General features: G+C 43.9%; 9 protein-coding genes and 2 non-coding genes across 67 annotated transcripts; 4 read left to right on the top strand and 7 right to left on the bottom strand.

Moving 5' to 3' along the window:
• Positions 1-15077: 15077 nt before the first annotated feature.
• On the bottom strand, positions 15078-54417 carry CKAP5 (cytoskeleton associated protein 5). Of its 7 annotated transcripts, none has more exons than XM_075837897.1 (45): positions 54259-54417; positions 40179-40269; positions 38673-38866; positions 36604-36810; positions 36358-36529; positions 35270-35396; positions 35086-35186; positions 34896-35009; positions 34339-34443; positions 32209-32298; positions 31953-32117; positions 31727-31855; positions 31442-31612; positions 31259-31363; positions 31052-31162; positions 30798-30890; positions 30525-30710; positions 30350-30444; positions 29966-30023; positions 29736-29861; positions 29382-29518; positions 29123-29297; positions 28835-28948; positions 27756-27884; positions 27400-27594; positions 25904-26039; positions 24875-24960; positions 24107-24232; positions 23678-23827; positions 22860-23063; positions 22428-22563; positions 22146-22339; positions 21888-22057; positions 21745-21768; positions 21052-21225; positions 20035-20155; positions 19768-19947; positions 19433-19620; positions 19266-19341; positions 18615-18803; positions 17438-17575; positions 17199-17282; positions 16949-17105; positions 16724-16839; positions 15078-15910 (listed from the first exon to the last, which is right to left on the bottom strand). In XM_075837897.1, exons 2-45 carry the CDS (start codon positions 40233-40235, stop codon positions 15662-15664), a joined length of 6054 nt encoding a protein of 2017 aa, XP_075694012.1. In that variant the 5' UTR covers positions 40236-40269; positions 54259-54417; the 3' UTR covers positions 15078-15661. The 7 variants fall into 7 exon arrangements, with proteins under 7 accessions (XP_075694012.1, XP_075694006.1, XP_075694010.1 ...); XM_075837891.1 differs by having other exon boundaries at positions 16724-16872; positions 54259-54416; XM_075837895.1 differs by having other exon boundaries at positions 16724-16872; positions 17199-17279; positions 54259-54416.
• Positions 22715-22822, bottom strand: LOC142661348 (small nucleolar RNA SNORD67). The gene has a single exon (XR_012850714.1). It is a non-coding gene; the product is annotated as a small nucleolar RNA SNORD67 (small nucleolar RNA).
• On the bottom strand, positions 24375-24481 carry LOC142661347 (small nucleolar RNA SNORD67). The gene has a single exon (XR_012850713.1). It is a non-coding gene; the product is annotated as a small nucleolar RNA SNORD67 (small nucleolar RNA).
• A 7377-nt stretch (positions 54418-61794) lies between the features above and the next one.
• LRP4 (LDL receptor related protein 4) lies at positions 61795-126062 on the bottom strand. 2 transcript variants are annotated; one of them, XM_075837890.1, is made up of 39 exons: positions 125545-126062; positions 89574-89720; positions 88921-89037; positions 88480-88593; positions 87712-87828; positions 87190-87318; positions 86846-86965; positions 85543-85668; positions 85057-85182; positions 84810-84944; positions 84000-84125; positions 83047-83277; positions 82662-82818; positions 82253-82470; positions 81970-82146; positions 81751-81873; positions 80625-80833; positions 79360-79441; positions 78568-78673; positions 78287-78488; positions 78011-78200; positions 76121-76252; positions 75888-76028; positions 75670-75756; positions 75396-75567; positions 75114-75276; positions 74622-74847; positions 74097-74400; positions 70096-70314; positions 69854-69988; positions 69634-69742; positions 69344-69488; positions 69143-69256; positions 66842-66962; positions 66690-66754; positions 66459-66546; positions 65643-65784; positions 64291-64351; positions 62825-62911 (listed from the first exon to the last, which is right to left on the bottom strand). In XM_075837890.1, the coding sequence occupies exons 1-38, from the start codon at positions 125594-125596 to the stop codon at positions 64310-64312; spliced, it is 5409 nt and encodes a 1802-aa protein (XP_075694005.1). In that variant the 5' UTR covers positions 125597-126062; the 3' UTR covers positions 62825-62911; positions 64291-64309. The 2 variants fall into 2 exon arrangements, with proteins under 2 accessions (XP_075694003.1, XP_075694005.1); XM_075837888.1 differs by lacking the exon at positions 64291-64351 and having other exon boundaries at positions 61795-62911.
• Positions 126063-148560: 22498 nt separating this feature from the next.
• On the top strand, positions 148561-251213 carry CSTPP1 (centriolar satellite-associated tubulin polyglutamylase complex regulator 1). 3 transcript variants are annotated; one of them, XM_075837887.1, is made up of 10 exons: positions 148561-148722; positions 186293-186383; positions 188582-188684; positions 208555-208685; positions 225590-225674; positions 230700-230785; positions 231034-231229; positions 245850-245962; positions 249821-249884; positions 250031-251213. In XM_075837887.1, the coding sequence occupies exons 2-10, from the start codon at positions 186350-186352 to the stop codon at positions 250203-250205; spliced, it is 987 nt and encodes a 328-aa protein (XP_075694002.1). In that variant the 5' UTR covers positions 148561-148722; positions 186293-186349; the 3' UTR covers positions 250206-251213. The 3 variants fall into 3 exon arrangements, with proteins under 3 accessions (XP_075694002.1, XP_075694001.1, XP_075694000.1); XM_075837886.1 differs by having other exon boundaries at positions 186254-186383; XM_075837885.1 differs by lacking the exon at positions 186293-186383 and having other exon boundaries at positions 148562-148722.
• Positions 251214-257464: 6251 nt separating this feature from the next.
• Positions 257465-289837, top strand: LOC142660872 (para-nitrobenzyl esterase-like). 3 transcript variants are annotated; one of them, XM_075837881.1, is made up of 10 exons: positions 264671-264763; positions 273609-274297; positions 275639-275746; positions 278218-278414; positions 280908-281110; positions 282616-282674; positions 282762-282929; positions 285434-285655; positions 285738-285889; positions 289375-289837. In XM_075837881.1, exons 1-9 carry the CDS (start codon positions 264750-264752, stop codon positions 285878-285880), a joined length of 1803 nt encoding a protein of 600 aa, XP_075693996.1. In that variant the 5' UTR covers positions 264671-264749; the 3' UTR covers positions 285881-285889; positions 289375-289837. The 3 variants fall into 3 exon arrangements, with proteins under 3 accessions (XP_075693997.1, XP_075693996.1, XP_075693995.1); XM_075837882.1 differs by lacking the exons at positions 264671-264763; positions 289375-289837 and adding an exon at positions 257465-258452 and having other exon boundaries at positions 285738-286014; XM_075837880.1 differs by lacking the exon at positions 289375-289837 and having other exon boundaries at positions 285738-286014.
• Positions 288644-303391, bottom strand: ARFGAP2 (ARF GTPase activating protein 2). Of its 2 annotated transcripts, XM_075837883.1 has the most exons (17): positions 303203-303391; positions 299952-300070; positions 299551-299623; positions 299327-299458; positions 296926-297006; positions 296670-296778; positions 296533-296589; positions 295507-295551; positions 295069-295121; positions 294861-294997; positions 294654-294785; positions 293870-293995; positions 293634-293771; positions 292054-292186; positions 289713-289806; positions 289478-289596; positions 288644-289388 (listed from the first exon to the last, which is right to left on the bottom strand). In XM_075837883.1, the coding sequence occupies exons 1-17, from the start codon at positions 303272-303274 to the stop codon at positions 289368-289370; spliced, it is 1641 nt and encodes a 546-aa protein (XP_075693998.1). In that variant the 5' UTR covers positions 303275-303391; the 3' UTR covers positions 288644-289367. The 2 variants fall into 2 exon arrangements, with proteins under 2 accessions (XP_075693998.1, XP_075693999.1); XM_075837884.1 differs by lacking the exon at positions 295507-295551 and having other exon boundaries at positions 303203-303389.
• A 22385-nt stretch (positions 303392-325776) lies between these two features.
• Positions 325777-382786, bottom strand: PACSIN3 (protein kinase C and casein kinase substrate in neurons 3). 11 transcript variants are annotated; one of them, XM_075837867.1, is made up of 12 exons: positions 382627-382786; positions 350027-350098; positions 344818-344909; positions 343048-343204; positions 340020-340255; positions 337018-337173; positions 336575-336750; positions 335434-335554; positions 334041-334180; positions 333697-333759; positions 332307-332464; positions 325777-326857 (listed from the first exon to the last, which is right to left on the bottom strand). In XM_075837867.1, exons 3-12 carry the CDS (start codon positions 344860-344862, stop codon positions 326742-326744), a joined length of 1368 nt encoding a protein of 455 aa, XP_075693982.1. In that variant the 5' UTR covers positions 344863-344909; positions 350027-350098; positions 382627-382786; the 3' UTR covers positions 325777-326741. The 11 variants fall into 11 exon arrangements, with proteins under 11 accessions (XP_075693982.1, XP_075693985.1, XP_075693987.1 ...); XM_075837870.1 differs by lacking the exon at positions 382627-382786 and adding an exon at positions 382279-382363; XM_075837872.1 differs by lacking the exon at positions 382627-382786 and adding an exon at positions 381710-381728.
• Positions 382787-402463: 19677 nt separating this feature from the next.
• DDB2 (damage specific DNA binding protein 2) lies at positions 402464-415720 on the top strand. Of its 2 annotated transcripts, none has more exons than XM_075837865.1 (11): positions 402464-402740; positions 404974-405154; positions 406268-406368; positions 406783-406971; positions 407057-407202; positions 408615-408714; positions 408857-409034; positions 409129-409274; positions 409390-409554; positions 411605-411650; positions 412385-415720. In XM_075837865.1, exons 2-11 carry the CDS (start codon positions 404974-404976, stop codon positions 412594-412596), a joined length of 1464 nt encoding a protein of 487 aa, XP_075693980.1. In that variant the 5' UTR covers positions 402464-402740; the 3' UTR covers positions 412597-415720. The 2 variants fall into 2 exon arrangements, with proteins under 2 accessions (XP_075693980.1, XP_075693981.1); XM_075837866.1 differs by lacking the exon at positions 402464-402740 and adding an exon at positions 403572-403661.
• A 4866-nt stretch (positions 415721-420586) lies between these two features.
• On the bottom strand, positions 420587-439823 carry ACP2 (acid phosphatase 2, lysosomal). Of its 3 annotated transcripts, none has more exons than XM_075837864.1 (11): positions 439656-439823; positions 435643-435738; positions 433546-433632; positions 433254-433406; positions 430866-430964; positions 429246-429335; positions 428061-428193; positions 427685-427770; positions 424646-424752; positions 423756-423958; positions 420587-422553 (listed from the first exon to the last, which is right to left on the bottom strand). In XM_075837864.1, exons 1-11 carry the CDS (start codon positions 439773-439775, stop codon positions 422417-422419), a joined length of 1311 nt encoding a protein of 436 aa, XP_075693979.1. In that variant the 5' UTR covers positions 439776-439823; the 3' UTR covers positions 420587-422416. The 3 variants fall into 3 exon arrangements, with proteins under 3 accessions (XP_075693979.1, XP_075693977.1, XP_075693978.1); XM_075837862.1 differs by having other exon boundaries at positions 423783-423958; positions 439656-439822; XM_075837863.1 differs by lacking the exon at positions 439656-439823 and adding an exon at positions 439312-439566.
• Positions 439824-452133: 12310 nt separating this feature from the next.
• On the top strand, positions 452134-549606 carry MADD (MAP kinase activating death domain). 32 transcript variants are annotated; one of them, XM_075837830.1, is made up of 37 exons: positions 452134-452511; positions 461263-461410; positions 462758-463321; positions 496745-497048; positions 497570-497701; positions 497894-498007; positions 498121-498201; positions 500450-500506; positions 501627-501799; positions 504456-504691; positions 504774-504930; positions 505824-505927; positions 506007-506200; positions 506790-507049; positions 507617-507765; positions 508986-509087; positions 511994-512053; positions 514007-514112; positions 515452-515638; positions 516749-516899; positions 517130-517369; positions 520601-520654; positions 522929-523029; positions 523213-523293; positions 523421-523579; positions 524637-524742; positions 529375-529437; positions 534964-535084; positions 536384-536489; positions 537003-537113; positions 537450-537557; positions 538301-538465; positions 539001-539073; positions 540333-540439; positions 541919-541988; positions 544708-544754; positions 548478-549606. In XM_075837830.1, exons 2-37 carry the CDS (start codon positions 461349-461351, stop codon positions 548583-548585), a joined length of 5013 nt encoding a protein of 1670 aa, XP_075693945.1. In that variant the 5' UTR covers positions 452134-452511; positions 461263-461348; the 3' UTR covers positions 548586-549606. The 32 variants fall into 32 exon arrangements, with proteins under 32 accessions (XP_075693945.1, XP_075693961.1, XP_075693959.1 ...); XM_075837831.1 differs by having other exon boundaries at positions 452135-452511; positions 523216-523293; XM_075837827.1 differs by having other exon boundaries at positions 452135-452511; positions 523213-523296.
• The last annotated feature ends 12630 nt before the right edge of the window (positions 549607-562236 follow it).

The raw sequence follows: 562236 nt of genomic DNA, 5'->3' as shown, positions 1-562236 counted from the left end.
CTGTCCTCAAAGTGAGGTCCACAAGGATATGGTGTAACAGGTTTGGTGAGGAGGAACTCGAGTGGCTGCACTGACCTCACACCCATCCCACACCTTTGGGATGAATTAAAAGGCCGATTGCAAGCCAGACTTTCTCATCTATTGCCTAACCTCACGAATGCAATTTTGACAGAATGGGCACAAATTTCCAGACACGCTCAACCAAAGTCTTATAGAAAGCCTTCCAAGAAGAGTAGAGGCTTTCATAGATGCAAAAGGAGGCCCAACTCCATATTAACAAACCATATTTTTTTAAAGGGATGTCCTACAAGCTCATATAGATGTGACGGTCAGGTTAATATATATAGTGTAATTTCTACTCACCGTAGATTCGCTTTTCTTTAGTCCAAGCAGCAGCACAAATGGAGATTTTATCCTCCTAGAAAATAGGACAGACCGTATCAATAAACTAATTATTTAATTACGCAGCCTATATATAATATCCGCTATCTAGCCATATTGAGTACTATCACGTAATGACCAAACTCAAAGCTTGCTGAACAAAAAAAAACAAAAACAACCATTATTGGGCAGGAAAGCAGTGCTGATGCTTAAACTAAAGGAAAGAGACTTTATGGTGGGTAGAAATTACGGTTTCTTTGACGTCCATAGTAGCAGCACCAATAGGTATTTAGCAATTAATCAACCTAGGGTGGGTTACTATTAACCGCAGACTGTAAGACCACTCGAACAAAGGCTTCTTCTGATACCTAGTCTGTAATGATTTACAAACGTATGAGGTGTACTCCATGAGGCAGTCCTGTAGATCTAGTCAAGTGGAACATGTTTCTCTCGGCCCAAGACGTGGCAATTGCCCGAGTTGAATGGGCTCTAATGGGTCGTGGGGCCCGAAGACCTGCTTGGTTATAGTATATTAGAATTGCTTCCCTTATCCATCTGGACAGAGTTGCTTTAGGGACCTTCTGGCCTCTACTTTTACCAAGGAAGGAGAGGAAAAGATGATCCGACCTCCAGTGCAAACGCTTCAGTGCAATTCACATAGACTACCAAAGCCCTATGGACATCCAAGGAATGGAGTTTCTACTCTTCCACTGAAGAGGGATTTGGGTAGAAGCAGTGAAGGCATCTCAGGGAGGAAATTACCTATAGTTCTGAGCAAGACCCGGTCTTGAAGAAAAATTAGATAAGGGTCAACCGCACCCAATGCCTGGATGTCACTAACAACTTTCGCTGACGTTATAGCCACCAGGAAATGGTCCATAAGGGCTAGATGTTTCTGGTCAATCTCCTGCAAGGGTTCAAAGGGGGGATAACAAAGCCTGTCAAGAGAAAGATCCCATTTTGGAACTGGATTGGAGACTTTTAGGTCGGATTTGATAAACCTTTGTGTTAAGAGGTCCCCTAACAATTTCTACCACAGAACTGCCGACAAGCAGAAAGCTTAAATTTACTTACCGAAATTCTTCCTTTCCCGGAGTCCAAAGGCAGCACCCAATGGGTTAATGACCTGCTTCTTCCCAGCTAGTACAGAAGAAAAAAAATACATAATTAGTTTTAATTACAACCTCATTAACCCTTAGGCCCATGGTATAAAGCACACCTTAAACCGACATACGATGTGTAGTAATTTCACTATAAACCAAAAAATAAATAAATAAATAAATAGGGACAGGAAGCGGTGTTGCCTTTGGACTCATTTCGGTAAGTAAATTTAAGCTTTCTCTATTGTCCTTCAGGCAGCACACAATGGGAATTCAAAGCAATAACAAAAAAAATGGGTGGGTTTACATATCAGCAACCTCGAGTACCCTTCTGCCAAAGACATCTCCGCATCAGCCAAGGTATCCAGTCTGTAATGTTTCACGAAAGTATCTGCTGAAGGCCAGGTCGCCGCTTGACAAATCTGATCTAGACCTACGTAGAGTCTTTCAGCCCAGGACGTTGATAGGGCCCTAGTAGAATGAGCCCTTAGGTCAGAAGGAACCGATAAGTCGGTAAGTTTTCTTGAGTGTAAGAGAAAGAAATTACATTTCTGATCCAGTGACTGAGAGATGACTTAGAAGATCTCCCCTATACGAGGAACTTTAAACTGAAGAAAGAGCATTTCTGACTTTCTAAAGGTATGACATTTATCTATGTAGGAAAGGACTAAGTTTTACATCCAGAGGATGGGCAAGATGATTTTGGGATTCTGAGGGCATGTTAGGAAAGATCTCTTTATTAATATTATTTGATAATGGAACTTTTGGTAGGAATCCAGGCACAGTTCTTAAAATAAGGCAATCGGGCCTAATCTTAAGGTAAGGATCCCTGGAAGAGAGAGCGTGCAGTTCCCCATCTCTTTTAGCTGAAGAAATAGCCACTAGAAATAACGTCTTCCAGGTAAGGTATTTAAAGGAACAGTGTCATCACAAATTATTTTTTTATATGTTAAAGATGTTAGTGCTTTATTAAAAACGTTTATATTCATTTCTGTGTTTGTGTTTTACTTTTTCTTATTTTTACACTTTTTCTTCCCTATGGGGGCTGCCATTTTTTGTTCCATTTCTGTCTGTGTCGATTAACGACACATACAGACATGGAATACGGCAGCCACAGTCCCATAGGGACTGCGAACGGCTCCCGTCCCATTGACTTCAGTGTACGGCGTCTGTGTGGGAACTGCGCATGCGCCGCTCCCACACAGTCCAATTCGAAATTGCCGCCGTCCGGCGCCATTTTCCTGTGGACCGGAAGTCGCGGCCGGACAGTAATATTACTACTTCCGGTCGCGGCTTCCGGATTTGTGCACTTGGACCAGCGGCAGCAAACGGAGCGGACGGGCCGGAGGGAGCCGCGGCGGCAGGAGCAGGTAAGAGATTTCAATGTATGTTCGTGTTTGTGTGTGTTTACTACTGTATGTAAACCTACTACACTGTGTGTTAGCTCAAAAAATGGCGACACACAGTGTAGGAGGTTACACCGTTCAAACCCCTCGTTTATCCCGGCACTAGCCAGGATAAAGGAGGGGGGGATGCTGAGAGCTCACTAGAGCGAGGGCTTTTAACCCAATGTTGCAATGCTGCAATTTTGGGAATAGCTCCATCTAGTGACCAAAAATGGGTAGTATTATAAATTAGAATTAATATATAATATTTCCTGACTCGTGAAAAAAATAAAAAAAATTTGAACAATGTTTAATCACCCACACACTAAATGTTTAATTTTTTAAAAAAAAACATGTTTTTCTGGCAACACATTCCCTTTAAGGCTTATATCCTGTATGGGTTCGAAAGGCTGAGCAGATAAACCGCAAAGAACAATACTCAGGTTCCAGGACGCGACTGGAGATTTTATAGTAGGTCTGAGGAGATTAATTGCCCCAAAAAAATCTGTGAACTAACTGTTCTTTAGAAAAAATGCCTTCCGAAAAAGAGTTAATTGTGGAAAAGTGGACTTTTAAAGTTTTGGAGTTTTAAGCCCTTATCATATCCTTCCTGGAGGATTTGAAGCACAGATTCCATCTGGAATTTTGAAGCAGATTTTGACCTGCCTGCACACCGTTTGCTGCATTTTTGGCTGCGTTTTTCGGCCGCGGCCATTGAGTGCTGTGGGCAAAAAACGCAGAGAAAAACGCTGTTTCTGCCTCCCATTGATGTTAATCGGAGGTCAGAGACGGAAACGTCCGAAGATAGGGCACGTCGCTTCTTTTTCCCGCGAGCGATTTTTACCACTCGCGGAAAAAACCGCCTCTGCTACCCATTGAAATCAATGGGAGACGTTTTGGCCCATTTTTTGGCGTGGTTTCCGACGCGATTTCACGTCAAAAAGCATGCCGAAAAACTCTGTGTGAACACACCCTAAAGGATTTACGAATGTCCTCCAGATTTGGGCCAAACAAGCTGCTAGGATGAAAAGGAATAGAACACAAATTATGTTTAGCGGGAACGTCCCCCTTTTTCCATTATTTCAACCATAAAGACCTTCTGGCCGATGTAGTAAGAGCCATATTTTTCACAATAAGATGCAAAGAGTCTAAGGGAAAATCTGACAGAAATTCAGCAGCCAATTTCATTTTGGGGAGTAACTAACAACTCACTTCTGGAGTCACTTTCCTGCAACCCTTTAGACAAATCATTTTGCCAAATCCTTCGTGCCCTAGCCACAGGAACTGAGGTAAAGGAAGCTTTACATACATCTGCTGACGATGAATAAGCTCTTTTAACTAGTTGCCGATACAGGACGAGAATGCTCATCTGAGCGACGGGAACTTCGCGCATTATTTCGAGCATTCTCGTCTTGTGTGACAGCCGTGTCCGCGCGCGATCGGGAGAGGGGCAACGGCTGTAACACACAGCTGCAGCCCAGCTCTAACGTTGGAGAAAAGAGAAACCTCTTCTCTCTGCCATTATCCCCTTGAATGCCGCGATCAAAGCTGATCGCAGCGTTCAAAGTAAATAAGAGGAGGGGGGACTGCCCTTTGATCGCATCACAGAAAATCCTTGTGAAGCGATGAAAGCCCATAACGTGCATGGCCAGACAGCCCAGGGTCCATTGAAGGACCCCAGGGCTGTCTGAACATATTTCCTGTTGTTAGGGCATACTGAGGTATGCCCTAACAACTGCCTGAATACAATCAGTACACAGCCTAACGTACAGGCATATAGATCTATGCCAGTACATTACAGTTAAAAAATAAAAATCTAAATGAAAAATCCCTTTATGGGATTAATAAAAAAGGTTCAATTAATGGGAAAAAAAAATTATGTTAAATAACAAAAAAGTAAAAAAAATACACAAAAATACACTTTTTTTTTACAATAAATAAACTTCCCAAAACATGAAATAATATAGACATATTTGGTATCGTCACGGCTGTAACAACCTGAACAACAAATGTATAACATTATTTATGATGATCGGTGTATGGTGTAAAAAAAAAAAACAATATTAAAACTAGAGCGGAACTGCTTTTTTTCTGCATTTTTGCCAAAATAAAAATTTATATAATTGAAACGATAATGTATTTGTACCAAAAAATGGTACCTACATAAAGTACAACTCGTCCCACAAAAAACAAAGTCTCATACAACTACGTTGTACAAAAAATAAAAAAGTTATGGGCGTCGGGATGCAAAGAGGGAAAGATAAACAAATTGTTCTGTCCTTTTTTAGATAGACGTGCCGCTGCCAGATCCACTTGAGGTGGGGTCATCCTCCTGGGATGACTAATCACAGGCTGCAGCGGCGGCCACATGGGATGAAGCGTCATCCCAGGAGACCGGCCATGTGACGTCCGTCATACAGGCCGCCTCCTGGGATGATGTTTAATCCCATGTGACCGCCGCTACAGCCTGTGATTAGTCATCCCATGAGGCTGCGCTGGGGTGAGGAACACAGACTTCTGGGTAAGTATGAGTTTTTTGTTTTTTTTCTGAGTTGCGTTTTTTTGTGGCAGGATCGCTGTGAACGCATTGTGTGAACTGACCCTAATAATCATCAGGAATGCCTAAATCAGAGGCATTATATTCAAGATGGCGTCTCGCGATGACCGGCAACTCCTGCGCATGCGCACAGTGCGTCCGTGCCGACTTTCCGGACTTGCACTTATCTTCAGACTCGGACATCTCAGCGCTTACTTCCGGATTTGCGCAGTCGGCAATTTGCTTTGCCGAAATCTCCAGCGCAAAATCTCCAGCGAAATCTCCTGCTCCAGATAAGCCCAGCAGAATAATCTGCTAGTGCTCCGGCCATTAATTTTGGCAGGACGTAAGGGACGCACTAAGGGTATGTTCACACGACCTCTTTTCAGACGTAATGGAGGCGTTGGACACTGTGCAGGACACTTCTTGGGACGTTTTTGGAGCCGTTTTCTCATAGACTCTATTGAAAACATCTCCAAAAACGGCCGTAAAAAACGCTACGAAAAACGGGAGTTGCTCAAAAAACTTCTGAAAATCATGAGCTGTTTTCCCTTGAAAATAGCTCCGTAATTTCAGACGTTTTTTGTTAAGCGTGTGAACATACCCTTAATCATCAGACCAGTGAGGTGTCATTCAATGCCACTCCAGTATACCTCACAGGGGGAATATATAACGGAGGGCTAAGTGGACGCACTAGAGACCCCTCCCCTGTAGGATTCCACCAACGACCATCATTGCATAAAATTAGAAAAACTATTGGGACAGAAGAAGAAAACCACATCGTATGTCGGTTTAAGGTGCGCTTTATACCATTGGCCTAAGGGTTAATGAGATTGTAATTAAGACTAATTATGTGTTTTTTTCCTTCTGTACTAGCCTGGAAGAAGCAGGTCATTAACCAATTGTGTGCTGCCTAACGGACGATATGGAAGCTGATGTCCAGCGTTAAGACTTCGTGGTGTGACAGGCCTAGAATCCCAAGCACCAAACCAAGGAATGCAAAATAAAGACACAAAACATTATAATTGGGTGTTAAATGGTCAAAGCTTTTATTATATTATATGACCAAACCCAAAATGGCAAACCTCCGACTCACGAAGAGTCACCCTCCAGCACGCAGGAAAGGAAAAACCCCCTGTGGGGGAAACCTCTAGGGAAACCATGGCTGGAGGATTGCCCTTCCTCTGGGCTTAGAAGGTGCCAACATATAATTTGTAACAGAATTTGTACATTTTGCCAGATTTACAATGAAAGACGAACGAACGAACGAACATAAATCGGCTGATCTGGTTGGCTAGGCGAATGTCCTCTTACTCCCTTGGCACCCATTGAAATTAATGGGCGATGCACGGATGAGACGGGTCCTCCAGATGCCTCCTTGTGGCACCTGTCTCCGCTCTGGCTAATAGAGGGGGATCTCCTGCTGGAAACTCCCTCTATTACAAACAACCCGTATGAAGAGGATGACATCACTGTGATGAAGAAGTGGTCTTGGGTGAAGGGTTTTCCTGCTAGAACCTCCAAATTACATCAGGTCGGTATTGGTGGGGAAGTCAAGCTCAAGGTCCTCAGTCCCATCCAATATGGCGCTGAACGTGGCAGTAAAACCTTCTAATATGGAATCTTCTTTATGTCATAAACATTTGTATTTATGACATCATCACATTCATCATCATTACTGCAGGAGCTTCTTACCACTGCCGCCTCATTCATTGTGACGTCACCCACAGTGGTCTGAAGTGTTAACCCTTTAATGACTGGCAGTGTACTTACCACAGAGGCTATTATAATGCACTTGGCACATTTCAAGCCCCTGGTCGTTCTCATACTCTAAAGACGTCCTAATACATAGAAGCTGGTGTCAGGGGACATAAAGGGAAATACATCAACTACAGCCACTGATTTCACCTCTTAACTTCTGTTTAGGGCTCCAGTGAGATGTGTATATTGAGAACATTTGTGTTTATTGAGCATTTCACTTGGCATTGGTTGATTTTCTGAGTGGGACCAGGCGGCCGGATCCCCAGCATTTCAGTTTGTAAGGATTAATGGAAGTGGCCACACGGACGCTTTGTGATGTTAAAAATGTACAAATTTTGATGCACAACAAATTTGCAACTCCTCTAGCTACTTTCAAAAGTGGTGGGAAAAGTAGGGGGAGATAGCCAGGAGGGCTCACTAAACCACTGGCAGATATACTATAATTTACGCCAGAAAGGAATGTAAATGATAGCGCAAACTTTTAGCTACCCATCATATTTATTAATCTGCATGTGTCTTTTTATAAATCTGCCACATTTTACTCCTGCAAAGTCTGGATTTAGACTGGCGTATCAAACACCAGTCTAAAGGGGGTTTTACAATGGGCAATTATCGTGCAGACGAGCGTTCATATAACGCTCGTTGCTGATAATTGCCTTGTGTAAACAGGGGAACGATCAGCAGATGAACGAGCAAACGATCGATCATCTGCTGGTCGTATCGTTTTATAAAAGTGAATATTATCGTTGTTGGCAGCGCATCCCCCTGTGTAAACAGACGCGCTGCCGACATGATAATAATGTATGGGGACGAGTGATCGGAGTAACAACTGCTCGTCCCCATTAAAAGCTCCGTGTGACAGGAGCAAGCGAGCGCCGATCATCGATGTCTCGTTGATCGGCGCTCGCTTCACCGGCCGGCGTAAAAGGGCATTTAGTCAGTCTGCCCCACAGTACATACTTTTTACCGGCTTCCCAAACAAAAGTTGGTGGGGCAGCTCGGGTGGGGGCTGATAGAAGAAAGAAAAAAAGAGAAATCTCAAACTAGCTACCATGGAGTCTGAAAATCCAACCCACATACAGCTGATGGAAAGAAAATCCAGAAGAAAAATACAGGAAAAAAAGAGATGCTTCACAACATGTCCTGTATCTTCACTCTCTGACCTATCAAGAAAGACAGGAAAAAACTCAAAACAAAACACAATGTGGCTAGCAAGCGGCTATCCTGTATAGGGTGCCTGATTAAGTAATCAATTGATGCTGTCTGTCCTATTTTCCAGGAGGAAACCACAACCTCAGATGTGTTATTTTCTGTCCTTAGGGAGCACAACCTACTGTACCTGTCCAGGGCCAGATTCACACGAACGTGGGGAAACGGACGTTGAAAAACGTGAAGTTTTTCATGCCTGAAGTGCCTCCATGCGTGTTCAGTTTTCATAGATCCCCATAGACTTGAGTCTATGGAGGGATCCGAGAAAACTGAACAAAATAGCACAAGTTCTATTTTTCAACGGACCCTTCACACGGTCCGTTGAAACAACGGCCGTGTGAACGGCCCCATTGAAATACATGCGTCCGTGTGACGGCCATTGTTTTAACGGCCGTCAGACAGACGTACTGTATGTTCGTCTGAATTCGGCCTAAGACTCACAATAGATGTGGTTCTAGTGGCTCCTCTTCTACAAATTCTCTGATTTGTTGCGGGGACTGAGACTGTGCGTGGTCTCTGCTGGTCAGCTGGTAAGTGCCGCCATAAGGTGGTTCAGTCGTGATCAGGACCGGACTGAGGCAAAAAAGCAGCCCTGGCACACAAGCCCCAGCAGCCAACACACTCTGTCTAAAACCGGCCCTGGCCCTCAGCCCCCCAGTCACAGTACACAGCGCACGTCGGTCGATTCGTTCCAAAGTGATTTCTGTTGAATGTCGGATTCCCGAACTTTTTTAGGAGGTGAAAATGCTTTCCAGTGGAGCAGCGAGCTCACAGCTTATGTGCTCAACATTCAGCTTTCCCCCTTCCCCATAAAGCAACATCTACGGGGTGACGGAACGTGATACTTGATTGAGTGATAAGTATATTGCTGAAATCTGCAATAATGTTCTGTAAAAGAGAACTGGTTCAGCCGCATAAGTAACTTTCTTATGCAGCAACTGCCTCACTATACCACCTCCACCCAGCGAGGTCTCCTCTCAGACAAGGCCACACTTCAGGATTTGAACCAGGGCCCACACAGAAGACACTGCTTAAGCACCAGACCACCAGCTCAGGCTGATCTCTGTGTTTTCTTATTGTCCCCATAAAACCAAATGTGTCACTTCCAGCAAGAATATGAACATGTCATCTTTGGAAGAATTTGTTGTCAGCAGTTGAAAGCAGAGGTAGCGCACTGGTAAAGATCTCAGCTAATAACCTTGAGTTGTGAGGACCATGTGAGTTCTATCCCCAGGATCTCCAGCCTTAAAAGCAGTTAACTCGCAAGCCACAGTGCTGTCATGTCCCAATTTCATCCAGGGTTTTTCTTGTTGAAGGTCTGATTACCCATTTTTAAAAGAGGTGAAAAACGCATCCTTGCAAAGCTGCCGTGCAGCTAGCTCACAGCTTGCGTGATCCAAGTTGAGCGCAGGAATCACTTCTGTACAATGTGGGTTCTAACCCCCATGTTGTCTTCCTGGTGACCTTGGGCAGCTCCCCCTTTCCTAAAGTACCACCTATGGAGTGATGGATTCTGATACCTGTTTGAGTGATGAGTATATTGCTGAAATCTGTAATAATCTACTATATAAATACAGCTGTCTCAAAAGAGACAGCTGCATAAGTAACTTTCTGCATATAAGTAACCTTCTTATGCAGCAACAATCTCACTGCATTGCCTCCACACCCCAATAAACACCACCCAGCAAATTACCATTTAGGACAATCCACACACCAGGTTTGAACCAGGGGCTGCACAGAAGACACTCACTGTTTAGACACCACTTAATCACCACACCACCAGCTCACATTGGCACCTTGGCACCTTGGCACCTTGGCACCTTGGCACCTTGGCACCTTGGCACCTTGGCACCTTAGCACCTTAGCTTTCTTATTGTCCCCATAAGATCAAATGAAATCATTACTTTCAGCAGGAATAAGAACATGTCATCTTTGGAAGAGTTTGTGGCCGCCACTCAGCAGCAGAGGTAGCGCGCTGGTAATGTTCTCTGCTAATAAACTAGAAGCGTCAGGGACATGTTGGTTCTATCCCCAGGATCTCCTCCTTGTGTCTCAGTTTTGAAAGTCTTTCACCAGTGCAGGTTCACAAGGCGAGGCATCCTTTTAAAGGAGAAATGCATTGCCCTGTTTAGCCGCAAGCCCCCCAGTCACAGCGCTCTCATGAGACAAAAAAGTGACTTCTGTTGAAAGTCATATTACCGCGCTTTTTTTTAATGAGGTGAAAAATGTGATCTGACGGAGCCGTCGTCTTGCAGCTTATGTGTTCAGTCACAACAGTAAATGCCACTAGCACCTTATTAGTAAAATTAGTAAAATGCTTTATCGCCGGCAGCTGAGAAAGATATTCACAGGACTGACGGGCTTTTTTTAAAATGTATATTTCTTTTTAAAGAATGGCAGGAGACATCATGTTCCACAGGAGCGCTTCTTTAAGGGGTGTAGGAACCTCAATATAAATCAAGTAGAAAAATAAATGACAATCAAATTACAAAGACGTGATATTTTTTTTTCCCTTTTAAAGACGATCTTGACAGAGCAAATATAAAGCAAGAACATTTTTATAATTTTTACATGGAAAGAAACCAAACAACAGGAGGCAAAGATGATCATTTTAGGCACAACTCCGAGCAGTAAAGCTCATGTAAAGTGCATATGGTCTTGTCCCCCCCATCACCTTCATTTATTAACCCTTCTTCTCCGCACTGTACAGTCGTTTATACTTCTTATTCTTACTAAAGATATTGCACAAATATTATACAAGAGAACGGTGTCAGTAACATCTAGAGAAGTCGAGTAGTTCATTAAAGGGGTTTTCCACCTTCTGACAACTGATGACCACCGGATAGGTCATCAGTACATTATCTGTTGGGGTCCGAACCCCTGACCCTGTACATATCAGCTGGTCCGGTGCCTCCATGCACTGGACTTACATGCGGAAGCAGCTGGCTCCGGCCACGGAATAGCGGCCGAACTTCTACTGCACGGCCGCTATGCTATGTATGGAGCCAACTGCTTCCGGCTCCGTGCATTTCATTATGTGACATAACATACGGTGCCCACAGGCCACTGGAGTGGTATAACGGTGCGGGGACGGGTGCCGAACCTGCACCGATGATATAATGGTGACCTATCCGGTGGATCGGTCATCAGTTGTCAGAAGGTGGAAAACCCCTTTAACGGATTACGGCTAAACCAATTTTCTGTACCACTTGTTAGAGCCGGGTCACCATAGATGACACATCTGAGAACAGTTTTGAGACCGACACAGATTTTGGTTTTCACAAAGTTTTCTGAACCAGGATTTTTAGATCTTTTAGTCGGATGTTTCTATGATTACTGAAGTACAATTATAAACATTTCATAAGTTTTTAAACTTTTGACAAATACATCAAGTTTATGCAAAGACTCAATATTTACAGTGTTGACCCTTCTTTTTCAAGATCGGCAATTCGCTCTGCCATGCTGGATGTCAGCTTCTGGGCCAATTCTTACCTAATCAGTGCTTGGCATAGATCACAATTTCTGTGGTTTTTTTGTCCACCCACTTTGAGGAGTGACCACAGGGTCTCAATGGGATTGAAATCTGGGGAATCTTCTGGCCATGAACCCAAAATATCAAAATTTTGTTCACCGAGCCCCTTAGTTCTCACTTTTGCCTTGAGACATGGTCCATCATGGTGGAAATAGCATTGTTCATCACCAAGTTGCTGCTGCTGGTTGGAAAAAGTTGCTCCTGGATGGTTGAGCAACCCCACACATGAATGGTTTTTAGGATGCTTTACTTTTGGCATGACACAGAACTCATGGTAGCGCCCACCCTGTCTACTCTGGACAATCATTCTTCCAAATGTCCAAAACAGTCTGAAGGGGGCTTCATCAGAGAAAATAACTTTGCAGTCCAATCCCGGTACTTCCTGCGGAGGACTGGGGCAGAGGACTGTCCTCAATATTGTTCTTGGAGAGAAGTGGCTTCTTTGCTGCCCTCCTTAACACCAGAGCCCCCTGTAGATAGTGCCCCCACATATAGCGCCCCACATGACATCGCGCCGCTAGCATCGTTGAAAGGCGGATTGGCATGGCAAATCATTGTAAAGCAGGTACAATTTGTGCAGGCGGGGGTGGCGGCGGCTGTTTCAGTGGCAGATTCTAGCTTTTCTGCTGCCTGAGGAGAAAATTGATCTTGATTGGCATTCACCTGACTGTTCTGCATTACTACCAGCCTTCTCCATTGCCTTGTACTCCCTTGGCATGCGCGGTGCAGCGATGAAGGCGGGCAGACTACACCTCGCTGAATGGTGCGCGCTCATGGCGTACAAGGCAATGGCACATCCAAAAAAGTTGGAGGAGACTTGTAGTGATGTATAAGTCAGGGGGATGTCAACCAAGCATGGAAAGGTGGGTTTGCAGTTAGGACTATGTGACTACAGGATAGCGACACACGAGTTCATACAGGGCACCCTAGAACTTGTCCTAAGTCACCATGGTTATGCAGGAGTTTATTCAAGGGTATTTTCAGTGCCCAAGCAGGACGACAAGCACAGGTTGGGGATACACCTCACTTACCTAAACAAAATTCTTTCTAAAGAGAAAAATCAAGATGAAATCGGATTGTCGTTCTTAGGCCAAATTCACACGAACAAGCGTTGCGGGTCCCGTTAAAAACGGGGAGGAAAACAGGACATGTTCTATTTTTACAACGGACCCTTCACAGTCCGTTGAAACAGCCATGTGAACGACCCCATTGAAATACCTGCATCTGTTACAGCCATCGTTTTAACAGCCGTCACAGTCGTATACTACTATCGCCATCTGAATTCAGCCCGAAAGGAATACAATAAAACAACTTCATGGCTACTATAAACCCAGAACACATCATATTCCCATCGTGTGTTCACAATGAGCAAGCACAGGGGATGTGTCTCTGCTCTCAGATCGTCCTCACCACAAATGCGTCAGGCTCCGGTTGTGGTCCTAATAAAAATAATATTATTAATATTTTTATTATTAATAAAAAAAAGTTGGCCCCAGGCAGAGTTGCCAACTGTCCATAAATTCTTGGACAGTCGGTAAAAATAAGGGTCTCCCCCCATGTCCAGACAAACTAATGCACCCGTAATTTTTTTTTTCTTAATTTATTTATTTTTTAAGTTCAATGAATTTGTGTCAATTATTGGGATTGTAATGATCATTGGTTTCGAGGTCACAGTACTTGGTGCTAATGTATTCACATCACTCTTCTAGGCTAGAGACATATTTTACGTAAAAACTTTGATTTGATGCGGTGTTACAAATAAATTACAAAAAAAAAAAAAAAGTGTTTACTGTCTGGGATTGTTGGATAAGTGGTCCAAAAAAAAAACAAAACCCACATACATAATATATAGGTCGGAGAAGATTCCCGTTTTACCTTGCAGCAGCGATGATTTGCCTATATACTCACGTGACCACTGCAGCCAGTCACTGGGCTCAGCGTCTTCTGCTGTACACCACTAATGGCCCTTTTATGTGCCAATGATCGGGAAAACAAACATCGTTCCCGATCATCGTCCGGTGTATCATTTATACAACACAATATTATGGTTGTCTGCAGTACATCTCCCTGTATAAACCGGGAGCCGTGCTGCAGACATGACAGAAGCGCATGGGGACAAGCGATCAGGGTAATCGCTCGTCCCCACACACTAGGGATTATTGCTCCTTGTGAAAGGAGCAAACGAGTGCCGAATAAGCTATCTCGTTGATCAGCACTCATCTTACAGCCAAAATTGGCCGATGTAAAAGGACCCCAAGCCAAGGCCAGTCATAGGCTGCAGCTGTCACATGGTTATACAGGCACGTCATTGCAAGGTAGTGTGGAGCGGCGGAGACCATCGCAGCAGCAGATTTCAGATGATTAAGTTAATTTGTTATTTTATACCATTTCCTCCATTCAGTTAATTTTCCTGTGATCTCACAAAGCCCCTTTAAGAATCGGTACCAAATGACTTAAGTGTTTTTATGAGCGTCGCCTCAACCAATTACCTTAAAACGTACCCAAGAGCACCAGACGCAGGAGAACGCTTCATCTATTGATTGAGACCTCCCCTGCTCCCCCCTGAGCTTCTGCTATGGATATAGAACCTTCTCATCTGGAGCTCGGGACCCAAAGACCATTTCAATGACACTGGAGACAGTTTTTCGATCTTCTGCAAAGCTTTTTTGATGTGCCTTAAAGACCCGCTACCAGCTTAATCTTTGCCAGGAGAATCAGTACCTTGAGCCAGTACACATGGCATCCCACAGCCAGAACCCTTCTCTTAGATCATATTTCAAGGCTCTGCAAAGCATTGGACAATGTCTCTAGCGCCACCTATAGGCAGCGACCCTGTAAGTTTGCATTGTTGCTTCTGGAGGAAAGACATGTAGCACACAAACGACCAACCATTTTCACCAGTCTTTAAAAGAGGTTCTTCACTTTGGACTATCCCTCCTTGGTAGAAGGGTTCCTTGACAATAAGTAGATTACAGTGTCTCCCTGCTAGGAGAGTGATCAACTGTAAGCAGGAACACTGGCAGCAAGTGTTTAAGTTCCCTGCAGCGCCACCGCAGGGGAAATTAAGCATTACACAGTACACAGACAACCCATTGATATGGATGGGCAATGTAGGACAGGACAGGTCCCCTATACACAATATTTGTCATCAATAAAATTTACTCCAAAAGGAATAGTTTTAAAATTATTTTATTATAACGGCCCATGAGAATTAAAACGCCAGACTTTACGGCTCAGAGCGAGAGCTAGGTGGAGGTACACGGCCTTTGTGGATTAGTTACTGTAATGTACAGGTCAAAAAAACACTGGAGCAACTGAAAAACAGCGTCATTTACAAAGTACTCACTTATGTCAAACTTTATTTACAAAAACATTTTCATGCCATGCCTTACGATTCCATACAGAATCAGCGATCTGCTGCTTTAGGTTAAATTAAAAGCAAGTCAAAAAACAGCCACATAGCTACAAATATAAGAGCCATGGTAATGGACGATTAAAACTAGACACAAAAAAGGAGTAAAGAAGTTAGTTATAGAACAGGTCGAATGTACACTAAAACACAACGGGAGTCCGAACGGCAATATATATATGTACAAATACTCAGCCACAGAAGATGTTGCTCTCCCTCCCCGAGAACAAAGAAATGCACAGTATGATACATAAAACAATAGGCCTAGACAAAGCCACTGAGCCAAAGACAAGACTCCTAGAGAGTGTAAGAGGAAGAAACGTCAGCGCGAGGCTTAGAGCGAGGTAATCACTTTCGACTACTTTTAATTCTTTCCAGTCTTTTTTTTAAGTCGTCGATATTGGCTGTGGTGGCCGAAGAGGTGGTGGACGATGTGGTGCTGGCATGGGTCTGGTTGGAGTCTAGATCCAAGTGTTGGAACGTGTCACGTGACTCCCGGAGCTGGGAGAGCTTGCTGTGTAGCATGTCAGTGGAGGATACCACTGACGGAGTAGAGGTCTTCGAGAGCAGGGAGCTGAGTGGAGGCCGCTCATCCTGCTAGAATGAGACAGAGGGTATGGAATAAAAAGATTAACGACGAATCATGATCTGGTCATCCAAGAGCAAAACTATACACGATATCAATGCGCTCCAACCTGGTCAGATCATTAGATATAGTCCAAAAAGGTGGAGCCCCCCTTTATATCAGAAGGCTTATGGGGTCCTTACTAGAACGCTCAGTCTTTATACAAGATCTAGAAAACCTGGACCACAATAAACGCCACCTCTAGACACAATACTTACGTTTTAGCGTGCGTACTCGTGTTTATGTAGATTTTTTTTTTTTTAACCACGAGAGATACGCAAACAGCTGAGCAGGCCACTGACTCCTAAAGAGACGGCAGCACACGACCAAAAACCTCTATATTCTACACAGATGGCAGAAGGCCTATTGCTGGAATACCTCTTTAAAGGCAATATTCAGAGACAATTTGTACACAATCTGCAGCAAATCCACATAATACTTGTGCGGATTTTTCTTTGCATGGCATTAATAAAATCATCCACCTTGCTGCGAGGATAGAGGTTGTCAATTTGAAAACCTGCCTCATACCCGGCTATTTCCAGCACTCCGTTTGTCAGTCAAACCTTGAGTGGAGCGGCTGGCGCATGCTCAATTCCCGCTCCACTCAAGCTCCTCCTCACTAGGGGTTGCAGTGAGGATCTAGGGGGTACAGGACACCCAATCGGTGGAAGTCCCAGCGATCAGGAAATGATCATCGCTCCTGTGGATAGGCAATAATTTAGGGTTCTGGGTAAACCCGTTTAAATGGCATGTTCACTTTTGCAGTCACTTTATCAAGTCTTTACCTTGGCATTATCGAGCCCACACCTCAGGCGCAGTATTTTCAGCCTCTCCAGATAGACGGAAGGTCCCACCTCCTCTCCATTGGCATTTGTAGCAGAGGAAGCGCTACTGGTGACTGCTGGAAGAGTATTTATTTCGGTCACATGAGAACCTGTCAAACACAGCAGTCTGTCATGTAAAGCCGTAACCACGTGAGAGAAGAGAAGACTTATCGCTGAGGGTTTCACCTGTAGAAGTGATGCGGGTCTTTCCTTCCCGCTCCATTTCAATGAGACGGAGTCCGCGTTCCACATAGCTCTGGAAGAACTGGGAGGAGTTCTTGAGGAAAGGTTCAAGGTCTGCATCCGAAAAGTTTTTCTTGTACTCATAGAGCTCAGCTAGACCCTACGGGGATAAAAACTTCACACTTAAAAAACAAAAAAAACACACGACCCCTGTGCAAAAGGTCTTTCCAAAAAGCTCACCGACTGCCCTTACCTCCTTGGTGTTCTCTTTAGAGCCAATCTTCTTAAAGATCTCAGCAAGGAAGTCACTAACATTTGCTTTTGAAGCTTTTTCCTCCTCGAGAAAAAACAAAACCAGGCACTAAGTCCACAACCCTCTGGCAGACACCGGTCTTCATACAGTACTTTGCCAACACATGTAAAGCAGCTATAGATATTCGCGTCGAAAGCAAATCTAAATCTGTCCATTAGGCCAGTGGAGGATCAACTCACAGTGCGGGATGCTCCTTTTTCGATCTCCTTGTCGGATTTTGAACCAGTGCCGTCTATCGAGTGCTTCATAACGCGGAGGAGGTGAGTCTCCAGCTCAGACTCGTGCTTATTCTCAATCATACTCAGGTGATCCATGATCTGAAAACAAAACGATTCTAAAATATTTCATACATTGAAACAGTTAACGGTGTTACCCTTCCCCTTGTCAATAGGGCGTGACCTTCACAGTCTGACAACACTGACTGGTCCATGTCGGAGTGGGTTGGCAATCCGCCCATTGAGAAGTAGAAATGGTAATGCCCAGTTAATTTATTCATATGTTTCCAGATAGAATAACAGGAACATGACAAAGCAGAGCGCTAAGAAAATGCCACAGCTCTCCGACATTTGGCATATATAGGGTATGGCAGAGGTTGGGTGTGGGGGGGGGGGGGGTGCAGAGTATGGAGCGTGCTGGCTGTATGTTATAGCTGACACTTTAAAAGGCTCTTCCACAACATTATAAGCAGCCTATATTGTACATGATGTGATCGGCGCTTATGACCTATATTAGCTTTATGCTAAGGACTTTCTTAATGAACTGGGCGTTTTACTTTTTGGCCAAGTGGGCGTTGTACAGAGGAATGTATGACGGTGACCAATCAGCATCATACACTCCTCTCCATTCATTTACACTGCAGATAGCGATAAAGCTAGATCACTATGTGCAGCCACATACACACACATTAACGTTAATCAAGTGTCCTGACAATGAATATTCACAATCCTGACACTTCTGTAGAGTGTGTGATATTTACAGCAAGGGAAGCGTAATCTCACGAGATTACGATGTAACCTGTCATTTAAAACGAGATTACGCTTGCCTTGCTGTAAATCTGACAGACGCTACAGAAGTATCAGGATTGTGAAAAGACATCACGTCCTGGCTGGAGGTAATGTATATTCACTGTCAGGACACTGCAGTAACGTTATAGTGTGTTTATATGGCTGCATATAGCGATATAGCTAAAAAAAACAAAAATGTGGAGGGAAGGGGGTTAATTTAGAATACAAGTATTTACAAAAAAAAATAAAAAATAATTGTATTGGAAAAGCCTCCTCAAAAGGACTATGCAGCCAACACTAATAAAAGTGGAGGCGGAGTGCAAGACCACATAAGCGATCACCCGTTTCCTACCTTTGGGCCTTTAAGCTTGCACAGAGTGTGCAGCAGAGTCTTCAGAGTCCTCATTGGCAGCTCACTCTTGTGTTGCTTTAGCTTCTCTTTGGGCAGGACCCTCATGAAGTTGTGGATATCCAGCAGAATTCTGTCCAGATTTATATTATTTATGGCTTCAGGGAGAAGTCGAATCATCCGCCACAGACACTGCAAGTAGAAACAGGACAGTAACTAAAGAGACCAAGGGAATAATATATACCCAACTGATCTTATGGGGCAAAAATCTGACAGCTTATTATGGACATTCCTTTTGCGCAATTAAGATTACCATACACCTCCAATAGCAGTCAGTCGAAAGCTCATTTGTATGGGGAGGTCAGGAGGAATAGCGGTCAGACACTGTTCGGCGTGCGTGCGCAAATCAGGAGAAGAATTATCTCCCTTAAGAACAAAGGATCAGGCTTGTTGAAATTTAACATACAAACAGAAGTCGGGGACAAAGGGTTGGGTAAGAGGTTTAATCAAATTTTCAGTTTAGCAGATGACGGGATGATAGGGATCACGTGCCCAACACTTTATGAAGGTAGGAATCTAAAAACACTGTCCAGAACAGAATTCTATGGTTTTACTATAGATCGCATTGCTCCACCCAAACTAGATAACAATTACCTTCATGACGAGCTCTGAGAACTTGGGTGAGCTGGCTGTGGCAAGTAGGCTGTCCTGAAGAAGCACCAGGAGGGCACTGCAATGACAGATACGTAGGTCACAAGAAGTAGAAACTCCTACCCAATACGAGTTACAGATCGCCATTATCTAGAACCACAAGGCCGTACCTCAATATATTGGTTTGGTCGGACTTCTCTAGCACTTTAGCCACAAGGAGGTTGACTGAACGCACAACTTGTTGTCCCTCTTCTAGATCTTCCACCCTGGAGTCAAGCATTAGGGCGATAAGACCATTCATCAAGTCCTTCAGAACTCCTGTGGAAGCTTCCCGGGCCAGACAATCCATCTGAAAGAGCTGGGGGAAGGGGATGGAGGAGTGTCAAACTAGTAAGGGATAACACATTAAAAAAATAAAATAATAATAAGACACCCAAATCTAAACTAGGATAAAAGAAAATGAGAATAAATATATAAAATACAATTTCCACAAACGCCATCTTACTGATATCATGTTGCCGATGATGCAACTGTAGAGACGTATAATATCATCTTTGTCCAGCCGCTCATCTGCCATATGGGTGTTGTACACAAGACGGAGCTGCATAAAAGTAGCAATCAAGAACTGATCTATGTGACCCGACATGGCTTCTGCTTTATCCTCCTGACGCAAAACTTCATCAATCTGTAAACAAAAAAATAAAAAGAAAGCATTTTGAAAACTGAACCTAACGAAAATGTATTCTCACTGAGCAGAATAAGAGTTTGTTACCTGAGCTAGAGCCTGTATACTGGTATTAATGTCACCACTGGCAACTTGGGAGATCACAAAATTGATAGTAGAAGCCGTGTTACTGTGCATGTCATCAAAGTGCGGGGATACAGCGCGAATCCTGTGGGAAACATACAATGGTCAGAACTTTGACGACTGATTGCCGTCCACAGCCTCTCCCATTGTTATCACATGGGTGCTGTGGCTGCCATAGACAATGGCATCTATTGGGATCAGTAATCTTCAATCGTTGCTGCTGCCACAGGAGGGAGGCTGCCAATCACAGCCGTCCTCCTGCTGGTGATAATACAGACATGGCTCCTGTGCCCGCATTTGTTCTGTACATTTATGGCATGGGTAAGGTGTTAACAGTTGCTGGCAGGTTCCCCACTTTAAGTCTAAGGTATTTGCTTAAAGTGTAGCTAAATGTTTAACAAACTTCTGACATGTCATAGTGACATGTCCTTAGTTTTGATTGCTGGGGGTACGAGCACTGAGACCCATATCAATCGCTAAAACAAAAGCAGCTGCAGCGCTCGTGTGAGTGCTCAGCCTCTTAGTTTGGTCGGGATTTTTGGGAAATCAATGTATCAGAGGACGGACTCAATAGTAAGTCTGATACATCAGCTTTCCGGAAAAAACGTTAGATACCCTTTAAGGCCTGCTTCACGCGGCCACGTTTCCAAGACTTCTAGCATCAGTCATCCACGATGCTTTGAATCACTGCTTCCCTGTAGTACTACAGTCCCAAACACTATTACAGTAGAGGACCGTACTCCGCAGGGAGGCAGCGGCTCGCAGCATCATGGATGACTGATGCTAGAAGTCTGGGTGACACGGCAGACATATGGTCCGTATCTCGAACCGAACACTGGCACGTGAAGCCGACCTAAATCTGTTTGAGAACGTTTTATGCTGAAAACTGCAACAAACACAAAACTGCCAGTATTTTTTCCACTGCAAGTAGCCAACTACTGGGGCAGGATATACATCTACGTGGTACAAACGGCAACTTACTTTGGTTCTGGGATTAGGACTGGTTCGAAGATCTCATCCAGCTTGTGCTGAACTAATGCTGGCATCTCACACCTCACTGTGCCGTTATCATTCTCAATTTCATCCAAATCCAACTGGAATTCTCTGGGAACCATATGGGTTGGTTCTGGGTGTCCTCCCATGTTCCGGGCTTGACTGTGGAGAAGAGGAGCCACTTCAAAAACTATGCTTTGACTGTAAACAACAGAATGAACGAAAGCCTAGACACCAGTCAACCCCGTTAAAAATTAAAATTTTGTATGCCTGCAGCCACCACTAGAGGGAGCCAATGAGCTCCCCGCAATCCGTTCATATATTGAACTCCATACAACAGTATGCAGTGAGCTCCCTCTAGTGGTGACTGGGCAGACAGAATTTTATCATTTAACTGTTCGGAATTTGAAGCGTTTTATCAGAAAACCATTTCAATGATCACTATATAAAGAAATCCACATAAAGTATTGAATCCAGAGACAATATGGTGTTAAATGTAGACAATTACTTTAAAGCAAAAATCTTCTTTATCTGTCAAAATACAATGTGTACCCAGGGAGGGGTTACAGGCATTTTTTCCAATACCATGATCCTTCTAAAAGACTGAACGGTACAACACTAATCTGGACATTTAATGTGTTGATGGTTTTGCAGAGAAATAATCCTGAGGACAATACTTACATCCTATAAGTGCGGTACATGATTCTGTCCAATGAAAAGCATTGATAGAAAAACAGAACATTTAGTGCTTTGCTAATTACTAACGGACACACAATACAAGAGTGAAGGACCAGATGCATTTCAATACTGGCTCCTGAACCTACTTCAGTTTGGAAGATATGTCTTCAGGAGGGGCTTTCCGCAGCACACTGGCATTGGCACTCTGGACACGCTGAGGTTTCTCTTCTGGTGGTTTGGCTGGGGCAGCCGCAGCCTGTTTCTTACCAGCACGTTTAATCCTCTCCTCTAGCATGCTCAGGTCTTTCTCAGAGAGCTGGAGGGGAGAAATCCATATATAGAAGCAATGAATAAAGTCGGCGATCGAGGTGGTGAGCTTTTATCGGCCAGACGGACATGCTTACATTGCCTATGAGTTTGAAGACTTGCTCTCCATGGACGTTGTACACGTTGACTATGGTGTTGAGAGCAGCATTGCGCACAGAGTTATCTCGATCTCCTATGTGTACCGCGATCTCCTTCAGAGCTTTGGCAGGTGTTGGCTGGCAAACATTCACACCGTAGGATTCGACCAGGCAGCCAAGCTCCTCCAGGCACTCTGTGCAGACAGACAAAACAGAAAATGAAGGGAAAGCCACATCGGATACCCTTAGGAGCTGTATATATACACACGTTGCACAGCTAACCTGCTCTTTGCTTGGAGTTCTTGGACTTAATCCCATCCATCACAAAGTTGAACATCTTGCTGGCTGGGTACACCTGGCACATCTTGCTCAAAATGGCACGCACATCCTTTCGTACAACATCTTTTGGCTCGCCTACCTGTGGAAGAGACCAGAAGCATGGGTTACCGAGATCCCAGAGACGAACCCAAGGGTTAAACATTCTATGCTCCTTGCAGGGGTTTTTTGTACTGCAAATGTAAGCACTGAATACTGCAGTATAAAATAAGCAGACTAGCGGTGGGAGAGCTATGGAGTCAGCTGGCCCCTGTGCATATGGTTGTGTCACCACATTAACTCTGTGGGGTACCACAGTACACAGCACTGCAGACCCCTTAATGCAACTCATCATCCTCCAGCAGCTTCTCCCACCACAGCCGACCAGACACCACTCACCTTCAGCAGCAGGTACGGTATGAATGAGGTGGCCTCGAGCTCTGTAAAATGATATTCCTCTTGGCTAAGCATGGCAAAGAGCAGTTTCAGGTATTCCAGGACCTTCATCAAGACACTGGTATTGGTGTCAAAGAAGCGTAAGGTAAACCATTTAAGAATTAGGTCCAAGCAGCTAATAACTCCTTCCTTCTCAGTCTCCAAGTGCTAATAAGGGAAACAGAACTCAACTTAAAGAAAGCTTAAAAAGGATATTTAAAGGGGTTGGCTGCTTTCTTCTAAAAACAGCACCACATCTGTCTACAGGCTGTGGGTGGTACTGCAAACTCAGCCCCAATCACTTCAATGGAACTAAGCTGCAATACAAGGCAACGCGTGGGCAGGTGCGTCAATTTTTAGAAGAAAGACTTAATCCTGGACAACCCCTTTAAAACCTCTAACTTGTCTGAGAGATTGCAATATTGCAAAATCTCAAACCAAACATGTTAAAAACAACAAAACTCTTTGCATCAGTTAAAGGGGATCGTCAGGAAAAACACTAAGCATATGTTGTATTAGGGCAAACTGATGCTTTTTTTTTTTTGGAGGGGGTTGCTAGACACCCTGTCAAACATTGGCGGTCCCTTCAGCACCAACAATCTGCTGACCGAGTGGATGTCAATGTGAAGCAATACCGCTGGCAAGTTAACTGAAGCAACTATTGTGGGTAGGAAGGACACGTATGTGTCTGCACAATGTCAGAAGGTGACCAATTCTTGTAACAAGCAGAACCAAGACCTGACCGGAATATTAAAAGCACTATGAAAAGAATCGTTACTCACATCAGTCATTACAGCCAAGGCCTTTATATGGCGCTGGAAGTCGGCATGAAACAGCTCATCTTGTAGCCATCTTGCAAAACAGGTAGACATTTGTGTTTTTAGCTGCTCAATGTACTCATCACGAGGAGCTGGAAAATTCCATTTCAAGACCTGCAACACAAAGTAATAACGTAGACCAAGTCAATGGGAGATTCCAAACCAGACCAAGCCCAATAACGGAATAGGTGTTGAATGAAGGCATCGGGAGTCTTGTAATACCATAAACAGCACATACAACACAGAAGGCATTGTACTTTATTAAGCACGTCAGTGCAAATACAAGTGTCAGTTTCCTACAAACCGCGCCTACACCCACGACACGGACCCAACAGTAACACAAGTGAAAAAGGATATTAAAAGCCCAGACAGACATGATTCACCATAACTCACCTTCAAGGCCTTCTCGTCCTTCAACCTCTGCTCCTTACCATTGGGAACGACTATGAAAATGGGTCCGGACCGGTCCTCTTCATCCTTCACCAATGGCTTGCTTGGCACTTTCTTGGCGGGCACAGCCTAAGGGCAAACACAGGGAAGATTAATAAGGTACGGACTATGACATCTTCCCATGTGGCTCATGGCCAATCTGGCAACATTCGGATGTCTTTAAGGGTTAATCTTTGGTGTACCAAGGAAAATGAAGAGTGGTGTGAGCGTTATGGAGTCAGCTGGCCCCTGTGCACCTGGTTACGTCACCAGCTTTGGTCTGAAGAGCGAGCAGTGCTCGGCACTGCCGCACCCCGCGTGCAACTCATCATCCTCCAAGCAGCTCCTTCCATCCGGAAGTTCTACATGTACTCAGTATTGTGCATCATACACACCATGAAGTGCAAAGATAGAGAAGTACACGCAAGTGCAAAAAACCCATTCCTAGAAGTGCCATTGTGTTACCGCCTGCTTAGCTGGCTTGGCTTTGGACATGCTGGTATTAGCTTTCGTTGGCGTCATACTGGTATTACCATCTGATGACACAGATAGGTTCTATAGAGAGAGTACTGTGGCTTTAAAGAGCAGCAAGAATATTTCTTTTAAACGGCATAATGCATTTTTAGAGAACACAGGGGTTCAAGTATACAATGAAGAAATACGGCTAACATTAACGGGAGATTTTCTGCATTTATAGTGTGCAAAATGTATTCTTAAGAATGGAGAACATACCTTTCCCTTAGCTGCTGGGGCACCTGGTTTGGTCTTCTTTGGGTCTGGCTTACTCTCTGAAGCAGGCGGTCCAGAATCGCATACAACTATTGAATAATAAAACTATTAGGGAAGCCGGCAGGAGACGTCTTACACTAGCAAACGAGAGAAGGTGGCGTTATGCTTAAACATACGCCAGTACTGTCCCACGATCGCTCAAAGTCTACGTATCAGATCTACACCCATGTTCCTGATCGCCACAACACCCTGTAAGGGTATGTTCACACACTGGAGTTTTCAGGCATATTTCGGGGCGTAAAAGCCTCGAAATAAGTCTGAAAACCAGTAAACGCCTAAAAACCATCTGCCCATTTAATTCAATGGGAAAAAAGGAATTTCGTTCAGGCGGGGCGGATTTTTACGTAGCCCATAAAAAAAAGTCTAGAAAAGGCGTTTTCAGCTTTAAAAACGGCTGAAAATCAGGCAGTTTTCTCTGGAACCAGCGCTGCGATTTTCAGCCGTTTGTGACTCAGCGTGTGAACATACCTTTAGGCCTAATTCATGCATTGCAGATTAAGGCCCCATGCACACAACCGTAAAAAATAATAATTGCGGACCTCAATACGGTCCGCAATTACGGACCCGCCCGGTTCTATTGGCCACGGACACCTTTCCGTATAGGTGTCCGTGCCGGGAATTACGGAGCATGTCCTACTTTTCGATCTTTGCGTTGTATGGGAGCACGGCCAGAAAACGCAGCCCGCGGCAGCCGGACTTGCAATTGTGGGTCGTTATTACAGGCACGGCCGTGTGCACGAGGCCTTAGTCAGTATTTTGTAGCCAAAATCAGCATTGGATGCAAAGACAAGTCTAAATCTTTCCATTAAGATTTCCCTTGTGTTTAGAATCCATTCCTGAATTTTGGCTTCAAAATAAGATTGCAAAAGTCGGGTAAAATCTGCAATGTGTGAATGAGGCCTAAGAGCTGCCTGCTCAATACATGAATCTAAGTCATAAAGACAATGATTAGTGAAGACTACGCATACATACCAGCTGCAGGAGCTGACGCTTGCGCTGACGCTCCTGCTGGTTTAGAAGAGGTCTTGCCTGCTGGTGGAGCAGGTTTGGCTGGCATGTTGGCTTTAGCCTTCTCCAGCAAAGCGACGACAATGTCCTTAGATGCAGGCTAGAAGAGAACGCGTTGTGTTAGACACTGGTAATAAGGACGTCACAGACCATCACTCCACAAAGGGAGATCTTCAGGATTCAGCAACATTATCCCTCATGTATAAACCGTGGTATTTTAATCCAATGTCGGAGTGAAAATTCCGCTAAGTTTACCAACATATATGGCTCCAAATTTAGTGCAGGTACCGTCAATAAATTTGTCACCACATACACCACACTGGCTAAAAGGATGGCACTTTTTCTACGCCAGGATCTGCGTGGAGTGGAGATGCAACTTACCCACTTTTACAGACTGACCTGCAGGTTGAAAACGGTTAATCAAAGTCATACATACGCTATTTTGAAGTACAAGAGAGGGGAAAAATAAAATAAAACGTGGGCTGTTACCTTGGTCATGCACGAATATGTATAAACCTTTCCTGGCTCTCCCACCACTAGGACGTCCTACTTCTGTATTTAACTTTTCAGGGTAAGCGGTCGTGTGTGTACATGAGGAATAACTATTTCTGGCCATTGCATGACTTGTATTCTGCATTATTTAGCAGTTTTCCCCTCTGCAGGCTCTAGTTTTCAGTTGTCTGAGCAGTTTAACTGTGATCAGGTCTTCCATATACCACACACAGAGGGGAATCCCGCTTCCTTATCTCGATCACATGTATATAGAAGCATGGAGGAGATTATAAAGCAGTAATGAGCAATGTATCAGAGAATCAAGCAATGGCGCGAGATATAATACTTCCTAGAAGCTGCAGCACATCTGTCTCTCTCCTGTCTCTGTTTCCCCCCTCCATAGACTATGGGCAGTAGCATCAGAGTCTCTCTGCCCCCTCCACCCATCTCCGTAGACTTGTATTAGCAGGATGTCTGCCTCTGCTCCCCCTCCCTCCCCAAAGACTTCTATTGGGAGGCTGTGAAGACACCACACCCACACTTCCTGCCTAACCTAAAACTTTAACAGTAAGTTACAAAAATAAACCTCAAATATACTATTAGATTAGCTAGATGGTTAAAAAACAAAAAAAAAAAACAGTTCATGTCGATTGAAGTTGTACAGATATGGGTAGGCTCACTCGCTGCAGACTTGATGGGGGGGGGGGGAATTTATAGCACAAGACACCCTATTTCAGCCATCTAAATGGGGTGGTTTCTGAAATCCCCATTTAGACGTATGGCAGTCACAGAAACGTCTGCCTCGTGCGAACGTACCCTCAGACACCTTCTACAAATATAAAGTCAAGCACAAAAAAGCCATTTTAACTTCAGGCTTATGCTGAAAGTCTCCACCAGTGAAGAGGACTAATAAAATCCTTATCCCACTCATATCATGTAGGACAATGAGAATGTAAGCGGCTTCTTACCTTGAGTTTGCCAGTTGCTTTAGACATCTTTTCAAATCCAATATGCATCATAAACATGGGCAGAGCCTCCTGGGCTTTCTTACGTACATCTCCATTACGGTCTTCCAGGCAGCCAAACAAATAGGGAACGCAGAACAGTAGATCTGAGGGTACAGTACGCAAGGTAGGAAGTTTATCTGTCAGCCATCCCAGGAGCTACAAAGAAGGAGAAATATTTTAACACCAAAGAGATCAATAAACACTCAATATCTGTGCAAATAAGTTGGAAAAAAGGCAAAAATTCAAATGGTTAAATACAGGCAATTGTGCCACGTTCCTATATAGTAGTTTATAAATAGAAGCAACAAAATTGTTACCTCTTGTCTAAGGAATGGATTTTCTTTTTTCAGTTCCTCGGAGAGATCTTCCCCTTCTAACCACTCCTTCATACCAGTTTGCTCTACCCAAGAATTAAGGGTTACCAGCGCTGCTGCTCTGATATTTGCCTAACAAAAATCAAACAGATACAATTGAACATCAATAAATTGACTACCAACCATATGGGTTTGTCTTTCAGACTTGGGCTCTGTTCACACGTGCGTCCGGATTTCCATGTATAACGGAAACCAGGATGTAGTGCTGTGTTTGTCATAGGACGGATACCAATGGCGTCCGATGGCCCTCATTGACTTATAATGGGATCCGTCATTTTGACGGGAAAAACAGTTCCATGCAGGGTTTTTTCCCCATCGATTCTGAAACGAAGGCTCGGAACAGAGCCTCAGACACTGGTGTGAACAGAGCCAAAGAAAAACCAGACAACACTCCCTTAAATGGGTTGTCTCATGAAGCTACTGGCCTCACATGATTGCTGTAGCAGCCGGGAAATGGGAGGCCATTTCAATTATATATAATATATGGACGACTTGAGTCTGCAGAGTGAGGCGCTCATGAAGCTCTCCAATATGGCCAAGACAAACATTGAGGATGATGCAGGTATTATAGATAATGGTTCATAGTAGAGTCAATCTTAAAGGGTAACTAAACGTCCAAACTTCTGACATGTCATAGTGACCTGTCAGAAGTTTTGATCGGTGGGGGTCCCAGCACTGAGACCCCAACCAATCGCTAAAACGAAGACGCAGAAGTGCTCAGCCGCTTAGTTGCGGTTCGGCTTTTTCCGGAAACCAATGTAGCGGTGTACCGACTCAATAGAAAGTCTGAGCCCGTACACCGCTACATCAGACTTCCAGAAAAAGCAGAACAAAAACTAAGCGGCTGAGCACTTCTGCGGCTTTGTTTTAGCGATTGGTGGGGGTCTCAGTGCTGGGACCTCCACCGATCAAAATGATCGGACAGGTCACTATGACATGTCAGAAGTGTGATGAAGGTTTAGTTACCCTTTAACAAAGAAATTTAAAGATAATTATAAATCAGGATGTATTCGAGAGCTCACCTTGCTATCCCCCAGGACGGTTATAATGGGCATACCCAAGTTCTTAACATGCTGCTTAATATTGGAACCCATGGCTGTGGCAAGCTGTTGCAGGATACCCAAGGTCTGCTGAACCTGTTAAATAAAATCATGAAGGTAATTTGGTTTGCCCGACTACAACGCATCATATCGTGGCATTAGGATTTAACAAAGAAACGTCAGCAGTGCAACCTACTCTTCAATATGAATAAAACAAACAGAGTCCTTAATAGTTTATGGCTATAGAAGTTACAATATGTGAATACGTACGAGGATCTTGTTTGAGTCACTGAGACGACCTTTGAGGGCACTTGGAAGTTCTCCGATATTCGGAAGGATGAACTTGGCCTCATTAAGGATTGTTGTAACTTCATCTAAACCTTCCTTGCGGATTTTCCAGTTTTTATCTCCCATCTTAGACACCAGGTCAGAAGTTATTTTGTCACTAGAGAAAATACATGGTTAAAAGATGCATCCCGGAAAGGCTTCCGTATATGCCATTGAAGGCTCAAAAAAAGCGTAAACTTACTTGATGTCCGCCCGTGGCAGAAGATCCATGATATCAGCGGGAGCCGCTTCCTGCTCCTCCCCCTCCTCACCGTCATCTCCTCCTGCACCAGACTTGGAAGACCCACGGGTTGAGGCTGGAGGAGTCTGTCCCTTCATCTGTTAAAATGAAAACTTTAAGTGATGCAATATCACTTAATACCCAGACGCACATCACACCCAAATGTCACTGCCCACTGAGGCTCTGGGGTCCAGTGCATATTATTCAAGCCACAGAACTTAATCCACATTTAAAAAAAATAAATAAAAAAATAAAAAAAGTGGTGATGGAAACATCTACAACATATGACCTAAAGTGGTGCGGGAATGCACTTACCTTCTCAAACTCTGCATCAATTTGAGCGAGAAGAGCCGGCTTTTCTTCTTCAAAGAACATTCGCAGTGGAGCTCCCACATACAAGAACATGACACCCAGCAACGCGATGGCAGAAGTCCTTATAGCCTGCGATTATATGAGGTTATGAGCCAGAGGAACTCAAAATTAAAAAAAATAAACAAACAAATAAGCACAAAAAGCCAAACCTCAAAAAAACACAAGAAACTTACAGGGTTCGTGGCAGCGAGTGCAGTCTTGACATTGCTGATGAAAGCCTTGACATTGATTCTGAAAATACATGGGTATTAGTATAGTGTGTTTGTAGGCAATACATTTTTCTAGTTATCCTTTCCCATATTTCAGGCCTCGTGCACACGACAGTGTTCGGTCTGATATACGGACCGCATGTCGGCTGCATTTCCTGGACCGGACACAGTTCAGAGAGCCGGGCTCCTAGCATCAGTCATCCCTGCCTCCCCACGGGAATACGGTCCAGTACTGAAGAATATTTTCAGTACAGGACTCCCATGGGGAGGCAGTGACTCACACGGTCATAGGCACGACGCCTCAATGAATACAACAACAACAACCAAAAAAAAAAAAAAAAAACTTACCCTGCGAAACCAAACTCTTTTATTGCATTTGAAAGCCAATTCAGGGTTTCCGATTGGTTCTTAGGATTTTTCTGTGCAAAAGTCAAGGAGACCACCTAAAATAGAACATGTAATGGATGAGATTGCAGCTCAATATCCAGTAGTAAGCGGACACACATCATGGTTAGTCCATTACCTGCTCAGCAGTCCAAGGAAGCGTACAGGCCTCCGCAATAGCGCTAAGAGCTTCCTTGGCATTTCCTCCACATTTCACATCTCCAACTTTGTCTACCAGCCCATCAAGGACCACATTGGCAGAAGTTTTTGAAAAGTTGCCTTTCTGAGCAATGAGAGCCACAATGTGCAACTTCATTTGCATGACCTACGAGAGACAGATTTTACAACATAGTTTGTAGATCTAGAGCAAACTTCGTAAAAATCACAAAAGGGGGGTAAACTGGTGACAAACCTGAAAATTAGTTTCTTTAAAACCTGGTTTCTTGGCCAACATTTTGACCAGTGCTTGGCAGGGAATGTCACTCCTTTCCATTGATTCAACAGCCTGAACAGAGACACCGCAATAAATCATAAGATTCCAAAGTAGGTAAAAAAAACACAATTTTTCTACCAATATTAACCCCCCCCCCCTGCCTTCTCCCCCAGGTCTCCGGTTTCTATCCTATGCTTGCTGCTATTGCCCATGGTCTCAGGAGGGTCGCTTACTTTCTGGAACTCCTCCGTGCTCGCCAATCTTTCCTTCCAGTTGCTGCTGTCCATCTGCTGCATGCAAGTCGCAGGAAGAACTGCTGCCGCCTTCTCTTCACAGGCCTCTGGCTACAAGAACAGCGATCACTTAGACATGTCACAGAACAACCACAAAACCGCTTCTCTGAAAGTACAAGTTACCCAGAGAACTTTCACAATACTTACAGAGAGCTCTTGTTCAAACACCTCTTTGACATCTGCCCCCTTCTTTCCCTTTGCTGCTCCACCCCCAGACGCTGGGGCTTTACCCTTCTTCACCAGACCTCCAGCCTTAAAATTCAATTCAAGTTATTAAAAGATTTTAACCTTTCGGTGGTAGAGAGTGATCTATACATTGACGTCACGTACCTTGGCAGGTGGTGCTTTTTTAGGTGCCATCCCAGGTTTAGCTGCCTCCTTATCACTGGCTGCACTTAGCGGCGCCGCTTTCCCAGGAGCAAGTGCTTTGGCTTCTCTCTTTTCTCCAGGTACCGTTTTCTTGCCATTGGCTAGTTCAGCTTTGTCGGCACATTCTTTGATCTGTGTGTGAGGGGGGTCAGTGCAATTTCTTAAAATACTAAGACTATGTTGGCAGCCGTATGTTCAAGTACAGGTTACACTAGGTTTTAGAATTACCCAATTAGATCAGCTTACCCTGTCAAGCTTCAGCTTGTCCACATCAGCAAGAAAAGGGTTAACTGCTTTCTCGCCAACTACTTTTTGAGCTGTACCCAGGGCTTCGAAAGCTGCATCTCGAACTTCCAGAGCAGAGTCATTGCAGTGCTGCGGTGCAACCAGACAAGCCAGTATTTATCACATTCCAGTATACTAAAAATCAATCAATTCTGTAGACGACACCATCTTTGATTTCAGATTTTACCTTCAGGAGTGCAGCGCAGAACGGCTTTAGTAGACTTTTCGGCAGAGTTGTTGGAGTGCAGTGGCGGAAGCTTCTGGCAAGGAATAGAGAAGTCTGCTGCTTTATTGCCGGGTTCTTGTTATCCATGACAGCGACGACATCTTCACTTATGTTCTGTAGTGTTGTCTTAAAGGAGAATGGCGGTTTATACACATGCATAAAAAAAGGCTCAAGACCACCTAGACACACACATGGTTAAACCACAATGATCACTTACTGTGAGAAATATGGCATCAATGGCCTCCTGCAGGGCTTGTACTACTTGAGGCTTCTTTTCTTTAAACTTCTCTAATATAGCTGGCACAGCCTTGAAAAAACAAAAAAAAAAAACAAACAGTATCTTAAATAACGAAAACTATAAAAAGGCAACCAATTCATTTACAGTAATAAGCAGGGGGTGGGGGGACGACAACAAAAAAAAAACCGCAACTTTGCAAGTAGTCTAAAAACCTGCCGTGTCCACAGTAGTTACTATACAGATGTGTCTGTCTCCATGGTAACAGACTACAGGGCTGGTTTGTAGTCAGTCATACTCGTACCTCTTAGTAACCCTTCAAAACGTATTTTAACATGAAGTAGGGGAAAGACTGGGTTGGGTCTCCATAAAAGTATAGACACAAAAGGTAGTTTGTTTAATATAAGCTTGGTTTTTTTTTCCAGGAGTTGGAAATGCTCTAAAAACTGCCTACACTGCCGCTGGTTGGCATGTTCAACTACAGCTCCCAAAATTCATTCGTTTGCAGTTCCTGCTGGTCTTCTACCTGCCCAGTACAACTCCCTCCTGGTTTATTAACTCCCCCCCCCCCCCCCAACATAGTCATCGTCATCCCTTTGTAGTCCCCAGCGCATAAGTGTGCACCGGGTCACGCGAGCATACTCCCCCATGTATGTGTCGTCCTGTACATGGGCAGTCTGAAGTGCAGTTGCTCAGAGCACATGCGTGGTTCATAAAGTATGTGCAAGCTCCGAGTATGAGCGCTTGAACTTGCCCATGTAAGTTTCGCCAGTAGTGACATGTATATTGAGGGACGGGACGAGCAGAGTAAATTTACGTGCTGGATGTACGGCCTGTTGCCAGAAGAGGGCGTCAGGTGACCGCTATTGAGAACGATGGATCCCTGATACAAAAATCATGAATACATAAATGTATAATTAAAGAACACTGGAAAACTTTTAAAGGCCTGGTTCAGTTTGACAGGCAGGGGGAAAAAAAAAAAAAAAGCCTCAAAAGTCTTTATCCAGTTTTCTGCCCACAGATTTTTTTTTTTTTTTTGCTATTCCAAAAACCACAGGCAAAAACAAAACAGGTTTCTTCTGCCGCTCGTTAAAAATCAATGGGGAGGTCGAAAGAGGAAATTGCATGACTATTTTTCTCCGCCGTGAGGTGCCAAAAGCCACTCGCTGATTCAGATGCGGAATCAGCATAAAAAACACCCCCAAAAAAAAAACACCAGTGAACTGACGCTAACAAGATTTGCAAAGTTGCTTAAAAAAAAAAAAAAAGTAATTGAAAAGTTTTTTTTTTTTTTTTTTTTTAATGCAATGGAGCAAGAACTTCCCCTTTATATCATCTACACATTATAGGGTTTTATTCTATGGGAGTGAAGAAAACCAGTGTAGCAGAGTGAGCGCAGCTTCTTCCACAATCCCGGCCACCTCTTAACCGAGTCTGCACCTGGACGCGGCAGCCACCTCACTTGGTGGGGAGAAGGGACCATTGTTCTGAGATTTATGCCATAAACATTATATGGTGGTGTTAAGTAAAATCGTACATTTCCTTCACCACAAAACTTGAGTGCCGAGTTCTCGCATTGATATTACTACGGAGTGGAATCCTACTCGAGCACCACTATCCGAGTGCCGTATATTTCCTAGATATTGGTGTTCCTAAAGTCATTTGGAGACTATTACATTTCTGCTACTAACAGGTCCGTACACGAAACAGGACTGCAATAATCCGACAGGTTTGAAGACACGTTGCAATAAAGTAACAATTGTTTTTAATGCAGATTTGTGTCCAAGAAGTCCAGGTCCCCCAATTACAGTAAATGTTTTAGAGTGGATCACTTATATTTCTCATTCTAATGGGACTTCATGTCCCTCGTCCCTGCTCCATCGGCAACCTAAAATAAACAGACTATAACACAACATTGAGCGTGCTTCTAATGTGTGAATTAGACCTCGGACATTTCACTACAGGAGAAGCAGGACAACGTATGCTGAAGACGCTAGCGGATGCCCACACCCCATGACTACTAAACACTTGTGGCTTTACAATCCCAAGCTACACGAGTCACCAACAAGGCACTGCAGCTTTGTGGCAACTGAACATACACACGCTACTCACATGGCAAGCGTATGACCCAAACTTCTTCCTGAGGCCAGAGGCTAGCCCGGTTAGGCATTTGGCAGCCAGTGCTACAAGCATTACATTGCTGTCTTTGCTAACCACCTGTCAGATAATAAAAAAAATGTAAGTTTAGCAAAAAAGTGTAAGTAAACTTTTAAAAACCGCTTGACACGTCAGAAGTTTTGATTGGTGGGGGTCTGAGCACGGAGAGCCCCACTGATCGCTAAAACGAAGCGGCAGTAGCACTCGGGTGAACGCTGTGCAGCTTAATTTCTAACCAACTTCCCTGAGAGCAGTGCACAGGCTCAATAGGAAGTCTAGGAGTCCGCACACCGCTCGCTTGGCTTTCTAAGGCAAGCCGGTCAGAAAGAAAGCAGCACCGTGCTCATCCAAGCTCTTCCGCCACTTCACTATAGCAATCCGTGGGGGGTCTCAGTGCTCAGACCCGCACCACTCAAAACTTCTGACATGTCAAAAGTTTTTAAAAGTCTAGTTACCCTTCAATAATAAAAGTCAATGACTAGCGGAAGCTACACCCGCTCTACAAGACTTACCTTTTTAAGCGCCCTCACAAGATCTGCATAGTCACCGGCCTCAAGCTTGGGGTTTTTGACCAGGATCTCCACAGCTTCCAGGGCCTCCTTTCTCTCCTGCCACTTTTTGGCCTCCTGTTAAAAGATTCATCAGTTATTTTTCTGAAAAACAACCTCTTTCAAAAACGTTATCTAGAGGACCAGTACTTACAATTTTATCATAGAAATCTTTCGGCAATTTTGAGAGAATTTCAACAGCTTCTAGAAGCTCATAGGCATCGATCTGCGGCACGACTTCATCCTCACAGTCGTCTAAGAGGAGTCACATGACGGCATTAGCAACACTACAGCTACAGTAAGCCTCATTTACCAATCATAGGACTTATAAGACGCACCTTCAACATCTCCGCTTGCCTGCTGCTGCTCAAATTTTGCTTTCAGGTCTTGCTGTGAGCGCAGGAAACGGGTCTGCTTGGGTGCGGACTGTGGAATCTTCACCCATTCCTCTTCTAGATCTTTAAGCTGCAGACAGGCCGTGGGAAAGGGGGGGGAGATTATGAGGCATCAAATTTACTTAAAAGTGTAATCCAGGATTTTAAAATGGATGTCACATCCTAAGGATAGGCCATCAATAGTAGATCGGTAGGGGTCCGAATCTCTGCACCCCTCTGATCAGCGGCACTCGTACAAGCGCTGCAGCCTCTTCATTGTTTACATACGTTTCATTCCGGTTTGTACTGTCACAGGTACTTTCGTAGCAGCCACGCAATGAAGTTAGCCCCTTCAAACAGCTGATCGACGGGAGTCAGACCCCCCCCACTGATCTAACGTGGACGGCCTATCCTAGGATAGGCCAATTTTAAAATCCCAGATAACCCCTTTAAAACTAGACTGAATAAAAAATAAAATGAGCCAACTAATAATGTATACTTCTAATGCTCTTTTTAAAGGGGATTCTCTACTTTGGATGTTCCCTACTCCTTGGAAGGGTCCCTTAATGATAATCAGATCACAAAGTGACCCCCTGCAACCACCTATTACCTGTGGGGAAACCTGGCAGCAAGTGTTCAATTTTCCTGTAGCGCCACCACAGGGGAAATGAAACATTACAGTTATACATATTAACGGGATGTCTAATACAGGACAGGTCCCCCAGAGTGAGACTCTTTATAACTGCTCTCCACTCTGACTAAGATTTGGACTTGGACCAGAGGACCACCCCATCTATTAAGAATTCCCCAATAGCTTATAGGAAAACAGGTTTTCTAGAGTAAACCACTCAAGCAAAATCTTTACAGCAACTATTAGAGCAGCTCATGGGAATCAAAAAAGGTAGGAATGGTTTTGCCCCATCCACATGAGCAACGCCACGTATGAAGCAGCGCCCATTGGATTTATGTAACGCCACTGACAGATCTGCTTACATTTGGGAGAACCCAAGAGGTGTCCTAGAAAACCCTTTATCGGGTACAGTCTGTCTCACCTGCACTGGATTAATGTTCTGTAAAGGTGGCCTCAGAGCATCTCGGATCCAGCGGTAGATTTCCACAGCAAGGAGCTTGGCTTCATCTCGGACCGCCTTCTCTCGAGACTCGAAAAGCTTTGGCAACACTTTAATAATTGGCTTCAGGGACGTGATTTTTGAACCGAATTCACTGTGAAGAGAAGACACGACATAAGGACGTGCCTAATAAAGGGTGTAATGGCCCAAAACAGAGCGAGCGCTCACCTCAGGGCTCTCCGCAGGGTCTCCACACAGGCAACCACAATCTTTGGATTCTTGTTATCTAGGCCTTTCAGCAGCTCCTCCTGAACAGTTTCCCCCTTTTCTATTTCTATGTACATCAGGCAGATATCCATCCCAAGCTCCTTTGCTCTGGCTTTTGGCTGATTAAATACTTTGTTCACAACACCTGACACCACCTCCCCGGTAGTCCTAAAAAGAGCGGGAAATATATTAGAAGCATATTTAAACATCTTCAGCATAAAAGGGTCAAAGAAATAGTGGCCCAGAGTTCCCCCATGTACATGGACTTCCCCGCAGCCCAAAATGCAGGAATCTCTGCTGTGCTAAAGACAGCAAAAAACAAAAAAAAAAACAAAAAACACAAATAACCCCCATTATACCCATTGATCCGGTTTGGATTGGCCATTATATCAGTGTCATTTACAGCAGGATGGGTTCATAATCTATGGCTTCAGTTTAGAATATATCACCATTGACTCATAATAGGATTGATCAGAGTTGTGGTATTCTTGCAGCCAAACATACCAGACCTTGATGGAATGCAAATTAGGCACTATTCACACAACGTTTTTGCCAGGAAAGGTCCCAACGTACATGATAAACATATCCATAGAGCTCCATTACCCCAAAAGCATGAAATAGTGTAACAGACTAAGCTGTGCCATAGAACAGGATACCACAAAAATAAGATGTATTTTTTATATATATATATATATATATATATATATATATATATATATATTACATATAACATGCGGTACAATTTTTTTATTTTTGCTTGTTCTGTATTTATTTTTTTTTTTTTTAACATGGGAGCCTATGAAAGACGCATGCCATAGTACGAGATCTATTTAAAGAGGCTCTGTCACCAGATTTTGCAACCCCTATCTGCTATTGCAGCAGATCGGCGCTGCAATGTAGATTACAGTAACGGCGAGCATTTTTGGCCAAGTTATGACCATTTTTGTAGTTATGCAAATGAGGCTTGCAAAAGTCCAAGTGGGTGTGTTAAAAAGTAAAAGTCCAAGTGGGCGTGTATTATGTGCGTACATCGGGGCGTTTTTAATACTTTTACTAGCTGGGCGTTCTGATGAGAAGTATCATCCACTTCTCTTCAGAACGCCCAGCTTCTGCCAGATCACGCTGTGACGTCACTCACAGGTCCTGCATCGTGTCGGACACATCGGCAACAGAGGCTTCAGTTGATTCTGCAGCAGCATCGGCGTTAGCAGGTAAGTCGATGTAGCTACTTACCTGCAAACGCTGATGCTGCTGCAGAATCAACTGTAGCCTCTGGTGCCGATGTGTCCTCGCTCGTCTGACACGATGCAGGACCTGTGAGTGACGTCACAGCGTGATCTGGCAGAAGCTGGGCGTTCTGAAGAGAAGTGGATGATACTTCTCGTCAGAACGCCCAGCTAGTAAAAGTAGTAAACACGCCCCGATGTACGCACATAATACACGCCCACTTGGACTTTTACTTTTAAACACACCCACTTGGACTTTTGCAAGACTCATTTGCATAACTACAAAAATGGTCATAACTTGGCCAAAAATGCTCGTTTTTTAAAAATAAAAACGTTACTGTTATCTACATTGCAGCGCCGATCTGCTGCAATAGCAGATAGGGGCTGCAAAATCTGGTGACAGAGCCTCTTTAACTTTAAATAGTTAATGACTTCTACATTAAACGGATACGATAATAGTCTATGAGTGGCGTGTGCCTTACAGTGGAATCTGTCACCCATATTGGTATGAATTTAGTGTTAAAAAAAAAAAAAAAAAAAAAAGTAATGAAAAGGGATTATCAGAGTTCATGACATATGTTTAACGTATCCCATAATAGTCTAACGTCAGGCATCTATCACAGCCTACGTTTTTCTGGCATATACGTTTACCATAGGCCAAAAATGTGATCTGAATAGGGCCCAATACTGAGGTTAACATCCTTACAGAATAAGCAAATACATAAAAAAAAACAAAAAAAAAACACAACTAACCAAATTATACACATTGGGATTTTTCGATTTGGTCATGAACGCTCTACTTACTTTCCCGCGACATGTGCACTTTCTACATACACAAGAGCAGCTTCCAGGCCTTTCAACTGTGCGACCGCGTTCGAGTCGGTGACAAACTTCTTGACTAATCCTAGATATTTGGGCCATTCTGGACTCTTCTCATCCACAATCTTTTGGAATAATTTCACCGCCTCCTCGTAACCATTTAATCTGGCTTTCCATACCTGCAGTCAAGACAAGAAATATAAAATTGATCCAATTCGTGAAACCCTTTTCAAACTATAACTGGTGTATTTGGTGCCAAAGCCTGTGAACAAGGAGGAAACATACAGGATACTGCACAAAATGAAGGGTCCGGTCCTTACAGAATGTTTGGGGAAATCCTTGAGACAGAACCAAAACCCATTTATAGATGAACAAAATTCCCCTGTTTAATTGGTTACCATTTGCCTGAAATGTAAAAGGGGTTTTCTAGACCCTAAAAATTGATGGCCTATCCTCAGTATAGGCTATCAATACGTGATCGGTCAGGGTTAGACTCGCAGCACACCCGCTGATCAGCTGTTTTGAAGTGGCCGCAGCGCACGTATGAGCACCGCTTCCCCTTCATTTCTGCCCGCTCACTGAATCATCGACACAATGTTCCCGGTATTAAAAAATGCTGCCGCTACAAGTGCGTCGACGATTCTCACTGAGCAAATAGAAATGAAGGGGTAGCAATGCTCATATGAGCGCAGCAGCCCCTTCAGAATAGCTGATCGGTGGGCGCGCTGGGAGTCAGACCCTGACCGATCACACATTAATGGCCAATCCTCAGGATAGGACATCAATATGAGGACCTTTAACCCTTTGCATACGCCATATTAAGACCTATTCGGGACGGACAGCTCTGACGGATCCATCCTACATGCGCGGCCATTAATTTTTGTAGTGGAGAAACGTACGGGCATACTTTGTTTCCCTGGCAATAAGCGCTGATCGCTGAGGGTTAAAAAAAACCTGACATGCAGCAAAAAGTTGGTCGCGGGGAATCTATTGAAAAACTAATTTTTTGTAAGATCCCTTTAAAGCGGTATTTAAGCCACACACTTATCTACCAGCCAAGACTACCGCTGCACGGAGTTTGAATGGAGTGGTGCTCGAGAATGTGCATGCCGCTCCCCTCAAACTCTATAGGAGTATTGGAAACAGCCGAGCCAGGCCCCCATTCTAGCAACTGCTGGGGGTTCCAGTGGTCAGACCCCCTCCGGTCCAGCTTGATAGGTGATAAACGTTAGAATACCTCTTTAAGTTTCCTCGTTACAATGCAGTTATGCGGAGAGCGACCATACCACGGCTAATGGAAACAGATTTGATGACTAAACTAAATTGCTGAAAGGCATAAAATAAAAATAGAAGCAGAGCATCAAGTTCTTCCCCATTATTGATGAGACGGAGCCAGCAGAATTCAGTGTCATGTGAAGGCAGATGCCGGGAGCCGAGCTCACTGCTGCTCATATACAGAAAACATGGAGAAAGAGTCCGGTCAGCACGTACCTTGTGTTCACATTTCTGGTCAATAGGAAGCTTCATCCACTCACTGTCGTCCCCCATGATGATTTCCCTGCGTCCGTCAGTGCACTAAGATCTGTGAGGACGACAAAGCCACAACAATTATTAGGAGCAAATGACCAGGAGAACAGAACGGCAGCAAGATCGGTTACTAGTCATTGGCTATTCTATGATTGGAATAACAGAAGTCTCATGGACGACTAGCCCTCTTCTAGTGATTGGACGCAATGTGGCCAAATCAAATTGTACGAAGGAACCCACCAGCTACATAAAGAGAGAAAACTAACCAATCAGGGAGTCTGTATGGAACAAAAAAAAAAAAAAAAATCAGTTTATTCCAGTGACTCACAGGTAAAGTCTTCTGATTGAAGTTGTTAATTTTCCCTTCTCTATCCAGCTCATACTGCCATAAGAATTTCTTCCAGCCACAACTCATCTTTGCAGAACTTGCAGCACAGACATATTTGGCTCCTCGATTTTCCAGCACCCTCTACACAAGCTCGCCATTTAGAGTTCCCCAGACGGTAATACGCACAATGTTAGTGATCGGACGATCATGCCATACAGAATTAGTTTCAAAGAACCATTTTGTCAGACACAAGTCAGCCACCGAACGATCGCTCATGTTAATTTTACAGATGGCAGTCAGCCAAAAATAGCCATTTAGGCCGACTTTTCTCTTATGTGTATGGCCAGCTTAAGAGTCACTGACAGATCCCAGGAAGGTTTTATATAGAAGAATACTTCCCTGGTAAATAATATGCAAGTGGCAGTCTCCAGGATCTCGTCAGGCGTTGAGATTTATTTTTTTAAACATTAAAAGTTTAGCCCCAATTGTATTATTTAGGGGTTCCTTAGACTATTTATAAGTTGCCGCCAGTATTTTATTACAGATCTCACCTTTTTGCATTGCAAAGGAAATCCCAGACAAATCTGCGACAAGTGAACTTAAGTCCCTTCCTTTTTACATTTCTTTTTTTAGGATCCGTTCCTGGTTTTGACTTAAAGAAAAAACATGCAAAATCTGCACTGTGTGAACAAGGCCTTACTTTTCCTTTGTGGATCGACTTGTGTTTGGCTCAAGAAACTGCGTATGCGATTCCAGCCTTACACGAAGCTCGAGTGAAACCAGTGTCCGCTCACTTATGTTAATAGATGCACCGGGTTCTCCAAAAATTGGTGCTCTGCTTCTATTCAAGAGAATCTCCAGGACGTCCTTGAAAACATTGCAGAGTCAGCTTATCCCTTTATTATAATGAAAACCACTTTAGGGACTATGGAGCAAGGTTGGGAGTGCAGTGCAGTATTGTACACAACACTACAACAATAATGCTGGCAACCCGCATACGTTCTGGGCCGGAGAGCCAGCTTGACCACTAATTATACAGGTGGGGCACTGGGTGTGGCATTCAGAATGTCTCCTGAAAAGTCAACATGTATTTATACTGCGGAGAATCTAGTGATCCTGCGGACAGCCCTGAAGTCCAAAAGTTAAGGGGTTTTACACTGAGCAATTATTGGGAAAACGATCTTTCATAGAACGCTCGTTACTGATCATTTCCCTGTGTAAACAGGGCAGCGATCAGCAGATGAACGAGCAAACGCTCAATCATCCGCTGGTCGTGTCAAAAAATAAATTGTTGTCGGTAGTACTTCTCCCGGTGTAAAAGGAGACGCGCTGCCGACATAACGTATGGGGACAAGCGATCGGATTAACGACCGCTCGTCCCCATCCATAGCTCCTTGTGGCAAGACCAAACGAGTGCTGACCAACGAGCTGTCTCGCTGATTGGCGCTCGCTGCACCGGCCAAAACCGGACGGTGTAATAGGGCCTTAAAGGGATTGTCCACTCTCTGAAAACTGATGACCGGATAGGTCATCAGTATAGGATTGGTCTGTGTCCGACATCCGGACCATGCACCGATCCGCAACTCCGGCTGCCTCCATGCACCGAGTGTTTGGAATGGGATGCAGTAATTGGAGCTGGAAGCAGAGGCAGCCGGAGTGGCAGATCGGTGCCGAGTCAGGGGGTGGGACACGCACCGATTACATACCGATGACCTATCCAGTGGATAGGTCATCAGTTGTCTTAAAGGGGTTTTCCACTTGAGTGCAATTTTTATTCCTGCACATAACTTGCGAAAAATGGTGGTGATCCCTAAAAAAAAAAACAAAACACAAACACACGATTGTACAAACATTTACAATTTTTCTAAATGAATTACCTTTGGCACACAGCTGCACTACAATACCTGACCTCTTAAAATACTGGGTAGTAAATAATGGAAGATGGAGAAATTCTAACAACCAAAAGAAATAGAAATATGAAGCAACAGAATGAACAATTGTTACCTATCCACAGGAGAGGTGATCGCTGGGACCCCCACTGATCGTGAAAAAGGGGGGACTCAAACGCATTAAGTACAACAAAGAATGGAGCAGCGGTCAAGCGTGCCTCCTCCGCTCTATAAAGCCTATGGGAATGACAAACCAACATCCAAACTCCTCCTCACCGCAGCCACCCCGGTTCCACAATCTGTGTGGTCCCAGCGATCAGACGTCCCCCATCGTGTGGTTAGGTGACAATTGTCCATTCTGGTACAACATTGAAATCATTGGAAATATAAAAGCGTAAGTTTCTCTACGTCTTCCTGTAAAAAAAATGACAGCATGGAATAACGGAGGAATCCATCTATTAATATCACTGACCGGGTGCGGGGGAGGAGTCAGCAGGTACGGTGTGCACCGCTCATTACCCGCTTCCCCGGGAGACCTGCTCCCATACACAACTCCCTGCAGGTCCTCGCCACACAACAATTTAACCATTTCACAGTAAGTCTGTCACCTGTACTATCCCTGGAATAGACCCGGTAGACACTTGAGGCGCTTACAAACAGCTCTTATGGTTCCTACAGACAATGGAAGCTAATCCATCACAGGTGACATAGCAAGATCACAGGACACTAACCAAGGAGTGATGCTCCACCTATAGCAGAATAATAAGGGCCACTTCAGTTTCTTTGAAGCGGAAACCGTGCCAAAAAATGGCCGAAAATCCCTCACATTGGATTTCAAAGGGAGGCGTTTTTTTTCCCGCGAGCGGAAAAACCGGCTCGCGGGAAAAAGGGACATGCCCTATCTTTGGGCGTTTACGCCTCTGACATCAATAGGATGGAGAAAGCGTATTTTTCGCGGTGATTTTTTGCCCGCGGCACTCAATGGCCGCAGGTGAAGAACGCCACTAAAAATCGACGTGCAGGCAGAGTAAAATCTGCCTCAAAATTCCAAACTGAATTTTGAGGCAGATTTTCCTCCTGCAAAAACACTGTGTGAACCCAGCCTGAAGGCGGCTCATATAAAAGTATTTTATTAGGGAAAAAGTGGGTTTTCATTTTTTTTTAAATTTATTTATTACTAACTTTATTCAACTTTGTTAACTTTATTTTTAGTCCCACTAGGGGACATCACTATGCAATCTTCTGATTGCTCTTATAATACATTGCAATACTTCTGTATTGCAACGTATTATTGCCTCAGGCATGGCTTAGCAGGCATCCACCACAGGCAGACCTGGGGGCCTTTGTTAGGCCCACGGCTGCCATAGAAGCCATTGGCACCCTGTGATTGCAATTGCAGGGTGCCGTTGGGGTGAGAGAGGGAGAACCCTCCCTCCAAAACCACTTTGATGCAGCACTTGTTATTGAGCGTCACATCTAATGGGTTAAACGGGTGAGATCAATGTTGAAATCGATCCTGCCCGTTAGTACAGGTGTCCGGCTGTCTTTAGACCGCCAGACACCCGCTTTAGCCAGCACAGGACACCCATGCCAGGCTTATGTCAGAGCGCTGTGAAAAGGTGGCACTATGGCATAAGTACCCTCGTTAAGGGGTTAAAAGTATTTGGTGTATTTCCATGTCTGTAAGGGTATGTTCATACGGCCTATTTTCGGACCTTAAACGGCCGAAAAAAAGAACGCCTCCAAACATCTGCCTATTGAAATAAATGGGAAAAACTGCATTCTGTTCTGATGGGTCGTTTTTTTACGCGGCCGTTTTTGAAAAACGGCCGCGAAAAAGTGCAGCACACTTCTTGGGACGTTTTTAGAGCGGTTTTTCATAGACTATTGAAAAAAAGCTCCAAAAACTGCCGTAAAAAAACGCTGCGAAAATCGCGAGTGGCTTAAAAAAAAAATGTCCCTTGAAAACAGCTCCGTATTTTCAGACGTTTTTAGTCCAGTCTAGTGTGTGAACATACCCTAAGGCCTCATTTACACGAGCGTAATATACGCGCGTGCTTTTCACGCGTGTCGTACGCACCTATATTACTCTATGGGGCAGTGCAGACGATGCGTGAATTTTGCGCAGCGCGAGTGCGTTGCGTAAAACTCACGACATGTTCTATAATTGTGCGTTTTTCGCGCATCACGCACCCATTGAAGTCAATGGGTGCGTGAAAACCACGAAGGTCGCACAGAAGCACTTCCGTGCGAACTGCGTGATTCGCGCAAGAGCTGTCAAACTCTGAATGTAAACAGAAAAGCACCACGTGCTTTTCTGTTTACAAACATCCGAAAGGAGTGTCTTAGACATGAGCGAACCGAACTTTACCGGGTTCGGCCGAACTCGTTTTGACCGAACCCGGCAGGAGACAGTCACTGTGCAGGGTGCTGAAAGAGTTAAACTGGTTCAGCACCCTGGACAGTGACTTCCGATCCCAATATACGTGAACGTGTAAAAAAAAAAAAAAAAAAAAAAGAAGGGTTCTGACTTACCGAGAACTCCCGGCTTCTTCCTCCAGTCTGACCTCCCGGGATGACAATTCAGTCCAAGTGACAGCTGCAGCCATATCACAAGCCAAGCACAGGCTGCAGCGGTCACATGGACTGCCGCGTCATCCAGGGAGGTGGGGCCAGATGTCAAGAGGCGCGTCACCAAGGACGCGTCACCCACCAAGGCAACGGCCGGGAAGTTCTTGGTAAGTACGAACCTCTTTTTTTTTTTTAAACAGGTTACTCGATATGGTGATCGGAATGCACTGTCGAGGGTGCTGAAAGTTACTGCCGATCAGTTAACTCTTTCAGCACCATGGACAGTGACTGACATCGACTAGCCTCATCTGTATGATGGCGGCTGCACGAAAATCACGCAGCCGCGCATCATACACGGATGACACACGGAGCTGTCAAGTGCCTTTTGCGCACGCAAAACGCTGCGTTTTTTGCGCGCGCAAGACGCACACGCTCGTGTAAATGAGGCCTAAAAGTCAGAACTATTCTAGCAAAATGTTATTTAACCAGCACAGTTAACATTGTACAGAAAATAAAGCCAAAGTTGCCATTTTTTGGTCTTCGGGTCCCAAAAAAATGAAATAAAAGTAAAGAGAAGTTGCATTTACCCCAAAATGGTATCAATAAAAACTACAGCTCGTCCCGCAAAACACAAGCTCTCGTACGGCCAAAAATAAAAAGTTATTGCTTTTGAAAGGCGGGGAGGAAAAGAAACAAACACAAAAGACCTACAATTACATCTCCAAAAAGGCTGGAGCCGATGTCTGGTCATTCTCCCGACACTCCGGTGAAGTTACTGTGGGCGTAAGTGACATCACAGCGTGATCTCCTGAGATCGTGCAGTGACTAGAGCTGGACATGAATGGAGAGGAGTGTATGATGCTGATTGGTCAGCGTCATACACTTCTCTTTACAACGCCCACATGGTGAAAAGTGAAAAAAAACGCCCAGTTGGGCATTAACAAATTTGCATAAATCTTAACCTTGTCGAAATAAACGTTTTCCAAAAAACAAACAAACAAACTCTAGTTATCTACATGAGATCGGCTATTACATTAGGCAGGAGACGGGGCAGCTATAAACTGGTGGCAGAGTCTTATAGATTCCCATGTGGGACGTTTCTACAGCGTCTGCCTGAGTGTTTGAGTCGCTGCTTAGCAACAGCAGGGGCGGTGCGGGTGACAACTAGGAGCTACATGATGAGCAGATCCCGAGCGGTCACTCACAGGGAGGAGAGGCTGGAGGAGGATTTATTAACTACAACACCACTACTACTACTCCCAGCAGACAGGGAGAAGGTAGAGATGAAGGAGCACGTCAGGGGTAGTGACAAAACTACAACTCCTAACATAATCACACCCGACTGTGCACACACTACGGCAGGAGAGAAGAATACATAGATCGGGCTGGTCACGGCCCGGAGCTAATACACAGCAGCCGCGTTACCGACCTGTCAGCGTTCACATACCGTGCCCTGCACGGGTTACCTCCAGAGCGGCGGGCACGGGTTAACTCTCACAAAGGGCTCGGCGCATCCTCCCGGAGCGGCGCAGCCAATGATGTCACGGCCCTAACCTGGGGCCCGGCCCTTTCCGGCACCGGAAGCCAGGTACAAGTCTCAACATCAGCACCCACCCTGCCCGGGAGACCACCCTCCTCCTGCACGGCTCCGGTCATCACCACACCCGTCTATTGTGTATAACAGCGACACACCCACCCGACGCTGCAACCATGACACTGCCCTCCTCGTGCTGCACCAGAGCGAGGGGTGCCCACTGCCCCCACCAGTGCCCAGAGCAGCCCCGCCACCACCTCTCACCAGTGCAGCCCCTCCCCCTTCCATATCATCCGCTGCACAACTAACAATTCCCTCATCAGTGGAATGATTCCTGTCACCCATGTAAAGTGTATGCCCTGCACTGCCCTCAGCAGAGATCAGAGTACCCCTTACTCTAAAATCATGGGGGGCCCAGTTCATAGGCCCCACCTCCCCACGAGGCCAGTGTAAACAGAGCCTTATACAGCGGTATGGTGCCAACTGGTGGTTACTGAGAGCGGAGTTGCCCTGCTACATCACTGCCTAGGTCTAATGCCATCACTTTATGATCAGTTGGGCAGGGGCAGCCTCCGACCCCCACTGATTCTGAGAATAAGGGGCCACAGGGGTGATTCAGTGCTGCGTCCCCTTCACTGCTTTTCCCTGAACAGCCCCCGGCCACCAGGATGTGCTGGGAACTGCAACACAGCCTCATTCACTGGAATTTACTTTGCGGGGTGGTCAGGGCTGAACCAGCCGATGGCCCCTCCATTCTCAGGATTATTGGGGTCCCAGGAGGATATGCCGTGACTTTCTGGATGGAACCCAATAATTGACCCACCCAATGCCACAGCAGTGAAGGAAGCTGAGATATGAGGAGCTGTTTGTTGGATCCCTCACACTGTAGAGTGGCTTTAGCTGGTCAGGGAGTGTCACCGATGACCATTAGTCCCCTCCATACACCCCACACACACTAATAACGCAGCTTTGAGGACCCCTGAGAGTGACAGTGGGTTGTAACTGCTCCAAATCTAAAAACGCAAGTTGGATTAGAGACGAGCTTCAAAAGGAAAGTGCCAAACAACTCAACCCTGCGCTAGGTATAACTGCATCAGTTCTGCCCGGGGTGCTCCTTTTTATAAAAAAATAAAAGGGGGGGGGGGGGGTTCCAGAATCAAGAATTATCACCTATCCGCAGGTTATAGGTGAAGATTGTCTGATCATTTTAATTGCAGAAAATCTGCAGCGTATTACGGTAGCTGCAGAGTGGATGAGACTCAGGCCCCGTGCACACGACCGAAGCCACCGCAATTCCCCCGAAAATCCACGGGAGAATTGCGGCTCCATTCATTCCTATGGGCCCATGCACACGACCGTGGTTTCCACGGTCCGTGCATGGCCCAGGAGCCCGGACCGCAGAAAGAACGGCCATGTCTTATTACGGCCGTGTTCTGCATTCCAGGCTCATAGGAAATAACGGCGCGATTTGCAGGCGGCTCGCGGGTGACACTCCGCTGCCGGCCGACCCGAAAATCACAGCCGTGCACATGGCTACGGTCGGGTGCATGAGGCCTAACAATTCTCACCCGCACACCACTAAAAAAAAAAAAAAAAAAAAATCTGCAGAGAAACCGTTCATAAATTGACCTGTGGAGAGTTGTCCGTTTATGCTGTGGAGTCGCTGCTCTTCCCCAAAGGGAGGTAAAACCCACAACAAATACAGATGGTGTCATTTTTGTGGCGGAAAAGCTGCAATCCCGCCGCAAAATAAAAATTAATATTTTTGCTTGAAACTAAAAAGGCTCATACTTACCCCGGGTCGTTGTCATGGCAACACAATCTAGCCCGGCCTCTGGGATGTCGTTTCATCCCATGTGACTGCTGCAGCCAATCAAAGGCTGCAGCAGTCACTTGGGAAGCAGCGTCACCCCGGGAGGCCGGGCTATACTCGGAAGAGGATTGCGTCGCCATGACAACGACCTGGGGTATGAACCCCCCCCCATGGTATTTCCTCAATTTGTTGCATTTCTTCGGAATTCCCGGTAGTTTCTAGGACAGATACGCGGTGTACTTTTATGTAGCGTATCCGCCCTGCGTGTCCTTACCCCGAGCGCATCACTTCTTGGTACAGGCAAGTCCTCGTAGCATCAGATACGGTCCTTGTGTTTCTCGCGTCCTGTAGCGCAGCTGGAGTGATTCGTCTGATAAGCTCAGGATATTACATATATAAATGGATCAGCAGATCCGAGCTCTATAGTAAATATAGCGCAGCACAAGGTACTAGGCCCCATGATACTAGGGTAGGGGGAGCCACACGGTTATAGATATTCCATGCAGAGCTGATCCAACATCCCGTCTACCTAGGTCCGTCATAAATATTTTTTATTGCTCCAATGCATCTATAATAAAGCGACTTTATAAATAGTCTTAATTTATTTAAAAAAAAATAAAAGCCTAAAGCTCCTATATATAGACCTGTGTGTCTCCATGGTAACAGACTAAAAACCCTGCGTAGTCTGATCCTGCAGTCACTTTCCCTTCTGTCCCACATTCCTAGCTAGAATACAGGCGGCAGGTTAGCAAGAAGTAAGGAACAGATGGATAATATGACTGCAGGAGCAGACTACACATGCTTTGCAGTCTGTTACCATGGAGACACAGGCCTCTATAGGAGCAGTAGACAAAAACACAGAAGATTTTTTTTTTTAATGAACTTATTTGCAAAGTGGTTTCACTTTAGATGCCTTTGAAAAAAAGAATTAATTTTAGATTTACATTAAACCCTTAAAAAGATTTTTCCCCTAAATCACAAAATCATCACTTATCCACAAGATAAATGGTAATTTTCTGATTGCGGGGGAGGGGGGTGCCACATCCAATCGTGGGAACCCCCAAATTCTCACTGCTCAACCGAACTTGAATGGACCGGCGGTCGAGCATGTGCGCTGACACTCCATTCAAAGTCTATGGGTATGATGGAAACAGCCGAGTACAGCACTCAGCTGTTTCAGTCTGTCCAATAGACTATGAATGGAGCGGCGAGCGCATGCTTGACCGCCGCTCCATTCAAGCTCTGCCTGAGTGCAGGGGGGGGGGGGGTGTGCAGTGAGGATCTGGGGGTTTGGGACCCTCGTTCGCTCGGCAGTGGGGAAAAGTGATAATTTATGATTTTGGGACAACCCCTTTAAGGGCTATAACTTATTCTTTAGACGACATAGCTGCATCAGCGCTTATTTTTCTTGAGTGACTCGTGGAATTTTTGTTTTAATGGTACCATTTAAAGTAATGAGAAACAAATGACTTTTTGGGGGTAGAAAAAAAATGTAAAAAATTCTGCCATTGTTTTTTTACAGTTTCGTTTTTACAGCGGTCATTGTGTGGTAAAATCAGTCATAAGAGCGCCCACTAAAGGGTTTATTTCCGATCGTATTTTCCATGCGGAAACTCTGCAGTGTTTTCGCAAGAGGAAACGTACATGCGGCAGATAGAGGATCGGCACAACAGCTAAATTTCCACACTTCGGATTTCTTTCCGCAGCGTGTGGAGATTTTTTTTGAATCTCATCCACTTTGCTCCCACTGTAATACGCCGTGGAGTGGTCTCAGAAAATCCGGTTGGAAACTCTGCAGTGTTAACTGGACGACCCCTTTAAATTCTGTTCAGATATTTTCCTGCGCGTGTGAACAGGGTATACAATACCCCATTCACAGGCATTACAGGTGAAAAGTGACTTTATGGCCTTTGGATTCCCTAGTAATACAACACATAATGCATTCCTATGAGGAACAGGTAGAACCACACGGAGGGCGACGTTTGTTCAGTCACAAAGCAAAGTTTGTACAGCAACAAATCCAGGACACAGCGATTCCTTTGGAGCCGTCTTACAGCTTATAGCCCTGTACACACACATTAAAAAAAATGTTTGCGTTTTTCCTACATTTCATGTCCGTTGCACATTGGCATCAGTGTGCTTTGCGTGTGGCATGTGTTTTTACACCCATGCAAGCACTTAAAAAAATAACAACTTTTATCTGCAACTTGTGTGTAAAACACAGATGTGCGTCCGTCGTTTTCACGCACCTATAGACTTATGTGCGACTAGGTGAGTGAAAATGCACCAATATAGGACATGCAGTGAGTTTCACACAACGGACGCTCGCTACGTGAACTCACATGTCTGAAAAGTCCCATTGAAATGAATGGGTCCGTGTGCTGTCCGTTATTTCAACGGACGAGTATTCCGCTCGTCTGAATGAGCCCTAGGCCTTCGTGCGGTGTCCTTATACACAGAATAAACTCTGCAGACTTTCCGCATTGGATTTCATGGCAGAAAATCCGTATCGTAATACAGAAGCAGCAGAGGGGGAGGACATTTGAACAAATCTCATCCACAAGGCAGAAAAAATAAATAAAAATTCACTTACCCCCGGGTGTTGTCACAGCGACGCAACCTTCTTCTGTACAGCCCGGCCTCCTGGAATGACATGTCATCCCATGTGACTGCTGTAGCGGTCACATGGACTTCAGCGGTATCCCAGGTGGACGCGCTGTACTCAGAGCAGAGGGACGCGTCGCTATGACAACGGAAAACCGGGCGAGTACAAACTTTATTCTACCAGAGAAAACTGCACCACAATTTAGTGCATTTTTTTGGGCAGAGCGCCCCGCTTTTTCCAGGACAGATATGTGGTCTACTTTTACCCAGCATGTCCCCTGTGTGCACTTACCCTAAAGAAGGATAAAAGGAGAGAGAGTGGTATCTATGCAAAACACAAATCCACCAGTCCCAACAGGGCAAGCAGAACCTGACCGCTGGCGGACTGCCCAACATCCGCGTCCACCATAGAGTGCCAGCATTTTTATATAAATATCAACATAGATCAACATTCCTTATCATGTACTGATCCCGAGTGTGCCAAATAGCACCAGGAATATAGAGAACGCCTTTAAGGGCATGTTCACACAGATCAGATACAATCTGTAAAAGTTCATAGCGCATCCGACCAAGAATCCGCAGGGAATTCCACCAAAAAAAAAAAACTGCACTTTCCACTGTAGAAAGAACGGCAAGAAAAACAAACACTCACCTTCACTGGTATTGCCATAGCAACACATGTCTCTGGTCTCCGTGCAGCCCAACCGCCTGTGATGATGCTGAAGCCCATGTGACCACTACAGCCTGTGATTGGCTGCTGCAGTCACATGGGATGAAACTTTATCCCAGGAGGCCGGCCTGGATGGAGGAACAAGGAGCTGTCGCTATTACAAGGCCAGTGGGATAAGTAGAAACTACTTTTTTTTTTTTATTATTCAATTTAAAGAGGCTCTGTCCCCACGTTATAAGTACCCTATCTCCTATATAAAGGGATCGGCGCTATAATGTAGGTGACAGTAATGCTTTTTATTTCTAAAAACGATCTATTTTAAACCACTGAGCGATTTTTAGCTTTATGCTAATGAGTTTCTTAATGCCCAAGTGGGCGTGTTTTACTTTAGGCCAAGTGGGCGTTGTACAGAGGTGTGTATGACGCTGACCAATCAGCGTCATACACTTCTCTCCATTCATTTACACTGCACTAGCGATATAGTTATATGCAGCCACATACACTAACGTTACTGCAGTGTCCTGATAATGAATATACATCACTACCAGCCTGGACGTGATGTTTATTCTGAATCCTGACACTTCTGAATCTTTTCTGAGAGATTCCAGCAAGGCAAATGTAATCTCGCGAGATTACGATGTAACCTGTCATTTCAAACGAGATTAAGTTTGCCTTGCTGGAATCTCACAGAAAAGATTCAGAAGTGTCAGGATTCAGAATAAACATCACGTCCAGGCTGGTAGTGATGTATATTCATTATGAGGACACTGCAGTAATGTTATAGTGTGTTTGTGTATGAGGCTGCACATAGCGATATAACTATATCGCTAGTGCAGTGTAAATGAATGGAGAGAAGTGTATGACGCTGATTGGTCAGCGTTATACACTCCTCTGTACAACGCCCACTTGGCCTAAAGTAAAACACGCCCACTTGGGCATTAAGAAACTCATTAGTATAAAGCTAAAAATCGCTCAAAGTGGTTTAAAATAGATCGTTTTTAGAAATAAAAAGCATTACTGTCACCTACATTACAGCGCCGGTCTCCTTATATAGGAGACAGGGCACTTATAACGTGGTGAACAGAGTCTTTTATTCTTTTATTCTTGATTTTATTCTTGATTTGTGGCAGAATCTCAGCTTTTCCACCGCAAAAAACTTACAACATCTGCAGCTTTTATCCTCCACATTGAACTGAATGGAGAAAAACCGCGACAATTCGGCAGCATAAATTAACTCGCTGCACTGCAGGTCAATTTAGGAACATTTTCTCAGCAAAAATTTTTTCCTGCAGAGTATGGATGAGATTTGTTCAGATATCATCCACTTTTCTGCTACTGTAATACACCGCGGACTTGCAATGAAATCCATTGCAAAAACTCACAGCTAATCAGCCCAATGTGCAGAAACCCTAGAGAATTGGTGGATTCTTGTAACAGATATTCCACAAGGCTGTAGTCATGTCGGAAAGGCTTTGTTCACACCTGCGTTGGGGTCCCGTTCGGACGTTCCTTTGGAGGTTTCTGCCAGAACGGGACTCTGAACAGACACAAACTGACACCGATGGAAATCAGAGGCTTGAGTTTCCATCACCATTGATTTCAATGGTGACAGAGCCGGTGCCCGTGGTTTCCATTTGTCTCTTGTGCACTGGAGTTTGCGTAGTCGACTACGCTATAGCTTCCAGCAAAATGACAGGTCCGGTGCACAACAGAGACAAAACGGAAACCAAGGGCACCGGCTCAGCCACCGTTGAAATCAATGGTGATGGAAACTCAAGCCTCTGATTTCCATCGGTGTCTGTTCAGAGTCCCGTTCTGGCAGAAACCTCCAACGGAACGTCAGAACGGGACCCCAACGCAGGTGTGAACATAGCCTAAGAACTGTTTGGTTTTTTTTAGCTGCAGTTTTCACAAAACCGTGCCATTTCCAGCAACGTGTGAACCCAGTTTTAGGCTGTGTTCACATCTGCATTGGGGGCTCTGTTGCAGATTCTACATTTTTTTTTTTTTTTTTTTAAAAAGCAGACGAAATAGAGCCGCACGCAGTGTACTTTGTCCAGTAAAATGACAGAAACCCAACAGAGGTTAAAGTCAATTGGTACAATTTACATCAATCATGTGACGGATCCATCATCTCCATTATTCTAGTTTGTGTTCCTATGACGAAACAGAAACGACAGCCCACGTACCATTACATTGGAGGGGCCCCCACCCCATTAATATCACCTGTGACAATGCCAGAAGACACAGGTGATCACTTGTATCCGGCTCCTGCGGCCAAACGAGATTAAAAAGACCCAATGATTTGTTTTTTCTTGCACAAAAGTTCAATGTTGTTCTGATCAACGATATTGATGGTTTATTCCTATGACAGATCTGATCACCCACATGAGAGAAATCAGGGAGCACCAACAAATGCCCACTCTTATACCAAGCATCTAACGCCAGTGATAGGCAGCCCCATCTCACATGTAACCATCACCCTCATCAGACACTGCTGCCAGGGAGTAATCCCGGGCCTGCAGAACACCTGGATCCACACAGCAGCCTCCCCCAATTCTCATCAATACAAGACCACCCCAGGTAGGCCATGTCATGCACCCCGATCATCCCGTCTCCAGACATAATCCCTTACCGAATCACGACCAGCCCCTGACCTGTTTACTCGCCGCTCCACGCTGCCTTCGCGATCTATCGTGATATACCCGGCACTCCGGGCCTCCTAGATTCTCCGCCGTTCGGGCTGCCCGTTTGAACTGTCTCAGACTGTGCAGTATCCTTAAACCTGATTGGTCTAAACAGCGACAGCAGCGGCTGCTGCTTGATTGGGCAGTTTGAAAGCGGTGGGCGGGGCCTGTTGAGGAGGTCTGTGCCGCGCTTGGCGGATGCTCTCAGTCCAGTCTGGGCTGTGGTGAGTGTCAGAGCGGAGAGGGCTTGGACATAGCAGCTCCTAGTTCACACTACATTTATGGAAGCCATGACGCCAGTGTAAACAGCTGTTTCTGGACAGTTCCACTTGAGCGTGATATGGTGCAATTGTGCGCCCGTGTTAACGCTGCGTGTTCCGGTCTGATGACCCGAGCTATGGGACCTGTGATGTTGTTAGTTCAGGCCATCTGACTTGTGATTGGCCGGGATTTGCGGCCATAATACAGGTGCAGAAATGTGCCGCAGGATTGTTTGAAACTGGGATTATTTAGCTTTAAAAATAGTTTTCCGGAATTCTGTGTGGAAATTCTGCAGCATTTACAGGAGCAGCAAAGTGAATAAGATTAGAACAAATCTCCGCACCCTGCAGAAAAAATCTGCCGCAAAAACATTCAGAAATTGACCAGCGGCGCGGTATTTTAAATCTGCAGCATGTCAATTTATGCTGTGGATTCGTTGCTCTTTTGTTTCAATGGGTTTTCCCCATTGAATCCATAGGGGATGTAAAATCCGCAACAATTTTGTGGCAAAAATCGTAAATAAGAAAAAAACAAAAAAAACTTTTTTGTGTAAAGTGGATAAGAATATTAATACTTACCCCGGCCGTTGTCATAGCGACGCTTTCTTCTATTCTCCATCCAAGCCAATCTCCTGGGATGACATTTCATCCCATGTGACTGCCGCAGCAGCCAATCACAGGCTGCAGCGTTCTCCTGGGATGAAACGTCAGCCGGCCGGCTAAAGGTATGTTCACACGGCAGCATCCGTAACGGCCGAAATTACGGGGCTGTTTCCAGGAGAAAACAGCCCGGTCATTTCAGCCGTATCGGCATGTGCAGGCGCTTGAACGCCGCGTCCATTACGGACGTAATGAGCTGGTTTTCCATGGAGTCCATGGAAAACGGCTCCATTTACGTCTGAAGAAGTGACATGACACTTCTTTGGCGCAGGCGTCTATTTACGCGCCGTCTTTTGACAGCGACGCGTAAATATACGCCTCGTGTGAACAGACAAACGTCAGCCCATTGCTTTCAATGGGCAGATGTTTGTCAACGCTTTCAAGCCGTAATTCGGGGGTTAAAACGCCCGAATTACGTCCGTAAATAGGCTGTGTGAACATACCCTAAAACTGCAGTTTTCCGCAGCGGAAAAAACAGGAGGCCGGACTGCGCGGAGAACAGAGGGAGGAGGAGCCAACATGACACGTTTTGTTTTTTCACGTACTGGAGATTCCGTCTCAACAAATTGGTGCGGTTTTTTTTGGCGGAATTTTCTGCGGGTTCTGGGTCGGATACACAGTACTTTCACGCAGTGTATCCAACTCGTGGGAACCCGGACTTAATGTTAGGCCTTATTCACACGAACGTGTATTACGTCCGTGATACGCGCGTGAAAATCACGCGCGTCGCACGGACCTATGTTAGTGAATTGGCCCGTTCAGAAAGTCCGTGATTTTCACTGCGTAAAACTCACGATACGTCCTATATTTGGCAGTTTTTCGCGCATCACGCACCCATTGAAGTCAATGGGTGCGTGAAAATCGTGCACGGCACAAGGAAGCACTTCCGTGTGTCCCGCGTGATTCGCGCTACAGTAGATAAAGAAATGAAGGAAAAAATAAAAGCACTTCCATCCTTTCTATTTCTAAACTTCAAAACCGTGTGTCATAAGCATGGCATATGCGTGAAAATCACGCAGCACATACTGATGACACACGCAACTGCAACGCGCAAAAAACTGTGTTTTTTGCGCGCGCAAAATGCACACATTCGTGTGAATAAGGCCTTAGATGTTTGGTTAAATCAGAGGCGTAACTTGAAGCTTCCGTGCAAAACCTGCACCCGCCAACTACGGCATGCCATCCATAATACTGCTGTACTCTTAGGCTGGGTTCACACACACACTATTTACGGACGTAATTCGGGCGTTTTAGCCTTGAATTACGTCTGAAAATACGTCTCCAAAGCGTCGGCAAACATCTGCCCATTCATCTGAATGGGTTTTACGATGTTCTGTGCCGACGGTCATTTTTTTTTATGCCCCGCTGTCAAAAGACGGCGCGTAAAAAAGACGCCCGCGTCAAAGAAGTGCCTGTCACTTTTTGAGACGTAATTGGAGCCGTTTTCCATTGACTCCATAGAAAAACAGCTCCAATTACGTCTGAAGAAGTGACAGCCACTTCTTTGACGCGGGCGTCTTTTTTACGCCCCGCCTTTTGACAGCGGGGCGTAAAAAAAAGACCGTCTGAACAGAACATCGTAAGACCCATTCAAAAGAATGGCAGATGTTGGCCGACGCTAACGCGCCACATTTTCGGACATAATTCGGGGGTTAAAACGCCAGAAATACGTCCGTAAATAGGCCGTGGGAACATACCCTAACTCCTGCTTGAAAAAGGACCGGACGGGTTCAGTGAAAGCGGGTCCTGCTTGTCTCTGACCTGCAGGATCCACCTGTAATCTGTAAAGTTATGAACTAAGGCCTCATTCTCGCGAGCGTATCAGTCACGCGCGTGACTCTGGTCCGTGTGTGTTGCGTTATGCATCAGTGGGCTTGTGAGGGGCATGCGTTATTCACGCACTCGCAAAGCACATCTTTTTTTTTTTTCAATCGAATTGATGCGCAAATCACGCACCGTACACGGATGTGCATCCGTGTGCAGTGCGTGGTTTTCACGCAACCCATAGGCTTCAAGGATAGCCTCATTAGGGGTCTATTGTTTCTACTGCAGCCGTGTGACGGACGATTTTTGAACGGCCGGGAAACCCTGTCGTGTGCATAAGAGCTAACGAGCCGTGCACCTGTGTGTCCATCACATGACCAGGTAAAGAGCCGTGCACCTGTGTGTCCATCACATGACCATGGACAGAATTTTATCCACAAAGTCAATAATGAACGTTCCTACTGATCCTAAAACTATGAGGAATTAACCCCTTTAGGACTGCAGGATTTTTTTTTAATCTTTTTCGTCGCTGCATTAAGAGGACCATAACTTTTTTGTTTTTCGGTCGACGTAGCGGTGTGAGGGCTTGGTTTTTTTGGGCTATGTTATATTTTTCAATGGCACCTGTCACTTATTGATTACCCTTTTAACTCTTTCTAGGGGAATGGAAAGAAACAGCAATTCCACCATTTTTTTTGCATTCTAAATTTAGCGCTATTCACAGTGCGGGATAAATACCATGTTACCTTTATTCTATGGGTAGGTATGATTACAGCAATACCAAATAGGTATAGTTTTTGTTTATGCTTTAATACTTTCACAATAAGGGTATGTTCACGCGCGTTATTAGGGGTGTAAACGCCTCGAAAAACGCAAGCTGTACGCCTACAAACATCTGCCCATTGTTTTCAATGGGAAAAACTGCGTTTAGTTCTGACGGGGCATGTGTTACACGGCCATTTGAAAAACGTCATGTAAAAAAAAAAAGTCACTTCTTGAGCCATTTTTCAATAGAAAAACGGGCTCAAAAAACATTTGTGGTTTCAAAAACAGCTGAAAATCAGGAGCCGTTTCCCCCTGAAAACAGCTCTGTATTTTACGTCCGTTTTTAGTTTTGCGTGTGAAAATACCCTGAGAGCGAGTTCACAAGGGGTGGATACGCTGCATACGAGGTACACAGCGTATCCATCCCTGTGTCCGCAGGGATTTCCGGATGAAAAACCGCACCAAATTGTGGTGCAGTTTTTTGGCCGGCATGTCCGATGCATAGAACCGCAGCATTAGCCGGCCGGCTGGCCTCCTGGGACAACGTTTCATCCCATTTGATCGCCGCTACAGCCTCTGACCTTTGCAGTGGAAACGCAAGAAAAAAAATCGCAACGACTTTGTTGTGGGTTTTAGATCTAGGAAATGGGAAAAACTTGTGATTCCGGTGATTTCGTAACCACAATTGACATGCTGTGGCTTAAAAATCCATCCCATGTGACCGCTAAACCCTGTGATTGGCTACAGAAGTCACATGGTATGGAACATCATCCCAGGAGGCCGGCCTGGAGGAAGAAACAGACTTCTGGGTAAGTAATATTTTTTTATTTTTATGAGTTGCATTTTTTGCGGCGGGTGCGCAGCGATTCTGCCACAAAACTACTATTTGTTGTGGGTTTTACCTCCCCAATGAATTCAATGGAGAAAACCCGCAACAAATAAGCAGCGTTTACGAAAATAGAATTGACATGTTGTGGAATAAAGTTCTGCATCGCAGGTCAATTTCTGAGCATTTTTTTCGCTCAGTATTTACGCAGCGTGTGGATGAGATTTGTCCCATCTCATCCACTTTGCTGCTTATGTATTATGCTGCGGAGGTTTCGAAACAAATTCCGTTGCAGAAAATCCGCAGTATTTACGCAACGTGTGAACTGACCCGAACAGGAGAAAAAAAAAAAAGGAAAAAAGTTTGTTTTATTTAGCAAATCCGCTTGGATTCATTTTTTTAGTCCCACTAGGAAACTTCACAATGCGATTCTCCAGCACGGCCTAAGGGCGGATTCACACGAACGTGAATTGCGTCCGTGCAGGCCGCGTGGTTTTCATGGCTCGCATGGACCAATAGAAGTCTATGGGGCAGTACAGACAGTCCGTGCTTTTTGCGCATCGTTTGTCCGCTGCGTAAAAAGCGCGACATGTTCAATATCTCTGCGTTTTTCGTGCATCACGCACCCATTGAAGTCAATGGGTGCGTGAAAACCACGCATGCCGCACGGAAGCACTTCCGTGCGAACTGCCTGTTTCGCGCAACAGCTGTCAAAAGTATGAATGTGAACAGAAAAGCACCACGTGCTTTTCTGTTTACAAACATCCAAATGGCGTGTCATAATGATGCCGGCTGCGCGAAAAGCACGCAGCCGCGCATCATATGATGCTGCCACATGGAGCTGTCAAAACGCCGCATATTTTTCGTGCGCAAAAATGCCACGTTCGTCTGAATCAGCCCTAATGAGCATACAGCTATTGCAAGCCTGGGGCCTTTGCTAGTCCCCTTGCTGCCATAGCAACCCATCTACACCCCACAATCGTATTGCGTGGAGCTAATGGGTAACAGAAAAAGCCCCCTCCCTCTGTCAAACCACCTCGATGCCGCAGTCGCTATTTACTGCAGCATCTATGGGGTTAAACGGCCGGGATCAGAGGTAACTCCGAAGTCAACCGTTGCATTGGGATGTCGGCTGTATATAAGTGTATGTAACTGTACGCCCATTTACGTGAAGCAATTGCTAAATTGGACGTCCAGTTACTTCCAAAAGTGGGAAGGGGTTAATATGCAGAGTACATTGGAAAATTGTATAACTCAATGATACAAAAAAAAATAACATTAATTTGCTGAAACCAGACAACCCCATGAAATGATATAATATTGGTTACCTGCAGCTGCCACTAGGGGGAGCTCCCTACATAAGTATTTATCCAGCCTCCAGCGTCATCCGTTATGGTACGTCTACTCATGAAATTAAGCATAACCTCTTCAATGTTAAATCCATTTTATTTCTGTTGGTACTTGCACAGGCTGTTACATTTGTGGCAGCCGGGAAAGGCTTTGCACCACTGTCCCATTCACTTGTTCCGACAGTCGGACCCCAACGGATCTAATATTGATGGCCTATTCTAAGGATAGGCCATCATTTTTTTCCTTTAACCCAGATAACCCCTTTAAGGGTGGAGGTCCACGTGTCTTACAACTTTCTGCATCTTCCTGCAAACGCAACGGTGACCGTACCAGTGCGGAATATATTTCACATTGTGGTGTTTAGGTGAGGTGGCGCATAGATGTGTAGGATTCTTCTAAGTCTCTCTTGACGGAGTCACCATCAGTAAAGAACGCTCTGCATCACAACGCTACTAAGAAAACAGACACTTTATCAGTCCGCACTCGTCTTACCTGTAGTTTTCTTCCAAGTGCCGCAGTCCCCATTTGGCCTAACACCTACTGACCGACCCAATAACAAGGGACAAGTGAATATGTCTGGGAAAATGATGGTCTTATAACCGTCTCTGCAGAATGGAACCGGCCGATTGTATAATACAGCTGAATGTGATCCTTTTATTTACAGTGGATTTAAATTTAAAAAAATCAACCAATAAATTTAAGACCTGGAAGTTGGTAAATATTATTTTCGGCCTGTTCTTGGTTATACCCATTTCTTCTGTGGTCGTAAATAAATTATATTTTACATGTAAATCTGTGTAGTTATGCAGTAATATAGGAGCCGGTGTACTACTGCTTAAACATGGTTGTCCCACTAGAACAACCTATGTCCATATGCCGTAATAGGGCACATGGTCATCATATGGGGGCCTGTTCAGGACCTACCTCTATTAGCCAAAGCACAGAGATTCTTTAAAAAGCAGTTTCTTCTCTGGGGGATTTAGCGCCTACTCCCGTGAACGGGAGCCATTTAAAGCCACATTTCCAGAATCATTTGGCCACCCGGCCCGATAACAGCTGGCTGCTCGGGGTTTCATCTGCTGGACCTGCATCGATCAGTTGATCACTAACGTGTCCTCCTTTAAAAAAGTGGTGTGTGTCCAGGTGGGACAACCCCTTTAACTAGGCAGCATTTTGAGGGGTAAGGCCACACGAAGCGTCCCTGACACAGTCGTGTCACGTCCAAGAAACGAGTCAACACCATGTTCGGCGCAACTGTCAAATACCCTGTAATTTTGCACATTAATGCGGGAAAAACAACCCCTTACCTGCAAAATCGTGCGACCATAAAAGGGTGTATTAATGGCCCCACGAATTTGCAGATAAAGGGACGTTTTACTTGCATGTTTATCGCATCACGACTGTCTCAGGGGCGCTCCGTTTGGCCTTACACGGCGCCTTTGGCTGCGAAACAGGTCAGGAGGCCAAAGATCGCTCTGTCGCCCTGGCTGCATCGCAGGTAATGAAAGTCAATATGGCCGTATTGCAAACTGCGGGACAGTCACAAAAAATCCAGCAGGTTTGGGTTGTGATCGCAGAAACCTATGAGTCACAACGCAACAACATTGACTTTCAGGGCGACATAGCGATCTTTCGATCCACAATCCGTGTCACAGCCAAAGTCGTCGTCTAGCCCGAGCCTAAAGGTCATAAAAATGGCACCAAAAAGTTTAGATCAGCACTATAGCTGAATATACAACAGTGACATTATTTCCTATTACAAAGTATAATCTGTGAAGCAGCAGATCTCATTACCGGAGGCAGAAACATTTTTCTTTCACATAATGGGAATTGTTAGGAGAAAATAAGAAAAGACCACATACGAAAATCTATTTTTATATTAAGTTATCACAACAAGTCTAAAATACAGGGGTTAAATAAAATAGAAAAACAAAAAAAATATCCAGAAATCCTTGTTAAAACATTATAAAATAAACAACTCGCTGCGGACAGTTCCTTTTTGTTCCGGCTTAGTATAAAAATTAGAATTTATTTTTAAAACTCCCGTGAAGATCAGTGCTTAACCCTTCCTGTGCCGACAGGGCCTGCCGAGCTACGTTCCATTCTGGTGGCTCTGCAGGTTGCGTGAGAAGAGGCGAGTTAGTTATCTTATGTTCCTAGGCGATCCTGGCACAGACGTTGGAGGTCAATATCATTTGGCAAATATCGAAGTATTGTCCAAATCATTACTGCAATCCAATGCGGTTTGTCAGTAAATCACTAAGCGTTGAGGTTTTGGAGTTGACCTCTGACAGTTCTTCTGGTCCAAAACAACCTAAATGAATACAAAACCTAGCACTTTGCCTCGAAAGACCACCGGAGCATGACATCTCAACTGAGCGTTAGTCACCAAAAGATGATAAATCCAGTCCATCCGACAAGGTGAATGCAGCATCCAAATATTGACACACAGGAGGGCATGTACCATTATAACGCCAAGTCCTGCCCTTCACGTGCGTTCGGTCACAGACCTTTGAGGAGTCCAGTTTTGTCCAAGTGTAAGGAAGCAGAGCCGAGCGCTCAAGGAAGATACGTAGACTCCATATTAGTCGAGTAGTACTGGGGAGGGTTAAACAGAACCTATGCCTCCCCCAGCCCCATTTCTCACACCTCACTCTCAGTGGAGGGTAGGTGTCTTCCCCTCCAGCCAGTATCTGGTAAGGAGACTCTACGTTCAGGGCTCGGTGGGAGGGTGACACTGCCCGTCTCCGATTGTTCTTCTTGAAGCAGCTGTTGGGTCTCTGTCAGGTCGAGAGAGGCAGTGCTGGCTTGTAAAGAGACCGTGTCAGTCTTGATGCACACGTGGTCCCGGAGGATGCTGGCTCGAGATGGCTTCACCTGCTTCAGATCATCCCACTCACTCTCATCCCCAGCCAGTAAGCCAAAGCCCTCCAAGATTCGGATTTTCTCTTTGGTAAAACCATTGTCAGGGACAGCCTGCAAAAATTGAAATGACGGAATGACTGGCAGGGAAGGCAAAACGCATTCATCTTTGTACAACTTGGGACAGCAAAAGGTATAATGCAGCATGATTTGCATTTATTTTACATCTCTGCATTAAAAAGTAAAGAAAAACACAACGCATAAGCAAGAAAAGAGGAAAAAAAACAAACAGCAAAAAACACAAAAACTCACACACAACCCATAACTGCAGTACAGAAACACAGAAGACAGATGTTATGACAGATAAATGAACCCAAAGCCAGAAGTCACAGCAAGGGCTATGGAGTAAAAAAAAAATTCAAGCAAGAAAAACTCAGCAAAAAATTCCCCAAGAATATTCTTCTTGTGCTACACTTTTTGAAGAAATATCCACAGAAATTACTTTTAACTTAGTATGAAGAATAGATTCAGCCATGCAGGGCCATATTGACAATGACCAGGTAAGAGCGGAGCCACAGGATGTGTTTTTTTTTCTTTTTTTATGGCAAAAGGAAGATGGTTTTCACCATTCAGGGTGGTCTGAAGACAGATATCTCACCCATGGCTAATCCCGGTGAGACATCGGTCTACAGCTGCCAATAGCTTTCATAGGAGATTTTTTTTTTACATTTTGGATCTCATTTTTAATTTTAAAAATTCAATTTAAAATGAATAAATAAATATTTATTCGATACAAATAACTAAAAAACAAAAAAAAAAAAAAGTCCAGCAGGACTAATCTAAATGGGCAAGTCCATCCCTCACGATAAATGATAGTGAGAAGGCAGAATATGTGTTCGGTACAGTTCATGCTCACACAGTAAAACAAATGGATCGGGAATACTAAAAAAGCAAATGGTCTTCAAAACTACCCGCACCCAAAAGAAGAAAATTACCAGATCCCTTACAGATGCACAGGTTTTTTTAGGACAGGTGGATTAGCCAACCAGAGATTTAGGCTGTACGGCGGCACTCGAAGACCGTAAGGGTCTGTATTACAGTCCCATAGACAATCCGTGTCTTGCCCTATGGTGCATCAATGAGGCACCCTGCGCTTCCCAAAAGTAATACTTTTAGAGGAAAATACCTCCATAATATGGGATGCGATGGAGAATGCCACAATTTTCTATTTTACAGATTTATAAAGGATAAGTGAGAGAAAAAATTCCTCCATGTATCTCTGTATAAAATTGGAGGCACAGGGAGGTATAGTATGGATCCACAGCAGTCTATGAAGGAGCCATACAGCGCAGATCCTTAATACGGCTGTGCGCATCAGCCCGGATATACCTGGATCCTTAAGAAATCTGGTAAACAAGTCTTTAAGGACTGAATTAAGAATTTCCACTAGAACAAATGATCAAGAGCCAACCGCGTGCAGCAACCACCAATACCTGCAGGTAGAAGAAGAACTCAGAAGAGAAAAGGAGAGAGACTGTCAGAGGGAGTGGAGTGCTGCAAGGGATGAGATGGAGGACACGGAAACGGTGAGATATATATTCGTGAAGATAACCCAAATTTTAAAGCGAACCCGTGGCCCCAACAGAGATTATCCTCATACACCTTTCATGATGCTCAAATATAAATTCAAATTAGGGATATTTTTGAACATTACAAAAACTTTGTCAATGGTGACACAAAATGACAATCACCCTTTCATCAGTGGCGTAGCTATAGAGGGGGGGGGGGGTCGCAGTTGCGACAGGGCCCAAGTTGCCATACAGCGTGCTGATTAAATACATTTTCTGTGCCGTGAAGTCAGCACTTCTTGGTTACGGTCACGTGAGGGGCGTTCCAGCCAGTGTGGAAGAGCCGGTGCGGAGGACACCAGATGAGCTGCAGTCTGTATTGTAATGTATTGTATTGTGCGGTCTGTGTTTGCGGTGAAGAGACGAGAGGGGGAGTGTTAAATTACAGCCCCCCCTCTTCACCGCAAACTGCACAATACATTACAAACTGTGGGTCGCAACCTCCTGGGGGGTTGTGTGAAGACCTCCGGGGATCGCGAGTCACTCACCGAGGTCCCAGTTCCATTCAATACTGAAGCAAGGAGCAGACGGCTCCTTGCTCCAGCACTCCCTACGCCCTGAGCAGCTCAACGCAGGCAGGTGCGATGTAGTGACGTCATCGCGGCTGTCTGCACCGAGTCACTCATTGCATAAACCGGAGGAGCGAAGGATCTACCCCACCCGGCATAAGAACAAGGATAGGCAAGTAATTATGTTATTTTTCTTTTATGCACATATGGGGGGCGGATATGGGTGCATTATACTGTATGGTGAGCGGATATGGGGGGCATTATACTGTATGGGGCAGTTATGGGGCATTATACTGTATGGGGCAGTTATGGGGCATTATACTGTCTGGGGGCAACTATGGGAGCATTATACTGTGCGTGGACATTATACTATGGGGGCTTTTTTCTTTCGGTCTTTCTTTCCTTTGATATTTATATCCTTTTTCTTGACTGTTTTTTTCATTTCTTGAATATATATTAGTTTCCTTCCCTGGTTGGCACCGTACTGAGCTCATGCCTGTGTTATTTGGATCTGGAACTCCTCTTTATTCCTCATACTATGGGGGCTGTTGGGCAAGGCGGCTGGGCATAGGCGCATGCAGGGGTCTGGTAGTGGCTGTGTTGGGGAGGGAGGCCCAAGCTGAATTCTTGAACCCGGGCCCATGAGCCTTAAGATACGCCCCTGCCTTTCATCTACACATTTCAGTACAACCCTCGCTGGATGCTCACCTCCTTGCGATGCCTTTGCAGATGACAAGCCCCTGACCTGTGCACAGCCTCAATTTTCACCTCCTGAGTAGATGTCCTGTAGGAGGGGTTGCTGTAGGTCAGTGTTCCCAGAGAAGGGTCTGACAGCTTTGCCCGACGATGCCTGAGAAACCAAATAAATGTAGGAACACTTAAAATTCATCTATATTTTTAACCATTTAACCTTCGTCGGACCCCATGACAGTGCCACAATTGCTGTGAACCACCCTCATTCCGATCATGTTTCTTCAGAGATTACTCAACATGTTCAGAATCCATGTGCCCTACTTTACTCTTCCGAGCATCAAAATAGTCTCTACCCCATTCACCACACACAGACCAATTATTGCCCGGTCATTGTTCATAGCAAAGAAGCGGATCACGCATAAATCGCATTAGGCTCCACTTTGATCAGTTGGAGTCCCTTCACTAGTGGAGGTCATCTTGGTTTGCACCTCCTCCTCCTATATCCTTACTTCTAGTCTCCACCCATATGGGCCTTTCCTATTACAAATGTTACCGGTTATTCCAGGGGCATCATTCACTGAACCACTACGGCTTACCCTGCAGCCCGTTCCAGATTTCGAATTGGACAGTTGACCCTTCCTCTGCAATGACGCCGCCGGTTATCTCCCTTTTATTACAGCAGTTGACGGATGTGACCTGCTTTTGGCTACCCCCTGAATCAGACAGTTGCCTTGAGGGACTGTCAGAGTCTTGGATATAAAGGTCTAACGATTATCGATCTGCTGTTTGCCCCTCCCCCTCACTGTTACCCCTTTCATCCTATGTACGCACCTGTAAATCAGCAGAGTACAGATCAAAAGTAGCAGGCACAAGAGAGACAACGATCCAGCGATGATGTGAGATACACGGAGTTTATCCCCTGAGCACAAAGTAAACAACATCAGCAATGACACTTTTATATGTGTAGTTCTAAAATATATATATTACATACACACACAATATATATATATATTTATATGGATATATATGCGTATACTGCTATAACCTAGGTTCTTGTCTTACCTGCACTGGCTGGGATTGCTCCGTTGTGGGTACACAGTCCTTTAAAAGCCTGCTCATCTGAGCAACTGAAATACAATTGTGAGACATGAGGATTTGGCAGATGCTTAAAGCAGTAATCTCATAATTTGACATAAATCACACAATACTCCTACCTTCCTGCGGTCATCCCTGGTGTACTGTCTGCTCGCTCGCCCTCGGTGTTCGGACTGGATGGGCCAGAGATCTTCTCACTATTGTTTGTTGGATGTGGTGGTGAAGGCAAATATCCAGGAACTGGGGAAAACAACAAAAAAAACTTCAGGAAATTAATATCTAACACCTAAATATGGAGTCAAGACCAAGAGGTGACAGGAAATAACAAAAATAAATTGCGGCCTAGTTCATGGTTGCTGATGGAAAGCCTTGGAGACCTCAACTAAGGCACCCTAGCCGATTGTATGCATTTTATTTGAATTCTACATAGAATGTATTCATTGTATCATACGGTTAATGTATGGAATGGAGGAAGAGCTGGCATAAAGTAAAAAAAGAACAAAAAGTGGAAACTCTAAAACCCCAAATTACATGGATGCATTGTTTTTCGGTGCCAATAACCATATAATAACACACGCATCGCGGAACATTTTTAACTGCCTCCCATCACCGCATTGCCTTTTCAAGTACTATGGAAAGTGGCACTTTCCATAATTAGACGAATCAGCGTCTGCTGGTGCCCCAGGAGAAGCGGTCCTGGGGCTCCCTCTCTCTCAGCCTTGTCACACCCCGGTCAGAATGTTAGGGAGTGAGCATAGGGGGGCCTAACCTATCAACTCGATTGACCCCTTAGGTGCTGTAGTCAACAGCGACATTTTAGGAGTTTAACAGAGGAAGGGGGCTCCCTTTGACAGAATATATGAACCCCGTAATGTGATTGTGGGGTGCCGATGACTTTTAATAGCAGCAGGGGGGCCCCTAGGTCTGCCAGAGGCATTTGCCTATTGTTATACAGTGACAGGCAATAGTGCTTTGGTATACTAAGTTTTCCAAAACATTATGTAAGCGAAGGATCGCATCTTCTAGTCCTCTAGTGGGACAAAGAAAAAAAGTTAAATAAAACCATCATAAAATAAATCTCCCTTAAAAAAAAAAAAAAAAAGTTATATATAGTATCGCCACAATCGTAACGACCCATCAAAAATCTAAAAAAAATTATTTAAACCCCATCGCGCATGGTGTTAAAAAAATAAAAATAAAATTATGGTGGAATTGCTGTTTTTTGTCCCCATTCATTCCGTAAAAAGTTTAAAAAAAAACAAAAACACAACTCGTCTCGCAAGAAAAATGCCCCCATAGGCGCGATGTCAACGGAAACATCTTAAAACACGATGGGTCTGAAGGTAGCACCCAAAAAATAAATTTTTTTCCCCACAAAACATGCTTTTATTTAGCAAAAGTAGTAAAACAAAAAAAAATAATTATATAAATTTGGTATAACCGCAATCAAAAAACACCCACAGCCCGTCCCACAAAAAAGCAATCAGATAGGCTGCTCCTTAAAGGGAATGTGTCGCTAGAAAAACATTTTTTTTTTTTAGTTAAACAATCAGTGTGTAGGTGATTAGACATTGTTCTAATTTTTTTATTTTTTTCACGAGTCAGGAAATATTATAAATTAGATTCTAATTTATAATATTTCCCAGTGCTGGTCACTAGATGGAGCAATTCCCAAAATTGCAGCATTGCATGTGGTAAAGCAACCACATTGCTTTATGCTGCAAAATTTGAGAAAACTCACTCGCTCTAGTGAGCTCTCAGAATCCCCCCCTCCTTTATCCTGGCTAGTGACGGGAGAAACGAGGGGTTTGAACGGTGTAACCTCCTACACTGTGTGTCGCCATTTTTTGAGCTAACACACAGTGTAGTAGGTTTCATACAGTAGTAAACACACACAAACACGAACATACATAGAAATAACTTACCTGCTCCTGCCGCCGCCGCTCCCTCCGGTCCATCCGCTACCGCCGCTCCAAGTGCACAAGTCCGGAAGTAGTAATCTTACTGTCCGGCCGCGACTTCCGGTCCACAGGAAAATGGCGCCGGACGTCGCACAGTTCAACTTGGACTGTGAGGGAGCGGCGCATGCGCCGTTCCCACACAGACAGCGTACAGCATAGTGGAAGAAACGGGCCCCGTTCGCATTCACTATGGGATTGTAGCTGCCGTATTCCATGTCTGTATGTGTCGTTAATCGACACATACAGAAATGGAAAAAAAAATGGCAGCCCCCATAGGGAAGAAAAAGTGAAAAAATAAAAAAAAGTAAAACACAAACACACAAATAAATTAAAAAATGTTTAACACACTAAAGTCAAATTGATATAAAAATATTTTTTTTCGTGACACTGGTCCTTTAAGGGGTTAAAGCGGAACCTTCCCTTTAAATAATTTAAATCAGTAAGAAGTTGGACACTCACTGGTTGAGCAGACCTCATTCACCAAGTCATCTGGACAAGCACACACAAAGTCATAACTTCGAGCGAAGCAAAGATGGGAGCAGCCGCCATTATTAACTCCACACGGGTTGCTACCTGCAAGGTGAAGAAAGGCAAAAGTTTAGTTGGTTGCAATAAGAAAAAAAAAAAAAAAAAAAACACAAGAGTTGGGCTGACTCTCACCGGTTTGTCTCAATGGAGATACCACAATGATGTCCATTAGTCCTTCCATGTTACCCAAAACGGTTTCTTGACTTCTTCCAGAATATTTGTCCACCCTCTGAATTGACTTTGTCTGCCAGTCAGTCCAGTAGATCCAGCGGCCCTCCTGTTTAATAAATCAGAAAATAATTAAGTTTATGGGTAGAGAACTACTTTGGCGCTCCCTTTGCTTGTCCATAAAGTCTGATTATTTTACTGCCCCTTCGTCTACAGATTATAGTTACAGAAAGAAGATTGCCCAGAATATTTACCTGAGTAAGTGCGAATGGGTGGGAGACCTGGCTGACGAGCACCTGGCGGGTCTTGCCATTCAGATCAGCACTCTCTATACGATCCAAGTGAGCATCCACCCAATAAATCCTGTAAAGAATTTATATAAAAAATATATAGAAGTCAAATAAAATCTATATCTATATGAGAAGCCATTATTTAAAAAAACATGCAGATTTATTATGATGAATGACCACTGACCTACGGGTGTCATAGTCCAAAGTCAGTCCATTGGGCCACCCAAGATCCGTATTAATGATGACCTTGCGGTCAGAACCATCCAAGTGAGACCTTTCAATTTTGGCAACATGACCCCAATCAGACCAGAAGAGGTAACTGCAACAATAGAATGAACATCATTTTACAGTTTAACAACATATTCTGAAAAGAATCATTAGCAAACAGAAAACAAAGCTTGATAGCGGTGAAAACAACGCTCTTACCCTTTTCTTGGAAACACCGCAATGGCTCGAGGCTCATCTAGGCTGTTATTGATCAGAACCTTCCGGTATCTCCCATCCACCCGTGACACCTCAATGGTATTTGCACCAGTGTCTGTCCAATATAGATTTCTTGCTACCCAGTCTACAGCCAGACCATCTGTGGTTTTCAGCCCCTCACCAATGATTGTCTCCATACTAGTTCCATAAAGATCCACTCTCCTAAGGCGGCAAAAAAATATTCAGCGCATTTAAAGAGGCTCTGTCACCAGATTTTGCAACCCCTATCTGCTATTGCAGCAGATAGGCGCTGCAATGTAGATTACAGTAACGCTTTTATTTTTAAAAAAACGAGCATTTTTGGCCAAGTTATGACCATTTTTGTAGTTATGCAAATGAGGCTTGCAAAAGTCCAAGTGGGCGTGTTTAAAAGTAAAAGTCCAAGTGGGTGTGTATTAGGTGCGTACATCGGGGCGTTTTTAATACTTTTACTAGCTGGGCGCTCTGATGAGAAGTATCATCCACTTCTCTTCAGAACGCCCAGCTTCTGGCAGTGCAGACAGCGTGTTCTCGAGAGATCACGCTGTAACGTCACTTCCCCAGGTCCTGCATCGTGTCAGACGAGCGAGGACACCGACACCAGAGGCTTCAGTTGATTCTGCAGCAGCATCGGCGTTAGCAGGTAAGTCGATGTAGCTACTTACCTGCAAACGCTGATGCTGCTGCAGAATCAACTGTAGCCTCTGGTGCCGGTGTCCTCGCTCGTCTGACACGATGCAGGACCTGTGAGTGACGTCACAGCGTGATCTGGCAGAAGCTGGGCGTTCTGAAGAGAAGTGGATGATACTTCTCATCAGAGCGCCCAGCTAGTAAAAGTATTAAAAACGCCCCGATGTACGCACCTAATACACACCCACTTGGACTTTTACTTTTAAACACACCCACTTGGACTTTTGCAAGCCTCATTTGCATAAATACAAAAATGGTCATAACTTGGCCAAAAATGCTCGTTTTTTAAAAATAAAAACGTTACTGTAATCTACATTGCAGCGCCGATCTGCTGCAATAGCAGATAGGGGTTGCAAAATCTGGTGACAGAGCCTCTTTAAGTAAAATCAAACACATTCTCAATTTTCTTTATTTCTATTGATCCAACATTGCTATTTTCAGGAACAATATAATAGTTAAATCAATGGCAGACAACATTAGAAAAAGGGTCTGCTTTATTTCTAACAGCGCCACACTTGTCCGTGGGCTGTGTCTAGTATTGCATTCCACCCCCATTCACTTGATTCAGGATAAGATGCAAAATCAGATACAGCAGATAGATGAGATATGCTTTTTTGGGGGAATAAAAAAATAAATAAAAAGACTTTAAATCCACACTAAAGCCCTTTTAAGACTATGCACACTGTTGCAGACTTTAACGTATACATTGTATGTATTTTATTAAATAAAAACTTATTTACAATTGGTTTAGGCTACAAATTTTGCACCGTTTTTCAGCAGCTCGTATGTCTTACAATACAATACAAGCTGCTGGACGCCGTTCAGTTCTACAGACCAGCTTGCGGTCTGCTCCTCTTCAGCTTTTTTCGCTGCTCTGAACACTTATCTAAGCTGAAATCTTTACAACCAAAGAAAATAAAACGTGTTAAATAAAACGTCAGCATTCAGAAGAGGAGAGAGAGAGAGAGAGAGAGAGATTAGAGGTAAACTGACAATAAGCTAGTCCGTCGGACTGAGCACTGAACGGCATCCAGTAGCTTGTATTGTATGACATACAAGCTGTAGAAGACTAACAGTGCAAAAGTTTTATAACTAAAAGCAAATGTAAATGTTTTATTTAATAAAATGCATACAATCGTAAAAATTGTCTGCAAAAGTGGTCTATAGCCTTTAATGTGTAATTAAAAGGTAATTTGTTTCAAGTTGCATTCTTTTAGGCTCGGGCTTCACAGCAACATGAAGCCACAAGCACATTGCAGCTATATTATAGTCAACGCAATTTTAATTGTTCCCTAAGGGAACGGGTATTGGCTAGTCACCTTGTGACTATAGCAAATGTTTTGGCCATGTGGGACAATTTCCGTTAGGCCTCATGCACACGACCGTAGTCATGTGCACGGCCGTGATTTTCGGGTCGGCCAGCAGCGGAGTCACCCGCGAGCCGCCTGCAAATCGCGGGCCGTGCACATGGCCGCGTCCATTATTTCCTATGAGCCTGGACCGCAGAACACGGCTGTAATAAGACATGCCCGTTCTTTCTGCGGTCCGGGCTCCTGGGCCATGCACGGACCGTGGAAACCACTGTCGTGTGCATGGCCCCATAGGAATGAATGGGGCCGCAATTCTCCCGTGGATTTTCGGGGGAATTGCGGCTGCAAAAGCACGTTTGTGTGCATAGGGCCTTAGTCATAAAGTCACTTGCACCTTTCATCTGCATAGGGAACAATAGAAGTTGTGACTGATTTTTACAGAGATTTGCAAACCGTTTCACTTCACTATGTAGCCTGAACCTCAAGATACAGAGCTAGAAGACATCCGTACAAATAGTTCGCATATTTCTATCAGGACGGATTACTATAGTTATAGCATTTTACTACAGACTCCGCTTAATACTTATCTGCAACATGAGGAATAGCACAAATCTTTTTTTTTTTTGCTGTACGTTAACTGGCGCTAACTAAACAGCCTTAAAAATGGTTGTCTCATGAAGACAGCCCCTGTTGAAATAGAACCTGGCCCAGCGATCTGCTGATTGCCGTAGGTTGGGCTTCTTTAAAGGTAAATCGGTCAGATAATTTTAGTCTACGAAACTGGTACCAGCGTTGGATAGGTCTTATGGAAGCATGTCCTCACTAGCCTTTTGTTTCCTTCCTGTAACCGTATTTGCTGAAATATTTGTCTTTATTACATTATGCAAATTAGGTTGGAAGTGCTACGCGGGTAGACCGATTCCCTGCAAGTGCTCCTGTACTCCAAGCCAGCCCAAATCCTCCCTCTAGCTCATCGTGCTATGCAAACGTCACTGTTCTCTTCATCGAAGATTTGCGCATGCGCCGCTAGCATCCTGCTCGACGCATGCCACTCATAACTGCACTGTTACTTTTCTCGAAGTCTCACACATGTGCCGATCGCATCATACCCAAAATGAGGCGCATGCGCTGAGTGTAATGCTAGCATGCACAAATCCTTGATGAAGAGAACAGGGACGTTTGCACAGCATGACGAGGTCCAGGATGAGCCAGGGGGAGGATTTGGGCTGACTTCGATTCCGAGTAAAAAAGCACTTGTGGGAAAGGAGACCGCCCAAGTGGCACTTTCAACCTAATTTGCCTATTGCAATAAAGACGAATATCTCAGCAAACAAGGTAATAGAGAGGAAACCAAAAGGTATATGGGGACATGCTTTCATAAGACCTACCAAATGCTGGTACCAGGTTAGTAGGCCAAAATGATTTGACAGATTCCCTTTAACCCTAGACAATCAATAGTTATTAAAGGGGGAAGCCGCCTCTGGCCATCCTCTGCAGGAGAAATGCATGGTTACATGCAGGAGAAATGCATGGTTACATGCAGGAGAAATGCATGGTTACATGCTGGCCATTCAGAGGAATGGCTGACCATATAATGCAGGGACGGGCTGGGCCCACCACATTCGGAGCCGCCGTTATATAGAGGTTCTCCATCCCGGGTTATAGAGGGGGGTCCTGCACAAGAGGACTAAACTTTATGATAGTCATGCGCTCTAACAGGGCAGAGGAAAGGAGTTGCCCTCGTGAGATAACCAGTTTAATGAAGCCAGACATATAGAGCCATCGGGTACATCTTGCCTGTTATAGCGACCTATTTAGAGCTCATCACCACAAGATGTGGAAAATGGCTTCCGAGATGTATATACATAGCCTATCTCGAGAGAATATTTATTGGAGAATTGGAAGAAAAATGAAATTCTTAAAATTTCAAGGTACAAGGAAAATATCATAAAGTGGGGGCAATACCTGATTACATCCAGGAAGACATCCGTGTAGTAGACTTTGCCTTCTACGCTATCAAAATCCAGAGAGATGACATTGTTCAGCTCTTTAATGGGAACATAGACATCGGTGTAATCTTCTGTGTCCAGAGAGATACGACGAATGGAATCTCGGCTGGAGAAGAGTAAGTAGGTATCAGGAGACGGGTCACAAGTTCTACCATCGTCCTTCAGTAGAATGCCGGTGGGGCAGGCGCAGGAGTAACTGGCGGGGTTTGGCAGGCAAAGGTGAGAGCAGCCACCATTTTTGTCTCCACACTTGTTGTATCCTATAGCGGGAAATGGAGAGAAATCAGTAGCCATATACAAATAGAGAGCAAGGAATGAATGGCTGCTGACATGAGGATGATGATGGTATACCAACGGTAGGAAGAAGACGACTTGGATAATATTGCATACACTTAAACTAATAAATTACTATAGAAAAAAACCCAGAGCAGATAAACCATTGTAAGGAGTAGAAGACTTCAGAGATAATCAATGAACTGACCTAACACATGAGTCCGGTCTACTGCTTGAATGTCCATCAGCCCAGGCAGATTGTCTCTCACCACAATAACATTTGCTCCTGTGTCTTTATCTGCCCTTTGGATTTTGCGCGTCTGCCAATCTGTCCAATATATATGTGACTCAAGGAGAGTTAAGCCATATGGATGCTGGACTGGAGATACCAAGATCCGCCGGTTCCTTCCCATCAGATCAGAGGCCTCTATTCTCTGGATATAAAAGGTGAAGCATTTAGGAGAGAAGATTGAAGAGCACAATATGCTGGTACTGTAGACATAAAAACTAAAAAATTGTGAAAATATATTTTATAAAACTACCAAAATAGTGGGTACTCCCTCCCCATAACTGTTCCTTATTTACAGTGGTGGGTCAAATTTTAACTAGGTTGCATTTTGACACCTCATTTTATACCACGACATAATAATGGTGCTTTCACTTAAAAAAGCAGCTCACTAGCACTAGTTGGAAGACCTACCTCAGTATGTGCATCAGCCCACAGAAGTTGAGAACCAGCTTTATCCACTGCAAGTCCATTGGGCCAACCCAAGTTCATACTGATCAACACCTTACGGTCTGAACCATCCATGCCCGCTCTTTCCAGCTTGGCATTCTCTCCCCAGTCTGACCAGTACATGTATCTAACAGGAACAAAAAATTTTTTTTTTAAGTATTTATATTGTGCCATTCTACAGTCAGGGATGAGATGTTTATCCATCAGGGGGTTCGAAAATGTGAGATTTTATTTTTGTTTCCTTACCCCATCTCGTGATACAAAGCAATTGCTCGGGGGCTTCCCAAATTCTGCCAAACAAGCACCTTCCTCATGGAACCATCCAAATTTCCCACTTCGATTCGATTTGTCCCGGTGTCTGTCCAATATATTTTGCGGCCTATAGCATCCACTGCCAGACCATCTGTGGTTGCCAAGCCTGACAGAGCAGAAAGTAACTTAATTATGGCAGAATTACAATATTAGCTATATAGATGTTCTTGCAGGTACAATATTAAATAACTGCAATAGGTAAACTTACCAGTGGTTATTATATCTTGATGATTCGATCCATCAAGTGCTGCTCTGCTAATTTTACGAAGTGTGCTGTCCGCCCAGTATGCCAACCCTACAAGAACGAAGGATCATGATATACTGCAGATCACTTGTGGTCAACCATCTTTTGTCTAAAATTGCCATGCTCTTTCCCAAACATCCTCATCTTTGGCGGACTTTCTGGATAACTAAGCTTTTACTCACCATCAACAGGATCCACACCAACAGCAATTGTGTTCTTCATGGTCACATTGATGGGAAGCACAACATCAGCAAAATATGGGATATCCAGAGAAACAGTGCGGATATCGGTCCTTCTGGCAAATATAAGGAAACGGTCCATTCCTAAAATCAAAACGCAAGACCAGAAAAGAGTTTAAAAACAAAACAAAAATAATACATTGACTGAATTTATAAAATTAAATCCATCAAATCACCTGAGGAACAGGTTCTGCCATCTGCTTGTAGGTTTACCCCAGTGGGGCAAGCACAGCTGTGACCTTTTGGATGGGGAGAGAGAAGACAGATATGGCTGCAGTCTCCGTTGTTTATGGAGCAAGCGGAGTGAACTGTGGAAAAAAATTAATAGAAAGATGCTATTTTCTACATCACAGTATGCAAAATGTATCCACTAACATAGGTAACGGTGCCTAAAGGGGGGGGGGGGGGGCACAACTTAATTTCCCAATCTGACACACTTGAAGGGGATGTCTTGTTTGGAAAACCCATTTTAATATACCCCATCAGGGAAATCAGAGTTAATAGAGGGGCATCTATTGTTCAGGATCCTTTTCTCTTGGCCAGAGTGAAGATTGGTTACAAAGAGAGTGTCTCGCTCTGGAGGACCTGTCCCGTATTACATAAACAAGCTCGGATTTGAATGGGCCTTGTATAGTGCTTACTTTCCCCTGTGGTGGCGCTGCAGTGAAATTGCATGTTCCCCTGTAGATTACAGATTATCTCTGGGGTTGCCAGCAGGGGGACATTGTGATCAGCTTATTGTTAAGGGACTTTTTTTTTTTTTTAAGTAGGCTTTGTCCAAAGCAGTCAACGCCTTTAAGCCAATAACCTTATTAAAAGGGTTACCCTGGATTTTAAAATTCATGGCCAATAATTGCGGTGCACGAGGAGTGTGGAAGCACCAAACATTCTGCGCAAAACTGTATTTTGACTTCAGTGAAATAACACTGGGCAAAAATGATAAAAACGGTTAGGTCAAGGGCACAAAAGGAGGCGGCAGTGAAGGACATCGGAATTTTCTTTTTGGTGGTTTTTTAAGCCCTGTGACATGTACCAACTCCCTCATTACGTGCACCCGCCCCTGCTCTAGGTAGAACAGTGAATAAGCTTTGGCTGGAGCGTTCCTTTAAACACATCAAGCAATAAAACAGCATAAGGCCTCATGCACACGACCGTATTTTTTCCCACCCGTAAATACTGGCGTAAATACGGGTCCGGTGTCACACGTATTCCACCCGTTTTGCACCAGTATTTACGAACCCGTGCCCGTAAATATGTGTCCGGTGTCACCCGTATTCCACCCGTATTTACGAGCACGTTTTTGGTGGCAAAATAGCACTGCACTAATCGGCAGCCCCTTCTCTCTATCAGTGCAGGATAGAGAGAAGGGACAGCCTTTTCTGTAATAAAAGTTAAAGAAATTCATACTTACCCGGCCGTTGTCTTGGTGACGCGTCCCTCTCTTCACATCCAGCCCGACATCCCTGGATGACGCGGCAGTCCATGTGACCGCTGCAGCCTGTGATTGACCTGTGATTGGCTGCAGCGGTCACATGGCCTGAAACGTCATCCAGGACGTCGGGCCGGATGTCGAGAGGGACGCGTCACCAAGGCAACGGGCGGGAGACCGGACTGGAGGAAGCAGGAAGTTCTCGGTAAGTATGAACGTCTTTTATTTTTATTTTTTACAGGTTTATACTGATCGGTAGTCACTGTCCAGGGTGCTGAAACAGTTACTGCCGATCAGTTAACTCTTTCAGCTCCCTGGACAGTGACTATTTACTGACGTCGCTTAGCAACGCTGCCGTAATGACGGGTGCACACATGTAGCCACCCGTTATTACGAGAGATCCATAGACTTATATGGACTGTCCGTGCCGTTATTACGGCCTGAAATAGGACATGTTCTATCTTTTTCAACGGCACGGGCACCTTCCCGTGAGAAAACGGGAAGGCACCCGTCGCCAATAGAAGTCTATGAGCCCGTTATTACGGGTCGTGATTACGACCCGTAATAACGGGAGTTTTTACGGTCGTGTGCATGAGGCCTAAGTCATTGGATATACTAATCGGAGGTGGTTTTATACCTTTGGGGCGTTGGCGGTGGAACACATGAATATCCATAAGATTTTCCAGGTTCTCTCTCACGGTTTTCCTTTCGAGGCCAGACTTTCGATCTGCACTCTCAATGCTCTTAGACTGCCAGTCTGTCCAGTAAATTCGGTCTTCATATAGGGTCAGACCAAATGGGTGAGGGAGGTCTGTACCAATAAGCACCTAAGACACCATCACAAGACATTATTACTTCAGTCCCTTAAGAATGTTTTAAGTCTGTAAAGCAAAGAACTTAAGTGACAACTTACCATGCGGTCAGCACCGTCAAGTTTTGCCGTTTCTATGGTTTTCATTCCAGCATCAGCCCAGTAAAGCCTCTCCGATTCATAATCAATTGCCAGTCCATTTGGCCAAGTAAGGTTCGAGGAGATGATGACCATACGTCCAGAAGCGTCCATCCCAGCTCGCTCTATTTTAGGATTGGCTCCCCAGTCTGTCCAGTACATGAACCTATGGTGGACGACAACTTGTGAGTTTTTTTTTTCCCCCAAAAAAATTACTGTTACAAAAATATAGGAAAAGTTCTCACCCGCCAATTGGATCCACCACTATATCCCTTGGTCTGTCTAGGTTCTCCCAGATGAGTACACTGCGCAGTGAGCCATCGGTGTTAGAAACTTCTATACGGTCAGTCCCTGAATAAAAGCAGAGATGTAAGAGGTCTTATCGGAGGAGCACTGTTCTTTTAAGGACTACATTAACATTTTCAAAAATTCTAGAACAACTTGCTCAAGTAGTAGAACCGCTAGTAATTTGACCATAGCTTGCATGACATTGGAATCAAATATAATTGGCTACCTAATAATAGCACTGTACATAGAAAAAAAGTCAAACTATGTACGGAATGATCTCTTAAAGATTGTCTGCTTTGGACAATCCCTTTTTGTTAGAAGGGTTCCCCAATGATAAGAGGAAAACAGGGCGTCCCACTGCTGGGACCCTCAGCTATCATCTGTCAGGGAACTCAGAAGCAAGTGTTTAATTTTCCTGCTGTGCCCCCACAGGAGATATTAAGTATTGCATAGTTCTCATAGAAATTAATAGGCGGTCTGTGTAATGCATGGACATGTTGGGTCTTCCATAGCTCTTTGCAGCCTAATAGATGAAGGTCCTGAAGGGGGGACCGCTCTTCATTGATTCAAAAAGGGGAATTTGAAAATGGGTTTTAAAACGATTCCATCTTTAAATCCGTTCATAACTGTAGCATCACATATTGTTAAAAAATTCCATGATGAGTTTCTGCTAATTAACTAGATTCTACAACTCTCAAAAGACCTTCGGTAATAGAGGATACTTGGTCCTATTGCCCATTAATCAGTACCTGCATCCGTCCAATATAGTTTTCCTGTCACCCAGTCAATAGCCAACCCAGCGGGACTTTCTAAGCTGGTCTCTATGATGACCTGGAGGGAGGAAACAAAACAAAACAAAAATTAAGATTTATTTCCAAAAGAAACCAGTCATGGGGATTGGCAACATTTTGTCCAACTTAAGAGTCATATTTACATTACCCCATAACCACATCCCCCAACATATGTGTCTTTCTATAGCGTCAGATGTACCGGCTTCACAGGAACATACGATAGAGAAGCATTAAATGTGAATAGTTAAAAAAGGAGTCTATCGGGAGATTGTACGCTACCAAAACAACCGATACCGCTAGGTAGCTATCGGGTAACGGATTAGGAACATACTATTGTTGAAGATGTTAGGACTTGCATCAATGTGAAAAGAAAATAGTTTTATTGTCGCGCGAGTGTCCAGCAGCTAGCACTCCGACCCCTGTCCTACGAGGTTGATTGATAGCTCTGCAGGTCTTCATCGCCATATAAGCAGAGCAGTCAATCAACTGCAAAGGGGAGGGGATAGAGCGCTAGATACCGGACACTTTCTTGGTTCGCCAGGCGCTCACGCGGCAGAACAGAAAATAATTTTTTTGCACTTATGCAAGCAGTAACATCTTTGGCACTGGTATGTTCCTCATACACTACTTGGTAGCGTAAATTCTCCTGAAAAACTTCCTTCCAGTTCTTTAAAATTGATGGTCTTTCCGTTGGACTCTCGGCACCCCCACCAATTCATTACCTACCAGGCACAGCTCGGTAATTTTACTAGCGGCCTTACCTAGTATTACAAACTTACTACAACTTTGACCCAGTCAAGTGAATGGGACGGAGCTGTAATACAATGCACATCGTAAAGTACGGAGCTGTGCGGCCCCTTCAAACAGCTGATCGGCGGAGGAGCAGAGAGTCAGATCCCCACTGATCGCCTATCCTAAAAAAAGGTCATCAATTTTAAAAGAACCAGAAGACCTCTTTAAGAGGCTATAAAATCGAAGTACCATTAAATGGGACCGGATATGTTACCCAGTCATTCTAGTAATTGGTTCTCACTGCTCAGTCTTTTTGTTCTGTAAAATTTAAGATTGTCGTGCAATTCTGTACAGGAAACAAGGGTCAGATAACCAGAACTTCTGGATTACCAGACTAGGGGAATTTTGTTACATTTTTCTGGTGCTCAGAATAAAGCGTGCACTCGCACTGTGGTTTTCAAACATATATAGAATATAGTCAGTCGTCATACCTCCTGGCCGCTGCCATCAGACTTTGCACGGTTAACCGAGTCTGCATTGGTGTCTGTCCAGTACATGTAGTCATCTGCAGAATCCCAGTCCAGTGCAACTGCGCTGCGTACATTGGACAATGGAATGACAAAATCGGAAAAGTCACTGGTGTCGAAGCTGATCCTCCGGATGTCCGTCCTTCGGGCAAAAAGCAGGAACTTGTCAAGACCTGATCGAAGGTCAAAGGTCATCATCTTAATTCTTCAGCTTCAAAATGGCATAAAGAGCAAATGCAGGAATTTGGGGGTGTAACTAAGGCGGGGGAACTCAATGAATTAAAATAAGACTGCGGAATCTAAAGATTAGTTCAGAACATGATTTATCTGGTCCTCCTGGGATTCCTAATATATCTTTAATGCTTAGATTCTGCTCTCCCAGCCCCACCTAGAAGTGGATTTCTAACACTCTGTAGGTCATAAATGAAAGTATTGGTTCAAAAAATGTTCTATAACAACTTTGTATACAATTTTTATACAAGCCCCCACCCCATGATCAAACCCGCAATGACTGAAAGAGGGAGAGCATCACCGAAACACAGAAAACATTGGTAGGTAGGATAGAAGCTAAGACTAAATGTAATGAATATTCGGCAAATAAAGGGGTATGTAAACCTTTGCAACCAATCTAAACCATCTAAAATAAAAATGAGGCAACTTTGCCAGTGGTCCGGATTTAAAATCTACTGTTTTGTCTACACAGCTCCTATGCAGACCTATAGGTCTCCATGGCTACAGACTACTATCGAACCCGGTGTAGTCTGATCCTGAAATCATACTCTTGTGAATCTGTCCTCCACTTCTTGCTAAAAACCATCTCCACATCAGGAGAGCAAATAGAAAGGAATGGGAGGGCGTATGACTGCATGATCAGACTACACAGGGTTTGTTTGTAGTCTGTAACCATGGAGACAAAGAGGTCTGCATATGCGCTCTAAAACACTAAATGCTAGGAGATTTTTAAGGCTGCTGCAATCCAAACTTCTTCAACATATTAAACTGTGTACAGGGGGATTATAGAGATTTAAACTGGCGTATAGTATGATGATACTTTAAAAACAACAACTCTCGATTTGTAGATTATACTTACTTAATGCACAGGACTTGGATCCCATCTTTCGGAAGCCAGTGGGGCAAGCACAAGTAAAGGAGTCTCCACTAGGTAAACACAAATGGGAACAGCCCCCATTATCAGCGCCACACCGGTTCTTTCCTTAAGGAAAACAGTAATTAGGCACTAATATAACATGGGGAAAAAAAAGTTTGTCTGGTACTCATAAAAACGAAAATCTGTTCTACATCAGCTGACCTGCAGGTTGCCGCTGTGGATGAAGGGTATGGATGTCCATAGGGAAGTGCAGCTTGCTTCTTATAACCTCTTGGTTTTTACCGGTGAACTTATTGGCGCTGTTTATACTTTTAGTATGCCAGTCAGTCCAATAAAGACTGTCCTCAAAGACCGTAATTGCAAAGGGGTGTGGAAGACCTTAAGAGAGAGAAGAGTAAGTGAACAGATTAGTAATGTAATAAGACTTATATGGGTTGATAGGGACAGCTGCAAACAATTGTACAACTATTCAAGCACTGCCAACCTTGGTTAATCACAGCTTTGCGGTTGGATCCATCAAGATCTGCTCTCTCAATGACATGGTGTTTGGCATCAACCCAGTACATTCGTCTCCCAGCATAATCGATGGTCAGTCCATTGGGCCAGAAGAGATGAGTATCAGCAATGACGCGTCTGTTCGAGCCGTCCATGCTGGCATATTCAATACGTGGTGTATTACCCCAGTCTGTCCAGTAGATGGTGCTAAAGTAATATAAAATGTGCAGGTTAAAACAAAGTACAGTACAATAAGAAAGAAGTGTAATAAAAATCATGTACAAAATGGTATGAAGTAATTAAAAGAAGAAAAAAAAAAAAAAAAAGAGAATTTCTGTGTAGAAAACAAACATTTCTCTGTACTTTATGACAGTGATTACCAAACATCAGCCACATACCCTTCCATTGGGTTTAAAGCTATGGCTCGAGGTTTCTCCAGGTTGTTCCAAAGGATGACCCTACGATGAGTCCCGTCTAGATTAGACACTTCAATTCGAGAGGTTCCAGAATCAGTCCAAAACAGCTTGTCATGGATCCAATCAATAGCCAGACCCCCTGATTCCAAAAGACGAACACATTATTCACTATCATCCCATCATCACAGAACCACAAGTCGTCACCAACTTCTTGGATGACAGAACAGCTACAGACCTGATATCACATCTCACTAAAGCCTAGAGTCAAAGTGTTTGTCCGAAAGCAAGTAAGCCGAGAACATGTCTCCCATTCCCAAATATTTATAGGACCAATTGACATTCCTCCTTCCCTCTGCCCCTAACTCACCTGGACTCTCGAGACCGGTGGACACCACTTCCTGCACATTGCTACCATTCAGGTTGGCACTCATGATACGATCCAGTGTGACATCTGACCAGAAGACCAGCTCATGTTGATGGTGGAAATCCAAGGCAATGGCATTCTCCAGATTATTAAGAAGAAGAGTATACTCCGAACGATGCGGCAAAACTTGCCGAATGTCAATCCTATTGGCAAAGAGCAACACTGGTTCTGGTCCTAAGGGGGAAAAAAGATGTAATTGACAGTTTTAAAAGGCAAGTATAGTCAGACGGCGTAGGACTGGCCCACCATAGGATACCTCCAGGGGCCTAGGCTCTGACACATAATAAAAGGCCCATATTACAACAGGGGTCCAAAGGTTCAGTAGAAGATAACCTCTTAGGAAATGGACAAAGACTTGCCACCAGGGTCTATTTCTTATGGGATGATTCAGTAAACCTATTAGACTTTATTAATGATATGTCCTGTGTGCGCCATAATAACACAAAGATTACGATGCCATTAAACAGTGGACGTAACATGTTCTGTATAAATGGAGAGTGGACCCCCAGAATAATTTCTTCCATTGGGCCCAAGAACCCCAGTCCAAATCTGTGATTAGATGTAGAATTAACTATATCCCCAATATGTTTCAGTAACTAGCTGGTCACTTTGGATTCGGGTTGTTAATCCCAAAAGGCAGATTTTTAAGAAAACAAAATAATATTTATTTATTTTTGAGAATTTTTTTATTTTTTTAAAAAATCTGCCTCCAGGGGTTTAATCATCGAGAAATTCTATTATGGTAGAAATCTGGATTAGTGGACTTTTAATATACTACTACAAAAAAAATATTGGTAAAATGTTTTCAATGTGAAATCTAACAGTTGGGAGTCGGATGGGTTTACAGATTAGGGGAAAAAGGGATTCATTATAATAGAAAAATTCAAACATCTTACCCAAAGCCTTGCAGCTCCGTTTATCCGGTCGTAGTTGATATCCTGACTCACAAAAGCACTGGAATCCGCCTTCGGTGTTACTGCAGCCTTGGCTACAATATCCGTCCTCTGCGCACTCATTTACATCTGTGCGGAACATGAATACAAAATAATTCAACTTTTTTAAATTTTCAGATTCTCATTTTTGTGAAAACTCTAGTCCTTGAGTTTACAGGTATATTTGGTTTGTACAGGCTATGTTCACACGGTGGATTTGGAAGGCGGAAAAACGAGACGTCAGAATTCTACACGAAATCCGCTTCAATAATGCCATATCACTCATGGATGTTTGACGTGGATTCCCAGTTTGTGTGCCGCAGATTAGACCCACTCAATGGGGCTAATCTGCGTGTGGATATCCACCCCTTATTCCGAATAAGTGCCATAACACTTAGACACGGGTTTCACATCCACGTCGTAAAATTCTGTAGCAACTTGAACGGCAACATAGAATTTCTATTAAATACGACGGGAGGAAGTTGGTGGGTGGATTTTAGCGCCGAATCCATGTCAGAATCTGCGTTAAAATTCCGCTGCATGAAAATAAACCTTATTATTAGTTGTTCTCGATAACAGAAAGGAGGTGGATGCCACAAAAACATTATGTCTGCTTAGTTTAGCAAGATGAAAACGGACCTCGTTGCCCGTACCAACCAATCACAGTGCAGCTTTCATTTTTCCAGAGCAGTGCTCTAAAATGGTTGCCATGGGCAACAAGGCCAGTCTTCCTGCTGGACCATTTCGATAATTGAGGCAATTGTTTTTCCCTACCTTGGCACGATCGACCATCTTCCATAAGCCTGTACCCAGTTTGACATGTACATTGTACGAGCCCTCGCACGGTCTGGCACTTTTGAGCGCAGCCCCCGTTGTTGTGGTTGCAGTTCTCGTCTCCAGTGCGGGGCCCTGAGAAAACAAGAGTAAATGAGAAATTCTACCGAAATAGTCAAAGTTGGAGTTTTATAAAGTTATGAGGAGGGTGAAACGGCCTATTACAGCCTGGCAGAATTATACTAACGGCAGTTTTGATGTGGGCTCTCGTCGCTGCCATCGCCACAGTCATTGGCTCCATTGCACAGTTTCCTTTGCCCGATGCAGCGGCCATTACTGCACAAGAACTGGTCCTGAGCACATTGTGGAGGTCCTGTCAGGGATGAGACACAATATAAAACTGCGCCTCCTGGTGGTGAAATATCACAACCGATGCATTTAAATCCAGATTTATCAGGAATTATTTAGTGAATGGGGAAAGTATCCATCATGACCATCGTTCACATCCATCTTCCAAGCTTGACCCGACCTTTTCGCATTCACCTGCCATGACTGACCTGACCGTTCATACTGACCTTCCATGTTTGACCTTCCCCTTAAATTCCATTTCAGTCTCATTTAAAGGCCAGCGTTCTATTCGCTCTCATTCCGACCCTAAACCACGTCACCCAGTCCTCAAGCAAACCCAGTTTTTTTTTCTACTTCTATAGAGAACGCACCCTTTAGTACTCACCTGTTTTTTCACATCCCATCTCATCACTATTATCGGAGCAGTCATCTTCACCGTCGCATCTCCAGGACAATCTTACACATCGGCCTGTGCCGCACCGGAACTGGTCAGCTGTACACACGGAGGTCGCTGTGGGGTTTAAACCGAATCTCCCATTACATCAAATGAAAATAGTGGCCACAATATACGATCCTATATTACGCAAATGGGCCCGGGCTCTAATATAATTATGGGTCTTGAATACAACAGGTCCTTAAAGGGGTTGTCCAGTCCCCAAAAAATTATTGGCCTATCCTCCGGATAGGCCATCAATATCTGATTGGTCGGGGTCTGACTCCCGGCACCCCCACTGATCAGCTGTTTTGATGGGGCCGTGGCGCTCGTACAACTGCTGCGTCCCTTCATTCCAGTCACTGCTCACACTGTAAATCGCCAACGCACTGGTAGCGGCGATTCACAGTATTACAACCTTCCTCCATTGAAGTGAAACAGCTGATCAGTATGGGGTGCCGGAAGTCGGAACCTCGACCGCTCCGATATTGATGTCCTATCCTGATGATAGCCAATACATCTTTTGGGACTGGACAACCCCTTTAAAAAGGTCCAAACAACCCCATTTGGAGCCAATCACCTGCCACTAGGGTCCATTTCCGATGGGTTAATTTACAATAACCTGTTGGACCTTCTTGATGAGATGTCCTGTGTATACAATGAGAATAATAAAGTTTCTATAAAGTTTTAGTAGATATCTTCAGTATAGATGGCGGGTAGACCATTAGTATTTTTTCCTCTAATGATCTAAGGAACCCCACACGTTGCCTAGGGAAGTACCAGCTTTCCCCCTTTCCAATCAGACTGTATACCACAGCTTCCCAACTCTTTGTGCTCAATCTAAAACAGCGGGAGGCGCAGGAAAGCGCTTTAATTTATTAGTTACCAATAAACCTCATATTGTCGGTTTCTACACAGAAGTGAATAAAAAAATGTTTGTAACAAGAGAGAGCTCGGATACGCTCAACAAGCCATGCAGGATGGGTTTTTATTCTCGGAATGCGGCTTCCATGGGCGCCATGTAACGCTTAAAGGTGTTGTCAGAGGCAACCCCTTTAATTTCCCCTATGATGGCACTGCTGGGAAATTGAGCAGGTTCCTCATCTGGTTACCACCTGATCACTGGGTGTTCCAGCAGCAGGCCAACCTGTGATCAGCCTGTATTTGGGGGGTCTTTTCTAACAAAAATAGGATTGTTAGAAGTGGAGCACCCCATTACGAATGAGCTGCCACATGACTGATTCCATATGCTTACTGCAGTTTCTCTCATCGGATTGATCATCACAGTCTGCGTCTCCATCACAGCGCCAGCCTGAGTTGATACACAATCCACTGTTGCACATAAATTCCCCAGCGCGGCACGGTTGGTGGGATGCTGCAAAGTTAATACATATCAGTTTAATATTGTAGCAAAAAAGAAGTGATAAGAAAACAGTAAAGTAGTGAAGATAACCACCAAAGGAAAGCCCAGCGCCAAGTACAGTCACAATTGGCTGCTGATAGTAAAGTTATGGAGTGAAAAGGCCAAGTGGCAGCAGAGGCGAAAGGAAACGAGAGAAGACTAGGAGAACATGAGAGACGAAAGGCAGCTGTACTCACAGCAGTCGGATTCATCGGACCAGTCTCCACAGTCGTCATCGCCATCGCAGTGGTAAATGTCCAAAATGCATCGTCCATAGGCACATTGAAATTCTTCTGAGCTGCAGCTGGGGGCTGGAACATCAGAGGCTGTTGGAGACACCAAAATCAAATCAGTGGCTGCACCAAATCCCTAGTCGGACTTACTCTGTGGTTCTACCAGTTAGTGCCACCAATAGTGAACCATTAGAAACTTCTGCATGAAAGTATGGCAACATGACAATCCAATGGAATCACTTCAACCTGAGCAACATTAAAAGATTGCAGCAATTTTTGGATCCTGCACCGCCGAAACATGTAGGGAACGTCTCATGGAAAGTCTTCTTGAACATCCAACCCAACTCCATTTTATGAGGGCGCACATGTTCTAGAGCCATCAGGAGAATACATGTAGCCATCAACGGCATCTGAAAACAACTCCCAATTATATCCCCTCTCATTCTGCCAAACGTCGGGAGGAGCGAAAGGTCAGCAGGTACTTACGACAAGATTCCTCATCGGATCCATCCTTGCAGTCTGTGTCTCCATCACAAAACCAATGTTCAGCAATGCAGCTCCCGTCCGAGCAGCCAAACTCCTTCTCGGAGCATTTCCTCATATCTATTAGGAGACAAGACTGGGTAATGATGATGGAATCCTCCTCCACAAGCCTGTATGCTTAAGAAATTATCTGGAACATTCAAGGATCCATCAACAGTGACCGGGCACATTAACTCACATTAACTACTCAGCTTTGGATAACACCGCGAGAAAACAGGGGTGCAAAAAAAAAAACAAAAAAAAAAAAAAACGCACAGCTTTACAAAAATAAAATAAATATATATATATATTCTTTTTTTTTTTTAAATAAATGGCTCTAGTTGTAAAATCCCCACGTACGAGTACAAGCAATGTCTTGAATAGAAATACAAAAGCAAGAAAGCATCAACCCTGAATGACCTTAAAAACGCATTTGAACCACGAGCAAATATTTGATTAACAATCCACTACTTCCTTAACTAAGACTATATAATGCTTTTGTTAAATTTGACAGCCTATTTGCTCTCGACTGCACCTATGGGCAATGAGCTGTCAGAAAGCTACATCACTTTCATGTATTGTGACCATTAATTCTACAAATCCAGGACCGGGCTGATTCTCGACCAAGTGCTCAGAGTGATTGTCATTCTTACGTCACCTGGATTACACCTTACCCAAATTCGGGGACAGATAAACTCTAGGACCACATAGATTTTACTGCACCAGTCTTACCACATTGCTCATCGCTGTTGTCTCCACAGTCATTGTCCCCATCGCAGTGCCACAGGCTTCGGATACAATATCCATTTTGACAGGAAAATTCATCCTCTTCGCATTCTCTGGGAGCTGTAGGAAAGAGACGGAGCACGATGAACATGAGTAACTAAATACCATAATTATTCAAATTTAAACATGGCCACACGATGGCTCGAAAATTTGTATATGGATTTGACGCCTATCATGGCAAAATCTGCATAATATTTGCATGTATTTCTCAAAATCATCCTTGGGTCAATTGGCTTTTTTTAAAGTTGACCCAAGTAATGGCATGTCTGAAAGTATTCTGGGGGAGGGGGTCAGCTATGCACAACATATTGGTACCATATACACAATGGACGATCTAATTTTTATTTTACATAAATAATCCTCCACCAAAGCGTAAAGAGTACTCACGACAGTCCTGCTCGTCAGAGTCATCCTCGCAGTCGTTGTCCCCATCACACACCCACGAGCGACGAATGCACTTCCCGTTATCACAGTGAAAGTCCAAAGGGGAGCAGGTGGGCAGCACTGAAAGCATGAAACTAAAATTAATTTTCAGATAATGTATATTACAAATCGCATATACCAAGGGTGTCCGCTGGACTTGGTTGAACTTGAAGGACATATGTCTTTTTTTTTTTTTCGACCGTACTAACTATGTAAATGCCTTACGGGAACCACAATAATAACTAGCTGTTGTTCCAGAGCCTCAATCATGGGAGTATAGCCCCAATCATGGGAGTATAGCCCCAACCGTTTTTACTACTCCCTGGACCGGCACTGCTCTCTACTCCACCAACAGTAACATTCAGGCAGCCAATCACAAGCCACTCAGATGCTTTCCTATGCCAATCTCTGTTAAGACAAGCATGGCATTTCACAACACTGCCAGTAATCTATCACTAGATCTTGAACATTTGTTTGGAATGTTAGGCCTCGTTCTTGTGGCTCCTAACTCCATATTTGGGTCTCGAGCCTTACGGTGGCCACCATGGGTACATATTTATATGCAATGCAGGAACGGAAGTTCTGGTAAACCGGTCAAGCATGTATTTATGACTTACTGCAGCCATCTTCATCACTGTGGTCCCCACAGTCATTGTCGCCATCACATTGCCATTGCGCAGGGATACACGTGCATTCACCAAATGCACTGACTGCACACGTGAAGTGGTTTCGTCCACATGCACACTCCGAGGTACTGGAAAACCCTGAAAGAAAGGTCAAGAAAAATACTGTGTGATCAGCTTGTCCTACAAGCACCAAGTGTCCACATCACACCAATGTACGAGAGTTGGTAAAGCTTACCATAGGCACAAAATATTTGTTGGCAGATCAAACCAATTTTGGTGTGATTTGCCAGCAATGTTATGTCTATGGCCTACAATGGGCATTGGATTGCTTACAGATGCCATCGAAATTGGCTGGACCTGCCAAGAAATATCTTATGGTTATAGCTAGCAAGTACACTAAAGAGACAGTCAAAAAGCTGGCCATACACGACAGTCAACAGCCATTTCTTCCGACCCATTCCCGTAAAAACAAATCCAACATGTCCAATCCTTCATCCTCCCAATGCCTACCATCAGGGGACTGTTGAGATGCCACAATTTATATTAGTCAGCCGAATCACACCAAAATTGGTGGATACAGCCAACTTGATGTATTGTGTATGGCCAGCTCAAGGCTGTCAAAGACCAATTCCCCCAAATCTTTGTTTTCACTCTGCAAAATTAGCGGTTTCTTGCTTTATTCACACCATCTTGATGTTAAAGGGAAACTCTGGTACCCCATTCCTCACCACTATCCTACTGTAATTCAAGTGGATTCCAGCATACCATGAAGGACAGGGAATCGTTTGGTGTTGGTTAACTTTCCCGACAGACACACTGATAAGGGGGATTATCCATGCTGTGCCAATTTATGGTAAAAGTCTTCCAATAAATAGGAAATCCTTGTGAGCCAAACACAAGAATAACCAAAAGGTTTTTTATTGGAAACTTCCATAGGTTTTTGGGGTTTTTCTCCCCTTACTCATCTATACAGGTTCAGAAGACAAAGTTAAAGGGTTATTCCCATATAAAAGACATTTACGAGATATTCCAAAAATGTCTGATATACAGATCTCTGCTCTAGGACCCGCATCGATGTCACACCAGACAGAGAATAAATGGAGGTGGGTGTGCATGTGCGCAGGCCTCTCCATTCACTTTTATGGGAGTTAAGAAAACAGCCGAGCGCGGGTGTTTCCGTAACTCTGATAGAACAGAAACATGTGTGGCCCCCTCTCTATTCTACATCTGGTCCCCTGTTCGACACATAGGTGGCTACTCGGAGAGCTGGTACCCGCATCTATCAGACAGTTATGGCATATCTTTAGATTTATGGCCAGAAGAAAATGGTAACAGCGGGGGATCCTTATCATTGTAGAGGTTTCAGTAGTTCTAGGCTGCCCATACACAATGTAAGATTAGAGATTTTCAGGTAATATGCCCCCGAAAAACACCAAACCTTAAAACAAAAAAAAGAACCATCAAAGAGACCAAAGATAACCTCCTACAGCCCCAAACAAGCCAGGTATACACCACTCACCCAAAAACAATCTGCCCATTTGGTTGGATCTCTTCCAATGTGATGCACCCATGGACTTCCTACTGCATGTCCAGGAATGGTGCACCGCCCGCATGCATCATCTCAATGCCATAGATTGGATTTAGTATCATCTGTGTGTTGTCTGCACATTTAAGGTGCGCTCATACGTGTCGTATTTGAATTGTATTTCTACACAGTTTAAAAACACGCTGCGCGCCTACGTGAACAAATCTCCGCAACTCAGACAGATCTCCCTTGTTCTCGCATTGCGGAATATTTTTTTCCCCATAGGCATACAGTGTAAACGTTTTCCGCAGCACATGTTTACTTTGTAGAAATATAACGCAAGTACACCACATGTGAGCGCACCCTTACGTAGATCCAAAGAAGGAAACCACATACCTAAAACATGAATTCCTTACATAATCATAAAAAGGTGGAATTTCTAGTACAACCAGCACGAGGTAAATGGCTGAAACTTTAAAGGCTATGTACACCTTTGAAAACTTTTTTTTTTTAATAAAAATAATTTTGTAAAAAAAAAAAGTAATTAGAAAGTTGCACCAATGAAAGATTTTTTTTTTTGTTAAAAAAAAATTAAAGTAAGTCTTCATAGCCTTTAACAACTTTTTTTTTTCTTTTAATTTTTTTATGTTAATGGTAAAAGCTCTTTTGAGGGATTTTAGACAAACCATCAAAAAAAAAAAAGGAAAAAAAAAAAAAAAAAAAAGAAGGACGAGGCGCAGAAATTCAGACATTGTAACCCAAACGATTCGTCAGATCTACAGCTTTGTTAAAAACATCATATCCTACTTTTCCGCCGATGATGTTGGAAAGATAGAACTGGATACAGGAGAGATTAGGGAACAAGAATTTCCAGACCAGGTCTACTGTACTGAGGATGTTCAGCGGTTTCTAAGCTACAAGTTGCCGAAAGGCAACAATTATTACAGAAAACCAATCAAAACGGCCCAAAAACAAAAAGTTCTAGCGTAATGGGCAACTGGGGAAAATGACATCAATATGCCTCAAACCAACCAACAGTAACAACCAAAAATAATTTCATGCAAATACTAATACTTTATTCAAATGATGGACCTGATGGTATTCGTATCAAAGACATAATAAATTGTCAAAAATGTCAATTGTTTTGCCTTTTTAAAGGGGATTACCGGCACTTGCTGGGTTTTTGGGGCCAATGGACCAAGAAAATGGACTTCGCTACAGTGGCATTGTATTCATATGGTAAAAAACATTAACTTATAATTATTTGATAAAGTGTTAATATTTCCTGAATATTCCTAGTTATTTTATTTAATTTTTTTCAGAATTAAAATTTATAAAAATATATATTTTTTAATAAGCAGATTAACAAATCAATGTCATGTACCCAAATACGGTGTTCTGTCATCAGCACAGTTGTGACCCAGATTTCCTCCACCTGTTTAGACCCTAAAAAGTCCCATTTATATCAAACAGTCCACATCGGCGCCAAACGGATGGTGACCCACTTCACTCGCCCAACAGTTCCGTCCTTTCACCCCATATCACGCAGACACCCCTCCCCCCCCCCTACATGCTGCACACTCATGTATTGTTCCCCAAAGACAATGACCCATTTATATCCAACCTCCATCCGGCCGGTTCACAGTGACAGAGAGAGAGAGAAACAGCAGTTCTATAGCATACGGGGTTAATTATTTCCACTGCCAAACAATACAGACACAACAGAGAGCGGTGAATGAAAGTTGAGATATAAAAAGGCGACAAAGGCGTAGTTTATGGAAGGAGACTAACCTTTCCATCTTAATCTAGATTACAGATTAGGATTCTTTCACAGAAAAATAACCATAAAACTAATCTTGTACTTTTGTAAACCATCCATGGGACACAAAAAAACAAAACTTCCGGATTCTCAAATAAACAAATACATAAGAGAAGGCTAAAAATTATTAGATCCCATCATAAGAAACCATCATTCTGCATTCAAGATTATTGCGTACTCAAGTCGTTTTGTTAATACTTTGCTTATCTGCTACGGCGTTTTAATTCCATGATAACTTCTTCTCCAATCACATCTAAAGAACAAAAATTGGATTGTTTTCCCATTTCCAGAAGGCAGTGCAGCTCGGGCCCATTCAAGTGATATGCAGTGGCCCCTTCGTTCTGATGATTGGCGGGTGCAAGACCCTCAACAAAACAAAACATTGATGGCCTATCCTAAGGATAGGCTATGAATGTTTTGGGCTAAGGAAGACCCTTTCATTGTGGAAGTTTAATAGACAGATCTAATCTTACCTCTTGCAGCAATGTGATGACAAATGGTTGTCTGTTTCCAAGGGCAACCGGCTGAATTTTAAAAGAAGCAATAGGTATAAAAATGGAGAAAAGCACAGAAAATAAATCATTTAAAAAGGGGTTTTCCAGCCACTATCCTCAGGATAGGCCATCAATAGCTGATGGGTCAGGGTCCGACTTTTGTGATCCCTGCCGATCGTACGAGCGGCTTCCCTTTCATTTCTACTTGCTCGCTGTGAATCGGCGACACACATTTAGCAGCGATTATTGCGACTGCACTAGTTAAACAAGTAAAAGCCATAATGTATGCACACACAAAGCAGGGTTGTTGTTTTTTTTGTTTGTTTTTGTTTTTGCAGATGGTGATGAATTCCATTTGACAAATCCCAACTCTCAGAAATCAGAGACATGATAGACATGGCCGCTGATCAGATTATGAGCTCATCACCAGGTGGTCTCTCCCTCTGACCGATCTGATCGTATGTTATTGGGGCGTCCTTCTCATCTTCGAACTTACATGAAAAAGTCCACATATTAACCTGCACAGAAGGATTGTCTGAGAAAGAAGATTTGCTTTTTCCAAGAAACAGCGCCTCTTAGTCAATAGGTTGTGTCTGATATTGCAGAAAGATTTTTTCACAGTAAATTACTTTATTAGCGGAAATCACATGGTAGCGGTTATTTACTAAAGCAACTATATGCAACTTTTAAATTTAGAAAATTAAGCTGGGTCTGTTTAAGTCACGCTGGTAAAATCTAGATTTCTACTACAACCATATGGGCCGACGATTTATCCTGAGAAATTTCGGAATACTGCTCATAGTGGGGGTCGCCGCAGACACAACATCCTAATTTTGCCTGGTGTCAGGACCTTCGAGCACCGCAGCACAACCCTGGTCTGATCGGACAGCCTGTGGGCATCCGGCCCAGAAGATAAGCCAGGTGAGTATATGTATTTTTTTATGTCTGATTTGGGATCTGATTTAGGGGTCCATGTTTTTGGGGCACTATTTCCATGTGAGGGGCACAAAGGGAGCTTATTACTTATGGGGCACAAAGGGGGATTATTAATATGTGCGGGAACAAAGTGGGTATTATTGTGCAAGAGCCCATAGTGGCGGCTATCACTTTATGGGGGCACAAAGGGGGTATTATTACTGTGTGGGGGGCACAAAAAAATAAAAATAGTACTGTGTGGGGCACAAAAGGGGGCACCGAGGGGGCATTGAAAACAGCTGGGAAGTGGCAGCTGAAAGTTAGAGACGGGCCAGGGTGCGGGAGTGGGTTTCCTGAGCTGAGGCCCATGAGCGTTTAGATACATCTCTGGTAACAGATACTATGCCCGCCATAAATGGCAAGATTTCTCGCCAACACCTATGGATTATAGAGGCTTCTCATTCTCAGGCCTCCCCCTCCACACACGCTGTGCCAGTAGCTTTGCCACACAGGCACAGCAGGAGTTCAATCCTTTTCTCTATGTGAAAAGGAAAGCATCACAAAATAGCCCAGAGATTTTCATAAAATAAACCAGACAGCGTTGAACCGAAGCTTTATTTTACCATTTAGAAATCCGGATAACGAACAGAATAACTTCTACATTAAGTTTTTGCAAAAACGGGCAAAAAGACCAAAAATAATGCAAAAAGCCAGTGAATATTATATACACGAGCTGCATGAATTTTGCAAATTTCTCTGCTTTTAAAAGGTCACTCTAAATTCCAAGTTTGTTTGGGCACATACAGTAATTGCCAGTATTATATGATAAGGGAAGTAAAATATTAAGGCTGGGTTCACACGACCTATTTTCAGGCGTAAACGAGGCGTATTATGCCTCGTTTTACGTCTGAAAATAGGGCTACAATACGTCGGCAAACATCTGCCCATTCATGTGAATGGGTTTGCCGACGTCCTGTCTAGACAACCTGTCATTTACGCGTCGTCGTTTGACAGCGTAAAAATACAGCCTCGGCAAAAGAAGTGCAGGACACTTCTATACATTATATGCAGGACACTTCTATACATTATATGCAGGACACTTCTATACATTATATGCAGGGCACTTCTATACATTATATGCAGGGCACTTCTATACATTATATGCGGGGCACTTCTATACATTATATGCGGGACACTTCTATACATTATATGCAGGGCACTTCTATACATTATATGCAGGGCACTTCTATACATTATATGCAGGGCACTTCTATACATTATATGCAGGGCACTTCTATACATTATATGCAGGGCACTTCTATACATTATATGCAGGGCACTTCTATACATTATATGCAGGGCACTTCTATACATTATATGCGGGACACTTCTATACATTATATGCGGGACACTTCTATACATTATATGCGGGACACTTCTATACATTATATGCGGGACACTTCTATACATTATATGCGGGACACTTATATACATTATATGCGGGACACATATACATTATATGCGGGACACATATACATTATATGCAGGACACTTATATACATTATATGCAGGACACTTATATAAATTATATGCGGGACACTTATATACATTATATGCGGGACACTTATATACGTTATATGCGGGACACTTATATACGTTATATGCGGGACACTTATATACATTATATGCAGGACACTTATATACATTATATGCGGGACACTTATATACATTATATGCGGGACACTTATATACATTATATGCAGGACACTTATATACATTATATGCAGGACACTTATATACATTATATGCGGGACACTTATATACATTATATGCGGGACACTTATATACATTATATGCGGGGCACTTATATACATTATATGCGGGACACTTATATACATTATATGCAGGACACTTATATACATTATATGCGGGACACTAATATACATTATATGCGGGACACTAATATACATTATATGCGGGACACTAATATACATTATATGCGGGACACTTATACATTATATGCAGGACACTTATATACATTATATGCGGGACACTTATATACATTACATGCGGGACACTTATATACATTATATGCGGGACACTTATATACATTATATGCGGGACACTTCTATACATTATATGCGGGACACTTATATACATTATATGCGGGACACTTATATACATTATATGCGGGACACTTATATACATTATATGCGGGACACTTATATACATTATATGCGGGACACTTATATACATTATATGCGGGACACTTATATACATTATATGCGGGACACTTATATACATTATATGCGGGACACTTATATACATTATATGCAGGACACTTATATACATTATATGCAGGACACTTCTTTCAGACGTAACTTGAGCCGTTCTTCATTGAACTCAATGAGGAGCAGCTCAAAATTTACGGCTGTCAGAGAAGCCTCGCAAAATGCGAGGAGCATTTACGACTGAAACGACGCAGCTGTTTTCTCCTGAAACCGTCCGTCTTTTCAGACGTACATGCCTGCTATTGTGTGCACATACCCTAACCATTTCCGTATTAAACTTGATTCATTAGTGGAAATGATAGAAACCACAATCAGGGGAGAAGAAGATCTGGTGTCGTAAATCTGGAGTTAGGCAAGACGCCGCAGGTTCTACTGTGCATTTAAAGTTTGCCTTTTATTTGTAGGGCCAAATACATAATAATTGGGGGGGGGGGGGGAATACAGCGCAACATAAAAGCCTCAGCCCCAATCTGGCTTAAAAAGAATGGATAAGAAAAAAGGCTTGAAATATTTGCCCAAAACCAGTGCCAGTCCTTGGGATAAATTGTTGCAAAGAGCTGGGGTTCTAAAAAAAAAACAGCAGGGGGCCCCAGCGAGATATAGGGGTTGCAAGGCCGCTCATTGTAAGAGTGCGCTGCAGGTGCTGAGAACCTATTGTGCAATGAGGCACACTATATGGACAACACAACCTAACCCCAAATACACAAACACACAACAGGGGCGACATCTCCGCTCACAGTGAAAAGTGTTTCTTGTTTTCATCTATGGATGTGAAAGATTTCCCCCCCCCCCTCCAAACCCCCTCCCAAATGAAGTGTAAGAAAATAAGGAAGAATTGTGCAAGGCCCTTTTAGAAACACAAGGAATCCCCTACTGTTCCCGGCCCTACATAGCCAAGCTCCTGGGGTCTGCTTTCTGAAGCCGCTTATTATCCGGCTCCAGGGGTGAGCGAGGACTGAAACATTCCCACAATCCCCTGCAGGGGAAGATTCCCGATACGCAGCAGGAGGGGGAGAAAAAGAGAGCAGAGGGGTGTGGGGGGGGGGGTAGATTACATGGCAATGGAAGGAGGGGGATGCATGTTTGTGCATCAAAATGAAATAGAATTTCCTCAGAGAAAGGTCTGTCCACAGGGAAGGTTTACTGCTTTTTGGTAATTTTGGGTTCAAACAAAGGCAAAGCGGTCACCCATATAACACTTCCACCCCTTCTTTGGGTTAACGTCTTCAGAAGGATACAAATAAACTAGAAACAAAACAAAAAAGTGCGTCGTGAATGGGATGAAACGAAATGGCAATGGGAAGTCTAAAAGAACGTAAATGTGTTTAGTTGGGAGGTAAAGTTCTATTCGGTTCAGTGCAAATAGACAGAGCTCCGCGGACAGGTCCCTAAGGTTGGAATTTAAAGAGGCTCTGTCACCAGATTTTGCAACCCCTATCTGCTATTGCAGCAGATAGGCGCTGCAATGTAGATTACAGTAACGTTTTTATTTAAAAAAAACGAGCATTTTTGGCCAAGTTATGACCATTTTTGTAGTTATGCAAATGAGGCTTGCAAAAGTCCAAGTGGGTGTGTTTAAAAGTAAAAGTCCAAGTGGGCGTGTATTATGTGCGTACATCGGGGCGTTTTTAATACTTTCACTAGCTGGGCGCTCTGATGAGAAGTAACATCCTCTTCTCTTCAGAACGCCCAGCTTGTGACAGTGCAGATCTGTGACGTCACTCACAGGTCCTGCATCGTGACGGCCACATCGGCACCAGAGGCTACAGTTGATTCTGCAGCAGCCTCGGCGTTAGCAGGTAAGTCGATCTTACCTGCAAACGCTGATGCTGCTGCAGAATCAACTGTAGCCTCTGCTGCCGATGTGGCCGTCACGATGCAGGACCTGTGAGTGACGTCACAGATCTGCACTGTCAGAAGCTGGGCGTTCTGAAGAGAAGAGGATGTTACTTCTCTTCACAGCGCCCAGCTAGTAAAAGTAGTAAAAACGCCCCGATGTACGCACATAATACACGCCCACTTGGACTTTTACTTTTAAACACACCCACTTGGACTTTTGCAAGCCTCATTTGCATAATTACAAAAATGGTCATAACTTGGCCAAAAATGCTCGTTTTTTAAAAATAAAAACGTTACTGTAATCTACATTGCAGCGCCTATCTGCTGCAATAGCAGATAGGGGTTGCAAAATCTGGTGACAGAGCCTCTTTAAGGTCACACGTGATGTCATATATACGTGCTAATAATCCGTGTTGTGCTGTTTGGCCATATACAGATACATAGATTTATATTTTATCAATTCATATATACCTATAGTAAGAAATCACATGCAACCTGTAGATAAAGATCATTACTTGTACTGAAATGTCACATTGGCAGAGCCCATCCAGAGAGGCGCCCCATGGGCAGAGCTCATCCAGAGAGGCGCACCATGGGCAGAGCTCATCCAGAGAGGCGCACCATGGGCAGAGCTCATCCAGAGAGGCGCACCATGGGCAGAGCTCATCCAGAGAGGCGCACCATGGGCAGAGCTCATCCAGAGAGGCGCACCATGGGCAGAGCTCATCCAGAGAGGCGCACCATGGGCAGAGCTCATCCAGAGAGGCGCCCCATGGGCAGAGCTCATCCAGAGAGGCGCCCCATGGGCAGAGCTCATCCAGAGAGGCGCACCATGGGCAGAGCTCATCCAGAGAGGCGCCCCATTGGCAGGGTCTGGTAGCTTGGACTCCCATAAACAGAGAAGCGGAGCTGGTTCAGGTACCCATTTACATTGGGTCAGAGTCACTGTTTAGATATGGGTTTGCTTGTAGGTTTCGGAAACTCCTATTGAGGTGAACGCAGAGGTGACCAGATAGGAGTAGCCAGATCTCAAGTTGACGGACCCTACTGTTACAGCTTTTATGATAAATATTTGTTTGTGCCATAAAAGTAAATCATCAGAAAACGAATCAATGTCTCAAATGTCACTTTGGTTTATTTTTTCATTAAAGTTCACACCAATCAGCCTTTCCAAGGCCTAAAATGGCTGATAACAGGGAACAAATAGCATTCAAGCAAAGAGCAAATTGACCTAAGATTAACTTAAATGGAGTGGTCTCATGAAGACAACCCCTTCTCTCAAGATAACCGAAGATCAGCAGTTATAATCGCGGTGAAGCTTCAGCTCGCCATTGCTCTTGCAGTGGCAGGCGAAATGCAGAATTATTTGCTGGGCATTCAAATGAATGGCCAACCATGGAACATATGGACGAGCCCAGTCCGCCAAAGCCGCCTATTATTTACGGTCCTTACTTTTTCTCATAGTGAAGGGAACTTAAAGATCTGCCACCCAACACTACCTATAGCATCTGCTGTCTATGGGGAAACCTCTCACTGTATTAAAAAAAAAAATAATAATTATATATACAAATTTCAAAGGGGCAGGTTATGGGCGAGTAGGGAGATAAGCAGCTAAAAAAAACAAACATATGATTTACCAGCCACTTCATTTCCCGCTCGATCCAATTATTTCGAGAAAACAAAGGATTGGGTCTATGGATGTAATTTACTACCATGGCAGGCAGTAGGCACAGCAGCTGCTAAGGCGCCCAACAACTAAGGAGGCCCATCTCCACTAAGGAGTAGTGTTTTTTGTGAAGTCTATGGATGACAGGATGTATGTTAAATTAAATAGGTCCCATTTTGCTATGGAGCCTCTATTATTCCCGTGCTGTGACATCACACATATACATTCTTCTTGTACAGTGACATCATTGGGTGCATTATACCTGCACTGTGACATCACTGTGTTTTCTCCGGTGCTATGAGGTCACGTCTGGTGAAATTTTTGTGCACGTTATGTACATTTTGACCGTACTGTGACATCACTGCGTAATTCCTGTGCGGTAATTTTACAAAATAGATTATCCCTGTACTGTGACATCACTGTGGGTACCCCTTCCAAGTTTTGCTATGAGTTTTTTTTTTACGTGAATTGTACTATACTTTGTTTGAGATTTCTGGGACAGAATCCGCAACGAGCAAGCAACATAGCCTCGAAGCTTCAACAGGGGTTGTTACTAATCGCGCCATTACCCCCGCCCCCCCCCCCCCCCCATGGAAATGTATTGGAATAACTACGCAGATCTGCTGTCCAGGACCACAGGAAAGCTGGGCGACAACCCAGATTTTTTTTTTCTTTTTTAGTGGGTAATGCTTTTATTAAATTATTGCTACAATACTTGTTTTAACTGCATCTGGCCTGATCGTGACTCGGTAAACCAAATTAAGATGAATGTACAACGCCTGGATGAAAGTTTGTGAAAGCGCAGCATGACTGTCATCTGTTACTGAAAAGATAATCAGGCTACCCACATCAGAGTAATCCGCACAATCGATTCACCCCAGTACCACACCCTAAACAGTCAGAAGTCACATTCCCTTCTACGCGGCATAAATCCTGCCCAAAGGCTCCAGCGCTTTTTACTGTTCACAGACGGAGTCTTCTTATAAAGAGCAACATTTAGAAACATAGACTTAGGCTTCGTTCACATCTGCGTCAGGGCTCCGTTCGTGGGTTCGGTCTGAGCTTTCTGTCAGGGGAACCCATGAACGGAGCCCTGACAAACCATAGGTTTCCGTTTGCATCACCATCGATTTCAATGGTGACTCATCCAGTGCAAATGGTTTCCGTTTGTGTCCGTTGTTTAAGGTTTCCGTCGTTTTGATGTCCGTAGTAGACTGCGTTATTCATTCCATCAAAACGACGGAACCCTTAAACAACGTAGACAAACTGAAACCATTTGCACTGGATCAGTCACCAATGAAATCAATGGTGATGCAAATGGAAACCCACCGACAGAACAGAACCCTGACGCAGATGTGAAAGAAGCCTTAGATGATCGGTGTATGGGCACCTCTAGACTGTTGCTGGTTTCCACAGAATTTTGCAGAATCCAATGACAAATATCTAGTGGACATGGGCAAGGTCTCGTAAAAAAAAAAAAAAGTAGCAACATGTCGAAGATCACGTTAAAGGATCACTACGATCAATATATAAAAATAAAACAAATAAAAATGATTAAAAAAATGGAGGTTAAATAAGTTCTCAAAAGTGTCTAAACGAAAAAAAAATAAAAAATAATTATATATATATAAATATATAAAATTGAAAATATTACTTTAAAAAAGGGGTCACAGGATAGGTCATCAGTATATGACCGGTGGGGGTCCGACACCCGGACCACACACAGATCAGCTGCTCTAGCTGCCTCTGGGCACCGGATGGCCGTTCCAGAAGAAGGAGGCTCTGACCACTGTATAGCGGCCGTGCTGCAACTCTGCTCCTACTCAGGTGAATAGAAGCAGAGCTGTAGTACGGCCGCTATGCAATGTACAGAGCCATCTGCTTCTGGCACTGCATAACTTCTGGTGCCTGGAGACAGCCGATCAGTCTGGGGTCCGGGTGTCGGACCCCCACCAATCCTAAACTGATGACATATCATGTGGATAGGTAATCAATATGAAAAACCACCCTGTGCCCGGACATCACCTTTAACTTAATTAGGAACCCTATTAGTTTTGCCCTGAATTACCCTTCTGCAATGATACAATTGTTCAGTAGATTCATCCAATTGAAGCGTTGGGCCAAATACAATGAAACTTCTCAAAAAAACACCACGAGAAGACCACCCTCCTTTCTGCGATGGATTGATATTATATATTCTGTGCTTATTGACCCTGTTCTTGGAGAGGACCACCCCATACTACCATTTTGTGTGATTGTGAGGAGAGTGAAAACTCTTGATAGGGCCCCCCAGAGCAGTATTGCTTGGGGGACACATGATGGCATAGATGCTATAAATTTTATTGCTGGTTCATTTCATTATTATATTTTTGTTAGGAGTTTGTCCGTTCCCCCCCCCCCCTTTCTTTTCCCTTATATTTTGCAGTTGGTACTTACCTACCTTTTCCAGAAGATTCAGATATTCTGCCCAGCACCAGGTTACTGTCGCTGATTGGTTGTCTAATTACCGGGGAGATTCTGGAAGCTTCCATTCTTCTGCCCAGCACCTGAACTTCGTCGCTGATTGGCCGTTCAGTCTGAAGGCGGGAAGATTTTTCTTTTAAAATTACAGCTTTCCAGTAGTTTGTGTCAGTTCCAGATTTCCTAGGACCAGCGTCCCCACCCTCCCTCCCAATTTTATTTAATTTCTGCTTGTTGCAATGTCTTATTAGTGGGGTTTTTGTCTGGGTGGATTGAGTTTTAAACTGGTTTATTATTATTATTGTGATTTTTAATTTATAATGGTTTTAATTATTTATTTGGTTCAAGTATCAATATCTTTTGGTAACCCTTAATAAAAACATTGCAGCCTTTTTTATCCTCATATTTTGTCTGGTGTCTTTAATTCTGTTATATTAATGTACGAATGTAGGCCTCGTGCCATCATGGAGACATATGGTTTCCCCAGAAATAGTCAGTCACATTTTGCCCCAAGCTTCAGCCAAAAGTCACCGATTTCTAGTGAAAGAAACGTTGTGCATTGGTTCACAAAAGCAGCCGTTACCAGTTAGTCCTTATTCACACAAAAAAATATTTCTCAGCAGCGCGCTGTCCGTTTAAACTACAGACAGCGCGCTGACTGATACTAGTCAACGAGAACAGAACATATGTCCGTTGTGAGAACCTCACACCACGCCCTATTCTGGTCCAGTTTTGCGAATTCAAGTCTGTGGGTGCGGAAAAAAAAACAGACAGCACATGAGATCCGTTTTCTTCACGGATCAGTTGCTGAAGAAAAGAAGAAGTGAAGCCAGAGTAAAACAGGTGAGACATGGAAGCAACACAGACATTCATATGGATGAAAAAAGTTCAGTTCATTTGTGGACGCAAACCGGACACGCTCATGTGGACAAGGCCTCACAGTGCGACAGCTGAGCGGCATATATAGATTCCACGTCATTAGGCACGAGACAATACTAAAAGTCTGCAACGCTAAGGGCCAAATCGCGAGAAATAACGATCAGAGTCTTGTATTTCACATGATAGCCATCAAGCAAATGTAAAAACAAGATACGGGGAACCATCATATTCCGGCATGTGGAATACTTATTAACCATTGTAAGGTTCTTAGAGAATATATCCGATACAACACAGGGCATGAGCTCTGACAAGAAAGACTCTCGGGATCTTGAGTGTATTGTTCGTCTGACATCTTTAAAATAATACATCTAAGAGTTTTCCAGATGTGTCTACTACACTCCCTCCCTTTAAGTTATGTTTGGAGGGGGAGGGGAGGGAGAAGGCCAGGCTCATTGTCTATAGAGGAACAAGTATTTACAAGCATACCCGTCTTCAGCTGGCCCGCTGAGGCACATACTAGACTTACTGCCCAGCCATCTCAAAACACACCAGAGAAGAATGTACATATAATCTGCAGACGGTCTGAAGCCCAGTCATGAATTCACCTACTAAAATAACCAAATCCTTCAAATATGGAGAAGGAGAAGGAGAAGGAGAAGGAGAAGGAGAAGGAGAGGAAGAAGAAAAAAAAGGAAGAAAAAAAAGGAAGAAGAAAAAAAAGGAAGAAGAAAAAAAGGAAGAAGAAAAAAAGGAAGAAGAAAAAAAGGAAGAAGAAAAAAGGAAGAAGAAAAAAGGAAAGAAGAAAAAAGGAAAGAAGAAAAAAGGAAGAAGAAAAAAAGATAGGATAGCAAGGTAAAAGGAAAAATAAAATAAAAATTCCTTTAGGTTATGTTCACCTGTTGCGTTAACACTGGATTTTCCGCAAAGGATTTAATTGAGGAAAATCCGCAGTGTATTACAGTAGCAGCAGATTGGAGGAGAAAGGCTGCGTAAAAAAATCCGTCAAATTTTTTTCATAAATTAACCTGCGGTGTGTTTTTTTTTAATCCGCAGCACGTCAATTTATGCTTTTGTGTCGCGGGTTTATACTTACCACCTGGGCGTTGTCACAGCGGCGGGTTCTTCTGTTGTCAGTCCAGGCCGGCCCCCTGGGATGAGGTTTCAGCTCAGGTGACTGTTGCAGCCAATCACAGAGTGCAGCAGTCACATGGGCTGGAGCATCATCCCAGGAAGCCAGACTGCGAGGATACCAGGAGGGAAGAGTCGCCACAATTTGGTGCGGTTTTTCGGCCGGAATTCCCTGAGGGTTCCAGGGCGGATTTGCTGCGTATTCGCCCTGTGTGAGCATGGCCATATTCGGTGTGGACAATCCCTACTTATAAGGCCCTGTTCGCCTTAAGTTTTTTAGCCTACTTTTATCGTACACGCCTGGAAAAAGCTTGACGCATACGTTAAATACAGGCTGTGACGGAGTGGCATCCGTCACCCTTAGACCATTATGGGATCCATTTAACGTATACGTCATGAACTTTCATGACATACGTTGACGGATGCCAAAATGGTCTATGGGTATGGGTGACAGATGCCACAGTTAGTGATCCCTTACAGGCATCAGTCACCCATAGACTATTATGGCATCCATTCAACGTAAACATCATGAAGATCTATTGATTAACTCAGGACATATACACAGTAGCATATGTCACCCATAGACTAATATCTTTAAAAAAAAAAAACATTCATATACTGTGCGCTATATTTTTTTTGCGTGAGCCCGTTGTAGGGAATAGAATTGTCTACTACACTATTCCATGCAACAACGACAAAAAACAGGTATGCCGAAGTTGGACAAACGTAGCTCTATGGCCATGGTTATCATGTACGTCGGGAGCTTCCCTGGGGTACACATGTACACACTAAACAGAAGCAAAAACGTGATGTGAACAGGGCCTTAGATGGGTTACTTGACAATAAGCTGATCATAAAAATTGTCCCCCTGTTGGGACCCCCAGTGGTAATCAACAGGACGAGCGTGAGGCTGGATCCACAGACCTTACATATTCTTGATTGTCCTTCACATGCAGTAAATATCCCCCCCAAAAAATAAAATGCTTCACAGCGCACATGCTGGTCACTTTCAGAAATGGAACAATAAAGTTGACCCCATGCTTTAGAGATAGTTGACAATTTTTCCATTGCAAAGTCACTGGCAAACTAGTTTCCCCATAACGAACGATCAAAGTTGAGCCGCAATCACAATTTAATTGTGGTTCGTGCCCGACTGAAGGTTGCCATGTATCCCCAGCTTATGACTACTTATCTGGGGGGGGGGGGGGTGGAGAGGGTTTCCAAAAGAACTTGGATACTTCTGCAGGGACGTAATATTTAAAGGGGCGACTTGAGTCCCAAGGCTGAACATACAATAGAACAGAAGAACCACTGGCTGCTACAATGTAGAAACCACAGTAAATACAGAAGGGCATTTACCATGTACGGTAAGCAACATACAAAACACTATGCGCCAATTCAAAATTTTAGTTTTCCGATAAACTTACCAGACGAGGCTCAATGCACACGACCGTATTTGCATCCATCCATAAATACGGTCCGTAATGTATCCGTATATACGGATCCGCAAAAAGAAGAAAACCACAAACGCTGTGCAATATCTGCAAACCCGTCTTCGCCTAGCAACGCTTCCTTAATTACAGACTGCTACATATAGGTAGTCGTCCGTAATTACGGAATTGCCCCTAGACTTCTATGGGGAGTCCATGCTGTAATTACGGACAAGAATAGGACATATTCCATATTTTATGGATCATTTATACATAACAGACACTCATCCGTAAAAATACGGAAAAGTGTCCGTAGCCCATAGAAATGAAGGGGTCCGTAATTACGTTTGAAAATTACGGTCATGTGCATGGGGCCCAACATCTAGCTGACAATTTGTAATTCTAATGAGTCTACAATTCTTCCTGTAAACAGGACCGTGTCTTTATATTGTCTTTGTATTCTTTTCCCCAAGATTTATGTAACTTTGCGCTTTGCACGAGGCTCTACCCAGTTTCTAAATAGGATGTTTAACATAGGTTGAAATTATTTGGCTGACACCCGAGGGCACGGGCAACACAGCCCAAAAAGTATTTGCACACGTACAATATTTACCTAACACTACAATAGTTACCATACAATTATTCCAGTTTATTTGACAGCATGTGAGCATACAAACCGCATTACATATTTTTCGGCTGGACTATTACTTGTGTACGTGTACGCTGAATATAGACGTATCCATACAATTACCTCGAGTGGTCATGTCTTTATGACCTCAGGCCAACCGTCTGGATCTAATGAACCACAATTAGCGCAGATGAGGAACGAACATATTCATGCATAAAATGAAACGATCAAAACACTATCCACCATCTGTCTTCAGTAATATATTTCCGTTACATTTACGTTGTTGTCCACTTTATTATTTTTTTTTTCAAAATGCCACAATTTTAGATCAAGTAGTCTCCTATCCAAATTATCACTAGGCCTCATAAAAGCAGAAAGTTTGCAGAATTTTATATACCAAAATTCCTTAAGGCCGGGATTACACACAAAGTTTTGATACAGTTTTTGGTGCCGTTTTTTGAGCCAAACACAGAAGTAGACACAAAAAGGAAGGAGATGCGTCTTTTCTTTATACCTTTCCTTTCGATTGGATTCACTTTGGACTTTAACTAAAAAAATTAAAAAAACACAGACACAAAAACGGCCATAAAAACGGCATCAAAACTTTGTGTGCGATCCTGGACTAAGGCTAAGAAAACAGAGTTTTGGTGTTGTTTTTTGAGCCATAAGGAAGGAAAGATGTAAAGAAAAGACTGATGCATCGCCTTTCTTTGGTGTCCACCCCTGTGTTTCGCTAAGAAACCAAAACTTTACCTAAAACCACATTAAAATTGTGTGTGTGATCATGGCCTTAGTCTTACCCCAATGGTCTACAAGTCACAACAGCTTAGAATCCCCTTTAAAAAAAGATATCCACCTTCATAACCAATGTGATTTTTGTTCCAATGCACTAAAAATGAAAAACTAAGCCACTTCGTAAATAGTCAATTAAAAAATTCTTTGCATTTTGTGACTACAGCTCCTATACATTTCCAAGGTAACAAAAAAAAAAAATACACCTTGTGTATTCTGATCCTACAGTCATATTGCACCTATCTGTTCAAAAGTTGTCGCTAACAAAGCAAATGAAGGTTAAAGGGGGTCTTTCAGCAGTTTTAACCCCCCAACCACTACCACCACTTGTTAGCTAATGTGGACAGCAGAGTAAACATACATATGTTGCCTTAGTCCATAGGCAAATGAGCCGTCAAGTGTCCGCCAAAGCGGAAACCCCGCCCCAACCCCACCCCTTGGTAGTTGATTGACTGCAAGACTTTTCCTCAGCACGATGTCTGACAAAAATAATGGAAATTTACAGTACGTCACAATATGTCAACGGACACAAAGGCATCTGTAACCTTTATTGGTATCTAAAGGTGCGATTGGTTCTTCTTGATACCGGTTAGGTAATGTCTGAGGATCTAATGAAGCGCATAATAACGGCCTTATCACATTTTTGGTATTCTTCCAAAAATCCCCCCTCGTCCATATTCAGAGACATCAGTTGGGCCTGTTTCACCCATCATTTGTTTTTTAAGCACACAAAGTAACGAAGGATTGAAGGACAGAACACAGAGGGCTGTTGACAAAGCTCTTCAATGTAGGAATGTTCCCTAAATGGCAGGTTGCCAGGGTGAGAGTAATAGACCCTTACATGTCTGCGGAGATAGTCATTTCCAAATATAACCTGGAGCCTGACAGGGACCGATGACCGGACATGGCATGTGGTGTCAGAATAAGAGGACACTATCAATGAGAAGAGGTAGTCTGTGGACAAAGCAAGTACAGAACCATCCCGGTGTTCTCCTTATGATCTACGAGAAGCCATCCACTGGCCTGGCCCAAGAATGTCCTCATTGAGCTATGAAGTATTTTAAAGGGTCTTCGTACCCCATACCCCTATGGCCAGGGATAAGAATAGACTTGTGCCAGGTATTAGTACACCAAGTCCTATAGGAGTTCAAACAACGCAGCAGTTGCAACTTTTTGTTTTGCAACTTTAATCGTAGGAAAAGTCACCCTTCGGGAGTGAAACAAGTTACATCAGGACTTGATTTAGGTCCATATTTCATCCACATATGATTGCCTTTCCTTTCGGAATGTTGTCCCTCAAAAGGGATCCATTCCTTTTCTTGAAAAATAAAATAAATAATAATAATAATATAAAAAATAAAAAAAAAATATGAAACATGGGTCAAAAATATGGTTGTCTCAGTTTACCCTTGGACTATTATCATAGTTCTCCACTTTGGACAAACAATTTTTCTTAAAAAAAGGTCCCCCGACAATAATGAGATCATAGGGACTCCTGATTCTGTGACCTCCTCTGATCATTGCAAGCTGTCAGTGTTTAATTCCTCTGCAGCGCCACCACAGGGGAAATTAAGCATTACACACTTCTGATTGAAATTAATGGACTCTGTAATGCACGGCTGCGCCTGGCCCTACACACGAAGTGACCCTTGATGAAGGCCCTGAACGAAGACCCCTATATTAGCTCAAAATTCTCTAATACGGTAATTGAAAAAGAGATTTCTAAACCAGACAATCCCTTTAATTTATTTTATTTTTAGTGTCTCAAAAATATTATACGGTTGGTAATTATAATCAAAATAAATTTTATGGCTACATGACTCAATATTATTACGTTTCCTTTTTTTAGTGTAAGATACAGCAGGAGTCTGTTCAAGGCATCCAAGATTTCTCCAGTCAAATAGTATAAACTTAAATGGCTATAAAATTTATTAACGGAGCAGGACTTAAAAAAAAAAAAAAAACACATTCAAAATTCACCTTTCAAATATTTTTTATAAAAATGTATGTTAGTGGAACTATCAAAATAAATTTTATTGAATTTTTTTTTTTAACTTTTTGAGATACAGCTTTTTATCCTGTATACTGAGCGGCTGTATTATGCGCCAAGACCTGAATCCGTCAGGTCCGCGGGACTGACGGGTTCAAGGTCAGCGGGTCTCGGATACGCAGGATTGAGCTTTTATCGATCACATCTAAGTTCATAACTTAGATGTGATAGACTACAGGTGGATCCTGCGTGGCACGCAGGACCCGCTTTCACTGAACCAGTCAGTCCCGCGGACCTGACGGATTCAGGTCTTGGCGCACAATACAGCCGCTCAGTATACAAAGCAGCTGTATCTCAAGAAGTTAATATTTTCAATAAAAAGTATTTTGAAAGTTGCGTCAATCACACCGACACACATTTTTTTATAAAAAAAAAAAAAAAGTATTTCAAAAAGGTTACATAGCCTTTAATAGATCTGTTTTTTTGGGAAAGCGGAGTGACATCCAATATGGCTGACATCCCATTGTGGCCGTCACCCGCCTTACCCAGGCTTGTTAATGGCACATCTACCTAGCTATGTAGCAAAGCATCTCCTGCTCCCTTACTACTGCATAACTAGGTCCGTTTGCTATGACTGGGAACCCCTCTAATGGTAGCTGCAATGGACACCAGATTGTTAGCCATCACGTTTCTACCCCTGAAACTTTAGGAAAAATATAAAAAAAATTAGGAAACCGCTGAATAGAACTTTTTCTAAAACTTTTTGGGGGGGATTGTAAGGGGAGTCATGTACAAAGCACTTAAATTTAGCTTTTAAGTGCACGAAGAGAAGAAAAAAAAAAAAGGAAGAAGAAGGAGGGCTCGCGGAAGGTCACCAGTCCACACAGAAAACAATCTATTTCCAGCAACTCTTATTAACTTACCGACTTTTTCTGCTCAGTATGGGATCTACTCATACTGCTCCTCCATCACCATAACATTCCTACCTCCCATCCCCCCCATTTGGTCACAGTACTCCTTAACTTCCCAGGGCGTGAAATCCCTTTTATTCCCCTTGTAGCCACCACCTGTGCCAGGCCATTCTGACTCCTTGTCGGCCAAAAAACTAATTTTAAACTTCATCCAAAAAGCGACGGGTTCCTAGTTCCATTGGTCTTCCTGTAAAAGGAGTGCCCCTATTTTCCACAGGTCACAGTCTTTTTGTTGGCATACCCCGGGGGTTCCGGCAATCAGGAGACATAAAAAAAAAAAAAAGACATTGAATAACTCTATTTTGCATAAAATTCAATTAATGTTACAAAACACTTTTCAATTCTTTCCTGGCTGGCCATTTCCCATAGAGGAATTTAAAGACATGAAATGAATACAAAGAATATAGAACTGCATTTTGCAATGAATAGCCCAAAACAGGGGGGAAAAAAAAAAAAAAAAGTTTTTGAAAAAATTCATACCCTTTTGGTGCAGATTTCTAGGCTTTTTGCTATAGGAGGTCTATAGTTTGTAATTAGGACCTCTCTCTAGAATCCCTAATGTATGGGAAAAACAATAAACAGGCCCCATCGCCATATAATGAATGGTTGTTCGTGTTTACACAAAGGGTCTAATTGACTTCTAATGAACCCCTGAGAACAATGCTTTGGTCATCCGGAAGTGACGCCACAGATGTGACACTTGACAGACCTGCACCATGAAAAGGTCCACAGATCAAAAGGACGTAAAAGGAGAAAAAGGAAGTTTTAAATAACAATATAAAAGGAGAAACAATGACAATATTTACACACAGCAGGAAAAAAGAAACAGTATAGTCATTAAGCAGCTTCCCTAATTATCGGACAAGCGTTCTCTTATATTATAATATGTGAACAAGAAATATAAAGCACATTCTATATATACTGTGCTGGAAAATATAATGGGACCACATAAAAATGTGTATTATATGGAATACGATTGATTTCATCCAATTTTATCCGTCATCCGATAATCCAGAAAGTCTGATAATATGGAACTTGTTTAATAAGACATGGCATGTCACAAGTAGTGAAATGTGATAGTTTACAGGTGGGTCTGACACGCAGGTCCCCTTTAAATGAAGGTTACCATAAAGGTTCAGTCCATGGTTTAGAAATGTTCACCATGCATGCTGGGGGGGTGGGGGGAGAAACTATGAAAAATGAAATCAGAATTGTCATAAATAAGTTGCTAAAAAAGAAACGGCAGCCCATGGAGTCCATACTGATCTGTATTACAGACACATATGTACTCTATGCTGCATCACGGCACCGTATTCTTTCCTAGAAGCAATGCCACTAATACGGCACGCCATGGAACATTTTCTTTTCTTTTACAGACAAAGGGCAGATTCACACGAACGAGTGCAAACCGGGACGTGAAAAACTAAAGTTTTTCAGGTCCGAATCGTGCCTGTGCAGGACCCGTTTCCACGGATCCCTCATAGACTTGAGTCTATTGTGGGATCCGTGAAAACGGATGAAAATTGGACATGTCCTATTTTTCCACGGACCCGTCACACGGTCCGTTAAAACAACGGCGATGTGAATGACCCCATTGAAATCTATGGATCCGTCTGACAGACTTTTTTTTTTTTGTTTTTTAACAGCCATCCCACGGACGACTTACACGCTCGCCTGAATAAGCCCTTAGGCCGGATTTACACAAAGGAGTGCAAACTGATGTACGACACAACAGTTTTCCACGTCCGAGACGCACCCGTTCGGGACCCGTTTTTACGGATCCCTCAGAATGGAGTCTATTGTGGGATCCGTAAAAACAAAAAAGAAAATAGGACATGTCCTATTTTTCGACGGGCCCTTCACATGGTCTCTCAAAACAACGGTCATGGGAGCGGCCACATTGAAATACATGCATCCGTGTGACGGCAGTTTTTTTTAATGGCCGTCACACGGGCGAGATAGACGCTCGTCTGAATTTGGCCTTTTATGAGGAAAAACAAAATAAAAAATTAGACTCGTAGGTACAGTATGGGTATATATATATATATATATATATATATATATATATATATATATATATATATCCCACTGCCCGCTATAAAATAAATACTGCAGACCCGTCCCTCCACAGAAGCTTCGTACTGAACTTTTTGGGTTGTTTTCTAAAGTTTTGCCCCTGGTGTGATCTGTCTAGCTCCTAAAAGTCTTCAGTAATCGTCCATCCCTTCTATAGGACAATATAGGGGATATCCTCACAAGGAACGTCCGCCATAAACTGCTTCCCAGTATTTTGCAGCATTTTCAGGTCTGTTTTGGGAATTCAGTGAACATCACAGCTATTTTTTTTTCTTCGTTTCCATGCGGCTTCGTTCTGACTCATATTAATAGATGTAAAAACGCCGGCCAATTATGGTTTCCATGGGAACTGGTATAAGAGTGGCAATAATGAGGACACTGCCTGCTGTATTCTGTCACTTCCCCAACATTAGCAGGGACAGTGATGAACGTGTTGGGTCTCATTTATAAGCAAGGCAGCCAAAAAGTGGAGGTGCTTCCCATAGCAACCAATCATAGACTGTTTTTTTTAGTGAAATTATAAAAGCAGTGTCCGGATTGGTTGCTATGGATCTTTTTGTCTGCACTAGTTGACATGAAAAAGGCCCAGGTCTGTGATCAGCAACTTTTGGGGAATGAACGCTTATTTTTGAAAAAAACAAAAAATTTGTTTTTTTTAATCCCGGCATGAACGGCAAATGAAAAATCCAGATTAGAAAATTCTATAACATTTAGGATTTATTAAGGCAGTGTTTGAATCCCCGATGAGGCTCCAATGTATTTCACAGTATAGTCATACGTCGCCCATAGGGTCCCATTGTGAAAAAAAGTTTACCGTAATGTATAGTTATTTTTTCTGGATACTTCTATATGGAATAGCCGACTACGCTGCTCAGTACAGTATTTTTTTTACAAATAAATGACACATACCTCCCCGACGTATGCCAAAAGGACACTGTTTAGGCGTACATTTAGGTCAATGGGCCCCATGGATATGTTCAGCGTATGTGACGGGAGAGCTTTCCTGGCGCATATGCCAAAAATACACTGCGAAACCAGTGTAAATAGACCCTCAGGTAGGCTACAATCATAACTCTAAGGGTATGTACACGCAGTTTATTTTCAGACCGTAAACGCATGAAAAATCGGAAGCAGAACGCCTCCAGACATCTGCCCATTGATTTCAAATGGGAAAAACTGCGTTCTGCTCCGACGGGCCATTTTTTTTTACTGAAAAACGGCCGCATAAAAAGAAGTGCATGTCACTTCTTGAGACTTTTTTTGGAGCTGTTTTTCATGGACTCTATAGAAAACAGCTTCAAAACCAGCCGTAAAAAACGCGAGTTGCTAAAAATACTTCTGAAAATCAGGAGCGGTTTTCCCTTGAAAACAGCTCCGTATTTTCAGACGTTTTTTTAGTAATTGTGTGAACATAGCCTTATCATTTAAGGGGTTAGTCCCTATTAGAGCATGTGTATTTTGGAGTGTAAGCCTCCGCTAAGGATCCCCCCTCTATTAGACAGAGCGGAGAACATTGGAGGACTTGATGCAGCCATGCATTACATACAACTGCGCTGGAGGCTCCGTCACAGACTCCTTTTGTCTTGGCCAGTCAATAGCGCAGCATGCTGCGCTATTATGTCCGGAAAAAGGACAGAAACCATGTTGGAGACCCGAAAGAACCCATCAAAGTCAATGGGTTCCGTCATGCAGAGCGACGGAAATCCAAAACCCGAACACGGATGTGAACCCGGCCTTACCCTTTCATTTGAATTAGTACCATGCAATATTATATTTCCCCCGCAGCAGCCGGGCCTGTTGAATTCTGATAGGGGGCAAACAACCCATTTAACTTTCCAAACGGTTATAATATCAGTAACTAGAATAATTTGTACTATGGAACTAGAAATAATTACTTATAACTGATAAAAATTTGCCCCATAGGTCAAAACGCTTCATACTTCAAAATTATTCTCGGCCATTAGTGTTAAACATTACAATATTTAATTTGCTATGGTATGAAAAATTACACGTGGGGGAGGGGCAACGCGAATGCACAATATTTCCTACAGCATTCTATATCCCTTTCCCAACAAGTATTTCGATGCTCACCAGATTAGCGGAAAATCTTTCCATCTGTGGCCAGCGTTAATTGAGAAAAAAATAATTATATAGTCAGTCTCTCCCCTGTCTGAAATGGCATACAAGAGCGAGCAATGAGGATTATTATATACATGGGTCAGCACTACAACTATAGTGGGACTACGAGTCCCAGCATGCCACGAGTGTTTGCTATTTCAGGATCGTGCAGAAATGTCAATTCCTCCATTTTTTCCCCCAATATCAATACGTTTCAATGTTTTAGGCCTCCATAAGGGAAAACCCGGATTGTGACTGTGGTGTATAATGCCCGTCCGCCTACTGGCATGTCATTCTTCTGCTTCAGTCATCGGATGCAATTACATTTCAAAGCGCCAGTGCAAAGGTTATTACATCATCGGTTCAAAGCAGCCAAGTGCAGAACTAGTCCGTTACTGTACTCAAGGTAAGAGGATTTGTATACAGAACCCTCTATATTAATGCAGCTATAAGGGGGCTGTTCGTCACGCTTTTTGTTTTCTGTGAACACCATTAAAAGACAAAACTAAAAAAATAATGTAACTAAATTTAAAAAACAAACAAACACCCAAATTCCTGTTTCTGGGTTACCTTAGCTCCTCAAAAAAAAGTAATAAAGTGATCAAAAAGTCTCATGTACCCCAAAAAAGGTACCAATAAAAACTACAGCTCGCCCCACAAAGATTTTTTTCTTCAGTTTTCCAGTACATTATATGGCACTTTCAAAAAATGCAGTGAAAAACTACAACTTGTCCCGCAAATAACTAGCCCTCATACGGCTATGTCAACAGAAAAATAAAAAACGTATGGCTTTTGGAAGGCGGAAAGGGAAAAAACGAAAAATGAAAATCCAAAAAATGCCTGTGTCTCCAGGGGGTTAAAGATTGCTTTGTCGTGCTGCGTACAACGCAGTAACGTAAGTGAATGTGGTCGCTTTGTGACCCGCAACACCACAGTCGAAAGTAGTCCTGCAGGTTGGATTTGCGGTATCGTTTTTTTTTTAATAATCTGGCCGCCATGTAGCCCTAGCCTAAGGCCTTATTCACACGAATGTTGAATACGTCAGTGTGACGGCCGTTAAAACAACGGCCGTCACTCGGACCTATGCAATTTAATGGGGCCATTCAGACATGGTGTTTTTTTTAAGCAGCGTGTTACTGTCGTGTGAAGCTCACTGCAGGTCTTATTTTTGTGCGATTTTGGCGCATAACGCACTCATTGAAGTCAATGGGTGCGTGAAAATCAGGACAGCACACATTGTTCTTAGAAGGGGTGGACCAATGTCGGCTCCTTCGCGATCATTACCCAGGTATAATCTGGTATCTACACATCTGCAGCTTGTTCTGATCTCTGCAAACTTCTAAACCCTTCCCAATCTATAGAACAAGTCTCAAACCAGAGGGAGCGCCCATCAAGCACTTGCTTTTAATTATATCACCAGAATATCCTGAGGCTTCAACTTTAATTAAATTAGAATTTCAAGGAGCACTTCAAAAAAACGTTATAACATTTGTTACATTGATTAAAAGAAGTCCTTACATGACTTCTGAAATCTCAACAAATATCCAGATAACACAATGGCTTCTTTCCAGCAGATGGGAAACTACAAATTCTACAATACCCGGTCAGGCTATCCTCACCTGTACTCCACCACTTTCCAACTTTAAAAAAGATACGCTACAGGCAAAACGGCATTGTTATGCCTAGCACAGGGCCTGAGGAGGCGGAGCATGACCCATTGGTTCTCGTGTCATGCACCGCCCACTCACGCTAGCAAGGCAAAGCACAGTGTTCCAACATCAGCATGGACTAAGGCTCTGTCCACATCACATCAGAGCCTTCCATTAGAGGTATACGTTTGTTTTTTGCTGGATGCCTCTACATAGTCTACTACCCTATTCCATTCAAAAGTTAAAAAATAAATTAAAACGTCGACGCATGCCACTATTTTTGTCAAATGTCCGGTCATTGGGGCCTTATGGATACATTGCCAGGAAATTTTCAAGCCCATAAGACTATAATGGGGCATCATGATTATGATAATGTTCAAAACACCCCCAGTATGTTCTCTCCATGTACATGTGAGTTTCCACTGGGTACCCAGTGTAGATTACGCAGCCGTTTTTCAAAACGGCCACATAAAAAAAAACGGCCCGTCGGAACAGAACGCAGTTTTTCCATTGAAATTAATGGGCAGATGTTTGGAGGCGTTCTGTGGCCGGAAATAAGCCGCGTGAACATACCCTCACTATGATTGTTCCTCCCCATACATTTCCATCTGCAGCACGTCTCCCTGTGCTGAAAACCATTTTATTGGCCACATAAAGGAGCAGATCAGCTGATGAACACTCGTTTGCCCGATAATTGTCCCGTATAAAAAGGGTCAAAGGCCCCAATGGGAAAAGAGAGAGAGGTGAGCAAAATATGGGTGTAACTTGAAGCTCTTGGGAATCAATGCAAAATCTGTAAAAGGACCCCACCTACCGTGTGCCATTTTTAATTCTAGTGTCTTCATATGTGGCAGAGGGCTCTTGGGCCTCCTCAGGTAACAGGGTCTGGGGGGGGGGGGTGACTGCTATCCACACTCTTGGCACTATATAACTGACATTTTTTGTTATTCATAAGATAAAGTACTTGGAAATAGCACTAAATTACTAAAAAAATAACTTGATCCCTATATACGTTTAGTGAAAAAAAAATGTCCTCCCATCCGGTTAGGAGCGTTCAGCTAATTACATTCTTGTTGGACTAAAGATTCCCCCATAATTACTATAGAAACAAAAAGCCGTACAATTAATTACCATCGCAGGGTCTTCAAGACTGACAGCAGTAGTTGGTCTAACAAGTCTGTCGTTTTTTTGTATTACTGATTCCGATTGTATCTTCTAGTATTAGAATTTCTTATTCAAAGTGAAGCTTCATTTTTCTTTTTATCACCAATTTTCTGCGACAAAGTTATTATCATCGAAATTGCTGCTTTTACCAGGACGGAAGCGCGTTTCCAAAAATAGAATAAATGAAAATGTCCCACCCATACCATGTCAGCTCCATCAGCAGAATAAAGGCCTATTTTTTTTTATTTATTTTTTAAACAAACCTCCTTAGTGTACCCCAAAACTGATTAAACAGGTTATTCTAACCAGATCCCCCAAAGTAACCCTCTCCCAACAATAAGCGGAACATCTACTGAAAACTGAATCCCTATAGCATTACATTGTGCCCGTTCAAAGGAATGGGCGCAGCACAGTGGCTCAGTGGTTACCATTATTGCCCTGCAGCCCTGGGTTCAAATCTAAATAACGGTAACATCTGCACGGAGATTGTATGTTCTCCCCGTTTTTGCATGGGTTTCATCCCACACTCTAAATGCATTCAGATTGTACAGCGCTGTGGAAAATATTGGTGCTGTATAAGGAACAGACTAAATAAAATGGGCGATCAGGTAATATATGCTCGCACTACGTCCAGTCTTTGCAGTGGCTTCCCAGCTCCGGGTAATAGAGAGAACCCCTAACAGCGTCAATATGCCCTAATAGGCCATATGGAACAACCCCTAAAAGTAAGTTCACACAGGGTGGATACGCTGCGTAAAAGGTACACAGCATATGTGCCCTGGTGGCCGCACGGAATTCCAGACAAAAAAAAAAAAAAAACGCACCAAATTGCAGTGACGTTTTTCATCCGAAGTGTTCACTGTCGAAAACCATGAGAAAAAGAAACAAAAACGCGCCCATACTTACCCTTGGACGTTCTGCAGCCTGGCCTCCTGGGATGACTATTCATCCCATGTGACCGCTGCAGCCTGTGATTGGCTGCAGTGGTTCGATGGGATGAAATGTCATCTCAGGAGGCCGGCCTAGATGAAGCACAGAATTCTAGGAGAGTATAAGATTTTTTTTTTCTGAGTTGGGTTTTTTGCGGCAGAATCGCAACTTTTCCACCGCAAAAAATGGCAACATCTGCTACTTGTTGCAAATTTTACCGCCTCATTGAATTTAATAGGGAGAAGCGGCAAAAAAAAAAAAGCAGTGGTTACGCAAATACAATTGAAGTGCTGCGGATTTAAAAAAAAAAACAAAAACAAAAAAAAAAAACGCACCGCATGTCTATTTCTGAGCGGTTTTTTTCCACTCATCATTTACGCAGCGTGTGGAGGAGATTTGTTCAAACCTCATCCCCTTTGCTGCTACTGTATTATGCTGCTGATTTTCCACAATCCATTGCGGAAAATCTGCAGTATTTACACCTGGTTTGAACCCGGCCTTTACGTCATTAGGAGCAATAACACCTACTAAACAGTTTAAGGGTGTCCCGCCACGCGATCCTTTATTAGCTTTAGCGAAAAGGGATCACATTAGGTAAGCCCACCCTATGGTGATTGCGGACACATTGCACTTCATCCTGGCGCCCCCCAAATGCCACATTTGCAAGCTGTATACACAACTACAATCTTATATCTGCCTTATATCCTATTAGATTTCCGATGCTGCTTATTTTTATACAGACCTAATGGCAGAGATTTATCAAAATTACGGTCAAAGACAATTCCCATAACAAACTGAGGTTCCCTCTTCATTTTCCAAATGACCTCTGAATATTGGGAGCTTCAATCGGATTGAATGGCTTGACACAATGGCTTCCCTTTTCTTCGCAACAAATTTTGGTCTCCCCTATTATCTACAGCCTGAAAAAATAAAATGGCGACAAAGATCTTAAGGAAATTAACAGGTTATATAGAATAAAAAATGTTTTTACCCAGTGTCCTTTGCAACAAGTCTAACTCTTTTAGAGCATTCTTTAGTAGGTGTCAATCAAAGTAACTAAACCATCTGAGCTTAAGCAGTAAACCCCCCATTCTGGGATATTTAAAAGGTCCGATATGGTGGAAAGTGTGTCCCCCTTGTCACTCAGAGAAATACCAGAGCCCCTTAACCCTTTGTGCTTCAGTACGATTTAGACACCATCTCCCCTCAGGCACTAAATGGATTAAGAACGGATTCCACCCTCCAATAACAGAGCTGCATCCAACCCTGAGGGCATCCAGATTTGAGGAATAACCAATTAGCCCACATGACAATGTGTCTGCTTTACATCTGAATGGAATATATTGGTTTGGGGTATTCCCATAACGTGGCCTTGCCAAGGTTCCCTCGGGATTGGAGTGAAAGCTCCTGAACTTAGCGGCCAAATCTGGTCAATTAAAGAGGTTTCGCAGCACATCAAGACTGAGCGGCTTCCAGGTCTTTGCATTAATTATAAAATAGCGTAATTAGCCATCTGACAGGGATCATGGATGTTTAATGTGCTCACCTATACATCCACCAGATTAACAATCCCACTTTACACTTGTAATCTGTCTATTTAGAATAGAGGGGAATTAATTGGAAAGTGGCAGCTATGCAGGACAAACAAAGTAAAGACACACACTATATTACTCACACGGAAAATCCAAACCAAATACAAGTCACACTTCCAACCAATCATTCCTCAAAAGTTTAGAACATGCCCGATAAGGTTTGCTAATGGTTCCAAGGTTTTGGTAAGATCCTATCTGATCCTCTTGCTTCCTCAGATGCAATGATCGTCATTATTTGCAGAACTGGACGTCACAATTTCCGCTCAACGCTTAATCTGGTTGTAGATAAGCGGCTGCCAGGCACTTCTGTTGCCACTTATGTGTTTGGAGAACAAATGTATCAGCCTGAAGTCCAATTTTATGGCTGGACACAGAACCCCTATGGGTCCAAATTATAAACCTGTAAGACCAGGATCACATACACAGTGTTGATGCAGTTTTTGGTTATGTTTTTTAGCCAACCCCAAAAGCGGACACAAAAGAAAGGAGATGTATCAGTCTTTTCTTTATACCTTTCTTGCCTTTCGGATCCATTTCTGGCTTTGGCTCAAAATAACGGAGCCAAAATTTCAAAGCGGTGTGTGTGACCCTGGCCTTAGAATTCTATTTGCCGCCGCATGGTGCTTCCCTAAGGCCCCATTCACACGAGCGTGAATAACGTCTGCGTGCTGCGCATGTGAATCACGAGCAGCACACGGACCCATTGATTTCAATGGGGCCGTTCACACATGCAGGAGTTTTCACGCAGAGAGAGTCCGCTGCGTGAAACTCGCTGCATGTCCTATATTGGTGCGTTTTCATGCACCTACGCGCCCATTGAAGTCAATGGGTGCGTGAAAAACGCACATCCGTGTGCGGTGCGTGATTTGCGCATCAATTCATTTGAGAAAATAAAATGATGATGTGCTTTGCGAGTGCATGAAAAACATGACACCCGCAAAGCATAATGATGCATAACGTTTTTCACGCGCGTGAATCCGATACGCTCGCGTTAACAACAAAATGGGAAAATGTATTAAAACAGTTAACGCCGGTTTTTCAGGCATAAAAAAGTAGATGCAAGTTTTAGCGCAAATATGGCATGCATGAAAACTTGCAACTTTTTACTCCTCTCACTGGGTTATGTGGGAGGGTCGGCCATCGTTTGTCCAACAGATTTACTATAATTTACAACAGAAATTGGCATAAATTATATCACAAATCAACTCCAGCTCATAGCAGGCAAAGATTTTAGTTTCTGATGCACAGACAGCCAAAGATGCTCCAAACTTAAGAGGAGTCAGACTCATAATAAATTTTGCGCATTTTACTCCAACGAAGTCTGGATTAAGACTGGCCTGTGAAAAGTCAGTCTAAGTTAATTTGCTCCAATGTTTCTAGGGATAAATACCTCTGTTAGGCCCTGTTCACACTGAGTATTTTGACAAGTTTTTTGGCGTGGAAACCGCTCCGCAAAACTCGTCAAAAACCAGCCAAAATGCCTCCCATTGATTTCAATGGGAAGCGGTTTTCTCCCGCGAGCAGTAAAACTGCCTCGCGGGAGAAAGGGACATGCCCTATCTTCGCGCGGTTACGCCTCTGACCTCCCATTGACATCAATGGGAGGCAGAGAAAGCGTATTTCACTGAGTTTCTTGCCCGTAACACTCAATGGGCACGAGCGAAAAACGCGGCTTATTTTCGTCCGTTTTTTAAAACGGTCGCGTAAAAAAACGGCCGCGAAAAAGAAGTGCAGGTCACTTATTTGGACGTTTTTGGAGCCGTTTTTCATGGACTATTGAAAACAGCTCCAAAAACGGTCAGAAAAAACGCCATGAAAATCGCGGTTGGCTTAAAAACTTCTGAAAATCAGCTCCGTATTTTCAGACGTTTTTCGTCACTGCGTGTGAACATACCCTAATATGTCATACTATGGGACATCCAGTTAAAATCAGAGGCACAGTACGGGCACGTAGCAAGTTTCGGGCTTATTGGAAATTTGTGAACTACAGATCCATAATACGGCCTTGTGCAGGACCTCAAAGTCATAGGCCCAACAGACTGAGAAGACAAAAGGTGGCCATCAGACCAAACTGGGACAAAAGTCAAGAGCGTTTACTTCAAGCTGACCGTATCCCCTAGAAGAAGCTTCTGCTGTACTAAACGACAAGATACAAAAAATATTCAACCAGTAAGAAGCTTACATATCTACGCCCATCATAAAAAGAGCTTTAGGGTATGTGCACACACAAAATAAAAAACGTCTGAAAATACGGAGCTGTTTTCAAGGGGAAACAGCTCCTGATTTTCAGGCTTTTTTTTTAATCAAACTCACGATTTTTGCAGCGTTTTTGGAGCAGTTTTTCTATAGTCTATGAAAAACAGCTCCAAAAACGTCCCAAGAAGTGACATGTACTTCTTTTTCGTTGGTTTTTTTATGCAGCCGTTTTGATAACGTTTACGGCCCAAAAAACGGCTGAAGACACTCCGTGTGAACATACCCTTAGACAGTCAATGATCTCTACACGTAACATACTGACATCTTTATTGTATCACATCATGGGTCCAAAGATGTGGGAATTGTTGGGTCTCATAAGGTTACGTGGACTTTCAATAGCTTGTTTTGTTTCTCGCTAACACTGGGCGGAGGCTTGGGAATTTTCAAGGTTGCTGAAGGGCAATCTATGAACTGAAGAGCAATTCAATTCAGAAATACAGCCTATATCCAACCGGCAAATTCCTTATCTTTGTGCAGATTTAGATCCCTACAGCAAATGAGAGACCGGAAGGACCTTCTAAATCCATCTAGAATTTTCGGTTCCCACAAAAAAAAAAAAAAAAACTCTCAAAAATTTGATCGATTGCATTATATAACAAAAGGGGGGATCGGAAGCATGATCGGACAAATAAAAGTCCACCAAAAATGCAGCTTCAAGTCAGAACTCTGGTACAGGATTTCGAGCTGGACCCACCACCATTTCCTAGGTTTTAAAGCTAAACCCACCACCTTTTCCCCCCAAAAAAAATCAAGTGGCTACAGAATGCTGCTCGAAAACTTAGGTCACATAAAATCTCAGAAACATTGTCATTATTTCTTTTGGAGCTTCAAGTTGCATAACTGAGGGAACCAGTTGGTGTTCAAGCTTGTACATCCCATCTTCTGACAGATATCAATATCACGTTAGGAAACACATCAAGGTGAGGGATCTAGGTCATTTTACAGAACCATTAGCTTTATGCTTTTTCCAGGTCTGATCATGGCACGGCAGCCTGTCATTATTGGCAAATCCAAATCGTGATAGTCAATGTTTCAGATGTCCAATGTAAGGTCTAAACACCTACTCTGGAGGACCATAGCTGGGCAGACATCTAACCTGTCCAACTCCTCAATAAAAACACATACACAGTAGGGGATATGGGATAAGTGGCTGCCAGATACCTTTGGTGTTGCTGATCTACCAGTGGATCAAAGGGTTGGGCAGGTTAAAATCCAATGTTTAAACATCCTATTACCTGGCAGTAGATGTCAAGGGACTACTTGACACGGACAGAAGTCGGCTACGGTAGTCATTCCGTCAAAACGATGGAACCCTTGCCCAAATGGAAACCATTGGCACCGGATACGTCACCATTGAAATCAATGGTGATGGAGACTTATGGTTTCCGTTTCTGTCATGGCTCCGTTACGATGGAAAACTCAGACGGAATGGAGCCCTGAAGCAGATGTGAACGAAGCCTAAAATGGCCAGGATGCGCCAACACAATTATTATGTAGTGCTGTAGCCTCAATAATTTAATTTCCCATCAGGAATCAACCAATAAAAAACATAGGATGGACAAACAGGCAAAAGAAAAAAAAATGCATATAGGAAGTTGACCAATGGCCTCGATTAGGTCTATGGGGGAAAAGCGTCGTTAACACCTTGGTAGGACATCTGTGGAAATGGGATGGGGGGGGCAACAGAAATTGTTCACGGGCACGGCCACTTTTGACCGATTAGACCAGTAATCCATGAAAATGCGCAGTCCTTACTTACGGTATTTGATATGGTTAAAAAAAAAAAAAAAAAAAAACACTTTCTTTAATACAAAAAATTTCTAAAACACAAGCGATTATGAATTCAAACTTGGATTAATTTATATATTCACACGTGGTAGATTCGTTGCAGAAATTTCTGCGACAGAAAAATCCCTTTCATACAACTGAATGGGGTTGTTTCTGCAGCATGCGCGTAGATTTCTGCAAACCCCATTCAGATGTATGAAACACTCGCAGAAAATTCTGCAAGAAATATGCCGCGTCTGAATGACCCCAATCAAACAAATTCTATTATATTACAATATTTATGCAAACGTATTTTGCTGCATTCGGAAGGATTTTTAAAACAATTCTGATTGTAGTTAAAATACCAGAGAGCGTTTTCCTAAAACGTTACAATTACAACGAACAGATTTCCTTCAGTCAGAGAAAATAATGTCAATGAATTTAAGTGGTCAAATAACAACAGGTCAGGTTGGGATGTAGACATGCCGGAAACAAAACCGTAGAGCGGATGTGCAGATATATGGGGTACAGGACCGTATGCCACCCTGGAGAGTATGGAAATGAGACCTGCAAATACGCAGCACGTAGGCGGGTAAGATCTATCACGTCACGCTGGTACAGAAACGATAAATAGCAAACCTGAGGGCACATGGGGAACAGTATACGGTCACAACACTGAAGAAACCTACAGATATTGTAAGCACGGCGTCCTAACAATACCTACATATAAACAGGGCACAGCGTGAGGAGGGGGATTAGCAAGCAAAATGGGTATAGTCGTGTGACAACAACTTGAGTCACAAGTCGTATACATAAAGACCCATTTATAAAGGGATGGGGACATCGTGACACCCACCGATTTATAAATGTGAGGGCAACGCAGAGCCCAAAGGAGTATTGGATCCAGTAATAAAAAAAGTACATATACTGAAGCGGGGTATAGGGGGAACATCAGTTATCATAAACAACCCCATATTTTAAAAAAGGTGAACATATAACCACAAAATAATTGCTGAGGCTGGGGTCATACTGTTTTTTTTTTATCATACGTTTTTGGTTCATGAACTACTCCCATTGAGAGACATGGCAGTTTATCTACCAAAACAACAAAAAAAAATGCACGTTAAAAGCACAACAAAAATGCACAGTGTGAACCCAGCCTTATTATTGCCTCTTCAGAACGTGTGGCCAAAGCAAAATCAACAGGTCTCCATTGGATACGTCCTACGCAGGTACCTGCGTAGTGATGCATAAGCAACATTATTTGCCATGCAGATACACCAGGACCTCCCCAATGAAAACCTGGGGGGGGGGGGGGGTCATTTTAACCCTATATCCAGAAGTACAGTGAAGATCCCCTTTAATCATAAAGCAAACAATTTCAGATTCTATTAATTTTCGAATAGAAATCTGCGACCAGCAAATGAATAGAATTAGAAGAAGGGCTTATGAATCGTACGGTAAATCGCTACATTAAGAGTAAACGATACACAAACAAGACACAACGTTACTAATGAGAACATAGAAGGGGGGGGCAGATGTGTCTAGTTATGGCAGAAGCAACAATGTAACAAGGTGCTCACCTGGCAGATATAGAAGTAGCAGTGCCAAATAAGAAGACTCCAGCAGCCTCATTCCCAATGTCCCCAGTACTTGTCCTCTCAGAAGACCCAGATCCTTCCCGCTGCAGGTGAGTCTTTCAGATCCAAGGATAAATAAAGTGATCGCTCAGTACAAGGTGATCCCACCGATCAGTGATCGTCCTTGATCTCTCATTGTCAGCAGCTCCTCATGATCTTGCCAGTGCTTGAGCCCTATGTGAGGCGGCACATGTATAGTAGTAGCCCTGCCTGCTCCCTTGTCCTCAGTGCCCTGCAGCTTCTCCTGCTGGTGTCCTGGATGACCCCCCACTTTGGCCCAGGCCAGTCACAGGATCCCCTTTACCTTGCTCTGTGCCTCTCCTGCAATGAATGGCACTGCCTGCTGCTCTTTACCCAGTCCAATGCCCTCTCAGCCCCCTCTGTGCTGTCTCCCTGATTTACTGCCTTCTCTTACTCTGCTCCACTGTCTCTCCCCCTCTCTGCTTCACTTTATTCTGTGTCCTTCTACCCTCACTGCCTCCCAAGCCTCTTGTGGAATAAACCAACTGAGAAAACAGAAGGGGGGGGATACCTCCCATTTGTTTCCTAAATTTAGCTCGGAGTCACTACAGATTGACTTGTGGGGTTTCCGGGGGAGTTGTGGGTGTAAGTTCTGTGGTTGTAAAAATAAGGGAGGGGGTGGTATAATGGAAGGACCGAGTTATTATGTGAGAAATGGGAGCCCCGCTCACCTGAGTCTGAAGTCCTGGAGTCTCCTGTTGGATCTTTTTACAAACTTGTAAAGACTAGGTGAATGGGACACAATAGCTCGTAATAATGAAAAACATACCGGGGGCCACGTAAAAACCAACCCATAACCACAGCAGCCATGAAATACTATACACTGGATACACATATGTAGTTCATGTGGTAGTGCACAAAGCGGGGCTGTATGGCTGCTGAGATACTACAACTCCCAGCATATCCTGACAGACACGTCTTAAGAGTTGTAGTCTCACAAAGGCTACAGAGACATAGGTTGCAGCCTACCGGCATACTGTGAAAAGTTAGGTCGGCATACTGTGAAAAGTTAGGTTAAAAAAAAACGACCATAATACTTGTCACGCTAAAAGTCCAGACTAGAGACGGGCAAAGTTATAGGGGGTGCAGAGGTAACGGTCACAACTGGGCCCTGAGGGGGCGCAAAGGAACCTCTGTCATATAATAAGACACCGGTATTATAAATGACACAGGGCGGGAGGCCGAGGCTCTGTAACAGTTTTTGCATTAGGGCCCGGGAGCTATAAGTGACGCCGCTCACTAGAATAAATAAGAGGGAATCCTAGTGCTATGTTCACACAGGGCGTATATGCTGCGTAAAAGTACACAGTGTATCCGCCCTGGTCGCCGCAGGGAATGCCAGTGAAAAACTGCACGATTAAAAAAAAAAACACATAAAAAACCCCACATACTTAGGCCATATTCACACGAACGTGTCAAACGTCCGTGTGACCGCTGTTGAAACAACGGCCGTCACACGTACCTAAATAATTCAATATGGCCGTTCACACGGCCGTTGTTTCAACGAACTGTGTGAAGGGTCTGTGAGAAAATAGGACATGTCCTATTTTTTCACGCTTCACGCATCCCTCCATAGACTCTAGTCTATGGGGGATGTGTGATATCGCGTGCCGCCGTGCAGAGCACGGATGCACCTCGGACGTGAAAAACGCCCGTCTGAATGCGCGACGCCCGTCTGAATCTAGCCTAGTCCTGCAGACCGGCCTCCTGGGATGACGTTTCATCTCATGTGACCGCTGCAGCCTGTGATTGGCTGCAGTGGTCATATGGGATGAAACATCATCCCAGGAGGCCGGCCTGGATGAAGCATCACAGAATTTTGGGTAAGTATAAGATTTTTTCTGAGTTGTGTTTTTTGCAGCAGAATCGCTGCTTTTCCGCCGCAAAAAAATGCAACATCTGCTATTTGTTTTAAGTCCTCCGCAACACAAAAGCAGCAATTAAGCAAATACAATTGACATGATGTGGACTAAAAAACCGAAGCGCAGGTAATTTTATAAATAGTTTTTCCCGCTCAGCATTTACGCAGCGTGTGAATGAGATTTGTTCAATTCTCATCCACTCTACTGCTTCTGTATTATGCTGCGGATTTTCCGCAATGAAATCCGTTGCAGAAAATCTGCAGTATTTACGCTGCGTGTGAACTCTAAACTCTAGACCCTAAAGGTCCTGTTACACGGCCCGATATGGGCTATAAAAATGAGCGACAATCAAGGAGGCGGCTCGCTGATTGGCGCTCGTTTGTTCGTTTCACAAGGATCTATTATTGGTTATGTCTGGGGATAAGCGATTTTTACTACGATCATTCGTCCCCATACATTTCCATTTACACAGAGATGCGCTGCCCACAATGATAATATTTATTGCTGCATAAACTATATGATCAGCCAATCAGTGAGGATTGATCAGGGCAATGATCAGGAACGAGCGCTTATATGAGCGCTCGTTTGCCCCATCATTGGCCCGTGTAAAAGGACCTAAGGGTATATTCACACGCCCTATTTACGGACGTAATTCAGGCGTTTTACGCCTCGAATTACGGCCGAAAAAATGGCTCCAAACCGTCTGCAAACATCCGCCCATTGAATTCAATGGGTCTTTCGGTGTTCTGTGCAGACGGGCTTTTTTTTTACGCGCCGCTGTCAAAAGACAGCGCGTAAAAAGACGCCCGCCTCAAAGAAGTGCATATCACTTCTTAGGACGTAATTGGAGCCATTTTTCATTGACTCCAATGAAAAACAGCTCCAATTACTTCCGTGAAAGACGCGTGCACTGGTCAAAACGTCTGAAATTCAGGAGCTGTTTTCGACTGAAAACAGCTCCGTAATTTCAGACGTAATTGGCGTTGCCGTGTGAACATACCCTTACTGCTAGCTTCAGGCTATCTTCAGAAAACGGATTTATAAGTTTAAGATTTGGCCAAGAATCTGCGGCAGAAATTTAAGGCTGCACCGCAGATTTCTGCCACAGACTTGCAGCTTCATCTGCCGCGGATACACACTCGGATTAGCCCCTTTCAATGGAATACGCACGGAAACTGGGTCAAGAATTGACATGTCACTTATTTTTTTTCTACAACGTGGTTTTCAATTCCACAATGGGGCGGTTTCCCATTAAAATCAATAGGACGCTTTTTTGCAAGCGGTTTTCACACATATTTTGAGGAATACGTGTGAAAATCCGACCTTTGAGCATTGCTTAAGGCTAATACAAACGGGTCGGAAATGCTGCAGATTTGCCGTGGAATGAAATTGTGTGGATGAAATTTGAAAAATCAAATCCACATGCTGCGAAACAGAATCCGCAGCATGCTCATTTTGTTGCGGATGTTCACGGCAAACTTCACCATTTCCAAGTTGCTGTATGGAAAAATGCACTCAAATCCGCACGTATCATGCTCGGATATCGCTGTGGAAAGATCCGCCAAAAATCCGCAAACATGTGTGAGAATTCGAAGTCAAAGTTCACGCATCTCGTAAAAATTACACTTTCAAACCGGCTTAAAAATCCGTAACAAAATCCGCAATGAAATCCGCATTTATTTTATTGTTGATTTTGGTACAGAAGTTAGCAGCGGTTTTTCCGTCCTTGCATTGCATTGAATATAATCTGTTTTTAAAATCGCCAAACATTTCCGCAGCATGCCTCCAACCCGCCCATGGATTTTTTTACGCTGTGAGTAAATTGGGTTTGTTAAATCCCCATTCACTGACGTTGTACTGCACTTTGTTGTGGAATTATCGGTGCGGATTTTATAACTGAAATTTCGCATCAAGCTTGCTGTATGTAAATCCGACCTTAAAGTCATAGGCGCACTGATCAGAATATTTGAGGTTTGTAAAGATGAAAGGTTAAACTCAAGTGACTTATCTTTCTTCAATGTGTATTTGTAAAGCATATTTACTCCTTCGAACATGGTCTTATAATTTATAAATACATAATTACCTAAAATGTTGAGTTACTTTGTAAAAACATCTCATTATTTATAAGTTACAGCTTGTATTATAGTCTTAAGCTGCATTTACAATTCTGCAAGCCTCAGAGCTGAAATCGTGCATTATTACTTGCTGGCCAAATGTCTGCAAAGGACTTTGCATCACTGGGAATTGTAGTTTTTACACCAAACACTGATTTCTGCAAACTAACTATCCCCCTTAAGGGCGGTTTGAAGGTTAGACAAAGTATACAGTCGTCTAGGGTGCCATTGAGGGGAGGGGGTGCAATTTATGGCAAAAAAAAATGCTCTGCATTTAAATTTTTTACCAATTTGCGTTTCCTTGTATAAATAATTAAAAAGAAAAACGAACTGACGGAAAAGGGAGCAACATGGAACAGTTAAATTAATGAATGTCCATCCGGCAAATTTTTTGCTGAACTTCCAAGACCTGGGGAGGTGGTGGCTGCCATCTAAAACCACCACCATGGGCACTAACATAGTTTACATCACCCCTGGTACCCCTGCATTATAGCAACTTAGTTAAGGAGGTTAGGGACAACAAGCTTGTCAACTTTTTCCAATAACAACCAGCAGAATTGTGAATCCAGCTCTGGGCTATAGCACAAGCTGTAACTCAAAGATAAGTCATGCAGTGCATTTACACAGTTACGCAATTTTTTTAAATGTATAGTATATGTATGTATTAACTCTAAAATGGTGTTCAAAAGTGAATACTCATGTTAACAGCAATAAAGCAAGAATTTTCCACATTAAAGTATAACTAAACTTTAAAAAAACTTTTGACGTGTCAGGATATTTGATCGGTGGGGGTCCGAGCACTCAGATCCCCACCGGTTGCCAAACCGAAGCGGCAGAAACAATCGGGTGAGAGCTGTGCTGCTTTGTTTATGATCGTCTTTTCTCTTTTTTCCTCGGAGCCGTGTACAAGCTCAATAGAAAGTCTATGAGTCCGTACACCGCTCACTCGGCTTTCTGAGGAGAGACGATCAGAAACGAAGCTGCTCACCCGAGCGCTTCTGCCAAATCATTTTAGCGATCGATGGAGGTCTCAGTGCTCAGATCCCCACCGATCAAAACTTCTGACATGTCAAGATGTCATGTCGAAAGTTTTTTAAAAGTTTAGTTACCCTTTAAGTAATGCAAATACATATTCTAGTATTATATTGACTTGCACTATGAATGAAATACATTTTCATGGGAAATCATTCCTATTGTAGTAAAATATCTCTGCGTCTATGGCCAGCTAAAGAACGTGTAATCTGAAAACCCCCCCAAAAAAGCAATGATTACATACAGATGGTGATTATGCCGAGGGTTGCAACGAGAGCAGTGGTAATATTTTAATTGGAAACAGATCAAATTATACATAATATATGGGAGATGTATTCAGTTCGGATCTAGTACATATGAGTACTCTTACTTTCAGCAAACAGAAAGTTATTTACAGACCCAGACACAGAGGCCCATATGTATGGAAAGTGGCTTTATTGTAGCCAATGTCTAAGTTAAGGCCCCATGCACACGAACGTGCTTTTGCGGCCGCAATTCCCCCGAAAATCCACGTGAGAATTGCGGCCCCATTCATTCCTATGGGGCCATGCACACGACAGTGGTTTCCACGGTCTGTGCATGGCCCAGGAGCCCGGACCGCAGAAAGAACGGGCATGTCTTATTACGGCCGTGTTCTGCGGTCCAGGCTCATAGGAAATAATGGACGTGGCCATGTGCACGGCCCGAGATTTGCGGGCGGCTTGCGGGTGACACTCCGCTGCTGGCCGACCCAAAAATCACGGCTGTGCACATGGCTACGGTTGTGTGCATGAGGCATTAGGCTACACTAATTTATTAACACATTGTGCAAGTTTTGACTTCTTTGATAAATTTGTAACAACATAAAGTGCCATCTATGGTCTCACGTAGTGGCAGCCGAAACCAAACCTGCATGCAGTGATTAATGGCCACACGATTGTGCCGGGAATACCTGATTGGCCATTGCTGCATAGGACCAAACTCTAAGGCCTGATTCAGACAAACGTGTTCGTTTTGCGTCCGCAAAAAACGGACCATATTTCATGCATTTCAGTTCTGTGTGGTATCAGAGTTCCTTTATTTTTTTTTCTCATCATTTTAGCAACTGGTGCGTGAAAAACACGGACAGAACACAGATGTCATCCATGTGCTGTCCGTGTTTTTCTCTTCTCATTGACTTCAATGGGCGACGTGGTCCGCAAAAAACAGACCAAAATACTACACGCATGTGTGAATAGCCCCATTGATTTGGGACAGAACACGGACGTAATTTACGTTCGTCTGAATAAGGCCTGGCACTGTCTCAAATTAGAGTTCTTTTTCTTATTTAGAATAGGTGGAAGTGGAGCACATTTTGGCACAAATCTATCTATCAGCAGGTGCGCCGGTGTCTCCCACAGGGCAGCGTGCGCCAGATTCATCAACAGGTCGCGTTCATATGTGCAAGTTAAAGGCACATGTGCTTCATAAATATAACGTCTGGCCAAACTCTATATATCAGAAAACTGGAGTAAATTCATTGATAAGTCTGCCCCATTGTGTTTCTCCGGACTCCAGCTATAGAAAGTCATTACACGTAATAGTCATTATATCAACAATTGCATGTAGCGACTCAACATAGCGATAGTAAACATCCGTGCAAGCACACAGAGACTGAACCTGAAGCTTCTGGGTTCCAAATCTGTAAGATTCTGTTCACATCTGCATCGTTACTTCCGTTTTTCTGTTCTGTCATAGGAGCAGAAAACAGAAAATAATAAAAGCGCCGGATCCGTCACATGACGGACACTTACAGTGCACGAAGGAATCTATTGACTTTAATGGAGTCATAGTTTCCAGAATTTTCAAAAAAATAGCGATTCATGCCGCTCTATTTTATATGGGATATTAGGCAAAATTTGTACAGGTGGCTTCTACCGGACCCTACAATGCAGATGTGCAAACAGCCTAACATTGCTCCTCAACTATAACACATCATAGTACAGGTCTCCTCATATGGAACTTTTTGGACGCCCTCACAGAGGTCTACAATTTTACTGTGACGCGCCTGCCACTACAAGTCGCCATGTACCCTGAGCCTTCGTGTTTACACAAAAAAAGTTTTAGGACAAGAATTTGGGGGAATGCAAAAACGTCAGGCCTCCTGCACCTGGACGGTTGGTGTGAACTCGCACCAGGAAGAGGATCCTGTTGTTTTGTTGTTTTTTGTTTTTTTTTTTTTGCTATTAGGTCCCATTTTTCGCCACCAGTAAGGAATTATTTGGACAAAATTCAATTCTAGTTTTATCATTTAGTCCTTTTATGTCTCTAGGGAAATAAAATCTGATAATATAGTGACAGATAAAGCAAAGGCTGTAAAGATATCTGACTAAAATTTCACTTTGAAAATGAGAGTTTACAGTTTATTATGTGACGTCAAAGTTAAAAATTAAATGCAATATAAAAGAGCCGGTTTAATTATACTGTAAATTACACACAAGGCATGTACTATAATAGATGGCCACCAGGGCTTCTATGAGCGCTGTTGTACAGGGAAAAACAGTGATGGGGACCCTTAATCATCACGATCGGTGGGGGTCCCAGCAGTCAGACCCCCATAATAACAGTTGTTAACGGCATATCCTCGCTATATGCCATCCCTATGTGAGATGGGAATAACCCCTTAATTCATTGCAAAGCCATAGTCAGTACTAGATTAATGCTCATGGCTCCATGCTAATGGGCCATACCTGGTGGCAAGACAATTACTGTACATGATGCTGCAATGTACTCATGGGGTGTTAAAGAACTAAATTGGCAGGAACATGCCATCATTGGCATCACAAGTCTTCATAAAGATTTTCAGCTTTTCCAGCACTGTCCAACATCTTCACTTCTAAATAAACTCTAAAAGTTTTCCTGTAAATGTCTGGCAGGGGGTAGACCGAGACTCCAATGGGCTGCTGTATATCATTCAACCAATCGAGAGACTGCCCTAAAGCAGAAAGTAATCCACTAAGTAGATCTCCAAACATGTGTCCACTTCTGGGCCATATCATATGCCTGTCACGTAAATAGGCCCTGTGGGCCCACTGAGCTGTAGGGCATTCAGACATTGCATAATCACTCGGTCAACCCTGACACCATACATGTATTTGCCTTTTGTAGGTTTAATAAAGGGGTTATGTGGGGATCAAAAAGTATGTGATACACTCGCTAATATACATTCCGGTCCCCGTCGCGCTGATTCTGACATTTTCATAGATTTTTATAGCGCTGCCGGGGAGATGGAAAGTCTAGTTGCACAGTCTTCTTTGATGAAGATATGACTCTTCGTCATGTGACCGACCCCGTTGTACTCCATGTACAAGCAGTAGTACAGCGAGTACATAGAGTACAGCGGGGCCGGCCACATAACGGAGAGTCATGTTGTCAGCAAAGAAGGCTGTGAAACTAGACATCCGGTCAGCGGACGGGGGACCGGAATGTATATGAGCGAGTGTATCACATACTGCAGTGACTACACTGCTGATAATTTTTGGTCCCCACATAACCCCTTTAAATATATAGACCGTGCTGTGTTCTGCCCCTTCAACTAGAGCTGCACCATCCATGATGCAAGGTGAGAACTTCACCTCAGGCAGCTCCCTTCATGACTGTTATGGGCAGAATTTTGGCTCATATATATAGTCCCTATTTCTATATTGAAGTGGAGTAGGGGCCTCATTTCACTCATTTCTCATATGCCTCCAACCCATTCCTGAATGCATGTGCCATATGTTTGATAGACTAAGCCTCTTTTTCTCATAAGCTCTACTATTAGACTGGTTAGAGCAATAATTGGTTCGTCTATTGTGACAAGAAAAGTAACTCCCTTCAAAAGACTTGCTTAAAAATTTATTGTAATTATCACAATTGTATCATGGAGCTGAAATCGAGGGGGCTGACATGTGACATGGGCTATACGCAGATGAGTCTCAAGAATCCTTCTCAGCCAAGTCTCTTCCTAAACGAGCACTAGAGAAGTTAATAATCCTTTCGATGTCCAACAAGGTTGGGATTGGCCTACTGGATCCTCCGATGGGTCCAGGCTCTGACACAATAATGAGCCCCAAATGTCCAGCAGAAGACAACCCCATTTGATGCTGACTTTGAAGCTTATCACTCGCAACTAGGGTCTGTTTCTCAGGGTGTATTCAAACGAGCAGGTTTTGTAATAAATAAAATGCTACAAAACCTGCTCATGTGAATACACCTCTAGGCCTAGTTCACACTGAGTTTCTGCAGGTGGAATTTTGGGCCAGATTTTGACCTGCCTTCACTTTCCTTGCTGCATTTTTCCCCGCCTTTTTTGGCCGGGCAAAACACGCAGCGAAAGACATTTCTCTGCCTCCCATTGATGTCAATGGGAGGTCAGAGACGGAAACGCCTGACGAAAGGACATAACGCTTTTTATTCCTTTGAGCGTTTTCTTTTCCGCTCGCGGGAAAAACACACCTCTGTCTCCCATTGAAATGGCAGGCTATTTCACCCGTTTTGTGGCACGGTTCCCGATGCAGTTTCCGCATCAAAAACCGCGCCAAAAAACTCTGTGTGAACTAGGCGTTATGGGTTGATTCACAGATAACCTATTAGATCTTATTGATGATCTGTCCTGTGTGTGCAATGATAACAACAAAGATTACGCAGCAAATAAAAGTGGACGTGCACATGTTCTGTATGGGTGGAGGATGGTCCTCAAAAAATTTTCTCTGGTGGGTCCAAGAATTCCCAGTCCTACCTGCCACCTGTCCTATGGAAGAGTTCGCTTCCACCGAAACAAAGAAATGATAGATTAACAGCGTTGGCTATGGTGGATATGACGGTTGAATTTCTACATCTGTTGCTCTTGTGTAAAGACATGTCATATATCATATAATGTTTAACAAGACGGACACATCACCTGAATAGCTTGATGATACCGACAAAAGATAGTGTTTGTTTTACACAACTACAAGACATTTACTATACGGAAGTAACACTTTATCTCAAACCATAAATGAAGACAACCAGAAGAAATTTTTATAACTCTGCCGGATGAAATAGTAAATCAATAAAAATAAAAAATCAATGGAAACAAATAAAAAGCAATAAAATAAATTAAGTCTAGTCCAGTAACTCTGAGGATTTTTCAAGTTAACACTTTCAGGGCCAAATTTTCGTTTTTATGCTTTTGTGTTTTCCTCCCTGCCTTCATAAAGTCATAACTTTTTTTTTTTTTTTCGTTGACACAGTCATATGAGGGCTTAATTTTTACAGGACAAATTGTACTTTCTGATAGTACTATTTAATATTATGCGTGATGTACTGGGAAGCTGGAATCAATTCAGAATCGGGTGGAATTGGGAAAAAAATAGCAGTTCCGCCATTTTCTTATGGGTCTCGTTTTTATGGTGTTCACTGTACGGTGAAAATGACACATCGCCTTTATTCTGCCGGTCAGTACGATCACGGTGATACAGATTTTGTTATCTTTTAGTACCTTTTAAAAAAAATTAAATGCTTGAAAGAAACAAAAATATTTTTGCATCGCCATATTGTGATCCCCGTAACTTCTTATATTTATGTGTACAGAGCTGTCTAAGGCGTCTTTATGTACGGGGGGAAGATGTCGTTTTTATTCATACCATTTTGGGGAATGTCTGGCATTTGGATCACATTTTATAAAATTTTCACCTTTTTTTCCCGCAATGGCGTTCACAGTATTGGAAAAATATTTTTATGTTTCTGCATTTTTGGATGTGGGGTTTATTAATTTTTATATGTGACCCAGGGAAAGGGGGGTGATTTGAATTTTTATATTTATATTTTTTTATATATTTTTTTCAAAAAGATTTTCTTTTTTTAATACTATTTTTTAGCCACCATAGGGGGCTTGAACCTGCAATGATTAGATCGCTTATGCCACAGGCAGGTCTCATTAGCAATCTTCCTACAGCAAGGCTGGGAGCATTCACAAGGCTCCTAAGGGTATGTTCACACGCTTAACCAGAAACGTCTGAAAATACGGAGCTGTTTCAAAGGAAAAACAGCTCCTGATTTTCAGATGTATTTTTAGCAACTCGTGTTTTTCGCAGCGTTTTTTACAGCAGTTTTTGGAGCTGTTTTTCTATAGAGTCAATGAAAAACGGCTCCAAAAACGTCTCAAGAAGGGACATGCACTTCTTTTTCACGGCCGTTTTTCAAAACAGAACGCCGGTTTCCCATTGAAATCAATGGGCAGATGTTTGGAGGCATTCTACTTCCGATTTTTCGGCCTTTTACGGCCCGAAAAACGGCCGAAAATAAGCCGTGTGAACATACCCTAACTGTTATAGGAATACACCAGCTCCCGCAATCTCGTCACGCAGGGCCGGTGACCGGCCCTGAAGTGAAAGGGGCAGTAAAAACTCCTTTAATGGCGGTGGTCACATCTGACATCGGCACCTGAGGAGTTAAAAATTCTGATTGCAAGCATTGCCTGCTGGTTCCCTGCTTTGCAACACAGCAGAGACCCAGCGGCTATGGCGTCCGCACTGATTCTGAGCGAGCGCCATTTTTAAAAACGACGTAAAAAGGCATATTAGCGGCGGGAAAGGGTTAAAACATATCTCCTATGTCTTCTATGCTGCCCAATCTGAAGTAGTCGGAAGTATAGGATAAAGGAGGAGACTCTGGGATATATACATATATAGACACTCAGGGGTGTAGCTATAGGGGATACAAAGATAGTAGTCGTACCTGGACCCTGGAATACATTAGTATTTTAAATGGCACATGGTAGGAGGGGCCCCTGTTACAGAATTTTGCATTAGGGCCAAGAAGCTTCGAGTTTCGGCTCCCAACCTCTAAGTCTCCCCTCTAGCCTACGGTGGTTTAACGAGGGTAATATAGAAGACCTGATAGATCAGGCAGTATTAAATACTGTATAAATTCTCAGTCTGTTCTAGTTTAAACTGTGGTTCTCAACAAATATGGAACTGCGAGACTAACTTCTACTGCTTGCATACCTCTGCACAACAAAAAGAGTAGATTCATATGGAGAACATGAAGTACACAAAGACTACTTAATACATTGAAGTTTCTCATCTCAAACTTAAACCCCTATGCACCCCCCATGGGACATCGACCACTTTTTTATGACCTGGTGGGAAACCAAGCATTTAATGACTTGATGGCAAGTGTTCACCACATGTGGCCAGTGGACAATCAGTTGCTCCTTGGTGACCAAGTGTCATAACTATTGTATTCTTATGGTTTATTCTCTAGTACTTGGTGATCTAATGGGCTAATGTCCACTCTAGGGCGTCCAATGATCCCTCCTTTGGTCGATTACTTAGGCCACATGCCCATTTCAGTTATTTTCTTCAGGGTGCTATCCAGTTTTTTAACGGATAGCACGCTGACACATTTATCTCTATGGGACCATGCACATGTTGTTTTAACGGTTCCGTGTGTCCGTTCCGTCAAAAGTAGAACATGTCCTACCCCTGTCCGTTGCTCAACATCCGTCTCGCTCATTGAAGCCTATGGGTCCGTCAAAACAACTGATGGCACACGGAAGGCATCCATGTGCCCTCCGTTTTTCACGGATCCGTTGCCAAGCAACGGGACGGCATGCCAAAGTTCCCTGCATTCCACACACAAGATGGATTTTAACCGACCGTTTAAAACAGAAGACAAATGGAAGCACAATGTCCGTTGAAATGGAACAACGGAACGAATGCGAAGTGATAACGGAAACCACACAGATGTCACACACGAACACATGGATCTGTTTTATACGGACGTGAAAACGGTGAAGGATGTGTGCATGAGGCCTTACTTTATGACCAAATTAAAGACAACACTTTGCTTACAGGCAACTAATTGGCTCTTCGGAACTAAGCTTTCGATTGCTGCTTTAGATTGTGCTGGGATTTCCTGCTATAAGCGAGGTGGGAGTAGCTGCTTCATTCAGAGTTTGGGTACAGATTGTAACGTCCATAGCCGCGGACCGTCGGGATTACTCACCCCTCGACGGCCACAGCCATGGTCTGGTGAGTGCTGGTCTGCATCTCCTCCCCAGGAGACGCCAGCGCTCACTTCCGCTCCACTCTGCTGTGTCCCGTAGGGTGTGCACGCATGATCGCGCCAGGCCTTAGAAGGCCAGTGCACGCACAAGTAAAACATCATTAATTAGCCCATGATCACCCTGGAGTATAAGAAGGGCCCTGTCCCTTTGCTCTTTGCCTGAGCGTTGTTAGTATTCCTCTCAGTCTTGCAAATGGTCCCTTAGTGTTATCCTGTTCCCGTGCCCTGCTACCTGTATCCTGTATCCCGTGTTGTATTTGTTCCTGTGTCCGCTATAGTGTTGAAGTCGAGTTCTGCCACGTCTGCTGTGTAACACCATGTCTAGTGTCATCTGTCTCGTCTGCATCACCTGCCGTCAAGGTCCCGTCTCTGCCTAGCCGTTGCTACTGTCTGGACTATCACAGGTACCCTTGTGCTTGGACTATATATATTGACTTGGTACACTGTAGTTTGACCAGCTGCCATCCCGCTACAGCGGTGCGGCCCAGTGGATCCACACACCCACAGATCGTGACACAGATCTTATAGCTGTTTCGGAGAAAACAGCACTAATATAAAAAGTAAAACCTGACAATTAAAGGGGTCTTCCAGTCCCAAAAGATTTATGGCCTATTCTTAAGATCGGTGATGCACAGTACAAGATGTGGAAATTAAGGGGAAGCAGCACTCTTACGAAAGCTGTGACCCCTTGAAACAGCTGATCGGTGGGGGTGCCGAGAAACGGACCCTGGCCAATCACATATTGAAGGCCTATCCTGAGAATAGGCCATACATTTTTGGGGGCTGGGAAAACCCCTTTAAGAATGGGGCTTAAAGTAGTACCTAGGCACATTACATGTAAGGTTATTTTTTTTTTCTATCGGGGTAATTATTTTCTCTAGGACCCATTTAATTGTGACGGGAGTTGATCTTCAACAGTGCACATACTTCAAAATGTAAATAGTCACCACCAGTAACTAGAGCAATTTTTTAAGAAAAACAAGTAAAAGTTATATTTTATATACAAAACTCCGGATCTACTTTTCTTTTTATATATATTACGGAGAACCCTTTAAAACAAGTCTGGATGGTGGACTTTACTTTTCATCATCATTCATCATTAGTTACCACCAGTAGACAGCTGCGGTTATATCAACCTTTGGTTCTGTCACTCATCTACATAGACCGATTTAATGCCCACAGCTGCCCATTCCACCCTTAGATGACCACATTCCAAGCCTACAGACGTCTTCTTTCCCATGCTCGTTACACACAATGGCATATCAGATGAACTGTGGTGAAGATGATGCGGCCGTGTTACAGTATGATGGTGCGATCTGTTCTATAATTTGCAGCAGAAATAACAAAATGTGACCTATTTATCTGTAATCCTGTGTTTTGCATACTTGTGCAAGTGGAAATGTGTAAAACCATCATTAAGGCTGGGTTCACATCAGCGTTGATTTCCGTTGAAGGGTTCCATCGGAGCTTTCCGTTGGGGGAACCCCTCAACTAAAAGGCAAACGGAAACTTTAGCTTCCGTTTACATCAACATTGATCTCAATAGTGACGGAAGGAAGCTTTCGTAGTCGACTGCGCTATTGATTCCGTCCACAATGATGGAACCCTGTCGGAACGGTGACAAACAGAAACCATTAGCTAGGTTTCCGTCACCATTGAGTTCAATGGGGAGGGGAACCGAAGCTTAGGTTTCAGTTTGCCCTTCCATTGAGGGGTTAACCCGACGGAAACATCAGATGGAACCCCTCATCGGTAAAAGCGACGGTGATGTAAGCGAGCCCTAGTAAAAAAAATAAAAAATAGAGTCAAAGGGAACACATTTGGGGTGCTGGTCTTTTGGGCATTGTTCTCTTCTGTCCTAAGTTTGCCATAGACTTAAAGATTATAGTTAATGATCCAAACAAGTTTGTCTATTGTCCCCTTTATTCTTCTGATCAGCGGAGGGTCATGGAGGCCACTCAGGATCAAACATTAATAGCCCATGCTAAGCATAAGCCAATAATGTTCTAGTCTCAGAGAACCCGTTAACTTTCCTATAGTCTAAGAAATACGCACAATTTTTGGACACTGAATATTAATAATAGTTATGTCGATTTTAGACAGAGACCATGGTGGGAGGGCATGGAAAGAGTTTTTAAATACATATAGAAAGGGGGGAGAGTTGAGCTGTTTTGTGATATCAAGTTTATTTCAAAGTCTCTTTCTTTATGATCCATTTGTATGATCTATTGTATTTGTATTTGTATAATATTCAAAAATGCAATAAAATTTATAAAAAAAAGAACAAAAAGGAGCCCCATACCTCTCTCAGTCTGCCCCTGCTATGAACATAGGGTAAGGGCTTGTTCACACGTAACGGAAATGCTGCAGCAATTCCGCAGAAACGAGCAGGATTTCCTTCTGCAGAAATACCGCACCATTTCTCGCGTTTATTTTACTGCAGAAAATGGTGCGTATTTTGCTGCGTTTTTCTCAATGTTGGGAGATGGCGACATCTCCTGTGAAAATCGCAGCATTTCAGTCCACTTTCCGCAGCAGGAATTGACATGCTGCGGTATGAAAAATACGCACCGCAGGTCAATTCTGGTCGGAATTTTTATGCAGCGTGTGGATGAGATTTATTACTTTGTTACTTTGCTGCTACTATATTCTGCTGCGTATTTTCCGCTAGCATTTTCCGAATAGCAGACTGAAGATACGCAGCAATTCCGCTACGTGTGGACGGCTTAAGCAGTAGACAGATGAAAACATTTTAAGCAGATTTCTGACCAACAGAACCGATAACCATCTGTCAGAATCAATTGTTTTGTTATTATAGATGTAATTATTTTCTTTACAATCGTTACAATCAGTTGGTTCATTAATATTTATTACTTTTAAGGCCAGTAATCAACTTAGGTCAGAATTATAGCCATCATTTTATATATACAAGATAGACAGACAGACAGATAGATAGATAGATAGATAGATAGATAGATAGACAGACAGACAGACAGAGAGAGAGAGAGAGAGAGAGAGAGAGATAGAAAGATAGATAGGTAGATAGATAGATAGATAGATAGATATGGGATAGATAGATATGGGATAGATAGATATGAGATAGATAGATATGGGATAGATAGATATGGGATAGATAGACAGACAGACAGACAGACAGACAGACAGATAGATAGATAGATAGATAGATAGATAGATAGATAGATAGATAGATAGATAGATAGATAGATAGATAGATAGATAGATAGATAGATAGATAGATAGATAGATAGATAGATATGAGATAGATAGATAGATAGATAGATAGATATATGGGATAGATAGATATGGGATAGATAGATAGATAGATAGACAGACAGACAGACAGACAGACAGACAGACAGACAGATAGATAGATAGATAGATAGATAGATAGATAGATAGATAGATAGATAGATAGATAGATAGACAGACAGAGACAGATAGATAGATAGATAGATAGATAGATAGATAGATAGATAGATAGATAGATAGATAGATAGATAGATAGATAGATAGATAGATAGATAGATAGATAGATAGATATGGGATAGATAGATAGATAGATAGATAGATAGATAGATAGATAGATAGATAGATAGATAGATAGATAGATAGATAGAGAGAGAGAGATAGATAGATAGATAGATAGATAGATATGGGATAGATTGATAGATAGATAGATAGATAGATAGATAGATAGATAGATAGATAGATAGATAGATAGATAGATAGATAGATAGATAGATAGATAGATAGATAGATAGATAGATAGATAGATAGATAGATATGGGATAGATAGATAGATAGATAGATAGATAGATAGATAGATAGATAGATAGATAGATAGATAGATAGATAGATAGATAGATAGATAGATAGATAGATAGATATAAATGTGTGTCTGCCTGTTTGAATAAGCTGGAAAATTGCTTCATTCACTCTTTTGACAGCCTATCATTACTTGAGGGTGAAGTGTATTATAACATCCTAGGGCATAAGATAACGATATATTATTTCATGTTCAGTATTTCCATGACAGAGCCGTAGATCTTCAAGCTTCTTTCCATGAGTATAAAAATGACTGTGCTATACCTCCAAGAGATCCAGGTAATAAGTCTGCCAGATATATATATATATTTATATACAGTATATAACACTTAAAGACAGGGCTGGCGTAGGCGTAGTAGGCAGCCGTCTCTGCTGAGGGGACACAACATTCTGAGTTAATGGAGGGGGGTCCCATGTTCAGGATTCTCATCTCTTGGCCAGAGTGAGACCGGTTACAAAGACCGTCTCTTTCTTTGAAGAACCTGTCCTGTCCTACATTATGCAGGCAACTTTACTATTTGAATGGGCACTGTGTAATCATTTCCACTGTGGTGGCACTGCAGGTAAATTGAACACTTAAGGCCCTATAACACTGGCCAATTTTGGCAGGTGCAATGAGCGCCGATTAACGAGACAGCTCATTGATCGGCGCTCGTTTGCTCCTGACACAAGGAGCTATGTATTGGGACGAGCGCTCGTTACTCCGATCACTCGTCCCCACACATTATTATCATGTCGGAAGCGCGTCTCTTCACACCGACAACAATAATCTTTTACTTTTTTAAAACGATGCGATCAGCAGATGATCGAGCGTTTGCTCGTTCATCTACTGATCGCTGCCCTGTTTACACAGGGCAATTATCGGCAACGAGCGTTCTATGAACGATTGTTTGCCCGATAATTGCCCAGTGTAAGGCCTGATTTACACGAGCGTGTGCGTTTTGCGCACGCAAAAAACGCGGTGTTTTGCGTGCACAAAATGCACTTAACAGCTGCGTGTGTCATCAGTGTATGATGCGCGGCTGCGAGATTTTCTCGCAGCCGCCATCATTTTGACACTCCGTTTGGATGTTTGTAAACAGAAAAGCACGTGGTGCTTTTCTGTTTACATTCAGAGAATGACAGCTGTTACGCGAACCACGCAGTTCGCATGGAAGTGCTTCTGTGCGACCTGCGTGCTTTTCACGCACCCATTGACTTCAATGGGTGCGTGATGCGCAAAAAACGGGGAAATATAGAACATGTTGTGAGTTTTACTCAGCGTTCTCACGCTGCGCAAAACTCACGGACTGTCTGCACTGCCCCATAGAGTAATATAGGTGTGTACGACACGCGTGAAAAGCACGCGCGTATATTACGCTCGTCTAAATGATGCCTAATACCTACTTAAAGTTAGGTTTCCCCATTGATTACAGCTAATCGCAGAGGGACACATTGTGATCAGCTTATTATCAATGGACCCTTCTAACCAAAGCAGACAACCCCATTAATGTAAAAAACCATGGGGTGGGGGCAGGACAGCTTGCCTTGTCCCTGCATACAGATATAAACATGTTATGTCTGCACAGTCTGCATATATTTAATGTCACCTCCTTTTTTATTTTTTCCAAACAAGTCTGCGTTAAAGGGGTTTTCCGAGAGACTGTTATGGCCCCCACTGATCACACATCAATAGCCTATCCCAAGGATTGCCCTTTTTAAAGAAGCCGTTTTCCCTCCAAAGATTTTCAATTTTCTGTAGCTGGGGCCAGACATTTTTGAAGATATGGATAGCTGTCTTTGGTCAGATGGTCACCCAGCAGACATATTAGTATGCACAGTTTCTTGTGTGCTCCCTCCTCTATCATCTTTGCATGTGTGCCAATGTTGTGTATGCCAACACAATTCGAACACCCTTATACATCCTGGGAGTAAGAAATATAAACACCTGACCCTAAAACATGACATTTTCAAATAAAAAATGATGTTTTAATTGTGAATTGCATCTCTACGCAAAATGTTGATGACTTTTGTTTGTTGCGCCACAGCTGTAGTAGGATATGTTGTATCACAGTCACAGTCCATAGGAATGAACGGAGTCACACATTAGTGTGTTTTACATGTGACTGCAATGCAATGTTATCAAGAGCAAACGCTCGTTCTTCAGCAGATCTGCTCGTTTACGCGGCCAATAAAATGGTTGTTAGTCGGAACATAGAGAAGTGCTGCCGACCATAGGTTTTCACTGATCCGTCCTGGGGCCGCGAATCTGCACCGCACAAACTCAAGATAAATAATTTTATGTTCCGGAGGATTTGCGGCCTCACTAATACTGGTGAATTGTTGTGGATCTTTGAGTCCTATTAACGCACATATGCACAACAACGTTTTTTTTATGGTAGGATGATCGCAACGGACCCGTGGTTTTGCGCACTGCGAAATCCAATGCGGTTGTGTTGCACTATACAATTTGATGTGTACTGTGTACGTCACTGTGTGTGTATATGTATCTTTCAGTGAGGGAATACAAACAAGTACAGTATATGTGTGTGTATATATATATATGTATATGTATATATACATATATATATCATAGACTACAGAAGCTGTATGTATGTAATGATACACACAGTGGGACCATAGTCCTGGGGGTATCCCATCATTCTCTTTCAACTACTATGTCTGGCGCCAGTGAGACAAAAAACATCTCATTATTAGAACCACAGGAAGAGAGTCCAAAAACAGCAGGTTTTTATCCTCAATTCTTAAGAAAATATTATTTGCATGCCAGGGGCTGAGGCTGGAAGGAAACCCCAGACATTTACCAGGCTAAAATGAGAAGGAGAAGCTGACCAGAGGTTGATAGCATTTTCTTGTGCAGGGGCAGAAGGCAACACAGCTGGAGATAGGAGTGATGGATTAAATTCTCACTCTGACATCACCGCTGGGAACGGGGCTGTTTAAGCAATTTTTACTAATTTAATTGTACTAGAGTGTCCATTAAATAACAGGGGTCTTTGGAGAGCAGCTCAGACATTAATACTTCATGAACAGTGGAGGGAAGGTATCGCTTAAAGGGGTTGAATGAAAATAGAAAAAAGTTTGCTACTTTCCAGAAACAGCGCCACTCTTGTCCATGGGCTGTGTCAAGTATTGCAGCTCAGTCCTATTTAAGTGAATGGCGCTTCGTCACAGTACCAGATACAACTCATGGTCAAGAGTGGCACTGTTTCTGGAACAAAAGCAGCCCTTTTTTTTTAAATCTTGGAAATCACTTCTTTCTGGAAGGTGGCAGAGCAATCCAATCTAATCTGGCCAGTTAAAGAGTAAGGGCACTTTTACACAGGCCAATGATCGGGCGAATGAGCGCTCGTACAAACGCTCGTTCATTGCCCTGTGTAAACATGGCAGCGGTCAGCCGATGAACAAGCAAACGCTCATTTATTGCCTGATTACATCCAAAAAATGGTCGCTAGTCGGCAGCACAGCTCTCTGTGTAAACCGGGGATGTGCTGCCAACCTGATACCAATGTATGGAGACGAACGATCATATTAACGATTGCTCGTCCCCATACATTACTGATCATAGCTCCTTGTAAATGGAGCCAAACGAGTGCCGAGTACTGTATAGTCGATCGGCACTCGTTACTGGCCAGGGGATGACCATGACCAGTATCGGACTGGGCATTCTTGGTCCCACCACAGGAGATTATTCTGAGGACCACCCTCCATCTATACAGAACATGTGCGCGTCCACTTTTAATTGCATCGTAATCTTTGTTATCATTGAACACACAGGGCATATCCCCTAAAGGATCTAATAGGTTATTTGTGAATCATCCCATAAGAAATGGACCCTATTGACAAGTGATTGTCTTCAAAGTCACCTCCAAATGGGGTTGTCTTCTGCTGGACCTTTGTTGCCCATTATTGTGTTATATGCTGTCCTTGGAAATGTCCCTTTGTCACAATACTGGCAAAACTAACTAAATATTGAAGCTATTTCATCTAATATACAGTATAAATGTTGTTATTATTAACACCAGCGAAATATTTATTATACTCGTTATTTATTATACTCTAATAATCCAACAATATTCATTCCAGTCGGGTGATGAATACATTTTTGTTATATTTTTGTTTTTAGATCTTCCTAATTTATTAGATCTTTATTAGATCTCTGTATTTTAGATATTTTCATTCCCTCCTACTAAGTTTTATAATTGTGCCCTGACTTATGTCTGTGACTTAGCTTTGTCAGGTATAGAAAGTACATTGAGATAGATTGCTGAAGTGCAATTAAATCCAGCCCATAGGGGTTAGGTAAACAAGCTGACAGCATGCAGCCTCCATAAATTGTGCTAGACACCTCTGCCGCCTCATAGGTGACATCAAGACTGCCAGACAAAACGTGTCAAAACAGCTGGTGGATACATTCCAGTTGTCAGAGATAAATTCTCATCATCCGGCCCTTCTCTCTCTATGGTTTATCCTTAACATTACACCCGATCCAACAAGCATTCAAATATTTTTGACTTTTCGGATGCTCATTACTAAGGGGGCATGCATTTCCCCATTGCTTATATAGCGCCAAGATATTATGCCACACCATATAGAGATTGTCATCACTCACATCAGTCACAATCTCATTTCCCAATTGTACACATACACTAGGGACAATTTTGTAGGAGGCCGATAAACTTGTCAGCATGTTTTTGGAGAAGCAGGAAACCTCACAAAAACACGGGGAAAATATATCTTTGTAATGTGAAAAAAATAATAATTGAGAGGCCTCAGTAGTTAATACCTTTTAACCCCTTACCAACATTTGATGTAACTGCAAGTCATAGTTGGTAGGAAGGGGGGACTATGGAGCAGGCTATGGAAGTTTACCGGGCACAGCGCCATACACTTTCCTAGCGGGTGTGCAGTTCTCCGCAGCATGGTCCTATTCACTTGAATGGGACCGGAATGGCAATCCAAGGCACAGTTGCTACGGAAGTGTACAGCGCTGTGCCTGGTAAACTATGAAGAGGCCCCTGATCGCTGGGGTAGCCGGGAATCAGACCCCCACCGATCTGATGTTGATGACCTATCCTAAGGATAGGCCATAAATAGAAAAGTCCCGGAAAACCAATTTAACAAATGGAACAATAGTGCTGATTGGAGATGATTTCATGTACTTTAAAGGGGTTGTCCAGGATTAGAAAAACATGGCTGCTTTCTTCCAGAAACAGCGCCACACCTGTCCACGGATTTTGTCTGGTACTGCAGCTCAACTCCATTGAAGTGAAAGGGACAGAGCTGCAATACCACACAAAACTTGTGGACAGGGGCGCGATGTTTTGGGAAGAAGGCAGCCATGTTTTTCTAATCCTGTTCAAGCCCTTTAAGCTAGCCATACATTAGGGATTTCAGACGGCCGCTTTCTTAACGACTTGTAGATCACATTTGGTCTGTTAACGTTGTCCTGGACGACGACGCCATAGGTTAAAATGACAAATCGCCGATCTATCTCTACCTTCATGTGTGGTCTAGTCTGGATTCCTATTGATGTGATGCATATAGGTCGTTTGGCATGAACGACTTTAAAGGACTGCACCCGACAACAAACAAAAGAATCCAGCACCCCCTTAGATCAATTTTTACACAGATCTAACTACGGTCGGTGTCTGTCATACTCCTTCATGTCATGAAAATTGGCAGACAGATTTCAGAATGATCTAAATTGGCCTTTTCAGCCAAATATAATCTGTATTTTATGTCCATTTTATGGCTTGGACTAACAGATTTCTATTTGAGAAACCAACACACATATACAGATAATTTTATCTTTTACGTTTGTTGCTACTTTCGAGTAATTTGCAGTCATTTCTTTATTAGACATTACATTTTATATTATTTATAATACATATATTTTATTCTATTATTAAGCAGGTATTTTTAGTACTTCAAGCTGCAGCAGCTCCTACATGTCTGTACGTTTATTGATAGAATGGAACTATACTGCAATAGAGAAGTTTCCGTCCGGAAGGTAAGTGCGTTGCACGGGAGCTGGCTGTTACTATGACTACCGGAGACGCGGCCTAGTAACCGGCCCGGAACCTGCGCCTTTGATCAATGACGTAATTAGAAGAAAACCTTTCATTGAGAAGACGGGAGAAGGAGAAACAGAATGAGTCTGGAGCGTCTGTTACAGTCTGGTCCGGAGTACTTGGGTGAGAGACTTTCTACATAAATAAGACTGTATTATTGGTTAATGATTAAATAAAATAATGTGCAACCTATAAATAGCTCCGTGTAAGCGGTAAATGAAAGGTGTTCAGCTAAAAACGTGTAGAGAACACATAGGTGTGTGTATATATATATATATATATATATATATATATATATATATACATACATACATACACATACTATAAATATTTAGGACTTTACTACTACAGCTTATTCTTTAACCCCATGCTACGGTCCATACTTTAAGGGTTGTCCAGGCACGTAGCGCTTTTTTATACTGATGACCTATCCACATGATAGGTCATCAGCATATGATCGGTGGGGGTCCGACAACCAGACCCTGCACCGATCAGCTGCTCTGGTTGCCTCCAGGTGCTGTGGTATTCAATGGTCGGTGCCGGAATCAGTTGTCTCCGTACACAGTATAGCGGCCATGCTGGGTTACTGCAGCTCTCTGCCTATTTACTTGAAGCAGCTGATCAGTGCTGGATCCGGATATCGGTAGAATTTGCGGGCCACCTATGGATGACAGAGGGAGCCTACTCCCTCTGTCAAACCATTTAAATGCTGCGGTCGCTATTGACCACGGCATTTAAAGGGTAACCAGCCGGGATTTAAGGTTTCTCCAAAGCTCCCTGTTGCCACGGATGTGGGCAGCTTCTCTGCCCACACGATCACAATCGCGTACATGCACGTTGGAAGGCGCGTAGGGTTGCCTTGCCATGATATTCATGTATGTGATTATGCGTTAATTGTGCCCCCATTATGAATTTCAGTACAGACTTGCTGCATGTAAACAATGCTAAAGGATTCACGTACATACACTGTAGGCACAGATGATACTGCCTCCCTGTAAATGATGTAGGCACAGATAGTAATGCCTCCTTGTCACTCCTTGTACATGATGTAGGTACAGATAGTACTGTTTTCCATGTAAATGATGTAGGGACAAATAGTACTGCCTCCATGTCTCTCCTTGTAAAGAAGGACATAGGCACAGATAGTACTTCCTCCATTACTTTCTCTGTAGATTATATTTTCACAGATAGTACTACCTCCCTGTCTCTTCCTGTAAATGATGTAGGCACAGTTAGCACAACCTTACTTTTTCTCCATGTAAATGACAGAGGCACTGATAGTACTACCTCCATTTCTCTCTCACTCTGTAAAAGATATTTGCACAGATAGTACTACCTCCCTGTCTCTCCCTGTAAATGATGTAGGCACAGTTAGCACTACCTTACTTTTTCTCAGTGCAAATGACACAGGCACTGATAGTACTACCTCCATCTCTCTCTTTCTCTGTAGATGATATATGCACAGATAGTACTAACTTCCTTTCTCTCCCTGTAAATAAACCGGAGGCACTGACAGTACCTCCTGCCTGTCTCTCTCTACCAATGATGTGGGCACGGATAGTATTGTCCCCTGCCGCAGCCTCTCTTTTTTTAATACATATATATTTGCGTGTACTACTGATTTATGAAATAATATATATATATTTATGCATAACAATAGGTATGCCATGTTTTTTGGGATGCAGCAGTGATGCTGCTCTCTTCTGTACCACTATCGGGACATGTGAACTTGTTTAGAAACCTGGGTTTTTCTGTAATAAATGTAGGTTAGGGGCGAGACAGAACAAGTTGGATCATTTCTTCACTATAAGGCTGGATTCACACGAGCACATTACGTCTGTAATAGACGGAACGTATTTCGGCCGCAAGTCCCGGACCGAACACAGTGCAGGGAGCCGGGCTCCTACCATCATAGTTATGTACGACGCCAGGAGTCCCTGCCTCTCTGCAGGACAACTGTCCCGTACTGTAATCATGTTTTCAGTACAGGACAGTAGTTCTACGGAGAGGCAGGGACTCCTAGCGTCGTACATAACTATGATGCTAGGAGCCCGGCTCCCTGCAGTGTGTTCGGTCCGGGACTTGCGGCCGAAATACGTTCCGTCCATTACGGACGTAATGTGCTCATGTGAATCCAGCCTAAGGGTATGTTCACATGGTCTATTTTCGACCGTTTTTCAGGCCGTAAACGGCCAGAAAAACGGCTGAAAAATCAGAAGCAGAACGTCTCCAAACATCTGCCCATTGATTTCAATGGGAAAAATGGTGTTCTGTTCTGACGGGGGCGTTGTATCACTTCTTCAGCCGTTTTTGGAGCCGTTTTTCATAGACTCTATAGAAAAACAGCTCCAAAAACTGCTGTTAAAAAAAGCCACGAAAAACGCAACTTTGAATAAAAAACTTCTGAAAATGAGGAGCTGTTTTCCCTTGAAAACATCTCCGTATTTTCAGACATTTTTGATTTTGTGTGTGAACATACCCTAAATAATCACAATCCATCCAACCAATTACACAATGAGAATTGCCTCCAGTTTCATCATAGTAGCCGCTAATAATATTGTTGAGGGAGTCGGTGTGAAATCCATTCACATTTGTCGATGGTATACCTTAGGAGTATATAAAGGTATGTTGACACATACTGGCCCACCATATGCCAAAAGGACACTGTTTTGGCTTCTGGCGGGGGCATTGACCCCTGTGAATACGTTCAGCGTGCTCGCTGGGAGCTTTCCCAAAGCATATGCCAAATGTACCGGTAATAAAAAAACAAAGTGTGAACAGAGCCAAAGCCGTCCCCTAACTTTTTATATTAGAGAATTGCATATGGCCCCCTTTCTTAAGTGAGGATCATCTGATAATGGAGCAGGGGCTGCATAGCTGTCCTGTGAGCTGCTTAGCAGCATACACGCCACTAGTAAAGATGGCCTCCATTCCACGGCATTGGGCCGTAGTTGTCTCCATAGGTCTATATCATTTATTTTTGTCTCCCTGTTATTTAATCCTTTAGGGCTCGTCCAGACGCTGCGGAATTGCTGCGTATTTTCCGTCCGGAATTGCGGACGGAAAATACGCAGCAGGATACAGTAGCAGCAAAGTGGGTGATATTTAACAAATCTCATCCACACGCTGCGTAAAAATTCAGAGCAGAAATTGACGTGTGGTGCATATTTTTTGTGTAGTGGGAGTGGATATTACTAGTTAATGCACCTGAGCCCACTCCCGCTGTGGCTTGTCTGTGTCCTGTTGGGAACTAGTGTCTACCTGCCCATAAGTAAGTATGGGTTTTGAATATATCTCCGTCCCCCTTTTTTCTCTCTATAAGCCCTTAATCTGGCACCCAATATTCTGGTAATGCTGCATGGAATAAAAAATAGTCCCGTGCTGGATTACCCTGGAAATTACCAGAAAATACGGCACTGGTGGCACTCCGGGCAGTGGAACACGACTTCCGACATGCTGGACTTCTTCACGAGAGGATATACTACTTCTCACCGCTGCAGAAATTCTATAGAGTGCGTATATAGGAGTGTTTGTTAATATGTAAAACACAGATTGTGAATATTTGATAATCCGGCACCTTCCGTCAGATTCATGGCAGAAATTTCCCTTCTATACTCCTGAGTGGGGTTATTTCTGGCAGGTGCGCATGGATTTCTTCAAGCTGCATTCCTGGTTTTACTTTTTTTTTTGTCTGCAATTTTTTAGCAACTGGTGTGTGAAAAATGGACCGTACACAGATATCGTCCGTGTTTTTCATGCACCCGTAGTCTTCAATGGGCGAGTCTGATCCGCAAAAACGGACCAGAATAGGACATGTGGTGAGTTTCGCGCGATGGTCACACGCGCCGTGAAAACGCACAGGTGTGTGAATAGCCCATTAAATTGCATTGGTCAGTGTGTTATCAGTTGTTTAAACAGACGTGAAATATGTTTGTGTGAATAAGGCCTAAAATGCATGTAAAAAAAGCTATAAAAACTGTGAAGGAGGCCTTAGGCTATGTTCACACAGTTTTTTGGAGCTGTTTTTGATGCGGAAAAAAACGCTCGCGGGGGAAAAAGAAGCGTCGTGCCCTTTCTTCAGCCGTTTCCGTCTCTGACCTCCCATTAACATCAATGGGAGGCAGAGGAATCGGTTTTCGTGCCGTTTTTTGCCTGCGGCGCTCGATGGCTGGGGGTAGTGCAGGCAGGTCAAAATCTGTCTCAAAATTCCTGAAGGAATTTTGAGGCAGATTTTTCCGCCTGCAAACAACTCTGTGTGAACTGGGCCTAAGGCCAGGATTGCACCCAGAGTTTTGATATAGTTTTTGGCTCAGTCTTTTTTAGCCAAAGCCAGAGGGAATAAAAGGTGTAAAGAAAAAACTGATACATCTCATTTCTTTTGTGTCCACTTCTGTGTTTGGTCAAAGGGTAAGGCCACACGGTGCGTCGTTGACGTGGTTTCGTTGCACCGTGACCGCACCGTGTGGCCTTACCCAAAAATTGCATCAAAACTGGGTGTGTGATAGTGGCCTAAAGGAAGTTTTTGCAGTGTCTGCAAATAATCCGATAGGGTTTTTCTTCAGGAATGATGTGGGGGTTCGGCATGTTATATTTGGAAACAAGAGATTTAAAGATTGGTGGTGAAGTGGGAATGGAAGAGCAGGAATCGTCGGATGTGGACCTCTCAGGGAAAATCCTCATCTCACTGAGGGAAATACATTGTTTTGAATTGTCTCAATTGCGTAGGTTTTAAGCTCCACCAAGGTGACTCATTGAAAAGAGGGGAGTAATTCAGAGGCCCATAAACATAATAATAATATAACCCCCATGTGGGGCTTTTTTGTTGTAAGGTATTAATGTGAACCTGTCAGCAGATTTGATGCCTCAAGATTGCTGACAGGGCGATAGAGGAGGTTTAATTCCCCTGACGCACTGATCACAAGTGTCACTAAGGCGGGACTTGATGTGCCAGTGCTCCTGCACTGCATGCTGCAAGCCCCGCCTCTAGAGTGACGGCTCTAGCGGTCTCCTGATTGGCCTCTAGAGTGTCACTCAGAGCAGAGATTGGCCCTTGCGACCGCCACGTCGGAGGAATCAAAGATTGTTTTCTCAGTCATGGAACTTGCATGACCGAGAAAAAAGATCCGTTTAAAATGCCCTCCCCCTCCCCTATATCACTCCGTCAGCAGTTTTGAGGCATTAAAACTGCTGACCGGTTCCCTTTAAAGAGTAACTAAACGTTCAACAAACTTCTGACATGTCATAGTGACATATCAAAAGTTTTGATTGGTGGGGTCCGAGCACGGAGACCCCCACCCATCACTAAAACAAAGCAGCAGAAGCGCTCGTGTGAGTGCTGAGCGGCTTAGTTTCTGTTCGACTTTTTCCGGAAAGCCGATGTAGCGGTCTATGGTCTCATAGACTTTCTATTGAGCCCGTACTCCGCTACATCGATTTCTGGAAAAAGCCGAAGGGAATCTAAGCAGCTCTGGGCTCACACAAGCTCTTCTGCCGCTTCATTTTAGCGATTGGTGGGGGTCTCCGTGCTCGGACTTCTGACATGACACTATGATGTCTTAGAAGTTTATTGAATGTTTAGTTACTCTTTAATGTTTTTGTGGACTTGTTTAGAATTGATTGTGATATAGATGACAACTTGTGATTGTGTCTTCTTGTCAATGCTATATACTGTAGACTGTATATATGTAATGCATTGGTTGGCTATAGGGGTTGCAATTGCAAACCTGGCCCCTGTCTCTACGGCTGCAATTGAGTAGCTCAGAGACAGCAAGAAATCTAATGCTCAATGATGTCATCCGTCTAGACGCAGCTATCTGCCTGTGCAAACGATACGTCATTATCTTCTTGTGCATATATCCTTTATACCGGGGCATGTGAGGTCCTTGATCCACATAGTTTACGCCACTTGGAGTGATTGGCACCTAATTTATTAAAAGGCGCACACCTCTTAGTAAATGTTCTACATTTTTACATCTCAGGCAGACAACTAGGAGCAGGTGTAGTTTTGCGCCATTTCCCTCCAGTTTCATTTATAAATGTGGCCTAAAATAGGTTTCCTATTTCTGTGAATGTTCATCCTTTTTGTTTTAGTTTTTTTTAATTTCTCCTAATAGGTCAAATATTCTGTGCGGATACATTTTTTAATATATCTTTATAGTGGTCTTCTAATACAGAGCGTAATAAAAATCTGCTACCAGCAGCTACCACTAGGGGGCGCTTAGGAGATTACTGACCACTGTTTTATAAGGCTATGTTCACACTTGCGTCATGGCTTCTGTTCATCAGAGTGGATACAACTGGCTCCTGACGGACCCTATTAACTTACAATATGTCCGCCTGGTCCTGTTGTGGTGTCCGTCGTTTTGCCGGGCAGGATAGTGCTGCCCGGCAAATATGAACAGAGCCTTATCGAGTCCACTGTGTTCAGTAAGCTCACATGCTCCATCTAGTGGTGGCAGAATTGTATCTGAAAAATTTGTAGTGACTGCAAAGTCACGTGCCATTTTGTTCCTTAGGCAAACATTAAAATTACGCCTTAGTAATCCCGTGTTCTTACTCACGGGTGACCTGAACTTCAGATTCATACAACCATGGGTGGACATATCATATGTACAACGTGTGCAGCTGCACAGGGGCCCAGTAGGTAAGAGGACCCACTGTCTCCTTAAACACATCCATAAGCTTCTTACTGTCTATCAGATTGCATGTAAGGAAATGAGCTAATGGATTTTATGGTTTACAATTACTGGTGGATTGTTAGAGAGACTTAAAGAGTCTCTGTCACCAGAGTATAAGTGCTCTATCTCCTACATAATCTGATCGGTGCTGTAATGTAGATAACAACAGTGGTTTTTATTTTGAAAAACGATCATTTTTGAGCAAGTTATGATCAATTTTAGATTTATGCTAATTAGTTTCTTAATAGACAACTGGGCGTGTTTTTACTTTTGACCAAGTGGGCGTTGTACAGAGGAGTGTATGACGCTGACCAATCAGAGACTAATCAGTGTCCTACACTTCTCATTGTTTCCCAGGGCAACGATCAGCTGATAAATGCACAAATGCTCGTTCATCGGCTGATTTGTATCTTTTATGCGGCAATAAATATTATCGTTGTCGGCAACACATCTACCTGTATAAACATTCCCCATGATGGAAATGCATGGGGACGAGCGATCATAGTAACGATCACTCGTCTCCAACATTACTGATCATAGCTCCTTGTGAAAGAAGCAAACGAGCACCGATTAACGAGCTGTCTCGTTGGTCGCCGGTGTAAAAGGACCCTTATGGGGGTGACCTTTGAGCTTTTGGAGAGCAAGGGGCCGATATACTGTTCTTGCACAGGGGCCCTTTGCTGTCAACTTATTTTGCATTGGACGGCTCCCAATGTTCCTCTGCAGTGTGTGTCCTTATCGACTACAGCATGATATATTTTTTTATTTTTTAGGGACGTTTTGTTTCCTTTTAATGTATTGATGTGTATATATTAAAGCATTTCTAATACATTTCTTTGTAACTTGAGCATTCATGAAGCAGATCGGCACCAGAAGGTCTGGATTGACTTTAAGCAAACCAAAAGAACTTGTAGATGATATTAGGCTGACATTGTTAGTAGCTCTTGTTTGAGTAATCAGGCTTGGAAAGAATATCCCTAATCACACCCGTGAATACCACATACATGATGTCACTGTTAGAGGGCACATAGCCTACAATTGTATGTACTGTGCCTTTAAACTGACCTTTACTAGCACTGAAGATACACTGTTTTTTGTATTTAATTTATTTCCAAGGGGGAGGGCAATCTTGATTTTATGAAAATTGTTCCCGATCGTTTTTTATAGTTGAAGAATTCCCTGGCGTCCAGTAGCCATTTGCAGACACACTGGCTAATACCGCTTACTGGTAACTTGACCATGGACAGATCTCTTTAGGGACATCATACAGATGCAATGTTGATGTGAGGGTCGTCATTACACTCCCAAAGTGCCAGTCAGGGTGCTAGAAGATAGCTTTCTGAATATGCCCTTCCCCTCCGTGATCCCTCTTAGCCAGTCCGAAGAGCCGAGAGGAGTCACATGACACTCCAGTCAGCAGGCTATAGACACAGAAAGACTCAGGATTCTACAAATTCTGAGAGTGGAGTTCCCTTCTTCCAGCTCTGAATGGCACCTTGTTGGAACAAAATATGGTAGTTAGTGTAATTTTGCTAACTAACTAAACTTTGTTAGGAAAATTTACTGATCCCCCCTCCCCCCCCCCTAACTAACTTCTAGATAAAATAATAACAATTCAATCCTCTTCACAGGCAGACAGAAATGACATAATACCCTGTAACCCCACCCCTGCATAAGAAAATACCTGCAGATGTTGCTCGTGGGTTGGGCATATGGTGGCACATGAACAAGCTCAATGTAAAGCAGGATAAAGACATAAATGCTATTGTCAATGATCCAATAATTCTGTAAGTCCATGGTACTAAAAACGATTGCTTCTGGCCAAATTGGTCAAAATATTTCTCATTCCGACTTCAAAATATTGGTCAGTAGTTGTAAACAAATCACTTTTACTATTATTCAAGAAAAGCATATTTGGGGCTGGTGGTGTGATCTGGGGATAATATTTGTCTACGGGCAGCTTTAAGCGTTTCACCATCAGAACCTGACTGACCCTATTAGGAGTCAATCGGGCCCATAGGGTGTTTGTGGAACCCATCTGTCGTGGCCCCCACTCTCCACCATGTGCTTACCGGCATCCGCGCTGCTCTCCTGCTTCTCGCTTCTTGGCAGCTAGCGGCGACACCAGATGCAAACGCCTGTTTTGACCATCTAAACCGTAATGAATCTCTGCAGCCTTCCCTGACCTTTAGCTCTCCCTACCGCTTTGCTTCTATTAATGTCAGCTTGCCAACAAGGGAGATTACTCTGGGGGTAGCGACCTGGGATTCCCCCGCAACGAAGTCCACATCCCTGTACAGGGGTTAAAGGGTGAAGATCGGGGGTTCCCTTAGATTCAGCGCACAGGAGTAGCCCCAAGTCCGAACCCTTGGTGGTGACCAGGAGGGTTCATACCGCCGCCTGTTGGCCCATTTACAGCTCATTCCTTGGGCTTTGTGACACTGTCCTACAACTGATCCTGCAGAGCATTATAATTCACAACGCAAATGTGAGCAGAGACTAAGGTCCCATTCACATCACATTAAGGCACTACGTTTATCTTATACGTCGGGAAAGCTCCCGACGTACAAGTTAAACGTGTCCATAGGGCTTCATTATCCCGACGGAGACCAAAAGAGTATCTTTTTGGCCACCGTCAGGCTGGTATATGTCAGTATACCTTGTTTTTTTTCTTTTTTGCAGGATGGAGTAGCGTAGTAGAAGTTCCCACAGAAAAAAATCTGTATACCACACAGTATACGTTTTTTAACATGGGAGCCTATGGGTGATGGATGCCACTGTATGGCATCCGCCACAGGTATATGTATACCTCAGGGAGCTCCCGATATCACTGTCCACATAGGGATAGTGAAGTCAGGAGGCTCAACAGCGTTGTAGTCCCTGGACAGAGTGCTATTAGATGGCTCTGTCCCGGCACTCCGGCCCCCAGAACTCCTCCTCCATATATGGACAGTGACATCAGGAGGAGCACTGGAGTCCCCTAGCAGAGCATCAGTTGATGTTCTGTTTGCCGAATTCAGCGATGGGGAAGTCCTGAAGTCACTGTCCGTAAATACACAGTGACTTCAGTAGTTTTGCCAGGGCTACGTTTGGGCCTTTTGTCGGAGGTATACGTCGGGGGTCTTCCCGACGTATACCTCTGGAAGCCCTTAACGTGATGTGAATAGGGCCTTATAAATGAACTTTTTAATGTATTATCCCTCATATGATCTATTTTCCATCGACTGCTTTCCTGCCTCTCTTTTTTGCAGTACTGAAACGAACTACAGCTTTTTTTTTTCTCTTTGCGGTTCACATCCTTGTGAGTTGAGAATTACCAAGGACAGTTGAAAGTCACAAAAGCCGTTCATTAAGTAAATGTTTGCATACTTTCCAGGGTTCACTTTCTTTTCTTTTTTAAAGAATGCTGATTTGAAATGTGGGATTGTGAGTTCTCTTAGGGTATGTTCACACGGCCAAATTTCAGACATATACGAGGCGTATTATGCCTCGTTTTACGTCTGAAAATAGGGCTGCAATACGTCGGCAAACATCTGGCCATTCATTTGAATGGGTTTGCCGACGTACTGTGCAGACGACCTGTTATTTACGCGTCGTCGTTTGACAGCTGTCAAACGACGCCTCGTCAAAAGAAGTGCAGGACACTTCTTTCAGACGTTTTTGGAGCTGTTTTCTCATAGACTCCAATGAAAACAGCTCCAAAAACGAGTTGGTAAAAAAATGAGTTGGTAAAAATGCGAGTTGGTAAAAAACGTCTGAAAAGCAGGGTCTGTTTTCCCTTGAAAACAGCTCTGGATTTTCAGACGTTTTGGTTGACTACGTGTGAACATACCCTTAGATGTCAATGTGGTATGAATGTATGATGAACACGTTAACCGAGCATTGTTGCTGTTGTATCTGGCGGTTGCTTACTGCGGGATTTATTATTTTAGACATACTATAGTAAAATTCTAAAGACATGAGTAACGCGTTCCAGATTGTTATCGTTTCTTGTGAAGAGGCCAAGGTAAAGCGGTTTCTTCTTTTCTAATGAGTTTTGTGCGTATAGTTTGGACTGTCATTGCATACTTGGTATATTCCCACATTTGTTTTTTGGTGGCTGGAAGTATTCAGTGGGCGAGACTCCGCTGTCCTTCTGGGGGCTGAAAACATGGGTTAGAGATAGAGCCGAAACCATTGGTAAAGCCATTGTTGAGTCAGGTTCGTGAGGTTTGCTATAGACCGTGGGGTGGTAGGGCTTCATACTATTTCCGCACACTGTGTTTGGACATTTATGAGATGGGATAAGTTCTGTAGGCTTTACTTAAGGCCCTTTTACTCCGGCCGATAAGTGGCCGATCAACGAGACATCGTTGATCGGCACCCGTTTGCTCCTGTCACATGGAGCTATGGATGGGGATGAGCTGTCTTTACTCCGATCGCTCGTCTCCATACATTATTATCATGTCGGCAGCGCGTCTCTCTGTTTGCACAGGGAGATGTGCTGCCGACAACGATAATATTTAACTTTTTTTAAAACTATATGACCAGCAGATGATCGAGCTCGTACATCTGCTGATCCCTCCCCTGTTAACACAGGGCAATTATCGGCAGTGTGCGTTATATGAACGCTCGTCTGCCCGATAATCGCCCAGTGTAAAACCACCTTTAGTCTCTATAAATGATAGCAGCTATAAAATAAAACCCTAATTGTTTTGTGGAATGTTAAATATATTATTCCTAAAAAGTGGTCGATATGGCATAGAGAAATGTTCCCATATGTGAAAGGGGTTTTTACAAGTTTATTCATTGATAGCCTTGACAGAAGGATAGGCCATTAGTGTGTGATTGGTGGGGTTCCGATTCCCGGGAACCCAACCGATCTGTAGAATACCATGGCTCCATCATTATTATCCCAGGGTGCTCAGCCTCATTTACTTGGGGCATGCCAATATGGTGGTGGTGGGATGGGCATATGTGGTAGTTGCTTTCTATTTAGTGACCCCACTGTTGGAAGTCAGCAGTGCTAAGAGGGATTTCATGACACACTCAAGGGAACAACATCCCACTCAAAGTACTTGTTTCATGAAAATAACCTCTTGTTGAAAAAATAAATTAAAAAAAAGCTGGTGCAGTAATCGCTATGGGTCTGGCTTCTCTAAGCCTCTACAATTCTGGCCGCTGATCCCTGCAGGTAATGTAGAGTATTGCATGCAGGCCATTTAAATGGGTGGCTGTCCATTTAATGCATGGATGCAGTGGGTCCACCGGAGCTGAAGCCACTGTTACAGAGGGGCTTTGTGTTCTGGCACATATAGTGGATCCCGAGTGGGGGACCCTCTCCATATGCCCTAATAATGCAGAGGGACAGGAGTTGTCTTGGTGAGACAACCCTTTTAAGTGCGTCTTGTGATGATTGTTGGGGCTGCTGACCTGCCAATAAGATGACTGAATAGCGTTAAAGTGGCCGTCAAAACCCTGGTCAAAACTCTTATATTCTTCCGCTCTAACTAACATCGGGTGCGGAGAGACGCTCCTGCACGCTGGGTGGCACAGTTGCTGTTGCAAGAGTATCGCGCACGGATCCGATTCTAGTTAATTGGACGCATGCGCGATACTCTTTGTTCGCCATGTGGTTGATACAGCAACTGTACCGCCAAGCATGCAGGAGCATTTCTCTGCACACGATGTTGGTTTGGGCAGAAGGATACAACTGGAATGACGGTTTAAAGCTCTTTCAACACTTCGAAGGGCTGTTTAGTGGACACAATCTTATTGTGGGCTCCTTTAAAGCTGCCCTGTGTCACTCATATGATAGGTTAACAGTCAGCAATCACCCAGCCACTGTCTAAGCCACATCCTGCATGATGGCAAACAATCAATCCTCCGTGGCCATCAGAATTCTCAGTCACCCGGGTGATTCATACGACATGGGACAGGTCACTGTGGTCGATGTGGAAAACATTGCAACATGATCTACTCTCCGCAGATAGAAATCACTGGTCCATGTTCCTAGAGGTGAATAAAACCAAAACGATGGACTCCGGAGAGATGACGTTCTGTTTCTTTTCTGCAGACCCCAAGCGATAAAGTATTTTTTTTCGTCTTCCAACCCTCATTATTACACAGTGAAACCTAAGAAGATTTAATGCAGCTGTTTTGAATCGTTGTAGGAGATCACATATTTCATCAAATTAACCTTTTAATCCGGGATCTTTGCCGAGACCCCTGGGCTTCCTCGATTTGATGACATAAGGGAAGGCTGGTCTTATGTTGACCTGGAATCCTAAACGTGCTCCTGACTTAAAGGGAATCTGATCCAATGTTGTATTTGGGTCAATATCCGATTCTGTTCACCTCTTCGTGGTTACTTTTATTTTATTAACTGTTACAGATATACAAACCGGCACGTCATTCATTTGAATGTAAGTTTTAAAGCATACGTTCATGTTTGAAATGCATTTTATAGTTTTATATTTAGATATAATCTACATGAAGAGTTGAGCAACTTTGTATATACATTACATTACTTGTCTTGTACTGATCCTAAAGTACAGCCTGTATTAAACTCCAGAGCTGCACTCACAATCCTGTCTGATATTGGAGACAATAGCTGAGCTGCTATACAACTTAACTGAGCTCCTATAATGCTGTGGGATGGGTAGTTTTTACTTTATTAGTTACTCTACTGAGCTTGATATAAAGACTGTCACAATACAAATCACAAGTACAAGCTCTACTGAGAATGTGTCTGCAAGAAATGATGGGAGAGTTTCGCTCTGAAGCCTGAAGAATTGTGAAAGTTACTCTAGACTATAATACAGGCTGTAACTCATGATCAGCATAAGAAAAATAATGCAATGTATCTATAATTACTTTTTATGGAGATTAATTCTATGTTCACTGTAAATTTGTGTACTCTGCTATGACCACCTTCGCTACCATGTGTTTTTTTTTTTTATTGCTTTAATGCACTTGAAATAAAAAATAAAGCAAATTTGTAAATAGTCTTAATTAAAAATCTCATCGTTTAGGGCTACAACTCCTATGCAGACTAATGTTTCCATGGTAACAGACTACAAACAAAACCTGTGTAGTCTGGTCCTGCAATCATATTGCTATCCGTTTGTGCCCTACTTCTCTAATGTAACAAAGTAACAATTAAGGAGAGATAATCGTATGTAGAGTGACTGTAGGAGCTGGCCATACACATAAGATGTGAACGGCTGATAGCTATGTCCCTTGAGCCCCCCCTTTAACAGTCACACTTAGCATGCATGTTTATTATAATTAGGGGAGGGTGACTACCAGATATCCATCTTATCTCCCAGTAGAAGAACGGATCGGCATGTTGAAATCAAACATACCGATCCTACTTTTTTCTTTGGCAACTGCTGTCAAGGACCAGTCGGAAGCCCTTATACTCATTAGATTGCCGGTAGATCCCGCGGATATCAATCGAATATGTATCAGTAGCTTACCTGCAAGCGATCACACCTTAGCTTAGAAGTAAGATATTAAAAATTGTCTTTCACACTATACATTATTGTGGTGCTGAATAACGTGCCCTTTTCCCTTAAAGGGGTTGTCCACTACTGGACAACTGATGACCTATCCAACGCATAGGTGATCAGTACATGATCTGTGGGGGTCCGACACCCGGACCCCGCACCATTATGCCACTCCGGCTGCCTGCGGGCACCAGACATACATGCCGGAAGCGGTTGGCTCCGGCCACTGAATAGTGGCGAGCTGCCGTACTGCTGCTCTGCTCCTATTCAAGTGAATAGGAGCCGAGCTGCAGTTTGGCAGCACGGCCGCTATGCTATGTACGGAGCCTACTGCTTCTGGCTACGTACATGGCATAATGGGCCATAACATCCAGTGCGTAAACATAGCCGGAGCGGCTTCATGGTGCTGGGTCCGGGTGTCGGACCCGCACTGATGACCTATCCAGTGGATAGGTAGTCAGTTGTTCAGTAGTGGACAACCCCTTTAACAACAAAAAAATTGTATCCAGGAATAAACTTGTCAGATGTAAATCAAAAACACACATGGTGGCCCCATAGAAACTAATGGGAATGATTCTGTAAAGGTTTATACATTTTTTTTATTTAATTCACAAACGTACAATATATACATCAGGCATGGTGTGAACAGAGTCTTGTATGTGTATGCTCCCCGGTCATTTGGGCACAATGATTACTGGCAGTGTGGTCCTCATTGTGATCCGCTCATTACCACATTGAGGACTGCCCGCGCTGCACAAGCTTGTGATGAATACCCAACAGGACAATGTCCCGCGTGCGGCTCCTCATCCGCCCGTGTTTACGTTCTCTCCATAAGAATCTCAGATCCTTCCATACGGATCTTCATTTTCTAACCAATAGACGGTTCACAGCAGATTATACTGTAACCCTTGTGCTCCACCGAGCATATTACCCGCTGTCTCCATCTCAAGGGATTTCTTTCACTCCTCTAACTGTAAACACTCTTATCTTCCCCATTCATCGTCTTTGTTCTTCCATGAACATGTCGCAGGCAGGCCCTCTTCTCTGAAGTTTTCCCAGGGCATGCCTCTATCATTTCAGTCTCTTTGAGCTGTACCCCATTTGTCATCATTAAAGAACTTTATTATCATAACACGCAGTTTAGTCCAATCCCTGTCATCAACGCTTGCAAATCTCCCAGTAAAAGTTTACTTTGTAGGAACACTACAAAAAAAAAAAAAAATTATATTTGCCAAGAGATTTTTTTCTTCTTTATTTTCATTCTTGTAGTCTTTTTTAAGCTTTTATTTTTCTTCAAAGCGTCCGTTCTTTCCCCAAGCACTGGGAGCCCGTCCCCAGCTGTCCTATTGTACGGAATGAGCTCTTGTTAACACCATTATCTGGCAGGGAGATTACAGGTAATTGTGATAAAGCAACAATACTCTGTTTCTACCGTCACATTCAGAAGGCTCCAGGCCGCCCCGGGCGTTCCTATCAGATGTACATTAGTTTCGGAGCCTGAGTTTGCTCTCTCTCGTGTTCTCTCTGATCTTAAAAGCTACACCTGGGGCCTTGGGTTTAGCGGTAAAACAAGGCAGGTACATAAGGGTGGGGGCCCACCATCTACATGACCGCCGGATTTTCTGTGTTTCGATGTCACAGATCCACAGTGACCAACCTAAACAAATATAAGGGGCCCCGTACACCCCCCCAGGGTTTGTGGTTACTCCCCCCCCCCCCATCTCACTTACAAGAAGAGCAACTAATGTTTTTGAACTTTAAAAGAAGAAAAAGATACGACACATGAAAGCGCTGGTCTGGGACATTCGAGAAGATCTGAGACGTGCACTGTGATAATCTTGTTACTCACATAATACAGTTTTGTCCCAAAACTGTAAGGGAAGGAAAACAAAATGATTAACTGTTTTTGGAGGGCCATAAGTACAGTAAACTCTTTGACTATAATCATTGGTAATTTATCCATGTGTTTCCCGGGTTCAGACCTTACATCACAGACACAGCCATTGATATCAGAATTTAAGCCTCAAAGGAGACCTTTCTACTTGAGTAGCAATGATAATACTACTAGAAATAAACTCCTTTAAAGGGAACCCATCAAGTTAAAAATGCTGCGGGCAGCGGGTTATAGAACAGGAGGAGCTGAGCAGAATGATATATATATTTGTAGCAAAAGACTCAGAATAACATGTAATTTTTTTAATTTAAATCTCTGCTCGTTCTCGGCTTAGGAGTCCAGTGGGCGGTCCTACACAGTGATTGACCGCCTTCCCTGTATGAGTGTAAATACAAATCGAAGTGTCAATCGGTGACTAGGACCACCCACTGGACTAAAAAAATCCAGAATGAGCAGAGGTTTCGATGACTAAATTATAGGTTACACTAAATCTTTCACTACGAAAAACAAATACTGCATGGTATACTTTCTTACTCTGTAAGGCCCCATGCACACGACCGTAAAAATCCTCCGTAATTGCGGACTGTAATGCGGTCCGCAATTACGGCCCTATTCAGTTCTATTGGTCGCGGACGCCTTTTCCGTATCTCTACGGATGCGCGTCCGTGCCGTAGAAATGTTCTGAAAATTATGTAACATGTCAGTTCTTTTGCATTTTACGGGCCGTGCTCCCATACTTTGTATAGGAGCACGGCCCGAAAATGCGGGCGTAGCCGTGTGCATGGGGCCTTACCCTAAAATGATGGATTAAAGAAATTTTACTATAATTCTATATATCTATCCTTTTAGATCATGCCTACGACCACTATATGGGTGCACGTATTTAAATAAACACATAGAAGCCGTGGCAAATTAAATGGACGTGGACACGTTTATGTAATTTTCATACTGAGAACAACTATTCTATTCAGCTATAAAGCTAGCCATATACAGTACATTGTTATCGGTTGTACCATTCCTCAGTTATTCCTCTTAGAAATGTATGAATAAATTGGCAAATGGGTGTAACCATTTTTCTTGTCAAAGGGGTGTGCCCCCACACGTCTCACTTTCTGAGCACTGATTGGACACTGTCAGACTGTAGGGACACACCCCCAACTGGTAACACTCAGTTGTGAATTTATTCACAAATTTCTAGGAGGAGTAAGTGAGGAATTGCACAATGCAGAGTTCCTTTGAAAAGATGCTCTAGAATTGTTATCTTTAAGCTTACAATTATTTACTAAAACAGGCATATCTGGAGAGCTGACAAGTTTTCTTTAAAGGGGTTCTCCAGGCATTTTATATTGATGGCCTATCCTTAGGATAGGTCATCAATATCCAATTGGTAGGGGTTAGACTCCCAGACCCCTACCGACCACCGATCGTCCCTTTCATAGTTTACAGGCACAGCGCCGTACACCTCCGTAGCGAACGTGCCTGGGATTGCAGTTCCAGTGCTATTTAAGTGAATAGGACATCCCTATGGATGTGTACATCCCTGTGCCTGGTAAACGCTCAAGAGGCAGCGGGGAAGAACGCCGCGGCTTCATCAATCAGCTGATCCGCAGAGTAGCCGGGAGTCAGCCCCCACCAATCTGATATTAATGGTTTATCCTGTGGATAGGCCATCAATATAAAATGCCTGGAGAACCCCTTTTTATGGAAAGGTTGTGGGATTGTAGCCCCATAATCTATGATTTCTAAACCAATGATTGTATCTCCATCAGTTGTATCATGAAATTTAGTTTCTGCATGGTTCTATGACATTGGTGGTTTGGTTTTTCTGTTGTATAATGTTTTGGCAAATGCCGCCTTTCCTCCCTAATTTGATCAAATTCTCCATCAAGACTCCTCTTCTCCCCTTTTAATAGGGGTAAAATATTTATTTTTGGATTGTTTTGTCAGCTTTTAACTGTGCCCTTCATGTGGGCCGTGCCCGTTTCCTGCCAGCTCCGCACATGTGAGCACGCCCCATTAGAATCAAAGCACTCGCGAGCAAGACTTGTACACTTGTAAAGTCCAGGAATATACAGTGCCAGTGCCATTAAAGCTTTTCAAGGGAGAACTGAAAAGGGTCCGTGAGTAAGGATTGTGAGGCGACAGAGCGTCTCGGTACTTGGCAAGAAAAAAAGACCCTCATTCTTCCGAGGCTGAAATAAAATGAACTCCTGCAGAGTAGCTGCCCCAGCAAAAGGGGGGCTAGCTAACCGCTCCTGGAGAAAATAGTCCTCTGGCCATGCTTCCTTTTTCCTCATCAAACATGCTCGACACGGACTCATTGAAGGGTTCTCCTGACACTTTTTTTGTGGTGGAAGTAAAGGGCAGTAATTAGTCTTTACCAATCTCCAGTGGCACAGCCCAGGCTCTTTTCACGACCGCTTGTATCACACTGCAGTTCTTTGGGAACACGGTGTCCAAAGATGTTTCTCTCGCGCTCCCTCTCTCCCTTTTTCTTCTATGGTGACAATTGTTTTATTGCGTAAACCTTGTATGGCACTTGTTTCGAGTGATAAAGCATTGAAATTTCAACAATTTTCGGGAATCTATTTTCGGTGCTTTCGGTTTTCTTTTTATTCTACTCAAGACAAGTCACACTTGTTGTTCTCCTATCTGACCTGGTGGAATGATTTCCAACAGATATTCTTTATTCCAAAAATTATCTACAAACGTTGGAGATGAAACAATCGCACGCAACAAGGTCAGATGATGGGAAGCAGTCATGTATAGATAAATGAGAGGAAAGTGGGATGAGCCAACAGACACTGGAAGATCTCTCACCAACCCCTATGGTTGTGAGATACCCTATATGAATAAAAGTATTGGGACACCTACAGGAGATTTTGACGTCCCATTCTAAATCCATAGACATTAATATGGAGTTGGTTCCCCCTTTACAGCTAAAACAGCTTCCACTCTTCTGGGAAGACTTTCTATAGTTTTTGGAGTGTTTTTGTGGGAATTTTTGCCCATTCATCCAGAAGAACATTTGTGAGGTCAGACACTGATGTTGGAGGAGGGGGCCTTTCTCGCAATCTTCATTCTAGTTCATCCCAAAGGTGTTTTGGTAGGGTTGAGGTCAGGACTGCGTGCGGCCAGTCAAGTTCTTCCACACCAAACTCACCCAACCAACCATGTCTAAAGTTGGAAGCACTTGAATGGACAACGCTGCAACACTTTTCATAGCCGCTGCGAATGTACCAGCTCGTCCAAGTATGAACGGGAAAAAAATCCATTTAAATAACGAAGAGGCTGCGGCGCTTCGAAACCGCTGATTGGCGGGGATGCCGAGAGTCAGAACCCACCGATCTATTATTGATGGCCTATCGTAAGGGTAGGGCATCAATTAAAAAAAAAACCTGGATAACCCCTCTAAGTTAGATTCAGTTCTTAGTTTCTCAGTGTTTTAAGATATTTATCAAACAGGGGTATTTTAGGATGCACATTGGTGAACATATTTTTGAAATGTTGTGTATTGTTGAATGGATTTCCAAGACCTGGAAATGATTCTGCAGCGGTGGTAGTCAAGTCCTCTTATTGGGGAATCAAATGTTACCCTTGATGCCATCCGATGGGAGTACATTGCATAAACCAGTTGTAATCCTGTCAATTAGCTTAAAGTCTTTTGGGATCAGCCTTGACTGTAGTTAGTAGATTATTAAATAGATTTTTGGCTGACATTTATGGTTACAACCAAGGCTCCTTTACATTTGTCCAGCAATCCAGTTTTTTTCCCCCACTGGCGTGGCACAGAAACGTCGGAGGGAAACTGATGCCAGAACTAATCCTGTGTTTTCCTATGAGAGCAGTTTTGGCATCCGATTAATCAGTTGTGACACCGGACCTCTTCCGACACTGGACAAAAAAGTAACCTGTCCTGCAATGGACGCCCAACAAGCCCAAAAAAAATGTCCTCCGTTGTGTCCAGCTTAACAACTGGCCGGACGTATCTAATATATGGGAACCAAGCCCGAGAATCAAAAATTGTTGCCATTGGTTACGGCACATTTTTTATATTTGTTTGAAGGGAACTGCGAATATGCTCCATTCCAGCCAAAACCTTTTAGATTATGTATCCTTATTCTTTTTACTTAACCACCCTCCTGTCTTTGTATAATGACTTTCAAAAACTTCTCTGTCTCCTAAAACTCAAACATTATCACATATAAATGTTGAAGGAGCTTCAAGCACATCGGCCCACGTTTATTAATAATGGTGTATTTTACACCAAAGAAAAGTACGCCAGCCGGACCACAACCACTGTCCTCACCTGTTTTTTGGGATTATTTTTAGTGAGAAGACAAATGTCAAAATCCCCCCCCATTGTCTTTGTGTCGGTGAGAGCCATCGATGGCCTTGGACACCTAATCTTGTTTGACCGTTGTCATTGCCTATAAGCGGGCACTGGGCATCCATGTTTATAGAAAGATCTCTTGTGGATAGGTGATAAATGTAAATCTTGACACAACCCATTAAGGCCTCGTTCACATCTGCATCAGGGTTCCGTTCTGACGTTCCGTCAGAGCTTCCCGTCAGAATGGAACTCTGACTGAAACAAAAGGAAACCAGAGGTTTTCCGTTTGCATCACCGTTGATTTCAATGGTGACGGATACGGTGCAAATGGTTTCCGTTAGTCTCAGCTGTGTAAGGGTTTAGTCGTTGACGGAATGAATAGCGCAGTCGACTACGATATACATTCCGTCAAAACGACGGAACCCTTGCACAACTGAGACATACGGAAACCATATGTGCCGAAACCGTCACCATTGAAATCAACGGTGATGCAAACGGAAACCTATGGTTTTCTTTTGTTTCAGTCAGGGTTCTGTTCTCATGGAAAGCTCCGACGGAACATCAGAACGGAACCCTGACGTAGATGTGAATGAAGCCTTAACCAGCTTTTTGGTTCTTGCAACCATACAGACCTATCTCATTCTTCCTGGTCATTCATGGGATGATCAACCAGTGTGGCCTTCATAAAAGACGCTGATAACCTATATGATTAGAGCTACTTAAAAGGATGTTATCAGCAGAGATCGGTAAAACATGAGGACATGCCCTCCGACTGAAGGAAAGGTATTCAGATACTTTAGTCAACAACCAGCTTTTATCTATGAGCGGTTCCTATTTCACATACTGAACAGGTGGGTGTTTGTGTCCGAGGCGAGTCCATGCAGCGAGTCTCCCAGGGATGGCTCCTAAGACGTGGGCTGGTATCCTCCTCTCTTTGCTAGCCACGATTGCTGTCTCCTCTATGTCTGCGGCTTCTGGTTCAGATAACATGTAATAGAATTGAAAGCTATATGAAGACAGAGGATCATTGTCACAGCAATGCTAAAGGCAGTTCTCATGTTCATGTGATGAGCCGGGCTGCTGTCACTAGGCAAGACATTTCCTTATGTAATAAATCAAATCATTGACATTAAAGGGAGATCTAACCTCAAATACATGTATAAAACTTTATTTGATAAGCATTGGGACAGAGGGTGAGGACAAAAACGTGACACAAATGGGACATAAGGTTGATCCTCTGTCGACGCAAATTATGATCTCGCCGTTTTGCACAGTGGTGACATAAGTAGGCTTCTATCAGACCGGGACACTCATATGAATGTTATGTAAAGCCCCTTTTAAAGCAATTTTCCCCGGTAGATAATTTTATTCTATTGCCTCTCATTCTCCATGTTTTTCATACGTCATAATGGATGGGGGGCTTATTGCAGAATGAGGCCCCATGCACACGACCGTATACTTCATCCGTATTTACGGACCCATTCATTTCTATGGGCTACGGAAACCTTTTTTACGGATGTGTGTCCGTGCCGTAGAAATGATAGAACACAAATTTTTTTGTGCGTAATTAGGGCACTTACACCCCTTAGTCTATGGACGCTTCCGTAATTACAGAAGTGTTGCTATGCGATGCCAGGGGATTACCCAAGATTCCTCCCTGTTTGTTGGGTTTTTACGGACATCCTTCCGTATAGCCGGATGATTTATGGATGACTATAAGTGACTGCAGATCCGTAATTACGGACGGTATTTACGGATGGATGAAAAATACGGTCGTGTGCATGGGGCCTGAGGGTTATTTGAGCAGAATAAAAGCACCTGCAGGATACGTATTATTGATGGACATGTAGTATTTAATTGTGTCCATAGGTGAATGTCTTTTTTTGGAAATCCAGGTGCTCCTGGGCATGAGAGATCACTGGTTTACATTAATGTTTCTAACTTTTCCCCCACACTGGCCATATCAAAGTAAAGACTAGTAGGTTATTTGTGAATTATCCCTCCAAAAATGTATGAACCCTTGTTGGGCTTCATTGGCCTTGTTGAGGCAGGGCCCACCAGAGTATCCCTGTGATCCCAGTGATTTTGCTGGGGTAAACTACGGCCAGACAGGCATTACCCCTGCAGTGAAAATGGCCAGTCAAATGGATGGCCGGTAATGTAATACATGGACGGCTCCATCCACCAGAGAGAGGACTGCTGCTTGGCTCTGGGTTATAGTGATGGTCCCAAGCTGGGGATCCCCCTCTGACTTTTATATGTCCTAATATATATATACAGTGAAGGAAATAAGTATTTGATCCCTTGCTGATTTTGTAAGTTTGCCCACTGTCAAAGACATGAACAGTCTAGAATTTTTAGGCTAGGTTAATTTTACCAGTGAGAGATAGATTATATATATATAAAAAAAGAAAATCACATTGTCAAAATTATATATATTTATTTGCATTGTGCACAGAGAAATAAGTATTTGATCCCCTACCAACCATTAAGAGTTCAGCCTCCTCCAGACCAGTTACACGCTCCAAATCAACTTGGTGCCTGCATTAAAGACAGCTCTTACATGGTCACCTGTATAAAAGACTCCTGCCCACAGACTCAATTAATCAGTCTGACTCTAACCTCTACAACATGGGCAAGACCAAAGCGCTTTCTAAGGATGTCAGGGACAAGATCATAGACCTGCACAAGGCTGGAATGGGCTACAAAACCATAAGTAAGATGCTGGGTGAGAAGGAGACAACTGTTGGTGCAATAGTAAGAAAATGGAAGACATACAAAATGATTGTCAATCGACATCGATCTGGGGCTCCATGCAAAATCTCACCTCGTGGGGTATCCTTGATCCTGAAGAAGGTGAGAGCTCAGCCGAAAACTACACAGGGGGAACTTGTTAATGATCTCAAGGCACCTGGGACCACAGTCACCAAGAAAACCATTGGTAACACATTACGCCGTAATGGATTAAAATCCTGCAGTGCCCGCAAGGTCCCCCCTGCTCAAGAAGGCACATGTACAGGCCCGTCTGAAGTTTGCAAATGAACATCTGGATGATTCTGAGAGTGATTGGGAGAAGGTGCTGTGGTCAGATGAGACTAAAATTGAGCTCTTTGGCATTAACTCAACTCGCCGTGTTTGGAGGAAGAGAAATGCTGCCTATGACCCTAAGAACACCGTCCCCACTGTCAAGCATGGAGGTGGAAACATTATTTTTTTGGGGGTGTTTCTCTGCTAAGGGCACAGGACTACTTCATCGCATCAATGGGAGAATGGATGGAGCCATGTACCGTCAAATCCTGAGTGACAACCTCCTTCCCTCCACCAGGACATTAAAAATGGCTCTTGGCTGGGTCTTCCAGCACGACAATGACCCGAAACATACAGCCAAGGCAACAAAGGAGTGGCTCAAAAAGAAGCACATTAAGGTCATGGAGTGGCCTAGCCAGTCTCCAGACCTTAATCCCATCGAAAACTTATGGAGGGAGTTGAAGATCCGAGTTGCCAAGCGACAGCCTCGAAATCTTAATGATTTACAGATGATCTGCAAAGAGGAGTGGGCCAAAATTCCATCTAACATGTGTGCAAACCTCATCATCAACTACAAAAAACGTCTGACTGCTGTGCTTGCCAACAAGGGTTTTGCCACCAAGTATTAAGTCTTGTTTGCCAAAGGGATCAAATACTTAATTCTCTGTGCACAATGAAAATAAATATATATAATTTTGACTATGTGATTTTCTGTTTTTTTGTTTTTTGTTTTTTTTAATATAATCTCTCTCTCTCTGGTAAAATTAACCTAGCCTAAAAATTCTAGACTGTTCATATCTTTGACAGTGGGCAAACGTACAAAATCAGCAAGGGATCAAATACTTATTTATTCACTGTATATGTGTGTATGTAGGGATTGGTCTGTATAGCATGATTATATTTCTGTACAGTTAGCCTGATAAGTCATTTTGCCTCAATACCACATATTATGCTACTGTTGTCTTATGTAGCATTGGGGGCCTATACTCGGTAAAAGCTTTGGGAGTTGGGTCTCTGTTTAATCTACCTCTGTCCTCCCTATAGAAGTTGTCTGCAACCTGCGGTTCCCCAGCTGTTGCACAACCAGCATGCTGGGAGTTGTAGTTTTGCAGAAACTGTAAAGCCACAGGTTAGGGACCACTGCCCAATACCTTGGCTATAGCTCAAGGATTACATTTAAACCCCCTCTGGGGCTTGAAACTGTGGGTTTCTTTTTTTCTTCTACCTCAAGGGTATGTGCGCACACAAAATCAAAAACGTCTGAAAATACGGAGCTGTTTTCAAGGGAAAACCGCTCCTGATTTTCAGCCGTTTTTTATTCAAACTTGCGTTTTTTGCTGCGTTTTTTACGGCCGTTTTTCTATAGTCAATGAAAAACTGCTCCAAAAATGTCTCAAGAAGTGACATGCGCTTCTTTTTCGCGGCCGTTTTTCAAAACGGCCTTGTAAAAAAAAAATGGCCCGTCGGAACAGAACGCCGTTTTACCAATGAAATCAATGGGCAGATGTTTGGAGGCGTTCTGCTTCCGATATTTCGGCCGTTTATGGCCCGAAAAACTGACAAAAATAAGCCGTGTGAACATACCCTTATAGTAATAGAAATCTTAATATAACACAATGCTTCCAAGTACTTTATTCGAAGAGTATTCAGTGTCGTGTCCGAGCTTTTCAGTCACATAGCTTTGTAGGATGCGTCCTTTAGTCATACTGCGCAGTCTGTGCCTCGTCCTTGCTTTCCCTATTACTTTGTGTCCAATGGGACCATGATGAAGCCAAGTTTTTGGATGGGCCATTTAAGGTTAGTTGATTTCCATCATTGTATTTCAGGGCCGTACCAATTTTCTGCTTGCTGTCTGTGAATTGGAACATTCTTGTTTACATCCAGAGACAAAAACCCATCCTGACCTAACACTTCTCAAAGCTCACAATTGTTTCCAGTCTGGGCAATACTCTGTAACCTAAATACATCAGCAGAACAACTCTCTCTTTCTGATAGTTTGCTCCAATATTTCAGTGCAGATTAAATGCATCAGCCGGGAGTCTGAACTGTTTAAAGAGGACCTGACAGCTCTCCTGTGTTGATCCTGAAAAATAATTATGGAGCATCTTTTTTTTAGAACTCTGTGTTGTGCAGTTCCTCTGTTATTCCTCCTGGAAATGTGCGAGTAAATACAACTGGGTGTTGCCATTCCCCTTGTCAGCACGGTGTGTCCCTACTCAGTCTAACACTATCAGCACTATTTGGACAGTGTCAGAAAGTGAAAGAATATGCCCCAATTACAAGGGGAATGGTAACCTGCGTTTCCAGTGGGAATAACCGAGGAATGGCACAACACAGAGGTCTAAGAAAAGATGCTCCAGAATTGGTATTTCATGGGGAATACAAGTATTTACTAAAACAGACTTGTCGGGAGAGGCGACGGGTCCTTTGTATTGGGGTTGTCTCATCGAGTAGGTGTAAATATGTGGTGCATGCTGTATTTTGCTATATGATGTCCCATCTCATCCAGTAATTCAATGCAACATGAAGCTTTATTAGGCTTCATTCTCATCTGCGTTAAGAGACTGTTGCAGATTTCTGAAAAAATAGAGCAGCATGAAGCTCATTTTTTCAGGCAAAATGATGGATATCATGAAGGAATCCTGACCGAACCCATTAAAGTCCATGGGGTCCGTCGGGTGCTGTTGTCTATTATGTGACCGATCCGTTTTTCTGTTCCATAAGTGGAACAGAAGAACGGAAATAAGAATGCAGATGTGAACAGAGCCTTATAATATTGGTGTAATGTATAGTGTAGGGTTTATACCTGTCCTTTATGTTATGTAATTGTGCTACAAAGTCTATGAGCGATTCTTATTGGGCTGTTACCCAGCCTGCACTGCGTCGCAGTATACCATATGTATGTACTTAGTGACTGATTGGAAATAAAATCTAATTTTAATTAATGAGTGAGACCTGATCAGCTGTGGTCAGATATCCGGCATCAATGGGGGGGGTCAGCAGCGCTCCAGGGCATGATCTGCCCCTCTCAGCAGTGTTTGTATTCCTTATGTTTATTTCCAGGTCGTGTGTGATCTAAAAAAGCCATGTGTCAGCGAGGGATCCAGCAGCATGTGTGTGACAGCCGCACATTCCTCACATTACAGGTCGGCAACCGCAGCTCTGGCCGCCCATGGACCAGCACTCAGCAAAGCCAGCGAGACCCACCAGGCGTGTGGGAAGATCAGCTGGAACGGGATGTGCTAGGTCTATTCTTCACCTGAAGTCATCTTTTTAGGATTTTTTTTTTCCCTGTTCTAGAATGAGGTTCATATTTATACACACACATCTTCAAAAAAATGCTCCTCCACCTTGGACCTGCCCTTTACTTACATATAGACGTTTATGGCATATTGATTAGATACGCTATAAATGTCTGATCTTGTGAATCCGACCACTGGAACCCCCACTGTCTCCGAGAACGAGGTTGTCTTGTTTCCTTTCCCTGCAGACGTGGCAGCCCTAGGGGTGCACGACTGTGCTCAGGTTGCATCACTTGTCACTACTAAAGGAGTCGCCATTGTACCTGATCGCCTGGGCATAACTTGGATCCCCGATCCCAAACTTGGTTCTGGAAACTATGGAAAGGCGGCTGTCTAGGATATAAAACCTCATGAACATGGCGGTATGGAGCCGTAAATGGGAGACATACATAGTATGGCCCTTTCTTTGCCTCCTCGTGAAATGTTCCATTGGATGACGTCAGGACCGAAGTATTCCTCCCTAGTACATAGGCGCTCGACGGAGCATTGTACGGCAGAACGCAGATGACGAAAAGTCCCGTAGTAGCTATCCTGAGGCCTCTCTGTGCTGTCATACAAGCATCGTGCACATAGCTCTACCATGTACATGGGACCTTAGGGCCCCGTTACACGGGCCAATTATGGGGCAAATAAGCGTTCGTATGAACGCTAGTTCCTGATCGTTGCCCTGTGTAAACAGAGCAACGATCAGCCAATGAACAATCAAACATTCATCGCCTGATCTGCACGTTTATGCGGCCAATAAGATGATCGCTAGCCGGCAGCACATCTCCCTGTGTAAACATGAAGATGTGCTGCCGAAATGATGGAAATGCATAGGGACGAATGATCGTAGTAACGATCGCTCGTCCCCATACATAACCAATCATAGCCCGGAGCAAACGAGCGCCGATCAACGACCAGTCTCGTTAATCACCGCTCGTTTTTACGGCCCATATCGGGTCATGTAAAAGGACCTTTAGGCTCAGTGAGAGGTAATGTGCTATTTTGTCCAAAATCTAGCTTTGGGGGTGCTTGGATAATTTATTTGACATGGGGTTCTTTGCCTTAGAAACACTGATAGTCCCCTTTGTAAGTACATTTTATTGCCTCGCTGTCTGTTTTAATAATCTGAAATAATCCGGCATAGGTCCGGTCCTATAGATGCCACGTTAAAGGAACCGTCTGGCTTGCCTATTTTTAATTCTAATTAGCTGGAATCAAAAAAATGTATAACATAAAGGCCCTTCTATTGTCTATAAAAACTTCCACATCTACTCTCAACCTTTACTGCCTGCTGGAGAATAACAAATGTTCACAGAATGTGGTGGACATCTCGGATATGGAATATGACCTCACGCAGTCCTCCTGTTGGAGAATTGAGGTCATTTTTCAATAATACTCTCTGAAAATCACAGCATAGACACAAACCAAGATGAATGGTGATCAGGCAGGACCCATTGGAGAGCCGGATCTTCTTAAGATGTTGAGAGCGCCTTGGCCCACGTTTATTATACAGTTTATGCCTCATTTTGGCAGAAATTGCACAGGCTAAAATGTTGCATACAAAATTGCACCAAAATTTCTCTTCTTATTCTAAAAAAACTAAAGTGGGCGTGGTCGAGCTGTAAATGCCTAAGGCCGGATTCACACGAGCGTGTGCGTTTTGCACGCACAAAAACGTGGCGTTTTGCATGCGCAAAAGGTCCACAAAAGGTCTGAGTGTCCGCAGCATATGATGCGCGGCTGCGTGATTTTCGGTCAGCCACCATCATTATGACACTCTGTTTGTATGTTTTCATTCATAGTTTTTACTGCTGTTGCGCGAATCACGAGCGTCACACGGAAGTGCGTTCGTGTGCCGTGCGTGGTTTTCACGCACCCATTGACTTCAATGGGTGCGTGATGCGTGAAAAACGCACAAATATAGGACATGTCGTGATTTTTACGCAGCGGACACACGGACACACGGACACACGCTGCGTAAAAATCACTGACAGTCTGAACGGCCCCATAGAGTAACATAGGTCCGTACGACGCGCGTGAAAATCACGCGCGTTGCACGGACTTATTATACGTTCGTCTGAATAAGCCTTTATACTGTCTTTAATGTCATTGGTGCAGAATTGAACATTATTCAAAAATGTTGGTTGTCAAATTCAATTCTAAGAAGCTTTATTGGTAGGACCAAATACACATTATCATTGCCAAAGCTAGTGGGAAATTAGAGATTCAGGGATAGGGACTAAGAAGTCCATGGCATATTCTATCTATCTATCTATCTATCTATCTATCTATCTATCTATCTATCTATCTATCTATCTATCTATCTATCTATCTATCTATCTATCTATCTATCTATCTATCTATCTATCTATCTATCTATCAGTAATGCATATTTATTTATAGTGTTTAGGTGGCATTAGTGTTTGCAGAGTGCGGTCGCCATTTATGGATATTATATTGTTTGCAGGCTTTCTTGCACCTGTATACACATTTTGATTCATTTTGTTGGAATGTGCTGATCGAATTTTTGTTGTCTCCTTATGTATTGCATATATGTGTGGTTGGGGGACTGCCTCCATTGTTGACCTTGCACCCCTCCCATTCTGCCCTGCGCGATTTTAATTAGTTTAATGGTTCCTACCATCCCCAAGTATATATAGGCTTAGTCCCATTTCTGGGGGTACGAGCAGCGTAGTGAAGCACCTTTTATAGATGTCGCCTTGTCGTGGCGGGTGGGCTCACGCAATTTGATCAAAATGTGCGCTAAGAACCTCACTATTGTAAGTCGATTCAGCAGCAATGCATATTTATATATAGTGTTTAGGTGCCATTGGTCTTCTAACATTTTGTAATCTATCTTTGTAACGTTTCGTTATCTATCTATCTATCTCTATCGATTCCAGTGAAACATGCGATAAAAACACTGTCCCTTTAAGACCACAGAAAAAGTCTGACAGCTGAGGCAGCGCTGGTTTTGTAATGGATTTTGGCCTAGGATCTGTACACGGCTCTGCTGCTAACATTGAACAGACTCCGTTAATCTTTACTTCCTCAAATAATATTTCAGGTCCTTGGCTGTCAAGAGGTGGGAACCTTTCCTAAAGAAAGACGACTTAGAGAAAATACAGAAGGGAAATGTGAGGAGGTAAATCATGACTCAAAGGCATTGCTTCCCCTGCCCATGTGCATGAAGCATGGAGCTATGTGCAGGCCGAGGATTACATTTCACAGGAAGGTCACAGCTGAAGCTCAGGCCTGGATCAGACCCAGTGATATAAATCTCCTCCATGCTGGGGGAGTGACGGGTTATGCCCTGTGGTTATTCAAATCACACATTGGCTCATATCACAAAGACCATCAGCAAGATAGAGGCATTGGGCTCGCTCACTGGGTTTTGTGGCATATGCCGTCCTCTGCTAAAGGTTGCTGGAGGCCCAAAGATTTGGCCATGGGCAGATCAATGTTCCAATAGGCAGAGAGATTTTGCTACTGGGGTAACAGTTTTCCCATGGGAAAAATCGTTCACATCGGATTAAAAAGCGGTCTAATTAAAATTTGTAGATGGTTAAAAACGACGGGAAGAATTTATTAAGACCGCGTGCGTCAGTCAAACTAAAGTACGAAATGTGCCAAATGTATTAAGAACCTTTATACTTCTTAATGTTATTAATACACCGTATAACATACTCCACATTTAATGATGGCGGCTTACATTTCACCATTTTTACTGTACATCTTTTTACCGAGCACAATATTTAGTTTGGCGTTTGCCCTATTAGGCCTCATGCACACGACCGTAGTTTTTTAGTCCGTTTGCTATCCACAATTTTGCGGATAGCACACGGACCCATTCATTTTTATGGAGCCACGCACACAACTGTGAACGTTCACAGATCCGAGCAGGGACCGCAAAATCTCAGGACAAGTCATTTTCCGGTCCATATTTGCGGCTTGACTAAACTGGCGACATAACATTTTTTTCCATTGCGGATCCCTGAATCCCGATGACACACTGATTCACAACAGAAAGTTTTTGGGCAGACAAATGGACCACAACGGATCCATGGTTTTGTGGCCCGCAATACTGCTACGTTCGTGTGCATTAGGCCTTAAAGAGACTCTGTCACCACATTATAAGTGCCCTATCTCCTACATAAGGAGATGGGCGCTATAATGTAGGTGACAGTAATGCTTTTTATTTAGAAAAACGATCTATTTTTACCACTTTCTGAGCGATTTTTAACTTTATGCTAATTAGTTTCTTAATGCCCAAGTGGGCGTATTTTTACTTTAGGCCAAGTGGGCGTTGTACAGAGGAGTGTGTGACGCTGACCAATCAGTGACCAATCAGTGTCATGCACTTCTCTCCATTCATTTACACTGCACTAGCGATATAGCTATATCGCTATGTGCAGCGACATACACACACTATAACATTACTGCAGTGTCCTGACAGTGAATATACATCACTACCAGCCAGGACGTGATGTTTATTCAGAATCCTGTCACTTCTGTAGCGTCTCTGTGAGATTTACAGCTAGGCGAGCGTAATCTCGCGAGATTACGCTGTAAACTGTCATTTAAAACGAGATTACGTTTGCCTTGCTGGAAATCTCACAGAAAAGATTCAGACGTGTCAGGATTCTGAATACACATGACGTCCTGGCTGGAGGTAACGTATATTCATTGTCAGGAGGACACTGCAGTAATCTTATAGTGTGTGTATGTAGCTGCACATAGCGATATTGCTAGTTCAGTGTAAATGAATGGAGAGAAGTGTATAACGCTGGTTGGTCACTGATTGGTCAGCGTCATACACTCCTCTGTACAACGCCCACTTGGTCTAAAGTAAAAACGCCCACTTGGGCATTAAGAAATGAATTAGCATAAAGCTAAAAATCGCTCATAAAGGGGTAAAAAGAGATAGTTTTTCTAAATAAAAAGCATTACTGTCACCTACATTATAGCGCCCATCTCCTTATGTAGGACATAGGGCACTTATAATGTGGTGACAGAGTCTCTTTAAAGTCAAGCCCAGTAAAAATCTCAAGAATCAGCCCATCCTCAAACAAATGTTATTGATTTGGTCGGCTGTTAGTTCCTCGCTATCCCAATTTCCTGGGGATGCTTTTTTGTAAGAACTACTTTTCTATCCCGACATATTTACTTAGGGTCCCCGGTTAAAGTGCGATATCCTCTATAGTGACCTGTTGTCATTTCACCACAAGAGGGCTCCTCCTCTGTAATCCTGGCCTTCCCAAAGCAGGTATTCCCAAATTATTTAAAGAATGTCCCAGGTATACATTGTCCATTGAGCATACATGGCTACTAGAGAGTTTTATCCTGGTTTCCCGGATATTTGTCCCAAGAGCGGAGAGTCTTCTGGCTCTTTTTTTTTTTTTTTTTCTCCCCCATTTGTTTTGAACATGCCCTACTCTTAGGATATGTTTACACAGCCTAATTTCGGCCTAATTTCGGGCCGTAAACGCCCGAAAAATGCCCAAATAATCGGAAGCAGAACGCCTCCAAACATCTGCCCATTGATTTCAATGGGAAAATCGGCGTTCTGTTCCGACGGGCCATTTGTTTATGCGGCCGTTTATCAAAATGGCCGCGTAAAAAAACGGCCGCGAAAAAGAAGTGCAGGTAACTTCTTGGGACGTTTTTGGAGCCATTTTTCATTGACTATAGAAAACGGCTCCAAAAACGTCTGTGAAAAACGCTGAAAATCAGGAGCTGTTTTCCCTTGAAAACAGCTCCGTATTTTCAGATGTTATTGAGTTTGTGTGTGAACATACCCTTAGAAGTTATTGGGAACAAGTACGTAAATTCCTGTATGATGATATGGGAGTCGCTATGCCTGACGACCCTAAGAACCGTCTCCTTTTTATTGATCCGAATAGATTCCCACCCCCCTTTTCCTTCTCCCTCTTAAGAAATGGATATATAAGCATAGGAATAAGTAGGTTTAGTTCCACCAAATGTGGGACAGATGGCTTAAGGGAGTTTTACACTGGGCAGTTATCGGGCAGACAAGCGTTCATATAACACTCGTTGACGATAATTGCCTTGTGTAAACAGGGCAGCGATCAGCAGATAAGCGAGCAAACGCTCAAACAACTGCTGGTCGTATCGTTTTAAAAAAGTTAAATATCGTTGTCGGCAGCACATCCACCTGTGTAAACAGACGCGCTGCCAACATGATAATAATGTATGGGGACGAGTGATCGGAGTAACGACCGCTCGTCCCCATCCATAGCTCCGTGTGACAGGAGCAAACGAGCGCCGATCAACGATTATCGGCCGGTGTAATACGGTCTCCTCCTGTGATACGGTCTCCTCCTATTACCCCTCTTTTGACAAGTAGAAAGTAACTCTTACCCCCTCATTTTATATACATTTTGTAAACCTGGTCTGAGGTGAAGATGTAATGACTATCTATCTACCATGTGCTTATATTGGATGGAGTCCCTTGGTCTGGATCACATGTGCACCCGTAGCTTGGCGCACCACACCAAATTTTCATTGTTTTGGGGTTTTTTTTGTGTGCTGTAATACTTGTATAATTTTTTTGCGCCTCTCTGTCTCTCTCCTATTCTTACAAAGAAAATTATGTTCTTAGGCTTATTTTTGTATTTTTTTCTATTTTGCTTATTTACCTGTGAACTATTGCGTTCTGCGTGTCAATGAACACAGAACGCGTTGTTTTTCTATTGAAAATCTTTAATAAACTTTATTGTGGATATTTAAAAGAAAAAACCTCAAGCCAAGAACTTAAATTAGAAGTCAGATGTTACCCCCAAGGCTTTAATGCCCTGAGTTTCTCGGATAAAAAGTAACAAGACGTACATCATAATTGTTGAATGGCCTTCAGTTCTCAGTATGCCGTAGTAGTGAAATGACTTTCCAGTAAATGGACAAAATACTATGGGGCAGATTTATTAATAATTGCTTAAAGATAGATAGCCTAGGAGTGTTAGACTAAAGGTGCGCCAAATTTTTCAATGTTGCACACGGTCTTTGATAGAATTGGCGCATGCTAGAGTCCTTTCCCTTATTTACCCCACCTATTGGGTGGCATACTTTAGAGCAGTTCTTTGGCGCTACAAAACTGGCACACTCCAGTGATAAATCTGGCGCACTACACGACTAAACCAATCCAAAACTTGCCAATAAACACCCGTTGACATGGAGCAATTTATCAAACCTCCAATGAATAAACGATAGTTTGAAAAATAGTTTCTGAGAATCGTACAAACACTTCCATCTAAGCGATCCTGACCGCTGCGGCGATCCTGACAGCCAACGGGGAAGAGTTTCCTCCCAGGAGCGTCGTTTCTTCGCGATGGCTCTTATGAGAGCTGTGTCCTGGTCGCGAGCAGCATTTACAGATAATGCCACTGATAATGGTGGATTTTACTGGAAAAAAGAAAAGAGCTAATCCTGATGGTAATTGGCCAAAGTAAATCGGACTTAAAATAGTCATGGACTATAATGCCCGTCCATGCAGCCACCCAGGAGAAGCCACGCAGCGCCAACCGGAGACAAAGTGGCACAGATTTTTCTATTGACGCTTCCACTTCGTTTTAATGATCGACTGGTGTCAAAGTGATCACATCCCATCTGATTGGAAATTGGTGGCATATCCTAGCGATATGATATTAATATGTGTCCTGAGACAACCCCTTCACAGATGGAGAACTTCCAAGAAAATAGCAAAAATAAATGGCACAATATAATATATAATAGGAGTCTTATAATTGGTAATCTCTGCTCAGTCTTGTGCATCTGGTCTTGTGAGGCATCACACGGCAGATCATTTGAATTTTTGGCTAGATTTAAAGGGGGTTTACCCTAGCTTCCCCACTTAAAAAAAAAATAAAAAAAGACGTTCAGGTCGCCCTGAAAACAAATTCTTCTTCTTGGGTTTATGAAGAATAACTTTACTACGCTTTACAGGCTATTAAAAAATGTATCAAACTTATGTTAAAAATGAATGTCCATGTATTAACACTATCATTTCTATTTCCAACATTCTATACTGATACATTTCTTAAAGGGTAACTAAGCTTTCAAGAAAACGTCAGTGACATGTCAGAAGTTTGATCGGTGGGGATCTGAGCACTGAGATCCCCACCGATCGCTGAAAGGAAGCCGGAGAAGCGCTCGGGTGAGTGCTGAGCCGCTTGGTTTCTAAATAGCTTTTCTCGGAAAGCCAAGCAATTGGTCTATGGGCTCAATAGAAAGTATATGAGCTCATACACCAACTTCTCGTGTTTCCGAGAAAAGCCGTTTAGAAATTAAGGAGCTCAGCACTCACCCGAGCGCTTCTGCCGTTTCGTTTTATCGATCCGTAGGGGTCTCCATGCTCGGTCCTCCACCGATCAAAACTTCTGACATGTCACTATATCATGTCACAAGTTTTTTGAAAGTTTAGTTACCCTTTAACATATCTAATATAGTGCTTGGACCTCAGTTTTTCTGATATAGTGTTCCAAATCCTCTGCATAGCCATACAAATTTGTTAAAGGGTCACTATCATTTAAATCATTTTTTTTTTTACAATTGAGCTGCATATTTTCAGAAGAATAACTTACTAATATAGTATATTTACAAATTTTGGCTTGGTAACTACTTTTTTTTTTTTTGTACTCTCTATCCCCATTACTAAATGGCATTCTTCAAGTAACAAAACCTCCGTTGACAGTCGCTACGCAAGATCCGTATGCCATATTGGCTAGCAGTGGATACTGATATCTTCCTGTCCTCCCCAGCATGTGTTCTCTCGTGCGCCTCCCAAAGCACGGTCTGCTCATAGTTGTCACGATGGATTCGTGGACCTACTGGGCCGTACCGCCTTGGCGGTATGGCAGCTGGCCAACAGGGTGCAGGTCACAGTTCATAGTTCGTATAAGGTACCTGTGGCAGCTCGGACAGTAGCAAGGCAGGCTGGGCTGGGACTAGGCAGCAGGTAGACGTCCGGCGTGAAGCAGCGCACCCTGGTGGTCACTGCGGAACGGGACGGCCGCATGTGCAGACATCTCTGGAGAGAAGGGCGTCGACTGGATGGAAGGAGTTCGTGGTCAGCGACCACGGACGTTACAATAGTCAGCACTCTTGATGCTGCCGCAATGATTTCTGGGAACTTATAGCACCGGCGTCTGTACATGGCATACTTGTACACACTGAGAGAGATTCCGCCCCTCAGCCATGCAGCTACAACATGCGAAGAGCTAATGGCACGTGGACAGGGTGAAAATGGAGAGACAAAGTAAAACAAAAAAATACAGGATATATTGCACCAGTTTTAACACCGTAACTTTTTTTTTTTTTGGAGGGGGGAAATGATAGGTACACTTTCTTAATTATAAAATTCTGCCTTCCTACAGCTACCACTAGGGGAGCTTACTGCATACTATTTATACATTGAACGCAATAATAAAACCGTATGCAGTTACCTCTACTGGCAGCTGCAGGAAGCCACAATTTATCATTTAAAAGGGTTATGCGGGGACCAAAAATTAACTCGCTAATATACATTCCGGTCCCCCGTCGTGCGGATTCTGAGATTTTCATAGATTTTTATAGCGTTGCCGGGGGACCTGAGGTCTAGTTACACAGTCTTCTATGATGACGATACGACTCTTCGTCATGTGACCAGCCCCGCTGTACACTATGTACAAGCAGGAGCAGTATTACAGCGATTACGTAGAGTACAGCGGTGCCGCTCACATGACGAAGAGTCGTATCGTCATCAAAGACTGTGCAAGAACGTATATGAGCGAGTGTTCTCCCATACTGTACTGACTACACTGCTAATAAGTTTTGGTCCCCACATAACCCCTTTAATGCTGTGGCTATGCAGGGAATTTGGAGTCTATATCAGGAAAAACCACTTCCAACTGCTATAAAGATCTTTAAGAAATTAATCAGAACTGAATCTTGCACCTTTTTTAAAATAAATGAACAAAATAAAAATTCACTTTACTATGCACACTTCCATGTTTCCTGCTGTGTGCTAATTCCGATTGCTGGGTTACAAGAGTTCAGTCTCTTGTAGGCATAATTACTGATCTGCTCGTTGAAGCATATGATCCATAAGATCAGTGTTAGTAGGTGTTATATTGAGCATTAATAAGGCTGATTATCATATCAGACACCATCTCGGTCTCCTAAATCACGTCTTAAGTGGCTGCTCTTTCTACATTTTGACCAACCACTTCTCGGTTTACGTTAAGGCTTCTTAAGGGATTTATTTTGCCTACAATTTCATTGATGTCTGTTCACCATGCCACCACACTACATAGATGGCTCTAAAGCTATTTATGCTTATCGGTTGTAGGAAGTGTGTGAATTTGGTGGGTCAGATCAGTAGAGTCAGAACGATCGTTCCCGTTCATTGCCCAGTGTAAACAGGGCAGCGATCAGCCGATGAACGGTCAAATGCTCGTTCATCGGCTGATTGTCTCGTTTATGCCTTAAGAACTATTAACGTTGTCGACAGCACATCTCTCTATGTAAACAGGGAGACGCGCTGCCGACATGATGGAAATGTATGGGGACGAGCGATCGCAGTAGCATTCACTCGTCCCCATGCATTGCTACTTGTGAAAGGAGCCAACGAGCGCCGATCAACAAGCTGTCTCGTTGATCAGCGCTCGTTTACGTGGCCCATGTCAGGCCGTGTAAGAGGACCCCAAGTCCAGCATAAGGCACTGACCATAATGAGAAGATTTGTGAAGCTTGTTTGTTGTGTCGAGTCAACCCAACCCATTGGATCAACGATTGAATATTCCTTGGTCCGCAAAATCTGGTCAAATTGTATTTAAAAAAAGTTAAAAGCTTCTTTAAAGAAGTTGTCCACTTTGGACGATTCCTTTTTTTTTTTTTTTTTTTTTAAAGGGTCAACCAAATATGAGCTAATCGCAGGTTTATTGCCTGTGCAGTAATCTGAACCTGACTGCAGCTGATCAATTTCCCTACAGCGCCACCACAGGGGAGATGAAGCATTGCCTTGTTCCCTATGAAAGCAATGAGCTGTAATGCACAGACGAGCCAGATCCTCCAGAACTAGAGGTACTTTTTAAATGTAGTAGTTGCTTATAGAAAATGGGATACAGTCCATGCTCACCACTGTCTGAATAGCAAATCTAGTGCACAGTAAATACTTGAACACGTTCATATGACGTCATTGGACAAGACTTCACGCATCTGTGATGAAAAAACTGAAGACTGCATAGAAACGCTGCCCTCTTTGCAATGTGGTTTGGGGACAATCCAGAGAAAAGTGGGACTGTTGGCAGGAAAATGGGACTGTTGACTATTGTCCCTGAGCTGAGGGCTGAAATAGACAAGGAGACTTTGCAGGACTTATTCCCATCTTGCAGTGTTATGACATATGGCTAGGATATGCTATAACACTATGATCGGAAGGATTTCGACTTCTAGAACCCCGCTGATCCTGAGAACTAAGGGACAGGGGTCCCCTTGACATCTCACCGGCACAGTAAACAGTGGCCGGGAGCAAGTCGGACCCCCACCAATCAGAAAAAAATGGCATATCATAGCGATTTGCCGTCCCTTACTATGGTGGGAAAATGACTATAAACCATGTATTTCGCTACGTCTTACTGTCGTGTTAACTACATTTTTAAGTAAAAAATAAAATTAGGTGGAAAATGTATTTAAAGTCAAAGTCATGGGAAACAAACCCATTCATGAGTTTTCAGCACATAAGATCGTGACTGCCTTAATTGTATTTAGGTGATGGGCAAATTAAATTTTACGGGGTTAATACCGTATAATTAAAGCTTTAAAGGGCAAGGAGCTCCGAAAGGAAAGTGTAAATATTATTTTTCCTCTAAGTGACTGCATTTGATTTAATGGCACAGTCGTCTATGGGGGAACCGGCTCGGGGGTGTAATTTATTACAGAAGAGGAAGGTTTGGAGGTCATACAAATATGTAGGTCACTAAGCTCAGTAACTGATACTTGACAGTACCTTGTGGCACACCGTGGTATATATTGCCAGGGGGCAGTGACTGGAGAACAAGAGACTGATATGGAATAATAAAAATAACACGGTGAAGAACGTGAGAATTATTGCCCAATATACATCATATATCCGTTTAATAAAATAAAGGTCTGCAGTAAACTTTTGGAAAATTTTATATAGAAATCTAGTAAGGAGGAATATGTTTATTATAAGTAATTTACTATAGACACATGGACGCCACTATACGAACCCCAAAGCTGCATTTTTGGGGTCGCACACGCTGCACCACCTGCTCGGTGGTTTACCGTCACATTTTGTAGAGGTCTGTGATTAAAGGGCTGCTCTGCTTTTTTGACTATTTTTTTTAAAAATGGGTCTCCTGCAAGGGTTCATGCACGCGGATACGTTTTGTACAGAGCCACTATAGGGCTGCCATAGAAGTGCATGGGGCCTCTACTATATCATCCTATGCATCCTAAAAAAATGGTGGCGCTCTCCATTAGCCTCAGTATGTACGGAGGTATTCACAAGCAAAGGGAGAAGGTTTCCGTACATTCAGCGTCCCAGCAGAGCCTGTGCGGCTTTGTACTAAGGAGCTGCACGGCCTCAATACACTGCCATACATGCTTGGTGCACATGGCTTTGCTAGGAACGCCAGCAATTGTATAGTATATAATCTATGGGGGAACCTGGCAAATGTTAAAGAGGACCTGATACGTTTCCTGACAGGTCTGTTTTAGTAAAATAATTCTGCGTTGTGCTGTTCCTCTGTTATTCCTCCTAGAAATGTATAAATAACTTCACAACTGGGTGTTACAATTCCCCTTAGCAAAGGGGCATATCCTTACATACTCTGTCAGCCCTGATTGCGTAGGGACACACCCCAACCGTAACACCCAGTTGTCAATTTATTGATAAATTTGTAAGAGGAATAACAGAGGAACGGCACAATGTAGAAAAGATGCTCCAGAATTATTATATTGGGGAATACAATTAGTTACTAAAACAGACATGTCAGGGGAGGTGACAAGGTCCTCTTTAAGCATTACACGGTTCCTATTTATTAGGAAATTAGTGTCCTGCACAGCCATGCTGGGTCCTCCAGGGGCGCTCTTTGTAGCCGCAGCACAGAGGCCCTGAGCTGAGGCTATCGTAGCTCCTGAATGGAGGGTAATTGACTTCATATGACATCTGGAACTTTGTGTACGGTGCTGTGACCTATGTCAGTGCCATATAAATAATGTAGGTAACTTAATATTGTCTACTCTATTTTCTGCAGCTCAGAGAGACGTCCCGACATACGTGGAAGACGCTCTCGCTCAGCTCCTCGAACATAAAGATGAGATTGAACCCAGCGGCATTGCCAAGTTTTTCTCTGAGTAGTGAGTATTTCTTCTTACTCTGCTATTCATTTCTGTCTCCCTAAATAATATTAAATAATAAGGTAACGCTATGGGAGAAAAATGCACCGTCATGAACACGAGCAAATCATAAACCTCCCTTTGTGTCCCTGGCCGAGTCCGCCAATCAGTGTGTGTCTCCTATGCATAAATGTAAAGCCGACGAAGCACAAATTCAAATGCCTTGACCAACATAAAAATATCCCAGCTGGGAATCTCGCTGACGCAGTAAATCTCGCTTTATCTATACTTTGTGAGTCCAGATGTGTTCATTAATAATCAGCAAAAATTGATATTTCCATAACTTTCATAGACTTAAATATCGAGGGCATTAATTTACCATGCACAGGCAGGAATCCATGAACGAGGGCCCCAGCGTCCTATAGATATACCATAAGGGTATGTTCACACAGAGTTTTTTGCAGGCAGAAAGTGCGGTTTTTGGCGCGTTTTTTTTTTACCTATTTCTTCAACAGACAAAGGAAAAATCCGTGCGCGGCCTTTGACATAAAACGTGTTAAAACTCGTTGGCCGTTCGAAGCGTTTTTTCCGTCTCCCATTGATTTCAAAGGGGTGTTTGAGGCAGAAAACATGTCGCTTCTTTTTCCCGCTCACGGTAAAAGAAGGCCTCCACCTCCCATTGAAAACATTGGGAGGCAATTTCAGACGTTTTTTTGCTGCGGTTTCCGCAGCAAAAAAAGTGACAAAAAACTCTGTGAACAGGGCCTAAATGCTTAAGATGGGGATGCCCATTTAAAATAAACAGCATCAAAGGTAGACATTCACTTTAAAGAACACCACCAGTAACTATGAAGCTGGGTTCACACGTCAACATGTATTTTTTTTGGCGCAATTATGTAAAACTAGCAAGGCTGTGGCATTTTGCGGCGATTTTCACAAAATCTCAGCAAAATGGCGCTGTTTTTCTGCAATTCTACCATAATCGCGGCCAAAATGCATTTTGAGCGCGACATGTGAACCCAGCTTTTAGTTGTCCTCTTCTACAAAGTTGCTAAAAATTCTATTCAGGCCCCCAAAATCTACCTAGTTATGCAGCAAAATGGGGGCAGGAGATGTATCTCAATCAGGAGTCTAGGAGAGCTGCTGACAACTCTGTGGGGCCTATAAGGCTACTTTCGCACAGGGCCGATACCCTGCATATAATAAGCATACAGCATATCTGCCCTCTGTGCCGCAGGGACTTCCGGCCGAAAAACTGCACCAAGTTGTGGTGCAGGTTTTCGGTCAGAATGTCTGCTGCAGAGAAATGCAGATTCATACTTGCGTTTCCATGACGATGCCTCCCTCCGCCATTCTGCAGCCTGGCCGCAGCGGTCACAGGAAGCGGCCTGGACGATGAAACGCAGAATTCTAGGTATAAGATTTTTTTCTTTTTTTTCCTGAGTCGCGCTTTTTGCGGCAAAAAAACACAACATCTGATATTTCGTGCGGGTTTTACCTCCCTAGTGAATTCAATAGGGAAAACCTGCAACAAATAAGCAGCGTTTACGCAAATACAATTGACATGTTGCGGGTTAAAAAAACGCACCGCAGGTCAATTTCTGTGCGTTTCTTTCCGCTCAGCATTTCCGCGGAGCGTGGATGAGATTTGTTTATATCTCCATTTTGCTGTTACTGTATTATGCTGCGGATTTTCTGCAACGAAGTCCGTTGCGGAAAATCCGCAGTAATTGCGCTACTTGTAAACTGACTATAATGGCGGCTATATTGTCATCCTACTCGGAGGAACTCCAGGCAGTTTCCACAGTACCTGGTTGTACAAATGACTTCTACTCCTGACATGTGTGACACAATTTTGTTCCCCCACCAAACTAGAATGCATTGGTTTTGTTTGCCTTTACATTTCGTCCAAGTCTTCTGCGTACTTCAATATGTTCTTCATGTTCCAGTTGCTAATTTGGCACCATCGATTGCTCTTTTTTTTTTTTATAAGCTTCTGTATCCCTTCTCTCATCTCATCTCTGTGCTCAGCATCTTGAACCGAGCTTCCGTATCCCCCCTAGGGCTCGCTCCCCCCCCCCCTTTTCTTCTTCTGTGCCCATGTCTGTGACGGCTGGATTCCAGGTCACTTGTTTGATGTTCCCGCTTACGTGCATTCACCTTGAGGGCATTGGAAACATTTAATGATCTGTAGTTTACACGTTACACCAAGAGAAAAGGCGCCTTTTGTTCTATTTAGTTCTTGAACTTTGGAAGGAATTGAAACGGCTCCTCTTTTCAGAACTTTGGGCAGGTCCTCGACATTGATGCTCGATTGTAAGGGACTGCCAGACCTTCGTGTACTGATCCGCATTCTTTCTGCATAGAATTTTTTTTGCATGTGCAATATAATCTGACACATAAAGATTTCAAGCGATTTTTTTTTCTTTTGTTACTGTCAACTTTTTATTGAGGAATAACGCACTTCTATTAGGAATACGTACCCATGTGCAGATACTATTTAAAGGGAATCTGTCTCCAGTACGGGCTGCTTTACACTAGGGCATCTTATAGATGCTTTAATAATGCTGCCAGACTAGGGGCTGCCACACAATGCCAATTGGAGGCTGGAAAAGGGCTTGCCCCATTTGCCGCTCCCCTCTGTGGGCCATCTCGGCAATTCATTTCAAATGGATCACGTGATGATTTTTCCTAAATGTGTGACTCTTAATGGTGGACATACACTTCAAATAGCTGTCGGTCGAACACTCGTTTGGTCGACCGCTATTCCTCACGACCTCCCCATACACGTGCACTCTCGGTTTGGACGAGCTAGCGTGTGTGCTCAATGGAGAGGGGGAATAAGCCGCTGCCAGACACCTCTGATGTTCAAATTCAACACGCCCGATCCTTTATTTCCCTGACACCTGCTGAACGAACGTCGGCTGAACATCTAATACTCATTAGATCAGGGGTCTCAAACTCTGCCGGCTAAGTGGGCCACATATAGAAAAAATGGGAAATTGACGGGCCGCATTACTTTCTTTTTTTTTTTAAATTCTTTATTTTGTTGACCCAAGAGGTCCATTTTGTAACATAAAGGGTACATAAAACAAGGCAATGTACATTTAGAATACATAATCCTAAAGCAAATGTACAAAAAAGAATAAATACATTGTTATACATCAGTGTACTGATTGAAAAAGAGAGGATAATGATAGGGGAACACGAATCTCCAAAGTGAGGCTGGAGCTGAGTTCCCAATCTAGGGAATGAAGAAAGAAGGTGAAAGCGGAAAGGAGAAGGGGGGGGGGGACCCTCCACAGCATCCCATAGACAAAGGTGCTATTCCGGCTGACTAAAGGGATGCGGCTCTCAAATGATGTCTTTATAGGAGTCTGAATCCTGAAAAACTATCCATTGGGTCCAAGTTTGGCAAAACCTGGAGCTTGAGTCGTGAATAACGGATGTCAAGTCCTCCATATGCATGATGTCGTTAACCTGTGAAACCCAGAGGGATAGTGTGGGGGAGATGGATCCTTCGGCCGCATTACTTTCAAATTTGATACAATACAAAATTATTGTTAATCAATTAGTTATTTGATCTACTATAACACTATATTACTATAATAATAATACCGGTGCCCTCGGTGGATGCTGCCGCTGTGCCCTCGGTGGATGCTGCCGCTGTGCCCTCGGTGGATGCTGCCGCAGTGCCCTCGGTGGATGCTGTCGCTGTGCCCTCTGTTGATGCTGCCGCTGTGCCCTCGGTGGATGCTGCCGCTGTGCCCTCGGTGGATGCTGCCGCTGTGCCCTCGGTGGATGCTGCCGCAGTGCCCTCTGTGGATGCTGCCGCAGTGCCCTCTGTGGATGCTGCCGCAGTGCCCTCTGTGGATGCTGCCGCAGTGCCCTCTGTGGATGCTGCCGCAGTGCCCTCTGTGGATGCTGCCGCAGTGCCCTCTGTGGATGCTGCCGCAGTGCCCTCTGTGGATGCTGCCGCAGTGCCCTCTGTGGATGCTGCCGCAGTGCCCTCTGTGGATGCTGCCGTAGTGCCCTCTGTGGATACTGCCGTAGTGCCCTCTGTGGATGCTGCCTCAGTGCCCTCTGTGGATGCTGCCTCAGTGCCCTCTGTGGATGCTGCCTCAGTGCCCTCTGTGGCTGCTGCCTCAGTGCCCTCTGTGGCTGCTGCCTCAGTGCCCTCTGTGGCTGCTGCCTCAGTGCCCTCTGTGGCTGCTGCCTCAGTGCCCTCTGTGGCTGCTGCCTTAGTGCCCTCTGTGGATGCTGCCTCAGTGCCCTCCGTGGATGCTGCCACAGTGCCCTCCGTGGATGCTGCCACAGTGCCCTCTGTAGATGCTGCCACAGTGATGTCAGGAGCTTGCCCGCTTCTAGAACTCTGCCTGGGATTCCAGCTCTGCTCCTGACATCACGGTCCATAGATGTCAGAGATGTCAGGGGCAACCCCAGGGCTGGAGTCCCGGGCAGAGCGCTAGTAGGCTACTAGCACTCTGCCCCGGACTCCGCTCTGGGGAAGACCCTGACACACTGTCCACATATGGACAGCGATGTCAGGGAATTCCACAGAGTCCCAGAGCTAAGCCGATACTAGCGCTCTGCACAGGACTCCGGCTCTGGGGAAGCCCCAGACATCGCTGTTCATATGTGGACAGCGATGTCAGCGAATTCCAGAATCTCGGAGCAGAGTCTGTACTAGCGACTCTGTGTCCCGCGGGCCGCAGATGACAGCTCCAGGGGCCGCATGCTGCCCACGGGCCGCGTGCTTGAGACCCCTGCATTAGATGGTAGGCTGGTCTCGATGAAATCCGTGGGTTTGGCCGACATTAGTCTGTGTATGACCACCTTTAGAGTTTAAATTGTGTTTTTTTTTGTTAGGGACCAACATACATGCTCTACAACGGGCATCTAGTGGGCAAAATGACTCTCGTTGTAGACGTGTCCTAATCTAAAGGGGCCAGTCCTGGTGGCAGATTCCCATTTAAAGTGTACCTCCAGTTATATTGACAATTGCAACAGGAACCCCCAACAGTCTAATAACTGGGGAGCCTGGAAGACAACTCTCTAGATTTAGCATCAGGGGAGACAAGGACTCTACAGGTTGGATCTTAACCTGCCCAAACCTTTGTTTCCATAGATATAAGTGGCAAGAGAGGTAGACAAACGGCTCGATTAAAATAACATACATGTTCGGTTGAAGCAGACGCGATCTCAAAGAAGACAGACCAGCGATATTGTATTTACGCTTGGTTTCTGTCATAGGCACTTGGTAATTAAGAGGTTAATAAGGTTGACCCTTTCTTTTCCATGTTACAAGCAATATCCTGTAACTATTCAACAGATGACCCCTCGCAACCTCCCAGAGCACAAAGACAGAAGTGTTGGGAACCCTCGTCTATCAATTTGCTTTGAACCAAGGACTACCCCAAGACATGAAGCACCGCGCTTTATCTCAGTGATGTCAACTGTTGCCAATGAACAGAAATGAAAATAAAATGACATCAAACCTTCCTGATGTCACTAGCTATCGGTGGAGGGGACATATTTGGTTAAGCTAGCCATAGACAAAAAGATTTAATGCCCACTCAGGTGCAAGAACATTGGTCTTTTTGTGGAGAATGTGGCGTTCTGCTATCTAGCAATATTATGTGTATTCTCTGATAGATGGCGCTATTATCCATACCTTTAATTATTTCTACTTATCCTGCTGCTTGAGATTCTTGTCACAAAGTTGTGGGGGGCCCATCTCATTATCCTATGTGGCCCTATAAATTCTAGTTAAACCTCTGGGCCTAATCCAATATAAATAAAAGTCATTACTTACACAAATAACCTGATTGCAGCTCTAGGAGTAATAGAAAAGGGGGTTCAGTGGTGCGGCTCTACATGGAAATCCGAATACGTTATGCCATAGCTGGCAATGTTATTTTTATGCAACAGCCTGTACGTACCCAGGCCTCTTCTTGGCAAACCGTAAGGACAAATAATTATTAATTCATTATCTATCCGAAAAACTCCCTAATTATTATTAATTTTTTTCACATCAGTAATGAAAAATGGTAGTTTTTGCTGATGTTTCCATGTATGAAATTATTGCAACTTTTTCATTTTAGGTCGAAGGGTCTAATTTATTAAAACTGTCTAACGTCAAAACTGGCCTTGTTGCCTATAGCAACCAATCACAATGCAGCTTTCATTTTTCTGTTCCTGTGGATTCTTTTTTGATAATTGCGGAGGATTCTATTGAACTATATTCTTGGTGAAAGATTGTAAATTTCTCTATTTTTTTAGGTACTTACTAAGGCCATGCACATAACCGTAACCATAATCACGATACGTCGTCTGCATTTGCTGGCCGTTCTCCAATTATGGAGTATGGGAGCACGGTCCGTAAAATAAAAAATGGGTCATGTCCTATTTTTTACGGAAGGTTTCTACGGCCTGGACACCTTCCCGTAAAAATGGGAAATTAATAAGTCTGTAATTACGGACGAAATCTACAGTCATGTGCATGGGGCCTAAGTAAGTAGATTTCTGGTGGAGATGGGTTTAAGTGACCTTTGAGTCTTTTACTTATAGTATGTACCAATGATAAATATTCTTTTAAAGGAGCTGTTCTGTTACATTCTCACAATATCCGGTTACGTTGATATTTATGTATTGCACATACCAGGTATCTTCGGGTGCAGCTATGAAGTCACGTTACATGTGCGGAATAGGAGAAATGTTCCTGGATTCAGGCGGTAACCTAAAGTTACGTTGTCAAATATGTTTCTTAGAAGGTCTGGCCTATCTAGCGTCTATATGAAAACTTTTACCAAGATAGAACCAGGACTCTCCTCTATGATGATTCTGGAGCTTTTCAAGTGATCCCTGCTTTGCCCCAAACCTCCCTTCCCCCACCCCACTTGATGAGGACGTCATTAATCCCATTGCTTCAGATGTGTTTCCAACTATGCCCATTTACTGATGAGCACCTCAATATTGGCAATGTTTCCATCTATGGCCATTGGTATGAAGAAAGCCTGTCGTCTCGCTTCTTCTTTGTTTTCTTGATTTTATGGCAAACCCCTTTAATAATAATATCTACATATACGCAGCTAAAATATTTTGGATCTTGATCTGTGTAAGTGATGGAGCAGCTTTTATGTCTGTTAGATGCCAGAGGGATGAAGTGACAGCTGGGATTTAATACTTGGCATTCTGCTCATTAAAATCCTTTTAGGGGTTTCTACACGTCTTCGGCTCTGTTCACATTTCGTGTTTGTATACGTCTGTAAAGTCATACCAAACAAATGGAAAAACAGTATTTTGGTGACAGGCACTCTTTAAAGGGTCCCTTGACAGCTGTTCGCAAAGTATCCTGCTGGGAAGCCTGTCACTAAGTGTTTCATTTCCCTGCAGCGCCGCCCCAGGGGAAACTAGGCATTACACAGTGCTCGTTCAAATCAATGGGTTGTATGTGTAATGTTAGACAGGACAGGTCCTCCAGGTCAAGAGACACTCTTTAAACCCGCTCTCCACTCTAGCCAAGATATGAGGATCCTGAACAGAGGTACCCCCTCCCTATTAACCCAGAATTCCCTAATAGGGTTTATAAAAATTGTTTTTCTAAACTAGACCACCCCTTAAAAAAGAATTTATCACCTGAACAAGCTCTATTACATTTATTACTTCTGGAAAATATCCTAATAATGCGGGTTCAATAGTGCCCTTTAAATGGCATCTTGAAATACCAGGGTATTGGAAAGTAACATGTTACATAAACCCAGCATCAGCACTTGAGATGACCGGGTCATATTTCTCACCAGTCTAAATTCCTAAAAATTGGAATAACCTTGTTTTTAAGTTATATGGGGAAGGGGGCATCTACTGGTACAGCTGATTAGCCCTTGTAAAGGGGGGGCACATGGTGCGCACTATTACACCCACATCAGTAGGCCATCACGCGGATGTCCTAATCTAAAGGGACCCTGTCGAAGTGGCAGGTTACATTTACTATTATATTTACAAGGGGTCTGGTATACCCAAGAATAGAGGAAGGGGTTGCCCGATTTGGAAAATCTCTTCCCATGTGATAGGTCTCCTGACCATGAACTGCCCGGACACCCGGCACTCAGCTGATATTAATATATGGATAAAATGAATAAAATAAATGGACTATCCATCTAATGCACGAACGAGTCGAGCCTATTTTTATTTTTTTTCCCAAAGAGTATCACTCTGCGAGCTTAGATACCGCAAGGAAGGAGCAAAGTGTCCCAGGAAATTATCTCAAAATTTTGGCAACATTCATTGGATGTGCACTTTATTATGTGCTGTTAGCAGGTGCGCCTCTAATCATTACCCCCCCCCCCCTCCTTCCTTGTTTGATGCGATCCGGTGTTTTACCCCATTCACCTGCCCTCTCGTGACCCGCATGCAACCTCTCCCTCAGCTGCATTATCTGCAGGAACACATCCTCTTGGCTTTGTGTTCAGAGCTTGGAAAGCTTATCAGAGGGGGCACTGCGGGGGAGGGCGGCAGTTTTAGCAGGTGCCTCTCTATAAATCACAATCCATGTATCATTCTATCCCCAAGGCTATTTAAACAGTATTTGTTACAGCCGAGGCTATAAAATAATTACATTGTTTTGTTTTAACTTAGCCGCCACATTCCTGAGAAACTTGTATCTTTTCCTCAAGTGGTGTAGAAGTTCAGGGTATTAATACCGTCTATTCAACTTCACCGGCCCATGACCACATTAGTCAAAAGACCCCACAATTCACTTGGGGGATGTAAAAGTCGTAGGAACATTCAGATAAATGCAGCAGTTCTCTTTACTACCAGTTCTACCTTTTATGTATCTCTCTCTCTTCCTAGCAGTATTATTGCTACAAGTGTCATTCTTTAGGCTACGTTCACACAGGGCGGTATACGCTGCGTAAAAAAGCACCCAGCATATCCACACTGGCGGCCCGCAGGGAATGCCGGATCAAAAACTGCAATAAATTGTGGTGCCGTTTTTCGGCCGGAATTTCTGTAACTGAAAACTGCACGTACAAGGAAAAAAAGTTAATTCACGTCCCTCTGCCGTCCTACCGCTGGTTTCCTGGCATGACATTGCATCCCTTGTGACCGCTGTGGTTGACTACAGTGGTCACATGAGATTAAACGTCATCCCAGGAGGCTGGCCTGGACAAAGAAGCACAGAATTCTGGGTAAATATAAGTTGTTGTTGTTGGAATCACAGCTTTTCCGCCGCAAAAAGCGCAACATCTGCTATTTGTTGCGGGTTTTACCTCCAACATTGGCGTGGGAGGTTTGTGTTTGTGTTTTTCTTAGCCTGATGAAGAGACCGGTCCGGCTTTGAAACGCGTAGCTTTCACTTTTATTTTTTTTTTAAAACAAAACAATAAATAGACAACGAATTTACCTTGTAGTTGCCTAGAGTTTATGGATCCACACCAGTGACCATTTACCGTTGCGACCTGCTGGGCACGTTTTACTGAGGAGCAACAGCGCCGATGAGTGGGATCCCCCTATTTTTTCTTTATTCTTCATACACTCTATTATATAAGCTGTTAGGGATATGTCTGATGACAAGCTTGATAGTTGACTGTTTCCAATGACAACCAGCAGAATTTTTAATGCAGCTCTGGATTCTAATGCAAGCTGTAACTGCAGATCAGTGATGACAAAGTATTTACAAAGTCGCTCAACTCTTTATTCAGATATGTCAATCTGGACCTGAAAAGGTAATAGCCCATACAGTTGATCCTGGCATAAATCCAATGAAACCACATTTTTAAAAAGATGGCGTCCTATGACCACATTGAAAGTTATTGAGCACTCCCCTATGGCACATTCTGCAACTAATGTCTGTCTGTCTGCAGCAAGTTTGTATGGCTGTCATAACCAAACCTACTAGCACATAATCTGTTCTTTCCAAGGACCAGGGGACATTCATTGCTTGTGGAAGAAAGACGTTTCAGACCTCAATATTGGAAAGGGTTCTTTACAGTTAGAGCAGTCAATCAATGGAATACCCTACCCCGAGAGGTACTAATGGCAAATACTATGTCAGCAATTAAACAAAGGATAGATGATTATTTACTGACTAATGACATTGAGGGTTATAATTTATCAATAAATGACCTGTGTACATAGCTATGTAACTAATTAAAAGGGGTGTCCACATACGTTTGGCAGTGTAGTGTAGATTATAGTTACATGGTGAATACTTAGGATGATAGTAGACAGAACAAAGCATAGCAGTAGCAGAACGCTTCACTGTAACTAGTGTTTTCAGGGGGCAGAAGAAGGCAAGAGAAAGACGATCACAATAGGGCGCACACTGAGCATTGGGTGCAATATATAACTTGTTGTGGGCAGAGTATGCCATAGTGGTGGCAGGCAGAGGAATGTTTAACCCTTTGATAAGGGTTCAATGTATAGTTGTAGCAGGTAGAACAATGTATCACTGATGACAGGTGGAGTTTGGTAAATACAGGATGAACATTTCTCTCTACAGCCGAGCTTATGTAACTGAAAGAATGATGAGTAACACGCGGACTGTAATGCTCTCACATGTTCACATACTACGGTTCAGCGCCGGGGTACTGTCCCCGATTACTGACTCGCAGGTATGTAGGTTCGTGTTTGTTCGGCTTTTCCTGCAGCTGTAAAGTCTGTCATTTTGCAACTGGGTTATACAAGACGGGATGTGCCTGCCAAACCAGTAACTAAACAGAATCCCAGGTTCAATAAAACCCCATATCACCTCCATCGTCCCTCCCTACACCCAACCTGCCATCTATTCTCTGTCCATCCCTTTTGAATGAAAGGTGTTTTCCCATGAGAGACATTTATGACACATCCACAGGATACATTATAAATGTCAGATAGATGCGGGTCCCCCCTCTGGGACCCGCACCTATCTCTAGAACGGGGCCCCCTAAACCCCTTCCTATCTTTTTGTGCTCAAGCTGACTCCCGGCCACTTACTGATTACATGGTCGGGAGTTACGGAAACAGCATAACTCGCTGAGCTACGCTGTTTCCGTAACTTCCATAGTAATGAATGGCAGAAGCAGTGTAGCATGTGAGCCACACTGTTTCCGTAACTACCATTCAGTTCTATGGGGATTGCGCAAACCGCGTAGCTCAGCGAGTTATGCTGTTTCCGTAACTCCCGATCATGTAATCAGTAAGTGGCCGCAAGTGCACAAAAACACTAGATCAGTGATTGGGGGACCCCGTTGTAGAGCTAGGTGGGGGTTCCAGAGGTGGGACCAATGTTCCCTCTAAGTCTTGGAAGCTCCTGAGCGGGGCAGTTAGGGAGCAGGGCAAGTCTCCATCAATGGTGGGTGATCTGATGTCCAAAAGTAAACGCTAATATAGCGTACTAAATAAGAGAATAAGAAAACTTAAGTTAAATTTAGTTTTAATTACTTTTTAAAAAAATACTATAGTATTATAAGTCCAGCAGTAAAATAGACTGTTATAAACGCCAGTTATAGGCATCAATGAAAGAATCCTTCTCTTACACCACTGTTCCTGTAGACGGCGCCACACACAGACCCCCTGTAGACGACGCCACACACAGACCCCCTGTACACGGCGCCACACACAGCCCCCCTGTAGACAGCACCACACACAGACCCCCTTGTATATACTGCCACACAGCCCCCCTTTGTATATAGTGCCACACAGCCCCCCGTGTATATAGTGCTACACAGCAATCCCCCCCGTGTATATATTGCCACATAACCCCCCCCCCCAAAAAAAATAACATTGTACTTACCTTGCCCCGTTCCCGCGATGGGTGGAGCGCTGCACTGCCTTGCGGGTTGGACGCATGCGCAGACCGGCGTGATGCAGTGATGTCATCACGCCGACCTGCGCAGGGAATTTTCCCAGGGCCTATAGGCTGCAGGCCTAACGTGGCCTGCACCCTGTAGTATTTATTTGTATCTGCGTCCCAAGGACGCAAAAAAGTGAATGTGGCTGTCACTAGTACCGGGGCCCCCTCCGGTGCTAGCGACGCCAGTGCACCCCAGTGACAGTGCCCATGCTTTAAAAATTAGTGAGCGGGGGACCGTGGAAAGTGCACAGCCACAAAGCCACGCACTAAAAAGGGGAACACTGGGTGGGACCCGCATCTATCTGACCGTTATGCAATATCCTGTGGATATGTCATAAATGTCCTTCATGGGAAAACCCCTTTAAGTAGTAAGTTCTTCTTTCTTTATAGTATGTGACCTAGAGGAGGAGACAGCGCCCCATGCCTTGCGCACAATAGAAGGTTGAGTTACTGCACACCCTACTGTGTCACCCTGATCAAAGGAATATTCTCTTGTTTCTAAGCTCCTCACTTTTTTTTTTTAAACTCTGTACATCTATATGACAGCAGGCCCTGTAGGCAGATGAGCGAAAAAACACTTCTAACTTACTGACCTCTTCAGGCCAAACAAAACAAGAGAAGGGGTGGATAAAGAGCTTTAAATGGCTTCTTTGTCACCAAAAGGGTCATCGCAGCATAGCGGAATTGTACATTGTCAGCCACAAAGGGGTTAAGTCTTATTGTAACCTAAAGTATTTTCACGCCATTGTCCTGCTCTAAGCATTGGTGTATGTCAGCACATACTACACACACACTGTCATAGGGTATTTGTTTCAGAGTAAACTGTATTGCAGATTTTTTTTCTTGACTTGATGATTTGTCCCATGAATAAGTAAGTCATTGTATCTTAGAAATCCTATTTTATAATAGACTAGGGCCTTTATTTAGGACCCTCCTCTATTAACCAGGGCGGAGAGCAGATACAAAGAGTACCATGCTCTGGAGGGCTACGTCTGTACATTATATAGATAGCCCAGTGATTTAAATTTGAATGGTGTAATGCCTAATTTCTCCTGTGGAGGTGCTGCTGGGGAATTATACGCTCACTGCCAGGCAAGGACGTACGTATAATAGAGGCAGCCAGTATGGCTGCTATGGGACCCCTGAGAGAGGGGCCCATTACAAGTTGGTCTTGTCCCTATTTTAATAGGTGGTGAGAACCTGCACAGGGATGTGGTCTCTACAGGAAAATAAACCCAAGTCATTAAAACCTCCTGTCTTGGATGGTTCGCTCCTGGAAAAGGCCTCATTTTTATCCTTGCTATGGGGGCCCCGTCCTCTCTGTATGCCACTGCTGACAGGTTCCCTTGCAGGTTATAGCTGATCTCTGTGGGTCCCAGCAGTGGTAATGTCTTTGGTCAGCAGCGACCAATGTTTAACGTTTTACGGTAGTTTAAGGTTGTCAGTAGGTGTTTTACCTTCTGACCTGTTCTTCAAGAAAAGTCAACCTAACCGACCGATAAGGAGGTGACCTTTATGGGGAGCACATGACTTGTGTACAGTGATGTATACCTTGGAAGGTACTGATTCTTTTTGCGGAGATCCAACCGTTTGATGCAGCTTTTGGAAGGCACTGGTTCTCCTTGTGGTCACCTATAGGTGGCACCAAAGAGACAGTTTACTACCTTCTGGAGGAAGGGAGCGTTGTCCTCGACATTGCCTATCACTTGTATCTCTGTAAGGAGAACCTGCACCTTCCAAGAGCTGCGTCAAAGGCATCTCATTCAGTCAACCAGAACCCTACTCTGTACTAATGAGGAGCAACAACTCCAAAACAGTGCTGTCTATTAGATGGGTTTCTTTGGTTTGGCTATTAACCCAAGTCATGTTTCAAGCCTCTATAAAGGGTCGGACATTGACTTACTAGGTAGTCACCAGACCGTTTTCTTCCGTCTGGAGGAGAGATATTTTGCATTCTCTAGTGTAGAAATCTCTGCAAGGCTGTGCTGACGTTACTGGGCAATACCTTTGGGGAGGCAAGACCGTCCCTCAGACGTGTCTCTTATAGAGATGAAGGCGATAAGCTTCCGTAAGTGCTGGCAGTGCATATTGTTGACGTTCTTTCACCCCTATGTCCCCTAATGGTCCCTAGTGCTATGTCATTTTTTTTAGTTTTTTTTTATTGTGTTCTGGAGACTGAGGTCCTTCAGATTGTCTAGCAACTTCTTTACTAATGAAGTCTGTCTGGATGACCACTTAGTATGTTGTGCAATACCTGTTTGCTAGGGAAGGATTGGGGGAGACATTGGCCCGCATTTATTATGCAGTTTACACCAGGTTTTAACATAAAATTACATAAAACAATAAAACACCTCAAATGGTGACGTGCAACAAATTTACGGTAAAATTTGAAAGTTTTCTCGTTGCTGTCAAGTTTTTGTAAAAATTAAAATGACTTAAAAAGTCGGCATGTTTTGGCCACATTTATTTAAAAAGTAGGGAAAAATTGCACAAATTTTGTTGCAAATCTACACCTGCTATGTGCAGATCTTTAATTTTGTTTTCTGTCAGTTCAAAATGCGTCAAATTTATCAAGCGGCATGCGCCTTTTATTAAATTTGGCGCAAATCACTCTAACTATATCTTACTTAGACTGATGTAAAGCTACGCAAGTCTTAGTAAATGTGGGTCATTGTTTTCAGAGATATGCTGTAAGAAATTCCAGTGTAATGCTGGGTTTAGGCCGAGTTCACATGTAGCGAAAATACTGCAGATTTTCAGCAATGGAGTTCATTGCGGAAAATCGGCAGCATAATACAGTAGCAGCAAAGTGGATGAGATTTGAACAAATCTCATCCACACGCTGCGTAAATGATACGCAGAAAAAAAAAATTTTTTTTTTAAAAATCTGCAGCATGAGAATTGTATTTGCGTCATTTCAGTTTTTTTGTAGTGTGTTTTCCCACTTGAATTCAATGGGGTGGTAAAACCCGCAACACATAGCAGATGATGTAATTTTTTGCGGCGGAAAAGCTGTGATTCCGCTGCAAAAATCGCAACTCGGAAAAACAAAAAAATCTTATACTTACTCAGAATGCTGTGGTTCTTTGTCCAGGCTGACCTCCTGGGATGACGTTTCGTCCGATGTGACCGCTGCAGCCAATCACACGTCATCCCAGGAGGCCGGGATGCAGGATGGCAAAGGGATGCGTCGCTATGGCTACGAGTAAGTATGAAACGTTTTTGTTTACGTGCAGTTTTCCGCAGTGGATATACCACAATGCGGTTTTTCGGACGGATTTCTCTGTGGCGACCAGGGCAGATACGCTGTGTGAACATGCTCTTAAAGGGAACCTGTCACTAGCATTTCACCCCTCGCTGGCCGCTGCTGTCAAAAGTTCATTGGCGTTATCCCCTCTCCTAAACTCCTCCTCTGACCGTAAATAACATTCTGCAAACATTTTGCGCCTTTTATGGTAATAATCCACCAGTCTCGTTCGATTCCCCTCTTCTTATGCCCGCCCACCGCTGAAAACAGGCCCAATTATTATCACGTGTAAAAGGCCCTTTAGAATAACCTTTTATTTTTCCAAACTGATTCTCTCTTCTAGTTCAGATTCCTACATTGTAACAATGATGATAATCATTTCACCGATCAGGGGGTTTTACACTGGGCAATTATCGGGCAGACAAGTGTTCATAGAACGCTCGTTGACGATAATTGCCCTGTGTAAACAGGGGAACGATCAGCAGATGTCGTATCATTTTAAAAAACAGAAATGTTATCTCTGTCGGCAGCACATCCGGTGTAAACAGGGAGACGCGCTGCCGACATGATGATAATGTATGGGGACGTGCCATCTGAGTAACGACCGCTCGTCCCCATCCGTAGCTCCGTGTGACAGCAGCAATCGAGCGCCGATCAACTAGCTGCCTCGTCGTTCGGCGCTCGTTACACCTGCCCAAATTGGCCGGTGTAATAGGGCCTTTAGTCTGGCTCGGTGATGAAGAACACTATTGACTTATGCTGATATTACAGCTTTCTTTTCTTACAACATAGTACAAAGTCCTTGAGGCTGTAGATTTTCAACAACAGTTTGTTGAACCTTTCACTAAATATGAATAAAAATATGGCCCTTTAAGGATTTTTAACCGGCAACTTATTCTAAGGGCTCATGCACCTGGGCACAGAGGCCATACAGCTCCAAGATACACAGACGCACAGCCTCGGTGCACCGTCTGACGAGCTCGGTCACAAGGCGTATGGATGGAAATATGATTCCGAATACCCCAATACATACGGAGTCTGATGGAGCATGCCACAATTTTCTTGAAAAAATTCCGTATGAGAACCATAGGACCTCCGTTTAAGACTTCAGGACCTGTTGTCGGACATGACTTTATTCCCGATTTCTCTTTTCTGAAGTGGAACTTGTTTGTGGGGGTGATCTATTCCTGTGAATGTATCTGATTATTGTTATTTGGTTGGTTTTCTTATTTTGTTTCAATCTTGTAATGATTTACGGTGTTTTTTTTATCTTCTTCGTTACTCCTTGAGAGAAATCTCTAACTTAGACACTGATTTTCTTCTAGGAGAGTCAGTCGGGACTTGTTGACTTGGCAAAGAACTGAAGAAGGGGTTTGAGAAGGGGTGGTACCTGGCAACTTATGACCTTTTATGTTACTTGTCTACAGGTTTCTGTGATTGCTTAAACGTTTCTCCTGCCCTGGCAGAGAGCCCATACTTCATTTTAAAACTACCACAGACAATGGAGCTCATTGAAATGTGTCTCGCTTCCAGGGGCACGTGAAGTCGCATAGGCCACGCTGCAGATACACTACTTATATTTCGTGTCCGATCACAATGTTCCATCTATACCTGTGTCCTCAGCAGTACAGGTGTCTAGAAATCACATAGGACCGGCACCCTAAGTGTTAACCAGCGAGCTACTGTCTCCTATACCTGAACCCTGTACAGATCTGATATTGCATACCTGAGCATTGAGAAGAAGGCTTCGGGGCTGCACCACTAAACCACGACTGAATGACTAACCTTTGCCACTCTAGAAATTCTCAATATCATTCCTCACCCAATGATCATATTGTGTCAATGTAAATAATTATTACCCATAAATTATACTGTATTTATGATTTAGAGACGGATTCCGGGAATTCCCCGACTCAAAAGCAGGGTACAGTGCCATGCCTAACGAATGAAAACGTCTTAAGACTCATATACTGTTTCTGAATTATCCGATGGCCCTCGGTCATTAGACTATTCTTAAAAATGTAGGTTTTAAGTGGACTTTTTACTAGTTTTCCACCTACTAGACCTCACCTGTGCTCCTGGACTATAGAGACTGGAATGTCCTCTACACTGGAAACTCTTTGGCAGCCAATTTTCTTGACCTGGTTGTTTTGTGTGCCCTGATACTCCTATCAACCGACTCTGGGGCAGTCCTCATGGTCCAGCAAGATTTAGTAGATGTTATAATTACCTGCGGATCTCTCTACCATTTCCACTCGCGGTACCCTTTAAAAGAAGGAGTGAAAGGATGGAGTTGTCACCTTCATCTCTTTACCCTAACGCTGTCCTGGCAAAACTTTCAGGGTCCAAGGGTAAACTTGGCCACACATAGTTGATTTTTGTCATCTCAAACAGCAGATCTCGACTACTTATTTCGACCAGTTGACCATGTCAGACACCCAACCAAAGACCTGACTTAAAAACTTGATCTGACTTTGTAAGGTTTGCAATACCTAAACCCCAAATGTGTGTAAATGGTGTTTTACAGTTTTGACATTTTTTAGATGCGGTGAATGGCATTTTGAGATATAATTTTACCATGTTAATAAGAATAGGTTGGTGAATCATACTTTTTATTTTCTGGGTGTTTTCTCCTAAGCAACTACCTACTCCTAGACTCAAATTATACATGAGTGTAATTCTCCTTCAATTTCTGGGAAGAGTTTACTTCTATAATATGTTTTTCTTGAATAACCCGTTTAGTCTGGATGCTTCCAGATTTCTGTGACCATGCCCTTCATCCAAATTCTGTCTTCGCTAATTGTTTGCTGGTCAAGGATATCATGTCCAAGCATGGTCAGTAATGGAGTCACCTCCTGCTTAAAGGGGTTGTTCGGAATTAGAAAACATGGCTGCTTTCTTCCAAAAACAGCGCCCCACCTGTCAATGGCTTGTGCCTGGTATTGCAGCTCGGCTCCATTGGAACTGAGCTGCTATACCACACACAACCTGTGGACCGTTGTGGCGCTGTTTTTGGAAAAAAGCAGCCATGTTTTTCTAATCCTGGACATCCCCTTTAATTTCATATCAATGTGATGAGTCTGCCAAGGTTATGAAGGAAACCTTAGACCCACATATAGACCAGCTTTACGCTATTTAATGTGAATAATTATTTGTTTGACATCTGTCACACCCAACTCCCCCTTTAATATTCACTTGTATATTATTTAAATAAAGGGGGGCAATAAGTGACTTCTAGACGTCTTTAGGGGCCACTTCTAGCACATTGGCCTCCAAATCGACGGCCCGGATGTAAATGCACAAATACAATACTGTTCTATTTCTCAGAGAGTATCACGTCAGCCCCAGGTTGTAAATGTGATCTTTGTCATCATTTATACAAATTTTTATCTTTTTTTTCCATCTCTGCATGAACTATTAGCACAGCACAAAGCTTTAATTCATAATATAAATGTCTTTCTGGATGTACTGACCACCAACAGTTAATTTTTTGTTGCAAATGATAGACAGAAGAGAAGGGTCCGAGGCACCGGGACTCTTTAAGGCCCTGTTCACACTGAGTTTTTTGCAGGCAGAAAAAAAATCTGCCTTTTAGAATTCCTTCAGTAATTATGTGAGCGATTTTGATCTGCCTGCTCTTTTTTTTCCACGTTTTTCGCCTGTGGCCATTGAAGCTGATGCAAGGACCAGAAGGAATAAACACAGCGAAAAACACTCGGAAACGAGCACCGCAGGTTTTTTCTGCTTCCCATTGATGTCAATGGGAGGTCCGAGGCGGAAACCATGGTAAGAAAGGACATGCCGTTTTTTTCCCTGCGAGCGGCCAAAAGCTGCCCGGGTGAAAAAAAAAACACCTCGGCCTCCCATTGAAATCAATTGGAGGCGATTTAGGCTGTTTTATGGTGATGATGCCGATGCGGTTTCTGTGTTAAAATCGACGCCAAAAAACTCCGTGTCAATAGGGCTAAGACATAACTTTAATTCAGCATGCATAAAAATTTCTGTCACAATGGCATTTCTCAAATCTCGCCAATTTACTTTTATGTATGTTAAAGAAATAAGTTATGTCTTTAAAAGCCCTGGTGCCTTGGACCCTTCTCTTCTCTCTGTCGTTTTGTATGGTAATGGTGGATCACCGCTCCCAAAGAGCACTGGCATCTGGATTTGAGTGGTGCTGAGGACTTAAACATCAAAGGAATTGTTTGCTTTTAATAATCGCTTTTTGTTAGAAGGGTCACCAGAAAATAAGCTGATCACAAGATGTTCCGGTTCTGGAACCCCCAATGATCAGTTGTAACGTCAACAAGCATTTAATTCCCTTGCAGCACCACCGCAGGGGAAATGAAGCATTACATGGTGCCTATTGGTACCCATGTGTAATGCACGGACAAGCCTGTAGTCACTATAGCTAATATTTATGGGGGTCCTGAACATGGGGAAATTCAAAAATTCCTAATACAATATTTAAAATTAGGTTTTCTAAACCAGACCATCCTTTCTAAGATTTGATTGAACCAATAAGTGTTCTTAAATGCAATTCATCCCGACCATTGTACTAATTGGTGTTTTTTTAGCTTAACATTTATGTCTGTAGGGGGCAGTATGCTAACAGTTCCGGTATTTATCTGCATCGAGCCAATAACTGAATGAGCTTGAATAGTGACAACCAATTTTCTAAGCCGCAAATATGCACCGACTTGTTGTCACTTCCCTTCCCCCACTCCTCATAATTTGTAATAATATTTAGAACGATCATTCTATGTTACGTGTCCGATGAGTAACCTGTGCCGTCTTCTCTCACTCCATAGTTTCACCAGTGTTTCTCAGGGAACCCACGTCCTGTTCAGAGAATTTGCCTTTGTTCAGTGCACACGACACAACAGAGCGTCTTTTCTACGTCTCTTCTGGAGGTGTTTCAGGACAATCGCAAAGAATGGAGGTAAGAGCAAGCAGACAGTGGGGGGTTATTATTATTTTTTTTGCCTTGCCAGCGGAAGATATGCTTTGATGTGGGTACCATCTGCATTTAGACTCCCGCAGTGGGGGGCTGAGTAATCTGCGGCTTTGTCAGCTTAAGAAGGATTTTATGAATTTTTCATCCTATAATGAGACACTATGGACATCTAGGACGGTTATAAAGGAGGAATGTGTATGAGTTGTTTTCTTAAATTGAGGCTGGCCGCTACGGTCTGTGAGCACCTACCGAAGCAAGTGTCCATCTACATTTTCTGAATAATTAATTAAGAAATCTGTATTTTCTGCAGCTTTATGGACGGCATCTCTTAATTTAAGGTTAATAATACAATCAGGGACATACATGGAGGTGAGAGGGCCCCATACCAAAGATGGAGCCGCCTTTCAGGTGCTGGTTTACACCACCACCACACCCCTGCGGCAGGAGGGCCTGATTCTCCTTTGCCCCCTAACACCTGGTTTGCGTTTTTTGCCCCCTACCACCTGGATCACTGTTGGGGTTTTTTACGCTCTACCCTATTTATACGAGCCCTTCGGCTGATTCCTTGCCCCGTTGTTTGCTAAGCATTATTTTTAAATAGGTCAATCCGGCTTAGGATGTCACCATTGAATAGAAAAAAGAATGGTGCCAAAATGGGTGGGGGCACTTATTTCCAGGATCCAAATAGTAGCTGCATGGGTTTATTCTATTAAATGTAGGCCACTGACAACTTGATAAACTGAGTGGTGTCTTCAGGAACTTACATGCAAGTAAAGGTCCTTTTACATGGGCCAATTATCGGGCAAACGAGTGTTCACAGAGCGCTCAATCCCGATCATTGCCCTGTTTAAACAAGGCAACGATCAGCAGCTGAACGAGCAAACTCTTGTTCATCGGCTGATCGTATCGTTTATGCAAAATTAAATGATCATTTATGCAGAATTAAATATCATTGTCGGCAGCACATCTCCCAGTGTTAAGAGGAAGATGTGCTGCCGACATGATAGAAATGTACGGGGACGAGCGATCGTAGTAATGAGCCCCCATATATGGCTCTTGTGAGCTGCCTCGTTGATCGGCGCCCGTTTACACGCCCCACGTCGGCCTGTGCAAGAGGACCTTGAGGCTCCGTTCACGCTTGCGTCATGGATTCCATTTGTAGTCAAAACCATGACACATAGCCTGATCCGACACATCGGATGCCACCAGCACCCAAGGACCCGATTGACTTACAATAAGGTTTGTTGGGATCCATCGTGTCTTTCGTCGTCTGCATGCACCGATCCCGATCTTCCCATTAAATCGTCTTGGACTGTAGACGAAAGCTGAAAATAGCATTCGGGCACTCTGTTACTCCAAATCTGGAAAATACACTACATGACAACTGTGCTATTGAATTAAATTGAATCATTAGAAACCTTTTCATCTAAACCAATTAATTTGTTTGTTGAAAACATAGTAAACTGGCCTTTCATATAGACTAGAACAGGGGTCAGCAATCTTCAGCACCCCCAACAGTTGTGAAACTACAATTCCCAGCATGCAATCACAGTCTGTGGCTGGAATTAGGGATGTCACGATACCAGAATTTGGACTTCGATATCGATCCAGCCTGGAATAATAAAGTTTTTGGCTGTCAGGGCATGCTGGGAGTAGTAGTTTCACAACAGTTGGAGTGCCACAGGTTGCTGACCCCTGGACTAGAATAACAGATGCCTTGCAGGACTGAGGTCCTGTGTTTGAATCGCAACTACAGCGCTGTGTGATATGTTGGCGATACAAAAACAAATACATGAAAGACATCCTGTATAAACGTAGCATTAGGACTTTGTGGACGGGCAATACCAACTTTAAAGAGGTGCATAATATAAGACTAAAGCAGCCAATGGATCCATCCTAAAGTGTTCATGTGATTGGAGTTATATTGTAGATGTATCCATATGGAGACAAAATTATCAATGCTGGTTCTTACCAAACCCAAGTATATGTAGGCTTAGTCCCAGTTCTGGGTGTATGTGCAGCGTACGTTCCCACCTCATAGAGGTCACCTTGTCTTGGCAGGTGGGCTCACATAATTTGATCAAAATGTGCGCTAACCTATGTAAATTTAGCAGTAATGCATATTTATTTATATTTAGTGGCATTATTGTTCGCAGAGTGCTGTCGCCATTTTCTTGTGTGCCGTATTTATTTGCTATCAATCCCATGATGCTTCAGCACAGCATCACATGACCAGCTAAAGACCATACCACTTCTGCGTGCTGGGGGACACTGTGATTATCATTCTCTCTATATTCTCCTAAATAAGCTGAGAAACCATAAATATACAGACAGGGAGGCTGCACTATATTCTTCTACATTATACCTGCGTGACAGGAACGTATCTAAGGATCAGTGGTGGCCGATGATAGAAGTTTCTGCCCCCCTGTGTAATACTAGTGTGGTACAGGAACTGCTGAAGCCTGTGATGGGTGACACATGGCTCTCCATAGACTCAAGTAGAGAAAGTGTCACCGAGCCTAATCCACACTGCTGGTAAGCAACCATCCCAGTCTGATATATAGAGATAAATAACAGGGGAGAGACTGGCACATGGAATACCATAATCATACACATGGTAGTGTTTCGTTTGGGCCGGAGTATCCCTTTAAAGATAAATGTTCCTGCCCTTATAACTTATGGTACTGCTGCCAACTGGCTACTTCTCTACTCCTCCTTCTTTACTCCTTCTCGTGCCCCTTACCCTTTATTTCCATCCTTCACCACCTCCCTTTGTTCTTTCTTTGCCTTCTTGACTGGTGTAATGTTACCAGTACAGTTGTCTGGAAAATCGGCATCGTGCACTCCTCTCCATTCATTTACACTGCACTAGCGATATAGATATATCACTATGTGCAGCCTCATACACAAACCCTAACAATACTACAGTGTCCTGATAATGAATACACATGACCATCCAGCCTGGACGTCATGTGTACTCAGAATCCTGACACTTCTGAATCTTTTTTGTGAGATTCCAGCAACGGATACGAAATCTCGCAAGATCACGGAGCTAAACGAGATTTGGTTTCACTTGCCGGAATCTCACAAAAAAAGATTCAGAAGTGTCAGGATTCTGAGTACACATGACGTCCAGGCTGGATGGTCATGTGTATTCATTGTCAGGACACTGTAGTAATGTTAGGGCTTGTGTATGAGGCTGCACATAGCGATATATTTATATCGCTAGTGCAGTGTAAATGAATGGAGAGGAGTGCATGATGCTGATTGGTCAGCGTCATGCACTCCTCTGTACAACGCCCACTTGGTCGAAAGTAAAAGTACGCCCACTTGGGCATTAAGAAAGCTCATTAGCATAAACCAAAATCGCTCCTAACGTTGTGAAAAAAGATCGTTTTTTTAAATAAAAAGCATTACTGTCACCTACATTACAGCGCCGATCTCCTTATATAGGAGACAGGGCACTTATAATGTGGTGACAGAGACTCTTTAAGTCTAAGATCTGGAATTATTCCACGTTTTCATGGAAAAATTGTATATTCTTTGTATTCGTAAAATAGTGCAAGGTCCTATATAAAATATTCTTATTGCATTAACTATCAAGCCTTCATTGGTGTTATATTACAGCAAAGTGAAAAATGTATAGGTGGTAGAGCAAATATAGATATTCTGTCCCCACGGTTGATGGGGTGGTAGATATTCTTGGAAGTCCTGTGCTCTAGCTGAAGAATAAATATATCTCCACATAGGAAGGCAGAGATTAATGCACTCTATTCCTGCATTAGGTGACCAGGAATATTCCATGGTTACATAATGGCCACCTGAAGCCGTATAGTGACTATGATTTCTCCTTAGATAAGTTCCTTTATTAAATATAATAAATCATCGATGAAGGTTTCTTTATATACATAACCTATTTTGGGATATGAAGACTTAACCATGAAATAACATTCTTTATAACGAAGAGTAGATCGTTATCGAATGCCGTCCAAACTTGCCATCTTCTTTTTTTTTCTTCCCCTTTTCCCGGTGTCGTCCTTCTCGGTATGCGTAACTTTCTCCTCCCCTCCCTCGCTTCAACATCTTCAGTTGAACAAATAAACCTTTTGCTTTAATTTTGCAGTTTATATTGCAAAAATTCCCCTGTAATTAGGATGCTGAGCCTCCGAGCTGGGACTTGTAGCCGAGAACATAGTCTAGATGGAAGGTATGCAGAACACCACGTCACGGGAGGGTAGGAAGTGTAGTCAGAGTTACGGTTTGAGAAGAAAACATGGATTATTAAAAATTTTTTTTTTAGATATATGATTGTATAAAGACATTTATTGTATATTTATTCCTTAAGAAGGGTAGCTAGGCACATTCCTGTAGGCAAATATGGTCCAGGCTACTGAAGAATGGCCAGTTGGACCTGTTGTCATTCCTTAACATTTTTCTAAACTTGAAAGTGTTGGAAAAAACTTTGTGACTGGAAAGCTATACCCTCTATAACTGCCACAATAATACAACAATGTCTTTTATTCTGGTAAAAATGTCAGCGGGCCATAAATATATTCCATTTAGAAAACTAGCTTAAATGGGTTTCCACCTTTGATCGATCCCATTTTTATAATAAGCTGATCACAGGGTGTATTGCTTTAGGGACCTTCGGCGATCATTTGTGATTTCTGGGGGAATCCCAAGACCAAGTAATCGGTTCTCCTGCAGCACCACCACAGGGGAAATGAAGCATTACACCGTTTTTATTTAAATTCCATGGGTTGTCTATTTAATACACATGATTTGCCAGGTCTTTCAGAGAGAAATACCCTCTTTATAGCCACTTTCTGATCTAGCTGACAGATGAGGGTCCTGAAAGAGGGAGCACATATAATAACTCAGAATTTACTAGGAGGGAAAATGGGATTTCTAAACCAGACAACCCCTTTAATTGCATTAATAAATCATCTCAAGTGTGTGGTTTGGATTGTTTTAAATCCCATTTACTACAATATAAATACAACATCTGGTCACTGTCGTAAACTGGAGCATCCACTTATAAAGCTTGTACCGTCCTTCCAAGAAAACAAAATCCTCTGCAGTAGGGGTTTATTCACACTGCATTTGCAGTTTACATCGTGGGTATTTCCTGACATATACATCTGATGGGTGCCACTGTGTGGGTACAGTGGCAACCATTGCCCATAGGCTCCCATTTTCTATAAATACATATTGCTTTTTCGGTGTCATTTTTTTTGCGGGATGCCGCTGTATGGAATTTCTCAGCAGACTGCACCATCCCATACAGTTGAAAAAAAAGGGTGTAACGAATTATACCAGCCCGATGGAGGGTGAATAGGGGCATATGGATATGTTTGATGTATATGCCAGGAGTCACCACTGCAAATGTAGAATTTGGATTGCACAGATGAGTGGGCTTCTCTTTGAGATCAGAATATTTCTCTCCGGAGTTTAATAACCTTGCTAATTGTTGACATTCTCAGTTTATGCATTTACATGATTTGTGTCTATATGTTTGTTATATTGTAGTCTCTGTGTTTGTTTAATAGCAGCTCTTTCCCCTCTTCCATTGACTGTGCACCATTTAACTTTCGCTTCTTCCTGTGCTGATCTTTGATGGATGGAAGGCAGTACACTATAGAGAATGGACGATGGTGAAAACCCAAATCACCGTGGACATTGTTCCCTCTGACACAGGCAGGCACAGAGCTAGTTAATGCAGCTGTCCATGAGAGGACCCCACCAAACAGCTCATCAAGTCTAAGCTTCCTCCAAGATCTGGGACCTCCAGCAATCATAAAAATGGGGGTCCTGTAAATGTAAACCAGGCCGAGATAAATTAAGCTAATTCTGCTCATACCTATTTATGAAAAATATGGAAACCCCAAAGCAATCTGTATGTGAGGTCTCTACCCCATACATCTCTTCTCACCTTCAATTTCAGGATCTCTAGGTGTCCCAGGGTTTTGGACCTCCACTTACCTATTAGTGTTAACAGGCTGCATATAACTGATAACTGATATGGCTTGCTTGGCAGAGAAAAATAAAAAAAATAAAAAATTATATATAATATATATGATGATACAGTAGATTTACCCGCAGGCCTATGTGAAATCACATATAATACTTCATCATATTCTGATGTGTTGTGCCAACTTACCAAATAAAATAAAGGAGATCAGGTATAGGAAGCCTTGTCGTATGGCTTATTTCATATCTACATTGTTTCCACGCCACTCCCTCCAGACGTACACGATGAACACACTGAATTCAGCGTTCTCTATTTCCAATGCAGAAAACTTGTCAATTGTGTCTGTAAATAAACAAGAACTCCGCTCCGCTTCATACACCTAATAAATGAGCGGGAGATCCCAAGGGAGAAAGTCAATTTGAAATTCTTCATTCAGCAACATGGATCTTGAAAGTCCCGATGGCTCAGTTAGTGGAATCACGCAACACTGGAAGGATCCAACATAAAGGAAGCTATATTATTAATAGATCACCATAGATGTCATATAACAGCGATTTTCACAAATATGCCCAAATTAGCAAGAACCTGAGTTCATGGTCACTAAGCACCCAGTCAGGCACTCCTGGACATCGGAAATAATGGGACAGTAGGACCGTTGGGGAAATATCAGGAGTGGTCCCCAACCTGTGGCTTTCCATCTGTTCCAGAACCACAACGCCGACTATCAGGACATACTGGGATTGGAGTTTGGCAACCACTATAGAACCACAGGTTGGAGATCGCTACCCTATAGATAAGCAAGAGTAATTGGTCTTCGTCTCGCCACCTACTATCAACATTAACGAAACACGAGCATGAATATCTATAGAAGGACCATCTAAACGAACCATTATCTAATGTCTACGTAGCTACAAAGTCTAGTGTTACATTTAGAATTCACTTCTCTTACATTGTTATCACTGGAATCTACCAAAGATTCCCAGTGACTTTGCTGCTAATCAATCTACAGGCCACACGTCCGTCTCATTGTTTCCCTACTAGGGTTGCATGTGGTTCCTCGGAGACCAGAAGACGGCAGCTGCAAGTACTGTCATTTTTACAGGATGAATGTAAGCCGATTTCAGTCTGAACATAGATGCTTGGCATGGGGCAGGCAAAGCCGTCAAGAAATCTTGGCTGGAATATAGAATACTTTATCCGCACCTACAAAGCTTTTTGGAGGTAGAAACAGGAGCATGGGTTCCTCGGGAGTGGAACCATTTTTCAGCGGTTTCCCTATAGTATTAAGGTTGGGAATGACTGGTCTATAGGCTGGAACACATTTTCTGTAGGGAAACTGTGGGTGGTGGTGTTGGGGGTTGAATTTACCTTGCAAAACCTGTTATTACTGAAATCGCTCCGATTATTGGCAATGGTGACATTGCCAATAATCGGAGCGATTTCAGTAATAACAGTATTTTAGTAAATTCCTATTTAAACAATTATCCAAAATTTCCTGCAACGATAGATTCCTGCTCATTATTATGCAGTATCGCCAAAACTGGGCCAAACATTGAAGGGGTTTAGCCCTAAACCTAAAATAAACCAGCTTAACTCCATGTTTAGCACTTGTCAAGAGTTGAAATTCCTGAGCAGAAAAATTATCAAGTTTTTCTGTGATTTTTGAGATACAGATCTCCATAACATGACAGCTGTAGAGTAGCTATAGTGGTCCCAAGGGGGCAGTAAGACCCGACCTCTGGTGCTTGAGGGGCCCAAAGGACCCTCTGAAAAATAAGGACAGGATGACTGTAAACAGTGCGTGATGGTAGGAAGAAGTGATGGCCTACATTAAGCCCCAAGAACTCCAAGCTATGCCTTTGGATGACCGTATTTATTATAGATGAGACTAAGAAACATAAATCTTCCTTCAGCCATTTGACGGGATTCTAAACTTCACTACTCTCTGATTCAAGGGCTTTGCTCATTCTTCCACATTGTGACTTTGGATCTGATCCTGCAAGTTTCCATTTCTCTAACAAATCTCTTCTTCGGCCCATTCTACTAAAGAATGACATAGAGAACGGCATATCCGTTTGGACTGATACGACCTTAAAGAGGACCTGTCACTAGGTCATAGGTCAGTTGAACTGGATGTCTGACCTGAATACTGCTGTTTCCCTGATTCCAGCCCTGTTTGTTTTTTTGTTTTTTTCCTAACCCCCCCCCCCTCCCCCGTTCCAGTGATATGGCCCACTGTTGTGTTGGCTCCCTCCTATGCTGGTTTGCTGTGGTTAGCCTACTGGGCGTCAAGTACCCTCAAGCTGCCTCGTGCTGATTGGTCAGCATCAGAAGCTAGCTCCACCCAGTTGGCTAACTACAGCAAATTGGCATATAGGGAGCCAACATAACAGTGGGCTAAATCTCTGAAACAAGGGTGTGTAGGAAGAAAAAAAAACAACTGGAGTCAGGGAGACAGCGCTATTCAGGTCAGTTAACCAGTTCAATTTATATGATCTAGTGACAGGTCCGCTTTAATTCCACAAAATTAGCCCACTTGAGTCTTGACATACTTTGTTCTGCAGATCCAATGGTCTTTAAGATGTTACATCCCCTCACTTTAGACCTTGGACTGTGGTAGATGTGGAAGAACGATCACAAAAAAAAAGTTTTCTGCCCTTAGTTTGCTTCCAAAAATTAGTTCAACAGCCGCGATACATTTTTCCCAGATTTCCATTACCATTGTCAGCGTGAGAGTCTACTCCTTGTGGACGGAAAGGCTGCATATCTTGGTCAATCTTAATTATAGGGAATTTCAGCTATCCAGAGGTTGACTTCGTTGTTGGGTTTGTGGTACATGTTTTTAAGCTAGCTCAAAGAAAACAGCAAAAATTAAACTGCATGGACCTACTGACCCCGAATAATCCAAACATATTATTAAATGTTCAAATATGGGAAATACAGTCTTTGCATGATTTGGTTTGACGTTTGGTATAAATAACATTATCAGATTCAAGCGAGCGGCGTCATCAAAGTGAATCCTAAATCTCGCGGAGTGAACCTCCATCTAAGCATCAATAAACCCAAAATCATTACATGTAAATTTAGACATTGTGAAAAATATAGGGTTCCTCTGACAATGGCCCTAAAGGGGCTAAACTGCTGTCTGGTATAAAAAATATATATATTAGGAATAAGACTTTACCGAGGTTAATGCTGTCACTAGGGGATCTTACTGTTTTAATACCTAGTGTGGCTACAGGCAGCAGAATTTTATCATTTAAAGGGGTTGTCCAGGTTGGGGGCTGTTTTTTTTATACTTATGACCTATACACAGGATAGATCATCAGTATATGATCACTGGGGGTCCGACACCTGGACCCCGCACCGATCAGCTGTCCTGGCTACGAGCCTTCTACTTCCTGCACCGACCACTTCATAGCTTCTGATGCCTGGAAGCAGCCAAAACAGCTGATCAGTGCGGGGTCCGGATGGATAGGTCATCAGCAGGAACGCAAGCCGCAGCTGTCAATCAAAATTTACGGAAGCAACCCGCAAGACAAATACAAACGAAAATAGTACAGATTTTTTTTTAAATATATTTTTCTCCTGCGGATTTCCTTTTGAACCAGAAAAAAATGAATATTTCAAGGATGGATTCACACGCGGCAGATTTAGTTGCCGAGATTTCTGCGACAGATTTCTGCAAGTTCTGTTCAGATGAATGGAACAGATTTTCAATGTACCTGCTGCAGAGACCTCCCCATTCAGATAGTTGGCACAGATTTTCAGCCACAGAAATTTCGGTAATAAAACCTGAAGCGTGTGAATATAGACTACAATTGCAGATTTTTTTCTACAGGTCCATGAGTAGTCTGCAGCACAATCTGTAACAATACATTGCTTGCAGATTTGTTTGTGGATTTTTACATCCCTGTTGAAGTAAAAGGAGGAAATCACAACAAATGTGAGCTCAATCCGTGGCAGAAATGAATAGGTTGTAGTTAAAAATCTGCACTGCAGGTCAATTTCCATGCAGCATGTGGATGAGATTTATACCGCCGCAGATTTTTACGGCACCAATCCAAAGGAAAATTCCAGTCTTACCGCCCTGTGTGAATTTACCCTAAGGCCCTGTTCACACAGAGTTTTTTTTTTTTACGTGGAAACAGCTCTAAAACGGCTAAAAACCCTCCCACTGATTTCAATGGGAGGTGGATGAATTTATTTCCCGCGAGCGGAAAAAAACACTTGCAGGAAAAAGAAGCATCATGCCCTTTCTTTGGGTGTTACCATCTCTGAACTCCCATTGACATCAATGGGAGTCAGAGGGAGCGGTTTTCGCTGCTTTTTTTTTTTCCCGCGCTGCTTAATGGCTGAGGGCCGAAAAACGTGGCAAAGTGAGTGCAGGCAGATGAAAATCTGCCTCAAACTTCCTTCGGGAATTTTGAGGCAGATTTTTCCGCCTGCAAAAATCTCCGTGTGAATAGGGCCTTTCTTCAGCGTTTCGGTCTCTGACCTCCTATTGACATCAATAGAACGTCAGAAAAAGCGGTTTTCGCAGCATTTTTTGCCCGCGACGCTCAATGGCCGTGGCCGAAAAACGCGGCAGAGTGCTAGCAGGTCAAAAACTGCAAAAAATTCTGTGTGTGGGTATCCTTAGGCCCTGTTCACACTAAGCGAATTTGTTGCTGATTTTAAATGCAGATGTCGCTGCAGATTTGACCCTTTCTACATTGAAAAGGATGAAATCCGCTGTGAACATCTTTAACAGAATGAACACGCTCTGATCTCAGTGCAGAAAATGTTCCACCACATGTGGATGAGATTAGTGCAAATCTCATCCACATGGCTGAAACTGTAATCCGCATGGAAAATCCACAAAATCCGTCCCGTGTGGACCCGGCCTAATACAGTCCATGCCCTCCATGGTGGTCCACGGTGTTTGGTTGCACCAGGTGTGGCCGGCGTAGCTGCTCAATCATTATGTTCCGGAGATCTCGCTTGGTATATTTTAGCCTGTTCTTGCTTATATACTTGAGAGTTTATATGATCGTATTTGTTTGTTAAACATTCGGCATAAACAGCATTTTTCGAGTGACACCATCATCCATTTACTGCGAAAGGGTAAACTTCAGCACTCCAGATGTTTACACATCCCATGAGCCGCAGCAGCATTGTGCCCTCCGCAGGTCGTTGTTCCCACTTATCACATGGCACATAAATGCATGGTGTTGTGTTCAGTGGCGTTCTATGGCCGGGGAGGGCTCGATAGCTGGGAGGTATGGAGGGCGTCGGGAACAGATGGGCACAGCAGGCCTGTGGGGGTTAGAACAGCTGGCTCCGGTTTAACTCTGTCATTTTATTCTTCCTTCTGGGAAGATCAGAGCTCCATGGGCAGTCCGTGTGCCGGCTTCACTGTTTGGGAATTAAAGGTTTGGGCTTTTCTTTCTGTAAAGATGACTGTCCCCTTTGGCCTCCAACTTGTTTATTTTCCTTCTATTCCTGCATGCTGGAACAGCAAATTAGCAAGCGAGCGAGTGTCGAGTTTATTTTCATGAGACAGACCCCAGTCAGAGAGTAACCAAGTCCTCCTCTGATCTACAAACATTATAAATATCTCTAAACCCACATGGGAACTTCACTGACCAACAATTTGCAAACATGAAAGAAGAGGTTTTTTTTGGGGAGGATGTAACCCTGTGCGTTCTGGCTGGGTATTCTTCATCTTGCCAGTCCGTGGGGCGTGGTACACCTTTCCTACAGGTCAAAGATCTTATCCGCTAACGGGAGGTCTAGTGGAACCACAGCAAACACCAGCAGTGCTAGGAAATCTGATATTTGGTATTTTGGACGAGGTTATCTAAAATTAGGTCTGTCCCCCCCCCCCCCCAGAAATAGCGCCACTTCTGTCCATGTATGAGCTACAATACCAGGCACAGTCCACGGACGAGGGGCACAGTCTCGGGAATAGAACGTTTGCTACTCCAAAGATCTCTGGACAAACAGTCCTCCTAATATACACTGAATAGTACACTTTTATTTATTATCTATTATTTATATAGTCTCATATTAGTTCCTGTCCTAGATTGTGAGCCCCATAAATACGGACTGATTATTTGGGCATTATGGCAGTGCCCAAGGGCCCATAGCTTGAAGGGGCCTATGGCAGAGCCTGCAAAAATATAAAAAAATTCAAGCGATAAATTCTCCTCAGATGCAAAAGTGTATCATAGCTATAGTAGTTGGTAAGGGGCACATGACCTTTAATGCCCGGGAGCCCAGATCGCTGTTCGTCAGCCCCTGCAGTTTTATAGGAAGTTAAAGGTTTATTCCCCTTTTCTTGAGATAGGTACAGGTCACAGAGTTGGGACCCGCATCTATCCACTGGTTATGCCATAAATGTCCCAACTCTGACCTGCACCAATCTCAAGAAAGGGGCCTACCTGTACCCCGTCCCACCTAGTTAGGCAACTACCGGCCACCGCTGCATGAAAGTTATGGAAAAAATTACCCCCGTTCTGGAGATCGGTGCGGGTCTATCAGCCATTTGTGGCATATCCTGTTGAAATACCAGTAATGTCTAACTTGTGAATACCTATTTAATTAACCATTCAGTACCTTTTTTAAATGCGGGACAAAATTTAGTGTCTAGGCGAAATCTGTGTGAATTCTAATGACCGATGAAGAGCAAGTTCAGAAGAGTATAGGACTCTATAGTATAGTCATTTTAAGGGCGTCTGTCACGTGGGCATCCCAAGTTAAATGAAAGCATACGTAAGGCCCTGTGCACATCACGCTACTGCCCTCCATATGACGGGTAGGCCAGGAAAAGCTCCCGACATATACCTCCGATGGAAGGCTGCGACGTATCCCACTGTTACATACAGTGGTATATGTCGCCCACAGGCTTCCATTTTTCTTTTTACTATATCGGGTAGCATGGAATAGCGCAGACTATTTTTTTTTTTTACGGTATACCAGAAGAACTCTCTTTTGGCCTCCAACAGGTTAATTCAACCCTATAGATACGCTTAGCATGTACACCGGGAGCTTTTCGCCCTAAGCATATGTACATGATAAGCGTGATGTGAACAGGGCCTAAGGTGCCCTAAAAAGCCTAAACTAAGTTTCTGATTGGGCGCTGAAATGAAGCTTGCCCTATATGCCACTGTGCCTTTTCTTTTATCACTGAGTAGCCATTTGGTAGGACTAATGCTCCATGTGATGCCCTTACACTTGTTAGAAGCACCTAATACATGTAACCAATGTCCACGGGCAGGGACATGCTATCATGTGATATCTTACAACGTGTCTGATGGGGGGCTCACTAAAGACTGGGGGGCTGCATTCGATTATAGGGTTTTCCCATAAGAAATCTACAGTCTGTACTGCACCTCTTATAAGGATCATATACACATTGGCCCACATTTACAAAGTATAGCAGATAGTTGGAGGGACTGGCGCAAAATGTATTAAAAGGTGCACACACTCTAATAAATTTGGCGCTCTGATAGTCAGAAAATAAAATGTAATACGGCTATAAATAGGTGTTTTATTTGTGCCAAAATTTGCGCAATTTCCTCCTTTTCCACATAATAAATATTGTTTTAACTACGTTTCCTTGAGGACCACACACGGAATTTTCTCATAACTTTCCAAATTTGGACAGCGGCGAAAGAATTTGCAATTTTTTTTTCTGCAAATTTGTTACACATAATAATAAATGTGAGCCATTGAATTTTACAGGTTGAGTCCTTGTATAAATCCTGATTGATACATAGCAGTAAATGGGAAGACTATATTGGGGCTTACATTGAGGAGAGGGGGACCCGTTGCAAAATGAACTTCCCCTCCATCTTCATCGGTTGCGATTTCTTTACACCACAGACACGACTTGATCTGAGGAAGAACCCTGAATAATAATGTATTAATAGAACTTATATCTGTACAGAAAATATCAGTTTTTTTTATAGGTTACATTATGATTATCCTGTTTCCGGTATGCGGCTGCGTTTGATACATTGTATGCCATTAGATACTTTCTCCAGTTTCTGTTCTGCCCGGGTACATTTGCCCGTCATTACAGGAAATCTGGTCAGACTGCAGTGGGGTCCTTCAGTGGACCCTGGACTGTTTGCCTATACTAGGTATGGTCCTCGGTCAAGTCGCAGAGATTCCCGAGTGGCAAGCTGGTTGACTATTTCCAGTAACAACCAGCTGAATTATGAATGCAGCTCTGGAGTATAATACAGATTGTAACTCAGGATCAGTACAAGATAAGTAATGCAATGTATTTACGTAGTTACTCAACTATCTATATATAAACTGTAAAATTGTGTTCAAAGATGGAAATATGTTATATGTGAAAATATTAAAAGATCACTACAGATCCGGTAATGACCATAGTGGACTATTTTGTATGCATTTACCTAAATCTGGTCCTTTGGCAGATGCTGGATCTTTGCTGCATATAAGCGTTTAATAAACTGTACTAGAGATTATATAATGGCAAATACACTGGTTGGTTGGTTGGTTGGTTGGTTGGTGCAAGGAAGGGATGTCACTCTAGATCCAAGTACCACATTGTGCACAAGGTCCACAAGGTCTGGAGATGCCCATTAGGGACTAAATTTATAGCCTTTCCTTGCCAACTATATATGTATATATGTGCTTGTATATACACCCTGTATATATAAGAATTGGTTATATAAGTCATCTTCTATAAAATAAACAAACTCCACATTTTTAGGGCTTTGGCTCTTCCGTTCTGCCATCCGCAGAGTAACCACAGCTTCCAGTAGGTCTTTGGTTTTCTTTATCCCACTCATTTTGTTTTTTTGTTTTTCCTTTTTTTTCGTTCCCGAGTTGTGGTCCAGTTCTGCTACCTAGCTGTAGTTCACATTCCGGAGCCCGGCCGGTATAATGTATGGTATGCATTGTATTTCAGTCTATTGCGGAGGTCAGTGCAGCCCTGGTGGTTGTTCCCTGCCCCGTGTTGAAATACCATTGTCGGTGGTAATGCCTTTAACCTGTGCCAAGAACTCCATGAGCCGCTCCCAAGAGCTTTGTGGCAGAAGGGGAAGATTTTTAGGGAGGGAAACCACTGTGCAAATTATACCGTGCTACAGATATTTATACACTAAGTAAACACCAGCGAGGTTCTGACACCCCCTCTTCATATGAGACATCCTGACCACCCGTGTCCCTGCTCTGTATAGTCATTGAGCTCTGTACGACACAGGCAGGCGACCTAAAATAGATCAGGAAGACACCCTTTAGGTAGAACAGTAACTCAGTCAATTGAATGTGTTTCTATGATGCCTCCGTGTATATTATTATGAAGAATGCTAACCGCCGACGCCAAAATGTAGCCCCCCGATCAGACAAAAGTTCCTATATATAGAGTTTTATTCCGCAGCATGTCAATTGTATTTGCGTAAACGATGCTGATTTGTTGCGGGTTTTTCCCCATTGAATTGAATGGAGAGGTAAATCCCCCAACAAATAGCAGTTGTTGCGTTTATTGCGGCGGAATCGCATTGGTTCCGCCACAAAAAACACAACTCAAAAAAAATCTTATACTTACCCAGAAGTCAGTGTTTCATCCTCCAGGCTGGCCTTCTGGAATGACGTTTCATCCCATGTGACCGCTACAGCCAATCACAGTCTGCTAGCAGTGTTCCGCAGTGGACATTCCAGGCGAAAAGCTGCTCCACTGTTTGGTGCGTTTTTTCGCCCGGAATTCCCTACGGATGCCGGATACCACGGCCTGCTACCAAATGATCCACGGGCCGACATTTTTCTGCGTCCCGATGGTGGGGACCATTGGTCTAAATCATGAAAGCTTAAGAACCTGTCACCTCTCCTGACATGTCTGTTTTACTAAATACTTGTATTCCCCATGAAGTTTCAATTCTGGAACATCTTTTCTTAGAACTCTACTTTGTGCTGTTCCTCTGTTATTCCTCCTAGAAATCTATTAATAAATTGACAACTGGATGATGCTAGTCGTGGGTGTGTCACTAGTACTACACAGTCTGACAATGTCTAATCAGTGCTGACAGAGTGAGACAGTGTAGGGGCAAACCCCTTTAAAAGGGGAATGATAACAGAGTTGTCAATTTATTCATACATTTCTAGGAGGAATAACAGAGGAACGGCACAATGCAGAGTTCTTAGAAAATATGTTCCAGAATTGTTATTTCATGGGGAACACAAGTATTTACTAAGATAGATGTGTCAGGAGAGGTGTCAGGTTGCATCTATATAGCTTGCTTAAGACCCCCTACACACAGGACGGAGATGCTGCAGATTTTTCGTGCAGATTTGCACATGGATAATCCACAGCGGATTACAGTACTAGCCGTGTGGTTGATATTTTAACAAATCCTGTCCACATGATGTAGAACATTTTCCGCACAGAAATCAGAGCGTGCGCATTCGGTTACAGATGTTCACAGCGGATTTCCTCCTTTTTAAAGTAGAAAGGGTTAAATCTGCTATGAATCCGCACCAATATCTGCACATAACCCAGATTCTTTGCTTCAGATTGACCTCAGATTTGCTGCTGAAACAATCATAACAAATCTGCCACGTGTGTGGGTTCCTTAAAGGGATATTTCATGAATACAATTCTCAAACTACAGTTAAAACTGACACTGAAATCTGCAAAGCAAGAGGAGACGAGGAAAATGTGGCGGGGATATAACTGTGAATAAGAATGCAGGCTTATTTAATTTCAGGTCATTTTCCATTGGGAAAATTGCTCCTATCATGGGAAATATCTATTTATCTTTTGTCCTGATAGCAAAAAAGGGTATTGATCGGTTCTTTGCATTAGGCCCAGATGTATTGCCGCTTTTTTTTACCAACCTATGATACCCAGCGATAGATGGATCAACATATACTGGCATAATATTATCTATCTGTCTTGCAGATCTCTTGACTATGAAGGAATACCAATGTCTCCTCCAGATGCTTTGCCCAGACTTCCCTATGGATCTGACGCAGAAAGCAGCAAGGTGAGTGTACACGGTCACTGCGACTCCTGGTTTCCACTTTTTCCCTGATGTTATTTGACTTTAATCCCTGTAGGTGAAGAGGTAGAAGCTAAAAAGTTTGGTGGCCTCTCACAGACTGACGAGCAGCATAGACGTGGCACATATAGCAAATAGTATGTAATGATAATCCACAACCCAGTCCGCCCAAGATTGGCGCAGTTAGAGAGGATCTGTCACCTCTCCTGACATGTCGTTTTTTTAAAAAAATGTAAATTGTATTCCCTATAAAATAACAATTCTGGAACATCTTTTCTTAGAGCTCTACGCTGTGACGTTCCTCTGTTATTCCTCCTAGAAATGTATGCATAATTAACAACTGGGTGTTACCATCTGGGGGCGTGTCTTACACTGTCCAATCAGTGTTCACAGTCCCAGACTGTGCAGGAACACGCCCCTTTTGACAAGGTTCACAGCGTTAAAGGGTTATTCCCATTTCCACAAGATAGGCAATAAATGTTAGATAGATGCAGGTCCCACCTCTGGGGTCTGCGCCTATATCAAGAACAGAAGTCACCCGAGCCCCCCCCCCCCCCAGCCTGGTGAGGCAACTGCCGGCTACTGATTCCCGACGGGGACTATGTGGAGTGGCGGCCACGCATGTGCGCGTCTTTCTCCATTAAAGGGGTTTTCTCATAACCATTATTTATCACTTATCCACAAGATAGGGAATAAATATCTAATCGGTGGGGGTCTCTCAGGAACAGCAAGGTAAGTCCGTTCTCGTGATCAACTGGGGTCCCAGAGGTCGGTCCCCCACCAATCCGATATTTATCACCTAAAACCCCTTTAAGTCCAATGAGAGTTTCCAGAACTCCCATAGAACATAAGGAGAGCCGCGTCCATGCGTGGCCACCTATCCACATAGTCCCTGCCTGGAATCTGCGGCCTCCTTGCCAGGCAGTCCGCGGTAGGGTGACCACTATTCTCAATTTAGATGCGAGTCCCCGAACTGGTACCCGCGTCTATCAGACATTTATGACATATTTTTGTTGATGTGCCATAAATGTCAAGGATGGGAATAACCCTGCAATTCCTCAGTCTTTTGTTGGACAGCAATGTTCCTGGCCACTCACTGTGCAGGGCACGGCAGGAAAGCTCCATGCACTTGAATGGGACCAGAGTGCAGCTTTGCAGAAGAAATACCATGGGGACCTTGGTCCCATCATTCTTGGGATTGACAGGGGTCCCCAATGTCGGATCCCCACATCACAAGGTAGGAATACTCCTTTAATGACAATTTCTCAACGATCATCAATAAACCTCCTTAGAGTAATATCATATAGGTTTGGGCTTCTCCTTTAAGGTCTCACATTCTCTTACCCAGCCCAAACAACTGCAGGACATGCAACATTTTTATCTAAGAACAATTTATTCGCATGGCGGTGACTGAACGTGCGAGCAGCACGAGACAAGAAGGACAATATTGTTCCACATTCGCACTGCGTATAATGGATCATTGACTTAGGTCAGCGGCCAGCTGGAGATTACACACATCCCAGGTACACCCACGCAGCACACTAGACGGCGGTGCTGAAGCCTAATGCTATTGCACAGCGCCAATGTAGTTAATTCGCACCTACCGTGACTTCTCTTCATTTTTAGATTTTGCTGAGGGGGGTGATGGGGGATAACAGATTTTTTACACTTGGTATAAAACTTCAGACAGATCTGCAGAGAGCTTTGGAATAACACATGAAAGAGACGCCAGGAGACGTGATGTGAGGGGGAATGTGATGCTTTGGCGGTTGTGCCAGTGAGCGTGATATAAGGAACGAAAAACGGAACCCCTAATGGGCTCACATCTCCAGGGCTTTACAGTTTTAGAAACTTCCTATTCCAGTGAATTATGTTATCAGCAACCCTTTTGCTTTTACTACCATTAATATACCTCAGTGTAGCATAAAGAAGCACTCCGGCGTTATTTTCCGCCCCCTCGTTTGCAAATGTGATATAGTTCAAGGTTGTCATGTATCGTTTCTTAGGACTGTATTTCACGTATAGACGGTCTGTTTCGGGCTGCCGTTGGGTCACGTGATCTCAATTCTGACTCCTGTACCGTCTGCTGTAGGAACCGGAGGTCAGTCTCTCAATGCAAGTCTGAGACTCCCATCCAGAGTTCTTTAAAGGGGTTCTCCATTTTTGGACAATTCTTTCTTGTTAGAAAGGTTCCCTAAACATGATATGATCACAGGGTGTCCAGATGCTGACTCCACTGGTCAGCTGTAATTTGTGGGGGGATGCAGCTGCAATTGTTCAATTCCTCTGCAGTGCCACCACAGGTGAAATGAAGCATTACACAGTTCTCCTTGAAATCAATGGTCTGTCCATATAGTGCATGGAAGTGTTGAGTCTTCCAGATTGAGATGTTTTTGTAGCTGCTCTCTGCTCCGGTTAATAGACCTAAATACAGGGCCTATTACTATTTACTTAGATTTCTGTGGTGTCTCGACAGCTGGCGGCCACTAGTATCTCTCAGCAGTCACAGTGGTGGACATATATTAATATTGGCGGGTCAAACACAAGACTTAAACAAATTTAATTTGGTGGAATTTGGCTGATCGTGCGACAGAAATGTAAATCTACGCCTGCTCTAAACAAGTGTAGATTTGGAGTAATCTGTTGTCTCGGTGGAGGACCTGTCCCCTTCAGCTAAATCCCACCCTCTTTTCTCAACCCTTTCGGAAAGTGTCGAGAAAACGAAAATGTCCCACATTGTGGGGTAACTACGGAATGCGCAAAAATTTGCGACTTTTTTTTACACCAGAAAACCTGCGGAAATCTCTTGATATGTTCCCCCAATCTATTTTATGATCAATCACAGGCAGAATATAGTTTCCTGCTGGCTGCCGCACAGTTGTCCTGCAGCAGCCACTGCAGTCCAGATGTGGTATTACAAGTCTCCAATTTAAATGAATAGACAACCACGTAACACATGGTCCTCCTGAATGTGAGATGCTCTTTCTAGCTGTTCTCACCTCTGACTAATACAAGGGGAACCCGAGCAGGTGATCCCCTCTATGATGCACATATACCCTTATATGTACCCAATGAGGGAAACGCAGCCGACCCCTCGCCCTCGATACACTAATATTGAGTGCATGCTGTGTGTTAGTTCTGCATTTAAAGGACCAGAAATAGTTTTTAAAGTGCCGGATGCTGGGGCAGCGAGGATTCTTGAACATCAGAATTCCAGATTAAAGGAATTCTTGTTTTTTAACAGTAAGCAGAAGATCGGAAGCAAGCACTTGTTTATGGAGTCTCGCCGAAAGTGAATGTACAGACAATTCCCCCTCTTTGCTCTGACCTAAAGCGATTCTTGATAATACCCTTTACAGTAAATGACTTGGAGAATATAAGTGTTCTTAGGGAGCCATGAAATGAGTCTTTCACTAAGTGTAAACACGACACATAATACAGTGTAATAACCTTACGTAACTTCCGAAGTTAATTTATTGGTGTTTTCAGCTGCCTCTGTCAATCACCCTATTGTTAGCAGCTCATAAACAATAAAGGCATTATAGCCCTTCATTCAATCCGCTATATTCTTCTTCTTCTTCTTCTTCTTCTGCTGCTTCTTCTTCTTCTTCTTCTTCTTCTTCTTCTGCCTCTTTTTCTTCTGCTTCTTCTTCTTCTTCTTCTTCTTCTTCTTCTTCTTCTTCTTCTGCTTCTTCTGCTTCTTCTTCTGCTTCTGCTTCTTCTTCTTCTTCTGCTTCTTCTTCTTCTTCTTCTGCTTCTTCTTCTGCTTCTTCTTCTGCTTCTTCTTCTGCTTCTTCTTCTTCTTCTCAGGAAAAGGAACATCTAAATTCTAAAACAATAGAAACCCTTATAGTGTACCTAACTTTTCAGGGGAATTTCATGGGGTCTGTTGGCAAGGCAGCTGGGCATAGGCGTGTGTGGGGGTCTGGAGGGGTAGGGGGGGCCCAAGCTGAATTCTTGCACCAGGGCCCATGAGCCTTTAGCTACGCCCCTGTCCGCCGCTAAGCTGTCCTGTGTGTACATGAGGAATAACACTATTTCTGGCCATTATATGACTTGTATTCTACATTATTTAACAGTTTTCCCCTCTGAAGGTTCGATCTCTAATTCTCAGTTTTCCCTGAGCTAGTGGGCGGAGCCGAACAGCTATCATGTCTACTATATACTGCTCACATAGCTCCTCCTCTATCATATATATATATATATATATATATATATATATATATATATATATATATATATATATATATATATATATATATATATAAGCACTTCGTTAGCATGAAGGAGATTATACATCATTACTGAGCAGTGTAGCTGGGGTGAAATATATCACTTACCAGGAAGCTGCATCACCTATCTGTGTCTTTCACTCAGCTCCTGCTCCCCCTCTCCTCTCCAAAGGCTTCTATTGGCAGCATGTCTGAATCTCTTTTTCTTCTCCTGCTCCCTCCTCCTGCTTCACCATACACTTTTATAGGCAGCGTCTGTCTCTTGCAATAATGTATGGGGACGAGCGATCATTACTACGATCGTTCCCCATACATTTTCTATAACGTTCTCCGATATCGACTGACGGGCTGGTTCCCGTTAGTTACTTCCCATTTCAATTATAATATAATATAATATATGTATTAATTATACAACTTAGCTTTTATTAAGCTTGAATATTCTATTCAAGTCCCCATACTTTTGCATTATGTCGGCAGCACATCTCCCTGTTTACACAGGGAGATGTTCTGCCGAATAGCCACCATTTTTATTGGCCGCATAAAAGAGCCGATCATCTGATGAACTCGTTCATCAACTGAATAGGTGCCCTGTTTACGCAGTGCAATTATCGGGAACGAACATTTGTATGGCCAGATTTAAAAAGGGCCTTTAGTAATGTTTATGCGCTCCTTTTCCGTTGTTCGTTAACTCCTCCTTTATGCTTCACCATCTTGTAATGGTCAAATCCTTATCCTTTTCCTCAGTGTCTGGTTTCTCTCTCCGTTTCTTTCTTGTCAGGATTGTGCTGATGGACGATGCAATGGACTGCCTCATGTCATTCTCTGATTTCCTGTATGCCTTCCAGATCCAGTTTTATTACTCTGGTGAGTATCAAACAAGTCACACAAGGCCTATCATTAGAATGCACAAGCTGGCAAGTATCTGTTGTCTGTATGGCGGTATCTGTCTAATGTCGCCAGCCCCTTACAGGAAGTCTTGTCTTCTAGATTTATAGGGGGATAAAGAACGCTGGTTTACTTTGGGCAGTACGTCTATAGTAACGACACATGGTGCACAGCTTGGTGATGAGTGTGATGTAAACATTGAATTATGTTCTGTTTTATATATATAGAGTTTCTGGAGAGCGCTGCTGCTATTTATCAGGACCTACTCACTGGTAAGAGCAATAACACTGTTATCGTGCCAACGTCCCGATCTGCAACACCAAGTCAGCGGCAGCCTTACAGTGAAAGTCCATCTCTTGATGGAGTAGAAGCTCCACAGTTCTACCAGTGCATGGAAAACCTTTGTGAACGGGACCGACACAGGTATGATTACTACTGACAAAGTGAAGATGATCTTTTAAAGAAATGTAATCGTTTTGCGGCAACAGACAAATCTAAATTGTACGATAACAAGGACAAGACCTGATGAAGAGGACCCATCACCTCTCCTGACATGTCTTTATTAGTAGATACTTGCTTTCCCCATAAAATAACAATTTTGAAGCAACTTTTCTAAGAACTTTCCATTGTGTTGTTCCTCTGTTGTTCCTCCTGGAACTGTATGAATATATTGACAAATGGGTGTTACCATTCTCCCTGTCAATGGGCCGTGTCCCTACAGTGCTGGAAGTCAGAATGTGAAGGGACACATCCTATTGACAAGGTGGACGGCAACAACCAGTCATCCGCTTATTCATTTTATTTCCAGGAGTAATAAGAGAGGAAACGCAGAGTTCTAAGAAAAGATTTTCCAGAATTATTATTTAATAGGAATACAAGTATTTATTAAAACAGACATGTCCAGACAGGTGACAGATCCTCTTTTAAAACTCTGGTGAAAACCAATTTCCCCTGTGAATTCTCACCTGTAATCATGATGCCTGGTGTCACTGCTATCTTTTGTAGGTTTCTGAGTAATAAAATATAAGGCAGAATGTAATGCACAATGCTGTGCTGTCGCATCGCAAACAAACCAATAATGCAGCGGGGGCAAGCACAAATCTTTTTTAGCCCTGTGTTGTCACTGAATCTCCTCCAGGCTGCTTCCCCCTTTTCTGCAGAAGATGTAAGGCTATTGCCAACCAGTCATCTCTGCCTCTCCCTGCAATGGGCTGAAATTTGAAAGCTTCCTGCGCTATGAATGCTGCTGTACAATGCACAGTCTCCTGCCTCTCCTGTGCCTTTTCCAGTGTCTGAAAGCTGCCTGCGCTATGAATGCTGCTGTACAATGCACAGTCTCCTGCCTCTCCTGTGCCTTTTCCAGTGTCTGAAAGCTGCATCTGGGACATGTAGTCACTAGAGCTACTGCCTGCAGACTGTGATTTCTACCAACAGAGCAAACCCTCCAACTACATTTGGCACAGTCAGACATGTACCTATAGCCTAATGTAGAAAACTATGACCATGCATTTAAAAATAAAGTGGCATCAAATGTATAAACAGTAGTTCAAAAAATGTGACGGATCGTTGGATATGTTGCAGTTGGGATGATTTAGTTTTCACTGTAGTGTTCACATAGCTTCCATTTGGATGCACGGGAACAAGCATCCTTCACATCCGTCACATATCGGCAGCTTTACTGGTGCCCTTGTATAGGGGTCGTAAGTTGAGCAAAGGATGGTTAAAAAGGTACTAGAGTTTAATACAATAGTTCTCCAAAGTCCGCAATCATCGGGGTGCAACTTTAAAGTATACACATTTCCAATTCTTCCTCCCCAGACTGGTTGAAGGGTGAGTTGTGTACAGGCAGTGGTGGCGCAGTTGAAGAGCACACCTATACCATGGGCACTTCTGCTCTTTGTTGGGCACTCTCTTAGCTCCACTGCTGCCCCATTGGGGGTATGATGTAAGTTAAAAAGTTGCACAAGTCCTTTTTCCTGCTTCTAGGAAAACACAGGAGACCCAGATGTTTATGCACCTCCACACTTTTAGTTTTGGAGGTACAGAAGCGTATATATATATGTACTTACAGTATCTTCAGTTACCAAAAATACCCCAACCTGCTCAAACCTGAAGATTATTGCACCGTCTAAATTCTGCTTTATGTGTAACATTCCCTTCACGTAACCTAGATCTCATGCGTATAACAAATAGTAAGTGCTTCACTCTGGACTTGGGAGAACTGGTGTTCAGAGACTGTCCCAGCATGGTGGAATGGCCTTGGGTCTTCGAGCAGTGATACTTGTGGATGCAGGTGCTGGTTGTACTGAAATAGAACAATGGTGCGCTTCATACAGCCTGGAGTCATATGCATCCTTTCATGGGTCTGTAGCCCTCCTGACCTCAGTCCTGCTACTTGTAACATAGAAAGTGGTGTATTCATTAAATCTTTTTCTGGTTATACTGGCCATAGACAATTAGAATCACCCCTGTTCTAATACTGGGTTGACATGCTACGATTTTGCAAAGATGCAATTTTTGGATCTCATTATTAAAATTATTGCAAACATTACACGCGTTTTTACATAAAGCTTCTTTTTTTCAGATACGAACATTCTAACATTTAATGCCGTCTTACATTAGGCACTCATATCTAGACTAACAACCAAATATATTCTTTGTTTACATATAGCAATCAGTACAATTTAGCCTATGACAACAGAAATGCATAGCTTGTTGGCTTTTAAAAGGGCTGCTCGCTGTGTGAAATCCATATTTGTTAGAAGGTCTCTTAAAAATAGGCTGACCATAGGGTGTCCAGCTGCTAAAATCTCCAGCGATCAGCTGTGATCTGCAGGGTAACCTGGTGAAAAGTGTTGAATTCTCCTGCAGCACCACCACAGGGAAAATGCAGCATTACACAGTTACCATTGAAATGAATAAGGCAATCGGTGTAATGCACAGTGCAAGGTCCTCCAGATCAAGAGAAGGTTCAAATGAGAGATTGGAATTCCCCAATAGGGTATATGAAAATGGGTTTTCTAATCCAGACATCCTCTTTATTTCAATTTATGATGGCTCCAATTATTGTCAGTTAAAAGTCAAGTCATTGGGTGGTATTTAATGCCACCTATATTAAAGGGTTATTCCCATCTTATATAGTGATGGCATATCCCTAGTTCGTGCCATCACTTTATAATCATTGGGAGTCTGAACACAGGGACCATGAGTGAAGCCGTACTGCAGTTCCCTACACAAGCAGGTGACTGGGAGCGCCGCTGTGCAGGGAATAACCGTGAAAGGGACGCAGTGCTAAATGAACTCTACAGCCCCTTTTATTCTCAGGATCAGTTTTGTGATGGTTTAACCTTTTTTTTCCCTTTCTCCCCATCAAAATATTGCCAGTCCTGCCTTGTGCTAAACAGCTGAGTAATTTGAGACCGTCTGGTTGCTAGGCATTCACTGCCTTGAACCACAGTCTCATCAGTTAGATTGTAAGGCAATACATGCCTTAAAATACAGCTTTTCTTCTGTGATTCTGGCTTCAAAGAGGAGCAATGCAGGCAGATGTGAAATTGGTGGGGGTCTCCGTGCTTGGATCCCCACCAATCAAAACTTCTGACATGTCAGAAGTTTTCTGAACGTTTAGTTACCCTTTAAGGAAAGGATGTAGAGGCTTGAATTTAGCTATTCAACCATGACATATGCAAAGCGACTGACCGTACAGTTGATTTAAGGGCTTTGATGTAGTGTTAGGTCCTCACTTAGAAGGAATAGGTCATAAGAAAATGACCTATTATTTAAATAGTAAGAATTTGTTAAATACATTTTTTAAGAATTTTTGGTGTTTTTTTTTAATGTCATTATGTATGCTAGAAAATAATCCTAAAATCTTGCAGTTTTTACTCTGGTCACTGAGCCTCATAATATACAGATCCTTCCTGTTCTGTAGAGATCACTTCTCAGCAGACATCTCCTTATCATCATAGGCAGGATTACAATGACCGGTAACACCTCTATATAGATAACACAGGATCCACCATTTATAATAGACTGACCCTTCCTGTTCTATAGAGATCACTTCTCAGCAATCATCTCAGTATTATCACAGGCAGGATTACACTGACAGGTAACAAGTGTTTGACAAGGCCCCCCCCCCTCCCCCTCCCTGCAAATGACCTCTGTACAGGTCACAGAGCATGCCTAGAAAGCTCTTCCACACAAATCAATCTATCCCCTGCTGTTCACAGGTTCCTATGGTCCATGTGGCTGCTGTAACGCATATATCTAAATGCTGTTAACAGCAGCTCAGGCAAGATGGCTGCCCCCATAATCATGTATAGAAAATAGAGTAAAAAAATCTACAATCAAAAAATAAAAACAGATTAGAAAAGAATATTGTGTCTCACTATTTGGTTTTAATTAGTAAAAATTAAATTAATTGTATATATATATATATATATATATATATATATATATATATATATATTATTACATTCCCTTTAAGGTGCTCGTGTCTTTTGTTTGGGAGTCCACGCTCCACATTGTCCCTGACTCCGTTGTGAATGCAATCTGCTTTGAGCATGGCACATTCTTCCTATGGGTGTGTTCAGCTTAGGTGAGTAAATACCTGGGTCACATAGCTGTGGCCTCTCTTAGGTGCTCTTTGTAAGCCCTGCACCTGGGAGGGGTGGGGTGAGAATGATGAAGACGGGGTCTATTACTAGGGCAGAGATTCCTAATGATGTTTAATTCTTAAGAGGTCTGAGCACTATCTGTAAATCTCCAGCCACTTCTAGTCACTTATCGGATCTGGGTTTAGTATTGAGCTTTAGGGGTGGTTCTTTTATTCAGAGAGGAGAAGGAGACTGTTTATTATGTAATGTTTGGAGGAGGCATGAAGTGTGGTAATAGCTGCTAGGAGGAGCATTTGTGGTCAAAGCCATTAGTGCTTAAAAGTCAATTATATACAATTATGACACATGAACAATGAGGAGAGTCGCTCGTCTTACAGATGTGGCAGAGAAGAGTTTGACATTTCATTTATTTTATATTGCACATTCCGCAGCGCTAACCAGAGATTGGGAGAGAGAGATTAGATGGATAGATCGATCAATAAAGAGACACAGTCGAGTCACATTATTATGACCACCTCCTACTTTTGACGTGGGCAGCACGTAGCCCATGAAGGAAGTGATGTGTCGTGGACTGGCTTGGTGGGTATATAAGATGTTCGATAGGCTGTCTGAACACATATCACTCGTTGCCATGGGTAAAAGGGGCGATTTATCAGAGTTACAAAAAGGGATCATAATTGGCTTTCGAGCCAAGGGCGGCGGTATTTTTCACACAGCACAGTCTGTAAACGGTTTGCGTGCTGCTGTGGTGAAAGTGTATCGTGAGTGGACAAATGGCACTATTGGGAATAAGCGACATGGAAACTGCGGAGCACCACGTGCCATTAATATGAGAGGTGAACGTCGGCTATGAAGGTGCGCGAGGGCTGAATGACACGCTACAGTGGAGCAGCTCACCGTGAAAATCAACCAGGGAGCTACCAGACTTGTCTAAAAGAACAGTTCAGTGAACCCTACTGCGTATGAGGCTCTGAAGCAGACGGATGGTCACTGCTCCTATGCTGACAAAGGTGCATCAGGAAAAAAAGGCTTCAATTTGCACCGCAGTATCGTAATTGGACCACCGATGATTGGCAAAGGGTTGCCTTCTCTGATCACGTTTTCTGCTTCATCCAACGGATGGTCGTTGGCGTGTCAGGCGAGAAACATCAGAGAGCAAACACCCTGCAACCATTGCTGGATGAACACAAGCCGGTGGCGGAAGCGTCATGGTCTGGGCAACTTTTTCATGGCATTCTCTGGGCCACTCATTCATGTGGAAGGCTCTGAACCCGGGTATTTGGTCATGAATCCATTGTTGCAGACCACCTCCACCCATACATGCTGTTTGTCTTCCCTGGGGCAGGTGGAATCTTCCAGCAAGACCATGTGACATGTCACACGGCTAGAAATGTCCAACAGTGGTTGGAAGAGCATGACCAACACTTCCAAGTTCTTCCCTGGCCCCCTAATTCACCAGACTTGAACCCAATCGAGCATCTGTGGGACCTTGATCGTCTTGTTCGCTCTATGGATCCTCCCCCACGCACCCTCCAGAAAATGTGGGATGTCCTGCAGTCAGTGAGGCGCCGGATACCTGAGACAACCGACCAGCACCTTATTGAGTCACTCGAAGCCCGTCCACTGCTGTCCGTTCTGCACACGCCGGTTACTCTACATGTTAGCTGGTGGTGATAATAATGTGTCTCCACTGTATAGATATTAGATGGATATGAGATAGGTAAAAATAAAATGGATATGAGAGATTAATAGGTACATATATGATAAAGTGATTAGATAGATAATTATGAGATCGATTCGACAGATATTAGATGGATAGATAGAAGGATATGCAAAATCAATAAAGATATATATATATATATATATATATATACAGTGGAGGAAATAAGTATTTGATCCCTTGCTGATTTTGTACGTTTGCCCACTGTCAAAGTCATGAACAGTCTAGAATTTTTAGGCTAGATTAATTTTACCAGTGAGAGATAGATTATATTTAAAAAAAAAGAAAATCACATTGTCAAAATTATATATATTTATTTGCATTGTGCACTGAGAAATAAGTATTTGATCCCCGACCAACCATTAAGAGTTCAGCCTCCTCCAGACCAGTTACACGCTCCAAATCAACTTGGTGCCTGCATTAAAGACCGCTGTCTTACATGGTCACCTGTATAAAAGACTCCTGTCCACAGACTCAATTAATCAGTCTGACTCTAACCTCTACAACATGGGCAAGACCAAAGAGCTTTCTAAGGATGTCAGGGACAAGATCATAGACCTGCACAAGGCTGGAATGGGCTACAAAACCATAAGTAAGACGCTGGGTGAGAAGGAGACAACTGTTGGTGCAATAGTAAGAAAATGGAAGACATACAAAATGACTGTCAATCGACATCGATCTGGGGCTCCATGCAAAATCTCACCTCGTGGGGTATCCTTGATCCTGAGGAAGGTGAGAGCTCAGCCGAAAACTACACGGGGGGAACTTGTTAATGATCCCAAGGCAGCTGGGACCACAGTCACCAAGAAAACCATTGGTAACACACTACGCCGTAATGGATTAAAATCCTGCAGTGCCCGCAAGGTCCTCCTGCTCAAGAAAGCACATGTACAGGCCCGTCTGAAGTTTGCAAATGAACATCTGGATGATTCTGAGAGTGATTGGGAGAAGGTGCTGTGGTCAGATGAGACTAAAATTTAGCTCTTTGGCATTAAGGGCACAGGACTATTTCACTGCATCAATTGGAGAATGGATGGAGCCATGTACCGTCAAATCCTGAGTGACAACCTCCTTCCCTCCACCAGGACATTAAAAATGTCTCGTGGCTGGGTCTTCCAGCACGACAATTACCCGAAACATACAGCCAAGGCAACAAAGGAGTGGCTCAAAAAGAAGCACATTAAGGTCATGGAGTGGCCTAGCCAGTCTCCAGACCTTAATCCCATCGAAAACTTATGGAGGGAGCTGAAGATCCGAGTTGCCAAGCGACAACCTCGAAATCTTAATGATTTACAGATGATCTGCAAAGAGGAGTGGGCCAAAATTCCATCTAACATGTGTGCAAACCTCATCATCAACTACAAAAACGTCTGACTGCTGTGCTTGCCAACAAGGGTTTTGCCACCAAGTATTAAGTCTTGTTTGCCAAAGGGATCAAATACTTATTTCTCTGTGCACAATGCAAATAAATATATATAATTTTGACAATGTGATTTTTTTTTGATTTTTTTTTATATAATCTATCTCTCACTGGTAAAATTAACCTAGCCTAAAAATTCTAGACTGTTCATGTCTTTGATAGTGGGCAAACTTACAAAATCAGCAAGGGATCAAATACTTATTTCCTTCACTGTATATATATATATATATATATATATATATATATTAGATGGATAGATAGGTAAATATATAATCGTGTTTACATAGATATGAGATAGGCAAATTTATGATAGAGGGATCAAAAAGAAATGAGAGTAGATAGATCGATATATATTTACCGATCTAATAGTATTTAGATATGTAAGAGCAATTAGATAGATATAAGATAGATGAAATCGATATTAGATAGATAGACACCAGATAGATAGATATTAGATGGATATGAGATAGATAGAAATTAGTTAGGCAAATTTATGATCGAGTGATCAGATAGTTGGATCGATCGGTATGGATAGACCTCAGATAGATATGAGAGATATTGGAGAGATAGATAATAGATTGATATAAGTAAATATATACAATAGATAGATACCAAAAATATTCAAATGAAGCAGCACTCGTGTAATAGATATATACCATAGAGAATATAGATATATACCATAGAGAGAATAGATATATACCGTAGAGAGAATAGATATATACCATAGAGAGAATAGATATATACCGTAGAGAGAATAGATATATACCATAGAGAGAATAGATATATACCGTAGAGAGAATAGATATATACCGTAGAGAGAATAGATATATACCGTAGAGAGAATAGATATATACCATAGAGAGAATAGATATATACCGTAGAGAGAATAGATAAATACCGTAGAGAGAATAGATATATACCGTAGAGAGAATAGATATATACCGTAGAGAGAATAGATATATACCATAGAGAGAATAGATAAATACCGTAGAGAGAATAGATATATACCGTAGAGAGAATAGATATATACCATAGAGAGAATAGATAAATACCGTAGAGAGAATAGATATATACCGTAGAGAGAATAGATATATACCGTAGAGAGAATAGATATATACCGTAGAGAGAATAGATATATACCGTAGAGAGAATAGATATATACCGTAGAGAGAATAGATATATACCATAAAGAGAATAGATATATACCATAGAGAGAATAGATAAATACCATAGAGAGAATAGATATATACCGTAGAGAGAATAGATAAATACCGTAGAGAGAATAGATATATACCGTAGAGAGAATAGATATATACCGTAGAGAGAATAGATATATACCGTAGAGAGAATAGATATATACCGTAGAGAGAATAGATATATACCATAGAGAGAATAGATATATACCATAGAGAGAATAGATAAATACCGTAGAGAGAATAGATATATACCGTAGAGAGAATAGATATATACCGTAGAGAGAATAGATATATACCGTAGAGAGAATAGATATATACCGTAGAGAGAATAGATATATACCATAAAGAGAATAGATATATACCATAGAGAGAATAGATAAATACCATAGAGAGAATAGATATATACCATAGAGAGAATAGATAAATACCGTAGAGAGAATAGATATATACCGTAGAGAGAATAGATATATACCATAGAGAGAATAGATATATACCACAGAGAGAATAGATATATATACCTATAGAGAGAATAGATATATACCGTAGAGAGAATAGATATATACCGTAGAGAGAATAGATATATACCGTAGAGAGAATAGATATATACCATAGAGAGAATAGATATATATACCTATAGAGAGAATAGATATATACCGTAGAGAGAATAGATATATACCATAGAGAGAATAGATAAATACCATAGAGAGAATAGATATATACCGTAGGTAGAATAGATATATATACCTATAGAGAGAATAGATATATACCATAGAGAGAATAGATAGAGATCTCACTAACTTTAATTTAAACTGTTTAGGAAGAAGCAGCAATTCCACCCAAACTGCATTTTCACCTCCATTTTCCCTTTTAGTTGCCTTTTTCCAGTGCGTCTCAGCATTTCTACATCCACCAGATACTGAGTGAGGGGCTTCTCTTACTGAGACTCCTCATCATCCGCTTCTGGCAGGAGGACCAAGAATAAGTCTGGGATGTCCAAACTTTTTTTTCTCCATACATTTTAGCATTAAATACTGCGTCGATAAAAAAACAAAAACATTCCTATTCACTTAAAATATTGAGAAGCTGCATCCCATAGCCGTTCCATGGCCGGCTCGGTCTATAGATATGACATGTATCTGGGTAGACAATCTGCTGGATGAGCGCGGTCCCATAACCCAGTAGCTGAATGATATAAATCTTTTATAACGCAGAGGCTCCAGTACAATGGCTGGCACTTTTATTTCCTATTGTGCATGGCCTATGATTCATTAGGGGCTGCCGCTGCCTCTTTTGTGCCAGCCTGTCTCCTCCTGCTGACATGACAGCTATAATGTAGCCTTTGTTCACGTCAGGTTTGTATCTTGCTACATTTCTGCTCCCATGGATTGGCTTGCTTGGCTACACTGAATATGCCGGATTTGTTTTGACATCTTGTTGCCATGGCATCGCAGATGGATTGTTATCATTTCTGCGCCCGTTCCTGACGTTCTATATACTCCGTCTTGTATTATCGGTCATTACACTGCATGCTGCTCTTTCTGCTTCAGTTGATTTTCCTTTTATGTATTGTTGTTGCCCTGTTTTTGTGTTTTGGCGTTTTTTATGGAGAGCCGGTTTTGTTTGCGCCTCTATCCTGTCTGTACTTGTTCTTTGCTTTTTATATAGGCGGCAGCTCCACCTGCTCTGTATATATCACACTGTAAACTATTTTTATTGGAGTATTCGGTTTCCTTTCGGTATTTGTAGGTTGTTTTACAGTTTGATTGGCAATTTTGCATAAAATTTATACTCCGTACTCCAGAGCGACCGGTCAAAGGGCTAAATATTATTTTTTTTTAAATGCTCAAACTGCAGGTGATAGTGGTGGTCACTTTCTTTCTCCCGCATGGTAGTGAAGGGCAAATGCGTCCGTCTTTCTTCTAAATTTTATTTGGTATCTTTCATCATGAACACTAATTTTTTGGGTAACCAAAAAAGCCACTTAAAGCAATTTTAAATAGTAATTCCACTTTAATGTATTGTTTCTGTGTGTAAATATGGTTTCTAATGTATATAGTAAAGGCCCGTGTACACGGACCAATGACCCGTCAAACGTGGGTTCATATAAACAGTTAGATGTGCTGCCGACATGATGGAAATGTATGGGGACGAACCATCGTAGTAACGATGGCTCTTCCCCACTCATTACCAATCGTTGCCCAATGTGAAAGAAGCAAACAAGCGCCGATCAATGAGCTGTCTCGTTGATCAGCACTCGTTTTCACGGCCCATGTTCACCCGTGTAAAAGGACCCCAACTCTCTTTCTAATACCCTTTTAGGGTTTGTTAGCACTGGAAGATTTCAAATAAACTACTGCAAACAACAGGGGTGCTGAGTAGAAGGTTGTCCACTTTGCACAAAACGATTAGCTGATCACAAGAGCTAAATTCCCCTGCAGCGCCACCTTAGGGGGAAACAAAGTAATACTCCGCACCCATTGAAATCAGTAGGCTGTTCCTGTAATGCACAGATTTGCTGGGTCCTTCAGAGGAAGAAAAGATATTTGTAACCTCCCTCTCGTGTGGATAATAGACCAGGGTCCGGAGCATGATAATCCCATCTATTAACTCCGTATTCCTTGATAACTTCAAGGGGTACCTCTATGTGGGCAGAGTATGCATACCCTGTTCTGAAAAGTGCTATAAAGTATACTGCTTATGACAAATGTTCTCTTGATTCTGAGTGAGACGTCCTTCAAATGTTACTTATTTTTCCACATATGCGTGTCTTGGAGATTTATTGCCACTGCTGGTGGAAAATGTTTTCCATAGAAACCGATGCAACTGCGCCCCAAGAAGTATTATGATCCAACTAAAACTTTAAAGTGTATTGTATATAAAATGTTCCTGGTTTCTTACTTAAAATTTGATGTCAACTACACAATGACGGATCCTTAATGTCTGGTACAGGAGATCAGCTTCACACATAGTCCCAGCAGGACCAGTCTTGACCTTGACCAACTCTCGACCTTCAGATGACTGAACCCTTATATTACTTGTTTAAAGGGTAACTAAACGTTCAACAAACTTCTGACGTGTCATACTGACACGTCAGAAGTTTTGATTGGTGGGGGTCCGAGCACTGAGACCCCCACCAATCACTAAAACGAAGCGGCAGAAGCGCTTGTGTGAGCGCTGAGCCGCTTCGTTTCTGTGCAGCTTTTGCCGGAAAGCCAATGTAGCGGTGTATGGACTCCTAGACATTCTATTGAGTCCGTACACCGCTACATCGATTTCCGGAAAAAGCCGAACAGAAACAAAGCCTCACAGGGCTCACACAAGCGCTTCGGCCACTTCGTTTTAGCAATTGGTGGTCGTCTCGGTGCTCGGACCCCCACCAATCGAAACTTCTGATATGTCAGTATGACATGTCAAAAGTTTGAGCGTTTAGTTACCCTTTTAAGGTGTTTTTTTTTTGGTGTGACACCTAGACAAAAACCTTACACAGGGACATGTTACAGATCAGTTGCTTTTTGGGTGCCGTAAGTTCTTGATATTTTATGTCTGGACGGATAGTGGTTGTGCTCCCACATCATAGCAGAACAGAATTCCATATAAAGTGAAGTTGTTCTTCCGTGACCGATTCCTTTCCTCTGATTTCCCTCATACTCCAATAACTGACGTCTTAGTCTTTGGTGATGAGGTGGATTCCTTGTGTGAAAAACTCTGCATCAGTTCAATCTCATTTCCAGTCCACTTTGCATCATATATGTGTCTATAAAACATTGTTTTGTTGCAGTCCCTGACCGTTTTAATGTAGTTTAACTCCTTTTCATTAGGACCTGTTGTTGTACGCCACTGCACATTCGAGTGTGTCAAAACAAGGATGGCACCAAGTAGCCGTGCAAAGGCACCACAGTGCCCCTGGTGGCACATGCAAAATTGCGTCATATGACACTGACGTACAACTAAAAATAAAATGACACAAGACACAAGACCCTCCATGGTATTGCTGAAACAAAAGGAAGCGGGAAAACGATCCACCGGGTGATTCAGTAACCGGAATGGATTGTGCAGAGGCGGATACAACGCTGATGGAAAGCCCAAAGCAGAGGATCTTTTTTTTTTTTTATAATTGGCTTTGATCCTCTATAAAGCAGGATCCCAGTTTTGAAGAGGATCTGTCACCTCTCCTAAAATGTCTGTTGTAGTAAATACTCGTATTCCCCATGCAGAGCATCTTTTCTTAGAACTCTGTATTATGCTGTTCCTCTGTTAGTCTTCCTGGAAATGTAGGAATAAATTGACAACTGGGTCTTAACATTACCCTTCTCAATAGAGTGTGCCCTTTTACAGTCTGACACTGCCCAATAGTGTTGGCAGTATCATACTGTGCAGGAAGACATGCTACTGACCAGGAGAATGGTAACACTTAGGCCTCATGCACACGACCGTGTTTTTGCGTCCGCAATTCAACCGCAAATCCACGGGTTAATTGCGGACCCATTCATTTCTATGTGGCCATACCCATTATCCGTGTTTTCACGGCTCTCCGCATGTCCGCACATCCGTGCCGCAGAAACTCCGGACATGTCTTATTATGGGCCGCAAATGCGGTGCGGACATGCCAATAGAAGTCAATGGGCCCGTGGAAATTGCGGATACACCGCCGTGTGTCATCCGCAGTTTGCAGATTTGCGGATCATGTGACCTTCTAAAGGGGGTTTGACCAAGCTTTTGGCATCCTGTTTAAAAGTCCTTTTTTTTTTTTTTTTTTTCATCCGCATTTTTGCGGATTACATACGGATGAACTGCGGATTACATACGGATGAACTGCGGATGACATTCCACGGAACACGGTCCTGGAATTTGCGGACCAGAAAAACACCACGGTCGTGTGCATGAGGCCTTAGTTGTTTTTCCAGGAGGAATAACAGAGCTCTGCATTGTGCATTCCTCTAAGAAAAGATGCTCCATCATTGCTATTTTATAGGGAAGACAAGCATTTACTAAAATAGTCATGTCGGGAAAGCAGACAGGTCAATCTTTAAGTTCACTGAGGCCCCATCCACATGACCGTAGTGTTTTTTGTATTTTTTTACTGTCCGCAAATACAGATCCGTAGTCATCGGCAAGTCATCCGCATATCTGGCATGCTGTCTGCAAATACAGTTTGTAGTGCATTAGTACTTACGGGTTTGCAAAAAAAAAAAGGGAGGCTACAAATGATGTCACCAACATGTTCCAACCCCTTGAAAAGGTCAAACGATCGCTCAGGCGCCATTTTTTGGAGAATCCCCTGCCGTCACATAGCAACGCTTCCACAATTACGAATGGCTACAGATGCACATCCGGAATTTTTCAGAAGCCCATAGACTTCTATGGGAGAGTGCGTGCCGCAATTGCAAACAAAAATAGGACGTGTTCTATATTTTGCGGATCATTTCTACGGACCGGACACACATCCGTAAATATACGGAAAGGTGTCGGTGGCCTTTAGAAATGAATAGGTCCGCACATTATCCGTTACAGATCCGTAATTACGGGATAAAAACTTTGGTCGTGTGCACGGGGCCTCAGTGGTAGCATTGCAATAAATAAAAGTATACATTGATATGGTATATATCCTTTATTTTAGTGTCGCAGTCCTAAGTGTTTTAGCTGTAGATCGTTGTATGGTCGTTTTTGCTTTATGTCTAGAGATGGCGTCCGTCTCAACCCGAAACGCGTAACGTTCGACAAAGCGGAGGCAGCACTGGCAATACATTCTGTGTTTTTTCGTGTGAAAATTGTGGCAAAAAACGTGATTTGACCGCACCGTTTGAATAGACCCTCACCCCCCTTCTATATGGATATATGCTCCAGTGGTAGCCAGCCGCGATCAGACTACATGTATTCCATCCGATATCTGTTCATGGTGATCACCCGCCTGAAGAGATCTCCTATTGATGATCCATGCATTGATATTTACAATGACATTTCTCTAGTGCTATAAAGTCAGAACATATGTTACTGCTGTTATTATCCGCTGGTATTTTACTGGTTTATATTATGACTGTGATACTACATGAAGATGCACCAGTATCAGAATATTTTTCTTCCTTTTCTCTAGTACTATTCCTCCTCTGCTGTTAATTGGAGAGATACTCCTCCGCGCTCCCAGGCTGACTTTCTATGGATTCCTGATGGCCCTGTCAAAGAATGTTGGAATTAACCAGAGCATTGGTGAGAGGTTGTATGTACAGCCGGGGTAACAGTCTGGTTTTGGGGACCCTTTTATTAACCAATTATTATGCTGCTAGATTGACACTAATGGCACAATGAAACATGAGATCAGGGAGCAATGACTCGCTGTGTTGCACTTGGGATACAGTATGGCATGTCGGGACTTGGGATACAGTATCGCACGCTGGCACTTGGGATGCAGTCTGGCGCGCTGGCACTTGGGATACAGTATGGCAAGATGGCACTTGGGACACAATATGGGACGCTGGCACTTGGGATACAGTATGGCAAGCTGGGACTTGAGAAACAGTGTGGCACGCCAGGACTGGGCATACAGTATGGCACGCCGGCACTTGGGAGACAGTATGGCACGCCGGCACTTGGGAGACAGTATGGCACGCTGGCTCTTGGGTTATACTGTGTGGCGCTGGGTTTTGTTTTATAGTGTTACAGGTCAGGATCCTGAACTAGATAGAATATTACTATTAAAGGGGATTGCAACTTTTTTTTTTTGCTCCGAGGTATCAAAAATAAACATTGAAGCATCTTTGCAAATAGTTTTGATTACTAATCTCTTACCGTTTACTGTTTTATGTATACAGCTCCAATGCAAGCTCCAGGGCTACAGACCAGAAACAAACCCTGTATATAATCTGATCCTGCAAACATATGTTACTCTCTTCGATCTGTCCCCTTTTCTTGCTAATCCAGAGAGAAGAAGAGGGGACAGATGGAAGGAAGTAACACATGGCTGCAGGATCCACACAGGGTCAGTTTGTAGCTTGTTACCATGGAGACACACAGGTCTGCATAGGAGCTGTAGAAACAAAACGGAAGCTAATTTGAAGATAACCGAACAGCTTTGATCTGTATTAATGTGCAGTAAACCCATTAAACTGAACGTAAAGGACTTTTATTATTTTTATCTCTGACAATCTACCACGTCTAATCCCTTTTTTGCACACGTTTAATGTGTCCGATGTGAAGCAGCGCAAATCTCCCTGACAATCTGCAGCAGATGTAACCGCGTGCGGCTCACGTTCCGTGCAGCTGTCCCGAACGTCATAACAAGTCTCTGTTGATCTCTTTCAGTCGATTGTCACCTGTGCAGTCAAAGAAAGATTTCCTGGACTTGATCAGGCATGAATAGGAATGGGAGATTCCATCTACGCGAAAGAAACGGGCACAAAAGATCTGAGAATTAGTCAGGGTGTCGAGGTCAAACAAAAACTTGTGCAATTAAAACTCTTCTCATGCCCTCTGTCACTTAGAAGGGGGCAATGGGCAGTGTATATTTTTCATATAGTTTGGCACAAAGATCTGGCCGATATGACAAACTGTTGAAAGCGTAATATCGTGCAGGGAGCTTTTCCAAAATGTTGGAAAATGTTCTTGACGTAATATAATCCTTCCATTTTCCCAAAGAAAAAGTTAAAATTGCAAGCTGGAACAGCTGGAAGATGTCTGTTATTTAAACTCTAGTAAATGGGGCTAAGCTGCAATACCAGACACGACCCATGGACAAGGGTGGCGCTGTTTCTTGGGGGGAAAAAACATCCTTTAAGAACACCGAGAGTACATGTCGGAGCACGCTATATACAAAGGCTAGCATCGTAGAAAGTAGTATGACGTACCGGTATGTCACTGGAATTGTAGGGAACCAGTACTAACACAGGCAGAACATACAGACTCCATGCAGATGGTACATTGGTTGAATCAGGCACAGAGCTGCAAGGCTGTAATATTAGCCGCTCTAGTGCCGTCTACTTCAAAGAACATACTTCGGGGTATTTTTAGCTTGGAGCCCTCTCTGCAACTATTGAGCTCAAGCTATTTGGGGGATTTTACATGGAGATGTCTCATGTTTTATCACCTCTTTCTTGTGTTTGCCCTTATACCATCTGTTTGCCAAGACTAAATTCCTAATCCTTACTAGAACTGGAGTGCGATATCAGGTGGACATTCATGCATGCAGGATGATATCATACTCTGGCTTCATAAAAAATACTTTTACTGTACCGGGTCCTAAAACCAGATGCATCAAAACTCCACCTTTGCTGAACATTGTCCTTATGACCGGCAAATCTAACAGCATCTGTGAAATATATACACATATTCATGCCATTTTTTGCCAAATCTTCTGTTACATGGAAACAGTCAACAAGCTGCTGTTGATGTCCCCGTTAAGCCTTTGTAGCTAGTGAGCTGAGAAGAGAGGGACCTGGACATCGTTCCCTTTTAATCCAAAGGATCCAAAATGGCATCAAAAAAATATTTCCATATAACACCCAAATGATTAGTCATACATCTGCTGGATATACAGTGCTACATAGCGACCAAGTAAATACGTTTAACAGTACTTAGAGAAATAGTTTGAGAGTGTCTAAAATCTAGTCAGTATAAAACTCTACTTGAATATAGCATACGACATTCACATAAATCAGGGCAGTTACCTCCTTGATGGTATAATGGGGTGAGGGGGTGGTCTAGGGTAGGTAACCTCAGTGGTGAAGGAGTTAACATCCCTAGTGATTTAAGGTAGTGAATTGGGGTTATTGCCACCTTGTGGTCCAGGATGGTGGAGAGGTTAAACTGGATCTGTCAGCTGAATTTGTTGCCCTAGGTAAGGGCAGCATATAACAGGGACAGGTCTGTTCTCATGTTAGCCCAAACCAGGGAGGTTTACAATAACCCCTTAACTACCCTACATAGCTAGTGATGTTCATCTGAATGATTCCACTACCCCCCACCAGGGATGTTGGCATGAACCCATTTACCACCTTAGACCACCACCTAGTTGGAATTAAAGCGGGTCTGTCAGCTGAATATGCTGCACTAGGTAAGACCAGCAAATTAAAGGGACAGGTCTGTTCTCCTATTAGCCAAAACCGCAGAAAAAAAATGATGCCAGTTGGCTAATATGAGCGATGAAAGTATACACCGAAGTCATAATTATGAGATCGCTCTCGCCCCGCCTCCTCCCGCACCTCCTCGCAGTGAGTGACGGCTGGCTGCTTCTTTCCTGCATACACAGCAGCCCGTCAATCACCGCCAAGAAGGGGGGGTCATCTCTTCATGAATGCTGCACACTCATATCCGGTGTATTAGTTTATCGCTCCTATTAGCCAAATTGCACAATATTTTTGGGCTAATATGAGAACTAACCTGTCCCTGTAATATGCTGCCAATACCTAGTGTAGCATATTCAGCTAATAGATCCACTTCAATTCTAGATTCAGTGGTGGTCTAAAGTGATAAAGGGGTTAATGCCAACATCCCTGATGGTCGATGATAGTGAAATCATAAATATTAACATCCCTAGTTATGTAGAGTAGTTAAGGGGTTAATCTAAATTCCCTCGTGATGTAGGGTGGTGGAGGAGTCTATGCCAACGTTCCAAATGCTTTAGGGTAGAGAAGGGGTTGATGGTAAAATCCCTGAGATCTAGATAGTGAAGGGGTTAATGTCTGACTCCCTGCTGGTGTAGGGCTCTGAAGGAGTTAATGTCTGCATCCCTTGTGGTGTGCGGCTGTGAAGAGGTTAATGCCTGTATCACTGATCGTTTAGGGCAGTATAGTGAGGGTTAATATTTCATACCTGGTGTCCGGCGGATTACGTACCTCCCTACACTCCAGTGTTGTCACTTGGCGCGGGTGGCGTTCAGCTTCCTCTTCCTTCCCTGCACTCATCAAAGAGATCTGAGCAGGGAGGTGGCAGAAAGGACTGCACATCTGTAATTGAACAGCCGCACACTCCTCTCTTGGGCAGTGCCCGCCTATAATCCTATACCCATGGCGGGTCTGGTCAGTTAATAATCACTATACTCCAGTCATTTTTTGCTATTACTTGTCCCTACAGGTGCTTTGCCAGAGAAATCGGACCTGTTAGTTGATGAAGTTCTGGATAAGGAGCTTGACAGAATGTAAGTGAACGACACCTGTCCTAGGGGGCAACTCCTGTGCTAGCGGGCGACACCTGTCCTAGGGGGCAACTCCTGTGCTAGCGGGCGACACCTGTCCTAGCGGGCGACTCCTGTGCTCTGCTACTCACACTCTCTTCTCATTGCAGTGTTGCTCAGTTATCTGCCTGCTCCATTACGCACCCCGCAACCTCCAGCCTTCTTCCGCCCTCCCGGGATATTACCCGCGTGGCTTCTCCAAAGAGGACTCTACCCTCCCGCAGACGCCCAGACCTGGAGAGTGATGGGTCCACCGAAGAGACTGAAGACTCCTCTGAAAACTAGAGCAACCGATCAGCAAGACCTTCCTCTAAATCCATCTCTATATTGTCAGCCCTCCAGTACGACTCTACTGTGTTCCCCTCGTAGCATTGCACACTTCTGGTAATAATATATAATAGTAGGTATTAGCGGTATCACTGCACACTACCAAAGCTTCAAATAATGGGCCAATTGCAAGGCGCAGCGTATCTCAGCCTATTAGTCATGCCCATACTATTTGGTGTGGCATGCAGGGCAGCCCGCCTGATCTGACAATGGCACACTAAACTCACCCAACTTTATAAGACCTGGCTGCATCCTGAAAAAAGTGTATACAGTAAACGTATCCATGAAAAACATGAGGTATTAGTTGTTATTGCCAAAATACTAGTTAATGCACCTGAGCCCCCTCCCCTGTAGCATTTTTGACTTGTCTGTGTCCTGTTGGGTACTGGTGTCTACCAACCAATTTAGTAAGTATGGCCGTTTTTGTGGTTTTTGGAGTATATCTATGTCCCCCTTTTTTCTAGCTATTAGTGGATATGATATTATGTGTTCTTTCTTTCCTCTTTTTTTTCATGAGTTGACGCTTCTCTTTGTTTTAGACAAAACTTGTTAAAGGGTTTTTCCGACCAGACATTTATGGTTTATCCACAAGAAATGCCATAAATGTCTGATACATAGTGGTCTTAAATGTGGGACCCCCATGTATTGAGATAGCAAGTGGTCGGCAGGGTAAGGCGGCCGTCAGCTCACCATACGTGGGGGTCCCAGAGGTGGATGTTTATAGCATATCCTGTGCCGTAAATGTCTTTGGTAAGGAAATCTGAATGAACGTGTTCATAGATATGGTGCTGTCCCCTCATTACCCACCGGTCATACTGCAAGCTGTGAACATAGTCCAAACCTATGTATATACTGTGACATAATACTGCTAGAAACGTAAGTAATTGAGTTATTATTAATTTTAATAATTTTGTATTTATTTAAGAACCCATATACACCCAAATAAAGGTTCATGTCATCCAGAAACGGCTTCATTGATATTTATTGGAATTCTATTTGCTTCCCCCATGTGACTTCTAGAAGGCCCAGCAGATGAGGGGGGTGCGGGTTCTATGTGAGGCCCAGCAGCTGGGGGGGGGGGTGTGGGTTCTATGTGAGGCCCAGCAGCTGGGGGGGTGTGGGTTCTATGTGGAGCCCAGCAGCTGGGGGGGGGGTGTGGGTTCTATGTGAGGCCCAGCAGCTGGGGGGGTGTGGGTTCTATGTGGAGCCCAGCAGCTGGGGGGGTGCGGGTTCTATGTGAGGCCCAGCAGCTGGGGGGGTGCGGGTTCTATGTGACGCCCAGCAGCTGGGGGGGTGCAGGTTCTATGTGAGGCCCAGCAGCTGGGGGGGGGTGCGGGTTCTATGTGAGGCCCAGCAGCTGGGGGGGGGTGCGGGTTCTATGTGAGGCCCAGCAGCTGGGGGGGGGGTGCAGGTTCTATGTGAGGCCCAGCAGCTGGGGGGGGTGCGGGTTCTATGTGAGGCCCAGCAGCTGGGGGGGGGTGCAGGTTCTATGTGAGGCCCAGCAGCTGGGAGGGGGTGTGGGTTCTATGTGAGGCCCAGCAGCTGGGGGGGGGTGCGGGTTCTATGTGAGGCCCAGCAGCTGGGGGGGGGTGCGGGTTCTATGTGAGGCCCAGCAGCTGGGGGGGGGTGCGGGTTCTATGTGAGGCCCAGCAGCTGGGGGGGGGTGCAGGTTCTATGTGAGGCCCAGCAGCTGGGGGGTGCGGGTTCTATGTGAGGCCCAGCAGCTGGGGGGGGGGTGCAGGTTCTATGTGAGGCCCAGCAGCTGGGGGGGTGCGGGTTCTATGTGAGGCCCAGCAGCTGGGGGGGGGGGTGCGGGTTCTGTGTCTACTTGCAACACCCGTATATGTGACATTATATTAACAGTACCCAATTCCATGATGCTCCCCTGTATCGTATGGCAAACAGAATGACAGCTGTCATAATCTCTAATCCTCTGTGCTGCTCATTGTTTGGTGGTTAACAAGCTGATAATGTTCACACGCTTCTGTCAGCCATCTGAAGTCATGGGTGGCACAACAGCATTGGAGAATTGGAGATTTGCCTACTTTACCAGATGGTGACTCTATACAGTCGACTGTGAGATGCCGCTAACAATTTACCCTCTAAAAATAGTTCATCCGTCGTATGGGCTCTTCAATATGCCATCTTGTTTCCCCAGATTTACTACTTAAAAGGTATGTTCTATGAAATCCATTTCACAGTTTTCAGCTGCAGGGTTACAGGTCTGTATTAGGGCTAGTCCACACGTGGTGTAAATACTGCGGATTTTACTCAACTTCTTTTGATGCAGAAAATCCGCAGCTTAATACAGTAGCAGAGGAGTGGATGAGATTTTAAGAAATCTCATCCACACGCTGCGTACGTGATCTGTGGAGATTCCACACACAAATCGACCGTTTAGTGCGGTTTGTTAAGCCGCAGCAGGTCAATTGTGGTTGCGGAATCACCGGTATATTGTTGCGGCTTTTCCCCATTCAATTCAATGGGGATCTAAAACCCGCAACAAACAGTCAAGTGTTGCGACTTTAGGCTGTAGCGGCGGTCACATGGGATGAAACGTCTCCGGAAGCCGGCCTGGATGACGTCCGGGCCGGCCTCCTGGGATGACGTTTCTTTGCATGTGACCGCCGCTGCAGCGGCCTCCTGGGATTAGCTATGCTGCAGTTTTCCGCAGCGGATATTCTGGACGATACACTGCACCACAATTTGGTGCGGTTTTTCGCCCGCAATTCCCTGTGGCCACTTGGGCGAATACGCTGCGTATCTTTACGCAGCGTATCCACCCCGTGTGAACTCCCCCTAAGGCTGGGTTTCCATGTAGCGTAAATGCTACGGAATTCAGTGCGGAAATACTGCAGCATTTACAGTAGCAGCAAAGAAAATGAGATTTAGAAAATCTCCTGCCCACACTGCGAATAAAAAAGCACAAAAATCGTGCGTAAAGTGTTCTTTTAATTTAAATTCATGTCAATTTCTGCTGCGGTTTCTGTGCGAAGATGCTGCGTGTTTGGCCAATAGACTTCAATGGGGTGGAGAAATTCTGCAACAGATTTATGTTGTTGCAATGCATACAGTATTTACGCAGCAGAAACGCAGTAAAGTCTGCAGGTAAAACCGCTGCCCATAGGCCCCCATGCGACCCAGCGAATGCCAAAGGGTGTCCTTTTGGCATATGATGTGCCGGTATGCTTTGGCATACTTCTTTCATTGTATAGATCAGCGTGGTCTACCATGCTTTTATATGTAGTGGTGCACAGTAAAGAAATGTATACCATACGGTATACGTTTTCTTTACAATACGTGCCAATGGCCATACATTGGAATGCTTGCAGCGTATATATCCGAGCTGCCTAAAAACTAGATGTAAACAGAGCCTTAGGCCCCATGCACACGACCGTGTTCGGTCCGTGATATACGATTCGCATGTCCCACACCGAACACAGTGCAGGGAGCCGGACTCCTAACATCATAGTTATCTATGACGCTCGGTGTCACTGCCTCCCCGCGGGAATACTGTCCCGTGCTGAAAACATGATTACAGTGCGGGACAGTAGTTCCGTGGACAAGCAGTGACACCTAGCGTCGTAGATAACTATGATGATAGGAGCCCGGCTCCCTGCACTGTGTTCGGTCCGGGACATGCGGACCGTATATCACGGACCGAACACGGTCGTGTGCATGGGGCCTTCTCTGCTGAGATATAATTGCTTAAACTTGCATGAAATTACCCTAATGTTCTCTCAAATAGTGGTGCCCACATAGCATCATACTTGGTGTTTATTCACACGCAGCAGATTTGTTGCGGAAATGTATGCAACGGTCAGTCATTTTAATGACTTGCAGTAATCTATGTGCTTGCTGCAGAAACATCACATTCAGATGTATGGAACAGATTTTTAGTCGCACACATTCCTGCAACAAATCTGCTATGTGTGAATTTACGCTTAGACTACATTCACACAGGGCAGATATTCGGTGTAAAGGTACACAGCATATCAGCCCTGGCGGCCGCAGGGAATTCTAGACGAAAAACTGCACCAAATTGTTTTTCGGCCGGAATGTCCGCTGCAGTAAACTGCACGTTTTAACAAAAACAAAACACATACTTACCCCCCCCCCCTGCCTTCCTGCAGCCCGGCCTCCTGGGATGACGTTTTATCCAATGTGACCGCTGCAGCCTGTGATTGGCTGCAGCAGTCACAGGGGATGAAACGTCATCCCAGGAGACCGGCCTGGATGAAGAATTCTGGGTAAGAAATAAGATAGTTTTTTTTCCGAGTTGCGTTTTTGCGGCAGAATCAACAGCTTTTCTGCCGAAAAAGACCGCGACATCTGCTATTTGTTGCTGGTTTTACCTCCCTATTGAATTCAAAGGGGAAAACATACAACACAAAAGCCGCGATTACGCAAATACAATTGACATGCTGCGGATTAAAAAACGCACCGCAGGTCAATTTGAGGGTTGAGATTTGTTCAAATATCATCCACTGTGCTTCTACTGTATTATGCTGCAGATTTTCAGCAACAAAATCCATTGCGGAAAATCCACAGTATTTACACTACGTGTGAACTTACCCTTAGAGTGCACACATGGCTCCTGTGTCTTCATGCACGAGGCTTATGATTTACTTTAACCTCAAGTTTGTGCGGCGTTCCCCATTCCAGGGGATCCAAGAACGCACTGTGCCCATGGGAGAAGGTAGGAGAGGACTCCAGGGGCTTGCCAGCTCTTCTTCTACGTTGTCCATTATTAGTATCTGCAGGAGCCATTCTCCTACCTGTATTTATTAGGAAATAATGGCTGAACGGTTAACGCACCCCTCCAACAATCTGCCACTTACTCTTTGTAACATGGTTTTTATATACAACTTTGAATTTACATTGACCACCTATGCCATGATTAGTTCCATATAAAGAAAAGAGGGGTTGAACTGGGCCCCAATAATGGTGCTGCGTGGGCCTTGTCCTGTCTTCATTCTCACCACTTAATAGTAAAGGGGATGGGCCCCCTCTCTCCAATGCCCCATAGCTGTTGCTTCTATGGTACGTACGCCCATAGCTATAAGTGATTATGGTTTGCTTAAAGTTTACCTCCACTTTTACTTAAAGAGGTATTCCCACAGTCGTAAATTATCACCTTTCCACAGGAGAGGTGATAAATATCTGATCGCTGGGATCCCCACCGATCACCAGAACAGGGTCCCGATACCCCGTTTTTTCTCACTGCACAACCACAGTGAGGAGATGCTTGAACGGAGTGGTGATCGAGCATGCGCCCTCCATGTCTATAGGGCTGAAGAAAACCGCAGAACATGGTACTTTGCTATTTCTGTCAGTCCCATAGACCTTTCTGATATAAAGATCTTCAGAATATAGAGGCCTGTGAGGTGGAACCACAACTGTTCGCTAGACCATAGGGATCTTCATCGTTCCGTTAGCTCTGAGATTTCCATATCTCCAAACTATTTTAAGGATCTTTGCGTTTCTTTCGTTCTAATGGTTGGTAGGGTCCTAACTCATGGGCCCCCACCAATGCTATTTTCTATAAAAGTGGAAGTAGTGTAGCGAGAACATATTCAGTCACCAGTAGAGATGGTAAAAAGTAAGTATAGCATAGTCTAGAAATGTTTCAATGTGAAATTGAAAAGCTAGCAAATACTGCCACCTACTGGTCACTAAGCAGATATACATTACAAAAATACTATGTCTAAGGCCTTATTCACACGACAGGGTCCGAGTGTCGGTGTCACGAAGGGTCTGTGGACCCACTGGGCCATACCGCCTTGGTGGTAAGGCAGCTGGCCAACAGGGCACAGGTCAGAGTCTATAGTATATAGGGTACCTGTGGCAGCACGGACAGTAGCTTGGCAGGAGCTAGGCAGCGGGTAGATGTCAGGCGTGGGGAAGCAGGCAGGCATGGTATCCATGACAGCACGACTACAGCAAGCACAGCACTAGATCAGGATATAGGTGCAGGAACAGGAACACTGGGAGCAGGAAACACTAGGGGACCATTTGCATAGACAAACTATAGGGAACACAACAACCCTCAGGCATAGAACTAGGGGGCTGGACCCCTCTTATATTCCAGGGTACTCACGGGTCAAAGTTCGTCCATGCTGCCCCTTTAAGAGCGTGCGTGCGCACCCTACGGGATCCGGCAGAGGTGAGTGGACGCAAGCGCTGGCGTCTCCTGAGGAGGAGGCTGGGGCCAGCGCTTGCCGACTCGTGGCTGCGGCTGTCGGGGAGATTGGAGCTGACAGCCCGCAGCCACGGACATTACAGTGGGCCGTTTTTCCCGGACGTTTTGCATCCGTTCCGAGCCGTGTTGCCGTTTTTAACGGACGATTTTGACCCGTTTTGCATTCGTTTTTTTCACTGTCCATTTTAAAATCGGATGAATTTCATTTAAATTTGTTGCCACACACAGCCCTCTGTAGATAATGACACAGCCCCCCTGGTAGGAAATGCCACAGCCCCCCTGGTAGGAAATGCCACACATCCCCCTGTAGGTAATGCCACCCAGCCCCCTGTATGTATTGCCACCCAGCCCCCTGTAGGTAATGCCACCCAGCCCCCTGCAGGTAATGCCACCACCCAGCCCCCTGTATGTAATGCCACCCAGCCCCCTGCAGGTAATGCCACCCAGCTCCCTGTATGTAATGCCACCAAGTCCTCTGTAGGTAATGCCACACAGCCCCCTGTAGGTTGCACCCATCCCACCCCCTTCCAGGAGAAGTCACTGACTTCAACGTCCATATATGGATAGTGTAGTCACTCACTTCTCCTGTAGCGGAATCCCCAATCCCCGGGCGGGGATTGCGGATTCCGACTCCTACAGGGAGCAAAAAAAAGACCGTCCTCCTCCTCCTCACATGCACTCTGCACTGTTAGGAGGAGGAGGAGAGAGAGCGCGAGCGAAGGAAGACACGGCCGTCACTCCGGACACATTCCGGTGATGGCTGTGTATTACCCGGCCCCATAGACTTCTATGGGAGCCGGGCGGCCTTGTAAACGGCCGAAAATAGGGCATGTCCCATTTTTTGACTGCCAGGTTTCCCGGGCCGTCAAAAAATCGGTCGTGTGAATAGCCCCATTAGGGGTCTATTGTTCCTACTGCAGCCGTGTAATTGTTCCTACTGCAGCCGTGTGACGGCCGCTTTATGAACGGCCGTCACCCGGCCGGGAAACCCTGTCGTGTGAATAAGGGCTAAGGCCTCATGCACATGACCGTAGCCGTCTGCACGGTCCGTGATTACGACACAAACGGCCCGCGGAGTGTCATCCGTGGGCCGTCCACAATCACGGACTGTGAACACACACAACATGTGCATTGACCTTAAGGAGCCCGGATCGCAAATGCGGCCCATAAAATGATTTGTCCTATTTTTTTGCGTTCTGGGCTCCCGGACAATGCACGGACGTGTGTATTGGTCCATAGGATACAATGTGTCCTATACTATCCACAATTGCGGCTAGTATGCGGCCGCAAAATTACAGTTGTGTGCATGAGGCCTAAGCTTTTCATAAAATCTACCCGTAGAGTGAAATGATTTGATATTATATTTATGTTAATAATCGCGAAGCATTTAGAAACCCGAGCAGAGTGCAGGAGGCTGAGCGGCAGCGCACAAAGTCCCCGTTGCTCCTATTACTCCGTGTCCGCGCCATATTATAGGAAAAGCTCCGAATTGCAACATTTGATTTATGTCGAATACGTACATAATTTAACAGGAATAACGTCTTCTGAAATTGAGGCATTCAGAAATACCGTAGGCCCCACGAGGCCTAACCATGAGTAGGTGCAAATCCCGTCATAAGTACATTGAGTTACTATGACTCCGTTTTAGACCATGAAATACCACCCCAAGTTTATTATACACATCTATACTTAATTCTATGATAAATCATCTGATCCTTATGGATCTTCTATTTCCTGTGTGATTTGGAGATAGTTAGTGCTCGTTATCCATCTCTCTTCCTGCTTTTCTCTGTGTGTTTTTACACCCGTCATTCACTGGCAATGCCCTACTCTGATATGGCCGCGTCGTGCAATCTATGGAGTCTACGCATGCGCGGACATGCACAGTAGGGTGACCAAAATTTGACAGCCCAACGATTTTGAGCATGCGCAGTAGCGAATTAGGAACGCCGGCGATAGCGTGCATATGTTCTGTTTACAATGGAAGCCGGTTCCTCATTGTGGTGAGTCTCTCACATGTAGTGATATTTATACAGGTTTATTACATTTGTTAATTATATGTAATTAAAATGATTAAAATACTTCTGCACTTTACATAACATAGATTTTACTGGGACGATGTTTTCTATGTGTAATATGAAACTCATGTATTGTCTCTATAAAAACACTGTATAATCCCAGTTCTCTTTATACTTTTTAAGATTTTATATGTATATGTGTATTTAATTGGCAATATTTTTTTGCCACGTATATTTGATTGTGGTTCTCCTATATATATATATATATATATGCTGCTATGACATGTCAGTATTTGCGTGAGAAAGGCTCCTGTGTTGAGCTGAAATGTCGCATTTATCTATGGACCAATAAAGCACCATCACTATTTTGCTTACACTTTTGGAGAGCGGCCTAATTTTTTGATCTAGATAGATAGATATTAGATAGATAGATAGATAGATAGATAGATAGATAGATAGATAGATAGATAGATAGATAGATAGATAGATAGATAGATAGATAGGGAGGCTGCTGGAAAATCAAGGATCCAAAGCTGTTTGTGTATCAAATTCTGCAAAAATGAGTCATGGCTGGAAGAAGGCGTCTTGGGTCGGATGAAGAAGAAAAGAAAGCGTGAATGACTGCAACCAGAGAAGATGTCACCTGTGAGTCACTAAATTTCACTGCACTGTATTAACTTATTTGGTCTGTTGAGCACCGGTGTAGAACTAGTATCTGTCACTATATGGCCACTGTACCCTGGTAATATTGGTCTTTGTATAGTGTGTTTTACTCAATACCAGTATGGTAATATTTGTTCCTTGTATAGTGGAATTATTTAGTAACTGTATTATTAAGAGGTATATTATCAAACATAGATTATTTCCTTTAAAGAGGCAAATTGTGTAAACACAGATTTTCATTATATAGTATACCAAGGAACAGTGGACTGCTGAGGCGCTGCATCTAGCCTTGCCATGTGTTTAAAAGTTATTTTATTTTTATTTATTTTTTTATTTTATTTGGGGGGTAGCAAAACATAAGTTCCGTGGGAACAAAAGGATGGGGCATTGTGGTGTTCTAGGTAATATCATCAAAAGTAGGTTATTAAGTGGTCAGTTCATAACCCCTTCTGACACAGGAGATACTTAAGAAATGTATATCTTTGGCCATCAAAGGACGTTCACTGTCAGGCAAATGTGTAATTGGCCCTTTCCTCACCAAGGTGCCAGAAGTGTTGATTAATAATTTTGTCACTGAGGCTTGTATCTAGCATTCGATAACATTCTCACCCAGGGTTGGAGGTAATTACCCACACATCCTGACCAAACATCTAAAGCTATGCAAATGGTTACCTGTGGTGTGTCTGCCATGTGGACCAGGTGAAACAGATGAGAATGGCCTACGCTTAAAGAAAATATGATGCATCAAGGCAAACCCCATCATAATTGGTATTTGGAGTGACCCACATAGCTAGTAATACATGAGGGCTATTTCCCCTAATCATATGTCAAGTTCACGTCCGTATACCCAGAGGAACTGCCTTGAATTGGCTATTGGCTAAAAACATGGGTCTATTACAGTGGTGTTTGATATGCCCTGGTTGGTAAATGTCTGCACAGGTGAATGCAGGTAATATTATATTTCTAGGGGATTCCTGCAAGAACACATGATCACTTTTGTGTTTCTCCATAGAAATACAACTGTGTAATGGGAGGAGTCGCTTCATTATCATATGAACAACTCTCAGTGACATCCCCAGCCAGTGAACTGGAGGGAAAAATTGGGTTTAAAATGCCAGTATCAGTCGTTGGGGATCCATATCTCGGTTGGAGTGACTGACCATATTTTTTCAGCTGTCCCCACAGCCAGGATATCACTGCTGTACATCCGTAAGGTTTTGTTCAGTTTCTTTTATCCCTTTTATTTTTATAAACTGAATGCATTGTAACTGTATGTATATTTTTTTATCTTTTAATCTATTTTTTTGTATTGCACTGCACTATTGTGTATTCAATTTCAAATATTTATAAGTCTCTTCCTTGTAGTCTTACAGAACTCAATCTTCTGAAGGTGAGGATCGTTACCTGTATTTTATGTTCTATTTAGATAACCTGTGTTATTGTAACTGGTGTTAAGGGAACATAGAGACGTCGGCCCCTATTGCCTAGATAAGTATAGGTGGTGGTAGCATACTGTGGTATAAATTATTGGGGTGTTGGAAACCTACGTGAGTCATTTAGCATTATTCTGTCTTCTAGAGGAGGTGGGTGTGGAGTTATGTGGTAAATTAATAAGCTCAGTAGCGTAATTCCCCCCTGTGACGTGACCTGAGGCCGGCGATCGTCACAGGCATGTTTAAACCCATCATGCCCAACCCTTTATTCTTTCAAAATCTGCCATCGGGTGAGAGTCGGGACACCCCGATACACATTAGATGATCGGTCAGTCATGTCAAATTCAGCGGGTTTGGCAGACATTCATCTGTGTGGTGTGAGAAGGGGGTCCGTCGCTTATGTACAGCCCAGGGCCCAAGATCATATTAATCCAACACTGTAGTGAATTATTGAAAAGGCGAAATATTAAGTATTGTGTTGTTTCCTGCATTTTTTTCATAGGACTTGTAAAACGCCAGAAGTATCAAATTGTAATATACTAAATAAACAAATTTACTTAGTAACAAATTTGTAATTTACTTACGGTTTTAAATTGTTACTGTACATGCTGATCGTATCATTTTAAAAAAGTAAAATATTATCGTTGTCGGCAGCACATCTCCCTGTGTAAACAGACGCGCTGCCGACATGATAATAATGTATGAGGACGAGCGATGTCTCGTTGATTGGCGCACGCTGCACCGGCTGAATTTCGGCAGGTGTAAAAGGCCCTTTAGTCTCTGTTCACATTAGCGTTTTTCCATTTTAGGCGGGGGATTCAGGTATTGCAGTTTTATTTTTGCTGTCAAAATGAGCAGAATCTGTATGGAAACCTGTCCCCTCTTATTCTGATCTAGCACCAGATCCTTTAGTTACATCGCCATTTTCAAACATTAAAGTAAAATTGTAATATTATTCAGAATTTATTACATTGAACATTTTAGTAAATAATTTCACGTATTATTATTACAGTATTGTTTGCGGTGTTCAGTGGTTTTAATAAATTCAAGCTGTTTTACCTGTCTGGGCAGCACCACCAAAGATAATCCTCTTATTCAATATCTAAGAATAAGATATAAAGGTGTGTTACCCAATCCTGCATCTCATAATGGGCTTTATGTGTAACCAGTCGTGCAGCAGTGACTGATAGAAACACATTACAGATTTCATTATTTCAGTTTAGAAAATACTCTTATTGGTTGTATGGGCAACTGCATTCTCCTCCCTCTGGGATCCACTCCCTAATAAACACTGTATCCTCCTGACTCTGGGATCTACTGCCTAAGAAACCTTGTATCCTTCTCCTCCCTCTGGGATCTGGGATCCATTACCTACTCAGGTACACTGTATCCTTCTCCTTTTGGGATCCATTCCCTAAGGAACACGGTATCCTCCTCCTCCCTCTGGGATCCACTCCCTAATAAACACTGTATCCTTCTCCTGACTCTGGGATCTACTGCCTAAGAAATCCTCTATCCTTCTCCTCCCTCTGGGATCTGGGATCCATTACCTAATCAGGAACACTGTATCCTTCTCCTTTTGGGATCCATTCCCTAAGGAATACTGTATCCTTCTCCCTCTGGGATCCATTCCCTAAGAAATACTGTATCCTTCTCCTCCCTCTGGGATCCATTACCTAATCAGGAACACTGTATCTGTCTCCTTTTGGGATCCACTCCCCAGGGAATACTGTATCGTTTTCTCCCTATAGGATTCATTCCCTAAGCAGGAACACTGTATCCTACTTCCCCTGGGATCCATTACCTAAGAGGAACACTGTAACCTCCCTCTCTCTAGGATCAATTCCCTAAGGAACACTGTATCCTTCTCCTACCTCTGGGAACACTGTATCCTTCTCCTACCTCTGGGAACACTGTATCCTTCTCCTACCTCTGGGAACACTGTATCCTTCTCCTACCTCTGGGAACACTGTATCCTTCTCCTACCTCTGGGAACACTGTATCCTTCTCCTACCTCTGGGAACACTGTATCCTTCTTCCCCTCTGTGATCCATTGTCTAAAAACAATGTATCTTTCTTTCCTTCTGGAATCAATAGCATAAGGAATACTGTATCCTTCTTCCCCTCTGGGATGCATTGCCTAAGGAACACTGTATACAATCGTAACTGTCTGCTGCCACCACTAGGGGGAGGTTTGGAGCTTATTGCATACGGTTTCATTATTTACAATCTGCAGTAAACCCTTCCCCAGGGGCGGCTGCAGGCAGCCTGAATTATATTATTTTATGCTATGACCATGCACGGGATTTGTAGCTCTTTTCAGAAAAATACCAACTACTAGCAATATATACTATGAAATTAATTAGAACAAAATTGTGGTCCTAATTAGGCAAAAAATAGTGTTCAAGGATTGATGTTCATTCAATTTAAGGTTTAGTGGTATATTAAAGGGGTTGCTCAGTTTAGAAAACTCGTTTTCATACACCCCGTTAGGGAGTTCTGAGTTAATATAGGGGGGGGGGGGGTGTTTCTGTTTAGGGTCATTATCTCTTGGTGGAGAGCGGTAACAAAGAGCGTCTCTCGCTCTGGAGGACCTGTCCTGCATTACACAGACAACCGATTCATATGAATGGACACTGTGTAATGCTTCATTTCCCCTGTGATGGCGCTGCAGGAGAATAAAATACTTACTGATGAGTTTTCCACAGATTACAGTTCATCACTGGGGATCACGAAAATGCAGTGGCACGCTATATGCACTAAGATTTATGCAAACAGTCAATATTTTTGTATTATTTTAAGCTGAATTACTGCCATATTTACTGTGCTTCAAATGTAAGGTTCTTAGGGTATATTTTCTTTAAATTGTGTGAGCCCACAAGATGACCTCATTCAGATGTGTCCCTGACATTACACCTGTATAACAAGAGAATCCCCTCTCTCTTGGTCCGAAGCCTACAAAATGTAATCGTAAGGGCCAGTTCACACGTTGCGTAAATACTGCGGACTTTCCGCAACGGAATTCGTTGTGGAAAATCCGCAGCAAATACAGTAGCAGCAAAGTGGATGAGGTAAAACAAATCTCATCCACACGCTGCGTAAATACTGAGCAGAAATACCGCCCAGAAATTGACCTCATGTACGGAAATTAATTCCGCAGCATGTCAATTGTCTTTACGTAAACGCTGCTTATATCTTGCAGGGTTTCCCCATTGAATTCAATGGGGATGTAAATCCCACATTAAATAGCAGTAGTTCCGCCGCAAAAAAACAGAATACGGAAAAAAATAAATAATTAAATTTGCCTAGGAGTCTGTGTTTCATCCTCCTGGGATGATGGTTTATCCCATGTGACCGCCACTGCAGCCAATCACAGGCTGTAGTGGTGGTCACATGGGGCTGGCCTGGATGACGTCAGAGGACCAGAGCCCATGAGGCTGGCCTGGATGACGCTTCATCCAATGTGACAGCCGCTGCAGCCAATCACAGGATGAGACGTCCCCCCCCAGGAGGCCGACCGGCCAGGCCGGCTTTCGTGCTGCAGTTTTTCGCAGCGGACATTCCGGCTGAATAACTACACCACAGTTTGGTGCACTTTTTCGCACAGAATTCCCTGCGGCAGACAGGGCGGATACGCTGTGTATTATTACGCAGTGTATCTGCCCCTTGTGAACTCAGCCTAAAGGGGCAAATTGTTTAAAATCTGCGCTGAGAACCTTACATGAAGTATAGTCACTATGGCAGTAATGCAATTTAAAATGATTCAAATATTCAGTATTTGCATATATCTTAGCGCCCGCAGAGTGGAAAGTTATTCAAGTCGGAGTGGAAGTTTATTCTGTAAGACCCTTCAGCTGCCTGACCTTTTTGGTAATGCCCAATTGCCTCCAGTGTGCCCCCCGTGATATAAAAATATGCATCATGGAAAGTGTGTAGTACAGCGAAATCCTAAATGTGGTGACCCTGTTACTTGTAGGGTAAAACAACAAAAACAAAAAAAAACACCCATGCAGCAAGAGGCTGTAACTAATCCCGAGCATTACGACAGCTTCTATTTAATAGTCACTCAGAACCGTGCCAGGGAAATACACGGAGCCGGGGCAGATACAGAGCAAAGGTTGAGTCCGGCTCAGATGCCGACAGCAACATAGGGAGGGGCAGAGCTGTTCTTTCACATTACACCATCATGGCGGGGAGCAAGTGAGTAGTCTACTCCGAAAGGGGCGGCTCCGGGCCGGGGGGGGGGGATATGGAGGAACAGGATCATGTAGGGAACACAGACACTTGTTCTAAGGGATTAACCTATTCACAGCCACTGTCATGAGAGGGTGGCAGCGTCTTTCTATAAGCAACGAGTTAATCTATGATCAGTCACTACCTGTCACCTCTGAGCTGTAGTTAGGCTTTCCTTCACCCGGGCAAAGATTAAGTCCCCCCCCCCCCCCCCTTTGGAACTTAACTACATTTTTCTCCCCTCCCGATAAAATGTTAAGTAACTCTTCGGCCCCATGAACACGACTGTAAAAAAAACACTGTAATTGCGGACCGGTCCGGTTCTATTGGCCGCGGATAACTTTCCATATTGCTACGGAAGAGTGACCGTGCCGTAGAACCGTGCCGGGAATTATGGAGCATGTCCTACTTTTCGATTTTTACGGGCCGTGCTCCCATAATTTGTACGACTCAAAAAATGCCTCAAAAAACGTCTGAAAAGAAGCCTCAAAAGAGGCTCCAAATTTCATTCTCCGCTTCAAAAACGCCTGAAAATCAGAGAGGCTGTTTTCTCTGAAATCAGCTCCATATTTTAAAGATGTTTTTTGCTAAGCGTGTGAACATACCCTAAGGCTGGAGTCACACGAGCATGTTCGGTCCGTAAAGGACGGAACGTATTTCGGCCGCAAGTCCCGGACCGATCACACTGCAGGGAGCCGGGCTCCTAGCATCATAGTTATGTACGCATAAAATAAAGGCTCGTGGGAACAGAACATCGTAATTCCCATTGAAAGCAATGGGCGGATGTTTGCAGGCGTATTAGGGACGTTTTTTCAGGTGTAATTCGAGGCGTAAAACGCCCGAATTACGTCTGAAACCACTGCGTGTGAACATACCCTTAGACCCAGGAGAAAGGTGTATTTTTGGGTTTGGGACCCACTTTAAAGAGATCTTCTTGTCATGGCAGGTGGGTTCACACAGTTTCATCTAAAAGTGCGCTAAGAACCTCACATTTGTAAGTATAGTAAACTATATATCAGGCCTCAAGCACACAACCATATTGTTGCGGCTGCAATTTATCAAAAAAATTTCGGTTAAATTGCGGACCCATTCTTTTCTATGGCCCCATGCACACGACCATGATTTACACGGATCGGCGCGGGGGCCGCAATTGAGCACCGGAAAAACTTTATTGCGGATTTACCAATACTGGTGAATTGTTGTGGATCTTTAAGTCAGGATGACACACGGATGCACAGCAAGGGTTTCTACGGACCCATGGATTTGCGGACCGCAAAACCAATACGGTGGTGTGCATGAAGCCTAACATTTGGTGGTCTTGGCACTTGCAGAGTGCTGTTGCAATGGTTTTTTGTTTTGTAATGTTCGTCATCTTGTTAGGATGTGCTGCCAACTTTTTGTGTTTTGTGTTAGACCTTATTGTCCTGTGTGTGCAATGGCCGCACTGTCAACATGTCTATTGCGTGGAGGCACTGGTCACGCTCCGCAATAATACATTTATGTTATCATAGGATAAGTTTAGGGTTATGGTTTTTACAATCCTAACATTTTTATCTTGGCTTAGAAATCGCCCTCTGCGCAACTTTCTATTGCCGCCCCCTCCCCCAATCTCTTATGGTGTACAAATAACCATAGTGAACCATTATTAGGCTATGTTCACACGGGGTATTATGCCGAGTTTTTTGACGCGGAAACCGCGTCGCAAAACTCGGCAAAAACGGCCCGAGAACGCCTCCCATTGATTTCAATGGGAGGCGTCGGTGTCTTTTTCCCGCGAGCAGTAAAACTGGCTCGCGGGAAAAAGAAGCGACATGCCCTATCTTCGGGCGCTTCCGCCTCTGACCTCCCATTGACTTCAATGGGAGGCAGGAGAAAGCGTATTTCCCGCTGTTTTATGCCCGCGGCGCTCAATGGCCGCGGGCGAAAAACGGCGCGATAATCGCCGCGAAAATCGGCGTGCAGGGAGAGGAATATCTGCCTCAAAGTTCCAAACTGAATTTTGAGGCAGATATTCCTCCCCCAAAATACTCCGTGTGAACATAGCCTTAAACCTAGTAAACCTTATTAAGAGCACCAAAAAGTGAGAAATTAGTAAAAAAAAAAAAACAAGTGAGAACACTTCCATACATTTGCCTAAATAGCAATAGCAGATAATGCCGCGGCCACCACCAAACACTGCAAAGGTCATATACCAAACACTGCGAAGGTCATATACTGTACAGTGTCAGAGTAGCCGTGCCACACAAGTAACTGCCACTAGACCGTGTACAAGTAATACCAACATATAGTGACCGAATAACGGCTCCAGATATAATAGAATAGTGCTATACAATGTAGCTGTATGAGGGCTTGTGTTTTATGGGACACACAAATCAGAATGTTGAGAATAAATAATCTAATGAAACAGGAAACCTCCAATAGAAAAAAATAACAAGAACGAATAAAATAAAGAAAATACATTATATAATAATAACACTAAAAAAGAATTGGACGAGAAACCTATCAATCAACTGAAACCATATAAGGGTGTATTCACACTATGCGTTTTTGACACGTTTTTGGATGCGTTTTCACAATGCGGCTGAAAACCACACCGATAAACACGTGCGTTTTTACCGTGATTTGCTGCGATTTTGGAAATCGCGGTAAAACTCATTCATTTTTCGGTGCGGTTTTTGGACACACAGCAAAAACGCGTAAAACAAACACAGCAAAAATGCACAGTGTGAATACACCCTTAGCAGACCTATAATATGGCCTCTCTTATTTGATTGGCAATCAATCTTCAGCAATTCAAGTCTTGGTCTGATCGGGTAATGGACATGCCTATCGAACTAAGCTAATAAATGGCGCTGAGAAAACAGCGTCAATACTCCTAGAAGAAGCTGAGATATACTGAAACGCGCGTTGGGACGATCACTAGGCAGCACGTTGGGGACACAATTTGCTACTGTAGTTAGTCTAGCCACACACTTAGGGTACGTTACGACTGAAATTACGGTGCTGTTTTCAGGAGAAAACAGCACCGTAATTTCAGCCGTAATGGCATGTGCAGGCGTCTTTCGCTGCGTCCATTACGGACGTAATTGGAGCTGTTTTTCCATGGAGTCAAGGGAAAACTGCTCCATTTACGTCTGAAGGAGTGACCTGCACTTCTTTGACGCGGGCGTCTTTTCTACGCGCCGCCTTTTGACAGCGGCGCGTAAAAAAAAAAGTCAGTCGGCACAGAACATCGTAAAGCCCATTCAAATGAATGGGCAGATGTTTGCCGACACTTTTGAGCCACATTTTAGGACGTAATTCGGGGCTAAAACGCCCAAATATTACGTCCGTAAATAGTGTGTGTGAACCCAGCCTTATTCTTGCCTCACAAGTCATAACCGGTAGCTCGCTGTCACGGCGTGCTGGTCACACACCGAACTGACAGTGCAGATGCCGGAGATCTCAATAGAAGCCATATGTAGTTGTCTCTCATGCGGCGTTAAAAACATACACCACAGAGAAAGCTAGGCAACTACAATAGCTGTATTGTGCTACGGACAATACTACGGGGAGCACAGGCAATGTTGGGGCTCGTCCACACGTCACAGAATTGTTGCGTATTTTCCTTCCGGAATTTCGGACAGAAAATACGCAGCAGAATACAGTAGCAGCAAAGTGGGTGATATTTAACAAATCCCATCCACACGCTGCGGAAAAATTCAGAGCAGAAATTGACATGCGGTGCGTATTTTTCGGACCGCAGCATGTCAATTCCTGCTGCGGAGAGTGGACTGAATTGCTGCGTTTTTCAGAGGAGACGTCACCATCCCCCAACATTGAGAAAAATTATGCAAAATACACATAATTTTCTGCAGTAAATGGTGCGTTTTTGCCGCAGCGGAGAGTCTAATACTTTCATTGCTGCAGAAGCTGCGGCCAGCACTCTGAGGGTTTTCCTGTGATTACCCTGTGGACTGTGCTCTGCTCCTGCGTGGAAGGCGACCGGTTCCATCATCATTGGATGCAATAAACCTTGTTGGAGCTGCCCTGTCATTGCCAGCTCTGTTGATCGTGTAATAAACTTAGACAACTTTTTTTTTTTTTTTCAAGGTAAACAAGCTGTTTTTAAAACCTTTTGTTATGAGACTATCCCATGTATTTATGTAGTTATCGGTCGCCCTTCTATACTTTCTACAGTGTGAAGCCTTAAATTGCACCCCATATGCAAGATGAGGTCTTACAAAGGATTTATAGGGGGGTTTTGGTATGTTTTTTTTATTCACCCTAAACGTTAATTTGCTTTTGCAGCTGCTGCTTGGGATTGAGCGCAGCTTAATTTACTGATAACAATACAGCTAACAGTCCTTATATCACACCTAGTTGCATTCAGACCACAGTAGTATAGATGCATATACATTACTGTATATTTCTCAACATGAAATGTGACTCTTTTTGCCGTCAAATGCTTGTCAAGGAAAGCAAACAAATATTTATTCTCTTGAATCACCCCTTTACGCTGGCAGGATCCTCTATTCCCCAGTTTGAAATTCTAAATTAATAGAGGAGGGTCCCCTATTCAAGGCTCTCAACTTTAAGCCAGAGGGAAGAAGGGCTACAAAGAGTCCCTCTCACTCCAGGGGGACCCGGTACATTTCTCACCCAAGTGCAAAAAAAAAAGTACATTGTACCACATGATAAAAGTGCACAAGGATGGGGTCTATCGCAAGCCCCCTCCAAAAGGAAAAATTCTGCTGTGCGCCCTTGGAAACAGACTACAGTTTAGCTCCACTCCGGTGTCAGACATGTGACCTAACAGCTTAGCTCTAATTTTTTAACCCAATACATTCTTCTACTGCTTCCCCTATTTGAGGCACACATGTGAGGTCCAATTTTGGCTAGATGTTTAGTATTCGGGAAGGCCCCAGGAAGCGGTATTGTGGCGGCCATGCTGTGGCAGACCCTGTTCAGAGCGGTTGTCAAATTGCTCGGTAATGGCCTGCGTTGTTGCAGGTGAAACGGCTGTTTAGCTGCAAAATTGTGTGGCCATTAATGAATATACCTTTATGACCGCACATTTTTGCATGCAGACAAACAATTTACCCGCGACGACCCATTAGAGAGCGATTTGACAACAGCACCAAACAGGGCGCTGGCGCAACTCTGTGCCGCATCGCAGCTGTGCCAATGCCGCGCTTTGAAGGCTTAACCTTAGAATTTAATCCTTTAAATAGCTGATTTGCTGGACCAAACTTGAGAAACCTCTATCAACATTTTAAAAGTATTTATAAAGCGGCTTCCCTCCCCCTTGGATAGATCATTTAAAGAGGCTCTGTCACCAGATTTTGCAACCCCTATCTGCTCTTGCAGCAGATAGGCGCTGCAATGTAGATTACAGTAACGTTTTTATTTTTAAAAAACGAGCATTTTTGGCCAAGTTATGACCATTTTTGTAGTTATGCAAATGAGGCTTGCAAAAGTACAACTGGGCGTGTTGAAAAGTAAAAGTCCAAGTGGGCGTGTATTATGTGCGTACATCGGGGCGTGTTTACTACTTTTACTAGCTGGGCATTCTGATGAGCAGTATCATCCACTTCTCTTCAGAACGCCCAGCTTCTGGCAGTGCAGATCTGTGACGTCACTCACAGGTCCTGCATCGTGTCGGCACCAGAGGCTACAGTTGATTCTGCAGCAGCATCAGCATTTGCAGGTAAGTAGCTACATCGACTTACCTGCAAACGCCGATGCTGCTGCAGAATCATCTGTAGCCTCTGGTGCCGATGTGTCCCCGCTCGTCTGACACGATGCAGGACCTGTGAGTGACGACACAGCGTGAGCTCTGGAGAACACGGCTGTGTCTGCACTGCCAGAAGCTGGGCGTTGTGAAGAGAAGTGGATGATACTTCTATGCACAACGCCCAGCTAGTAAAAGTAGTAAACACGCCCCGATGTACGCACATAATACACGCCCACTTGGACTTTTACTTTTCAACACGCCCAGTTGTACTTTTGCAAGCCTCATTTGCATAAATACGAAAATGGTCATAACTTGGCCAAAAATGCTCGTTTTTTAAAAATACTGTAATCTACATTGCAGCGCCTATCTGCTGCAATAGCAGATAGGGGTTGCAAAATCAGGTGACAGAGCCTCTTTAAACATGAATGGAGAAAAAAAATATCACAAAATCATCACAAGATAAGTAAACCTTTATAAAAATGTGGCAAGTTGTTATTCAGAAGTGGAGTTTTCCTTCAAAGGCTATGGACACCTGTTTGTTTTTTAAAGAAATATCTGTATTTTTACAATTTGTAATTTGATTTGATTAAAAAAAAATCAATCACTGTTTAACTTCTGCAGCTTCTATGTATCACAGTACATAGAAGCTGCTGAATCCTGTTCCAAAAGAGCGGTGGTTTGTCAGCTTGTTCAGGGCCGTTCTAACACATTAGTGGGCACAGTGCAAACATGTCACGAGTGGGCCCCCCCTTTCTGGTGACAGGTAAAATAATGCCCCCTACACGTTATCATGCCCCCACACACAGTGTAAAATGCCCCCATAGTCCCTTCTCACACAGTATCATGCCCCCATAGTGCCTTCTCACACAGTATCATGCCCCCATAGTGCCTTCTCACACAGTATCATGCTCCCATAGTTCCTTCTCACACAGTATAATGCCCCAATAGTGGCCCTCGCACAGTATCATACCCCCATAGGGCACCACCACACAGTATAATGCCCCCATAGTCTACTCACACACAGAATATAATGCCCCCATAGTGCCTTCTCATGCAGTATCATGTCCCCATAGGGCACGACCACACAGTATCATGTCCCCATAGGGCACCACCACACAGTATAATGCCCCCATAGTCTACTCACACACAGAATATAATGCCCCCATAGTGCCTTCTCATGCAGTATCATGTCCCCATAGGGCACCACCACACAGTATCATGTCCCCATAGCGCACCACCACACAGTATCATGTCCCCATAGCGCACCACCACACAGTATAATGCCCCCATAGTCTACTCACACACAGAATATAATGCCCCCAAACACACTTTTACTTTCACACCACATTTGGGACTAACGTTCAGTATAAATGCCAGGTAATGCAGACAAGCCTATAGGCTATTATTAGTCAGATGTGTGTCAGAAGAGTGTCCCTTTTGGCATACGCTTGGCCGGTATATGTCGGGATACCACACAGTATAAATTTTTTATTGTGAGCCAATGGCAGATGTATACAACTGCAAAGGCAACTGGGCATTGGTTTGGCGCACCACCTAAAACGGCCCAGCCCAAAAGTGTATATATATCTATGGATGTATCTAAAGGCTTTTCCTGGCAAAACTGAAAGATATATGTACCAGGTATAAAACTGAGACATATGTACCAGATATATAGATGCAGAATTTAATCTGATTAAAGGGTAGATCAGGAATATGCGTTGGGTGAGATGTTGTCAGACCTGCCTGAGGGCATCCACACCCACAAGATGAAGCGCCACCTGCAGAAGGTTTCACTATTAACATATTGCTGTGCTGCAAGTGGCTTTATCCCATTGTGAATCCGGCAGCATAGGAGCAGTAGGTAATTCTTGCTATTCTTTTTTCACGTCTACCATTTTGTTTAACCCTTTATTTCCCAATTAGCTGTTTTTCATTGTTGACATTATTCCCACTGATTTTAGCTCATCTCTGGTAGTATGGGGTGTGGAGCAGGTAGCGATTGTATACATATGTTTTACCCATATGACTTGTCTGTTTGCTTCAGACCACTGTTTCCCAACCAAGGTGGCCTGGCATGGGGCAGGCAAAGCAGTCAACAAACCTCAGCCCGAATATAGAATCATTGAATGTTTTACCTGCTCTTATAGCAAACTTTTTTGAGATCGGGATAAAAGTAGAGGTTTCCCACAAGTGGAAAAGTTTTCAGTGGTTCAAGGTTGGGAATCACGGCATCACATAGTTGCTGGTCGAATAAGACAAGCGTTTCCGACATAAACAACCACACTAGGATCGGCCAAGGGTTCATGTTTATTCACACAGAGAGTGGTGGCGCCGCTTATCTCCAAGGAAACAAAGGACTGTGCATGTTAAAATCCGATCTATTCAATCTTCTTTCCCTCAATAGTCAAAGAGCCGTCTGAATGCCCCCATACACATGAGATTGTTAACAGACCATTATCTAAGATGTATCTGTAGTCTCAAAAAACTTTTAATATGTCATAGAGATAATTTAGAAGTTTTGATCCTTTGTCGTCGGGGGGGGGGGGGGGGGGGGGCTGAGACCCCCACCGTCGTTTAACTGAAGAGGCAGTAGCGCTCAGCTGAGAGCCCTGTGTCTTTGGCTGTGATCGGCGCTTCTTATTTGGCTGGAGACGGGTCACATAGAACGTCCATAACCCATTTTCAGCCTAACGGGGGGCACCGATCACAGACAAAGATTACATAAAAAATAACATTAATGGGGAAGTATTTATTTGTGGTGTACTTTTATACTTCTACTATACTTCTATCACTCCCTACTATATATATAAAAAGAAAATTTGCAGCACTCCAATATGAAAAAAATGGTGGTTTATTATACATATGCCTCCTTTCTCTGGTGGATTAGGCGGACAAAAGTTCCCTATGACTACTCTTCCTGGCACGATCAGCAGACTATAATCCTAGTTTACAGTTTACTCTTTAACACTAGAGGGATTTGGGGACCCTTTCTATTTTGCTTTAGTGAGAAACGCTCCCATACAGCCATAATGATAGTAATGATGATAAGCTTTGGAATTCGTAGCAGTCACGGGTGTGTCTCTTTTTGATTGGCAGACGTGTGAATACACGGGGGACGGCGGGCTCCCAATCTGAATTTAAACATCTGGTAGACTCTGAAGAAGACGACGATATATTCCTGGACAAGGACTTGGATACATCAGACCCTTCTTGCAACTCTCCAACTAACAAGATGATGGCAGCCATGTGTGGGGGTGTTGTGATTCTGAGTTTGGTGGTGGCAAGTTTGGCGTATCTATCTGGAGATTCCGCATGCACCTTCGTAGATGTAACTACATCATGTGGCAAAGTACGTGGTCAGCACTGTGACAAAATTTACATGTTTAAAGGGATTCCTTACGCGAGTCCCCCCATTGGCTCATTACGGTGGAGACCCCCAAAGGAGCCTACCCACTGGAAGGACACACTGGATGCTACGGAGTTCAAATCCACCTGTGCCCAAGTGCGGACTTTGAGTGAAACGGGTGAAGTGACGGGATCAGAAGATTGCCTCTATATCAACGTATGGACACCCTCTGTGGATCACGATGCAGACCTGCCGGTTATGGTCTGGATACATGGTGGATATCTTCTCATTGCTAGTGGATCAGAGCCCGGGTACTCCCCTACTGAGGACCTAGCGAGGGACAGTCAAATAGTTCACGTCAGCTTCAACTACCGTCTAAATGCATTTGGATTCATAGCTTTGCAGCAGCTGAGAGAAGGATCCCCCACCAATACCTCCGGTAACTACAGCACCCCGATAATATTCTATTCTTACTCCGTCACTTTCATCAGTGCAAAATGCAAGTAATAAATCATAGGTTACAATGGTCCTGTTCACTGAAGGAATACTCTGGGCAAAACTGATACTGTGTTATGCCTAGTGCATGGTGTGAGGGGGCGGAGCATGACACAGACATTCACTTTGTTGCTCTTTGAATCCCTGTGTCATGCTCCGCCCCCTCAGACCTGGCACTAGGCATAAGAGTGTTTTACCCGGTTTATATTTCTTTAATAGCTTGTCCCCCTCAATCTCACGGCAAAAGAAAAATTATGGTGCTAGATGCATAATGTTTAGGACAGTCGAACGTGGTAGTCTGACCGTCAATCCTCTTAGTTGCAGACAGTCTTATAAAATGGCATCGGTTGCATGGGCATTCTCGTGCTAAGTTGTTACTGTATCTTTTATGGGCAAATAATGGAAAGCGGGCACCTCCATTCTTGGGATCAGTGGGGTCCCAGCAGTTAGACCCTACTATCACACTTTTATGACGTATACAGCGGATACGTCATAACGTTGTTTGTCAGAAAACTCATTTATGGCAGCGGCGGGTATATTTTCTGTGCGGTCATTGCCATCATAATAAATAATCAAACTATGGTTCAAGCACATTTATAAATGCATTTATAATATTATATCCTTTCCTGTATCACTTTCAAGTTTGTGTGAAAACAAGCAAATTGTGCACAAATCTCCAATTTATTTCCAAAACCAGCCCTGGTCAGCAGAAATGAACCTGCTTGTTGATGGTTTCCGTGAAGTAACATATATTTTTATATATATAGTTACATTTCACATTTGTTGACTTTAGAGTCAATGCTAAAAAGGAAGTTGGAGCTTTGCTTTAAATGGGTGGTCTACTTTGGGCAATCTATTGTATTAGAAGGGTACCCTGATAATAAGCTGATTACAGGGTGTACTGCTGCTGGGACCCCTAACAATCAGCTGTAATCTGTGAGGGAACCCTACAGTAAATGTTCACTACTTTGCAGCGCCACCACAGGCAGAATGAAGCATTACACCATTCTTTAGGAAGTCCGTGTAATTTGTGGACATGCTGGGTCCTCCGAGCCAGGAGCAGTTATTTGTAGTCACACGAAATAGATGACGACCCCTTCTATTAACGCAGTGTTCTCTAATAAATCATTTGCACACGGGTTTTGTAAACCAGACAGCCCCCGAATGCCCATGGCCGATTTTAGTCCGCAGAAAAATGATGTTTGATACTAGGAGGAATGACTTCTATTCTTCTATTTATTCTCTGCTCTGTAATAACTTTTGTACACACATTACTGCCCTGCAGGTAACTATGGCTTCATGGATCAGATTGCGGCACTACAATGGGTACAGAAGAACATCAAGTCTTTTGGCGGAGATCCAAACCAAGTGACTATCTATGGCCAGAGCTCAGGTAAGATCAATCACTAGGGTTATGGCCGTCATTGTATCATTCTAAGAACACAATTCACCAGTGTGTCTACTTCTATTCTTCAGCAATGCCACCCTAATACTAAATCCACACTGTCCTGTCTGGTTAACAATCCGCCATATTAGGGGACAGAGAGGACCGGATAGGGTTATATGCGGATGACATGGCGTTGTTTATGGCGAACCCCAATGCCACCCTTCCTAGGGCCATATCCCTCATTAACGTTTTTGGAAGGTATTCCGGGTTACTAATTAATTGGTCCAAATCGTACCTGATGCCTTTGAGGCAGGATGACTGTGGATGGGGCACCCAGTTCTGTGGACTGCCAGTAACACCAGAGTTCAAATACTTGGGGATTAACATTGCTAGGGATAGTTCTAGATCGTACGGGTTAAATGTAGCGCCCTTGGTCACGTACCTAAGGGATAAAATACAGGTGTGGAAAGGTCTGCCTTTGTCAGTGGCAGGACGCGTTAATCTGTTAAAAATGATAGTATTGCCGAAGTTTTTGTATGTGTTGGAGCATGTGGATGTGTTGGTGCCTAAAAGCTTCTTTAAAATAATAAATTTGCTGTTCGCGCCGTTTGTATGGGGGGGGGGGGGGAGATCTAAACTCAAGCTGTCGATTCTACAAAGACCTAAATATGAGGCTGGGGCTGCGTTACCGGATGTTTTTCTATATTACTTGGCGGGTCAGCTCAGGTACTTGACTTCTTGGGTCTCCCCCCCCTAACGACTAATGCTGAGTGTCATTTAGCCAGGGTGTTGGGCTTGAAAACCCTGTGGCCGATATTGGAACTGCATGATTTTAGACACCGCTCCCTGTTACCCTTGCATAAGTTGGCCAGACGAGTCTGGCAACAGGCTAAAGATCTACTGGGGTTTGTGGTGGAGAGTCCGCTGTGGGAGAATCCGAGTTTTTCCCATTTGCACGGGATGGTGGGGAAACGTTACTGGTCCTCTAGAGGGGTAGCTGCTCTATCACAATTGATAACGGAAGAAGGGTCGGTCATGACGGTGAGTGAGATTCGGGCAGCATTCAATATACCACCGGGGGATGAATTATATTGCATACAGCTCCATCATGCTCTATTAGCACAATTTCCGCTGAACTCCGTGACGTACTCTAGCTGTGATTTGGTGGTGAGGTTGAACACGCCGTTTACACGTGGAGTCGTTTCTCAAATTTATTCTTTTCTACTGGAGGCTAAAATGCGAATGGAGCCCCTTGTGGCTGAAGATAGGTGGCGTGCACTAATTCCACAACTCACAGCGGAGGAATGGAGGGAGGCTCAGGGTTCCCATTTGCTGGTTTCACCAGCGGCAAACAATAAATTAGTGCAACTGTTCATCATCCACCAATGTTATTTGACGCCCGTAAGATTACATCGTATGGGAAGAATGGCGTCCTCACAATGTCATAGGTGTGGAGAGATACAGGCTGATTTTATTCACCCAATGTGGGGTTGTCACTGGATTCTTAGCTTTTGGGAGGAGGTGGTTGCATTATTGACAGCAGTGCTGGGGAGGACGATACCTTGTAGGCCGGAGGTGTGTTTACGGACTGCTCAATGAGGAACAATGGTCAATATATGAGAGAACTTTCCTCAGAGAAACACTATTCATGGCAAGGAAGGCGGTGGCCATGAGATGGATGGCGGATAGGGCCCCAACAGTAGCGCAATGGCGTAAATTAGTCAATGACATGCTTCCATTTGAGAAAATAGTGTATAAACACCGGGGGAAATCGGCTAAATTTGATTTGATCTGGAATGGTTGGTGCTCATCGAATCTCAATCGCTGTACAGTCCAAGGGCTATCAGATGCTCTGATTCAAGCTGGGGGCGGGAGCGGGTAAAGAAGTCGGGAGGAGGACACTTCCAGGTGCTTTAGTTTATGTTGTACAAAATGATGGGTGCGTTATTGCAGAATATTGAACTGGGGGCGTATTCCTACTTTCGTGATGTACCGGATTAAAAGTTGTGTTAGAATGATTTGATCAATCTGTACTATATATATGTGGTCTGCGAACCACGGTATAACATCATGGGTACCTGCGAGTACTCCTTTTGTATGTATTGATTCTTCTGACATATGTACTATTGAGTGTATAATGTTATCCTGATGTATGTGATGGTTTGACTCTGACAGTTACTTTTAATAAAACGAGTTTAAAAAAACCCAAAACAATCCGCCATATTAAGGCCTCGTCCAGAAGACTCACCCAGGTTAGGAGACATCTGAGGTCTTCCAAAAACAGCACCATACCTGTCCATTATTTGTATCTGGTATTGAAGCTCAGCTCTATTGAAGTGAACAGGACTGAGTTGCAATTCCACATGCAACCTGTGGACAGGTGTGGCACTGTTTATAGAAGAAAACAGCCATGTTTGTCCTTCCTGGACAACCCCTTCAACTTCTATTATTATTCCAAACCTCTTCTTTTTTTGCAGGAGGCACCTCAGTCTGGACTATGATGGTGTCACCCTTGGCCAAGGGTCTTTTTCATCGAGCCATAGACATAAGTGGATCCTCTGTATTTAAAGCCACTATGGAGGAGGCGGAGAAGGACAACCTCGTTTTCCTGAACTGCACTGGCTGCCAGGATGCTCAGTGCTTGAGGAATCTCAGTATAGCTAAAATCTTTCAGGTAAGGCTCAGGTCACATCAATTTGGACCATACAGTTGAAGCACAGTAAAATCTCTCTAAAAGACAACCTCTTTGATAAAACCACTGACCACCCCTTTATTTAGATCAGATTTTCAGTTCACCTAAGGAAGGATTCTCCATGCACAATTATTTTTTTTTAATTTAATGTAACCTTGCACTAGCCCTTTCTCTAAACACATATCCAAGAAAGAGTAATAGTAGCCAGCATTATGTCATTTACATGTGGAGGAAAGATGCTTCCATCATCAATATAGGAAAGGGTTCTTTACGGTAAGAGTAGTCAAATCCTGGAATTCTCTACCACAAGAGGCAGTAATGTCAAATGAAAGATCAGAATTTAAAACTAGACTGGAGATTTATCTAATTACTAAGGCTACATAGAGGTATAATCAATAAGGGAAGCCGTGCTAATTGGAAATCGGACTTATTAGATTAGATATCAGAACTTTTCCCACTGCCGTTGTGGGGAAGTTGGCTACAATTGCCAAGGAGGGTTAGTTTTTCCTTCCTCTGGATACAACAACCTAGGCTGAGAAAGGTTAGACTTAATGGACGGGTCGTCTTCTTTTTTTACCTAAATTACTATGCAACTGGGGAGAAATTACATTGGGGCATTCAAAGGGTGGATGACTTTACTCTTCTCAGTGGGGTGGGGGCTGCTACACTGGTCATGTTTGAGATTGAAAACAACATGAGTTTTCAATGTAGGTGCCTGCTGCTGAATTGATTTCTCTTTAAAGCGGCTCTGTCACCAGATTATAAGTGTCCTATCTCCTACGTAATGTGATCGGCGCTGTAATGTAGATAACAGTGGTTTTTATTTTGAAAAACGATCATTTTTGAGCAAGTTATGAGCAATTTTAGATTTATGCTAATTCGTTTCTTAATAGACAACTTTTTAACTTTTGACAAAATGGGCGTTGTGCAGAGGAGTGTAGGAGGCTGACCAATCAGAGACCAATCAGCGTCATACACTTCCCTCCATTCATGTCCATCTGTATTCACGGCACAGCGTCAGATACACCCACATTAACTTTACTGAAGTGTCTTGAGCGTGAATAGACATCACCTCCAGCCAGGACACGATGTCTATTCACACTCCCGACACTTTGGTAAAGTTTCTGTGGGACTTACTCACACAGCACAGCATGATCTCGCGAGATCACGCTGTGCTATGTGAAGCATAACTTGCTAAAAAAATGATTGTTTTTCAAAATAAAAAACACTATTGTTGTTATCTACAGTACAGCGCCGATCACATTATGTAGGCACTTATAACGTGGTGAAAGAGCCTCTTTAAAGAACCAGTTTTTAGGGCCACCCCCTGGCCCAGTAGCTACGCCCCTGCTTAAAAACATTTTGCCTGGAAAAAATGTTACTGGTCTAACAAATCTTAGTTTCTGAAAAGTTTAATATTCTCAAATGGCTGCATAGTCAGCAGCTCTCAGTCCAATAGAGCAGCTTTGGGACGTGGTACAAGAACAGGACATTTAGGCTGGGTACCCACATAGCATAAATGCTGCAGGTTTTCCCCATTGAATTCAATGGGGATGCAAATCCTGCAACAGAAAGCCAAGTGTTGCGACTTTTGCGGCGTATTCGCAATGATTATGCCGCAAAAATCACAACTACAGAAAAAGAAAAAAAAAAAACATACTTGCCCAGAAGTCTGTGTTTCTTCGTCCAGTCTGGCCTCCTGGGATGACTTTCCTCCCATGTGATTGGCTGCAGCGGTCACATGGGCTGCAGCGTCATCCAGGGAGGCTGGACCGTTCTGCAGAGGAGGGACGCATCGCCATAACAGCGGCCTAGATAAGCGTGAGAGTTTTTTACCGCTGCTTTCCGCAGCAGAAAATCCATCTGTCAAAACACACCACAATGCGTTGCGGTTTTTCAGACGGAATGTACTGCGGATTCCAGGTCGGATACACTGCACAGTTTTTACGCAGCGTATCCAACCCGTGGGAACCCGGCCTTACAACAATAATGTGCACCTAATGAATCAAGTGCAATTGTGTGAGGTCATCAGGTGAACATGAAACAAATTCTCTAAGGCTGGATTCACACGAGTGTGTTCGGTCTGTGATATACGGTCCATATGCCGGCAGTATTTCCCAGACCGAACACACTGCAGGGAGCCGGGCTCCTAGCATCATAGTTATCCATGACGCTCGGTGTCACTGCCTCCCCGTGGAATTACTGTCCTGTACTGAAAACATGATTACAGTACGGGACAGTTGTCCCGCAGCAAGGCAGGGACTCCTAGCGTCATAGATAACTATGATACTAGGCGCCCGGCTACCGACATGCAGACCGTATATCACGGACCAAACACGCTCGTGAGAATCCGGCCTAAAGAGAACTTGTTAGATTTGTTCTCCGCTCTAGAAATGTATACCTGAAGCGGCCACTTTTTGTATATTTCAACCCAACAGAGAAATGAATAGCAATAACATTGTCTGTTACTCCTAGTGCATCCCGTGGTATGAATACCCAGGCTGGGCTGGAGTGGACTTGTGTGACCTACCACTGAAAGGAAAATATGTTGGTCCAATAGCTGTGGTGGATGGTTACGTGGTGCCTGCTCCTCCACTGGATATATGGAAACAGAAAATACAAGGTTATAGTGATGTGCCATATGTGATTGGTACCACCCTCCAAGAAACAGAATTTGCGTAAGAAACCTATTGTGTAATTTAAAACCGGTATTGTGGGTTCATTATAACAAAGCCGTGAAACTCAAGATAACATTGGCCACCATATAAAAAAAAAAAAAAAAAAGATACAGAAGAAAACAACAACATAATTTTGGAATATTCCCATATAGATTACATTTTTACATCTCTTTCACACATGCATTAATATAAGTGAAACACAGATGAATGCAGACGTGTTATGTAGGTCTGGGCCCATATAAATGGTGAACGTTTTATAACGTATTAATGTAATTTATAGGGTCTACATTTTGTGATGATTATTTTCTTAATATCTCTTTAGAACGGCTGGCGCTCGGTTTTTCTAATACAGAGCTCCAAATCTCCTGCATAAGCAGTTAAATTATAAAATTCGGGCTGCCTGCAGCCACCACTAGAGGGAGCTCACTGCCTATTGTTTTATTATAGTGTTCAGCTCCTAAGCTAAACGCCCTCTAGTGGTGGCTGCAGAGAGCCACAATTTTAGCATATTACTCTATGCCTATGCAGAGAATTCACTTTCAGATCTGCATTGTCTCATTTTATTTATATTTGCACCTGTATTTCCTCTAATGTTGCAAATCCATATCAAATATGGGGGGGGGGGGAATAGGCTGCATTTTCTTTTTCTATAAAGGGTCTATTGACTTCTAAGGGGGCGATATGGTACCAATACAGACTATAGAACAGGATAAATATTTGAAAATACAAAGCTATGGATGCGTGACTGGCTACATGGATTAATATATCTGTATTGTGGACCTTCCGGATACGGACATAAAATATGCTAGTGTGAATGAGGCCTTAGAGCTAAATCTCCCACAATTCCCCCAAAAATCCATAAAGATGTGTTCACACTTAGAGACCTTCAATAATCTATAATAAATTGGTATTAAAGAGAATTTGACAGAAGTCACTTGGATGTCACCCTGCTCATGATATTTCTGCGGACATGTTCAGTATGTTTAGTGCCTTATACTGAAATCATAAGTCCACCTATGGTCACCATTTATATATATATATATATATATATATATATATATGTCTACATAAATAGTTGGTACTTTTTAAACACATTACCTTACTTAACTTGAACGGATCTGAAATTACAGCCTGTATTATACTCCAGAGCTGCATTCACAATTCTGCAGGATTCAGAGCTGAACTCTCCCGTGATTCCTTGCTAGATCAACGTCTGCTCAGAGTTTGCTCTGATGATTTGCATTCTGGAAGTGTCATCTTTCCACCAGGTACAATTATCTGATGTAAGAAAAATGAACTGTTCCCCTACATTATAGGAGCTTCGCTAAAATGTTAGTTGCTCGTTGATAGAAACCAATTACAATGTGCAGAATTGTGAATGCAGCTCTGGAATATAATAGAAGTATTATAGAGGGGCTTGGGCCAGCTAGTTAGCATGTTAAGCCTTTTGATGGATCTACCTACTATGCATCCATTTAAATTACAATTCTGCTTTTACTTTGTAGCCCATTTTATGCCAATATCTCCAAGTGGTCTGAAGAAGATTACCGGTGGTTTGTCAGCTGTAAGTGACGTTGATAAGGCACCAGAGTTCCTCAGATGGACCATAAAGGGTTCTTTATTTATTTTCTTATCTATCCTCTTTTTCTAGCACATCTCAACACATTTGGAGGAAACCTGTCCTCTGAAGCCCTGGCTCTCTATCCTACCTCCGAGTTCTGCTCCCAGCCTGAACGATGTGTGGAGAAAACGTACATGACCATGGTGTCAGACCTCCGAGCTTCATGTCCGAATAATGAGCGGGCCCGGCAGGCAGCAGGTACTGTATATAGACCACGTATCGCCATTGATTTCTTGCAGAAATGTCTATCATAGGGCTTGTAGAAATCCATACGCATGATGCAAAAACAAGCCCATTAAACTGGTTATGTGGGTGCTGTGTAGTCCCTGCAGTATGTGATCCACTCGCTAATATACATTCCGGTGCCCCGTCGCTCTGATTGAGATTTTCATAGATTTTTATAGCGCTGCCGGGGCACTGGAGGTCTAGCGGCGCAGTCTTCCTACATGAAGACACAACTCCTTGTCATGTGACCGGCCCCGCCGTACTCTGTAATTCGTGTACTGCTGCTGTTTCGGCGTCTGACCTCCCCTTGAAATCAATGGGAGGCAGAAAGAACCTGCCGAGCTAGTTTTTGAGCATTTTGTGCCTGCAGTCCTTACATTAGCTTCAATGGCCGTGGGCAAAAAACGCAGCGGAAAAATATGTGCAAAATACACCTCATGGAATTTTTCCAGCTCTTTGATAGATTTACCCCTCCCACAAATAATGCACCACACCAATCGTTCTGCAGCAGTCCGACTACGTAAGAGTGCGGGCATTTCCGTCTGTCTGCTAACAACATAGCTGGGCAGATCAGTAATAATATATTGGAGTCCCGGCTCACGTTGCTGCATCCCTTGTAGTTTGCATTCTGCATTTCGGAAACGCCTGGGGGCAGTCCCTAATAGCGGTCAAACTGGTTGTGACCGGTATAAGCTGTGTGCTCTGGAAAAGAAAGAGTTAAAACTTAAGGGTGTTTTACACTGGGCGATTATCGGGCAGACAAGTGTTCATAGAACGCTTGTTCCCAAATCATTGCCCGGTGTAAACAGGGGAGGGATTAGCAGATGAACGAACAAACGATTCATCATCTGCTGGTCGTATCGTTTTAAAAAAAAGTTAAATATTATCGTTGTCGGCAGCACATCCCCCTGTGTAAACAGACGCGCTGCCGACATGATAATAATGTATGGGGACGAGCGATCGGAGTAACGACCGCTCGTCCCCGTCCATAGCTCCGTGTCAGGAGCAAGCGAGCGCCGATCAATGAGCCGTCTCGTTGATCGGCGCTCTCTGCATCGGCCAAAATCAGCCGTTGTAAAAGGCCCTTTACTAATAAGAACAAGCACAGCTTTACCTGGCTGCAGGGAGTGGCGTTGTTAACTCTATCATCTCCAGAGCATACAGCTTAGAGGGAACAGTGGTGGTTCCCCAGCTTCCCCAGAAAAAGGTTGTTTGTTTTTTTGTAAAAAGGTGTGAGTATCTAAAAAGTGATGCAATAACAATAGTAAGTGAATGTATATCGTTAGGATTGCCAGGACCCCCACAATCTTCAGATTGAAAGGGCTACAGTGCTAATTAAGCCCTGTGGCCCCTTGTCACTTTCCTTGCACTGCCCTCTACATGCTAGGCAGGGAACTACAACATAGATCTATTCACTGGTTTGCTGCACAGTAGGTGGATGAGAGCGCCACTGTACAAGGAAAAATCATCATCTTAGGATCAGTAGGCGGTCCTAAAGGTCGGAGCCCCACTGAACATAAAATGGTTATAGGATGGGACCCCTTTAGACTGGGTTCACACGTCGCAGTCAAAGTTTGGATTTTGCCTCAATCCGCACCACTTTTTATGCGATTTTGTGAAAAACGCATTTTGACCATGACGTGTGAACCCGGCCTCGGGTCAACCTCTCCACGTAATAGATTTGTTGAGGATTTTCAGTCTCGATCTTTGGATAGAAAATATGCAGTGGAAACCGGTTGCAGGCAAGTGGATAGGATTTAAAAACTCATACACGCTGCTGCACGTTTTCTGCACAGAAATCGGAGCATTTGGCAAATTTTCAAACAATTACCATGCTCATTCTGGATGTTCACTGCAGATTTCATCCTTTTTCAATGTAGAAGGGGTGAAATCTGCAGCAAATTCTGCACGTAACCCTAGTGTTACTTAGGCCTCATGCACACGACCGTAGTGTTTTTCTGGTCCGCAAATTCCAGGACCGTGTTCCGTGAAATGTCCTCCGCAGTTCATCCGTATGTAATCCGCAAAATGCGGATGAAAAAAAAAGCCTAGGTAAAACAGGATGACGACAGAACTCATTCCCAGTCGTCGCCTAGCAACACTTCCGCAAACTGCGGTTGACACACGGAGGTGTACCCGCATTTTCCACGGGCCCATTGACTTCTATGGGCATGTCCGCATCGAATTTGCGGGCCGTAATAAGACATGTCCTGAGTTTCTGCGGCACGGATTTGCGGACATGCGGAGACCCGTGAAAACACGGATAGTGTGTATGGGCCCATAGAAATGAATGAGTCCGCAATTCTCCCGTGGATTTGCGGGGGAATTGCGGACGCAAAAACACATTCGTGTGCATGGGGCCTTACTGCTGAGGAAATGTTGCAGATATTCCGCTGGTTGGGGGTATCCTCAATGTTCCTGATCATGATGTTCTAAAAACAAACCGTCCATGTCCTCAATCTGTTTTGTTTTTCTAGAGACTCTGACCAGCCCGGTCTACCGCTATCAGGTCATCTACACTCCTTCCCGTCCAGCTAAAATCCAGAACTTGTTCACCTTCAATAGCTGGTTCTCCTTCCACATGCTGGATACATTGGGATTTTTTGGGACGCTGGACCAAGCTCTCGGAGAAACATCAGACGAGGACCGTGCTTTCCAGAGATTGGTGAGGAAATACTACATAGACTTCGCCAAAGAAGGTAAGAAATGGAGAAGAAAGTCAGGGACCTGTGACCGGATGTCTCCATGTTATCATTAACCTCTTTTTTCTCTTATGCACAGGGACTATGCCACCAGAGTGGCCCGAGTATCCGGATGGGACTGCTCTTTTATCCACATCACTGAGTGTAGAGAAGGACTATCGCTCTGCTCAGTGCGCGCTGTGGGAGAACAACGACATGTTCCGATATGCCTGGATCAACTGAACTGCTAAGGTTCTCCATTTAAAGAGGTTTTGTCACCAGATTCTGAAACCCCCATCTCCTATTGCATGTGATCGCCGCTGCAATGTAGATAACAGTAACGTTTTATTTTAAAAAAAACTTTCATTTTTGGCCAAGTTATGAGCTATTTTATATATTTGCAAATGAGGTTTGAAATGAACAACTGGGCGTTTTTTTTTTCGTTATGTCCAACTGGGCGTGTATTGTTTTGAACTGGGCGTGTTTACGTGTATGACGCTGACCAATCAGTGACCAGTCTAAAGCTGTGTATTGTCTGCATGGGAGGGGTTGGTGCAAAAGGCTGGCAATAGCTAAGGCCCCATGCACACGACCGTGTTCTGTCTGTGATATACGGTCCGCATGTCCCGGACCGAACACAGTGCAGGGAGCCAGGCTCCTATCATCATACTGATCTATGACGCTCGGTGTCACTGCCTTCCCACAGGAATACTGTCCCGTGCTGAATACACGATTACAGTACGAGACAGTTTTCCCATAGCGAGGCAGGGACTCCTAGCGTCATAGATAAGTATGATGATAGGAGCCCGGCTCCCTGCACTGTGTTCCGTCCGGGACATGCGGACTGTATATCACAGACAGAACACGGTCGTGTGCATGGGGCCTTAGCTATTGCCAGCCTTTTGCACCAACCCCTCCCATGCAGACAATACACAGCTTTAGGCTAAGTTCACATTGAAAAATGCACAAAGCCTTTCAGCTGTATGCTGTGTAACCATTAAATTAAAAACCACAGGTGAAACATTTAGGGTAAGTGCACACAGGGCGGATACTACACGATGTATCTGTCCTGGATGCCCGAAAAACCGCACCAAATTGTGGTGCAGATATCCATGCAGAATCACGGCTGTGGAAACTATCCTAGAGGAAAACCAGTTCACACTTACTTACCGCCGGGCGTTGTTATAGTGACACCATCTTCTGTTCGGAGTACAGCGCGGCCTCCTGGGATGACGCTGCAGCAGGCACATCGAACGAAACATCATACCAGGAGGTTGCGCTGCACTCGGAACACAGGATTGTGTCGCTATGACAACGCCCGGGGGGAAGTATCAACCTTTTTATTATTATGGAAAAAAGTTCTATCCAGTTTCTCGGCTGATTTTTTTTTCCGCTGTGTGTGGATGAGATTTGTTCCAATTTCTTCCACTCTGCTGCTACTGTATTACGCTGCGGATTTTCCATAATAAAATCCGTTGCAGTGTTTACGCCTAGTGTGTTCCTACACTTAAAAAGAAAACAAAAAAAAAAACTGGATGTGTTTCTATAGGCTGCATTTGACAACACAACAAAAAATTTTTAAGAAATCACTTCAAAATTGCCTGTTTTTCTCTTGAAAACAGCCTCGAAATAAGCAGGGTACAGGATAGGGGGATACAAGTGTGATCGCTGGGGGTCCGACTGCTGGGACCTCCAGCGATAAGGAGAACAGGGAACCGAAAGTCCGCTGAAGTTCTCCACGAGAATGGAGCGCTTGTGCACATGCGTGGCCGGTGCGCCATTCACTTCTAGAGCCGCCGGACACAGGCGCTCAGATGTCCCATAGAAATGAATGGAGCGCCGGTCCGGCATGAGCACAAGCACTTCATTTTCATGGCTCACTCTGCGTGACTCTCTGTCCCCCGTTCTCCTTAGGGGATACATGTGTTTTGTGGGACAATCCCTCAGGGTATGTTCACACGTAGCGTAAACACTGCAGCTTTTCCGCAACTGATTTGATTGTGGAAAATTTGCAGCATAATACAGTAGCAGCGGATTAGATGAAATGTGAACAAATCTCATCCACACAGTGTGGAAAATATACGCCAAAAAAAAAGGCCCATAAACTGACTTGAGGTGCATGATTTTAATCCACAACATGTCAATTTATTTTTTGCGGAATCGCTGCTCTTCTGTTGTGGGTTTTCCCCATCGAATTCAATGGGGAGGTACAACCTGCAACAAAAAGGCGACTTTTGCTGCAGAAATGCTGCAATTCCACTACAAAAATTGCAAGTGAGAACAAAAATAAAAAAGTTAAATTTTTTTTATAATTTATTTTTTTTTAAAAATCCTATACTTACCCCCGGCTGTAGTCATGGCGACACATCCTTCAGTTCTGAGTGCAACTCTGCCTCCTGCAACAACGTTTCGTCCCACGTAACTGCTGCAGCCAAACAAAGCTGTAGCGGTCAAACTACTGCGTCATCCCAGGAGGCCAGACTGCGCTCAGATCAGAGGGACGCATCGCCATGACAATGCGTGGGTGGTAACTTTTTTTTTTTCTCATCCCTGCAGAATTTCCGCAGTGAACATAATACCAGAAAAACTGCACCACAATTTGGTGCGGATGTTCGGGTGGAATTCTCTGCGGCTCTCGGGACAGAAACGCAGCGTATCCGTCCCGTGCGTCCTTACCTCAAATATAAAAGTAATGATTGGTAATTTTTTGAGCAACACCTCCACCAGTTTGCCTAATGGTTTGTTATGGTTTAGCCAACAGGTCTAGAGAAGGAGAATATTGAGGAGGTGAAACGTTTGCAAAGTAAATAAAACACTGATGGCGGCATTTAGGGGGTCTGTGTTATGAGATGTGGCTGAGGAAAAACCAAGAAGTGAAAATAATTCTGCGTTATGTGCACCCCCAACTCTCCTCGCTGCTGCGGTGGCAAAAGTGTCAAAGTTTTCTGGAAAGTTGGCAACTTTAGACCGTTGCCATATATTACGAGAGAGATCACACAAATGCGCTTGTGCCTCAGTATCTTTATTCACTTTTACTTGGTCAACACTGTAAATAACAATCTGAGAGGTGGCGGGGGGGGGGGGGGGGAGGGCGATAAAAGTGACACACCCGACCTTGCACCTGACAGTCACCTGTGCACAAAGAGACGACAAAATAAATACACATGCAGCCAGTCTCTATGGAGTATCTCCCGCCATGCAGGGACCGTGCGGACACCACGACTACTTCTGTCCCAGGACGCTCTACACTTGAAGGATTACAATTTTAAAACCACAACATTCACACGGGGACCAGAGAAGTGAATACAGGACATAACAGGGTCCCCAGCCAGACAGTAACAGTCGTGAATTCCCGAGGATGAGGTTCTTTATCAGCGTCTCATTCAGTCATAACATGCTACACAGATAGACCCTGCCGTCATATACATAAGAGACCCCATATAGTCATCTCACACGAACACACAAGTCAAAGCACGCAGTCTCCGGGCGTCCCTCGCAGGAGGGGGGGGGGGGGCGGCATAGACATGGTGTAAGTGGGGCGAGTAATGCTCCTGTAGCGGGCGTGGTGTTAGAGGAATACTGAAGCGGGCATTTTCTATAAAGGGGGACTTGCCACCTGCGGGAGAGATGCGGGTTACTCCCTCCCGTCCTGACCCCTCCATTCCCCTAGCCCCCTATACATGGGTAAAATGGAAAGTCTACAGAAAGTTCTGACTTCTTCTCTCCTGATTTAGTAGGAGCTGTATCGATCCTGTGGGGGAAGAAAAGCAGAATTGGTAAATCTCAAACCAAACGGAAGTAAAAGGGGGAATAAATCAATTGCGTTAATAAATGTTGGACCTGCAGAGAGTTCATCACGCCATTCGCCAGGACAGCCATCTTGCCTGCAACAGATTTTACTCCCTGCTTGAAGTGGGTGATGTCGGCAGACGGGATCACGTTACCCAGGGAAACATTAGCTGTGGGTAGAAATAGAACCTGATCACTATACAGTCGTGAATGATGGAGAATTATAAAAAAAAAGAAAAGCCGAAGGGAAGAAAAAAAAGAAGAAGAAGAAGGGAAGAAGGTTTACCTCCAGGATTTACCGAGTCGGACTCTCCAAAAAGATCAGCGGAACTGATGGAAGTGCTGGAGGATAACTGCTGCAGGCGAGATCTGGCCTCATACTGCCAATAAAAAGGAAAGGTTTGATTATACATGAAGTAATAGGGAATTCTGAGATTATACAAATCGCACCCTTCACTTGTGGGGGATTCACTAAATAGTTCCTATAGTTAAAAGGGATTGTTTGTATAATCATGTTATACACTTTTCCAATATACTTTCTGTATTAAAGAGGCTTTCCCATATCACCTATCCACAGGATAGGGGATACATATTTGATTGGTGGGGGTACAACAGCTGAGACCACCACGAATCAGGAGAACGGGCTTACCTTGTCGTCGTCCCCCCTATGAATGGAGCGGTACTGCGCATGCTCGGCCACCACTCCATTCATTTCTATGGGGCTGCCAAAGGCAGCGCTCAGCAGCCCCATAGAAATAAACGGACCGGTGGCCGAACATGTGTACTACCGCTACATATGCGGCTCCCATGAACGGCAAGGTAAGCCCATTCTTGTGATCCGAGGGGATCCCAGCAGTCAGACCCCCACCGATTGATAAAAGATTTATTAAATCCTGTGGATAGGTGATAAATATTGATAGTGAGAAATGAAAGCGGTTTTCCCATAGTTTAAGATCTCTGCTTGCTGTTATTCAGTAGGAACATTTATGCTTTCCTTCCAGTGGATAAAATTCTGTCCATTGTCAGGTGATGTACACACAGGTGCATGGCTCGTAACATGGTCATGTGATAGACAGGTGCTGAGATCGTTAGAAGACACAGCTCCGATACGCATACTGTAACGAGCCGTGCACCTGTGTGTCCATCACATGACCATGGACAGAATGAAAACTGTTCCTACTGAATGACAACAAGCAGAGATCTTGAAAACCGTAAATAATCAATACAGAAAGTATATTGGAAAAATTATACAATAAAATAACTTTACAATTGGTGAAACCGGACAATCCCCTTTAATATTGATCATTTCTTTATTTTTTTTATAAGAGATCATTGATTTATTTCTGCAGTATAGAACATAAAAATTCTGGTCACCTAATAGTGCAATATAAAGCTCAAAATAACCCGAATAAGCGCCATATGCCATTGGCCAGGGTTTTCTACCCCAACCTGGTGTGCAATACTGAAGAAACTGCACTGCAGTGAAATATCGCCCCCTAGTGGATACATTTCCTCATTGCACGAAACGTGAAAAAAAATGATGAAAGCCAAGTTTCATAAGCAGAGACGCACAGGTAAACATCCTAAATGCTGTACCGCAGTATCGTTCAGAGGATCCCACTCACTGTGCGTATTTATTAGCTGGCTAATTGCAGCAATTACAGATTTCATGAAGGGCTTAGGTACATGGTTCATATGCACCCCTATTATACAGCACTTCTCGCTTCCAGCATCTTCAGAGTACGGCTCGAACCTACTTTCCCCAGTTTTGCACAGTCTAAGCTGTAGTTCAGGGAGGATGGGGAAGCAAAACAGCCCAGCTCCGGGAACACAGCGGCTCTATGACGAGGCGACGGTCATAAATCTGTCACTGCCTAATAAACGCTCCTCCTTGTGGCAGCTGAAAAGGTTACAGAATGAGTTACAGTTGAGAGAACATTGGAGCGGCCATGCAGAGCAAACGCGGATCCATAATGAAAGGCAGAGACACATTTCAGAGGCAGTGCACGCCAGGACATCAAGGCTGGTGATTTCCACACCAGTGAATCAGTGCCCTGGGGGGAGAAATGGGGCTTTGTGCAGATTATAAAATGGTGAAGGATTAGACGGTGGAGAGAAAGCAGCCAATGAAATCATCGACTAGAGGGAATCTCACCCGTTGCTCCGTTACTAAAGAATAGTCAATGGTACAATCAACAACAATGCAAATTCTACATATGAAGGGATAAGATCAGGGGATATTGGTTTTCCATTGTTTATATGGCGCCAGCATCTACCGCAGCGCCGTACAGAGATCGTTCATCAGTCCCGATCACATACACACGGGGGGGCGCAATGCCATAGGAAGCCAAGTAACATGTGTGAGAAGAAAAAAAGAGAGAAGCCAAAATAAATCCATCACAGGCAAGAAGAACATGCCAACGTCTACATGGAGTTTGTATGTTACTGTGTGGTGGGTTTAAGCCCTGCACCCGAGTGATCGCACCTATAGCCGCAATATATACATCTGGCAGGGGGAGGCGGTAGATAAAGTAGTGAATGTGCAAAAGACAAACCAGACAACACAGCGCTACAGAAATTCACACTCATGCGTTTAGGAGTTAGGGGGGACGGGACGGTGGTCTTACCTCGGCGTCTTGCTCTCTCCCGAAGAACATGTCTGAGGAGATCGCTTTCGCGCTGGCAAATTTTGTGCGTGCCTCATTGGACTCTGCACTCGCCGGAGCCGGGGTGCTCTCTGGCTTTCTCCTATTCGCAGGCCTGTGATAGAAGAATACTTCATTAATTCATTGCATCAGATTTAAAAAAATGAGAATATTTTCTTACTCTGTTTAGCTTTACTTTTTACCTGCGGGAACGTGATTTTTTTTTTGCATGGCTGTTGTGGAGAAGGGGGTTCACATACGTTGGATGTGTGACACGGCCACGATGCGGCCAACAACAGCACCATGTTCGGAATGGCTGTCACACAGCCTGTTCATCGCCGCGCGTTATTGCGGGTAAAACAGCCCTTGACCTGCAAAATCGTGCGGCCATAAAAGGTGTATTAATTATTGGCCACGCAATTTTTCAGGTAAAGTGCCATTTTACCTGCAATAACTGCCATTAAACTGCAATTTGAGAGCCGCACCGAATATGGTGCCGGCGCGGTTGTTGGTCACTTCGAGGCCGTGTCAAGGCCGCTCCGTGTGGCCTTACCCCACAGTATCTCGGGAAAAAAGTGAACCCCTAGGGGAGCTGTACCTATTTTTTTTCATAAGTGACCCCTTTACAAAAAATTGACAATTCAGCCCTACAGTAGGCCTGCCAGAACCCTGGTGCTGCGTACCGCTGGACAGAAGGCTGCAGAGACTGAATAATTGCTCCGTTGGCAAGACCGGGAAGTGACTCCTCTACGCAGAAGCGCTGGGGGTCTCGGCCGAGGGGACAATTTGATCAGCTTATTGTCATGGGAGCTTCCTAAGAAGTGGAGATTGTCAAAAACAGAGAATCCATTTAATGTCAGGCAGATGTGGACAGAACTTTAATTTCATTTGGAGGTCTGGGGTACAGGTCCTCTCATTGTATCATATCACAGTGCTGTAATAGTGCTGACCAGTGAATTTTACATAGGAGAGGCCAATGTATCCAGGCATTTTTTATTGATGGCTTATCCTTAGGATAGGTCATCAATATCAGATCGGTGGGGGGGTCCAACTCCTGGGACCACCACTGATTGATGGGGCCGCAGCGTTCAATGCCGCAGCCTTTTCCTAGTTCACAGGCACAGCTCCATACACTTCCATAGCGCCTGTGCCTGGGATTGCCGTTCCGGTCCTATGCAAGTGAATGGGACGGAGCTGCAATGCCAGGCACAGCCATTACGGAAGTGTATGGCGCTGTGCCTGGTAAACACTGAAGAGGCTGCGGCCCCTTCAGTCAGACCCCCACCGATCTAATCTTGATTGCCTAACCTAAGAATAGGCCATCAATAAAAATAAAAAAATCTAGATCTCCCGCTCATGCGTAGTTACTTCTCTGCTAGAAATGGTGACGGCCAGCCCTATTTGGGAATCGGAGGGCTCCCAGCAGTTCAACCTACACCAATAAGAATTTATCGCATCTACAGAGGGGTAGGAAAAGTATTTCTGCAAACACTGCAGGGCGTTTATTTAACCAGCGGAGAACTGACGTTACTTATCGGCCGCTCAGAGGAGAGATAACTCACCGGTCTCGTGCTGGCTGAATACTGGAGATGGTCACCTCTCGCTCTTCCTCACACTTATCGGTGGACCCCCACGTTGAGATTTCGGTTTCCCATCGGGGGCTAAATCCGTCCCCTAGTGAGAATGGGTTATCTTTATATCTAAAGAGAGAGGAACAATTCACTCTTCAAACTGCGAGACCAGATTATACAAGAAACGTTCGTCACCTACGTTACCATAGAATCAAAGTAAAACATACTTCGGAGGACCCGAGGTAAAGCTGGCGTCTTCCAGGAGGTCAAGCTGTGAACGGGAGGATTTAGTTGCGACAGGCGTTTCTTGCTCAATGACATGCATCTCTGACAGAACCGAGTGTGAGATGGAGCTGGACAAAAAAACAAACGAAGAGTTAAAAATACAGGTAATCCCACCATACAATGCTGCAAACTAACGTCAAATAAAATGAAACAGCAACTCACTTGACAACACTGGAGCATCTTTTCTTAGAACCCTGCATAGTGCCGTCCCTCTGTTATTCCTACTGGAAATGTATGAATAAAGAAACAACTGGACATAACCAATGCCCTTCTCAATGGGATGTGTGCCTACACCCTCACATCAGTGTTAACCGTATCAGACTGTCCAGGAACACATTCCATTAACATGTATAACGGTAATATCCTGTCAATATATTCATACATTCCCAGGAGGAGTAACAGAGGAACCGCACCATGAAGAGTTCTTAGAAAAGCGGCTCCAAAATTATTATTTTAGGGGTAATGCAAGTATTTACTAAAACAGACATGTCAGGAGAGCGGACATCTACTCCTGAAATGTAAGCAAGATTATTTCTATTCACAGACTGTATGAGAGATCTTGAAAATGTTGCGGAATTGATACATAAAGTATATTCCGTATAAAATAATTAAGCTTTGACATAAAACGGATAACCCCAGTAATGTAGAGCTTGGTGCCTTGTTCTGCACAACTAATAAAAAGTGAACGTCCCTACATTAGGATAGCACGATGTAGGGCACGCGTACCTGCGGGAAGCCAGGCCCATCCCCAGACGCTCAGCCTGCTCTCTCTTCTTTCCCTCCAGGGTCTGCAGCTTCTTGTCCTCCTTCTTGCGATCTATCTGGAGCTCTTGATAAGCCAGCCTCATAGAGGAGACACTAGACAGAGAGTCCGGATGAACTTGTGACGTTCGCACCGCCGCACATAATGGCAGATGACACCCAAATACTCACAGTGACTCCTCGGCTTCCTTCTGGAGCTCGGCCGCCTGCTGCTCCCGCAGCTTCTCGGCAACTTGTGCTTTTTTCTCAATCTCACTAAAGCTTAGGCTGCTGACTTTTTGGGCACCAAGACCCTTCTTAGCCCCTAGCTGTAAGACAGGAAGGTGTGAGGACCATACCACCATTTTAGCAAACCCACACCCGATCTATCGTTGCTTACTCCTTTCTTGGCAGCGGTGGGTTTCTTCTTCCCGATGAGCGATGGTTTCACCTCTACAAGAAAGAGACACAGATAAAAAAAAAAAGGGCTGTAATGCACATGGTCTTTGTGTTAGTAAACAGGTGGCAGAGCACAGCAATGAACCCCATGCCAGACATTAGATATGGTTAATACTGCAGACCCTGAACAAGCAGGTCCAGAGTGAGGTATCCTACTGTGCAGATCATCAAACGCAAGATGGTCACACATGGGCAACTTTGCATCTTATTGACACTAAAGCTTGCGAGACTGGGGATCCGTAGACATCAAGCATACGTACGGCCGCTGCAAAGTCACCAATGCGTAGCCAGCCTTACAGAGTCTGCGCTCAGACACCTCCAGCATAAAAGACATGCCAAGCGCGCAGCAGCCAGACCGAGCAAGTCACCATCTGGTCACCTGTGCTGGGGGATGGCTCCTGAATAGAAAGACACATGGCCAGGTCTGAGGAAGAGAGGAACATGTACGAGAATTCAACAGATGGATGGAACACTAGGAGAGTCCGTCAGTGCAAACTCTGGAAGAAGCAGCCCCCTCCCCTCCACACTGACTGCTAGACGTCATTCAAATACATGCAAACGTTAAACGCCCCCCCCCCCCCCCCCATGGTGGTTTAGATCATGTAGAAGTGAAATCCACACTGCATCCTGTAGACTAAATATAAGCTATAGAATAAGTAGAGTAACTATGTAAATATATTACTTATCTGGTACTGATTCGGAGTTTCAGCCTGCATTATAGTCCAGAGCTGAATTCACAATGCAGTCCTTGCTGCCTCAATGTCTAACCAGATCTGGCACTGGCGGCTTTTGTTCTGGTTAGTATCATCCTTACTCCGGCCACTGTAACCCGACGTAGGGAAAAACTAACCACTGCATTATAGGATGCGTCTGTCAACAAACCGGTTGACAGTTTCCAATGACGACCAGCAGAATTCTGAATGCAGCTCTGCGTTACAACAATAGATAATTAAATGTAATTACAAAAGTTAATAAGCTTATGTAGAATATATCTATGTATAAATGTTTTACAGGTGCGCATGCCTCCTCTCCGTCCTTTTACTTCCCTCTCCTGCTGCCACGCATGCTAGCAGACAAACCCCATATATAGAAGAACTATGAGGTTCGGCCACATATACGTACTGTCAGAAGAATGCATAGATGGGGGGAGGCCACATTGCCAGACTTATAAACAGGAATGCTAGATCACTACTCCTCTCCCTTGTTGCATTAGTGCGGACAGGGGGAGATGTGAACAGCGGTATAAGGACCCATGGGCGAGGGGTTAACATTACATTATAGAAAAAAATGCAATGCCATTACATTTTATGGTTACAACAACTTTGTTTTGTGGGTCACTATTTGCCTTGGATCAATTTGCTCCACATACCGAGTCCTAAAGAGACTGAAAACTTGGATCACAAACCTATTGTAGCTTTGGGCGACGTGCTCAGATTATCAACACTGGGACCTGAATCAGCACCTGCAAGAAGAAACGGATGAGTCCTGAACAGGACAACAGAAGATCTAATACCACAAGTCACGGGATGAGGCGACACTCACACGGGGGCTCAACATTGGCACTGGGGGCACTGGTTGGTGGCTTTGCTGCTGGTTGGATGGTCTCTGGTACTTGCTCTAGAACTGGTGTTGCCTCCCAGGAGATGGAAGACTATGGGATAGAAAGTAGAGTTACATTGAAGGCTGGAGCCAGGACATTGCATATTAGCGGAGCGAACCCTGACCCGACCAGCAGTGTATACAGGTTACATTGTGGATATAAATGTCACTTCTCAAAGAAGGGAAGTGTAGGCCGTACCTGGGTCAGCTCATCAAAGAAGTCAGACTGCTTCTTCTCTGGAGAGTTTGTAAGAAGGGAATTCATCCCATCTGTCCAAAGCTGCAAAAAAAACAAAACGTTCAAATCTCAGACGCAGCTCTATTAATACGGTGCAAAAATATCGGTCTTAAATAAAATCACCCGTCACACGTCTATTCTAACTGCAAGGGGAAGAGTGGCATTAATATTAAAGAGGACTATTCTGCATGAAATAGCAATTCCAGAACATCTGATCTTAGAACTCTGCATTGCGCAGTTCCTCAGTTATTCCTCCTGGAAACAAACAACTGGGCGTTACCATTTCCCATGTTAATGGGGACCCTAAAATGTTCAACACTTTCAGCATTGACTGACAAGTGGAATGGTAATGCCCAGTTGTCAATTTATACATTTTCAAGAGGAACAATAGAGGAACGGCACAATGCAGAGTTCTAAGAAAATATCCTCCAGAATTGTTGTTTCATGGTCCCCTAAGATTCTTGTTCTTTTTTCAGTTTGTTTCATTTGTAACCGAATTCTCTCTCCTTAAGGGTTTGTGCACACACACTAATTACGTCCGTAATTGACGGACGTATTTCGGCCGCAAGTCCCGGACCGAACTCAGTGCAGGGAGCCAGGCTCCTAGCATCATAGTTATGTACGACGCTAGGAGTCCCTGCCTCTCTGCAGGACAACTGCCCCGTACTGTAATCATGTTTTCAGTACGGGACAGCAGTTCCACGGAGAGGCAGGGACTCCTAGCGTCGTACATAACTATGATGCTAGGAGCCCGGCTCCCTGCACCGAGTTCGGTCCGGGACTTGCGGCCGAAATACGTCCGTCAATTACGGACGTAATTAGTGTGTGTGCACATACCCTAACTCCTTCCTGACGAATGACATATACTTACGTCACAGCCTGGTAGGAGGAGTACGGAGCGGGCTCATGGGCTGAGCCCGCTCCATACTACGTAGGTGTTGGCTGTATAATACAGCCGACACTTCACTGTAACGAGAGGGATCCCGTTTGTTTAACCCCTTAGATGCCGCAGTCAAAAGCAACCGCGGTATCCAAGCAGTTAGAAAGAGGGGGGCGGCCCCCTCTGACAGCCCATTACCCCCCCCCCCCCCACAATACGATTGCGGGGTGTTGATGGTTGTCATGGCAGCTTGGGGGCCTAATAAGGTCCCCAGGTCTGCCATCTTTGTGCTGCTATCAAGCCCTGAGCCTGGCAGGGATTAATAGGAAACTGTCAGAATCACGATATACTGCAATACATTAGTATTGCAATATATCATGCAAGTGATCCAAGAAACCATGGGGGGAATAATAAAAAAAGGAGACAAAAAAAGGAGTAAAATAAAAAGCTTTTGATGGGTTGTTTTTTTTTTTATAAAAAAAAGAAATATATATTAAAAAGTAAAAAAAAACAAAAAAAAATAAAAAAAAAAAAAACACAAAAAAACCAAAACACCTTTTCCCATTTCCCGCTAATGCACTGCAAAAAAAAGAAACCACGATTGGTAACGCCACGTCCGTACGTACGTAAAAGCCTGAACTATTACAATATAACATCATGTAAACGTCACGGTGAACACAACAAATAAAATGTTCAAAAAAACGCCAGAATTGTTTTTTTGGGTCACCTCGTCTCCCACTAAAAAAAGTGATAAAAAACGCTCATAGACCCCAAAATTGTACCAATAAAAACGACACCTCGTCCCACAAAATATAGCCCTCATACTGCTCAAATCGACGGAAAAATAAAAAAAAATGATGCGTCTCGGAATCTGGCGACACGAAACAAAATTTGTAACAATTTGTTTCTTTCTTGTTAAAAGTAGCAAAACATAAAAAAGACATAAACTTGGTATCGCCGTCATCGTATGGACCCGCAGAATAAAGTGAACAAGTTCTTTTTATTGCACTGTGAACGGCGTAAAAATTAAACTAAAAAAAACAAAAATGAAGGAATTGCTGTTTTTTTCCCCATTCCACTCCACAAAGAACTTGTATCCAGTTTCCCAGTACGTGATGCGGTGCAATAAATGGTGCTGTGAAAAACTACAACTCAACGGCTTTATCGGCAGAAAAATAAAATAGTTATGGGATATGGAACGTGGGGAGAAATGAAAACGGGAATAAAAATCCGAAAAATGGCTGCGGCGGGAAACATGAGACGTCACCAGCTCTAGACCAGACCCAGGTGTTGCGATGCTCTGCAGGGGACATAGATTTGCATTACAGTAGGCGACTATTTAGGACACAGTGGGAGCTGGCGCCCCTCCACCTTTTGTTGGGGTCACCGTGCGTGGATACGCATGTGAAATATTTTTTAATAACTAGAAACGAGACAACCCTCTTTAATATTTCAGCCGAATGTCCCTTTAAGGGCACTCACATCAGTGCCATGTTTAGACATAGCTGAGCTGGCCAGTTGCCGAATCTTCTCTCGGTACATCTGAGCACCACGACTGTTGTACTTGGCGTTGGTGTCGTTGGTGGTGCAGCCGTGCTGGTGAAAGAAAGAATTCTGGAAAAAAAAAAACAGAACGTGACATTTTAAGCAACGGAAAATAAGACGAACTGGCGAGACAGCAATTTATTACGACCAAAGATACTCACAGCGTTGACGTTGCCCCCGACTTGCATACACCTCAGCTGGTACCAGCTCCAGTTAGAATCCAGCTCAGTGGACCTGTCGATCACACAAACCTGCCATTAATGAACAGAACCTAGACTGACCCGCACAAGTCCTATCCCAGGACCAGCCTCAAGGGTTATTCCCATCTTATAAAGTAACGGCATATCGCTAGGATACGCAATCACTTTATGATCGGCGGGGTCCAGGTGGTCGGATTCTGATAATGTAGGGGGTCACAGCGCTGATTTAGCGGCGCAAACCCTTCACTGTTTTTCCTTGCACAGCGAGGTGACGATCCATCCGGGTGATTTATATACATGGGGACAATCCACACCAAGCTCCCCCTATGACCGTGCGGGTAACCTCTAAGAAAAGCACCCACCTGATGAAGCTGAGGTGAACCCCCAGGGACCGGTGTATGCCGGAGCAGTCGATGCATAGAAACACTCCATAAGGGATACTGGCCCAGCTGGGATTCTTAGCTCCGCAGTCAAAGCAGGACTGAAAGAAACAGAGTGGAAAGAGTTAATGAGGGAGCAGCAGCATCAACTGTACTAATACGACCATAGCAAAGTGTCATGGAAAAGCAAAGACATCACAGACGCTGCACTAAGCATAGCACAGGATCAGTTCTTCGTCACCAATTTCAAGATCTCTGTTTGCCGTCAGTGACTGACAGCTCAGAAGATTCTTCTGGGCAAGAAATATTGGAAAGGTGAGTGTATTTAAAACGCATAGCAGATCACCAGGACATCTCCCCGTAAGGCTCTGGGCACAACTGGTTTCCATGTATAAAAAAAAAAAAAAAAAAAAAAAAAAAAAAAAAAATCGATACCAGGACCTAGTGCCGGATCCGTCGTACGACCAATACAACCGCCGCCCGACAGACCTTATTGACAGCCTGTGCATGCTCTGCTATAGGTATTATACAGGCGTATAGAAATCACATCCAGTATAGTTCTATGGATTTAACCTTTAGGCCTAATGCACATTACGGTCCGCATCCTAGCCGCAATTGCGAATAGTATACGACACATTCTATCCTATCGGCCAATGCACATGACTGTGGTTTCCGCAGTCCGTGCATTGGCCGGGAGCCCGAAGGTGAAAAAAAAAATAGGAAAAATCATTTTACAGGCCGCATTTGCGTGTGCACGGTCCATGATTGCGGACGGCTCGCGGATGACACTCCTCTGGCCGTCCGTGCCATCATCATGGACCGTGCACACTGCTATGGTTGAGCGCATGAGGCCTAAGAGTTCACTGTCATTTATAAAGGAAGTCCCCGAGCAGAGATCTTGGGGACCAGGGGCTTTACGGGCATTGCACAACCTTCCTACACGCTTCTGTGGGGATTTACAGATCATGCCACAACGAAGATCAACATTAAACGATAGTTTTATCATTCAGCTTTTCCGGAATTCAGACGGGTCCATTATCATTTCAATCACGGAGACACAAGAGAACGATTATTAGATAACGAATTCAGATCATCGTCTGTAGTGAAATAGTCTGATCCTCCCAGAGCCAAACCAATCTGCTCCGGGGATCTGCTCCCATTCTTTTCTAGAGACAATTGCAATCAATAGAAGCTTTCCTGTGACATTGTCGGAGGAGGGGGAAGGGAAAGAGCAATGCACCTTCACAAGCGGCACACGGGAATGGACTTTATGGCGAAAAAAAAAACACTTTTATTTTGTTTACATATTGAAAGACACTCCGAATGATTCCTATTCGGTAAAATTAGACAGTGCAAACAATGTATGTTGTAATCCTAGGTAAATAAAATCACCTTGTGTATAAGAGCCGCCCTGACAATCAGCTGATCGCCGAGGATCCAGCTCCTGAGACCTCCAAATCAGCTGATTTTGCTGGAAAAGTTGCCATCAACTGATAATTTTTCCTGCAGGGGCCACTACTGGGGACATGTGGTATTACATGACAATCATTCAGATGAACGGCCAAGTCTGACAGTGCCGCTGCTGGATAGAGGGGTGGTCCCATGAAGATAACCCCTGTCTCAGGGGCGTAGCTTAAGGCTCATGGGCACAGATGCAAGAACTCAGCTTGGGCCCCCCTAAACACCAGACCCCTGCGTGTGCCCAGCCGCCTTGCCCAACAGCCCCCATATGGTATAATGCCCCCTATATCAGCCCCCATATGGTATAATGCCCCCTATATCAGCCCCCATATGGTATAATGCCCCCTATATCAGCCCACCATACAGTGTAATGCCCCCCCATATCAGTCCCCTATACAGCATAATGCCTCTCCATATCAGCTCCCCATACAGTATAATGCCCCCCATATGTGCATAATAGAAAATTAACATAATTACTTACCTATCCCCGTACCCACGCCGGTTGGAGGATCCTTCTTCTCCTCCTCTGGAATGTGCTATGAGTGACTCGGCGCAGACAGGCGCGATGACGTCGCTACATTGCGCCTGTCTGCGTCGAGCCGCTCAGGGCGTAGTGAATGCTGAAGCAAGGAGCCGTCAGCTCCTTCCTCCAGCATTGAATGGGGACCTCGGTGAGTGGCTCACGACCCCCCAGGGGAATGCGACCCACAGTTTATATTGTATTGTATAGTTTGCGGTGGAGAGAGGGGGGCCTGTAATTTAACGCCCCCCCCCTCTCCACCGCAAACACAGACAGCACAATACACTCTGCAGCTCACCAGGAGTCCTTCGCACCACCGGCTCTTCCACACTGGGTGGAACGCCCCTCACGTGACGTCACGGTCACATGGTACACTAGGTGTACCATGTGACCATAACCAGGAAATGCCAGCTTCATGGCACAGACAATTTAGTTAATCATGCCTGCTGCATGGCAACTGCGACCCCTATAGCTACGCCACTGCCCTGTCTATATGCCCTATAAGGGTACATGGACGTCAGAGGGGGATCCCATTTTTGGCTGCCACGTAATACTCCATTTTCCCTGCAGAGGCCGCTGCAGGGAAATAGTCTGGTTTTCCCCGGTAACATCAGCTGTTAGTCAGGGGTGTCAGTAGCCGGTCCTGGGATGAGACAATGGCTCTCCTTCTCATACAGGGGGATCTCGAGTCGGACAGTCTCTTAAAATATTCTTTTTAACAATTTCCGCTTCTGGGAAAGCTGGGTGACCACTAATACGGCTGCCATTACTGAGCTCCCTGCAGTTGTCACGCAGCTTTCCAAGGCTCCTAAATGGTAAATGTGATTAGTTACACCAATAGTCTGTCTCCAACCTGTGAGGAAACTACAACTCCCAGCATACTTTGACAGTCACAGGCTGTCAGGGCATGCTGGGAGTTGTAGTTTCCCAGCAGCTGGAGAGCCACAGGTTGGTGAACACTGAATTACACAGCAGTATGTCACCTCTTCTCATTACCAGGCAGTGTTGTCAGAGAGTCTGGGAGAGCTGGGTGACTGCTGTGGGCAGTGTTGTGGCAGCCACTAGAACATAAGTAAAGATGACAGGGTCTTCGCTATCTGCTGTGGATCAGAACGCCAATGACAGGACATGCTGGAACTTGTTGTTCAACACTAGCTAGACATTACCAGGCCACCGCACTATACGCAGCTCCATCAGCTGGATAAAAGTCCCTGACCTCCTCAGCTAGCACCCTGCACCACCCCCGCCTCACCTTGTTAGTTGGTGCAGCCCGCAGACGCTTAAACACGGCTTGGATCTCTGCTTTAGTCGGCTCAGCAGCCATGTTTTCTGGCTCACACCACGGACCTTCAGTTTCCCCACCAATCACAAAGCAGAATCAATCCCTGTGAGAATCTGCAGTAACTGGCCACTCACAGAGAAGAACACATTCGGCTGAATTTAGCCCTGGTCACATGTTCTCTTCTCTAGGGGCGGTCCCTAGCACTGGTCACGTGTTCTCCTCTCCCCCTCTCTTCTGCGGTTTCTGAGGCCGTTTTGCATAACCACGCCCACAGTTACACAGCCTGTCTATGGATCTCCCATCTAAGCTTCTGCTCATGGTCTTTCCCCTACGCTGTAGCTTTCAGCTGACACATGGGACACATTGCTCTGCATGCTGCCTGTGGTTAGGAGAGGACGCTGGGCACAGGGCCGCCATCAGGAATTTCAGGGCCCCCTACAGCTAAATTTTTTGGGCCCCCCTACCGTGGCACCGCCTGTTAACGGTACTCCGTCCAGCACTATATCATGGTACCCAGGGCGGCCATCAGGGGGGGTATTAGGGGTACTGATGTGAGAGGCCCGGCCAAACCTAATTGAAAGGGGGGCCCGGCAAACTGCCGCGACTTGCCTTTGGTAGAAAAAAACCAGGCCCCTGCAATGGGGCCCGTTTTTTTCACCAAAAGAATGTTGTGAGCTGCGGGCCCCCCTTTCAATTAGGTTTGGCCGGGCCTCTCACATCAGCACCCATAATACCCCCCCTGATGGCGGCCCTGGGTAGCATGGGGGTCGTCATGGGGCCGTCAAACACCGCCGCCCGTGCGACCGATCGCGCGCACCCGCAAACTCCTGCGCATGGGCACCCGCGACCGCCTGGAACCGCGCACCGAATTTTGAGGCAGATATTGACCTGCCCACACTATCTTGCCGCGTTTTTTGCCCGCGGCGATTGATGACAGCAGACAAAAAAACGCAGGGAAAAATGCATTTTCTGCCTCCCATTGATTTCGATGGGAGGTCAGAGGCAGAACCGCGGCAAGAAAGGACGTGCTGCTTTTTCTTTTTTCCGCGACTGGCTCCCATTGATTTCAGATTAAATCAATGGGAGGCGGTTTTGGAAGTTTTTTGGTGCTGATTCTGACGCAGTGTCCGAGTCAATATCAAGGCCCAAAAACTCTGTGAACTGGGCCTTATTGTTAGGGCTTATTCAGACGAACGTGTAATACGTCCGTGCAACGCGCGTGATTTTCACACGGACCTATGTTACTCTATGGGGCCATGCAGACTGTCAGTGATTTTCACGCAGCGTGTGTCCGTGTGTCCGCTGCGTAAAACTCACGACATGTCCTATATTTGTGCATTGTTCGCGCATCACGCACCCATTGAAGTCAATGGGTGGGTGAAAATCACGCCCAGCACTTCCGCAGCCGTATAAACTATGAATGAAAACAGAAAAGCACCACGTGCTACAAACATACAAACAGAGTGTCATAATGATGGCGCGAAAATCACGCAGCCGCGCATCATACGCTGCTGCCACACGGAGCTGTTATGGACCTTTTGCATGCGCAAAACGCCATGTTTTTGCGCGCGCAAATAGCACGCGCTCGTGTGAATCCGGCCTTAGGGTAGGAACACACTAGGCATGAACACTGCGGATTTTATGCAACACATTTTATTGTGGAAAATCCGCAGCGTATCACAGTCGCAGCAGAGTGGATGAGATATGAACAAATCTCATCCACACTCTGCAAAAAAAATTGACCTGCAGTGTGGCTTTTGGCTTTTTAAGCCGCAGCGTGTCAATGTATTCTGTGGAATCGCTGCTCCTCTGTTGTGGAAATGCTGCGGTTCTGCCGCAAAAATCACACATGAGAAAAAATAAAAAGGCACTTTTTTAAATTTATAAAAAAGTTTAGACTTGCCCCGGCCGTAGTCCTGGTGACGCGATCCTCTAGTCTTAGCGCAGCTCAGCCTTCTGTCATGACGTTTCATCCCATGTGACTGCTGCAGCGGTCACATGGTCTACAGCGTCATCCCAGGAGGCGGGGCTACGTTCAGAAGAGAGAGATGCGTCACCAGGACTACGGCCGGGGGAAGTCTAAACTTTTTTTTCCCTGCAGGATTCCCGCAGCGGACATGCCTCACGAAACCTGCACCACTACTTGGTGCGGTTTTGCTTGCAGAATTCCCTGCGGCTACCGGGGTGGATAAGCTGTGTAGTTTTACTCAGCATATCCGCCTAGTGTGTCCCTTATGATGTCGCTCCTGGAGCTGCTGCCGGTCTCTAAATAGGCAGTTGGTCCAGTAGAATTTGGAATTATTTTTTTTTGTGAACCAGCTTAAAAAAATACAAAACTTTTGTGTTAGGGCCTGTTCACATCACTGTTCGCTTCCGCTCCGGGGTTCCATCTGAGGTTTCCGTCGGGTGAACCCCGCAACGGAAAGTGAAAGTGACAGCACAGCTTCCGTCACAATTAGCGCAGTCGACTGCACTATTGATTCCGTCCGAAAACCAGCCGGAATGGTGACGAACGGAAACCATTAGCGATGTTTCCGTCACCATTGAGATCAATGGTGACTGAAACGGAAGCTGTGCTATCACTTTCACTTTCCGTTGCGGTGTTCACCCGACAGAAACCTCAGATGGAACCCCGGAGCGGAAGCGAACGGTGATGTGAACAGGCCCTAACACAAAAGTTTTGTATTTTTTTAAGCTGGTTCACAAAAAAAAATAATTCCAAATTCTACTGGACCAACTGCCTATTTAGAGACCGGCAGCAGCTCCAGGAGCTGCGCTAAGAATAGAAGATCGCGTCACCAGGACTACGGCCGGGGTAAGTATAAACTTTTTTATTAATTTAAAAAAGTGCCTTTTTTTTTTCTCTTTTGTGATTTTTGCGGCAGAACCGCAACATTTCCGCACCAGACGAGTGGCGATTCTGCAGCATAAATTGACATGCTGCGGCCTAAAAAGCCACACTGCAGGTCAATTTTTTTTGCAGCGTGTGGATGAGATTTGTTCAAATCTCATCCACTCTGCTGTGACTGTAATACGCTGCGGATTTTCCACAATAAAATGTGTTGCATAAAATCCGCAGTGTTCATGCCGAGTGTGTTCCTACCCTAAGGCCGGATTTACACAAGCGTGTGATTTTTGCGTGCGCAAAAAACGTGGCGTTTTGCGCATGCAAAAGGTCCATAACAGCTCCGTGTGTCAGCAGCGTATGATGCGTGGCTGCGTGATTTTCGCGCAGCCGCCATCATTATGACTCTCTGTTTGGATGTTTGTAGCACGTGGTGCTTTTCTGTTTTCATTCATAGTTTATACTGCTGGGAAGTGCTGGGCGTGACTTTCACGCACCCATTGACTTCAGTGGGTGCGTGATGCGCGAACAATGCACAAATATTGGACATGTCGTGAGTTTTACGCAGCGGACACACGGACACACGCTGCGTGAAAATCACTGACAGTCTGCACGGCCCCATAGAGTAACATAGGTCTGTGCGAGGCGCGTGAAAATCACACACGTTGCACGGACGTATTACACGTTCGTCTGAATAAGCCCTAACAATAAGGCCCAGTTCACAGAGTTTTTGGGCCTTGATATTGACTCGGACGCTGCGTCAGAATCAGCACCAAACAACTTCCAAAACCGCCTCCCATTGATTTAATCTGAAATCAATGGGAGCCAGTCGCGGAAAAAAGAAAAAGCAGCACGTCCTTTCTTGCCGCGGTTCCGCCTCTGACCTCCCATCGAAATCAATGGGAGGCAGAAAATGCATTTTTCGCTGCGTTTTTTGTCTGCTGTCCTCAATCGCCGAGGGCAAAAAACGCAGCAAAAAACGCGGCAAGATAGTGTGGGCAGGTCAAAATCTGCCTCAAAATTCTTTAAGGAATTTTGAGGCAGATTTTTTTGGCCTGCAAAAATACTCTGTGTGAACAGGGCCATACATAAACAGCACTTTCAGACACTTTACTCACTGTGTCAGAAGAGCTGCTCCCACTCCAGTCCTCGTCAGGCGATGTCTTCGGTCCAGATGTCGTCCTTCACCTCCAGGCTCCAGAAAATTGCGGGGATCGAAGAACTCCTGCCGTCGCGCAAGAACTGGACTCCTCCCCCTCTCCTTACGCAGCTACGCTCTGGAGGAGGAGAAGAAGGAGGAGGCGGAGGCGGAGTCGGACGAGGAGGCGCTGGACGAGGAGGCCGAGGAGGAGGACGAGGAGGCGGAGGAGGAGGACGAGGAGTCGGAGGCGGGCCAGCAGGTAATTAGACTGTGCGCCGCTGTTCTTCCCAGTTGATTGGTCGCTGTACTTTTGGTGCGTGCGCACCGCATCCCTCTCGGCGGCGGGCACGAGCGGGTTGCTTTCCAGCCTTCCCCAGGTCGTTCGCGCGTGAGCGCGCGTTTGCGGTAACGAGCGCGCCGCCGCGCGCTTGCGGTCGTTCGCGCGCGCGGTCGCGCGCGGTGTTTCGCGGCAGTGTTAGATGAGAGGGGGGCCCGCAGCTCACAGCGGTGTTTGATGAGAGGGGGGCCCGCAGCTCACGACATTGCTTTGGTGAAAAGAACAGGCCCCATTGCAGGGGCCTGTTTTTTTCTAACAAAGGCAAGTCGCGGCAGTTGCCGGGCCCCCCTTTCAATTAAGTTTGGCCGGGCCCCCTACAGTAGTACCCCTAATACCCCCCTGATGGCGGCCCTGGCTGGGCATGCACAGTAGTCGGAGAAAGTGGCTGCTGGATCACTGAAGGGGACCTGTTCTCATCTGCCCCAGCACACACCAGTAAACATACCTCCCAACTTTCAAGTATCTAACCCCGTCCAATCTCCGCCCACACATACCACGTTCAGCCCACTCAGTATCATGTTCCCGTAGGACCCCCCACACAGTATAATGACAAATAGCTGCCCCCGTACAGTTTAATGCCCCCTTATCTGCCCCTAGTGCCAGTGCCCATGTAGATAGTGTCACACACAGTGCCCATGTAGATGGTGTCACCCGCCCCCCACCCCTGTAGATAGCACCATTGAACCTCCCTCTAGGAACGAATCCCCAGCCAGGGAATCGGCCACGTTGTGCCCAGGGATTCCACTCCAGGAAGAGCCCCTGCCGTCACTGTCCATATATGGACAGTGGCGTAAGGCATTCCCTGTAGGAGCAGAATCCCTGTCCAGAGCGTCGACCACGCTGTGGCCAGGGATTGCACTCCAGGAGGAGCCAATGCTCTTGCCGGGGATTCCGCTCCTGGAGGAGCCACTGACATCACTATCCATATATGGACAGTGACGTCAAGGCCTTTCCCAAAACAGGAGTCCCGGTCAGAGATCTTGCGTTGCCCTCCCCGGGGACTCCATAGTTGAAAGGCCGACATCACTGTCCATATATGGACAGTGACGTCAAGGGCTTCCCTGGGCTCCAAGCTTAAAGTAGCGCTGTGCGCCTTTCCCCCTCCCGTCCTTATATTTATTTATTTTTTCCTCCTCTTTCATTTCTTGCTCTTCTTCCACTGTGTCTTACATTTTGGGGTGTGTTTACCAGTTAGCATGGATTTGAACAACACTGTCCTATCTATTAATATGTTTACTTTGCACTGTTCAGTGAAATCCGTCTGCATTTCTGTCTGTGTTTCAATTTCCCTTATGTACAAGCTGTATTCTTATTGTTTGGAAAGTGTGGCTGTTGGTCACGAAGATTTAAAAAAAAAAAAAGTAGCGCTGTGCCTAGGAATTCCTCGACGAGTGGTACTAATACTGAAGCAGGGAGCTGACGATCCCTTACACTAGCATTGGATTCAACTGTATCTGCATCCTGAGGATGCAGATACAGTTGACACCGAGACATACCACCGGCCGCTTGGGACAGCGTAACACCGTCCAGAAACCGGGACTGTCCCGCTGTATCCGGGACGGTTACTAGGTATGTAGTAAATAGGACCATGCACATGCGCAGATTCCACACTAAATGCTTGTTCATGAGCCTGCAAAGGAGGAGCTGCTCAGTTTGCCGTTAGAGTGATGACTGACGGATAAGTCCTCGTTCACATCTGCACTATTGTCTCTGGAAAATCACGTCCCCCCCCTGATGGAAAGCCAATGGGACCCACCAAAGTCAATGGGTTCTGTCAGAAAGGTGGCGGTGTCCGTTGTGCAACGGAAACTGTTGCCTCCGTCATTCCTTTGTTCTGCACCACTGACGGAGCAGAACAACTAAACAAACCAACGCAGGTATGAACAGGGCCTTAGAGAGATAACTGAATACAGCAGCTGGCCATGAACTGAAATACACTGCAGGTACAGAAGACAAATGGGAGACCAATTAGAAATGTGATTTATTTAGCAAAATACATACAAGGCAATTTAAAAAAAACAGTGCAAAGGTGTACATAGCCTTTAAGCAATCAGGAGGCACATTTTCAGATTCTGCTGGACTTCCCATATACCGGTGTTTCAGGCATCCTATTGGTCCACCGTGTCCTCAATGCCCACCCCATTTACTTCTTGTTTAGCCACAATGGCCGCACGCCACAGAAAGCTGACTGTGCCCGCCCTAATGGTATATACAGGGGTGATGGAAATTTTATACCGAGATAATGTTGGGCTGATACATACACGGATAATGGTGGTTATATATGGGGATGATGGCTGGTATATACAGGGATGATGGGAGTCCCTTATATAACCCCCATATTCCCTGTATATTACCCCCAAAAGGAGAGATCAGCAGCACATGGCAGTCCAAAACTCATGGAAAACTATTTTATATTTCACCCAACGCTGGATGTGGGTATACTAGGACACATGACTAATATGATAATATTTTAATATAGTATTGTACATCCTAGTATAATAGCTAAAGAAAATTACCTTATGAGGTTTAGAGTTAGTTATATGTCGAAATTTTGATCTAAGGTATGCACACGGTGACGGGCGGTAGTCATGTAGACTGGACGCTTCCATGATTTTAATACGTTGTGACGTGGCACATTGGGTCACGTGAACGTGGTATCTAGGTTACATCAACACTTTCATGACGTATCTTGTGGTTCGCGCTTGGGCATTGGAGATGAAGAAGACTGGAAGTCAACATGGCGTTCTTGGCCGGATAAAGACGAAAAGAGAACATGAACGACTCCAATCTGAGAAGATGTCACCTGTGAGTCACTGAATTTCACTGCACTCTATTCACTTATATGGTCTGCAGAATGCCTGTGTAGGACTGATATCTGTCACTATATGGTGGTAATATTGGTCTTTGTTTTACTTGTATTACTGTCTGTAGCCTTAGAGGAGAATTTATTAACCTTGCTAAGCCGCTTATCTGGCATAGAAAAGTCCCAAAAGTGCGGGAAAGTTTCGGGGCACTTTTTGAAAAGTGTGTGGCGCTTTCCGGAAAGGGCCGACAATTTTACTATCATTTACGCCAGTAACGGGCGTAATGTAAAGCAGAAATCAACGCCAGCTCCGAGCTAGTGTACAATTTTACATTGAGTGTGTAACAAAAGGCCTAAGCCAGACCCCGTATCTCCCCCACTAATCAGACTGTCTTGTGCCACAAGACATGTGCTTTCCCGCCCCCCCTAAAAAAAAAAAAAAGATATATATATATATCTGAGACAGCGTCTCTATAAGGGTATATTCACATGCTGTGTTTTCAGGCGTATTTCGGGGCGTAAACGCCTTCAAATATGCCTGAAAAATCGGTAGCCCAATGCCTACAAACATCTGCCTATTGTATTTTAAAACGGCACGTAAAAAGAAGGAGCATGTCACTTCTTGAGCCGTTTTTGGAGATGTTTTTCATTGTGTCAATGGAAAAACAGCTCCAAAAACATCTAGAAAAAAACACCTCAAAAAATGTTTCCAGCTTCAAAAACCGCTGTAAATCAAAGGCTGTGTTCTCTGAAAACAGCTCAGTAATTTTCAGCCATTTTTGACTTTGCGTGTGAACCCTAAGACTATGACACCTGATAGCTCTGCTACTTGATAGGAGACAGCGGCTCAGCAGACAGTATCACATATAATATGCTTAGATACAACGGCTTAGCAGACAGTATCACACATGCTAGGCCCAATTAAAAGGTTACTTGGGAAAAAATGTCTTATAGTGTTTTTCGATAAAGGTCACTTGAACTGGTATCATTTAAACAGTTAACCGATGAATGGCGCTGTTTATGTGGAATTTACCCTGCGGCCTAATGTACCATATAATGTATTCAAAAAAAAAAAGTAAAAAAACCTACATTCTGTGGGGTGAATTGAAAAAAACCCTGTAATTCCGCCTTGTCTGTTTTGATTTTACAGTGTTCATCGGGCGGCATGAATTGCATGATAACTTGATTCTGCGGGTCGTTACGATTATGGCGATACCAAATTGATATAGTTTTTTTTTTACAAAATAATTTGTTTTTGTGACGCTGCATTCGAAGATGAACTGCATAGTTTTTCAATGCAACAGCACTTCATAGGGCAGGACGGTGCTAAAACCCACTCTCTGAAGCCCCCCTTCAAGATACATTTCAACTAATCTGGTCCCCATGGCAGAAATATGTCTTTCCATCTGGCACCTCCAGCAGACTCCTTTCAGTCTAGTTTGATTTCTTTTACCTCAGAGTTTATCTTTTTACCTTTATTTAATTTATTTTCTCCCCCTTTTTTTTGAACTATTTCTAACAGGGGCTGTGCAGGATTAGAAAAATATGGCTGCTTTCTTCCAAAAACAGCACCACACCTATCCACAGGTTGTATCTGGTATTGCAGGTTTGCGCCATTGAAGTGAATGGTAATGAGCTGTAATACCACACACAACCTATGGACAGGTGTGGTGCTGGTTTTTGGAGAAAGCAGACAAGTTATCTTATCTTCAACAACCCTTTGTCATGGATTGTTCTTGTGCGGAGATGCTCCCTGCATTATCCCTTTTCCTTTATGGCCGCTGATATGTTCTATTCAGCTTTATGGCTTCTGTGGTAAGTACCATGCCAGTCATTAAAGGGTTAACACTTCAGACCACTGTGGGTGACATCACAATGAACTTGGCGGCAGTGGTAACAAATTCCTGTAGTAATGATGATGAAGGCGCTGATGTCATAAATACAAATGTTTATGACATGAAAAAGATTCCATAGTAGAAGGTCTTACTGCCACGTTCAGCGCCATATTGGATGGGACTGAGGACCTTGAGCTTGACTTCCCCACCAATACCGACCTGATGTAATTTGGAGGTTCTAGCAGGAAAACCCTTCACCCAAGACCACTTCTTCATCACAGTGATGCCATCCTCTTCATACGGTTTGTCTATAATAGAGGGGGGTTTCCAGCAGGAGATCCCCCTCTATTAGCCGGAGCGGAGACAGATGCTACAAGTAGGCATCTGGAGGACCCGTCTCATCCGTGGATCGCCCATTCATTTTAATGGGTGCCCAGGAAGAGAGACATCCGCCTAGCCAACCAGATCAGCTGATTTATGTGTTTTATGTCGTTCGTTCATTGTAATGTCTTTCCTTGAAAATCTGAGAAAATGTACAAATTCTGTTACAAATTCTATTTTGGCACCTTCTAAGCCCAGAGGAAGGGCAATCCTCCAGCCATGGTTTCCCTAGAGGTTTCCCCCACAGGGGGTTTTTCCTTTCCTGCGTGCTGGAGGGTGACTCTTCGTGAGTCGGAGGTTTGCCATTTTGGGTTTGGTCATATAATATAAATAAAGCTTTGACCATTTAACACCCAATTATAATGTTTTGTGTCTTTATTTTGCATTCTTTGGTTTGGTGATTGGGATTCTGGGTCTATCACATTTCACAAAATCATAAGGCCGGACATCTACTTCCCACACTGACATAGAATGGGGACAACAAGCGTTGCTGCACAATTAAGTGTACACATCCTTACATTAAGATATTGTATTACGGTCTGTAGCCTTTGGGGGGAATATATTAACCTTTCTACAACAGTTTACTAGCGTAGAAAATGCGCAAATGTCGACATTTTTGGGGGCAAAAAATAGGCGGGGCTTAGCAGAAATGGCCAACAATTCTACTATAATTTACGCCAGTATCTGACGTCAATTATAGCAGAAATCTATATGTATAATGCGGCCCAGATTTATCTCTGAGGGGTGTAACAAGGCAAAGGTCCGTGCCAGACCCATACCCCCCCCCCCCAATCAGACTGTTTGCCACCCCCAATCAGACAATAAAATACATTTTAAAAATGTACTTACCTCACCGCCCCGATTCTCCCTCTCGGATCCCCACAGCCTCTTACAGCAGGCCGCAGCACGTAGAAAGTACTGATGACAGGCCGCGTTGCAGCTAAAAGATGCGACACATTTATTAAGGGTCGTTCACCTGTTAGGGTATGTTCACACGCAAACGTAAAATACGTCTGAAATTATGGAGCTGTTTTCAGGCGAAAACAGCTCCTGAATTTCAGATGTAATTGCTAGTACTCGCGGTTTTCGCGGCGTCCATTACGGACGTAATTGGAGCTGTTTTTCAATGGAGTCAATGAAAAACGGCTCCAATTACGTCCCAAGAAGTGACATGCACTGCTTTGAGACGGCCGTCTTTTGACAGCGGCGCGTAAAAAAAAAAGGCCGTCTGCACAGAACACCGTAAGACCCATTGAATTCAATGGGCAGATGTTTGCCGACGGTTTGGAGCCGTCTTTTCAGACGTAATTTCCGGCGAAAAACGCCTGAATTACGTCCGTAAATAGGGCGTGTGAACATACCCTAAATAAATGTGTTGCATCTTACTCCAGCAAACTGTTTAATAGGACTGGTGTATGAAACGCCAGTATTAAAGGGGTTTTCCACGTTCTGACAACTGATGACCTATCCACTGGATAGGTTATCAGTATATGATCGGTGTGTGTCCGACACCCAGACCCCGCACTGATCCGCCTCTCCAGCTCCCTCTGGGCAACAATGCCGGAAGCAGATGGCTCCGGTCAAAGAATAGAGGCCGAGCTGCAGTTCTGTCGAATGGCCGCTATGCAGTGGTTGGAGCCATCTGCTTCCACCAATATTGTCCAGTGCCCGGAGGCAGCTGGACTGGGTTATCGGTGCGGTTTCCGGGTGTAGTAACGATTGTTTGCCCCCATACATTACAGACGATTGCTCTTTGTCACACGCTGTATCGTCAATCGGCGCTTGTTTTCATGGTCAGTATCGGGCGGTCTAAAAGGACCTTTACTTGCTTAGACACCACACTCCAGTCTGCAGACACCACCATAACTAGGCATTGGAACCAACCCTCCCACCTTAGCGGGTAAAGATTAACCATCTAAAAGGTTCATATATACACATAAGGGCTAAAGGTGAAAACACAGAGGTGCTCACCATATATCCAGCGTATAACTGTGTCCTCCAAATCTTAGGAGTGCACGGAGCAGGAGTTGTTCTAGATTCCTGTTTATATCCCAGACACGTTCATACCATTTTAGACAATGAATCGACATATCGCAAACTTGTGGCGAAACCAAGCACCGCATGTAAAGAATCTTTAAAAAATCTGCTAGAAGAAGGCGTTGGATTAGAAGTATTAGCCAAGAAACAGGCAGAATACTTACTGATAGAATTCCCTATTGTTCCCATATTCCATGGGATGCCAAAAATCCATAACTTTGCATGGTCTTGAAACTTGGGTTATCTGTGACGTAGTTGGTTAGTACCCCTGCAAACAGGCCTGGCATCAGGGTAGTACCGCTGGTACTACTGTCAAGGCCTGGCCACAAAAGTAAAATAAAGTGGGCAGCAGCCGCTCATCAAGGTTATGATCAGCGGTAATTGTTTTGTAGAAAGGAATGGGACCCATGCAGGGGCCAGAAGCAGCGGCCAGCTCTGCAACTTGGTGAGTGACTGTTTTAAAGCAGTAGATTCAGTTTAATTATTTTTTTTCATGTTGCCCCTCTGCTCCCACCTTCCCACCGGTCTCTCTTCCCTTCCCCTCCCCAGACCCCGGTCAAGCGTCATATTCACTCTGGCCCAACTACCGCCTCGGCCAATTTCCGCTTTCTTAGCCTCCTCCTCTGCCCGCTCACAGAGTCCCTGACACTTTGCGTCCTGCTCCCCTCCCACGACTTTCCGTTGCCACCTCTCCAAATCCCCTAATAGTGGGGGACCCAGATCTATTTCCTCAAATGGAATTCCACGGACTGTATGAGGCCCAGATATTTCTGATGGTGGCCCTGCCTGCATACCACATATTCCGGCAATCAAGGCAGTGGAATTCCATTTGAGGAAATACACCAGGTATTCCAAATGTCTACAAGAATTTCTTTTAATGTCAGCGGAGTATCTGCGCTCACATAATTTCTTCTGCCTTGATAGTTTTATTTTATTGCAAATAGAAGACGCCCTGATGGGGTCAAAATTCTCCCTCTCCATGGATTTGTTTATGACATGGTTGGAGAACAACATTTTTTCAGCCAATAATCCTTTTTACGAGTGGATTGTGTGGGATGGACGCTACATCGACGATCTTTTTTTTGTTTAAGGGCCGTGATGTGGCGTCTGTTCCACCATTTATGGAATACAATAATACCAATACATTTCATTTACAATGTTACAGGCTCAGCATCCATGGATTCTGTTACCTTCTTCGAGATTATGTTACAGGGGAATTGTAATACAGAAAAGGAAACATTTTGTGAACCCTCTTCGGGTACTACCATCCTTAATGCTAGGAGCGGTCACCCAGCTCACACCATCTAGGCAATACCTACAGAGAAATTTATAAGAACTAGGATAGCCTGCTCAAATGACAAGACATTTCACAACCAATGTATAAATATTGACCGTGGATTACATCTTACAGGATATTAACAATGGATGTTAAGAAGGGCATCAAAACAAAGGACACAAGAATCCATCTTGTTTAATAATAAATACTGCAGCACGAGAGATCAATTACCAGTTTCTTCAACGGCATAGAGCCAAAAGTTTGGAAAAATATCAAAAAATTATTCAGAAAAACAATCCCATGTTAAATCCGGATCCAGTCCTGACACAAATTGTGGGTAAAGGCTGCCCTTGGGTCACCTAGAGGATGAGATCTCTTAGTTACATGTTGTCACAAGTCTTTTCTACAGTGTCACTAACAACATTTACCTAAAAGTTTTTCATTTTTTAAAAAGTACTTACGATATTGATGCGTTTATAAAAATTGTTCTAAGCATCATGTAATTTATGCCATTAAATGCAAACAATGTGATTGCGTGTGTGCAATGTAGAACGCATTTCAGATACAAAAACAAAAAAAACACTAATGCCGAAAAACACTTCTTAGAAACACATAATGGTAATTTTTAAAGCTTAGGGGGAAATGTATTAACCTTTCTACGCCAGTTTTCTAAAAGGGGGCTTCCCAAAAGGGGGCGGGTTGACAGCAGCTCAACAAATTTATAATAATTTACACCTGGCGTAAACTATAGTGGAAATCTACGCCTGGTAATAATTGGCAAAAATGTCACTATGTGGAGCGTAGCAAGGTAGAGGCCCATGCCAGGCTCCTCTCAGTCCCCTCTATCGGGGAATTAAATAAAAAATTAATGCTCACCTCACCACTCCTCTTCTCCCCTTCTGGTCCCCTCAGGTTCTCTCCGCAGGCTGTGGCTCATACAATGCACTGATGACGTTGAGTGCTGTGTCGCATATAAAGGACCGGACGCTGCTCGGTGTCAGTGCATTGTATGGGCAGCAGGGAGCCTTAGGGGATCAAGGGGGTAGAAGAGAAGCGGAGAAAAGATTATACTTATTTTTTATTTTACATTATGTCTGACGGGTAGGGGGAAGGGATGGAGCATGGCCGCGGTCGCTGCATAACGATTGTGGCGCAGGAACGGCCGAAAGATGTGACACATTTAATAAATGTGTTGCATCTTACTGCAACTTTCTTTATATTAAGACTGGCATATGAAATAGCATCTTAATAAATTCCCCCCCCCCAATGTTTTTATGGCCTTGAACAAGTGAAGAAACCAAAGACGGGTGGATATTGGAGGAGACACTTCCTGAATAGGGAGGCGTTCTGCGATCTGCAGCTTCATACAAGATTCCCGAAGTGTCTTAATTGGAGGAATGATCTGTTATATGTTTACTTAAGTGGAATAACACTTAATACACAATGTATATATCAACGACATAGCATAACAGTCATTTCCCTCTCATAATATGCAGTTTAACGACTTTAAGATGGCGATTTGTTTTTAAAATATTGCATATTTAAATATAGAGTTGGGGCATGCGCAGTTCGGTGTTTGTAACGCCGGAAATTTTAATTCCACACATGTTCTGTTCAGGATGTCCTTGTTTCTCCAGATTGGTGAGTGCCAGCTATTGTGTATTATAATGTGATTATTAATCAATATGCAATTAATGCATTACACTATTTTATAGGCATGTATTACACTCGTTGGAATTTTAAAGTTCTTCATACCATTTGTCAATGTTTGACTCTTGTACACATATATGTAATATTTTGTTACACTGTTACACGGGGTATTTTTTTCAATATGAAGTGTATAATTGCTGCTATTTAGATGATTTGTTAATTGAGCTTTGTGCTCCCTATATATACCTGTGTGTGCTTTTCACTAATTGCTTGAAAATGCTTCCATGGAGGAAGTGAAACGTTGCTGTGTTGGGTGAATAAATTTCATTTTTTGCTATTGAGTGCTGCTTCTTTGCTCGATTTTTTGCATATTTAAATATGGTGCTAAACTCCTGATAAATAAAGATTCAGCTTCTCCCCTACTTGAGTAGCTGTGCAGCACCTGCACAAACTTGAGAATTTGCCTCTCTGGTCATGTGATCACAGGTCCTGCACACATAACACAACAGCACTACACAAACTATCTATGCAGTTTGGTCACTAGATGGCAGCAAAGCACTAAAATGATATACACACATGTTTACATAGGCGGCATACATGTTTACATAGGGGGGCATACATGTTTACATAGGCGGCATACATGTTTACATAGGTGGCGCACTTGGTGCTAAACTTGTAAATAAAAACACATCAAAAGAAACATCAACTATCAATTTGTAATCCATGCCACCTGCGGCTGCTGCTACGCATATCCTCACCATTATGGTCGGACAGTCTGAAGGTGACAGTGGAGGGGATTATTTTCAGACACTTCTACACTGTTTTGGACTGGTTCACTGGTTTCCCAGTGTGATCGTCTGCTTGTCTCATATGAATTAAGAACCTCCTGAGCTCAGGACAAGGGGAAAATAACAGAAATAGTCCCAGAAAAAGTCTCTCTCCACCTGCAGCAAAATGGACAAAATGGTTCTGCCATTCCTCACACTGGTCTCAGTTGAAACTGCTATGGCAAAACTCCAGTCGGCGTTGACACCTTACTGCAATGGGTGGAATCGAAGATCAGTTCGATTACGCCCGTTTAACCACTTAGATGCTGCCGTCAATAGGGACCGCGGCATCTAAGGGTATGTTCACACGTAGTCAACAAAAACGTCTGAAAATCCAGAGCTGTTTTCAAGGGAAAACAGACCCTGCTTTTCAGACGTTTTTTTACCAACTCGCATTTTTCGCGGCGTTTTCACGCCGTTTTCGCGGCGTTTTTTACGTCCGTTTTTGGAGCTGTTTTCATTGGAGTCTATGAGAAAACAGCTCCAAAAACGTCCAAAGAAGTGTCCTGCACTTCTTTTGCCAAGGCTGTATTTTTACGCGTCGTCGTTTGACAGCTGTCAAACGACGACGCGTAAATAACAGGTCGTCTGCACAGTACGTCGGCAAACCCATTCAAATGAATGGGCAGATGTTTGCCGACGTATTGTAGCCCTATTTTCAGACGTAAAACGAGGCATAATACGCCTCGTATACGTCTGAAATTTGGCCGTGTGAACATACCCTTAGCCATTAGAATGCAATGTGCGGGCCCAAACGACAGCCTATAGCCCCCCCCCCATTTTTGTGCCGCTTTTAAGCCCCGTCAGAGGCAAGGCTTAATAGGAGCCTGTCAAAATCACAATATACTGCAATATATTAGTATTGCAGTATATCGTGCAAACAAGGCAATGATTGCTGGCTCAAATCCCTTAGGGGAACATAAAAAAAAAAAACACTTTTTTGGTATCGCCGTGTCAGCAAAAGTCTGAAGTATTGTAATACATTATTTATCCTGTTTTTTGGTCATTTTAGCTCCTTAAACAAATGGACTAAAAAGGTGACCAAAAAGTCGCATGTTCCCCAAAGTGGTACCACTAAGAAAAACAGCCCGCCCCGCAAAAAACTACCCTCAAACCACTCAAATCTACAAAAATATAAAAACGTTATATCTCAGTTTTTACTTTGTAAAAGTGGTAAAACATAAAAAAGCTATATCAATTTGGTATCTCCATAATCTTGTCAAACCATAGAATAAAGATAACATGCCGTTTTTACCGCACGATGAACGCAGTAAAACCCTAAAAAGCGTAATTGCTGTTTTTTGCCCATTTCACCCACAAAGTTTTTTCCGTTTGCCAGTGCATTACATGGTACATTAATACCATGAAAAACTACCACTCGTTGCACAAAAACAAGCCCTCATACGGCTATATTGACGGGGGAAAAAAAGTTAGCGTTTCTGTAATGCAAAAAGGAAAAAAAAAATCCAAAAAATGATCTGCGTCTCCAAGGGTCTAATATAAGACCACTGTGGGTGACGTCACAATGAATGAGGCGGCAGTGGTAATAAACTCCTGCAGTAATGATGATGAATGTGATGATGTCATAAATACAAATGTTTATGACAGAAGATTCCACATTAGGTCTTACTGCCACATTCAGCGCCATATTGGATGGGACTGAGGACCTTGAGCTTGACTTCCCCACCAATACCGACCTGATGTCATTTGTAGGTTCTAGCAGGAAAACCCTTTACCCAAGAGCACTTCTTCATCACAGTGATGCCATCCTCTTCATACGGTTTGTCTATAATAGAGGGGGGTTTCCAGCAGGAGATCCCCCTCTATTAGCCGAAGCGGAGACAGGTGCTACAAGGCGGCATCTGGAGGACCCGTCTCATCCGTGGATCGCCCATTCATTTTAATGGGTGCCCAGGAAGAGAGAGACATCCGCCTAGCCAACCAGATCAGCCGATTTATGTGTTCTATGTTGTTCGTTCATTGTAATGTCTTTCCTTGAAAATCTGAGAAAATGTACAAATTCTGTTACAAATTCTATTTTGGCACCTTCTAAGCCCAGAGGAAGGGCAATCCTCCAGCCATGGTTTCCCTAGAGGTTTCCCCCACAGGGGGTTTTTCCTTTCCTGCGTGCTGGAGGGTGACTCTTCGTGAGTCGGAGGTTTGCCATTTTGGGTTTGGTCATATAATAAATAAACCTTTGACCATTTAACACCCAATTATAATGTTTTGTGTCTTTATTTTGAATTCTTTTGGTTGATTCATTATGTTTGGGACTCTGGATCCATCACATATGACTGTCATAAAGCCGGACTTCCACTTCCCACGGAAAACAACTTCCTACCCCATAAAAGTTTTTTTGCCCCAGTGCTTGCCCTTGCACAGGCAAACAGAAAGGAGAAAACAAGTGTTACTGAACAATTAAATCGGACGATACACGGGAGAACAGGCGACAAAACCTGCTGGTTTGTCTCCTGGGATTCGGGGGTCGATCACAAAGTCACACAGGACAATAACCTACCTGGTAAGTGTTTTCGTCCCAGTGGTTGCCCCCACACTGGCATATAAAAAGAAGCAGCGTTACTGCACAATTAAAAAAAGTGTACACATCCTTAGAATAAAATGGGCCTCATTTATCAAAACAGGCCTTGCTGCCCATAGCAACCAATCAGAGCTCAGCTTTCATTTCTTAAACTACTCTGGCAAAATTAAAGCTGCATTGTGATTGGTTGCCATGGGCAACAAGGCCAGCATTCGTGATGATAGTATGATAAATGAGGTCCTATGAAAATGATAAGCTGTTTTCATAAGCATCATGGCTTCATTTAATAATGGAAACTATGACGCCATGCTGGATCCGCCATACGAGATTCCTCCAGTGCCCAACGGACCCCACTGACTCAAAGTTGGGTCTATCATGGCGTCGACAGTTTTGACTCGGAGAACAGTGCAAATCTGATGGGATCTGCGATAGCGTCGGACGCAGATGTGCGTCTATACTGCCAGCTAGCAAAGCACGTTACATACGTTTCAGCAGTGTAGATATGTAAAGTGTCCCAAGACTTAAAAATAATTCTGAATGTAGTAGTTCATTTCCGCTATGCAATAAAATCAGCAAGCAGGTTACATGAATACAAGTTTGGATCAAAAATGGTCTTGTATATTTTGGATGCCCTCTCTGAAGAAAATTACCAATATCCTGATGGACTGGCACATAGTCACAGCTCTGCTCCCTCCCATCCTTACTTCACCAAGGATCGCTCTCTGATACAGAGCAGTAATCCTCTGGTTCCCTCCAATTTTGACACCCCGCTCTGCCAATTGGGAGCTCTATCTAAGATGGATATTGTTCCTATCGATCACACCTCAACTTTACACAGGGAGACGTGCTGCCGACCAGCCGCCATTTTTTGGTTCGCATAAAAGATGCCATTAGCCAACGAACAAGCTGATCACTGTACTGTTCACACAGGGCAACGATTGGGAACAAGCGTTTATACGAGTGCTCATTCAACCGATCATTGGCCGGTGCAAAACGATCTTAAGTGATGACATATCCTGGTGAAAATGTGAACACAGCCTTACTTGGCCAATTTTACATCACCGTTGCCCTTCCATCGGAGGTTTCCTTCGAGTTAACCCTTCCAAAATGTAAGGCAAAATGAAACCTAAGCTTCCGTTTCCCTCAACATTGATATCCATGGTGACTGAAACATTGCTAAAGTTTTCCGTTTGTCACCGTTGTGAAAGGGTTCTGCGGTTTTTGATGGAATCGACTGTTCTATGGATTCCGTCAAAACAGAACCCGGTCAACGGTGACAAACGGAAACCTTTAGCAAGGTTTCTGTCATCATTGATATCAATGTTGAGGGAAACGGAAGCTTAGGTTTCAGTTTGTCTTTCCGTTGAAGGGTTAACCCGAAGGAAACCTCAGACTGAAACCCTCAACGGAAGGGCAACTGATGTGAACAGGCCCTTAAATTGCCACTTTTGCGTGTTAGAAACGCATAGTACAGTTGCCTTCACACAGCGCTTTTAGAAAAAAACCAAACATGTGTTTAGCTTCTCCTAATGTTTTTGATGGTAAAAACCCGGCAGCCAAATGCTAGATGGAAGTCAATAGGAAAATCTTGACCGTACTAGTGTTTTGTTTTTTTTCCTTTGGTCTTGCTTTTTTTTTGTTCAGTGGCGTTTTTCTCAAAATAGTTGGGCTTTTTTTTTTTCAGACGTTTAAACATAAGCCTCGCCATATGTAATAAAAAAAAAACCTGGGGAAAAAAAAAAGAAAAAAAAAAGGCGTATATCAAAAGTGTGCGATTACAGAAAATAAAATTCATGTTTTGTTTTTTTTTAAAAGCAAAAAAATATATAAAAATAAAAAACGCACACTACTCTAACTTCTAAATTACTAGTAAATGTTAAATTATACATATTAGGTGGAAACATGTAGCAAATATTGGAAACCGACAGATCACCGTGAATAATAAGTTCCACCCAGAATGTAGAAGGGTTGTCCAGGCACAGACAATGGATTACCTATGAAGTGAATAGGAACAGAGTTGTTCTGCAGCACGGTTGCTGTACAGTAGTCCGTGCCATCTGCTTCCCGCTCCAACTACCGCATACCCTGCAAAACATCCATTGCCCGGAGGCAGCTGATCGGTGCAGGGTCCGAGTGCTGTATCCCCACCGGTCATATACGGATGACCTACCCTGTGCATAGCTCATCAGTTGTCTGTGCCTGGTCAACTGCTTTGTGCACACCGTGACTTATTTGTTTTTAACACTGCTTCGGCTATCTGACAAATTTACTATAAAATTAACACCAGAAACGGACGTGAAAAATAGGGTAAATCTACTCCAGTTCATGGCTGGCGTACGGACACGTGGAGATTTTCATAATTTATTAGGAGGCATGCGCCGTGTCGCTCTAAAGTCTATAAGAGTAAGGCCTCATGCACACGACCGTAGCCATGTGCACGGGTCGGCCGGCAGCGGACTGTCAGCAGCGAGCAAATCGCGGGCCATGTACATGGCCGGGGGCCATTATTTTCAATGAGCCCGGACCGCAGAACACGGCCGTAATAAGACATGTCCGTTCTTTCTGCGGTGCGGGCTCTCGGGCCATGCACGGACCGTAAAAACTACGGTCGTGTACATGGCCCCATAGAAATGAATGGGGCCGCAATTCTCCCGTGGATTTTCGGCCACAAAAGCACATTCGTGTGCATGAGGCGTTAACGGAAACAGTCAAGCACTGTGCTCAGCTGTTTGTCAGCCCTATAGATTGAGTGGAGCGGGACTGCACATACCTGTCTCCGCTCCAAGGGGTCCCAGCAGTCAGACCCCCAATTGTCTATTTTTTTTTTAACCTATCCAATGAATAGCTGAAAAATGCTAAAAGCTGGAATACCCCTTTTCTAAAAGTGCATAAGGCTACATTCAGACAAGCGTGTCAGAATTGCGCCTGTAAAAACTCTGCATTTTTCCTACATTTCTTGTCAGAGTGTGTTGCGTATTGACATCAGTGTGATTTGCATGCGCTTATGTCTTTGCAAGCACTGAATTATATTTTTTTTTACATTTATTTCTCGGCTTTTCTATGTATTTGATGCGTGCAACACGGACAGCACACGAATGTCGTCTGTGTGCTGTCCGCGGTTTTCACGTACCCAGAGACTTCAATGGGCGGCTAGGTGCGTGAAGACACACCAATTTAGGACATGCAGCGAGTTTCATGCAATGGACAGTCGGTGTGTGCAAACTCACGTCTGAGAAGCCCCATCGAAATCAATGGGTGTGTGCGCTGTGCGTTATTGCAACGCACAGCAGACGGTCCAGTATTACGCTAGTCTGAATGAGCCCTTACTATCTATTGTCAGGGAGTTTTTTTTCTACAACATTTTTTCTACAACATTTTTTCTGGTGTAGAAAAAAAAAAAAAAAAAAAAGTCACCAACAGCACAAAAGTTGCAATTCGTGCGAAAAATCGCATCTTTTTGGGCCCGGAGCAGGAGTAGATTTGTCTTTCTGGTGCATAGACTGCCAGAGATGCGCCTCTTAAAAGGCCATGTACACCTTTGAGGGCTTTTCTTTTTTTTTTCTTAAATAAATAGATCAGTGTGTTTGGTTTAAGTTTGTTAATACTTTAATAAAAATTTGTTTTACTTTGAGATACAGCTGTTTTATGCTCTCTATACAGAACAGCTATATCGTTCGCTATACACTGAATCTGTCAGTCCCGCGGACCTGACTGGTTCGGTGTTGGCGGGACGCAGGATCCATCTGTAAACGATCCCATCTAAGTTATGAACTTAGATGTGATCATTTACAGGTTCATCCTACATGTCAGACACGCAGGACCCGCCGACACTGAACCCGTCAGGTCCGCCGGACTGACTGATTCAGTGTAAGGGTATGTTCACACACACTAATTACGGACGTAATTGAGGCGTTTTTGCCCCGAATTACGTCCGAAAATTGCGCCTCAATAGCGTTGACAAACATCTGCCCATTGAAAGCAATGGGCAGACGTTTATCTGTTCACACGAGGCGTATATTTACGCGCCGCTGTCAAATGACGGCGCGTAAATAGACGCCCGCGTCAAAGAAGTGACCTGTCACTTCTTGGGGCGTAATTGGAGCCGTTATTCATTGACTCCAATGAAAAGCAGCGCCAATTACGTCCGTAATGGACGCGGCGTTCAAGCGCCTGCACATGCCGTTACGGCTGAAATTACGGGGATGTTTTCTCCTGAAAACATCCCCGTAATTTCAGCCGTTACGGACGCTGTCGTGTGAATATACCCTAAAGCAAACGATACAGGTATTCTGTATGGAGGATGCAGAACTGCTGCATCTCCAAAGGTAAAAAACATTTTTATATAAAAAGTATTTACTAAGTTACACTAATCACACTGAAAAATAAAATGTAAAAAAAAAAAAAAATAAAAAAAAAAAAAAAAAGCCCTCAAAACGGTGTACATAGCTTTGAAGAAATTAGGTGCATTTTTATTCCGGCGCTCTTTATATGAAGACTGAACGGCTGAAATTACGAGGGCTGAACGCTTTCAAACATCTGCCCATTGACTTCAATGGGAAAAACTGCGTTCTGTTCCCACGGGGCTTTTTTTTTTTTTTTTTAATGCGGCCGTTTGTAATAACAGTGCGTAAAAAAAACACCCTGTAGAAAAGAAGTGCATGTCCCTTCTTGAGCAGTTTTTCATTGGGTGAAAAGAAAAACCGCTCCAAAAACTGCTGCAAAACACACATTAAAAACCGCATGAGGCTTAAAAAACGTCCGAAAATTCCCTTGAAAACAGCTCGGTATTTTACAGCCATTTTTTGTTAAGCGTGTGAACATAGATTTTATTGAAGAGTAAGCCTATTAAAATAAAAGATAAAAATAATAACACTTTTGGTAAAAACAACGTGGATTTTATTATCATTTAAATAGAAAATACATTGTTCACAATAAGGTCACTTGCATGATGAGATGGCACAAAATTGTTGAACTCTTATCTGTCCAGAGTGAAAGTCTCATGCTGAACCCGTCGGCATCATGAAATCAGCGAGACTTCAAAAGTGAAATATTCTAGCACAGACTGAGAAGGGAACATAAATCAGGGCGTAATCGCCACCTCTGGCCTCATCTGGACTAAACCCTCAAACCGGAAAATTAACGTTTTAAACATCCCAAAACGTGTCGAGCAGAATACCCCAACATACACTATTAGGAAACTATATAAATCCCCTGGGTACTTACTAGGGCTTGAGGCTAGACAATGCAAACCCTTGGACATCAATGGGTCAATAGAATGTTAGGGAAAAACACAGTCATCCACCATGAGAAGGCGACTGGTATTTCTTCTGTGCAAATGTGGGCAGGAAAATAAAAAAAGAAATCACATGCCAAGTTGCCATATGCAGTCAATGGACATTTGGCCCATCAAATCTATATCGGCGACTCGAAGAACCAAGACGAGGAGGGCGATTAATACAGCTTACTCTGACCCTATACCATGGCGGGCCACCCAACCGGGCTTGGTTTAGAGGAAGCACTCGAGAGTGTTTTTGTCTCTTTTTATATACATTTAGGTGATTCAAGCTCATCTGCACCCTTCACAACGAAAAACGTTACAATGCACTTCCATGGTTCACAACGCTGCAGGAACGCAGCCAGGCAGAATAATATTTTCTGGGTAAATTTTATTAAGAAAAAAAATATATATATTTATAACTGCATGTCTAAAATAATATGGTAAAAGCAGCAATGGATTCACTAGAAGTATCCAATGTTCATAGGTTTGCCCCCTGTCCTTATGAGGATCCAGGACACACACGCACACAGCTCGGAGGACGCTCAAGGCTTGATCGACACTCAGGACACAACATCCTCCACGTAGTTTGCCGGATAAAGTCCAGTTTTCCCAGAGAGGAGACGTCCTCTACACCAGCCCTGTTCATCTTCAGGACCCAGTTTTATGAGCTCTTCTCCTGTAGAATAAATATCTTGAGTTGCAATGTAGCATTAGGACAGCAAGACAAAATTAGACAACGAAACATAAAAATATGGATGTGAAAGATACAACCCCCCCCCCCCCCCATCCCCAAGTGTAAATATACCACCTTGCACCAAAAGATCTGGGAAGAAATTCATGAAAATTGTAACCGGAAAACGGTCTTTGTTGCCGATCGCAACCCAACACGGCTTTCAGTTCTTATAGTGATCTTGAGAAATAAAAGCTGCGCTGTGATTGGTTGCTATGGGCAGCAAGGATTGGGTAAGATCAAAACTGGTGCAAGGGAAAAGTCAAGTAGTTGATCAAAGCAACCAATCAGGATGATGCGGCTTTCATTTTTTCAAAGGGCCTCAGAAATAAAAGGTGGAATCTGACCGGTTGCTGGGCAACAACTCCACTTTTCCTTTGCAACTATTTGGATAAATCTAATGCTCCCTTCACATCTGGGTCAGGGCTCCGTTCAGTTGACTACGGTATTGCTTTCGTCAAAAAGACGAACCCCTTGCACGACAGAGACAAACGGAGACTATTTGTACCAGATCCGTCACCATTGACATTAAGGGCGGATTCACACGAGCGCGTGTGTTTTGCGCGCGCAAAAGGCCCTTGACACTCCGTTTGGATGTTTGTAAACAGAAAAGCACGTGGTGCTTTTCTGTTTTCATTCAACCTTTTCACAGTTGTTGTGCGGACCACGCTTGTCCCACGGAAGTGCTTCCGTGTGGCATGCGTGATTTTCACACACCCATTGACTTCAATGGGTGCGTGATGCGCGAAATACGCCCAAAGAACGAATATGTCGTGACTTTTTCGCAGCGGACTCACATTGCGGAAAAAAATCACACAACTGTCTGCACTGCCCCATAGACTAATATAGGTCGGTGTGACGCGCGTGAAAATCACGCGCGTTGCACGGACGTATATCCCATTCGTCTGAATAAGCCCTTACAGTGATGCGTTTGTTTCAGTCAGGGTTGCGTTCATGGGTTCCCCTTTGGAAAGCTCTGATGGAACCCCTGAATGGAGCTCCGACGCAGATGTGAATGAAGCCTTACCCAGTCCATTTTTATTTATTTTTTTGATACCTCATTTATCTCCTGTATTGAGTTTGTTATCGAAAACAAAAACAGAAAAAAACTGCCTTGTTGCCAATCTCAACCAACCAGAGCTCAGCTTTCTTAAAACCACTCTTGTAAGCTGCGGTTGGATGCCATTGGCCACAAAGTCAATATTCCCGTTTGAGGATAGTGGCCCTCATTTATCAAAACGGTCAGCTTTGACAACCACGTTACAAAAGTGAGGGTCCTCAAAACAAAACACTGGCCCTCAGGGCTTTACTGTAGGACACTGTTCACTGCCAGGGTACTGCAATGTATAGGCCTTGTTCACACTGGAGAGATGTATAAGGAAAGGGCTATACTTCCCCCTTCTGGTCCAAAGTTAAAATTATCATCAATAAGAGTTACCACAAAAGTTATTCCTAAACCCTTCGAGAATAATCTACCAACCACAATGATCACAGCAGCCAAGTTACTTGCGCCACTAAATTGGCTACAAACAATGCTCCACCTTTACAGACGTGGTACCAGAAGTTCAACCTTACAACAAAAAAACTTGTCATTGGACTGAAGAGCTTTCATTTTATATGTATTTTATTTATTTTTTTTTAAGAGGGTAACCATAAGTTGACTAGAGACTAGCTAATAGTTGCAGACACCCCCTTTACACTAGCTGGATTCCTGGGCAGGCCTCAGGTCATGGTTTATAAAAAAAAAACTAAAAAAAACTTTATATACTTTTTTTGGACCCAATCCCAGTTTTGGCTTACAAATTTTTATTTTTTAGATTGTGGTTTGTTTGTTTTTTTAACCAAAAACTACACGACGTTCGGCTTCACTTGTTTTTTGATGCAGTACCGTGAAAAATAAAAAAATTATGGCTAGGGCATGCAATAGTTTAAATGGGAAAATTTAAAAAATAGAAATTAAAAGACCCAGCATGACCCGAAAACCACATGGTTTGTGACTGCATTGGGTGAGCAGGAATTGTAAAGATTTAGTCCATTTAAGCAGCACAGCTGAATGTGCCAAGGCTTGTGGTGTGGCTCAAGTAACAAACCATAAAGACTTGAGTTTTTCCATCCACCCAGGTTCTATAGATTAAAACATTTCATTAAAATGCATATAGTTCCAAAAAAAACAAACAAAAAAAAAACAAAAACAAAAAACCTAATAGGCAAAACCAAATGACAAAATGGGAACATGTTTTAATATAACCAAAAAACAAGTAACAATGAATTTGACGGTACTTTAAAGCTACAGGAGGCAGACACTCCTTGGGTCTCAAAAGCAAGCGGGTGCATGAGACCTAAGGTACAACCCCCAAGGTGTGTAAAGCCGGGTTCCCACCTAGCATAAACGCAGCAGAGTTTCCGCAACAGAATCTCGTGTGGAAATTCTTCAGCGTTTACAGTAGCAGCAAAGTGAAGTGAATGAGATTCAAACAAATCTCATGCACACACTACAGATAAAGTTCATTGATCTGCGGCGCAGATTTTAAATCACATCAATTTATGCTGCATATTTATTGCTCTTCTATTGCGGTTTTTCCCCATTGCATTGAATGGGGGCTGTAAAACCCGCAACAGATAGCCAAGTGTTGAGATTCTGCCACAAAAATCACAAAAGATTGGTTTTAAAAAAAAAAAAAGCTTCTACCTACACCCGGCCGTTGCCATAGTACAATGCAAAGTGTCAGAGTGCAGCCCGGCCTCCCGGGATGATGTTTTATCCCATGTGATTGCTGCAGCCAATCACAAGCTACAGCAGTCACAAGGGCCAGACTGCACGGATGGATGTGTCGCCGTGACTATGGCCGGCGGTAATTTTTTATTTTTTTTTCAAAGTACTGGTTTCCGCATTGGAGATTCTGCCTGAAAAACTGCACCACTATTTGGTGCACTTTCAGGTGGAATTCGCTCCGGGTTCTAGGTCGGATACGCTGCATACTTTTACGCAGCGTATCCGAACATTGGGAACCCAGTCTCAAGCGGTTTTTACATTTGGAAGCATTGAGAGTATGTCAGATTCTGTATGAAATGGAAAAAAAAAAAAAAGTTTAGGACCGGTTTTAATCGGCCACTATTACTGAGCCATTCTTTCCTAGAAGCATTGCTCGGTCTCGGAAATACAGCGCCGTACACAGCCCCCTAATGCAGCACACAGAATAATATGGAGATGCAATGTGCCGCCATCCAGACCCTAGACCGAAAGCTCTACTGAACAGGGTCCACTCTTTCCTGCCTTCTGTTTAAAGAGAGCCTTTCACCTCCCCATACATGTGCAGCATGTAATGGGCAGGGCTGCACAAACCCTACTCTCCTCCGTTATTTAGATATCGGTGCCGTTATATTTGGCAATATTAAAAATCACCCCCTGAATTGTCAAAGGGGGCTGTAATGGCAAGGTGGCGTGTAACATGGCTGTGACACTGTCCAATCAGCTATGGACAGTATCACAGCAAGAGCCGGAGAGCGTGTGCACGTGCACGCTCTTCAGTTCTCGGCAGACAAGGACAAGCCTGATCTCTCGCGAGAGATCTGTCTTGTCCTTGTCTGCTGAACTAGGGGGTGTGTAATGGCAAGGGGCCGTGTCTCTGCTATGGACAGTGCAAGAGCTGGAGAGCAGTCCGCAGCAGTGACACGTCCCCTTGCCATTACACACCCCCTAGTTCAGCAGACAAGTACAAAGCACAGTAAACTAACTTAGAGGTTACATAAATGTCTCAGTCCATCAGGTTGTCTTGAGCACGTGCAGTAAGTGGTTTCATTTTGACAGGTCACATTCCTCTCATATGGGGAATGCGTCACTGTGTGTTTATACCAGTATAGGTGAAACTACATTGTTAAATAATTAGACATATACTTGAAAAAGGCGCCCCGTGCTACAAGATATCTACAATCTGAAAGGCAATCAAAAAGCCAAAATTTTAATTTGCTGGAACCGACATACCCCTTTAAGTCAACTCTGGACACAAACCTAACGTGAGTCATTGTAAAAACTTTGCCTCCTTCATCAAATGGACAGTAGTTTAGTCAGCAATTCAATTAGCTCATGCTCTTTGGCATAATTTAAATTAAAGAAAAATTAAAAAAAAAAAAAAAAAAAAAAAAAGTCTGCCCCCCTCCCATCCAGCATCACTCTTGCCCATGGACTGTATCTGGAATTGCAGCTCAACCTCATTAACATATATAGGGAAGATCTGCAATACCAGACATGGCTCACGGAGAAGGGTGGTGCGATATCTGGTGGGGAAAAACAAAGTGTCCCTTTTTCTAGTGTCAAACAACTCTAAGGTCTACTTCCGCACATCATTTTTCTTGTAAGAAAGCCAAGCACTAGCATAAAGTATCTTGGGCTTTTTTCCCTCAATGCACTTCGTAACAAAATGGAGCACATCTCCTACTAAAGGAGCAATGATCCGGTGTTCACCCAACACACAAATCTCCGCTCACAATATGGTCACGGCTTCCATTATTAACGGAGCCACGACCAATTTGATGGATCCATTTTGAAACCGATCCTAAAGAGTTCGACAGATTCCACTGATGTGAAAAAGAAAAAAAAAAGCTAGTCCCCCCCGAAGATTGCGGCTCTGTTCTCATAGAGATGAAAAAAGGATTTTGGTCCTTGGTAAAGAAATGGAACATCAGTATCTTTCCAAGTACATTGGGAAAAACACTCGGGACCCTTCATACTGGTGCAGGAGCTGCATTTGCATTATTCCAACATGTCGGATCTGTTTCTCCGTCTGGTCCTGCTGCCAAGCAGTCGTCCTTTTGTGAGCGAAGCAGCAGAAAATTTATTATAGCAGCCAGAAATGCCCGTTCCGGGACAGGAGACCATGGTGCACATTACTGCACAGGTACCATATTGGTGTTGGTTTTCATAATGGCCTCAGTCAAGTTCCCTTTTTTAGGAACCACTTGAAATAATATATTAGGGAATGCACTTAGGTGGGTCCAGGATAGGAACCCGTGGAACACTCATAGCTTTTGTGGCAAAAATGGAGGTCATCTTTTAAACCAATTTTCATTCGATTCATTGTACCACAAATGTTGGATCACTGGTGCAACGTCATTCACCCAGTTCCAGCATTGTGTTGGTTTTTACCAAGGCTTATTCCCCCTTGGTCTCATGCGGAAGTTAGTGCTGTAATTAGTGCGGTGTTAACGGTGGGCGATTGGGTGCGTGGAGAATGTGGTAGCAAAAATGCGTGCATCATGCAGATGCCAGCCTGCGTGCTCTGCTAGATTCATGCACTAGGCCTGACGAGGGATGGAGGATGGAAGGTATGGGAGTGGGGAACGTGCCTGTGGATAGGAAAACCGGAAGGGTGGTTAAGGGAAGGTTAGTGGTGTATACCTGCTGAAAAGCTCAGCTCGTCATTCTCTTGTCCAGTGTAATCATAAAGAGTTCGCACACGCACGCCCTCTACCTGTGATACCTCCCGACCATTACTGTCCAGTGACTTTTTAGGACTTTCGTCTTCTGACCACTCAGAGCCATCATCCTTCACAGTCCTGAAAGAACCACATAAGTTTATTACACTACTACAAGAACATCCTAAAGCGTGCCCATTCAAGAGCAATTCCACCCGAAAAGGGCAATACGAAGCTGTGCATAATTACCAGTTTATTTTTATCAAAAAGGTACCAATTAGAATTTGCATCTTGCTCCCCAAGAGAAGCGACAACCACTCAAGGCCAATTGGCTTTTCTGTCTTAAAAGGTATAATGCTATCAAGGTTTAGAGGGGTTCTCCACTACATGACAACGGATGACCTATCCAACAGGTCATCAGTATATTATCGGTGCGGGTCAGACACCCGATCTCGCACCGATCAGCTGTCTGCGGGCATCGGAGGTCATTGCACAATATGCAGTGTAGGAAGCACTTGGCTCCATACATTGCATAGCAGCCGTGCTGCCAAACTGCAGCTCTGCCACTTCTCACTTGAATAGTACTGCTGCTCGGCCGCTATTCTGTGGCCGGAGCCATCTGTTTTCGGCATGGACGTCCGGTGCCAGGAGGCAGCTGGAGAAGCTGATCGGTGCAGGGTCCAGACCACCACTGAACATATACTGATGGACAACCCCTTTAAAAGGAATTGTAATGGATGAGAATAACATTGCTGCTTCCAACCAGAAACAATGCCACACCTATCCACAGGTTGTGTGTTGCATTGCAGCTCAGCTCCATTCACTTTAATAGAGCCTAGCTGCAATACCAAACGTAACCTGTTAACATGGGTGGCAGGTTTCCTGGAATACAGGAGCCAATTTTTTTTCTACCTCTATAAAACCCCTTCAAGACCCTCATGCCGTATCCTTTCCAAACTTAAGTTTCAATTCGGGTGGAACTGCTTTTTACAGGGTTAATAGAACCACAAAGAAAAAAGCAGGATGTTACAACTATGCAAGTGAATGGTTTTTTTTTCTCATCTAGATGTAACAAATATATAAAACTCCTCTATAAATATACACATAGAACAAATATATATAGATATCGCTGACCACCATATTCCCCAGTGAACATATAACCACCAACTAACACCCAGAAAACAGACGGGAGGAGAAAGTAAAGGAGTCTCCAATTAGAAGAGGTTCATGAAGGAGAGAGTCTAGCCGAAGAACCCCATCACCATTTTAAGTATAAAGTCAAGATAGTCAAGTCGACGGGGGAAGAAAAGATAAATGGAGCGTAGACAAGGGCACCACGTTTTGGAAGAACTCAACGTGGGACCTGTACTGACTCTGAACGTGGGATATCCGTTAAAGTGGCATAGAAATCCTGGTCTTCATCTGCGTAGGAAAACCTGGTAGGAGGATGTCAAACAGATTGTGAGCGGACACTAAGCCTGCCACTTCCCATGTCCCAGCAGGTACATCATATTGTGGACAAATTGGTCATAGTCTAATGCATAAAGTTGCCGCTTAGATTGTGCCTATAATAGTAGATCTGGTTTAGCCAGTACCGGTATAACAGTGTGCTTAGATTTCTCAATTTCCTTCTATGGGTAATTCGTTTTTAGTTATGTAGGCTCAAACGTGTAATGATTGAAGGGGACAGTAGGTCCCGAATGGAAGTCTGACTCACCCTCGGTTCAGCTGTTGGGTGGGGGTTCCTACTGAGACGCCATCCTTTGCTGGCACGATACCAGTGAGGGTCACCTCCTCTACAGTTTTACTACTGCGCTCCTTCTTGCTGATTGCCCTCTGCGTCTCTGGAGACCACTCCTGAATTTAGGAGAGAGAGGGAGGATTTATTAATATCTGCAGAACATCTCATTGGGCTTGGTATCTCCTGCACTCCATCCAAACAATTCTAGAACCGGCAGCGCTCAACGTTTGGCTATTATTAAAGCAATAATCATTTAAGCCCCTATTACGCCGTCCGATATTCTGCCTGTGCAGCGAGCACCGAACAACAAGACATTGTTGATCGGTGCTCATTTGCTCCGGTCACAAGGAGCTATGAATGGGAACGAGCGGTCGTTAGTCCGATCGCTCATCCCCATACGTCATCATGTCGGCAGGGAGATGCGCTGCCAACAATATTATTTTATTTTTAAAACGATACGACCAGCAGATGATCGAACGTTTGCTCGTTCATCCACTGATCGCTGCCCTGTTTAGAGAGGACAATTATCGGCAACGAGCGTTATATGAACGCTCATCTGCCCGATAATCGCCCAGTGTGAAACCCTCTTTACACCTTCAAGTCTGTTGGAGTTTTACATAACCACACGATCAACATTAGATAGCGGGAAATCTCCACCCTACACAGACACCGTGTCTTAGTAAACACCTTTCAGATGTAGTTCCCAGAATTTCAGGACAGGCACGTTCCAGATGCGTTCTGCTACAGGGAGTTGAAAAGCTGGAGCAATATGTTCTCTTGTACATTTTATTTATTTCATAGGAAACGGACTAATTCTTTATTGTGCAAATTCCAACACTTGTTTAGACCTACAGTTTCCTTTCAAGAAAGGGTTCAGCACCAGTTTAAGCACTGGAGGAAATGAAGGATGTTTATCCTAGGAGAATTGAAACCCGCTATTTTTGAGATCAGGAAGGAACAATTTTTACAGTTACCGATTAACAGAAAGCAAACAGAACCCCGACCAAGTAATATCCGTCTAACCAAACATTAACTTAGGGGGTCGGCAAATTGCTGTAGACTTGTGGAGCCAGTTGTACCACTCCAGGAGTAGTAGCCAGATAATAAAAAAAGAAAAAAACATCCATAGACACGGAGAGAAAAACAAAAAGTAAGGCGCGAGCAGCGTAGGCAAGTTGGCTACCTGGCTTCTGGGACTTGTCCAGCGGTGCATCAACTGGTTAATTTTTCGCTTTCAATTTGATCCATTATCTGTACAATAATATCTACAGTCTAAAAAGCTTAACAAAAAGTACATACACACAAGAGAAATGTAAAATATCTTAGATGAGTATGGATGGCCATTCTTAACCCCCTTTCCAAGTGTTACCTCAAACTGAGGCCAGTTCATGATCATGCCTGGCCCATGAGTATTTCTCCACCATTTCAGATCTTGTTGATCGTCAGCTCCTTGGATACCCTGATGCAGGTCTCTGTACAGAGTATGGAAGCTAGAAAAGAGAAAACATTATTTTTATACACATCGGATTATAAACCATCACCACAGGGCATGTAAGCCTATGGAAAACCAATGGCTAATTTGAAAAACAGCACCACACCTGCACATAGGTCGTGTACGGTATTGCAGCCATGCTCCATTCACTTCAAAAGGATCCGAGCTGCAATAGGCATGGTTTTTGGAAAAAAGCAGCCACGTTTTCCTAATGCTGGCAACCTCCATTAAGTTTAAAGCTATTTATCTGGGCAGAGGTTTTGGCCTAGTCTAACTATTGTGACTTGTAGGCAAAGATATTTCAGACCAACGCTGTCAAAGGGGTGATCCTGCAAACCATCGAAAAAAAAAAAAAGCCTCATATATAGGATACACCTATATAAAATGTTTATAATGCCTAGAAATAATTTTGAAGTTCACATATTCACTTTCTTTGGTTAGTTCCTCACTTCTTACCCTGCTACGTCGGTGGCTCGCTGGCGAGCCGCCGCATCGCGTGACGCTCCTACCACCCTAGCTCCCAGTAGTACCTTCCGGTCCTGCTAAAGTAACCCCGCCCCCTGGAGCTTCGTTCTGAAGAGGCATAAGTATATTCAATGGGGCAGATCACTGCGCAGCGCTGAGCTGGAGCAGAGGGAAGCACAGCAACGGCACATACGCATCTATCGCAGTCCAATGTATAAGGTGCACAGACGAAAAAAAAAAAAACTAAGGGGTGCTATCACTGCCACCAATGCAAGTTATTTCTGTACAGAAAAAAATTGTAATACATTTAAATTGCATAATGACTTTTACGGTTTCTTTTAAATATTGTATTTATGGGATAGCCCGTTTAAGTCTCTGTAAAAAAAATTAAAAAAAATGGAAGTATAGGAGTCTTTATATGTCGGTGGCATATAGAGAATGCAAGCCCTAGATAATCCATAGTTGACAAAGCATAGGTGAATGGTTCCATCCAGAGTAACAGGTGTATTATATAGCGTATGTATTGTATTAGGACACTGCAGTCTGCTGTTACCTGTCTTTGTTGGAGAGATCAAGGTGCTTGTGAAAGTCCAGCAACATTTCTTTAAAGAAGCGTAGACGCTTCTGCTCCGCTTCTTGGCAAGTCTCAAACTGCTGCTCCATGTCCTCCATGTAGCGAGGGTTGTATCTATTCAGCTCATCAAGAGCCTTCTCGTATGCACCTTTTTCCTGCGATACAGCACAAATCAAAATAAAGAACTATTCTTATATAGCAGACCATTTTACACAGACAAAAAAAAAAAAAAAGTTTTCTTAAAGTAAAAATTAAAAAAAAAAAAAAAGTGCACTTCGGCTAAAGGGGTTGAGCCCTGAACAGGCAATGCTCTTAGGTAATGGCAACTGATGGGAAGAAGTGTGGCCAGTTGCATTCCTACAACATGAATATCCTTAGCAAAGTGGACACTCCCTTTAAGAAGATCCTCAAGAACATCTGACCTTCTCGGCTTCCTGGCTGCACCTCTCCACGCGCTCCTGTAGTTTACGGATTTGCTCTTGTGACACAGAGGCGTCAGCCTTTGAGTGATCCTCTCGTACTTGGGCTGACTTTTCATCCTTCCGGGCTGCATGGTAATGTTTTTTTGCTGCCTCCACCTGCAGAGATGGGAATACAAGTCACAATAATGAATCTCTACAAAAGATCTCAAATGCACGTGTACGCAAACACACCCCGATCATATATTTGAAGTGTTACCATAATGGGGTAAGACTACGCACAGGACAGCAAATCCCCTATTAGCTGGCGAGTTTAGATTGAAGTTCCCCCATATTAAAACAGAGCCGTTCCGGCGCTGTAAATATGGAAAAGCTAAGATCTATAATGTTCCCTGTGTGGGGCTTGGGAGCGTCAGTCAGCTACCTTGAGGTGGTAAGAGTACAGTTCCACCTTTGATTAACATTGGCTCTATAGTCCACCGATCTACCATCTTTCTAATATATCTTTATTAGGGCAGTTTTCTGGTGTAATCACGTTAAATATGGGGACGGGCCGAATGCCATATTTTTGAGGGCCCTTTACTTCCAACATGTCTTGTTTATGGTTGAAAGAAGAGGGCAGTGCTTCAAAGATTTAGAAGATTGGCAGAAAACAAAGCCAGGTCAGACCTGGTGCCTGGTTGAAGTATTTGTCACATGCTGCACTGGGGGAAAGAAACCAGCGCATTGTTCGTATGGTGCACCGTACCATATAAGTATATGTGGTCTTAAAGGGGTTGTGAATTTTTTTTTTTAGTAAGGGCTGTAAATTAAATAAACAACCCAAAAAAGCAATAACTTACCTATCCTTGCCCCCGGCGGTCCAGGTCTGGCGTACCGGCAGCACTCACAGTGGTAGTCTGCATGCACGTAGCATGTGACCGCTGCAGCCAATCAGAGGGCTCAGTGGTGACTGATTGTATTTCTGCCATAATGCCATTAATACAACACATGCCCTCTGATTGGCTGCAACGGTCACGCTACGTGAATGTAAACAACCATTGGGATTGCAGCAGGAGCATCAGCGCTGGATAGCCGGGGGCAAGTTTAACTTTTTTTGGCTTATTTCTTTCATTTCCAGCCCTTACTAATAAAAAATAAAAAATTGCGCAACCCAGATAGCCTCTAAGATTTTTCGGTTCTAAATCTAACGTGTAATGATATAGCCTGCTGGAATAAAACGCCTGCCTGTGCATATATATGTATTCATTGCATCCCATACCATGTGTAGTGTCCAAAACTAGGCTGTCCAAATCATGAGATATGGTCCACCAAAATTTGTATATACACCTCCATGGAATAAAAATATATAACCTTATATATTATATAAAATCTGCGCCTCTCTCTCTCTCTCTCAAATGGTCTAAAATTTAGTTTTTATAATTTTCATGAAGAATAAATGAAGTGGTTTCTTCATTGGAATATTTTTAGAGCAGTCTTCAATAAAAATGTACTTAATAGTTGTAAGTGTATCGGGTTGACATGAACCAGAATTAAGGTGTGCCCAAAACCACTTAAACATTATATACACACATACTATATTACATCTCCCCTTCTTTAGATACCGCAAGGCCATAAATCTGCCAGTCAAAACTTTGACCTTCCTTGTAACTTTACTCAACACTTCTATATAAACATTTACCTAACAGGAGGAAGCTCGCCCCATCACAAAGCATTGTATTCAGCGGAGGAGCAAACTTCCATGAAAGGTAGAGGAAGTCTATAAAGAACAACTCCGATACATCATACAAAGGATTCAATGTTTAATATTCACCCAGTTTATAGTTGCCTCAGGATTAACGCACATTAAAATAGTTATCCGAGGAAAGATATTAATTATACACTGGATAGGGGATAAATCTCTAGTCACCCCCTGCTGGGTCTCCCACTGATTAGGTCAGGGTCCTGAGCCCCAACCCAGTTTCTTCTCACTGCAGGACCACAGCGAGGAGGAGTTTGAATGGAACGGTGGTCGAACATGTACCTGCTGCTCCACTCAAGGTCTATGATCTGGCTGAAACAGCCGGGCTATCCTGTGGATAGGTGAAGACCACCTCTATTAAAAAAAGCTTGCCGAGTGCCACGGGTAATGCTTTTCTCACCCCCGGAGATCAGCGGCTATAGCCGGGAGGTACAGCAGTGTTAGTAGCATTACCAGACGGCCATTAAAATGATCGGTTATCCTTGTAATGAAAGGACGTCCCAGTATTAGTATATTCCAACATAACACATTGTGAATGCTGCAGACAAAGAACATTCAGGCACTGAAAAAAAAAAAAAAAAAAAAAAAACCACAATAAAATATCTAAAAAGGCCCATTTATCCCACAAATGCTCGTTCCTGATCATTGCCTTGGGCAGCGAATAGCCAACGAATAAGCAAACGCTCAGTCATCGATTGATAGCATCTTTTACGCAGCCCAAAAAATCATCGTAAAGACGATATGTTAACTGTATGGGGACCTAACAATTGTATTAACCCCAGTTAGTCCCTATACAGTCGACATCAGCCCACATACAGGGCTGTTAAACCAGCACTGATCAACCTATTCTCCGTACTCGGAGCAAGTTATGGGAAGAAATCTTCCCGTGTAAACCAGCCTTAAGGCAAATTTTACAGTCTTCTGGAAGTTGTGTCCAACTAGTCTTTAATAGAGTAACGTTAACACAAAGATTACACACACACACACACACACACACTTTATATCACTTCAACTTTTTGATTAAAAAAAACTTAGACTTTCTCATTACGTCCTACAGGCCACAAAAAAAAAACGTGTGACCTACCTCTGGGATGGAGCGAGTTGGCTAATGCACATAGCCCCCGCCTTGATCTCAGCACTGCATATATAAGAGTAGACCCATTACGGTGCATCGCAAGACAAAAAAAAAGTTCAGGATTTGCTGGACAGCAAAAAAACAAAAAAAAAACTCCATAGTTGCCAGTGACCGCTGTAGGACACTTACATCTTTGAGCTTCTTCACCCAGGGTTTCTGAGCCTTACTGAACCCCTCCTCAGACTCCTTTGTCTCTCGAAAGCCTCCAATCATCTGCTTGTGATAGGCTTCCTTTTGCCAGTCTCGCACCTTCCCGCTATCTTCATCCCACAGCTGATTCCTCAGCTCGGTGTGAATCTCACTGAGTGCGTCTGCAGCGGTGAGAAAAGCGTTCCAAGCCTTCTCCAGGGTACCGTACTGAGGACCTGTGGATAGTGAATTAAAAAAAAAAATAAATCAATTACATTTTATTTGTGTAGGGCTAGCCATACTGAAGGATATGCATCGCTTCAACATAGGTGTTATTCACTACTAGTTTAGCACGGGGAGGGCATAAACTGCCCCAATAAGGCTCTTTCCTGATAATTGATTAACTAAAAACAATCGTTGCTAGGTTGCAATTAGTTCTGCTGTGCCTACTGGGAAAGTAGAGTGCGGTATATTTTTACAAAAAAGTATAAACTAAACTTTTTAGTAAATTGTGTGTGCAATGTGTAAGGCCGGGCTAATCTCTCCTCAATTAGGTTGTGTGGAGCCGTCCATACAGCGAGTTGTTACTCGTTCCAAGACCTGGCTACGATGTGTCCGGGCCTGACATGACATAAGTTAGTAAATCGTGCACATTTTTGCTCTTTGTTGGAAAGGGTTCGATGGTCAGATCCCCTGGGCTCTATCCGAGAAAAAAAATCCTGTCGCATCCAACAGCTTAAAGCAATTGTAAGGAACCGCTCTGTGTAAGGTTACAAACCACACAACTTGAGAAACTGGATTTGCCACTTATTGGATTTATTTATGGAAATATCACATGTTGCATAAAGGAATGTTATTTCCTGGACATTTTCATCTGCGGTACAGGAGCATTCAAGAACAATTTTTCCTTTGCAGGACCCACATTCTGTCTGCAAACCTTCTCTTCTACATAAAATAGTTAGAATTTTTGCAATTCCCGAATACATGTCCATTACCCAAATTACCCCCTCTACAAAAAGGAAAGCCACTTCAAGGATAGCAGGCACCCCACCAGACAACTGTGAACAGGCACCTTTATTCTGTCAACGGAGAAATGATGTAGGACGGCCACCAATGATCAGTTAAAGAGGTTCTCCCATAATCATTATCACCTACCCACAGGTCAGGCGATAAATATCTGATCGGTGGTGGTCCAACCGTGTCAGCAGCCCCATAAAAACGAATGGTGCGGTGGTTGAGCATGCCCACTACGGCTCTATTCCTATGAGACTCCCAGGAACGGAAGTTAAGTCCGTTTTCGTGATCAGTCGGAGTACCAGCGGTCAGACCCCAACCGATCAGATATAGATCACCTATCCTGTGGATAGGTGATAAATATGGGTTATGGGAAAAACTTTGAGGCCCATTTACATGAGACAATCATTGGGCGAACTAGCATTCGCTCAAATGCTAGTTCCCGGTCATAGCCCTGTGTTTACCCACTCCTGGTCACTCCTTTTGCCCCAATAGATCCAGCTTGTAAAGGGAGAAATTCTAGTAGTAGAATAAGACAATTGCTGTAAATATAAAACCTTTATAGAGAAGTGAAGGTTCAAAAAGTGACCTGTAACTTTGACCTTCAAGAAAAGAGTGCCTGCCCTTTAAGCGAAGTAAACTTTTTGGATGTCATAGCATGGTGGTTGGTTACCTTATATTACCAGAGACCACAACTTCCTTTATTGTCAAGGCTGTCGCAGCAATTTAGGTACTTGCCCATTACCAATGTTTAAACAAGAACATTGTGTTTTTCCTTGTTTGCGAGGATATTGGTAATTAATATGCATTGAAGTTATATTTTTAGCCCTGTAGGAATTGGTTGGTTATAAAACTTAATGTGATGGAAATGGGGAGTACCGGAGTTCACTAAATATTCTAGATTTACTACCATTGCGCAATTTGCGTAGATTTTGGTTGGATCATTAGAGAGCCATTTCTGGAGCAATTGAGATCAACAAGACTTGAAACAAAAAAAGATTTTGAATAATACTTCTGTTTAAAATAGGAATTTCAATTTCAGATTGGTAGTACGAAGGAATCTCTATAAACAGAACCCATGATGCTTTGATGGATTTGTTTTAGAACTGATCTCTATTGACACAGACAGAACCCCATTGACTTTACCGGTGTCGGTCAGAATTCCGATATTTTTGACTGCAAGAATATCACAAAAAAGACGGCGTTATTACGGAGTTAAAACAAAAAAAAAAACAGTACATTGTTTTACTGGAATCTTTATGATTTATGGTCACTCCCATCATACCTCAAGATCCTCATAAATTTCTTAAGTAACTTACAAGGGCTTGTAATGGGGGGGAAAAAAACAAACAGCCTGGTGTAGTCAAACACAAAAAGGCTTTAAGTCTTGGAACCAGAAAAAAAAAAAATGAATGCTATTTCCGTTTTAATAGGCAGTTATTAAACAGATAAAATGAGTCAGACGCCATTCAGATCACCCGGAGGACTTTTCATTTTGCAATACCCCCGGGAAGTCAAATTAGCCAAGAATCAGCTCTGATAAGATTCACGAGGAGGATATTTCCAAAGATACCGAGAAATTATCGTATGCACTCGTCCAAAAGATTGCTGACACGGCTATTATCTTGGACAAATTCCGGCTACCCATATAGGTGGGTTTGCTTGCCTCAAAGGGACTGTTTAGTGTCCCATCAGTGGGAAAGGCCATAAGGTATTGATTACCGGGGATCTGACCACTGACCTCTACTGATCCAGAAAATGGTCCGATTTAACTCTAATTTGCAATGGGAGAGATGGCCACGCATGTGGTTGAAATTAATGGGCTGCTGAACGCTTTAGTCTGTTTTCCATAACTAGGACTAAAAAAGTCCTGTTCTCGGGATCAGTGGTAGTCCCAGTGGTCATATCACTACTTGCCAATGTTTTATGCCCCATCCTATTGACCAGGTCAGAACATGGTCACGCAGAAAAAGGGTTTTATTAGGTACGAACACCAACAGCCGCACCCTCCTACCCTTCTCCAGACTGCCCTTCCACTTGCGACTCCAGTCGGTCAGCTGCTGGGCATAGCTCTTCTCAATCTTGGCCCTCTCCCTGAAGCAGGTGACCAAGTCATTACACAGCCGATTCCCATCCTCGATGCGCTTTACGGTGCGGCGGTAGTTGCCAGCCTAGGATAGAAACAAGTGTGAAATGTAAAAAAATAAAAATCTGATTCTGCCAGGCTATAGTATATAAACCTTGGATACATGACTTAAAAAGAAAGATTACATGTTAATTGAATTTGCATAGAGAACCTCTGGCATGTCTCTAGGGTCATGTAGTTGTTGGATGGACTATGCTTTTCTGTCTATTATATGGTCACTCTATACAGTACTTTTGATACATTGCAAAACTTTAGTTATGCCACTAAGGCCTCATGCACACAGCCGTGCGCGGAATCATGGTCCGCGATTACAAGCACGGTCGGCCACCCGCATTTTCAGCCCGTGCTCTCAGAGAGTATGGGAACACAGTCCGTAAAAAACAAAAAGATAGGAAATGTCCTATCTTTTGCAGGGGCTTTCTACAGCCCGGACACCTTCCCGCAGATATACGGGAAGGTGTCCGTGGTCAATAGAAATGAATGAGTCTGTAATTACAGATGAAATCTACGGTTGGGTGCATGGGGCCTAAGACACCAGTATATTTGAGGCAATCCAGGCTAGGGCTAGATCAGTATTTGGCAACTGATGGACTTTGCAGCCCCCGACTCTCCTCCATCTGTGTACAGTACAGAGCACCATGCACAATATATCAAGATCCGGCATCTTCAGAACTGCTATACATATTTAAGGCAGCGCTGGGGTCTTGGGTTTGAAATCCAACGAAGGGCAAAATCTGCATGGAGTGTGTTTGCTCTCCACGTGTACATGAAGGTTTCCTCCCACAATCCCAAAACACACGGCTTCTTCTAAAATTGGACCTAGTGTACATTGGTGTGCTTGAGATGGGGAGATTATAAGCAGTTCTGGGGGATACAGACTGATGTGAATAGTTACTCTGTACAATCCTGCAGAATAGGTTAGCGCTCTATAAGTAGAAGGAGACAAATATTGATAGGGTCTGTGATCAATGTTTGATTGTTTGGACCCTCGCCAATACTGAGCACAGGGGTCACGTGCGCCCATATTCACAGGAGTCCTGCCACAAACACGTGCAGTCATCTCCATTATAGGGAGCTGGAGAAATCTACCATACGCTAATATGGAGTGACTGCAGCCACCTCTTTCCTGCATATTGAATATAAAATGCAGCCCTCAGAGAGTTAAAGGGGTTGACCAGGTCTATTTATAAAAAAAAAAAAACAAAAAAAAAAAAACACACCTCCCCCACAATCTCGGAAACTTTATAATAAGCTAGGCGACATATTTTTTTATGATGCCGTTTCATACGACAGTCTTAATCTATTTATCAGGACGGGTTGAACCCGTCCATCCCGCTAATATCAATAGGGGCTGTTTTGTGAAAAGTGGTGGAGGCAATGGAAAAAGGTTTTTTTGCATTTTTCTGCGCAAATTCCGACTTTTCTACACCAGAAAACTTGTGTAGAGGGCTTCACATATTCCCCCATATCATGTGGTCAGTAAACGGGAGCATTCTTATGTACATCCAGAAGCTGAAAACCCATATAGATCCAAGGCTCTGTCCACTGTTTCTACAGGATCCATGATGTATATGATTGCTGTTTACATAGTATCAGCTGAAGATAAAGTGCTCTTTAGCAGCCCCATGTGGTACTCACCTCCCAGAAGCTGCCCCCTGCGGGCCCCCCTCCCTCGTCAGTCATGACCGCGGATTTCTTACAGCACAGAATTTTTGCAGATTAGACGGACACTGTAAAGGGAAAAGTCAAACAGATGGGAATTCATTTGGATACAGATTGATCTGAACACAAGACTGTGGTACTGGGTATATTAACCATGTACATAAAGGGAGGAAGATTTGCCATTCTAAAGTACTTAAAAATAGCCCAACAACCCATGAGAGCTGTAATTGTTGGCCATACTGGTAGTGACCCTAGCGATCAGCTGTAATCGGTTAGAAAACTGGTAAAGTGTTCAGTACCCCTGCAGCGCCGCCACAGGTGAAATTAAGCAGTACAGACTGCCCATTGAAAAATCAATTGGCTGTCTGTACTGCACAAACTTGCTGGGTCCTCCAGAGAGAGCGATGATCTATGCTCTGGCCGACAAGAGGAGGGTCCTGGACAGGAAACACCCCCCCCCCCCTTCCCCATTAACTCAGGTTTTCCTAATAGGGTAATCAAAAATGTGTTTTCTAAGCTAGACAAGCCCTTTAAAGAGGATCCTCTGGTTTTGTCTACACAAAATATCTCCTGAGGAGTTTTTATAAATTCCCGAGTCTGATGCAGAAAGATCAGCACAATCCAGGCATAAAAACAGAAACAAATATTCTGAAGTCATTTTGCAGAGAGAAACAAACTTCCGTTAAATAAAATCCTGAAATAAAATTGTATGATTCAATGCTACAATAAATTTATTCTCCATCAAGATTCTAACGCTCACCATATTTATTACCATGTTCTTCCAACATTTTAATATGTACCCAGAAATAATCATGAAGTTTATACCATAAAACAGTCGTCCACTTTAGTAAACACGTGTTCCCGATTAAAGACTATGCACACCATAGACATTAACAAAAAAAACAACGATTTCAATCAGGGGTGTTTGGTGAAACTTTCTAAATACTTTATTAAAAATTATTTTTACTTTTTGAGCTAAAGCCGCTTGGTATCCTGTATACAGAGCAGCTGTATCGTGCGCTGCAACATGTATCTGTCAGGTCAGTGACAGCGGGTCCTGTGTGTGTCTCAGACACACAGTATCCACTGGTTATCGATCACATCTAAGTTATGAACTCACGTGATCTGTAACCGCTCGATCCTGTGTGTCAGAGACACTGATACAGGTTTCAGCACATGATACAGGATACAAAGCAGCTGTATCTCAAAAAGTAAAAATTAATAAAATGTAAGTTGCACCAAACATTTTATTTAAAAAAAAAACAAAAAACAAAAAAAACACGATTTCAAAGGTGTGCATAGCCTTTAAGATCAGGTTTAGCTGAAATATTAATTTCATTTTTTTTCTATAGCCAGTGGCTAAATATTGCAGAATCATATCGGTTTCTGTACAGCAGGGTTTGGTAGTCTTTGTTTTTGGCTCTGTTCCAGTGTAATAAATAGGAGGAATACTGGTTATATATACGGTCAGCCCTTAATGAAATGCTCAACCCAGACGTTGTTCAGCCACAAAGGCCCCATTACTGTAGGTGCAAGATGACTGCATACAAAGCTGGATACCTGCAATTGAGGGTCTAACAGGCCCATCCTCACGTATAACTATCCTCCACTTTGGGGCTTGATTTGAAGCAATACATTTCTGTACTGGGCTAATTGGCTCAGTTTAATTTACAGATATATTTAATAAATAGTTAAATCCCTTGTAGGGGACTTAACCCCTTCCCCCTGCTTGCATTCTGGGCCCTAATGTCCAAGCCATTTTTTAAATTTTTGCATTGTCACATTCGAAGAGCTGTAACTTTTTTATTTTTGCGTCGGCATAGCTGTATAAGGTCTTGTTTTTTGCGGGACGACTTGCAGTTTTTATTGGTACCATTTGAGAGTAGATGCGACTTTTTGATCAAATTTTTTTAAAGTCAGGATTAACAGAAAACAGCAATTTTTCCATTGTTTTTTATTTTATACGGCGTTCACAGTGCGGGTTAAATAATGTAACAACTTTAGAGTCGGGGTCGTTACGGACGCGGCGATACCAAATATGTGTAACTTTTTTTGCTTTATTGTAGTTTTTTTTTAATAGTAAAGCATTTTGTAAGGGGAAAAAGTGGGTTTTTCATTTTTTTTAAATTAACTTTATTAAACTTTTTTTACTTTTATACTAGTCCCACTAGGGGACTTCACTATCCTCCGATCGCTATTATAATACACTGCAATACTTTTGTATTGCAGTGTATTACTGCCTGTCCGTTTAAAACGGACAGGCATCTGCTAGGTCATGCCTGCGGCATGATCTAGCAGGCATTCACTCCAGGCAGACCTGGGGGCCTTTATTAGACCCCCGGCTGCCATAGAAGACACAGACACTCAGCGATTTTATCGCCGGGTGTCGGTGGGATGAGAGGGAGCTCCCTCCCTCTCTCCAAAACCACTCAGATGCGGTGCTCGCTATTGTGCACCGCATCTGAAGGGTTAAACGGGTGAGATCGATATTAATATCGATCTCACCTGGCAGAGCAGGGATGCCCCCAGCCCTCAGGTGCCTCTGGCAGCTGAGAGCAGGGAGATTTCACAGCTCCCTGCTCTGTTTACTTTATTCTACAGCAGCGCCGTGGAATAGCGGCGCTGTAGAATAAAGCCTATTAATGACCGCCGTGAAGAGGCTAATCGGCGGTCATTAAGGGGTTAAAGGAATGGGGGGACGACGACACTAAAGTACACGTGGGAATATATCCTGAGGATAAGATGATCGTCCCAGCGATCCTCACAGCAGTCATAGGAGTTTCCTGGCTGAGGAACGTCATTATAGCCTAGAGATGGCTCCTGGTACCCGCAAGTCTTTGTTTACTTATACTGCTGTGATGACATCACGTACACGGACATGATCGCTGCGGTCTCCAACATCCAAGCATCACCAACAAGCCCAGCGATTGGCTGGAGCGGTCACATGGTGGATGTACGGCACGTCATCACTGCAGAAAAGTGAAGTAAACAAAAACCTACTGTTAGGCTAACTTTTTTTTTTTTTTTTTTTAGACGCCCCTTTAACATGGACCTTAAAATAGTAGGATTATCTCGTTTATTATACTAATAACACGATTGTAATCAGAAAGTAGTGCTGCATCTAAGGATGCAAAAATATATAGGGTTTTTCCAGAATAGCACTTTAATTATAAATTCTTGTAAAAATTTGATCTTAATGGGAACCCGTCACATCAGACATGCTTCCCTATCTGCATGCAACATGTTAGAATGCAGGAGAAGCCTGATCGTTTTGTGGGAAAAGATTTAGATATACATTTCTGGGCTTAGGAGTCCAGTGGGCGGTCCTACTTGGTGATTGACAGCTATTCCTGCATGTACACTTACATAGATTAGGCTGTCAATCATAGATGGTGACCGCCCAATGAAGTCTATAACGAGCAGGGACTTAAATGAATAAAATATTCTATTAAATATTTTCCCCCATATTAATCTGCTCCGCACCTCCCGCTCTATAACATGTCATCTACGGAAAGGAGAGCATGTTAAATGTGACCAGTTCACTTTAAATAATCTATTCGAATGATTGAATAGATTTAGGAGTTTGTCAAATTTTTATGGACGAGGCAAATTTCGTATCTAAAAGGGGGGGATGTTTCTTATATAACAAATGAAATGACACTTCAAACCCTATGGCAGCTCAAACGTTACATAGGGTATCACATTAGTCACACCTCGCTCTATAATCTTGGGTCCATGTGGGATACTGGTTTTATGATGGTTGTATGATCGCACCCTGCTGCGGGGAGAACCCCAGCGATGAATCCAAGTTCCCAGCTCTTACATTTAGAGATTTAAGGATTCAGGAACTCCTATCCCAACATGCCTTGTTATTAAAAGCGCAGACAATCCAAGAACGGAAACTGTTCTCACTCCCAAAATAAACATTGAACTCAGGCCTAAAATATCAGCACCTGCTGCCAGCAATAAGATGCACCCTCCTTCCCACCCCATACAGGGGTCTACTGGCCTCAGGGGGACGTAGACAGAGACTATCTTGTAGGATAAAATACAAAAAGATCAGAAATCCCCTCAGGTACCCATCACAACATGAGAGTGCCAACTGGAATAATGTTAGGCTGCCCATAGAACTTTATTACAGTACTGGGATTTTATCGGCATAGGCCTTTTGTGGCATAACCCATTTATTGCTCGCCCTCTTGATCCGGATGACTAAAATACACTATATAATATTCACACAAAAAATTAAAAATACAAAAAAAATTGTCCATTTCTGACCATCAATATGGCTGCCATTAGTTCCGATCCAGCAATATTTTTATTTATTTTTTAAAGCCCCAATCAGCAATTCTGCAACTTGACAGCCCGCATGGCTTCCAGTACAGCGCCCATGATAGAGGTTACCCTGCTTGTATAAACTTTCAATAAATCCTTGAAACAACGCAATAAAAACTTTAACAACTTGAAAGGAGAGGACGACTCAAGGACTTCTTGACAGGCGATTTTAAGGCCGAATTGGTCTTGGATATAGTACTGACCAATATACATCCACTAAAGGTTACAGAAAAATACAGACTGCACAAATTTTTTAATATATATATATATATATATATATACACACACACACACACACACACAAATGTGCAGATAAGGATTTACATAAGATTTATTCTGAGTCACTGGAATCAATAAACTAATTCTACCAATTGCATCAGGTCATCGACTCCAATCAGGTTGTCACACTAGCTCAACCTCAATAAAAGTACCTTACGTTTGCTCCCTTACCCGCGTGGATTCCCTTAACACCTAAATTGGTAATAGTTCTCCATGTAGTTTTTTTTATCAAACTATGCAGCTACAGATTTAACATCCATTTCACTGTTCTGTTCCTTTAAGCTGGAATGATAACATTTAGGCAAGAAACTTAAAAGGGAGGTCCTAAAAGTCCCATTTCAGGGATGCAACAAGAATGCAATTCTTATGGGATTTCAGAAGAGCGGAATAAGCGTACAGCTGCTCAGTATTCATGATACGACATATAGGACCCCCCCATGTATAGAAGCAAGATGAAGTCTTACCAGAAACTGTATAGGACTCAAAGCGGCACCCCAATCCAGAGTGCACAGGACGCCCCAGCAGAGTGCCCAGCTCCCCGCATGCAGAATATTGTATTCATATCACATACCTTCCAGCCAGAAGACAAGCTCCAGGAAAGGGAGGGGATAGCCGACCTGCTCAGACCTGTGCTCTTCCAAATCTGCAGAGAGAAGATGAACAGTCAGAGGCAGCTGCACGCTAAACACGCAGACTCACTATTCACATGACGTTCTACTAAATATGGAGACCCCAATATAGCACTCTCCAATTTGACGCCCATGCCACCCGCTCTAAGTGATGTTACATATCCCCCTCCACCTCCTTCCCAAGAAGTGACACCAGCTAATGACTCATGAAAAAGGGAGTGGGCACAGGACCTAGAGGGCGACATGCAATTGGTATATTAAATTGCATCGACCCTTCCCAGAAAGTCACACCTTATGAAGAGACATCTGAGGAATCACTTATAATGACACGACTTATTCATAAAAAGCCTTGGGAATTAAAGGCCAGGAAAAGCAGTCGATTAATCGGACATGTCCAAAAACATGTGGGACTAAGGAACAGGACTGATGAGCGCAGGTGTTTTAGCTACGAAGGCCGATTGTTTTTCCTAAAAGAACATACATGCAAGTATCCAAAATATCTCTAGCCAAAAAGGTATTCCTCTGTATCATCCAGTTCTTAGTCTTGTAGACCAGTGATGGAAAGCAAAGTCTGATCTTAAATTGTCCCCAAATAAAGAATTCTACCGCAGCATTAGGTTAGTTTGGGAAAATGGGCTTGAAAAGTGACAACTACTTTTCAGATCCAGAAATACACACAATGCGGTTACTTCCTGTCCCCATAGACCGTAAGCAAATCATACAAAGTGCATTGACCAGAAGGGGGCAGCAATGAGTACAGGAAAAAGCTCCGCCCATAATAAGATTATGCCACATTATGAGGGTTGATCAAAAGGATTGTCTTTTTGGACGATCCCACTTCAGATTGCAGGTTTAATGAATCCTAAGTTGGTGGGACCCCCGCAATTGCTGAAACGCAGTTTAAAAAAAAAAAAAAAAACCCACACACAAATGGGCATATACGAAGGACACTGATCAAGAGGAAAGTAAAAATGGCTTTTCTAGCAGTTGTTGCATACTCCAGCTTGCTGGTGACCTTTTCAAGTGACCTCATTGCTCGTCTTGTCAACACTTGTAGGCTTGGAAGAGATTCTTCTATATCCACTCACTAAAGGGGGTTTTACACTGGACGATTATCGAGCAGACGAGCGCTCATAGAACGTTGCCGATAATTTCCCTTTGTTCACAGAGCAGCGATCAGCAGACGGACGAGCAAACACTCGATCATCTGCTGATCGTATGGTTTTAAAAAAGTAAAATATTATCGTTGTCGGTAGCGCATCTCCCTGTGTAAACCTGGAGACGCGCTGCCGACATGATAATGTATGGGGATGAGCGATCGGAGTAACGACCACTCGTCCCCATCCATAGCTCCGTGTGACAGGAGCAAACGAGCGCCGATCAACGATGTCTTGTTTATCGCGCTCGCTGCAGCGGCCGATTATCGGCCAGTGTAATAGGGCTTTAAGGCTTCGTCCAGGTTGTATACCATAGTCTTCTAAAAGCCAGACATTTTCTGAGCAGGCAGAGTGCTGACTGGATCTAGACTTGGCTCATAGCATGCAGTGTAGACACAAGCTTATATTTTTATTACCCCCTTCAACTGCCCCTGTTCTCTATATACCGTACATAGTAGTAGGATAACGACAACATTGTGGGTTCCAACATCCCAGATCGGGAGATGAAGATGAGTAATTTAGAACATTTGGCGTAGGATTGTTATACAGCAGGTACCCACCTTATTGGCACTTGCAATCGCATCGGCGAGGGAATTCAACATTGATTTCTTGGTCATGCAACTTGCATGAGCGAGATTTGAGATATCATTAGAATGCCCTCCCCTATATAGAGCTGTCAAAACTGCAGACAGATTCCCTTTAACACTAGAAAAACTCAGATTCCGTATTAGTCTAACTTTGGGCCCATGTCTACAAGAAGGAAAGAGAAGATGCTTTTCTGGATATGACAGCTTTGTGGATAGAATACCTAACCTGGACCATAAATCATCTCAAAATGTAGGATTTATCGGCGGAAAGTAAGCCAAGGAAATGAACAATTTCTGTAATCTTTGGCAGCCCCATAGAAACTAATGGAGCGGTGGTCAAGCATGCAAACTACCGCTCCATTCCTATGGGGCTCCCAGGTATGGCAAGGTAAGCCTGTTCTCTTGATCAGTGGGGGTCCCGATCAATTATCACCTATACTTTGGATAGGTGATAATGATTATGTGAAAACCCTTTTATGTTATTTGGCATCATCTATACAACTCCAATGCTCCCACATTTGACCATGATCTCAAGAAGGCAAACCAAGTTTGCTCTCTTGGATGTTAAAATGGAGGTTTTTAGATCAACAATATCTCATATCCAACAACCTTAAAGAGGCTCTGTCACCAGATTTTGCAACCCCTATCTGCTATTGCAGCAGATCGGCGCTGCAATGTAGATTACAGTAACGTTTTTATTTTTAAAAAACGAGCATTTTTGGCCAAGTTATGACCATTTTCGTATTTATGCAAATGAGGCTTGCAAAAGTACAACTGGGCGTGTTGAAAAGTAAAAGTACAACTGGGCGTGTATTATGTGCGTACATCGGGGCGTGTTTACTACTTTTACTAGCTGGGCGTTGTGTATAGAAGTATCATCCACTTCTCTTCACAACGCCCAGCTTCTGGCAGTGCAGACACAGCCGTGTTCTCAAGAGATCACGCTGTGACGTCACTCACAGGTCCTGCATCGTGTCAGACGAGCGAGGACACATCGGCACCAGAGGCTACAGATGATTCTGCAGCAGCATCGACGTTTGCAGGTAAGTCGATGTAGCTACTTACCTGCAAATGCTGATGCTGCTGCAGAATCAACTGTAGCCTCTGGTGCCGATGTGGCCGACACGATGCAGGACCTGTGAGTGACGTCACAGATCTGCACTGCCAGAAGCTGGGCGTTCTGAAGAGAAGTGGATGATACTTCTCATCAGAACGCCCAGCTATTAAAAGTAGTAAACACGCCCCGATGTACGCACATAATACACGCCCAGTTGTACTTTTACTTTTCAACACGCCCAGTTGTACTTTTGCAAGCCTCATTTGCATAAATACGAAAATGGTCATAACTTGGCCAAAAATGCTCGTTTTTTTAAAATAAAAACGTTACTGTAATCTACATTGCAGCGCCGATCTGCTGCAATAGCAGATAGGGGTTGCAAAATCTGGTGACAGAGCCTCTTTAAGGCTAAGACATTAGCAACTACTATGCCATGAGTAGGATGAGCCAAGACTATGATTGGTCAAAGTAAGACATAGCAGCATTGACTATTCTCCTGGACACAGTCACTATGGCTTCAGGTCATCTCTCATGTAGCTCCATCCGAAGGGTCCATTCATACTAACGAGAGACTCTTCCGTTTGCTGTACGTTGAAACAATTGGGCTATTCGCGCAGGCTTGTTTGTACGCAGCGAGAGTTCGCTGTGTGAAACTCACTGCATGTCCTATATTGGTGCACTCTCACGCACCTAGACACCCATTTAAAAAGGTGCGTGAAAACCACGCACTGCACACTGATGCACATCCATGTGCGGTGCGTGATTTGTGCATCAATTCCTTTGAAAAAAAAAAAAGTGCTTTGCAAGTGTGTTAAAAACGCATGCCACTCACAAAGCACAATGATGCAATAACGCAACGCACACGGACTGATTTAAGCGCGTTTACACACATAAATCGATCACGCTCGTGTGAATGTAGCCTTAAAATCCTTTACCATCTTCACTGGTCGCTCTTACTGTTCCAAGTACTTAATTTGCTCTTCAACTTATCAACCTTCGGCTTCGTTCACATTTGCATCAGGACTCCATTTCAACGTTCCGTCAGAGCTTTGTCAGAATGGAGTCCTGCCTGACACAAACGGAAGCCATAGGTATCAGTTTCCATCACCATTGATTTCAATTGTGACGGATCCGGTGCCAATTGTTTCCGTTTGTCTCTTTTGTGCAAGGGTTCCGTAGTTTTGACGGAATCAATAGCTTCGTAGACTACGCTATTATTGCAGAAATCTATGGTCTCAGTCAGGATTCCGTTCTGACGGGAAGAGTCGACGAAACGGGGCCCTGACGCAGATGTGAAAGAAGTCTTACCTAGCTTTGTTCCTTCATATACCCTGCAAGCCTCCTGACCTCAGAATCTAGAACCCTTCATAGACCAGGTCCTTCTAAAGTCATGGTGCATTATATTCCTTACAGAATTGTGATTACTTGTTTATTCTGATCTGTGATGAGGTTTTTTTTTTTGTCTTCTCTACAAACTTAATGTTAAGATTACATGGGCTACAAGACGACCTTGAGATTACGGCACTAGCATAAGGTATTCTGATGGTTGTCCCAGAAGAGAATGTTAATCTTGAAGCTCTAATAATGTCATCACCACCACCAATATAACAGAGCTGAAATTATAATCCTATTTAACCTATCCCCAGAAATCCGTATGACAGACAGAAGCTGGAGCCAACTCATGGGGTGCCAGTCCCATAAATGACGTCGGTAATGGCAAACAGCTGGGAACGAGGAATTCACTTACTCACATGATTCCAGCTCGGTCATTCACAAAACGCTGTGAATGGGGTCAGCACGCAACAGTATAACCCCCAGCCATTGGTTGATATATCTAGGATATCACTGGAGGAGTAGTGTAAAATTTAATACAAATCATGTGGGGGAAAATAAAAAAATAAAAAAAAAAAGTCATCCACACAACTGATATTTTCCCGAAACCCTTCTAAAAAAACACTAGAATCGACGGTACCAAGTCCTCTTTTATATTGAGTACACAGCTTGCAAAATTCACATGAAATTTGGGAAAGATGACCTTGCGAGTTGCGAATGTCTGTGTGTATATGTTAATTTGGTCAAGCCATGTAGTCAAATTTACACCATTAAAAAGGGAACGGTCTCTTTAAATCAAATTAAGTCAAGTCATTGTCTATATTAAAAAAAATATATATATATATAATTTTTTTTTGTATTTTTATTTATTTAACCTAGAATCTTGTCGTTTTCACTCTGGCCACTGAGCCTCACAATAATCTGACCCTTCCTGTTCTGTAGAGATCACTTATTAGCAGTCATCTTATCACAGGCAGGATTATACTGACAGGTTACATCTATATATAGATAACACAGGATACTCCATTGACAGTAGGTAATACACAGCTCCCCCCCCCCCCCCTTGCACAGGTCAGAGCAATTCTAGAACACACTCCAATACAAGTCAACGGGTCCCCTCCTGTGGAACATGTGGCTGCTGTAAAGTATCTCTAAATGCTGTTGACAGCAGTTTAGGCAAGATTATTGACCTGTTAATTATGTACAGGAAATAAACATACATATAAAAAAAAAAAAAAAAAAAAGTTTTACTACCTGGCTTTAGTTAGGAAAAAAAAAATATTGGTGATAACATCCCTTTAATGTGACTTTTTTGTGCTCATGCAATATGAACTAACTAGAGACTCCACTCTATTAAAAAGGGGATGACACATGAATACAAACCTTTCCATACACCCTCCGGGGGTTTATGGACACCAGAGGAAAAAACCCCCTCAAAAGAGCGAATCTCCTTTTAGTGGACTGCCTATCCCTGTATGAACATGGTCAGCCATGTAATGCTACTACATAGACGAAAAAAAAGGTCTGCCCAGACACGGCTTCCCCAGTGATTACAAGCCGGACCCGTGGCGATCAACGGATCACAAGAACAGCTACTATTTAAAGGGCGTTGTCTTTGAGTCATCCCCTTTGATTTTTGATTTTTCAATACCCTTTAGGCTTGCCCATGCCCACACAGATTGAGGATTATGCTGGTACAGATGGCCAAAGGTTTTTTCAGCAATGCCAACTAAAAGTCTTTTACATGTCGTCCCCATAAGCAGCCATCTCTGCTGCACAAACTGGTGTAATGCCCTCTTACATGTCATTTCCAAAGTGTGCCCAGGCTGCTGCCCCACCCCATACAATAACCCTGGGAAAAGACTAATTACCTCCCTGTAACCTCCGCATTTTATCAATAGGAGGATGATTTTGGTAATACGCCAATCAGTTGTAAAGTAAAACAAACAGGAAGTAATAATTCTACAAAAAGTCTGACACGCCGACGTCGATTTCGGAAGATCACAACTTATTTACTGGACAAACCCTAAGGCATTAAGACAAAACCACAAGAAAGGTCAAAAACTAGGCAAAATTATATAAATAGGAAACATATTGAGCGGCCTCAAAAGACAGAATGTAAAATATTAAAAACTGAACACACAAAAAACAAACCTCGCAGATTTTATGATAAAATCCACTTAGAAGTTCAAATAGCAATTACTATAAAAACAATTAGCAGCACAACGGGGTAGAAGCCCACACGACACTGCTGGACTTCAGTGCAGATTGTAACACCTCAATTTGCAGTTTTAGGTCTAATGCAAGGCCAGAATTTTTGGTGCCCTTTAAATCCACGTGTCATGCACCGCCCACCTCAGGCACTGCTAGAAGCATAACCGCGTGTTTTGCCTTGAGTGTTCCTTTAAGTATGCATAAGGAGTACCCACTACATTTAATTAAGGGTGTAGATGCTATCAGTCCATGATGGACCTAAAAAGTGACAGTACACCTTTAAAACGCTAAAGAAATATGATGTGCGAGCATCTGTACGTCACCATCACCTCAGTCAGCTTTAACCTCTCACACCTATAGCTCCGCCATCTTGGTGCCCTTATCTGGTAAGATGGACTAGAATATATATATATAATTTTTATTAATTTTTTCCATCAAAATATGCACATTTGATTCATATTAACAATTTGCACTGCAAATATAAAGACTATATTAGCCAGTTGTTGCTAGGAGGAAGTCGTTCCTATGTATTTCAATAGGATATATTAACTGGAAAGAAATGCTCAACATAATAAAAAAGTTAAAAAAAAAAAACACATGTGATCGCGGTACTGTATTTTAACAGTTCCCTATGTGGCCAGGAGTTGGTAAAACTCAAAATTCTCATTTATTATACCTACAGACGCCTGCAAATTCACCCTTATCATAAGGACTTGAAAATATGAGGATAGGCGGCAATTTCTTCAGAATCCGCTAGTAGTACAATCCACCTCATCTAGTGGAGATATTCTCTCCTTGCCCCAATTATGGTAAAAAGTACTTATTTGAATTCATAATTTTCACCCCTAAATCAGAATGACCAAAATTGACACACCCGGAAAGTAATATAATATACACCCTGACACTGCCCCCACACAGTATAATGCCCCATAGCTGCCCTCCACACAGTATAATGCCGCATAGCTGCCCTCCACACAGTATAATGCCCCATAGCTGCCCTCCACACAGTATAATGCCCCATAGCTGCCCTCCACACAGTATAATGCCCCATAGCTGCCCTCCACACAGTATAATGCCCCATAGCTGCCCTCCACACAGTATAATGCCCCATAGCTGCCCTCCACACAGTATAATACCCCATAGCTGCCCTCCACACAGTATAATGCCCCATAGCTGCCCTCCACAGTATAATGCCCCATAGCTGCCCTCCACACAGTATAATGCCCCATAGCTGCCCTCCACACAGTATAATGCCGCATAGCTGCCCTCCACACAGTATAATGCCGCATAGCTGCCCTCCACACAGTATAATGCCGCATAGCTGCCCTCCACACAGTATAATGCCCCATAGCTGCCCTCCACACAGTATAATACCCCATAGCTGCCCTCCACACAGTATAATGCCCCATAGCTGCCCTCCACACAGTATAATGCCCCATAGCTGCCCTCCACACAGTATAATGCCCCATAGCTGCCCTCCACACAGTATAATGGCCCCCATAACAAAAACACACCTGTCACATTGGGGAACCCTTCTAACAAAAAGGGATTGTCCAACACAGACAATCCTTTTATTTTAATAAACACGCAATCATGTAAGAGGCCCAAGATCTCAGGTCAGCGACCACCTCTGCAGAGATTAAATGTAATAATGTGGTTACGACACCTTGGATATATATGGTGAGAGGTCAAGCAGAGGGCAACTTAACGCAAAGCATTTTATACTTACAATAGCTGCACCTCGCAATTATAGCAGTCAGTCCCCCATGCACTTCACATTAAATTTGCTCGGTCTATTTTTAATTCTGCACAGCCAGCTCAATCCTGTGTCTGTTATGGGGCTTTCCTATACGTGGAGATGCACAGCTGAAGTTGTGGGGATAAAACCACGTTATCTGCCTGATTAATAACAGAACTAGGCGCCATACACATGACCGTAATCACAACCCATAATTACAGGCCATGCTCCCATTATAAAATATGGGAGCACGGTCTGCGATTGGTAGTATGGGAGCACGGTCTGCGATTGGTAGTATGGGAGCACGGTCTGCGATTGGTAGTATGGGAGCACGGTCTGCGATTGGTAGTATGGGAGCACGGTCTGCGATTGGTAGTATGGGAGCACGGTCTGCGATTGGTAGTATGGGAGCACGGTCTGCGATTGGTAGTATGGGAGCACGGTCTGCGATTGGTAGTATGGGAGCACGGTCTGCGATTGGTAGTATGGGAGCACGGTCTGCGATTGGTAGTATGGGAGCACGGTCTGCGATTGGTAGTATGGGAGCACGGTCTGCGATTGGTAGTATGGGAGCACGGTCTGCGATTGGTAGTATGGGAGCACGGTCTGCGATTGGTAGTATGGGAGCACGGTCTGCGATTGGTAGTATGGGAGCACGGTCTGCGATTGGTAGTATGGGAGCACGGTCTGCGATTGGTAGTATGGGAGCACGGTCTGCGATTGGTAGTATGGGAGCACGGTCTGCGATTGGTAGTATGGGAGCACGGTCTGCGATTGGTAGTATGGGAGCACGGTCTGCGATTGGTAGTATGGGAGCACGGTATGGGATTGGTAGTATGGGAGCACGGTATGGGATTGGTAGTATGGGAGCACGGTATGAGATTGGTAGTATGGGAGCCCGTAAAATAAAAAAAGACCTGTCCTATTTTTTTTTTTCAGAAAGCTTCTACGGCACAGACACCTTCCCGTTAGTATACGCCATAGAAATGAATGGGTCCGTAATTACGGGTGATTTTACGGTCGTGTGCATGGGGCCTAACAGGCAAACGTGGCTGAAGAGGCAGCAGAAAGTTCAGTTTCAGAGTGAGGGCGCACTCCATGTAGCACAGAGCTGTAAACGGTATCCAGGTAGGCATTGCTTCTGGGTATACATAATATGGCACCATATAGACCATTAGAGAGTGGCACACGGTGCCACAGCTCTGTAGTATGGAGCCGCAGCGGCTCTTTGCATACGTACATCCTCCAGCGGATAACCCTCTCACTGCCAAGGATGTATATACACCATGACATTAAACACTTAACTTTGACATCGGGGGCTTTTAAAGGGAACCGGTCACAAGCATTTCACCTATTGAACTCTACTCGCCCCTTGTTGGCCGCTGCTGTCAAAAGTTCATTGCCGTTATCCCCGCTCCTAAAATCCTCCTCCAACCGTAAATAACGGTCTGCAAATATTTATGGCAATATTCCGGTGTTCCTTTGTGCGCACACTAAAACAGGACATCGATGCATTAGTGCGCGATTTCGTGGGTGCTTGGGGGAGACAAGGAACCTTCAATCAAAAGTAAGGAGGTGGGGTTACCTCGGAAAAGCTTGAGGAGTGAAGATCGGACTCTTCAAAAAAAAAAAGCTGAATACTAAAAAGGGCCTATCCACGTCACCGTTGCCCTTCCGTTGAGGGGGTTCCGTTGGAGATTTACATCGGTTTAACCCCTCAACGGAAAGAGAAACCAAAACCTAGGCTTCGGTTTCCCTCACCATTGAGATCAATGGTGATGGAAACCTAGCTAATGATTTCCGTCTGTCACCGTTGTTCTTGACTGAACCAATAGCGAGGTCGACTGCCGACAGTATGGGAGTACACTCGCTAATATATATTCGGGTCCCCCGTTACACAGATTGAGATTTTTATAGCGCTGCCAGGGGGACCTAAAGTCTAATTGCAACCGCCTTTGATAACTCATGTGACCGATCCCGCTGTACTCCAGGTACAAGCAGGAGCATTAGTACAGCAAGTACACGGAGTACAGCGGGGCCAGTCACATGACGGAGAGTTGTATGGTCATCAAAGGAGGCAGTCAACGTTCTGCATGTCCTTGCACTCCCCATAAGTCAACACCAAGGGACATCCGAGACCAAATAAAGACTACAGCTATGTTGGCTGTCAAATGGGTTCTAAAGGCATCTATTAAAGTGAATATCCCTAATCAAGATCTAGTGCAAGCAGCTATCCACCAACATCTCAGACCCAAGATTTGGATGGGAATCCATTACTGCATTGGCTCCACCAAACATACATGGGGACTTTGAGTACCCAGGAGGTATGTATTCACTGAGGACCCCCCATCTATTAACTTAGAACTCCCTTATAGGGTATATGAAAATTGGATTTCTAAACTGTAAAACTTACAAGGCAAACATACTAGAAGAAGTTTTTTACGTGTACGACATGTTCTTAGAGGGGTGGGAAAAAACCAAAAACATTTAAGCAAACCACAAAAAATAAAGGACTATAGCTGTTATTTCGTACAAGACCACTTCTATAATTCATCCCTGAAGAGACCATGCGCTCATAGAAACCAGTGTTATTTTTAGCCGTCAGGTTGACTAAGCATTCAGTGTCCCATTTAGAAGGACAGCTGTTATCTAGATGTCTCGAACACCTAAAATAAAAACAACCACCTTAATTTCACATATAGCTGGACGCCACCTAAGTCTTGATCAAAAGGTGACAAATCAATTACAATCCCCGGCCTGGTTCCCGATTAGAGACGACAAATTCCCTTAAACTAAAAGCGGCCGTTTCCGTCTCTCCTTGGGAATGGAGTCTTTGGAGGCAGTGAGTGAAGCGCCACATATTATGCACCATGTACATAAATGCCCAATGCAGCTGGACTTCGAGACCAGCGTCCATCACCGGACTGAGCCCCAAAAGGTGTCAAAAGTCTTTACTTCATACTTTTACTTTGCTAAAGCGGTTTTCTCACAAAGACAAATCCATTTCCATATGTCTTAATAGGATATGAGACTGTTGGGGGGGGGGGGAGGCACAACGCTAAAGACCCCCTCTATGAGGAGCCAGGTCAATGATTCTCTCATTAAGAGCAGTTATTGCAGACCAAGCCAATCCAGGTATTGTATATTTATGGCTGGCATGGAGGCAACATGTATGGCTGCCCACAGCTTTCCCCAGAGATAGTTTCAGGATGCTGAGTGTTTACCATGCCACTTTGAATTGAAAAGAGGTAGTCTTCTATGACACTACCACTTTAAGGTAATCCTCCCAACACTGGCCTAACCAAGGATGTCATCATTTTCTGCTATTACCTTGTGAAGATCAAATATATGGAGAGATTGGTTCAGCAGAAGGAAAACCAAAAAAAAAAAAAAAAATATATATATTTTTTTTTTTTTACAATTAGGGCTCCATTGGTAGAACATTTTTCAAAAAATTCAGTAATTAATTTTTCAATGTACTAATGTTACCGATTCTCTGCTGTTCCCATCAATTTCCTGCGTTCCCCTGTTGGCCATATCCACAGGTTCATAAAATCCATCATGTAGCATTGTCAAACCCGCTAACTATAAGCAGTGATCACATACTTAGGGCCCTTTAAAGAGGCTCTGTCACCACATTATAAGTGGCCTATATTGTACATGATGTGATCGGCGCTGTAATGTAGATTACACCAGTGTTTTTTTATTTAGAAAAACGATCATTTTTGACGGAGTTATGACCTTTAGCTTTATGCTAATGAATTTCTCAATGGACAACTGGGCGTGTTTTACTTTTTGACCAAGTGGGCGTTGTACAGTGTGTATGACGCTGACCAATCAGCGTCACACACTTCTCTCCATTCATTTACTTTGCAGATAGCGATATAGTTATATCGCTATGTGCTGCCACATAAACACACTATAACATTACTGCAGTGTCCTGACAATGAATATACATTACCTCCAGCCAGGACGTGATGTGTATTCAGAATCCTGACCACTTCTGTAGCGTCTCTGTGCTCTACAGCACAGCGAGATCTCGCGGTGAATGACCGTAATCTCGCAAGACTACGCCTGCTATGCTGTAGCGTCTGATTTACAGAAGTGGTCAGGATTCTGAATTTCAGTATTTTTCCCAGGCTGTTCATAGGTTGCAGCTAAATTCTTAAACGAAAAATCTCAGCAAAACTGCAAACTTACCACAACGTGTGGACCCAGATTTAGGGTCCTATAACACGGCCCGATGCGAAAACAAGCGCCGATCAACTAAACAGCTTGTTGATCGGTGCTAGTTATCTATGGGGACGAGTGATCATTACTACAATTACTCGTCCCCATACATTTCTATCATATTGACAGCACATCTCAGGTTTACACAGGGAGCTATGCTGCGGTCAACGATAATATGTAACGCTGCATAAACAAGCAGATCAGACGATGAATGAGCGTTTACGGAGCGCAATGATCGGATACGAGCGATCATATGAACGCTTGTTTGCCGGATTATTGGCTCATGTAAAAGGGCCTTTAGAACGATGACTATAAAACACCTACATTTTGTTTACACAAATCGCTACCAGAACTTGCATAAAAAGGCATGTGCTCCACGGTAGCATGGCGATACAACCCATCTGTTATGGATGTCGCAGTTTATGGCACCTTGGAGCTTGGTCCAGTAAATTACAGCTCTCATTTTCGGTAGCTATAGTTTTGTCAGAGAGTCACTCAGGCTTCATAGAAATACTAGGTCTCTGATCACTCCGCCCCCATATCAGTGGCTCCTCCTACTGTTTTACAATAAATTCAATGCATCAATTGCAGTCTGGGGATGCTGGAAAATAGTCAAGCGATATAGGTTATTTACAACAAAACCATTGAGGCCCCCCCCCCTTTAGAGCGATTAGCGTGGGGGGACACATGGGATCATTCCGCCCCCCCCCACTCAGCTCCTTCTCTCTGCTTTCCTTTCTGTCCTTGTATTGTTTTATGGTGCGTTCCGCTCCCCTTATCAGAGTGCGGTTGGTACTTACCTATTCTGGAAGTTTCCACAGGTGCACCACGTGACCAGGCAGATTCTTGCAACAGTCCAGGGATTGGTGGCATCAGCTGCTCGTCTGAAGAGAGGTTACTGGAAGCAGCCCCGCACTCCCTAATTTTTTGTGAAGCTTTTAGGCGGTGTTTGTTGCCCAGCTAACGCTGGGCGGACTAGGGATTTATTCATATTGGACCCTTCGTTTTGCCGGAAGCAATAGCGTAGTCTACTACGCTATTGCTTCCAGCAAAACGACTGATCCGGTGCACAAAATAGACAAATGGAAAGGAGCACCGGATCCGTCACCATTGAAATCAATGGTGATGGAGACGGAAACCTCTGGTTTCCATCGGTGTCAGTTTGTGTCTGCTCAGGGTCCCGTTCTGACGGAAACCTCCGACGGAACGTCAGAACGGGACCCCAACGCAGATATGAACAGAGCCTAAGTTATGCAATTTGGGTTTTAATTGTTTGAATTATTTTGCGTTACCCATAAAACATCGTGGCCTTCATTTCCAAATATTTTGGTGTGTTTGTTTTTTTTTGCAGGTAGAAAACTGCCTGGAAAAAGCAGCTTTTTCTTTTTCTTTTTTTTTTTAAGTGGTTTTGCACACGTTTTGACGCTTTTATGAAATGAGAAAAACCTGCATCAAAAAGGTGTAGGCTGTTCGCAGCGTTTTTTCCCATCTCCCATTGATTTCAATGGGGTTTTTGAGGCGGTAAACACCTCAACATAGGGCATGTTGCTTTTTTCCACACAAGCATTCTTTTCTGCTTGGGGGGGGGGGGGGGGGGGTGTCAAAAAACTTGCGTGGACAGGGCTTTAGTCAGGTTTTTGGGGGTGGCATACGTGATCCCATGCGTTATACTCTAGTATCCCGAAGGATGTCTCCACATTAGTTTGAAAGCGATAGGCGGAGAGGTTTTATTAATAGGATATATTTACTATGACAACGGTACAGCTCTTCGTGAAAAACAATTCCATTCTACGGCTGTGTTTTTTCTATGTAGCTGGTAGCGGCATTCATTACAATTAGTCACTGGCGGTATACACTGTATATCACAAGGCTCGGTGCCAAACATGAATCAAAAAAAATCAAGCAGACGTGTTCATCACAGCAGTCACACGTGCCGGCACACCACTATTTCACGGAGACTGCTCTGACATTTAGAGATATGAACGCTACCTATTGAATTGCGGACCCATCGACTGCACGCATGAAAAACGTTACTGCGTGGAGCCCATTTAAATGCGTGCCGGTTGCTAGACGTATGCAACTAAATGCCTACACAGTTGCATACATTATATCAGCCAATTGTACAATAAAAAGGACACTTGGCATACATGGGCACATCAGAATATATGCTAGGCACACGCACTGTGTGCACGCGCGCGCATTAATCCACGTTACCGTCTGATACAGACATGGACTTTTACAGTCGCAGAATTTTACATTGCACTAGACTATTACTGTATATACGTCATGTATTTTATAAATTCAGAGCGCTGTTTTACATCAGTTGTGAACACTCTGGGTCTAAATTATGAGACAAACCTGAGCACCGAGAATAGGTCCAAAACTGTCCGTTTAAAAGTACAATAGTCACGGTTATGTAAAAAAGCACAAAAACGACAATTGGCTCTATAGTAAACTAGACAAAAATCCGTGCGCCTGCTCATCTCCACAAAGAGGAAACATAAAACCAGAGCCGGGTCTGCCTGGGACCAGTATGTAGGTGCGGCGTGTCGTATTGGTAATGAAAGTGAAGTGTGTGTGTGTAGGCTCCGTACTATGGGTTAAACCAGATTGTAGCTATAGAGACAACGTGACTCATTTTGCCACCAGCGCTGTACATTGCTATACACAGTGTACCGGGAGGAAGATCTATCCAGTGTAATTGTATAGCTCTTCTGCAGACTGTCACTCTGGTACGCCTCCAGGTATCATTTTATCATATGCACGACGAAGAAGAATGCCAAAAATTTTATATAAAAATAAAAAATGAATAAGAGGGAAGAGTCGCCATAAGGTTACACACGGTGCGCATTTTGCTGCGGAAAATACACACCAAAACCGCAGGAAAATTGCAGCTAAAACCACACCAGCTCACGCGTTTTTCAGTGTGATTTTTTTTATTTACGTTTTGATGCGTAAAATCGGCACGTTTTCATGCTGCGATTTTCCTCTACACCAGGCAGAAGATAAATGGACATGCTGCAATTTTCAAATTCCACACCACAGGTCAATTTCCGTCCTGAAAAATACCGCAGCAAGTACATGAGATTTCCTGGAGCCTCATTGACTCTGCTGGTACTGAATTACGCTACGGATTTGCCGCACGGAATTCATTGCATTGTGCACATGTGCATTGAGCCTAAGGGTGCCCACTCATAACGGTTACGGATTTTGCTGCAGATTCACCGCAGATGTCAACCCCTCTACACTGAGAAGGGCAAAATTTGCTGTGATCCACATAATTAGCATGCCGCATGTTTCCGTGAGTAAAATCCCATCAACATGGCTGGTACTGTAATTTGCAAATACACACGGAAAATCCACAGCACCTGTCCCGTGAGTTAAGTCGGGGGTCCCAGAATAAGGACCCTCTCAGCAAAAGGAAGGTAGATATACCTGGGCTGCAGCAGGCTCAGATGTCTTCATAGACTTGAGAAGGCCACATTATAAAAGTAGTGGGAGAAATTGCTGAAGAATTTGTTGATTTTGCCAATACAGAGGTGGTGATCGGTGATCTGGTCACATACACCCCAAAGGGTCAAACCAATCTTATCTGGCCACATACTCATGTGCGAAAGGGTTAGAATATATCATGCTCTTGTTAGTCCATGCAAAGCGGGGTCCAAAGAAAGCGGGTTATGTATGGACAGTATACAGTGCATCCCTCATGACCGAGAGGAATCAATTGATTGGACCCACAGCACCTTTCCTTGAGTGCTACATCCCCTTCACAGCAGCGCTCCCAGCCACTGGCTGTGAAGTGAACTGCAGCACGGCCCCATTCATTTGATCAAAGCGGTGACGATACGGAGCAGAGTAAAAAAAAATAAAAAATACAGCCAAGGCATGGACATAACAGAAGACAATTGTGCATCCGCTGAAAATCTATTTAACCCTGCAGACTTTATGAAGAACGTACACGTGAGTGAAGAATTCCTGAAGTCTCTGGTGACTCTTTAAATACTTATATTTTGCAAAACAGAATTGGGGTGGTGGGAAAAACAACTGTGGCTCCAACAATAAAGTAGCTAGGGATAGGCATGGGGGATCTATTGGAGGCATCTGGTCGTTATGTTTAACACATCTGAAGTTTCGTTTCGAAAGAGAAGAGTCCCCTTTACTATTCTGGACCAGAATGATCAGCAAAAAGATGGGATACAATCAGGGCACGGAATTAAAAGAATGCAAATATGGTGGTCTGTAAATGCACCCACACAGCCCTGCGAGGACAGAGGTCCTCATTCACTGGCTCGTATATAGAAAGTCAGCATATGGAAACGAGATCAAAGTCCCTAAGCCCAGGATTTCAGGCTCCGACTTGAACCTGCCTGCTTTGAAGACAGATCTTTCACACAAGCTGTACACAATATGTCTATAATGGTTACAGAACTGGGACTCATTCACACAGCAGTATTTGGGTCAGTATTTTGAATCAGCATTTGGTAGCCAAAACCAGGAGTGGGTCCAAATCATTCCATTCCACTTGTTCTGAGTGTTCCATTTCTAGTTTTGGCTTCTAAATACTGAAGCAAAGGACGGCTGTGTGAAAGGGGCCTTACTGAGGTCAAAAATGGAATTAGACTTGGTAATAGAGGTCAGCCTTTCATCCTGAAATAACCCGGCCACACAGCTCGCCCCCCCAAGGGTGTTACATGGATTTGCAGTTTGCTTAACTTCTGGCCGGACGATCCAAATCCATGACGATCACTTCCATTTACGCCTTATGGACTCAAAATGTTCATGTTCCCCCTGATACAACCAGAATACACATCAGTAATAGTGTCATAGGAAGTCCATCCTTATCCTGTGATGTACTGAATGCTATACAGTGTCATGCGTCACCCATAGACTTGTTATAAACCATGTACCGCGTGGTATTTTTTTTTGCGTAGTCTACTACACTATTCAATCCTAGGAGAAAGAGGAAAAGATCACCGATTGGTCAGCGTCATACACTTCTCTCCACAACGCCCACTTGGCCATATAGTAAAACACGCCCAGTTGCCCATTTGAGAAACTCATTAGCATAAAGCTAATATAGGTCATAACTCCGTCAAAAATGATCGTTTTTCTAAATAGAAAACACTGCTGTAATCTACATTACAGCGCCGATCACATGTACAAGATAGGCCACTTTAAAGAGGCTTGTCACCACATTATAAGGGTTATTCTCATTTTATAACGTGATGGCATATCGCTAGGATATGCCATTACTTAATTCTCTTTGGCGCAGCATCCCCTTCGCGGTTTTTCCCTTGAATGGTGCCGGCTGCAGTTCTCTAAAGGGAAAACAAGCCAAAAATCAGCGCTACGGCCACATTATTCTCAGGACAGTGGGTTGGACCCCCTCTGATTAAAGTGATGACACATACTAGCGATAGGCTATCACTTTATAGTCTTACCTTTCTCAATTCTGATCAATGTTTTGCATTGAATTGAGAAAAAATAAAAAACACACACACACACACACACACACACACACACACACACACACACACAAGGCCCGACGCACACAACCGTAGATTTCTTCCGTAATTACGGACCCATTCATTTTTCTGGCCGACAGACACCTAGCCGTACATTTACGGGAAGGTGTCAGTGCCGTAGAAAGGCTCCGCAAAAGATAGGACATGTCCCATTTGATTTTTACGGACCGTGCTCCCATACTTTATATGGGAGCACGGCCCGAAAGTGCAGGTGGCTGTCTGTGGCAGTCAGTGCCGGTAATCACAGACCATGATTACAGGCACGGTCATGTGCATGGGGCCTAAATCAGATATTCTCCTGCACACCAAGAGGCCATACACATCAGATGGCATGAGGCCAGACACCAATCAGGATAGGCAGCACTGGCAGATTTGTGGTACAATATATACCGCAATACCTTTGCTATAATTTCCGTCCAATTTGGGGAAAAAAAAAAAAAAAAAAGTTGCCCATGATACACCAATGTGACTTGCAGATAGAGAAGGGTTTTTCCCACCCCCAAAAAAAAAAAAAAAAAAAAACAGCCTTGATGACCATCTTTTTTTTTTTTTCTTCAATTTTTATTAAAGTTGTGACAAGTTGTAAAGACAACATGGTCTACAAGACAGAGTGCTAACGTATAGCAAATTAGATAACCTAATAAGTGCAAAAACAAACAACCACAAGATGGCTTTTTTGGACCATCATCATGTAGGACATTTCAATTTTCATTCAGTGCAATAAACTGGATACAATTAACCCTCCCTTATTACTTTGATTGTCGCCTTTATGTGGTCCATGTGATGTGTACATTTAATGGCAGCAAAGAAAGAAAGAAAAAAAACAAGCTGGAAAAAAATTGTCATTAAAAAAAATGGCATATTTGGGTCTTAGCCTCTAAATCAATGAGAAATATTAGTGATTCAATAGGGGTTAAACAAATGCAAGTTTAAGCTACTTAAAGGGAACCTGTCACCAGCATTTCACCTATTAAACCAGCAATACCTGGTGGTAGTGGGTGAAAATCATTTCTATATAACCTATAATTATCTTCTTAGTCGGCTCTGTAGCTTTAGTATTCCGTTTTTTAGTGTTTACACACCGTATGCTAATGAGAAAAAAAATAAAAAAATAAAGTCAAATCTTCAGTCCTCAGGTCTTTCCGAGTTACCCCGCCTCCTCACTTTTGATTGACAGCTCCTCGCCTTCCCCCAGCACACAAAATCCCACGCTTGTGCATTGATGTCTTATTCTGGTGTGTGCGCACAAAGGGACGCCCGATTATTACGATAAAAGGCGTGAAATGTTTGCAGACCGTTATTTACAGTCGGAGGAGGAGTTTAGGAGAGGGGATAATGGTAATGAACTTTGATAGCAGCGGCCAGTGAGGGATAAGTAAAGCTCAATAGGTGAAATGCTGGTGACAGGTTCCCTTTAAGCCTTAAAGACAGAGTGTTCCTTCCAGCTGCAGTGCATGTGTATGGAAAGGTCACTGGAGTAATGGGATAGCTGCCATCTCCAGCCAACCCATAGAAATGCATGAAGCTGTGACCAAGCACGCGCAATACCGCTCCATTCATATGAAGAGCACAGGGATGGCCGGGTAAGACCGCTCTCAAGAATGGTGGGGATTCCAGTGGTCACAACCCCACCAATCCAATATTTATCACCTATCCTGTGGATAGGTTATAACGATTGATTATAGGAAATCATCTGTGAGACAAACACACTCAATCAGCAAGCAACTGTTATCCCCAACTCCCCCCATAGGCACGCATGTTTATTTTAAATGAGTAGAGGGCAATAAACTGCTGCCACCAGACGCCTCTGGCAGCGATTTATATCCCATGGAACAAAAGATCAGGCACGCTGAAACCCAACAAGCAGATCTTTATCCCCCTACATCTGCCGTCTTGGAAAAGTTGGGTGGCCCCAAACATTATTGGCCAATCTGCCAAAATCGGGAGGGGGTTGTCAGAGTTTTGCCCCTAATATGTATGGACACCTTTAGGATTATTTTACACCAAACCTTATTCCGCATAACGCGGTTCTCCTCTCAGTTTACATACCAACAATTTGAAAACTAGTCATGAGATCAAGAAAATTATAGGGTAGGCCAAAAAATTGTCAGATCGGATACATTCTCATTTGGAGGACGGCAAAAATCATTACATTCAAATGTAGTGTTTTTTCAGAAATTGGCCAAACATCTAAAATACCAGAAAGGCCGATGGTAACCCCAACTGAGACTGATCACAAAAACTAGAGCCTTAAAGGTATATTACCATTATATACACTTACGGCACATCCACAGGAATGCCGTTAGAATCCAATAGGTTCCAACTGGTGAGTCGGCCGCTGTATCCAGGCAGAGAAAGAATGCAGAGGTGGTCACGAATTCTTGCGGCTCTCCTTTAATTTAGATGGAAGTTGCAGAAATAGCAGAGTAAGCGTGAAGAAAGACGCACACAACATCAAGTATGGAGAAGCGGCCCATTTGGGGAACACAAGAAGAAAAGGTACTGGTAGATCTTTAATTGCTAATGCAATACAGATCACACAAAAAAGCCTACCCTTCTAATACATCAATGAGTAATGGTTTCTAGGTTTGTCCTCCCCAACATGGTTTACCTAGGGCAGAAATATAAAACCCAAAACTTTTACCTCTTGGCTTTATGCATTACTCCACTGTGGTAACAGCTGTTTACATAGCAAAAATGTAAAAGAAGGATCAAACAGAATTTGCCATCTGACACCTAAATGTTGACCATAATATTAAGCTAGCATGAAATAAGAATCTATCTCCCATTTTCCTAGTGCAGACTAAAGCCCCATGCACATGAACGTGCCCGTAATGACGGGCACGGCCAGCCATCTGAATTTACGGGCCGTGCTCTCATCATCAAGTATGTGGGCATGGTCCGTAAAATACAAAAAATAAAAATAAAATAGGAAATGTCCTATTTTCTACGGAAGGTTTATTTGGCACGGACACCTTCCTGTAAATATACGGGGAGGTGTCAGCCGGCCATTGAAACGAATGAACGATTTTTACGGTAGTGTGCGTGGGGCCGAAGGGTCCTTTTTACACCGGTCAATATGGGCCATGACAACGAGCACCGATCAACGGGAACGCTTGCACAAGGAGCAATGATCGGTTGTGTACGGTGACGAGCGATTACTACTACGATCGTTCGTCCTCATACACTTCCATCCTGTCGGGAGGGAGATGTGCTGCCGACAATCATATTTAACGATGCGATCAGCCAATGAACGAGCGTTAGGTCGATCATTGCTCGGTTTACACAGGGCAATGATCGGGAATGAGCGTTCATATGAACGCGCGATCATTAGGCCAAGTAAAAGGGCCTTAAAAAGGTAAAGATTTTTCCCTCGTGCCTGGACCACTGCAGCGTCACAACCAGGACAAAAACTATGGGGAGGACTAGAAAATTCACTGCTGATCTTTCCAGACCTGCACTCCTCCCCCGCCCCCCACATGGGTGACTGGTGCTCTTCTAGCCCAAACCTGGAAGACCTACCCGGAGTCAAACTTCATTAACCCTTTCATAGTAGAGAACGTAATGGTGCGTGGTTGGGGTTTATCTTCCACCTACAATTATGCTACTTGTCTTGGGTCCTCCTGGCAAGCCTTGTTTTGGATCAGAATATAGGGACCTGCACGGACGCCATATTTTACCAGGAGGAGCTACATTTAAATACCGGATAGATCCATTATTGCCATTTCCTTGCTGAAACATGAAAACTGATGCAATAGTTTTTAATTCTCCCACCCAAAGTCACTCCCTGCCCGCACACATTTCCCCAAGGATGGCACCGGGGATTCCAATTGCGATCTAGCTCGGAGTTACTCACCTTCGTCCCAGACCCGGCTGTTCCTACTTGGTTTTATACAAATCATTCCAAGGCAGAAAAAATGCCTCCGGCTTTGGGATCTTCCGAGTTGCAGCTGGCACAGGAACTGCCCTGACGGGTTTTAAAGGACATTAAGTCAGCTGCAAGAGCCTTCCTTATGCCCACACAGCACAAGCTGGGCACAACTATGCGTCTCTTCCCACATGACCATACCCGGATCCCTCCCCTGGCTTAAACCGCACAAAAACAATGACCACATTGGCAAACGAAGATCCGTTTCTCTTTAAAATACGCCATCAAGTAGCTGCCAAACCCTCTTGGTTTTAAATTGCAGAGAAATACCGAAAAGAAAATAAAAAAAAAATTCTTGGCTCATCCCTAAATAGATCTACTGTCAAGCAGTCGTTTGTGTCACTACAGGATACTGCAACTGCTCCACAATATAAAACGGATATATTGTGCATTCAGTAGTGTCAGCAACAGGACTGTAAGACGGGAGGGTTTTAAATTATATTTTACACTGCACCAAAGGCAACGCAGGGCACCTTTCGCCATGCTACCCTGGCATCAGGTGCTCCAGCAGATGAAGAGTTAATGTGGCACTAGATTGGGGGGGGGGGGTGTTCAGGTTTCAATGTGGAATATTCTAAATGGCGTCTTAACCTTTACAGAAGCAGCAACACCTGACCAGAATCCTCCTTTTACCAGCGCTCCTCTATACACCCCTCCCTAAAATCTTTCAGTCACTTTGGGCAGAAAGATCTTGCAGCTAAATAGGTCACATTACTGCAGAAGCATTTACGTCCCGGCTGCTGAACACCAACACAAGCCCCGGAGCCCATTCCCCCCCGATCCCTATGCAACAGTCTACGAGCGGCTATTGAAATTCACTTTAAATACACAAACCTTCCCCCAATGTCAAGGTTGTAAATTGAGAATCTTACCTGGCCCGAGAAGGAGAGTTTGGACGCAGCCGGGAAACGCGAGGGTAAATACTGCCTCAGGAGCCCTCGGTCTGTCTGGCAAGCAAGTAGGTTGGAAAATTTCAATCCGTGTTGGCACAGAGCAGCAGCAGCGGCGCTGTGTGAGGGGGCTGTATTCAGACACGGATTGAATTAATCTACGTAACGCAGGAATATGCCAGAGCGTCCGCAGACCGCATACAGCGGAGGAGCCCCCTTTGAATTTGTTAAGGCATCGCAGGGCTAAACTGGACAGAACAAGCTTTGTTCTGGAGGAGGAAAAAAAATAGAATCGATGGGAGGGGGTCTGGTGGGAGCGAATGTGCCCGTCCTGGCTTCCAATGCACAGAACTCAACACTACTTTTATAATAGACGCCCATAGACATAGCCTAGGTCTGAGATACGAGATTTTAGCACACAATACAATAATTCTTGGTTTCGACTAGAATTGAAGTAATCGGGTAACATGCGCTCAGAAACAATCACAACAAGCCAGGACATTGTATAGAATAGGATCGTAAACATCTATAAGTGGCAGTCATTGTGACATCTATGGCATCGAGGCGATCAAATAGGATCAGATAAAATCATTTGAATAGTCAGGAAAATGTAGTAACAAAAGTTTGTTATTTGGACTGATCCAGGAGGTTTTTACATGAGACATAGGACCGTGATTTGAAAGAAGAGCATAAAAATTGGCGAGGGTCTGGATCCTCGGACCCCAAACAGATCCTGAAAACAAGAGTACCCGTGCCCCGTTCCTGGAAAAGTGGGCCTGCGTGCAAGATTACTCCATATTAATAAGGGTTGTGTCATTGAGAAGATCACTGGAGATCGACACGGCTCCGGCTTCTCTACCCGTGGTACAAGCTTATAGTCAGGGGTTAAAGAGTTGTGCGGCCAAACAACTGGTGCACGGATTGAGGTGGTCTTCATGAGTTCCTTAAAGGGGTTGTCTAGTCCATAAAAATTGATGGCCTATCCTCAGGATAGGCCATTAATGTCTGATCGATAGGGGTCTAGCTGCCTCGACCACCGCCAATCAGCTGTTTTGAAGGGGGGGTCGCATCACTCAAACCCAACCAACTGATTAAATATTGATCAATTTTTAGGGACTGGACAACCGCTGTAATGGCTACAATAACCTTTGAACACACACATACATATATACACACACACACAATGTATAATGATATTTTAAACAACTTTGGAATTAATTTTATTTTTTTCTTAAATTTGAGATACAGCTTCTATATAGATGTTGTATCTTGAGAACAAACTCATATCCGTCAGGTCAGCTGGACTGTCAGTCTTCAGCGAGCACTGGTCCTGTGGGTCTGACACGCAGGTTCCACCGGTTATCGATCACATCCAAGTTCAAAACTCTGAATGTTCAAAGGCTTACATAGTCTTTAAGCCTTTGGACAGCCTGATGCTTTAGGTTCCTGTTGCCTCACTGTTATCCAAGGTAAGGCTCTGTTCACACCTGTGCCAGGTTTTCCGCTATTCTGTTCTGTCATAGGAACAGTACAAGAAAAAAAAGAGAGGCGCCGGATCAGTCACATGACTGACACCAACAGTGCCTACCGGAACCCATTGACTAATGGGTTCTGTTGGGTTTCAGTCACGGTGTCCTTCATTTTGACAGACAAAACAGCACTGAACGCTGCGCTATTTTGTCCGTCAAGATAGACAGAATCCGCAATAGAGGCTCTTGATGGACCCTTCAACGCAGACGTAAATAAAGACGGTTTCTATTTCCCAATATTTAAGAACATTCCAACCAACGCCAAACTCCATTAATCCCAGCAAGTTGCTAAAATGTATTACTGTCGCAGGTAAATTTTCTGTGAAATGCCCATAAATATTTTACATCAGCGATTCAGAGAAAGTCAAGTAAGCACAATATAGGATACGAAAATTATTAAAAGTAACCATTTATCTTCAAACAAATCACAATACCCGGGTGCGGTAAAGTTGGCAAGCGTAAAAAACAAAGTCAGGCTACTAGGTAATTGTTTGAGAGGACAGGAGGCCTTTCATAAGAAACTTAACTCTAAGGTCTCTTGCACACGACCGTTGTGCCATTCGGGTCATTTTTTATGCCATCCGAGGGGCACCCGATAATCTTCACGGACCCACTTTACCGGGTGAATTGTGTCCGTGAAAAACGGTCCGAGGAAGAATAAAACATGTCCTATCTTTTCTCGGATCACTGACGGCACGCACGGTCGTGTGCATGAGGCGTTATGGCTATACACCCCCCCCCCCCCGCCTCCCCAATAGGCATCATGCACACCACTTGTCATTCTGCAAACCGCAAAACACAGCCTACTGGCTTCCGTAAGCTTTCCGTTCTTTTTTGCTGACCCATACACTGGTATGGGAGAGACGGACCGCAAACCTGGACAAAAATAGGACATGTGTTATGTCCGTTTCACAAAATTATAATGATCCGCAAAAAAAAGTTTGTGCGCATGAGCACTTAGTGTAATGTATGTTCGGCCAATGCTCGTTTGGCAATGGCGACTAGAAACGGCTTATTCCCCTCTCCCCATGGAGAACACATGCGTGCTCAGCCAAATGGGGCAGTCAGGAGGAATAGCTCTTGAAGGTATATGGCCACCATAAAGGGAACCGGTCAGTACGTTTGGAGCCGCTAAACGCACAGCATGTTGTTATGTAGCTGGGGGTTAGTGCTCCAAACCTGCCCACCCCGAAAACAAACGTTTAGGGAAGAGTTAGTAAAGAGACGAGATTGGGAGCGGCACCAGGCTCGTGAGCATTGCGCACATGAAGACCGTATACTGCGGTGAAGCGAGATGTACGCTCCTCTGCTTCATGCGCCGATACCGGACTCCTTTCAGCAAGTTCTCTCTTACATTACTAATTATTCCCTAAATGTCTGGTTTGGTGGCTCCAGACATACTGATTGGTCCCCACGGGTCAGGTACGCAGCGTAAAAACTGCACCGTTTTTTAGGATGTATTTTTTGCTGCGAAAAGCAGCGGTAAACGCTCATACTTACCTAGGGCGTTGTTATAGGGATGCGTCCCTCCTGTGCTGTCTGGTCTGGCCTTCCTAGATGACGCGGTACCCGATGATGGACTGCAGCTGTCATATGGGAAACATCACCCAGAAGGCCGGACTGGACGAAGAAACACAGACTTCTGGGTAAGTGTTTTTACTTCAGTTTTCCGTAGTTGCAATTTTTTGCAGTATAACCGCACCGCAGGTAAATGTATTAATGTTTACGCTGCAATTTTTTTTTCTCCACAGAATGGGCATGAGATTTTCTTAATCTTATCCACGTTGCTGCGGATGTAAATGCTGCGGAATTTCTACATTGAATTCCGTTGTGGAAATTCTGCAGCGTTTACGCAACGTGGGAACCCGGCCCTAAAGAGAACCTTCCACCTGCCCGTGTGCAATAGGCAGCGCTGCACAAACATTGTGTCACTTTACATTTTTCCTATCCTCCTTCGTTATTTAGATATTGGTGTCGTTATATTTGGCACCCGATATTTAAATATTCCCCTGGTGGTCAATGGGGCGTGTAATGGTAAGGGTGCGCGTAATATCCGTGGGACACTGTCCAATCAGCTACGGACAGTGCCACAGCAAGAGCGTGTGCGCGCACGCACGCGCTCGCTTCAGCTCTCGGCAGACAAGGACAAGACTGATCTCTCGCGAGAGATCAGTCTTGTACTGGTCTACAGAGCTGAAGAGCGAGCATGCGCGCGCACACGCTCTCCTATCTCCAGCTCATGCTGTGACACTGCCCATAGCGGATTGGACAGTGTCACAGCGATATTACACGCCCCATTAACAGTTCTGGGGGTTATTTAAATATCGGGTGGCAAATATAACGGCACTGAAATCTAAATAACGGAGGAGGGTAGGAAAAGAGAATTAAAATGCCCCAGAGTTTGTGCAACGCATGTATGGGCAGGTGAAAGGTTCTCTTTGAGATTATATTTACACGGCAGATTTGATGCAGAAATTTCTTCGACTGTCCTATATATCAGACTGGGGCTTGCAGAAATCCACGTACATGCTGCAGAAACGACCCTATTCAGATGAACGGGATAGATTTTCACTTACAGAAATTTCAGCGTGTGAGTCTACGTTTAGGCCGCATTCACACAAGCATGTCCAATTTGCATTCACAAAAAAAAAAAAAAACAGACTGTTTTTAAATCAGTATGAATGTCCATGTTGCGTCTGTGTGTCCGTTTTTCTCCTCTGCAAGCGCTTCCTGTATTTTTCTGCAACAGATCTGTGAAAAACGGACCACACACACAGATATAGCCCCAAAAATATGCATAGCCCCATCGACTTATGGGTCAGTGTCCCGTTCGCTGTTAAAACGGACAACACAGACGAGTTACACGCTCGATATGGCCGTCGACTGCATTTACACAGCCATGAAGTCAACCACTTTCCGAATACCCTATTAGGACATATAATACTACATTCCCTCTGCAGCGGCCGCATTTCCACGTTTTTCAGCTCTCTCGCCAGTGGTTATAAATATATAACCTGTACATGATTAACCCCGCCGCTCCCTAGGGGGAGAGACCATCCCCTTGTGTAACTGATGAGGTGGTGTCTCCGCACACGGACCCCCATCAATATAAACGTCTGAAGTTTATTTACACAATGGGCCTTTAATAATGGGGGGGGAGGGGGGAGGTGGGGGAGTAAAGTGATTTTTCTAACTTGTCCGCTATTACATCACAGGTAAATGGATAAGGAAACAGTGACTGGGTCAGATTTTTTTGCAGGGTTCAAGTTTACTGAAGTTTTTAGCCCAGATAAGAGTGCACATATCTACAGTGAATACTAGCACCACAGGTCAAACAAGTGTTAAAAAAAAACGTACACACGAAAAAGCCAAAATATAAATTAAATTCCTTTAAACAGGTCCTGGCTTTGCTGGCTTATAAAAAAATTCTGAATTATAGGATAAATCGTGGAAACGTTTTCACTACTCCGACTTCTGCTACTTTTGGGTTTCAGAGAATCCAGATTATCTTGCAGTTCTGTGCCATAAAACAAGACATCAATCTAAAAATGTCCAGGATAGCGGATGTCCTATTAAAATTGTACCTCCAGTTATCAAAGGGTCGCGACCCCCTCCAAAATCGTAATAAAGTGATGGCGGGAGAGGGGGGGTCCGAAAAGAAAAAGTATTATTTTCTAATGAAAAGTAGAAATGGGACACTTCAAAAGGGGGTTGTCCAGAATTAGATAAAACATGGCTGCTTTGTTCCACAAACAGCGCCACAGCTGTCCATGGGTTGTGTCTGGTATTGCAGCTCAGCCCCATTGAAATGTATTAGGCTGAGCTGCAATACCACACACAACCTGTGGATAGGTGAGGCGCTGTTTTTAGAAGAAAACAGACATGTTTTTTTTTTATCCTGAACAACATCTTTAGCATTGCAGGGGCGCAGTTGAATTACAACTTAATAAGCGTACCATCAGGTAAAATGGAAACGTTGCAAAACGTGCTGAACGCCGTTGAACTAGACAACTCAGATTCTCGAAATACATTATTGAACTGATGGGCACGTTCATTTACTGGTTTACAGGTCACACTGTAAAAAATTACAAGTAAAAAGACAGGAAGAAACCCTCAAATACTCAAACCATGCATGCAAAACAAAGACCAGCAGAGTGCCCCCATAACAGCGCCACTACTCCCAGGAAGTGATCTGCGAGTGGCCAACCAGCAAGCTGCCCACATCACTTCTCTATTCGTCTGGCAGATGAGGTCGATGATTGATCTGGGCACAGTCTCGAGCGTGATGGATTTACCTGCACTTCCAGAGGGTGTCCCTTATTTCAGGAGAGGGACAAAAATTAACAGGGTCCTGACTGCAGTAAAAGCAGATTAAGGCTCTGTTCACATCTGCGTTAGTGTTTCCGTTCTGCTCAAAGGAGCACCAGAAGCAACGGTTCCGTTGCACCACGGACAACACTGGCAGCTGATGGAACCCATTGACTTTAATGGGTTCTGGCGGGGGGTCCGTGGTTTTACTGGAAACAATAGTGCAGCATGCCGCGCTGTTTCCAGTAATCTCTACCAGACCTGCAACGGAGCCTCCAACGCAGATGTGAACAGGGCCTAAGGCTACACATAGACTTTGGCTGCTACAGTACATTGCAGTAACATAAGTGAACGCATTTGCCGCAACTTGACGGACACAAGAAACAGAAAGAAAAAAAATTGTGATGGTTGCGGCAACTTGCAGGTTGCAACGCAGCCATGTTTACTTCTATTACTGTGTTGTACGCAGCATCACACAGCAATATTTCGACACGCGACCTGCGTCAACCCTCGCCTAAAGGGGTTTTCCTGCTGCGGTATGTAATGGCATACGCCAGGATATGACCTCATGTACTGATGAGCGGGAGTTATACTGCTGGTTATGCGCTGCAGCTCCTTCACAAATTCCCTGCACAGTGACGCTCCGGGGCCCCCGTAGATATCTACAGTCACTTAAAGGAGCAGTGTAAGGCTGGGTTCACACGAGCATGTTACGTCCGTAAAGGACGGAACGTATTTCGGCCGCAAGTCCCGGACTGAACACACTGCAGGGAGCCGGGCTCCTAGCATCATAGTTATGTACGACGCTAGGAGTCCCTGCCTCGCTGCGGGACAACTGTCCCGCGCTGTAATCATGTTTTCAGTACGGGACAGTAGTTCCACGGAGACGCAGGGACTCCTAGCGTTGTACATAACTATGATGCTAGGAGTCCGGCTCCCTGCAGTGTGTTCAGTCCGGGACTTGCGGCCGAAATACGTTCCGTCCTTTACGGACCGAACATGCTCGTGTGAACCCAGCCTTATAGTTCTCATTTTGATATGCAGGGAATAAGTAGAAGAGAATCCAGTCCCTTCGGTCTCGTGATCAGAGGGAGTCCCGGAGGTCAGACCCCACTAATCATAATGTTTCATCATATCTTAGGCTCCATGTACACGACCGTGCCCGCATGGCCGGCAGCCGACCGTTTTTACGGGCCGTGCTCCCATTATAAAAGTATAGGAGCACGATCCATAAAATAAGAAAATAGGACATGTTCTATTTTATTCGGCCGGTTTCAACGGCACGGACACCCTCCCGTAGACATACGGGAAGGTGTCCGTCGCCATCGTAATGAATGGGCCTGTAATTACGGGAGATTTACGGTCAAGTGAATGGGGCCTTAGTGATTACTACATGAGACTACTCCTTTAAGACCTCCATGCAGGTTATGTGAAAGTAGAAGCCAAAATGTCACTTACAGATAAACCACCCTCATGCCATAGCTCCGTGCTGGCAGAGAAGGCGTATGGAAACTTCAACATGTGTCGTGATGCTATTTACAAAACTAAGCAAATAAAAATCCAAACTTTACTAAATATCCAAAGTGCAGGAATACCAGCAGAACGCCAGGGGTTTGTAATCAGTTAGGCCTTGTTCACACAGTGCAGATTTGATGCAGATTTTGAATGCTTTTATTTACACCAAAACCAGTATTGGATCTAGGAGAGGGGACACTTTAAGGGCTTCCTTTATATATTTCATTTGTTTAGGGTTTATTCCTGGTTTCGGAATTAAAAAAAATATACATGACAAATCTGCAATGTGGGAACAAGGCCTTAAAGTGGCTTTACACCGGCAGATATCGCTTGTGTTTACCACTTTTAAAACGAGCGCCGATCGACAATACAGCTTAAGCGAAAGGATCGGGAACGAGCGTTCGTATGAATCATTTGCCCGATCATTGGCCCGTGTAAAAGCGTTTTCCTATAATCAATAGGTGATAAATATCTGATCATGGGGATCAAGAGCTGGGATCCGCACCTACCCAAAGAACAGGCTTACCTGGCCGCACCTGTGACCCGTTTTCAGGATTGGTGAGGGTACCAACAGCCAGACCCCCACCAATCACAGATTTATGCCCAACCCTATGGATAGGTGATGAATATAGATGGTGGTAAAGAAATAGCGCAGTAGACCACGATAATCCACACAACGGTATACAGTAACGCGTACGGTGTGGTATACGTTCTTATAATCCAAGTCTATAGACTATGTATCCCAGGGTTTGCCCGTACAGTGGGATACGTCGCAGACTTTCACGAGAGGTATATACGTCAGACGGAGGGCTACAGCGTGATGTGAACAGGGACTAACACACACACACTTGACAGATTGCCAAATAATTTACATACATTTGCGGCGCGCATAACCTATTCAGTCGAATGCATGTACCCAGCGATGTGATGTCATCGGCGTATATACAAGTTATACAGCAGCTATAACAATTAGATAAAATAGCTACAAACTTACACAGACAGGTTGTAAAACAATATACTCCACTGATAGCACCAGATTAACCCCATATAACCAGATCTCAGCCCAACCTCAACGTAAATACATCGACTCCTGGCGGCAACCATCGTTATCTGGCACCACGCACGCCTCCACTGCTGCCATTAAACCCCAAAACAAAGCAGTCACATAGAAATGACCCAAATATTCAGGCAAAAGGGTACAAGAGTAAACAAAAAATTGGAGATTAACGTGATATCCTGACCCAGTGCTGGGTCCTAGTTAATAAATACACGGCAGCGGAGACCGGCCATGCAGTGATATGACGGACAGCACCAGATCGACACATGAGCAGTGTCCCCTTTAACAACTCCTGTCAATCATATTACCAAGCAATGGTAATGTTTTTTTGCAGCACTTTAAAGCAAACCAATACTGATAATACAAACATATTAGGTGACGTTGCATATACAATACCCCATTATAAATGCGTAGGCTCCCCAAAGGTAGCGAAACGACTGCGTATGAAACACGCGAGCATTACATAATAGGAAGGCGTCAGATTGTTGTAACCCACAAGGAACAGATAAATAATATTAGTTTACTCCACCCAACATTCATTATTCTGCTATGGATTACCATTCTCCCTCTTTATAACACCCCACAGCACTCCCTGTTCTCCTAGAAAGAAAAACTTCCCCGACTGTAGAGCGGTGACCATCAGGACATCATCACAGACCAAAATCATAGAGTTTAGAGGAACGCTCCAGACAAAAACATATACACTATTAGCAGGGACTGAGGGGGCGGAGCACGACACATGGATTCAAGGAGCACCAAAACCAAACTTTGTCATGCACCGCCCCCAGGCCGTATACTATGTATAATACAGCAACGGTGTCATCTGAAGTGTTCCCGTAACCATCTAGTCCTCATTAGCGCAACCTACCGCCGCTAACGTAACACGTAGTACTATTCCTTCTTACAACACAAATCCCAATTCACACACCCCAATGTATTTCTACTCATGACACACTGTATACCACAAGGTGATCCACGCTGCACACTCAATCACCGAGATAAGCGTCACTTGAGGTGTCTGGCGGCAGCTTATCCAGGGGTCTGCTGCCAAAGGCTTGCACCTCGTTACATTTACCTTCTTACCGCTACTTAGTTGCAAAGATCACGTTGCATTAACCCCATACTACCTCAATTCTGTAAGGAAAGAAGTCCATTCTCCCATTGTATTCTATGGACGACTGAATGCACTAGTCAGAGCCCTCACAGCGCTCCCGTATTCACTAGTGGGGGGGCTTATCACGTCACCCACCGGCACAGACCCCCCCCCTATATTCTCCTCCTGCCTCTTCTCACTACACCAAAGCCGCCTCCTCCTGCTGTGTGAACCATCTGTAGGCAGCAGCCCGCTCACGGTGACGAATATCAGGACAAGCTGCAGGGCACTCACAGGGGGCCCCTCACTATCCGGGGGCCCCGTTGCGTCATGGCGCATGCTTAGCGCCACTCACCTGACTGACAACACACCCGACACTCACCTGTGGTCGGTGCTGCAGAAAGCTCGTCCGCCGTGTGTGACTATTAATGTCCCCTCGCCCTGTGTGCAATGTACAAGAGCGTCCCCTCCTTTCCCCGCAATGTATCCCGGTCCCTGGGGTTCAGCTCCGTCCTTCCCCTGTGCAGGATCTGCAGGGACCCCTCCCCTCTCCGGTAATTAATAAGCTCCCCCTCCGCCCGCCTCTCTGTGGAGCTGGCCGCTTCCCCCACACATGACTTGGTATAGGCAGTGTATTATATCACCTGTTACATTATAATCTGCCATCATAGCCCCCTCCCCATCTGACCCCCTAATTGAAAAAAATAAAAATAAAAAAAATATCCTAGATCCAATGGTAATTAAAATCCGGGGCGCGACAACAAATATACGCTCACGATTATCGCATGCAATGTATGTCTATGGGGCTCATGCAGTGCGAGTTATTTTCCCGTACGGGAAGTCGCAAGTAATAATCGCATTGTATAAAATTGTGGTGTATATATGGCATGTTATATTTACTGTAATCTTGCATAAGATCGCTTTCTATCGCACGTGATATGGAGCGCTAAACCTAAAAAAAATCCTCTACAGCGTTAAAATTCTAGTCAGCTTTTTTTAGATTTATATCTGTTTCCGGGAAAGCTGGGTTGTAATCAATATGATCACCATTTTTATAGCTCACAATCGGTTTGGTTATCACCCTGCTTTCCTAGAGACCTAAACGGCAAGGGCGTAACTATAGGGGGTGCTGAGGATGATATTGCATCAGGGTCCTGGAGTCAGAGGGGGCCCAAAAGTATGCTCTGGCCCTGTTTTGCATTGGAGCTCAGGAGCTGTGTGTTTGCCATAATATGGCCGTGAAGCTCGGACCCCTTCAGTTCTACTCATCTAAATGTAGACCACCATAGAACCTTAAAGGGGTATTCCCATCTCTGACACGTAAGGCATAGGGGTCAGCAACATTCGCCACTCCAGCTGTTGTGAAACTACAACTTCCAGCATGCCCTGACTGCCAAAGGCTTTATTATTCCAGCCAAAGTCTGTCAGGGCATGCTGGGAAATGTAGTTTCACAACAGCTGGAGTGCCGAAGGTTGCTGACCCCAGAGGGACCCGCACCTATCCCTAGAACGGAGCCCCTGACCCCGTCCTAACTTCTCTTGCCCTCCGGCCACAGATACGAGGTGGCTGGGAATCCTCAAAGAGCCGAACTCGCTCCACTACGCTGTTTCTGTAACTCATTCACTTCTATAGGAGTTACAGAAGCAGCGTGGCTCAGCGAGCTCGGCTCTTTTCGCCCAGGAAAAAATAAGCTCTCATACCATTTAATCGACGGAAAAATAAAGCCAGTTGCATACGACCGAGGGCCACACGGGCCCTTTTTCACCGAATTCGAATGGCACCCGATTTCATGTACCCATTCACTTTAGGGGTGAATCGGGTCCGACTCTCAGATCCGTGGAAAGTTAGGACATGTCCTATCTTTCCACGGGACTCAGGTGACACACACGGTCGTGAGCATGTGGTGAAAAAAGTTATGGCTCTCAGAATGCGGCAACACAAAGCAAACTTTTTATAAACAAATAGTTTTTGCTCTGTAAAAGTGGTAAAACCCCGAAAAACCAATATAAATTTGGTATCGCCGTAATCGGATCAACCCATAGAATCGAGTTAACATGATGTTTTTATCGCACGATGAACGTTGTAAAAACTAAACCCAAAATACAATGGCGGAATTGCTGTTTTTTTCCCATTTCACCCCACAAAGAACATTCTTTTCTTTTTCTTTTCTTTCTTTTCCCAGTACATTATATGGTAAATCAAATGGTGCCATAAAAAACTACAACTCGTCCCGCAAAAACAAGCCCGCATACGGCTATGTCGACGGAAAAATAAAACAGTTTTGGCTTTTGGAAGGCGGCGAGGAAAAAATGAAAATGAAAAAACAAGAATTGACCTGATTGTTAAAGGCCACTTCAGACGTATTATACAGTGCAATACATGTGAATGTAGCGGAATTGCCCGCTGCCTATTTTCAAACCCGTAACATGTCTATTTGGCCTTATTCACACGGACGTGTCCGTTTTGTGCGTGCAAAAAACGCTGCATTTTGCGCGTGCAAAAGGTCCGTATGGCATCAGCATATGGTGCGTGGCTGCGTAATTTTCGCGCAGCCGACATCACTATGACACTATGTTTTTATGTTTACACACGTGGTGCTTTTCTATTTTCATTCATTCTTTTTACAACTGTTGAGCGAATCACGAAGTGCTTCCGTGTGCCGAGCGCGATTTGCACGCACCAATTGACTGCGAGAAACACAGGCAAGTATAGGACATGTCGTGAGTTTTACGCGCAGCGCATACGCTGCGTGAAAATCACTGACAGTCTGAACAGCTCCATTCACTTACATAGGTCCGTGCGACACGTTCTTTGAATAAGGCCTAAGATTGCAAATTTGCTGTGGATTTTGGCTGCCGATTTCACCCTTTACAATGCTTGAAAATGCATTACATGGCAAAATGTAATATATAGCTCACCCTAAGGCCAGATTCACACGAGTGCAAACTCAGACGTGAAAAACGGTCGCACTCCATGTGGGACCCATTTTCACGGATCCATTATAGACTTGAGTCTATTAAGGGATCCGTGAAAACGGACGAAAATAGGACAGGTTCTATTTTTTCATGGGCTCTTCACATAGTCCATTAAAACAACGGCTGTGTGAACGGCCCCATTGAAATACATGCGTCCGTGTGACGGTGATAAAAAAAAATGTCCGTCACACGGACGAGATATACTCCCGTGTGAATCTGGCCTAAGGCCCCATTCACACGAACGTGTTTTTGCGGCCGCAATTCCCCCGAAAATCCACGGGAGAATTGCGGCCCCATTCATTTCTATGGGGCCATGCACACGACCGTAGTTTTTGCGGTCTTTGCACGGCCCGGGAGCCCGGACCGCAGAAAGAACGGGCATGTCTTATTACGGCCGTCTTCTGCGGTCCGGGCTCATTGAAAACAATGGCGTCGGCCATGTGCATGTCCCGCGATTTGCGGGCGGCCTGCGGCTGACAGTCCGCTGCCGGCCGACCCGAAAATCACGGCCGTGCACACGGCTACGGTCGTGTGCATGAGGCCTTAGGGTAAGTTGACACGTAGCGTAAATACTACGGATTTTCCACAACGGATTTAGTTGTGCAAAATCCACAGCATAATAGCAGTAGCATCATTTACACGCGGCGTAAGTGATGTGGGAAAAAAATGCTCAGAAATTGACCTGCGGTGCGGTTTCTTAATCCGCAGCATGTCAATTGTATTTGCGTAATTGCTGCTTTTTTGTTGCGGGTTTTCCCCATTGAATTAGAAAGGGAGGTAAAACCCGCAACAAATAGCAGATGTTGCGTTTTCTGTGGTGGAAAAGCTGCGATTCCGCCACAGAAAAATCAACTCAGAAGAAAAAAATCTTATACTTACCCAAAATTGTGTGCTTTTCCATCCTGGCCGGCCTCCTGGAATGACGATTTATCCCATGTGACTTTTGCAGCCAATCAATGACTGCACATGGGTCTCTAAAAAAGTTAGCTGTGCCCCCCCCCCCCCATTCTTATTATCGTGTCAGGTTAGAAAGGGTCATGCTATCTCCGTATATCGCTTGATCCTATTACTTACAGTAATTTACAAGAATCTGCACTGTACAAAACTGCTCCCAATCCAAATAAATGGATGAGCACATAGAAACTAGAGAGAGTACTGGTGTAGAAAAAGTGATTACTGGTGTAACTGGTGGCCGCAACGTCTACTCTCCTGTGTTGCTATAGTAGGTGAGCGGACCCGACTCAAAGTGTCAATGTCCGTCCGAAATGGCGCAACATGCTGCGTTATTTTCTACAGTATTTGTGATGGATTCTACAAAGGAGGCTAGTAATAAAGCCTCTACTTCAGATGTGAACACGGCCCTATATAGAGCGGACTCCTACATTTAGGCCCCATGCACACGGCCGTGCCCATAATCACGGGCTGCGATTGCGGGCACGGACGGCCGCCGACAGCCATAGGAGCACGGCCTGTAAAAGGCAAACGATAGGACATGTTCTATCTTTTGTGGTACACTTCTACTGCCTGGAAATATATACGGGATAGTGTCCGTGGACACTAGAAGTAAATGGGTCTGTAATTTGCGGTCCGCAATTACGGACGATTTTTATGGTCGTGTGCATGGGGCCTTATTCCAGGATGCCTGGTTACGCCCTAGCAAATATTGTATGCATACATAAAATGTAGGGATCGTGATCCCTACTGTGTTGTAATACAAGAAGGGTTTTTGAGTCATGAGCTGCTTCGACAAACACGTCCTATGAACTTGCAGAGATGTTCTTCATGTTTACTCAGAAACACATGACTATGTGGGCTGGAGAGGTTCACACATCTGTACAGCAGCTCACTAGATGGGTTGTGTATATGCACTGCTGTACCTATAGACATATGTTGTGCTTATAAAAATGTATCCAATAATTATTCAAATTGAAAGGTTGTCTGGCTTCATATTACTCATTCCCATATGTCCTGTTACAATGAAACATATTGAAATCATAGATATCTCCGCGCCCTGGTGCCAGGTTGTAGATAACCCGACCATATGTAAGATGACAATTCTGTCTGAAATATCTTTTCCCTTAAAGGGATTGTCCACTAATGGACAACTGATGACCTGTCCACCGGAGAGGTCATCAGTACATGATCTGTGGGGGTCCGACACCAGGACCTTGCACCTTTAAGCCGCTCCGGCTGCCATCGCATAATGGGCCATAACATCCGGTGCTCGGAGGCAGCCCGAGGGGCTTAACGGTCCGCGTGTCGGACCCGCACCGATGATATACGGTAGTGAACATCGCCTTTAATAGAATGATAAAGTGTTTTCATGTATGCAATTTAGTGCAAGAAACAGATTGAGATTGCTCCAACATTGACTTTGGCAGTATTGTCTATGGCTCCTAGAGCAACACATCAGTCTTTATTTTTTTTATATCCCGTTGCTTATATAGCGCCAACATAATAGGCAGTACCGTACAGAAATTGTCACCATTCACATGAGTCCCAGTCCCCAATCTAATCTTCCTATCCCAGACGCACACTACAGGCCCTTTTCCACTGGCCAATGATCGAAACGTCATAGGATGGCTTGTTCCCGATCATTGCCCTGCATAAACAGGGCAATGATCAGCCGATGAACGATAAACTCGTTAATGGGATGATCGGATCTTTTAAACAGCCAATAATATGGTCACTAGTCAGCAGCACATCTCTCCGTGTAAACAAGCGACACGATGCAATTGCATGGGGAAGACCGATCATATTAACAATGGCTGCAGCGGTCACATGGGATGAAACTTCATCCCAGGAGGCCGGACTGGAGGAAGAAGCTGCCATTCCGCCGCAAAAGTCGCGGCACTTGGCTATTTGTTGTGGGTTTTGCATCCCTATTGAATTAAATGGGGGAAACCCGCAACAAAAACGCAACATAAATTGACATGCTGCGGATATAAACGTTTTCGCTACGTTTTTTTCCGCAGCGTGGGCATGAGATTTTCAAAATCGTATCCCCTTTGCTACTACTGTAAATGCTGTGGAAATTCTGCAGCTTTTACGCTATGTGGGAACCCGGCCTTACTGTGTTTGTCACATGCAATGGTATAATGAGTGTGGACCCATTTTTAAACTCAGTAGCATGGGCCCCTGACTACAGTACGATCTGTCCTGCCCGGATTGAAGGCTGTGATGTTCATCGGCTCGTTGAATGAATTGAGCAGATACGCCATCCTGTATTACGATGTATTATGTGTTTGCCCTACTTCCTACTATCCAGTTTTTTTTCTTTCTGTTTATTTATTGTGGTGGATTCTATGTTTAATCCGGATTACAGCTGCAACAGGGATTATTGAGTGTATTTAACCGGCTAAGAACTAAAAACCCACCGACTGTGTTTTAAAATGCAAAGAGTTCAGAGATTCTAGTAATCCTACCAGGGCAGTGAGTTCTTTTGCAATAACAGGGGTTAAAACGTAACCTACATGTCACACATGAGCTTGAATTCTTTAAATTCTGGATTTCCTTCATTCCAGAGCGCCGGGGTAGCGCTGTCTGCAGACGGGTGCATAGACCCAACGTGGCGGCCATGGAGCGATTTTTATGACTATGTTATCAGTGCACAAAATTTACAGAAGCATGAGAATATTCAGCCATTGCCCTAAGTCATCATATGGGTGATTGCCGGGTATAGGTAAGGTTCTTAAAGGATTAGAAAAATCAAATTTTATACTGCCTGTCCCATGGAGATAAACTGATCGCCAATGTTTCTTCTGTCAGGAGCCCCCACCGTCAGCTGATAAAACTGGGGGCACCAATAAATAGGTGCTCGCTATCTCTTCATATACCAAACCAATGGAGGTGCCCAATAAAATCAATGGACAATGATTTGACAATTTCTCTGGATGCCATTGGTGCTTCAAAGCAGAGGTATGGTCTAAGTGAAGGATACCCCCTTAATAATTTATGCATATCCCAATAGGGCAAATGATATTGATCTTCTGTCATATAAACTTGAAAGATATAAAAATTAACATTAGTCCTCCAGAATAGAGGGGTCCCTAAGGGTGAGAAATTAAAAATGGTAATCTATCAATTTGTCGCATCTTCGGCTGTTCGTGTGCCCACGAATGAAATATTCACCAGCCAGGAGCTAGCGTAGATTTCAGCTATAATTTGCGCCAGATTCTGGCATAAATTATAGTAAAAATGTTTTGTTTTTTATAAAAAAAAAAAAAGGTGTCGAAGAATGTGGGAAACAATACAAAAGTCGCAATTTTTGCAACTTTTGGGCCATTTGCAACATTTCTACGCCAGAAAACTAGCATTGAAACATTGTTACATTCCCCCTATGTGCACAAAAGGCTTTTTAACTCAGCCCCCCTCCCATTAAAGCCACAACCAAACCACACCCCATGTATATATATAAATATATATATATATATATATATATATATATAAATACATGTTAAAGGGGTTGTCCCATGCGGATCCACTAATCTCTGTGGTTAGCTGTTATTTCCATGGGAAACACCACGTGGCCGCTTGAGGGAAAATGTAGTATTACATGGCGCCGATTTGAATGATTGGATGACCATGTAATACATGTTCGCTATGAATCTGGCAGAACGAGAGACGATGTTTGTAGCGGCTCTCTGCTCTAGCTCATTTTATATGCACTTTTCCAAAATTCAATAACTCAGTTATCCTCTATGCATGTAGACACATTTTCCAACACTAGGGGCGCTGTCACAAATGATCCAGTAGGTTTCACTAGTGGTATCTGTTACCGGGGGACATTACGATACATGGATATAGCCACCGTCCATGAGACTACCTTTCCCATGAGTATAAATAGCAGCTCTATATCCAGCGCAGCATGGGATTGCTGCTTACGTGTGACAGAAAACACACGCAGCCTGAGTTGGAGGTAAAATGCTGTAGTGCGGGAACCTTATAACAGGGTACTTCTACTTATTGGTTCCAGTCTGCGACTAGGAACTCCGCATAGGCTTCAAAATGGATATCCACCCAAAATGTAAAAATTAGCCATATATTAGTTAGGCTCCATGCACACGGACGTAATTTTGATCCGCAATTACGGACCGTAATTGCGGAAGAAAGTACGGACCCATTCATTTCCATTGCCCACGGACACCTTCCCGTATATTTACGGGAATGTGTCCGGGCCATAGAAAGCATCCTTAAAAAATAGGACATGTCCTATTTTTTTTATTTCACGGACTGGGATTACAGCTGCGGCCGTGTGCCGGGAGCCTAAATCAGAAGTTAGAGCGGGAGTCCGGCTTCTCTAATCATCAGCAATCTGTTGTTACTGCCTTGTTTGGCTATAATAGAGCAATTGCATAGGGGTATCAAATATCTCATGGCTCTTCTATAAGGATTAAAGGTGCCAGATAGCAACACCTGTTGTGCAGAGCACTAACCATAGTAATGTGGCACCACGCCATTGCTTCCGGTTATCTCATATGCAAGCTCTGTTGCTCCACCATCTTCTGTTGCCTAGTATTGTATCCAGTAAAGAGAAATTCCACAATATCTATTACAGCTACAGTTAAAGAGAATCTGTCACTAGGTCATATAAGTTGAACTGGTTAACTAACCTGAATAGCGCCGTCTCCCTGAATCCAGCGCTGTTTTCCTTTTTTTCTTGTACCACACCGTTCCAGAGATATGGCCACTGTTGTGTTGGCTCCCTATATGCTAATTAGTTAGCCAACGGGGTGGAGCTAGCTTCCCTGCCTCTGATGCTGACCAATTAGCACGTGGCAGCTTGAGTGTAGTTCACGCTCTGTTGGCTAACTACAGAAAAATTGAATATATAGAGAGCCACACATAGCAGTGGGCCGTATCTCTGGAACAGGTGGGTCCAGGGGAAAAAAAAACAGCGCTGGAATCGGGGAGACAGGCGCTCTTCAGGTCAGTAAACCAGTTCAACTTATATAACCTGATGTCAAGCACTCTTTAATTCATATAGGGTAATTAAAAAATAATGACCCCTTTATGTTTTTTTTTTCATGGTCCTGAAATTTGGGACCATAATTCTTGATTACATTATGGTCCTACCCTGGGCATTTCTTCTTTTCCGGTTTCTCTTCACTGCTGTGTTAGGTTGGGAAGCGGCAAAGGACACAAAAAGATTCCTAGAGATGTGGCTATCCCCTTAAAGTCAACTGGCACAGGATAATATTTATAACCATAGTATGGGGCTACTACAGTGCAGAATATTGTAAAATCACCATCACAAAATTACTGAGCACACAGCCCATGAACTGCTATGCGGCCATACTGTACCTACGTGAGAATATGGCGCCTCACGCATTATATATAACCTATTTCCGCTACGGATATCATCAGTCCAAGCGGCCTAGTGGAATCCAGCCTGACAGCCTGTCCTGCGTATTGAGGTACTTTTTATAACCTGTGTTTTGTGACTATTAACATTGACCTGACATTGACTTTGTCCTTAGCTTTGCTCCTGGATTCTGCCTTTGTCTCGCTCCTCTGGATAGTCGCCGGTATCTTTAGTCCACCCTTTTGGTTTTGACCCCTGGCCCACCCTTTGACTCAGTCTTCTGGCTTGTTGCATCCTGACCGCTCTTAGGGTATGTTCACACGTAGTCAACCAAAACGTCTGAAAATCCAGAGCTGTTTTCAAGGGAAAACAGACCCTGCTTTTCAGACGTTTTTTACCAACTCGCATTTTTACCAACTCATTTTTTTACCAACTCGTTTTTGGAGCTGTTTTCATTGGAGTCTATGAGAAAACAGCTCCAAAAACGTCTGAAAGAAGTGTCCTGCACTTCTTTTGACGAGGCTGTATTTTTACGAGTCGTCGTTTGACAGCTGTCAAACGACGACGCGTAAATAACAGGTCGTCTGCACAGTACGTCGGCAAACCCATTCAAATGAATGGGCAGATGTTTGCCGACGTATTGTAGCCATATTTTCAGACGTAAAACGAGGCATAATACGCCTCGTATACGTCTGAAATTTGGCCGTGTGAACATACCCTTATAGTGATAATCTCTGGCTTTCTTCCAGGCTTAACATACCTGCCGCTAATCGATGACTACTCTGGGGACCGTGACTTGGAAATCGGAGCAGAAAATCCTTGAAGGTTTGAGGGTGAAGAACGGGGAGATTTCGTAGACACTGCACCTCAGTTTAGCCAATGACGAACCAATTACAGCTCTAGGATCCATGTCTCTGGTGAGAATAGTAAGGGTATGTTCACACGATTAACAAAAGACGGCTGAAAATACGGAGCTGTTTTCAAGGGAAAACAGCCCCGGATTTTCAGACGTTTTTTAAGCAACGCACGTTTTTTGAGCTGTTTTTCTATTGAGTCAATGAAAAACGGCTCTAAAAACGGCTCAAGAAGTGACACGCACTTCTTTTTACGAGGCTTTTATACGCAGCTGTTTTTAAAAACAGCTGCGTAAAAAACGCCCTGTGGGAACGGAACGCCATTTTTCCCATTGAACTCAATGGGCAGATGTTTGGAGGTGTTCAGCCCCCGCATTTTTAGCCGTTTTTCGGGCCGTTCCCGTGTGAACATACCATCACAATGAAGAAGCATGTGGAGCACCTAAAGGACCATTATACAAATCCGTAGGGACGCTCTGTGCCGCCGTACACAGTCCATCCACATCGCTTTGCATAGACCGTAATAAAATATTTATATGTTATTATTGACTTCTTAATTCTTGAGGAACGTTGTAAAATTCAGCTCGGCAATGTAATCTGGACTTTCTGGTTATGTAGTCTTTGCCATTGATCGATACAGAATAGAGGCACCACAGTGAGGTCATCACAAATTATTCAGATTCCAAAGGTTGTGTCTAAGGTAAACGGTAGAAGTATAAGGGTATGTGCACACACACTAATTACGTCCGTAATTGACGGACGTATTTCGGCCGCAAGTACCGGACCGAACACAGTGCAGGGAGCCGGGCTCCTAGCATCATACTTATGTACGATGCTAGGAGTCCCTGCCTCGCTGCAGGACAACTGTCCCGTACTGTAATCATGTTTTCAGTACGGGACAGTAGTTCCACGGGGAGGCAGGGACTCCTAGAGTCGTACATAAGTATGATGCTAGGAGCCCGGCTCCCTGCACTGTGTTCGGTCCGGGACTTGCGGCCGAAATACGTCCGTCAAATACGGACGTAATTAGTGTGTGTGCACATACCCTAAGGGTAGAAGAGACACACGGTATAAGGGTAAAGACTAACAGAATAATACATTTCTGAATCCTGACACTGCTTTCATTGATCTTTGCATGTATATTGTTTAAAATGTAACTAAACGTCTAAAAAACTTTTGACATGTCATAGTGACATGTCGGAAGTTTTGATCGGTGGGGGTCTGAGCACTGAGACCCCCACAGATCACTAAAACAAAGTGGCAGAAGTGCTCAGATGAGCGCTGTGCTGCTTAGTTTCTGATTGACTTTCCTCGAAAAGCCGATCAAGCGATGTATGGACTCACAGTTCTACGGCACAGACACCCATCCGTAGCGATACGGAAAGGTGTCCCCGATCAACAGAACTGAATGGGCCCGTAATTATGGACAGTAATTGCGGGCGATTTTACGGTTGTGTGCACGGTGCCTAAGATGGAAAGTGGAGCTGTAGGACTATATAGATAAGGTATGGCAATCTTTAGGCACTATATGGCTATATTTGGGTACTGTTTTGTCATATTTAGGCACTGTATGGGCAAAGAATAGCAATTTATATGCACCATGTTGCCACTATTTTGTGTATTTGTATGGTTCCATGTGGATAACTCTCCCCTTAGGATGTATGGGGTCTTTCCTATACCATGACATGAATAAAATTAATTATTTACATGGATATTTAACGGGGGACCTGTCCAATGAGGTTGATTTTAAAAAATTTTGTTGACATTTTTTTTTTAGGAATTGTATGTTGGCGCAAACTATAGTAAAGGGTAAAATGTATTTTTTGTATGCTGTGGTGAATATTTCTTGACTCTATAACTTATGTAGGCTGATGATAACAAGGTAAGGCACTTTGTGGGCATTGTTTGTGTATGGCTCCATGTTGGCATAATAGGCTACTATCTGGGCTACTATATGGGCTAACTTCCCCTGGTGGCCACCAGCATCGATAACCTCCATGTAGGCATCCTCCTTCCCCTTCGCGGGGACGCCGACAAGCACTGCACCCGCCCGTGGCTCGCTCCCTTATGCGTGTGCCCTGGTGACCTCTTAAAGGGCCAGCGCACGCACCACTATAACCTTCCCTAGCCTATTCTTCTGCACCCTGTCCTACTTAAATCCGTCCTGCCCTCCTTTCTATGCCTGAGCGTTGTTGTGTCGACCCCTGTTCGTTATTGCAAATGGTCCCTTAGTTTTATCCTGTATCCCATATCCAGTAATTGTGTTTGATCCTGAGTGAAGTCTAGTGTTGGAGTCGAGTTCATCCTCTGTGCCAATTGTCATCTGCCACGCCAAGTGTCATCACGCGAAGTATCTGCTACACTTCCTACCCAGGTACTCTTATCCTAGAGACTTCTATTAACTATTGTTTTGCCAGCTGCTACTTCGCTACGGCGCAGTGGCCTAGTGGGTCCACATACCCCACAGTCGTGACACTAACTATGGCACTCTCTGAGCACTGTTTGGCACTATGTGTGCCGCACATTGCTGTCCCTCTTTCCTTTCTCATAAACTTTGGAGTTATGGATCTAATCCTAGACAAGCGTAACCCCACTGTCAGAAGAACACAGAATTATATAATATTAAATCCGTAAGCCCATTTGGAGCCCTATGTAACTTTTTGGGTTACAGAAATATGGACGGTCCCTCTGAATTTAATCAATTGTACAATACACACGCTTCTTTGTTAGATGCTGGAGGCTACAGGCCCTGTTATAATGTCGGAGGCTGAAGTTCTACAACTATTTTTCTACTTGCTGCAGGATAGAGGGACAGCAGACTAAAATAAACTCCACATCTCATAGCTGCCCAGGCAAGAAAAGCTTTTGGAGTTTTATATCATTGCAAATTCTAAACCTATGGAAGGAATGCAGTTGTGTATGTGACAGGCAAGTGACAAAATAAAGGGAGAAGAGTGACTCCTGCAGGCAGCCCCAGAGTTCAGCAGCGAGAGGTGAGAGCTTAGAAGATACCTCAGGTGAACTTCGTTAGGGTATGTTCAGATGTCGTGTATTTGTTGCAGACTTTCTGTGCAGATTCCACCCCGAAAAACGGCATCAATTTACAGTAAAAGGGCTTGTCCACACGTAACGGAATTGCTGCAGAAAAGTTCCTTCTCTAATTCATCAGATGTACCAATCTCGCCGAGAGATTGGTTCACAACTACATGTTTGGGGGTCGTGCCAGTTTGTCTCTACTTTCTGGTCACCAAAGAAGACTGTGCAACTAGACCTCCGGTCCCCCGGCAGCGCTATGAAAATCTCAGAATCAGCGTGACGGAGAACCGGAATGTATATTAGCGAGTGCATCACATACTGCAGTGTTGGCGCTGCTAATCATTTTTGGTCCCCACAGAGTGGATTGCGAAAATTTTTCTGCTATCCGTACGGACAGTATGGAACAATTGCTGATCACGTGGCAGCCCTGGATAGATCAGAGCAACTGCGCAGGCTTACAACATTGTGCCCATGACCAGCCTGTAGTTTACGGATTATTTTACTCTAGATAATCTAGTTGTGCAGGGGCGTAGCTAGGGGGGGCAGGCGGGGAATGTGCCCCGGGCGCAACTAATTGGTAGGGAAGGGGCGCCGAAGAGCAGCTGATCGCTGTTGATAGGCGCCCCGTATGTCGGACACCTGCAGCAGCTTTAGCAAGAGCCAGGAAATTACACAGCGGCGTTCTGACTGGGGTCTGTGACGGCCAGGGAGTGGACCAGTCCAGTCACCTGACCTCAGTCAGTGACATGAGGTCAGATGACTCAGGTCAGGGGACAGGTCCACTCCCGTGCTGCACCCTCCCAGCTCTGCCTCTACTCTGTGCTCTGCTGTTACACACAGCCGACAAGCAGAAGAGGAAGCTCCGCCCACAGCCCGTCCTGACCTGTCAGCAAGGAGACATGGTGAGTGTCTGTGTGTATACAGTGTGTCTCTTAGTATGTGTATGTTACAGTGTGTGTGTGTGTGTGTCTCTGCATGTGTTTGTCTCTTACATCTACTACATTATCTGTACTCACTGTGTTACATTACCATCTGTATTTAGAGAGTTATCACTGTGTTATCTGTGGTGTTACATAGGACTGCAGGTAACATCTACTACATTATCTGTGCTGTGTACATATGTGCCTGTGTGGGTATATATGGGTCTGTTTGTGAATGTGTCTTTGTGCTTGTATATTTGTGCCTTTTATGTATTTGTATATGTCCCTGTCTGTGTATTTATATGCCGGTGTGTGTGTATATATATATATATGTCTGTACGTCTATATATTTACCTGTATGTATATATTCCAGAATGTGTGTATGTATATTTGCCTGTATGTCTAAATATCTGTCTTTATGTACGTACAGTATATATGTTACAGCGTGTCCATATATGTGGTTAATTTTTGGTTTGTGTAGGGGGCGGCAATAGAGAGTCCCGCACAGGGCGCCATCCAAGCTAAGGCCGGCCCTGGCAGTCACCGACCCTAGTCAGAAGGAACTCTGTCGCTGCCTGCGCCGCATGACCTCCTCGGCTCCTCCGGTAAGTCACACCAGGCAGAGCGGAGAGTGGTAGCGGTAGGCTACCGCTCACCGCTCTGTTCACAGTGTGTCGCTAAGTACCAGGGGGGGGGGGGAGTGTGGCGCTATTTAAAAGGTGGGGAATGTGGCACTTTTTACAAGAGGGGGGGAAATGTAGCACTATTTACAAAGGGGCAGCGGGTTGTGTGTGGCACTATTTACAAGGGGGGCTGTGTGGCGCTATTTACAAGGGGGGCTGTGTGGCGCTATTTACAAGGGGGGCTGTGTGTGGTGCCATCTACAAGGGGGGGGATGTGTGTGGCACTATCTACAGGGGGCTGTGTGTGGCCTCTAATTTATTTTAATTTATTTTTATGTTAATTACATTATAGAACTATATCGCTTGTAAAATGTAGAAATGCTTTTATACTCGAGTTACATTAAAAAAAATTGTGAAAACCAATTACACCTCATTGATTGGTAGAGAAAGCAAACATGGCGAGGGGGAAGGAGATGTCGGGAAATAAGTTGGGGGGGGGGGGGGGTCGGGGCCAATCTGAATCTTTGCCCCGGGTGCAGGAGAGCCTAGCTACGCCTCTGTAGGTGTGGATGTTCCTTCCTGCTCTCCCATCTGACTGTATTTTCTATTGTACTAGTCCTCCCTATTTGAGAGAGTTTTGTTTGACTATTGCATTCCCCCTGCATGGTTTTCTTTTTGTAGCAAATTGTGCCGCTTCTCTCCTGCTAAAAATCCAATAATGTTATTTTATTTTTTTTCCAATAACTTTTTATTGAGGTTTTTCAGAAGGGCACTAATGCAATTACAATATGTGTAAGAGCGACATTGTACATAATATACAAATAATTGTTAGGATTCACAATTAGGGAACTTGTGTGTGCAAAGCGTAATCTCTACAATAGACAATTCAAACCATAAAAACAGATCAAGAATGTATTATAAACGTTATGGTGTGTGGTCTTTTCAGTCACTGAACGTCAGAGGGGGAGAGCAAACGTACAAGGAGAGTTCTCCAAAAACACCAGGGTCTGTTAGACCCAATAATGTTATTTTGAATCAAAGGTCTGAACTGTTTTTGACCCACAGGGTGTATTTCACTACAAGATGCCCAGAGAAACCCATAGAACTAACGCATATGATGTGGACGTGTTTCATGTGCTCTCTTTAAAATGTCATACTATCTTACCTGCAACGCTATTAATAGGTCTTCTGGGTTATGTTGAACAATCTTCGTCTGTTAAAATTCCATAAATTGGCAGTGCATAAAATCCTCTATCATGTCCTATTTTTTGCATTTACGGACCGTGCTCCTATACCTTATAATGTGAGCACGGCCCGCAAATGTGGGTGACTGTCTGCGGCCCGTCAGTGGAGTATTTACTGACCATAAATACTTCACGGACGTGTGCACGAGGCCTTAGAGTACATACGACAGATGCAGTACATTGTTAAACTAATTTTATTTACTTTGTTTTCAGAAACAAAGAATGGAAAGTGTTCCAACCTTTCTTTGTTTAGTGTCTGCACCAAATACAGTCTCATCTACTCAAAAAAAACAACAAACATTTTACTTGGGTCTTTTGTTTGCCAAGGCCGAGAAATTTTCATTTGAAAATACACCAGTCATTCATTGCCACCGTCCTGTTTTTGGCAGCAAACAATTTCTTTTCAGCACTTTATTTACCCCGGTCTCTGTAATATAAGAAAGTAGGAAGTCATAGATGGAACTGTAAAAAAAATGTCTTTCCATAATTTTTCGACAAGTTGGTCAGGAAAAAAAAATCATGTTGGCAACCATGGTTCAGGGAACAGATTCTCAATGGGCACCCACTTCTGTGTTCCGTTTTGTGGAAAACTGGCAGATTAGCTGTGAGGGCATAGTCAAACGTTGCAGTTAAAAAACGCATCCTAAAAAAACGTATGCGGTTTTACCACGATTTGATGTGTTTTTTGATAACCAATCTTTTCCTAGTTGAAAGTTAAGAACTCTTCTGCCAACTATCACATAAGAAACACCTGAAAATTCAATTCACTGACAGGCTCATGTTTTACTAACAGACTTTGCCAATGTATTTTTGATTTTGAATTTGGCAAGAATTCTACTTGAAATAAAAAAATAAAATTAAAATATTACAGAGATTAAAGAGTCTCTGTCACCAGTTTATAAGTTCCTATCTGATACCTAATCTAATAGGCGCTTTAATGCAGATAAGTTTTTTTTTTTTAAACTTTTATTTTTGACCAAGTTTTGATCATTTTTAGTTTTATGCGAATTTGTTCTAAATGCCCAACTGGGCGTTTTTTTTAAACTTTTCACCAAGTGGGCGTTGTAAAGAAAAGTGTATGACGCTGACCAAACGGCGTCATACAGTTCTCTTCATTCCAGCCCAGCTTGTTTCACAGCACAGTATGATCTCGCGAGATCACGCTGTGACGGGACTTCCACCCGCAGGTCCTTCAACAGACATCGCCTCCAGCCGTGCCAGGTCGTTTATCCGAATCCGCAGCGGCTGGAGGCGATGTCTGTTTAGTCTTCCATGGCTCCGGGGAAGGACCTCTGGGAGAAAGTCCCGTCAGAGTGATCTCGCGAGATCACGCTGTGCTTTGAATAATGATGGGCATGAATAAAGAGAAGTGTATGCCGCTGATTGGTCAGCATCATACACTTCTCTTTACATCGCCCACTTGGTGAAAAGTAAAAAAAACGCCCAGTTGGGCATTTAGAAAAAATTTGCATAAAACTAAAAAAGTGATCAGAACTTGGTCAAAAATAAACGGTTTTTTAAAAAAAAAACTATTGTTATCTACATTAAAGCGCCTATTAGATTAGGTAGGAGATAGGGCAGTTATAAACTGGTGACAGAGACTCTAAAACGATTACAATTCATATACAAACCAATGTAACATTCATTTTCTAACTGGAATAACAAATAAAAAAAAATTGTAAACGGTGATCTGGTTGGTCGCCATTTGCAGATTATCTTGAGGTGGAGAAATTTGCTTTCGCTGGCACATGCCAACTGCATAAAACAATCACATTTTATAATGATACTTACAACTGAATATTAAAGGGATATTCCCATCTTAGTCATTTATGGCATATTCAACTGGATATGCCATAAATGCGGGTCCCACCTCTGGGAGCTGCACCTATCTCCAGAACGGAGGTCCCCAAACCGCCACATCCAAGCGGAGAACAAGTATAGAGGTGGTCGGGATTATGGAAAGTGTTTAATTGTATGGGAGTTACAGAAACAGCGTAGCTCAGCGAAATCTAGATTATGGACACGGACATCTCGATCAGCTACGCTGTTTCTGTGACTCCTAAAGAAGTGAACGTGAGTTACGGAATTAGCGTTGCCATCAATGTCAGAGTCAGGAATACCCCTTGGAGAGCGGTCATATCTTGCTTGCCAAAGTTTTGAGTCTGTATAAATGAAATAAAGTTTGACTTTGTATATTCGCGGACCGCAGCAATAATTTCCTTATGTCTTGTCGTTTTTTTTTACTTCTTTTTTGTTAAGCAAAGCATCAACCAAGGAGGGAAAAAGCAAAAAGGAAAGTTTAATCACCACATACATTTCATAAAACCGAAAACTATTGAAGAAAATAAAAAATAATAACTCGAAAAAATAGTAACTCTTTCTTGGGGTAAGGGTAATTTTATTGCCGTAGCAAATCCATGCGGATTCTGCCGCATGATCTGCATGAGTTGCGGATCAATCACCACACATTGAAAGGATGTAATCGAAGGTGAAAATCCACAGAAAGCTCATTTGCCCGCATTCAATTTTTCCGCTACATGAGGTTGGGGTTTTCACAACACCATCCACACGCATCGTACAGTAATCTGCCAAGGACGGCACTCAGCTGCCCCATAGAAATGAATGGAGCGGTGGTCAAGCACGCACACAATACCGCTATATTCCTATGCGGCTCAAGAGCGGCAAGGTAAGCCCGTCTCGTAATCGGTGGGGGGTCCAAGCAGTGCAGAACCCTCACTAGTCCTGGACCCTGCAGAGCATTACACCGAGCAGTGCAGAACCCTCACTAGTCCTGGACCCTGCAGAGCATTACACCGAGCAGTGCAGAACCCTCACTAGTCCTGGACCCTGCAGAGCATTACACCGAGCAGTGCAGAACCCTCACTAGTCCTGGACCCTGCAGAGCATTACACCAAACAGTGCAGAACCCTCACTAGTCCTGGACCCTGCAGAGCATTACACCAAACAGTGCAGAACCCTCACTAGTCCTGGACCCTGCAGAGCATTACACCAAGCAGTGCAGAACCCTCACTAGTCCGGGACCCCGCAGAGCATTACACCGAGCAGTGCAGAACCCTCACTAGTCCGGGACCCTGCAGAGCATTACACCGAGCAGTGCAGAACCCTCACTAGTCCGGGAGCCTGCAGAGCATTACACCAAGCAGTGCAGAACCCTCACTAGTCCTGGACCCTGCAGAGCATTACACCGAGCAGTGCAGAACCCTCACTAGTCCGGGAGCCTGCAGAGCATTACACCAAGCAGTGCAGAACCCTCACTAGTCCTGGACCCTGCAGAGCATTACACCGAGCAGTGCAGAACCCTCACTAGTCCGGGACCCTGCAGAGCATTACACCGAGCAGTGCAGAACCCTCACTAGTCCTGGACCCTGCAGAGCATTACACCGAGCAGTGCAGAACCCTCACTAGTCCTGGACCCTGCAGAGCATTACACCAAACAGTGCAGAACCCTCACTAGTCCTGGACCCTGCAGAGCATTACACCAAACAGTGCAGAACCCTCACTAGTCCTGGACCCTGCAGAGCATTACACCAAGCAGTGCAGAACCCTCACTAGTCCGGGACCCCGCAGAGCATTACACCGAGCAGTGCAGAACCCTCACTAGTCCGGGACCCTGCAGAGCATTACACCGAGCAGTGCAGAACCCTCACTAGTCCGGGAGCCTGCAGAGCATTACACCAAGCAGTGCAGAACCCTCACTAGTCCTGGACCCTGCAGAGCATTACACCGAGCAGTGCAGAACCCTCACTAGTCCGGGAGCCTGCAGAGCATTACACCAAGCAGTGCAGAACCCTCACTAGTCCTGGACCCTGCAGAGCATTACACCGAGCAGTGCAGAACCCTCACTAGTCCGGGACCCTGCAGAGCATTACATGCCCAAGAGCATAGTGTATTCAGGGTCTCAGTCAATACAGAGCATTGCATCTCTAGGAAGAGAGGGCACCCAGATTTACTAGTCCAGGCAAATCATTGCATCCTCGTGCACCAAGAGCCCCCAGAGCATTGCATCCATCCCCAGTACGACAGCACCGGAAGTCCCTGCATAGCATTGCATCTTCAGGATGACAGGGCGCCGAAAATCCCCAGTCTCTGCAGAGCATTGCATCCCCAGGAGGACAGGGCACCCAGAGTCCCCCAGTCTGCTGCAGAGCATTGCATCTGAATTCACCAGTCCCTACAATACTTTGCCTCTCTAGGAGGACAGGGCACCCAGTCAGTCCTTGCAAAGCATTGCAGCCATTGATTGCCTCCTGTCGGCGGTATTCCAAGTAGATGCTACTTTCTAGTGGACTAAACCCCAGTATACACCGTGCACGCCCGCAGCTGCTGCACGAAACCCGGGAGCACAACTTGTCACTTTCTAGCAAACTCCTCAATTGCTCCTCCCACACCAGAGTCTGGTCACATGGGCGTGACGTCATTAAAGGTCCTTTAGCCCACTAGGAAACAGCATCTACCATTTTTACTTCCACAGCAGCTACGGAGGACGGACCTTAGAGTACCTGACACCGGGGTTGACAGGTATGTGAGGAAAGACGAGTTCTGTAACCAGCGCCCGTCCTCCTCGCTGGCTGATTGTTGTATGGTGGTTCCATAATACGCACAACGGCTGAGAGCGCTGTACCCCATAGAAGCACGTTGTGGGCCTCATTTATCAAAACTATCTAACGTTAAAAACGTCTTTTTTCCCTATAGCAACCAATCAAAGTTCATCTTTCATTTTGTAAACTGCTGAGGAAAATGAAAGCTGAGCTCTAATTGGTTGCTATGGGCAACCAATATCGTTTTTATAGGAGCATTGTACGGTCACATGTTATACACCCCCTTACCAGGAATTATAATATGGCGCCTGTTGTTAAAGGGGTTTTCAGAGTTAAATCTTGTATGTGTTAATGCTTTTAACTTGGGAATGTGAATACATTTATAATGTACTTACAGTTTCCAAATTGGCCCCGTTTCCCGATGCTGCCGTGGGGCACATGACTGGTGACGTCACTCTCTGCCCGAGGTGTTTATCATCCGTATACCGGTTACGTGGTGTAATTATTCCGCTTTTCTTCCTGGTATACGACAAGTCACTCGTGACGTGCCGTGTATGGGCTGTTCTGTTATACAGCGCATGCGCGGTCCCTGCTGTTGCGCGTTACTGGCTGTATAACAGAACAGCCCATACACGGCACGTCACGAGTGACTTGTCGTATACCAGGAAGAAAAGCGGAATAATTACACCACGTAACCGGTATACGGATGATAAACACCTCGGGCAGAGAGTGACGTCACCAGTCATGTGCCCCACGGCAGCGTATGGAAACTAAGTACATTACAAATGTATTCACATTCCCAAGTTAAAAGCGCTGACACATACAAGTTTTACCTCGGAACGTCCCTTTAACATGTCACGAGGCGATTGAACTGTGACCACCATGTCGAATGTTACATTAAGTATTTATTAAAGCAATGTTTGTCCTTAAACGACATTGATGCACTGGTATCTGTCACACAAATGTTACAACTAATAGAAATAAGGAAAAATATTTACCGAATGCATTTACTTTACCCTGTCTGATCCTACTGTTGTCACTGAGACAAGCGGCGCGAGTCGTGGCTGGCAGCCTCTTGTCTCCCTTCCAGCCACCAATTGAAATGATTGGACATTCATTGATTTCAATGGGCACCGCTTAATGCTTTGTATTTTTTTCCGGTGCTGAATTGTCATTGTGGTTTCCTTCAGCCGGTCAGCTTTACTCCAGGGGAGTTGGGGCCTGAAATGGAGATTTCACAACTGTACATCCCCTGGAAGTGCTAGTTCAAGATCTATTGACCGTGGCGTTTAAGGGGTTAAATGTCAGTTGTAGCGGGAGCCTGGCTGTCAGTCACTGTGTGGGAGCGGTTATGGGGCATTGTATGGGTGTGGGGGCAGTGTCAGGGGGCATATATTATATATAATTATACAGCAGGCTCAGGGGATAAATATTAATTCAGTGGCACAGTATGCAAATAGGGGGCGTGGCCTAAATAATCGTTCGTTAATTGTACTCCAGGTTACATGTTCAGTTAATCGTGATTTTTGATTTGGGTCATAATCGCCCAGCCCCACGTGCGCGTTCCAATGTGGGAAGGGGACCCTTCCTGTGACGTGCATGTACATGATAAAGCGTTAAGTAGTGTGAACCAAGCCGTAAAGGGGTTTTCCCATCAGGGACATTAATGGTGTAGCCACAGAATAGGTCATAAATGTCAGATAGATGCGGGTCCCACCTCTAGGACTAGCACCCATCTCTAGAACGGGGCCCCCTAAACCCCGTTTTGCTGATGCGTGTGATTCCTGATGTGGGACCCGCATCTATCTGACATTTGACTTATCCTGTGGATATGCCATAAATGTCCAGAGACTTAAATATTTATGGCATCTCCTCAACGATTAAATGACTGGTTATCCTGACTCCCGGGACCCCCTCCTTTCAGGAGAATGAAGGGGCTGTGGTGCGCCAATGAGTGCTACATCCTCTTCAATGTATACACAGACGCAGTGCTGTACGTACGGTTGTGTCTGTGCCCGGTACTGCAGCTCCGTCCCATTCAATTGAGGCCCCTTTATTCTGCTGATCATCAGGGGTCCCTGGAGTCGGACCCCCACCGATCACTTGTTAATGGCCTATCCTAAGGATTATTCGTATTTATCAGCAGTTACTTGTTTAGTTCGATGTTTGTTCTGCACAAATGTTAAACCTAAATGGTTTGTTTGACCCCTTAGATGCGTCCTAAAAGATCAACTCAAGGAAAGAATACATTGCAGCCACCGTCCCAAAAGAAGGAGCTGGAAGAAGAGTCACCGGGGAAGAGAAAACGAGAGCCAGATCCGAGTGGTGACAAAGGGCCCAAAAAATCCTGTAGAAAGAAAAATGTAACACAAGATGGACCAGAATGCAGCAAAGGTAACTGTGTAATGCCGGGGTGACCTGATCCTACCACTGCAGACAACCCTCAGACAAAGCATCAAACACAATTTACGATGGTATCTGCACGTTTCTAAAACTCACATTCACTTCAGTGAACTTTAGGACGCCCAAGAGATCATGTACTGTTTTCTGTTTTCTAATTGGAGCATTTCCCTCCGCTGATCGACCAAGAGAAATGACATTGCCTGTTCCATGGCACCTCTACAGGACAGGAGTGGTAGTGCAGGGCGCAATGATGAGAATCCAGTACCAGCTAATGGCACTTCTCCCTATCAGGATTTTGCTGTCCGTTTCAGTGTCACCCTATTATCTGACCCAGAACAGGCAGTGAAATTCGGTCCAATATTCGCACCAAATGGTGCTTTAATTTGGGGCATATAAAAAAAGGCTTATACTCACCTCTCCTAGCATTGCCATAGCAACACGTCCTTGCTGTTCCGGCTGCTCTGTGTCCAGGTGATAACTTTTTATCACATGTGACTGACGCAGCCTGTCATTTATCTTCAGCGAATCCACAGCATAAATTTACGTGCTGCCGATTTATAATCTGTGTGGATGAGATTTGTTCAAATCTCATCCACTTTGCTGCTACTATAATACGCTGCAGATTTTCCACCCTCAAATCCGGACGGAAAATCCACAGTGTATAAGCTACATGTGAACATACCCTAAAAGGGCCACAATTAATTGTATTCATAGCTAAAAAGCAGCAACTCCGGCGGACTGCGTTCTTCCTTGTATTACATGGACAATCATTCATCTAAATGGCCGCCATGTAATGCTACTTGTAATACAAATGATCAGCAGACGCCAATTTCCCACGGTAAAACCAGCTGTTTACCAGAGGGTCCCGGAGCTGGTTCGCAGCGGCCCCTGTATTAAATGGGTTGTCTGTAATGCGATAACTGCCCTTCAAGACGGCTGCATGTTGTACATATAAACCTGTATTTCTAGGACAGATCCTCTAACTATTGGTTCAGGCCTCTAATCCTGAGTAGTGTTTTTTTAAGGACATACCTGAGTAGACTTTTGCTTATTTTTTCTTTTCTATATCTGTGAATGCTAAAATTGTAAATACTGACCGTGCAGGCTTAAAAGATGCGAAAAAATACCAGAAACCGCAAGAGCAGCAGAGCAGCATTGTGCATTACCTGTACCGGAGCGCAGTCGGTGGGAAGGTTCGGGCGCAGGTAAGTTACAAGTGTGATCTGCCGTCCATCAATGTATTGCATCCGACCTACAGATGTAAGGCTGGATTTACACGAGCATGTTACGTCCGTAATGGACGGAATGTATTTCGGCTGCAAGTCCCAGACCGAACACAGTGCAGGGAGCCGGGCTCCTAGCATCATAGTTATGTACGACGCTAGGAGTCCCTGCCTCTCCGTGGAACTACTGTCCCGTACTGAGAACATGATTACAGTACGGGACCGTTGTCCCGCAGCGAGGCAGGGACTCCTAGCGTCGTACATAACTATGATGCTAGGAGCCCGGCTCCCTGCAGTGTGTTCGGTCCGGGACTTGCGGCCGAAATACGTTCCGTCCATTACGGACGTAATGTGTTCGTGTGAACCCAGCCTTAGTAGGAGAGTTTTTCTCCCCAGTATCTGCAGACTTCATTCTTGCGGTCTCTGGCATCCTACATTGTCTATCGAACCGACAGTCCCTTCGACAGAAGAGTCACCACTCTGGAATGGCATCCAGCTCACCCCAACACCGTGGCCGTCGGGTCAAAAGGCGGGGACATTATTTTATGGGACTACGAAAAGCTAAATGACACCATGATCCCTGGAGTAAGTATGGCGGAGAAGTGCTGCAGCAGTAATTGGCGGTACAGGTAAATAGTTGCTTTTTCATCACTTCTCTCCTCTTCTTCAGATTGGCGCTGGAGGTTGCATTACAGGGATGAAATTTGACCCATTTAATCATAATCAGCTGTTTACGTCGTCGGTTGCGGGCAGCACCATCCTGCAGGACTTCACCGGACGGACAATACAGACATTTACAAACACTGAAGACTGGGCGTAAGAGCAGATCTACTCATTAAAATAAGAGGGAGTTAAATAAATCCGATGTCGTACCGGTCCGTTACATACGTTTTTATGCGTTTTGCTTTAGTAGATGAAAACCTAATACTTCTCACAGCTGAGGGTTTGCTACAATGCGTTTAGTCTAGGGCTGCTGTTGTGGCAATTGGTAACCTACCATGACCTTTTACAGTTTACTTGTCACACTGATGACACCACACTAATTATGGTAGAAACAAGTTTGGACTGATACTAGGGAATGACATGGGGTTCAAAACGGTAAGGCTACGTTCACACAGGGTGGATAAGCTGCGTAAAAGCACGCAGCGTATCTGCTGTGTGTGCCGCAGGGAATTCCGGCTAAAAGATCGCACCAAATTCTGGTGCAGTTTTCCAGCCGGAATATCCGCTGCGGAAAACTGCACAGAAAAAACAAAAAAGGTTTCTAACCATGGCGACTCGTCGCTCCGACGTCAGACACTCTGCTTCCCAGGGATGGCGTTTCATCCCATGAGACCGCTGCGGTGGTCACATAGGGTGAACCGTTCTGCCAGGGGGAAGAAACACAGAATTATGTGTAAGTATAAGATTATTATTTATTTTTTTTTAGTTGCTTTTTTTTCTGGCCGAATCGCTGCGATTCCACCACAAAAAAAACGCAACTTCTGCTGCGTTTGCACAAATACAATTGACATGCAGCGGAATAAAATTCCACACCGCATGTCAATTTCTGAGCGGTTTTTTTCCACTCCGCATTTCCGCAGCGTGCCGAGGAGATTTGTTCTATCTCATCCACTTTGCTGCTACTATATAATGCAGATTTTTCGCAACAAAATCTGTTGCGGAAAATCCGCAGTATTTGCACAACGTGTGAACGGACCCTAAGACTTTTCAGGGTGAGTGCTTTATGATGGACAGGAGAAAGATTTTTGTTCCACCCACACTCATTTAATGAGTATGGAAACGGCCTACGGATATTGACCAATTGTAAGGTACTTCTTCCTGGACTATTAGTGATGTCAATGTGTGCTCTCTAGGCAATAGTCTGTGAGCTGAACAGCTTGGACTATGAGAAGTATTAGGTCTGTATGTATTTTCAGCCTCTGGATGTAAACCAGATGCTATTCACTTACTCCAAGCAGAGATCCTAAGGTGTGGAATTGAAACACAAATTCTATTAGAAAGTGTCATGATTTTTCCTTATACAGGGATTAAGTGTTATTTACATTAAGATGGAAAAAAAATCCCCATAAATGTCGTTTAACACACAGAAGTTGCTAAAATGTTTTTGTGGTTGGGGAATATATGCCGGTAATCCCCAACCTGTGGCTCTCCAGCTGTTGCAAAACTACAACTCCCAGCATGCCAGGACAACGAGATCAAGCAATAACCATTTGGTTCATTTCTAGTATGTGGTACTGCAGCCTGGATGTATCTGCCAGCCAGCAGTGTGTGGTAACTGGAGATAACGTGGGCAACGTAGTGCTGCTGGAGACCTGCGGAAAAGAGGTGAGTACCGATTATAGATTAAAGGGGTTCTCCGGGATATTGCATTTTTTATATACCCCTCTAATTCTTGAAGAATAAGAGGGCTTTGCAATATAATGCTTGTCCCGTACTATTTCGTAACGTATAATTTTTTTTATTCAAGATCTTTAAGTTGAGGCTACATAAGAAAAAAGTGACACATGTGGAATTTAACCCTCGCTGTGACTGGCTTCTCGCCACTGCCTCTGTGGATCAAACTGTGAAGTTATGGGATTTGAGGAAGATCAAGGATAAATCCAGTTGTCTGTACACGTTGCCGCATGCCCGTGGCGTAAACTCTGGTAACGCAGCAGCTCCCCTTTCCTCCCCTCCCTGCCATATAGATCTGCCAGTGGTGGACTCGATGTAATGCTTCATTGTTTTTGGTTGCTGCAGCTTACTTCAGTCCTTGGGATGGAGCCAAATTACTCACCACGGACCAGCATAGTGAAATCCGTGTCTACTCTGCGTGTGATTGGTCAAAGCCGCAGCACATTATTCCGCACCCTCATCGCCAGTTCCAGCACCTGACTGCCATAAAGGTTTGTTGTGAATGTGTTAGTGATTCTGGATATATACGGACTATTTTATTTATATATATATATATATATATATATATATATATATTATTTTTTTTATTTTTTTTTTCTCCTGCAGGCCTCATGGCATCCTCGTTACGACTTAATTGTAGCTGGACGATACCCAGACCCCCAATTCCCGGGATACACAGCAGATGAGTTGCGCACAGTAGATGTGTTCGATGGGCAGAATGGCAACATAGTGTGCCAGCTATACGACCCCTATGCATCTGGTATAGTTTCGGTGAGGCACGGTTCTCCTGTGCGTGGTTACTGTATTCATATTCTATTCTATAGTGCTGCTGGCCATCTACTCCAATTATAATTGGTCTTCCTGATTAAAAAAAAAACAAAGTTGTTTTTTTTATGTTTCTTTTTATTAGATTTTGTCTAAATCTATTATTTGGGCTTCCTTCCTGAATGTTCCCATACATTATTATACGTTTCTATGTCTGTCCACTAATCTGGTACCTTTTCAAATCTCCTGACATGACTGTTTTAGTTAATACTTGTATTCCCCATAAAATAACATTTCTGGAGTATCTTTTCTTAGAACTCTGTGTTGTGCCGTTCCTCTTTTATTCCTCCTAGACTTTATTAAATTGACAGTTGGGGGTGTGTCCCTACGCAGTCTGACACTACCCAATCAGTGCTCACAGTCTCAGACTGTAAGGCCACACCCCTTTTACAAGGGAAATGGTAACACCCAGTTGTCAGTTTATTTCTACATTTCTAGGAGGAATAACAGAGGAAACGCAGAGTTCTAAAAAAAATGATTCTCCAGGATTGTTTTATGGAGAATAATAAGTATTTACTAAAATAGGCGTGACAATCCCCTTTTAATCAGATTAACCCCTTAATGACCGGGCCATTTTGCACGTTAATGACCAAGGATTATTTTTTGTTTTTCCACGGTCGCATTCCAAGAGTCGTAACTCTTTTTTTATTCCGTCGACATAGCCGTATAAGGGCTTGTTTTTTCCGGGACGAGTTGTATTTTGTAATTGTACCATTTTTAGATGCTTATAACATATTGATTAACTTTTATTAACTTTATTTTAGGAGAGAATTGAAAATAAGCAGCTATTCCAGCATTAATTTTCACGTTATAAATTTACGCCGTTTACTATGCAGCGTAAATAACATGTTAACTTTATTGTATGGGTCGGCACGATTACAGGGATACCAAATATGTAAAGGTTTTATATGTTTTCCTACGATTGCACAATAAAAACCCCTTTTAGAAAAAAATTACTTGTTTTTGCATCGCCGCATTCCAAGAGCCGTCATTTTTTTATTTTTCCGTCGATGTGGCCGTACGTGGGCTTGATTTTTGCGGGACAATGTGTAGTTTTCATTAGTACTATTTTGGGGTACATAGGACTTATAGATGAACTTTTATTTTATTTTTTATGGGGGGAATGGGAGAAAAGAGAGAATTTTGCTGTTGTTTTTTGCGTTTTCTTTGGACGCCGTTCATCCGGCGGTTTAATTAATGTGTTCATTTTATTGGTCAAGTTGTTACGATCGCGGGGATACCATACATGTGTATGTGTGATTTGTTTTGACCGTTTTATTAAATAAAACCACTTTTTGGGGCAAAAAAGTAGTTTTATTTGACTTTGACTGTAATTTTTTTTATTTTTTTTTTCACAAACTTTATTTAACGGTTTTACTTTTTTTTTTTTAGTCCCACCAGGGGACTTCACTATGCGATGTGTAGATCGCATATATAATGCTTTGGTATACTTCGTATACCAAAGCATTATTGCCTGTCAGTGTAAAACTGACAGGCAACCTGTTAGGCGATGCCAGAGGCATGACCTAACAGGCAGATGCTGAAGACAGACCTGGGGGTCTTTGTTAGACCCCCGGCTGTCATGGAAACCCGACGGCGACCCGCGATTTGTTTGCGGGGGCGCCGATCGGGTGACAGAGGGAGCTCCCCCCTCTGTCAAACACATTAAATGCCGCTGTCACTGTTGACAGCGGCATTTAATGGGTTAAACTGCCGGAATCGGCGCGTGCTTCGATTCCGGCAGTTGCAGCAGGAGCCAGGCTGTGTATAACAGCCGTGCTCCTGCCGCTGATCGCGTGGGTAAACTGTCAGTACCCGCGCGATCACAGGACGGATATATCCGTCCTCCTGCGCGAACTAGCAGCTGCTGAGGACGGATATATCCGTCCTTCGGCGTTAAGGGGTTAAAGGAATTCGCCTGTATTTAGTTTCTGGAAACTATCACATAATAAACGTCATTATTTAACCCTAACTTTTTTTTTTTTTATGTCTATAGATCAACAAGTTTAATCCTATGGGCGACCTTTTGGCGTCAGGAATGGGTAAGTGAATTATCCCATGGGTTTTTAACACAGAGATTTCCATTTTTCAAAAAGTAACTTGTTTTGTATAATAAAGACTCCTCCTGATTCTAAAGCGACAGAACTTCAGCAAACTTCCAGGATAATGAAAACCACGACGATGATGATGATTGATTATTATTGTTATAAATCATACATTATTTCACCTATTCAAACTTTGATGTTCATGTAAGCAGACTCCTATTTTACACAATGAATCGACCGTATGAAAAGCCTAAATGAGGCCTTAATGGACGGCCATATTTCACGTCCCCTGCGCTGTCCGTTTTTTTTTTTTTTCACAGACCTATGAAAATCAATGGGCTATTCAGACATGCATTGTTTTTCACGCAGCGTGCGTCCGTTGCATGAAACTCACTGCATGTCCTATTCTGGTGCGTTTTTGCGCACCACGCAGCCCATTGTAGTAAAAACACGGAGTGAAAAAAAACGGACAGCACACGGACGTCATCCATGTGCTGTCCGTGATTCAGTTGCTAAAGAAATTATGAGGAAAAAAAAAGCCACGTCCTTCAGTTTCTTTTGCTGACGTAAAAAAGCATGACGTACGCGAGTAAAAAAAAACGCAGACGCCACACGGAACTGCAACGCCAAAAACGCTGCTTTTTTTTTCTTTTTTACGTGCGAAAAACCTGACACTTTCGTGTGAATCTGGCCAAATTGTGACTCCGTATTTTTTAAAATATTTCTTTCAGGTTTCAACATATTGATCTGGAGCCGAGAGATCCTTCTAATGACGAAGCAGGAGGAGATGATGAAGGCTTTGAGAGAAAAGGGAATTCCTGTGGGGAGGAAACAAGAACCCAAAACTCGCCCTTCTCAAAAAAAGAAGACTGGCAAATCAGAGCCAGCGAAGATCCAGGTGAAAGAAACGACGAACACACGAGGCAAAAGGAAAGATAAATGAACAGGGAGAATGTCCAGCGTGTCGCCATATCCTCTACCACTCTCCTGCTGTGACCAAACTCCACGAGTGCCTTTATCGCACTGGTTGTAATAAGCGGAGCAGGTGCGGTTACATCAGGCGCAATTTCTCGGTAATATTTTGCAAGAAGTTTGTGTTGGACCTGCTGCCGCCTCGGTTTACATGAAAACTGCAGGAATCTTGCTTTAATGGGCTCCCATAGAGCTTTGCTTTTGCCATAAATGTCTGCTAGATGCGTGTGTCGGCTATGGAACCAGCACCGATCTCCAGAACGGAAGTTACCCGTCTCGCCTGGTGAGCAAGCGGGTTCGGCTGTTTCCGTAACTCCCTTAGGAATCAATGGAGAGAGCCGAGCAAATGCTTAGTCACCTCTTCATTGATTATTCGTCAGGATGTATTGGCCTCCTCACCACGCCAGACTCCTTCCCCTTCTGGAGATTGGTGTGGGCCTCTGCTCTCGGATCTGCACCGATCAGCATTTATGGCATATCCTGTAGATATGCCATAAATGTCTTAGATGGGAATACCCCTTTAAGGCAGTAGCCCTGTGGGATATGTTATATAACAGACTACTGTATCATACGGTGATATGCAACTAGCCAACGCACATCTCCTAGGTTGGCAGCTGACAGAAGCGAGGTAAGAAGTGGCAGCCTCTAGATGGCCACGGTAGTGTTCCAGAAGCAAGACCGTAGAATTATGTGGCCAATCGGGTAATGAAAGCGAGCATGTCATCGGTGTTGATTGTTTAGGCACTCGTATGTATGGAGCTGGCTCCCAACTTCAGTGGCCAATGACAGTCCGGTACGTTGTTGGATGAGTGGTTGTGTATTCTCGTGGTTATATTTGAGGCCCGCAGCCTATCGGCATCATTTCCTGGATAGAAATCTGTGTTTGGAACATGGGCGGCAAATATGGCTTTGTGAATATTATCCAGTGTGTATTGACAGCTACTTTGCCTAAGAAACGCTATAAGGGAATGGAAATCTTTGAAGGTTTTTTTTTTTTTTTCTTCTTGGCAGAACCCAAACTTGCATTTAAAGAAGCACTCCGGCTCCAACCACCACCCCCCCTTTTAAAATGTAATGTAGTCCTGTTTTGGCTTACCTGGCGCTGTATTTCACGGGCCGTCGTTGGGTCACGTGATTTTCAGTCTGACGCCCTCCATGCTACACCATCTACTGTAGAAACCGGAGGTCCGTTTCATAATGCAAGTCTCTGAGACTCACATCAAACTCATAAACTTGCATTGAGATACCGACTTCTGTCCCTACAGCAGACTGAAGATCATAAGACCCGACGGCGTCCCGAAACGGAGCTGATACCTGTAAAATACAACACCAGGCACGCCGATACACGTGACCATATTGCGCTACATCACATTTGCAAACGAGAGGGAGGAGGGGGTGAAAAAAAACCAAAAAACAGTGCGTCTTTAAAAAGTAAAGTACACCGACGTCTGTGAGCAGAATTCTGTATGTGTCTAATATATATGTCATATCCTCTTCAAAACTAAAGCTCCCCGTGGGATATTGTTATTCGCATTGATCTGGACTGCGAAAGGATTTAGGCTGTGGGTGTTTGGAGGTACAGTGGGCAGTACTTGACCTCATCCTCATTTACACGGGTGCTTTTTCTGCCTTTTTTTTTTTTTTTCTTGTCTGTACTATAATGTAGAGTCTGTTCTTCATTGAATCTGTATACACAGCCATATTTTTTAAGGGGGTTTATATGCAGTGCGGGGGCAGTGGTCTCCCCAGTGAAGTCTATGGAGGCTGAACAGTATAGAGCACATTTATGTTTGGTGTGCATGTCCGCAAATACAGACACAATAATTCTAAGCAGGAGAAACATCAGTCCTGATGTAAATATAGATGAAATATATCTATTTTTTTTCGGCATTTGGAACCTTATTTTAGTCTTTCTACAAGCAAAAGCTGGAGATTCAGCCTTCGGCAGGACTTGGCCTGAAGGTTTCATTCATCTGAACAGGGTCACTCAGGAGATCCCCCCCTGTCCTCTATGAGACTGAAGGCTGAGCTGGCTATGACAATGGAGCAGAGACTCAGATCATGTCGAAAATTCTTCAACTAGCACTCAGAGGAACCGTGGATCTTGTGCCCATGACGTATTTCGACGGCAATGTAGGAAGTCATCAACAGCTGATGAGAAGAAGGTATCGGAATGTGGACAATGGAGATCTAAGGGGGTAAATGCCCAGCAGGAAGAGCCAAAGTATTTTATAGTTCTTGAGATTGACTCATGGGTTTACTACATCAGGACTGAACAGCCATAGTTCTCCTTACCAGTGATCAGGATATACAGGGCTATGTTCACACAGGGCGGAGACGATGCGTAAAAGTACACAGTGTATGCGCCCTGGAGCCTGCAGGGAATTCTGGCCGAAAAACCGCACTCAATTTTGGTGCAGTTTTTCGGCTAGAAGATCCGCTGCGGAAAACAGTGGTTAAAAAAAAGATGAATGTCTATACTTACCCATAGTCCTGGCGACGCGTCCCTCTGACGGCCTGCAGCCCGGTCTCCTGTGATGAAGTTTCATTCCATGCGACCGCTGCGTCAGAGGGACGTGTCGCCATGATTACGGGTAAGTATAACTTTTTCTGATTTGCGATTTTTGCGGCAGGCTCGCAGCATTTTCGCCCCAAGAATCGCAACAACTGCTATTTGGTGCAGTTTTTACCTCCCCATTGAATTAGATGGGGGAAAACCTGCAACTAAAAAGTCAGCGATTGCGAAGCATAAATTGACATGCTGCGGATTAAAACACTGCAGGTCAATTTATGAACGTGTTTCCGGCGTATTTTTTTTACGCAGTGCGTGAACGAGACTTGTTCAAATCTCATCCGCTCTGCTGCTACTGTAATACGCTGCAGATTTTCCACAATGAAATCGGTTGCGGAAAATCCACTGTTTCCGCTACATTTGGACATACCCTAATAGTGAGAGTATAAAATATTTATATGGGCGGAACAGAATCATGTTTAGTATATTCTGTAACGGTTTTACATACATTGCAGGCCCAGGTTTGTAAATATTTGCTTGTTAAATTGATCTGAAATAAATGACGTTTTTTATTTTCTTTTTACAGTTTGTGTGGAAGAATCTATAGTGCTGTGTGGTCTTTATATTCATGAGGGTCTCGTTGCTTCTCCCACCAGTTCCATGTTTTCACGCTTCCGATTTTTGCAGCTTTCTAGAGCACTATTAGTCCCAGCAGAAATAACATGTAGATGTCACTACTAGAAGCCGTCTTATAGCCTATGTATATGTAACTATCATCTGACAGATCCTGTATGTTAGTAGGAAAGGCACACCGAAAAGGAAGAAGTTAAATGCAAGTATCCATACCTCGGACGTTTATAACATATCCACAGGATATGACATAAATGTCCAGGAGATGTGGGTCCCACCTCTATGGGAGCTCTGGGTCCCACCTCTATGGGAGCTCTGGGTCCCACCTCTATGGGAGCTCTGGGTCCCACCTCTATGGGAGCTCTGGAAACAGCATTGCTCAGTATGTCCACCAGCAGAAGGAAGGAAAGTGGTCATGGGGGTCCCGCTCTAAAGATAGGTGTGGATTGCAGAGGTGGGACCCGCATCTATATCCTATGGATATGCCAGAAATGTCCGAGATGGGAAAACCTCTTTAACCCCTTAGTGACCACCAATACGCCTTTTTACGTCGGTCACTAATGGGCTTTAGGCTAGGCTGACGCCTTTTCACGTCAGCCTAGTCTAAGTCCTGCACGGGTCTCCCGTGCAGGCAGGAGCCGGGGCTCTGCTGTCTGATGACAGCTGAGCTCCTGCTCCAACGCCCGCGATCGAAGTTTACTTCGATCGCGGTCGTTTAACCCGTTAAATGCCGCCGTCAATAGCGACCGCGGCATTTAACTTTGTTTACAGAGGGAGTGCGCTCCCTCTGTCACCCATCGGCGGCCCGCGAATGAAATCGCGGGTCTCCGATGGGGTGTCATGGCAGCCGGGGGCTTGATAAAAGCCCCCAGGTCTGCCCTGGACATATGCCTGTTAGGACGTGCCGGAGGCACGTCCTAACAGATTGCCTGTCAGATTTACACTGACAGGCAATAATGCTCTGGTATACCAGAGCATTATAGCAGCGATCGGAACATCGCACAGTAAAGTCCCCTAGTGGGACTAATAAAATAAGTCATCAAAGTGAAATAAATATTAATAATAAAAAGTACAGTAAAAAAATAAATAAAACCATTTTTTTTCCATAAAAAGTGGTTTTATTTAGTAAAAGTGTAAAAAAAAAAAAAAGTACACATATGTGGTATCGCTGCGACCGTAATGACTCCATTAATAAAGTTAATATGTAATTTAAACTGCAAAGTGAACACCGTAAAAAAAAAACGCAAAAAACCATGGCGAAATTGCAATTTTTTTTCCATTGCCCCCCAAAAAAGTCATAATAAAAATGAATCAATAAGTCCCATGCACCCCAAAACAGTACCAATCAAAAGTACGTCTCGTCCCGCAAAAAACAAGCCCAAAAAATCACTACATTGATGGAAAAATAAAAAAATTACGGCTCTTGGAAAGCGACGATGCAAAAACAAATAATTTTAGTTCAAAAGGGATTTTATTGTGCAAAAGTCGTAAAACATAAAAAAACCTCTACATATGTGGTATCGGCGTAATCGTACCGACCCATAGAATAAAGGTAACATGTTATTTACGTCGCACAGTGAACGGCGTCAATTTAAAAACGCATAGAACAATGGTGGAATTTCAGGTTTTTTTTTATAATCCCCCCCCAAAAAGGTTAATAAAAGTTAATATAAAAATTTTATGTACCCAAAAATGGTGCCATTAAAAAGCACAACTAATCCCGCAAAAAATAAGTCCTCATACAGCTATGTAGACGAAAAAATAAAAACGTTATAGCTCTTTGAATGCGACTATAGAAAAACGAATAAAATAGCTTGGTCATTAGGGCCTAAAATGGACTGGTCACTAAGGGGTTAAAGCTGTTTTACCAAAGTTTGTATACCCTCCCCCCGTCTCATGTGGCAGCTACAGGAGACACCTGGATTTCAAGAGGGTCTCAATAGAAGGGACCCCTTCCATGATATCTATGGTTGACAGCAGTACTTTCTGTTACTGGGATCACCTTTGATCTGGGTTACAAGTGTACTGCTTACACAGATCTTTTTTTTAAGTCTTGGGCTACTCAGCGATTTTGCCGCGAAACCGGTCGCGCGTCTAAAGATCGCTGCGCACATCACATTGAGGTAAATGACTGCCGTCGCTTTGCAACCCGCATGTTGCCGCGATCCCACAGTTGCAATACATCCAGCTGGTTTGGATTACTTGCGACTGGTGACACAGCAACCTGTGGGTCGAAAAGAGACCACATTCACTACCATTACCTGCGACGCAGATGGCGTGACTCGTGTTACGACCCTAGCCTTGCAGGTTCCTTTTATGGACCAGGTAATTTAAATACTTGCAACCAAAACCCATCAGTAGTAGAGACAGAAGCTAGCAAACGGGTCCATGTGGTGTAGGCTCCATCTCAAGCAGGGTCCGCCTGCCTTCTACATCATCTTGGACTGCTTATATTAGGCCTGAGTTCACCACCCCTATAGACTTGCTCTTTACTTGATGTATCAGACAGTTGCAGCAGTATTTCTATTGTGATCGTAATCTGTAGCAGGAGAATGCACATGCCAATATGTTAGTGTTCTTGTATACCATTAGATATAGATTTCTCGTCCGTGTCATTGGGGGACACGGTTGATGACCTTGGGTATAGCTGCTGCTGCTGCCGCTAGGAGGTAGACACTAAGTATAACGTACATCTTTCTTTTTTTGGCTGTAAATGCAGGGCTGACTGGAACTCCCTGTTCCCCCATCTGAGGCGGGAGAACAGTGAGGCCTAACCCCACTATTACCAGGAGCCATATCGGATCACCAAATCCCCTGTGACCAGCCATGACGTCACCCAACATGTCAACCCGTTCCCTTTTACTTGGGGGAAAAAGAAGCCATAAGAGAGATCATTCCCTCATTAAGGTGAGTATACTAGGTAATTATTTCCCTGCAATTCCTCATCTCCAGCCCGCTGTCTGGCTCTTTTATGAAGCCTTATCCTTCTGGGGCTATCCGCATAGTGTTCCCCCTGGCCCCTCTTTCTCTACTGGCCTGTGTAGTCCGTGGCGTTCGCCCTCCACCATAATATAGCCATGTCTGCTGTCATGGCTCATGGTTTTGTGGCTTGTGGTCGCCGCCATAGCGCACTTCACTGATGCTGCTCACAAGTCCTGTGACACTCTTCCAGGCCTACCATCAATTTAGGTCCCACCTTCAGTCCCTGCCAGGTCACATGTTTAGGAGGGGCAGCACTTCCTTCCTGAGGACCTCACTTGCCTGTGTTTTTCAGGTAGTAAAACTTTTTTTATTTAATTTTATAAAATTTTATTTAAAGAGAACCTTATACCTGCCCATACAAGTGGAGCAGGTAATAGTCAGGGCGTCACAAACACTGTCACTTTAAAAAAAATGTCCTATCTTCCTCCGTTATTTACATATCAGTGCCGTTGCATTTGGCGCCTGAACTGTCAATGGGGCGTTTCTATCTAACTAAATGGCAAGGGGGTGTGATCTCTTCGCTCTGACACTGTCTAATCAACTACGCACAGTGTCAGGGCGGCTTGCGCTGTGTTCCCTCCTACGAGAACACGCACAGAGAGCGCTCTCTGCAGAACCCCCAGTTTGTGTGTTCCCGCAGGAGGGAACACCGAGCAAGCCGTCCTGACACTGTCCGTAGCTGATTGGACAGTGTCAGAGCGAAGAGATCGCGCCCCTTGCCATTTAGCTAGATAGAACAATACACACCAGCTTTCTGGGCTGGAGAACTATCATCATATCTTGACAGTATGGCACACCTGGTCACCGGGTGAGAGTGCTTCTTATGAACATTTGAGACCAGTGGGGTTTTGCCATTTTTTCATCTCTGGACCCCCCCATGCTAGAAGGGCGTCATCATATCCGGTGTGACAAATCCACTGCCGTTGCCTATTTGAATTATCAGGTGGAATCTGCAGCTCAGCAGTTTTGAATCAGCCAGGAATCTATTGTGGACTAAGAGCCATGTTACGGTATTATGTACAGTCCGTGTTCTGGGAGTGGGCTACTGGATAGAGTACTGTCCCAGCAAAAGACGTTCGGACCCAGGAGAGTGGTCCCTTCTCCCTCTGACTTGTACAGCAGACACACTGGTCGTTCCCTGGGATCGCTTCCTACTGTACATCTTCCCTCTCCTCCCCATTCCTGGTGTCACCAGACTTGCCTCGTTGGGCATAGTATGCCCAATTATATTTTTTTTTGGCCAATGTCCTCTAGCATCTGCCTCTCAGGGTTCTCCTATCGGACTCCCCTTATGTTCACCTCAACTCTCTGGGACCTGTTCGAGCCATGTGAGATCTCGCTCTGGCTTATTCTTGGTAGGTAGCCAGTAGGCCCTTCTTCCTGCAGTTCTCTGTCCATTTTCCTGCTTCTTGCTGAATGTGATCTCTCCAATTCTAGGGAATGCTCTTCTCCATGTGGCGGTGTTTGCAGCTGTTCAGACCTATGTCTCAGTCTCCTCCTGCTGGTCCGACGGTCTTTTCATCTCCCCAAACACCATTCAAGGTTACTATATTTTACGGGATTGATATGGTCAGTACTCTTCTTTACCGACTTATAGCTCGTAACTATTCTATAGGGTGCAAACCTTGCATCCTCCAATACCTTGTTTTCTGTTGCATGGTTTTGTGCACGAACCACGCTCACACTTAGTTTCCAACCCCGGGGGCTGCTTTTAAACGTGCCAAGGTCATTATCTGTGTCCCCCCCAATAACAAGAAAACCGGATTTTTGTTACTCACCCAAAAATCCTTTTAAAGGAAAATATGGCTGTGGAAATGAGCTCGTGACGCTTTAACCCAATCCTTCAAATTTTTATTTGATAAAAGTCCCATTTATCTCATTAGATAAACAAACAAAACATACACGTTACAGCTATTAATATCATTGTGCAAAATAAACAGTCCAACAGCTCTAAAATCCCACCTGTATGAGGTCAGTGATGTACATAATGTACAATTTACAGGCAAGTAGGACAGTTTTGCTAACAGAGGGTCACTATGAACTAAACAGTAGTCGTCCGCTGTTCAGATGACAGCGATTTAAAGTGACCAGGACCGCAGCGGCGATGAAACAGAAAAAAAGTCAATCATTTTGTGACACATTTAGCAGTACAACATATGGAGAGAATCCTATTATAACACAGTTGCGAATATGTAAAAATTGTTACAGCGGCCACCACCAGAGGGCGCATGATGACGAGTCAGATTTCTTTGAACGCAAGGAAATTAGCATCGGGTGTATTTTGTTATGCGGTTGAAGCAAGAATGGTGTAGTACACCGCTATACCAGCTCTGCTCATTACACTGGAACGGTTGACATCCCTGCAGGCATCGTACCCCTTAAATATTGGAAAATGGTTGACTTCCAAGTAATGGGAAAGAATGCAAAAAGAGCAGATCTCAAAAGACTTGGCCAAAATGCATTTTTCTATGTCAGGACTATATGAATTTTTATAAATGTCATAGAATTAGTAAGCAAATTTACCGTATAAATTACTGCAAACAGAATAAAAAACAAAACAACCGGATGTTACTTGATGGGACATAACGCAATCACGTTTATCCAAAACATTTGGCGGATGGATGCAAAATAAAAACAATCAACCCATAAAAACAAAAATTAAACGTTTTCTAAAAAGGTCAATAAAAACAGTGCAATCAATCCCCTCCCCCACCACCCTCTGTAAAATAATGCATTGTTACATAGAAATCCTTAACTTTTGCTGCGGCTCTGTCTCTAGCTAGGACGCCAGGATGGCGTTGTATAACTCATCTTTTAAGAGTGTACCTAGTGTTGTCGATAGAATGTACTGCCCCCTATGGGTAAGGCCCCATGCACACGAACGTAAAAAACGCCCGTAATTACGGGCCCATAGACTTCTATTGGCCACGGGTACCTTCCCATTTGCTTATGGGAAGGTGCCCGTGCCGTTGAAAAATATAGAACAAGTCCTATTTTTTTTTTTTAAACGGCCGTGTGCATGAGGCCTTAGACGAGCAAAACTAAAGATACATTTTATATGGCTATGTAACACATGTTAAAAAACTAGCCCAGTAAGAACTGAAGACGGACAGGACGAGTCTGAAAAGCAACATTTTCCTATAGAAAACCCAATGAACTGATCACTGGTCGCTGAGAGAAGTAACGGGACATGCTGGACTGTAGCGCTCTCCATTCACTTCTGTGGCCAGCACAGAAAATGATGATGAAACAGCACAAATAAATGTGTCCAATGAACAGTCTGTGTATGGGAAGCCAGGAGACTGCCCCCTGCAGCCCTGTGATGGAGTCGCATTAGTTCCAGAGTAAACAGCTACATGACACAGACCCCCAGCAGACAGCTGGACACTTGGCTTTCTACCAATCACATGACAGAATCAGATTTTTACTGCAGACTCTTACAAGTCATTTTGTTTCCTCACAATTGCTACGTCGATGAGATTGCCTGCATTGATTTGTTCCCATTCTAATCTTTTAAAATGATCGTCTTTCGTTGAGATGTGGAAGTTTAAAAGAATAGAATTTTAAAATATTGTTTAGAAAAAATAAAAATTCCTATATGCCTCTTCTGGGATCTCATCAATTAAGAGGCATCGAGGCCATGGGTACTGGGGCAGAGCACAGTCAATCAGCTCTGTTCCTCCCCCACATTTGGGACATGCTGGTATCCTATGGTTTGAGACTTCTGTCGGAAAAGAACTGTGAGCAGCAGAACGATGAGGAGGAAGAGGATACATCCGCAGGCGACAAGACCAATGATGACCTCTGCAAACAAAGCAAGACAAAGTCAGAAAACTGCACGGTTCATATGTCCCTCATATCATATTAGGAAGGGTTAGGGTACCACACTCCCAACCCCCAAGTTTCTCCATAAAGCAGGGAATAGATAATAAAATGTCAAGTTTATCTAGCTGTGCAATTATTTAACCTCACTGCATAACGAGGCAAATGTGCCCTTCAGGCCTCTAGGAAAGTTGGGCGGCATCAAAACAACTGCCATATTGGTTGTCACCCAGCTTTCCTAAAAACAGACATACCGAAGAAAGAGTTAAATACAATAAATGACATTCATTGATTTTTGACTTCTAAAAATGGTAATGGATCCTTCTATCAGAATTCAGAGCTTAAAGTGTAACTAAACGTCCAACAAACTTCTGACATATCTGAAGTTTTGATTGGGTGAGTGTCCGATCGCTGAGATCCCCACCAATTGCTAAAACGAAGCGGCAGAAGTGCTCGTGTAAAGGTTCAGCCGCTTCGTTTCTGTCCGTCTTTTTCCGGAAAGCCGATGTATCGGAGGAGTACGGGCTCATAGACATTCTATTGAGTCCGTCCTCCGCAACATTGATTTCCGGAAAAAGCCGAACAGAAACGAAGCGTTTGAACCTTTACACGAGCGCTTCTGCAGCTTCGTTTTAGCGATTGGTGGGGGTCTCAGTGCTCGGACCCCCACCAATCAAAACTTCTGACATGTCACTATGACATGTCAGAAGTTTGTTGAAAGTTTAGTTACCCTTTAAAAGTACGAACGAGCCCTTAGATACGTGTACATTTGTACCTATTAATCCAATTGTACCTGCTCATTAACTTGAATAGTGACAATGACAAGCTACAGATTATAGACTGGCATAACAACTTTCTTCTTACATAGGCCCCATGCACACGACCGTGCCCGCAAGCACGGCCCGCGATTGCGGGCACGGCCGGCCGCTGACTGACAGCTGCATTTTCGGGCCGTGCTCCCATCCAAAGTATGGGAGCACGGCTTGCAAAATGCGATAGAACGGACATGTTCCATAATTCCAGGAACATTTTCAACGGCAATGATACCCTTCCGTAGTGCTACGGAAAGGTGTCAGTGTTCAATGAAAGTGAATGGCTCCGTTTTTTGCTGTCGTGTGCATGGGGCCTTAGGCCTTGCATTCATTTATTATGTGGCCAAGGTAAATGCATTTACAGCAAATTACCAGAAAGTATCTGCACAGATCCCTCACCGGTGTCGTTGCGCGGGCTGGAGATGTGACACTCCTTCTCCCAGTCTTTAGCAATGACTCGATCCAACAAGTTCTGGAGCTTCTCTAAGGGGCAGCTGTGCACGCAGCCCGGTATGGTCAGGGGGAAGGGCTGCTGTGTGCTATCGTTTCTAAAATACATCTCGACTGTGAAGTTTCTGGTAGGAGAAAAAAAATAAATATATATATATATATATCAAATGATAGACATGGAGAAGGAAGGCGAGCGTAAACAACAGAAAGGGGAAAGGAAGAAAAAGGCCTTTGAATGATGAGCAAAATCCTGACAACCGACACACAACAATGAAAAGTCTAGTAACATTCCTTACAGGGGATGTCAAGGGTTAGAAATACATGGCTGCTTCTTTCAAAAACACTGCCACACCTGTCCATGGTTCTGTCTGGTAATGCAGCTCAATTTCATTGAAGTGACTGGTGCCCAGCAGCAATACCACACACAACCTGTGGACAGGTGGGGCACTGTTTTAGGAAGAAAGCAGCCATGTTTTGCCTATCCTGGACAACCTTTTAAATGAGAAAAAACAGTGGTAATATAGAAAAGACCATTTAGGAAAATTACATTTATTTTTTTTCGGCTTCTACGTTATGTTACCAGCACGTGACATGAAACGCCTAAAGGCTGTAAGATCTGTGCCGATCTCATGACAACACTGCCTGTTCCGATTTCAGTCAGGTTCAGTGTTCTCACAGAGACAGTCATGTGGTAAGGGTCTCACTAGCGAAGACCATTCCATAAACCTATTCCCTGCGGGGAATGTTGTCATTTCATAAACTAAAATCAGACTCCTGATATAAGCAAATTACTGGTCATGCTAAAGTCATACCCAGGAGACTCTTCATACAGCTCGAATATATGGCAGGAAGCATAAGGAGCCTGTTTTCCGTTGTAGACGTCCAGCGCCATCTGTAGGGCGCCCAGTGTGGTGTCGTGCTGAAGAAAAATGGAAGTGTTGGTATTAGATTCACTGATGCCGTATTATAATAAAGACATAGGGGGCAATCATTACTGCCGTGCCATAAACAGAAGAAAGTCTAGACTGAAACATCATTAGAGCATTGCCCCCATATATTTCCTGATACCCCCCAATCTTCAGGCCTCATCACACCGGCAGTAGACTGGTCATGAAAGCGTGAAGACCCTAGAAGTTACTGCCAGGAGCACCTAGGTTATGTTAACACCGCGCTCGCAGGAGGCGTTATCTACATAGTAACGCTCCCATTGTATACCCTAAACGTACCCATAGCCTAGAACAGACCGGATGTATGCCAAATGTCTTTCTGGGATAAGTCTGAGCGCTCTAATTTTTTTTAATGGTATTAGAAAGAGTAGTCAACTATGTTTTTCAATACAAAATAACGTATACCGTGCAGTTCCGTATTTTTGGGGAATTTTACGGCATACAGTTTTATACATCCAGAGATTTTCCCGGCGTATATGCAACACTTACACAACAAACGTGGTATGAACAGAGCCTAAGTCCCTGTTCACACAGAGATTATCGGACGCATTTTTTGTCGCAGAAATGTCCACAAAAAACGTCCGAAATTGCCTCCTATTGATTTCAATGAGCGGTCAGAGAGATGGGAGGAAAACCAAGAGAGAGCCGTGTCCTTGACGCCAATAGAGTGGAGCATGTTAAGTAGGAGTTTGTGGTCTACAGTGTCAAAGGCTGCAGAGAGATCCAAAAGAATCAGGAGAGGATTTACCGTCCGATTTAGCCGCCAAGAGATCATTTGAGACTTTAGTAAGGGCAGTTTCTGTGGAGTGTAGAGTGCGGAAACCAGATTGTAAGAGGTCAAGAATGGAGTTAGCAGAGAGATAGCGGATAAGGCGAGAGTAGACCAAGCGTTCCAGGAGTTTGGAGATGAAGGGCAGATTAGAGACTGGTCGGTAGTTGGCAGCGCTGGATGGGTCAAGAGTTGGTTTTTTCAATAATGGGTTTATAATGGCATGTTTTTTAAAGCGGAGGGAAAGATACCAGAGGAAAGAGAGAGGGTAAAGAGGCTCTGTCACCAGATTTTGCAACCCCTATCTGCTATTGCAGCAGATCGGCGCTGCAATGTAGATTACAGTAACGTTTTTATTTTTAAAAAACTAGCATTTTTGGCCAAGTTATGACCATTTTTGTAGTTATGCAAATGAGGCTTGCAAAAGTCCAAGTGGGTGTGTTTAAAAGTACAAGTCCAACTGGGCGTGTATTATGTGCGTACATCGGGGCGTGTTTACTACTTTTACTAGCTGGGCGTTCTGACGAGAAGTATCATCCACTTCTCTTCAGAACGCCCAGCTTCTGGCAGTGCAGACACAGCCGTGTTCTCCAGAGATCACGCTGTGTCGTCACTCACAGGTCCTGCATCGTGTCGGACGAGCGAGGACACATCGGCACCAGAGGCTTCAGTTGATTCTGCAGCAGCATCGGCGTTAGCAGGTAAGTCGATGTAGCTACTTACCTGCAAACGCTGATGCTGCTGCAGAATCAACTGTAGCCTCTGGTGCCGATGTGTCCGACACGATGCAGGACCTGTGAGTGACGTCACAGCGTGATCTGGCAGAAGCTGGGCGTTCTGTAGAGAAGTGGATGATACTTCTCTTCAGAGCGCCCAGCTAGTAAAAGTATTAAAAACGCCCCGATGTACGCACATAATACACGCCCACTTGGACTTTTACTTTTAAACACACCCACTTGGACTTTTGCAAGCCTCATTTGCATAACTACAAAAATGGTCATAACTTGGCCAAAAATGCTCGTTTTTTAAAAATAAAAACGTTACTGTAATCTACATTGCAGCGCCGATCTGCTACAATAGCAGATAGGGGTTGCAAAATCTGGTGACAGAGCCTCTTTAAATATGTTAGTCAGGTGACCAGTGACAGCCGGGGAGAGGGACTGGAGGAGGTGTGAGGGGATAGGGTCACTAGGGCAGGTAGTAGGATGAGAAGAAGAGAGGAGCCTCGAGACTTCTTCTTCAGTTATTGGGTCAAATGCTGAGAGTGAAGAAGAGGGAGTGCGGGAGGGAAGGGGATCGATGTTACTCGGGGACCGGGAGATAATATCATGCCGGATGTTGTCAATTTTAACTTTAAAATAATTGGCCAGGTCTTCAGCACTAAGATCCGTGATCAGCGTCTGCACTTTAGGACTAAGGAGGGAGTGAAAAGTATCAAAGAAGCGTTTTGGATTGTTAGATAGTGTGAAGATGAGAGAAGTGAAGTAGACTTGTTTGGCGCGGTGAAGGGCAGAGTTGTAAGTTTTGAGCATAAATTTGTAATGGAGGAAGTCTGCAGCCAAATGCGATTTTCTCCACAGTCGTTCGGTACATCTCAAGCACCGCTGAAGAAAGCGGGATTGAGGCGTGTGCCAGGGTTGTCGTCGTCTTTGTCGGGTGGTTCGGAGTGTAGGGGGGGCTGCTTCATCCAATGCATTTTTGAGAGTGTTATTGTAAAGTTTGGCAGCCAGATTGGGACAGGAGAGGGAAGAGATAGGGGACAATGAGGACTGTAGACTGTTTTATGGCAAAAACCGCTCATGGTTTTTCCTTTGCCTGTTGAAGAGGTAAAAAAACGTGGCAAAATACGCTTCAAAATGCTTGTGATGCAAAACCACTTTATAAAAAACAAAAACAAAAAAGAGCTGATTTTTACTGCCAGAATTTTCTGCCTGCAAAAAAACTGTGTGTGAACAGGGCCTAACAATGCTCTGACATTTTTTTTTTACTTACTGTGGTTGTACTGTGCAAGAGAGCTCAGTATTTTACTGAAGTTATAAATAAGACTGTAGTTACCTAAACAGGGTCCAGTAAGAGGCAAACCAGTCATTCTGGTCATGTGATTGTACAGGAAGCCGCCATTTATCATCACTTACTGTTGAGTACGCAATGAACTTCAGGCCATTGGTAGCATTCTGTGTAGCCGCTGTTATATTCTTCAGGATCTGAGCCACCAACACACCTGCACAAAACAAGGGACGTAACCTAAAAATCACTAATACAGCAGCAAAGTGACAAAGAGGAAGCGCAAGTGACATGTTGTGACAAATCACGCCATATATGACTGCACGGAGCACCATCATTTTACATGGAAGGGGAGCAGGAATTCCACCGTCCCACTTTTGCGCCACATTACAGACTGTTGTGGTTACAGCGGGTCATGCCTAGCTGGACAGCCCCTCTCCATAGACCTTACTAGGAAGTTTACAAAACTAAATGATGCTTGCTGTCGTACAGCGGTTCCTTTCTTACCTCCTTGCAAACGCGCTTTCTGCTCCTGTTCAATGATCCCAAAGAGGAACCTGAAGCTGAAATCCTTTAAATCGACCAGTCGTGCCAACACATCTTTTGTTGCCCAGGAGGGGAGGCTCAGGTTATGCTTCGACTACATAAAAAAAATGAGAAATGTTGATTCTAGGGTTACCGTCCTTTTATAAAACGTTCAGCCATGTCATAGTGCAGGCGCTGGGAACCCCACTGATCGTGGAGACGAAAGGGGCAGAAGCATTTATAGCTTTTGTGGGAGATGCGGCGTTAGCAGTGTACGGGCTGTATACTTACTATTACCCATACCCATACCCTTACCCATACATCATTTTTCAAGGAGAGCCAAAAATGTGATCGGACATGAAGAGGCACATCACTCAGCGATTCTGACCCTTCATTCTAGCGAACAGTGGGGGTCTAGTTACCTGGACAGGAACCCTTTAAAAGAGGTCCTCCACCTAAATCTAACCAAACTATTTTTACAAAAATATTGTTAGAAGGGTTTTCCGGCAGTACCAGACACAGCCACAAGCGTGTCATTGTGTCAGGTACTGCAGTGAAGAGTCTGTGGCACTCAAGTGAGCGCCACTGCCCCTTTCTTCTGCCGATTGGTGGTCCCGGGGATGGAAAATCTTGGAAAACTCCTTTAACCTGACAGGTAAGTCCCGCCAAGTCTCCTTGCCACTTCTCTGTTCTAATCATAGAGACAATTCTGTCTTAATCTGAAGACTGGTATAATCTGAGACAGACTGGTCGCTAGGGACATCTTAGATGACAACCCAAATGAAAAGTGGATGTTAGGCACTAAATCCCTAGCAACCAGACTGTCAAATGTGACTGAAAGCTGGATTGGCACTGTTCTGACACAAGAGAAGGGGGAAGAGCAGTCTGTCAGACAAGCCATGTCATCCGTCATCACATATTTTTCTTAAACTTCGGTGGAGATCCTCTTTAAATTACACATTCGTGTACATTTTAGAATAAAGCGTTGGGATTATAATTTTCATTGACTCATTTACGAGATTACCTTTAGGTTATCCATAAGAATGAAAAGGCTTCCTCGATTCACTGCCAAAATCTCTTATCTGGCATCAAGAACTAATGGAATTACCATGTCACGTCAGTGGTCCATGTGATGTCATGAGAGATGCCGGACGCCAAATTACTAACCTCGCAGAAGAAGATGTCGGAGATCGTCCATACAGATTCTAATGAGCAGTCTGTCAATCCAGTTTTATTGGCCACCATCTGCATAAAATCCTATTGAATATAAAGGAAGTGTTCGCATAAAGCACTGGATTGACTGGAATAACGCAGTTAGGCCAGAGTCAGACACACAGTTTTGATGCAGTTTTTTGAGCCAAAGCTGGAAGTGGTACGGAATGTCATGCACTGTGGATGTATGTGATATGTTTTATATACTAGGTTTCAGTTTATTTCTTGTATAAGTTTGAGATTGATTGTAATGCCATGCATTGCTAACATGATATTGTAACACGCACTTTTGTATTTCTGTTGGGCATGTCCGCTGCGCGGGGGCCCAGAAGTGTCTTTTACCATTTGTGTTTATGTACCTCCTTCAATAAAACGAGTTTAAAAAAAAAGCTGGAAGTGGATAAGGAATAAAAGGTATAAAGAAAAGACTGATGCATCTCCTTTCTTTTGTATCCACTCCTGTGATTGGCTCTAAAACCTGAGCCTAAGGCCTCATGCACACGACCGTATTTTTTCCCACCCGTAAATACTGGCGTAAATACGGGTCCGGTGTCACACGTATTCCACCCGTATTTACGAGCACGGTTTTGGCGGCAAAATAGCACTGCACTAATCGGCAGCCCCTTCTCTCTATCAGTGCAGGATAGAGAGAAGGGACAGCCCTTTCTGTAATAAAAGTTAAAGAAATTCATACTTACCCGGCCGTTGTCTTGGTGATGCGTCCCTCTCTTCACATCCAGCCCGACATCCCTGGATGACGCGGCAGTCCATGTGACCGCTGCAGCCTGTGATTGACCTGTGATTGGCTGCAGCGGTCACATGGCCTGAAACGTCATCCAGGACGTCGGGCCGGATGTCGAGAGGGACGCGTCACCAAGGCAACGGGCGGGAGACCGGACTGGAGGAAGCAGGAAGTTGTCGGTAAGTATGAACGTCTTTTATTTTTTACAGGTTTATACTGATCGGTAGTCACTGTCCAGGGTGCTGAAAGAGTTACTGCCGATCAGTTAACTCTTTCAGCTCCCTGGACAGTGACTATTTACTGACGTCGCTTAGCAACGCTGCCGTAATGACGGGTGCACACATGTAGCCACCCGTCATTACGAGAGCTCCATAGACTTCTATGGACTGTCCGTGCCGTTATTACGGCCTGAAATAGGACATGTTCTATCTTTTTCAACGGCACGGGCACCTTCCCGTGAGAAAACGGGAAGGCACCCGTCGCCAATAGAAGTCTATGAGCCTGTTATTAGGGGTCGTAATTACGACCCGTAATAACGGGAGTTTTTACGGTCGTGTGCATGAGGCCTTAGGTTGAGTTCACATCTGCGTTTTGAGTTCCGTTGTTTTGCTCCATCATAGAGGCAGAAGAATGAGAATACAGGAAGTACTGGATCCTTCGCCTGACGGAAACTAACCGCGCCCAACGGCACCCGTTGACTTTAATGGGTTCCCTCAGGTTTCCGTTGCATGTTGCGCTATTTTGTCTGGCAAAAACGACGGAATCTGCGACCAATTCCCCTAATGGAGCCTAATCACGCAGATGTGAACAGGGCCTTACTCTGTTTATTTTACCATATTGTCTCTGGTCTTGTTCACATATTCAGGAGAGTGCCGCGTCTCTTCTTGCAACTTGTGATATTTTGGACAAGAGATAATTGGAAACTTTAAAAGCTGAAACAAAACCAAACAAAATCGTGTCAGTGGCTAAAACCAATACAACTAAAGCCCTTAAAGGAAACCTGTCAGGAGGATTGGCACCTATACATTTATTATGTTTGTAAGATAACCTAATGATGCTAAACTTAAGGCTGGAGTTGTGCCCACAAGTTCAGTTTACAGATTCACTCATATAAAATGCAACCTTTCATAGTGACGGGTTCCCTTTAAAGGTGTTATCCGGCCTTTTATTTGCAATTGGATTAACTGCAGTAAGATTTGTCATTTACTAATGTGCTGTCTGTAGCTGAAATGTCTCTGTAAATAGTCACATGACCATGCTACTGGTATTTACCTCCTGCTTGTTTGATGTCTTGTATGATGAACAGGTAGTTATCTCTCCTCTCCCCCCTCCTTAAAATATAGGACATCACATTACATGCCTCTTATCTCCACTGCTCCCTGCTTTCCCGCCTCCTTCCCTGTCTCTGGATGGATGGTATTAAGGGGGTACACGGACGATTATCGGGCAGATGCGCTGCCGACATAATGATGGATGGGGACGAGCGATCAGAGTAACGACCGCTCTTCCCCATCCATAGCTCCGTGTGACAGGAGCAAGCGAGCACCAATCAACGATGTTCCGAGTGTCGGCCGGTGTAAAAGGGCCTTTGGACTTGCTGGGCAGCAGATAGTGCAGTGTTAGTAGCAGAGCCTGTGTTGTGTGTTAAAGAGGCTCTGTCACCACATTATAAGTGTCCTGTCTCCTATATAAGGAGGTCGGCGCTGTAATGTAGGTGACAGTAATGCTTTTTATTTAAAAAAAACGATCTTTTTTCACAACGTTAGGAGCGATTTTGGTTTATGCTAATGAGTTTCTTAATGCCCAAGTGGGCGTATTTTTACTTTCGACCAAGTGGGCGTTGTACAGAGGAGTGTATGACGCTGACCAATCGGCATCATGCACTCCTCTCCATTCATTTAGACAGCAGAATCGCGGTCTTACTAGAACATGATCTGCAGCCACATACACAGCGATTCTGCTTGATTAACATTAATCCAGTGTCCTGATAATGAATACACATGACCATCCAGCCTGGACGTCATGTGTACTCAGAATCCTGACACTTCTGACTCTTTTCTGTGAGATTTACAGCAACGGATACGAAATCTCGTTTACCTCCGTAATCTCGCGAGATTTTGTATCTGTCACTAGTTTATTAATTCCCTATCTCCTCACTAATCTAATAGGCGCTGTGATGCTGATAACTACAGTGTGAGTTTTTTCAAAAACTTTTATTATTTGCAAATTTATGAGCATTTTTCTAAATATGTTAATGTGGCTATACTTGCCAAATAGGAGGTGACTCTTTTCACTCTGGGCGGTGTAATGTTTTCTGTATGACGATATCCAGTCAGCGTCATACAGCTTCTCCTCTTCCCAGCCCAGCAACACAGCCTGATCATCTAGTATAGAGCTTCCATTCCCGACTGTGTATTCAACTGGTGATACCTCCGTTTGTTTCACAGCTAGAACTACGATGTGACCTGGTGTCATATGAAAGATTAGAATCTCATCTTTCAGATGTCACCGGAAGCTCTGTCCTAGGTGGTCCCCAGCTGGAGATATGGCTGTTTGAAGTGATCTCCCTTCCCTCCAGCCTCACTCTCTCACACTGTGTGAAGCAGCTTCATGCTGATTGGACAGCGTCAGAGGCTGTGAGGAGGCTCCACCTCAGGAAAATCGCTGCTGTTACCTCCCACTTGTCTAGTATAGCCTCATTTGCATATTTATAAAAAGATCATAACTTTTAAAATAATAAACTTTTTGGGATACAATTTTCACTATCATTATCAGTGTGACCATGCCTATCAGATTAGCTAGGAGATAGGGCATTACTAAACTAGTGACAGAGTCTCTTTAAGACTGAGTAATTACAGAATTACCTTGCACCTTTTAATAGAGGGTCATGCAGGTCGTTATAAATATAGGAAATGTCTAGAAGAGGAATTATGGGAACTGTAGTCTTTTACATGGTAATCCTGCCCACAGAAAGCCCTGGCAGAATAAAAACAGATTCGGAGCCAAGGTGGCATCACCTGGTGACCATTCAGACACATACAGGCACTTTTCGTTTGCATTAGCCCGGAAAACCACTTTAATTATATGAACCTATGCAGTAAGAAGTATTCAGATGCCAATGTTGTGCCTGGACTGTGTGTTTACATGGCAGTTATATTTACATCAAGGTGCCAGGAAAATGCTATACATGTTTATATACTGTCAGTAAACTGGTAACTTACCCGCTCCTCAGAATCTGGTACAGTGTGCACTGGGATTGGCTGCCAGGAGATATTTGGTTGGAAGATCTGAGAGCCCGCAGGTGGGTACAGACCGGCCAAGTTTGCCTCCGCGCTCATTAGTGTGCGATCCACATCTGTGCTCCTTACATAGATCTGAGCAGGGACAGGAAACAAATAGAAGGAGCCATGATGTTGTGACACGATGCCAAACGCTGTATCTGTGCTGTGACGGAACAGACTTATAAAGGTCATGTAGCAAAGATTTCCGTTAGATCCTGATAAGAGCAATTACCTCATGTCTGTCGTACGACTCGTTCAAGAATCCTTTGTATCGTGCTCGCAGGGCCTGTCCCAAGTCCCAGTGCTGTTCCATCCCAATCTATAAAAAAATAATTATATATGTTACATTTACTGTGGAGAACGGAATCTAGAAAGGTCATTAAACTAGAAAAGCTACTGCTAATATCATCCAGGCCTAATATCATCCAGGCCTAATATCATCCAGGCCTAATATCAACCAGGCCTAATATCATCCAGGCCTAATATCATCCAGGCCTAATATCATCCAGGCCGAATATCATCCAGGCCGAATATCATCCAGGCCGAATATCATCCAGGCCGAATATCATCCAGGCCGAATATCATCCAGGCCTAATATCATCCAGGCCTAATATCATCCAGGCCTAATATCATCCAGGCCTAATATCATCCAGGCCTAATATCATCCAGGCCTAATATCATCCAGGCCTAATATCATCCAGGCCTAATATCATCCAGGCCTAATATCATCCAGGCCTAATATCATCCAGGCCTAATATCAACCAGGCCTAATATCAACCAGGCCTAATATCATCCAGGCCTAATATCATCCAGGCCTAATATCATCCAGGCCGAATATCATCCAGGCCGAATATCATCCAGGCCGAATATCATCCAGGCCGAATATCATCCAGGCCGAATATCATCCAGGCCGAATATCATCCAGGCCGAATATCATCCAGGCCGAATATCATCCAGGCCGAATATCATCCAGGCCGAATATCATCCAGGCCGAATATCATCCAGGCCTAATATCATCCAGGCCTAATATCATCCAGGCCTAATATCATCCAGGCCTAATATCATCCAGGCCTAATATCATCCAGGCATATACAGGTAAACGTTTCTGAACTGGAGAGATGTGAGATAAAGTAGTGATCACGGTAACGGACATTTCGCCAGTGACCCCATTGAGGAGCTTTACCCTATTGGTTCCATCTGCTGTTTATCTATGGCCCTGGGAGCCTATGCTTAGCGCCAAGTCCTGTACATTTACAGTACTGTGATCCTTGTTATGTGATGGCATGTCGGCTTTTGATCACAGCATTGCAAAGCGAGAGGGGCTCCTTCCGCCCCCTGACAGTTTAGAGAGACAACCGAGGACTTAAAGATTACCTTTCAGAGGCTTTAAAGTACCTGTTTTATTTAAAAGGACAACTAAAGTTTCAGAAAACTTCCGACATGTCATAGTGACCACTACCGATCGCCGAAACAAAGCGGCAGAAGCGCTTGGGTGAGCGCTGAACCACTTTGTTTTCTCAGAAAGCCGATCAGGAACCAAGCGGCTCAGCGCTCACCAGAGCGCTTTTGCAGCTTCCTTTTAGGGATCGGTGGGGGTCTCAGTGCTCGGACCCCCTCCAATCAAAACTTCTGACATGTCACACATTTTCTGAAAGTTTACCCATTAAAAGAAAAATATTAACCCCTTAAAAAATATATTTTAGTAAATACATGTAATTAGAAAATATTTAAAACCAAATTTTGCATAATGAAACCAGGTTATATAATAAATGACCTGACTCTCCGCAAGAGTTGGGTCTGACTCTCGGCACCCCCCGCTAATCAGCTTTTTTAAAAGAAGCCTTGGCACTCTTGCTCCCCCTTCATTGCTCACGCTGCTTAATCATGAATTAGGAAACAGCGTAGCTCGCTGAACTACGCTGCTTCCGTAAGTCCCATAGAACTGAATGGTAGTTACGGAAACAGCATAGCTCGCCTGCTACGCTACTTCTGTAACTGCTATTCACTACTATGGGACTTACGGAAACAGCTTAGCTCAGCGAGCTACGCTGTTTTCTTATACATGTTCGGGAATCACACGCGTCAGCCAGAAGACAGAGTGCTAGAACAGGGTTTAGGGGGCCCTGTTCTACAGATAGGTGCGGTACCCAGAGGTGGGACCCCCATCTATCTGACATATCCTGTGGATATGTCATAAATGTCCCTGATGGGAAAACCCCTTTAATAGCTTATCCTGATAGGCCGTCAATTTTATCTCTCCGAAAAACTCCATGAATATTGCTCCAAAAGTGTAGATTCAAAACAAATGATTGATGAGAGCCAATCCCACCTGTGTGAGCTGCCCAAATCCCTGAGGCCAGGCACTCTCCTGATGCACATCTTTAGGATAAGCCCTCACTGGAGACCGGTCACCGTGCCGATACACCTGGAAAATAAACCATTTTATATCAAACCACAGATCAATACTTAGAAAACCACAAAAGATAGAACATAGTACGAGTTATTATTACGGTAGTGCTTTGCATTGTGGACGCCAGAAATCCAAACATCATTGCACGGAGAATAAAAAGTAAGCAAAGGTGGCGATATAGCAGATTTCAACAGAGATATAAGACACCGTTCACATCTGCATTGAAGGATTCATTCAAAGCCTACATCAGATTCCTTACTTCGTCACAGTAAGGGCTCATTTACACGAGTGTGTTATATGTCCGTGCGACGCGCGCGATTTTCACACGTGTCGCACGGACCTATATTAGTCTATGGGGCCGTGCAGACAGGTGCGTGATTTTCACGCAGCGTATGTCCGCTGCGTGAAACGCACGACACGTCCTATATTTGAAGTCAATGGGTGCGTGAAAATCACGCGCACCACACGGAAGCACTTCCGTGGGACGCGCGTGATTCGCGCAACAGCACTGTAAAGGATGAATGAAAACAGAAAAGCACCACGTGTTTTTCTGTTTACAAACATCCAAACGGAGTGTCATAATGATGGCTGCTGCGCGAAAATCACGCAGCCACGCATCATATGATGAAGACACACGGAGATGTCAAACGCGTTTTTTGCGTGTGCAAAACGCACATGCTCATGTAAACCCGGCCTAAGGGTGAGCGCACACGTAGCGTAAATACTGCGGATTCTCCGCAATGGAAAATCCGCAGCATAATACAGTAGCAGCAAAGCGGATGAGAACTGAATAATTCTCATCCACACGCTGCGTAAACAATAAGCGGAAAAAAGCTCAGAAATTGACCTTCGGTGAAACATCATCCCAGGGCTGCAGAACGTCCGAGGACACGTCGCCATGGTAAGTATATACATTTTTTTTGGACACTCCGGGCTAATTTGGTGCGTTTTTTCGGCCGGAATTCCCTGCGGGCAGCGTATCCGCTCTGTGTGAACTTACCCTAAGAATTATAAGTCTAAGGAGGTCCGTCGAGCGCCGGTGATATTCATCGTACGATGGATCCCGCACTGCGTTGTTTATAGACAGAAACCATAATGCAGATGTGTTTTGTTGTCATAGTGTAAGGGTGTGATGACAAAAAACACAAAGTGGAAAAAAGACATAAATTCATCAGTTTGTATAGAAGGTGTACAGGCAGCCATAAAACAGCTTCTCAAGGGTGTAATGCGGGCGCATCTCTGTGTCCATGTTATGGCGGAGAACCCTGGACTGACCGCAAGTCTAATGACCCAAACTAATAGAATTACATGATGTTCCACCTGTCAGCCAAGAATGACCGGTAACCAACAGACGTCGATTATGGTACAATTGGCCCTTGTGTTTATTTTGTCTTTTTCTACCGTTTGGATTTAGCGTTTTTGTCACGATCTTTAATTTGAGATGTCAAAATTACAGGCGGATGAATGAATGGTCAGTTCAATTTTAACCCTCCGTGTGGTAGCTACAAGTGCGTGGTAGAGACCATGAGGAGTCATTTCATTGAAAAGAATGGCTTTTGCCATATTTGGGGCTGTTCACGTCTGCGTTGGAGGCTCCGTTACAGATTGCTGCGCTATTACGTCTGGCAAAATTAGGGAAACCATGACAGAGACCCAACAGTGACCATTAAAGTCAATGGGTTCCATTGGTTTCCGTCATGCAACGGATCCCGAGCTGCCGGTATTTTCGTTGTTCTGCTCCTATGACGGAGAAGGACAACGGAAACCTGAACACAGATGTGAACTTCGGCCTTAATGAGGGTATGTTCACACGGCAGCGTCCGTTACAGCTGAAATTACGGTCCTGTTTTCAGGAGAAAATGGCACCGTAATTTCAGCCGTAATGGCATGTGCAGGCGTCTTTCGCTGCGTCCATTACGGTCTAATTGGAGCTGTTTTTCCATGGAGTCCATGGGAAACGGCTCCATTTACGTCTGAAGAAGTGACAGGCACTTCTTTGACGCGGGCGTCTTTTTTCCGCGCCGCCTTTTGACAGCGGCGCGTAAAAAAAAATTACCGTGGGCACAGAACATCGTAAGACCCATTCAAATGAATGGGCAGATGTTTGCCGACACTTTTGAGCCGCATTTTCGGACATAATTCGGGGCTAAAACGCCCGAAATGTCTCCTGACGGAGAGCTTTACTCTGGCTCTATTCACATCACATTGGCCCATGTGTTTTGTTTTTTTTAGGGATCCATTTAATGGATCTGTCCCAACGTTTTAAACCCATTTATTGGATCCAGTTTTTTTGGTTTTTATGATGCATGAAGAGGAAGCCATGTTTTTTTGCTTTAGTTTTCTCTGACGCATCCTGTACAACACATACCATAGTTCTCAATTTGTGGCTCTCGAGATGCTGCAAAATAACCAGCATGCTGGGAGTTGTAGTTGTACAAAGTATGGGAGCACGGACCGTAAAAAGCAAAAGATAGGCCTGTAAACCTTCCCGCAAAAACATGGGAAGGTATCCGCGGTCAATAGAAGTGAATTGGTCCGTAATTGCGAACCGCAATTACGCACAAGTTCTACGGTCTTGTGCATGGGGCCTAATACATTAGTATTGCAGTATATTATGCAAGTGATTCAGTGGTTTAACTCCTTCCCGCACATGGGCGTGACTGTACGTCCTGTTTAACAGTACATTCCAGGAATAGGGCGTACAGTCACGCCCTGTACATGAAGCAGTCGCAGGAGCTGTGTTCGCTTCGTCTTCAGCAGGGTGTCAGTTGTAATATACAGCTGACATCCCGCTGCAATGTCGGCAACCATCGATCGCAGCCGTTTAACCCCTAAATGTGGCAGCCAATAGCGACTGCCGCATCTAAGTGGGTGACAGAGGAGAGGGGCTCCCTCTGTACCCATGAGAGATTGCGGGTGCCGATGGTTGCTATGGCAACCAGGAAGCCTAGCAACGGCTTCCGGGTCGGCCAGGTACGGAAGCCTAATAGATGAAGGAAGACAGTTACAATACACTACCTAAGTAGTGCAGTGTATTGTACAGGGGATCAGAAGATCAGATCTACAAGTCCCCAGCTAAGTCTTAGGCCTCATGCACACGAACGTGCTTTTGCGGCCGCAATTACCCCGAAAATCCACGGGAGAGTTGCGGCCCCATTCATTTCTATGGGGCCATGCATGGCCCGGGAGCCTGGACCGCAGAAAGAAAGGACATGCCTTATTACGGCCGTGTTCTGTGGGTCAGGCTCATTGAAAATAATGGCCGCGGCCATGTTCATGGACCGTGATTTGCGGTCGGCTCGCCCGTTCTTTCTGCGGTCCGGGCTCCGGGGCCATGCACGGACCGTGAAAATCACGGTCGCGGGCATGGTCCCATAGGAATGAATGGGGCCACAATTGTCCCGTGGATTTTCAGGGGAATTACGGTCGCAAAAGCACGTTCGTGTGCATGGGGCCTAACGGTGCTGTGAAGTCCTACCGCAAAAAAAAAAAAGCGCTCTTACGGCTATATCAACACAGAAATAAAAAGTTAAGGCTCTTGGAAGGCGAAGAGGGAAAAATTAAAGTTGCACCACTCCTCTCACGTACAGGTTACAATGGCGACCAGCTAAGGAGTTGGATGTCGCGTAAAATTTCCATTGATTTCTATGAGATGTGACGACAGAATCAGTTGGCACAAAAAGTTGCTATGAACTGAATTATATGGAAATCTATAGACCACGGCCCAGTCCAATACTCCCGACCCTAGAGTTTATTTTCTAGAAATTATTTATTTGGTAATTTGTGATTTATTTCCATAACGACTTAATGTAAACAAAACAAAAAACCCGTCCTCATCTGCTAGTCTCTGTCCAGACCCCCATTCCGAACTCACTTCCGGGTTCTTTATAAAGCCCCGGTAATGGCGGCCGGGCGTCCCCTCCCTTACTCACCACAGTGACGAAACGAAGCTGGTGAGCCTGTGCGAACTGTACAGCGACCAGGATTTGCCCCGATATTAAAACCATCATCCCCAGTAGGGATAATAATCCTGAGCCGCTCCTGGCAGCCATAATCCTCCAAAATGTCCGACTCCGGAACCCCTTGTGAAGAGTAGGACTTCCGGTGGGGAACGGTATCGCGGTAACACGAGAGTAGAAACATGGCTGCCGTTTCCATGAGTGCGAGAGCGCTAAGATGGCTACTTAACATTACGTCAGGTTACGAGACGTAACGCAGAGCAATAAAACAGCTTCCTCTCCTTATGCCCCTGGTGGCCAAAGCCAGAACAGCAATTAGAAAAATATATTGTGAGGAGACCTCTAGTGGTGATGTTTGGTATGGTGAGCATCAAAATAATGGAGCTATTGTAGCTATAGTTTCTTTTGCAGAATATCTATGGATTTATTACAATTACCGCAATCGATGAACTTGATTACACTTTTAATCTATATTACAGTAATCGCCCCACGGTAAAAGGTTATTAATATGTCAGCAAATGTTATTGGTGGGGACCATAAACTCAGACTTCCAATGATTCTCTAATAGAAAAAGGGGTCACAGGGTTTTATGTAGAGTCCAAACCCCTTCGGGGTTTCTGGAGCCTCTTTTCTTTGTTGTGCCGTTCCTCTGTTATTCCTCTTGGAAGTTTATGAATAAATTGAAAACTTTCAAAATTCTCAATGGGGCGGGTCCCCGCACAGTCTGATAATGTCCAATCAGTGCTGACAGAGTGAGACTGTGCAGGGACATGCCCATTTCACAAGGTGAATGGTGACACTTAAGTTATAAATTTACTAATACATCTCCAGGATTCGTTACAGAGGAACATCACAGAAAACTTTCAAATTGTTTTTTTTAGGGGGGAATGTAAGCATTTAGAAAAACAGACATGTCAGGAGAGCGGACAATTCCCCCTCTAGAGTGAACCTGTCACTATATTTTAGGGAACTCTACCACCAGCTTGTTATTATACTGCTAGGGTTTAGCGTCCTAAATATGCCCCTCCCAAAACTGTCAGTTTTAGCATTTTATCTAAAAAGAAGTTCTAATACGGTGTGCGCTGTATGTACATTACCAGAGAAGAGTCCTCAGAGGAGTCCAGGAGTACCCACCTCGGCTTCATCTGAGCACTGAGCATGTGCAGGAGGCTATTGGACGCCTCTCAGGACTCTTCTCTGGTAATTTACATATACCGGGTGCCGCATTATAACTTCTTTTTGGACGAAATGCTAAAACGACAGCTTTGACAGGGCAGGTTTTGGACGCTAAACCCCAGCAGTATAACAACATTCTGGTGGTATAGTTCCCTAAAATCTAGTGACAGGTTCCCTTTACGTTCTACCGCAAGCAAAACTAATAGTTTGAGACCCCCCCCCCCCTAGGGTTCACAATGTTTACATTCTAGGGAATCAGTAAAGAGCATTCTGAGCATGTGCGCAATTCTCTCTAACCAATTCAAACCACTGCACTCGGCTGTTTCCATAATTCACATAGGGGTTGACTATAAAAAGCCAACCACCTCTGTAAAAAGCTGAGTAGGAGGCGAAGTAAAACGGTGCCTACCTAGCACAGGTCCCACTTTGTTATAGCGATTGGCCTTGTCAGTGGTCGGACCCCACTGATTGGACATTCATGATACATTCTAGTGATATATCATCAATATCTTCCAGGAGGTTACCGCTTTAGGACGGGGCAGCCTACATTCCCCACCTGCTCTCTTATTATTATTATTATTATTATTATTCCTTTCCCAGCCCTATCGGGAATTAAGAAACCCCTGTTGTCTTGATAGTTGGGGGTCTCGGAGGTGTATACGCCATAAAAGTCAGGGCTTGGAATATCCCTTTAACTACACCGTGAATACTTAGCCGCACACTGTCATGCCTAGCAGTGGGAATATCTATATAGTAGTCAAGGCCTACAAAATCTCTCAATTGTGGGAAACCAGGAAAGATTTTGGAGAGTGAAATATTGCCTAATGGGAATAAAACATAATTTTTAGGTTTTTTAGACGGATGAGACCCCTTAATGTAATCTGAAGAGAGCGCCATCTTGCTTTTGATTGAAGAATTACATGGTGCCAATTGAAGCCAGTGGGTGTCTTTGTCATACATAGATACATTAGGTCCCTATAACTGGCCATACAAATAAGATAAAAGTCAGATTTTGGCCATTTTAACCAACCATCGGTTAAAAAATTAACACTATGGCCGACGACAGGTTTCTGTCTCCCAAAAGTGTGTTCAGCCAGGTTAGAAATTTAAAGGGGTTTTCTCATATTCAATACGTATCACCTGTCCACACGATAAGTGATAAATATTTGATCGTTGGGGGTCTGACTGCTGGGACTTCCACCAATCCCGAGAAAGGGCTTACCTGGCGGTCCCTGTGAGCCACATATGAATGGAGCGGTACTGCGCATGCTCGGCCGCTGCTCCATTAATTTTCCAAAGGGCTGCCAGAAGCTGTCTCCGGCAGCCCCATAGAGATTGAATGGAGCGGTGGCTGAGCACGCATAGTACTGCTCCATTCATATGTGGCTCACAGGGACGGCCAGGTCAGCCTTTTTTCATGATCGCCACAGATCAGATATTCATCACCTATCTTGTGGATTGCTGATCAATATTGACTATGGGGAAACCGCTTTAAGTACATGTGTATGGCATGATCGTCCGAAATCGGACCATCACTTGCCACTTTGCGCCAACCCCAGGGAGTCATTATTTAAAAAACGGACTTCCTGATCGACCAGTTTCGGGTCAATGCACACGATTTGTATTACTTGCGGTTTTTCTGCGTGAATTTGCATGCGGCAAAACCACAGCGTAATACAGTACCAGCATAGTCAATCAGATTCCAGGAAATCTCATGTACACGCTGCAGTATTTTTCCGCACGTAAATTGACCTGCGGTGCGGATTTTAAAATCCGCAGCATGTCAATTTATCTTGCGTTTCTGCTTGCGAAATGTATCTTCCTAGTGCTGTGGAAAATCGCGCCAAAACCCGCAGCATGAAAAGGCGCTGAGAAACGCATCTAAAAATGCACGATTAGGTGTCGTTTTTACCTGCAAATTTCCTGCGTATTCCTGCGGTTTTGGTGTGTATTTTCCGCAGCAAAATATGCAACGAGCCTTAGTCTCTTCTATTGCTGTTGGGATCGTTCGTATATGAACGATCGCACGGATGATTGGTGAGTCGTATTGCGGCCGATCATTGTGTTATATGTCTGTCTGCTCTGTATATTTCTCGCTTACAGCAGAGCCACCCCTGTATTTTGTCCTCATGTCCTAATAGTGGACAACCCCTTTAACTACAGGCCTTCTGCTTTCATGGCTGGCCACGGCAGCGCCGCACTCTGCTCCTACAAAGGATCTTGTTATTCCAGAATTCTTGAGATGACATAATAGGTGAGAAGTTTAGTTAAAGCTTTGTTACCAGCAGGAAATTGCTGTTGTCTTGAATTCCTGACATGACGGGTTTTCTGCTGTGGTCAAAGATTGAATGTAAAGGTTTAGAAAGTTTCACTCAAATATGAGGAAATGACTGTAAGCGCAAATTCTTCATGAAAACTATTCTAATGTTAGGCCCTGTTCCCACGGAGTGTATTCCATGCATTTTCCGGCGTGTAAAACGCAGCGAAAAACACGTCAACATACACATGATTTAAGCTTCCCATTGACATCAATGGGAAAAGGCGTCTTTTTTTACGCGTGTGTTTAAAAATGTGTCGCGTAAAAAAAGAAGCGTCAGGTCAATTCTTTTGTGCTTAAAACGCGCTGATAATGCGCCTAATTCCAATAGTCAATGTGAGTACTATTTACGCACCGAGAAAACACGGCGAAAGTGCCCACAAAACGCATATAAAAATCACAATGAAAAAGCGTAAAAAATGGCAGTTTTTTTTTTAAAAAGCGCTTTACAAAAACGCTAGCGTTTTATGACACGTTTACACGTCGTTTTTTTTTTAGCGTCTTATGAACGTAGACATGCTAAGTGGGAAATTTAAAGGGATGTAACCAGGAATATCTGTCATCTGGTATTGTAGCTCAGCCCCATTCACTTGAACGTGGTTGAGCTGCAGTACCAAACATAGCCACACAGGCATGGTCGGCGATGTTTCGGTTACTGCAGTGAAGCGTTGCTTGTAGGGGAGGATACCGCCATAATATGGCACATGGAGGCACCATAAAGCGGCACACGTAGTGCTTACAGCTCCATAGTACCGAGCCGTACAGGCTTTATTATCACAGCTCTGACGATTTTCCATTCCTGGATTTGGCAAATCTTCACTGTGTGAACAAGGCCTAATCCTGCAAACTGTCAGCAGAATAAGGCCCTGTTCACACTGAGTTTTTTGGCGCTGATTTGGATGTGCAAACCACGTCGGAATCAGCGGCAAAAAAATGTCAGAAATCACACCCCATTGACTTCAATAGGAGGTAGAGGAGTTTATTTTTTTCACGTGCTGCTTTTGGCTGCTCGTGCTATAAGAAAGTGGCATGTCCTTTCTTGCCGCAGTTTCCACCTCTGACCTCCAATTGAAATCAATGGGAGGCAGAAAAACGCGCGGCGCTTGTTTCCGAGTATTTTTCGCTGCGTTTTTTGCCCGCGGTCCAAATTGCAGGCAGTTCAAAATCTGCCTCCAAATTCCTGAAGGAATTCTGAGGCAGATTTGCTCTGCCTGCAAAAAACTCTGTGTGAACAAGGCTTTAAAGGTTTTTTTTCACCTTCTGACAACTGATGACCTATCCACTGGATAGGTCATTAGTATATCATCGGTGCGGCTCCGACACCCGGACCCCACACCGATCAGCCGCTCAGGTGGCCTGCAGGCACCGGATGTTATGGCACATAATGCTATGTACGGAGCCGGAAGCCGTTGGCTCCGTACACAGCATAGCGGTTGTTCTGCAGAACTGCAGGTCCACTCCTATTCACTTGAAGAGTACTGCAGCTCAACCGCTATTCCGTGGCCGGAGCTATCTGCTTCCGGCATGTACGTCCGGTGCAAGGAGGCACCGGACCAGCTGATCTGTGCGGGGTCCGGGTGTCGGACCCCCACAGATCATGTGCTGATGACTTATCAGAAGGTGGAAAACCCCTTTAAGACTGTTTTATGTCAGCCTGTGTCTGCTGCTATTGTCAGTGGATGGCCCCTGCTTGTAAATCTGGTGGAGGTTTTTACTAGGGAATGCAGTTTCTGATGAGCTTACACTTTAGATATCTGCTATTACCTTGCATGTTGCATTCAGGTTTTTTTTTTATTGTTCTGATTCATAATTTGACTTTTATGTAAGAACTTTGTACACAAGTTTCCCAGAAAGTGATGATGGAAACATGGCGTAAGTGGCGTCCGCGAGCTCAGGAATGCACGAGCAACATTTCATTATAGAAGCCGACCTCACTAGTGTGTCGTGAATGCGGGATATATACGGATGTCAGTGCTTGTAAAATCTGGCCCAATGTGTCCTAAAATTTAACAAGCAATACATTTTGGGAATATAATCGGTCACTGTAAATTCCAGGGCAGATGAGCGGACTAGGCTCGCCTTCAATAAACTTATCAGAATCTATGTAATATTATTGGGCAAATGCCTAAATATGAATTCCCTAATAAAGGAATAAGACCTGAACTTCCATAGGCCGGGAGCAGGCTTCTGTCTCCCGAAAGTGTGGTCGACCAGGTTATAAAATTAGAGGGGTTTTATCATATTCAATATTTATCACCTATCCACAGGGTAAGTGATAAATATCTGATCGTTGGGGGTCCGACTGCTGGGACCCCCACGATCCCGACAACGGGCTTACCTGGTTGTCCTTGTGCACCCCATATGAATGAAGCTGTAGTGCACATGTTCAGTAATAAAATACATGTCATTACCTTGTGAACCCGTCATCAGACCAGACGATGGCCTCAATCTCCATATGGATACAGCATGACTACAATTTATCCTAAAAAAATTAGCTTGAAATTATGAGTTTCTCTGTTTTCATATGGTACTTATATGAAGCTCAGTGGCATACGTGCCATATAAGAAGTCTACAAGACTGGTATGAGATAAGAAGGGGCCTGGTACTGAACAGCTTCCCCTTTAACCTGTTACAGTCATAGCACTTGCTTTCAGCTGCCACTAGGGGGAACTCACTGCATACAGATTTTTACAGCTCCCTTTGAGTTCAATGCTAGTTATATGATCCATATGCAGTTAGCTCCCCCTAGTGGCAACTGCAAGTAACCAGAATTTGTGATTGTGTAAAGTACAGCAGGGGATTTGGAGCTCTATGTCTGAAAATAGAGCTATGACCCCTATGAAGATTTAGTACATATGGTGGACATTAAAATAAATAAATAGTATATTTGTCAGAAATCTCAGTGGGGTGTGGGGCCCATACTTAGTTTAGCTATGTGACCCTATGGTTGTGCATTAGTACAGAGTTAATAATAATAATAATAATAATAATCTTTATTTATATAGCGCCAACATATTACGCAGCACTTTACAATTTAGAGGGAACATGAAACAAACAATATCAGACATTACATAGTGACAAAGTTCATTTACAATTCAAACCTGGGTAGTGAGGACCCTGCTCGCAAGAGCTTACAATCTATGAGGACATAAGGGAGACACAAAGTGTAACAGTGTTTGTTCTGTACAATAGTCCGGCCATTTTTATACACATGCGGTGGTAACATAAAGCTGCATGAGCCGGTCACCAGCCACTATCCGTGTATGACGGACATGAAGAGAAGGAGTGTGAGGGAATCTTATTCTGATGACTAATCTAAATGGAGGGCCATGGAAAGGAGTCAGATCAGGGAATGTTATAGGCCTGTCTAAATAGATGTGTTTTCAGGGCACGTTTAAAACTGTGGATATTGGGAATTAATCTGATTGTCTGGGGTAGCACATTCCAGAGGACGGGTGCAGCACGAGAGAAATCCTGGAGACGGTAGTGGGAGGTTCGGATTATGGAGGATTTTAATCTAAGGTCGTTGGCAGAACGTAGAGCCCGAGTAGGGTGGTAGACAGAGATGAGGGAGGAGATGTAAGGAGGTGCAGCACTGTGGAGAGCTTTGTGGGTGAGAGTAATAAGTTTGAATTTTATTCGGAAGGGGATGGGCAACCAGTGCAGTGACTGGCACAGATTAGAGGCGTTGGTGTAGCGGTTGGTCATAAAGATGAGCCTGGCTGCTGCATTGAGGATAGATTGGAGAGGGGAGAGTTTAGTGAGGGGAAGACCGACTAGTAATGAGTTACAGTAGTCAAGACGAGAGTGAATCAGAGCAACAATGAGAGTTTTGGCAGTTTCCTCCGTAAGAAAAGAGCGGATTCTGGAGATGTTTTTGAGGTGAAAATGACAGGAGCGTGAAAGTGATTGTATGTGAGGAGTAAAGGAAAGATCTGAGTCAAAAATAACCCCGAGACAGCGGGCGTGCTGCTTAGGAGTTATGATAGTGCCACACACAGAGATGGAGACATCAGGTTTAGGGAGGTTAGTAGATGGTGGGAACATAAGGAGCTCAGTTTTAGAAAGATTCAGTTTCAGATAGAGAGAGGACATGATGTTAGAGACAGCGGACAGACAATAACTGGTGTTCTGTATTAGAGCAGGGGTGATGTCACGGGAAGAGGTATATAATTGGGTGTCATCAGCGTAGAGATGGTACTGGAAGCCAAATCTGCTGATGGTTTGTCCAATAGGAGCTGTGTAGAGAGAAAAGAGGAGCGGACCTAGGACTGATCCCTGAGGAACCCCGATATCAAGGGGAAGAGGAGAAGAGGTGGAACCAGCAAATGACACACTGAACGAGCGGTCAGAGAGATAGGAGGAAAACCAAGAGAGAGCCGCGTCCTTGAGGCCAATAGAGTGGAGCATGTTAAGTAGGAGTTTGTGGTCTACAGTGTCAAAGGCTGCAGAGAGATCCAAAAGAATCAGGAGAGAGGATTTACCGTCCGTTGGAATCTCATTTCCACTATTTACAATTAATATAATAGCTAATAGGTTAACCCCTAAAGCTTAAATATAGGTGTGTGACCAAGGACATAAGAGCGCCGGCCTGAACATTTGTAGACAGAATGTGCTTTAAAGGAACACGCTGTGCAAAACTCATTCACTGTGCGATGCCGTACAGGAACTGAGAGGGCGGTACATGATTCTGTGTCATTCTCCACCCCTGGAGGCCCTGCACTAGCCATAACAAAGATGATCATTTTTTTTTTTTTTACCCCGGAGTGTTCCTTTAAATGCACCACAAATAATGAGATGTGCAATGTCTGTTTTTATTTTTTTTTTTGTTATGCCATGAAATTACACCACCATGAAAAAAAGGGAAGCCAAATCTTGGTGATGAAAAAGATAGAGAGTAACATGACAATGAAGCCTATAACTTGTAAACCCACCTTGTTATATTGCTGCCTCTTTAAGGGTTTTCCAGGTTCTGACAACTGATGACCTATTCACCGGATAGGTCATCAGTACATGATCTGTGGGGATCCGACACCCGGGCCCCACACAGGTCAGCTGCTCCGGTGCCTCCGTGCACCGGACGTACATGCTGGAAGCAGCTCTGGCGACTGAATAGCGGCCGAGCTGCAGTACTGTAGTATTCAAGTGAATAGGAGCGGACCTGCAGTTCTGCAGCACGGCCACTATGCAATGGTCGGAGCCAACTGCATCCGGGCTCCGTCCATAACATTATGCACCACAACATCCGGTGCCCTCGGGCCTCCGGAGCGGCTTATCGGTGCGAGGTCTGGGTGTGGGCCGGCACCGATGACATACTGATGACCTATCCGGTGGATAGGTCATCAGTTGTCAGAAGCTGGACAACCCATTTAATGTTATGTCATACAGTTCAGGTCACTGCATTGATGAGCCCATCCACATTAACTAAAATCCTTGATCAGGGGCAGACACCAACAACAGAGGGTCATATACAAGAACGGTAAATGGGCCCCTTGTATTCCAGCTGCTAGTTTGATATTAGCGGGGTGCTAGCCATATAGCACCCTATTTATGGCTGTCCAGAGAATCCCTCACTGGCATGTCAGTTCCACAGTATGGGTAAGTTCACACATAGCGGAAATATAGCGGATTTTCCACAACGGATTTAGTTGCGGAAAATCCACAACATAATAAAGTCGCAGCAAAGTGGATGAGATTTAAACAAATCTCATCCACACGCTGCATAAATGATGAGCAGAAAAAACGCCCAGAAATTGACCTGAATTTAATGGGGAGGTAAAACGTGCAACAAATAGCAGATGCTGCGTTTTTTTGCAATGGAAAAGCTGCGATTCCGCCGCACAAAACGCAACTCATAAGAAAAAAAAAATCTTCTACTTTCATCCCATGTGACTGCCAATCACAGGCTGCAGCGGTCACATGGGATGAAACGTCACCCGAGGACTGGAGGACATCAGAGGGTATGTGTTTTAGTTTTTTCAAAAAGTGCAGTTTTGCGCAGCGGACATTCCGGACGAAAAACTGCACCACAATTTGGTTTGTTTTTTTGGCTGGAATTCTCTGCCGCCACCAGGGTATCTGCTGGGTCCGTGTGCAGCTGCACAGGTTGCATATATGGTATATCCACCCCTGTCCTTTAATCTCTATGGCGGAGAAACCTGTATCATGTATCTTTAGACAGGGCGTCTTTGCCTGACCTTCCCATATTGTGGTTAGCAAGCTGCACCATAAAAAAATCACATAAATGTTCCTAGATTGCTGTTTGGAAAACATTGTGTAACCACATTGTGGTGCTGCAATCCTGTGTTTTCCCCACTGAATTTAATTGGATAAAACTATAGTAGACATATACTAACACTGTAAGGAATATAGCATACTGCGGTTCTAAATAAGCACTGCACACCGTAAATCAGGGGTTGGGAAACTTTTTTCTGCCAAGGGCCATTTGGGTATTTATAACATTTTTCGCGGGCCATACAAAATGATCAACTTAAAAATGTGCCTGCTATAATTTGTCAAACATTTAATTAACTCTCCCCTAATGTGATGGCTGGAACTGCTTCTCCTTGGTGAGGCGTGTGATGTCAGCCGGTATCAGATAGATGCAGGTCCCACCTGCGGGACGCACACCTATCTCTAGAACGGGGCATCCTAAACCACGTTCTACCTCTCTGTGTTCCGGCTGATTTCCAACCATGAAGAAGAAAACAGCGTAGCTCGCTGAGCTGTTTCCATAACTCCCATAGTAGTGAATAGCAGTTACAGAAGCAGAGTATCATGCGAGTTACGCTGTTTCCCTAACTACTATTTAGTTCTATGGGACTTACGGAAACAGCGTAGCTCAGAAAGTTACGCTGTTTTCTTCTTCATGGTCGAAAATCACAAGCTTCAGCCACATGCATCATATGTCTTAGGGGGAGCTACACAGGGGGATTCACTTGTTGAGAAGGATCTGGGTATACTTGTAAATCATAAACTAAATAACAGCATGCAGTGTCAATCAGCTGCTTCGAAGGCCAGCAAGATATTGTCGTGTATTAAGAGGCATGGACTCACGGGACAGGGATGTAATATTACCACTTTACAAAGCATTAGTGAGGCCTCATCTAGAATATGCAGTTCAGTTCTGGGCTCCAGTTCATAGAAAGGATGCCCTGGAGTTGGAAAAAATACAAAGAAGAGCAACGAAGCTAATAAGGGGCATGGAGAATCTAAGTTATGAGGAAAGATTTAAATAATGAAATCTATTTAGCCTTGAAACTAAGGGGGGACATGATTAACTTATATAAATATATGAATGGCACATACAAAAAATATGGTAAAATCCTGTTGCATGTAAAACCCCCTCAAAAAACAAGGGGGCGCTCCCTCCGTCTGGAGAAAAAAAGGTTCAACCTGCAGAGGCGACAAGTCTTCTTTACTGTGAGAACTGTGAATCTATGGAATAGTCACCGCAGGAGCCGTCACAGCAGGGACAGGAGATACTGCAAAAAGGGCAAAGATAATTTCCTAGAACAAAAAAATATCAGCTCCTCTGTCAGGCCCCATGCACACGACCGTGCCCGCAATCACGGCCCGCGATTGCGGGCACGGCCGGCCGCTGACTGACAGCCGCATTTTCGGGCCGTGTTCCCATACAAAGTATGGGAGCACGGCCCGCAAAATTCAAAAGAACGGACATGTTCCATAATTCCCGGAACATTTCCACGGCACTGACACCCTTCCGTAGTGCTACGGAAAGGTGTCAGTGTTCAATGAAAGTGAATGGCTCCGTTTTTGCCGACCGCAATAGCGGTCGGCAAAAACGGAGGTTTTTTGCTGTTGTGTGCATGGGGCCTCAATGTGTAGAAATTTTTCCCTTCCCTTTTCCCGTCCCCTGGTTGAACTTGATGGACATGTGTCTTTTTTCAACCGTACAAACTATGTAACTATGTAACACAAAGGTAGAACTGGGTGGTTTAGTGGCACTGTTCTTGAGATAGATCTGGGACCCAGAGGTGGGACCCGCATCTATCGGACATTTATGACATATCCTGTGGATATATCATAAATCTCCTTGATGAAAAAAGCCCCTTTAGTCACCTGACCTCACTTCGAGTAAGGCCTCATGCACACGACCGTAGCCGTGTGCACGGCCGTGATTTCCGGGTCGGCCGGCCACGGAGTGTCACCCGCGAGCCGCCCGCAAATCGCGGGCCATGCACATGGCCGCGGCCATTATTTTCAATGAGCCTGGACGGCAGAACACGGCCGTTATAAGACATGTCCGTTCTTTCTGCGGTCCAGGCTCCCGGGCCATGCACGGAGCGTGAAAACCACGGTCGTGTGCATGGGCCCATAGAAATGTATGGGGCCACAATTCTCCCATGGATTTTCGGGGGAATTGCGGCCGCAAAAGCACGTTCGTGTTCATGGGGCCTTAGTAGGTCGCGCAGACGGAGCCAAGGAGGGAATGACACGGCGGCAGCGGCGGTCAGAGTGAGGTCGGGGCATGTTGTGACAGGAGTGGACCAGTCCAATCACCAGACCGCATGTCACTGATGTGAGATCAGGTGACTGGACTGTGCCGGCCCGGGAGTGGACCAGTCCGGTCACCTGACCTTACATCACTGACTCAGGTCAGGTGACCAGACTGATCCACTTTTGGGCCGGCACGCACCGACCTCACTCAGACCGCTGCTGTCGCCGCCATACTTGTGCTCGGACTACCCCTTTAAGAAAACATGAAAACCCCTAGCGAGAGGCACTAGGGGTGAGAACGCTTGGAATGACCACCGCAGGTGTCCGAAACCGCGGTGGCATATGGGCGCACAATTTTGCCAGTAGTACCACAGTCTCATTGGCTAAATCATGCGGTCATTTGTCACCCATGTGGGCATGGTTTTGGCAGCCTCAGGGTATATTCTCGCTCTAAAGGGGCATATGGCGCACACTGGTATGGGAGCTGGTTCTGTGGTTCACATTTAGGGGACACCACAGAAAGATTATATGGAAATTATATATATGCTACATCAGCTGGAGAGCCACAGTTTACAGCATAATGTTATACATCAGGTTTCATAATAATTTAACTGGTCGGTGCTGTATATAGGCCGTTCATACAGTCACCATAGCAACCAACCAGAGTGCGTCATGACGCAGGAGAGAACGTGCATCACGTGGTAAGCAGAAGGTAGAGGGCGGGGCTTTTTTGCTGTCACGTCCCTGCTGATGATGCACGGGCACGGGAGGTGGGGGTAGCAGAGTGCGGGTTCTCGTATCTTCCCAGGCCCCGGACAGACTGCGGCAGCGGCGGGCGACAAGTTATTAATAAGCCGGTGCATCTCCTCCAGCAGGTAAGCGGGGGTTCGTGCTGCATGTCCTCGCCTCCCTGTGGGTATGTAGTGTGTATCGTGCATTGCTGCTCCTCCCCCTGTCATTGCTCGCAGCCCTGCTGTCACTGCTTCCCTGGGCATCATGACAGGGCTGTCAGCGGGTATGTGCCATCATGCATAGTGCCATGTCACTCATATTATCGCTAATGCATCTCTTTATTATTTTGCATGCATCATTCATTGCACCTGCCAGTCACTGCCACTGCTTTCTAGGGATACACGGCTGCAGGTGGCATACAGGACGCAGTGCAGGGTTATGTGGTGCCAGTGTATGAGTCCAGCAGTGCCACTGTCCTGCTGCTCGGGCCATGCAATGCCAGTCTTCCCATAGACCACAGGGTACAATTTTCTTTCGACTTTGATGCAACTGCTGCGTCTGATCACACAAACGTTGCAGCTTTCTGCGGCTGCATTCAATCGTACGTGAGGTGCAAGTCAGTGCTGGTTTGATGGGGTTGGCATTTACCATCATGTAGTAGGAGACCAACCCTGCCCCAAAGTTACTGCTATACTGAGCCAGTAAGAGCGCCCCATTTCATTGGCGGGAGGGCACAGAGACGTATTGTAACCATAGCATGGACATATCCTCGCAGCCAGGCGGCCTTGCGCCCGGAAATTTGTTGCTGCCACCTAATTTGGGGTTTTCCATGAATATTTTGGCTCCTGGGGCGATCTTACTGGCACCTAATGTATATACAAATATATCTGCCCCCGGTGTGTCTTTATACAGTACGCTTGGTGACCTTTTGTCATTGGCAGTGGGCATAGGTAGGGTACCAGGGTTCACCTCTGCCCCTTTTCTATTCCATATTAAATAAAAGCTCTTTGGTTTCCATTTTCATTATAAAAAGTTTTTCACCTCCCTCCCCCCCTTCTCCTTGCCGCCCATCTAATACCCTGCAGAGCTCCTGAGATCTCACGCCCCTTCACCTGTTCTTTCAATGCTGTCCCTACAGATGGTCGTTCACGTGACACCCCATTGTATAGGTTATCGCCATGACCAACAACCTGTGTCAATAAACACTGTGAAGTCCCTGCTTCCAGCAATGACTCCCACTACGGCCCATTATCTTCTCTTCATTCATTTCCACTCCACTGTCATTGTTCTCACTATGTTAAAGGTTCTTTTTTTTTTTTTTTTTTTTTTTATGTTTTAATTTTTTTATTTTTTTTTTTGGTTTTGCGGCTTCTGACCCTGTTACTGATGTGTGGGATTAGATCCAGACACTGGGTATGGAATGGAGAGCTGTATCACGGATCTATTCTCTTCTAGAAGTATTGATTCTTGGGGAGACCACAAATGTAATCCCTATAATTATACAGATTGTAGGGATTCCATGTGCCGCTGTACGGGATCTGTGCACATGGCTCTGCCCTGGGTTCTCTCTATAAACATTGATTATTATGGCATTCAAGGGGTTGTCCCTGTTGGGGGTTCTTTTTTTTTTTATTCTGATGACCTATCTACATGATAGGTCATCAGTAGATGATCGGTGGGGGTCTGACACCCGGACCCTGCACCGATCAGCTGTTTTGGCTGTCTCCGGGCAGTGGTCGGTGGCGGAAGCAGATGGCTCCGGTCACTGTATAGCGGCCGCGCTGGGTTACTGCAGCTCTGCTCCTATTCACTTCAATACACCCCCACTGATCATATACCGATGACCTATCCTGTGGATAGGTCATGTGTATAAAAAGACCAGCCCACAAGCCCTTTAATATCTAGTCAGAGGGGATCCAACCATCGGGACCCCCACCAATACTGTCTTTTTTTTTCTTTTACTGCTATTTTTGCTGTATCAGAAAGTAAAACGCTGACCCGTGCGAGTGAATGCAGCCGAGTTGCAGCTCCCGGCGAATATGGCAAAAGTAGCCATAGGCCCCTATTTGCCGATCCGACGCCGAAATGTTTTTTTTTTTTACCTATGTCAGTGTGCTATGTGTCTGCTTTTTTAACAGTATGTGAAAGCAAAGCAGACTACGCTTTCCCATACAGGCGGCCACCGCGCAGTGACAATGACTACTCCCGGCATATCCCTCCAATGTATTGCTCTGACGTAATGTGAACAGAGCCTCATATGCTATGTTTTTCCTATACTCTGTCATTCTGTACATCCTAATCTCAAAATCTCCAGATGCTATCATTTCTCTGCACAATGTCCTGTCAGCCTTCCCATCCCCCTCACTTCTCGCTGTTCCTCTAGTCCTTCTACCGATCGCCCTCGTTCCTCCTCGTCAGTAATGGCTCTTGCCGCCTCTTCATCACGCTGTCCAATTTACTTCTGACGAAGTCCTTGTCCCTGCTCCCCATAGCCGCCTTTTCTCTTTTGGATGTGATTATCTCTCCGCTGCGCCAGTCCTGGTTCCTGCCATCTCCTCATTAACTCCTTTATAACCCTGATTCGGACTTCTTCTTGCAAACATGACCACAATAGCACGTTGTCCGTGTACAGATTGTCATTTTCTCAACGGGAATCCTAAAATAAACGGCAGGCTTTCCTTCACCTTCTGGTTATCTCCATTGGCGGTTGTGTAGAGCTATCCCGGTGTTGTACTGTACATATTTCGCTGAACCCCCCTGCAGAATCAGATTTGTCATGATCCCTAATGGAGTTCTAATGGATCTGTTTTCAAATGGATCCCAATAAAGCCTAAAAAGATCCCATTGACTTAATTTTGGACGGCAAGAATAGCATTGCAGACTGCCCTATTACATTGCTCATACCCGCCTTTCTAGCAGTTTCAATACGGACCGCAGTACATTTCTGAGGACCCTAAGGCCCCGTTCACACAGAGCTTTTTGATCCGGAAACCGTGGCAAAAAACGTCCGGAGGCGTTTTTTTTTCCTGCGAGAGTAAAAAAAAAACTCCTCCGTCTCCCATTGAAGCGTCATGCCCTTTCTTCAGGCGTTTCTACGTCTGACCTCCCGTTGACATCAATGAGAGGCAGAGAAAGCGGTTTTCGCTGCGTTTTTTTTTGCCCACGGTGCTCGGTGGCCGAAAAGCGCAGCAAAAAAACACCCGCAAAGAGTGCAGGCCGGTCAAGATCTGCCTCAAAATTCCTTCAGGTTTTTCCACCTGCAAAAAAACTCTGTGTGAACAGGGCCTAAATTACCAACCACATAACTGTCCACATTCTAACTGCTGCTTTACTAGTCATTCTAGATGTGGACCATGATGTGGATGCAATGTGGGATCCACATAATGTACTGATTTATATTACTGAAGCCACAGGAAGCGTCGTTATCAAGATACCGGGCCTGCAAAGTCTATGGGTGAACACACGTTGCGCTCAAAACCGGGCTCTAACCGCAACGTGTGAATACAGCTGGTTGGTGATACAAATTTGGAGCGATGTATTCAAGAAGAGAAATCGTCCTTGAGTTGTCCTTTCTCGTCATGTTAAAAGAAATCTATTAATCTGTATGGCTTCCCAGGGGTGTAGTATAGCTTATCCCGGACTCCTTCCCCTACCATATCCCTGCATAAGGCATCATGCACACAACCGTTTCGGTTTTGCGGGTCGCAAAACATGGATCCTAGTGACTTTAGTGTGCTGTCGTTTTTTTGTTTTTTTTGTTTTTGTTTTTTTTAATTGCGGACCCATACACAAGAATGAGTGAGGCAGGCTGCAAATTTGGACAAGTTTTCAAAAAGGACATGCGGGTCCGCAAAAAAACGAAAAAAATAAAAATAAATGGGTGTGTGCGTGGCCCCATAGAAATGAATGCTTCAGTATGCTAGCTGCAAAAAAAACAAAACGCAAAGGATGCTGAAAAAAACAAAGGTCCTGTGCATGAGCCCTAACTGGGCAAATTTGTCATTCAGGACTTTTGGAATGTTGACTGTAGAAGTGGTCATATTGCTTTTCGCCCCACTTTCCCAGAAACGGATATATATGTTATTTACGAAAGACCAGGGCTACACAACCTCAAAAACGAAGTCTGACTAGTGGTAGAAGAGAGATTGTGACTGCTGATGTTATTAATGCGACATGATGATTATTAATTTGCAACACAGTAGGGAAGTTTATCAAAACTGGTGCAAAGGATAAGTGGAGTTGTTGCCCATGGCAACCTATCAGGTTTCTGCTTTCTTTTTCCAATAGGCGTCCAAAAAATCATAAGTGGATTCTGATTAGTTGCCACGGGCAACTACTCCACTTTTCCTTTGCACCAGTTTTTAGATATCTCCTCCAACGAGGGAAGATTTATCAATGTATATACGCAAGTTTTCTTTCGTAAGTACATAACAAAAATATGTTTCGGTCAGTCGCCGGGGGAGATTTGCAAATCAAAATGCACCATAATTCTGACTCAAATTGCGCCAAAAAACTGTTGTACATGTTGTTAACCAAATTTATTATGTGTTTTATACATATTTACACCTGTAGACGGTCTTGAAAAGGGGCCATGGCTAAAGTCATATATTGCACTAGATTTATTAATGGAGTGCGCCGTTCTTCAGGCGGAATAATATTGTTGTAAAGCGCGTTAGCCAAGAGGTGACCTAAGGATGGGAAGTGTCTAAGGCCATGTTCACACATTCAGGATTTAGACGCACATTCAGCACCTAAATCCTGAGAGAAACTTCTCTCATTCCGCCGGCAATGCATGTGAATGGGGTATTTTATATTGAATTTATGTGCTCAAAAGTATCCACATGAAATAATGAACGCCATGCAAACGTTACGATCAGCAGCATCATCGTTATTGTTGCTGGGTCCGCGCTGAAAAGGCGCAGATTAGTTCCGTTGAATTGCTTTAGGGCTAATCTGCTTGTGGGTCTGCTGGCCAGAAATAGGAGCGTCGGCTGGGGATTTCTGACGCAGCTTTTCTCTGGCAAAGCCGTGGCGTGTGAACATCCCCTTACATGTCTAGCAAGATGTGCCAAATTTATAATACACCATGTGCCAGTGTGAGTAATTTGGCGCAGTTTCTGCCTGCCTGGTCTAGATTTATCCTGTTACTTAGGGCTCATGCGCTCGACCGTGGTTTTTCGTCAGTGTGCTATACACATTTTTTGCGGATAGCACACTGACCCATTAATTTCTATGGGGCCATGCACACATCCGTGTTCTCTACAAATCTGTTGTTCCGTTCCGCAAATTACGTAACATGTAATATCCCGGTCCATTTTTATGGACCTGTGCCGCCATTCAAGTCTGTGGGTCCACAAGAATAACGGACAGCACACAGAAGCCATTTGTGTGCTGTCAGCATTTTGCGGATACGTTCTAGGAGATGCCCGGGAAATCCGATCACATGACCTTCCTATAGGTGCGGACCGCGAAATACGGATGACGCACGAAAACAATACGGCCGTAATATATATGGAACGGTAGCGAAAGCAACTCTGAGGCATTACGGACTCAAATACAAATGCTAGGATCTGTCGTTTATGGCCCGATCAACAGCAGCGGTCGCATGCATGAGGCCTAAATCTCCCCTGCGCCACTTTTCCCACCACATACATATGTATCGAAAAGGTGTGCTGGGCTTAAGTCGCGACGAGATCAATTAATTTATCAACATGGTATAACCTATTGATAAACAGGATGTGCCTCAGTATTTAATACATTTCCCCCATTGAGCCTTATCATTTTGTCGAACAGATAAATAGGCCTTGTTCCCTATAGCAACCAATCAGCGCTCAGCTTTTGTTGCTTAAACAGCTGTGAGAAAATGAAAGCTGCACCGTGATTGGTTGCTATGGGAAACCTGGCTAGTTCTCTGGTTTAGGCCCAAAAATGGTGTCAAATCTCATGTAAACTTTGCGCCCTGTACCGGACCTTGATTGTCACAGTGCAGCTGCTGCCTTAGAGGCTTTCATATTATTTTTTTCTTTAGTCAATGACCCCACTAACGTCTCCTACCTCGTTGAGGTGCAAGAATCCCAGGACATTAATATAATGTAAAATGTTTGCCTAATTTACGCTTTATGTCAGGAATTGGCACGTTTTAGTCACCACCCACAAGAACCGTGTATCATGACACTTCCACCACTGAGTGAGCCGTGAATAAACATAGAATTTTTTTCTGTTTGTAAATGGAGGGGTGTGTAAGAGGCGGAGGAGGAGGCAGATGGCTTTCTGCGTCCATACTGCGAGTATTGTCATCCCTTGAGTAAAATCTGTCATTCGCCAACAAGGCTTGACTAGAATGAAGAGTTGGCTGTGTGCACAAGCGTGACAGGGATAGCGTGTCACGCAGTCACCAAGATAGATCTGTGTACATATGGTGGGAGGTTTTATTTTTTTTTATTCTTTTAGTTTAGTGTTTATATTGTGAGACCTAGTACGACAGAAGGCGCATTAGAACAGATGCAGGAAATATCGCTTGGAGATATTGCGCAGATTGGCTGCGTTGAGCTGATAATGTGCGAAGTAGGAAAGCGGTAGAAAGGCTGGTGCATTTAGCACGAGAAGGGACATAATACTGTAATCCACCTCGGCTTAGACTGGACGTCTACATGGGATATTCTTGTAGGATCTGCTGAGAATCTGATGTATGCGGGTACACCTGAACTGTCCGTGTTTTTTATCTTTGAGTGGAGACATAGTTCTGATGGGATGGGTTTTCATCTTTTGGGTTCTTTCTTCCACCAAGATAAGCGGCACTAACAATGTTTGGCAGCCACTTTTCTCATACATGGTCAATCGAGCCAACGCCTTGAATTAAGAGCATCTGTTAGATACTTTATGGACAATAGATGAGCTGGTGCTATTGCTGAGTATTTCCTCAAACACCGGGTTACGGCTCTGGTTTTAAATGTGTGTTGTACGGTAATTACTGTGGTACCCCCTAGAGTAACTTTTATAGATGTTCTTATTTTAAAAGGGTATTTTCTGGTGAGGGATTCCCTAAAAAATAGATACACTAAAGGGAAAGTCTGAATTCCCATGGTAGCTGTGCTTGTCATGCATTAAATGGCTACAACCAGCCTCGGCCCTAGAGGTGATCCTAATGCGTGGCCATGTTTTGTGTTGGGGTACATCCGCACACAGCGCAAACTGTGGAATGTACTGCATTCAGTGGATGATGGTAAGTGGCCCCGAGCGCTGAAGTTGGGAAAACTGGGTAAAGGATTCTTATTTAGGTGTTTTTTTTATATTTTTTATAGCGGGTATTGGGGGGGGGGGGGGGGGATCCGGACATTGTCTACCTATCAGAGAGACCCTGACACACAAGTGTTGCAGCCTCTAATTCAGCCCGGCTTCATCTTTATAAATTGGCGTGCGTGCTCCGTGAGTGATGTCTACGTTTCCAGTGCGAGATGTGGAGAGCAATGACTGTATTCAAAGGGACATGACTCCCGCCAGGCTGGGGATGGCTGTGCTGTGAGGGACAGAATTAGAAGCGAAAGCGAAGCAGGGTGAGATATTCCAGAAGAGCAGCAGGGACAGATGACTAATAGGTTATCAACGAGAAGCAGGAAGAGATTGGTCCACAAGTACAAGGATGGCAGCGGCAGAGCTGCGGCTCAGGGACGGATTACTGTGCACAGCGTGAAAAGGAAGCTTCAGCAGGAAAAACAAGGAGAACGAGTGCTGTGCTGATGCAGAAGGGCATACAGTGCCAAGGCAGAGCGAGAGGGAGGCTTATGCGTGGTACCAGGGTCTAATATATGAGGGGGTAAGTGCATATAGCATCCCTGGGTAAGGTGCATGGAGACCGGGTGAATGGTCGTGCTGGGGGCAGGGAGGTGAGGAGAGACAGCTGTGCTGGGAGGTATGGATATGGACAGCAGATGTTTTTTGGAGAAGAGCTTGTTATCCTGAGAGAAGAGGCAGGAAATCAATGAGGGGCGGTTGTGCGTGGTCAGGGGTGCTTGGTTAGAAAGCTCTTTTGCAGGGCAGGTGTGCATGGTGCGGTTTCTATTTTCAATTTCAGGGGTTTGGGATGAGGGGCTTTGCTGTGAAGCCTGCGTGGGTAGTGAGGTAGCTGGGCTGTGGTACAGAAATATGTGGTGAGGTGGCTGCTCAGAGGGGCACTGATGTATGGTAGGGGTCTGCACAGCAAGGGTTCATGTCGAGGGGCTGAACGACTTCGGTAATTAGACGGCTAAGCTTTATGACCGGGATCCTTGGTGAATTTGCTGCGTGGAGGGGCAAGAATGCGTAGGGACAGGACTGCAATGTGTGCCACTGTTGCGGCTGGATTTTAGACCGAGATCTGCAGTGTTGAGGTTTTAGATAGCGATGCATGCAAGATTGCTATACTATGCAACAGGGATGAATGATGAAGTAGGGCAGGGATATGGTGTGTGCCTTATGTGCTCCCATTCAAGGGGTCTGTGTTGTGGGCAGTGATGTAGGGTGAGGTACGGCAAGAATATGGGAGGTGCGTGTGGCTCAGGCATGAGGGGAGTTGGGCAATGAAGTGCATGGTGAGGGGGCTGTGATGTAGATCAGGAATGCTTGGTGAGGTGGTTGATTCTTGGGTCTGGCGTTCGTGAACAGGTGGTTTCGCACAAGTGGCAGAAGATTAGGTAGATATTAATCTGCAGATGACTATGTACTGATCGAATCTGCGCACCAGGATGATTTTACACAGATACAAAAATAGCTTCTCAATATGTGGAGCTTCTCCGAGGAGCAGCGTGCAGGGCGACCTCCAGTATTGTATCCTGTCTGTCATTTGATGTCTAATTGAATGAATATCTTTATATATAAATCTGATGTACTAACGTCATCTTGTGGTTTGTTTTTTTTAGGTCCCTGCTGGTGTTCCCACCTGGTCAGAAATGGTCCAGTAAACAAACTCAGAGTTTGTAAAATGAAATAGTACTACGGTGGCACCATGGGGCAGAAGAAGAAGCAGTGTCCCAGGTTGCTGGACTACCTGGTGATCGTAGGCGCAAGGTGAGATCTCCGTATAACACAAAGCTCCTGTTCAGCTGTCCATTTCCTAAAATAACAGACTATATAGTACATAGAAGCAGAAAACAAACCGTTATACAACGTGATATTCAATTATAATGGTCAGAAATGAGACGTTATGCAACATAATTAGGTTTCCTTTCAGACCGGATCAGTCATCGTGAATTAATATTTCATACATTCACTAGAACATCAAATTACCTTTATGTCCTGTAAGTAGGAGGCGCAGTTAACCATTTTCTCTCCGTATTGATTCGTGTCTTGTGGGAATAGCCGTAGCTTTCCTAATAATAAATAAAATATATTATCTCTCTTGATGTTTGACTAACGGCTTGTTCACACTTGTCTATCCGTTCGGTGTTCCCTTCCAAATATATATATATATATATATATATATATATATATATATATATATATATATAATTTTTTAATTTTTTTTTTTCTTCTAACAAAGACGGAATTATTAGGAAGGAGCAAATAGCAAAGGAAATGTTTTCTGTTTTTCCTTTTGTTGAGATTTTTTAGAAGGGACCATGGGGCGGACTTATGTTCTCACGTGAGGAAGCACTAAAGCCGGGCATAGACTAATTACACTGACAACTGAGGCCTCTGTCTAGTGGCCGGTATAATATTATGCTGGCTCCGAAGTGAACGCTGTTTCATTGCAACTCTGAGGTTATCCGTTTGACTCCAACCTGAGCAGTATCTGCGTGGATTTTGCATGTTCTCCCGGTGTTCCTACGGGTTTCTACGGACTCTGACTTCCCTTTACACGTCCCAAAAACATGATTATATTAACAGGCTACCTATGGAACTTGCTCTATATTGAGTCTCTTGTCTGCTTGAGATGGGTGAATTTAATTGTGTGCACCCTGGCGACACATGGGTCATTTTCTATAGATGAGTTTCTATAGCGAAGACCTGGAGGGAGGGTTCCTGGATGTACCCCACTCTATCCCAGAATGCTTTGCAGGGATCCCTGCTATTCCAATGTTGGGACCTAATGCACAAATACTTCCTTACAGGTCTAATTAATCAAAATATAAGTGCGCTGTAACCGGATAGGCACCCTGTGTATTTATTGCAGAATACTACTGACCTACACTATCATTCGGGAATAATTACGTCTAAACGTTTGATTAAAAAAAATAATTCACTAAACTATTTTAGACTTGCTGATGTAAAATGCTGACTTTACAGCCCCGTTTTCCAGATGTCTACGAATTAAAATTTCTGCCTCTTGTAGTTTTGTGTGCATTTTTTTTTTTTTTTTTGTCTTACAAAATTCTTGAGAACCATCTGTATAAGTTTATTTTCTCTCCTTACCAGGCAGCCAAGCAGTGATAGTGTTGCCCAGACACCTGAACTCCTTCGGCGTTACCCCCTCGAGGACCATCCAGAATTTCCACTGCCTCCCGATGTGGTGTTTTTCTGCCAGCCGGAAGGCTGTCTCAGCGTACGTCAGAAACGGATGAGCTTGCGGGATGATACTTCATTTGTCTTCACGCTCACCGATAAGGACAGTGGAGTCACACGTTACGGGATCTGTGTAAACTTTTACCGCTCCTTTCAAAAACGCCTTCCGAAAGACAAAAGTCGCAAACAACCTAAGCTAGCCCCTGAGAATGGGTCTGAGGGCTCGGATGGAGGCCACCCTTTACAGGCTCAGAGTGCAGAGTCTACACCTGATCTCAATCACTCTCCACGAGGGAAACGTCTGTCTAAAGGAACCCAAAGATCACGTAACAGCACTCTCACGTCTCTTTGTATTATCAGCCACTATCCATTCTTCTCAACTTTCCGGGAATGCCTGTATACTCTCAAGAGGTTGGTTGACTGCTGCAGTGATAGGCTGGTCAGCAAGAAGGCTGGAATATCCAAGGGTGTCCAAAGGTAAGACATTTCTAGTCTTGGCATGTTTTAAAGAATCTTTCCTCCGTGAAATAAAAATCACCACTAAATTTATAAAGTTTTAAGTCAAGTGGTTAAATTGTTTTTCGTTTGTGGAAAAGCTGTGTGACAGACAACACTATGCCTCCTATCACCCTTCTTTCCCATGCAACTTGGAGGTGACACTTAGTAATGTCATTGTTACTTTTTGCCAAATGCATTCTGATCTTCTTTTTACAGAGACCGTGATTACATGTGATAGTGAAGAGATAAAAGGGTAACTAAACTTTTGAAAAAAACTTTTTTTAAACTTTCAGAAAACTTGTGACATGTCAGACGTTTTGATTGGTGGGGTTCCGAGCACTGAGACCCCCCACCGATCACTAAAATCAAGCAGCAGAAGTTCTCTGGTGAGCGCTGAGCCGCTTAGTTTCTGACAGTCTTTCTTCGGACGGCTGAGCGAATGAGGTACGGACTTATAGACTTGCTATTGAGTCCGTACACTGCTCTGTGGAAAGCCAAAACGAAACGGCACAATGCTCATCCGAGTGCTTTTGCCGCTTTGTTTAAACAGACGGTGGGGGTCTCAGTCCTCGGACTCCTACCTATCAAAACTTGCGACATGTCACTATGACATGTCCAAAGTTTTTAAAAAGTTTCGTTACAGCATTATATCGCTTTTCCCTGTTAGAACCTATAGCAATTTTGGTGGGGAAAAACAAAAGCAGCAGCTTTCACGGCTGTGTTTGTGGCCTAAAACCATGATAATGTTCCTAAGTGTTAATGGAGATCTTCTTGTGCTTGTCAAATGCGGACAGAGGGCCAGATCAGATCATAATGGAACAGATGGTGAATCCAGGACAGGCCGCTAGAGCGCCAACCTTGCAGGATTTTAGCAGCTCCGAGAAAAAGGAGGATTAACAGTGATCCTCATAGGAGACAAGGCCTCAGCTGTTTAGGTCTCTGACATTCAAGGCCGTTCCTGATACATATACTTCATACAGAACACGTGAAACTCTAAAATGTATACTCAAAATACAGTATAAAACAACTATAAATGTATTATTTCCCATATTAAACACTAGTTACTCTTATTCTATTAGTCCGTAAAAGGGTATTCTTGTTTCAGAAAGTAAAAAAAAAATTTGGTGTATAATTAACAGATGTTCCTATATACTTTCTGTATCAATTCCTCACGGTTTTCAAGATCTCCGATTGCTGTCATTCAATAGGACTGGTTACCGTATACAGAGAATAATTGTTTGCTCCTCTTCTACCCGTATCAAATTCCAGTGAGTTGTACCTCCTATGGTATATCTGTTTCTGGGAAAGCTGGGTGAGAACTACTATGTCTGTTATGACATTGCTATGTAGTCTTGTCAGATTCCTGGAAAGCAAATATATTGAGTTATATTGCAGTAAACCTCCCAGTGCTTAATCCTAGTGGTATACGATCGTTGGCAGTAGCGGAAGAACCTCTGTAAGTAAAGCTTAAAGGGGTTATTTAGGATGTATTTTTTTTTTATTTTTTATTAGGGACTGGAAAAGAAATAAACCAAAAAAGCAATCCTTGCCCCTGGCAATCCAGTGCTGACGCTCCGGCAGCGCTACGGGTGGTTGTCGTGCACGTAGCATGTGACCGCTACAGCCAATCAAAGGGCTCAGCGGCCATATGTTGTATTTCTGGCATTATGCAATACGATTAGTCACCAGTGAGCCCCGCAGAGCCCTCTGATTGGCTGCAATGATCACGTTCTACGTGCATTTAGACAACCACCGGGAGTACCGCCAAAATGTCAGCGCTGCATCACCGGGGGCAAGGGATAGGTAAGTATTGCTTTTTTGGTTTATAATAATAATTAAAAAAAAAAAAAATTCACATCCCAGATAACCCCTTTTTAAAGGGGTGGGCGCACAAAGTACATTTATCACAGAATGAAGGTCCCAAATCCCCCCTCGCTGCACGACCGCCGTGGGGAGGAGTGTGGATGGAGCGGTTGTCACGCTTGCGCCCTGTCGCTACGTTCAATGTATTTTTGCCCAGATGGATCCAGCCGAGCTATACACCACAAAAGAGGCACAGGCCTGATGATGTAGCTGAAACTCTCCTTTAACAAAACTTCTTTGTAGAACAAAACGGATTTACAACCCTTCACCTACGAAGTCGAAAAAAAAATCCTATTCTGTCCTTGGTAAGCGAGCCGGCAGAGCGTTCCTAGCTTCAGGCCTCGGTTATTACTACATTCATCAGGCAGAATATAGCGCAATGCTGTCCTGTCCGCCCGTCTCATGCACCGTCTTTATTACATTGTACAGAAGGATGTTGTGTTCATCTCCCCTCACCACATAAATGCACCCCCTCCCCCCGCTATAATGTCTTTATGACACTGCGCTCTTATTAAAACATCACCTCCAACTATATTTATCTTCGGGATCGAGCCATTGGCTGTATTGATTTAAGAAATGAAAACATTGCTGGGCCGTAGGTGAGAATGATTCACCCGTAGTTCTGTTTGCTTTGCTCTGTATACTAAGACATTCTGGCCTAGGTTACAATGCCAGTCCTCCCAGTCCAACAAAAATCCCTTTTTAAAAGGACCCCAAATCTAAGGTCCGTCTTATCTCCTATGGATGTTCAGGTAAAGCGGATGTTCATGTTTTACACTCAGCGTTTTTGCTGCGTATTTGTGCGTTTTGTTTTTTTTTCCATTGTGTTTTTAAGCAGTTTTTTTTTTTTTTTTAGTTCAACCAAATGTTACATTAAAGGGGTTTTCCCATAAAGGACATTTATGACTTATTCACAGGATAGGTCATAAATGTCAGATAGATGCGGGTCCCACTTCTGGGACCCGGCACATATCTCTAGAACGGGGTTTAGGGAACCCCGTTCTATCTTTTTGTGCTCTCGCTGCCTCCCGGCCACTCACTGATTACATGGTCGGGAGTAAAGGAAACAGCATAGCTCAGCGAGTTACACTGTTTCCTTTACTCCCGACCATGTAATCAGTAAGTGGCCGGGAGGCAGCGAGAGCACAAAAAGATAGAATGGCGTTTAGGGAACCCGGTTGTAGAGATAGGTGCTGGTCCTGTGGATATGTCATAAATGTCCCTCATGGGAAAACCCCTTTTAAAATCTATAGTGAAGTATCAAATGCACTACACAAGACTGCGTTTTGGTTTGTGGTATCTTTGAGGCATTTTAGTGGTCAGTGGCCTGCGCTTTTTTTTTTTTTTTTCCCCCAAGCGCAGCATGCTCCGGGTATGGCGTTTATCCCACAGGCTTCTCTATAGGACTTGAAAAACAGCAGTAAAAGCATGTACAAAATGATACCAAATGGCAAACGCCACTAAAAACGCCTTAAACGCATGTTACTTTTTAATAACCCTTGTGTTTTTAGAACCAATTTTGTTGCAATTTAAATTGGCAGAAGAATTCGGTGTGTAATGGAGGCCTAAAGGTGTGTTTTTTTTTTTGTTTTTTTTTATTTTTTTTTTTTTTTTAAATATATAATTTAACCTAGCCCTCTTATCCATGAAACTGACAAGTAGCGAATACCCAAGAGTCTGGCTTCAGAAACCCCCAATAACCCGTTCTTACCAGGGAAGCTGCCTCTTTACTTTCCCCTGCAGTATTGCAAATGCTGATTATTCAGATGATTGGTCGACCATTTAATACATTGACGGCCAGGTCCACCAATGTTAGAGCTGGTCTTGGTTAGCGGCTCTGCTCAGACCCCTCTCTATGACGTCTGATTGCCCTAATAGGGTTTACGAAAAGATGGAACAACTCCTTTAATTCTATATGTTAACTGTAGAATGGCGTTCAAATGCAATCTATTTTTCTCTGCTGTCGGCTATATCAGAATGGGGACCCCGTTTGTCCTTCAATGGGATTACAAACAGGAAATCAAAAACCATTGTCTCCCGGCGATCACTGCTTGATTTCCAGAAGCAGAAACATTTACATACAAATGTATGGCTGATATTTGTAGATCTTTGATTTTACTTTTTTAATTATCCCTGTACATCCAGGCTCTTTTCAAGACGTCAATGGCCAGAAATTGGCAAAAGCTATTATAATATTGGTTATACTGATCACGTACACAGGACGGTGTGTAAACCAGGTTTATTGCCAAAGACAGAAATATTGGTCTGATGTGGGAAATACAGATGATGGGTGTTGTATCCTCGGATGTCTATGAAAGTCGTGAAGTCTTTGTCTTTTTTTAAACCTGTTGCATGTGTGAAATTTTGCGAAAATAACTTGGGTGAGACTAATGCATTTGCAAATATTTCTGTTGTGAATCTAAGGCAGCAGCATTTTGGTGGAGGATGCGACCTCTCCATTATCAGAGAACATGTTGTGAAGTCTATTTTATAAATTGGTTCATGCATCAAGGCCTTCCTTTATGAGTCTGAGATTCCAGAAACAGCACCACTCTTGTGCAAAGGCTGTTTATGGTATTGCAGCTTAAGACCATAAAGCTGAGCTGCAATACCAGACACAGCCCTTGGATCCGTGTGGTGCTGTTTCTGTAACTTTTCTCATTTCGGACAACCACTTTAAAATAAAAATTATCTTGAAATATCCAATAAGTTGTCTTCTTGGCCTATTGCAGTGCCTGCTGGGGTTGCCGCAGGCTCTGGATGGTATTTCATTATTCATTATTATGTAGCTGTAGAGACTCGATGATGAGTTGGTCTGGATACTGGAGCCCTCCGGGATCAGTTATCGGCTTTGGAAGCTGCTGTCACGTACACGTGAACCTATCCTTACATGTAATATTATCCTGCGTCCATAGTCGTCAACGGGCAATCATTTTATACACTGCAGTGAATCTTCTACACTTAGAGACTCTCTTTGCAAAGCCTCTGAGACTCTGGCTAATAAACGGGGGGTGCTTAATTGTGTGGACCCCCCTTCTATTACATCTATCTGCCCTATCCGCTTTAATTCTGTAATTCCCTTTACTTAATGCAGTGTGTGCTGGACTATTAGGGTGCCCAAACACGTGAGGATAGTTGGCCGAAACTGCCGATTTTGGCTGGATCGGCTGACTATCGTGTGTGTATGGGCGGGATGAAGGATCGGGCATGTTGGATTTCAGCATACCCGATCCTTTGTTCCTGCATGAGATTAGCTGCTAGTTGGCTACCAATGACTTCTTACCCTCTCCCCATTTGAAAACACATGCATGGGGTAGCCTGGAGGAATAGCTCTCAACCGAAAAAAAAACGTGTAAGGCCCTGTTCACACGGCATAAATTTGCCGCGTTTTACGCGCCGAATAACGTGTCAAAAAAAGTCTTTATTTCCCCATTCAAATCCATAGGAAAGCGAGCAGGTGTACATACAAGGTATTTTATTTTATGCAAGCATGAAAGACGTATCGCGTAAAATTATAAAGCGTCTGGTCAATTCTTTGACGAGTAAAACATGGCAGATTTTCCCACAGTCAATGGAGGTCCTAATTACACTTCAAAAAGCGTGCACAAAACGTGCCAAAAAACATGTGTAAAATGCGTCGCAAAGACCTGTATTTTAAAAAGCACCTCATAAGAACTGCTAGCAAATTAGATGCGTTTACACGTCCGTCTGTTTTTTTTGTTTTTTTTTCAGTGCCGTGTGAACATGCCCTTAGTGTCTGGCCAGTTGTAATCTGCGCCCTGGATGACTCCCGCCATGATTCCTAGTGCAGTTCATTGTTCCAGGACGTCATGTTTTGGGAAGGTGGAAAGTCTTCGTGCCATTAGCCAGTGATGCGGTTAATAAATAAATGGTCTTCATTTCGTACAGATATTTTGCTGGCAGGTGCCCTGTCCTGGGTGTTGCTGATCACATCCCTATAGTCTCCTGTCTGTTATATCCGTCTTTCTGCGCCGTTGGTAGCGAAGATGGATTGCAACTTTCTAATATACTTCTTTTTGTTTTTCAATTCCTCACCGTTTTCAAGATCTCTTTTTGCTGTCTGTGAATGGAGTAAATCCAGAGGCTGAAAACCCATTGCTGCTACACCGGTGCCTGGCTAACATACATCTGTAAGGGAATTGCTTCTTATGCATTTTGAGTTTGAGTTCACTGACCGAAACCAACAAAGTTTGTGATCGGAGAATTTACCGTATGTCAATATAAAACTATCTAAAAAAAAACAAAAAAACTCCTCCTTTATTTACAAGAGCACCAAACATAGCGTTGGAGTAAAATCGCAGTATTAGGCCAAATTCAGACGACTGTAGTCTACGTCCGTGTGACGGCCGTTAAAATAACGTGTTTCAATGGGGCCGTTAACATGGTCGTTTCAACGGAGCATGTGATGGGTCTGTTGAAAAATAGGACGTCCTATTTTCTGCCGTATTCATGGATCTCTCGATAGACTCAAGTCTATGGGGTTCTGTAAAAAAAATGGCGGTTTTTCACGTCTGAGTTTGCACTCGTTTGTGTGAATCTGGCCTTACGATGACAAATGCTCTCCTACGAGAAGTCAGTCGATTGGCGCAAGCATTTAGATTGCGCGTGAGTCGTGCTAGTGTCCTGATTTTAGCACGTCTCGCGGGCAACTAAATGTTGCCGTCGGGACCTCTTCTAAAAATATAGGCAACAATAGAACCCAACCCAACAAGTTAGATGCCAGTGTAAGGCCCTGTTCACAGAGTATTTTGACAAGCTTTTTGGAGCGGAAACCGCTCCGCAAAAACCGTCCGAAAATGCCTCCCATTAATTTAAATGGGGGGGGGGGGGCGGTTTTCTCCCGCGAGCGGTAAAAACGGCTCGCGAAAGAAAGAAGGGACATGCCCTATCTTCTCGCATTTATGCCTCTGACCTCCCATTGACATCAATGGGAGGCAGAGAAAGCGTATTTCACGGAGTTTTTTTTGCCTGTAGCACTCAATGGGCGCGAGCGAAAAACGCAGTGAAAATCGCGGCAAACTACGTGCAGGAAGGACAAAATCTGCCTCAAAATGCCAAATGGAATTTTGAGGCAGAATTTTCCTCCTGCAAAAAACTCTGTGAACGAGGCCTTTAAAGTTTCTAGGGATATTGGCTGCCTGTCTTCAGGGATTTGTTCAGCCCCGACAATCTACCTGTCCTTACATGGGACATATCTTCTAGAATCCTGTATAACCCCTGTCCCTCTGCCGCACACCACACCTCAGAACGTAGTCCCTGTAAAAACACGGCCATTGTGTTCCTGTAATTTACTGCCAGAGCTGCTCATATTTGCATTTCCATGACACTTGTATGACCAGGCTTTGTGTGCACATGTAAACACGTAACAGGGCTGTTCTCAAATCGGAACCACTGGCCCTTGTCTCCGAAGTAAGCCGGACATACAGTGTCTATATCATGTCCTACTGACCGGTTAACATTCTATAATCATCAATAAAGTGTCCCTCTTAATTCTGACAGTCCTAGTGTCCTCTTAAGGGTATGTGCACACACACTAATTACGTCCGTAATTGACCGACGTATTTCGGCCGCAAGTACCGGACCGAACACAGTGCAGGGAGCCGGGCTCCTATCATCATACTTATGTACGATGCTAGGAGTCCCTGCCTCTCTGCAGGACAACTGTCCCGTACTGTAATCATGTTTTCAGTACGGGACAGTTCTCCTGCAGCGAGGCAGGGACTCCTAGCATCGTACATAAGTACGATGCTAGGAGCCTGGCTCCCTGCACTGTGTTCGGTCCGGTACTTGCGGCCGAAATACGTCCGTCAATTACGGACGTAATTAGTGTGTGTGCACATACCCTTACACCGGCAAAAACGGTTTTGTTTTTTTCTTATTAAACATGTCCATAATACTGTGAGCAGTGAGTGCTCCGCTTTTCTGATACAGCGCTCCGCTTTTCCGATACAGCGCTCCAGATCTCATATATTGACCGTGTTAAATGCTAAAATACTTACTGTCTGCAGCCACCACTAGAGGGAGCTTACAGCATCCTGTTAGGCCCCATGCACACGAACCTAAAAAACGCGCGTAATTACGGGCCCATAGACTTCTATTGACCATGGGTACCTTCCCGTTTGCTTCCCATTGATTTCAATGAAATAAATGGCATTCTGCTCCGAAGGGCCTTTTTTTTACAGGTCCGTTTTTCATAGACTCTATAGCTAACGGCTGCTAAAATGGCCATAAATAAAACGCCACGAAAATCGCGAGTGGCTTAAACATCTGAAAATCAGGAGTTGTTTTCCCTTGAAAACCGCTCCGTATTTTCAGACGTTTTTGAGTTTGGGTGTGAACATAGCCTTAGAGGTGATGTTCAATGGAAAGATTCACATTTCGGGGGAAAAACATTTTTTTTTTAAAAGATAAATAAAAGGAAGCGTTGTCTGATGCCATCCGTGTCTATTAAACTGATTGATTCTGTCTGAGAAAATGTGTCTGTGACCTCGCGGAGTGGCAGTGGCTGTATCAGCGTAGCGCTCAGGGCGAGGTGCCCTTTCTTAAGAATATTTCAACCGTAAAATTGACTTCCATGTGATACATTGGTTTCAACTGTGTTTTTATTGAACATTTTTCAAAAATATACATATAACTTAGAGCAGCATGAAGGGCCATGCAATTCACATAGTAAGACAGTAACTTTCAATAGACAGACAAAACATCTGGGAAAAAACACAGGGGTTTAAGGGGGTGAGGGGGGGGGGATAGTCGGAGCTCCACCTACCACCTAATCTTGAGTTCCCTGTATCCAATACTTGTCCCACGGGTCCCACACCACTTTGAACCTGTCCAGTTCATTGTCAATAGAGGCCGTCATATGCTCCATTGTACGTATTTCCCTAATTCTAGTTACTAAGTCGATGTGGGAGGGAGGGGTTGTCTGTCTCCATTTCCACGCTATCAACGTCTTAGCGGCTGTGAGAAAGTGTCGAAAGAGTCGAGCTGGTGATTTCCCCAAAGACCTAGGGGGAACATTTAGGAGGTAATGAAGAGGGTCTAAGGGAATATCCTGCTGCAACACCGCCAATGCCAAGTTCTTAACTTCCAACCAATACTGTTGTACCAGTGAACAGCTCCAGAAAATATGGAACAGATCACCTCTCTGACCTCTACATCGCCAGCAATCCGACGGAATACCCGGATTGAAACTATGCAAAAAGGCAGGGGTATGGTACCAAAACATAAGGATTTTATATTGGTTTTCCTTATATGCAGTGCAGATGGAGGTTTTAGCTGCTTGCGACCAAATAATCTGCCACAATGAGAGCGGGATGGATTTATTCAGTAAGGCCTCCCACTTCAACATGTATCTATGCCCAGGCGGAGGGGAACCCTCCGGGGATAGCAATAATGCATAAATGGCTGAGATAAGCCCCCTAGTGGTGGTAGCATACCGACATAACCTTTCGAAGCTTGTAGGTGCAGTAACCCGCGTGGATCTAAAAGTTTGCTGCATGTAATGTCTAACCTGAAGATAGTGAAAGAACGCAGCGGAGGGAATATTATGATGTTTTTGAAAGTATGAAAACGGGTGAAGCTCTTGCGTGTGGGGATCAACCATATCAGCCAGGTGAAATACCTCAATTCCCGTCCACAATCGGACTATTCGGGAGGTAGTGCCCCCCGGAATAGTGGGAGTGTAGAGTACCGAAGTCAAGGGCGGGCAACCCGATGCCAAATGGAAGCGGTTTTTACAGGTTTCCCACACCTCCCTTTGAAATCTCATGGGACCCAATAAAGATGCAGTCGGCATTACCAGTGGGTCACCCCATAACAGGGAGTTTGGGTGGACCGGGGCCATCCATAGCTTCTCTATTTCGGTCCATTTATTGTACGCCCTTAAAGACACCCAGCTGGGTATGCGACGGAGGTGTGCCGCCCAGTAGTACTTCACCACATCAGGGACCGATAGCCCACCCGCAGATCGACCCGATAATAAAACTGATTTCGGAATTCGATGTCTGCCGGAATGCCATATGAACCTGAGGATAGAAGACTGCATGGCCCGCAATTCCTTCATAGGTACTGCTACCGGCAAAGTCTCAAAGTAGTACAGTAATTTAGGGAGCAAGGTCATTTTGACCGCTGCTATGCGCCCAAAAAATGACATGGGAAGAGGATCCCACCTGGCCATTAGCTGACGTAGCTCTACAAACAGAGAGGGGAAATTAGCCTTGTAAACCGACGTATAGGAGGGAGTGAGTTGAACTCCTAAATAAGTCAGGGAGGTTTCCTTCCAGTTGTAGGTGTAGTTGTGTTTGAGTAGCTGGAGCTCCTGGTGTGGGACATTAAGAGGGAGCGCTTCCGTTTTAGATGTATTAGTTTTATATCCTGACAGCCTCCCATACCTACGGAGAACTGTAGTAAGGTTAGGGAGGGAGGTATGAGGTTTAGTGATAGTCAAGAGGACGTCATCTGCAAACAGGGAAACCTTAAACTCTTTATCTTGTATCTGGACCCCCGCTATATCCCTGGATTTCCGTATTTGAGCTGCTAAAGGTTCTATGCATAGCACAAATAAAAGTGGGGATAGGGGACACCCCTGACGTGTACCATTCCAGATTTGAAACGGAGGGGAGGTGGAGTGTGGGAGTTTAATTGCCGCTGTCGGTTTGGAGTAGAGACCACGCAGTGCTGTCAAATAAGGGCCCGAAATCCCAAATGAATTTAGAGTTTCGAACATAAATGGCCATCCCAAGCGGTCAAACGCCTTCTCTGCATCTAGACTAAGAAGGATCGCCGATTCCTTTTGCTTTTGGAGGGCATCAATGAGGTCAAGGGCCCTTCGTGTGTTGTCTCCTCCTTGCCTAAGAGGCACAAAGCCCACTTGGTCTTTATGAATCAAAGAAGGGAGCCAAACATTGAGTCTATTAGCTAGAAGACGGGTGAAAATTTTTAGATCCGAATTCAGAAGGGCTATGGGTCTGTAATTGGAGCACTCTGCGTGGTCTTTACCCGGTTTAGGGATCAGCGTGATATGAGAATGCAGGAATGTTTGAGGGATGGGAGAACCCTGTAGGAATTCATTAAATAACGAAGCCATCCGTGGAACCAAGGTCTCTGCAAAGGTCTTATAATACCCATATGTAAAGCCATCTGGTCCAGGGGCCTTACCACTAGGGAGGTCCTTCAATATATCAAACAATTCCTCCGCAGAGATCGGGGCATTCAGGGATGAAAGCTCCTCATCTTTCAGTTTAGGGAGAGCACAGGAAGAGAGATATGCTTGCAGCGTTTCCCTCCGACGAGCCGGATCAGGTGGTAAGGTATTTGGCAGGTGGTATAAGGATTTATAATAGTCATGAAAAAGTGTGGCTATCGTGTCTGGGTGATGCTGGAGTATGCCCGCCTTATCCCGAACCGCCTGTGGAGTACGAACAGTCGCCTGATCCCGCAATAGTCTGGCCAGAAGCGAGTGCGCCTTATTACCTTTGTCGTAATATTTCCTTTTTGTGTATAGTAATGACTTTTCTACCCCCTTCATAGCTAAGTCCTTGAGTTGTGCTCTAGCCTCTATCAATTTCCGTAGTGTCGGGACCGCCGGTTTAATCCCCATTTCTCTCTCCAACTTAGTAATTGTCCGATGGAGAGCCACCCGCTTGGCCCGAGAGTCTCTTTTCAATCTAGATCCCATTACTATGCATTGCCCTCTCATCACCGCCTTATGCGCCTCCCAAAGAGTGGATACTGAAGGAACCGATCCCTCATTAAGTGCATAAAATTCCCGCATATGTCCGGCCAGGCTGTCCCTAAGAGAAGGGGACTTAATCAAAGTTTCGTTTAAGCGCCAATGACATACTCTCGTATTTGGTTTCCCTATCTGTAGGGACACAGAAACTGGTGCGTGATCTGACCAAGAGATGGGGTCTATATTCGCCCCCTGGAGCGCACGGAGGGCAGGGACATTACCAAAAAAGTAATCTAAGCGTGTATGAGTGCTGTGCGTATGGGAGAAGAAGGTATAGGACCGATCACCTGGGTGATCCACTCGCCACAAATCATAGAGCTGGTGCTCTCTAATTAGTTGCCTAAAACGTGTAGAAAGTCCTGTAAGGGTGGGCGTCGGAGTAGCGTGTGTAAGAGAGACCCTATCCATGGACGTGGAGAACGGGACATTAAAATCTCCTCCCACCAGCCATGCCCCCCTAGGAAGCTTCTGGAGTTTAGAAAGGAGTCTACGTAGGAATGGAATCTGTGCGGTATTAGGAGAGTAAACGTTACATAAAACAATGGGCTGTCCAAGCAAAGTCCCCTCTATTATAACATATCTGCCTTTCGGATCTAGATGTGAGGTGTGAACTTGTATGGGGCAGGAAGCTGCTATCAAAATGGCCACCCCCTCCCTTTTGCGACCTGACGAGGCAGAGTACACAGCAGGATACGCCCCTCGGGCAAATTGGAAAGTTCCGGATGAATCTAAGTGTGTTTCCTGCAGAAAAGCAACTTCCGCTCCAAGCGATTTCAACTCCCTGAGAAGCAAGCGTCTCTTCACATTGGAGTTGAGACCCTTGACATTAAGTGTGACAAATTTAACCATGGTCAAAGATGTATGAAAGAGCAAAGAATGATGTGGAAAGTGCGGATGTATACAGCTCACAGTTATGTCGGGGCCAGTCCCATGTCGGTTTCAAAGCAAGCAGCGTTCTACGGCGTCCTTCTACCTTGGAGGTTCTTGGAGGATTCACTGTCGTCTCAAGTGTTATTTCGGATGAAAGTAGGAGGGGAGGGAAAGACACTGGGGTAAAGACGTACCAGGGAGACAATACACATATCTGCAGTGAGAACAAAGAGAAATGCATGAGATCAATGAATTTCAAACACACTCAGAAAATACTACCAGGGAGAATACTATACCCTGGGGCGGGTGATATTAAAGCAAAAGAAAACTGGTAATACAATATTACCCTTTGCAACTCTCTCTAAAAACAGAGGGAGAACTGCAAAACAAATTACCCCTATCAAAAAAGGAGGTCGGGTCTCAACAGTCGAGGAACCTAGTACAAAAGTACGTATAAATACGTACAGGCCGAGAAAAAACAAAAAGGGGGTGAAAGAGCCAAGTGTATCCCGGGCAATCGCGCCCTGCCACAATTTACGTTAACGAATTAAAGAGAAGCAACATAAAATCAGAAATATAATCCTAAATGCATTTTTAGCCTAGGATAGTGCAACTGGCGAAGGGAGCAGCTGGTATGGGTGACCAGGCTCCTTCACATATATTACGGAGGTGCCGTGTATCTGCGCAGCGTCCATCAATTCAAATCAGGTCTTGGTGAACTTCGGTTAGACTGTCGTCTTGGAGAGGTCCTCCGCTTATTTCGGACCGACTGCCAGACTGGAGGTGGAGACGAAGGCGGCAAAGGAGTCTCCCAATTCTGCATCTTGGGCGTTGGTATACCAAGGGAGTCACAGAAATGAGGCAAATCCCCTGGGTACCTCAGGGTTGCAGAAACACCATCTCTTCGGGCTGTAAGGGAGAACGGAAACCCCCATCGATAAATAATATTGTGGTCCCGTAGGGCTGCGAGAAGCGGACGAAGCAGACGTCTTTTCTGTAACGTAATCCAGGAGAGATCCGGGAATAACTGAATCGGCACACCGGCATACTCCAGGTCTTTACGCTGACGGGCTTTAAGCATAATGTCCTCCTTAGTGCGGAAATCCTGGACACAGCAGATGATATCTCTGGGCTGAGATGTAATGGATTTTGGTTTCAGTGCTCTATGCGCTCTGTCAAGCGGTATCCGATTAGACGGGGGTGCACCCAAAAGGTCGTTAAAGATAGTCTCTAACACGATGGGAAGATCTTCAGACCCCGAGGGCTCCGGTATGCCCCTTATCCTTATATTATGACGGCGACCTCTGTTATCCAAATCCTCTAGATGCAGTTGCATATCTCTAATGGACGCCAGCTGGGAGGACACTGAAGACTGTATCACAGAGACATGGCGCCTAGTGGCATCGTGGTCATCTTCTAGAGCCTCCACCCTCGTAGCAATCTGCTGTATATGCTGCGACACCCCCGCCAATTCTGAACGAAAAGCTGCCTTCACTTCTTGTATCATACTCTTAAAGTCCTCTTTAGTGGGCAACTGTGAGAAACATTCCCTCCACATAGGGGGCACATCTGAAGGAAGTGAGGCTGAATCCTCCAGGTCAGAATCTGAGGCATATACAGGGGCCTGGGCATAGGGGGTCAAAGATGGTGTATCCCCCAGATCGTCTCTCCTCCCCGGCTGCTGGATCGTGGGCCGTTGAGGTTTAGGTGCAGGCCAAATCTGTAGGGCCATTTGTGCTGAGGGCTGTGACATTGGTGGTTCAAGCAGGTGTACTGGGGCCTCTAACTGAGCTGATGCTCCTCGTGGCCTGGCCTCCATTGCTCCTGGGATAGGGGACCCCCTTCCCTGCTGTTCACAGGACGAGGTGGAGGACAGCTTAGGGGAGCTGGGAGGGTGAACTTTAGCCATCCGGCTATTCAGCTTACCCTGTACGTGGGGCACTGTCTCCTCTCCCTGCTCGGACATCTCCCCTTCCTTCTGACACGAGGCTGTCCAAGATGGCTGCGGCTGAGGGAGCGGCGTGGCTTGCCGCCGAAGAAAGTAGCCGTCGATCGTTGGTGGAGCGGCGGCGACCTGGTGCTGTGCTGCAGGGGTGAGTCTAGACCCTTGGGGTCTTTTTTTCCCCATATGAGGCACCTTTCCCCGCTGTAGGCTGCTGGATCTGCGTGGCAGGGCGCGGAGCTCTCAGTTTATGCGACCGGCGCCATCGACTGCTGGCCACGCCCATGTGATACATTGTATGGGAGATCGGAGCAGTAGTTGTGTGACTTTTCACTTTTTCCAGTTCTGGAGCTTGAGATCAGCAGATTAGTCATTTAGCTGGAGAAACGTGACCTGTTAAAGGCTGTTTTATGTGCTGCTTCACGGTTGGATGAGATCGCAACGTGGGAATTAGTTTAGGCGTCTGTATAATTAATTTAGGATGGGAGCTTACACTTTAGAGTTGAGCAATAAGATCCAACGTGTTCTAGTCCTAGATGGTAACAATGTAGTGAGTGTTTACACGCAGCGATTTTGATATAGGGTGTGAATGACTTATTGGATGCCAGTCTACAGTCCTGACCCCTTAACACCATGAAATGTCTGATGTCGGGTTACTCTAAAGTGAATGTCAACTTTTTTTTTTTTTTTTTTTCCTGAACTGGTTTGAATTTCTGTGCAGATAAATTTTTTAATATAGTATTAAAGCAGTTGTAGCTCCGTTTTTATGATAGAGCTACAAATCCCCTGCAAATACCTAGATTTAAAAGAGAACACGCTGTATACCTGCAGCCACCACTAGAGGGAGCTAGAGAGCTTACCGCATACTGTTTTTATACAGTGCTCAATAATAACCCAGTCTGCAGTTAGGTCCCTCTAGTGGTGGCTGCAGGCATCCCGTATGTTTTATTTTAATTATAAGTCTGTGCATGGGATTTGGAGCTCAGTAACTGAAAAATGGAGCTTTAACCGTTAGGCCTCGTGCACACGACCATAAGGATTTTCACTACCCACAAATACGGATGCACATCCGCAATTGCGGAAGCGCCCACAGACTTCTATATCAGAGTTTGTGCTGCAATTGCCGACAAGAATAGGAGATGTTCTATATTATACGGATCATTTTTACAGAACGGACTCCCATCCGTAAAAATAGCCCATAGAAATGAAAGGGTTAGGGATGTCACGATACCAAAATTTGGACTTCGATACCGATACTTCGTTTGGTATTGTGATTTCGATACCAAAACGATACTTTGCCAACAGTAAAAAAAAAAAGTTCTTCCGTTTTCTGATGTGAGGCGCGAGGTGTGATGATGAATTTTTAATGTGCCTCACATTAATCGTAATTAACCCCATCATGTTTCTAAGTCATAATGGGTTAATGTGTAAGGTACATGATGGGGTTAATTACTATTAATGTGAGGAACATGGAGGTTAAATTCATCATCGCACCTCGTGCCCCACAATAAGTGATAGAAAGGCGTTTTTTATTTTATTTTTTTACAGCTCCATCATAAATGATGCAAAAAAAAAATGTTGTGCAGGTTATTACAGCCGCGCCAATACCCAATATGTGTATATTTTTTGTATTGAGACTTATTTTAATGTTTATTGCAAAAAACGTGTATGTGTATTTTTTTAAAATTTAACATTACTTTGTTTTTAAACTTTAATGTACTGGCATATATCTATATACTGATAGTACACAGGCATATATCTATATCCCAGTACATTAGCCTGTGTACTGATAGTACACAGGCAGTTGTTAGGACATACCTAGGTATGCCCTAACAGGAAATATGGTAGGACAGCCCTGGGGTCCTTCAATGGACCCTGGACTGTCTGCCCATATATGGTATGTCCCTCAATCGCGTCACAGGGATTCCTGTGATGCGATCCAGGGGCTTCCCCCCCCCCCTTCTCATTTTCCCCTGAATGCTGCAGTCCGCTTTGATCGCAGCATTCACGAGAATAGCGGTGGAGATGAGAGGTTTCTCTGATCTCCGCGGTTATAGAGCGGGGCTGCGGCTGTGTAATACAACCATTGGCCCGCTCCTGACGGGAAGTGCGCGCGCGGTCAGCGTGAGGTGATGCGGCTGGCCGGGACTAATGCGCGGCGGTTCAGGCACTGAAGACAGAACATGGGGGTCATCCTGACCCCGCGCACTTGTTATCAGGACTCAGGAGCGCGGCAATGACTGTATTACACAACTGCAGCCCCGCTCTCATACAGTCATGTGTTACTATACTGAGCTGTGCGGCCGCACAGCTCCGTATCGAAATACATGAAATAACGGTATCGAACCGTTTGGGGATGCACAGTATCGAAGTTTCGATGCATCGTGCATCCCTAGAATGGGTCTTTTAATTACGGATGAAAATATGGTAGTGTGCATGGGGCCTAACACAGGAACAACAGGACCGCGATTCTGGACTGTGCTGTAATAATATTACCTTCCGTTATGTAATACCTTATTATCTCCCATCCTCCCTCCCCTGGAGTCATAGACTGTCTGTCTGATAGTAGCCGGCTTCTTCATCAATCGTGTATGAGTGTGAGCCTGCGTGTTACGTTATTGTGGAAACTATTCGCACCTGGTGATAAGAAAGTTCAGCCGTAGGGTGTATAACGGGAACAGATGTGTATACAGCACTGTGGAGCATATAGGACATGGGAGCATACGCCGTAGGGCGACCTCTCGACTGAACGTTGGGGGGAACATATAGCGACTCCTACAGGAAATAATGGGATGTAACGCAGAGTAAGGGTAAGTTCTCAAATTCTTAGGGCCTGCTGCGAGTAAGCTTCACGCATGGGGAATTATCAAAACTGATGCCAAGGAAAAGTGGAGCAGTTGTCCATAGCAACCAAAGCGCTTCCAGCTTTTATTAAAAAAGCGAAAATTAGAGCTCGAAACTGATTGGTTGCTCTACATGTCCTTTGGCATCAGTTTTGAGAGAGCCCCCCCCTGCACCCCAGTATGTCACTTAGTTGGAATCCACATTTAAGCCCCTCTAGGGTCAGGGACTGGTGTGATTGATACTTTCTATGTACGTTGCAGCGGAATATGTTCGTGCCATATGAACAAATAAACTGATAACAGTAAGAAGGATTCTTGTGTCTATTATATTACATAGTAAAGCAGTATAAATAGTGTTGCTTGACTTTGTTATTGCTCTATTCACTGTAGATATAATTACGCTGCGCTGTACGGTATTACTCATGTCGTGGATATTTTTTCTTTTTATAGCGATTTACAATTTTTTTTTCTTTTGGTTTACTTCCTTTCTGTGGATTTCTCAGAGGCATCACATGCATAGGGGCATGGGTTTATGTGGTTGGCTTTATAAAACAAAAGGACGGGGAAAGAGAAGCTGTTTATAAACATCTGACTTTCCTTCTATTTATAATAATCTGCTTTATGCACGGCAGAGCGGGGATTCCATGGATTTTCTTAGTAAATGTCAATTCTTGAACAGCATTTTTTTTCTATTCGGTACAAAATGACGTGGTAATTAATTTTTTGTATCTTTTATAGTGGTCGGAGCTCCATTTTCTGATTGAGCTCCAAGCCTCCAGAGTAAAATGATAAAATTGTGGCTGATTCAGTCACCACTAGGGGGAGCGTTTTGTATACTATTTTGTTATGGACTTCATTTTATGAACCGTATGCAGGAACCTCCCTCTAATGGTGACTACAGATAGACAGAATTTAATGATGTGGCCCCTGGGGAGGTTCCGCTCCTGGCATTTTGAAAAACAGCCGATTTTAGTAGGGGGAAGCCGGGGCCAGCCTGGCATTTCTCCTGCAACGGCTGCTGCAGGGGAAAAGTAGTATTACATGGTGGCCAGTCAGATGAATGTCTGTACTTGTAATACAATGATGGCTTGAGTTTGCCAGAATGGTAGCTGCTTTGTGCAGCGTGGCTATCCGTTCTGGCTCATAGAGGAGGGTCCTGAGCAGGGGGACCCCCTCTAAGATCTCTATACCCTAATAGGGCGTATGGACAGGGATGCCCTATGCAGGGGAGTGAGAACTCTGTATAAAAAAAAAAACGTATCTCCGACTACCATTAGGATTATCTATCGATCTATCTCGTTTGTGTCATGACAGACATTTGACATATCCACAGGATATGCCATAAGTGTCTGATAGATGCGGGTCCCTGCTCTCCCTAACAGGGGTCTGCTGAGCCCCTCCCCTCTGGTAATAGATGGGACCCGCCTCTATCGGACATTTATGGCATATCTTGACACAACCCAACACTTGATTGTGAGGTAGCTGTTCTACTGTACACCACCGCTACAAATGATGACGGCGTTGTGTAGTGCCGAGCTGTGTAAGAAATGGAAGCAATGAGCACTGTGGCCCCTTTAAAAACAGCTTATCAGTGGGGGTGTCTAAAGTCGGAACCCCACAAATATTAATTGCCTAGCCCATCTATTTTATTTCAACGGAAAACCCCTTTAAAATCAAACATGCCCTCCCCACCCCTGAACGTCTACTGTTGGGGGACAGTTGGTGGAGAAGGGTTACATGAGTATTATATCGCCAGCCGATCCAACCAAAATCTGTGGGTTCAGACGACTTATCTAATGGACTCGTGATTGATCATTGTTGCTGTGGTTGGTTTTTTAGGCTTTGGAGGACTTTTAATGATGATAATAAATCAAGAAATTGTCCCGACGGGTAATCAAGGAGGTTCATAACCATCGTATAAACCACATTTACTCCAAGGACGCGTCACTTATTACAGTGGCAAATATCCCTGCAAACCCCCCACCAATATTACTAGTATACTCGCTATGGCTTTCAATTCTACTCGTCAATAAGGTAGACATCGTGCTGCTGGAAGGACTTCTTATCCGTGTCATCATTGGTTTATGTACGATACGCACTTCTAAAATAAAGCGTGATGATAATGATTCATAGTTGACACTTCCTTTATATTTTTATATGCATTTAATCTTTGAGTCCTTCATCCTAATGAAATAATGAGCACAAGACCAGACGGTGACGGCAAGAAAGCTTCGTCCTGACACTCTCGAAAATGGATTATATTCTTTGGCAAAATTCTCCTTTTATTAGAAGAAGATCTCAGGTTCTCCGTAAAATCTCTCGAATATAAGACCTTGTGCTGCTATGAATAAATCGCCGGTCATCCTCGTTCTGAGAAAGGCGAGGGTATGCTACAAGGCCACATGGAGGAGGATGATTAATCCCCAGATGTAGGCAATTATCATGACCAATAGTCAAACATGACTAAGCTCTGACTAAAAAGTGCGAGAGGTTTTGTTTTGAGGATCAGTTGTATATTTCGGAGTCCTCATGCACACGGCAAAGCCTATATAGCCAATATGGCTCCGCATTCACCCTAGAGGCGATCCTTTAAATAATCCGGCCTGTGATGGAAACTGTCACATTTAGTTTTTATGTCTGCAATCGGAGGTACATTATGGCTCCATAGATTTTTTATTTTTTTTACAGGGGCCGTGTTATGATCCATACATACCATGGTGTGCATGAGACTGCCAAATGCTTGTAACACCATAGAAATATATAGATCTAGAAATTTATGGATTAAAAAATAATTTTTAGCTGTGATCTGTTGAGGTCCAAAGTGATGAAAAGGTTGATTTTGTTGCCGATAATCCTTCTTAGATCGGATCAGTGAGCTGAACACGTTACAAACTCTAAGTTTTAGACAATAATACCTCCGTACAAGGGTGGGCAAATACTGTAGACTTCAGTCAGACCACGGACGGAGCCAACTTTGACATTTTTTGTGGTTCAGGCATAGGAACTTTTAGGCCAGGATCACACACAGCGTTATGACGCAGTTTCAGTGATGTTTTTGCCTCCGGTTTTTGGAGCCAAATACTGGGGTGGATACAAAAGAAAAGGAGATACATCCATTGTTTCTTACTACCATTCCTCCGTTTTTGGATCCACTTCTGGCTTTGGACCAAAAAACTGACTCAAAACCTGCACCAAAATTGTGTGTAATCCTGGACTTCTAGTTTCGGAAGATTGGTTACCTGGCTCCTTGGATTGGTCTCCTCCTGCTTCAGTATATGGTCAAGCTCCGCAACTGAATAAGCCTTTGGGAACCGGTCGGAGAGGGTTGATGGGTACTGTGAAAAAAGGGTGAAGGGCATGTGGGGCCACCAGCTGCCTCTGTCTTGGGTGGTTCTGGGTAGGTTTTTGGGTTTTAGAAGTCTGTTTTGTTGCCATGATAAATAATCTATGTGGACAATGTCCTATTAAAGTAAACCTTTCTTACATATAGGATGGTTATAGGCTGATCATTTGTCATTCTCCATTCGCCCCAGATTATCTGTAGACCTCATCCATGATTTAGTTATTTCTTTTTCCAAGTGGCAAAAAAATCCAAGTTTTTCCGTGTGCGTGCGTGTTTGTTTTTAAGAGCGTTTGTAAAGGTTAACTGCAACCAAATGAATCAAAAAATACCCACTGCTCCAAAACCTGTGGACCTAGGAACATTCAACGGACAGGGAACCTCGTACTGTGGGAGGGCACATGCTTGTGGGAAAAACCTTACCTATGAGGCTCGGACTTCGTGCCAGTACTTTACGGAGGTGGCATTATACAACCGCAGAGCTGTTCTACTGTAATCTTGAGCCTTTAGAGTTTGCCTGGCCATATCATTAGATCTGTCGGGTGAACCTGCCGATTTTCTGTGGGACTGGCCAACTATCTAATGTGTATGGTGGTGTACTGGCATGTTTGAATTTTAACATGTCCGATCCTTTTGTTTGATCGTAGATAAGCCGCTGCCAGAGGAGTCCGGCACTAGCTTTCTCCTTATTTAAAACACGTGCATGCTCGGTCTAGCCAAGCTTGCATGTGTATGGGGGAGTCGGGAGGAATAGCTGTCGGCAGAATGATCGTTCGGCCGACCGCTTATCTAAAGTGTACGGTCACCTTTTAGGCTGGGTTCCCACAGTGCAGATTTTCTGCAGATTTCTCATAAATTTTGTAAGCCAAAACCAGAATTGGATCCAGGAAAGCGGACCTATAAGACCTTTCTTTGTATAGTTCTTCTGTTTATGTTCCGTTCCTGGCTTAAAAAAAAAACCATTCAAAATCTGCAGCAAATCCCCATTGTGGGTACCCAGTCTTAAACTGTTACCCAGAGCTTCTAAGAGGCGGAGTGTCACCTTCCTTAAACGGGTTGTCTGGTTTAGAAAAATCTTCCGACATTACGGACCCATTTCCTTCTATTGTCCACGGACACCTTCCGGTTTATTTACGGGAAGGTGTCCGGGCCGTAGAAGTGTCCTATCTTTTGCATTTTTCGGGCCGTGCTCCTATACTTTGTACTTTGTATGGGAGTACTGGCAGAGCATGTGGGCGGATGTCCACGGCCGGCCGTGCCCGCAGTCGTGGCCCGTGATCACGGGGACCACTGTGTGCTTGGGGCCTAAGGCATGTTAAGGTCAAAGTAGGGAATGTCTCAGTTGAGACCTCCAGAGCAGCTACAAAGGAAATTTCTCCCTGAAGGACCCGGTACATCAATGTATGGATAGCCAATTGGTTTCAATGAAAACTGTGTTTTGCTTCATTTCCCCTGTGGTGGCGCTACAGAGAAATTAAACACTTTCCCCCGCAGATTGCAGCATATTCTGGGGTGCAAAAAAAGGAACAACTCCCTTAACATACCGGCTAATATGGGCCTTGAAAACGAGCGCCGATTTAATGAGACCTCTCGTTGATCGGTGCTAGTTTCTCCTTTTCACAAGGAGTGATGATTGGTTATGTATGGGGACAAATGATTGTTACTACGATCGCTCGTCCCCTTGCATTGCCATCATATTGGCAGCACATCTCCCTGTTTACGCAATAAGAAGCGCTACCAACAAAAATAATATTTATTGCTACATAAACTGTGATCAGCCGATGAACGAGCATTTACCCGATCTTTGGCCCGTGTAAAAGGGCTTTTAGTTTTGGACAGGTTTGCAGCTTTAGGATGTAAACAACAATGTTTTGTTTTAATCGATTGATGGCAAACGGAGATCTTGTAAATTTTGAGAAATTGAAGCATAAGAATTGTATGTTATGGGGCGTGGCCAGGCACTGATGTGAGCGGTCGCACGGAACTTCGGCTCTGACCAGAGACCCCTATTATTTATCCTGCGGAGGAATTACTGTTGCCACCATTTCTTATAACTTGCGGAGAAAGGGTAAGAGACCCCTGAGGAGCAAAATGGGTCCGTCAAAAGCGGCAGGAGCCGCGGAGAAGTTGAAAGAGTTTGCCCGAGGTGCGGTCCAAGATGGCGCCCGCGGCGAGGCCTCACAGCATGGAGCAGAGGGGCCGGCAAAAGTTCCTGGAGGGCAGTCAGAGTTACGCCCTGCGGCTGAGGTAACAGCACAGCCTGGCCTGACATTGCAGCAAGTATCGGAGACGCTGCTGGCGGCGATATTAGAGACCAAGACCTCGGTCACGACAAAAATAGAGGAGGTTAAGGTGGATGTGGGTCTCCTGAGGCAGGATTTGCACAACTTGAGGGACCGAGTCGAGCATGCTGAAACCAGGCTGTCTGACCTGGAGGACCGTACAGCTAATATACCCCGCACTCTTCGAGACCTCTCTGGAAAGGTGGATTTATGGCGCCAGAAAGCGGATGATTTGGAGAACAGGCTGAGGAGGAACAACCTTCGCATTATAGGCCTACCAGAACGAGCAGAAGGACCCCGTCCGGACGAGTTTACAGAGAAATGGCTGAAAGATATGTTTCCAGATACCGTGTTTTCGCAGGCTTTTGCAGTGGAAAGAGCGCACAGGGTGCCGGCGAGGCCGCCACCCCCTGGAGCGAACCCTCGACCATTCCTGGCGAGATTGTTAAATTGTAAGGATCGGGATCTGGTCCTGCAGGCAGCCAGACGCAAGGGGGCCATTAAAGTGGACAACGTCACGGTGTCGATTTTCCCCGATTTCTCTCCGGAATTACAGCGGCAACGTGCATCGTTTGTGATGATTAAACGAAAGCTGCGAGACCGACAAATTCCATATTCTATGGCTTATCCGGCCCGCTTGAGAGTCGTCGATGGAGATCGAGCAGTATTTTTTGCCAACCCGGAGGAGGCGGATGAATGGTTGCTGAGGAATATGAGGTCGCCTAGAAGATGAAGGTTTTCTTGGGGACTGGCATGGTGAATATGTATCCTGAACGGACTTTTGTTGTCCTGCATGTGGGGATAGGTTATACTTGGGAGAGATATTGTTTAAAGTTTCCTATCATAATGCTTTATCTTCCTGTATTATGCCTAGTAGGGGGATCGGAGTTCAGAATGGTTCCAGATCATATATTATTCCTGTTAAGATACGTGATTGGAGTAGGTTACCGAAGTGTTAATAGGGGATTCTGACTAACGGGCGGTTGTTCCTCTTATTCTGTGGCACAGTAAAGCACATTACAGGGGGGAACTGGTTGGAGTACGCAGCCTGATTTGTGATTCCACTGTGTATATTCCTTATCGGTGGAAGCTACCCCCTGCATATATAGTATATAGCTATTGAGCTCATGTTGAGCTTCTGATGGCTAACTGGGTTTTTATGTGGTTCATGTTTTTGATCTCTGTTTTACACTGTCAGAAAACGAGTACCTTACATTTTGAGAGCGTATCAGGGAATGGCACTACCTAGGGGGAGGGGGGAGAGGGAAGGGCTGTTATCAGTACATAGAGAGTGTTCTAAGTATGGCGTCACTTAAGTTCTTGTCCTGGAATGTGAGGGGCATGGGGACTCCAAGGAAGCGGAATATGATTTTTTCTGTGCTTAAAAATGTGAACCCACATATAATCTGTCTTCAGGAGACGCATCTGACAGCAGACACAGTACAGCTTTTATGTAAGCCCTGGATTCAGTGGAGTAGACACTCTGTTAGAACTTCTGCCTCTAGAGGGGTATCTCTATTAATTCATAGAACCCTTAGGTGGGAAGTGATGCATACCAGAATTGATCCTGAGGGGAGATACGTATTTGTGCACGCCAACATTAACTCCACATCTTATGTCATAATGGGGATATATAACCCACCGCCAGGGTCTCTGGCACTACTTAGGGAGGCGGTTTCTTTTGCTTCCGCATATCAAGAAGCCAGAGTGATCCTCCTAGGAGACCTGAACCTTATAATGGATCAGGCTATTGATCGGTTCCTGTGTAGTGGAGAGGGGGACGTACGACAAGGGGTCTCCCCATTAGCCTCATTAATGGAGGAGATAGGCTGGGTAGATCTGTGGAGAGTTAGTCATATGGGACTTCGCGAATTCACTTGTCACACACCACAATTTGATGCATTGTCTCGTATAGATTATATTTTTGGCACGCCCTCGGTATATAACTCTATGGTGAGCATTGAACATCTTCCCAGAGCAATTTCTGATCACAGTCCGATTCTTCTGCAAATGTCATTACCGGAGGTTGGTAGGAGGGGGGCCCTTAAAATTCATCCGTTTTGGCTCCAATTAATCAAATCGAACGATAGAATCCCAGATCAGCTAGATGTCTTTCTCGAAGCACATAGGCAGGAGCAGAATGGGTTATTACGATGGAATACGCTGAAAGCGTATTTGAGAGGCTGCCTGAAATCATCAATATCTTTTGTTAAGCGCTCCTCGGCCCAAAGGGAAAGGGATTTGGCGGGAAAATGTGGAGAATTGGAGGCCGCGTTTGTGGGTGATCCCTCCCCACAAAACAGGGAGGCTTGGCTCTCGGTGGGGAGAGATTATCTTCTTTTACTACAGGAGAAGGCGGAACGTAGAATCTTCTTCACTGGCCAATCCTTTTTTGAATTGGGTAACCAATCCGGCAAACTCTTGGCTCATGTGGTGAGACAGAATACCTTGTCTCCTCCAGTGTTGAACATTCGAAACGCTCAGAATGTTTTGGTTCATACCTCCCAGGAGATAGTGGCTCAATTTGCAGACTTCTATAGGGACTTATATACGTCTAGGGCTGGGCACTCAATAGAAGACTTGGAGAAATATTTGGATGACATGCAGTTTCCACAGTTGTCAGAGGAGGGTTGTGAGTTACTGGAGTCCCCCTTCACAGTAGAGGAGATTTCTGAGTGTATATTGGATATGACTAAAGGGAAGGCCTCGGGCCCGGATGGGATTCCTCTGGAAGTATATGTTCAATATATTGAGGTTATGTCAGCCCAACTTCTTTCTCTATTTGAGGCGTGCTTATTGGCGGGGGACCTGGCGGATTCTATGAAAGAAGCTACCATAGTAGTTATTCTGAAACCAGGCAAGAACCCAGAGGATTGTGGGTCTTACCGTCCCATATCACTGCTTAACATGGACTATAAGATACTGACTAAATTATTGGCCAATAGACTAGCGCGGGCCATCAATGATGTCATACACTCTGATCAGACCGGTTTTATACCAGGGAAATCCACTTCGGATAGTATTCGCAGAGCTCAGGTGGTTACTCAGATGGGGTGGTGGGAGCAGCAGGATTGGGCGTTGGCTTCCTTGGATGCTGCCAAGGCATTTGACTCTGTTGAGTGGACATACCTCTGTGAGGTCCTCAGGAAATTTGGGTTTGGAACCAACTTTATCAAATGGATTACGACCATATATAAAGAGCCTCGGGCCTCGGTAGTGGTTAATGGGATTTTGTCCCCATCCTTTTTGCTTCATAGGGGTACGAGACAGGGGTGCCCATTGTCCCCATTATTGTTCGTACTTGCCATAGAGCCCCTGGCTATAGGGATTCGAAAAGATAGGGCCCTTCAGGGAATCCGTATCGGACCACGGGAAGACCGCATAGGATTGTATGCTGACGATATGCTGCTGTTCCTGGCCAACCCGAATGCCTCACTACCCTGGGCTATGAGATTGATGGAGGTGTTTAGCAGTTTTTCGGGCCTGCATGTTAACTGGAGTAAGTCCTTTCTCATGCCTCTCCATTCTAACAATTGTGGGTGGGGCTCACATTTTCAGGGTCTACAAGTGGTGAGCAAAGAAGAAGGTGGGATCCAGCGCTGGGTACAATTAAAATGGATTCTCTGTTCCAAGTTTAATGGAATGAAATTAAAAGGAAGTCCAGTTGCATAGGGTCCTGGGTGTGTGAAAAAGTGGTGGTGCGTGTCCTCGGGGCCTACGCGTTTCGGACTACAGCCAAGTTTAAGGACGCAGCAGACGTCCGAAACGCGTAGGCCCCGAGGACACGCACCACCACTTTTTCACACACCCAGGACCCTATGCAACTGGACTTCCTTTTAATTTCATTCCATTAAACTTGGAACAGAGAATCCATTTTAATTGTACCCAGCGCTGGATCCCACCTTCTTCTTTGCTTGCTAGCCTGCCGTTGTACCGACACGAGGATCCGAGCGCAACCCACTATCCACACCACACTGGAGTGTGTAAGGTGAGCTGGAGGTTTCCTCCCCAGTTTCTATTTGTCTACAAGTGGTGCATAGTTTTAAATATCTGGGAGTTTGGATATCTAGGGATAGTTCACACTCATACGATATTAATGTGTACCCTCTACTTTCTTATTTGAAAGATAAATTTGCAGTCTGGAAGTCACTCCCCTGATCAGTGGCAGGTAGAATTAACCTAATTAAAATGGTAGTGCTGCCTAAACTGCTATATGTCTTGGAGCACGCGGACACAATGGTTCCTAAAAAGTTCTTTAATTTGGTCAACTCTTTATTTACTCCATTTATCTGGGGAAAGAATAGACACAAGCTCAGAATAGACACTCTGCAGAGGCCCAAACAGAGGGGGGGAGCGGCCCTACCAGATGTGTTTTTATACTACTTGGCAGGTCAACTTAGATATATTAGGCTGTGGATGTTGGATGATCCATTGCCCAATGCCGAACATAATTTAGCACATTTTCTCAGAGTATCTAACTTATGGCCCGTTCTAGAACCACATGATTTTAGCCCTAAGCATACGTTACCGTTGATTAAACTGGCGAAGCAGGTATGGGCTCATGCAAAATCACTGTTGAAATTTAAAGATACGGTAGCAGAGTTGCCGTTGTGGTCCAACCATGGATTACCTCACTTTTTGGGATTTCAGGATCATGCATTCTGGGAGGGTTTAGAGGTGACACAAATGAAGCATTTGAGTACTGGAGATGGACACGCGTTATCAGCCAGGGAGATACAAGATACATTCCAGGTGCCAGAGAGGGATACATTTAGATGTGTACAGCTGCATCACGCTCTTAGGGCCCAATTCAGACACGCTCAGACTTTGATCTCTTCCCTACCCCTTATAGGGGTGCTTCGAACACCAGGCCCGCGGGGCCTGATATCAGTAGTTTACACGTTCCTGCTGTCTCAAAGGTTAGCACATGCGGGATGTGCGGTGGAACTCAGATGGAAGGGGCTGATTCCGAACCTGACTGAGGGGGATTGGCTTGATGCAATGTCTTCACACCTCGCGGTTTCACCAGCGGCTAATAATAAAATGACGCAGCTTTACATCATCCATAGATATTATATAACTCCTACCAGGCTATTGCATATGGGCAGATCTTCCTCGGCTAGCTGTAAAAGGTGCCAGCATGATCGGGCAGACTTTGACCATATGGTATGGCTCTGTCCGGTAATATCTAAATTCTGGAGAGAGGTCACAGACTTTCTCTCATCAGTAACAGGTAAACGAGTCCCCTGTGAGCCTGGACTATGTTTGTTGGGTCTGCTCCCACCAAATTCCTGGTCACACTATGAAGGTATATTTTTACGGGAGACCCTGTTCATGGCCAGAAAGGCTATTGCACTTCGTTGGATGGGAGATCTTTTCCCAACGGTTCCACAATGGAAATCACTGCTCAACTCAGTAATACCCTACGCTAATTTAGTATACAAACATAGGGGATGTCCGTATAAATTTCTGGAAGTGTGGGGTAGTTGGTGCTCATCGCCTCTTGCATCATTTAATGTAGGTGACCTCAGGTCTTCCCTAAACAGCCTTGGGGTTTAAGTGCGTAAGTAGGGACGGGGTAGCGGGCCCCAACTGGGGGGGGGGAAGGTTCAATAGTAGTTTGGACGTGATCAGTCCTGGATGGTACAAGTATTTATAACAGAGTGGTATATATTTGCATTGCTTTTGTTCCTATAAATGTATTGGTTATTCTCAATAACAGACCGGAAAAGGTTGTACCATTTCTTTTTCTCATTGTGTAACAGAGATCGATGTTGTTTGTATAGTTATGTTACATTGGAATAATGGGTTTCTTGCATGTCACCCAAAATGTTATGTTTATCATACCTTGTGCACTGTGTACTTTCAATAAAATGAGTTTAAAAAAAAGAATTGTATGTTATAGCTATTGATACAATTACTTGAGCAGTAGTTTTTACTTAACCCCTTCAGGACTGAGCCTGTTTTGGCCTTCAGGACGAAGCCGATTTTTCAAATCTGACATGTGTCACTTTATGTGGTAATAACTCCGGAATGCTTTTACCTATCCAAGCGATTCTGAGATTGTTTTCTCGTGACATATTGTACTTTATGTTAGTGAAAAAATTTGGTTGATAAATTCAATATTTATTCGTGAAGAACACCAAGATTTGGAGAAAATTTGCAAAAATTAGCATTTTTCTCAATTTAAATGTATCTGCTTGTAAAACAGATAGTAATACCACACAAAATAGCTACTTGTTAACATCACCCATATGTCTACTTTATGTTGGCATCGTTTTTTGAACATTCTTTTATTTTTCTAGGACGTTACAAGACTTAGAACTTTAGCAGCGATTTCTCATATTTTCAAGAAAATTTCAAAAGGCGATTTTTACAAGGACCAATTCAGTTCTGAAGTGGCTTTGAGGGCCTTATATATTAGAAAGTCCCCATAAATCACCCCATTTTGAAAACTGCACCCCTCAAAGTATTCAAAACAGCATTCAGAAAGTGTATTAACCCTTTAGGCGTTTCACAGGAATTAAAGCAAAGTAGTGGTGAAAGTTACAAATTTCTTTTTTTTTTTTACAAAATTCATTTGTAATACATTTTTTTCTATACCACAGAAGGTTTTACCCGAGAAATGTAACTAATTATTTATTGCCCAGATTCTGCAGTTTTTAGAAATACCCCACATGTGGCCCTAGTGCAGTCATGGACTGAAACACCGGCCTCAGAAGCAAAGGAGCACCTAGTGGATTTTGGGGCCTCCTTTTTTTTAGCATATATTTTAGGTACCATGTCAGGTTTGAAGAGGTCTTGTGGGGCCAAAACAATAGACGCCCAAAAGTGACCTCATTTTGGAAACTACACCCCTCAGGGAATTTATCTAGGGGTATAATTAGCATTTTGAACCCACAGTTTTTTTGCTAAATTTATTTGAATTAGTTTGTGAAGATGAAAATCTACTTTTTTTCTGAAAAAACGTAGAAATTTTTAATTTTTTCAAGGAATAAAAGAGAAAAAACACCCCAACATATGTAAAGCAATTTCTCCTGATTATAGCAATACCCCATATGTGGTAATAAACTGCTGTTTGGACCCACAGCAAGACTCAGAAGGGAAGGAGCACCATTTGGATTTTGAAATTCTGATTTTGCTGGAACAGTTTTCAGTGCCGTGTCGCATTTGAATTGCCCTGGAAGGAACAAAATAGTGGAAACCCATGGAAAGTGGCCCCATTTTGGAAACTACACTCATCAAGGAATTTTTCTAGGGGTAAAGTTAGCATTTTGACCCCACGGTTGTTTTGCTGAATTCATTGGAATTATTCTGTAAAGGTAAAAATCAACTTTTTTTTCTGAAAAAAGGTAGCCATTTTTAATTTTTACAAGGAATAAAGGATAAAAAGCACCCCAACATTTGTAAAACAATTTATCCCGATTACGGAAATATGCCATATATGGTAATAAACTGCTGTTTGGACCCACAGCAAGGCTTAGAAGGGAAGGAGCGCTATTTGGCTTTTGGAGCTCAAATTTTGCTGAAATGGTTTTTGGGTGCCATGTCGCATTTGCAAAGCCCCTGAGAGGCCAAAACAGTGGAAACCCCCCAAAAGTGGAAATTACACCACTTAAAGAATCTATCTAGGGATATAGTGGGCATTTAGACCCCACAAGTCTATTGCAGGATTTATTAGAATTAGGCCATGAAAATGAATATCCACATTTCTTCCACTAAAATGTTGCATTTTTTTCAATTTCACAAAGGATAAAGGGGGTAAAAGCACCCCAACATTTGTAAAGCAATTTCTCCCGAGTACGGCAATACCCCACGTGTGGTCACAAATGGGTTTTCATTAGAAAGTAATTAACCCATTCTGGACTGATCCATTTTTTTTTCTTTTCCTTTTTAGTTTTTTCCTCCCCGCGTTCCAAGAGCCACAACTTTTTTATTTTTCAGTCAATAGAGCGGTATGAGGGCTTATTTATTGAGGGACGAGTGGTCGTTTTTATTGGTACCATTTTTTGGTACATACAACTTTTTGAGCACTTTTTATTACATTTTTAGGTAGAGCGAAGGTGACCAAAAAAACAGCGATTTTGCCGTTTTAAATTTATTTTTCACGTGAGACGCTCCATACATCACCCCCCACACTAAGACATGCTATGTTGTGGTGCGCGAAGGGGTTAATGCGCAGCGCATGGTGCGGAGTGAAAATTACAATTTTCCACTCATATGCCATTTTAGTGCACTATATGCTATGCCCAGTTTGTGCCACTGAAGACAAATACCTCATAAAATATTAACCGGGTTCTCCCGGGTATGACGATGCCATATCTGTGGACGTAAACTGGTGTTTGGGCACGCTGCAGGGCTCAGAAGGGAGGGAGCGTCATTTGGCTTTTGGGGTGCAGATGTAGCTTGGTAGTTGTTCTGTTTGGGGTTTTACTGGTGTTTCAGTTTATAATGTGGGGGCATATGTTATCTGTGCGGGGTACATCAGGGTACTTGTTATCTGTGCGGGGTACATCAGGGCATAATAAGAGGGTATAATAATACAGTAAATAAATAATAATCCGCAGATATGTGGCCGGTGTCACACTGATAAATGGCGCCCGATCTTATCCGCTTTTGGACACTGCACATTTTGCATCGCCATATTCTGGGAGCCAGAATTTTTTTATTTTTTCTCCACTGGAGCTGTGTGAGGGTTTATTTGTTGCGGGACAATCTGTAGTTTTCATTGGTACCATTTTAGGTACCATTTTAGGTACCAGAAATTTTTTTGATCACGTTTTATTCCATTTTTTGGCAAGCAAGGTGACCAAAAACCATCAATTCTGACAATGTTTTTTATTCGTTTTTTTATGGCCTTCACCCTGGGCTATAAATTACCATTATACTTTATTCTGCGGGTCGATACGATTACAGCGATACCAGATGTATATAATTTTTTTTATGTTTTGCAGCGTTTGTGCAATAAAATCACTTATTTATAAAATAAATTATTTTTTGTGTCACCATATTCTGAGAGCCGTAACGTTTTTATTTTTCAGTCAAAAAAGCGGTGTAAGGGCTTGTTTTTTGCGGGACGGGATGTAGTTTGTATTGGTACCATTTTGGCGTACGTGCGACTTTTTGATCACTTTTTATTGTATATTTTGGGAGGGTTGGTAACCAAAAAATTGTGATTCGGGCAATGTTTTTCGTTTTATTTTTTTCGCGGTGTTCACCGTGCGGGAAAAATAATATTACAGTTTTATAGTTGGGGTCGTTACGAACGCGGCAATACCAAATATGTGTACTTTTTTTAACATGTTAATTTTTTTCCTATACTAAAAGACTTATTATAGGAAAAAAAGCATTCTTTGTTTATGTCACTTCTAACTTTTATTTTTACACTTTTTAAAAACATTTTTATTATCTTTTTTTTACTTTTTTCACTTGTCCCACTAGGGGACACTTAGACTTGCAGCTCTGATCGCTGCTGGAATACATTACACTACACACGTAGTGTGATGTACTCTAACTGTCATTGTGACGTGACTGTCACACTGACAGGAAGCAGAGGAGGAACGGCCGGAGGCTGATCCTCCGAGGCTTCCATACATGGCAACCCGGAGGTCATTGTCTGGCCTCTGGTTGCCATGATAAGGATCGCCAGCCCCCGCAAATACATGTGGGGGGCTGCCGATCCGCTGTAAACCTCTTCAATGTGGTGATCGCAATCGACCACCGCATCGAAGGGGTTAATTGCCGATTTCAGCGGCGACAGGCCGCTGATCGGCAACAGGGAGAGCAGGGCTGACACCCTGCACAGTTAACCGCCGCTGCGGTGTAGCGCCGCGCGGCGGTTAACTGTTAAAGCGTGGGCGTAACTGTACGCCCAGGTGCGCGAAGTTACTGCTCACCTGGACGTACAGTTACGCCAAGGTGCGGGAAGGGGTTAAAGGGTTTGTCCAGTTTAAAAAAAACAAACATTTTTATATACCTTATTAGGGAATATTGAGTTGGGGGGGGGGGGGGTGTTTGCTCTGTTCAGGATCCTCATCTCTTGGCCAGAATTGAGAGTGGTTGCAAAGAGCGTCTCTCTCTCTGGAGGACCTGTCCTGTCCTGCATTACACAGACAACACATTGATATGAATGGGTGCTGTGTAATGCTTGATTTTCGCTGTGGCGGCGCTGCAGGGAATTTGACCACTTGCTTCCAGGTTTTCCCACAGATCAGATGATTTCTAGGGGACAACCTATGATCCGCTTATTGCCAAGGGACCATCTTAACAAGTATGGATTGTCCACAGCGGTGGACCCATTCAAATGGGATCTCCAGTTTGGAGGTAACTTCGATCTTCTACAAGGCAATGGCGTTACCTGCAACTCTCTACTCTACCTGGCAACTGACGAAATGACATTGTGGGAATTTGTGGTCTTGTGTTGCCCCTTTGCTGATTTGATCTATTGGTCACCCAGTTATCATTTTCTCTGTGGAAAGTAGATTAATTGGATCAACATTTGTGTTTTTTAGAGACACCATATGGAGGATCTTCACCGGCTCTTTGCAGTTAGAAGAAAAGTCGAACGTCCTCCTGCATGACTTACGGGAAATAGAAGCTTGGATTTATCGCTTGCTGCGGTCTCCCACGCCAGTGCCCGGCCAGAAGAGAGTTGATGTGGAAGTCCTGCCCTTAGAGCTGCAACCATCCTTGACATTTGCCCTTCCAGACCCTTCTCGTTTCTCATTGGTGGATTTCCCCCTTCACTTGCCTCTGGAGCTTCTGGGAGTAGAAGCCTGTTTGCAAGTCTTATCCTGTATTTTGCTGGAACATAAGGTATTGAAAAAGCTCTTCATACACGCTACCTGCCGTGTGTATATAATCTATTATATTACTTACATCATGGCTGGATGAATCCCTGGAGACAAGAAGTTAAAGTACTTGCATGAGCCTTTTTTTAAAAAAAAAATTATATGGGAACAGCGCCACTCTTGTCCGTGGGCTGCAACTGGTATTACAGCTTAGCCACATTTATTTTAATAGGGCTGAGTTGCAACACTAGACTACTCGAGAACAAGAGTGGCGCTTTTATCTAAGAAAAAAATTAGACTATTAATGTGGCCAGATATTAGTTAACAGTAATGTAATGCTCACATACTAATCATGACATGATATTGCTCTCCTTGCCGAGTCGTTGCGATCATTCACTATAGCAGAAAGGAGTCACATGACACACACTTCCTTGTATTCCATGTAGTGGGTAATTTGGCGCGCATATTATTGCCCCCTGGTTGGCGATTCTGTTGGTCATCCAGTAGATGTATAATCTTTCAATTCTGATATCTCCTCCTCTTCAGGTGGTGCTGCAATCCCGGGACTACAATGCATTGTCGATGTCTGTCATGGCGTTTGTATCAATGATCTATCCACTAGAATATATGTTTCCTGTGATCCCTCTGCTGCCTACATGTATGGCCTCGGCAGAACAGGTAAGAATGTCACTTCTCCCGCTATCCCTGTATACACTTCCTAGGTTCTCGCTATCTGAACCACACTACATTTATCTTGGCTCCTGGCAGAAGAGAAGTTCCTAATCAAAGACTCCTGTTGCTTTTCTACTTCTGCTGCTTGTTTTTGTTCATGTTGAATAAAGGAAATATTACAATGTTTTTATGTTTTAGCTGCTCTTGGCGCCTACCCCATACATCATAGGAGTTCCTGCCAGCTTCTTCCTCTACAAGTCTGATTTCAGGATGCCAGACGATGTTTGGCTGGTAGACCTGGACACCAATAAGGTAAGTTTACCTCCTCAGTTCTCAAGTACTAGTGCATTATTTTAAAAAAAAAAAAACTTTTTTTTTTTTTTTTTTTTTTAAAGCTTCATTCAGCATTTGTTTTCATTGAACAGGTCGTGGTTCCCACTAATGCAGAGCTGCTACCTGTTCTCCCGGAACCAGAAGCTTCAGAACTCAAGAAGCACCTGAAACAGGTGACAGAGGAAGTGCCGATGCTGTATCCTAGAGTTTACTAGGGGTTTTTTTTATCCCATTTCCATTTCTTACCTATATATTGTTTTCTTACTTCAGTTGTAGCTTTACAATGGTTTCCCATTCTGTTTTTACAGGTCTGCTTTCTTTTTGTTACTCTTTTTTTATTCTTCCTCCTTCTTTCTTCTTCCTCCTCCTTTCTCCTCCTCCTTCTTCCTCCTTCTTCCTCCTTCTTTCTTCTTCATCTTCCTCCTTTCTTCTTCATCCTCCTCCTTCTTTCTTCTTCATCCTCCTCCTTCTTTCTTCTTCATCCTCCTCCTTCCTCCTTCTTTCTTCCTCCTCTAGCACCGGCCTCTAGTGCCTGTGATTGCAGTTCCTATCCCATTAGTGAATGGGACTGAGCTGCAATCCCAGGCATAGCCGCTCCAGTTGTGTACAGGGCTGTGCCTGGTTAACACTGAGAAGGCCACAGCGACTAACACTGCGTCCCCTTCAGTCAGCAGGTAGGTGGAGGTGCCGGGAGTCGGACCTCCACCGATCTGATCTTGATGACCTATCCTGAGGATAGGCCATCATTAAAAAATGTCCGGACAAGCCCCTTAAAGTTGAAATAACCAGGTGTGACGGCCTTTAGTATTTCACTCCCACCTGTGTCATACTCTTTAGGATCCAGGTAGCTGTATGGTGTGGTCCCCACACTTTAGAAGTGCATTAGCTGTCTCCGGCACCTGCTGTCTCACTGAGGGTACACCATGTTCATCACAGATTTTAGGTGTCTGGTGGGTTTGTTTTTTTAATTCTAACAACGGTTTTTGTTCTTCAGAGCCATTATTCAACACCTTGACTCTTTAGAGCCCCTGTTTTGTTAGCCACTGTCCACCATGTTCCCTTCATGTTGTACACAGGCACATGGAGAGCTAAAGCAGATCTACGGTGTGAGCACTACATCAAACAGCTCCCCATATCTCTGCTTCCTGGACCCCTGGGATTAATTTGGGATGAACTTCAATTGACCTAAATTTTTTAAGTAGAATTTCATTTGGAAAAGATATTCTGCAGGGTCGGTGGTAGTTGGTCTTATTTAGGTCCATGATCGAGGACTCCCGGTGCTTGGTAATGCTTCCAAACCTCTTAGTAACTTAGAAACTCCCCGACACCGATCTTATTCGGCAAAGCCATGATTTCGATGGTATTATGTTGCGCTTGCAATTTCCTATCTAAATTAAAGGCCTGTCCTAATTATTCTTATTTTTTTTTCCATTATATATTTTTTTCTTTTGATTTATTTAATTTCCTATTACCTCTCTCATCTTCCCCTATTTTTTCTTTGTATATATGCTTTCCCTTCCTTCTCTGATGGTTGTGTTGCCACTTTCCTTCTATCTACCTTTCTTCTTTTCAATTTGGTTAAACTTGTTGATTTTTATGCATTATTAGTCTGTTGACTAGGAATATAGCGAACGCCAAGTTCAGGGAGCTGCTGCATGCACATTAAGCTTGTATTTTTATTTTCCTTTCATCTTATCTTGTATCTTGCAGTTAAAGTGTATCTATATTTGTAATTTTAGTTTTTTTAGTTTTATCTTTTTCTAAATGGGTCAACAACTTTGTGCTGATTCATCACATAATATAACTTTAAAGGGGTTTGCGGTCTATTTTTTATTTTTTTTTTACAAAAATACAGAATTCCAAATCCCCTCCGTACCTTTAAACATCCACAGAGTTAAATTCTACATTTCTGGCTGCTACTAGGATGGATTTATACGTCTCCCATTGAACTTTGTAGTACATCTGTCTTCAGTAAGCACCTCAGCTCCACCTAGTGGTGTCTTCTGCCAGCCAGAATTTTCTCATTTAATTCTATGTGTGAAGGGAAGCAGTGGATTTGGAGCTTTGTATCAGATGACTTGAGTGATTACCACTTTAAAGATGTATTACGAAATTAATCAACGAAGAACTTTGCACCTATTTAGGTTAAAAAGAAATTAAATAAAAGAAATGAACTGATCGGTGCACATTAAGTTCTTTCTTTATGGTGGTTGTTTTTCCTTTTACATTTGTGGTTGCTAAAGTTTATTTTTTCCTCCCTTTGAAAAAATAAAAATATGAACTTCTGTTCTCTGTTTTGCCTTCATTTTCTCATCTGTGCTCGGTGATTCTTAATTTTCTTCCTTCCATCTGTCTCTTTGTGTTCATGTGTTCGTCTTGTCTCTGATTGGCCGCTGGTATTGTCATGTGACGTCCTCTCAGTGTCTGCACAGCATGTCCGTGATCACGCAGCAGCGCCTTCTCGCGTCCGATAACAAGGTTCTTGCAGTTCTTTCTATTTTACAACCTTCCTGTTATGGTTTTATATACAAATTTATGTATGATAACTGCTGCACGTGTTGCATCTTCTCTGCATCATGTGGCTCTTGGTACAGAAAATGGCCATTAGAAGGTGCACATATTTTTTTAGATATATTTGCAGCTTCTGATTTATCTTATTATTTTTTTTTGTAGTTTGTTGTATTTTCACAATCAATGGGCCAATTGAGTAACTCAGACGAGCTGGGTATCCCAAAAGGAGAAACCCTTTTGCAGTGGCTCTGAACTCCGAATAATAAAGGGGGTCCTTAGCTGGAGACCCTTTTCCACTGACCTCCATTTTCCCTAAAGGGATTGTCTAAAGCAAATGAGTTGAATTGATTAGCTGAGTCATGTCTGACAGTTTGGTTGCTAGGGATTCACCGCCTAACAACCAGTTTATGCAATGTTGTTGCTATGCAGCATGTCCCTAGTTACCAGCCCCAGATTACTAAGTCTAGCTCTGCAATGGCCAGAAAAAAGGGCATTGTCTCATGAAGATAACCCCTTTTAAAAAAAGGAGTTGGTGCTGCAATCAGCTGATCGCTGCGAGTCAGGTTTCTCTCACCCCTAGCGATCAGCTGATTTTGCCGGGGGAAGCTGAGGCCAGCCACTCAAATGAACGGCCGTCCATGTAATGCAAGGACGCGCTGGGTCCATCAGAGTGGGAGCTGCACTTACAGTTCTGGTATGCACTCTGATGTGACACATAGAGGGGGTCCTAAGCGGAGGTCCCCCCCCCCACCTAATGGGACAACCCCTTTAAACCATGCCTTTCTAGATTCCCTCGTACTAACCATATATCAAAGACCTCATAGGGCTCGAGTGATCCGTATTTTATGTCACATATTCCCCCCCATTATAAGCAATGAAATAAGGCCGTCTATATTACCTTAGGTAAATGTATTTTATGCAGTTTCTTCCATGCCGCATTTATCTTTATATTTATAAGTGTGTGGGCTGAGTATATATGATCTGTGGGTTTTCTCACGTTACGTTCAAATTGCAATAGAAGAATTAAGTCCTCAATGGAGAGGGAAATAAAATGGGTAAGACGACTGACTGTGTTTCCTTGATGTAGGCTCTGGCCAGTATGAGTCTCAACACACAGCCCATCCTGAACCTGGACAGATTCCATGAGGGGTCAGAGGCAGCTATGCTCCGACCACCCAACGATGCACAGGGTACACCCTCCACGGAATTTAACCCTCTTATATATGGAAACGACGTGGATTCTGTGGATGTGGCAACACGGTAAGAGGCTCTTTGTTGAACTCTTTTTTGAAACATGGGTTGTACAGAGTCCAGTCTTCATTAAATGGAATGAAAACCTGATTAGTTCTCCATATTCTAGTTTACAATTTGATTTTCTATTACACAATGCGTATAATTGGTCCTGTTATCTGTATAATCTGGTTTAGCGGCCCATACATGATGCCGCAGTCTAGTGTGCTGGAGGAAAATCATAATTTGTTTTGTCTTTTGAACAATACAGTTTCAGTCATTTAAGGCCCTTTTACACCGGCTGATAAACGGCCGGTGCAGCGAGCGCCGATCAACGAGACATCGGCGATCGGTTGCTACTGTCACACGGAGCTATGGATGGGGACGAGCGGTCGTTACTCCAATCGCTCGTCCCCATACATTATTATCCTGTCGGCAGCGCGTCGTCTTGTTTACACCGGGGGATGCGCTGCCGACAACGATAATCTTTTACTTTTTTTAAACGATACGACCAGCAGATGATCGAGCGTTTACTCGTTCATCTGCTGATAGTTCCCCAGTTTACACCGGGCAATTATATGAACGCTCGTCTGCCCGATAATCGTCGTGTGTAAAACCCCCTTAAGTGTTCATTTGTATATTGTATTCTCAGAAGAGACCTTGGCTCTGTATAATGTTGTATACTTATATGGGGTCTGTGGAAAGCTTTTGATGTCTGAAGTGCGGTCATTATTGTTTTTTCATCCAGAATTTGTGGCTAAAGTTAAATCAGAAAAGACTGAATAATATATTAAAACACTAGAGACTAAAAGAGACGCTACTATCAATATTCCATTCAGCCATTTCGGAGTTGTTTTTGTCTCCTACGTGGCTAACCGATGCTGGGTAACAACCATTTGTAGAGGTTACAGGCGCCCAACGTTTCACAGACACTTAAAGGCTGTGGACACCTTTGACATGGGGGAAAAAAGATTTTTATATGTTAGCGGTTACCTAGAGTTAATAAAGCAAAAACATTCTACTCCTAGTTTCAGGCTTTTGTCCTGTGGACGTGTCCATTCCACTAATACATCCTGGATGTGAGTTGTCTGTGTTCACGATGTTGCTGCCTTCACTAGCTCTCGTGTATGAGCACAGCTCCATCCCTGTACTGCTTTCCTCTTTTCTACATTTCATGGTGGGATCTCTGCTCCCTTGTCCTCATACACTGATGCTGAGGAGTGTATGATCCCCCACCATCCCCCTGAAGTGTGCCTGTATTCTCTCTACACTGTTAGCCTGTGTGATTTTCCCCCACCCTCCCCCTGTGCTTTCTTCCCTATATATTGACCACCTGTGTAATATCTCCTCCCATCCACACTCTAATCTCCTGTATATAACCTCCTTTTTATTTTTTTATTTAGTGAATACATGTATTTTCCATAAAAATGACTATTCTGGAACATATTTTCCTATAACTGCATTGTGCCATTCCTCTGTTATTCCTCCTAGAAACTTATGAATAAGTGGCACATATGTGGATATTACCATTTCCCTTGTCAAAGGGGTGTGTCCATACACACTCTGAGTCTATCAGCACTGATTGGACAGTGTCAGTCTGTGTAGGGACACCTGTTCCAACTGGTAACACCCAGCTGTCACTTTCCTCATACATTTCTAGGAGGAATAACAGGGGAACGGTATAACCTAGAGTTCTAAGAAAAGATGCTCCAGAATTGTAATTTCATGAGGAATACAATTATTTACTAACAGACATGTCAGGAGAGGTGATGGGTCCCAGTTAATGTGAAAATTGCTTAATTTTGCACAATAAAAAAAAAATGGCAGTGCAAAGATGTACATGGTCTTTAATATAATTTGTATTGTCAAGTAATGTAACTACAGGTGTGGTGTGTTTCTCACTCTAGGGTATGCAGATACTGGTTGAACAGTCCTATGTGCTCATTATGGATGCATTTAGTGTTTCTCGCCATGATAAACCAAGATAATTCATAATTCTCCTCAAGACCACCCTTTTTTTCAAAATTAATCCAACCTGGTGACAAGCAGATCTCTGCAGTTCCGGCTCCTAAAACCCCCGGCAAACGGCTAATATAGCTGGGATAGTTTTGGCCAACCATACATTGCCCCTGCAGGGTAATGTAGTAGTACATGCTTGCCATTCAAATTTATGGCAGACCATGTAATATGTGGCTTATCCAAGTCCACCAGACTTAGGCCGCATGCACACGACCGTAGAATTTGTCCGTAATTGCGGACCAATTCACTTCTATTGACCACGGACACCTTCCCGTATATCTGCGGGAAGGTGTCCAGGCCGTAGAAAGCCTCCGCCAAAGATAGGATATGTCCGATCTTGTGCTTATTACAAAAGCACAGGCCGAAAATTCGGGTGGCTGTCTGCGGCCAGCCGTGCCTGTAATCTCGGACCGTGATTACAGGCACCGCCGTGTGCATGAGGCCTAATTGTGTGCCTTTCCACTCTGGTTAAAAGAGAAGGACCTCGAGCGGGGTACCTTCTTATCTGACGTTTATATGCCCTAAAGCAATATTTATACGTCGCAAGAGGACTTATAGGTTTGGAGATTTAATGGGAAATTATTTTTTAAGCAAAAAAAACAGCCTGGCATTGCGGTACCGCTAATGATCTTTTTGATTCTCTTCCATCTTCATCTTCTGGTCACAGGGTCGCTATGGTCCGGTTCTTTAACTCTCCCAACATGTTACAAGGTTTCCAGTTTCATACTCGTACTTTGCGACTCTTTCCTCGCCCGGTGGTGGCTTTCCAGGCTTCCTCCTTCATGGCTTCACGTCCCAAGGCTTCTCTCTTTTCCGAGAAGCTTTCCAGAACACAAGCAGTGGAGTACTTTGGAGAATGGTCACTAAACCCCACAAATTTTGCCTTTCAGAGGATCCACAACAGTAAGTGTTTTGCTGTTTTTTTTTTTTTCTACATCTGACCACCTACTGCTATTTATGACACTTGCTTTTTCCCTCCATACAGATATGTTTGACCCAGCCTCTATTGGGGATAAGCCTAAGTGGTATGCTCACCAGCTGCAGCCCATCCATTATCGGGTTTATGATGCAAATTCACAGCTCGCTGAATCACTCAGTGTCCCAATGGAACGGGACAGTGATTCAGATCCAACTGATGACAGGTCTGTACCAAGTTCATCTTCATCTTTTTCTTAAAGAAACACTCCGGCCAAAACGGAACTATCCCATGTTCCATTATGGTATTCCATGTGTCGGCCTCTCACCTCTTATTTCTATCTCTATATATCAGACTTGGCAGCAGAGTGAATCCGGCTCGGGGACACGCTTTCTCTAATTGAGTCTATGGAGATCTATGTGTCACCCATTACAGGCTTCAGCAGTTTCTGGACCACACTAGTATTACACAGGGGGGCAGAAACTTCTATCATCAGCCACCACTGATACTTAGACAGGTTCCTGTCACACGGTATAATGTAGAAGTATATAGTGCAGCTTCCCTCTCTGTATACTTACGGTTTCTCAGCTTATTTAGAAGGATACAGAAAGAATGATTATCAGTGTTCCCCCCCCCCCCCCCCATAAGAAATTGTATGGTCTTTAGCTGTTCATGTGATGCTGTGCTGAATCATCATGGGATTCATAGCAAAGCAGAGAGGAAGAGAAAGCTGGGGAAATCTAAGAATAAACATGGAGGCTTTTTAGAAGCACATACAAGGCAGCAGTTCAAATAGTAAGTACAGGATACATAAAAGAAGTGTAGAGTGTGGTATACAGTCAGGTGGGGGGGGGGGGGTGCAGACATTGAAAGTTGTGTTACCACTGGAGGTCTACTTTAATATTTAATGTGCAGCGTGCTCTATTTCTTGCGGTTTTGCCTTTGCTTTCCCATTGACTTAAATGGGAATGCTGCATGTGAAAACGATGACAGTGAGGCCTCACTGTGATGTAGTTTTCCATAGACAGTTGTAGCTCTTTTTTTTTTTTTTTTTAACGGTGTGGTAATTTTGCATCTTCTTGAGAATATATAACCTAATAACTTATGTTGCCTTTGCAGTGGTAGCGACAGCGTGGAATATGATGACTCCAGCTCTTCATACTCTTCCCTTGGAGACTTTGTCAGCGAAATGATAAAATGTGATATAAATGGAGACACACCAAGTGAGTATATCAGATGTGTGATCTTCGTAAAACAATTTCTGTAGGTTTAGTTCAGCATCCCTATGTATGTTGCCTGCAGATGTAGACCCTCTAACGCATGCTGCACTGGGAGACGCCAGCGAAGTGGAGTTTGATGATTTCCATGAGTATTCAGGAGAAGTGGAGGAAACGGCACCTGATAGCGAGAACTCTCCTGATAACAACCAACCACGATCAGGTTCAAGCACCACAGCTAGCAGCAGCCCTAGTACCGTCATCCATGGAGCCAACACGGTAAGTAAGGTGTCAGATGATTTAAAGAGGACCTGTCAACTCTCTTGACTTGTATGTTTTGGTAAATACTTTTATTCTCGAGCATTTTTTTTCTCCTCTGTTATTCCTCTTGGAAAGGTATAAATAATTTGACAAGCGTGTGTCTACAAAGTGTGACACTATCCGCTCTGATTGGACAGTATCACTGTGTAGGGACACAACCCATAGACATGGAAATTGGTACCACCCAATAATCAATTAATTTATACATTTCCAGGAGTAATAACAGAGGAAAGGAGAGCTGATGTATCCTCTTTTAGGGCTAGTTCACACAGTGGATTTTGCAGACGGCAGGAAGATTCCTCCCTCCCATTGACATCAATGAGGGGTTGTGAAGGAATCCGCCCAAAGAGCGAGCAGGACGCTTCTTTTTCTTGCTGGCTAAAAACATACCCTTGTGAACATACCCTTAAGGGATTTTCGCTCTTCGTATACTGTGTGTTTAAAATCTTTGGGTATTTTCTTTACAAACCAACCTTAAAAAAATAAATAAAAACCACGTGTAAATAATGAGATTCTGTTTTAAGTTGTCTTTTCACCATTATTTTAGCAAGAATCTGCCGATTCTACTGAGCCTGATGAGAAGGTTTTGGGGGTCCTACAGAATCACTTACCTGCTTTGGCACCCACATTTAACCGGCTCGTTATGGAACGGCGTGAGAGCGAGGCATCGATTGGCGGGGAAGCAAGAAGACGCGAGTATGACAATCCCTATTTTGAGCCACAGTATGGATTTCCACCAGAGGAGGAGAACGAAGAACGGGAAGAAAGTTACACTCCAATGTTTAATCAGACTGTCAATGGCACGCGGTAAGAGCCAAAGAGGGCAGGTCCAATGTCATGTATTCTGTACCTGTTCATGACCATAATTATGTATAGAATATCCTGGTAAATTATGTTTTATTTGAGGGTTGGACAAGGGTAGCGCTCCTATTCATTATTTATGAGCAGCGCGTTTATTAAACACTACAATAACCTAAAAAAAAATTATAGTTATTAAATCACTGGATAATGAACGTCTTAGAGGAGATCGTCTGCAAGGGACCTCCTTTGCTATGAAGGACTTGGTGTTGCCATGTATTATATGGTTTCCTATTTATTGAATTGGGACAACCCCTTTAACAAATGGACTGCTGAAGATGTATGTAATATTTCCTGACTTCAAACAAGTGATACGATTGGAATATCGGTTTTGGTGAACTGAGCTGCAATACCAGACAGAACCTATGGACAGCCGAGTGTCCTTTTTGGAAGAAAGCAGCCATATTTTTGAAAATCCTATACTGCCTCTAGTGTCAGTAAGTAGGCTTACATAGCCTTCAAGCTTTCAGATTTCATTTCTTTGGTGACCTTCCTTTTGCTCTATTTTTTTGTCAGTTCCCAGAAGCCTCTGCTGCGACCTAATAGCCTGAAACTAGCAAGTGATTCTGACGCAGAAACCGATTCTCGAGGGAGCTCGCCTACCTCAACCGTGTCCAACAACAGCAGCAATAATGAAGGCTTTGGAGGGATCATGTCCTTTGCAAGTAAGTGTGCCAATGGGAATGTTACTGGAATGTGTCAGGTTGTTTTTCGGAGCTTTTGTTTTTTTTGTTTTTTGTTTTTTTTACTGTTGGATCCTTATCTTAAAGAGCAATTCTACTGAGAATTGTAATTCACAATGCACTATGTGTTGGCACAGATTGTGGAATGTGCTTGTAACTATTGTAAATAATGCTTAAAGGGGTTGTCCCAAGATTAAATATTATCCACTGACCACAGGATAGATGATAACATGCTGATACATGGAGGACCGACCGCTAGGACCCACACCAATCACGAGAACGGGGGTCCCGTTCCTCCAAATGAATGGAGCGGCTGCTCGCACTTGTTCACTGCTGCTCCATTCACGATCTATGGGACTGCTGTAGAGGAGACAGCCGAGTACAGTACTTGGCTATCTCAGACAGTTCCATAAAAAATGAATGGAGCTGCAGGGGGCACGAGCGACCTGCCGCTCCACTCATTTGGTGAAATGGGTCCCCAGTTCTTGTGATCTGTGAGGGTCCCATCGGTCGGACCCCCACTGATAAGCATGGTATGACGTGTCCTGTGGTTAGGGGTAACATTTATTCTTTGGACAACCCCTTTAATTATTGAGCAGATTTTCAGCTTTCCAATATGTTTTGTGATGCAATTCCTGATCATTTTAAAGATCTCTGCTTGCTGTTAGGGATTACATCTAAAGGCTGACCATCTGTCCTGATTATGCACCTCTGTCAGTTAAACACGATCAGGACAAGTTTATAAGGCTGTGAATGTAATTGGAAATATTTCCATCCACTGACAACAAGCAGGGATTTTGAAAAAGGGTAAGGAATTGAAATGCCAAATGCAATGATTTAGTTACATAAAGCTGGAAAACGCTTTAAAAACATGGCCACTTAGGTTAGGGTTACATGGCGACAATTGGTCACATGCACGTCATGGTAAACATGTTCCCAACCTCCTAGGAAACCAGTTCGCCGGTGACCTTCTGACCATCACAAACCATTCAACCAGGTTGGATTTTTAGTGATGGGTGCAGGGTTGCCCTGCACCTTGTTTCTAATAGAGAAAACTTGAGGTTGTGGTAATACTGCAATTTTACTACCACTCGTGAGTGACCAGGTGTCGCCATGCAGCCCTACCCGAAATAATGCATAGAGGTTTTGCCCCTTTCTGCTCCCGAGAAAGGCGTGGTTTTAATACATTTCTCTCTTTACAGGTAATCTGTACAAGAGTCATAGTAGTAGCTTCAGTTTGTCAAGTTTAACCCTTCCAAGCAAGAGCAACCGAGATAAGGGGACTCCATTTCCCAGCTTAAAAGGTAAGTGCTTCTTTTAGTGTAGGTGTGATATAGGAAATGTATTCCATACAGTCTGAAAGGTAAGTGCTCCTAGTACCAGACTAGACCTGAAAAATAACGCTCTTCATGCCCATGGAAAGGTAAGTTGTCCATCTATAATTCTGTTTGATGGATATGTCTGTGCAGTGTTTGGGGATTGGGGGGGGGGGGTCATTTTCCATGATCCACTCCATTGTGTCCATCTCTCTTCCGCAGCTTTGTAAGGTGTGATCACTGACATTTGTGTTTTTGCCATTCCCTTATTTTATTTTTATTTTAATTGCTGCATGCTCCTCCAACTTGGGGGTCACAGGTCAGCAAGAAGTGGCAGGGGAATTAGGAGAAGGTTAGTATGTACTCTGGTGATCTTTAGCGTAGTGATCGTAGTGAGATCGCTTTTAGTGGTGGTTGTAATAACACTGTGGGTGTTTTTTGCTTTGGCTGCTTGTAAAAATTCTGTTCTTGGTTATAAGTACACATAGATATTTCAGTTGAAGTGGTTTTACTGTGCAATCCGCAGGGATCTCCGTCTTGCAGAACAGTACGGTTCATTTATTTAAGCTGTCAACGATACAGGCTGTGAAGAAAGATCTTTAGAGAACTAATATGTTTTTATGGAAATTGCTTCTTTTACTCTAATGTGGCCATACACATTAGATGAATGTCTGCCGAACCCACCGATTTTGGTGGGACCGGCGAGCCATCTAACGTATATGGCGGTGTCCCGACTGCCATCGGTGAAAAGAAGCATCGGGCACGTTGTTTTTCTGGCGGTTGCTTACCCCTACTATCTATCCAGAACACAGGCATGTTCAGCCAAGCGTTCATGTGTATGGGAGGGGTGTCGGTAGGAATAGCTGTTCAGCTGACCGCTGTCTAACGTGTACAGCCAACTTTTAAGGCTCTTTTAAATGGGTCAATGATAAGGCAAACGAGCGTTTGTATGAACGCTCGCTCCCGAACACTGCCCTCTGTAAACATCAACGATCAGCCGATCAATGAGTAAACGCGTTTTGTTTGCGCAGCAATAAATGTTATCGTTGTCGGCAGCGCATCTTCCCGTGTAAACAGGGAGATCTGCTGCTGGCATGATGGAAAAGCATGGGGACGAGTGGTCGTAGTAACAATCGCTCGTCCCCATACATTACTGATCATTGCTCCTTGTTTTTACAGTCCATGTTGGCCGGAACGTCTGAAAATATGGAGCTGTTTTCGAGGAAAAACAGCTCCTGATTTTCAGATGTTTTTGAAGCCACTCGAGATTTTCGCTGCGTTTTTGCAGTTTTTTTTCAATAGTCTATGAAATACAGCTCAAAAACCGTCCAAAGAAGTGTCCTGCACTTCTTTTTGGCGGCCGTTTTTTTACGTGGCCGTTTTTCAAAACAGCCGCGTAAAAAAACGGCCCATCGGAACAGAACACCGTTTTTCCCATTGATTACAGCTGCCTGTATTTTATCAGTGAACTGCTCTTAGAAGCGGTCAAGGGGCCCCTCGGCAAATTACGACACCCTCCGTCAGCAAGTTCTGATAGGATGAGAGACTGCACGTTCTTATATGATCACACTTCGGGTTCAGATCATTTTTATTTTCGGGAATACCCAATTATGCAATTTTCTAATATCGCTAACATGGATCTAATAGCACCGCTGTAACTGGTGTTCTAGTTGAGAACTGATATTTTATGGACACACAACTCTGTAGAGTTTATTGTAGTTTAGACTGGGTAAAACATTGCGTATTTGTTGCAGAATTTCGGTTTGCGGAATCCACTTATAAATTCTTGGACTAAGCTCAGTACAACGTAAATGAACGGGTTTCAACAAACCCCATTCTCCTACAGTGTAGAAATGACAAAGCAGGTTCCTGGCAATGCGGTGTTACATGGATTCCAAAGCTGGTTCCAAAGCGTATATATTTTTGTTGCCCTGTGTGTGAATTTGGCCTTAATAAAAGACACGGGGAGATTTACCATGATTAGTGGAGCAGTTGACCATAGCAACCAATAAGATTCCAGATCTCGTTTGTCAGAGGCCATTTTGAAAATAAAACTGTTAATCTGATTGGTTGCTTTGGGCAACTGCTCGAATTTGCCCTTGCGCTGGTCCTGATAAATATCTCTTTCCGTTCTGTATTTTCAGCATTGCATTTTAGTATGTTCGCCTGGAATCTTTTTAGAGAAGTGTTTTTATATGCAAGTCTATTAGTATTCCTTCTGCTCCAGTTTCACTTCATGTAGGTATAGATGACACTTTTTTAGTTTGCTTATTCTTTTGGTGGTTGTTCATAATTCCCTAGATTTAAACAGGGGTCAGCAACCTTCCGCACTCCAGCTGTTGTAAAACTACAATTCCCAGCATGCCTGGCTGGCATAATAAAGCCTTTGGCTGTCAGGGCATGCTGGGAGTTGTAGTTTCACATCCGCTGCAGTGCCGAAGGTCGCTGCCCAAAACATACATAAATATTTAGTTTTCCGAGTTGTTGGGACCCGCCATCTCATTAACCATTTCATTACTTGGGTACGGGGGAGAACACTTCTAATCTCCCAGACTTTTGGCCTTTTGGGATGAGGTTTAATATTGTAAACCGTAAGTGTACACGTTATCAGCAATATTAATGACCGGGTGGGAAGATGTGGGGAGTGTGATCGGGTTTTAGGGGTTTACGTTTTTAGAGGTTGTTTCATAAGGGCTGGTGAATGGGAGAAAATCATGCGGGTATTTAGAAGTCATCGCTAATGGGGAGGATGGGCTTGTACTGATGACTTTATAATGTAAAATACGTAGCGTTTAGCCTTTTGCATCGTCTAGGGTTGTCTTTGGTTTTTGTCACAATGTTCTCCTTCCAGTAGATTTGATTGGTTGCCACTAACCTTGCATTTTTTGTCCCAGTATTTGGGCTTAATACTATAATGGAGATAATTGCAGACTCCGGGCCCGCCCCTGCAGAAGGTGGGTGCCTGTAGCATGAGTTCTGCATGTTACCACTCCCAGCATCCTCTCTGACACCCACCATATTGTCCTTCTCATTGGTCATCTATCAAACACCGTGACTTGTGCTTTTCACTTGTAGTGGTTGTTATATAGTTTTAGTCGTTTTTTAATTCCTTTCTTCTAGTCATGTGGCCGCATTCTTTGGCTTCCATGTTTTCCACAGGACATAGGTTGTTGGGATATTGCCCCCTATGCATGTTCTTTCTATCCTTTCTTCGACACTTTTTCCTCCTTTTGCTTTACTTAGCGGTGAATTTGAGACCAAAGAAATTACCCGGAGTCCCTTTTGAGGGAGAAGGTGTCCGTGTGGGTGTTTTGGCTCACAATCTCAAATTCACTTTTTCTTCTTACATTATTTCTTAAAATTTTCATCATAGTTAAAGGGATTTTCCAAAGCTTAAATATTCTCTCCTAACCACAGGATAGATAACATGCTAATTAGTGGGGGGGTCCAACCACTGGGATCCCCACTGATCACGAGCATTGTCGTCCCGTTCCTCCGAATGAAAGGAGCGGCAGGTCATGCATGCGCACTGCTGCTCCATTTATTCTCTATGGCACTGCCTGAGATGGCCGAGCACTTTTCTCTTCTATCTCTGGCAGTCTCATAGACCGTGACTGGAGCGGTAATGCACATGCTTGACGTGCCGCTCCATTCGATCGGAGTAAAGGGACCCCCCCATTCTGGTGATCGGTGTGGGTCCTAGCTGTCGGACCCCCCACTAATCGGCATGTTATCTATCCTGTGGTTAGGAGAGAACATTTTCTCTTGAGACAACCCCTTTTATAGATCGTTTCTCACTAAAATGAAATAACTTAATCTAGTTTTCGGCCGTTTCTTTGTTATATCTGTTTTCGAAAAGCCGGGTGACGGTTAATGTGGCTGCCGGTACAGCTCTCACGGTGATTTAAAATTGTTTCCCACCTTCTAGGATATATCGACACTTCCTGGTTTGTAGGGGTCCAACTGTCGGAAACCCCATTGATTCTTAAGCTGGCCATACACATTCGATGTATGTCGCCCGAATTCGGCAGGACCAGCCAACTAATGTGTATGACAGCATCCCAACTCTCCCCCAATGGCAGATGTCGGAGGAGAGAAGGATCGGCAATTGAATTTCAACATGCCCAATCTTTTTGTTTGTAAGGAGTTAAGCCGCTGCCAGACTCCTCTGACAGCTGCTTCCTACCTATTGAAAACATATGCACGCTCGGCCATGTATATGGGGGAGTCATTAGGAATAGCTGTCGGCCAAACGATCATTGGGCAAACCGCTATCTAAAGTGTGTGGCCAGCCTTAGGCTGGGTTCACACGAGCATGTTCGGTCCGTAAAGGAAGGAACGTATTTCGACCACAATTCCCGGACCGAACACCCTGCAGGGAGCCGGGCTCCTAGCATCATAGTTATGTACGACACTAGGAGTCCCTGCCTCTCCGTGGGACAACTGTCCCGTACTGTAATCATGTTTTCAGTACGGGACAGTAGTTACACAGAGGTTGGGCCCTCCACTATCATAACGTTATGGCATAGCCTAGTCGTATGCCTTAAAATTATAAGATGGGAACACTCCATTAAATCCGTGTTCCCAGTCTTCTGAACGCTTGTTATTCAATTACTCCACTTTCTTCTATGACTACTTAACAGGGTTATGGTTGCTGTTTAGGATTTTTGAAAAACGGTATGACCGCTGCAATGGTGGCATTAGTGATTTGTCACCTCAATTTCCCAAAAACAAAACCATATAACTAAGAATTGACTGAAAGTAACTTGATGGACGAGAATATCACTGGCTTGTATTGTTTAGTGATGATTTGATTTTAGTGGGAAATCCTATTTTTTAAATGTGCGTACTGATTTTAATTTTTTTTCCCCTTTTTAATTTTGCAATCTCTAATTGTTGTTTTGCAGCAAGCAACAGGCGAGCGCTGGTAGATCACAAATCTTCTGTTATAAAACACAGCCCAACAGTAAAAAGGGAATCTCCTTCCCCTCAGGGCAGAGCAAACAATTCCACGTAAGTTCATGGTTTTCAGCCTTGGTTTATGAAGCAATAACTTTTACCGCTGTGCCGTGTAATGTTATCTGACATATAGGTGTGTTCTTATCAGACCTCATTCACGTAAAACTGTGATGTTATGTAAAGTGATACTAACATAAAACATGTAAAAAGAATTCTAGAAACCCGAACCCTGAATTCCTCAACTTTTGTTCCGTGTGTCAATTGTAAGGATGGGGGTGCACTCTTATATACTGCATTTGTCTCCCCTCTTATTTTCCCTCCCTCCAGCGCTAGTGCATGAAAAACAATAACTATGATAAAGGGAAAAGGCTTCCAGTCTTCTGTGCGGAAGACATGATGGTTAGGAATCCCCTGGATTATTCTAGAACATGTCTGCAGTCTTCTGTAGCCTGCCTGATCCAACGACTCCGTCACCACCCAGGGGAGCTGTGGGTCGGCCACAAACTGGTGTGCCATGTTTAAGCCCTTCACATGTTGGCATATGACACTTTCATTAAAGGGGTTGTCCGGGCATTTTTTATTGATGGCCTATCCTTAGGATAGGTCCTCAATATCAGATCGGTGGGTGTCCGACTCACGACACCCTTCCTGATTAGCTGACTGAAGGGGCCCGGCGCCCCCTGCCGCAGCCTTTTCACCGTTTACTGGCACAGGGCCGTACACAACAGTGCGCTGTGCCTGGGATTGCGACTTAGTCCTAGTCGCTTGAATGAGACGGGAACTGCAATCCCAGGCACAGCCGCTCCAGATTTGTACGGCATTGTGCCTGGAAACTGTTAAAAGGCAGCGACGGGGGGTGTCGGGAGTCGGACCCCTGCCCATCTGATATTGACCTATCCTAAGGATAGGTTACCAATAAAAAAAATAAAAATGACCGGGCAACCCCTTTAAAGCCTCTTAGGTGCCAGGTAAGACAGCCTGCAGAAATAAGTTGGCTGGAAATTTCATGAATCGAGGGAGGTAATGCAGCGAACAGGGGGTCAGCACTTATCTAAGCCCCAACCCTCCGTTAGTCCATACATAAAATTAAAGGGATCAGGTGGAGGTGGACACCCATTGTCCGGTATTGTCAGTATGGTTTGTTTTAGGAGTATGCAGAAAGTTTTGCTGACTGACGTGTTTTTCCTTCTGTCCCTGACTCCATCTGAAATGTGTCCACCATGTGCCCTTCAGTGTTTTCCCAAAGCGGAGTTTGCCATCCGTAAGATTTTAAAACCTATGAAGTAGAAAAGACTGTTTTACATTGCATGGAAACTTTATTAATCCTAATTCTCCTGACAAATAACAGCCCTCTTCATAATGGTGCCATAATTCATTTCTCCTTTTCCTGTAGTGAAAACCAGCAATTTCTGAAGGAGGTGGCACTTGGTGTCCTAGAAGGACAGGGGGTTGGGTGGCTGAACATGAAGAAAGTTCGCCGGCTGCTAGAAAGCGAGCAGCTCCGTGTCTTTGTTCTGAGCAAACTGAACCGGTCAATCCAAACCGAAGAGGACGCACGGAACGATGTGATTCAGGAAGTGGTGCGTTCAGCAATATCTTGAACATGCTTGGAGCAGATATTGATGGAATCCTGCCAGCATATACTATCAATTTGTCATTATTTTGGATTAACCGCCGGTATCGAGTGGCTGTGGCGAGTTGTGACCTCTGCAGCTTTTATTAGCCACACTTCCACCTCTGTCTCTTAGGTTGTGTCTGGTATTGCCGGGTAGGGCCATTCAAGTGTATTGCTATGCTGCAAAGCCAAAGTGCACAAACGAAGGTGACGCTGTGTCTCGTGAAAGCTGGAGGAACCACAGAGCTCCACCAAACTTAGCCCCTTTGTTCTCATGATCGTTGGGGTATCCACCAGTCCCACCGTCATCAATCACTTATTAATTGCATATTGTAGCGATACACCATCAATTGTTTTTAGTATAGAGCTCCTTTAACCCTTTCACTGCCAGGGATATTTGGATACTTTGCACCTCCGGTGATCAGGACAATTTTCACACTTTTGACATGTAGAAATGTATTAGACGTTCCTCTCTAGTGACTATCGTTATTGCTACAACCTTGATGCGTAATAGAGAAGCGTTCACCGAATTTTTACGCTAATGATCGAGTATAGACATGATGGGCACAGTGTAAAATGTATAAACGTAATTATTGTTTGTATGGTTCAAGTGCCTTGTGCGATTTCGCATCCAAGTCGTGCAGTCAATAAATGGCCTAATTAGGCAAAGAGGGGTGATTAGATGAGCTGCTTCTCATCTTAGAACTCCCCCGGGGTCCTCTTCAGCCATACAGGGACAATAGGAGAATGACTGCTTCTCCTCCTATCCCTGCATGCTGTCAGCACATTACCGCTGACCCCCCCCCCCCCCCCTCTCCTCCTCCACACAAACAGCTGAAGCTGCAATCCAGTCCAGGGCTTGTTTTAAAGCCAAAAATCTTTGCTTTAAAACAATACTTAGCCTGAGGCAAGAATTTTTTTTTGTTTTCATTTTGATCGGGATGCTTATTAGTAGAGGGAATACCCAAATTGATATTTCTCACAATATAGTTGTCCACGTGGGAAATGGTATAATTGGTATTGTCATATCTTTATATTTAGTCACCTGTTCATTCATTTCTCTGTGATCATATAGGAGATCAGCAAAAAAGTATACAAGGGAATGCTGGATTTGCTGAAGTGTACAGTATCCAGTTTGGAACAATCTTATGCAAACGCTGGCCTGGGCGGCATGGCGAGTGTCTTCAGTCTCCTAGAAATTGCTCACACGCACTACTACAATAAAGGTAAAGGATGATGCACGGTCTGACAAGGAGAATATGTTGTCGTGATTGGTGGTGGTCGTTATAAACTAGATTGTGATCTTAATGATCTATTAAAATAACTTTCACTTTTTTTTCCCTTTACCACTTTTCTCCTGAATCTTTCTCTTTACATCTTTTCTTCTCTCCTGTATATTTCCTTCTCTCCACCTCAATCTTTTTTTTTTCTCCTATGTATTCTCACGCCTCTTAAGAACCCGAGAAAAGGAAGCACAGTCCTTCTGTCGATGGCACGGTGACCCCCGTGTCTAGGGATTCTGTCACCATCACGCGAGGAGAGTCTCGGCCTGTCCCACAGCCGCCTGTCCCGCAACTGCCTGTCCCGCAGCCGCCTGCCCAGCATCTGCTTCCCCGCCCATCAGGCCCCGCTGGCCGGGGGGCACGAGAGTTTGACACTCGAAGTCTCAAAGAAGAGAATTTTGTGGCCTCCATTGGTGTGTATAGAGCAGAAGAAAGAGAACATGAGGCAATCTCACTGCATTACCCACCTACAGCATCACTGCTCTCCCCTCCCTTACCACCACCCATTATCCGTTCCCAGATTCAATCCATGGTAACGTGAGTCGTAGAAATTGCACATTGATTTGAGTTTTCCTGGGGATTAGATGTGTCTGCTCCACCTGAAGTTTGTGGGAGCTCTCAAATAATGTGCATATCTTTCTTTAATGTGTGAGAACGCTGATATGTTTTGCCCTGCGGAGCTTTTGATTTCTGAAATTTTATTCTGAATTCTTTTGACTTGAAACAAGCAATCAACAGCTGATATCGCTGAGGGACGTTGTAGCCAGACACACATTTCACCTGAATCGTTTGCTGCTCGGGGAAATGCAGTATTACATGGTGTCCGTTGAAATGAATGGGCTACCATGTAGTACTTGGACCGTCTGAGCTTGGCAGAGCTTTGTTATCAGCTCTCTTCTGTGGCTAATAGCGGGAGACCCCCCACCCCCTCCTCTATGATGTCCATCTGCCCGAAAAGGTCACCCAGGCCTTCCTCTTGTAGTCTATGTATGATTTAAAGCCAGCCTGCAGGGAGTTACTGCAGGAATGGAGATGTGGTATTTTGTTGGTTGGTTTTCATTTTGCTAGTTTCTTTGAATCTAAATGGCAGTTTAATAGTTCTTGGCATGAAAATAGCAAGCGTAACTGGCCATACACATTACATCAACGTCTGCCAAATACACCGATTTTGTTGGGATCAACTGACAATCGCATGTCTATGGGGGAGCCTGGCAGATGTAGGAGTATAGAAGGTTCGGGTGTGTTCGATTTCAACGTGCCCGGTTCTTTGCTCTTGTAGGAAAGGTGTCTGGCAGCAGCTTAATCCTCGACCCACAGCAATCTAATATGTATGGCCAGCTTTACTTTGTCATGTACAATTGATGGCAGGGAGGGATGGATACATGGAGGGAGGGAGGGATGGATGGATACATGGAGGGATGGATGGATGGATACATGGAGGGATGGATGGATGGATACATGGAGGGATGGATGGATGGATACATGGAGGGATGGATGGATGGATACATGGAGGGAGGGTTGGATGGATACATGGAGGGAGGGTTGGATGGATACATGGAGGGAGGGATGGATGGATACATGGAGGGAGGGATGGATGGATACATGGAGGGAGGGATGGATGGATACATGGAGGGAGGGATGGATGGATGGATACATGGATGGATGGATACATGGAGGGAGGGATGGATGGATACATGGAGGGAGGGAGGGATGGATGGATACATGGAGGGAGGGAGGGAGGGATGGATGGATACATGGAGGGAGGGAGGGATGGATGGATACATGGAGGGAGGGAGGGAGGGATGGATGGATACATGGAGGGAGGGAGGGATGGATGGATACATGGAGGGAGGGATGGATGGATACATGGAGGGAGGGAGGGAGGGATACATGGAGGGAGGGAGGGAGGGATGGATGGATAGATACATGGAGGGAGGGATGGATGTATGGATACATGGAGGGAGGGAGGGATGGATGGATGGATACATGGAGGGAGGGAGGGATGGATGGATGGATACATGGAGGGAGGGAGGGATGGATGGATGGATACATGGAGGGAGGGAGGGATGGATGGATGGATACATGGAGGGAGGGATGGAGGGAGGGAGGGATGGATGGATGGATACATGGAGGGAGGGAGGGATGGATGGATGGATACATGGAGGGAGGGAGGGATGGATGGATGGATACATGGAGGGAGGGAGGGATGTATGGATGGATACATGGAGGGAGGGAGGGATGGATGGATGGATACATGGAGGGAGGGAGGGATGGATGGATGGATACATGGAGGGAGGGATGGATACATGGAGGGAGGGATGGATGGATGGATACATGGAGGGAGGGTTGGATGGATACATGGAGGGATGGATGGATGCATGGAGGGAGGGATGGATGGATGCATGGAGGGAGGGATGGATGGATACATGGAGGGAGGGATGGATGGATACATGGAGGGAGGGAGGGATGGATACATGGATGGAGGGAGGGAGGGATGGATACATGGATGGAGGGAGGGAGGGATGGATACATGGATGGAGGGAGGGAGGGAGGGATGGATACATGGAGGGAGGGAGAGATTGCATAGAATTATCTTAGATAGAGTTGGGTTTGCAAGATACCGGATTTCTTTGAAGGTGTTTTCCAGCTCAGCACGGTTATTCCAGAAAATTTTAATAAACGGGGGTCTGGTAGCTGAAACCCCCACTGATCCCAAAACTGAAGTGTTGGTGCACAAGAGACACTAAATGCCACTTTGTTGTTTGTTTTTATTGAAAAAGTGTGTTGTTTTTTTACTCCTGTCCTTGGAAATTTGTATTCATGGATGTATCTGTGTGTTTGGTCTCGTTGGAGGTTTTCGGCTTGTGTAGCGCTCCATGTGTTCAGCCATATAAGCTACACTTGGGTTCGGTGCTGGGACGCTTGCGCTGTTTATATGATGATTCTGTCACTGGTTCAAAGGGTTTGTCCAGGATTAGAAAAAGAAGGATCTACATGTTCTCCAGACTCTGCCTCGCTCTTGTCCGACGATACGTCTGCTATTGCAGTTTGGCCCTATTCACTTAAATTAAGATAAGCTGCAATACCAAACTCAAGCCATAGACAAGGGTGGCGCTGTTTGGTTTTCTAATCTCTGACAAGACTTTTGCATATCAGGAAAGGGAGTTTTAATGTGAAACAATTCATTGTCTGCATCCGATTTTGGCAACGTGTGGTTCGCCAATTGTTGTGGAACTAAAAGTTCTTGCTCTGAAACTGGGACTTGAAGTCCGCAGCCGCTAGAGGCCTACAGGTTGCGTTCCTGTGGTCTACATGTAATGTGAAAAATGTTGGATTTGAATGATTCTGGGTACCATAATACGGGGGCTTAGTTTCTTTACATCCTATGTATATATGTCTGTGTATATATACATATATAAATGAATATTTATGTATAATACATAAATATAATTTATCAGCTACTAGTTGTGCCCTTTCTCTCTTAACACTTTCTCACCATCACACTTGTGCTCACACGTCTGTGCCCTTCACTTTCTGTGATTTGGCGGGTGGGGGCAGGAGGTCTCTGTGTCCATTTAAGGCCTGTCTGATCCGCATCTGACTCTTTCTGTCTTTCTCTCCTGCTTGCAATGCATCTTGGGTAGAATTGTGGAACACGCACCGAGAAGTGAAAAAGCAAAAAGCTATGGATAAACAGAGTAAGAAACTGGAGAAACCCCCCAAACCTTTCCCAGATCTGCCAGCAGGGCGGCCACAGAGTTGCATCTTGTAGGAGCACATCCATCATATCGCGATTTAGTGTAGGATAAAGTATCGGTGGCACTGGATGCTCGTAATCTCTTAGTAGGAGGACTCCTGTCTGCCGGGAGAAGTTGTAGACCGGAAATAAGGACTTCCGTAGACCTCAAAAGAAAACAACCAAGGCATTTAGGCTGCAAATTTCTAGGTGCACTAGCTGCTGGGATTTTTCCAGTATACCACTGAGAGTGCATAGGGGGATGGAAAATTCATACGTCATGTGCTAAACGGCCTTCGGTATTCACACCAGCCGTAATTGAAGTCATAGCATGACCAATTCCTAGCCTGCTTGTTGATGGATTCCAGGTAGCAGCGCCATTTTTATTTTATTTTATTTTTTTTATTTATTTTTTTTATTTTTTTTATACATGAGTAAAGACAGGCTAAAATAAAGAGAACCTCAAAAAAGGTAACGAATATATATTACAAAGATGCTAGATTTTATTTCTTGCAGATTATATAATCAACGTGGAGCTCTCTTTTAACATAATTTATTCTACCTCGAAGAGTAGTGATATGAGATCTCTTGGTTTGGTCACATCAATATTGCTAGTTTTAATAATATCCATTATATATATATTATAATTTTATCTAGTGATGTGCCGTAGATTTGATAAATCCCAGGCCTACATATAAAAGAAGATTCGGGAGACTGACTGGTACACAAGTTGGTTATACTCTGGGCCGTGCTGGCAGATTGACCATTGGCGAATGATTTGTTGGGGTTTCTTGTCCTGAGATAGTATCTGTAGTGGTGAATACACTCCTCCCTTTCCCTCACTCCCGCCATCTTCCTGATCTAGCGCTTTTTAATCATGCTCTCACTCCTCTCTCATATCACTCAGCACCATACGAGCCTTTTGCTGCCAATGCCACTGCTTCAGTCTACCAACCCTGAAGTCACTGCAGCGGTGACACCACCTGCACTTGCTGTCATTTTAGACCATGAAAGGATTGCTTTCTTTGAATGGAAGCAGCATCACTCTACTGGCTGGTGTCTACAGAGAGATAATTGACTCGATCCTTTCATTATCACATTGTCTCAGTGGCTAGTCACAATTTGGTTGCCCAAGTTGCCAAAACCACCAACTACAATGGATGAGTCCTGAATTTGTGCTAATTGAGGAGGAGTGATATACACATCGTAATAAGTGGATTGTTACTTTATTATTATTTATTATTTTTAGTAGTATTATTATCATTGTTGTTTACCTTTTTTATTATTTCATCTTTTGATTTGAAATATGTTCTAGACTGGTCGAGGCCTAAAGTAAAAAAAAACAAAAAAAACACTTGCAAAGTCCTTAGGCAACATCTAATATGGATGACGTTATATCTTCTGTTTTTCTGTGTTTTCTCAGACTATCCAATAGTCTTGGACAGCAAAAGTTATTCAATGATACTGGATCTGAGGATGCACCACTAAATATCTAATTAGTTATTCTGGAGTCTGGAAAAGTTGGGTGGAAGACCCGGTCAGTGCTGTAATGGCGGCCATATTGGTTGCCACGCAGCCTGCCCAGCAACGGATATGACTGAGAATTTTTAAGAATTCGGGAATGTCGGGAACTCAAGGACTTTATTTATTAACTTAAGGACTTTTTAGTTACTGGTGATTTTTGAGTTGGAGACTAAATTACCACTCGGAGATGCTTTATTTCCCATAATCACTATTTATCGCCTGTCCACAGTATAGGTGATACCCACCGATCACGAGAAACGGGCTTACCTTGCCGTTCCTGGGAGCCGCATGTGAATGGAGCGGTCCTGCGTGTGTTTGGCCACCACTCCATTTCTATTGGGCTGCCGAGGATAGCACTCGGTTTCCCCCTAGAAATGAATTGAGCCGTGGTCGAGCATGCGCACTACGACGCCATTCCTATGGGACTCCCAGGAACGGCAAGGTAAGCCTGTTTTTTTGTGATCCGTGGGGGTCCCAGCGGTCGAACCTGCTCCGATCAGATATTTATCGCCTACACTGTGGATAGGTGACCAATAATAATTACGGAAAAGCCCCTTTAAGACTTGCCCAGACCTGGCCTAGAACGTCCCTTTTTTTGAGATTACTACTGAAGTTACGTACAGCAGTTTGGGTTAAGAATATTTGATCTCCCTTTGCCTTGCTACTTTTAAAGTCGCTGTCTCTTTAATCGAATGTCCTTAACATTCTGCAGGCACGGAGCAGCCTAAACAGGTGGTAGACCACGGTGACACTGAAGAGAAGCGGTCTCAGATAAGTGCGGACAGCGGATTGAGTGTCACGTCCGGCTCTCAGGTAAACCATTAAATCTGCATTACGTTGGCTGTAATATAATAGATGGTGGGTGGTGGGATTTGTTTTTCCCTGTGAAGCTAGATGCTATCTCATTAGTGTTCTGTGGTTATGGGTAAGAATCCCCGTGTCTCATTAGATGGGATGTTTTTGTTTTTTGTCTTTACTTATTTTTGCTTCCGGAAGCAGCGGAGTGATTTGGATGGCGTCAGCTCGGGACCTGTTATTCTCATCCGAAGCAGCAGTCAGGATTCTGAAATCAGCACAGTGGTAGGATCCGAGCATGCTTCATGATACTCTGTGGACGGGAAGGGATTAGCTGGGCATGACCTGATTGTCGAAGGACAGACTTAAATACTGTATAGTATATGGCCTGGTAAACCTTCTATTGCAGGTCAGTAACAGCTCAGGTGAAACTCTGGGAGCAGATAGTGATCTGAGCAGCAACGCAGGAGACGCATTGGGTGGTCCAGGTGGAGGACGTCTTTCAGGATCCAGAGGTGCTATATCTGACAGTGAAATTCAGATGAGTTCGTTCTCTGGGGCAATATTTGTAAGTACATGATAATATGGTTAATATTCTTATAGTTGGATGATGTCAAAGTTTCCATCCTTTTAAAGGTGAAGAATAGCTTTTGGAAAGAAGTAGAAAGGCTTTTCCATCTTTTTGGTCTTTTTAGGCGCCTGTATTGCTATTTAAAGGGGTTTTCCCATTATGACTACCCCTGTCTATATATCTGGTGAACGTCACAGTGGGGGCGATATCTATTCGCTGCAGCAGAGAGCCACAATAAAGATTGGCTCCTGCTCTGGGGGACTTGTGGCCACGTATTACATGGTTGCCTAGTTATTTGAATGAGTTCGATGTAATACTACATTTACATTACAGTGGCTGCTGTAGGGAAAACGTGTGGCCACCCACATCATCCCCTTTTGGTTTCAGTAGCCAGACCCTCAGCAATCAGCTGATCGCTAGGCTGGTTGGTTTCCGAAATGGGTTTCATCCGATAAACACGTGCAACAGGGCTACCGTTTCACACAGCGGTCCTTGAATTTTATTAATTTATTCCCAATCCTTTTGGATTTCAATATGAAACTATGTAGGATCAAGGAAAAGGGGGATTTAATTAGAAGTGTTACCATATTTCACTTTTTTTATTTTTTTTTAACTTTAGCGGTTGACTGAACGATTAAAGCGTCTATCCGGCATGTGATTTATTTTTTTTTTTATTAGGGGCTGGAAATGAAATTAAAAAAACATTACTTGCCTATCCTTGCCCTGGCGATCCAGCGCTGTCGCTCTGGCGGCTATTGTTTTTTTGTTTTATTTCCTTTCCAGCCCCTTTATAAAATTTTCTCATCCCCGATAACCCCTTTAAGTGCAATTTTGATCTCCTAGTAAGCCTCCCATAGTATCCGTCATGAAGCTGGAGAATAGCTCGCCACTCATCGCTGAGCGAAGCTTCAATAGACTCTTCCTTGCAGCATTGAATCTTAAACCGTGAAAAATCAATTGATTCATAGAACTTTGGCAATGGCATAGTGATATACACAGGCTTCTAAATCTTTTTTTGTCTCCTTTTTTCTTTTCTTTTTTTCCGGCCCAACAGGGTAAGGCACAAGTGCTGATTCCTGGGGAAAAGGATAGCAATATCAGCCCAGGTCGTCCACCCCAAGACATCAGTCAACGCATTTACCTGTATGAAGGTCTTTTGGGTAAGACTTTTATATTTCCTTTAAAACTCAAAAGAAACACTTTTTGTTTAACTTCTTAACGACCGCCCACCGTCTTTTGACGCCAGGCCGTGCAGGTACTTCGTTTGTAGAAGAGGCTCATCCATTAAGCTTATCCATTAGAGCAGCCTGCTAAACAAAGCTGGGGTCGAAAAACATTCCGACCCCCAGCTGTTTAACCCTTTGATCGCTGCGGTCCGCGACCGCGGCATGATCAAAGGGAACTCCCATCTTTGATTGTGTCACTGGAAACCAGGTGAAACGGTCAAAGACCAGGGAATCCCTCTGCAGTCAGCCCTGGGGACTTACAAAGGACCCCAGGGCTTTCTGTTCAGTATTCCTGCTGTTCGGGCACACTATGTGCTGCCCTAACAGCAGCCTGTGACACAGTGTAATGTAATAGTATGAAAATAGAAAAATAGAGGGGGAAATAAAGCTATCCCTTAATGGGATTAAATTTAAAAAAAAAAGTACCAAAAAAAAAGTCCCACAAAAACATTACATAAAACAAAAATATCTACACATATTAGGTATTTACACAACCGTGATAATCTGAAGAATTAATTTAACAGGTCATTTAGCGTGAAATGTGAACGGGATACAAAATAAACAAAAAAAACAATGCAGAGAATCGCTTTTTCCTATTTTCAGGCAATAAAAAGAAATAATATAACTTACACAGTGAATTTTTTTTCTACCCCCCCAAACTGCACAAATACATACATTTTCTCCCGCATAAAACAAGGCATGAGACAGCCACGTCAATGAAAAAATAAAAAAGTTATGGCTGCTGAAAGGCAGAGAGGCAAAAAGTGAAAAATGTATCTGGTCGTTAAAGAGGCTCTGTCACCAGATTTTGCAACCCCTATATGCTATTGCAGCAGATAGGCGCTGCAATGTAGATTACAGTAACGTTTTATTTTTAAAAAACGAGCATTTGGCCAAGTTATGACCATTTTTGTATTTATGCAAATGAGGCTTGCAAAAGTACAAGTGGGCGTGTTTACTACTTTTACTAGCTGGGCGCTCTGATGAGAAGTATCATCCACTTCTCTTCAGAACGCCCAGCTTCTGGCAGTGCAGACAGCGTGTTCTCGAGAGATCATGCTGTGACGTCACTCACAGGTCCTGCATCGTGTCAGACAAGCGAGGACACATCGGCACCAGAGGCTACAGATGATTCTGCAGCAGCATCGGCGTTTGCAGGTAAGTCGATGTATCTACTTACCTGCAAATGCTGATGCTGCTGCAGAATCAACTGTAGCCTCTGGTGCCGACACGATGCAGGACCTGTGAGTGACGTCACAGATCTGCACTGCCAGAAGCTGGGCGTTCTGAAGAGAAGTGGATGATACTGCTCATCAGAACGCCCAGCTAGTAAAAGTAGTAAACACGCCCCGATGTAACACATAATACACGCCCAGTTGTACTTTTACTTTTCAACACGCCCAGTTGTACTTTTGCAAGCCTCATTTGCATAAATACGAAAATGGTCATAACTTGGCCAAAAATGCTCGTTTTTTAAAAATAAAAACGTTACTGTAATCTACATTGCAGCGCCGATCTGCTGCAATATCAGATAGGGGCTGCAAAATCTGGTGACAGAGCCTCTTTAAGCCCTTTTCAGGCCTGGTCATTAAAGGGGTTTTCCCATGAGTGACATTTATGACATATATCTATAGGATATGTCAAATAGATGCAGGTCCCACCTCTGGGACCCGCACCTATCTCTAGAACGGGGCCCTCTCAACCCCGTTCTACCTTTCTGTGTTGTGACTGAAACGGGTGATTCACGACCGTGAATTACGGAAACAGCGTAATTCGCTGTGCTACGCTGTTTCCATAAAACGGAATGATATTTATAGAAACCTCGTAGCTCGCATGCTGCGCTCCTTCTATAACCACCATTCACTACTATGGGAGTTATGGAAACAACGTAGCTCAGCGAGTTACTCTGTTTCCGTAATTCATGGCCGTGAATCACCCGTTTCAGTCACAACACAGAAATGTAAAACGGGATTTAGGGGGCCCCGTTCTAGAGATAAGTGGGACCCGCATCTATCGGACATTTATGACACATCCTGTGGATATCCAAAGAAGTAGTAGGACAACAGCACACGTCTTCAAATCATCAAAGTGGTTTTATTGTCAAGACATCCACAAACGACAAGCAACGTTTCGACCCATAGTGAGTGAAGGGTCTTTGTCAAGCCTAACATTATGTCTAAAAACATCGTTATAAATGGGTGAATACAAATGATCACATGGCCCATTCCAACCAGTGAACATCGTGAATCTGGTCTCCCAGGTGAAGCATACATTAGTCTTAAGGACATACATCAAATAGTTATATAATCTTCAAAAACGTGCAAAACTACAATGTGTAATACATCTTTAATACATCATCATCAATAATATATCAATCATTGTTATTACAATAGAAAAGTGAAGGAGGAAAGTTCACCACACTCCAGGTTCCAGCTACGATCACAGAGCTCTACTGTGCATGCTCAGCAATCAATCATCTCTGCTGTGCAAAAAATACAGACCAGCGTTCGATCCAAAATAGTGATCAAAGTATGTATAAATGTAAGACATCCTCAGTCATAACAGGAATCCATACTACTTCTTTGGATATACATCGTGCTGGAGTTGGTTTGCCTGGCTTGACAGCGTGCACCGCACCATACTCGGGACTAGTGCTGCTTCAAAAATCTCCTTTTTTTACATCCTGTGGATATGTCATAAATGTCCCTCATGGTAAAACCCCTTCCTTTAGTATTTGATTACTGTTATTCTAATGTCATTGATATTTACTAACATCAGTAAGGCTATGTTCACATCTGCATCAGTGTTTCCTTCAGAGGAGCAGAACGAAGAAAAACCGGACGTGACGGTCCCGTTGCACCACAGACCTCACCAGTGGCGACGGAACCCATTGGCTTTAACCCCTTACCAACATCCGCTGTATATATACGGCGCACGCCAGGTGGGGGAATATGGAGCGGGCTCACGTGCTGAGACCGCTCCATAGAGCGAGTGTGTCGGCTGTGTGTTACAGCCGACACTTCCGGGTAATGAGCGGATCCCGTTCAAGCGCGATCCCGCTTGTTTAACCCGTTAAATGCCGCGTTCAATAGCGATCGCGGCATTTACATAACTAAAAACAAGGAGGCAACCCCCTGTAACGTCCCAACAGCCCCCATGCGCCAAAATCGGGGGGAGCCGTTGGTTGGCACGGCTGCCTGGGGGCCCGACTAAGTCCCCCAGGTCCGCCATCTTTGTACTCCTATGAAGCCCTGACATAGGAGACTGTCAGAATCGCGATATAATGCAATACATTAATATTGTCAAAAATAGGGATTTAGTATTGCAGTATATCGTGCAAGCGATCTAACGATCGCTGGTTAAAGTCCCCTAGGGGGACAAGTAAAAAACAGTAAAATAAAGTTGTTGTTTTTTTTAACAAATAAAAAAAAAGAAAAAGAATTAAAAGCTCAAAAAAAAAACATTTTCCCTCCAGCACAATGTAAAAAAAATAAAAAGCTAACATAACTGGTATCGGCGCGTCCGTGAAAGTCTGAACGATTATAATATATCATTATTTAGGCCGCACGGTGAACACTGTAATAAAATTAAAAACATCAGAATTGCTGTTTTTTGGTCCCTTCTTCTCCCACAAAAAATTTAATAAAAAATTATCAAAAAGTCTGACACCCAAAATGGTACCAATATAAACTACAGCTCGCCCCGCAAAAACTAAGCCTTCACACGGCTAAATCAACAGAAAAATAAAAACGTTATGGCTCTCAGAATGTGGCGACAAAACTCAAATTTTATTTTTAACAATCAGTTTTTGCCTTGTAAAAGTAGTAAAACATAAAGAAAACGATATAAATTTGGTATCGCTGTAATCGTATTGACCCGCAGAATAGAGTTAACATGCCGTTTTTACCGTAAGCTGAACGCCGTAAAAACAAAACCACCCAAAAGGTTGAGGAATCGCAGTTTTTTTCCTATTCAACCCCACATATATATATTTTTTATCGTTTCCCACTATATTATATGGTACAAAATCTGAAAATCTACAACTCGTCCCGCAAAAAACAAGCCCTCATACGGCAATATTGATGGAAAAAATAAGAGTTATGGCTTTTGGAAGGTGGGGAGGAAAAAATAAGTGTGAAAATCCGAAAAATGGCTGTGGAGGGAAGGGGTTAATGGGTTCCGTCAGTTTTCTATCAGGGTCTCCGTGGTATTGCCTGACACAATAGCGCCGCATACTGCGCTATTGTTTCTGGTAATTTTGGCCAGATCTCCGATGGAGGCCCCTAACAGAGCCTCCGACGCAGATGTGAACGAGGCCTAACTGTGTATATAGCTATTGCGCTTCTTCCCTCATCTTCTCCACAAGTGACTTTAACAGGTACCAATCTGTGCCGTCAGTGCGTGAGCCACTCTGTGCCCCATGCCTCAGTATTCTTCGTCAACATACAGGTTGAACATTGATTCATGCCAAAAAAATAATGCAGGTGTAAAATGCACTTTAACCCTTGCTTGCTCTTCTCTCTTCCTCTTCTCATGCTCCATTATGCTGTGCGCTGTCTTGTACAGGAAGAGATAAGGGTTCAGTCTGGGACCAGCTTGAAGAGGCAGCGATGGAGACCTTCTCTCTGAGTAATATATCTTACCAGTCCTGCTAGATGCCCTGGCATGCCCGTGTGTTTGTGATCTTTGCTTGCTCCTGCAATTTTCTTGGCTGTGCTCTATGCGGCCTTCATCAGACCTGTCTGTATATTTATTTATATAATTTCTGCATATATTAGCTGCTGCATAAAGATGAGGGTGAGCTAGATAATTGGGCTAAAAGGCGGCGGCAACATTTGGTTGTGTTTATATTTATATATATATATATATATGTTATAAACATATAGTTTTTATATTATCTACTACAACTCTGAGCAAGCGGTCATGGCATATTGGGAGATGTAGCTTCGCAATGGCTGGAGAGCCACAGGTTGGAGATCACAGAAGTGGTATTCAGAAACTACACCTATATTTTATATGTAAATTAGGTGTGGAGCATCCATGTAGAAAATATATTTAGTGTAATTATTATGTTTTTACTCCTGATTTGGGTCCTTAACAAGGTATGTGATCTCGGTAAAGCCCCCATCCAAATATTTCCTAGCTTAGGCTGGTTTTTCTCACTTCTATATTGAGGATGAGTAGGGACAACCATTTGTGGAGGAACTAATGGAGCAGTCTAGACCTGAGTAAACCCGTAACCCAAATTTGTATTGATCTGGATCCAACACCCATATGATCCATGTAGGGTTTGGTTCACCTTTTGTGTGGTTTTGGCTCTAGAGCAAATTTGAATTTATCCAAAAAAGGATGAGAAATTTACAATCTCTCACCTATTGATTTCAGTGATTTAAAGAGGCTCTGTCACCACATTATAAGTGCCCTATCTCCTACATAAGGAGATGGGCGCTATAATGTAGGTGACCGCAGTGCTTTTTATTAAAAAAAAACTATCTATTTTCACCACTTTATTAGCGATTTTAGATTTATGCTAATGAGCGTCTTAATGCCCAAGTGGGCGTTGTACAGAGGAGTGTATGACGCTGACCAATCAGTGACCAATTAGGGTCATACACTTCTCTCCATTCATTTACACAGCGCATAGGGATCCTGTTAGATCCTTATGTGCTGTCTTATACTAACACATTAACAATACTGAAGTGTTTAGACAGTGAATAGACATTCCACGGGATGTCTATTCACAATCTCTGCACTTCGTTACTGTTTCTGTGGTAGTTACAGCAGAGCAAGCGTTATCTCGCGAGATTACGCTGTAGATGACAGGTTACAACGAGATTACGCTTTGCTCTGCTGTAACTACCACAGAAACAGTGTTTCTTCAGTGTGCTATTCACATTTGTTGGAGCTAGCACACTGACTCGTTCATTTCTATGGGACATCCATGTTTTTTGCACATCCGTTGATCTGCACTGCAAATTACAGAATGTGTCCGATCTGTGTCCGTTTTTGCAGACCCGTGTCGCAATTCAAGTCTATGTGTCTGCAAAACTAATGCACAGCACACGGAAGCCATCTGTGTGCTGCCCTTCATTTGCGGATACGTTGCTAGAAAGCGCCTGGGAGGTACGATCATGTGAACTTCCTATGGGTGCGAAACGCAAAATACAAATAACGCACTGAAGCAATCCGGCGGTAATATACAGACGTACGGAATTATTTCAGAAGCAACTGTGAAGCATTACAAACCCCAATACGCCATTATGATCCCTAATTTGCGGCCTGATCAAAGGTCATGTACATGAGGACTACATTTTGCCTCGCACCCAAACCCCCCCCCCCTAAAATGACAGCCTAATTACACCGCAACAGTGACGGCCATATGATATGTATGGGATTCTAATTTTTCACGGTGTACAGGTCACTAGAGACATTGCGGGACGTTCTTAGAAAGATGAATTATTAAGTAGAAGGTCTAAGTAACTGGCTTTGCATTAGTAGTAAGCTGATCTTCTGGATGGTAAGGAAAGCAGTGAGTCTAGCTGATGCTGTAACATCCACTTTCCGTTTTCTGCTCATTGAGCGGTCTTTCCATGCTTGTCCGTAAGGCTTGAGGTATTACGTTTCTATATTAAACTACGTCAGTCGCCATATTCACAAGTAAAGAAGGCGGCAGAATATCAGTGTAACCTCATAGCAGCTCGTTTCTTGACTCCCGTTCATTTTTTTTTTCTCGCTAGAGCGAAGGTAGTGGAAAGTCTGAATCGCATCACTTCTAAAATGGGAGCGGACGTGACCTATAGACGTAAACTCTTCATAATTGAAAACCTTAGGCAAAAGACTTCAAAATGAAGATGTTTTTTTTTCTTTGAGATGATGTTAGACCCCGCTCTTTACTACTTTATAAAAGTATACCGTTATATTTAAGGGGGTTAACTTAGTCATTTTTCCCAGAAACTGCACCACTCATGCCCTTTTGGCTGTGTCTGGTACTGCAGCTCAGACCCATTCAAGTGAATAGGGCTGAACTGCAATATCCAACACAACCCATGCACAAGAGTGGTGCTGTTTCTGGAAAAACTAAAATAAGCAGACATTTTTTTATTTTTTTTTAATTCAACCCCTTGAGTGCTGGCGCTAGAATAGGTGAGACTCAATGTATCTGTTATATCGAAGCCGCGTACGTTTTCAGCCTGTTTTAAATAGGGAGAATCAAGGGATGACGTCATGCACTCGCAGACCACTTGACTCGTGTTCTACTCTGGTCTAACGTTAAACTCAATGTGAAGGTTATAGCACGTGTAGGTTTCCCCAGCTTACCGGGACCTTACCGATCTAGAAAGATAGTTGAACGTTCATGACCATTTATTTTTTGCTAAGATTGAGTGCCCTCCTGCAACTTGAGAATGCAGTAAGGTGACTGGTCGCGAAACCAGCAATTAGAAGGGCTGACGTTTATACATGATGTAACTCGGAATCGGTGCAATATAAGGAATGCACATGTAGGTGTCACTTCTATCAATATTTAAACCGTATATAGAGATGACCTATACATATAAAGACATTAGAACAGTGTGTTCTATATTGCTGAGATGATTAACCCTTTACATCATGACTATAAACGATTGGCGCGACAAGAACATAAATGGCTGCAGCTTAGGTATTATCTTGAAACACAGAATTCCAACTCAAAGCTGTAGCTGCCATATCTGGGGTGCAGCTAGTCAGCGGCCTAGAGCTTTTCTTCATGTCACCCCCCCCCCACCACCACCAATGAGGGAGTTTTGTGATAAATAGGCTTTATAATATATGTATTTTCTTCTGCTAAAGTTACACATAAGATCAGACCATTTGTCAGCGCCACAATCCAGATGCCAGTAAAGATCTGCGTCATGGAGAATTTTGGTCTCCAGTTCTGATGATTTTGTTTAGATGTGTGCATGTTGACATAGGCATGAGCAAGGCTCTATTCACACGACAGGGTCCAGGTGTTGGCCGATGAAAATGTCAGTTTTTCTCGGAACGGATGCAAAATGGCCGTTTCCATTCTGGAGCGTGTTTCCGTTTTTAACGGCAGATTGTGACCTGTTTTTAACTGCCCGTTTTAAAAACTATTTTAATTTTGAATTTTTTTGGGGTACCCAACCCACTAAAAACACCCACAGAAAGGTCACATGATTGCCCAGTCTCAATTTTCTCTTGCTTTCAGAGTATAGAGAGCTTTGTCTGGTCCCTCAGCTTCTTTGCATTGGTTTCTGGCTTTTTCTTTGCTATTTTTTACTTGCTACTATGTCCTCACAACCATTTGGCTGATTTCTCGGCGATTCGGACAGCAATCGCAGATGTTGATTCCCTTTGTAGGTAGAGCCACGCAGCCCCCTTGTAGGTAGTGCCACGCAGCAGCCTTGTAGGTAGCGCCATGCAGCCCCCCTGTAGATAGAGCCACTGTAACCGCCTCTAGGGGAGGAATCCCTCTGGATGGGGATTCCGCTCCTGGAGGGAGTCCCTGATGTCTCTGTCCATATATGGATGTCATGCCAGGGGCTCCTCCGGCAGCGGAATCATCTGCCAGAGCGTCGGCAACGCTCTGGCTGGGAATTCCGCTCCAGGAGGAGCACCTGACGTCACTGTCCATATATGGTTAGTGATGCCAGAGTTTCCTCCGGGAGCGGAACCCATGGCCAGAGCGTCGGCAACGCTCTGGCCGGGGATTCCGCTTCAAGAGGAGCCCCTGACGTCACTGACCATATATGGATAGTGAAGTCAGGGGCTCCACTTGAAGCGGAATCCCCAGCCAGAGCAATGCCGACACGTTGGCAGGGGATTCCTCTCTTAAAGGTAGCCCCTTACGTTACGGTCCATATATGGACCGAGACGTCAGGGGCTCCCTCTAGGAGCGGAATACCCGGCCTGAGGGATTCCGCTCCTATAGGGAGCTACAGAGGCGGGAACTACTGGGCAGGGGGCGGTCCCATCTAAGGAGGGGGTTGCTATTTACAAGGAGGCTGTGTGTCACTGCCGCCTTCTTTACTTGTGAATATGGCGACTGACATAGTTTAATATAGAAACGTAATACCACAAAATATCTCCTCTTCCTCACATGAACTTTGTGCTGTGAGGAGAGCGAGCGGCAGAAAACATGACCGTCACTCGGATGGCATCCAAGTGACGACCGTGTTTTACACGGCCCCATAGAGTTCTATGGGGCTTGTTCCATTTTTTGACGGCCCGAACCGTCAAGAAATCGTCCGTGTAAATAGCCCCATTTGGGGTAAATTGTTTTTACCCCAGCTGTGTGACGACCGTTAAAAAAAAAAGTTCCGTCACACGGCCAAGAAACCCTGCAGTGTAAATAGGGCCTAAGATGTATGAACCGTGCACATTTTTAGGAAGAGTTCTGCATCTCGGGTTCTGCGTGGGTGAGACTTTCAGCAACAAACATGACTCTTTAGGTCTGTATAACACGATGTTACGCTTTGATGGAAAATTGAATGAAGGCTTCTAGGAGTGTAAAGTGCCAGTTGACATTTTGCAATGTGACAGGTGTTCACAGAAAACATATGGCTAAGGGGGTATAATGTGTTTTTTGTCTTTTTTTTTATATATAATTTTTTTTTGTATAATTCAGGTGTTATTTGTATATTTCAAGTATGAAAATTGTCCCAAATTCCCTGTCAGAAAAATGGTTAATATATATGTATTCTTTAATAATTGCCGTCAAAAGTTTAAATCCTTATTGAAATAGTGTTATGATTATCATTGCATATGAGAGACCAATTCCAATATGTTATGCATGTGCTGTTTTGTTGTTTTGACTTTATATGTGACGTGTGTAGTGGCATTGATCTATGCGTGCGTGTTGGGCTATGTTCACATCTGCGTTTGGTATTCCGCGTTCCTTCTCAGTCACAGGAGCAGAATAAGGGCATAACTGGAAGCGCCTGTTCTGTTGCACCGCGGACGCTACTCATTGACTTTAATGGGTTCAGTCGGGGTGTCCGTGGTTTTACTGGAAACATTAGCGCAGCATGCGGCTATTGTTTCCGGTATTTTAGGCGGAATCTGCGACAAGGGCCCCTAACGGAGCCTCCGATGCAGATGTGAACTAGGCCTTATTAATAAATAATGGATTCAATATAAGATGTGTATATATTTTAGGTAAAGAACGTTCAACGCTCTGGGACCAAATGCAGTTTTGGGAAGATGCTTTCCTGGATGCTGTGATGCTAGAGAGAGAGGGAATGGGTATGGATCAAGGACCTCAGGAAATGATAGACAGGTGAGATGTCTCTTATAGTCTTTAAAGTGACCCTGTTGTATTAATCCGAGACATGTCAGAAATTTGCGTTTGGGTCTGGGAACCTTTTATTTCATCCTACTTTTATAAAAGACATCATATGGAAAGGTTTAAAATCGCTGATTCCACGTTTTGAGCGCTAGTCGCGCTCTTAGTCATAGCATGTTGCAATGAGACTCCGCATAAGATTTAAAGGGGAAACCACCAATCAGATTCTGCCAGAATACTACAGACTCTGCATCACTCGTGATGTGGTTCAAAAGTCAACAACTTCTTGATCCCATGTAAAATATGTATTCATTTCTCACTATTTTCAAGATCTCTGCTTGCTGTTTATTCAGTAGGCACATTTATTGTTTACTTCCTGTAGATAAAGTTCTGTCCATGGTCATGTGATGGACACAGGTACTCGGCTCGTTACATGGTCATGTGATGGACACAGGTACACGGCTCGTTACATGGTCATGTGATGGACACAGATACACGGCTCGTTACATGGTCATGTGATGGACACAGGTACTCGGCTCGTTACCTGGGCATGTGATGGACACACAGGTGCTGGGATCATTATAAGACACAGCTCTGATACACCTACTGTAACGAGCCGTACACCTGTGTCCATCACATGACCATGGACAGAATTTTATTCACTGACCGTAAACCAGGAATGTTCCTACTGTATAACAACAAGCAGAGATGTTAAAAACCAGGAGGAATAAATACAGAAAGTTTACTTATATTGTATAACTTTTAATTATACAAAAAATAACATTAATTTTCTAAAAATGGACAACCCCTTTAACCGTCTTTGTGGGGCTGATATATTTTCATAATTTGCATTTTACTGCTCCACACCTATAACCCCTGACAGTCATTCCAGCCATGTATTGTTGGGTTTATTAGTCAAAAAAAGGCACGGGGGCAACTTGCATCCTAAATTAAGTGCTGTTCGTGCCGGTCTGGGAACCATCACTGATTCACCGAATACGGTCCATCCGAGCAATAGCCCCTTCATCCTTGAAGGTAGTGTTGATATCGCTGCCATAAGAATTAATACGACTATAATACATATTTACATTCATGTCTATATCGGCACTGTTAATATTACCTGGCGGATAAAGATGTAGGGGCCTCAGCGTGCTTTGCCCCAGTTCTTGGATTCCCACCAGTGCCATCTTCTGAGATGTCTTTATACTGCCTGTCTAAAGTCACCGATAAATGGATCGTCCCTTTAATTATGGTTTCCTGTACCAGCTGATGGGTTCATTTATTTATATTTAGGTATTTCTCTTTGGGAGATCATGACCGGAAGCGCTTGGAAGAGGATGAGGACCGTTTGTTGTCGACTCTTCTGCACAATATGGTGGCTTACATGGTGATGATAAAGGTACGTTTATGTGTTACTTTGAGTGAGGTCAGGCTTGTTTTGGATCCAATGCACAACATTACATCAGGCTTTTAAATTCTAAGTAATGTTATGAGCTGATACAATGGTTTTGTAAGGTCATGGATGTAATGCATGGCCTGATTCATCAACCATATTCAACTACTCGGCCATAGTCTGGCTGTGTAGGTGAACATATTGATCTAATAACCAGAAGCACGTCATATCGTGCATGGGGATTTTTCAGTTTCATAACTGATTCTTACCGGCATGTCGTAGGAAAGGGAAGGATGGGGCTCTCTATTTGCTGGCGGCACCAACTTAGCATGGTTGATGGGGGTCGGATATTGTATCTAAAACTGGCTATTCAAAAGAATGCGGTTGAGCTGCAATACGAAACACAACTCGGACAAGAGTGGCGCTCTTTCTGGTTAGAAAATTAGACACTTTTGTGCTAATCTTAAACAACCCTTTTAATCCTCTAAGGAACTGATGCATCTCCCCTGTTGTTCCCAGATAAATAAGACAGATCTGCGGAGGAAGGTTCGCCGACTCATGGGAAAGTGTCACATTGGTTTAGCACACAGTCAACAGATCAACGAGCTGCTGGACAGAGTGACTGACTTGGTGAGATTTGGAAACCGAACCTTAATGCATTTGTGTCAAACGGAATATTAGAAAACCTCAAACTAGTTCAGTGCCAAAATATTGGGCAGAAGAAATCGATGCCAAATTTGTTGGTATCCAGTATGGAAGGTTAAGCCTGGCATCTAATAATTCAATGCTGTGCTGTTAATTCACTCCTGCATTTGGGTGAACGCCAGATTTGATGCGATTCCTGAATTTTCCATTTGATATGCAGGTGTCCTATGTGTAATTTTATATTGGTTTGAAGCTTTGTTTCAATAGGCGTTGTAAACGTTTATAGTGGATGTAAACTGACTTTATTTCCTTGAAACCTAGAATGGCCGTGACCTCAGCGTTCGACCTAGTGGAAGCCGTCACATCAAGAAGCAGACGTTTGTAGTTCATGCTGGAACGGACACTAGCGGAGACCTATTCTTTATGGAGGTAAGAGTCCTGCAGGGATCATAGCTCACAAAGGCGTAACATGAAGCTCCTGGGCCCCAATGCTAAATCTATAACAGGGCCCCCACCTACTATATATCATTTTTCATACTGGTGTCTTCTTATCCGGTTGAGGGTCTTTTGGGCCCTTCAGGCTCCAGGGCCCGGGTACGACTGCTACCTCTGCACCCCCTAAAGCTACGCCTCTGATAGCTCATATACTGGTCATGTTCCCGTTCTGTAGCTCTCCGTTGCTATAAACTTTTTAATCTTCTGTTAATTCTTCTCCGTTATGTTTGAGATTAGAAATATATGGTTGTTTTCTTCTAGAATCCTCGACACTTGACCATGGACTGTGTTTGATATTGCACCTTGGCCACATTGAAGTGAATGAGGTTGAGCTGCAATATTGGACGCATCCCCTGGCAAGAGTGGTGCACATCATCTACCCCTGCCGACCCACAAGACCCGACCGGGAAATTTTTTCTTTTTAAGACACATCCTCGTGTAGTAGCGGGATCTCCCAACCACTCAGACCAAAATTCTGCGGGCATTTATGGTTCATACACAAGATTTTGTAGTAATGTCGCCGCAGATAGTTGTTTTTTTTTTTTTAAGGTTATATCAAGCTTGTATTCTGTGCAACATTAGCACCAATATTGTGTTCATGTGATATCTGCTATAGACCTAGGTGACAGAACTGCAATGTGGACTGTACTTAATGTCAACCATCTCTCTCCGTCTAGGTCTGCGATGACTGCATAGTTTTACGCAGCAATATTGGGGCTGTATACGAGCGCTGGTGGTATGAAAAGCTTATTAATATGACATATTGTCCAAAGACCAAAGTTCTTTGCTTGTGGAGAAGAAATGGACAGGAGACACAACTCAATAAGTTCTTCACTAAAAAGGTGAGTTGTGGAGCAGAATAGAGATTTGGAGGAAACCAAGTGGACTGTGACACATATATATATATGTGTGTGTGTATATGTCACATCTACAGGGGATATAACCTCCTCTTAGACACTGGTGGTATACCACTAGGGTATACCGCCAGTATTCGATCAACTGTGACCCCAATTTCCCTGACAATTGCTAGAAAAAACTAGCAGTGGCGCTAGGAAAGTGCTGTTCTGCTTTATCTCCTGTTGGCTCGGCTCTGCTTTTTCTGGGCAGCCACATGGACGGCCACTGACTATAATGTGCTCACAGGAGACTAAGTGGTACAAGGTTTTTCTAGCCCTGCTGAAATTTTCTTCTAGCAAAGAAACCGTGACCCAGCGGTTGAACCCCACTGATCGGGCATTGGTGGCATAGCCTTACGCTATGCCACTTACGTCTGATGAGACGATACCTTTATATCAAACAGGAATCTTTTAGAAAGTTGGTGTTTCTATAACCGAATAACTTAATTGTGGTTTTTTTTGTACTGTATTTTACTCCTAGTGTCGGGAGCTGTACTACTGTGTAAAGGAAAGCATGGAGAGAGCGGCAGCCCGGCAGCAGAGCATCAAACCAGGTGATTGCTGGAGGTTTTGTCACTATACATGCAGAATTTACAGTTAACATACCTGGCGTTCTTATTTTCCATGTGGCTGCTGCAGTTAGTCCCATTCCCTCTTCATATATGTAAATTGGCCTCTAGTTTCTCAGACTACTCTTTGTACAATGTGCTTCAGCAGGATGAGACCCGCCGCACTACTTTCGGATGGGCCATCGCTGATCATCAGCGCTGTGAGAGCAAGGAAGCGTGTCTCCGACTACTGCAGCACACTGTGCAAAGAGTAGTCTGAGAAACCAGTGGCCAATTTACATACATAAAGAGGGGAATGGGACGATCCGCAACCGCAGCATGGAAAAGGAGGACACCAGATATGTTAACTGTAAATTCTGCATGTATGGTGACATCTCTTACTGTGAACCCTAGGGCTACTTTTAGGGTGGTCCCTTTCAGAGCAGCCTCTGCCCATTTTTGGACTATCATGTTTATCTAACATGTTTGGTAACCTTATAGGACGACCCAATTTCAGGGCATATGGACATCGAGGCCTCCCTCTGAGTCCCAGAGATCTGCTAACAAGCCTCGGCTCTTGTTCTGGCGGACTCAGGCCGTCTAAGTATTATATGTCTGGCTGCATCTTCCTGCTGCAGAATAGGCTGTTTGCCAGGGGGTCTTGGAGCTGGTAGCTACCATATCGGTATGTTCATAAGTTGCACATGGCAAATCCGACACATTATTTTTGATTTGCCGTCTTTGCACAAACATTAGCCCCATTCAATGGAGCTAATCCACCAGCTTTTCCATGTTGAATTTCTCTGAAGCGCAGAAAAAAAATAATCTTTGTCGATTTTCTTCCGCTTCATGTTAATGGGGTTACAAAAACCCCTTTCACATGCATCCTCATCAATTGCGAAATGCGTGAACAGGGCCTTAGATGGGTTGTCTGATGGGACCGCATCTTTATTAGAAGGATTCAATCTCAAACATTAGAGAGAGACTCCGACAGGTAAACTAAAATGTCTCCTGACGGCACCCGTGTCCACTTTTGAATGCCCAAATGATGTAATATTACCATAGCGAGGCAAAATCATTATGCTTGCCCATGCTAATTGCTTCATCCATTTTAGTTGCGTATAGAAGAACGCATCCTCAAGTAAAAAACACCAGGGGGTCAGTTTCAGCTTAAAGTATACCGCCTGGCAAACATAGAGAGTATTGATCAGGATGTCCATGGCCCACTCTTACCTTTTTTTTAATTTTTATTCCTTGTCTAACAGGCCCAGAGCTTGGTGGCGAGTTCCCAGTTCAAGACATGAAAACTGGGGAAGGGGGTCTTCTACAAGTGACCCTGGAAGGCATTAACCTGAAATTCATGCACAGTCAGGTATGAGGGGAGTGTGAATGTGGACGGCAGTATGAGTCAGGGCATAGTGTGACTGTACGTAGGAGAGGTTACCGTATATGTAAGTAAGGGTTAGTCATGAGAGCGTGGTCCCACATAGTTCATACATGAGTGATGTTCTGTTTGTTTTACGGCTCATATGTTGTGTTGTTTTCTCACAAGTCTGTGTGTGTGTTTGCCGTGTGTCTTATCGGGGCAAGAGTGTGCAATATTGTAGTGTCTGGTATGCAGTGTGCCGGGTACCCCCATATCCTGAGCCCCTTTTCTGCCTCTCAATCTGTGTTTCCTCTGCTTGCTGTAGCTGTGTGACACATGTGCTGTCTTTCGCTGTCTTTGCTCCATGCTGCCCTCTGCCTGCTGGGATTGAGGGTCTGATGCGGTCTTTTTGTAACCCCCTCCTTGGCTCGGGCTGACCTCTCCCAGCGCTGAACCTCCATACACAGCTCATCCTCAGGTCACCCAGGGGGCAACAAAAATTAATTCAGGTCACCTTGGTTGGGCCGCAAGTCATCACAAGGTCACCCAGGGTTCAGCAGGTCATTCAGGGATCATTCAATTTTTTTTCCATCTCATATCCGGATACCCAGAGGACAGACGAGAATTAAAGGAAGACGTTCAGCATTGAAACATATAATATTTTACTTGGTCCAGTGATCCAAATGTCCACTCATAAGTGAGCAGTTTTCCATATGACAGCCATACACTCGGGGTGTAGGTCACAACAGTATCGGGTGTTATTTTCCCCCTTCATTTAAGTTTCAGCAGGGCCTGCGCTCCGTGCTGGGTGAGGAGCAGGGACGGATTTGATAACGGGGCTGCTTTTTTTTCTCCTGGCCTCCCCGTGTTGATGTCTTGGTCTGGGCTGTGTGTTGCTGGGGGTTATACGAAGTGAGGGGAGGTTTGGTCTCGCTGTGTCACTAACAGTCTCATTTCTCTCCCACGCTCACTCCTCCTGCAAGGAGCGGAAGGTACTCACTCTGCCGCCATCTTTGCTTCTCGCTGCTCCCCCCCCCCCTCCCGTTAGTTTTGAGCTGTCTGTGCTACCCTCCCGTCTTACCTCCAACACTTTTTCCCTCCCCCCCGGCTTTAGTTATGGTTTACCTCCTGATTATTTGCTGTGTTTTTAGGGTATGTCTCCCTATTATTCCAAAGCTGTTTTTTTTCCCCTTCACACATTAATTCTGTTACAGAAATATTGTGACCACCAGTGAAAATCCAGGATATCAAAAATTAACCAGTGCCTTCTGTCTCTCTCCCTTTCCCTCTAAATCTTTCTCCCAACCCTCTCCCTGTCTATTCTCTTCCATCCTATCCTACGTGCTCCTCGCTTCCTCCTCCATTTCCATGTCTTGTCCTCGTTTCCTGCCCCCCCTTTCCTTTCTTTATCCCCCCCCCCCCGTGCATTTCCCCTTTATGTTCCCCTTCCTCCCCATCTCTATCCCTGTCCCTTCTCTCCTCCAGGTTTTTATACAGCTGAATCACATTAAAAAGTGTAACACTGTACGGGGCGTCTTTGTCTTGGAGGAATTTGGTAATTACCATCCTTGTGCCGCTGGGTCTGTATTGCTGTGGCAGTAACTCAGAGTGTAGGATCCCCCATATTTATCTCTGGAGGGGAGGTTTGGGGGGATTCCAAGAATATTGTAATATATGTCCTGGGGTCTCTGAGTTACTGCTGTATAATCTGTGAATCTTCTGCCTGTGGCAGCCATGAAAACCTTCCTCCTCCAATCAGGTAATGTTCGACCTTGTTAACTATAGAAGTTCATGATAGATGCCAATTTCTAGATCTACTACTTCCACGTTATCTTGGATCCCACTTATAGTATAGAAAGGTTGTCCTTTTAATTTTGCAGTCTGATACAGGTATGATTTTATAAAAAAATTAAATTTATTCGATAGGTCTGATTTATTGAAAGCCATTCAGATTGCACCAGGAATCCGCAACCTTCGGCACTCCAGCTGTTGTGAAACTACAACTCCTATCGTGCCCGGACAGCCAAAGGCTTGATTATTCCAGGGCATGCTGGGAATAGTAGTTTCACAACAGCTGAAGTGCGGAATTTTTCTGACCCCTTCATTACACCCTCTGTAGGCATAGAATAAAGATTTCTCCATAATCCGTCCTATGTTTAATCTGATAATACCATACATCAGAACAGTGATGCTGGTGGAAAATATTGCAATTGTGCTAAAAATATTCGCAATATTTTCACAAGCTTTTGGTTTCTCACTATAGGAAAGACAATTATCTGACCTCTCAATTGTCATCGTAATTCTCTTCATGCCTATGGGAACCTTAAAGCGACCCTCCGGTCTCAGGATGAAATTATAAATGTGATGGGGTATATGGAGTAATATTACCAGGGGCCCTCCAGTTGCCCCCCTCTGCCGTTAATCTAGCGTTTTAGGGTCCCGTCTGTGTTGTTTCAAAATTGCCACGGTCTAAGAACTGCTCAGTTTTGGCCAATCCGAGAACAGTGGGAGTGTCTCAGATTCATAGTCTAGCCTTTTTGACACCGCACAGAGGGGGTCCTTAGACAGCAGATCCACGCAGAGGGGCACAACTGGAGGGCACCTGGTAATATTACTCCATATACACCATCATTTTTAAAATGTTGTCCCGGGACCGGAGGGGTGCTTTAAAGGATTTGTCTGGTTTAGAGATACCCTCTTAGTGCATTCGGAGTTAATGGCGGTCTCGCCAGAGACCATCCATTTTCATATGGCAGCTGAGTTTGCCGGGTGAAGCCTTGGCCAGCCAGACATTAATGTAGTATTACTTAGCAGCTCATCTGAAGGGTCGCTATCAGTCCATGTAATATATGGGTATATATTCTGGAGTCCGCCAGAATGGGACCTGCTGTTAGAGCGGGATCATAGAGGGGGATCCCGATGACGTCCATTTGCCTTAATAGTCTTCATGAGCGAAGCTCTTTATATAGTTCAGCCCCCTGATCGATCAATGCCATGGACAACGAGATTACTTGGCTTATATAGGAGATCTATGAACCAACTTTATGTGTATGAACATCACAATGTCCATAATTGTTTTATTTTGCTTTGTCTACCCAGCAACCCCCGTGTCCTCCTACCTATCCATATAACCTCTTTTTTCAATTATTTTTTGGGTGATGTGTGGACAACCTTCTTCTGTGATATGTCACTGTTTGGTGCTGGGAATTAACATAAAAAAAAAAAAAAAAAAAGCTATTCTAACCATTATAATTTAACACTTCGGATACGTGTTACCTTGATGCTTGTGCGCATGTATGACCCCATCTAATCAAACAGATGTCGGCCACATTGTATATTGCAAACCATAAACTGATCGGGGGCCTTTCAGAAAGTCTATAGTGAAGCTCCTTCTTTTTTTTTTTTTTTTTTTTTTTTTTATATAAATAAAATATCTTTTCCTTTCTTGAGTTACAGACTCTCTGCAATAAAATTATAACATTTTTTTTTTTGCTTTTGTCCCCATGACAACACATCCTGTCCCTGTGCTCTGGCACCTGAGGTCTTCATTGTAACCAGTCAAATATATTCTTTCATTTTTTTTTTTGATCTGTGCTCTAAAGATGAAAGCTGCATTCTGATTGGTTGCCATGAGGCTGTGTCCCTTTGCTAACACTCAGCCGACAGAACATAGAGCAAGTAGTGTTGTCATGTGGATTCTGACAGATCTCTTCTCACAGGAGGTCTCTAACTTTAACCTCCACAAAAAGAAAGTCACACTAAAGGGGCTTTAATATGGATTTTTTGGAACTCCCCTTTTCTTTGTGATGTTTAAAGATTCTTTTTGGAACCTTTTAAATATAAGACTTTCTTGCCACACATTTTTTTTTTTTCTAACCAAGGTTAAAATTTATAACTTTTGTGTTGCTAACACAGACTAATTCAGCAATGTGCATCAAATATCATAACCATATTAACAGTAGTTATAGAGATTAACTAACTTACTGACATCTTGGCATTGGTATGACTTCGCTGGCTCGCTTCCTTAATCCGAGTGATCGTGACACTTGACTCTACTGACCTTGCTTCCCTGGGTGTCATTGTGCTACTTAATTCTCTGTTGTCATTGTGACCCTGTGGTCTAAAATCCCTGGTGTTTGTCGTGTCTGTGACCATTTAACATGTCCCCTGGGTGTCCTCAATAGCTTCTGGCTGGGTGACCTATCTCCCACTGGTTTCATGTTTTCTCTCTGTGTTTTTGAACTCTCTGTTTTGTCTCTTGGATCCGATTTTAGTTCCTGAAACTAAAGAAGTGGTGAGCCACCGATACAAGACACCTATGGTAAGTGGACGCCATGCTGATCTCTTAAAGGCTCGTATGAAATGTCAACTTCTACGGTGGAATAATATTGCGTTAACCGCAATCTAAAAACAGAGCCGCACATCTGTAAAAATGTTGGTTTACCTGCGGTTGCCCTATCATCTCATCATCAAGGGGACATTGACATTAGTATGGTAAAAAAACGGTACCAGCATTTTTTTTTTTTTTAAGGACCTACCACTCAAGTGCAACCTGATTGAGTCAGTCTACCCACAGTGCGGTGATGCTTTTGTAGGCATCATTGCTTTCTTCATCCGGTTCCTATGCACCTACAGCAGCTTAAAGGCATATTCACAAATAGGTGATAATTGTCTGATCGCTGGGCGCCCCATCACTGGAACCCCCACCGAAAGCAAGAATGGGAGTCCCAAACTCCCTGTTCCCCTCTGCTCGACCACAGTGAGGAGGAAATTCAATGACTGGAGCACCAGTCGAGCATGCGTGCCACCGCTCCATTTAAAGCCTATGGGAACTACGGAACAGCCAAGTACAGTGCTCAGCTGTTTTTGTCAGTCCCGTAGACATAGAATGAAGCGGTGGGCGCATTCTCAAAAGGACTTTTTATTGAGGTCCCTTTTCATGAACAGGGTTTTCGGGACCCCTGTTCCCCCTCGATCAGACATTGATCACCTATCCTGTAGATAGTTGATACTTGTTGTTTCTGGTACAACCCCTTTAACCTCATCTGCAGCTCATGCATTCTGGAGGGTAGTGCAACTGGTAGCTGTAGCTCTGAGCAAAATCCAGTAGTTGGCAAAGGGGACAATAATCTTTATGGTGGCCTCGTATTTCAGTCAGCTAAAAAGCCGTTTACACCCGGTAACTGTCCTGCTGATAGACGAATGAAATCCATCATTTTCATGAACCTATAATGTGTTGACAGGTCTGGTTTTAGGTTCCAAGCATCCCCTGTGAACCTTGTTGACCTCAAGTGTCCATATGGCGACATCATTAAACTCTTCTCTGAATCAGACAGTTCGGTGATGTCAGTAATTATAGCATGGGATGAGCTAAACCCATAAATGTATTAATGGCACCAGCGTTTAGGAATAGGATGCAACTGGTAACCCCAGGCAGAAGTAAGACAAGCGAAATATAATTTAAAAAAAAACACAAACATTAATTATAATCGCGATTTAGAAAACATTTTTTCTAAATTTTACATGGTTATAACAATTTTAGAACAAATCTTGTCAGTTATCCATAGGAACGTTAATGCAAGTCCTTAAAGGGTAGGTAATAAATTTCATTTGATTGCCAAGACCCTCATCGCTGGGGCCCACATCTATCGCTAGTACCGGGGATCCTCGTTTCTTCTCGCCAGCACGACCGCTGCGAGAAGGAAAATGTATGTAACTGTGGTCAAACTTGCATGCTGCCAATCCATATAACTATGGGAGTTATGGTAACAGCCGAGTAATGGCGTACCACTGCTCCATACAAACTCCTCATCACAGTCGTGCTGGTGAGGAGAAACAGGGGGCCCCCATACTTGTGATTGGTGAGGGTCCCCGTAGAGGGGTCCCCAGTGATCTAACATTTATCACTTTTGTGGATAGGTGTTGTGTTTGTTATTGGAAAACCCCCTTTTTAAGTCGTTCTCTTCTGTCAAGTTAAAAATCTTGTTTAGTCCTAAAACCCGGGTAAATATATAATTTATCTTTATATTAGTTGGAACACCGTTTTCCTGAAACAGAGCTTTAAAACAAACCACTGCGGAACATAGAGTTAAATGATAAAAATCTGGCTATTTGCAGCCACCACTAGAGGGAGCTAACTGCATACTGTAATTGAGTTCAATGTATAAGTAAGTATGCTGTAATCTCCCTAGCTCCCTCTAGTGGTGGCTGCAGGCAGCCAGGATTTTCAGAATGAAGATCGGACTGCTATAAAGACATACTGTAAGACATTAATCGGCACAAAATTTTGGACCTATGTAGAGAAAAATGAATGGTTTTCAAGGCGGGACATTCACTTCAAAACAATCGAATATAATGTGCTTCAAGATAAGCAATTAATTGGCAATTTCAGTAGTGCAGTCTACTAAATAGATTTTTATAAAAAGATCCTGTGTATAGCTAATACTTTAGAGTGAGTATCTAAAACCAACCTCTTATATCACCCACCTATTCCATAAATTGTAATCGCACACATCACATTGTCCCCAATCTAGCTCACAGTCTAATTTGCCTATCTTAGAATAACTGGCTTCCTATGACATTGGCCCATCAGTTTTGGGGTATGGGAGGAAACCTCAAAACATGAAGAGTGTCTGTCTCCATTCTCCTGCTACTGCAATCATCTAATGATATTTAATGTTTAGCCGTCACATCACGTGCAGAGCCAGCAGCTAAATTCTGTTTCGGGGCTCTATCACAGCATAATACTTGGTTTTGCTTCTATTTGCGGCATGTGATCGCAGGGTGATTACACTATACAGAGTCTGTGTTTGAAGACGTGATATTTAGTAGCTTGGACTGTGGGGCTATTCTTATACCATCCCTGTTTTCAAGGATCTAGGACGGTACAGTCTTCTCGCGGAGATCCAGCTGGTAGGGATTCTTAAGGGCAATGCTCCCTGGGAAAAAAGTATGCAAAATATCTCTTCTCCAGAATGAAGAAAACTGTCTCTGTAGTGCCACCTATAGGTGACTACCCTGTAAGTCAATGTCTGACCCTTTTATAGAACCTTGGAGTGTGGTTAATATGAGAGATATTTTACATACTTTTTTTTTTTTTTTCTCCCCCGGGAGCATTGCCCTTAAGACTCCCTACCAGCTAAATCTCTGCAAGGAAAATCTGTACCTTCCAAGAGCTGCATCAAAGGCATCTCAATCCGCCAACAAGAACCCTACTGTGTACTGATAAGCAACCACGCCGAAACAGTCCTGTCTACAGATGGGTGTCTCTGGTTTGGCTCTATAAAGGGTCGGACATTGACTTACTTGGTAGTTACCAATAGGTGGCACTAGAGAGACAGTTTTCTGCATTAAAGGAGAACTACCAGAGGAAATTGATGATAGAAACTTTAGAGAAGCGATATCCAATCCCTATCGGTCGCAGAACTATCCCAGCTGCTGGCTGTCAGGCAATACTGGGTGTTGTAGTTCTGCAACAGCTGGAAAGCCACAGGTTGCAGACCACTAGAGGACACAAAAAATGTTCATGTCGCATATTCCTAATTATAAAGCCTGCGGTTGCCTTGCTGCTCACTGGCATATGACCACGTTTACTGTTAGGATTTCTGGGAACGTTCTGTGGATCCAGATCACCATCCAAATCAATATTAACATTCAAACTGATTCGGATAGCTGCGGATATCTATGTGTATATGTGGGAGGACAATTTTTTTTTTGTTAGTGTTGATAGATGAGGCCCTATGACGACACTGACAGAAATCAACAGGAAGTGTTGTCTTGAGCACTTTGCAGTAGTGCAGCTACAGGATTTGGGCCTGAAACTTCAAGCACAGATAAATTGGCATAGAAGTAAGAAATCGATAGTGTTTACACATTTTACATCTATACCATAGGGCTGTTACGGCAGGTAGTTCTCCTTTAAGATGCAATTATTAATCCATAGATAAACTTAGTACTTTGATGTTCTACCCAAACTAAGGTTATTAACCACTTCAGTCCCTGAGGCCACTTGTTACTTGACCACGTTTTTTTTGTCTTTTTACAGGCTCATGAGATCTGCTATTCCGTCTTGTGTCTCTTCTCCTACGTGGCTGCCATCAGAGGGAAGGAAGCGGAGATGAAGAGCAGACCCCCTCGGCCAGTGTCCAGTTGACCTCCCCTGAAAAACTTCTCCTGACCACACACTCCTCCCATGTCCGCTATGCCCCTTTCCCTAGTCACTGGCATCGCTGACAGCTGTTAGGTGGGCGTTCGTTCTGCTGTAACATTCCTTCTCCTGTATCTGGGTCCTGCACAAATACCCTTGTAGTAAATCCACTAAGTGTTGTGACCGCATTATACATACAGCTCCCCCCGCTTTCGTGTTGTGTGCTTTGCGTGTTACTGGCGACCTGTGCTATGAGTATGACACAACTCTTCCAGGACGATACAAACTTTGTGTCCCTCCGCGTTCCTGCTGTTCGCTGGTGTTTTTGTCGCTGACTTGTGGTATAGGTTTGGCTCCAGGCTGCTTCAATTTTAGGGCCACGGAAACATTCAGTCGTTCCCATACTTAAACCTTGGGTCTGATTTTGGAGCAAAACGACCTTTAGATGCACAGATAGAGAGCGCAGAAAGGCTGCACCATGGTCTTCTAGCATCTAATGGGTTGACCTATTTTGTGGATATTGAAACTACTGTGGAGTCGTAAGGTACAGAGTGTAAATATTCTAAATGTGAACGCAACGCTCTCCCCTCCCCGGCACTGCCCATTACTGCATGGAGAGCACGATGTAAATATCCAGGTCTTTCTTATTTATAGAAATCTGTACAGATCCTGAATGTGCAATAAACTGGCATTCTGATGCTGGCTGGGCATTGATTTACTTTGTGCAGTCTTGTCTTATTATATGGCAATTTGTTTTTGTTCTGTTTGTTGCCTCTAGGGGGCAGCACGTAATAATATCTGAAGCTGGTTTGGAAAGACCACACAACCTATTAGAGCTGTATGCTGCCACTCGTGTTGATATATTTATTGTAAGTTCTGATGTATTTATTGCTTCCATGTAAGAAATGCCGGGTGGATCCCTGTGCGGTATATTATATAAAATGATGTTCTAACAAAGTTATGTTTATTTTTTTTCCTCCCTTGGAAATGTTATTATTTGGCGCATTCATTAAAGGATTTTGCAAAATATGGTATTGAACGTGCAGTTGGTAAGTTTACTTCTTCTCTACACAGTTTTCAGATGTTTTATACACCAGTATCACTCAATAATGCAATTCTAACGATATCAAAGCATCATAATGCTGCATGGGGCGCAAGCTATGTTTAATGTTCCACCAGTGTCACCATCCCTTTAAAACTTGCTGGACCATGGTCTAGGGTAACTAAACGTTCATGACACTTCTGACATGTCATAGTGAGATGTCAGAAGTTTTGATTGGTGGGAGTCCGAGCACTGAGACCCCCACCAATTGCTAGAACGAAGCAGCAGAAGTGCGCGTGTGAGCGCTCGGCAGCTTCGTTTCTGTTCGTCTTGTCCGGAAAGCCGCTGTAGCGGAGTACGGGCTCGTAGACTTTTCTTTTTTTTTTTAGTCCATACTCTGCTACATTGATTTCCGGAAAAAGACAGGGAAACTAAGCGGCTGAGCGCTCACTCGAGCACTTCTGCCGCTTCGTTTTAGCGATTGGTGGGGGTCTCCGTGGTTGGACCCCCACTGATCATAACTTCTGACATGTCAGAAGTGTGTTGAACATTTAGTTAAACCCTTTAAGGATATGATGGGAAAGATCTTGTTCACACCTGCGTTGGGTATTCCCTTGTTCTTCTCAGTCAGAGGAGCAGAACTAGGGAATAACCAGAAGTGCTGGATCTGTTCCACCACTGACACCACCGGTGGCCGACGGAACCCATTGACTTTAATGGGTTCTGTCGGCTTTCCGTTAGGGTGTTCGTGGTTTTACTGGAATAAAGAGCGCAGCAGGCTGTTCTATTGTTTCCGGTATTTTAGGCGGAATTTGTGACGGACTCTCCTAGCAGATGTGAACGAGGCCCAATTGTTACACCTTTGACAATCCCTTCTGAAAAGTAAGCCGCCCCAGCAACTAACTGATCACCGCAATTTTTATATTTCTCTCTAAAATGATACCAAAAAAAAACATTTTTCCAGTGTTTTTAGAAGTTTGAATTGGAAATTTGTTCGGAATATCTGCTACTGGGGAAGCTGTGTGGCAACTAATATAGTGGCATCATAGCCCACACAAGGGTTGTCACTTTAATTTCCTAGACCCCTGAATGTGACCAGAAAATTAAGACAAAAATGAGCAATAAGCATAATTGCAAATGAAGATCTTGTATGACCTTGGATTTGCCATTTATGTGTGATCGGTGAAGGTCGACCCAAACATCTCCTTTTGTTGTTTTCCAGACACCGCGCCACTTTTGTCCGTGTGCTGCGTCTTGTACTGCAGCTCATCTCCATTCACTGGGATTAGTGGTTCCTATCAGTTGGGGCCCCACCAATCACACATTCATGGCATATACTAGCTTAAAGTGTAACTAAACTTTAAAAAAACTTTTGACGTGACCTATCATAAGTTTTGACCTGTGGGGGTCCGAGCACTGAGACCCCCACCAATCGCTTAAACAAAGCTACAGAAGCGCTCGTGTGAGCTGTTCCGCTTCGTTCCTGATCTTCTTTCCTTGGAAAGCCGAGCACACGATGTATGGACTTATAGACTCTCTGAGCCCGTACACCGCTCCGAGAAAAGGCGATCAGAAACCAGGCGGCACAGCACTCGCCCGAGCGCTTCTGCCATTTTGATTTAGCGATCAGTGGGGGTCTCAGTGCTCGGAACCCCACCGACCAAAACTTCTGACATGTTAAAAAAGTTTTTTAAAAAGTTTTTAGTCGCCCTCCAAGGTCATACAACCCTTTTTAGGGTCTATTTTTGCTTTTTTTTCTGTCTCGCTATAACAATTCTACATAAACTGTAGGTGCTGCCTTCTGCCCTGTCCTTTTATCCTGCAGTTTACTAATGGCTGTTAATGGGGCTTCTGCAGCCTCCGCCTCCCCTCATTCCTGGCTATCTCTGCTCTGCTTTCTCTCTGCCTGTCAGCAGCAGCAGGTGCGGAGACATCGAACTTCCTTATGAGGCATTGAGGACTGAATCTTCACCCCTAAACCTGTCAGCAAGTCTGACTGCTGCAAGAGCACATTCTGAACGGTGCGGACACTGCCGACCTGAGCGCCTACAGTACATGCACCTAAAATAGTGTCCTCTGCTCACTTGTGTCTCCGGTGACTGTCAGGTTATAGAATGAAATACAGACTAATATCGCCCGCGTTAATGGACTATCCACTTCCCAAAGTGTGTTATAACATTCATGCCCTTTATGCATTTACCCCTCTAAACAAGAAAGTCATCCAAGCAAATGTGCATTTTGTATGTAACACCCGGATCCGCTGCGGCTCTACAGGACCGATCTTACAGATATAACGTGATCAATGAGAAAGTGTAAAAAGCCATTTGTTGCATGACCACCTTTATGGCTACCATTGCACCAGCACACGGGTGGGTGGTCACCCAAATTTTCTAGGGTCCTGAAGGGCAAATCTACCTAACAATGCAACAGACAGACATTTTTTCTGTATACTTCTGCTAACAGACCTGCTGGGCACTACCAGAGCAGTCTCTTGCCTTGATGAATCATTAAAATGATTTTGACAATGGAAGTGTATTCAGAAATGACAAATCTCTGCAGCTCCCCTGCCTATGTGTTAGTGACCATCTGACTGGGGGGAATTGTTTATTGATGCAGGAAAAGCAATGGCAAATTTTGCTTTTCCAGACAGCCCTCCAGTAGATTTCAATCACTTTTAGGCCTTGACCAAAAAAAGGAGATGTACTTTGCTGCAGTAAAGTATACAGGAAAAGATTGTACAAGTTACAGATCTGGAAATCCTTTCCTTGCCGTACAATTAATTAACACAATTCTGTCTGTCTGCAGCCACCACTAGGGGGAGCTCATTGCCGACGGATTTATACAGATCATTGAATTTAGTAAGAAATCTATCTTTTGTTTTCCCCCTCTAGTGGTGACTGGAGGCAACCCGAATTGAATCATTGGCTAAGCGGAAGGAAAGGGATGCAGATGATTTGGAGTGCTGTATCCGAAAAAACAGGCTCTGAACTTTATAAAATTACATTCTGCCTCGTATTCTATATTCTGTATCAGGCAGGCATGAACACACACACACTATGGTCAAGGACGTGGGCATGAATACAGCTGCCATAGGGCACAGAAGCTAAGGGGGCACGCGAAGGTGCAGGAATGGAACGTCAGGAAGCAGGGGGAGCCCCCTACATACACATTTTATACAGCTAGTATTGACTCCAGTGAAAATACACTGATCAGCACAGATTGGACCCATTTAGATTAAATAAAATAAAATTGTATGTACATAACCATTGTAGAGCACTGGGCATATAACTGGGAATACCGCCACTAACCTCATGGGGGGCCGCGTCTTACTGTGCTATCAATCCTCATAAATTCTAGTTACACCTCTGGCTTAGTCTGCAAGCACATGAGGAATAAACAAAATCTAGAACACACGTAAAGGTGTAGTAGGAGTAATGGGGATTTTTTTTATTTCTGTAAGAATGTCAGCTTTAGGCCTTCTTCACACGGACCTATATAATTCAATGTGGCCGTTCACACGGCCGTTGTTTCAACAGACCGTGTGAAGGGTCCGTGAGAAAATAGGACAAGTCCTATTTTTTCACGCATCCCTCCATAGACTCTAGTCTATGGGGGGGATTCATGATATCGCGTACCGCAGCGCAGAGCACGGATGCACCTCGGACGTGAAAAACCTGCCGTTTTTCACATCCGAGATGCACAATGCCCGTGTGAATCTGGCCTCAAAGGGTTTTTATGGGAATTAAACGTTGGCTTTTGTGTGGTCACCCTCCATTGTACGTCAAGGTTTTTACAGGGTGCGGTGCCTTTATGGGGTGTCCCGTCCCCCCTCCCCTACCCGAGGAGGGATTGTTGCCATCCGGTTCCTCAAACTGTGAGTGCGCAATGACCATTAGAAATTGGGCTGCAGGGTGGAACATGGTATAGAACACGGGTACCTGAATGTCAAACTTGATTATATTCCACATTAGAGCAATTAAATTGAGTACGTTCCACACGTCTGACACCTCATAGGGCACCTTGTACTGCTGTATGTTGGTTTATGGCCTCTGCAAACAGCAGGTGCAAAAACGAGTGCTTTGCAGGCTTTAGGAATAGGAGATGGCTGGGGGTCAGGTTTCTGGAGTTGGCACCATGCCAGCTGTGAAATGAGTTCTTGTTAATAGGGGATTAGGAGTAATTAATGTTGTCGGAACTGACAGTGATCGTGGTTCTCCCGTCTGTGCGGAGGCTGCTAATATCCCAGGGGTGTTGGAGACGTAAGCGTCAGCTGTGGTAGATTATGCGGTGCAGTAGTAAACAAACAGTAATTGTATAATGGAGCATACATACATATAGCATTTCAGCGTCTACGTTCCTAGAGTTGCATTAATATCTATTGGGGAGGGGTTAGGGTCAGTTCACACGTGGCGTAAATACCGCAGATTTTCCACAACTGATTTAGTTGTGGAAAATCCGCAGCGTAATACAGTAGCAGCAAAGTGGATGAGATCAAACAAATCTCATCCACACGCTATGTAAATACTGAGCCGATGAACCGCTCAGAAATTGACCTGCGGTGCAGTTTTATTCCGCAGCGTGTCAATTGTATTAGCGTAAACGCTGCAGATTATCCCCATTGAATTCAATGGGGATCTAAATCCTGCAACAAATAGCAGTTGTTGCGTTTATTGTGGTGGAATCGCAGCGTTTCCACCACAAAAACTTGAATCCCATGGGATCGCCGCTGCAGCGGTCTCCTGGGATAAAATGTCATCCCAGGGGGCCGGCCTGCTAGCACGCTGGCTAAATGCTCATCATTTTTACGGAGTGGACATTATGGACGAAAAAAAAACCACACCGTAGTTTACCAAGTTTTTTTGCCTGAAATTCCTTGCTGCCACCGCGGCAGAAACCAGATACCGTGGCCTGATATCAAATTATCCGCGGCCCTGTGGTTGGGGATGACTGACTTAAAGGATCTGCTGCTCACATCTTGTGCCTGATACCACAGGAATCTTCAGAGATTTTGTGGAGTCCATGCCTCACGGGTCCGTTATTTTGGAGGCATGAGAGGATCTACACAATATTAGGCAGGGGGTTTAATGTTATGGCTCATCGCTGTAGACACCTGTGTGTTCCTCATATGACCAGGACAGATCTTTATCCACTGAAAATAAACCATTAAGATTCCTATTGAAGGACCACAGACAAAAACCTTGAAAACGGTGAGAAATTGATACAGAAAGTATATTGGAAAAATGGTGTAATCCAGGGAAACCCTTTCAGTTAGTATCCCAGCCTCTTCTGAGCGGTAACCCTACAATAACCCTTTACCGTCAGATTGAGAAATATCCAATGTAAATTGAATATTTGCTGTTTTCTTGCAGTCTGTTTCTTCTAAAAGTATAAAACATTGTCAAACATGGTAGTGCTGAGTTCAATTCATGAATCAATGTATTGAACTTTTTATGACTTGGATGTTTTTAGTGCAGTTCTTGTTGTATTCGGGGTTGAGCTGCAGCCACGCATCGGACGTGGCAGTCACATTAACTTGATTTATCTTTCTGCAGTGGCTTCTTTAAAGGGGTTTTCCCACCAGGGATATTTATGACATATCCCCAGGACTCCCCTATACCCCATTCTATCGTTTTGTGCTCACGCTGACTCCCGGCCACTTACTGATTACATGTTCGGGAGTTACGGAAACACCTATCCCTAGAACGGGCCCCCCTAAACCCTGTTCTACGGCTCTGTGTTGTGGCAAGAGCAGGTGAATTCCGACCATGAAGGAGAAAACAGCGTAACTCGCTGGGCTACGCTGTTTCCTTAAGTCCCATAGAACTGAAGAGTAGTTACGGAAACAGCGTAGCTCGCATGCTATGCTGTTTTTGTAACTCCTGATCATGAAGTAAGGGAGTCAGCGAGAGCAGAAGTTAGAATGTGGGTTAGCGGGGCCCCATTCTACAGATAGATGCAGGTCCCAGCTCTGGGACCCACAAACCTATCTGACATATCCTGTGGATATGTCCTAAATGTTCCTGGTGGGAACCCCTTTAACTGCCTGATGTAATGACACGTTATCTACAGCTTAAACAAGCACATATACTGTACTGCAGGGGGGGGACCTGGTATTCTCAGTGCCAGAGGCTTTACATAGTTTAACGCTGCATTCTTGCTGCCAGCCCTTGCCTGGACATATCGAGCATACAGCGCCCAGATGCCAGCTGCAAGCTAATGAAATACCTTAGCAATTATTATCCCTACCTGCCTCAGCTTGGACTTGTCTGCAATCTTAATCCTGATCAAGAATGGAACAAGTATTTCCCGGTGTCCAGCCCCATATCTTTCCTGCTGATAATTTTAAGCCTTCGTCACACAAGCGGGTCTGAATTGCGTCCGCAAAAAAATGGTCAGTTTTTCATGCATATGAATGTCTGTTTTGCCTCCGTGTGGTTTCCGTTTATCATCCACTTTTCTCTGCAATTCTTTAGCAACTGATGCGTGAGACATGGACTGCACATGGATGTTGTCAGTGTGCTGCCCGCTGTTAAAACGCACTTATTGACTTCAATGGGCGACGTGGTCTGTAAAAACAGACCAGAATAGGGCACGCGGTGACTTTTGTGCAACGGATACACGCAAAACAAAAAACATGGATGCGTCAATAGCCCCATTGAATGGCATTGGTCAGTGTGCGGTCAGTTATTTAAATGGACACCACGCGGACGTGAAATACGCTCATGTGAGTAAAGCTTTAAGCTTATTTTTATTTAATTAAAAAACCTTTTGCGTTTAAGTAGGAAAGGTCATTTCTGGGGTGGATTGACCATTTGGCGGTATCAAAGGGGCCATAGCTCCTTAAAGAAGTGGTTTCCAAACTGTGGTTCACCAGTCTTCTGCTGTAAGGGAATGCTGGGAGTTGGAGCAACAATTGGAGAGCCGCAGGTTGCAGACTGATGCCAAAGTGGAGGAGAGGTGGGGGGGGGGGGGGGGGTAATTTGTACTCCGCATTATTCATTACACATCTAATGGATTATCCAATATAATGCAAGTTGTTAACCCGACCGAAGTATATAATGTTTCTAGTGGGTGGCAAGGAGCCCATGACCTTTAATGCCCAAGTGGTTAGATCACTGTTAGGGTATGTTCACACGTAGTCAACAAAAACGTCTGAAAATCCAGAGCTGTTTTCAAGGGAAAACAGACCCTGCTTTTCAGACGTTTTTTTACCAACTCGCATTTTTCGCGGCGTTTTCACGCCGTTTTCGCAGCGTTTTTTTACGTCCGTTTTTGGAGCTGTTTTCATTGGGGTCTATGAGAAAACCGCTCCAAAAACGTCCAAAGAAGTGTCCTGCACTTCTTTTGACGAGGCTGTATTTTTACGCGTCGTCGCTTGACAGCTGTCAAACGACGACGCGTAAATAACAGGTCGTCTGCACAGTACGTCGGCAAACCCATTCAAATGAATGGGCAGATGTTTGCCGACGTATTGTAGCCCTATTTTCAGACGTAAAACGAGGCAAAATACGCCTCGTATACGTCTGAAATTTGGCCGTGTGAACATACCCTTAGGCTGCCCCTAGTCATCCCTGCTGAATTTTACTTACTGTGGAAGGACTTGGGTCAGTAGGAATTTCCCAGCTTCTGTAGCAATTTCATTTATGATAATAGTTTGTGGCCTTCAGGGTTGGACTGGCCCACCAGAGTATCCGATGCTCTTCCGGTGGTCCATGATTCTGATTAATAATGAGCCCCAAAGGTCCAGCAGAAGAGAAGAGAATCCCATTTTAAGCCAGTCACTTGCCACTAGGGTCTATATCTTACCTATTAGGTCTTATTAATGATATGGATGTGCACACATTCTGTATAGATGGAGGGTGGACCTCAGAATCTTTTCTGGTTCTGGTGGGCCAGTCGGATACTGGAAGCCTACAGATCACCAGGGATTGGCAACCTCTGAATCAACAGGAACGGGGTACTGTACATAACGCTAGGAAATCAGGGAATATATTTTTATATATTTTTTTTCGGTTTTCCAAATGTGATAACAGGCAATGAACACAACCATAGCTGCCATTGTAGTTATTACCAAACTTTCCTAGGCCTCTGAAGAGCAGACCTACTAGTTATGTAGTGAAACTGGGGAAAGGGAATAATAGAAAGACTTGTTGTTCAGGACTCTAGGAACTCTGTGACCACTCCTAAGAAAGATGTAATGGCAGCCATATTGTTTGTCACCGCTTTATCGTGAATGGACATGACAAATAGCTGAAAAAGATTTTTAGCAACTCAAAAGAAGAATTGTATGTGAAAGAACAACTTGAAGTATGGAGTATCAACACCAAAAAGCTGAAGAGATGACTATCGCTAGTCACTAGTCCATTACTTTGTACTTTACAGCACTGCTGCAAAATGTATTATAAGGCTGAGTTCACATGGGGCGGATACACTGCGTAAAAGCACGCTGCGCATCTGCCCAGTGCCCCGCAGGGAATTCTGGGCAAAATGCACCAAACTGGTGCAGTTTTTCACCCGGAATGTCCCTGTGATTGGCTACAGCGGTCACATGGGATGAAACGTCATCCCGGGAGGCCGCGCTGGAGGAAGGAACACAGACTTCTGGGTAAGTATCAGTCTTTTTTTTTTTTCCTTAGTCGTGCTTTTTGTGGCAGGATCGCTGCGAACCCGCCGCAAAAAATGCAACTACTATTTGTTGCGTGTTTTACCTCCCCATTGAATTCAATGGGAAATTCCCGCAACAAATAAGCAGCGTTTACGCAAATACAATTGAGTGTTTTTTTCCACTTTGTATTTACGCAGCGTGTTGATGAGATTTGTTCATTCTCATCCACTTACTGCTACTGTATTCTGCTGCGTTTTTTACGTCCGCAATTCCAGGCGGAAAAAACGCAGCAATTCCACAACGTGTGGACAAGCCCTTAGAGTTAAAAAAGAATTTAAAAAAAATGAAAAAAAAATGCATTCAATGGTTTAGATTCAATCAAAGTAGGACCAAAATTCTGTGCTGAATACATTCTTAACATATCTTTATAGTGGACAGAGCTCTATTTTTCTGATACAATGCTCCAAATCCCCTGCATAGTCATAGGGTTAAATTATAAAAATGTTCTGCCTGTGGCCACCACTGGGGGAACTTAGGGGCTTGAACTCAATAATTAAATAGTCTGCAGAAAACTCCTAGGTTCCCTCTAGTGGAGGCAGCCAGAATCGCAAAACTCTGAGGAAGATTTATGGCTCTGTATCAGAATTTTGTTTATTTGACCACTATAAAGATATATTAACCCCTTAACGACCAAGGACGAAAATGTACGTCATGGTCGGCTGCTAGTTCCCGCACCATGACGTACATTTTCGTCCGCATTTCAAACTGTCACTCTGTGTAAACACAGAGTGACAGACCCGCGCTGACAGCTGTCCCCGACAGCTGAGACATCAGCCTCGCCGGACAGCGGACCATCGCCGCTGATTTCGGCAGTTAACCCCTTAAGTGCGGCGACGGATTGCCGTCGCCGCATTTAAGTGGTTTGAAGCACATCAGCAGCCCCCACGAAGTGATCGTGGGGGCTACCGATGCTTGTCACGGCAATCGGAGGTCAGATAATGACCTCCGGGTTGCAATGCACGGAAGCCTCGGAGGAACAGCCTCCGGCCGTTCCTCCTCTGCTTCCTGTCAGTGTGACAGTCACGTCACAATGACAGTTAGAGTACATTACACTACGTGTGTAGTGTAATGTACTCTAGCAGCGATCAAAGCTGCAAGACTAAGTGTCCCCTAGTGGGACAAGTTAAAAAAGTAAAAAAAAGTAATAAAAATGTTTTAAAAAAAGTGTAAAAATAAAAGTTATAAGTTCTATAAACACTAAATGCTTTTTTTCCTATAATAAGACTTTTATTATAGAAAAAAAATGAACACGTTAAAAAAGTACACATATCTGGTATCACCGCGTTCGTAACGAACCCAACTATAAAACTATAATGTTATTTTTCCCGCACGATGAACACCCCAAAAAAAATCAATAAAAAACTACGACAGAATCGCAATTTTTTGGGTCACCACCGCTCCCTAAATAAAGAATAAAAAGTGATCAAAAAGTCGCATGTACCCGAAAATAGTACCAATAAAAACTTCTATCCGTCCCGCAAAAAACAAGCCCTTACACAGCTTTTTTGACTAAAAAATTAAAAAATTATGGCTCTCAGAATATGGTGACACAGAATTTTTTTTTTTTATAAATAAGTCATTTTATTGCGCAAACGCTAAAAAAAAGGACCAAACCTATATACATATGGTATCGCCGTAATCGTACCAACCCGAAGAATAAAGTAAAAATGTCATTTATTGCGTACGGTGAGCGCCGCAAAAAAAAAACCTAAAAAAACGGTGTCAGAATTCCTGTTTTTTGCTCAGGATTGCAAAAAAATTGAATAAAAAGTGATCAAAAAAAATCGCATGTACCCCAAAATGGTACCAATGAAAACTACAGATTGTCCCGCAACAAATAAGCCTTCACACCACTCTATTGATGGAAAAATAAAAAAGTTATGGCTCTTGGAAAGCGGGGAGTGAAAATCTAAAATATGAAAGCAAAAAATGGATCAGTCCTGAAAGGGTTAATTCATTTCTAATGAAAAAACGTATGACCACATGTGGGGTATTTCCGTACTCGGGAGAAATTGCTTTATAAAAAAATGGTTGTTTTTTTCCTCCTTTATCCCTTGTGAAAATGAGAAAATGCAACATTTTAGTGGAAAAAATTGATATTAATTTTCGCGCCCTAATTCTAATAAACTCTGCAAAAGACCCGTGGGGTGTAAATGCTCACTATACCCCTAGAAAAATTCCTTGAAGGTTTTTCCAAAATGGGGTCACTTTTGGTGGGTTTCCACTGTTTTGGTCCCTCCAGTGCATTGCAAATGCGACATGGCACCGAAAACCATTCCAGCAAAATCATAAATCCAAATGGCGCTCCTTCCACTCTGAGCCCTGCTGTGGGTCCAAACAGCAGTTTATTACCACATATGGGGTATTGTCGTAATCGGGAGACATTGCTTTACAAATGTTGGGGTGCATTTTCTTCGTTATTCCTTGTAAATAATAAAAATTTCTATGTTGTTTCAGAAAAAAAGTACATTTTAATTCTTACAGACTAATTTCAATATATTTAGCGAAAAACCTGTGTGGTCAAAATGCTAACTATACCCCTAGATAAATACCTTAAGGGGTCTAGTTTTCGAAATGGGGTCGTTTATGGGGAGTTTCTATCATTCTGGCAGCTCAAAGCTTCTCCAAATGTACATTGGGGCCTAAAACATTTTCAAGCAAAATATGAGTCCTGAAAGCCTCCGGGTGTTCCCTTCCTTTGGGGCCCTGCCGTGTGTCCAAACAACGCATTAGGGCCACAATGTGGGTATTTTTGAAAACAGGAGAAAGAGGGTGATAGATTTTGGGGTGTGTTTCTTCATGGTCACTTTACAAAGAAATCGGTCTTCAAACAAATACTTTTAGGAAAAAAGTGAAATTATTATTTTTTTCACCTGCTATGCATTAAATTTAGCAAAGAACTGTGTGGTCAAAATAATTACTATACCCCTAAATAAATACCTTATGGGGTCTAGTTTTCTAAATGGGGTCGTTTATGGGGAGTTTCTATCGTTTTGGCAGCTCAAAGCCTCTCCAAATGTACAGTGGGGCCTAAAACATTTTCAAGCAAAATATGAGTCCTGAAAGCCTCCGGGTGCTCCCTTCATTTTGGGTCCTGCCGTGTGTCCAGGCAGCGTATTAGGGCCACAATGTTGGTATTTTTGAAAACAGGAGAAACAGGGTGATAGATTTTGTGGTGTGTTTCTTCATTCTCATGGTCGCTTTACAAAGAAATTGGTCTTCAAACTGATACTTTTATGAAAAAAGTGAATTTATTTTTTTTTTCACCTGCTATGTATTAAATTTAGCAAAAAACTGTGGGGTCAAAATACTTACTATACCCTTAGGTAAATACCTTAAGGGGTCTAGTTTTCTAAATGGGGTCATTTGTGGGGGTTTCCATCACTCTGAGACCTATGAGCCTCTGAAAACCTGGCTTGGTGCCGGAAAACAAAATGTACTTACAAATTGAATAATAATTTTATAAATTTTGAAGTCCTCTAAATTGCTGAAAATTTATTTTATTTTTTCAAAAGTGCTGCCAAAATGGAGTAAAGAGATAGAAATATATATTTAATTAAAAAAATTGTACAGTATGTGTGTACATATGTGACATATTGCAGTTAAAAATAGGGGAAAATGGTAATTTTTACAAAATTTCTTCAATTTTTCTATTTTTTTATTAATTTCCGCAAATCGTATCAGTCTACTTTTACCACTAAAATAAAGTACAACATGTGACGAAAAAACAATGTCAGAATTACTTGGATATTCAAAACTTTCACAGAGTTATTCTCTGATAAAGTCAGACATACCAGATTTGACAAATCTGGCTTGGTCATTAAGGTACAAACATGCCCGGTCATTAAGGGGTTAAGAAATTAATCAGCAAAACAAAACTAAAAATGTCATGATGATAAAAGGCGGAGATTAATTTTAAGCGCCATTATTTTTCTTTTTGAAAGAAGTAT

This window comes from Rhinoderma darwinii, chromosome 9, assembly GCF_050947455.1.
Source record: "Rhinoderma darwinii isolate aRhiDar2 chromosome 9, aRhiDar2.hap1, whole genome shotgun sequence".
In the NCBI taxonomy this organism is placed as follows: domain Eukaryota; kingdom Metazoa; phylum Chordata; class Amphibia; order Anura; family Rhinodermatidae; genus Rhinoderma; species Rhinoderma darwinii.
The sequence above is the reverse complement of the archived record's forward strand: the minus strand, read 5'-3'. Positions and strand labels throughout refer to the sequence as shown.

Excerpts from the sequence above, each read along its gene's own strand:
- CKAP5 (XM_075837891.1), bottom strand. The coding sequence starts at position 40,235 with ATGGGGGACGACAGTGAGTGGATGAAGCTTCCTATTGACCAGAAATGT. Across the intron at positions 32,299-34,338 it reads TTGGGTCATACGCTTGCCAT|GCTGTGCCAGCTATATTAGA; the intron begins GTGAGTAGCGTG and ends TGTTTTTTCAAG. Across the intron at positions 29,519-29,735 it reads TTGATGCAGAGTTTGAGAAG|ATGAAGGGACAGACTCCTCC; the intron begins GTAAGTGCATTC and ends TCATTTTAACAG.
- LRP4 (XM_075837888.1), bottom strand. The coding sequence starts at position 125,596 with ATGAGGCTGCTGGAGTCTTCTTATTTGGCACTGCTACTTCTATATCTG. Across the intron at positions 78,489-78,567 it reads GTGGTGGATCCAATTGGCGG|GTTCATGTACTGGACAGACT; the intron begins GTGAGAACTTTT and ends CGTCCACCATAG. Across the intron at positions 66,547-66,689 it reads AGCAATCCCAGCCAGTGCAG|GGGATAAACTCCGTGTATCT; the intron begins GTAAGACAAGAA and ends CTTTGTGCTCAG.
- CSTPP1 (XM_075837885.1), top strand. The coding sequence starts at position 148,680 with ATGAGTCTGGAGCGTCTGTTACAGTCTGGTCCGGAGTACTTGG. Across the intron at positions 230,786-231,033 it reads GATCCAGTTTTATTACTCTG|AGTTTCTGGAGAGCGCTGCT; the intron begins GTGAGTATCAAA and ends TTATATATATAG. Across the intron at positions 231,230-245,849 it reads TGTGAACGGGACCGACACAG|TACTATTCCTCCTCTGCTGT; the intron begins GTATGATTACTA and ends CCTTTTCTCTAG.
- LOC142660872 (XM_075837881.1), top strand. Across the intron at positions 278,415-280,907 it reads GTATAGCTAAAATCTTTCAG|TGCATCCCGTGGTATGAATA; the intron begins GTAAGGCTCAGG and ends TGTTACTCCTAG. Across the intron at positions 285,656-285,737 it reads CATAGACTTCGCCAAAGAAG|GGACTATGCCACCAGAGTGG; the intron begins GTAAGAAATGGA and ends TCTTATGCACAG.
- ARFGAP2 (XM_075837883.1), bottom strand. The coding sequence starts at position 303,274 with ATGGCTGCTGAGCCGACTAAAGCAGAGATCCAAGCCGTGTTTAAGCGT. Across the intron at positions 295,552-296,532 it reads GTCGCCCAAAGCTACAATAG|ACCTGGCCATGTGTCTTTCT; the intron begins GTTTGTGATCCA and ends TCTCTTCCTCAG. Across the intron at positions 292,187-293,633 it reads ATTCAGCCAGCACGAGACCG|GCCTGCGAATAGGAGAAAGC; the intron begins GTGAGTTATCTC and ends CTTCTATCACAG.
- PACSIN3 (XM_075837867.1), bottom strand. The coding sequence starts at position 344,862 with ATGACTGACGAGGGAGGGGGGCCCGCAGGGGGCAGCTTCTGGGAG. Across the intron at positions 335,555-336,574 it reads GATCTCTCCAACAAAGACAG|CTTCCATACTCTGTACAGAG; the intron begins GTAACAGCAGAC and ends TCTCTTTTCTAG. Across the intron at positions 334,181-335,433 it reads TGAACTGGCCTCAGTTTGAG|GAGTGGTCTCCAGAGACGCA; the intron begins GTAACACTTGGA and ends TCCTAAATTCAG.
- DDB2 (XM_075837865.1), top strand. The coding sequence starts at position 404,974 with ATGCGTCCTAAAAGATCAACTCAAGGAAAGAATACATTGCAGCCACCG. Across the intron at positions 407,203-408,614 it reads ACAAACACTGAAGACTGGGC|TATGTGGTACTGCAGCCTGG; the intron begins GTAAGAGCAGAT and ends GTTCATTTCTAG. Across the intron at positions 409,275-409,389 it reads AGCACCTGACTGCCATAAAG|GCCTCATGGCATCCTCGTTA; the intron begins GTTTGTTGTGAA and ends TTTCTCCTGCAG.
- ACP2 (XM_075837864.1), bottom strand. The coding sequence starts at position 439,775 with ATGGCTGCCAGGAGCGGCTCAGGATTATTATCCCTACTGGGGATGATG. Across the intron at positions 429,336-430,865 it reads ACAAGACCAGAGACAATATG|GATTTTATGCAGATGGTGGC; the intron begins GTAAAATAAACA and ends TATATTCAATAG. Across the intron at positions 427,771-428,060 it reads GAAAGCGCGTTTGCAAGGAG|GTGTGTTGGTGGCTCAGATC; the intron begins GTAAGAAAGGAA and ends TGTTTTGTGCAG.
- MADD (XM_075837827.1), top strand. The coding sequence starts at position 461,349 with ATGGGGCAGAAGAAGAAGCAGTGTCCCAGGTTGCTGGACTACCTGGTG. Across the intron at positions 506,201-506,789 it reads TCATCCATGGAGCCAACACG|CAAGAATCTGCCGATTCTAC; the intron begins GTAAGTAAGGTG and ends CCATTATTTTAG. Across the intron at positions 520,655-522,928 it reads AAAAGCTATGGATAAACAGA|GCACGGAGCAGCCTAAACAG; the intron begins GTAAGAAACTGG and ends AACATTCTGCAG.